At 41.1% G+C, this 486,554-nt stretch overlaps 2 protein-coding genes across 11 annotated transcripts; one reads left to right on the forward strand and one right to left on the reverse strand.

The window, feature by feature from the left end:
* Positions 1-14,298: 14,298 nt before the first annotated feature.
* On the reverse strand, positions 14,299-424,531 carry nlgn1 (neuroligin 1). Of its 10 annotated transcripts, none has more exons than XM_078410944.1 (8): positions 424,080-424,531; positions 367,017-367,781; positions 366,542-366,601; positions 319,073-319,132; positions 313,849-313,998; positions 32,004-32,216; positions 27,381-28,170; positions 14,299-19,753 (listed from the first exon to the last, which is right to left on the reverse strand). In XM_078410944.1, the coding sequence occupies exons 2-8, from the start codon at positions 367,510-367,512 to the stop codon at positions 18,928-18,930; spliced, it is 2,595 nt and encodes an 864-aa protein (XP_078267070.1). In that variant the 5' UTR covers positions 367,513-367,781; positions 424,080-424,531; the 3' UTR covers positions 14,299-18,927. The 10 variants fall into 10 exon arrangements, with proteins under 10 accessions (XP_078267070.1, XP_078267069.1, XP_078267073.1 ...); XM_078410943.1 differs by lacking the exon at positions 424,080-424,531 and adding an exon at positions 388,731-388,997; XM_078410947.1 differs by lacking the exon at positions 424,080-424,531 and adding an exon at positions 388,507-388,997 and having other exon boundaries at positions 32,031-32,216.
* A 6,133-nt stretch (positions 424,532-430,664) lies between these two features.
* On the forward strand, positions 430,665-483,628 carry LOC144599312 (spermatogenesis-associated protein 16-like). Its single transcript, XM_078410102.1, has 11 exons — positions 430,665-430,756; positions 445,535-446,165; positions 452,290-452,435; positions 454,237-454,326; positions 454,756-454,840; positions 457,967-458,114; positions 462,585-462,731; positions 468,868-468,980; positions 479,325-479,489; positions 481,426-481,509; positions 483,428-483,628. Exons 2-11 carry the CDS (start codon positions 445,551-445,553, stop codon positions 483,626-483,628), a joined length of 1,794 nt encoding a protein of 597 aa, XP_078266228.1. The 5' UTR covers positions 430,665-430,756; positions 445,535-445,550.
* Positions 483,629-486,554: the final 2,926 nt, after the last annotated feature.

The following is a 486,554-nucleotide window of genomic DNA, read 5'->3' on the forward strand; positions in this document are numbered from 1 at the left end:
AAGGTCCCACATAGGAGATTAGTGGGCAAAATTAGAGCACATGGTATTGGGGGTAGGGTACTGACATGGATAGAAAATTGGTTGGCAGACAGAAAGCAAAGAGTGGGGATAAATGGGTCCCTTTCAGAATGGCAGGCAGTGACTAGTGGGGTAGCGCAAGGCTCGGTGCTGGGACCGCAGCTATTTACAATATACATTAATGACTTGGATGAAGGGATTAAAAGTAACATTAGCAAATTTGCGGATGACACAAAGCTGGGTGACAGTGCGAACTGTGAGGAAGATGCTATGAGGTTGCAGGGTGACTTGGACAGGTTGTGTGAGTGGGCGGATACATGGCAGATGCAGTTTAATGTGGATAAGTGTGAGGTTATCCACTTTGGTGGTAAGAATAGGAAGGCAGATTATTATCTGAATGGTGTCAAGTTAGGAAAAGGGGACATACAACGAGATCTAGGTGTCCTAGTGCATCAGTCACTGAAAGGAATCATGCAGGTACAGCAGGCAGAAAAGAAAGCCAATGGAATGTTGGCCTTCATAACAAGAGGATTTGAGTATAGGAGCAAAGAGGTCCTTCTGCAGTTGGACAGGGCCCATGTGAGACCGCACCTGGAGTACTGGGTGCAGTTTTGGTCTCCAAATTTGAGGAAGGATATTCTTGCTATTGAGGACGTGCAGCGTAGGTTTACTAGGTTAATTCCTGGAATGGCGGGACTGTCGTATGTTGAAAGACTGGAGCAACTAGGCTTGTTTACACTGGAATTTAGAAGGTTGAGAGGGAATCTTATTGAAACATATAAGATTATTAAGGGGTTGGACATGTTAGAGGCAGGAAACATGTTCCCAATGTTGGAGGAGTCCAGAACCAGGGGCCACAGTTTAAGAATAAGGGGTAGGCCATTTAGAACGGAGATGAGGAAAAACTTTTTCAGTCAGAGAGTTGTAAATGTGTGGAATTCTCTGCCTCAAAAGGCAGTGGAGGCCAATTCTCTGAATGCTTTCAAGAGAGAGCTAGATAGAGCTCTTAAGGATAGCGGAGTCAGGGGGGTATGGGGAGAAGGGAGGAACAGGGTACTGATTGAGAATGATCAGCCATGATCACATTGAATGGTGGTGCTGGCTCGAAGGGCCGAATGGCCTACTCCTGCACCTATTATCTATTTTCTATTGTCTATAAAGTGCTGCAGTAACTCAGCGGGTCAGGCAACATCTCTGGAGAACATGGACAGGCAACGCCTTGGGTCAGGATCCATCTTCAGACTAATTCATATTTTATGTGCATATGTGGGAATGTGTGCATCTTGAGGCAAGGAAAGTGGTAAAAAGCGCAGGTGGAATCTTGATGAGTTTATCGGTAGAGATAGAGTACTCAAGCAAAAAGTCCTGGTGAACCTTTACAATGCAATGATTTGACCGCAAATGGAGGTGTGTGTTCATTTGAAAAGTTGTCATTTATAAAGGCTTTAGAGAGGGTACTAAGATTTACTAAAAATTATTTCAGTATATAAGGGAATTTAGTTATGGAGATAGAATGGCGAAGATTAATTTGTTCTCCTTGGAACAGCAAAGGTTACAAGTGGATCTTATAGAGATATTTAAAATCTGGAAGATGTAAACAGAGTGAAAGTGTTCCCTTTGACACAAATGGACATAGCATAAAGAAAAAAACCTACTTTATCTGGTTACTATGCAAGATCTGATGTGCACGCACAGGGGTAGGAATTTGTGCAGTTCAACTGTAGCACTCAAAAGGCAGCTGGATGTGCATCAGAAAGGAATGGATTTGCAGGGTTTTGGAGAGAGGGTGAGGGAATGGGACGAGCCAGAATCAGTGAGGACTAGATGGGCTGAATGGCTGTTCCAAATATTTTTCGTGAAATGTTTTCACTCGTCATATGTGACATAGAATTCAGAATCTTCTTCTCCACCCAACTTCGCCTTAAATTTTATCTTTGTTTATCGGCATCAGTTCAAATTGCTGATGTTTGCTTCATCAAAATAATAATCAAATGAGTATTTAAGTGGGGATGATAAGGCTTTGGTGTATCAGATACTGATGTATCCATTTTGCAAACTTTCCAGTTTCAATGAGTCAGAATCTGCTTTCATCGACAGAATATTAATGAATACCTAATAACTCGTGCAATGAAGTGTATTCGAGGGTCATTATGTTGGGTTAAGTAAGTCTCTGGCAGACTTGGGATTCTGAGAATAGCTGATGCATTAATGTCAATAAATAGAATAAGTCTGAGATTTAAATATGACCAAGTTACTAGAATACTGAAAACGAGCCTTTTCAAGCTTGACCAAAACCCAGTACTTTGAAAAAAGTCTCATTACTGTGAAAACAGGAGTTCTCAAACAAGAAAAAAAAAGCTTATAGCACTCAGCAGGTCATGAGGTATTCTATTGAAGGATGATTCTTGAAATGTTAATGTGTTATCCTTTATTGAAATTCACTGGAAATACAAAATATATTTAGGACTTTCAGTTTTTGTACATGTTGGTAGCACTAAGTGAATCACCACGCACATCATATTATTTTGGATGTTGAGGGCTACTTAATGTCTTGGCAGTGGACTACTAAGAGCAGATGTCTGAACTCCAGACTTAGAAATGCCTTCGTTATTCACTGGTTCTGATAATATTGTCCCACTACTTTTAACTTCCCATTGTGTAAAACCTAAATATTTTGTCTCTGACAAAATCTCCAAGAGATTTATTTAGGAAGATGCATGAAGATTCTAGATTTAGTTTTTTAGTTTCAGAGATAAAGTATAGAAACAGGCCCTTCGACCCACCGAGTCTGCACCGACCAGCGATCCCCGTAGACTAGCACGATCCTACACAATAGGGACAATTTACAATTTTTACCAAAGCCAATTAACCTACAAACCTATATGTCTTCGGAGTGTGAGAGAAAACTGGAGCACCTGGAGAAAACCCATGCGATCAAAGGGAGAACGTACAAACTCCGTACAGACAGCACCCGAATACCATATTCGGTTATAGCAGACAATCGGCAATATCGGACACCATCCCTTTCCCCTCCCCCCCCCCCCCCCCCCCATTAGTCCATTATAACAAGGGTTTATTGTTTTAAAAACAAACTCCCAATGGGTGGATCCTCTAATCAGCAGATAGTCGTGCTGATAAATGTATATAAAATTATGAGAGGATTAGATAGGGTAGACAGTCAGAACCTTTTTCCCGGAGTGAAAATGTCAAAGACTAAAGAACATATATTTGATATGAGGGGACAAAGTTTAAAGGTGATGTACAGGACAAGTTTTTTATATGGAGAGTGGTGAGTGTAGGCAATTCAAAGCACAACAATTATGTATATGTGGATAAACAACTCTATAATAGAGAGAAAGGAAATGAAACAGATTTTGTAAGAATAGGTGAATTAAAAGCATTGATCAAAGGGATATTACCATTTTATAATTCATCAGATTAAACATTGAAGACATCCTGAAGAATCTAATTCAGGATCATTCAAAGCTAATATATGTTGAGGGACTGAACTCACAACCCAGTCCTCTACCTGATTTGTTGAACCACATGTAGAGAATTCCAACTTACAAACTTCCTTCTGGCCATCATCATTATTCTGTACTGTCTACGGATATATTGGGATTTTCCACATAATGTTCGCCAAGATCGATTCTATATTTTTTAAAAATCAGATGAAAATGATTAGAATCTATTTAAATGCAGAGGTGACGCAATGGTGTAGGTAGCACACCCTGGTTCAATCATGACCTCCAGTGCTCTGTGTGTGGAGTTTTCACATCATTTAATGACTGTGTGGGCTCATCAGGATGCTCTGGTTTCCTTCCACACTCCAAAATTGCGTGAGTTGGTAGGTTACTTGGCTTCTGCAAATTGCCTCTACCTTGTTCGTGAATGTGGCAAGATTCAAATGGAATTTGCATAAATGGGTGTTTAATGGTTATCGAGAACCAGAGAGTCTGGTTCAGTTCTGTATGATCTAATTATTATTTTTTTGCTTTTCATCATCTTAATTGCACCATTTAGTTTATGCAGTTTATTCTGAGAACTTGCACATGCAGTTCTCCAAATCTACAATCTGAAAATCTGATTTTTATTGACATTTTGCTGGAAGCTTTTATTTCTTGATTGGTTCAATTATAACAAGGAAACAGTTTCATGTGGAAGGTAAAACAAGTTGGATCACCATCCCTCAAAAAATACAGCATTCTGACTAGCTGAATGCTGGCACTGACATTGAATTTATTGCCTTTGCTTTTGCAATATCTTGCAGTTAATGATGCTGTGTTGTTGCATCTGTACACTCCTGATGCTAAAATAGTGATGAAGTGTTGTCACACATATCGTTGATGGATGACCACTTTACATTAGTGGGAGAGACTAGGACCAGAGGCTATAGTCTCAGAGTAAAATAACATATCAAAAGATAGGAGATGAGGAGGAATTTCATTAGTCCGAGGGGGGTGAATCTGTGGAATTCATTGCCATAGATGGTTGTGGAGGCCAAGTCAATGGGTATTTTTAAGGCGCAGATTGACAAATTCTTGATTAGTAAGGGTGTCAGGGGTTATGGGGAGAAGGCAGGAGAATGGGGTTGTGAGGGAAAGATTGATCAGCCATGATTGAAAGGTGTGGTAGACTTGAAGGGCCGAATGGCCTAATTCTGCTCCTGTCTTCTGAACTTGTGAACATATCACAGACATGAGGGGAACACATAGGGTGAATGCATAGGCTTTTTCCCAGGGTAGGGGAATCAAGAACTATAGTGCATAGGATTTATCATCATATCATATCATATATATACAGCCGGAAACAGGCCTTTTCGGCCCTCCAAGTCCGTGCCGCCCAGCGATCCCCGTACATTAACACTATCCTACACCCACTAGGGACAATTTTTTTTTTTTTTTTTAGATTAACCCAGCCAATTAACCTACATACCTGTACGTCTTAGGTGAAAGAGGAAAGATTTAATAGGAACCTGAGGGGCAACGTTTTCACAAAGCGAGGGGTGGGTGTATGGAACGAGCTGGTAGAGGATATCGTTGAGGCAGGTACTACAACAACATGCTCCATGGAGCATAGGAGGATGAGGGGAGATCTTATAGAGGTGTACAAAATCATGAATGGAATAGATCGGGTAGATGCACAGAGTCTTTTACCCAGAGTAGGGGAATCGAGGACCAGAGGACATAGGTTCAAGGTGAAGGAGAAAAGATTTAATAGGAATCCGAGGGGTAACCTTTTTCGCGCAGAGGGTGGTGGGTGTATGGAAAAGCTGCCAGAGGAGGTAGTTGAGGCTGGAATTATCCCATCGTTTAAGATACAGTTGGACAGGGACATGAATCGGACAGGTTTGGAGGGATATGGACCAAGTGCAGGCAAGTGGGACTAGGGTAGCGGGGACATTGTTGGCCAGTGTGGACGAGTTGGGCCGAAGGGCCTGTTTCCACACTGTATCAATCTATGACTTTATGGCTAAGTAAAGGAGGTCCTCAGTCAAATGAATGGAGGTCTGGATCCCAGACAAGATCCATGCTGTTCTTTTTCAATATTACTTACTAGGGTTAATTTAGCATTGCACTGTTTAAAATGTAATTACCAATTTGAAATATTTAAATTATTATTTAACAGGTCCTAAGTGTTATTCACTGAAACTTTGAAAGGAAGAAGGTGGAAAGGGATGGGGATGTGAAAATGTGACTGGTGGCTGGATCACATAGAAGATGGCGGAGATGACGGAGAATGGTGTGTTGGATGGGGAGGCTGGTGGGTTGGGATCAGGATAACTCTATCCTTGTTCTGTCTGGGGGCGAGGGGAAGGGAGAGCAGAACTACAGGACATAGAGGAGACATGTGTGAGTGATCCAACTCCTTGATTCACTCATCCCATCCCACCCAAAACCTCCCTCCCCAGGTGAGTGCGGAGGCTGGGCCTAGTTTGCAGTAGAGGAAGTCCTGTGAATCGAGCAGGTGCCCAGTGCCTGGAGCCTGCATCTCAATAGACAATAGGTGCAGGAGTAGGCCATTCAGCCCTTCGAGCCAGCACCGCCATTCAATGCGATCATGGCTGATCACTCTCAATCAGTACCCCGTTCCTGCCTTCTCCCCATACCCCCTCACTCCGCTATCCTTAAGAGCTCTATCCAGCTCTCTCTTGAAAGCATCCAACGAACTGACCTGCACTGCCTTCTGAGGCAGAGAATTCCACACCTTCACCACTCTCTGACTGAAAAAGTTCTTCCTCATCTCCGTTCTAAATGGCCTACCCCTTATTCTTAAACTGTGGCCCCTTGTTCTGGACTCCCCCAATATTGGGAACATGTTTCCTGCCTCTAATGTGTCCAATCCCCTAATTATCTTATATGTTTCAATAAGATAATGTTGAAATTGTACAGGGCATTGGTGAGGCCGAATCTGGAGTATGGTGTGCAGTTCTGGTCGCCAAATTATAGGAAGGATGTCGACAAAATGGAGAGGGTACAGAGGAGATTTACTAGAATGTTGCCTGGGTTTCAGCACTTAGGCTACAGAGAGAGGTTGAACAGGTTGGGTCTTTATTCTTTGGAGCGTAGAAGGTTGAGGGGGGACTTGATAGAGGTTTTTTAAATTTTGAGAGGGACGGACAGAGTTGACGTGGGTAGGCTTTTCCCTTTGAGAGTGGGGAAGATTCCAACAAGGGGACATAGCTTCAGAATTGAGGGACAAAGGTTTAGGGGTAACATGAGGGGGAACTTCTTTACTCAGAGGGTTGTGGCTGTATGGAATGGGCTTCCGGTGGAAGTGGTGGAGGCTGGCTCGATTTTATTATTTAAGAGTAAATTGGATAGGTATATGGATAGGAGGGGATTGGAGGGTTATGGTCTGAGTGCAGGTAGATGAGACTAGGTCAGGGAGAATGGTCGGCGTGGACTGGCAGGGCCGGACAGGCCTGTTTCCATGCTGTAGTTGTTATATGTTATATGTTAAGATCCCCCCTCATCCTTCTATATTCCAGTGTATACAAGCCTAATTGCTCCAGCCTTTCAACATACGTCAATCCCGCCATTCCGGGAATTAACCTAGTGAACCTACGCTGCACGCCCTCCATAGCAATAGCTGGCCCATGCTGGAACAGACTTTGTAGGCCAGATATCCGTTAGTCCACCAATTAAGTTAGTCCACAAGCTTACTCCAGAGAAGATAGGCACAAAAAGCTGGAGTAACTCAAGTCAAACAGCAACACTGGAGAAAAGGAATAGCTGTCGTCCACCTATTGCAACATCTGCTGATCTTTGACAGAGAATTGGAAGTGTTGCAATCAGCATCAATGACATATATAGGGCAGCCGCAGCAGCCCAGCTGGGAGTGTTGCTACTGCATAGCCCCAGAGACCCAGGTTTGATCATGATTTTGGATGCTGTCTGTGTAGAGTTTGCATGTTCTGCCTGTGATCAAGTGGATTTCCTCCGGGTGCTCCGGTTTCCTCCCACATCCCAAAGACGTCCGGGTTTGTAGGCTGTTAGACCTCTGTAAATTGCCACTATTGTGTAGAGAGTGGATGTGAAAGTTTAAGAATAAGGGGTAGGCCATTTATAACTGAGATGAGGAAAAACTTTTTCAGTCAGAGAGTTGTGAATCTGTGGAATTCTCTGCCTCAGAAGGCAGTGGAGGCCAATTCTCTGAATGCATTCAAGAGAGAGCTAGATAGAGCTCTTAAGGATAGCAGAGTCAGGGGGTATGGGGAGAAGGCAGGAACGGGGTACTGATTGAGAATGATCAGCCATGATCACATTGAATGGCGGTGCTGGCTCGAAGGGCCGAATGGCCTCCTCCTGCACCTATTGTCTATTGTCTATTGTCTAAAGTGGAATAACATAGAACTAGTGTGAACAAGTGATCGATGCTCGACACAGACTCTATAGGCCGAAGGGCCTGTTTCCATGCTGTATCTCTAACATTAACAGAGAAAAAGTTACGCTTCAAGTGAATGAACTAACATCACAACTGAAAACCATTCAATGATTAATTTGTCTGAAGCTCGCTGAGCTGATGGATTGCTAACTGCACCAATTTGCAGGTTTAAAATGAAACTTTACAGCAGGAAAACATGATTAAGATTCAGTTTGAAAACTGAGACCATCTGTGCCATTTCCCCTCAGTTCGCAGGTAAATTCTTACCAACATATTCACCAATTTACTATCTTCACTCTGTACACCAAGACTGCTCATTTAGCAGTTTTGTCCAGCACTACTTGCACTTATTTCTCTGGCCATTTTCTAATTTCAATTTATTTAAAAAAGAAACTCTATTTGTGTTTGGAAATCTAGAGGATTTTAGATAGGCACAGGGAATGAAGGGATATGGATCACATGTAGGCAGGACAGATTCGCTTAACTTGGCATCCTGTTTGGCAGGGACATTGTGGGTCAAATGGCCTGTTCCTGTGTTGTACTGTTCCACATTCTATGTTCCATCTGCTGCCTCCACAGATAAAGTGAGTACATCGCATGTGTACTTCTCTTGATGTGAAATGATTTGGGATGTCCTGAGGTGCTACATTCACATCCGGTTCTCCTTCCATCTATTTCAGATCAAAAAACACACACCTCCAGATTCAGGGACAGTTTCTTCCCAGCTGTGATAAGGCAATTGAACCATCCTGTCACACTAGAGTGCAGTTAGCACGTAACAAAAGCTTTTCACTGTACCTCGATATATGTAACAATAAACTAAATTAAACTAAAATGGAAAAACCAAACTAGACATAAAAAATCTGCAGATGGCAATTTACAATAAAGACACAAAAATAGCCCACATCTCTCTTCCAGCTTACTCCCCCCCTACCACAATCATCCTGACCCACTGAGTTACTCCACCACTTTGCAACTTTAAAAAAACCCTATAGTTAAGCCGAATTAACAAATAATTGCGAAGACTGAAAATCTCGATCACTGCTCGACATGGTAAATTACCTTCAACACTTCATCATTGATGCATTACGGAAATAGTCCACCAGAAAATATCTACAGCATTTGCAACGTCTACAACAGCATTGACCTTTGACAGAGAATTGTAAGTGCTGCTATCAGGCATCAAAGACACACATCAGATGAGCAAATGTTGACAGAGGAGGTGGCCAGTAAAACTTGCACTGTGAACAGACAATAGTTGTGTAAGGGGGATGGAGATTGTAAACAGTCTGGAGATCAGCACTCTGCTGGCATCCAGTGGGAAGTTATTAGTTATCGACAACAAACAGAGACAGCAGAAGCAGAAGCAGCTTCATAACTTCTGCTGCCTCAAACACAAGAAGTTATTGTACAATGGCATTCTTCCAGGAAATGCTAAGTAGTTTGCCTTTTTGCTACCTTGTAAGATATATTGATCAGAGCATTAAATGTACCTGATTGCTGTCAACTGTTGTTAACTGATGTTATCTGATGCAAGTGAATTGGAAGTACACTTTAGACATTAGAGATACAGCACAAAAACAGGCCCTTCTGCCCACCGAATCTGTGCTGACCAGCAATCACCCAGTACACTAACGCAATCCGACTCGCTCGGGACAAATTTACAATTTACCAAAGTCATTTCACCTACAAACCTGCACATGTTTGGAGTGTGGGAGGAAACCAGAGCACCCGGAGAAAACCCACATGGTCATAGCGAGAATGTGCAAACTCTGTACAGACGGCACCCAAGGTCAAGATCGAACCCGTGTCTCTGGCGTTGTAAGGCAACAACTCTACTGGTGCGCCACGGTGCCACTCCGATTAAAAAAAATGAGTCTTCATTTTTTTTGGAAGGCTGAGATGGATTCTTAGAACAGCTTGTAATGGAGCCTACCAGAGAAAAGGCAATTCTGGATTTAGTGTTGTCCAATGAACCAGATTTGATAAGAGAACTCGAGGTAAAGGAACCGCTTGGAGGTAGTGATCATAATATGATTAGTTTTAATCTGCAATTTGAGAAGGAGAAGGTTAAACCGGAAGTGTCAGTGTTGCAGTTGAACAAAGGGGACTATGAAGGCATGAGAGAGGAGCTGGCCAAGGTCGACTGGAAAGGGATCCTAGCAGGATTGATGGTGGAACAGCAATGGCAGGAATTTCTGGCCATAATCCGGAAGACGCAGGATCATTTCATTCCAAAAAGGAAGAAAGATTCTAAAGGGAGTAGGAGGCAACCGTGGCTGACAAGAGAAGTTAGGGATGGAATAAAAATAAAAGAAAAGATGTATAACATAGCAAAGAATAGCGGGAAGCCAGAGGATTGGGAAACTTTCATAGGACAACAGAAGGTAACAAAACGGGCAATACGGGCTGAAAAGATGAAGTACGAGGGGAAGCTGGCCAAGAATATAAAGAAGGACAGTAAAAGCTTCTTTAGATATGTTAAGAGATAAAGAGTAGCAAAGTCAAATGTGGGTCCCTTGAAGGCAGACACGGGTGAAATTATTATGGGTAACAAGGAAATGGCAGAAGAGTTGAACAGGTACTTCGGATCTGTCTTCACTAAGGAAGACACAAACAATCTCCCAAATGTACTGGAGGACAGAGGATCTAGGGAGGTAGAGGAACTGAAAGAAATTTTCATTAGGCGAGAAATAGTATTGGGTAGACTAATGGGACTGAAGGATGATAAATCCCCTGGACCTGATGGTCTGCATCCCAGGGTACACAGGGAGGTGGCTCTAGAATTAGTGGACGCATTGGTGATCATTTTCCAATGTTCAATAGATTCGGGATCAGTTCCTGTGGATTGGAGGATAGCTAATGTTATCCCACTTTTCAAGAAAGGAGCAAGAGAGAAAACGGGGAATTACAGACTAATTAGCCTGACATCGGTGGGGAAGATGCTGGAATCAATTATTAAAGAGGTAATAGCAGTGCATTTGGATAGCAGTAAAAGGATAAGTCCAAGTCAGTATGGATTTATGAAAGGGAAATCATGCTTGACTAATCTTCTGGAATTTTTTGAGGACATGACAAGTAAAATTGATGAAGGGGAGCCAGTGGATGTAGTACATCTAGACTTTCAGAAAGCCTTTGATAAGGTCCCGCACGGGAGATTGGTGAGCAAAATTAGAGCACATGGTATTGGGGGTAGGGTGTTGACATGGATAGAAAATTGGTTGGCAGACAGGAAGCAAAGAGTAGGAGTAAATGGGTCCTTTTCAGAATGGCAGGCAGTGGCGAGTGGAGTGCCGCAAGGCTCGGTGTTGGGGCCGCAACTGTTTACCATAGATATTAATGATTTAGAAGAGGGTATTAGAAGCAACACTAGCAAGTTTGCGGCTGACACGAAGCTGGGTGGCAGTGTAAACTGTGAAGAGGATGTTAGGAGGTTGCAGGGTGACCTGGACAGGTTGAGTGAGTGGGCAGATGCGTGGCAGATGCAGTATAATATAGATAAATGTGAGATTATCCACTTTGGCGGCAGAAACAAGGAGGCAGATTATTATCTCAATCGAGTTAGGTTAGGTTAGGGGAAGGTGCAGCGAGACCTGGGTGTCCTTGTACACCAGTCACTGAAAGTTGGCGTGCAGGTACAGCAGGCAGTGAAGAAAGCTAATGGCATGTCGGCCTTCATAACAAGAGGATTTCAGTACAGGAGTAAAGAGGTTCTGCTGCTGTTGTATAGGTCTCTGGTAACTCCACATCTGGAGTATTGTGTACAGTTTTGGTCTCCTAATTTGAGGAAGGACATCTTTGTAATTGAGGCAGTGCAGCGTAGGTTCACGAGATTGATCCCTGGGATGGCGGGACTGTCGTATGAGGAAAGATTGAAAAGACTAGGCTTGTATTCACTGGAGTTTAGAAGGATGAGAGTGGATCTTATAGAAACATATAAAATTATAAAAGGACTGGACAAGCTAGATGCAGCAAAAATGTTCCCAATGTTGAGCGAGTCCAAAACCAGGGGCCACAGTCTTAGAATAAAGGGGAGGCCATTTAAAACTGAGGTGAGAAAAAACTTTTTTACCCAGAGAGTTGTGAATTTGTGGAATTCTCTGCCACAGAGGGCAGTGGAAGCCAAATCACTGGATGGATTTAAGAGAGAGTTAGATGGAGCTCTAGGGGCTAGTGGAATCAAGAGATATGGGGAGAAGGCAGGCACGGGGTATTGATTGGGGACAATCAGCCATGATCACAATGAATGGCGGTGCTGGCTCGAAGGGCCGAATAGCCTCCTCCTGCACCTATTTTCTATGTTTCTATGAATATTCTTTGGTCTGCACTTACCAAGCATGCAGGTGAGCTTCAGAAACTCATCCCTCACAAAATATTTCTATAGTATTTACACAAGCTTAGAATATTCAGTTCTGTGAAGTATTTATACATCTGTGCAGGGGCAGCACAGTGGCACAGTTGGTAGAGCTGCTACCTCACAGTGCCAGACACCCGGGTTTGATCCTGACCTTGGATGCTATCTGTGTGGAGTTTGCACATTCTCTGTGTGCCTATATGGGTTTCCTCTGGGTGTTCTGATTTCCTCCCACATCCCAAAGATGTGGAGGTTTGCACGTTAATTGGACCTCTGTAAATTGCCCTCGGTATATAGGGAGTTGAGAAAATGGGATAACATAGAATGAGTGTTGGTACACGATGGTAATCAATTATATCTTGGATTTGGGAAAAATACTGCCCGCAAATCAAAACAAATATCTTTGGGTTTATGAGGGGAAATGATTAATGGATAGACAGATAGACAGTAGTCTATCCATTAATCATTTCCCCTCATAAACCCAAACATATTTTTCTAAAATAGCAAGAAAATGTAAATTATGATTGTGTTACAGGCCAGAGTCTCTGATATTATATGTCCTGTTGTGATCTGTCTCTGACCAATTCCCAGAGAGACCTTGACTCTTTTTAAACGTTGGGCAGACAAAAACGTTTACCTTTAGAAAGGAGATAAGGAGGAATTTCTTTAGTCAGAGGGTGGTCAATTTGTGGAATTCTTTGCCACTGAACGTTGTGGAAGCCAAGTCAATTGATGTGTTTAAAGGGGAGATTGATAGATTCTTGATTAGTATGGGTGTCAGGGGTTATAGGGAGAAGGCAGGAGGATGGGGTTGAGAGAGAACGATAGATCAGCCATGATTGAATGGCGGTATAGAATTGATGGGCCGAAAGGCCTAATTCTGCTCCTACAACTCATGAAAACCAATTTGATTAGTTCCCCAGTATTTATACCTTTCACCTCCATTTCCTCCACCTCAGACAAAATCACAAATCGCCCTTTAAATTGCCCTTTTCAACTATAAATTAATTTTCTGATGCTAATTTCTCTACACAGCATCTTATTTATCTGATGAAGGGTCTTTGACCTAAAATATTAACACTTACAGAGTATTTCCAGCACTTTCTGCTTTTACTTCAGATTTTTGATTTGCATCCTCTCTATCACAGAGACTATCCATCTTTCTGTGTTTATTGTCAAACCCGAGCTGTTCTCACCTCCAGGGTCAATTACCTCAGTGTTCCATTGACTTCAAGCTCTGTAAACCTCAGTTAATACAGTCCTAACCTACCATTACTCCTGTCCTTATTAAATTAAATTAGTCTGAATGTTCTTTGTTACATTTAATCCATGACTATGCTCCTTAGTTTCTCCATGATTTGCTCCAAACGTTGTGATCTTCTCACTGAATTTTCTATTAACATCAAGCTTAAAATCCATGCCTCGGTTAGATTTTAGTCAGTTTTCTTAATTGTGTCTTTTTCTGCTCTGTAAACAATATATTAATTACAACTCTGTAAAATATTTAAATATGTTAAGCATCATAAATATAAAACTAAATGGCACAAAATGACTCAAAATATACTGGGCAATGAAGGCTAAGAAAAATGTGATTTGATGTTATATTGTTTCATTATTGTTTTACAAGTATAACGCAAGTAGACATCTAATTTTAATAAAGAAACCCATTATATAAAGTTTGATTTACACCGAAGATAGAGAAGATAGAGTCTGAAGAAGGGTCTTGACCTGAAACATCACCTATTCCTTTTCTCCAGAGATGCTGCCTGACCCGCTGAGTTTGTCCCCATTATGTAAAGACTTGGAGACACAATGAACTATAGAGGCTGGAATCTTGAGCAAAACAGAAAGTGCTGCAGGACCTTAGTGGGTCAGGCAGTATCTGTGGAGGGAACGGACAGAAGATGTTTTGGGTTGGGACTCTTCTTCAAATTCTATTACAGCTTGCCTTGAAGGATTGTGGTTAACACCCAATAAAATAACATACATTTATACATACTATATTAATCAAAAGATGAAGCTTCAAATTGTTTTTAGAAATTTTATTTATACAATAATAAAACTATATACAGATATAAACACTGTAAATTGACAGTATAATACGGTACAGAGTTTTAAACTGCACTGTTTATCAGGCTCGGCAGCATTAGCAAAGACATCAACGTGTAGGACAACTGAATACACAATAACATCTTTTCATTAAAAAAAATTAGATTTATAATGTGCTCTTATAGTTGAGAGTTGTTCAACCTGGAACGGGAATTTGTGCATTTTGTATCTGCTGTTTGAATTCAGTCAACATGCACTTCAGGTCAGAAGTACTATGCAAAGAACTTCCTTCTGCTTCCATGGAAAGGAAAATCAAGCAGGTCAGAGTACAGAGCTAATTGCCATCCTGGAAGTTAGAATCGAATGTTTGCTATATTGTTCCAATATTGCATTTTTATCCCACATCAGAAGACCATTCCCTTGCTCCCCAAAATTAATATTCTATATTTTACCCCGAGATCTATCGTCAGTGAACTCTCTGAATAACATTGCATGCCAATTTGCAGTTTTGGACTAGAAAGAATGAGAGAGACAGAGACAGAGAGAGCGTGAGAGAGAGAGAGAGAGAGAGAGAGAGAGAGAGAGAGACAGAGACAGAGAGAGGGAGAGAGAGAGAGAGACAGAGACAGAGAGAGGGAGAGAGAGAGAGAGAGAGAGAGAGAGAGGGAGAGGGAGAGAGGGAGAGAGAGAGAGAGAGAGAGAGAGAGAGAGAGAGAGAGATCCGTAGAAATAGAGATAGACAGACATATACATACAGAACCAGAGAGACTGGCAGAGAGATAGAGAGGGAGAGGGAGACAGACAGGCAGAGAAAGCGAAGTAGAGAGAGGTAGAGTGAGAACGAGACGGAGAGTTTGAGGGTGAGGGAGAGAGAGTGCGAGAGAGAGCCTCCTGCAAAATCACAATTCAATAATGGCAGCCGCCTGTTATGTTTTGAGGTCATGTAATGGTTTACTATTTATACTGCAGTGCTGCGCCAAACAGATCAGGAAAAGTAGAGTTTGGATTCATGGTTCCTATGGACAGTGGAAGTGCTGTAAACTTAACCAGGGTTCATGGTCTTGCTAACCAGTGGCTGCTGTTGGCAAATGTTGTTAGTGAGTGGTTTTATGTGTTTGTCTGTGTGCACGTGTGTGTAAAAAGGGATGTATGTGAATGGAATGAGAAATATATTTGGGTTAGTTATAATTGATATCCTTAATCAAACGGGCTGCTGCTAGCTAGACTTTCAGATGACTTCACACCATCTGGTATACAATGCCAGGAAGTTGTGATGATATACATTATACCATAGTTCATTACAAATTGCCATTTTTGGGAGAAACAGAGAATATTGGAAGGATTTATTGCATACTAAATGGAAAATAAATATACTCTAAAGCAAAAAAATTCCTTCCATAAAATTCTGGAAATAAATTTAGCTTAATAAAATATCTAACAGGGACTCCAGTCACAGAGTATCAAGAAACTAGATAACAATGAGGAACAGCCTGGACAAGTTAAAAAATATTATATTTATTAATGATATTAAGAAATGTTTAAGTCATGGTCGTTCAGACATAAATTTCACAGTCATTTGAGGGTATTATGCCTTTGCAAATAAAATTAAATGATTGTTTCTGCAAGTGATAAATGGCAGGGAGATATTTGATGACAAAAATCATTCGATTTGTTAAAACAAAAACTTAGAAACATACTGTATACAGGCTGTGAATTATACCATGAACTCTGTTTGGGAAAACACCCTGAACAAATGCTTTTTGTGCACTTCAATAATCAAATGGTTTTTGGCAAATGTTCACTCAAACTATCTAATGTCGCTTACATTAAGTAGCAATACTCAAATACAACTTATCATTGGAAAATGAAAAGGGCAAATTACCTCAAACAGCACAGGAGAAACAATTTACAAGCAACAAACTGTCAGGGCACTTTTGACAGTCATATTATTTTAATTTCCCCAGTTGTGTCACAATATTCATGTGAAAGACACGCAATAAATCTCATGTTCTGCCTTCTTACAACAATTAAAGCTGCAATATGTCATAAATTCAGTTTAAGTTCATGATATCTTGTAATTTAATTCAAAAAAATCCAAATTAACAAAATTGTGAAGTTATAAAATTGGAGTAAAACGTTTTTAAGTATTCATTCCCATTCTAATCCTTCTTTCTTGTCAGATTTCATAAATAGCATGTCCATACTGAATGTATAAGTAATCACAACCAATGCTATACTGCATGCCTTCAACTATGAACAATTTTAAAACCTTCTACATACATTTTACAGATAATGTCACCAGGAGCTCTTAGAGCAGAATACTCATTTGCAAATATTTACAAAATATGTAGATTTCTCACATTGAGGTTCCTCGAGAATAAACAGAACCGGACTTTTCTTTGTGAACAAAATATAAAAAAAATGTTTTTACAGGTGGTTACAGTTCTAATGTCTATTAGCGAATAGTAACTGCGCAGCATCTTTTTGATATTTAACACAACAGAAGCAATGTGCAAGTAAATTACAGCAATTCCAAGGTAAATAATTTACAGAAAGCACAGCACAATAAAGAACATTTCTGTTCCTTAATTTTGAATGTATTTCAAATCAAATTAGCATGTTGTTACTTATGCAAAAAAAGTCCAGAGACTTTCCAAAATAAATCACTTAATGAAATTAAGTAAACAACTGCTTTACAAACCACAATCATTTATATGAGAATTAATTAATTGCTAGGAGTCTAGGGAAACCATAAAACTCAAAAGTTTTATTCTAAGTTTTAACACTGTATCGTAATTAGTGAGCAATATCCATTCACATCATAAAATGCCTCACATGTTGCAAAACTACTTGGAAACATTTCGTCCTATTACTCATTTTTTTCCAGATTACTATTCAAAAGCTTTCTTGAGTAAAAGAATTCCAAATCAGTTCTGATACTTGTGTTCATTAGGAAATAGTTTAATAAGCAGCAAATATCTACGCTGCACTGTTATTTAATTTAATTGATTTCATTTAGGTTTGTATGATTTACGATAAACCATATGAAATCTGTTACACACTGCTTGTATATGTGGAGCAGATGATCAGGGGTAATTCAATGGCTATTATATAAAGATACCCGCAATTAATATATTTTTTAAAGGGGCAAAAGATAAATTTTTAACATGCTTTCAGTTAAACAAAAAGTGTTTTTAGGCATGCATAACAAAATCAAATGTTGTAAGTCATTTATACAACAGAAAATAAAAATAATTTGACGAAGGTTCGTCTGGCAATTTTGATGTTCTCCTAAAAGTGGCAGTGGTGTTATATCCAATCAATGCTATATGGTAACATGACATTAAGCAGGTTGTAAACTTCAATTCACATAACTAATTGAAAAAAGGATGGTTAACTACATTCTGCTATTTTGTTATATATTTTATGCCAATATTATTGCAAAATAATCTGAATTCCAAGTGAACACAATATCCTTCCCGTACATTGGCATTCTGAGAATATCTGATTAACCTGTTATTTAATAAAACTAACTTCGACACCGACTTTACTTAAATCTTTATTTATTTTGGCATTGGGTCTCATTTCTCAATAGCACATTGTTAGAATGAACATACTGCTCTCAACCACTGTCAAGGATACTTGCGAACGAGAGCAAATAAGATTCCTCTTACTTCAGATCTGTTTGATAAGCTGGCACTAAATAATTTGAAAAGGGATGGAATTTGATGAAGAAAAATTACAACACCGAAAATTCCCTTTTCTAGAATTTATGACTGTGTTTACGTCAACAATTATTCTAGCACATTTTTGTACAAAACTACTTTCTTTGATCTGTTTATTGAAACTACCAAGAAGTTATTGATTGGATTTGCATCAAACTCTTCCTCAGGTTGTCATCTGGTGAAGGAAGTGTTTTTAATACTAATTTGAATGGGGAAGCAAAGTATGTTCTTATTGAGCAGCTTATTGAGCAGCACAGTCACAAAGCAGATAAATAATCATGCGTATCGTGCTAAAAATGTCCTGTCGCATGTATGCCGAAATTGTGTTGAAAGCACTTTGCAAAAAGCTGTTCATGGCAGTAATTGGTCTATTCTTCTGTCTGATTGAAAGAAAGCAGTCATATCCTTGGGCATGAATACTCTACACAAAACTTAACAGCATGTACTTAATGTACATTTCATTAGCAAATTTGAACAATGGCATTGTTCCAAAAAGAAAATAGACAGAATTTGTTTCATTCTAGGAACTTGCTCCTTGTGCATTTGTGCAGTCTTCAAAGTTATTGTTTGAAATCCTTCTTCATTAGTGCAACACATGCCTGATGGGACAACATTGCTTTTGGCACCAAAGCAGAACGCGTAGTTCAAAGTCTTCAGAGAAAAATACTTCTCCTTTCCCAAGTGAACTGCAAAATATTGCCATCTACTAGAATTTTTAAAATTGATCAGACGGGTCCAAACTTACTTGCCTTTTAGGAATTTATCCAACTGTATTAGAGACAATTACCACAGATTGTTTCCTCTTATTATTTAGTAATGGTCATGCACCATGAACACCAATTCACTCGCAATCTCACACTTTTTGAGTTGTTGTTATCTTCAGATCTTGCCTGGCTATACCCTAGTTGTTGAATGTGAGTGGGGATGAGGATGAGGAAGGGTGTTGTTTTGTCCTCCTGTAAATGTGTTGAATGTGTGGAGAGGCTGCATACCAGGTATGGTATTTGGAATCATAGTAATGGTCTTCGGTGTCATTAAAGGTATATCATCTGGGGATCGCCTCATTGCTAATGTGTAATCCGGAGGACAGGCTGTTCGCAGAACGACCTCGTGGGGATGGATGGAATCACATTCGTGATCAAGATCAGTGTGCTTCATCTGCAGGGACATAATTTCTTCTTCTTGTGCATGAGTTAGGTCATTGGCGGTGTTGCGTTGCGGGCTGCATCTTCTGTGAACATCGTGCCTCCTTTTATCCTTCTTATAATACAACGCTGCAAAGGCAAGGATATTTAAGAACAAAAGGGAAGCTCCAACAGCAATGGTAACGCTTAACTCCGTTGAGTAGTCCCTTTGGTCAACCAAGAAAGGGCCCGCTGAATGCTTCTGGTCGTCTTGCTTGACAGTGGGAAAAACTGAGGTCACAGGGCGTTTCGTGGTAACAGACCACTTCTTTGATGGTCTGTTTGTAATTTCAGACGGGACTTTAGTAGTTGTAGATGTATACTGGGAAATGTCATTCAAACTATGTAAGTGAGGAACCAGCTCTAACCATAAGTTGACTTTATTCGCTCTGTAATGCTCTTTAACGCGGGGTTTCAGTCCAATGTGCAGGTAGAGTTGATCTTTCTGAGTATATCTTGACCAGGCAACCTCTTCGAAACGATTTGGTTTGGTGTGGATAAATTTGGTATCCTGAGGGACCGGTTGATTTGGGTCACTGTGGGGGGGGGGGGGGGGGGGGGGGAATACATTTGTATTTTACAGATCATGAATGAATCGCACAAAAAAGCAACAAAAAAATCATACTTTTTCCAGATATTCTGTTGTTTTACTAATTAATCTTCCCTGTGCGGACTTAGAAATAAATGTAATTGAAGCTTTTTTGGAGAAATGATTGGTAATGAAGTGAACAGCAATGCTGAAAGTACGTCGGCACTTTGTGCAAATTTATTTACAATCATATTTTCCCAGACATCATTTTCATTTTTGTTCACACACAAATGTAAAATTCACTCTGTAGTTTTAAACTGGGATCAGCCAATGGGCAAAAACAAACCAATTCAAGAGTTGCAGTGCTCGCATGTAAATATAAGCAATATGGCAAACAGGATCACTGAGCTGCAAGCACAATATGCCACGTGGTGCAATGAATGATATGATGGTATGAATGCAAATAAGGCACAAAGAAGGACTGGAAATCTAATAATTCTGAGCACAAGGAAAGAAACATAGGGAATAAAGTAAAGAAATTATGAAGTCAATAAAAGATTTGGCAGTTAAAGAGTTAAACTAATAGCATTTAAACTAGGGACAAGCAAGAAGCTACTACATTATGCAGAAACAAGGATCTGCTGATGCTGGTTTACCAAAAAAGGGACACTAAGTGCTTGAGTAACTCAGCGGGTCAAGCAGCATTTCAGGAAAACATGGATAAGAGACGTTTTGGGTCAGGACCCTTCCTCAGTTACCACCTTCTATGCCCGCACCTCCAGACTCAGGAACAGCTTCATCCCCAAGGCTATAGCTGCTATGAACCGGTCCTGCTGAGCCGGATGGCCACAACGCATAGATCAACTTGCACTTTACCCTGTCTAAAAACTGTTACAATTGTTTCGTTTCGTTGGGTTGCTGTTAATTACTTAAATTATTGCATCATATGGGAGGCGCATTCCCAATCTCGTTGTACCCCTGGGTACAATGACAATAAAGATATATTGTATTGTATTGTATTGTATTGTATCAATGGCCACCAAATAGTGAGCAGAATATTGATGAACAAACTTGTTGGAAAATTACAGAAAGATGCATAAATTTCACACTATAAGAAACTAGTTGAGGCAGATGCAATAACAACATTTAAAATACATTTACGCAGGTACATGGATAGGAAAGGGGCACGGGCCAAACATAGGCAAGTGGGACTAGCTTAGATGGGGCATCTTGGTCACCAAGGACAAGTTGAACCAAAGGGCCAGTTTTCATCTATAACATAAACTTGAAGAGAGAGAGAGAATGGGAGAATTCCTGAACATTGCAGGGAACGTTCTTGGTCAATTAACAAAAAAACAGTAGAGGAACAGATTCAAGGTAATTAAAGGTAATTAAAGAAAGGAATGCAAGAAAAGATCCTTGGAAGGTAAAATGTTAAAATAAAATAAATTTGAGGAAGTAGCAAACATTTTGCATCTATCTCCAGAATCTACTGGAGCAGTAAATAAGACAAAAATGATTTCTAATAGAATATGAATAAAGAGGAAGTAGTTTAAAGATTGTAGTCCATGAAGGCGAAAAGGCACCTGATGGGATTGCATGAAAATCAGATTTTTGTGGGAAGGATGGAATCTCCTGATCCAGGGACCATAATGTATTAACTGTCCCTGGGTATGGAGATGACATCAGAGGATCAAGTGGTATATTTTTGTTTAAAGAAAACACAGAAGTTTAACCATGCCAACTACGGGCCTATTAAGATATCATCAGTTTTGTGGAAAACTTTGGAGGCAATAATCCAGGACAATATTAAGTGTCGGTTACAAAGGTACAGGTTATAAATTAAAGTCTGCACAAATGTGTTCATGCAACAAAGAAGGATCAAAAGTTCAAAGGTTCAAAGATATTTCATTGACACATGTACCAATTAAGGTACAATGAAAAACGGAAATGTGGTTAACCTGGATCTTCAAATGAAATTTGAAAACTACCGCAAAAAGATTTTCACAAAATTATACCCCCAGGGTATAAAGGTATTTAAGGATTGCAAAGCAGAGGTGAATGATTCTATTTCTCAGTAGAGGGGAGTATAAAAAAAAAGCTAATGGCACGTTGGCCTTTATGACAAGAGGAGTTGAGTAGAGGTCAAAAAGAGGTCCTTCTGCAGTTGTACAGGGCCCTAGTGAGACCACACCTGGAGTACTGTGTGCAGTTTTGATCTCCAAATTTGAGGAAGGACATTCTTGCTATTGAGGGAGTGCAGCGTAGGTTCACTAGGTTAATTCCCGGAATGGCGGGACTGTTGTATGTTGAAAGACTGGAGCGACTGGGTTTATATACACTGGAATTTAGAAAGAAGAGAGGGGATCTTATTGAAACATATAAGATTATTAAGGGATTGGACACGTTAGAGGCAGGAAACATGTTCCCAATGTTGGGGGAGTCCAGAACCAGGGGCCAAAGTTTAACAAAATAAAGGGTAGGCCATTTAGAACGGAGATGAAGAAAGACTTTTTCAGTCAGAGAGTTGTAAATCTGTGGAATTCTCTGCCTCAGAAGGCAGTGGAGGCCAATTCTCTGGATGCTTTCAAGAGAGAGCTAGATAGAGCTCTTAAAGATAGCAGAGTCAGGGGGTATGGGGAGAAGGCAGGAATGGGGTACTGATTGTGAATGATCAGCCATGATCACATTGAATGGCGGTGCTGGCTCGAAGGGCCAAATGGACTCCTGCATCTATTGTCTAATGTCTATAAACAGTATTTCACTGAGCCGTGTTAGAATAAATACACTCCAGAGATTTTCTCCAGAGATGCTGCCTGACCCAACATGTCGAGGAACCAAGAGAGAGCAGGCCATTCTAGACTGGGTATTGAGTAATGAGGAAGGGTTAGTTAGCAGTCTTGTTGTGCGAGGCCCCTTGGGCAAGAGTGATCATAATATGGTGGAGTTCTTCATTAGGATGGAGAGTGACAAAGTCAATACAGAAACAAGTGTTCTGAACTTAAAGAAAGGTAACTTTGAGGGTATGAGGCGTGAATTGTCCAAGATAGACTTACAATTGATGCTGAAAGGGTTGACGGTGGACATGCAATGGAAGGCATTTAAAGGTCGCATGGATGAACTACAACAAGTGTTCATCCCAGTTTGGCAAAAGAACAAACCAGGAAAGGTAGTGCATCCGTGGCTAACAAGGGAAATCAAGGATAGTATTAAAACAAAAGATGAAGCATACAGATTAGCCAGAAAAAGTAGCATACCAGAGGACTGGGAGAAATTCAGAGTCCAGCAGAGGAGGACAAAGGGCTTAATTAGGAAAGGGAAAATAGATTATGAGGGAAAACTGGCAAGGAACATAAAAACTGACTGCAAAAGCTTTTATAGATATGTGAAGAGAAAAAGATTAGTTAAGACAAATGTAGGTCCCTTGCAGTCGGAAACAGGTGAATTGATCATAGGGAACAAGGAGATGGCAGACCAATTGAACAAATACTTTGGTTCTGTCTTCACTAAGGAAGACATAAACCGTCTGCCGGAAATAGCGGGGGACCGGGGGTCTAATGAGATGGAGGAACTGAGGGAAATCCAGGTTAGTCGGGAAGTGGTGTTAGGTAAATTAAATGGATTAAAGGCAAATAAATCCCCAGGGCCAGATAGGCTGCATCCCAGAGTGCTTAAGGAAGTAGCCTCAGAAATAGTGGATGCATTAGTGATAATTTTTCAAAACTCCTTAGATTCTGGAGTAGTTCCTGAGGACTGGAGGGTAGCTAATGTAACCCCACTTTTTAAAAAGGGAGGGAGAGAGAAAACGGGGAATTATAGACCAGTTAGCCTAACATCGGTAGTGGGGGAAATGCTAGAGTCAGTTATTAAAGATGTGATAGCATCACATTTGGAAAGTGGTGAAATCATCGGACAAAGTCAGCATGGATTTACAAAAGGCAAATCATGTCTGACGAATCTTATAGAATTTTTCGAGGATGTAACTAGTAGAGTGGATAAGGGAGAACCAGTCGATGTGTTGTATCTGGACTTTCAGAAGGCCTTCGACAAGGTCCCACATAGGAGATTGGTGTACAAACTTAAAGCACACGGTATTGAGGGTTCAGTGTTGAGGTGGATAGAAAATTGGTTGGCGGACAGGAAGCAAAGAGTAGGAATAAACGGGTCCTTTTCGGAATGGCAGGCAGTGACTAGTGGGGTACCGCAAGGCTCAGTGCTGGGACCCCAGTTATTTACAGTGTATATTAATGATTTGGACGAGGGAATTGAATGCAACATCTCTAAGTTTGCGGATGACACGAAGCTGGGTGGCAGTGTTAGCTGCGAGGAGGATGCTAGGAGGCTGCAGAGTAACTTGGATAGATTAGGCGAGTGGGCAAATGCATGGCAGATGCAATATAATGTGGATAAATGTGAGGTTATCCACTTTGGTGGCAAGAACAGGAAAGCAGAGTATTACCTGAATGGTGAACGATTAGGAGAAGGGGAGATGCAACGTGACCTGGGTGTCATGGTGCACCAGTCATTGAAAGCAAGCGTGCAGGTGCAGCAGGCAGTGAAGAAAGCGAATGGTATGTTGGCATTCATAGCAAGAGGATTTGAGTTTAGGAGCAGGGAGGTTCTACTGCAGTTGTACAGGGCCTTGATGAGACCGCACCTGGAGTATTGTGTGCAGTTTTGGTCTCCTAATCTGAGGAAAGACGTTCTTGCCTTAGAGGGAGTACAGAGAAGGTTCACTAGATTGATCCCTGGGATGGCGGGACTTTCATATGAAGAAAGACTGGATAGACTAGGCTTGTACTCGCTGGAATTTAGAAGACTGAGGGGGGATCTTATAGAAACATATAAAATTCTTAAGGGGTTGGAGAGGCTAGATGCGGGAAGATTGTTCCCGATGTTGGGGGAGTCCAGAACCAGGGGTCACAGCTTAAGGATAAGGTAGTTGAGGCCAGTTCATTGGCTATATTTAAGAGGGAGTTAGATGGGGCCCTTTTTGCTAATGGGATCAGGGGGTATGGAGAGAAGGCAGGTACAGGCTACTGAGCTGGATGATCAGCCATGATCATATTGAATGGCGGTGCAGGCTCGAAGGGCCGAATGGCCTACTCCTGCACCTATTTTCTATGTTTCTGTTTCTATGTTTCTATGTCTATGACCCATTGATTTACTTCAGCATTTTGTGTCTATCTTTAGAATAATTGCTATTCTTCATTAACATCTTGCACCTGTGCTTAAAGTGCAAATGATACAACATTTCAAAACTTCACAAACAGATAAACTGGGTAATACATGGACACGTGTAGGAAAGAACTGCAGATGCTGGTTTAAATCGAAGATAGGTACAAAATGCTGGAGTAACTCAGGGGGACAGGCAGCATCTCTGGAGGGAAGGAATGGTGACGATTCGGGTCGAGACCCTTCTTCAGACTGGACACATCGGATAGACATTTGAAATCTGATGCAGAACAAGGTTAAATTATACGTTTTGTGAGGAAACACAAGGTGAAGCAGCCAGCACAGTTCATGTAATTTTGAAGGGAGTCCAGGAACAGTGATGCCTGGTACTGTGTGACAGGCAATCCTTGCATTAAGCCAATTTAGGTCATGGAAATTTGCCCATATCAAATTTACAAATCAAAACCCCCAAATATGCTCTTACAAAATTTATGTGAAAAAGGTAAATACATAAACACAACATTTTTTTCCAACTCCTATTTCTTGACATACAGTGCCCTCCATAATGTTTGGGACAAAGAGCCATCATTTATTTATTTGCCTCTGTACTCCACAATTTGAGGTTTGTAATAGAAAAAAATCACATGTGGTTAAAGTGCACATTGTCAGATTTTAATAAAGGCCATTTTTATACATTTTGGTTTCACCATGTAGAAATTACAGCAGTGTTTATACATAGTCCCCCATTTCAGGGCACTATAATGTTTGGGACACAGCAATGTCACGTAAATGAACGTAGTCATGTTTAGTATTTTGTTGCATATCCTTTACATGCAATGACTGCTTGAAGTCTGCAATTCATGGACATCACCAGTTGCTGGGTGTCTTCTCTGGTGATGCTCTGCCGCCTGTATTGCAGCCATCTTTAGCTTATACTTGTTTTGGGGGCTAGTCCCCTTCAGTTTTCTCTTCAGCATATAAAAGACATGCTCAATTGGGTTCAGATCGGGCGATTGACTTGGCCACTCAAGAATTTACCATTTTTTAGCTTTGAAAAACTCCTTTGTTGCTTTAGCAGTATGTTTGGGATCATTGTCTTACTGTAGAATGAACTGCCGGCCAATGAGTTTTGAGGCATTTGTTTGAACTTGAGCAGATAGGATGTGTCTATACACTTCAGAATTCATTACGCTACCACCATCCGCAGTTGTATCATCAATGAAGATAAATGAGCCAGTACCTTCAGCAATCATACATGCCAGGCCATAACACCCCCACCACCGTGTTTCACAGATGAGGTGGTATGCTTTGGATCTTGGGCAGTTCATTCTCTCCTCCATATCTTCATCTCATTTGTCCACAAGACTTTTTTCCAGAACTGCGGTTGCTCTTCTAAGAACTTGGAAAACTGTAACCTGACCATCCTATTTTTGTGATTAGTAAGCTCACCAGTGCGATTGCGATTAGATCACTAGTCCCTTTGCGATTAGTAAGCTCACCAGTGCTCTCTTTCTTCTTAATGATGTTCCAAACAGTTGATTTTGGTAAGCTTAAGGTTTGGCTGATGTCTCTAATAGTTTTATTCTTGTTTCTCAGTCTCATAATGGCTTCTTTGACTTTCATTGGCACAACTTTGGTCCTCATGTTGATAAACAGCAATAAAAGTTTCCAAAGGTGATGGAAAGACTGGAGGAAAGACTATGTGCTGAGAGCTCTCTTATACCTGCATTAAGGAGGCATTTAAACACACCTGAGCAATTACAAACACCTGTGAAGCCATGTATCTCAAACATTATGGCTCAGAGAAATGGGGGGACTATGTAAAAACATAGCTGTAATTTCTAAAACTACCCTTTAATAAAATCTGACAATGTGCATTTTAACCACATGTGATTTTTTTTCTGTTACAAATCTCAAATTGTGGAGTACAGAGGCAAATAAATAAATGATGGGTCTTTGACCCAAACATTATGGAGGGCACTGTATGTGCAGATGATATTTATTCACACTGGGGAAAATTGCGATACGGACTGTTTTCTAGGAATGCAATACCACCTTGTTGTGGGAGTTGCCTGTACACTAAAGAGTTAGTAAAGACAAACAAATCCTTTGCTTGGTAGATGGGGGGGGGGGGGGGGGGGGGGGGTGCTAAAGAAAAGGAGGTATGAAGAATCTTTATAAACCTAATGGTAAGGCTTAAGGCTTGAGCCAAAGTACAGCACTGGGGAAAAAAGTGGTTATTTCAGTAATAGTAAATCATATCAACAATAAGTAACATATCTGAATGAAATGAAAACATCATTGCGAGCGTCTCTGGAAATGAAAAGCAGTATAACTAGACAAAGCATGGATACAGATAACAGTTAATATTAGAAATACTGTGTTCAATATCAAAATTTATGAATGAACAATTGTTGGTAGCATTTGTAATAGTACGATAGTTCTTACCCGTGACTTACCCTGTTTTTGCAAAGTTAGTCCAGTAGGTCATCACTACAGCACTTAGCATGACATCGTTTTTGGAGAAATTACACGGGAAAAGTTCAGTTGGACCAATCATTGGGACCCCAAACACATAAGGAATTTCATCTCCATGAGATGCATCAGCCCATGCTGGCATCATATCACTCTGGCAGTGATGGTAAAAGGCATAGAAGAAAGTGGGAGAACCAAAGCCCGAATGTAGGTCAGCTGTAGCCACTGCTGGTGCCACCCACTGATGGTCAGTAAACAAAGCCAACAATGTTTTCCTCCGTGTTTCGGGATTATGCCGGTCCGCCCAATCTGTGTACATGAATTTGATGGTCTCCCTTAGGACATCCTTGCCTTCAGGATAACCATACAAGTTATCCACAAAATTAGACACAGCAAAGTCGAAATCACTGGCTGAAACTCCGTCGTCGTTGTCCACTATGCTTTCAACAAATTTATATCCCTCACCTTGATTTACTCCCAGCATGATGTCATAGTTAAGGAATTCCCCCTGTTCCATGAGAATCTGAGGATCATCTGGTATAACATCTCCATCAATGACTGGTCCAAAGGCAATATGGTATCTTGCAGGTTGTATGTCTTGTTCAACAAGTTCCTTGTACTGTTTAGAACGTAAACATTCAATCAACTCAATGGTATCTATCATGTTGCAGCCAACTTTTGTGGCCAACTGCCTTGCGAACTTTGCTGGCTGATAGCTGACTGCCCAGCTGGACAAAGCAGTACCACTTTGTGCTATTGCTCTCTGAAAAAGGCCTGTGGATAGATATCACAAAAGGTACTAAGAAAGTCATCCAAGTTTATTATAACATTTAATTGTCACACTTTAATCAGAACTAGAAGTGGCACGATCATCAAAGAGGTTCAATAGTATTGTTGAAACACGGAACTGCAGATACTGGTTTACACACAGGGACACAGGTGCTGGAGTAACTCAGCAGGTAAGGCAGCATCTCTGGAGAACATGCATACGTGATGTTTCAGGTCAGACTGACTGAATCAGTCTGAAGAAGGCTTCCGTCCCGAAACGTCACCTATTCATGTTCTCCAGAGATGCTGCCTGACCAGCTGAGTTACTCCAGCACTTTGTGTTCTTTTTAGCTTCAATTGTATTATTCCCTTTAAAACTCAAAATTGCATAATGATTTAATTAACTGGTCACAGCACTTGACAACACTAAAATTGAGGTAAATCAAGAAAATTAAAGGATTTATAACTATTTATACTTTACAATATGTTACACTTAATTTTACATTCAGTTTTTGGATTATTTGGTGCATTCATTTAATGTTTGATGGTGACTATCAAATTTCCTGGCAATTTTGGAGTTGCTAATCCCACCATAGTTGTATTAGCATAGCTAGGAATTATTAAGCAAAAAGTTCCATATTCACTGCTACTGCTACAATATATTTATGATCACACGTTATTAAAGAATTCTGACATTATCACACACATAAGCATTCGATTTTACCAGAGGACATAACTTTGAATTATATTGTAACAAATTTAAAATACACAACATTTTTCTTCCATGGATTCTGCTGAAATTTTGACACCTGTCTTTTCTCTTTGCAGGTGCTGAAGCATTTATCTCTTCATTCTTTTCTCACTTTATATTTTGGACAGCATATTAAGAATATGTTGTCCAATATAAGAATATAAAGATTATATTATGTATCAACATATTAAGAACTAGCAAGATCTATAACCAACCACATTAACAAACTCATTATCATCTCATCCTTTGTCATAATCAATGACAGAAATGTTCTGTAAAATGTCATGATTATTTTCACTGTTTTAGTACCTGTTGTAAGAATATTTAAAACGTTACAAATTATAAACAGTAATAATAACTGAAAAGGGTACTTAACATACTCTTATTCACCAGCTCCAACTGCTGAAAAGTATATTGTAGAGAAAAGGAAAAATTGTCTATGAAATAGAATCATAGAGTCATAGAATAGAATCATACAGTGTGGAAACAGGCACTTCGGCCCAACTTGCCCACACTGGCCAACATGTCCCAGCTACACTAGTCCCACCTGCCTGTGTTTGGTCCATATCCCTCCAAACTTATCCTGTCCATGTACCTGTTTACCTGTTTCTTAAACGTTGGGATAGTTCCAACCTCAACTACCTCCTCTGGCAGCTTGTTCACACACACCACCCTTTGTGTGAAAAAGTTACCCCACAGATTCCTATTAAATCTTTTCCCCTTCACCTTGAACCTATGTCCTCTGGTCCTCGATTCCCCTTCTCTGGGCAAGAGATTCTGTGCATCTATTCGATCTATTCCTCTCATGATTTTGTACACCTCTATAAGATCACCCCTCATTCTCCTGCGCTCCAAGGAATAGAGACCCAGCCTACTCAACCTCTCCCTTTCGCTGACATACTCTAGTCCTGGCAACATCCTCGTAACTCTTTGAACTCTTTCAAGCTTGACAATATTTTTTCCATAACATGGTGCCCAGAACTCTAAATGCGGTCTCACCAACGTCTTATACAACTGCAACATGACCTCCCAACTTCTATACTAAAGAAAATGCATTAGGTATTATGCTTCAGAGTGAGCAATGGTAAAAATAAACAATATTTTATAGATTCATAGAGTGAGGAAACTGGCCCTTCGGCCCAATTTGCCCACACTGACCAACATGTCTCATTTACACTAGTCCCAAATAGGTTTTAAACTCTTTGTTGATACTCTTGAGTTTTAGCAAAACCTCAGGTTAAGGCAATTACCCAATGCCAGTGTTCTGCAGAAGAGAAGTATTGCACATTTTTCAGCAAATAAGTTCACAGTATGGTTTAAAAAATTATTCACAGGAGGATCCACTGAAACACAAATTAAAATGGATTTCTGAGAAACTAAATGAGGTTCTCTTTAACTCAAAATGTTTCCAGTGTAAATTATCATACTTGAGAACATAAAATATACAGAAAACCCATAGTACTTTAAAGAACAAATTTCCTTCATTGAGAATATGTTTAAACAAAGAGGAAACCAAGAGAATTAATTTGCAACCTTGCAAGCCACCATCAAGTTAAACACATGAAAGAAGAAAACATTTCAGAAACTTTCTGTATTTACGTTTGACTTTTTCATAATAAATTATTTATATTTGCTGAACTACATAGTATCTCTAATATATACACACGATAAAAATATTTCCATTTCTGAAAAAAAATTAAGTACTAAACTGCAATCTACACATTAGGATAAAATGAAAAGCAACTTCAGATCTTTTGACTCAACTTTTGCATTGTGTGACAATGGTTCTGTGCATCAGCATGACAGATGATAACTGAAGATGAAGTATTCAAAACTTAAAATACACAAATTGATTAGGACATTGATGGACTCCCTTTACAATGGTTTAAGGTGGAGTTCAATTCATAAAATAGCTTTCAATAAGTCAACAAAAATGTGATCATAAAACATTTTATCTGATCATTTTTGCAGCACTTTTCGCACTGTGCAGGATAAATAAAGTATATTTAAGATTGTTGAAATAGACAGCAAGGATTTTGAGGCAGGAGATTCCTTTCAAATGTTCCCATATATTTTTAAACATATAAGCCACAGCACAACAGGCTTATGCTTTGCCTCTTTTGATATTGTGTATTCCATAGATAGTAAAATATGAAAAAGCAAGGAGTAAATTTGCCAGATAATTATTGGTCAAAGCCACAAATTTGCATTTGCGTGACTCTTTCAGGAGATTGTCTCCTAATTAAGTTTGTTTTTCAAATTTAAAATGTAAAGAAATCGCACAACATTAATGACAGTGAACAAACAGAACATAGGCAGGCAATGGGCATGCAAAAGAGTGAGGAATGTATGTGGAGCAAGATGCAGAAAAGAAGTCTTATGAATTAATGGATGACCAGGTTGGCTTCTACCTCAGAACGAATCTACTCTTGTAGTGGTAGGCTAATGGGGTAAACAGATACTCACGCACATAAACATCTGCTTGTGACCTCGATGCTTTGACAATTTTGGATCATGCATGCAAAACATTCAAACATTTTTCAAATGACAGCAAGCGGCTCATGCATTCTCAAACAAAAGATTTCTGAACCAGGCACTGAAATTTTTTTTCCTTCATTTTATTTGAAATTCTACAATCCAATAACATCACTGATGGAAGAATGAAAGTAGAGAGTGGAGTGGCATGACAAAAGGACTTTAATATATCTGCCATCATTAGTAATATCATTGGCAGCATATATTTCAAGAGTGGGTTTATTTTGACAAACAACCACTTTTATAAGAAGGGGAAATAACCAAAAGCATCAGCTACTTTGATGTGCTGGTGTGCTGTTCAGAAGTCCACTGGAAAATTTATTTTGCTGTTGTTTATTAAGATCAATAGGCTAGAGAAAATGTGTCACTCAAAATGTGAGCATGCACATAAGAATTGACTCAGAATAAAAAAACATCTAATACAGCCAAAAAGATTGCTATTTTCTGAGTTTCGGTCAACAATTATATATCAATATATACAGAGTGTCACAGGATACTAATGGCAGTAGCATGCAGACACCAAAATTGTCAAAATTTTCAACCTGCTTAATACCTTTGGTTGAATTGCTCCAACGGTTACCTTCAGAATAATGGGACAAAGTCAACAAATTGACGCAAGAGCCACCAGCACCAGATCCAAAAACAGTTATTCTTAATGGATCGCCGCTGAAGAAAGCTATATTTTCACTAATCCATCGTAAAGCTTGTATTTGATCAAGAAGCCCATAGTTTCCTTTCGCGGCTTGGTCCCCAGTGCTCAGGAATCCTGTGGCAACAAAGCAGAAGCAGGGAAATTTAGGAGTAAACGCAAACAATTTAAAAGTCAACACAGTGAATATTTGTCAGAAAAAGGGCACAAAGTGCTAGAGTAACTCAGCAGGTCCGGCAGCATCTCTGGAGAACATAGGTGAAGTTTTGGGTCGAGTCCCTTCTTCAGATTGATAGGACCTCAACCCAAAAAGGTCCCAACCCAAAACATCAACTATCAATGTTCTCCGAAGATGCTGCCTAACCCTCTGACTTACCCCAGCACTTTGTGTCAACTAGCATCTGCAGCTCCTTGTTTCCCAAGCATTTGTCAGATATATTTTAAGGATTGTATTATGTTGCTTTCAATAGTTTCATCCAAAGTTTTAGATGTTTCAGCCATTCAGAAACGAATAAATGATAACAAAGTGCTCCACATCTCGTCGCTTTCTCATCAGGAAAACATTCCTCCTGTAATAAAGAACTTTATTTCCTAACATGAACTTATTTTCAAGTACCCAAAAAGCTCTGCTCAGATTCTGTGGAGGATAATGGTTTCTGCTGTTTATGCTCAGCTTTAATTGTTACAATTGTTCCCGCTGCCATCCCGCATTCCTGTTTTCAATTTCCATTACGACAAATAATTATCATTTGCCAAAAGTGGAATTATCGATTTGCTTTTCTTTTCTTTTCATACAAAACGGGGCATGTCCAATAGTACAAAGCAATGGTACAAAGCAAACAGCCACAATCATAAAGCATTGGCAAAACTGTATAGCACTGACACATTCACTTTCAACAGAAATAAAATGGGGGTACTTTAATTCTGATTGAGTATATCAATTTGCTGATTTCTATTATTTTGAATGTTTGAGAAGCAAACTATTCAGTGAACAAACATCATTGTTTTCTTGGATCAATAACATGCAGTTGAGATTGATTTACAAAATAGTATGGAACATGCTCATTGTCAATTGTTAGTCCATCTTACATTGCACCAAAATTATATTTCCATTAACTTCAATGCAAAAAGAAAATAGCGTACTGTGTAATGCAGACGGTCAATTTCTCTGAGCCTGTTTTAACAAGGGATACAAGTGAAATTGTTCATGTTAGAGATAACATTAAAAAAACATAGCTTCTAACTGATAAGAGAGCCCATTTGCCAAGTCATCAGATGCCAAGGTCATTTGGATAAGGACTTCATTGAGGCAACCTTTGGGTGAAGCTGTCAAGAATGTAGATTGGGATACTTGGGGAATATAGACTGAGATGTTCTGGCCCTGCCAAAAGTCTGAATGAAGCATAAAAGCATATGGGATGCTGAATTTCAACTTGGACAGAACCTGAAGCTCAATTCTTTCCACATTGAAGAGGTGCCCAACACTTGGACACTATAATATTCCAGGCTCTGAAGGAGGCAATGCAATCGTGTGATGGGGTGGAAATTTGCATGAGTCACAGCTAACTCCGTTTCATTGCAGGTGTGTTATCCATAATGGACCACAGTAATAATTCAGGGCGATTCCATGGGCTTGGCAAAGCTGCAGCTCTCTACATCCTGAGTGAGGTCAAACCACAAGGAATTGCAGCGAATTGTGGATGCAGCCCAGACCATCACACAAACCAACCTCCCTTCTATTGACTCCATTTAAACCTCACACTGCCTCGACAAGGCCAACCGCTTAATCAAGGACGAGTCACACCCTGGCCACCACCTCTTCTCCCCTCTCCCATCAGGCAAAAGGTATAGAAGTGTGAAAACGCACACCTCCAGATTCGGGGACAGTTTCTTCCCAGCTGTTATCAGGCAATTGAATTATCCTACCACAACCAGGGCGCAGTGCTGAACTACTATCTACCTTTTTGATGACCCTCGGACTATCCTTGATCGGACTTTGCTGGCTTTACCATGCACTAAACGTTATTCCCTTATCTTGTATCCGTACACAGTAAATGGCTCGGTGGTAATCATATATTGTCTTTCTGCTGACTGGTTAGCACGCAACAAAAGTTTTTCACTGTACCTTGGTACCACGTGACAATAAACTAAACGGAAACTATTCAGAGTGGATACAATTAGAGGCATATATGCAATCCTGGCAAATGCATATGCCTGTTGCTTTTTACTCAAGCAGAGGATGAATTTTCTGACTGATTAGAGAGCCTCTGTTGTGCCGTGAGTGTAGCGATGTGATGCAAACATTGAAATGTGGTGTATATCAGTAGTTTCCAAGGATGATTCAGAGTTTCTGTTGACTGAAACAATCTTAGTTTCCAGATTTCTTTGGCTGGCTGGAGGTAGGAACATGGTTTCTGATAACTTACAGCCAGAATTCATTTATTGCTCCTTCTTCAAACACTTTTGAAAATACCTTCATACATCTCCTCCTGTATTAGGTCATGCTGGAAACCTGAAGGACCGGTGTTAATTTTTAGCAACAAAATGAGGCAGCCTTGTGCTTATTGATCACCCAGACTATGACATGGTACATAAATTTGACTTTTCTGTCCATGGAATGAAGAGAGCTCAGCTCCAACCTAACTCCTAACAAATATGTAAGCGATCGAGGTTCTCTTTAAATAGTGCAGATGTTGGGCATACCCTGGTGTAAAGAACAATGTTTCCATATGTGATCTACACTGGGACTAAATATATAAATTTGATTCTAATTCACAGAAAATTAATCTGCATTAGAGCATTGTATGAGGATGGACAACTCACATGGGAATTCTTTGTTCTCTCCCAGCATGGAAGCTATTTTGCATTATATACTACATCTGTCATTAGTCCTCAATTGTGCATTGTGATCAGTTTCCCACTAAAAATCAATTAGAAAGCATTTAAAGAACATTAGCTAACGTAGACTGTATACTCTTAAAATTACAGGGTGAAGTGATCTTAAAATCATAATGATTTAGATTCAGGAAATTTGCACATAGACAACATTGGCTGGATTATGGCTAATGGTCTGCCACCTGTCTGTGATCTACCCATTGCTACACACCTCCCGTGCCAGATGGGGAAGGCCTATTTTGCTGGCTCTCAACATCCTGGAGCCCAGTAAAGAAGCCTGAAAGGTGTCAGGGCTCAGGCAGCACAGTGCATAGCTCCCAATACTGGGATACACCCGAGGCCAGTCATCCAACCTGGGAGTTGAACTTTATAGTGATTCTATAAGAAAAGACACAAAGTGCTGGAGTGTCTGAGTATGTCAGGCAGCCTCTCTGGAGAACATGGATAGGTGACGTCTTGGGTTGGGACCCTTCTTCAGACTGATTGTGGTGGGACGTGCGATGGGTGAGAGGACAATAGACAATAGGTGCAGGAGGAGGCCATTCGGCCCTTCGAGCCAGCACCGCAGAACAGGCAGAACAAAGCCTGACAAGTGACAGGTGGACACAGGTGAGAGGGCCTCTCGATAGGCAGATGGTTGGACAAAGGCCAGAGATGAAAAGACAAATGGTGTGAGCTAAGGATTGAAAAGGTGCGAGTTGTGAAGCTAAAGGAAGGAATGTAGGTGGAAGGGGATGGGGAAGGGAGAAATGTGTGCATGTCCAGGTGGGGCATTAAGGAGAAAGAGGGGTAAAAGAAAGGGAGGTGGGTGAAGGGAGGGATTTAGTTAGTTCTCTAAATTGTGAATTGTGTGTTTCAGTCTTCATACCACAGTCTGGCTTTCCTAGAATTAAATGGCTGAACAGTGGAAGCTCCATCATAATCACTGGCAGGAGTCAATATGATTATGCCCAATAATCTTTTCAACATTTTATGGAAACCAAGATGTTTTCTGAGCAGAAAGGAGAAACAATTGGTGCTGTTAAAGTCTGATGTAAATGAGTTGCATTTAATTTATCTCATAAAGTCAAATTGGAATTTGATAGCATTCTACAAGTATTTAAATTAAAATCAGTTGTCCAAGGCAACTCTCACAGTCTAATATGTTTGCCTTTATTTATGGAATAACGATATATAATGCGCATAATGGAGAAGTGACAAACTGGGATTGCATTGAAATAGAATATATAAACCCACTTGATCCACTTCATGCCAGAAACCATGCAATACCCAATATAAGGATGTTGCACTATTACAGTTACATCAGAATTTATTTTTCTTCTAATTATGTGGATTATTCATGAGATCACTCCTTCATTCAATACAATACAATACAATACAATATATCTTTATTGTCATTGTACCCAGGGGTACAACGAGATTGGGAATGCGCCTCCCATACGATGCAATAATTTAAGTAATTACCAGCAACCCAACGAAACGAAACAATTGTGACAGTTTTTAGACAGGGTAAAGTGCAAGTTGATCTATGCGTTGTGGCCAAGCTTGTGTATGAAGCAATAAAAGAAGAAATGGTACTAAAGTTAAATTTTACATAAAATGCCTGTAAATACAAGTTTGACATGAATCACTTTAAACAGTCCATGCTGTAGTTTGGAACAAAAATAACCCATTCTGCAAAATGTACATTGTGTATAAAACTGATCTCAGCACAAAACAGCCATTCTGGGTATTCTGATGGACACCCAAGCCTGCTGGTAATGTGGGTCTCAGGTCAGCCAGGCCAGATATTCTTAGTGATATATGTTAGGCAATCAGATTTCTTTGCAAAAAAATGATCTTGGTTAAAATCTCAAAACGCAATGGAAAGCGATGCGTAATTTGTATAAAATCATTTTTACCCTAAAATACTTCTACATAAAAAATAGTTGTCACTATGGCAAATCAATTTGATTGAAACATTTTAATCATTTGCATTCATAAAGATGCTGCCTGCTAACAAATCATTCTACCATTCCAATTCTAATTAGTATTGAGATATTATAGTTGACTGAACCATGAACATATGTGGAAATTAAAACTATCAGTGGGAACATCAGGATAGTTGAAATTCAACAACATAATCTAAATACTGGTTTCGGGAATTTGCCATCTGCCTTTCCAAAATGATTCCAATTAAAACAGGTATTCGAAAAGGCATTCAAAGTCCTGTGGAACATATTATCCTAGAATTGTAAAGAGACATCTGTTCAAAATCCATATTAAAAACCATGTAAACTCACTAACGTTTACTTATTAAAGAAAGCCAAGTGATATCATTTTCCTACCCAAATTAACTAGCAATAGTAGTGTTCTTCCAGACCTTTGACAATTCCATACTAGGTACCTTAATTAAAGAATAATTAGTGAAGTATTTGTATGTCTTACATTAGATGTCAACTGTTTCAGTTAAAGTTAATGCTGGCTTCCAGAACACAGGTCATTTTCTCAATTGAAAAGTTTCACGTGTCTTATTTTCACTTGCAACTAAAACTTTTCAGGGATATCAACACAATTATCAAGGCTTTAAAATTCAAGTTGCAGTTGTAAATTATCTTTAATAAAGTCAAATTTCCCATGGCACTTAACAGGTCCATCTGTTGAAAAACCATCAGAGCTAAAAGAGACATCAGGCTGGGTACCCAAAGTCTTGGTCAAAGAAGGATATTTTAATTCAGAAAAGTGGTGGGGTGGAGGGGATTAATGAAGGACTTCCTGGAGTTCTGGCCCAATGACTGAAAATATGGCTCCCCATAGTTAGCCAAGAAAGTGGAGAGGTGGAAAACATAATGGTTTGAGAAGCCTGCAGTCTTTGGAAGATGGAGTTTACAGAGATGAGAAAAGGCACACAATAAGAGATGATGTGCTCAATTATCTTAAATTATTATAGTTTCTAAACTGTTTTGCATTTCCATTTGTACGTCAGCAACAGCACTGGAGATATGAACAGACTTCCATGAGCTAAATGCAAAATGTTGCTCTGCATTTAAATAAACAAATAAATCACATTACCAAATTAAACAAATCCAACCAAGGCAAGTATAACAAAGCAGGTGTTGATGCAATGACATATAGTGACCACTGTGATCCATTATGACCATATGTCCTGTAAATGTCTGCAGCTTGAGAAAGTTTGGCCAAGAGTTCATGAACATTGTTTTTCATGTTCAGTTTGCTGGCAAAACAACACACAGAAGCAGCAGAACAACTTAGGCAACCATTCGCATAACTGTTGAGGCAACAGATGGAACAGTAGTTTATAGAAATCAGTATACATCTGTGAGGCTGAGTAAGCAGGTGGTCAGTCTCAGAGCTTCAGCAAAGTACAGTTAGAACAGGAACAAAAATCAGACTGCTGGTCGTACTTGACAGCTAATGCAGCATCTCTGGAGGCATGATAGAAGTATATAAAATGATGAGAGGCATAGTTAGGGTAGATAGTCAGAACCTATTTTACAGGCTGGAAAAATCAAATACTAGAGGGCACAACATTAAGGTGAGAGGGGTAAATTTAAAGGATATGTGTGGGGCAGTTTTTTACACTGAAGACTGGGAAGTGCCAGGAACGTGCTGCCGGGGGTTGGTTGAGGCAGATACGACACTGGCATTTAAAGGACTTTTGGATAGACATATGGAAATGCAGGTAAATGAGGGGTGTTGATTATATGCAGCAGATAAGGGTTAGTCTTGACATTATGTTCGACACAGGCATTATGGGCAGAACAGCCTGTTCTTCTGCTGGACTGTTCTATATTTTAAAGGGTGTAAGTTGACATTTTGATTTGAGATCCTGCATCAGAACTGTTCTGATTCCAGTATCTACTGTTTCTTTTGTCTTTGGCAGTCAGAAGGGCAATGGATGACAAGCAGATAGACAAAGCAGGCAGGTAGATCAGGAAACCTCTGTGGACATTTTCTTTCTGCCAGTATGTGTTTCTGAATGTGGGACAGGGATCCCCTGGAGAGTGCATTCAGTGCTGAGAACATCACACCATGATCACTCAGCTGTATAGGGAAGGGGAGAAAGGTCAAAAGAAATATAGTTACATAGGAATCTGGGAATCCACAGTTCGGGAGGCAGATGGGCATTACTGCAGTCACAGATATGCTTCCAGGATGGTTTTAACACAGCATGCAATGACCACTGACTGGCAAGAAATAAAATGAAATATCTTTATTGTCATTGTACAAGTCCAACGAGATTAAGATTGCAACCTCCGTATCGAAGCTATAAAAATAAATAAGGTAGAAATAAAAATGAAAATTAAGGTAAAAGTACAAATAGGTATTATGGGGGGCACTTAGCAGATTGATTCAGTGCAGTTATAGCTCTAGGGAAAAAGCTATTTCTCAGTCTGGAGGTGCGGGCGTAGAAGGCCTTACAATGTCTACCAGATGGAAGGAGTTCAGACAGACGGTGGCATGGGTGTGTGGGGTCCTTACAGATGCTGGTGGCTTTTCTGAGGCAGCGTGTGTTGTAGATGTCCTCCAGGGCTAGGAGCTGTATCCCAGTGATCTTCTGTGCTCTGGAGACGCCTCGCTGAAGAGCTCTCCTATCTGCTGCTGTGCATGAGATACCACACAGAGATGCAATATGTTAGGATGCTCTCTGTGGCGCAGCAGTAGAAAGTCACCAGCATCTGTTGGGGCAGACCAGCTTTTTTCAGCATCCTCAGGAAAAACAGCCGTTGCTGTGCTTTCTTGACCAGCGCAGCGGTGTTAGTGGACCATGTGAGGTCCTCTGAAATATGTGTGCCCAGAAACCTGAAGCTGAACACACTCTCCACTCAGTCCCCGTTGATGAAGACTGGAGTGCACTCATCATCCTGTGACCTTCTAAAGTTGTACAAAAAATGTATGTGGACTTGGTGAGTAAGGGATTTTAATGAGATAAGTGCAAAATGTAGCTCTGTATTTAAATAAACAAATAAATCACACTAATAATACAAATCAAATTAAGTTGATAGAGAGTTACTAAACTAAGTTAACTAAGTTAAGTATAGAGAAGCAGGTGATCACGCAATGTTGCACAATAACCACTGTGATGTATTATGACGCTATCTACTGTAAATGTCTGCAGCTTGAGAAAGGCTGGCCCAACGTTCATGAGCTGGAGTTTAAGATTTGGACACTGTGACACAGCAGGGAGGGGAACATTATCTGGACACCATTCCAAAAGGCAGAATCAGTCGGTCAAGATGAACATGAGGCTCTGACTGTAACTGAGAGGGGGCTTTGGCAATCTCAAAAATAGTATTGGAGAAGTTCAGTCCTTGCCCTTAAGCGACAGTTGTGTAATTCTTATAGACTTTGGACGAAAAGGAACTGTGGGATAGAAAAATTAACTGATCACAACATCGTGGAAAAAAGGGACTTTTTAAGTAGGGGAGTGAATAGAAATGTAATACTGATAGGATATAATATTGATGGCAGGTAATGTACCGAAGGTAGACACAAAGTCCTGGAGTAACTCAGTGGCTCAGGCAGCATCTCTGGAGAAAAAGGATGGGAAACATTTTGGGTCACAACCCTTCTTTAGACCCGAAACGTCAACCATCCTTTCTCTCTAGGGATGCTGCCAAACACACTGAGTCACTTCAGCACTTTGTGTCTATCTTTGGAATAAACCAGCATCTATTGTTCCTTCCTACACAGCAGGTAAGATACCGTTCTTTACAGAGAGGAGTATGTTTCCCGAGAGCTTTACTTCCTGCATGGTGATAGAGTAAGGACATGGCCTTAGAGCTGGAGAGGAACTTGGAGTGGGAAGTTGGAAAGAGCAGGAAAGATCCACTTGTTCTGGTTCATATGGGAAATAATAAGATTAACAGGGCAAAGACGAAGTTTCTGCAGGCAAGCATGAGCAGCGTATGTCCAAATGTAGAATTGGAACTGCAAAGATGGTAATCAACACTTTGGAACGGTTCAGCGCCCGGCGCGGCCGCGGGGCCTTCCATCGCCCGGCGCGGCTCGGCCGCTGGACTTAACATCGCCGGCGCGGCTCGGCCGCGGGACGTTTCAGTGCCCGGTGCGGCTCGGCTGCGGGGCCTTCCATCCCCTTGCGGGGGCTGTGCGTGTCGGTCGCCTCGGTAGGGGTCGAGCTGCCTGTCCGTGGGCGTGGGGGGAAGAGAGTGGAAGTTTTGTTCCCTTCCAGTGAGGGGGTGTTTGGAGTCACTGTGATGGATGTTTGTGTTGGGGTCGGGTGTCTTGTGTTCTTTTCTTTTTTGTTGTGTTCTGTGACTGCTGGAAATGTAATTTTGTTCGGTATCTCGGTACCGAATGACAATAAAGTTCTGTACTGTAACCGATAATTGGCATACGATCAATGAATTTAGGTCATTAGATTAGTAGCTCAGATTATTGTGGAAAAAATGAGATTCAATATCAGCACTGGGGAATGAGAGAATAGTTGGGACATGCTTCACTTGAAACAGACTGAGACTGGTTTCTTTGAACATTGACTAAAAATGTTGAGAAAAAGCTTTAAACTGAATAATGTAATGAAGAGCTATAGGGAAAGAACAAGGTGATTATACAGGGTTGTGAAATGGGTAATGAAAACTGGAATCTGCCAGCACACCAAGCAAAGTAATGCATTCGGCACTTAGAAAAATCTGAATGCATCAATGGCATTTATAGAAATAAACGTAAACAGCTAATAAGTTGAAAGTAAATCAGCCTTAAAAGAATTTAGGAAGCGATTCAGATTATATATATCCCCAAAAGGAACAGGGGTGGGGACTTCCAAATCTAATCTTCACATATCACAAAGTGCCACACAAGGCCAAACAGGATAGCTTGCAGCAGATACTAAGAGTGAAATATAATAGAAAACTTGGAACAATATAGAAAATGTAGGAATGAAACTAAAAGGAAACAGGAAAAACACAGATGACATGAAAACATATTTGCTAGTAAAATTACAGATAATTCCATGTTTATTTGTATGTGTATCAGGAGCAAGAGGATAATGACATAAAGAATATTGCTTGGAGACACAAGGAACTGCAGATGCTGGAAACTTGAATAAAACACAAAATGCTGGAGGAATTCACCAGGTCAGGCAGCATCTATTGAATGGACAGGTAATGCTCCCTGATCGGAAATGTCGCCTGTCCATTTGCCCCATAGATGCTGCCTGACCCACTGAGTTGCAGTATAGGTTATTGGGAACCAAACTATATAGCTTCTGTGCGAATGTAGAAGATGTCGGCAAATTCCTGTATCGCAGCTATCTTCACAAGAGGGAGGTGGGGGGAGGGGGGCGGATGCTGCTGATGGTTCAGTTTACGTAAACAAGTGTGGAATTTTGGAGATGATAAACATTATAAAATAGGAAGCATTATGGGGGAAAGCATCTCTGAAAATTGATAAATTGCTGGGTCTGCATGAAACATATTCCTGGCTGTTAAAAGAAGGAAAGAATCACATTGCAGCGGCTTTAATTCTCCACAGCCTCGCCTAACATTCAAGGCTCCAGGGGATTGGAGAAATGCTAATGCTGTACAGTTGTAAAAAACCATTAAATGATAAAACAAGTAATTACCGACCAATTACTTTAAATTCAGGGTGGACAACTTACTGTAAATCATTCTAAGGTTCAGTAAAATCCTTCACAGAAATGCAAAGATTATTTGGGGACGGTGACTTTGTCGAGAGTCAAGAGGCAAGAGTTTTTAAATACCATATGTACCAAAAACCGAACAATAAAATTGTGACTTGCAGCAGCGTAACAGGTCTGTAAACACAGTACTCATGGATAACATAGATGAATCTGCATCGCCAGACATGAATGCCCAAGATCTGATTCTCAGAAGATTGGATCTTATAGAAACATATAAAATTCTTAAAGGATTGGACAGGTTAGATGCAGGAAAAATGTTCCTGATGTTGGGGGAGTCCAGAACCAGGGGTCACAGTTTAAGAATAAGGGGTAGGCCATTTAGGACTGAGATGAGGAAAAACTTCTTCTCCCAGAGAGTTGTGAATCCGTGGAATTCTCTGCCACAAAAAAAGGCAGTGGAGGCCAATTCACTGGATGTTTTCAAGAGTTAGAATTAGCTCTTAGGGTTAAAGGAATCAAGGGATATGGGGAAAAGGCAGGAACGGGGAACTGATTTTAGATGATCAGCCATAATCGTATTGAATGGCTATGCTGGCTCGAAGGGCCGATTGGCCAACTCCTGCACCTATTTTTCTATGTTTCTATTTTTCTAATCTCCTAGTTCATCGAAGGCTTCTTGTTGGGGAACATTCGAATAAATAAAAGAAAGCTCAATAGATTAAAAAAAACAATATTAGTGCAAATGAAAGGCACAATGTCCCTAGCGTAACCAAGACAGTTCATAGTAGGGTCTCGACCCGAAACGTCACCCATTCCTTCTCTCCCGAGATGCTGCCTGACCTGCTGAGTTACTCCAGCATTTTGTGAATAAATCGATTTGTACCAGCATCTGCAGTTATTTTCTTATACTCATAGTTTGTACATTACTTGGTGTTTGTGAGTAGTAGACCAGGTGATGTTCAAGAACTCTGCAATGGACCTGAATGAATATGCCGCAGTTGTTTTCCAGCTTCATAAGGAAATGTTTGAAGGAGTGCGTTCCCACAAACACCATCCGAGTGTTCTCCAACAAGAAGCCTTCGATGAACAAGGAGGTTCGCAATCTTCTGAGAACCAAACCTTGGGCATTCAAGTCTGGCGATGCAGATTCACACAAGAAGTCCAGATACCACACCTCAAATATTGAGGTAATAATGGAGTCTGTGGATATTACAAAAATTGACCATGTGCCTGAATGGAGGAAAACTCTAGGCTGAAGAAAATATAGGCGGTCTTGTGTGTTGAGCAGAAAAGTTAATCCAGGGAATTGTGAGGCAATGCACTTATTATGTCCATAAGGCAAAGGAATGCAAAATTAAACAATAACACAGAGAGGGTTGGAGGAAGAAAGGGACCTAGAAATGTTCATCTAAAGATTCTTAACAATCGCAGAATATGCCTATAATATATTTTTTAAAAGACCACACACAATGCTTACCTCAGATAATCTCTTTATTATCAGAGGTATAGAATATAAGGGCAGTCACTTAAACTGGTCCCTTGAATCCCTGCCACCAGGCATTGTAACTATCATAGGGAAACAGAAAACAGAATGGCTCAGTTCACTGTCATGGACCTAATAATGAAGCTTTCCCGCAATTCACCAGCAACTCCAGTCTTCAAATCAAAATTCTTTGTTTTGGAGGCATTTGACCTCAATGGGAATTAACTAGGGACGATAGCACACTGCACAAGTTGTCATTACAAAATAAGGTGTAGAAGCCTTAGGGCATGGCAATGCACAGAACATTGCTATGTCAAGTCATTGTCAAGTCCCTCGCATGGAAAATCTAACTAATAACTAAGATTTTCACTGAGGTGACACTGAAGCAGCACAATGTCACAGTTCTAACAACTGAGGTTCAATCTTGGCCTCCGATGTTGTCTGCGTGGAGTTTGAATGTCCTGTCTGCCTGCCGAGGTTTCCTCTGGGCATTCTAGTTTTCTACAACATCCCAAAGATGTGCGGGTTGATAGATTAACTGGCACTGAAAATTGCTCCTGGCGTGTACGCGGGCGGTAGAATCTGGGGAGAGTTGATCGGAATATGGAGAGAATAGATTTCAAGAAAAATGACAAAGAATAGGTTACAAGGTATAAGATACAAGGAATTATAAATGATTCCTTGTAAACAAAGACACAAAGCGCTGGAGTCAGGTCAGGCAGCATCTCTGGAGGACATGTGTTAGAGACTCCATCTGACCTGTTGAGTTACTCCAGCACTTTGTGTCTGTTTTGCAAACTGGCATCTGCAGTTCCTTGTGTCTACAACTTATCTCTTGTAACCTATTCATTGTAAATAATTTACAAGAAAAAGATAGTTCAACCCACAAACGCAATGTGTGTGTGTACGGTACTCTGAAGCACCAATTGCCACTTTTGAGTGTTGTGGTTGGCATACGAAAGAAAGAAAGAATGTGCTGAAAAGGCATAAGAAATTCGGGAAACAATGATGTGATTTCCTTTAAAGGAGGAGGAACTAATTTGATTTTTAAAAAGCAGAAACAAAGGCACAGTATTATTTAGGAAACATCATTTACTGCTGAAATGGTGCTTTGAGACGTGCTGTGGAGAAGTAATTTATGGAAAAATATATTTTTTGATGGAAGTACACTTGCCTTGAACCTAGATTGCACTATTTGTTGATATGCATAAGCATGCTTCTGTTCAGTGCGATGCCAAAAAAAACCTCTGGAAAGAAATGCCAAAATCCACTGAAAAACAGCATTTGTGGAGTGTACACCCAGAAGCAAGGCTAAAATAGGACCTGTGTAATTCCTGCCAGGTTCTTAATCATTTAGCATTGCACCTGACATTGAGCTGTGCAGTAATGAGAAGGGCACAGACCTTGAAACATACACTTACTATAACAGCCACACAGCAGCAACATACACCCCCGACCGCAGATGAGGAAACAAGCTGCAGGGGCGGGAGAAAATTTGCATATTCATTAACGGATGTATAAATCACTAGACCAAGTGGACCCGTTGGGCCCAAACCTCTCCTGCATTGATGCAGCACCCTCTCCTCCCCTCTTCCTCCCCCAACCCTCTTCCTCCCCCAACCCTCTTCCTCCCCCTCCCCCTCCCCTCCCCCTCCCCTCCCCCTCCCCCTCCCCCCTCCCCCTCCCTCTTCCCCTCCCCTTTCCCCCCACTCCATCCCCCTCAACCCCCCCTTATCCTCGCTGCACCCCCCTCCCTCCCTCCCTCTTCCCCCCTCCCTCCCTCCCTCCCTCCCTAGGAGATAGATTTAAATTTTAAAATGTGAATAACTTTAAAAATATAACACCGATTTCAATGAAACTTCTTCCATTGGCACCAAAGGGACGACGGTGAGTAAGGTGGGCCTAAAATTGTCACGCTATGCTGTAACATTTTGGCTGTAGTTCAGGAACAAACAAAAAAACAAACAAGAGTTTTAGTATATAGATGGTCTACAAGATATATACAAGATAAGCCACAGACATCTGTGGAGGCCAAGACAATGGATATTTTTAAGGTGGGGATTGACAAATTTTTGATTAGTAAGGGTGTCAGGGGTTATGGGAAGAAGGCAGGAGTATAGAATTGAGAGGGAAAGATAGATCAGCCATAATTGAATGGCAGAGTAGACTTGATGGGCCGAAAGGCCTAATTCTGCTCCTTGAATTTATGAACTTATGAAGAAGAAAGTCCAGGGTACCAGGGCACCAGAGAAGAGCTTGGCATGTGTGGCTAAATTTGAAGCCTCTGTGATCTCACAATGGAGGAATGTGGAAATATCACAGCCTCGGAAAATATATCAAGATGTTCGACACACTCTTTACAGCTGCAGAGTGAACCTCCACACTAACAACGCATTCTCCATCGAGGTTTTGCAAAGGGGCAGCACAGTGGCACAACTTGTAGAGCTGCTGCTTCACAGCGCCAGAGACCCAGGTTCAATCCAGACCTGAAGTACTATCTGTTCTCTCTGTGACATCGTAGATTTCTTCCGGGTGCTCTGGTTTCCTCCCACGTGCCGTAGACGTGCAGGTTTGTCAGTTGATTGGCCTCTGTAAAATTGCCCCTTATGTGTAGGGACTGGATGAAAAAATAGGATAACATAGAAGTAGTGTGAACGGGTGATCAATGGTTTGCATGAGCTTGGTGGGCCAAAGGGCCTGTTTCCATTCTGTATCTCTAAACTAAATTATAGTCTGAGTTCCTTAATTATGGTTCCATCCATCAGGAAACGCAGAAATGTCAGAGCAAACCACTTATGTAATTAGAACAGGGATTCATTTATTCATTCCTCTGCTATACACAGTGCAAGTAACAAACAAAGTAGATGTGTCGGAATTTCATGCATCATCTGAGTTCCCTGCCTGTGCTAATGATTGGACTGTCGCAAGGGAAGCTCATGAGTGAAGTGTCTTCCTATCAGGGAGTCCCTCGTACTTTGTGTCAACATTGTTTTTCTTCTCTGCTCAATTATAACACGGGGCTGTGGATGCTGAGCAGGGACATCCCCTGGCATCTGCCTTCTTCCTCCTGCTTTTACTAGCTGTCACAGAGTTATACAGCATGGAAACAGGCCCTTCAGCCCAACTCCTCCATGCTGCCCAAGATGTCCCATTTAAGCTGGTCCCATTTGCCCGCATTTGGCCCATATCCCTCCAAACCTTTCCTATCCATGTACCTGTCCAAATGTTTTTTAAATGTTGTAATGTACGTGCTTCAACTACCTCCTCTGGCAGCTCATTCCATATATTCAATACCCTCTGAGTGAAAATGTTGCCCCTCATTTTCCTATTAAATCTTTTCCTGCTCACTTTCAATCTATGTCCTCTGGTTCTTGACTCCCTTACCCTGGTTAAAAGACTGACGATTCTCTGGAAGCAGATACTTCACTGATAGGTACACTTTTTTCTTGCCCAGTGGTCCTTAATCCACACTGATTGGCCAACCATGGTCATCATGATGCTTTGAGAGTAGAACATCATGAGTAACTCAGCGGGTCAGACTAAATCTTGGAGGACATAGTTATGCTATGTTCCGGATCTAGAACTTTCTTCAGAGTCTAAGGAAGTGTCGCCCATCCCTATCCTGAGATCCTGCTTGACCCACTAAATTATTCCAGCACTTTGTGTTCGATACAAGATTCCAGCATCTGCAGTTCCTTTTGCCTCCATGATGCTTCCAGTACTGGAGAGTTGCCAGTGGCATAATTATGGAGGCATTCATCTCAGCAGTTAAATGCCGGGGAGATCACTTCCTGCTAGGCTAATATTAGAAGATGTTTGAACAACCTGTTGTCAGTTCTGAAGCTGGCTAATCAAGTCTCACAATATCAGCACTATGCCCTGTGAAATAGAAAAGAGCAACAAACTAACCCAACGTGCCCCTAGTTCTATGGGGGGTGTTCCATAGCAGTCAGTGAGGATCTTTGATTTCCAATTTACGTTGGCATTGCTGGTAAAGGATATTATGCAAATAATCAAGTCAGTGGGTAGCAGGAGAATTAGCGGACAGCTCATGTGGATGTGAGAGAGAAATTAGTGGGGGTGAGGGGTTGCTGGGATTGCTCGGTGAGCTGGCATTGACCTGATGAACTGAATAACCTTCTTCTGTGTTGTGAAGGAAGATGGCATGCGACCTGAAATGTCATTGCTGTTGAGTATTTCCAGCTTTTTCTATTTTCTTTGAACATTTTGATGTAGAAATTGTTTCAATTTGTACTTATCTTCTTTGAAAATGGCAAATGGAAAGGTCAAATTTATATTGTCTTGAATACCCACTCAGAGATTTGATGATTTGAATATTTAAATCAGGTTCCTCACATTTGTATTTCCCCAAGATTGAAATTTACCATCGGCTGGGAGGCTGTAACCAAACAGGCTCCACTCAATCCACTCAATACTATTTTTAATGACACAACTGCCTAACTAATAGTCTTTTAGTTTGGAGAAACAGTGCGGAAACAGGCCCTTCGGCCCATCGAGTCCGTGCCGAACAGTGATCCCCACACATTAACACTATCCTACACATACTCGGGACAATTTACAATTTTTACCAAAGCCAATTAACCTACAAACCTGTACATCTTCGGAGTGTGGGAGGAAACCAGAGATCCCGGAGAAAACCCAAGCAGATCACGGGGAGAGCGTACAAACTCCGTACAGTACAGCACCTGTAGTCTGGATCGAATCTGGGTCTCAGGTGCTGTTGTCTTAAAAGTAATCAATTCTTTTTTATTTGGTTATAAAATATAACAGCCAGGAAAAGTGTGAGTTGGAGCAGACAAGTTTCCTGAGGCACAATAAGTGTGTTTAATTGCAAAATGCAACTGGCATCTGCGGCCTGTCGGTTTTCTACAGAAATGGCCTGAAGCCCAATTTCCAGTTAGGCTGTAGTTGATGCTGTCAACTGTGCATTTGTGACACATATTTCATGCTAATTTCTAGCAGAACACAAATTTCAATTCTCAAAAATCTCAGGATAAACAACATGGCCTGAAAACAAAGTAACTTCTGTCACCAAAGCCCTGGGAAAGCAGACAGTAAATTTCCATTCTTTTAATTGCACATTCAATAACAGATCATTCTAATGTATATCAACACTTTGATGTTGTATAATTTCCGGCAAAGTAATAAAAATAAATGGAAACACAATAGTACATCTATATACTAAAACTCTTGTTTGTTTGTTCCTGAACTGCAGCCAAAACCGTGCATGATAGCGCAACAATTTTAGGCCCACCTTACTCACCATCATCACTTAGGTGCTAATGGAAGAAGTTTCATTGAAATCGGTGTTATATTTTTAGTTATTCACATTTCAAAGTTTAAATCTATCTCCTAGGGAGGGAGGAGAGGTGGAAAGAGGGGGGGAGGAGGGAGGGAAGGGGAGGAGGGAGAATAAGGGGGGTTGAGGGGGATGGAGTGAGGGGAGGGGAAGGGGGGGTGGAGGAAGCGGGAGGAGGGGGGGAGGAAAGGGTGGGGGAGGAGGGGGAGGGGAGGGGGAGAGGGTGCTGCACCAATGCAGGAGAGGTTTTGGCTTAGCTTAATCCTAACTCTTCAAAACAACATACTTGCTCATTCTTGGGACCGGATATAGCTGCCAAGACTGGCATTTATTTCTCATTCCATTTACTCTCAGAGGCTCCTTCTTAAAATGCAGCGCTGAAGGTGGTGATGATCACAATTTTTAGGATTTTAACGACACCAATTAGCAAAGATCAAATTGTGAAGAAATTTAAGCAAACAAAATGACTTCACTGACATTGGTCACACAATCACGATGGACATGCTGTATTAAAGCTAGATTTCAAGCCGTTTGTGCAATCAGCTTTGGAACTGCAATCATGTAGCCACAAAACACTGGCTCACTCATGTGACATGTGGGGCCAAACAACAGTGGGAGGGCATATGCCAAGCAAGCTCCACTCTGGTAAGTATTCCCACTGAAATTAGCTGTGCTTCCACTTCAACAGGTGGTCCTATTTCCTCTACAAGTGGTTTTAGTTTTAGAGATACAACAAGGAAATAGGACCTTTGGCCCACCGATTCCACACTGACCATCAATCACCTGTTCACACTAGCTCTATGTTATCCCACTTTCCCATCCACTTCCTACACACCAGGAGCAATGTACAAAGGCCAGTTAACCTACAAACCTCGCGTCTTTGGGATGTGGGAGGAAACCGAAGCACCCGGAGGAAACCCATGTGGTTACAGGGAGAACAACTCCATACAGATGGCAGCCGAGGTCAGAGTCGAACCTGGATCTCTGGTGCTGTGAGACAAGTCAAGTCAAGTCAATTTTATTTGTATAGCACATTTAAAAACAACCCACGTTGACCAAAGTGCTGTACATCAGTTCAGTTCAGTAGCTTTCCTAGTTGCACCACTGTGCTACCCTAAGCTTGCATCATCCTAATATTCAAGCCATAGACAACACAAAACATGGACATTTCTGATTACTCTTTCTGACTTCCTGTTATTGGAATAATTCATATATGGCCTCTGGTGATATTTCACTCTTGGTGGGGCAACGAAATATGTAATGGAGTGTGTGACATATTATAACCATCTTATAAATTATGGAATTGAAAATTAAAATAAACCATGAAGGAAAACTTTATTGGATGTATTAGGATTTTTTTTTTAAAGGAAAAATATATTGAAGCTGATTGTTTTAACACAGGTTTTATAAATAACACGTGATGATGCATTTTTTAGCCGATTTACATATTTCTCACATTTGTTGGCAAGCATGGCCCTTTTATGATTGACAGGGAGTATTTTGAGAATGTTGATAAAACTTTCCAATCTTTAAAATTTCCAAGTCATATCTGCTTAACTGAGTCAAAATGTTGGGTTATTTGAACTTGCGAAGAAGTGTCAATAATATCATATTCATTTGTGCGATACCTAGGTCAACCGAAACATGTTCATAGTTTCCCAGGAAGAATTGACAATATTAGACGATAGTTATTGGTTTGGTTGATCAAAGCTGTCATTTTGTTTTCTCCTGGTTCAGTCAATAACTATCTCCTCCCATGGCTCATGTTTTAATTTGAACCAGACTCAAAGGCCATAAACAATGCTTGCATTTCAATATTCAGTTTATCACTGAGCTCAGTCTTCCAAACCACCTTTTCTCAGGCTTGAGAAAATCTTACTTCCAGTTTTTTCAGGTTCCTGGGCAGGGTGAGGGCATAGGTTTAATGCTTTATTTTCTGATCACCACTTTGAAACATTGTCTTTTTCCTACAGATGCAGCTTAGTCAGCTCTTTCCAGGGATTGTTTGCATTTGTGTCATATCTACAGTATTTTGCATTCAGATATCTATGCTGGCCCAGTATCTTTATTTTTGTCAAGTATTTATCTAATTTTTCCATAAAACCTGTAAGGGTCTCTGCCTTAACTATTACTTGTAATAAATCATACCGTGCTTCAAAAACTCAATGTGGAACAAAAGCTCTCCGAATCTTTGCACTTCAGTATTAGTTTTTAGATTTAATGACATTGCGGCACAGGAAAGGCGATGTTCCAATTCAGTGATTTATAATTTTAGTAATTAAATATTATAGTTTAATTAAATATATTAAGTGTTTTAGTTCTTCCTTCTGTAGTCAAAAAACTCTCAAGAATTTCCTAAGATCCATAATTTTCCAGAAGAAAATGTATGCCTTCCTGAGCTTTAAAACCTTTTAAAAATACTAAAATGGATAATCTAAAAATGCACACAACATGATTCAATACCAAACAAGTGTTTTGTATAAATTGACCATCATTTAATTCTCTAGAACTTTGTGCTTCTGTTTCGAAGAGCACAAAATCTATTGACCTTGTCATGGGTCTAAGGTCATACACTACTACACTTGTAGTCCATATGCAATGAATGCTCCTAATCCAAATATCATGCTGTATTTCATTTCCATATTTTGGCTGACTTGTCACTGGAGATCAACAAGAATCACTGCCAATCTGACGGACAGGTGCTGCAAACCCGCTGCAGGTGACTGCCTCCAGGGGCTATTGAGAAGACCTTGTCAGTTCAAGACTCTTCCTCTGGAATCACATTAGCTTGGTCTGAATCCTATAATCACATTCTAAGGGCCCGGATCATCAACTTATTTTTATTTGAAGTGACATGCACCTGAATTTAGAATAAGATTACTTTGTCTTCTAAAATGTATCCATAAGTTTTTACTCAATGTAGAAATAGCTGTGTGATTTGCTGCCAATTTAGTTCGTTTCTGATTATCCAATGCACGTCTAAATCATTGACAAAGACATGTTAAAAATCTGCTCTTTTGTGAGGTAAAAAATGAGTGCTAGAAAGTTATGTTTTTATTGAGTTTAAGGGATAAGAATAATTAACAAGTGCCTTGTAACCTAATGAAATAATTCTGTACAGCTTAATTTCAAGAGACAAAGAATATTATTTGAATAACGAATACTCCATATGATGGTTCCCAATGTACCGCTCAACAATGCAATTTTATGTCGTTTATTAATGAAGCACATTGTGGAATATGTGCAAATGGTATTCCTTCAGTTGTCACATACTGTTTGCTAATTACATCAGGGCCACTCAAGAGGAAGAAATAAAATGTATATCTCAAATACATTTGTAGGAGGGGCGATTGAGGAAAAGGCAGGATATAAAATGAAAAGCAAGCAGACAGTTCCAAAACAAGTAAAATGAAAGGTAATCTCTGAGTCAAAGTTCCTCAGTATTCATTCTCCATGGTAACTGTCGCAACAGTTGAAACTTCCTGCATGAGGTGGTCAAACTCAGATAATAAATTACCAAAGTTATACTAAATTTCTATGAAAAGATGCATTACAGTATAAACTAATTAGGAATTAATTAGTTAATTAATTAATTAAAAAACAATTGGATCAGTCATGAGCGTGAAGATGATGCCAATCATGGTAGATTTATAATATAAAGGAGGATTTAGCTTGCATTTTAATTTCTTTCCTTCTCATTGCATAAAATGTTTACCACAATTCATAATTCCCATCCTAACCAAGAAATTGAATAAATTTGTGAGACCTCCCCCTCAAATTGAGGGATCACTGCCACTAATAACTTTAAAACATACAGGACTTTAAAATAATAAATAGCTTGAAGCATTTTTCTTTTATCTGAATATTCTTCACAGTAAATCTGCTCATGAAAAGTTTGTATGTTGTGCCTGTAGGCAGGAAGCAAACTTGCCTCAAATTTGTGGCATGCTTCTTTGAAAATATTAGGTCCTAAAGGCAACTGCTGGTGCCATTTTCACAGAACTGGGGATAATGAGAGTTCAACTCTGACATCTCATACAAAGAGGTTATGGGCCCCTTTACTGGGTTCTCTCTCCCCTTTTCCTGATTACAATGCATTGCCGAATCCTCTCCTGACAACCATCTTGACGTCAAAAACCATTACTTTCATCCTTGGCAGAGGGCTCCTGATCCCTAACATTTGGCTTTAGCCCACTTGCTCACTTGTTACTTGTTGTCATGTGCAACGAACCGAGAAGGAAGGGAGGACATGCAGAAGGGAGACAATTCTGGGAGTCAAAACTGCCAGCTTCGTGCAGACAATTTAAATTGATAGTGATAATGAAAATCCACTGTTCTATCTTCTGGGATTTTTTTTAACTTATCTCACATTTTGCTGTGCGGAATATGTTAAAATTGCTAGAAACAATGCTAACACTTAAAGATATTTTACATCCGGATCTACTTAACAACTCTTTATATGTAGAAATACCAGTAATAATAGTGTTATGACAGGAATTTTCATAAGGTTTATTTTTGGTAATGAAACTTTTAAAAAATGTGACTATGGAGCTGCAAAGCCAATTAAATGATTAAACAATCATCCTGCTGATTTAATTGGATTTTCTAGGGCTGTGTTTGCCTCAGAGGATTCATGACTGATCATTCTCGTCATCTGTATACATTTATTTCACATGGACAACTTTAAATAATGTAATCATCTATAAAAATTCCAAAGCTTAACTAGTGCTTCAGGATCAAGATCGACCAACATATTTGGGACGAGAATTCTTTAAAACAAAAGAGCTTGTAATGAATACAGCAGAACTTATTTATCGCCTCTGGCTAAAGGAATTATTCATTTCCTGCAGCAAGGATGAAAAAGATACTTAATAGAAACCATTAGGCATTTCTGTATAACAAGTATATTCTTGACTTTGGCTTCCCAGTCTAATACTAAGCTTGATCTATTTCTGATTCCCTGGTGCTGTTTCTGCTTTCAGTCTCTACATAATGCATGGTCTTTTGAGATGAGTCTTTCTAATCTTCCTGCATAATAGGATGTGGTGTATATTAATTTTAAGAATGAACATTTGTTCCTTATCAGGATATACAATCTCATCCAAATACCTGTAGGATTCTGTAGGATTTTACAAGGAACAGCATTGGACTGAATGTATATCCTGCAGTGTTTTTCCCGCCTGAATGATCCTGTTTGATTAGTCTCATTTCCAACTCTCCCTTGAGCTATTTACTAGTGTACTGCAATCATAGTTAAATCTAGTGACTGGACCATATTTAATTTTCTTTCACATCTCCTAGTTTGTATTTCACAAACGTTAAAATAAAGTCACTGCAACTCATATATGAAGCAGATCTGACAACTATTTCACAATAAGGCATTGGTCATATACTTACATAAAATCATTTTTTAAATCATCATTCCTTCAACAATCATACTTATGGAACATTTTTCAAGTCAACCTCAATTATTTTATACTTGTTCCAAAATAATGGTCCTTCCATAAGCTAGGATACTGTCTGATTCACCTCTATTCGATTGCAGACATTGAATGTATTCTTTTGAACTGTGTAGGAAAAAACTGCAGATGCTGGTTTAAATCGAAGGTAGACACAAAAAGCTGGAGTAACTCAGCGGGACAGGCAGCATCTCTGGAGAGAAGGAATGGGTGACGTTTCGGTTCTTCAGACTGACTGAATTCAGACTAGTAAATAGCTAAAGGGAGAGTTGGAAATGAGACTAATCAAACAGGATCATCCAGGTGGGAAAAACACTGCAGGATATACATTCAGTCCAATGCAGTCTGAAGAAGGGTCTTGACCCGAAACGTCATCCATTCCTTCTATGGAACTGTGTTCTATAATGTTTGGGGTTGGGGTTGGAGTTGGAGTTGGGAATGGGGTTGATCGGGAAAGAGTGTTCAGCCATGATTGAATGAAGTAGATTTGGTGGGCCGAATTGTCTAAATCTGCTCCTAGAACCTATGAATGCTGTTAACTATATTCTGCACTCTGTATCTTCACCTTTGTTCTCTCTATTGTACTTGAGTTTAACTTGATTGTATTTATGTATAGATGTCCACCACTGATTTTCCAGCAAATGGTGGTCCGGCATCTCCTTTAAACTGGATAAAATGACAAGAGCACGCTTGAATTCTTCCCCGGAATTCCCCCCGAAAATGTGGTGCCTCGGCCTGGTGAGACAGCCAATCACGACTTCATTGGCACTACCACATCGATCCGTTCCCATTATGGCCTTCCATAGCCAACTTTGTTGCCGGTATCTCAGCACCCTGATGCCGTGACCTCTGATGGTCTGAGTAAATAAATAATCCAGCAAGGCTCCGCCAAGACAGGTGCCAGAAAATCGGTGGTGGTCCTGTAGTATTATTATCTGATCTAATTTGATAGCATGCAAAACAAAGCTAATAAACCTAAACTCAAGCCTAAAATCAATTCCATGTCTGTACAGATTAAACTATTATTTTTGGATTTGTACATATTCGCAAAATATCAATATATGAATACATGCTGCTTAATTTTTTCCCACAGTAGGAGCATTGGATAACCCATATCTGAGTCTTAACAACAATATTTCAATGACATCATAATCATTTTTCCAAGCTAATTATTTTATCTTAACAAAACAAATCCAAATGCATGAACAGGTGCTAAATTAAACAAATCACAAGTGGATTTGATTTGCATTTTTAAATGATCTAATCTGTATTAAAGGTCAAGGACAATTTGAATAGAGGAACAAGTGGCGTAATATATTCTGTGAGACCTTCCTTTAAAGTAATGCTAATCATGTACTCAGTAATATTTTGTACCTTCATTGTCCGTGGACTGGTTTGTGCAGGACATAGACAAATAACAACAGAAATCCAACCTCAATCTGTACAAAAATAGGACAGTATCACACAAAAATGTGCATCAGCAGCATCAGGCAGCCACTGATTAATGTGACTGCTCCCATTTTGAGCTCATATTAATCTAATCTGTTCAAAATCCTGGCCAGGTTCTATCACTGTCATCGACCTCTTTGCAGCATATCAGCAAAACGGCATTCCAGTCATGGAGATATGGTGATAAATTCTTGATAAGGAACATCTGAAATACCACTTTATTTCCACTGATGTGAAGTAAACAAATTACCAGCAGGACATGTTATGAAAACCAAGAGTAAACAAGTTAAGGCTCAGGCCAAATATTTCTTCTTAGATAAAGATCGTATCAATGGTACTCAATTACATGCAGTTTAAAGATACATCCAAGCCCCAAGTTGAGATGATATAATGATATAATTTTTCTAAATTACATTAAGACTCAGAACTTATTTCATGTTGGAGGATGAAAATGACAGTGGCCTGAATGGGTCTCTCAAGAGGGTCAGTTTGTCTGAGGGATCACAGTCTCTTAATTATATTTCAATTTTGTTCCCCCTCCCCCTACACTTAAAAACAAATATTTTTGGGGTCTAAAAGGTGATCTCAAATGCTCAGATGGCTCCAGAGTTGAAGGGCAAGGGCCCTGGGCAAAGTAATGTAAACGTGTTTGAGACAGAACAAGCCCCGCTGATAAAATACTCTGAAAATCTTAAGACTGATGAAACAGACCTGCTTTCAGCTTTGTCACCTGTCAAAATAATTTAGTGTTTCTGTATGTTTCCATTGGCAGCACAATGGTACAGCAAATGGCCAGGTTTATTACTTATTTATTATTTTTAGCTCTGAATTTTCCAGGGATAATGCAGTGGATCTTTGCAAATATATTTATTACATTTATAGATCATGCAGTACATTTCAGGAGCAGTTATACAGACACAAATAGGCATGGCATAGAAGGGTGTAAGTTCCTAATATGTTATGGAATGAGTCTAGAAGGGAAAAAATGGTCTTTATTGCAAGGTGCATTTAAAGCTAATTTCTTTGCTGCACATCTCCATGATCCAATGTCACTTTCCATGATATTTTAATCCTTCTGCTAATGGTGCTGCAATCGAATATTCCTTCTGCCAAAATACAGCAAGATGTCACATTGACTATAAATTATAACAATCACAAATTCAAAGTTATTAATACATATCTGCAACTCCTACTTATAATCAAACCCACAAGCAGAAACATGTGCACTTTTGGCTTGGCCATCTATTTTATAAACCGTTTTACTCTTCTCATAATTATATTTGAAGCTTAAATACAAAAATAATTGGAATTTCCATGTGGAAATTGTATCAGGATCCACTGTGATGTGACACACCTCTTTGCCCAGAGCCCACTGGATGCTTAGTCATTAAATCTGTCAGCACATTATGGACATTTGATGTCACTGTTGCAACATTTAAGCACATAAATGCGCTTACACCGACAAGGAGAAGAAGTCTGAATGAAGATAGAAGTTCTGCGCTTGTGAGCATATTAAATGGCTTTCCTTACTTGAACCACCGTAAAGATGCCTGCCGCCAAAGATAAATATTTTGCAACAGGCCGTATCTCGCCAATGTTTAATGAAGAACCTCAGCTTTATGCTTCCTTTCTGTGTGTATTAGGGGTGGAGTGGGTTCTTGGTTCTTGGTCCTCCAAAATATTCCAAATGGAATTTAAACTGGAGGTGGCGGAGTATGGACTTAAGCAAGAAGAGCTTCTTGGAGAAGAAGAGATACCTTAAATTTAGTTGTGTCTGGTTGAGTAACTACAGTAGGGTGAAGACTATTCTATGCTTTAATTGTGCGAGGGAAGAATGAATTGCAATACACAATGTGTGGGGGGAGAGTGGGGAATGGGCATTCTGCTGATTTCCCAGGTACTCACTGCAATCGCATTATTTCACAATGGCCATCCAAGATGCAAGGTGCCATCTCTCATCTCTGGCCTGGGAAAAGCTAAATCAAATGCGTCCCACCACATGAAACAAAAGTTCATCTTGAAGACAGCTGTCCGAGAGCTTTTGGCATCGTAAGAAAATGCATCTTAAGTTTGTTATTCGTAAGTGACATTTTGAAGACCCAGGATTCATGATGCGTGCATGCATACCTTACACGCATGCATATTGGAAATTTCTTTCCCCCAGCTGCAAAAGAAAGTGCACAACATTCTCCACGGTGCTATTATAAAACCCATTTCTATGCACTTCATCATCTCTTGGTCATGTTTTACAAAACTTGACAGGTTATATGAAATAATAAAATAGTATTGCTTTATTGCACACCATATGCCTTTTGGGGAGCTTTAAATTGATCACTACTGAGGATCCAAGAGGGTAATAATGAAGACTTTGTGATATTCTACTTCACAACCTCATTGCCTTGGCATCTGAAGCACCCATAGCATTTGTGCACTTGCTATAAACATAATGGGCCAGAATTTTCAGATCAAAATGGCAAGGCTTATGGCACTCATTGTTATTTAAGCATAAGTGTGGTATTATATATGAATGTACAAATGTTGTCTTTGGAGTTGTGAAATACTGTTTGTTATCTTCTACAATGACAGCCACTCAACCTCCTGCATTGCCAAATTTTTGATATAAAACATGTCACAGATGTTTAGGATGAGTAAACTACCAATCAACCAATCTCTCTCACCCTGAATAGAGTCATAGTCATAGAGTCCTACAGCACAGAAAGAGGCCCTTCGGTCCATCGTGTCCACGCCGCCCGTTACCAAACACAGTCTAATTTTAATCCCATTTTCCCGCATTTGGACCGTAGCCCTGAATGTTGTAGCATTTCAAGTGCCCATCCAAATGCCTCTTAAACGTTGTGAGTGTTCCCGCCTCCACCACCACCACAGGCAGTGAGTTCCAGACTCCAACCACCCTCTGGGTGAAAAAGTTCTTTCTCACATCCCCCCGAAACCTCCCTCCCCTTACCCTGTATCTATGTCCCCTCGTTGTTGAACCTTCTACCAGTGGAAGAAGTTCCCCGCCATCTACCTTATCTATGCCCCTCATGATCTTGTACACCTCGATCATGTCCCCTCTCAGCCTTCTCTGCTCCAGGGAAAACAACCCCAGTCTGCTCAGTCTCTCCTCATAGCCGAGGCCCTTCATCCCTGGCAGCATCCTGGTGAATCTCCTCTGCACCCTCTCCAATGCTATCACATCCTTTCTATAATGTGGTGACCAGAACTGTACGCAATACTCCAGCTGCGGCCTCACCAGTGTTCTGTACAATTCCATCATTACCCCTTACTTTTATATTCGATGCCCCGGCTAATGAAGGCCAGTAACCCATATGCCTTTTTGACCACCCTGTCCACCTGTCCTGCTGCCTTCAAGGACTTGTGTACCTGTACTCCAAGGTCCCTCTGTACCCCTGTCTTCCCTAGGGTCCTTCCATTCATGGTGTACTCCCTCTCCAAGTTATTTCTGCCAAAGTGCATCACCTTGCACTTTTCAGGATTAAATTCCATCTGCCACTGCTCCGCCCATCTGACCATCTCATCTATATCTTCCTGCAGCTTGCAGATCCCTTCCTCGCTATTCACCACCCCCCCTAACTTTGTGTCATCTGCAAACTTGCTGATCATGCCCTGTACGTTGACATCCAGATCATTAATGTAGATTACAAACAGTAAGGGACCCAACACCGATCCCTGCGGCACCCCACTGGACACCGGAATATTATAGGTTGTAAATGCAGATTATTATTACAACATTTTTTTAATATTTTAAGAAGATCTTAATGGCCTAAAATGTAATATAAATTATTATATTACATCCTTTATTTTTTTTTTCTCTTAATCCAATCTATTTTTTCTCTGTTCATTATTGTTTTTGTTCATTATTCTTTTTGTACCTGATTTCAAATTTGATTCCCCACTTGTAATTGACCCACAGTACAGGGGCAGACTTTATGATGGATTCATGTTTGCAGGGAAAAGTGTATTGAATATGTAATTGGGGCTAAGGGAGAGCAAGCCATGATGGTGGGAAGGGGGGGGGGGGGGAGATTGGAGGTAGGAATTGTTTATTCTTGAGCTTTCTTATCCACAAGTATGAAAAGAAGATAATTTCTCATTATTCTCCATCTCAAAGCATGAAATAACAGGGAATTGACGAATGCATGTGTAATTTCTTTTGAGAATTCACATTTCCTTACAAAAGTCAACATGGTGGACTTACTGATTCCTGAAATATAGACACTTTTGAAAAAGGTAGTAGGAATAGGCTATTTGGAAGTTTGAACCTGTTTGACAATTCAATATGATAATAACTGATCACCCCGATGTAGCACCCCATTCCAGCTTTCTTCCATCTCCATGGGCCCTTTAACACAGCATTGGATAAACGCCAAGATTAATGTAAACTAATCTTGGCCTCTATTTTAAAGGACATTCCTTTCGGAAAAAGATGAGGAGGAATTTCTTTAGGCAGAGGGTGGTGAATCTATGGAATTCGTTGCCACAGTAGGCTGTGGAGACCAAGTCAATGGATATTTTTAAGGCTAAGATAGGGAATGCAGGAGAATGGGTTTGAGGAGGAGAGATAGATCAGTCATGATTGAACGGCACAGAAGACTTGATGGGCCGAATGACCTAAAGGGAGATATGTGTAGGAAAGAACTGCAAATGCTGGTTTAAATTGAAGGTAGACACAAAATGCTGGTATAACTCAGCGGGACAGGCAGCTTCTCTGGAGAGAAGGAATGGGTGATGTTTCGTGTCGAGACCCTTCTTTAGACATATTCAGACATAAAGGTAGATATATTGTGTTCTATTTGTTTTCAAGGTTATTAACATTTAAGTGGAAATGTTTAAGTCTCATGCACATTGCAGATTAAGTGAGAAATGGAGGTCAACACAAGCAGTGATTTTACAATTGCACACTGAAACACATGAAAAAGAGGAAAGAGTAATGAAAAAGGTTGATTTGGGTAGTTTAACACGCTACCTTCTTTTTGCATTAAATGCAAATCCAAGGGATTTTGGAGTGATACTGGCTCTTTCAGCCACCTTCATCCTACGGCATCTCCTGTCTTCACTTTCCCCGTTGGCACTACTATTGAGGCATCTAAAAAGCGGGGAGCAGCTCTTTGGCAAAAGTTATTCCGGAGTTATGTTAGCAAAGATGAAAGCAGGACTTTCAGCTACATTTAAGGAGGAGAATCCTCATTCTAAGGTGCAGATGCTCCAGAAATTACACAATAAATCATGTGGCCAGTTTGTGATGCAGTCAAGACAATAGTCTGACAATCATATTAGAAGTGTGCGGGTCTCATGCCAGTTTTGATGTGTATTTGCTCTCTAATTCGCATACCCGTCTGTCACAAGCAAATTCATATCCAAGAATCGAGAGTGTTTAATTGTCATATTTATCAATAACTGAACAATGAAATTCTTACTTGTTGTAGCATAACAGGCCTATAGCACAGTGCACATGAATAATATAATAAACAAACAAGTCAATAAATTAATAACCCCAATATTAATGCAAAAAAAGCCCAATGTCCTGAATGCAACCAAATACAGTCCATAATCCATTCGTCTGTGCTGTTAAAAGCACGAGTCAAAATCAAGCCTAACATGCATTAAATGATAAAAAAATTCACTTCAGGTTATTGAATAGGTAAATCAAATTCTTACACATTCGTTATTTACTTGCTGCCAAATAAATGAGTACAGCTCACAACAACAGGAATTGGTCTGGATGATAAATGGCTCTTTCACCTCCAATCAATCATATACATTTCAGCAACCAAGAGTCATGGGTTTGTTATTTTCTAGTTACCACCATTCCTGTGTGCCAGTTTACTAACAGCCATCAACCTAATTTAATTTTAACTATTTAATTTGACTCCACACTCAAAATTTCATGGTACTTTTAAACCTAATCACGGCTAAGATCCATGGAATAACAAACCTAGCTGTATTACATAGTCTTGTTCTATTTGTTGCTACATATTTCAAGACAGAGGGTTGAGGATAATCATGTGGGAGTGTCAGCAGCAGTCATAATGATCCAGGGTCTTTACACCTTCCAAAAATATTAACAACTGAAAATTTGGCCATTTACGAGGTCCTTTGGTGAACTATAGTGTCAAGGGAGATTCTCGGTTTTAACATTTTTTTCCTTAAAATTCTTCAGTAGGGATTTACTTTCAATTGAGACTTCCTGGGGATTGATTAGAGAGCCAAATTGTAATTAATCTGACTTCAATGTTTTACTAATTACAAATGAAGTGAATTAATTTATTTAAAAATACAAAAGTATTCACTGGAAATCGGACTTAGGTTGTCAGGGCTAATGGAAATAAATTCAGTGCAGGCAACCCAAAAGATGTAATTATTTGCTAAAATGCAAGAGTGAATAGACAAAGCCATAAAAACTGGATTTCATTAATCTACAGTTAATCTGCAGAATGAGAACAAACCTGGAACAATCGATAAGCGAAGGATCCTTGGGTCAAGAAAAGCACAGGAGCACTTAAATTCATAAAAGAAAATGGAACAGATTGGTGGGGAGGAGATTTATGTGGAGTATAAACTCAAATGTAGACCTTAACGGTGACATTTCAGTGCTGTGGCTGCCCTATGATTTACTCTTGGGCCAGAGAAGGCTAAAATGATTTTGCAGAGGTTAATAAAACTATACGGAATTAAATAATGAATAGGGGAAAATAATTTCCCCTGCTTGGTGAGAAAGTGACAATGAACATTAGTTTTAAATTATTCTCAGAGGGAGAGGTATTTAATTATATCAGGTGTTTGTTGGAGCACGAAATGTATTGTCCCGGGCAACGGTTAAGGTAGTGACCTCATTGCTTTCTTTAAGGGTCGTTCGATGAATACCTGAACAGGAGAAAAATGCATGCAATGGGGAAAAAATATGACCATTCTAGGAATACGCTAGAAGAGCAATTTGCATTTGAAGCTAAGAATCCGTGAATTCCTTTGCAATTGATTGCGGCATAATTAATTAGACAGCCATAGATCCTGCAGATAAGGGCAGGTCTATTGGCTTTTAAGGGGAAGATCATGGCTATCGAATGACTTGGATCAATTATAAAACAAAGAAACAAAATGAATACAAATAACAAAGTCATAGTTTAAGTCATGAACAACAGAGGTAGTCTGAAGTGAACTTGTAACTCAGCAGGTTGATCAGAGCTCAATAATTTATGATGCAAAAGATGCTTACTTATCTGGCTGTTAATTACTTACTTAAAACTCTGTTAATCTCTGCTGACTTCTCATGTAAATTATAATCTTCTATTCCTTGACTAAAATTAGTTTTATTTGCATTGTGTTTAAATCTAATAAAACATTCTCCCAATGATTCAGCTGACAAATTAACAAAAGCTTGCTCAAAATGATATTTAAACTCTTGATGCATATGATTTTTCAAATATGAATTTTTGATGTGATGTTTCAATTGCTGGGAACATTTATTGCAGAAACTATATGTACACTCTTCATTTTTATGTCCATCAATTTTAATGATTGAAAAAACATAGTGAATATTCCTTTGAGATCTACAGCAATGTCATTTTTTACTTAGCCATGGTGAGAAGGCCTCAATGAAAACGTCAATGTTCTGCATTCTGCTTTCTTTTCAAATGTCCAGAAAATTGTGTGCAATTAATGTTTGAACTCGTAATGCATACTGTTAGCGGGAAAGACACCCTGCAGGGAGGGTGAAATTGCTGCAAAAATATGTTCACTGTGGATGAGGCTCTGCATTTAAAACATATATTAGAAAAAATGGGTTTTATATTTATTGCTGCCTGTATTGTCGTGCGATTCATTCTGCATGTTAGTATTTTTACCTGAATCTCCCAGTTATTTTCTTTAGATATTCTCAAAGATAACAATATGACATGATACAACTAGGATGCAATATTGAGCTGTAATGGCAGGTCACCATCCTGTTTTTCCTTCCCCAGCTTCTGACTGACCTGTTGAGTATCTCCAACATTTTAACTTTTAATTACAATTTTCAGGTACCAGCTGGTGAAGCACATTCACAGATGTTCCATCCACTGGTACTTGGCTATTTAGTGGCCTAACCAGCAAAGTTAAAAGAATGCCTGCAGGCTTTTCTGCAATTAATGTTCATTTAAAAAATATATCTCACACTTCAAATTCCCTGCACTGGAGGTGGGGAGTTGGACTCCATGCTGATGCTACTTTTACAAAACATTCCAATCAGTCCAAATAGCTTTTATGGATTATTAATAAAGTTCAACCACAAACCTGGTGCAGTCTTCACAATGTTTCAATGATGGCCACCTTTTGTACTTGTGTTTGGCCAGCTGGGAGCAATTACATAGAACATGCACAGAACAGTACAGCACATGAACAGGCCCTTCGACCCTCACTTCCAGCTTTTACCACCCTACTACTAGCAGTCTGAAGAAGGGTCCCGACCCGAAATGTCACCTATCCATATTCTTCATAGATGCTGCCTGACCCACCCGCTGAGTTACTCCAGCACTTTGTGTCTTTTTTTGTAAACTAGCATCTGCAATACCTTTGCAGGCTTTCGGACCACTATGTCCATGACAAACTAAAAGTCAAATTAAAATAATGATGCTTACTCCAATAATTAAAATAAAAGTAGCAACACGATGTAAATATTTTATGCACCGAATCAAACCATAATGTATATCTTGTATTGTGAAATATAGGTCGTTTTGGTGCAGTTTAGTGGAAAATATTATTAACCACAAAATCTTCATCCACAAAATTAGTAGCACTTTCACTCTCTAACATTGACTAGTGATAGAGATATTGTTGTATGATCAGCCAGCCAAATACCCTTATCTCTGCCTCCTATTTACTTATTCAAACTAAGACGGTATTTCATTCACTATGTTTTTGCTGTTCAGTGCAGATTGCAGAGAGGAGTATCAAGTCCCTGAATGGAATTTTAAATTAATTTGCTTTCCACTGATAATAACTGGTGAACAGATTTTATAGATCCTGTCATTCTATTGATGGATAGCAATTCCAACAGTTTATATGCATAGTTTGGGTTGAAGTTATGGTTAGACTGTTATTGCCTGCTGTTTGCAAGGAAATTTGAAAGCACAGAGCATGTAGACGCATCACCAAGAAGTATAACGCTATGTTGAAAGACAGACTGCGCATGATTCCACTCTCGCTGCAGTGCTATCTGCAGTAATAGGAAAACAGCAATCAAACTGATCTATTGCTTCAAATCTAAAACAGATTTTTACCTTGAATAAATCACGGAATTTATTAAGAGCATTTTCAAGATAACCATCAAAAAAACTAATGCACTAGAAAAAAAAAAAGAAATTTAGGACATAGATATAATGGTGAGTTCAAACTGGAACTAGATTTTTACTAGACATTAATTGGCATCTGCTTCTATTTGAACCTATAATTCATCAGAGCAAAATGTATGAATGAAATTATGCACACAGTCCCCATGTATATTTATTACATTAAAAATCACTTTTAACAGTTATTGCACACCGGGACAAACTACCAACATAATATAAGATATTATTTAACCCTCTATTCTCCAGATTTTATAAAAACACTTCACATAAATATGGGAACAAACCTTTAACCCTGTAAACTTAGGTCTTTCTTACCATCATCATCTTATTCTTCAACCTCTTCTCTCCAGAAATGTGCTTATCTTTTAAATCAATTTATACTGCCCCTATCAATAATGTTTCCCACGATTTATTACAACTCCTTTACCTGTTAGTAAATCTGTACTTGATTTTATCTCCTTCTTCTGAATTCCTCAAGTGTAACATGTAACTGAATATATTTGAGGTGAAATAAGTGTGCCCGGATTAAAACAACCAATTAACCAGAGCAGCACTGTCCAGTCCCTTCACGGGCTTGAAAACCTCCGATATTCCTCCTTTCTGGAAAAAAGTACTCCCAAATTCTTTAAATGCTTTATCTTTATGTACTTGATAGTGCAAATACAGTCTATAGAGGAATAAGTATTGTGAAATTAATTTCCTGGTCCAAAATTCTGCAAGCTAAAGCAGCACATTCTGAAATGAGATCAGACATGATCAGTTTATAAACATATTTATTCCACAATGCAATTTGTACATGACCAAATGATTTATTGATGTGATTGCATCAATCACTTTTACACATTTAAACATGTCGCTGGAAAAGCAAATATTCTTCACAAACATCTTTGCTGGAGCTAGTAAAAATATTAATACAAACTAAACGATCCATGGACCCGTTGGGTCCAAACCTCTCCTGCGGGCCCGGCAACCCACCCCCAACTGGCGACCCGTCCACCCGTTGCCAGCTGGGGCGTCTCACTCGGGGCCAGGGGCGGGCGAGGGGGGAGAGGAAAGGGGAGAGGGAGCCACTCACCCTGGCCCCAGGCTGCCACCGCGGCGGCCAGCAGCAGGAGAACGGCCGCAAAGCGCTGCCGCATGTTCGTCCTGCCGGCGGCCATCTTCTTTGACCCTCTGCCGCCACGCTGCACCACAGTAGGAAGGTCGGGTGCGGGGCACGCTGGGACGGGCACCGGTCCTCCCGGCACTGCTGCACGGGGGAGGGGGGGGGGGGGGAGCGCATTTATTAAAGTTTATTAAGTTAATGACTTTTAACATGTAACAAAATTTTATCAATGCTCACTGCAGGTGAATGTTGAGTAAGATGGGCCTAGAATTGTTGCGCTATCCTGTGCCGTTTTGGCTGTATTTCGGGAACATATCTATATACAATATATGCCCATACAAGATGAGACTTTTAGTAATATACTATACCAAGTGGGCCCAAACCTCTCCTGCATTGGTGCAGCACCCTCTCCTCCTCCCTCCTTCCCTCCCCCTCCCATGCTGGATTAGTAGAAATATCCTCTAACTAAATATTAGGAAAATGTGTTCATGTCCCTTCAAATGTTTTACCCTGACACTGTTCCTATGTCAGGCAAATGTCTAACACTCAATCAGGCTTTTCACAACCTGGGTCTCCTTTATGACCAGTAGATTAGCTGCATCATCACTAACAATAACTACTCCCACCTCTGCAATAGTTCCCAACTTAATTTTCACCTCTATTCATTTGATATTCATATCCAGACCCATGTGTTCATTACACATGATTCTCCCTGTGCTCTCCTGGTGGCCTCCCACATTTGACTCTCCATTTTCCTCATATCCTAACTCACAACTAGCCATGCCACCCCTGACCACAATGTGCACTGACATGGTTGATCCATATTTCAAGAGTACTTTGATTTTAAAATTCTCAAATTTGATTTCAAATCCCTTCAGAATCACACCCATTCCTCTCTGTATGGAAAAACACTTGTCATGGATGTCTCTTGTTGTGTAATAATACTCAAGCTTTAATGGTTAATGTATCGTGCAAAGGCTAAAATTGGAATTTGCGATCATTCATAATGACTGCGTCCACATGAACTTATTTCCAACAGACGTACTTGCTAATGCAGGTTCCATTGCAATCTGTTTGACTGTCTAAAGGAAGGGGCAGTCCATCTGATAGTGGGACTTCTCCTTTAACAGGGTTCTCAACCAGTGCTATTGAACTTGGCAAATTGTAAGTCTGAATAAGGATCTCAACCCCAAAAGTCACCCACTCCTCTCCAGAGATGCTGCCTGAGTTGCTCCAGCATTTTGTGTCTATCTTTGGCAAATTGTAGCTCCACATCTCGGCATCCTCTATTGGAGTTTAGATTTTTAGATACAGCGCGGAAACAGGCCCTTCGGCCCACCGAGTCTGCGCCGCCCAGCGATCCCCGCATACTAACACTATCCTATACCCACTAGGGACAATTTTTACATTTACCCAGTCAATTAACCTACATTACCTGTACGTCTTTGGAGTGTGGGAGGAAACCGAAGATCTCGGAGAAAACCCACGCAGGTCACGGGGAGAACATACAAACTCCGTACAGACGGCGCCCGTAGTCAGGATCGAACCTGAGTCTCCGGCGCTGCATTCGTTGTAAGGCAGCAACTCTACTGCTGAGCCACCGTGCCGCCCATCAGAGTTCTCTGATGGGAGGAGGAGTACCTTTATTGCTATGATTAGAAACAATTGCAGCTTCCCTTTACCATAAAATTGAAATTTGGTGTAAATTTCTAGTGTACTTATTTTTTCTTTCATCTATATCAATCAGTTTGGAACCATAACTAGAAATATCAATGCAATGTAACCCTCCCTTATAAATCTTTGCAATGTACAATCCCCTGCGATATCATTTTTTTCCCATATCTGGGTTCTTCATCATTAAAATAATTTCATCATCCTACCATTGATGCTCATGCTTTGTTCCCATGCTCTGAAATGTCCTCTGCCTCATAGCCTCTTTCCCTTTAAACTCACTTCCTTAATCAAGCTTTTGGACATCCACCTTAATGGTCTGGTCATCGACTGGCAGCTGGTAGTTACTGTAGTATTGTTTTGTCTTGGAAGATACGACACAATAAGCAAGAATCCCAAGGAGCTCTGTCTCCCAGCTCATACATGGGTGGAAGGTACCTGGTACCCATGATCCAGATTGCATCAGTATGAGTCATTGCAATATAAAAATAACACAACTTGTCAAAGTCTCCCAAACAGCATCAGGCAAGGAATCTCTGAACGTTAAACTTTTATTACATTTGGATTTAGAGCAAAAAAATTAATGGCATTTGATATGTATGAGGAAAGTATTTTAGTTGCCTAGTCTGTGAGCAAGGAATCAGACTGAAGCACTGTCTTTCACGGAGGTAGTCTTCTTTCACTCCCGAAGAAATTTAATGGGGATGTTAATGCATCCTCACTATTGTTACATGTACATAATATATTTTTCTCTCAAAAGGACACAAAGTGCTGGAATAACTCAGTGATTCAGGCAGTTTCTCTGGAAAATGTGGATAGGTGATGTTTCAGGTTGGGACCCTTCTTTAGATCCTTTTTCTCTCATTTTGCCTTGAGAGCCAAACTTAGCTATTCTTCCTTTCCAAGCTTACAGACATTAAGTATGAGTAAAGAACTGCTGCTATTCAAACTAAGATCTTCAATATCAACAAATCTTTTTCTTATTCCCAATAAAAGCATGCCTCCATTTTGGGGCAAGACACATGTTGGCGTGTGGCACTGTTCACATATGGCTCTCATGGGATGCAACCCCTCTTCACCTGAATCTGAATCTTTTAGTTTAGCTTTGAGATACAGCATGGAAACAGGCCCTTCGGCCCACCGAGTCTGCACCGACCAGCGATCCCTGCACATTAACACTATCCTACACACACTGGGGACAATTTTACACTTACACCAAGCCAATTAACCTACATACCTGTAAGTCTTTGGAGTGTGGGAGGAAACCAAACATCTCAGAGAAAACTCACGGGGTCATGGGGAGAACATACAATCTCCGTACAGACAGCACCCGTAGTTGGGATCGAACCCGAGTCTCCAACGCTGCAAGTGCTGTAAGGCTGTACTGCTGCGCCACCGTGCGGCCCGGAAACTGTGCCACTGTGCCGCCCTAAAACTGCGCCACTGTGTCGCTCTGTCGTTTAGTAGATTTCATTCTGTTTTTCGTGTGTGGGTACAGATCTAATTGTACACAGTTTTACCGGTATATAGTTCTTCGTCAGTATGGTTTGCTGGATATTGTTCCAGAAAATATGCCACAGCTGGCGTATAGCACTAAATGAAGTGTGGTTCGATTGCACTACGATTCTTCAGAGGTAAAGCATTGTGATATAGTATTAGATTTAGGACGAGTGGATATGGTTTTGCTGAGGTAAGTAAGGTGCACCTGGAGTATAACTGCATTGAAACTGTTGAAGCAAGGACTTGCACAGTTTATAGGGAAGAATGCTCCTTCATTCGCCATGAAAAAAACTTGTCTGGTGTTTTCTCCAATTTGGCGGAACTTTGAAGTCTAAAGTATGTTTCGTTCACTTATTAAGGCAACAGAATGAGAATTAGAATTCAACTGAATGTCAATGGCAGAGTGAGGGGTAGTGGCTTTATAGTGCGCTGAAGCTGTCAGCTTTGCGGTCGTGCTGTGCAGGATTCACCAGAGAGGTGGGCTGCTGAACTCCCATCTTGTGTGTGCCAGGTAGTCCATTTGAGGACGGGGTCTTAATTTTAACAGCTGTTGAAAAAATAACCAACATACAATGAGTTGCACAAGACGGCCCAATATTTCCTTTGAAGATAGCATGAGTCTGAAGAAGGGTCTCAACCCAAAATGTCACCTATTCCTTTTCTCCAGAGATGCTGCCAGATCCGGTGAGTTACTCCAGCATGTTGTGTCTATCTTCAGTGTAGGCTAGCATCTGCAGTTCCTTCCTATACTAATATTTCCTTCTTTGGTTCAACGTCATTTTTTTCTGAATAACGCCCCCATGGAGCATTGTGAGATGGCTTAGTACATTAAGGATGCTATAAAATCACAACATTTTCTGTATTTGGAAAATGAATGTTAAACTTGTTTTGCAGAATCTAAAACCGAGATACATTGAACAAAAATTCTAACTTTATTGTCACAGAAGCAGAATGTAAAGCCATCCTGGGACTGGAAATAGGAAATGGCCCATTTTTTGTTTGAATGCCATCCGTGACATTGGATCGATATTGGCCAATCCTTTTACTTAATACAATGTGAAATTAGTGGAACAGAAGGCAGTAGAAGCCAATTCGCTGGATGTTTTCAAGAGAATGTTAGATTTAGCTCTTAGGGCTAAAGGAATCAAGGGATATGGGGAAAAAGCAGGAACAGGGTACTGATTTTAGATGATCAGCCATGATCATATTGAATGGCGGTGCTGGCTCGAAGGGCTGAATGGCCTACTCCTGCACCTATTTTTCTGTGTTTCTATTACAACATAGAACATAGAACAGTACAGCCTAGGAACAGGCCCTTTGGCCCACAAAGTCTGCACCAAACATAATGCCAATTTAAACTAAACACCTTTGCCTGTACGTGATCCATGTCCCTCCATTCCCTGCACATCGATTGCCTTTCCAAACTCCTCCTGGATGCTGCTACCACATCTACCTCCTCCACCATCCATGGCATTGCGTTCCACACACTCTGTGTATTGTCTTATTGTATTCAATATTAGGGGGAAATAATGGTTTAAATGGTGTCAGAATTATTTAAGAGCTACTGACCTTGTCACAAAGATTATGTATAATAAACTAAAATTATACCCATTCCCACTAACCTGCTATTTTACAACAATTTTACTTAAATAGAACAAACATTACAAGATTCTGGAAGAAATTCAATGAATCATTTGATTTTAAGCATTATTGACCTTGGTATCAACTTATTCACTAGCCCAGTTTTAAATATATGATATGGAAGCAAGTGACAAAGAAAAGGAAAGGTTCCTAACAACCATTTCAATAGACTGTCTAAAGCTAATTGTGATTCATCACATCACCAACATGCCAAAACAGTGCAGTGTGCACATAAAGGGGACAGACGTGCATCCTTTAATGCTGTATTTTCATTCCCCAGGTGGAGAAAACTTTCTGGAAAAAAAATTACAGGGGGATCTGAGAAATCACTGCTTGCAACTCTGCATCCGCTGGGAAAACAAACTGTTTTAATTTAGTATGAAGATCATTAATCTGTTGCTTCTGTTCAATTGATTATAAAGGGTTTAAACTACCAAGGGGAAAGAAAGAAAATCAGAAATCCAAGGACCACTTGAAAATTTGAAATATCTAGGCCAACTGAAAATTTGAACAGCTGAGAAGGTCTTCTGAGACCAGCTGCCAAACTAATCTTAATAGAGCAAGACAAATAATTTCTATGCTTGCATATGCATACTTCAGCATTTAACTATCAAACACAAAATTAGGGAAGGACCAGTTGAATTGGCTACGAGGCTGCATCTGTTTCAAAAGAAAATTGAGTGTTTGAGGCTTTTTTTTGAAGATTGATGAAGTTCTGCATTTAAGTACATTTGCAAGAACTATTTTTACATCAAAATATGATTTTAAAATAGCCAAATTGTTTCATCAGCAAATCGCTAGGTCCCTAGCATCTGTGGAGGCAAAAGGATAATTGACTTTCCGGGTCTTGACCCCTGTATCAGTGTCTCTTCATTTTTGTTAACACTAATCCAGTGTTAAGCAAAATTTACCAATCGTTTTTAATTGATTCAAAATATTCCAGGCCGTTTTATCTTGTTTAAATCATGACTGTTTAATTTGCATGAAGCTTGAAGGGGAAAAAATAAAGCGGAGGCACAAGAAACTGCAGATGCTGGAACCTTGACCAAAACACAAAGTGCTGGAGGAACTCAGCGGGTTCGGCAGCATCTGGGGAAGGAATGGACAGGTGACGTTTCATCAGACTGAAGCAGGCTCCTGACCTTGTCCTTTCCCTCCACAGATGCTGCCTGACCCGCTGTATTCCTCCAACACTTTGAGTATTCAGGCTTTTTGATATATTTTGAATCTAACATCTGTACGTATATTACCTGTATACTGACAGATGTTCGACAAAGAATGTCAAAAATACTTTACGCTCAGATTATTTTAAGCCATGTTTGGCCTCTATCCTTTCCCCTTGCAGCCCTACATTTATGAAGTGTACTCTTTCAGCATGAAGGACAGTACGTCATTGTTCAGCTTGATTCCTTCAGTGTTGCTTCAGTCCTAGTTCTACAGGGCATTTTCTCAATTTAGAACCGTTTTACTTTGATGGAACTGAATTGTTCCTTTCAGCTACAATATTTGTGACTTATGGGTCAGACCATAATTTAAACGTTCACAGAAAAGGACACAGTGAAGGGTTATGAAGATAAAATGCATTAAAAAATAACTTTGACAGATGAAGGAAAGTATAAGTTGTCTCGTCACGAGACACACAAATTCCCCCTTTCATCTTTGAACAGAGCAATCCAAGAAGAAAAATGCATTATTCTCAGATGAAATGCTGCTTGACCCTGTGAACGTTTTAAAAGGAAACCTGTGCCTTTTTTGTTATTGCTCGTTTTGTCAGTACCCAGATAGCACTGGTTTGCCCATCCCTGGTTTAAGATGATTCAAAATGCATGGCAGCCGATCACGATGATCAGATATACTGTGATTGAGGAGAATGATTGAATCTCAATGTATTGAAGAGAATTTGATGGGGAAAGCAGTGCAAGGTATCTGGCATACAGCTCCCATTCTGTTTAGCTTTGTGATCTAGCTGTTGTGATGACATGTTCCACTTCTACAGTGCACATACAAAAGACGGTTAAAATATGCTCACCTCAAGTCAAGTCAAATTTATTTGTCACATACACATACTCGATGTGCAGTGAAATGAAAGTGGCAATGCCTGCGGGTTGTGCACAAAAATAATTACAGTTACAGCATATAAATAAAGTTAATAAGTTACTAAACATAGCACAAAAAGTGTCGACAAAAATTTAGTCTCTGGGGTTATCAAAGTTGACAGTCCTGATGGCCTGTGGGAAGAAGCTCCGTCTCATCCTCTCCGTTTTCACAGCGTGACAGCGGAGGCGTTTGCCTGACCGTAGCATCTGGAACAGTCCGTTACTGGGGTGGCAGGGGTCCCTCATGATCTTGCTTGCTCTGGATCTGCACCTCCTGATGTATAGGTCCTGCAGGGGGACGAGTGTAGTTCCCATGGTGCGTTCTGCCGAACGCACTATTCTCTGCAGGGCCATCCTGTCCTGGGCAGAGCTGTTCCCAAACCAGACTGTAATGTTGCCGGACAGGATGCTCTCTACAGCCCCAGAGTAGAAGCAATGGAGGATCCTCAGCGACACTCTGAATTTCCTCAGTTGTCTAAGGTGGTAAAGGCGCTGCTTAGCCTTACCCACCAGTGCGGCAATGTGCGTTGCCCACGTCAGATCCTCTGAGATGCGGACTCCCAAGTATTTGAAATTGCTCACCCTATCCACAATAGACCCATTTATCTCCAGTGGCGTGTACGTCCTTGGATGTTTAGCCCTTCTGAAGTCCACAATCAGCTCCTTTGTTTTAGTGACATTCAAGAGGAGGCTATTGTCCTGACACCAGAGTGCCAGATCAGCCACCTCCTCCCGGTAGGCCTTCTCATCGTTGTTGGAGATCCGGCCCACCACCACAGTGTCATCAGCAAACTTGATGATGGAGTTTGAACTGAACCTGGCCCTACAGTCATGTGTGTACAGGGAGTACAGTAGGGGGCTAAGGACGCAGCCCTGGGGGGATCCTATGTTCAGGGTGAGGGAGCTAGATGTGTGTTCCCCCATCCTGACCACTTGGGGCCTGGCAGTGAGAAAGTCCAGGACCCAGGCACACAGAGGGGTGCTAAGCCCCAGTTCCAGCAGCTTCTCAACCAGTCTGCTGGGGACTATTGTGTTGAATGCTGAACTAAAGTCAATGAACAGCATCCTCACATAGCCCCCCTGGCTGTCCAGATGAGAGAGAGCGGTGTGTAGAACCTGGGAGACCGCATCATCCGTGGACCTGTTCGGACGGTATGCGAACTGTAGTGGGTCCATGTTGCGAGGAAGGAGGGCGCAGATGTGCTTCTTGACTAGCCTCTCCAAGCATTTCATGACAACCGAGGTGAGGGCCACCGGTCGGTAGTCATTTAAACACGCTGGAGAGGCATTCTTTGGCACCGGTACAATGATGGATCTTTTGAAGCATGCAGGGACCACGGACTTTGCCAAGGAGAGGTTGAATATTGTGGTGAGCACTGGAGCAAGCTGAGTAGCACAAGACTTTAGTACTCGCCCAGATATACCATCTGGGCCTCCAGCTTTCCTCGTGTTCACACGCGTCAGAGCTGTCTTAAATGTCAGTTTTTCCAGTGCAGTGTACACCATTATTCCTTGAGAGTAAAATATTCAGTAAGTAGTCGAATGCTATATACAGATGGGGCTGAATTTGATAGCTCCCAAAAACAGGACAGGGAATCGTGAAGCACGATAAATCCATGCCCATTGATTGGAATGCAGACAGCGTAATGACTCTGTGCTGCATGCTCCTTACAATGATTTCAGCAACCAGCCAGCACCAACCGTGCTATTGATGGGCTTTGTTCCTCAGCAGAGGGCTAATATTGTCCGTGTCAGCCTTCCATTTACAGCCGGTTAAAGGTGCAGGTACTGATAGCGATGTGGAGCAGCAACCTGCTGTCCTCTGTTAGGAAGATGGCATTCATTCCCACCCTCCCACCCCTCTCCTCCTCCACCCCAGTTATCCAATGCTTTTGCAGAGGTCTGACAGAAATTGATACGACAGCCAAGAAGGCACACCATCGCCTCTACTTCCTGAGAAGACTGAGGGAATTTGGCATGTCTCCGGTGACTTGGAGACATGTCACAAACTTCTACAGATGCAACATAGCAACACACTGTCGGGTTGCATCACAACTTAGTTTGAGAACAGGTCCGCCCAAGACCGCAAGAAACTGCAGAGTTGTAGATCGAGCGCAGTCCATCACACAGGCCAGCCTTCTCACCATTAGGTGTTATCAGGCTTTCAAACGGACCTTCCATAAGCTCAGATACAGTGCAATTCACATCTACCCCAATGAGGACAATGGACTTTGTCAATGGAACTGATGCACCACAATGCTGAGAACGGTGGCGCAGCGGTAGAGTTGCTGCCTTACAGCGAATGCAGCGCCGGAGACTCAGGTTCGATCCTGACTACGGGTGCCGTCTGTACGGAGTTTGTACGTTCTCCCCGTGACCTGCATGGGTTTTCTCTGAGATCTTCGGTTTCCTCCCACACTTCAAAGAAGTACAGGTATGTAGGTTAATTGGCTGGGCAAATGTAAAAATTGTCCCTAGTGGGTGTAGGATAGTGTTAGTGTGCGGGGATCGCTGGGCGGCACAGACCCGGTGGGCCGAAGGGCCTGTTTCTGCGCTGTATTTCTAAATCTAAATGTAAACTATATTCAGCACTCTGTATCTTCCCCTTTATCTATTGTACGTGAGTTGGAACTGATTATATCTATGTATGGTATATCTGATCTGTCTGGATTGCATGCAAAATAAAGTTTTTTACTGTACTATACACATGGCAATAATAAACCTAAACCGCTCAGATTTCCACAGAACCAGTTGTTGCTTTCCTCTCCTGTACTAAAAGGAACAGTCTTCAATCTGGAAAAGGTGGGATAGCTGATGCTTGGAATGCACTGTTAGTTTTTGTGGTTAGTGAATTCACACACAGGATTTCAGCATCGTTATATTTTTCGCCCATGCAGATTCACCTTGAACTGATTGGGCTTGCCGGGCTATTTAAGAGGGCGGTTCAGAATTAATTACACTGCTGCAATCTGAAATTGCATATAAATCAGCCTGGTTAAGGATCGTAGGTTTCCTTCCCTCAAGGACAGGTAGGTTTTCATGGAAAGTTGGTCGTTTTCTGGTCATGGTTAATGATGCAACAGCTTTATTCCAAATTAAACACAGAAAATGCTGGAAATTGTTAGCAGGACAAGTAGCAATTGTGGGAAGAGAAATAGTTACATCTGTTTCAGTCCAAACAGTTATGGTGAAGGTTCTTTAATTTGAAATATTAACTATTTTTCTCTTTCCACAGACGACGTCTGATCTGCATAGTTCCCAGTGTTTTCTGTTTTTATTTCTAACTTTTTTGTGGTCAGCTACGTTTTTTTTCTCCAAACCATTCATCTTAGTTTAGTTTGGTTAAAATTTTAGTTTAGAGATACAGTGCGGAAACAGCCCCTTCGGCTCACCGAATCCGTGTCAACCAGCGATCTCTGCACACCAGCTCTATCCTACACACACTAGGGACAATTTATATTTATACAAAGCCAATTAACCTACAAACCTGTACGTCTTTGGAGTGTGGGAGGAGACCGAAGATCTTGGACAAAACGCACGCGGTCACAGGGAGAACGTACAAACTCCGTGCAGACGGCACCCGGTCAGGATCGACAAGTCTCTGGCGCTATAAGGCAGCAACTCTACCGCAGTGCTAGCGTGCTGCTCATACACAAGTGGACCACATCATTTGATCACTATGCTACCATTACCTATTGCAACCAAGAGTTCCTCCCATGTGAGCTAAAGAAGGTGTTCACAGTGAATCTGTGGAATTCTCTGCCTCAGAAGGCAGTGAAGGCCAATTCTCTGAATGCATTCAAGAGAGAGCTGGATAGAGCTCTTAAGGATAGCGGAGTCAGGGGGTATGGGGAGAAGGCAGGAACGGGGTACTGATTGAGAATGATCAGCCATGATCACATTGAATGGCGGTGCTGGCTCGAAGGGCCGAAGGGCCAAATGGCCTCCTCCTGCACCTATTGTCTATTGTCTATTGTCTATTGATGTGAAGAAACCGCATCCTCCCTTCTTCACCTTCACTCCCATTTACCTCATCTTTTTGCTTGAATGTCAACCATTTCCAAACTTTTAAAAATGTCTTTTATAGTCAGAGGACCTAAAAAAAAAAAAATTTGATTTAAATAATGAGAAATAATGAACATGACCTATTTTCTAAATTAAAAGATTGAAGAATGAAACCAATAATCAAGGTCTGGATGAAGAGACGAGGAATGAAATGGGGGTTGAAAAAGGGAGGAAGGGGCCTAGACAGCCCTTTTGTCGACTGAGTGAGGAACCCATTGTTGCACTGGGGAATGGAGGCATTGTAAATCAGTCATGAATAAGTAACGCAGTCCAGATGAATGGTTTTTAGACGAGATTTCAGATCTCAATTTAGCAAATGGATTATTTCAACATAACAAACAAAATTAAGATTAATGTAGGATTATTGTCAAAGGATGGCTTATTGTCAGTATGGGCCTAAGGGCCTGTTTCCATATTGTATATATGGCTCTAATTAAAGACATCACAGCAAAATTACTAAAATGCATACCTTTTCGCATAGTCAGCAATCCTATTTGTTTGTGCGCCAGCCATCCTTGCTGTGAAGTTGAGGAGCTGGACACAATATCATAGAGCCAAACAGCATGGAAACAAGCCCTTCATGCCAACAAAGATGCCCCATCCAAGCCAGTTTCATTTGCCTGCGCCTGGCTTATATCCCTCCAAACCATTCCTATCCATGTCCCTGTCGAAATATCTTTTAAATCCTGGTTATAGTATGCACCTCAACTGCCTCCTCTGGCAGCTCGTTCCACATACCCACCACCATCTGAGTGAAAAGGTTCCCTCTCAGGTTCTTATTTAATCCTTCCCCTCTCTCCTTAAACTAGGTCCTCTGGTTCTTCATTCCCCTACTCTGGATAAACGACTTCTCCTCTTGATTTTGTACACCTCTATAAGATCACCGCTCAGTCCCCTGCACTCCGAAAGAAAAAAGTCCCAGTTTGTCAAACGCTTTCTTATAGCTCAGGCTTTCAAAACCTGGCAACACCCTCGTAAAACTTCTCTGCATTCTTTCCAGCTTAAAAAGTCCAACCAGATTCTGTCCTTGGCACATTAGTGTTCCACTGCTTATTTCAGTGGTGAGTCCAGCAGTATTGTAGGAGGTTAGTTGCACCCGCATTCAATTGTTGCTTGTCTTGAACTTCCACATTTGGCTAAGAGTGGCCCTCTAGCTGGCAGCTAGCCGCAGTACAATATTTCAGTACTGGCTAAATTGACTAGCCAAACATGTGACAAAGATGTGGTGAATCTGTGGAATTCATTGCCACAGAAGGCTGTGGAGGCCAAGTCACGGGTATTGGGGCTATGGGGAGAAGGCAGGAGAATAGGGTTGAGATAGATCAGTCATGATAGAATCGCGGAGTAGACCTGATGGGCCGAATGGTCTAATTCTGCTCCTATAACTTATGAAGTTATGAATATGATCAACTAGCCTAAGTCAGCGAGATCCAAAGGAGAGGAACTTCCTAAAAGATGGAAATTGTGGAGCCCACAGCCCATCAGTTGTACAGCCTTTTTTTTGGGGGGGGGGGGGGAACGACATTGGGCAATGTATGCACAACATATTGCCTCTCGACTGTACTATCACCATGACTCCAGATCATAACCATGCAATCGATCATGGATACAGAATAATGAGAAAGTGTTCTATGAAAACTGGTTCACAATAGCAGATTCTACCACTTGTAGTGTTAGAATACGGAAGGAGCTAACACTATAAAATTCAGAGTCCGAAGAAGGATTCCAACCTGAAACATCACCTAGCCACCTTCTTCAGCGGGGCTGCCTGACCCACTTGAGTTACTCCAGCACTTTGAGGTTTTTTTTGCAAACCAGCATCAGCAGTTCCCCATTTCTCGTTCTTCACCATAAAATACTGGCTTTGTTAATATTACAGCTATTTTAAATAGCTAAATACTCTTCAAGATCAAACTGGACAAAAAAGGCATAAGCATTGTGACAACTCTGAAGGTAGTTCTCTCAGAAGTGTGACTGAATGTTCAAGGTTTGATGATAAAGTCTTAATTCTTTACTTCATCATTGTTTTAAGGGTTGTGTTGTGCTGTTTAGCTTTCACTGGCATCTCTGCTTCTCTGGGATACCTGTGTTATGGATAATTTAATAAGGTATAGCATGTTATGTGATGAACCATGTATGAGTATATGGCAGTCAATCTTTGATGACCTGGTTTAACCACTTAAGAGTTTTGGAAACAAATGTTTGATCGACAAGTAAAGGAATGATATCTGTCTTGGTTTCGAGAGCCTTGGGTTTGACTTATGATCACAAACTGCAACCCTCCTTATTTGTGTAGCTGAACAGTTATATGATTCACTGCTCCCTGGACATGTCACACAATGGCTCAGTAATGGTTGTAATCACAAAGTACTGGGGTTGGAGTGGAGTAGTGAAAGGGCCCTTTACCTGTGCCAAGTGTGTGAGATTAAGATAGGGCATAAGCAGCAGTACTGAACTTCAAAACAGCACTCCTGACATTAAATCAATGGCGTGTGCTGACTGATGCCATGATCTGCCAGCTCTGCCTGGTTACAATTCACTTTCACTGAGCAGTCACAATCAGACTCCAGAATAGTATCCATCAAGTCATCAGAGGAACCACTCTGGAACTCTCATGGTGCTCAGAAATAAGTCCCATCGAACCCAGCGTGTGAATAATCTTTGAAGGTGGCAGAGTTATTATTTCATTTCTCAATTATTTCATTTCTCTGCAGTTCCATTATCCCAGTGAGTTATCTTGGTTTATCAAATTCTTGGAATGGCAGTTCATGTTAGCCATAGCCAAGGTTATTTACTTACATACTTAAATATTTCTGAGGATCACATGAATGTAACAGGACAACTTTAAATAAAAACTATCACTTAAATTGGTAATGCTATAATATTGTTGTAGTTCTTGAGATTCAGTTCCTGAAGGTTAAATATCAACCTGAAATGTGTATTTCTATTATAAGGATGCAATAAGACAATGTTTATTTGCTCAAACCCATCAGTGTAGATCAAAAAGGGCGACATGCAAACAATCACACAGGCAGACTGACAGATCAGGGGTGAAAGACCATCTAAATGCATATTTTCACGAGAATCATTTTGCTGAGGCTTTAATTATAAATATAAGGATTTAATTGAGCTGTTTCTTTGCAAACATACAACTTCACATTGCTCTTTGTTTACTTATCCTATACCTATCAAATAAATTGGAAGATTTTAATCATAATTTGAATTGCTTTTTCAATCTCACAAATCTCAGCATGTAATGGCAAAATAATCTGATGGCATATGTGAACCAGGAGGCATATGCCTACATTCTCTCCCTTCTCTTCACTCTTATAATTGAACATCATCTAATAATTAGGCAAGCTACCAGTGCCTCTTTCTCCTGCACATACAAGTGCCCTCTATTGGACTGGATGTTAAACCTAGGCCAGGTATGCTCTCCTTGCAGTTCGGTGGAACCTCCCTTCCATTGACTCCATTTACACCTCACGCTGCCTCGGCAAAGCCAGCATAATCATGAACGAGTTGTACCCCGGCCACTCCCTCTTCTTCCCTCTCCCAAGTGTGAAGTGTGAAAACGCACACATCCAGATTCAGGGACAGTTTCTTCCCAGCTGTTATCAGGCAAATGAACCATCCTACCAACAACTAGATAGCAGTACTATCTAACTCATTGGAGACCCTCGGACTATCTTTGATCAGACTTTACTGCACTTTATCTTGCACTAAACATTATTCACATTATTCCCTTTATCATGTATCTGTACACTGTAGATTGCTTGATTGTAACTATGCATTGTCTTTCTATTGATGGTTAGCATGTAACAAAAGCTTTTCACTGTACCCCAGTACACATGACAATTAACTAAACTAAGCAACTGTTTCTGCCTTTAAAATATTCAACGACTCCATCCTTTGAGTATCAACATTTCAAAGACTCATGACTCTCTGAGGAGAGAAAAATTTCTCTTCCCACTGTCAAGTCTTGACATCCTGTCAAGAACCTATATATTTCAGCCGTCCCCTCTTATTGGAAGTCGAACCGATACAAAAATAGCTGCTCTACTTTTATGTTACTATAACATAACTTGCTTATTCCAGCTATTAACTAGTACACTTTCTCTGCATTGTTTTCAATACATTTATATTTTTCTTTATGCAAGGATATCAGTATGGTACTTGATTCTCCATCATCTTGGTTCACCATTGCTCAGTTTAACACAAGCTTTAGTTCTCCACTTTTGTATTCAATTCTTCTAGCACTAAACAAAACGTTCTGTTAGCTTTTCTAATTATCTTCTGCACCTGCCTCTTATGAATTGCCAAATACTAGAGGGCATAGCTTTAACGTCTGAGGGGGAATGTTTAAAGGAGATGTGAGGCAAACGTTTTTTACACAAAGAATGGTAGGTGTCTGGAACATGCTACCGAGGGCAGTGGTGGAAGCAGATATGATAGTGGCGTTTAAGCGGCTTTTAGATAGGCACATGGATATGCAACAAATGGAAGGATATGGATCATATGCAGGCCTATACTCTGCAGCAAGTAACAAATTCATTGTTCCATTTTTGGTACATGTGACAATTAAACACTCTTTGGACTCTGTAGATTCTTTGCCTTTTTACATCTCAGAACTCTCGAGTGGATCATTTTGTTTAAGTTTAAATATAACTCATAGTTTGATGAATACTTACAATCACCTGATAATTGGTTGAGTAAAGATAACATTAGTCTCATTTAGTCCCTGTCGAAGGATGCCAGTACCATGTTTCAATTTAAATGTTTAACCTGGTTTTCTTCAAACCTATTGAGTATTTCCAGCATTTTCTATGTTTACTTTCAAAGGAAACAATAGATTGGAATATAGTGTGTGCAAATAGATGTTGAGTTGTATGAATATGAATTTAGGCCTCAAAAACATTCTTAAAATGGAGGATGGTTGAATGATAGGTAAAAGTTAGTTGAGTTTGCTTTTTAAAATAAAGAAACATTAAGCTTCAGGCTTTTAAGCTGTAAGAGTTCCTTACATAACATTTTAGCTCTGAAAAAAAAATCTGTTAGTCACAAGGGACAGAAAGACTGAAAGGATGTAGAAGTCTTCTTCTATCATGAAGCGATTATGCATGCAAGGTAAAACTAAATCCATAGGAAACCAAATGGAAGAGAATTGAAAAGACTAAAAGCTGAGTCAATATGGAATACATTGCTTGAAAAGCAAGGTTCAGCAATCATCAAACAGAGACAGCAGAAGTCATTTGAAGGCTTCATTTAGACACTTACAAGGTGTTCTGTTTACAAGAAGTTCATGGAATTTTATAATACAATTTAGAATTTAAAGAAAGAGAGTGCTAAAAGCAGGAAGAATCAATAACAATATTATATTCTGCCACGCCAGAATTTCAAATCAATGGATGGTCTGATTCCATAAGTAAATGACAGGAAACAGATAGATCAAATGCTGTGTGGTGCAGTACAGTTGCTTTAAGGGGTATAAATATTTTATCCTCAGTCTTTGCCATGGCTTAATAGTGACTCTCCAAATGCATGATTATTTTTAGAAAATCAGGGCAGTAGAAGGAAAGGTCAATAAAATCACAGATACCACATTGTTTGGTCCAATCTGATCTGTCAAATTGTAGTTTCTAGAATTTGTCCGATTATTGCAAACATTTGTTTTGTTTCACCTGCGTGTTACTTGAATAAAACAATTTTAAACTCCCTTTACCAAGGAGATTTAGATTTAGAAATGTTTTAAATTCTAACTGGAGGCTCTTCCTGCTGTTTAGATCCTGTTTCCTGTCTGTGGCTGACACTGTGTGTTAGTTGCATATTAACCATACAAGAAACTGTTTTCTGTAGAATTACATTTCCCTCGATTCCATAAACTCAATGAGTCAGAGAGTAAACAGCATCATAACAGGCCCTTCAGCCCAATTCAAATGAACATTGAAAGGACATATTTTATTCTCCCTAAAGACAATTTCCTTTTGGCTGTTACCTCAGCCATCCTTCAACACTATGTTCCCACTCCAAGGATTTCCAAATAGTGGGGATTACTCTCAGTGGTCTAATAATTCAATGAACTACTGCGGCCAACCTCAATACGTGGCGGACCGCGGCCGACCCTAACACCCGGTCATGTTTGCCCGAGTTTATGTGCCTGTGGTGCTGCTGCAAGCAAGGTTTGCATTGTACCTGTACCTCACCATGCAAATGCCAATAAATTCAACTTGACATCATTGTACAATTCATAACTTCTTGGCAACAAATGGAAACATTCAGGCATGGGGCAATAAATGTAACATTTGCAAATATGAGTGCCTTGTAATGACATTCAGGAGTCAGAAAGAGCCAAACCATTTAGTCTTCACATTTAACAGCATTATTATCCCCTTCCATCAACATTGCCAAAAGATTACAACTATTTCTGCAAGAAAATAATCAAAGGTATTTATTCACAAAATGCTGGAGTAACTCAGCAGATCAGGCAGCATCTCAGGAGAGAAGGAATGGGCGACGTTTCGGGTCGAGACCCTTCTTCAGACTGATGAACAACTTCAGACAACTATTTCTGCAATCTCTCGCACAGTTATTTAGATATGACCGCAAGGTACAAATGTAAGATTCATCCATTTCAGATCATTTACAAATTTCAGGACCTAAAGATGAATATTGACGATTATATAAACTTCCAGAACAAATAATAATATAATTAAGATTCTGAATTAAAGGATTCGTGTGCAAGACAACTGAATGTGTCACAACGCCATTTTACACTGATTGTTGTGAGGACGTAGTACAAGTAATACAAACATTGAGGAAAGTGTAGGTAGCATCGGAGGTTGTTTAAGTCTGCAACACTATACAGATCAACTGGAAATTTGGGCTGAGCAATGGCAAATGGAGTTTAATCCTGACAAATGCAAGGTAATGCAATTGGGAATGCAAGCAAAGGTAGGATAATATACTCGATGTAGCAGAATTCCAGAGAATGTTAATGAACAGAGGGATCTCGAGGTACAATGTCACTGTTCCCTGAAAGTAGCAACACGGGTATGTAGGGTGATGAAGAGGATAGAAAGCATGCTTGCTTTCATGGGCCCTGGAAGAGCTGAAATGTCATATCGTAGCCCTTATAAAACATTGGTTAGATCACAGCTAGAGTACTAAGGGCAGTTCTGATGCCACACTATAAGAAATGTGATTGTGCTTGAGAGGGTACCGAGGAGATTTCCCAAGATGTTGGAGCACACAAGCTGTGGGTTGACGGAGCCTTGCGGCGGGGGCCTGTGTCGGCTCCACAGAGGCATCTGGAGAGGACCCGGCAGCGTTAGCGGAGAGGTCGTGCGACGGTCGATGGAGGCACCGATCGACGGACATGACGGACCACATGGAGAGAGGACGCCGCAGCTGAGGAAAGGAACAAAGGAGAACCCAGCATGGGGGGCTGCCATGTGGGAGAGAACAATGGACAACGGAGGAGGGAGACCCAGCGTGGGGGTCTGACATGAGGAATGGCGAGGACAATGGGGACACGACGTTGGGGGGGGCATGAGGGAGAGGGGAACAAAGGGTATGCAAGCAATGAATTTCACTGTGATTTGTCACATGACAATAAAGTATTCATCCATTCATTCATTCATTCGAAAGAAACAATGAAACATTAAAGGAAATCAAAATTGGGCTTTTGATTGCAATTGTTTAGAAAATTTACTTATCAAGAAAGCAAGAGGCCTGGAATATAAATGCGAACTAATTTCTACATTGTGCAAAAATGCCACCTTAAATTAGAAATATAACCTGACAAAGTATGACTCAGTCGCAGAAACTATGGTGTCCAAAGAACTGCAAAGCAACATCCAATGCATGGATAAGTCAAAGTGTATTCTGCGTTGTTGAGTCTTTAGTAGCTGGAGAAAGAATGTTCAATAGAGGTATATGAAGTGAGTATATCATGACACCAAAGCTGTTTCGGGCAATATAACGTTCTAGCTCACTGTATCCCTTAACCTTGCACGATTCAGCACACATCAACATTTGATTTCTTTCAGCTATTGTGACAAATTCAAAGGTTTTTAGTACGTTTTATGGTTCCATTTTGCAAGTAGTCCAGCCATGATGATGCCTCCAAGGCAATGGAGGCTGAAGGTGAATCATCAGACCCTGAATCAAGGTTGGGTCCACAGTGTGCAAATAAAGTGGACACTGCTTCTAAAATGGAAAGAATTCAGTGCAAATTTTACGTAAACACTAGACCAAGTGGACCCGTTGGGTCCAAACCTCTCCTGCATTGGTGCATCACCCCCTCCTCCCCATCCCCTTCACCCCTTCCCCATCCCCTTCACCCCTCCTCTCCTACCCCCTCCCCATCCCCCTTTCCACATCCCTCCCTCCCCCTCCCCTCTACCCACCCCCCCCTACCCCCTCGACCCAGTCCCCCATCCCCTTCACCCCTCTCCCCAATCCACCCCTCCCCCCTCCCTCCACTCCCCCCTCCCCTCCCTACCACCCCCCCTCATCCCCCTCCACCCTTCCCCCCTCGGCCCAACCGTGAACCCGTTGGCGGGCGGGGAGTGCCCCTGTGGCCGTGGGACAAGGCACTGACCTCGGCCCCGTTTCTCCTGCGGGCCTATCCTGCGGGCCAGTCGTGCGGGCCGTGTCGTGCGGGCCTGTCGTGCGGGCCTGTCCTGCGGGCCTGTCGAGCGGGCCTGTCCTGTGGGCCTGTCCTGCGGGCCTGTCCTGCGGGCCTGTCCTGGGGGCCTGTCCTGCGGGCCTGTCCTACGGGCCTGTCCTGCGGGCCGGGCGTGGAGCTGAAGCGTCTCCTGCAGCTCAGATGCAATCTGCGGCGAGCGGCGGCGACGGCACGGACCCGTTGGCGGGCGGGGAGCGTCTCCCGGGGCCGTGGGTGGGCGAGAGTGGACAGGGAGAAGGCACTGACCTCGGCCCCATTTCTCCTGCAGTCCAGGCGTGGAGCCAGAGCCTCTCCTGCAGTTCGGTTGCGATCGGCAGGGAGCGGCGGGGACGGCCATGTTGTGGATCCTCAGCCGCTGCCTATGCACCACGGGTAGGTCAGGTGTGGGGAACGCCGGGAGGGGGTGCCGGTCCTCCCACTGGTCCTCCGGGGGGGAGGGGGGGGGAGGGAGCGTATTTATTAGTTTATTCGGTAAATTGTTTTTAAGATGTAACAAAAGTGGGTTTATTCAAACCACGGAGGAATGGTGAGTAGGGGTGGGCCTAAAATTGTCTCGCTGTCATGTACCGTTTTGGCTGTGTAGAGGGCATGGTACACACATAAACACATACACACAAACAAACCGAGTTTTAGTAATATACTAGACCAAGTGGACCCGTTGGGTCCATTCCTCGTAGAGGGGGGACAGAGAAGGGGAGAGGGTGCCACTGATCTCGGCCCCATGGCGCCAGTGCTGCAGCCAGAGCGAGCCGTGGACCCAAAGCCTTTATTGGTCTAGGATCCTCACCCCCCCCACTCAATCCCCTTTATCCCCCCCCTCCTCCCCCCCCACTCACCCACTTCATCCCCCCCTACCCCACCCCCACTTCCACCTCCCGCCCACCCCTACTCCCCCCCATTCCCCACCCACAGACCCCCCACATCCCCCCTCCTCTGCAAGAGATTAATATATATTGAAAGATATAGAATATAACCTTTTTTTATTCTTACATTATTATATTTTAAGTATTATTATTACATGAGATGCTTATTATTGCCCTGTGCGTGTGTGTGCGGTGGGATTGTAGTCTTGTGATTGTTCGGTGCGCTGGGATTACACCACCTGGCAGGCAGTGCGGTGGCAGGAGGCGCCCACAAGATGGCGGAGCAGGAGGAGGAGAAGAAGGAGACCGGCCGCCATTTTTGTGGAATCGTCAACGATGCCGTTGGTTGAACCGTGCGCTGGAGGAGATGCGAGAGGAGGGGGAGAAGAAGCTGCCTGCTGGGGGTTGTAGTGCGGTGACGGTCGAGTGCAACGATGAGATGACGGGGACGACCTCCATCTTGCTCCTGCTCGGAATCTCCCCCGGGGGCCGGCTCCAGGCGAGGGGGGAGAGGAAAGGGAGCCACTCACCCTCTCTTGTTCTCTCTCTCGTTCTCTCTCGTGTTCTCTCTCTCTCTCTCTCTCTCTCTCTCTCTCTCTCTCTCTCTCTCTCTCTCTCTCTCTCTCTCTCTCTCTCTCTCTCTCTCTCTCTCTCTCACTCGTTCTCTCTCGTGTTCTCTCGTGTTCTCTCTCGTGTTCTCTCTCGTGTTCTCTCTCTCTCTCTCTCTCTCTCTCTCTCTCTCTCTCTCTCTCTCTCTCTCTCTCTCAGGGGGGAGAGAGATTATTTCAGTTATCTCTTTTTAATTACTTTGCAAAAATTTCTTAAACACCTGTTTTCACTTTTTTATTAAGGGGTATTGTGTGTAGATTGATGATTAAAAAAATGAATTTAATCCATTTAAAAATAAGGCTGTAACGTAACAAAATGTGGAAAAAGTGAAGGGTCTGAATACTTTCTGAATGAGATAGATTAGATAGATTAGAATAGATAGAATAGATAGAATAGATAGAATAGATAGAATAGAATAGAATAGATAGAATAGGATAGATAGATAGATAGATAGATAGATAGATAGATAGATAGATAGATAGATAGATAGATAGATAGACAGATAGATTTTTAGATTTAGAAATACAACGCAGAAACAGGCCCTTTGGCCACCGGGTCCGCGCCGCCCAGCGATCCCCGCACACCAACACTAGTCCTACACCCACTAGGGACAATTTTTACATTTACCCAGCCAATTAACCTACATACCTGTACGTCTTTGGAGTGTGGGAGGAAACCGAAGATCACGGGGAGAATGTACAAACTCCGTACAGACAGCGCCCGTAGTCAGGATCAAACCTGAGGCTCCGGCGCTATATTTGCTGTAAGGCAGGGGGGAGAGAGAGAGAGAGACAGAGAGACAGAGACAGAGACAGAGAGACAGAGACAGAGACAGAGACAGAGACAGACAGAGAGAGAGAGAGAGAGAGAGAGAGAGAGAGAGAGAGAGAGAGAGAGAGAGAGAGAGAGAGAGAGAGAGAGAGAGGGAGGGAGGGAGGGAGAGAGAGAGAGAGAGAGAGAGAGAGAGAGAGAGAGAGAGAGAGAGAGAGAGAGAGAGAGAGAGAGAGAGAGAGAGAGAGAGAGAGAGAGAGAGAGAGAGAGAGAGAGAGAGAGAGAGAGAGAGAGAGAGAGAGAGAGAGAGAGAGAGAGAGAGGTCGTGTTTTTTCTCTGCTCCGGCGACTGAGAAGTTTTGAAGCAACCTTTCAAGGTTCTTGTCGAAGGAGGAGGAACAGTTGCAGTGAGATTTCATAGTTTGACCGAACGTCGGACTGTGGAAACTTTCCTTTGTTTAAGGATTTCTCCATTTCGTGTGGAATTCCTGAGTTCCTCTGCACCGCGGTGGGAGCAGCCGTGGCTGGCGGATTGCCAAGAGTGCCTGGAGATCGTGGGTAGGAATGATTTCGGTGTCTTTGACATTTATAGCACCGACTCTCTGCCCCAATACCGTTTTGCACAGTGCTGTTGCCTGGGCTTAACGTGAAGAGGGTATCTTTTGCTTCTGTCAGGGCTTTGAAGAGCCATCCAAAAGCTGCTCTGGACTGTGGAGGTGAGCTTGGGGACTTTCCTTTCTCTGGCTGGAGGAAACTGCTTCTGCTGCTCATTCAGACTGTGACTGTCTCTGAGGATCGCTTTTGAGCTGAGGTGCTGCTGTCCCTGGAGCTGAGGTGTGCCACTGTCATGAAGGCGGGGGCTCGGCCTAAGGTTCAGAGCTACGCAGTGGCGGCTTCGACGGCGGCCTCGAGGCCACTCGTGGATGAGCCTCATGTTGACTTGGACTGGGATATTTACGGGATCTCGGTTCAAACCGGGTTCACGTGGAGCAGGGCTGCAATTGCAAAGGGCTTGCATGATCTGTTCAAGAGGGATGTCATTGCCTCTTCCGAGAGTGCAGGAGGGAAGGTTCAGTTGATACTGAAGTCCCGGAAGGATGTGGCCCAAGTGTTGGAGAAGGGGCTCACGGTGGAGGGGGTCCATCTACAGGTGGAACCGTGGGTGTCCAATGTAAAATCGGTTCTCCTACGGAATTGTCCCACGTTTCTCCGGGATGCAAAAATCCTTCCACACTTGATGAAGATTGGGGAGGTGCGGTCTAAACTTACTAGGCTCATGCACCCCGGGAATGACCCGTATGAGAAAGGGGTGCTGAGCTTTAAGAGGCGCGTGTTTATGAAGGTGGAAGTGGGGTTGGGTGCCGAGGGGAGTTTCGCTGTGGAGCATAAGGGTCTCTCCAATCGCGTGTATTGGAGCTGGGGAGAGGCACAGTGTCACGCGTGCAAGGAGTTTGGACATCTCCGTAGAGAGTGTCCCAGGAGCCGGGCCACTGCGAGAAATTCTAACGCAGGGGCCCAGGAATGCAGTGCTGGCCCATCCGGGGCGGCCCTCCAAGCCTCGGTGGCCCGGGGTGGAACTGCTGACTCGGCTGGGGCTGCTGGCTCCGTCTCGGTAACCCGGGACGGCACTGCCAACCCATCAGAGGCTGCAAGTACTACCTTGGTGACCCGGAGCAGTGAGGGCCCCCCCCCCCCCATACCCTGAACCTGTGGAGGTGGTAGATGGCGAGGCGCAGGGGAAGGGTGAAGGGGGGGAGGGAGGTTGGGTGACGCAGAAGGGGAAGACTAAGAATAAGGATAAGAAGAAGGATAAGCCCCTCCAAGGGAATCAATCAACAGCAGATGGGCTCCTGCCCAGTGGGCCCAGTGAAGTCCAGGGCGCACCTGGTTTGGCTCAGCAAGGAGCTGAGGTGAACCGGAAGGGGGCAGGGGGGAGCAAACATGGGAGTAGAAAGGGGGCAGCGGGTGGTGCGGAGGTGGAGGACCCTTCCTCTATGGAGGTCACCGCACCTCCCCCGGTCACCGGGACAAAAAGAAGGCTGTCGGAAAGCGAGGAAGAGCATGAGCGTGGACCCAAATTAAGGGGGACGGATATTTCGAGACCTTCCACCCCTGTCGAGAGCGGTGACCACGGACTGGTGACTTGTGGGCCGGAGGATGAGCCTCTGTTTCAGGGACCTTCTGCAGGTGTTACTGGGTTCGCCTCCCCTGAAACCGTGTCCTCTGGGTTGGTGGCGGCCCCCTCATCTCTGGGGCCTTCCGAGGGAGTCATCTCATCGGGTAGCGGGGTTGATGCCCCTGGGAGTGTGTCCGCTGGGTCGGAGGAGGTCCCCTCGTTTCAGGGGCCTTCTGAGGGTGATGGCACGCCGGTTGATGGGTTTGACTCCCCTGGAAATGTGCTCCCTGGGATGGGGGATGAGCAGAGTCAGCCTGAGGGGGGAGGAGCGGGAGATCAAACGTTCCACTCTGAGCTCTGTATTAGAACCAGTGGAAGTGATGAGGGGAGTGATGCCTCATCGGTTGAGGTAGTAGGGGAGACTCCAAGAACACCTGGGACCCCGGGGGTGCCTGCTGTTTTTTCTTCCCCAGACCCAGAGGTGGGGTGTGATGGGAGAGTGCAGGAGCCTAGCCTTTTACCGGACAGCTTGTTGCTGTCAGAGGCATCGGGACCCTCCCTCGGCATGGATCCAGGGGGTGGTGTCATGCCGGAGGAGGGGGAGAGCGATGGGCTCGGCCTGTGCAGTGGGGTGGGTGAGCTTTCAGCAAGCTGTAGTCCCACAGACTCTGACACTGGCCTTGAGCGATGTGCAGAGGAGGCTGCTGCTCCAGGTGTGAGTGGGTTGGCGGGGCGCCCAGACTTCAGGGCTGTGTTTAACGCAACCCTTATCCGTGAGATTCAGGACTTTCTCAAAACATCTAAAAGTCACAAGACTAAAGTTGAAACAGCGAAGAGGCGGTGGGGAGAGCTGCCAGGATTTATTGAGGATCTTGATAGCATCCTTGGCAGCAAGGATAGTGATATTCCTGCGTCTGTGAGGCATCAGCTTGGGGAATTCTCAAAGTTCCTCAAGGAGGATGGTTCTGCGACCAAGAGCAATGTGAGGAAATAATTCCAACGTGTTTGCAAATTCACAGTAGTTACATTAAATTTAAATGGCAGTAGAGCGAGCTTTCGCAGATTTCAGCATTTACAAGTCCTGAGAGAGGGGAAATACGCGGTGTGTTTTCTGCAAGAGACGCACACTGTTGTCGGTGACGAACCCACCTGGCGACTGGAGTGGGAAGGGGGGGTTTACATGAGCCACCTCAGCACAAACTCGAGCGGGGTGGCTTTTCTGTTGGCCCCGACTTTTCAGCCAGAGATCCTGAAGGTGCAGGAAGTGGTGCCAGGTCGTTTGCTCTATCTGGCTGTGAGTCTGGATGGCATGCCGTTGCATTTTATTAACGTGTATGCCCCCAGCAGCGGCACGATGCAGGCCTGCCTACTTCAGGAGGTGACTGCTCTGTTGAGCACTATTGAAAGAGGAGAGTGTGTCTTTCTGGGGGGAGATTTCAACTGCACACTTGAGGTGCGAGATCGTTCTGGTACTCAGTGTGCCCCCGCTGTAGCAAAGAAACTGAGAGGCTTGCTTGATTCTTTTGAGCTAGTGGATGCATGGCGGAACCTCCACCCAGACTCAAACGCATTCTCGCGGAGGTCTGAGGGGGGCGGTTCCCGCATTGATCGAATGTATATCTCCGGTGCGTTTGTCTCCCGTGTCTCAGCGGCCTCAATGCGGCTGGTGCCATGCTCGGACCACTGTCTGGTGCGCATGGACTTCAATCCGGGGCGCACGCGGGCTGGGTCTGCTTACTGGCATTTCAATAACAAGCTGCTGGAGGATCGGTGTTTCCGGGAGTCATTCAGACGGAGTTGGGTGAAGTGGAGAGAGAGGCAGGGGAGCTTTTCTTCACTTAGGCAGTGGTGGGATGTGGGGAAAGCTCACATCCGCCTCTTTTGTAAGGAATATACGTGGGGGTCGACCGGAAGGCGGGACTCAGCGGTTGAGAGGCTCGAGAGGGAGCTATCGGGGGCGGAGTCTCGCCTGGGTCGGATTGGTGAGGACTCCTGTGAATGGGGAGAGTTTCAGGGGAAGAAGGAAGCCTTGAGGGACCTGCTGCTTGAGCGGTCCCGAGGAGCTTACGTGAGGTCGCGGGTCCAAATGCTGCACGATTTGGACCGAGCGTCACCTTTCTTTTTCTCTCTGGAGAAGGGGCGGGGAGCCCGCAAACAGCTCGTGGAGCTGCTCGCGGATGATGGCTCCTCTGTCACAGATCCAGAGAGGATCAGTGCTTTAGTCCGGTCCTTTTATGGGACCCTGTTCTCCGCAGATGGTTGCAGCGGGGAGGCTCAGCGGGTCCTGTGGGAGGGTCTACCGACTGTAGATAGGGAAGTGTCCGATCTTCTGGATGACTCCTTATCACTGGAGGAGTTGACACGTGCCCTGTACCAGCTCAGGAGGGGCAAGTCCCCTGGGCTGGATGGGTTGACGGTAGAATTTGTTAGAGCCTTCTGGGATGTCCTGGGGGATGATTATATGAAGGTTCTGGGGGAGAGCCTGGCGACCGGGGAGATGCCCCTCTCGTGGCGCAGAGCAGTCGTTGTCCTGCTGCCCAAGAAGGGTGAACTCCGCCTGTTGAAGAACTGGCGCCCGGTCTCTCTCCTCTGTACAGAGTACAAAATCTTTGCACGGGCGATGGCAAATCGCCTAGGCTCTGTGCTGTCTCAACTGATTCACCCTGACCAGTCCTATACAGTCCCTGGTCGGTCCATTCAGGATAACATCCACCTGGTTAGGGACCTGATTTATCTATCTCAGGGCACTGGTCAGTCAGTAGCCTTCCTGTCTCTTGATCAGGAGAAGGCTTTTGACAGGGTAGACCACGACTACCTATTCGGGACGCTGCAAGCGTTCGGATTTGGACCGCATTTTGTAGCCAGGGTCCGGCTCTTGTACGCTGCAGCGGAGTGTCTTGTGAAGGTTAATGGGGTGTTGTTGGCTCCCATTCATTTTGGGAGGGGGGTTCGTCAGGGGTGCCCCATGTCCGGTCAGTTGTACTCGGTCTGTGTAGAGCCATTCCTGTGTCTTCTTCGGAGGAAGCTGACAGGCCTGGCTCTACCAGGTCCGGGGGTGGAAGTGGTTCTTTCAGCCTATGCCGATGATGTGCTCCTTACGTTCACTGACCCTGGTGACCTGCGGAGGATGCGTGACTGCCAGAGGACTTTCTCGGCTGCATCATCCGCCAGGATTAATTGGAGTAAATGCTCTGGACTATTAGTGGGTCAGTGGCAGGTAGACTCCCTGCCGGAGGAGATGGCGATGTATGCGTGGAGCACCACGCACCTCCTCTATCTGGGGGTGTACCTGAGTTCCACTGAGGATGCCTGGCCGGCGAACTGGCAGGAGCTGGAGATGAAAATCGTCGCCCGGCTGGGACGCTGGTCAGGCCTGCTTGGAGTCCTTTCCTTTCAGGGGAGGGTGCTGGTCATAAACCAGCTGGTGGCCTCCATGTTGTGGTACCGGCTGGCTACTCTTGTCCCGCCCTCCATCTTTGCAACTACTTTACAGAAGAAGCTGGTGGACTTCTTCTGGGGAAATAGGAAGCATTGGGTTACCGCAGCAGTCCTGAGTCTCCCGTTGGAGGAGGGCGGCCAGTCCTTGGTATGCGTGCGTACCCAGGTGGCGGCTCTCCGTCTCAGGACTCTGCGGAGGTATATGTATACGGAGAACCCCCCCAGGTGGCACGCTCTGGCCACGTATTTTTTTCGTCGGGGTTGTTGCCTACGGGGGGTTTCGCGGCTGCCGGTGGCGGGCATCAGTCGACCCGCCTTACGGGGTCTGCCTAGTTTCTATCGGGACGTGCTTAGAGTGAGGAATTTGGTTGTTTTCAGCCGACGTGTTGCTCCACAAAGGGAGGGGGACGTCGTGGCTGCGGGAGCAGCTGGTCCTCACCCTGTCATGGCGGGTGTCGAGGAGAGGCGTGTGCCTAGAGTAGTTCTGACTGAGCTTACCCCCGCTCCGTCAGATTTGCTCATCGGGCCTAGGCTCCGGGATCTCTCCCGGGCGCCGGCTCCACACAACTTGAGCCGCCTTTCCGAGATGCCCAGCGTGCTGTTTCGTGATGCGAAGAGACGCACACTGTACAGAATGCTCCTGCACATTCTACACCTCCTTGTTTTCGTACACCGCCCTGATACATCTTGGCGGTCTGTGTTACCACCTGAAGACGGGGACGGTCCTCAGTGGGGGGCTCTCTATAAGGGAGTTGTTCCCCTTTACATCGGGGACCTGGGGTGGAGAGTGCTGCACAGAGCGGTGGTGTGTAATAAACTGTTGAGCCGGTTCACGGGCTCGCCGACCGCCTGTATTTTCTGCGGTGACGAAGAGACCGTGTTCCATGTCTATATGGGATGTGAGAGGTTACTGCCCCTGTACCAATATCTGAAGGGGTTGTTCCTCAAGTTCTGGTTACACTTTAGTCCTACGATTCTAGTGTTTGGACACAAGGCAGGGGGTGGGGAGGGTCTTTCGGGGGGGTGGGACCTCCCTGTCGGTTTGCTCTTGGGCCTGGCCAAGTTGGCCATTCGCGGGTCCAGGCAGCGGGCGGTCGATGGTCTTGCCAGAGTCGGCTGCCTTCCCCTTTTCCGGGCCTACGTCCGTGCGCGCGTGACCCTAGAGAGGGAACACGCGGAGACCACGGGGACTATGGAGGCCTTCCGTGGGCGCTGGTCACCGCGGGGGGTTGAGAGCATTGTAAATAATGAAGGCAACATTGTATTATAATGATTATTTGATGACTTGTAACCCCTGAATGTGGTTTTGATGTGATGTATCATGTGAATGTGCTGAATAAAGTCTTTGAAAATGAAAAAAAAAAAAAAAAAAAAAAAAGAGAGAGAGAGAGAGAGAGAGAGAGAGAGAGAGAGAGAGAGAGAGAGAGAGAGAGAGAGAGAGAGAGAGAGAGAGATAGAGATAGAGATAGAGATAGATCGATCGATCGATCGATCAAGTTAGCACTGGTCTTTCCACTGATACTGACTGTGGACTTTTAGATAGGGTTCCCAAAGTATTAAGTACCATTATGTATACAAGTCACCCTTTTTTAAATGTGTCTTCATGCAGCAAAATATGTGTACAACCTTGTCATCTGGCTAGCTGACAGATGCACTAAACACTAGCCCCATTCCCAGCTGATGGCCCACAATGTGAAGAGTCCATCTTGAAACTATCTTCTAAATAACACGCAGTACCAGCCTACAAGCCAGTGTGCCTGAGAGTGGAAATGAGTGACATCTTATTGCCACCAGTTATTCTCCAATCCCTTACAAAAGAGCATAATAACTGTCAGTATGAGCGGTCAATGGGAAGTACACAGCACTGCTCAATTTATGAAGATGACGTTGAGGATAAGAATGAAATATGAGAGTTCTGATTAATAGAGATTTTTGACGGGAATATGATGTATTGAAAGGTGCTGAAGTGATGTATTTGGTAGAATATGGTATTTAAAGATATTCTCATGGACCTGATGACATGACATTAATAACATTTTTGCAGCACTGTATCCAGATCCACAGCAGTTGACACCTGTCAATGACGACCAAACAAACTCTACTTCTCACTCCCTTCTGCAATGTACCCAGGCAACCCTCTAGCCCTCAATTGATAGAGAACTTCACAACTACTTTAATCTCCCCCCATCAAGTCACTCTTTGCAACTGGCTCTTCCCTCTGCTGTGCTGGTTTCAGCCCTCTCAGGGCAGGTTCATTTATCGAATGACTGACAGCCTCAGCTCTAGCCACAATGTACTTTGCCATCAAGAGATCAAGCTGTGTGTCAGTGGCAGCGACTAACTTAAACCAGCACTAGTCACTTATGATACCACATCCTGCTGATAAGTCCAGCTGAACACCATTGTGGTTTGTGCTTGCTACATGCTAAAATCATTATAATGGACAACTTCACCACAAAAGTATTGAGCTGTGTGCGCTACTAGCAACATGTGTGGGTTAATCGGGAATTATGATTCCCACACACATTTTCCAAAATATCCATCGATCACTCTTGTTTTCCTTAAGCTGCTTCAGCACATGTAAAACATTCAAAACAAGATGGTACACAGTCATTCCTTAGCCAGAATTATTCAGAGAACAGCATATCTACTTCATAAGTACAAATGATTAAACTTTCAATGCAATGTTACTTTGTAATGAACAGCCAAACCAAAGTAAAATTAAGTGAATCAGACATTATAAATTACAAACATATAATATCTATATACTAAATGTTTGTTTGTTCCTGAACTACAGCCAAAGCGGTACACGATAGCAGACAATTTTAGGCCCACCTTACTCACCATCGTTCCTTTGGTGCTAATGGAAGAAGTTTCTTTGAAATTGGTGTTATATTTTTAAAGTTATTCACATTTTAAAGTTTAAATCTATCTCCTAGGGAGGGAGGATAGGGGAAGTTGAGGGGAATGGAGTGGGGGGCAAGGGGTAGGGGGGAGGTGAAGGGGGAGGGGAGTGAGAAGGGGGTGGAGGGAGGGGGGAGGGGGATGGGGGCGGCAGGAGGAGGGAGGAGGGAGGGGAGGAGGGAGGGGGAGGGGGAGGGGAGGGAGGGAGAGGGTGCTGCACCAATGCAGGAGAGGTTTGGGCCCAACAGGTCCACTTGGTCTAGTAATTAAATAAACTTTTCCAATATTGTTAAGCGTATTGGAATTTCAGTGGAAAAAAATCCACATAAAACATTTATTTCTCAAATATAGTTCTTAGAAACATAGAAACATAGAAAATAGGTGCAGGAGGAGGCCATTCGGCCCTTCGACCCAACACCGCCATTCATTGTGATCATAGCTGATCATCTGCAATCAGTAACCTGTGCCCAACTTCTCCCCATCTCCCATGATTCCACAAGCCCCTAGAGCTCTATCTAACTCTCTCTTAAATTCATCCAGTGATTTGGCCTCCAAGTTTTAAGATAGTACTTAATTGTGAAAACAAATAAACTAAAGGTGAATACTAAAAAAGGTCCAAAAACAAAAACAAAAGAAAATATAACCTAAAATATTAATTAAATAAATGATACTTAATTGACTAAGATAGTGAATTTCCAATCTGATATCATGTCAGGATGATTGATGATTTAACAATCTCATAAATAATTTCTCAGAAAATGAAAAATGTAAAAAGCTATGTTTTGAACAAAACTATTATTATTCTGGTGAATGATCACAAAATAATATAATTTAGGCATCCTGAACAATTGACTAATTATAACATAGAAGAACAGTATTCCGATCACTCTGCCATTCACTGTCTGGGGAGAAAAACTATCTACTCCAGCACAACACCTTACCAATTCCTAATATTTTCAACTTTCAAATATTTTGTAACTTCATTTATAAATCCATTTCAGATTCCATCAATGGGAAACTAAACCACCAGCTGCTGGAAGCACGCATTTCCTGGGTTTTTATTTCCATTCTTTTGCTTGTTTTATCTACACACTCTAGGTAATGTTCCAAAAGAAACGTTTTCCCAGATGTGATTTTCCCAAATCTCAAGTTCAACTTCCTTGTTTGAATACCAATATTTCCCCTTGCTTTTGTATCTCCTCCAAAAGATTATGTGATCTCAGTCGGTCAGTCTTACACCTCTCCATAGCCCTGATATTCTCCTAAAAATAATCACTGAAAGCTGAAATTGACAGCCTGGACGTTGTGGCCATAAGCAAGGAAATGACAATTACCATTGATCCTTTTGCAGATTGGCGGTGGGATGGGGTGGGTTATAAATGTACGCTTGCTCTATCTGATGTCTGATCCAATGCAATGCACTCCACAGAACATCTGTGGCATTTCACAGCAGGACAAGAAACAGCGAGGAATCAGATTGATGAATTCAGATACTCAAGGGTAGAAATTTGTTGTGTTCATTTGTGCTAAATTTACATATAATAGCAACTTAATGTACTTAGAAAATTCAATGTGACTGAAGTGAATAGAACCACATTTTATTAGCAGCTACTACACTACTACAGCTGCTACTACATTGCGCATTTGATACCAGTGATTGGGAGTGACTTTCTACCCCTTTGAAATATATAGCAGTAGACATATATAGCAGGCGGTATTTTAACCAAACAAAGAAAGAGGAAGTCAAATAGGTTTAAAAGACAAAAATAAAAGAGAAAAAATGAAGCGCCTGATAGATTTCTGGACATGACATGAACCATGAGTAGTGGGCACTAGGTGGAAGATCAGCCAAGATCGTGATGAATGGGGAGCAGGCTTGAAGGGTGAGATAGCCTTTACCTAGTTCCTAATTTATTATGTCCTTATAAGAGTAATAAATTAAGACCTTCAACATTAATTAAATTATTAAGAAATGTGATTTCACCCTTGTAAAATTGTCAGAGCCTGGGAGGTTGTTTGTAATTATCAATTGCCAAACTGCTAAAAATTCTAACTCGGTCCTTCCTCCTAAATACATCAGCTAAATATATCATATTTTGTGTCCTTATAAGGAACATGGGCAACAAATAGAAATGTATGTAGGAAAGAACTGCAGAAGAAGTGTCTCGACCCAAAATGTCACCCATTCCTTCTCTCCTGAGATGCTGCCTGGCCTGCTGAGTTACTCCAGCATTTTGTGTCTACCTTCGATTTAAACCAGCATCTGCAGTTATTTTCCTAAAGAACTGCAGATGCTGGTTTATACCAAAGATAGACACAAAGTGCTGGAGTAACTCAGCGGGTCAGGCAGCATCTCTGGAGAAAAGGATGGGTGATGTTTCTGAAGAAGGGTTACAACCCAAAATTTCACCCATCCTTTTTCTCCAGAGATGCTGAATGACCCGTTGAGTTACTCTAGCCATTTGTGTCTGTAAATGGGAAAGTACCTAGGTTCATGCCAATGCATGTCATACCAAGGTCAGTTCATTAGCATAAGGGGATGCCAAGAAAAGAGAGAGTTGTGTTTCTGACCAGGGAGAATAGTACTGCTTATGTGGAGGGGATATCCTGGAGGAATCATGCAAGAAATCCATATAAATAGAATTTACAAATAAGAGAGGGGCAATGGTTTTGTAGGGTTATACGATATACTTCTTAAATGTCAACGGGAATTAGAGGAACATATAAACTCACCACAGAGACGTGTAAAGGCAATAGGATATAGTATTGGGGGATTTTAACTTCCTGATATTCCAGAGATTCTCTAACTGCAAGGTACCTAGTTGGGGTGGAATTTGTTAAGTGCATCCAAAGTTTTTTGAGACAATATGTAGATAGTCCTACCAGTGCATGGACTGTAATTATCTTATTTTCAGAAATGAAATTGGGCTTGTAGTGGAAGTAATTGGTACGAAACAGTTTGGTATGTTTAATGTAGTTATGGAAAGGGATAAGTTTGGTTAAGGAAATTGATCAGGAGGACTTCAGTTATGGGGGAAGATTAGAAAGCCTGTGCTTTCCCTGCAGCAAAAGAGGCTGAGGGATGAAACATAAAAACAAAGAAAATAGGTGCAGGAGTAGGCCATTCAGCCCTTCGAGCCATTCAATAAGATCATGGCTGATCATCCAGAATCAGTACCCCGTTCCTGCTTTCTCACCATATCCCTTGATTCCGTTAGCTCTAAGAGCTATATCTAACTCTCTCGTGAATACATCAAGTGATTTTATATGTTTCTACAAGATCCCCTCTCATCTTATAGAAACATTTAAAATTATTAAGGGATTGGACACGCAAGATGCAGAAAACATGTTCTCGATGTTAGGGGAGTCCAGAACCAAGGGCCACAGTTTAAGAATAAGGGGTAGGCCATTTAGAACTGAGATGAGGAAACACTTTTTCACACTGAGAGTTGTGAATTTGTGGAATTCTCTGCCTCAGAAGGTAGTGGAGGCTAATTCACTGGATGCGTTCGAGAGAGAGTTAGATGGAGCTCTTAGGGCTAGCGCAATCAAGGGGTATGGGGAGAAGGCAGGAATGGGGTACTGATTGTGGCTGATCAGCCATGATCACATTGAATGGCGGTGCTGTCTTGAAGGGCCGAATGGCCTACTCCTGCACATTATTGTCTATGTATCTATGTATCCGTCTAAATTTCAGTGAATACAAGCCCAGTCAATCCATTCTTTCATCATGTCAGTCCCGTCATCCCGGGAATTAACCTGGTGAACCTACGTTGCACTCCCTCAATAGTAAGAATGTCTTTCCTCAAATTATGAGACCAAAATTGCACACAGTACTCCGAGTGCGCACTCACCAGGGCCCTGTACAACTGCAGTAGGACCTCCTTGCACCTATACTCAAATCCTCTTGCTATGAAGGCCAACATGCCATTAGCTTTTTTCACTGCCTGCTGTACCTGCATGCTTACTTTCAGTGACTGATGTACAAGGACACCTAGGTCTCGTTGCACCTCCCCTTTTCTTGTTCTTGTCACCAAAGTGGCTAACCTCACATTTATCCACATTATACTGCACCTGCCATGCATCTGCCCACTCACCCAACCTATCCAAGTCACCCTGCAGCCTCATAGATTCCTCCTCACACCTCACACTGCCACCCAGCTTTGTGTCATCCGCAAACTTGGAGATGTTACACTTAATTCCTTTGTCTAAATCGTTAATATATATTGTAAATAGCTGGGGTCCCAGCACTGAGCCTTGCGGCACACCACGAGTCAGGGCCTGCCATTCTGAAAAGGACCCGTTAATACCTACTCTTTGCTTCCTCTCTGCCAACCAGTTCTCTATCCATGTCAATACCCTACCCCAATACCATGTTCTCTAATTTTGCATACTAATCTCTTGTGTGGGACCTGATGGAAGTGCAAAAGATTGTGGGAGGAATAGATGGGTAAGTAGCCTAATTCTTTTTCTATAGTGTATGTATCAAAAACAAGGGGGTGTAGGTTATCATATCATATCATATACATAGAGCCGGAAACAGGCCTTTTCGGCCCTCCAAGTCTGTGCCGCCCAGCGATCCCCGTACATTAACACTATCCTACACCCACTAGGGACAATTTTTACATTTACCCAGCCAATTAACCTACATACCTGTACGTCTTTGGAGTGACGTCTATGGTGAGAGCAAGAAGTTTAAAGGGGATCTAAGAGCTAAGATTTTTTTTTCCCCAACAGATATCAGGAACATGCTGCCATGGGAGGCAGTGGTATCAAATACAATTGCCATGTTTGACAAGAAATTAAACATAAACTTAAATAGGCAAGACCTAATAGATATGGTCTTAATGCGGTTAGATGTGATTAGTGTAGATGGGCAAAAATGTCAGCATTAAGGAGGTGGGCTGATGGGCCCATTTCTGTGTAGAAGCAATCTAATAGTCGAAATGTTGGTCTGCTATTTGGGAAGTAGTTTCTGATTCCGGCTCTTAAATAAACATGTGTAGACCCCAAAATCAGCTGTCAAATTTATTTTATAATTCGTTGTTATTGTTAATGGTGAGGCTAACAGCAAAATCGTTGTTTGCTTCACCATCATTATTTATGCAAAACCCAGACAATTATTCTCATTGTGATAGAGCCACTTCTTTACATTATCTTCTTGACCCTCTTTATATATAACAAAGGGTTCCCACATACCTTTTCAAGGGTTTAAAGTCATATTTTTAAAATACATTTTTAGTATCCATTATTAAAATGAAATTAGAACCAGAGACAAATCATTGAATTAATTTAAGACATGTAAGCTATCTTGGATATGCTGAAGTCGTCATGATTGATGAATTTAAAGTAAAACACAAAATGCGGAAGTAATTCAGTGGGTCAGGCAGCATGGGCAGGCAATATTTTGGGTTGGAACCTTTCGTCAGACTGACCTTCAGATTGATAGTAATCAAAACCCTCTCATCTGTATGCACCTATCACTGGCTGGGCTTTATCCTGCCCTCAAATTTATTTTCCATCTTTCTCCCCCGACAACTCCATCAGTCTGAAGAAGGGTCTTGACCCAAAACGTCACCTGCCCATTTCCTCCACAGATGCTGGCTAACCTGCAGAATTCCTCCAGCATTTTGTGTTTTTGCTCAGGATTCCAGCAACTGCAGTTCCTTGTGGCTCCATTGATGAACTTAACACATGTTTGAAGAAGTGGACAATTGCAGCAAATTTGACATGGACATCTATTCAAAAGACATTTGATACAATATCTCAAAAAAACTTTTGGTAAAAGTCAGGCATATGCCAAAAGGGAACCAACAGATTGTAGATCAAAATGGTTGGCTAACACGAAACAGTAAAAATAAACGTGTTTTTATGTTTGCCATTAATACAGATATGAAAGGTACTGCAAACATTATGGTGACATGACATAATACTTGAAAATGATAGAAAGTCCTGCAGATTGGGTATTTAATGTTGCTAGGTGTCAATATATGTTGGAAGGAAAATCTTGGAATATGTATAGGCATTTAAAGGTTCATATGATTAGAGAGACTTCAGCATTCAAATAAATAATTAGTTTCATGAGAATTCTGCTAGAAAATCATAAAAATGGCATAAAATCATTAACAAGTGATAAAGTGGACATTAGAATACAAAGCAAGAAATATAAAGGCAAACTAATGAATACTAAATGTATTATAAATGTTGAGACAGGACGGGAATAAAAATGGCAGAAATGTTAAACAAATATTTTGTATCTGACTGGGAAATTGAGGAACTATAGGTCAGTCAGTGTAATATCAGTTGTCATGAGAAGGGTGAACTCATTTTTTAAGGATGAGGAGCTATGCATTTGGAAAAGGATAAGATGACAAGGCAGGGTCACCAATATTTAATGAAAGAGAAGTTTCATTTCTAAGCTGAAAAGAGTTCAGAGAAGATTTACTAGATTGTTGCGAGGATTTGAGGGCCTGAGCAATAGGGAAAGGTTGGGCAGAACAAGGCTTTATTGCTTGGATGCAGGGGGCTGAGGGGCGGTGTGCCTGTAAAGCTGCAGCAAGAAAGAATTTCACTGTTCCGGTTCATATCCAGCACATATGACAAATAAATACTCTTCTCTCCGCCCTATTCTCCTGAAATCACAAACAGTTCTACTCAGTTTACAATGCATTTAAATAAAAAAATAAAATTTATGATATAATATTACATTTTATAAAATAGTCACAACATTGAAACTATGATACATTTTCAGAGCCACCTACCATTAGGCTCATTTATTCACAAAATGCTGGAGTAACTCAGCAGGTCAGGCAGCATCTCAGGAGAGAAGGAATGGGTGACGTTTCGGGTCGAGACCCTTCTTCAGAGTGAAGAAGGGTCTCGACCCGAAACGTCACCCATTCCTTCTCCCCTTAGATGCTGCCTGACCTGCTGAGTTACTCCAGCATTTTGTGAATAAATACCTTCGATTTGTACCAGCATCTGCAGTTATTTTCTTACACTACCATTCCGCTCATATACATTAAACAATTTTATACATTACTCATGAATGTCAGTGGAATGTCTTAATCATTTCCATTTATTCAAACTGATACGTTGTGCTACAAACACAATCCTGCACAGATGCTTCAACTGGATCCAATCCACATTCCACGACACAGTGTGTGTTATTGGAATAATTCCCTTAAGAATAAAATTCAACATTATGGCCAAATGTTAATAGAAGGCAGTTTCAAATCTCTCCAAGGCTTACTTGTCAAACATTTTGGAACGTGACTGCAAATATGTATTTGATGAAAATTCATGCCATAAGTAGACTTTTTTTTAAGGATGAATGACAGGTTTCCTTATCTAAATAATATTAGTTAACCTGATTTATGTAAAGAAAATTTCAAGTTTTAAAGCCATTTAAAAAAAAACTGGAAGCAACTATTTATGCCTAGATTTTATTGTAAGTCATTTAAAATTTTCAACTGTTATAGTGGTATTGCCGTATGGGTTATTAGTCTTACAAAATAACCATGTACAATACCCCATAACTTGCGCATGCAATAAAATGTTCCATAAATCCACCATTCTTGCATTATCATAGGCTTGTCTTCCATAAAAGGTCAACACCTCACATTTGTACGCACTCTGCTCTGAGCATTCTTTAAAAAGATGTCAACTGTGGCTAACTGGTTGCATTGTTAACCCAGTCATTTTTGGTACAAGCCTTGCAGAGAAACATAGAAACATAGAAAATAGGTGCAGGAGTAGGCCATTCGGCTCTTCGAGCCTGCACCGCCATTCAATATGATCATGGCTGATCATCCAGCTCAGTAACCTGTACCTGCCTTCTCTCCATACCCCCTGATCCCTTTAGCCACAAGGGCCACATCTAACTAAATCTTAAATATAGCCAATGAACTGGCCTCAACTACCTTCTGTGGCAGAGAATTCCACTGACTCACCACTCTGTGTGAAGAAATGTTTTCTCTTCTCGGTCCTAAAAGACTTCCACCTTATCCTTAAGCTGTGACCCCTGGTTCTGGACTTCCCCAACATCGGGAACAATCATCCCGCATCTAGCCTCTCCAATCCCTTAAGAATTTTATATGTTTCTATAAGATCCAGAGACTTGAATCCACCATCCACTCCTGTGCAGTACTACACAATGCAGTTTCATTGGACGTGGTTGGGATCTTAAACCATAGCTGAATCTACTATCTGGGTGGGTATATAAAATAAACTAATTATATGAGGAGGAATATGGAAAGGGGAGGTTTGCTAAACATTCTGACCATTGATGATCACTCAAGCCAATATCTAAAGACATTTATCCTTGAATCAGTGATGTTAAATGGGCAACATACTCGCATCTATGTGAAGTAGTAATTTTCAAGATCTGTTTTCACTGACTTCAAAAAACCTGCATTGAGCTGCAAGAATGGTCATTGCCCTGATCTGAATGGAGTTACCGAATCTGTGCAGACTTGCGTGCTTTTTAAATTTTACTTTATTTTAATATTTCAATTACTTTTGCTTCACTGTTTCTAATTAAGGAATGGGAAATGTCCTTTCTACATCTGAAAAAGTGCCCTCACTGTTATACTGTCATAGTTATAGGCAGCACGGTGGCGCAGCAAAGACCCGGGTGCTGTATGGAATTTGTGCATTCTCCCCGTGACCTGTCTGGGTTTTCTCCAGCTAGTAGGACCTGCAGATGCTGGTTTAAACCGAAGATAGACACAAAATGCTGGAGTAACTCTGGATGGAAGGAATGGGTGACGTTTCAGGTCGAGACCCTTCTTCTGACTGAGTCAGGGTAGAAGGAGATAGAGATAAGGAAGTGTAAGGTGTGAACATATCCATAGATGCTGCCTGTCCCACTGAGTTACTCCAGCATTTTGTCTTGGGTTTTCTCCGGGATCTCCGGTTTACTCCCACATTCCAAAGACATACAATTTGTAAGTTAATTAGCTTGGTATAATTGTAAATTGTCCCTAGCGTGTATAGATAGCGTTAGTGTGCGGGGATCGCTGGTTGGCGTGGACTCGGTGGGCCGAAGGGCTTGTTTCTGCACTGTATCTCTGTATCTCTGAACTAAATTAAAGTGAAATGTTAGTTTTACCACATTATGCAACAAGTTTCTTCAGTCAGTTGTTTAGAGTTTCGGTTTTTAATGTAGTCTGATTTCATAAAATAATTTGACACTGGATCATGTTTCTAAGAATCCTATAAATTCTAGGCATCATTTCCTTATTAATGCTACAGAATGTTTTCACTGTAATGTGCTGATTTTTGACTGCACAATATCCTTGTCTGTAAGCCAAAAAATATATATAAACCTTCCAAATTAAATTAATTGAGTAAGCATCATCCAAATCCAAGAGGTCAACAAGTAATTGAATGGCTGGGAGCTGCACTCACTGTTATACTGTCATGGTTATGGTGACTCTTCAGCCTACCGAGTTCTTTGTTGACCATCAAGCACCCATTTTTACACTAATCCTACCTTAACCCATTTTATATTCCCCGCATTCTCCCCATAAACTCTCCCCAGATTCTACTACTCAGATGAGAAGAAACCCATGAATTGACAGGGAGAACATGCAAGCACCTTGCAAACAACACCGGGGACAGGATTGAACCCGAGTCGTTGGAGCTGTGAGGCAGCAACTCTACTGTGCTGTCTGAAAGTATATTTGCCAAGAAGGTAGCAGAAACCTGTTTTATAGACCTTGGGTCACTTTGGTATATCAATCATTTGTTAAATTCCTGTTAATGTTCTGTTGTCATGATACTCAGAGGCATTCATGCTAGGAGTGCAAGATTTACATTACAATTGTACTGTCACTAAGGCACTGGAGGAATAAGAGCAAGGCAAGGGATAATGAAAGGTATTTTGTGGAAATAGACAGTACATTCGATAAAGGCACAAACCGGCATTGATTTGTTAGCTGATAACATGAGTGACTGGGAGAAGGCTGCATGCTCTCTCTCCAGGGAGCTTCCCCATCATTAAAGAGATCAGTTATCTATAACTCCTCTTTCCCATCTGGAACACCTAATTCGTAATAATAACCAAATTATAGATGATTCACAAGCCATAATGATGCTGAAAGAGTACACCCGACTTCTTACACAACTGAAACTGGGCAGAAATCTAACCCGCTGACTAATGTTCTTGCAGCACTCATTTCTTCATTATTCTTGTTTTTGACCTTTGTTTTCAGAGTGCAGAAAGAAGTTATCAGCCTTGGTTAAAGTGGATGCCACTGGTCTTAAATCAGTATTCCTAACACAGGACTAGCCTGAGCAGTGCAAGTACCTTAAATTGCCTGAGAATAAGTAAATCATGGCTGTTCCCTGGGTAGCAGCCATTGACATGCAGAATGAGGTGGCTGATATTACTCACAATCTGCTGTCAGTGAATGAAATCCATTCCCGTTGATCAAATTGATAGCACTTTCACATAAGGCCTTTTATCTTACAAAAAGGATCAAGCCATTCTGATTGCAGTAAAAGCTTAGCTGGAGCCATGGGGAGATTCAATACAGGTGTATGCATGAATTGGTCATTGGTCACTCAATACAGGTGTATGCATGAATTGGTCATTGGTCACTCAATACAGGTGTATGCATGAATTGGTCATTGGTCACTCTTTCCCAATACGCTGGCACTAAACTGATTTTACAAATGGCTCCTACCTCTAGTTTATTGCCAGATTAGTCAAGTTCTCCATTATCGGTACTTAGTCACACCTCTGCTCATCTAATACTGGATTTCCCAAAAGAGGAGAGTAAGTGGAAAGCCTCCATCTTTGGTCTATGTCACAAATTACATTCTGTTGTCTTCATCCCATTGACAATTCTCCAAAACTAAACAACACTGCTTGTAACCTTGGCCAAAGTGTTCCTTTCCAATCTACTCTCTCCCTTTTCAGCCTTAGTTCAACAAGAAACAGGTCTAGAACATTCTGGAAGCCCAGCAACAAACTGTGGACAGTTAGATCTCATTGATAGCAATATGACAATAACGAAATATTCAAAGTTAGTGAGGATAAACTTTGGCCAGGATATCTGCCAGAAACCTATTCTCCAAACCTGTTTCTTTGATGTAATGGTATGAATATCACATTCTGTTTGAAGTCTAAAGCTATTATGAAGATGGCCAGACTGCTTCTGCATTACTGCAAAATTGGCAAGCTCAGCAAGGAAGATGAAGATCTCGGCATCAACCACACAGAGGAATTTCTCAAATATGATACAGGCTCTGCCAGCCAAGAGTACATAATGTCTACATTTAGTCTAGATTATTTTACAGTACAGTCCAGGTCTTGCAAGGATGAACTAATTGCACCAATCTTCCGAATTTACTGCATCCAATTTGTGTGTGGCTCATCTCCATGAGAACTAGTTGTTAAATGGCTTCTGATATTTAATGCTTGTACTGATTGGTGGTGGTAATTTGGTTATTGTTCATGTGTGAAATACGAGGTCATGACATCAGCAACAAGTGGCAATATGATGCATATAATAGCGAGATAAATATATTACAGGGCAAGTGTGGGCTGACATCAGGACTCACGGTCACACTATCACTGCAGCACTGTGTTTATGCAGCCAGTTAAAGAACTGGTAGAATGGAAATCACACTAAAAATACACCATCCTCGGTTCAAGACTTTTAAAAGCTGTTAGGTTTGTCTTGATCCTGCTGTCAGCCTTGTGAGATTCATGTGTTAAATCAATATATTACATCACAGGCAGGACACAGGGACTTAAGCAGCAACCTGTCCTTTGTGTAAGAAGTGTAGGAAAATAACTGCAGATGCTGGTATAAATCGAAGGTATCACAAAATGCTGGATTAACTCAGCGGGTCAGGCAGCATCTCAGGAGAGAAGGAATGGGTGACGTCTGAAGAAGGGTCTCGACCCGAAACGTCACCCATTCCTTCTCTCCTGAGATGCTGCCTGACCCGCTGAGTTAATCCAGCATTTTGTGATAGCTGTCCTTTGTGTAATGCCACTTGAAGCTTTACTGTGTTACAATATGATTTCAATGCATCATTTCAGATGTTTCACCATTTCAGCTTTGTCCCAAGTGAAGTACACTTTCATATTAGTGTGCATCCTCATTTTTCAGTTTTCAAATGCTTGTCATGTATTTTTACTTGAGCAGTTAAAGGAAACAATTTTTACCTCATTAAATCGGGTTTTTTTTTAATGGAGTCTACTTCCAATTAATTTGAATATATTTCAGTGACTGATTGAACAGTAAGGTTGATAATGATTTCATTTTATCAGCATACATGGCAGCTACTGTTCCGTGGAGTATACATTTTGGTGTTGATCCATTTCAATAAAGAAGTAAGTGATAATGAATTAACCACTAGTGCTGAACAGGGCAATTGTCACCTTGTTAAGTTATTCACTCAGGTGAATGTTATTAATCAATAGCATCAGATTCAGTAAATTAATCTGCTGGATTGTTCATTCTGTTTTTTAAATAAGATTTCCAATAAACAGTAGTGCCTGATTTTTTACGTCTATTTAGTCAAATTAATGTGAAAGTAGAAAAATCATTCCATCAGTTTTGTGGCCAATAAGAAAATCATGTTTCACCACGACTCAGTTACCAGGACAGAAGAGCTCAAATGCAGATGCAGCCATGATTGACAATGACTGAGGAGATCACAACATAGACAAACACGAACAGTGCTTTTTAAATATTCAAAACTATGCCAACACGTTTTAGGTAATAAAGATTCAAGGAGAGGGTAACCTTTGTTTTTTTTCCAAATCATTTGCAATTCTGCAGCACCTTTCATGATCTCAAGTAATTCCAAATCACTTTACAATCAATGAAGTACTTTAGAAGTGTGTAGTCCCTAAGGTCATGTGAGAAACACAGCAAACAATTTGCACACAAACAGCGATATGAAAATTACTAGTTAACCTTTGGTGATATTTGATTGAAGCATAAATACTGGTTTAGGCACCAGGGATAACTCCACTGCTCTTGATAAAGTCACCCTGATATGAATGTTTCTGTCAATAGCTTGTTAGAAATTGATCAGTTCAAGTACTTAATCCCAGCCAGAACTGTCTATAACATTGTTTGATATCTATATACTACACTCTCGTTTGTTTGTTTGTTTGTTCCTGAACTACAGCCAAAACGGTACACGATAACTCAACAATGTTAGGCCCACCTTACTCACCGTCGTCCCTTTGGTGCTAATCGAAGAAGTTTCATTGAAATCAGTGTTATATTTTAAAAGTTATTCACATTTAAAATTAAATCTATCACCTAGGGGGGGAGGGAGGAAGGGAGGGGAGAGGATGAGGGGGCTGAGGGGGATGAAGTGGGGGGGAAGGGGGGAGGGGAGGGTGGTGGGGACAGGGGAGGGGGAGGAGAGGGTGCTACACCAATGCAGGAGAGGTTTGGGCCCAACGAGGATAAGGAGGGTTGAGGGGGATGGAGTGGGGGGGGGGGGAGGCGAAGGGGGAGGGGAAGGAGGGTCGGGAGGAGGGGAAGGGGAGGAGGTGGGAGGGGAAGGTGGGAGGGAAGGAGGGGAGGGGGAGTGGAGAAGGAGAGGGTGCTGCACCAATGCAAGAGAGGTTTGGGCCCAACGAGGATAAGGAGGGTTGAGGGGGATGGAGTGGGGGGGGAGGCGAAGGGGGAGGGGAAGGAGGAGGGGAAGGAGGGTCGGGAGGAGGGGAAGGGGAGGAGGTGGGAGGGAAGGAGGGGAGGGGGAGTGGAGAAGGAGAGGGTGCTGCACCAATGCAAGAGAGGTTTGGGCCCAACGGGTCCACTTGGTCTAGTTGATAATAAAATGGTGCCTGCCTTTGCTCAGCCAGCAGCACTTTCACTTTGGAGTCAGAATATTGAACGGGCAACCCCACTCCAGAGATTGTACTGCTGAAAGACTGTTTTTTTCAGCGATTTTAAACATTTACACTACTTGAAGAACAGGGAGGACCTTCCAGTGTTCCAGTTAAGATTTATCCCTCAACCAATGTGAATGAAACAGATTATCTGGTAATTTATAATCACAGCTAACTGTAGGAACTTACTGCATGCAAATTGGCCACTGTGCTCCCTTCTCTGCAATGATGAATGCAATTCCAAAGCACCTTGTTGGCTGCACAGTGTCAAATGTTGTCATATGAGCTCCATGGTCCATAGTTCGCCATGCTCTCGACATGCCACAGGCACTGGAGGCCCTGCAGCAGCTTGGGGCTCAGACTAACGAGCCGTGGCTGTGTCCCACCCGCAGGCCCGGCTCACCCACCACGGAACCGGGAACCCGCCTGGAGAGGTAAGACGGCCATGTTACTCCAGCATCTTAGGTGAGCAGAGGGACATCGGCTCGCGGGACAACCGAAAAGGAGGCGATGGCTGCAACAGGTCTTTGTGGGCAGCTGCAGCTGGGAACTGTAAAATGGCAACTAAATGGTGTCTTTTGTATATGGGCTCAGCGGGCTTCTGTAGTAACTGGGGGATTGTGCTCATGTACGAGGATAGACTTGCTGAGTTGTATACAAAAAACATTTTTCACTGTACCTTGGTACACATGATCGTAAAGAAACCATTGAACCATTGAGATGTTATCAGAAACAAAAATTATTTTCTCGTGGCATGGGAGAGACTCATAACTATATAAAAAGCAGAAATAAGTCACCTTTAATTTTTGCTGCTTCTCACTTTGAGGGAGGACAGTCTGAAGAGTCACGTTACTCCCCCCTTGAAGAGCCAGTTATAAATTTAGTCAGAATTGCTCCTACATTGCAAGGGTGAGATAAATTGGGGATGCAGAGCAGGACAACATGTTTTGTGCAAGGGCATGCCACATAAAATTCAAGTGAATATGAGACTTTTGACACCTGAGCAGTCTTTGCAGAATGAGCACACACAACGGCCTTTCCTACTGCAATGTAACTGGGGGAAATGAGATTGACTCGAGGTCACGGATTGCACATTGTTGTTCAGAAAGAGGTAGCATTAGACATTGGCTGAATGTGCATTGGGATCTCAAGGTTTGGGTCAGGATTACACAGAAATTATGCTTGGCTTCAGAGTGGAGGTGTCAGTGTCTTGATCTTATAGAGCTGCGAGAAGGTCATAAGTGATAGGAACAGAATTAGGCCATTCGGCCCATCAAGTCTACCCCGCTATTCAATCATGGCTGATCTGTCTCTCCACCCTCACCCCATTCTCCTGCCTTCTCCCCATAACCCCTGATTTCCAAGGTCAAGATGTCAAGTCAAGTCAAGTCAATTTTATTTGTATAGCACATTTAAAAACAACCCACGTTGACCAAAGTGCTGCACATCTGATTAGGAAAAAAAAAAAGAAACATGTGGTGGTAATGAGGTGAGACAGAGGATTGCTGTCAGATCAAGGTATGTTTGTTGGTAGAGGATGAGTGTCTGATCAGAATCTAAGGTGATGGGTATAGTTTTAACTTAGAGAACATCTTCTTGCAGCTGGCTGAAAGCACCAGAACATGGTCAAGGAGATCACTTTTAATTCATGCAAAAGCAGACCACATTATTCTAAATTTTTCTAAAAGAAATGATTGACACTGGTTTTCCGATAAAATGTTACCATGTACTGCGCTTAAACATTGCATTGCGTGGTTGAATTTCCAGGTCTTTATCTTTTCACTAACAACGTCAGCTCAAAGGTTAATTTAACACTGACATGTTTGTGGATCACCTTGGAGATTAGAAATTGCAATAAGATCTATTTTAATTGTATCAAAGCAGCTTAATTAGTGTCCTCATGAGAGCTTTGTGTACACGATTCTCACATCTTAATCTATAATGAAAACCATTATTCTCTTACCCTATGCTGATCTGGTAATAGTAACTGCTGGATTCTTCAATTACAAATCATTATAAAACTACTGTGTTTGTCTTTTTAAAGCTTTTAATATGTATTATGCTCAGTTGGGGAAAAAATATTATGGATGACATAGAAGGTGGGAATTATCCAAAATATACACAAGCAGAAAATATCAAATTAATCAACCATTATTGTGCAAATGTCCATTTTTGCCTTCATTTGACATTGCACTAAAGGTGCCACAATTATGGTAGAATTAAATGATTATTTTAGGTTTAAGTAGAGCTTTGTCAATAAATTGATAAGATGCTACAAGGGATCCACAAAACATGAGTTATAGATACAAAAAAATAATATAAACCTCTGAAGATTCCCTTTATTCTAATGTGTGAGAAGGAACTGCAGATGTTGGCGAAAAGCCATCCATTCCTTCTGTCCAGAGATGCTGCCTGTCACACTGAGTTACTCCAGCTTTTTGTGTCTATCTTCCCTTTATTCTAAGGTTTACAGGCAGAGCAATATTACAATCATCAAAACATCAACATACTGAAAGAACCTGAATGGCGGTGCTGGCTCGAAGGGCTGAATGGCCTACTCCTGCACCTATTGTCTATTGTCTATTGTCTATTAAAATGTCTTAAATGTACTTTTTTGCCGTTTTAATCAAATGCCTAATTTGAAGCTTGCACACTATGGTCAAAAAATCTTCAGGCTAAAAAGTAGTGTAAACTGGTTACTGTTGGGAGGGCCAGACGAGCAGTGTGCTCCGACAATCAAAATCAACAAAGTCTTATGTGGTTGAATCAGTTACTTAAGTAACTATCTCCATCATTGACTAAGTCAGAATCAGGTAAGCCAGGAATGGGTTTGAGAGAAAAAAACAAAGTGTTGGAGGTACCCAATGAGTCAGGCAATGGAGCAGAGGAGGAAATGGACAGGTGACATTTCAGACCGGAACCATTCTTCAGACTGAATGGCATATGGTGAATTGTAGCAGGTTGAAGAAAGATCCTGACTCAAAATGTCATCTGCCCATTCCCTCAATAAACGCTGCCTTACACATTGAGTTCCACCAGCACTTTACACAAGATTCCAGCATCTGTAGCTATTCCTGTCTCCATGCATTTAAAATAGATGGAGAGTGAGGAGAGTTGGACCTGAAGCTGGAGAGAGGGGGACAGTTTCAAAGGCATCAAAGGAAGAGAAAGTAGTGAATGGAAGGAATATTGAGAGAAGGGACATTGTGAAAAACATATCAATGAAATGGAGTTAAAGGGTGAGGACATCACAAGTCAAACAGGTGATTAAATTATGAGGGTATCAGATTATCAATTATGACGTTGGCAGCAGGTATTGATTTGGTGTGAACAGCTGACAAAATAGGACCTATTGATATAAAGCTTCACTTGCCTTGGAAAACAAATACAACGGCATTTCTCCCTCCCATTACAGACATCTGCTTTTTCCTATTTAAATTCAATTAAAAACCTACCACTGTTAATATTTATAAAAAGAGCAGAAACAGAGTTCAGAGTATTTGTGAAGCTGACATTATTTTTTGATAACATGCAATTTTTCAGTCTTCCCAAAGTGCTAAAAAATGAATATTTTCTACTGTGCATGCAAATACATTTGCAGAACTCCCTGAAGGTTCATTTGGTTAAAAGTTGAATCGATGAGTGCTGTAGACAAGGAATATTTCTAGATCATTAGGAGCCTCCAACTGGTTCCACTGATTTTAGTGATGATGGCATGAATGCCCCTGAGCTATTGAACAGAAAACAACTGTCGTGCCCACTCATTACCATCCTGTTGCTTGCAGAGAACAGATAACAAGTAAGGACAGCCTTTCTCCTATCGTCAGGTAGCTGCACTTCACCGCAGGAGTCTGGTTCAAATATGGGTCTCAGAAGTGATTCATTATGGGGCAGTGACGCTGTGCTGCATGGGACTGGCATTTCTGGTCAATGTGCTAACTTGGCTTGCAGATTGATGGAAGTCAGTCCCATTCAGGCCAGTGTGCAGTGCAAAAAAGGGGAAGGATGAGGACCCACAAACCTGTCTGTGTCGACAGGACAATGATGGAGAGAGTCAAAAGCTTCAAATTCCTGGGTGTGCATATTTCTGAGCATCTTTCCTGGACCCAGCACACTGAGGCAATTATAAAGAAAGCCCATCAACCCTCTACTACCTGAGAAGATTACGGAGATTTGGGATGTCAGAGAGGATTCTCTTGAACTTCTACAGGTGTACATTAGAGAGCATATTGCCTGGTTGCATTACAGCCTAGTTCGGCAACTTGAACGCCCAGGAGCGAAGAAGACTGCAAAATGTTGTGAACACTGCACAGTCCATCATGGGTCACTGGCTCAAAAGGGCAGCCAGCATCATCAGAGACCCACACCACCCTGGCCACACACTCACTGACCCACACCACCCTGGCCACACTCTCACTGACCCACACCACCCTGGCCACACACTCACTGACCCACACCACCCTGGCCACACACTCACTGACCCACACCACCCTGGCCACACTCTCACTGACCCACACCACCCTGGCCACACACTCACTGACCCACACCACCCTGGCCACACACTCACTGACCCACACCACCCTGGCCACACACTCATTTCACCCCTGCCATTGGGAAGAAGGCACAGGAGCCTGAAAACTGTAACGTCCAGGTTCATGAACAGCTTCTTCCCTACAGTGATTAGGCTATTAAACACTACAACCTCCAAATAAGCTCTGAACTACATAGACTATTATTGTTATTGTTGCACTATTATTGTTTTTTTTTTTTTTATGTGTACGTATGTGTGCATGTTTACATATATATAGACAGATATAGACATATATATTTATATATTTATATATATATATGTATTTGTGGGTATGTGTACATATACACACTGATTTTTTTTCCTCGTTTATTATATTGTTTACAGTGTATTATTCTGTTGTGCTGCTGCAAATAAGAATTTCATTGTTCTATCTCAGACATATGACAATAAAACACTCTTGACTATGCTTTTCACTGTACAGTTGACAATAAATTAAACTTCGAGCCAGCACCGCCATTCAATGTGATCATGGCGGATCATTCACAATCAGTACCCCGTTCCTGCCTTCTCCCCATACCCCCTGACTCCGCTGTCCTTAAGAGCTCTATCTAGCCCTCCCTTGAAAGCATCCAGCGAATTGGCCTCCACTGCCTTCTGAGGCAGAGAATTCCACAGATTTACAACTTTCTGACTGAAAAGGTTTTTCCTCATCTCAGTTCTAAATGGCCTACCCCTTATTCTTAAACTGTGGCCCCTGGTTCCGGACTCCCCCAATATTGGGAACATGTTTCCTGCCTCTAACGTGTCCAATCCCTTAATAACCTTATATGTTTTAATAAGATCCCCTCTCATCCTTCTAAATTCCATTGTATACAAGCCTAGTTGCTCCAGTCTTTCAACATATGACAGTCCTGCCATTCCAGGAATTAACCTAGTAAACCTATGCTGCACGCCCTCAATAGCAAGAATATCCTTCCTCAAATTTGGAGACCAAAAATGCACACAGTACTCCAGGTGCGGTCTCACTAGTACAACTACAGAATGAATGAATGAATGAATGAATGAATAAGTTTATTGGCCAAGTATGCATATACAAGGAATGTGCCTTGGTGCTCCGCTCACAAATGACAACACAAACATACAGTTAAAATTAAGAATAAAGCCTAACCACATCAAAACAATAAGGATATTGTTACAACGGTCTAAACATGTGGATGACAATAAACCAGAGCAAAAAAGAGACTACAGGCTTTGGTTATTGAGTAGAACTATCACTCGTGGAAAAGCTGTTTTTATGTCTGGCTGTGGCTGCTTTGACAGTCCGGAGTCGCCTTCCAGAGGGAAGTGCTTCAAAGAGTTTGTGGCCAGGGTGAGAGGGGTCAGAATGATCTTGCCCGCTCGCTTCCTGGCCCTTGCAGTGTACAGTTCGTCAATGGGGGGAAGGTTGCAGCCAACAACCTTCTCAGCTGTGCGAACGATCCGTTGCAGCCTCCGGATGTCGTGCTTGGTGGCTGAGCCAAACCAGACCATGATGGAGAAGGTGAGGACGATAGCAATGATAGCAGTATAGAATTGGACCATCATTGCCTGTGGCAGATTGTGTTTCCTCAGTTGCCGCAGGAAGTACATCCTCTGTTGGGCCTTTTTAACTGTGGAGCCGATGGTGGCCCCCCATTTAAGGTCCCTGGAGATGATGGTTCCAAGGAACTTAAATGACTCCACAGATGTGACTGTGGTGTTGTTGATGGTGAGTGGGGGGAAGGGAGGGAGATCTCTTCGAAAGTCTACAATTAGTAGATACTGGGTAAATGTATGTAAATGTCTAAATGAATGCCTGTATCGAATGTAACCTCCGGAAATGTCGGATGGGCTTGTTAAAAAAATTATGTTTTGTGAATGATATTTATTATTTGAATAAAGATCCCCTCTCATCCTTCTAAATTCTAGCCCAGTCGCTCCAGTTTTTCAACATACGACAGTCCCGCCATTCCGGGAATTAACCTAGTGAACCTAAGCTGCACTCCCTCAATAGCAAGAATGTCCTTCCTCAAATTTGGAGCCCAAAACTGCACACAGTACTCCAGGTGTGGTCTCACTAGGGCCCTGTACAACCGCATTCAAGAGAGAGCTAGATAGAGCTCTTAAGGATAGCGGAGTCAGGGGCTATGGGGAGAAAGCAGGAACGGGGTACTGATTGAGAATGATCAGCCATGATCACATTGAATGGCGGTGCTGGCTCGAAGGGCCGAAAAGCACCTATTGTCTATTGTCTATTGTCTAGAAGGACCTATTTGCTCCTATACTCAACTCCTCTTGTCATAAAGGCCAACATGCCATTAGCTTTTTTCACTGCCTGCTGTACTGCATGCTAACTTTAAGTGACTGATAAACAAGGACACCCAGATCTCTTTGTACTTCCCCATTTCCTAACTTGACACCATTCAGATAATAATGTGTCTTCCTGTTCTTACCACCAAAATGGATAACCTCACATTTATCCACATTAAACTGCATCTGCCATGCATCTGCCCAGTCACACAACCTGTCCAAGTCACCCTGCATCCTCATAGCATCTTCCTCACAGTTCACACTACCACCCAGCTTTATATCATCTGCAAATTTGCTAATGGTACTTTTAATCTCTTCATCTAAGTCATTAATGTATATTGTAAATAGCTGCGTTCCCACCACCGAGCCTTGCGGTACCCCACTAGTCACTGCCTGCCATTCTGAAAGGGACCCGTTAATCCCTACTCTTTGTTTCCTGTCTGCCAACCATGTCAGCACCCTACCCCCAATACCATGTGCTCTAATCTTGCCCACTAATCTCCTATGTGGGACCTTATCAAAAGCTTTCTGAAAGTCCAGGTACACTACATCCACTGACTCTCCCTTGTCCATTTTCCGAGTTACATCCTCAAAAAATTCCAGAAGATTAGTCAAGCATGATTTCCCCTTCGTAAATCCATGCTGACTCGGAACGATCCTGTTACTGCTATCCAAATGTTCTGCAATTTCTTCTTGTATAATTGACTCCAGCATCTTCCCCACCACTGATATCAGGCTATCTGGTCTATAATTTCCCGTTTTCTCTCTCCCTCCTTTCTTAAAAAGTGGGATAACATTAGCTACCCTCCAATCCACAAGAACTGATCCTGAATCTATAGAACATTGGAAAATGATCACCAATGCGTCCACGATTTCTAGAGCCACTTCCTTAAGTACCCTGGGATGCAGACCATCAGCCCTGAGGATTTATCAGCCTTCAGTCCCATCAGTCTACCTAACACAATTTCCTGCCTAATATGAATTTCCTTCAGTTCCTCCGTCACCCTAGGACCTCTGTCCACTAGTACATTTGGGAGATTGTTGGTGTCTTCCTTAATGAAGGCAGATCCAAAGTACCTGTTCAACTCGTCTGCCATTTCCTTGTTCCCCATAATAAATTCATCTGCTTCTGTTTTCAAGGGACCCACATTTGGCTTAAGTATTTTTTTCCGCTTCACGTACCTAAAGAAGCTTTTACTATCCTCCTTTATATTCTTACCTTCGTACCTCATCTTTTCTCCCCGTATTGCCTTTTTAGTTATCTTCTGTTGCTCTTTAAAAGAGTCCCAATCCTCTGGCTTCCCGCTCATCTTTGCTATGTTATACTTCTCCTTTATTTTTATACTGTCCTTGACTTCCCTTGTCAGCCACAGTTGCCTCTTACTCCCCTTAGAATCTTTCTTCCTCTTTGGAATGAACTGATCCTGCACCTTCTGTATTATTCCCAGAAATACCTGCCATTGTTGTTCCACCGTCTTCCCTGCTAGGGTATCTTTCCAGTCAACTCTGGCCAGCTCCTCTCTCATGCCTCCATAGTCCCCCTTGCTCAACTGCAATACTGACACATCCGATTTTCCCTTCTCCCTCTCAAATTGTAGATTGAAACTTATCATATTATGATCACCACCTCCTAATGGCTCTTTTACCTTGAGTTCCCTTATCAAATCTGGTTCATTACACAACACTAAATCCAGAATTGCCTTCTCCCTGGTAGGCCCCAGTACAAGCTGCTCTAAGAATCCATCTCGGAGGCACTCCACAAACTCCCTTTCTTGGGGTCCATTACCAAGCAGATTTTCCCAGTCTATCTGCATGTTGAAATCTCCCATAACCATTGTAGCATTACCTTTGCGACATGCCAATTTTACATGTTGATTCAACTTGCACCCTATATCCAGGCTACTGTTTGGGAGCCTGTAGATAACTCCCATTAGGGTCTTTTTACCCTTACAATTCCTCAGTTCTGTCCATACTGATTCTACATCTCCTGATTCTATGTCACCCATTGCAAGGGACTGAATATCATTCCAGATTGAAGACCACTGGGAGGGTGAGTGAGGGGAAGAGAGTGAGAACACAGATAAAAGAATATAGGAGTTGTAAAATGAAGAGCGTGATGATGTGCCAGCCTGGGCATGCCCTCTAGTTAAAGCGAAAAATTGCAAGCTGAGCCAATATCACAGCTGTAACTGACAAAAGCAGAAATCCAATTACCTTAAGTTGTAGAATTCATTATTAGATCTAGAAAGCAGCACTGTGCCTAGAAGGAAGATGAGGTGCTGCTCCTTTAAGCCCCTGTACCAGCTCGGCGATTTTTTAGGCGACTACAGGCTGTTGCCACACAGTTGTCGGGGTGTCGCGGGCATGGCGTGAGTAGTCTCCAAAGAGTCGTAGCGTTTTTCTGGTCGCCGCTGATGTTTGGGAAGGCTTTAAATTTTTCGGCGACTGTTGACTGTTGGGGAAGTCCGTAACCAGGGGTCACAGCTTAAGGATAAGGGGGAAGTCTTTTAGGACCGAGATGAGAAAACATTTCTTCACACAGAGAGTGGTGAGTCTGTGGAATTCTCTGCCACAGAAGGTAGTTGAGGCCAGTTCATTGGCTATATTTAAGAGGGAGTTAGATGTGGCCCTTGTGGCTAAAGGGATCAGGGGGTATGGAGAGAAGGCAGGTACAGGTTACTGAGTTGGATGATCAGCCATGATCATATTGAATGGCGGTGCAGGCTCGAAGGGCCGAATGGCCTCCTCCTGCACCTATTTTCTATGTTTCTATGTTTCTATGTAGCTTGACGTCTCCTGCCGTGGGCGCTATCGTTGGTTGTTGCCAGGTTGTCTCCAGGTTGTCACCGGTGCTGACTTCAGTGAATTCCAAGTGTGGACTTGATCTGATCATCCATCAGTGTAATGTGTCCATAAATTATGTTAGGTTTTGTATGTTTATGCACTTGTATACTGTTTAAAGTTTGAATTTTAATGTTTGAAGTTTATTGAAATTTATTACAATATTTTTGTATGCGCTGATGTACGTTCTTATCAACCTCTTAAAAATATTTGTTTGAATATCAATAAAGGAAATTCTTGACATTTTGACGGAAAATTGATGTATGAAGTGATTGTATTTCAGAGTAGTTTCTCATGGCATCACTTTCAAATAGTCATGATGCAGAATGATTGGAAACCCTACCATACACCCCCTTTTATAGGGAAAGTGGGTGAAACGTGAATTGTCTTCAGTTGTCTTCAGTCTTCAGGGTCATAGCTTGTCGTAGCTTGTCACGGGTGGACGTAGGTTGACTTCGGGTATCGCCTCCTTTGGTGGTAGGTTGTCGTAGGTGTGGTCATAGGTTGTCGTAGGTGCGGTCGTAGGTGGACATTCTACTTGCACCGATTGGGTCTCTGGTTTTCGGTAGCTTGCCGTAGCTTGACATCGACTAGGTGATAGGTTGTTGTAGCATGTCGTAGACATTGTCGTAGGGGGGTCCACTCACTGGTTTTTCGGCGACCTGCTACGACTATGACAGTCGCCGGCAGTCGCTTTAAAAAACGCCTAACTGGGACAGGGCCTTAGATTGCAACAGCCACCATTGGAACAGTGCAGGAGGCTATTTGGTACTGGACCAGGTAACTATGTTTATAGCCTACTATTGTAGACATCCCAGTTTTGCCCTACCACAGATATCCTCCATCTCCCAACCTCAATGCAACTTAACATTCTTCTTTCTCTCCTTCCCAGTTCTGAAAAAGAGTTCTCCAACTGAAACGTTAACTCTGTTTCTCTTCCCACAAATGCAGCCTGATCTGCGGCATCTTTACAGCATTCTCTGTTTTTATTTCAGATTTCCAGAATCTGCAGTTCTGTTGATTTATTCTGACAGGGTTGCTGGCACAGTTCTGTTGATGGAACAAGCCAGAGGAATGTTCCCCTGCATGTAACAAATCATTAGTTTGAAATGTTTTCAACGTACCACAACCACTGTTGCTCTCCAGTTTCAACGTGATAATGCTCTCTATTTTCCTTTGACGTTTAAAAGTCTGCTTTCTAAAGTCAAAGTACCTTGTATATAGTGCTGTTTTTGCACAAACCTGAATGATGCAAGAATCCCATTAAAAAACACAAATGGCAGCCAAACTATCCATCACTGTCAGCTGGGATAACTTATTTTGGCAAGGCATTCTACATTGCACAATAAAATATGCACAGCTAAAATTCATGTTGATGGCCCCAACCAATAAAGCATTGTGGCACCTGTTTATTAATGCCATAAGTATATTTGAAATATCATATATTTGAAATAACTATATAGTCATATATAGTTCTCAATTTTGCACATTGTTGAAAATTAATCTCAACCTCTACATTAAAAAAATAGTCTGGCAACAAGCTTTAGAATTCTTGCTTAGTTTAGAAAATAATTCTTGTTTAGAAAATAATGAACATTGATTTAGTTTCAGTGCTGGAGTGCCAGATATTGAACAATATAATTATTTTTATTCCATAAAACAAATGATTCTATCTTGTTGAATTAAATCTCCCAAAGCTGTTTCCAATAAAAAAGTAACCTGCATTTACATTATACTTTTCTCAATCTCAAAGTAAAAATCTTCAAAAGTTGAAGTCATGTTGAGAGAATGGTTAGCAAACCATATGAAATTCCGGGATTTATTAATAGTGGCACGGAGTACAAAAGCAGTGAAGTTATAAAATATAAGCAAATTCACAGCCAAACTTTAGGATGTATGTGAAGGTCCCAGAGAGGCTACTGAAAGGTTTTACTTGAGAGACTCCGAGGATTAGTTTGAAGAAGCAAAGGTTGACAGAAGAACTGATAGAGGTATTTGATTCTCCAATCTAATGAAGCTGAAATCCTTCATCCTATGTAGTAAATAGGGGAAAACTGTTTCCATTAATATACAATGATTAGTTTAGATTAAGTAAATTGGGGTACTTGTTTCCATTAATATACTGCCGAGGATTAATAGATACAATTTTCAAACTTGGGGAAACTTGGGGAAAGGACGTGAGAATAAACTTTTTATGCAGCAAGTGGTTGTGATCTGGAACTCAGTGCCTGGGGAGGTGGAATGATGGAAATAGAGTTTATCAGGGTTTTCAAAAGAGAATTGGATCAGCACTTGAAAGAGAATAACTTGCAGCACGCTGGGGAAAGATTGGTGGACTACAACTGACCAGATTGTTTTGATATGAACCAGCATAGAGTTGATAGACAAAATAGCCTCCTTCTGCAAGAGTTCTATGATTCTGATTCTATAAACCAAAGAACTTTACAGCCAAAACAGAATATCTGAATTATGGTTGGTGTTGCAATGTAGGAAGTAACCAGAAAAATGGACACATTGTGATCTCATAAATACCGGTGAAATACCTTATGGAATTACCAGTGTGCTTAAAAAGATAAATATTGGACAGAATGGAGACAGATGCGTGTTCTTCTTCAATGGTGCCATAAAATCTTTTACGCCTGTTTGGGAGAAGATACAAGATTTCACCTGAAAGACAGTGACCTCGAAATATGATTGCACAACAGCTTATATCAACACGACAAAAATCAGTTTCCACACCATTGATCAATTTTGTCTACATTTCTTGCCAGTTGTTAATAAGATGTGAACATTTTGCTCCAATAATTTTGTGCACCTTAATACTATCTTCTGAAATCCAACTTGCTCAAATAAAGCCAAAACTAGTGTAATCCCCAAATCCATCCACAGAGCGATTTTCCACCATGTTATTTGAATCACAGTTGTTCATTCACAAATAAAAACACAGCTTTTAACAATGCCGTTGGTTCCAAACTGACTATTCTTTAATTTCAGAATCATCACGCTTGCAGTCATGGCAGACTGCAGCTCACTTTCTGAAAACAAAATTTGAGGAGACTGACTCAATTGGAATCCCAGTCACTGGGGTGGAGCACGTTCCCTCTCAATATTTAATGTCTGGAAAAGCCAGAAGACAGAGGTCGCAAGTTCATCAGATTGGAAATGTACAAAACAAAACTGGAGAAGGAAATCTAAAACCTGCTCACCCTATCATTAAATCTTAGATTTCAAGAAGCAGCTCTGAAAGGATCATACTGCAATACAACTAGCATCCTTACAGCTTGTAAAGTGTTAGCAAGGATTGAGTGCATGTCAGAATGATGAGATGGGGGTGGAAGAGTCCTGCTGGCGGGAGGCTGGAATGAAGGGGTGGGGGGTAGAATGTGAGGGGAGATAAACTGTACAGCCTTCTGATGAATAATGTGTGCACAAGGCAGTCTTCTTGTACAAAGGGCAGGTGGAAGACAGGCAGACAGGTATCTGCGTGATGACATGCACTTTTAGAAAGCTGCCTGCATAGCAAAATGCTCTTTTTATGTGAATACAAAGGCTGTATTCACCAAAATGAAACGTTTCCCACGTTACGTGAAGAGCAATTGACTTTTGCAATGCAGCAGTGAGTTGCACATATTCACATATCAACACAGACAGGCTACAAGAATCCTGAGAGTAAGGGTAAGTGTGCAAGCTTGTATTTGTGGTTTCCAGAAGTCACAAATAACTTCAAGTAGCCTTACTTGAACACAATAAACACAAGTGCTTGCATTATTCTCTTCCTTCATTTGCGGAATACCCCAGTATTTACATAAATGTATTGGCTTACACTGGAATGTAATCATGTTTTGGTACAGGATATAAATAATCTTCTGGCTGCCTGTACAGCTGAAAGAAACACATTTTTGACACATAGGTTTGCAGAGTTACATCAAGTCAAGTGGAAAGAATACCTCTTTAACATCACTGCAAGTGGCATTAATAAGTGAAAATGGCTGGTTAATGATCAAAAGTGCCTAGGAGTACTGAGATTTGAGTCCTGATGCTTATTCTATGTGGCAGAAGATTGTTAATTATGAACTTCAATTGTTGTATAAGTCATCTGTGAACCATGAGGGTAAATGTGACTTCTCAGTGTACTTAACAAATCAGTGATCTTTGAAAGAAATGAAGATGCAAAGGGAGCAGGCACTCATAATCTCGGGTCCTGTCTCACTTCAATTTCCGGGAGATTTCCCAAGACAAAGCATGAATGTTATGCCTGTAACAGGCATAAATGCAGCACAATTGCAGATGATACTTAAAGGAAAATATGTTGCTGAAATCACACCAATTTGTACCTTCTACTTTTAATGCATGAACAGCAGAAAACAATTTACCTAAACCTCTGCAAGCTCTTATACCATGACACCCGAGATTGTATGAAAATGAATGAAAGTCCAGTAGATTGTATTTCCACTAGCAATCTGAAAGTGATCGGGACTAAAACATTCAGGGCGGCACGGTGGCGCAGTGGTAGAGTTGCTGCCTTACAGCGAATGCAGCGCCGGAGACTCAGGTTCGATCCTGACTACGGGCGCCGTCTGTACGGAGTTTGTACGTTCTCCCCGTGACCTGCGTGGGTTTTCTCTGAGATCTTCGGTTTCCTCCCACACTCCAAAGACATACAGGTATGTAGGTTAATTGACTGGGTAAATGTAAAAAATGTCCCTAGTGTGTGTAGGATAGTGTTAATGTGCGAGGATCGCTGGGCGGCGTGGACTCGGTGGGCCGAAGGGCCTGTTTCCGCGCTGTATCTCTAAATCTAAATCTAAAAATTCCATTGTTAAATCCAATCAAGTGGGAGGGAGAATTTCCAAGACCACAGAAATAGCCAGCTGAGAAACATACAGATTTCCTACTGAAAATGTTTTAAATACTAACTGAGGAAAATATTCCCCTTGCGTTAATGCTTGTTAAACTGAAAAATTCTACTTAAATCATTAATAATTCTCCAGTGCCATATAAATGATGTTTCAGCTATTGTGACATGCAATCAAGATGTAGATTACTTGGGGAATCTTGTTTCCCCTCACCTTGCAATTCTTTGCACTAAAATGTAACTCAGTACAACAGTCTTGTAACACCATCAACAAGCACATTAATTGGAAATTCCTACTTGAAATCTCAGTAATAACCTCCTCATCAAAATTTCCAGCAATGATCAACTTCTTCTGGAGTTTACTTTATATAATGTGAAACTTACTCACTTAAGACAAAAAGCACAACCTAAACTGCAGGATGAACTTCAAAAATTGTGGACGAATTGCAAAGCAGTAACAATGAGTTATTTTTAGCAATAATTCACAAAAGTCAATCAACATCTTCAGTTCTCAGTGGCGAGGTGTACTATTGAAAATTATTTTATTCCTGATAGAAATGGTGCTTGTGACTCCTATTGAAACTAGCTGCCGGTCTTCTTAGTTGTCAACCATCATTCTTCAGCAAGGGCCATGGATATGGAGCAGAATTTGGCACTGATACTTCCTCCCCAACATGAGCTAAATGTCCCCTGATACCATCCAAACCCAACTGCCCTCACTGCATTTCAGAGCCTGAATAACCAAAGCCTCTGTTAACAGTCCCATGTGGCCACCATTTCACCTATTCTCTGACAGAAGCCCACACATGTCAATCTCTTTCATCTTTCCTTTTTTATCTTCGTGGAGTGTAAAAAGGGAGAGAGAGAGAGAGAAAAAACCGAGTCTGTCAGTGTGAGGGAATGAATGGGCTAACATTTGGCACTAACAACCTCGGTTATAGATTTGTGATGAACACCTAATGCTGCAGAATCACAATTTTTGTAATATCACAATTTAGGTAAGGCTTTACTGAGCACAATTCTGACTATAGCTTTATGCAATACAGGAGGATTTTAATACTATTCATATGCCATTCAAATTGCACTCTGTACAAATCAACAACAAAGAAAGAACTCTACCTTTGGGAGTTAGGTTGCAATGATTTTTCCCTGGACAACTATAGTTGAATGCTTTTAATTACTTTAAATCATTCATCCTTCAAAGATTACAACATATGTTTGGAATTACTTTCCTTCAATGCCTTGAGCAATGATTTATCAATATTTCTCAAGCATTATCACTTGTCTGGGCCTGGAGGCCATGGAACTTGTGATCATTACGAGAATGTTATATTAACATGTTAAACAATTCATTGACCTCCACATACCTACTTCAATCACTATAGTGAAAAATACCAAGGAAGTGCTTTCAACAGCTTTCAATTGATTATAGTAGGGTTTGCTGCTGTGAAATACCTTTCAAAAATTATTTGAGACAACAATAGAAAATCTATATCCTAATCGCTTAGCTTAATTCTGCTTTAAAATTCTAAATCCAAAATACAACTAAAAAGTTGTTTTATAAGTGTTCAATAAAACCTAATGCTGGAAATACAAAATAAATTATGAAGTATCAGAGAAGGATGTATCATCATTTTAGGGTGAAGCTTTTTAGCTAATTTTAACTACAAAGGTGAAATTAAAAATAAAGTTTCAATCTGTCTTCTTCCTATTCTAATGGGCCTGCTTTCAGGTGACAGATCTGTCAATTATCTTATTTAAGGAGCCTGCATGTCTCTATTTAACAATGTTATCCTTAACCAAAGGTTGGGACCCCAGCCAAAAAAAGGGAATGTGCATGAGTTCAGTCGGCATAAAGCACAACCTGTGGGCCAAGAGAAAGATTATTTCCCTGTAGGTCCAACAAGATTATTGACATTGCTCCTTCACAGAAGTCTCTGGTTCGCACATCACTGTAATCTTTGATCCCCACCCCAAACCTCCAACTAACGCCTAGTTCAGTATGCAGGTTCTGCACCACTGAAGCCCATGAATGGATCTGCAATTATAAATTCTGATTCAGACAACGGCCTAGAAATTATAGTGCAGTAACAGTGGCATTGCACAAAGGCGGGGTGGGGGAGTGTGGGTTGGCGGTGACAGCAATAGATTCATTTGAGGTCAATAGGGCCAATGCATCATGTGCAATAAAACAGACCTTGAATATCAAGCACCATTTACAGTAACCCTGCACCTCATAGATAAATGGGGCTTGGAACTCATCATTCAAAATGAGTGGAATGTATAGATAGGCATCAAAGGAAGATGGGCCAAAATGACCCATTACTGTGCTGTATAATTCGATATAGACAATAGGTACAGGAGGAGGCCATTCGGCCCATTGAGCCAGCACCGCCATTCAATGCGATCATGGCTGATCATTCTCAATCAGTACCCCGTTCCTGCCTTCTCCCCATACACCCTGACTCCGCTATCCTTTAGAGCTCTATCTAGCTCTCTCTTGAATGCATTCAGAGAATTGGCCTCCACTGCCTTCTGAGGCAGAGAATTCCACAGATTCACAACTCTCTGACTGAAAAGGTTTTTTCTCATCTCAGTTCTAAATGGCCTACCCCTTATTCTTAAACTGTGGCCCCTTGTTCTGGACTCCCCCAACATTGGGAACATGTTTTCTGCCTCTAACGTGTCCAACGTATATCTCTGAAAATGTTGAAGAAGAAACAGAGTTCTCGACTTCCTGGTAGCAGTCAAGGTGAGGTCTCAACACCATCCATGCAGGGCTCAGCCTTCCAGTTCAATTCTGCTTCAGTGTGCAAGGTCTATGAGATCCATGAATGTATTTTGTATAGCCCATATTGAAATATGGGTAGCTGAGGGAAGGGGTTATGAGGAGGTCTTGTGGAAGGTGGGGGCACATCTGCTCCTCCTGGCTCGACAAGAATTTTTTTAGCACCTGTTTAAAAGTGCCAAAGGAGTAGATTGGGAGCCAGGTCCATTCACACAGGTCCTTACGCTTCAAATCTGTGCTCCTGGATCTAAGTAAAATGTTCATTCCCATTTCTGTATGCAAAGGACCTTTTCACAGATGTCTGAAAAATGGCTCAAATAAATACTTTGGCCAAAAGATACATGTCCTCCTCACTGACACTCATTGCACTCATTTTGCGCTACAATATGAATGCAAACAGGTTTAAATTCTCCCCCTTGCAGTGTAGAATTCAAATGATCAATTACTTGAATGGTTCAACTTCAGAGACTGATTGCTGTTCTTTTCACAGCTATTCACAATACAACTACACCAGCACAGTTTATCCAGTAAGTAAGATGGCAGACAAAATGAAATAACACTACCTTCAGAGTGGATAGGATTTCAGATCACCATTGTGAATTTTCTACAATCTCCTATGATAAGGAAAAGTTACTGGGAAAAGCTCAAAATGTTTATGCTTTCATGGCATGCCAAACTCAGCTCTGTGAGTAACAGTCACAATTCAGGTCAGCAGTCTGGTTTTGAATCAGGCTCCACTCTGAAATGCACCAGCATGTAAAATATATCTCAATACAATTCTTCTCCTTAGGCAGTCCCTTGGGATTAAAGATGACTTATTCCATTTCTGTTTTTGAGCATTCTACAGTGGCTAATGAGGCCAATGTAGGAACCACAGACTCTTCTACAGATGGGTCAGGTGTCAACTGACGGTGAGGATGGGTGGGCAATTTATCAGGGGGTCAGCTGTTTCACCAGGTTCCCCACGCAAGGTGTCATAGTTCTCAATAATGTCTTAAAAGCTCCTCTTCCACTTTGAGTGATTCCCAAGTGTCAGTGGGGTTTAAACCTTTTTTGAACCTTTCATTCTTTCCACCAGGTAATCTCTTCCCAGGACAGCATCCAAAAGAGAATGGTGTTTCGTGAGTCTGCTGTCAAGCTTGCAAACAATGCGACTTAAACAGCATGGCCAACCAAATAAAACACAAAGTGCTGGAGTAACTCAGCAGGTTAGGCAGGATTTCTGGAGGACACGGCTAGGTGACGTTTCGGGTCGGGACCTTCTTCTGGCTGGGGCAGAATTATTCAGCAAGTGTGGACATAGGTGAGAGGGGTTTTGGATAAGCAGATAGTTGAACACATGCCAGAGAAGAGAAGTCTAAAGGTGTGAGTTAAGGATATTGGTTTGTTTAGCTATTGGCTTGGTTATCCTTCTAGTAAATTAGAAGCATTTTCAGACATCCCATTTCTCCAATGCCTTGCAGCATCTGGTGCAAGTAATTCAGAGCTCACACGTATATATGAGGGCAGAGAGCTGGGCTTCCTACAGCAGACATTTCAAGGCACTGAGGAATTATAATTATACAACTACAATCCGCTATGAAGTTGGAATGAACTACTGGTCAGTTGGTCAAGGCATTATCTAGCACTGCATTGAAAAGCATCAATAAATAATAAATTAACAGTAAATTATTCAGCAAATTGCTCTTCATCCACACAATCACAACAATCTGAGGAACAGGCATGAAGATCTCAAAGAAAATATTTTTTCAAAATAAAATTTACATACCAGAAGTCGACAATTGTAATGCAAAAATGTAATTTCATACAGGTGACATAATGCTTGTCAGAATCCATTGTTACCCAAGGGCAGAAAATATAAAAGGAAAACTGATATTTTTTTAATGTGAAAACGCATCACCATGTAAATGACATAATCCTCCCGCATTTACTACCCATATTTCCACAGTTGAAAGAGATATGAAACAAATGTCAATCAAAAATATGAGAACTCCTCTCTGATATTGTCTCCACTACAAAAATTCTGCTTAAAAAAATCCAATGATGTATTTTGGAAACATTGCTTCTAAGCTTCTTTAAAATATACACTATCTATCCAAGACCTACTTAAGGTCTATAATCTAGGAATCAAATGGATTGTACTGAATCTCATAGGTTGGATGGAAATGTGAAGTTGTTCCTATTTGTATCACGTTAAAAAATAACCCACATTCATATTAATCCAGACCATGTTGCAAGTGAAGTGAATGAGGGAACTGGTAGCATTTTACACCTGCGTCTGGCATCAACTGTGCTGTAGCCAACTTGATCAGGACCAAAATAATCCATTCTCAACCAAGAATATAATTTGGAGGGGACTCAAGAGACTAAAGATGCTCGAATCTGGACCAAAAATCCAAACTGGTGTTCAAACTCAGAGGATCAAGTAGAATCTGTTGGGGGAAATAAATTGTCCATATTTCAGGTCAAGTCCCTGCGAAGGGACTGAGAGTGGAGAGGGAATATATGGAGCCAGGTAAGGGAGGGGGACGATGAAGGCAGAGACAGCTACCATAGGGTGATAAACGGGGGCATAAATGTTACCAGTGCTGACAAGCAAAGAAGATGACAAAGCGGACCGCTTAGATAGAGGTGAAGAGATGATGGAAACAGATGGGAAGGGGGATAAGCTGGGTAAAATGGTATCTTAATCAAAATAGTTAACCAATTTGCATCATTTTATGTGTGTAAATAGTTGTGTCCTTTGCAATGTGAAAATAACGAAAGAAAGGAGAATACAAATCAGCACACTATCAATTGTTTTTGCCTGCAATCTAGAGTAGATGGAGTTTATTTCCTACTGACCCTCACTCAGTCCATAAATACTGACTACTTAATTCATATATTTTTAAATACAGCAACAGTACATTCTTGGTAAGATTAAGATGTCAAAACTATTTCAGCAATTTTAGAGTCTTATGTCTGGGCACCACGACCATCAAAAAGTCCAATCAGTGAGATGAATAATGATAGATAATAGTTTTGTGCACAACCCGCAGGCATTGCCACTTTCATTTCACTGCACATCGAGTATGTGTATGTGACAAATAAATTTGACTTGACTTGACTTGACTTGAAAGGTAGAATGATGTAAAGTTCTATCGTATCGTATCGTAAGTAAAATATGTTTTGTAATGGTAAATATAGTTCATAGAAATATTACTACAGAGCTTCCTAAAAAATAGCGAGACTAAATCTGTGGAGAAATATAACTGAGATTGATAATGTAATGAATTGTCGTACTTTGAGATTAGATACATTAAAGATATTGAGAACAAATATAAATAGGAATAAATCCAAGGAGAGAAAAAGATGAAAATTACACAAAGCCACAACCTAACCAAATACAGTATAATTTACTTTCAAAAACATTCAAATCAAATCACCTCAACTGAGATAATTTCTGCAAATTGTACACAACCAGCTTTCTCATGGGTTCACTCAACTGGCTTATCTCCTAAAGAGAGATTTTTCAATGTCCTAATTTTCCATCTCAGTCCTCAATATATATTTGTGTTTCTTTTGTGATGTTGGAAGGCTTTTCCTCTGGACACAAATGTTAGCTTTAGTTATGGTGAAATCCATTAGTGTGACCAGGGGAAGCATCCCAACTTCAAGTGACCTGCTCAAAATATAAGAAAATAACTGCAGATGCTGGTACAAATCAAAGGTATTTATTCACAAAATGCTGGAGTAACTCAGCAGGTCAGGCAGCATCTCAGGAGAGAAGGAATGGGTGACGTTTCGGGTCGAGACCCTTCTTCAGACTGACCCTTCTTCAGAGTGCTCAAAATATATATTCACTTATCGAGGACAACTCTTGGCCAATCTTATGGAGCAGAAAACTGAAGATTGATGAATTAACAAGAAGAAAGTAAATTTGTCTTTCGGATCCCATTAACATAACTTGGTTTGATAGATGGATTAGATTATCACCCCTCCAACCTAACTCAGAGAGAAGTCTTATGAATATATTTATAAATATTAACAATGCCTAAATAAAATGTTCAAGCTAATTTTATGAGTGGCCAGGATGGTCCCTCTTCTCACAGAAGTTATCCACAAGAGGAAAGGTGGGGATGATAATGATCTTTATTGGTACAACAAACAAACATAATCTTGGTCTCTGCCCCACCCGTTTCACATTTCTCACCCTTCCACCTGCTCCAAAATCACAAACTCTTTTGCCATGTAGGGGTTTAAATGAGCTGATATTGCTTTGAGTCATGATCCACAATCTATAAACAGTGCACACATCTGGTTGAAACAGCTTGCTTGATGTAGGCATGGACTTTTACATGGCCACACAAACAAAAAACAAGGTTTCCCAATATTTGCTGACTTGCTATATCTAAATATGGTCCATCCCTCAAAATGGTCTCTGTCGCAACCAATGAGTTTTAATAGCAGATGCAGAAATTAGTCCCTTTAGAGATTGAAACGTTCATTTATAATTTCACAAAAGTTTGCAAGCATGGGAAGTCTGTTTTGGGAATAATATCTCTTTCAGGTGTACATAATACTTCTGTATCCAAATACAACTCTAATCAGGTTAATTATATTCCCAAGATGCTCTTAATTAACCAAAATCATTTTTACATTTTTAAGTTGTAAATCATAATTTAGTTGCTCACAATTGATGTTGGAGTTTATTATTTTCTTTTTTTTTATAAAATTTAAAAAAGCATGAGACTGTGCAGAATCAGTTTGTGTCCTTTCATCTGTAATGTCAGCATTGAAATATTGTTGGCAAAGAAGAGAAGCAGTCTGCATTTCAATCACCCATCTTTAGCTTCTTTCAGCTTTTACTTTTATGTAGATGTAAGGCCATGAAAATACACTAAGGAGTTGGTTGTTTTATTTTAAAGATGGAGAATTGATACAAATGTAAGAAATGAAAAGAAATAAACCCTTTGAAAGACATTGGAACACGGCCAGAAACAGATGGAAAACTAGTGTTCTATGAAAAACAGTATTACTGGGAAGAAATTATGAAATGGCCTAATGGAAACAGAAAGGGATTCAATAAAGAATTAAGCCCTTTGTGTTATATTTAATGGTTTTGACTAGAATTTGAGTCACAGTTATCGATATACTAAAACTCTCGTTTGTTATCTTGTTTGTGACTGAACTTCAGCCAAAACAGTACACGATAGCGCGACAATTGTAGGCCCAACTTACTCACCGTCGTCGCTTTAATGGCAAAATAAGTAGTTTTATTGAAATCGGTGTTATATTTTTAAGGTTATTCACATTTTAAAATTTAAATCTATCTCCTAGGGAGGGAGGGAGGGGGAGGGATAAGGGAAGCTGAGGGGGATGGAGAGGGGGAAGGGGAAGTGGGGAGGGGGAGAGGGAGGGGAGGGGGAGGGGGAGGGGGAGGGGGAGGGGGAGGGGAGGGGGAGGGGGAGGGGGAGGGGGAGGGGGAGGGGGAGGGGAGGGGGAGGGGGAGGGGGCTGCACCAATGCAGGAGAGGTTTGGGCCCAACAGGTCCACTTGGTCTAGTGTCTATTAAAATGTTCATTATTGTTGCCTGCTAAATGTTCACCTTTATTTATAAATGTGACCAGGATTTTCTGTAGTAATCTTGACACAGTCTTTTATATAAAACCAGCTCAGGTAAAAGGTTCCTTACACAATTTAAAGAAAATTAATGGAGTTCTCTTGATGTCCTGGCCAACATTTAACCCTCAAATGGCATGATGATTAATTATTATGTTTTTTGTTTCTGCTGTTTAGGACAGAGCTATGGGCAAATTGATTGCCACATTTGCTTATATTAGAACAACCCGAGACTCAAAAAATCACTTATTACTGTAAAAAGTTTCAGAATGCCCCAAGGATATAAAATGTGTTGTATAAATGCTTTTTTTTCCATTTTATTCTATTTGCAGAGCAAATTTGTATGCATCGGTTAAATATAGAATATTCTCTTGGGTTGAGGTAAAATTGCTACCTCTTGCGAAACTTCTGTAATTGTCACCACTGTTCGCACTGTAATGAAGTATTCTAGTTTCTATGGCAACCAACAGTTCAGTTATCATTTTTTTTAGAACAATTGAACTTTAAGGAATACAGTGGCATTTCCATATTATAATGTAACTGGAACTAGGTTGGCAATAATCCCAAGATGCAACTAATTAAGCAGATTTAAACTCATACTTACATCCCTCAACTTCCCTTTAAAGCATCACTGGAAAATATGCAACATTGTTTTTTCAGATGCACAAACAAGATGCATTTTAAAGCTTTTTTAAATCTAAAAGAGATATTCTCGGGGAGAAATAAGCATCTCACTATGATTTAATATTTAAGTTGTGTTTTGTTATACAATGGTACTTTCTGTGCATCTATTGCAAATCTAAAGCTTCTGTATCAGAAAGTAGATATCAAGTTCTAACTGAGATTTCAATTTTATCGCTAATTTTTCTTTCTGCTGACACTTACCAGCTTTTCAGGTCTTAAGGCAGATGAAGTCATGCCACAATCATTAAAGCTCTGACCTTTCTTGAGTGCCAATCAAACCATACTCAGGCTGTGTCTCTGGGAGATAATAATAATAATAATAATAATGCATTACATTTATATAGCACTTTTCAAACACTCAAAGACTTACTAGAACATAGAGAAGAAAATAAATAGATAAATAAGTAAACGAACAGAAAAAGGAGACAGAAGGTGAGGTGACGGTCAGTGGTTGAAGGCAGTGCTGAACAGGTGAGACTTCAGTGATGTTTTGAATGTGGTGAGTGAGGAGGAGTCTCTGACGGTTTGGGGCAGTGAGTTCCAGAGGGTGGGAGCAGCGATGGAGAAAGCCCTGTCCCCCCAGGATCTGAGTTTGGTCCGGATGGGGGGGGGGGGGGGGGGGGACAGGAGGTTGGCAGCAGCAGAGCGGAGGGTGCAGGTGGGAGTGTGCCTGTGGAGGAGGTCAGTCAGGTAGGATGGGGCCATGTTATGGAGGGCTTTGTAGGTCATGAGGAGGATTTTGTACTGGATTCTCTGGGGGATGGGGAGCCAGTGGAGCTTGTAAAGGACGGGGGTGATATGGTCACGGATCGGGGAGTGGGTGAGTAGACGGGCAGCGGAGTTTTGAATGTATTGAAGTTTACTGATGATTTTTGAGGGTGAGCCATAGAGGAGGCTGTTGCAGTAGTCCAGACGGGAGGTGATGAAGGCATGGATGAGGGTTTCTGCAGCTGTGGAGGAGAGGGATGGACGGAGACGGGCGATGTTTTTGAGGTGGAAGAAGGCTGTCTTTGTGATGTGTTTGATGTGTTTGTTGAAGGAGAGGGTTTGATCAAAGATGATTCCAAGATTCCGGATGTGAGGGGAGGTGGATACTGGGAGACCATCAATATTGAGGATGAAGTTTTGGGTGGATTTGGTGAGCGTTTTTGGACCAATGATGATGATTTCAGATTTGTTGCAGTTGAGTTTGAGGAAATTTGATTGAAGATAGGTTTTGTGTAAGCAAGAGGTTTTCCGCCTGAATAGCAGGAGGGTCATGGCTGTGCAAGGCTCCAGAGAGCAACAGGATCTCTGCCTTAGTCTAGGACTTCAGATTAGACAATAGACAATAGACAATAGGTGCAGGAGGAGGCCATTCGGCCCTTCGAGCCAGCACCACTATTCAATGTGATCATGGCTGATCATTCTCAATCAGTACCCCGTTCCTGCCTTCTCCCCATACCCCCTGACTCCGCTATCCTTAAGAGCTCTATCTAGTTCTCCCTTGAATGCATTCAGAGAATTGGCCTCCACTGCCTTCTGAGGCAGAGAATTCCACAGATTCACAACTCTCTGACTGAAAACGTTTTTCCTCATCTCAGTTCTAAATGGACTACCCCTTATTCTTAAACGGTGGCCCCTTGTTCTAGACTCCCTCAACATTGGGAACATGTTTCCTGCCTCTAACGTGTCCAACCCCTTAATAATCTTATACGTTTCGATAAGATCTCCTCTCATCCTTCTAAATTCCAGTTTATACAAGCCAAGTCGCTCCAGTCTTTCAACATATGACAGTCCCGCCATTCCGGGAATTAACCTAGTAAACCTATGCTGGACGCCCTCAATAGCAAGAATATCCTTCCTCAAATTTGGAGACCAAAACTGCACACAGTACTCCAGGTACGGTCTCACTAGGGCCCTGTACAACTGTAGAAGGACCTCTTTGCTCCTATACTGTTTTTGCTGGGGGATGGTGGGGGCAGTTGTTTGGAGTATTTGCGTATAAGTGGTTCTCAATGACAACTACCAACATTACTGAATTTTAAAACATATTTTTCCTTCTTATGGCCTATTAAAAGTCTCCCCTCATAAAAAATATAATTAGTAAAATGATAGATCATTTTTGGCATGGAGTTTAACACTGTCAGTATCATATGATGAATGTTTTGCCCAAAGTGAACAATGATAGAGATCTTGTTCTGGTTGCACTAGAAAAATGTTTCATCAATCACAACAATGAATAAAAAGTTTAAGTGGTTAATCAGCTCATTTCTATCTATTGTACTTTGCTTATGCTGCTGTCAAAATATTAATTGTTAATGCTTCCATTTATGTTTCATGGTCCATTCTTTGCCAGTGTTCATTCAATGGTTTATAAACTCCAAGTTCAAGTGGTTAGTTTATGGAACAAAACTGTATCAAGCTAATTGGCAACAACATACAGGTTTTCAGTTTCATGCCCAAAGGGTCAATTATTCAATGAATAAATCAAAATCTGTCACATATTTAGAATGATTTTTTAGTTTTACAACAGTTTTCGCTTTACGTTCACATTTACTTGGAAAAAAATATATATTAAAGATAGTACACAGAAATCCATTTAAAATAAATGTGTTTAAATTAAGTTTTATATATTTGCACGGTGTTGATATAAGTTTAGTTTGTACAGGGACTGGTATAGTCTGAAGCCCTCAATGATTATATTTTTGTCCTGACCTGTGGTGAATTATAACACATAACTGAGTAAAAATGGCACCGACTCATTAAGTTTTTTGCCTTGCTTGATAAATGCCTAATTATTCCAGCCTGTCCACTTCCATTTCATGTAAAAATCCTCTTAGCCAACGGAAGGGAGAATTTCACAATTTTAATCATCAAAAGTACATCAGCAGACACATGAAGATCAGCCATGTGGTTTTCTGCACAGTTTGATGATGTCTGTGCCATGCAGGATACACCAATGTGATGGATTGCTGCACTCTGCAGGGTTACTGACGGTTTGCCAAGAAATGTGTGTTGTGGTTATAGCTGTCAGAAAATAAGCAGTGATCACTGGGTCAGATTGCGGGTCCAACACATTAATTTGTGTGCTTCCTAATGAATACTTCTTATTCGTATTTGGTTTTGAACAGAGAAGCAAAACATGCCAAATATAGTTCAATTTGATATTTACATTGTGACTCATGGCAAGAATGTAATAAGAATTGGAGAAAGACTGACGTACTTCATTGCATTAGATCCATACTTTTTGTTTTGTCTTTTCCTTTCATTCGCTTTTATCTTTGTTTCTTACTTCAGTTTCTTATCAGTCATGTTTATCTTTTCATTGACCATGCTATTCCTTACTTCAGTTTAACTTTTTTTCAGCATTGTCTCACGAAGATTAACTGAGTTTCTCCTCAAAAACAGCTACATCGACCCCTCAGTGCAGAAGAGTGGGATTCCTGGAGTTCCCGGCTGCTTGGAGCACACTGGAGTAGTCACGCAGCTCATCAGAGAAGCCCATGAAAACAGAGGCGACCTAGTTGTTCTGTGGTTGGACCTGGCCAATGCCTATGGGTCCATGCTGCACAGACTGGTTGAGCTTGCACTACACCGCCACCATGTTCCCAGCAAGATCAAGGTCCTGATCCTGGATTATTATCATAATTTCAGGCTGAGGATGACTTCTGGGTCAGAAACATCAGACAGGCATGGGCTTGGAAAAGGAATAATATCGGGCTGCACCATTTCTGTTATTCTTTTTGCTCTTGCCATGAACATGGTGGCCAAGTCAGCCGAGGTGGAATGCAGAGGCCCCCTAACCAAGTCTGGTGTACGACAGCCCCCAATAAGAGCTTTTATGGATGACCTTACCATCACCACAACATTGCTCCCAGGGTGTCGGTGGATCCTACAAGGTCTTGAGAAACATCACCAGGGCAAGGATGAGTTTCAAGCCAACCAAGTCAAGGTCCATGGTGCTGAAGAAGGGGAAGGTGACTGACAAATTCCACTTCTTACTATCCGGAACTGCCATTCCCTCCATCACTGAGCAACCTGTCAAGAGTTTGGGGAAGCTTTTTGACGCAACTCTGAGAGACTCTGCCGCCATTCAAAAGTCCATCGAAGACCTTGAAGCCTGGCTCACCAAAGTCGACAAGTCAGGCCTGCCAGGCAGATTCAAGGCCTGGATCTATCAGCATTCCATCCTGCCCCGAGTCCTGTGGCCTCTCCTGGTTTACGCTGTTCCTTTGACCACAGTTGAGTCCCTCGAAAGGAAGATCAGTGGCTTTCTCCACAAGTGGATTGGCCTTCCCCGCAGCCTCAACAGTGCAGCACTGTACGGGACCAGTAACATCTGGCAGCTCCCATTCAGTGGTCTCACTGAAGAGTTTATGGTGGCGCGAACAAGAGAAGCCTTACAGTACAGGGACTCTAGGGACCAGAAGGTGTCATCGGCTGGCATCGAGGTGAGAACAGGGAGGAAATAGAGGGCGGAGAAAGCAGTGGAGGTGGCAGAGTCACGCCTAAGACAAAAGGCATTGGTGGGAGACATGGCAACTGGCAGAGTGGGCCTGGGATACTTCCCTAAGACCCATGTTGGCAAGGCCCAGGGCAAGGAGAGACATCCAGGAAGAGGTCAGAGCAGGTGTGGAGAAAGAGCGTGTGAGCAGGACGGTGGGGCTCAGGCAGGAGGGAGCGTGGACAAGGTGGGAGAGCATACCGCAGCACAGGATTACCTGGTCAAACATCCAGCAGGCAGATTTCCAGCGCGTCCTGTTCCTTGTCCAAGCTGTCTATGATGCCCTACCAAGCCCAGCAAACCTCCACGTCTGGGGCAAGAGCGTGATACCTTCCTGCCCACTTTGCATTGGAAGGGGATCATTAGAACATCTCCTCAGCAGCTACCGAAAGTCCATTGGCGAAGGTCGCTATCGGTGGCGCCATGGCCAGGTGCTTAAGGTGGTTGCTGAGAGCATAGCCACTGCCATCAGTAGCAGCAAACACCACCATGCCCCGAAGAAATCAATCACTTTTGTCAATTCTGGAGAGAAGCCTCGCCCACAACCAAAAACAAGGGCGGGCCTCCTCTACACGGCCGCTGACCGGCAGCTGCACGTTGATCTGGGCAAACAGCTGAAATTTCTGCAGCACATCACAGCAACATCACTCCGGCCAGACATGATCATCACCTCCGAAGTGACAAAACAGCTGATCATTCTGGAGCTGACAGTGCCCTGGGAAGAGCGTATGGAAGAAGCTAATGAGAGGAAATGCGCAAAGTACCAGGAGCTGGTGGAGATGTGCCGGGACAGAGGCTGGAAAACACGCTATGAACCCATAGTTGTGGGTTGCAGAGGCTTTGTAGGTCGCTCAATCTGCAAAGTCCTCAACCAATTGGGCATTACGGGGCTGGCAAAGAAGAGGGCCATTCAATCCACAAGCGAAGCTGCAGAGAAAGCCACTAGGTGGCTTTGGATTGAGAGGGCTGATCCGTGGGCAGTTGCTGCTGGGACGCAAGTCGGGGCCTGATCAACCCCGGCTGGGTCGCCTGGTCGAGGGGGTCTGATGTTGTGAGACCCGAAGTTTTATGGCAGTTTGTTTTCTTATTCTCAATTTTTCACTTTGTGGCTTTACATGTGCAAATAGATTTATACCAATATATACATGAAGCCAGTTGCATCAACAATAAAAATTCATTTTCGACCACAAGACAATATATTTGTAAACTATCAATTCAATGTTCATGTTCCAAGCTCACTGAGTAGCATAAAGTCTAATTTCTTACTGGTTTCTTGAATAAGAGATTCCTCTGGACCTAATGACTCTTCCTGGCAGCTGGTTAAACAACATGGCTACAAATCTGCAGAACCCTTTGTAATTCAAGTCTAAATCACAGGATTACATCCTTTCAGTAGATTAGCAATTGTGTGGAATTGATCACTGGCTGAAATTCACAAGCCCTTCACAAGATAAATCACACCACCCCTCTGTACTGCCTCTCCTCCACTGTCTAACCTAATTACCATCCATTGCTTCCAATCTTATCCATTTGCTTGTGGCAAGGTATCTCCAGCAATGAATTCTCTTCCTGTTCCCACATTGCTACTTGTGGAGTTGCCCAAAGATATATACATGTCCATTTTCTCTTTATAATCTGCAGACTTCCTTTAGTGCTACCATCTGCAGACAAAAGGTTATTTTCTGCATGTACACCAAATGCCTTGCTGCCACTTTCATGTGCCTTTTAGGTTTCAGAGGGCTTGTGTAACGTCCACTATCAGAAGAACCACAATTTTCACCTTTTTAATCTTGTTGAGGATGAAGTCTCTCTCTCTGACTAAAAAAACTCTTTCTGGTTCGAGCACCCCTCAGAAGCTCATTTTCTCCAAATATGGCCTACATTGCATCCTCCCCTGATTCTACCAGTTTATAAATCCCTCCGCCTCTCTATTTACTCAGTTCTATTAAGGTATTCCTCAAAATCCAGTTGTTGAAGAGCCCATTGCAGATTTATTTCTGTATCTCCAACATTTATTGCTATATATTTCTTTGTCACATCTTGCAATGTGTTTCTGTATGGAGTTTTCAAGCTGTTGGTTCAACGTTGAGATACATTTGCAACCAATAATATTTGCATCATTAATCATGAATTTCTCAATACTAAATGTAACAATAAGAATAATTTACAATTCTAATAAGAATATCAAAAGGTGTTTTAACCCTTTAAGTAAATTTGATAATTGTGAATCTAATCATCTCCAATATACCCCATTGAATCGACAGCTGCAAGTAATTACCTAACATGAATCACAGTATATTTCATAGTTAATTCTCCCATGTAAACGCTTCATTTAATTGTGCCCATAATTCCAGTCTTCAACCACTTGAAAAAGTTTTAATTTGATTTCCAGCAATACAAAGTATCCTACCGACCAGAGTTCAATTCAAATATCATGGAAACCACTGGAGGCAATATTGATGTGTAGAAAAGAACTGCAGATGCTGGTTTAAATCGAAGGTAGACACAAAATGCTGGAGTAACTCAGCGGGACAGGCAGCATCTCTGGAGAGAAGGAACGGGTGACGTTTCGGGTCGAGACCCTTCTTCAAACCCGAAGAGTCGTGACCATAAACATCACCTATTCTTTCTCTCCAGAGATGCTGCCTGACCCGCTGAGTTACTCCAGCATTTTGTGTCTACAGGCAATATTGATGTCTAGAGGGTATTCTCATATTATAAGTTGAGCTCTCAAGCGAGCAATGTTTAAATGGAAGCCTATGACCTGTTTACCTTAGTTGGTTTCTTCACTTCAAATTAATATTAGTTGAACGGTTTGTGCATGAACAGGATTTTTATAGCTATTCATGTATGATAAACAGAAAACCTTGAGAAATGCTCTCTTGTGAGCTTTTTATTTCATATTTTATTTCATATTTCAGATACAGCGCGGAAACAGGCCTTTTCGGCCCACCAAGTCCGCGCCGCCCAGCGATCCCCGCACATTAACACTATCCTACACACACTAGGGACAATTTTTACATTTACCCAGTCAATTAACCTACATACCTGTACGTCTTTGGAGTGTGGGAGGAAACCGAAGATCTCGGAGAAAACCCACGCAGGTCACGGGGAGAACGTACAAACTCCTTACAGTACAGCACCCGTAGTCAGGATCGAACCTGAGTCTCCGGCGCTGCATTCGCTGTAAAGCAGCAACTCTACCGTTGCGCCACCGTGCCGCCCAACGTTTTTACCAAGCGTTTTACCTTGACAATATAAACCAATCAACTTCTAGTTGTGAAAGCAAAAATCTGCACAGTATTGAATTGAATTAAATTGAATCAATTTTATTAGCATACAAGGAATTTGCCTTGGTGCTTTGCTCGCAAGTAACAACACGACATACAGTAAACAATTAAGAATTAAACATAAAACATTAAAACATTAAGAATAAATGCTACAGACATTTGTTTGTTGAGTAGAGCTACTGCTCATGGACAAAAAGCCGTTTTTATGTCTGACTGTGGCTGCTTTGACAGTCCGGAGTCGCCTTCCTGAGGGAGGTGCTTCAAAGAGTTTGTGGCCAGAGTGAGAAGGGTCAGAGATGATCTTGCCCGCTCGCTTCCTGGCCCTTGCAGTGTACAGTTCGTCAATGGGGGGAAGTTGTAGCCAACAACTTTCTTGACTGATCGAAAGATGCGCTGTAGCCTCTGGATGTCGTGCTTGGTGGCTGAGCCAAATCAGACCACAATGGAGAAGGTGAGGACAGACTCTATGATGGCAGTACAAAACTGGACCATCATTGCCTGTGGCAGATTGTGTTTTCTCAGCAGCCACAGAAAGTGCATCCTCTGTTGGGCCTTTTTAACTGAGTCGATGGTGGCCTCCCATTTAAAGTCCCTGGAGATGATGGTTCCAAGGAACTTAAATGACTCCACAGATGTGACTGTGGTGTTGTTGATGGTGAGCTCTCCTAAAGTCTACTATCAATTCCACTGTCTTAAGAGCATTGAGCTCCAAGCTGTTGCGATGGCACTAGGACGCCAGCTGTGTCACTTCCCGTCTGTAGGCAGATTCCTTCCCATCCTGGATCAGTCTAATCAGGGTTGTGTCATCCGCAAACTTGAGAAGCTTGACAGAATGGTCTGTGGTGATGCAGTTGTTGGTGTAGAGAGAGTAAAGGAGAGGGGAGAGTACGCAGCCTTGCAGTGCTCCTATGCTGAGGGTCTACGGGTCTGACATATGCTTTCCCAGCCTCACATGCTGCTTTCTGTCTATCAGGAAGTTGGTGATCCACTGACAGAGGGGTTCAGGCACAGTCAACAGGGAGAGTTTGTAGTGTAGTAGCTCTGGCAAAATGGCATTGAATGCAGAGCTAAAATCCACAAACAAAATCCTTGCGTAGGTCCCCTGGTGGTCTAGGTGCTGGAGGATGAAGTGCAGGCCTAGGTTGACTGCGCCATCCACTGATCTATTGGCCCGGTATGGAAACCGGGCCAATAGATCAGCGTATATCAAAATTTTAACTGGATTTCATTTAACCCAGCACACAAAGTGATAGGCAAGTGACTGCAGAGAAAATGCCACCGTGACAAATTTAAAACCTGAAGAAATGTGCATTTGTGACTAAATCAGACATGACATTGCTTTACATATTAATGTTCACTGACTAATGTGTGCCTTTCAAGATGAAAGTACACATTCTACAGAATAGATTCCAATAATCTGCCCACACTTGAACTTAAACTAACAGGTTTGTAATTACTTGATTTATCTCTTCCTCCATTTTCAAACAACAATACAATATTAGCAGTCATTTCATCCTCTGTTACCACTCCTGTTGAAGTTAGAGCCTCTAAAATGTCCTCTCTTGCTATTTGAACAACCTGGAATCGATTTCATCCAGGCATGGATCTGTATTCATTTCCAGGGCCTAATATTTCAAAGCCTATCTGTTCTAAGGATCAAATTTCCCCAATAGGTTTGACATAAAACAAAAAGCTATGTCCTTAAACAGAAGAACATTTGATTAGCAAACCTAGTCAATAAACTTCTTACTTTGCTGATATATAGCAGTTCAATAAAGATTGCAAGATCTCAAGTTGAAGTTAAAATTAAGTGGCAACGTGCCATTGCACATCAGTATCAGATTTGTCATATTCCCTCATTGGGACTCTCCCACTCATTTTGATTTGTGGCATTATGAAGTGTGTTTCAGAAATAAACACCATTCCATGTGTTGAAGAGTGGTTTAATAAGGCACTGTTATAAGTCAGAATTAACACTCTTGACTTAATCTGAATGTTGGCGTCTTTGTTTGGCACATTTGTTCCTGTCTGCACTTTGAGCATGTTAAACTCTTGAACTTGGCTGGTTTCTCTGGACAATATCAAACGGAGCGTTTCTCCCCGGCAGTTCACCAAAGCGGATTGCAATATAAGCCATCCATAGAAACATAGAAAATAGGTGCAGGAGGAGGCCATTCGGCCCTTCGAGCCAGCACCGCTGGAGGGAGTATGGGTAGTTTCAGAATGGTGCCAATAAAAATTGAGAAGAATGTGGGTTTCCATTCACTTCTTTACAATATTTGCATAAATCTAAAAGAATATAAAAACTTGTATTACCAAATTACTGTAATTAATCAACAGTTTGAGGTCAGGTTTAATTGCTGTGGTGAGGGAAGTTTCTAAATTGTTGAGTACAAGCTAATTATTGCTTAATACAACATTCATGTGCAACACATAGTACAATTTATATGATAAAAATTCCGTTAAATAAAATATCTGATGGATTAAATTTGGAAGTACCCAGACAGCCATTTAATGATGTACAATCATGTTTGGGCTATCTTTCTGAAATTTTCAAATACACATGGCTAACCCAAAGAAGATGCATTTTTACCCCATGTTATAGCTCTTCTTCAGGACCCTACAGCACCCCTTGACATCAATAGTTGATCCTCTATCTAACCCTTATACTCCAAATTCCTTGTGAATTTGACCTTTCTAACCTGACCACAAATTCAAATCAACCCCTTCCCTGATCCCAAATTGACCATCATCTTCTCTAAACAAATCTCAAGGTCACAATTCATCTCTCCCCAACAAATGATATCCTAACCATTTCAATTTTGACCCTTCTCTTCACAATACCACCCCTTTCCTGCAACTAACTGCCACTGACCTGGATAGGGAACTGGTTGGCAGACAGGAAGCAAAGAGTAAGAATTAATAGGATCTTTTCAGAATAGCAGGCAGTGACTAGTGGGTGCCGCAAGGCTCAGTGCTGGCCCCCCAGTTATTTACAAAATATATGAATTATTTAGACGAAGGAATTAAATGTAACATCTCCACGTTTGCGGTTGACACAAAGCTGGGTGGCAGTGTGAGCTGCGAGGAGGATGCTATGAGGCTGCAGGGTGACTTGGATAGATTGGGTGAGGGGGCAGATGCATGGCAGATGCAGTATAATGTGGATAAATGTGAGGTTATCCACTTTGGAGGCCAGAATGAGAAGGCAGATTATTAACTGAACGGTGTCAGATTAGGAAAAGAGGAGGTGCAATGAGACCCAGGTGTCCTTGCACATCAGTCACTGAAAGTAAGCATACAGGTACAGCAGGCAGTGAAGAAAGCTAATGGCATGTTGGCCTTCATTGTGAGAGGATTTGAGTGTAGGAGCAAGGAGGTCCTTCTGCAGTTGTACAGGGCCCTGGTGAGACCACACCTGGAGTATTGTGCGCAATTTTGGTCTTCTAATTTGAGGAAGGACATTCTTGCTATTGAGGGAGTGCAGCGCAGGTTCACCAGGTTAATTCTTGGGATGGCGGGAGTGACATATGATGAAAGAATGGATCGACTGGGCTTATATTCACTGGAGAGGGGATCTTATAGAAACATATACATTTCTTAAGGGATTGGACAGGCTAGATGCAGGAAAAATGTTTCCCGTGTCGGGGGAGTCCAGAACCAGGGGTCACAGTTTAAGAATAATGGGTAGGCCATTTTGGATTGAGATGAGGGGAAACTTTTTCAGCCAGAGTTGTGAATCTGTGGAATTCTCTGCCATGGAAGGCAGTGGAGGCCAATTCAATGGATGTATTCAAGAGATAGTTAGATATAGCTCTTAGGGCTAACGGAATCAAGAGATATTGGGGAAAAAGCAGGAACAGGGTACTGGTTCTGGATGATCAGCCATGATCATATTGAATGGTGGTACAGGCTCGAAGGGTCGAATGGCCTATTCCTGCACCTACTTTCTACGTTTCTACTCCAAATAAGAAGCCCACTGCCTATCTAATATTTATTCTGGTGAATTGGATATTAAAAGCTTTTCAACACAGCATGTTAAAAGTTAGATTGAGAGTGCAGAGCACCGCACAATCGAAAGTTTGCATGTGTGGGCCTTGAAAAAAATTGACCTGCCAAATTAAATACTATTCCAAGGATCAAGGTATTTTTTGGCTATTGGTTTTTTCTTTTTTGAAATTGCTGAAGCTTTGAACGTCGGCTCAGAAAGAGCAAAGTTTAACAGACTGAATCTGTAGCTTTGTGACAATAGAAACAGAAAATATATCAAAGAGCTGTTTCGCAGTCTCTCATCACCACTTCCACTTGGCCACAAGAAATGACAGATGTTGAATGTTCCAATCCAGATTGATGTGGGTGCTTTCAAATGAATTGCTGATGATGAAATGTAAAGTTTTCATGTACAATGTTACTAAATTGAATTGGGATACAATTTGGGAAACTGAATTGTATGGCTTATTGTGCTTAACATGAAGATTCAGCAATAATGTCAATGACTATACAACAGATCCAATATCTCTGTGGCAATATGCAGCTAATGAATAGTGTTAGCCTCGACCTGGAAGGCATAGCTTAACAGAAGGAAATGGGACTCTTTGAACATTTCTTAAAGGGACGGTATCTATTCAAACTATTGCTGGGAATCCATTTGGGAAGACAATCATAGAGTCTTCTACAAAACACTGATGCAACAAATGTTTAGCACATCGCAAGTTGAGGGTTTCCCTTGTGATTGTAAGACAGGGATGGGATGGGGGGGGGGGAGAGAAAGATGGAGGTGGAATAAAGATGGTAATATTTGCCAGATGGTCATATTCTCACCCGAGACACCACCTCCATCATGAATCCACAGGAGACACATTCCTGCGTTCATTCCACCACTCTCATCATTCAGTGACCAGAAATCTGCTATTCTCTGAGATCTTGTGTTAGGGCTTCACACTGGTAAATTGTAACTTATTACACATCTTGTTAAATTAACAGAGTAAATGTCCACAACCAAGCACAAGAACAAACAATTTTACCACACAAACAAAAATGAGTTTCACTGTCAGAACTGATGTGGGTCACCTGCGCAGTTCCATGTTATAGTGCGTTTCCTTATGCATTACATTCTCTAGGCCTATAGGTTAACATCATAGCACTTTAGATTCTGTGCGTTTCAGAAATGCTGATATATTCTTAATATCCCAGACCGCTGGGGCAGCTGAGGACGATTTGAAACTAAAAGAGAATATTGCCAATTGCTAAGTGATTGTTAGGTAAGGGGATAAAATACCACTGTCCATAAAATTAACAGGAATTCAAAGTTTCTTTATTTTCAGTTACATGTCCGTTCACCCAACAATGCAGCATATTCAGAGGAGGCTTTCAACTATAACTACAAACAGACTGTGCAGGGACTAATCATGATTACTAGAACCTGCTACAACATTCTAGATAAACAGGTTCACCACATAAGGCCTGCTGGATGGAAGGAAACAGACAGATTCAAAACTAATTCTACTGATTCAATGGAATTCTAATCATATCATATCATATCATATCATATATATACAGCCGGAAACAGGCCTTTTCGGCCCTCCAAGTCCGTGCCGCCCAGTGATCCCCATACATTAACACTATCCTACACCCACTAGGGACAATTTTTTACATTTACCCAGCCAATTAACCTACATACCTGTACGTCTTTGGAGTGTGGGAGGAAACCGAAGATCTCGGAGAAAACCCACGCAGGTCACGGGGAGAACGTACAAACTCCTTACAGTGCAGCACCCGTAGTCAGGATCGAACCTGAGTCTCCGGCGCTGCATTCGCTGTAAAGCAGCAACTCTACCGCGGCTATCTGAAAATCTTGATATTTGACTTGGAATAGGCAACACTTCACAATATTCCTAAAATGACAGAAAACAACTGTCATTAAATATCAAAACCCTATTCATAACCAATTCATAAATTAAAATATTCCAAATTTAGCAAATATTTCCACTGTTTGCAGGCATGAGCATGATGGAATATTCTACTTGCCTGGATGAATGCAACTACGAACACTTCTCTAGAACTTCAACTAAGCAAGCAAAGCAGGCTAATTGAAAGGTCCCTATCTATTGTACATGAGTTTGACTTGATTGTATTTATGTATGGTACATCTGATCTGTTTGGATTGCATGCAAAACAACGCTTTTCACTGCACCTCGACACATGTGACAATAATAAACCTGAACCTGAACCTCAACCAACCCAACAACTTAAACATTCATTCCCTTTAACGTCCACAAGATGCACCACTGCAAATCTCAATCAAATGCCCTTTAACACCAAAAAGCACCAGAGAAGGAACATGCCACTTCTAAATACCCCTGCAAACCAAAACACGGTTGGAAAGGCTCAGCATGAGTGTTTACATCTATAGAAAGAGAAAATCTAATGTTTCAGGTCAAATATCCTTCATCAGAAGAATCTTTGTCAGAAGTGTCTTCGATCTGAAATATTATTTTTCTTCCCTTTGAACAGATGGTGCCTGCCTGTTGGCTCCTTCCAGCACTTTCTGTTTTTAATTTATTATCTTGACTTGTTCATCAACCATATTTTCTTCATTGTCACTGAAAAAAATCTGGAATTAGCAGGAAGCATCATCATATGGACTACGGCGATTCAAGAAGGTACCATCTTTTCAAGGGCAATTAGGAATTGGCAAAATATATTAGGAATGGCCACTTTCCAGAAATGATCAAAAAAACATAATGTAGCAGCTAGCTTCTCGCCTATATCAATTAGCTCCCAAGCTGCCACTTACATAGACCGGGTCAGCGATAAGCGTAATGACTCAAACAATAATAACAGAGATCTTCCTTGACGTTTAATAGTTAGTCTTCTTTATTTGAAGGTGCAATAAACATATTGGCATATCGCTTGTCATCGACTGGTTATTAATTGCTAGGTAAAATTTCATATCTTCACACAGTCTATGCGATCATTACGAATTGCCAGATATAACTTCGACACGGTTTGTATTAATCTTCTTGTTAATAAAACTTACAGGCGATTACATCATGGCTGATAAATCTTTTGGCAGAGCTTCTAGCTGACCCTCTGTCAGCACCTCCCAGCTCACACACTCTGCCAGCACGTACCCAACTGCCCGTACTCTGGCTCCGCCCAGCCCCTACGTAAGCATTGCATTAACTCTATAGTGTCCAAACTACAGAATACAAGGTAATGATATCAATAAGCAAAAATAACTAATAACTGCAAAATGGCTCCTACGCATAATATTTACAGAGAGTCAGTCATACAACACGGAAACAGACCCATCGGCCCAACCTGCCTATGCTTACCAAGATGCTCCAACTGCGCTAATCCCTCCTGCCTGCATTTGGCCCATAAACCTTTCATATCCACGTAGCTGTCCAAATATTTTCTAAATGTTGTTACTGTACCTGCCTCAACTTCCTCCTCTGGCAGCTCCCACCACCCTCTGCATGAAGATGACCTCTATTGGCATTTAACTGACAAACCAGCAAAGACAAGCATTTACCCTTGGCCAATTTATTCCTACTTTATACTGCACCACACTATACAGTATAATAAATATACTCCTTCAAATAAAAAATGAAACATTCCTATTACAAAATTATCTTTATGTTAAAAATAAGCATTTTTATCAAAATGATTAAAACTGGGATGAACCTAATTTTCACTCTTGTTCTGCTGTTGATGAATCCTTTTGTGATATCTTAATATTTGAGTTTAAAATATTTTCTGTTCAACTACCTGAGAGGAATAGATGTGCAGGCCCAGAGATGCACAGATATATTGCAACAAACCCTTGCATTTTATAGCTGTTCCATAAAAATGTAGTTTTAGGAATGAAGCATCGATAAAAAAACGTAATTGTCTGTCAGTATTCCTTTTGTGGCAAGGACTTTGTTTATCAGAGCTGAGTTCTCATTATCATTTCAATTCTCCAGGCCCTCTTCCATCTCTGAGGTGGCTGGTTAATTAGCATGGTCTGGCACTAGCAGGACAGCATTTTCCTTTTGATGAGTCTAATAGGCTATTGATTTTCCAACTTCAAAGAAATCAGGTTTATTTTTAACATTCAATCATGATATTAGTTGTCTATTATCCAATTCTCAGGACTGACAGAACGATGACACCTCCCTCACTGCCGGTGCCAGCAAATCAACAATCAAATTATCTAATTGATTGTAATTATCTAGTTTATGCCCCTAAAGCAGATTATGATTAATTCCACTTTACTGTAATACCTATAATTTCAATAAATTAGTTTCCTCAACCAGTACCAAATTTCTATTAAATTAAGCATGTAATTGAAAATCTATAATAGATTTTTATATTTTGCCTTTATTATTTGGTCATGAAAACATGACCAATAATTAAGACAAAATATATAGTCCTCAGAAGACTAAGGAAATTCAGCATGTCTCCAATAACATGAATTTCTACAGATGCACCAGAGAAACTTTCTATTGGATGCATCACAGCTTTGTATGGCAACTGCTCTGTCCAATACCGCAAGATACTGCGGAGTTTGGATACATCCAGTAAAGCATGCAAACCAGCCTTCCCCCCCATCAAATTCACCTATGCCACACTGCCTCAGGAAGACATTATCAATGACCACTCACACCCCAAGGGGCAGAACATACAAATGCCTGAAAGGATGGACCACCAGGGTGAAGAAAGGATTCTGCCCTGCTGTTATCAGACTTTTGAATGGACCACTCATAAACTAAAGATGTATTTCGGATCTGAAGAATGGTCTCGACCCAAAACGTCACCTATTCCTTTATTCCAGAGATGCTGCCTGACCCACTGAGTTACTTCAGCTTTTTGCGTCTTTGGTTGAAACCAGCATCTGCAGTTCCTTCCTACACATAAGGAGAATCAATGGCCAGTCTGGGGAAGTAAACAACTACTCAATAAGATTGTGCTGCATCTCAAATGTCTTGGACCAATATCCTTACGGAGAGTTCATTCTAACTTGGCGGCAAAAAGAATTTCAGCACATGGGAACCGGAAAGGGGAACAAGTTGCCTAAGTTTTAGCAGTGTTGGACAGTGCTGGAAATTGTAGATTAGAGAAGACCAAGAATGATTACAATACAAAAATAAGTTTAGCATTAATATATGTGATATAGTCAGTACTAAATCTGGTGATGAAAATGAGACAAATCAAGTGGCTCAAGTGTCAATGTGAGAACACTTGGATGAGAGTGATAATTGCACCATAACGATTTAAATTAGTAATGAAGAAGGGCATTTAAAATAGAACTTCTAAATTCAAAGAGGCAATGGGATGAGAGACGATCAAGTCAAGGGGAGAATGGAAACAAAAAGATTGACAGGAAAAGCTGCAGTGGAAGAGTGGATGATCTTTAGGGAGCAGATGTTTCAGGTACAAGAGGAACGACGCACAGCTTGTGAATAATCTTATCCAACCTGAGAAAATGCTTAAAAAAGAGGAGAGAATCTGTGGAAAAAGGGCAGTGTCCAAATCACTATTCAAAATCAAAAGCCATGCAAAGAACGTTAGTTTCAATGATGCCATTTGATATTATGTTGGCTTAATTGGAAAATAGGGATTTTTTGTGTTTTGTAACACATGCACACCTTGCAAACATCCTTTTACACTAATTTATCAAAAAATATACAAACAACACAATTTAGGAATATCGCTAGATGTTAAAATTCGGAGAGAAGCTGCAGCAGGAACACATGCATTTTCCAATAGGGATTTCCTAATGAGTTAGGTACAGTATCTTGGACCACTGCACCCTCTGACGTAGATTATTACAAGCTTCCGTATGAGAACTTACAGAAACTGGTCACTTGTCAAAATGTCAACATACCCTTCGTCTTGACGTTACTTCAGCATATTTTCAAGTAGATTATTGGCAGCGCTCAAATCCTTTAATACTAGTTAGCTGCTTCAGTGGAGTACAGCCTTGACCTCAATTGACAAGTAATTGTATCTATCTGTGGTGACTGGAGGTTACAAGCAATGTTTATAATGGACATCAATTTATATCTAATGGCACAGAATGTTTTTCTTAGGAAAATACCTGGTTAAAGGTTATCTGTCTGATACAACAAAATGAACATGATTCAGTGATAGTTTTTGTCATTAGCGTTTCCAGAATGTTCATGGTACCTGCCTTTAAAAGATTATTTCAATAATACTTTGAAGTAGGTCCATTAAATAACATTCAAAGTTAGTTGAAATCTACAATTTTCATGTTGAAAATGTAGAGGACTGCAAATGTTATTGAAATAGTTGAACATTTTCTGGTGAAAGAAATGCAAGTTAGTGTAACTTGCTCAGTCTAAAATAAATTAATGTTATCTATGAATTATATTTAAAACAAATTAGTATTGATTATCTAGCAGCCATGATATTACATTAAATTATATGTATACATGTGGTGGCTTTACATTGTGTGGAATCAGGTATTCAAACATAATGTTAGAATTTGGACTTTTCAGGTCTAAGTCTTAAATAATTTAGCATGTGGATTTTTCCCTTAAACCATGACATACATTCCACCACTCTTTGCCAAGTTCACATCGTGAGGTGAAGTACACTGTAAATTTAATCCACAGCTAATTCTAGGAATATACATTTGCCTTCATCGTTCAGGAAGTCATGTTGCAGCTTTATCGGGTTTTGGTTGGGCCACATTTGCAGCATTGTGTGCAGCTCTGGTTCCTCCATTAAATAAAGGATGTGGAGGCTTTGGAGAAGGTGCAGAAGAAGTTTATCAGAATGTGGTCTGAATTAGAGAGTATTAACTATAAGGAGAGATTGGACAAACTTGGATTATTTTCACTGGAGTGTTGGAGATTGAGTGGAGCCCTAATAAAAGTATACAACATTATGAGAGGCATAGACAGGATAGAACCATTCTCTCAAAATGGAACTGTCAAAGACGAGAGGACAGAGAGAGAGAAAGCTTATAGGAGATGTGCAAGTTTTTTTACACAGAGAATGATGGGTGCCTGAAACACCCTGCTTGGGGTGGTGTTGGAAGCAGGTATGATAGTGGCATTTAAGGCTTTTAGATAAGCATATGACTATGAATGGAGGGATAGTGATCACATGCATGCAGAGATTAGCTTAATTTGACATCATGTTTGGCACAGACATTGTGGGCTGAAGGATCTGTTCCTGCGCTGTATGGTTCTATGCTTTATGTTTTAATCTGCCTAAAAAATGTTGTATTTTTGTGTGCAATGTGATTCACTTAAAGAAAAAAACATAGGCTTATTATACAGTTCACAAGGATACTGATTTTCTTTTTGGGTTCTCCTCTTTGGTGATTTATTAAAAAACAGGAGCATCTACACATGCATGGAGACAGCGCTGAAGTAACTCAGCGGGTCAGACAGCATCTCTGGAGAACATGAAAGAAGGGTGATGACCTGAAACGTCACCTGTTCATGTAAAACAAAAATTGACAACCAACTTAATATTTAAAAGTTATATATGCATGAAAAGATTGATGAATATTCACAATATTTATAGGCTTCTTAATATGCCCTGTTTGATTTTTTTAGCAAATGAATGGTATTTGCTGTTTATTTTGATCAAAGTGACTCCAGCCACTTTGTGGGTTTTTTTTGTAAACCAGCATCTATCTATGTCTCCACCTACACATGCATAGTGGGCAACACACGTTTTTAGACACTTCTTCTGAATTTTTTGCTCTTACTCATAATCCCAGATACAAATAAACAGAATTGGTTTAATTTTCCCGAATCTCAAAATATTCTATAAAATGAACAAGCAGTCCAAAAACTGAAATTTATCAGCTTATTTATCATAGGTTAATTTTCAGTTTCCTGTAACGGATGTTGTCAATATGGATAAGATTCCAAAATGTTGGCATCTGTTATACAAAACTAAATGAAGGAAGATTTTAAAGATCATTACTTTTTAAAAATGAGATGAACGAATGATTAAAAATCCTGAAAAGAGAGAACAGTGGGTAGGAATAGACTCTATCCAGCAGTGGAGAGGCCAGGAATGAGAACAAATGTTATTCAGATTAAATGTAAGTAAGCCCAAAGGGCATTTGCAGCTATAAGTGTGGTTATAATGATAAAACAAAGACCAAAGCAAAGACCATAACTATGAATAGGTTATTTAGCTTGCTGAAGGAGAGGACAAATTAAGAGACACAACATCTTAAGAGTGTTCAGGATAAGATCAGGAAATGTCAGCAAAACACAGACAGTTATAATCATACTCTCTTGAAAAAATTGCTACTTGCTAGAATAAGAATAAAGTATAACAAATGATATTCACAAGCTATTTTCATATTCTTATTACTTTGCCAAAGGGAATTGTGGTCCCAATATCTTTTTGTTTTATGATGCAGTGAAAAATAATTCTGACAACCAACTTAATATTTAAAAGTTATATATGCATGGAAAGATTGATGAATACTCACAATATTTATAGGCTTCTTAATATGCCCTGGGTTTTTTTCAGCAAATGAATGACATTTGCTGTTTAATTTGGTCACAGATGCATACAGACTTGAAACAGCTTTCTGGGCAACAACATAAGGTGCTTCGAGATATCGTAGAGGATGGTATCCTCTATAGGAAATCTGAGACCTGTGTTGAACATAGGAAGCAAAACAGTGCCTCTTCAACCAACCAAAATTAAATATATTTACATGGGCATGCTGGCATAAATTTTCGCAGGAATGATTTGTCTGAAGGGAGGGAGGAGATGTGATCACTCTCGCACTGTTTTGTTGAAAGTAGGTGTCACATCAAGAATCCTGTCTGATTGATGCACATGGCTCTGTGTCAGATTTCTGATGGGGGATTGTGCATCTCAGATTGTTAGCTGGACCAGCAGTTGAAAGGAGATAATGAATGCTGCCTAGAAATAGTAAATGCTTCTCCAGTGCTTCTTGTGGACCAGGAAGAGCATTAAGAATTTAGCAATCATTGATTTTTTTTAAAACTGCAGATGGTGTAAATTTGAAATGAAAATAGAAAGTGTTGGAAGCATTCATCAAGACATGCAGCCTCTGTGGAAAGAGAAACTGAGTTAACATTTCAGGTTTATAAGTTCTGAAACATTAACTTGTTTTTTTTCTGCAGGTGTTAGCTGAACTGCTGAAGGATTCTAGCACTTTCTATTTTATTTAGAAAGAACATATCATCTGCTGCCTTCTATTTATTCATCTGGAGATTAAATCTGGCACCCTCGCTCAGAACACTCAGTTTTGCTTTGCTGATCTGAACACTAAACTGTGGTTTCCTTTTTCCATTAATCAAAGCTGCAAATTACATTTATTTAGAAAAATCTTAGGTACTTACTTCTATTCATCTGGTAATACATTCCTTATTTTATATACCAGAATTTGTTTCATAGAAACAACATATTCCCACTAATTCGTTTGCCTTATTAGTAAGAATTATCTGTTTACTTCTCTTAGAAGATTCTTTATTTTCAATTAGACAATAGACAATAGACAATAGGTGCAGGAGGAGATTATTCGGCCCTTCGAGCCAGCACCGCCATTCAATGTGATCATGGCTGATCATTCTCAATCAGTACCCCGTTCCTGCCTTCTCCCCATACCCCCTGACTCTGCTATCCTTAAGAGCTCTATCTAGCTCTCTCTTGAATGCATTCAGAGAATTGGCCTCCACTGCCTTCTGACGCAGAGAATTCCACAGATTCACAACTCTCTGACTGAAAAAGCTTTTCCTCATCTCAGTTCTAAATGGCCTACCCCTTATTCTTAAACTGTGGCCCCTTGTTCTGGACTCCCCCAACATTGGGAACATGTTTCCTGCCTCTAACGTGTCCAACCCCTTAATAATCTTATAAGTTTCGATATATGCGGGACTATCAAATGTTGAAAGACTGGAGCCTAGTCGCTCCAGTCTTTCAACATATGATAGTCCCGCCATTCCGGGAATTAACCTAGTAAACCTACGCTGCACGCCCTCAATAACAAGAATATCCTTCCTCAAATTTGGAGACCAAAACTGCACAAAGTACTCCAGGTGCGGTCTCACTAGGGCCCTATACAACTGCAGAAGGACCTCTATGCTCCTATACTCAACTCCTCTTGTTATGAAGGCCAACATTCCATTGGCTTTCTTCACTGCCTGCTGTACCTGCAAGCTTCCTTTCAGTGACTGATGCACTAGGACACCCAGATCTCGTTGTACATCCCCTGTTCCTAACTTGACACCATTCAGATAATACTCTGCCTTCCTATTCTTACCACCAAAGTGGATAACCTCACACTTATCCACATTAAACTGCATCTGCCATGCATCCGCCCACTCACACAACCTGTCCAAGTCACCCTGCAACCTCATAGCATCTTCCTCACAGTTCACACTACCATCCAGCTTTGTATCATCTGCAAATTTGCTAATGGTACTTTTAATCCCTTCATCCAAGTCATTAATGTATATTGTAAATAGCTGTGGTCCCAGCACCGAGCCTTGCGGTACCCCACTAGTTACTGCCTGCCATTCTGAAAGGGACCCACTTATCCCCACTCTTTGCTTTCTGTCTGTCAACCAATTTTCTATCCATGTCAGTACCCTACCTCCAATACCATGTGCTCTAATTTTGCCCACTAATCTCCTATGTGGAACCTTGTCAAAGGCTTTCTGAAAGTCAAGGTACACCACATCCACCGGCTCTCCCCTGTCCACATCCACCGGCTCTCCCCTGTTTATTTTAATTATTTTACTTCCTTTTACACTGACAAGTAGTTAGTAGCATTTTTAAAAGATGTCAAACATGTTCACAAGGGTTTCATATGGCTTTTTGACACATTGCATTATTATCTATAAGACTGTCAGTTCACAAAAAAGCCACATTCCCAAACATAAGATAAAGTGGTGTAAATATTGCTGATCCACGAATACTGCAATTATAAACAGAGTTACAAGATTTCAACGAGGCCATTTATTCTTGCAGTGAGGATGCTGATTACTGATCGCACTGCCATGTGTCTGGTTAAATCCATATTTCCATTCCCAGCTGAGTGGTAAACAAGAGCACATTACCAAAACAATATCCCCAAACCCCAATGTGTAGGAAGGGACTGCAGTTGCTGGTTTAAACCGAACATAAACACAAAAAGCTAGAGTAACTCAGCAGGTCAGACAGCATTTCTGGAGAAAAGGAATACGTGATGTTTCGGGTCGTGACCCAAATGTCAATAATCATTGAGACACAGATCTAGCCACTTTGTTTCCACACATGTACATGCGTGTGTGCTCTGGAATTTATTTTCACCAAAATGGCCACATATTCATTTCCTCGATGACACAAGAGAAACCTCGAGAAGAACCATCTGATCCTGCATTTGCCTATCTTAAATCAATTTACTTGCTCTATTACTTTTAGGTCCTGCAGTTACTTCGTTTTAAACACCTTTGTATCACTGAAGGAAGGAGATAAAATAGTGTTAGCAGTGTAATGGAAACTAACATGGATGCAAGTCCTTATTTGACTATTTTTCAATTTTCTTGTCATGTTGCCTATCCACGTCCACCAGAGATGCTACCTAACCCGCTGTTACACAAGCACTTCGTGATCAATACTTTTTTCTTACATATATTAATAATCCTTTTGTTTGATATTTTATATTATCCTTTTGCACCTTACGTTCTTTATTTTAGATTTTTATCTATGCCAGAGCACATTTCTTTGCTTGTCTGTAAGCCTCTTCTTTTACCACACTATCCTTTTTATTCACCATTGTTGCATAATGGCAATTCCTTTTACACAGCACCACCTTTGTTCTCATATCTACTTCATATCTACATTGGTCTCGTCTCAATATTTTCTTCTTATTTGCTTCATCGAATTGTTTCTGTGGCCTGATTACGTTCTAAACATTATTTCGATTTTTTAGATTTGGAGATACAGCGCGGAAACAGGCCCTTCGGCCCACCGAGCCCGCCGCCCAGCGATCCCCGCAAACTAACACTATCCTACACCCACTAGGGACAATTTCTTTACATTTTACCCAGTCAATTAACCTACAAACCTGCACGTCTTTGGAGTGTGGGAGGAAACCGAAGATCTCGGAGAAAACCCACGCAGGTCACGGGGAGAACGTACAAACTCCGTACAGACGACGCCCGTAGTCAGGATCGAACCTGAGTCTCCGGCGCTGTATTCGCTGTAAGGCAGCAACTCTACCGTTGCGCCACCGTGCCGCCCTTATCCCTTATTATTCCCTTATCATGTATCTGTACACTGCGAATGATTCAAATGTAATCATGTAATGTCTTTCAGCTGGCTAGTGAGCATGCAAAGAGCTTTTCACTGTACCTCAGTACACATGACAATAAACTAAACTGAACTGAGTTATACTTATATACTTAGAATTGTTTCTGTGGCCTGATTACGTTCTAAACATAATTTAGATTTTTTAGATTTAGAGATACAGCGCGGAAACAGGCCCTTCGGCCCACCGAGTCCGTGCCGCCCAGCGATCCCCGCACACTAACATTGAAGCAATTTTGCCCTATGTTTTGGGCCTTGATTGGATTCAAACTTTTTATACTAAAGAATGAAGAATCAATAAAAAAAAGTTAAAGTTCAAAATATTCTGTTGTCATTCTTGACTTGGGTACTGGTAGTCTGATGATTTAAGGTTAATGTCTATGATTAACTTTCAGCTGGGTAACACATCATACATAATTATTGTCTTTGGGCAAGTGCATGAAGTGGAATTAGTGCTCTAAGTGCACTTTGATATTTAGATATAATCAATCTTCATAATTTCTGTAATATGCTTTTAAACATAAAAACGTCATACCACTTAAAGTTCTTCCAAAAATGATCCCTAACCTCGGCCTGAACACATTAACCATTGGATTAAATGATCGATATGCCGAATGGAGTTGTAAGATCTGATGTACTTTTGTATAATGCTTCTCAAAAATGGAATTCCTCAAATCACTTAATAGGAAGAGGGATGAATAATGAGCAAACAATAAATGATAAGGTTAGACCAAAAGCATGAATAAGTAGGCTTTCAGGAGATTTCTGAAAATTGGAAGAGTGGCTACAAGCAAAGTGGTTTTGAAAATTATTTGAAAAGAGCAGTTAAACAGTGACTAAAAACAGCCTCCAATGCAAGATGTACATGCAAGAAAGAAGCTGGAGAACATTGGCCAAATGAGGTAGTTTGCGGTTGTGAATGGATTTGAAAACAAAGTCAAAGAACTCATTTGATTCACTTTGGGGGCTGGAAAAGTGCAAGGATGACTTATATGCGAAAGATTATTTACGATATGAAATTTACACATCAGTCACCTTCACCTTCAAGGAAAGTGCGTTTTCCAGCTTTGATATAATGAAAGATTATGTGCAGAAATGCTCCTTCAAATAGTATCTTCAAACAGTATCTCTCAGATATTATTTACCGTTGTAATGAAGTGTCTTTGATATGAAACATTAATTTTGTTTTCTTTCCACAGATGTTGGCTGACCTGCTGATTGTTTTCTGCTTTTATTTCAAGCAGTTGCAATTTTTTTCCATTACCTGCAAATGTTTTTGCTTCCTTCACACAAGGCAAGTGTGCAAAAGTGGAAAAAAAGGACTACTCATCAGTTTCCTGCTGAGTTTAGGGTGTGGGGACCCGGTAATGGTCACGTTTTACAAGGTTTTGGACTGAAACATAGAAGCATAGAAAATAGGTGCAGGTGAAGGCCATTTGGCCCTTCGAGCCAGCACTGCCATTCATTGTGATCATGGTTGGTCATCCACAATTAGTAACCTGTGCCTGCCTTCTCCATATATCCCTTGATTCCACTAGCCCCTAGAGCTCTATCTAACTCTCTTTTAAATTAATCCAGTGAATTAGCCTCCACTGCCTTCTGTGGCAGAGAATTCCACAAATTCACAACACTCTGGGTGAAAAAGTTTCTGCTCACCTCAGTTTTAAATGGTCTCCCCTTTATTCTTAGACTGTGTCCCCTGGTTCTGGACTCCCCCAACACTGGGAACATTTTTCCTGCATCTAACTTGTCTAGTCTTTTTATAATTTTATACATCTCTATAACATCCTCTCTCATCCTTCTAAACTCCAGGAAATACAAGCCCAGTCTTTCTAATCTTTCCTCATATGACAGTCCTTCCATCCCAGGGATTAACCTCGTGAACCTACACTGCACTGTCTCAATAGCAAGGACGTTCTTCCTCAAATTTGGAGACCAAAACTGCACACACTACTCCAGATTTATTTGCTCCTGTACTCAAATCCTCTCGTTATGAAGGCCAACATGCCATTAGCTTTCTTCACTGCCTGCTGTACCTGCACGCTTACTTTCAATGACTGGTGTACAAGGACACCAAGGTCTTGTTGCACTTCCCCTTTACCTAATCTGACACCATTGAGATAATAATCTGCCTCCTTATTTTTGCCGCCAAAGTGGATAACCTCACAATTATCTATATTATACTGCATCTGCCACGCATCTGCCCACTCACTCAACCTGTCCAAGTCACCCTGCTACCTCCTAACATCCTCTTCACAGTTCACACTGCCACCCAGCTTTGTGTCATCCGCAAACGTGCTAGTGTCACTTCTAATTCCATCATCCAAACCATTAATATATGTTGAAATATCGACATACTCCATTTGCCTCCACAGATGCTGCTTAACCTGCTGAGTTTTTTTTCCAGTGTTCTGTCTTTGATCCCTTTTGACATTGACAGGATATATATGTTGACTGAGATGTCCACAACCAGGGGTCATATCTTCAACATTTATAAATGGCCATCCAGCACTGAGAAGAGGATAAATGTCTTCACTCAGAGGGTGGTGAACCTTTGGAATTCTCAGAGCTGGAAGATTCAGTCGCTCAGCGTTTTCAAGAGAGAAATCAACTACAGTTAAACATTAAAGGAACCAAGACCTATGGGGTGGCGGCACGGTGGCGCAGCGGTAGTGTTGCTGCCTTACAGCGAATGCATCGCCGGAGACTCAGGTTCGACCCTGACTACGGGTGGTGTACTGTAAGGAGTTTGTACGTTCTCCCCGTGACCTACGTGGGTTGTCTCCGAGATCTTCGGTTTCCTCCCACACTCCAAAGACGTACAGGTTTGTAGGTTAATTGGTGTTGATTGGCTCGGCAAATGTAAAAATTGTCCCTAGTGGGTGTAGGATAGTGTTAATGTGCGGGGATCGCTGGTCGGCGCGGACCCGGTGGGCCAAAGGGCCTGTTTCTGCACTGTATCTCTAAATCTAAAACAGATACAAAGGGCTGAATAGCTTCTTCTTGCCTCTGTTTCTCCAACCCTTGATTTTGTGATAATCTTTTTAACTTTTCAGTTCTTATTATACTTGGCATCTATCTGAAATTTCACAATGGTGTCAGTGTTCCCCTGTAAGCTTTCTCTTTACCATAAGCGGGGGTGAGAAAATTCATTGCATTCTGTCCAATGTATTTTGCTACTCAGTTGACCATATTTTTCACAATTATCAGAAAATCAGGTTGACAGTTTTATAATATAGGTCTTCTTCTTCTTCTTAAGCCCTTGGCTCCTCTAGGGAGCATAGGCCATTGACAAATGTCCTCCACCTCACTCGGGAGTTCTTTCGAGATCTCCCCAGTTGAGCCCACTCCCAGACATTTCTGCCTGGCCACCTCTTTTCCTTTTATAATATAGGTAATGGCGCAAAATTACCAAAGTTGATTTATAAAATGGATGCATCACAGCTTGGTTTTACAACTGTTCTGTCCAGGACTGCAAGAAATTGCAGAGGGTTGTGAATGCAAAGTACATCATGCAAAGCAGCCTCCCCTCATCGACTCCGACTACATTTCATGCTGCCTCAGGAAAGCAGCCAACATAATCAAGGACCACTCACACCCCAGTTGTTCCCTCTTCTCCTGTCTCCAGTCAGGCAGAAGATACAAAAGCATGAGCTTGACAGCTTCTTCCATGATGCTATCAGACTCTTGAATGGACTTATCACAAGTTAAGGATGTAATCTGGATTTCCTAATCTGCCTCGTTGTGGCCCTTGCACTCTTATCACATGCACTTACTCGGTAACTGTAACACTGTATTCTGCAGTCTGTTTTCTTTCTCTTTGAACTACCTATTGTACTCATGTAGTGTTTTGATTGTAATCATGCATGGATATTTGTATCTAGAAAACATGCAAGCAACGTTTATCTTGTATCTTGGTACGTGACAATAATAAACCAATAGCCACCAACAATAGTCCAATTCTTGCTTCTGTAATTATGCAAGAATTTAAATGCTGACCATCCCAGTCACAAACACCGGCATTATTAACCAGTGTGATGTGGCTCACTGCTTCCTGGCACCAATGGATATTATGTTATTTCAGGGACTGTCAGGATATGTCAAACAATGCCGGTTGGTCTTGAGAAATCCATTATTATCCGAGTGTAGTGCTCAGCAACAGATTTAGGTCAGCAAATGTTCACGAGAAAAAATGCTGTTCCAGAGCCATATGAAACACAAGCCCTGTGAACTGACCTTGAATAGCTGCCACCCAAAACAAACAAGATGACAGGGAATAAACAGAGCTGCAATGGAAACATTCAGGGAAAGTGATATTCTCTCCAGGAGCAACTCCTTTGTCCTCCATCCTTGAAAACTTGAATGTCAGAAGTAATTTGGATTAAACCTCCGTGACAAATATGATGCTGTGGGAGGGATGGGGTAAAATGCATGAAACAGAAATAAAGCTTTCATCCCCTCTCCCAGTCCCCTGCTAATTGGAGTTCAGTTAGAGATTACATGTGCATATCCAAAACACTCTAATAGCAAAAGTGGAAGAGGGAAGTTACACACTGGTAAACAGAAGGTGATCATATAAATACAACTGTAATAAATTCCAGTGGAATTTAATCCAACTGTTTCTTGTTTGTTTTCTCAGTAACCATGCCTTCTTCACCTCGAGGCAGATGGAACTATATTAAAAACTATATAAAGATAAATCAATTGTAACACCACTCAGCTGCAAAGTGAGGGCAAAGTATTAATGTCAATTTACCTTGTACTTAGTATGTTATTTAGATGCCATATAAGTGATAAATGCAGGATTTTTTCCCTATTAGCATTAAAACATTTAACATTTTTGTATGATATTTTTCTGCCTACAACCCTAACTGAAGTATTGGTCTGTTTAATGTAAAGAATAATGTCAGATACACGCATTGTCCATTTTCATAGAAAAATTGCAATTTAACAGTGCCTATATTTTACTGTCTAAATAAAGATAGAGAAAAGTATTGCATTTATGTGGTGTCTTTAACAATTTCAGAATACTCCAATGTGCTTTTATCAATGGCATATTTTTGAAATGTATTGTTTGTAAAGTACGAAATGCAGTAGCCAATTTGCACATAGAAAACTCTCATAAATACAACATTGCGATGATCTGCAATGCTCCTTTTAGAGATATTGATAGAAGGTTAGATATTAAGCACATTTCTTTAACACAATCTTATTCTTAGGAATAGTGTTGAACTTTTATTTGAGAAAGCAGAGAGGGATACTTTTTAGTGTCTTCTCTGAAAGGTGGCATGTCAGCAGGTTTAGTTTATTATTATCATGGGTACTGAGGTACAGTGAAAAGAAAAGCTTTTTGTTTGCATGCTACCAGTCAAAGAAAAGACTATACATGAATACAATCAAGCTGCCACCGTGCACAGGTAAAAGATAAAAGGTACAACATTTAGTGCAAGATATAACATTGAAGTCAATAGACAATAGACAATAGACAATAGGTGCAGGAGTAGGCCATTCAGCCCTTCGAGCCAGCACCGCCATTCAATGCGATCATGGCTGATCACTCTCAATCAGTACCCCGTTCCTGCCTTCTCCCCATACCCCCTCACTCCGCTATCCTTAAGAGCTCTATCCAGCTCTCTCTTGAAAGCATCCAACGAACTGGCCTCCACTGCCTTCTGAGGCAGAGAATTCCACACCTTCACCACCCTCTGACTGAAAAAGTTCTTCCTCATCTCCGTTCTAAATGGCCTACCCCTTATTCTCAAACTGTGGCCCCTTGTTCTGGACTCCCCCAACATTGGGAACATGTTATCTGCCTCTAATGTGTCCAATCCCCTAATTATCTTATATGTTTCAATAAGATCCCCCCTCATCCTTCTAAATTCCAGTGTATACAAGCCCAATCGCTCCAGCCTTTCAACATACGACAGTCCCGCCATTCCGGGAATTAACCTAGTGAACCTACGCTGCACGCCCTCCATAGCAAGAATATCCTTCCTCAAATTTGGAGACCAAAACTGCACACAGTACTCCAGGTGCGGTCTCACCAGGGCCCGGTACAACTGTAGAAGGACCTCTTTGCTCCTATACTCAACTCCTCTTGTTACGAAGGCCAACATTCCATTGGCTTTCTTCACTGCCTGCTGAACCTGCATGCTTCCTTTCATTGACTGATGCACTAGGACACCCAGATCTCGTTGAACTCCCCCTCCTCCTAACTTGACACCATTCAGATAATAATCTGCCTTTCTATTCTTACTTCCAAAGTGAATAACCTCACACTTACCTACATTAAACTGCATCTGCCATGTATCCGCCCACTCACACAACCTGTCCAAGTCACCCTGCAGCGTTATTGCATCTTCCTCACAATTCACACTACCCCCCAACTTAGTATCATCTGCAAATTTGCTAATGGTACTTTTAATCCCTTCGTCTAAGTCATTAATGTATATCGTAAATAGCTGGGGTCCCAGCACCGAACCTTGCGGTACCCCACTGGTCACTGCCTGCCATTCCGAAAGGGACCCATTTATCCCCACTCTTTGCTTTCTGTCTGTCAACCAATTTTCTATCCATGTCAGTACCCTACCCCCAATACCATGTGCCCTAATTTTGCCCACTAATCTCCTATGTGGGACCTTGTCGAAGGCTTTCTGAAAGTCGAGGTACACCACATCCACTGACTCTCCCTTGTCAATTTTCCTAGTTACATCCTCAAAAAATTCCAGTAGATTTGTCAAGCATGATTTCCCCTTCGTAAATCCATGCTGACTCGGAATGATCCCGTTACTGCTATCCAAATGCTCAGCAATTTCGTCTTTTATAATTGACTCCAGCATCTTCCCCACCACTGATGTCAGACTAACTGGTCTATAATTACCCGTTTTCTCTCTCCCTCCTTTCTTAAAAAGTGGGATAACATTTGCTATCCTCCAATCCACAGGAACTGATCCTGAATCTATAGAACATTGAAAAATGATCTCCAATGCTTCCACTATTTCTAGAGCCACCTCCTTAAGTACTCTGGGATGCAGACCATCAGGCCCTGGGGATTTATCAGCCTTCAGTCCCATCAGTCTACCCAAAACCATTTCCTGCCTAATGTGGATTTCCTTCAGTTCCTCCATCACCCTAGGTTCTCCGGCCCCTAGAACATTTGGGAGATTGTGTGTATCTTCCTCAGTGAAGACAGATCCAAAGTAACGGTTTAACTCGTCTGCCATTTCTTTGTTCCCCATAATAAATTCCCCTGCTTCTGTCTTCAAGGGACCCACATTTGCCTTGACTATTTTTTTCCTCTTCACGTACCTAAAAAAACTTTTGCTATCCTCCTTTATATTATTGGCTAGTTTACCCTCGTACCTCATCTTTTCTCCCCGTATTGCCTTTTTAGTTAACTTTTGTTGCTCTTTAAAAGAGTCCCAATCCTCTGTCTTCCCACTCTTCTTTGCTATGTTATACTTCCTCTCCTTAATTTTTATGCTGTCCCTGACTTCCCTCGTCAGCCACAGGTGTCTCTTACTCCCCTTAGAGTCTTTCCACCTCTTTGGAATAAATTGATCCTGCAACCTCTGCATTATTCCCAGGAATACCTGCCATTGCTGTTCTACCGTCTTCCCTGCTAGGGCCTCCTTCCAATCAATTTTGGCCAGCTCCTGCCTCATGCCTCTGTAATCCCCTTTGCTATACTGTAATACCGACACTTCCGATTTTCCCTTCTGTCTTTCCATTTGCAGAGTAAAACTTATCATGTTGTGATCACTGCCTCCTAATGGCTCTTTTACCTCTAGTCCCCTTATCAGATCAGGATCATTACACAACACTAAATCCAGAATTGCCTTCTCCCTGGTAGGCTCCAGTACAAGCTGTTCTAAGAATCCATCTCGAAGGCACTCTACAAACTCTCTTTCCTGGGGTCCATTTCCAACCTGATTTTCCCAGTCTACCTGCATGTTGAAATCTCCCATAACCACCGTAGCATTACATTTTTGACACGCCAATTTTATCTCCTGATTCAACTTGCACCCTATGTCGAGGCTACTGTTTGGGGGCCTATAGATAACTCCCATTAGGGTCTTTTTACCCTTACAATTTCTCATTTCTATCCATACTGATTCAACATCTCCTGATTCTATGTCACCCCTTGCAAGGGAATGAATATCATTCCTTACCATCAGAGCAACCCCACCCCCTCTGCCCACCTGTCTGTCTTTTCTATACGTTGTGTACCCCTGAATATTCAGTTCCCAGCCCTGGTCCTCTTGTAACCATGTCTCAGTGATCCCTACAACATCATACTTGCCCATGACTAACTGAGCCTCAAGCTCATCCACTTTATTTTTTATACTACGCGCATTTAAGTACAACACTTTAACTTCTGTATTTACCTCCTCTCTCACATCGTTCACAATTGGCCCTGCCCTTAATTTCTTTTCCGCTCTAGAACTTCTGTTCCCATTCTTCCGAGAGTCTTTTGCAATATCTCCTGTATTCCCTTTGACCTCATCTTCATATTCACAATTTGTTAACCCCTCCCCCCCCACTACTTAGTTTAAAGCCACAGTCCAATTACAGATAGTTCAAAGGTCTCCAATGAGGCAGATGGTAGTTCAGGACTGCTCTCCAGTCGTGGTAGGATGATCCCTGATAACACCTGGGAAGAATTCTGATTCTGGAGGTATGGGTTTTCAAACTTCTATACCTCTTGCCTGATGGGAAAGGGGAGTAGAGGGAGTGACCGGGGTGATACTAGTCCTTGATTATGCTGGCGGCCTTGCTGATAAGTGTAAATGGAGTCAATGGAAGGAAGGTTGGTTTGCCTGATGGTCTGGACTGCGTCCACAACTTTCTGCAATTTCTTGCCGTCTTGATGGAGCTGTTCCCAAACCAGGCTGTGATACATCCTAATAAACTGCTTTCAGTGGCACACCTGTGGAAGTTTCTGAGGGTTGTTGAGGACATGCTGAACTTCCTAAGCCTTTGAAGTAGAGGCATTAGTGTGTTTTCTTGGCCATGGCTTTGATGTGGCTGGTCCAGGACAAACTGCTAGCGATATTTATTCCTAGGAACCTGAAGCTTTCGGGCATCTCGGCTTTGGCGCCATCAATATATACTGGGATGCGAGTATCTCATCAATGTATACTGGGATGCGAGTATCTCATCAATGTATACTGGGATGCGAGTATCTCATCAATGTATACTGGGATGCGAGTACTGTGTATGTGTACTGCTTCCTCTACTGAAGTTTATCACCATATCCTTTGTCTTGCTGACATTACATTTCCTCAAATCATACTTAAAGCCAGTTTAGATTTTGGTGCTCGAGTTAATGAATTTTAACCCACATGCTTATTCAATACTACGAAGCATCTTCAGCAAAGCTTAGGCAAAAGCAAACTCCATCAAGCTTCTTGGCTCTCTCGTGCACCATTCACACCAAATGCACAGATTCTACTGTCCGGAAAGCGAACACTTTGTGTGAAATCATGTTCTTTAAAAACCATTGTTTATTGATATGTATTTAGTATAATTTATTTTTCCTTTTTTTATAATACAGGAGACATTGCAGCTTGTCTCTGTAGCCATAATTATGTTCACATTGCTATTTTGGTGTTACGTTGTAACTGTCAAATATAATTTTACTGGGCAATATAATACTGAAATGGCACTTCAAGCTGATATGATAGCACTTGGACTGAGCTAAAACACACCTAAATTACATAGTCTGCAACAGTACTTGAACCAATGTTCATCGCCCAGTGAGAAATTAGTAAAAGATTGGCAAGGCAAAAAGAATAGTGACCAGTGTTTTTTTTCTCTGAAATCCATCCTAATTCCAGGTAGCCTTTCATTTACAGTAGATGCATCTGGCAAACAATCAGTAGGAAACATGTGTTGTCATTGGTAGTTTGTTCATCAGCAGGTAGCAAATCAGATGATGTCCTTAAGGGCTTGCACCAAATTTATATGGCCAAAGGAGGGGGGGGGGGAAAACTTTTTTTCAATCTCTTACCTCGACAGAGATGCTATTTTTTTTCCGTATCGTATCTCCGTCCCCACTGCGGCCTAACATCGTGGAGTTGGCGGCCTTTCCTGGAGAACGACGGGCGCTCCAAGCCGCAGGAGTCTGCGGGACTTTAACATCGCGGAGCTTGCAATCCCTTTGCAGGGGATCGAATCTCCAACCGCGGGGCCTGTGGACTTTAACATCGTGAAGCCCGCAGTTTCTGGTAAGAAGAGGCCGACTCGGGAGCTCCATGCCGCGGTTGGAGTTTCAACCGCCCCGACGCGGGAGTTTCGATCACCCCGACGTGGACTTTAATCGTCGGCTGCGGGGGCTTTGATCGCCCCGACTGCGGATGGTTTGACTGCCCCAACCGCGGGAGAACAAAGAGGATGATGATTGAACATTATTGCCTTCCATCACAGTGAGGAATGTGGAATCCACTGTGATGGATATTCATGTCAACATTTTAATGTGGTTGTGTGTCTTGGTGCTTTTCATTTAGTATGGCTGAATGGTAACTCAAATTTCACTGTACCTTAACTGGTACATGTGACAATAAACTGACCTTGAAACCTAATTGTGATATGAAAGGCCCACCTTCCAAACTCAAAATGTCCCACTTCTTCTAATGCAACCACATCTACTCATGGTATGGCGAGCAGGATTGTACACAATATTTGAATGCAGCCTGACCAATGTTTTGTACAGATGCAACAATGACATGACACCCCAACTCTTATACTCAATGCCTTAGCCTATGAAGGCAAGTATGCCTATTGGGGATTTGATTAATGTATACTTCATCAAATATACCACTTCCATTAATCCTCAATCTTTCTACTGTTTATTCTGCTCAATTCCACATGCTTTCTTTCCTATTCTTTTCTTTCCTTTTCTTTTTAATAAACATTTTCTTTGCTGTATCCCTGTCGAGAGATGAATAGGCAACTTGGGGTGGGCAATTACGTACGGCTCAGTCCTCAAAGCCCACATCCCTGAAATCAATATATAAAAATAGATACCACTGCACATCTTATGTGGTTCCATTCGTATTATCAAAACCTGCTCCTCCTTATATTTTATTTTTGCAATGATAAACTTCAGGCCTTCTGCATTTATCATGCATACCAGGACAATCTGTCTTTTGCAGGAATTGAGCACTAGTCATTTGTGCATATGTTAGCATTTACACTGTACTAAAGAGAAATTTCCCATTGAGGGAGAGGTAACCAACAGACAGCTAAGCCTGTTCATGGTAATTTATAGATGCCCACCAGTGTGGAATATGAGGTTAAAAACATTTTGGTATGAGACTCATCAAACAGCATCTGAGTTGGCGGAGTTGGAGACTTCCACCAAACGTTTTGTACAACTCTGCCCTCACCCCTTTTTTTCCGGCAATAATGTTGCCACTGAGAGTTGAACATGTTGCACCAGCAGTGATTTAAAGGAGAAATTCCATTCAGGGGCCCCAATTGCCCTTGCACATCTTCCAACCTTGGCCATTACATCCAATGATGCTTCCTCTACATTGGCAAGTCCAAGGGTAGACCAGGCAACTTTTTGTCGAACATTTGTGTTCTGTCTGTCAAGGCCTCTTGGAGCTCCCATTTGCGATCCATTTCAACTCCCCTTACCATTCCCATGCCAGCTTTTCTGTCCTTGACCTCCTTCTCGATTGTAGTAGTGGGTATTTTCAACTCTCACATTAATGACTTTGTGTAAACAGCCTGGATGGGGTGAAATTTGTTAAATACCTCCTGGAAGAGTTTTAAAAGCAGTATGTAGAGTATCCTATTGGAGAGAAGGAACTGTATTCAACCTTTTGTTTAAACAAATGTGGACGGGCAAGTGGCGAAGTGTCTGTGGATGAAACCAGCGACCAAATTCATAAACGTTTAGATAGTCATGGAAAAGGATAAAGTTAAACTAAGAGTTAAGGTCTTTAACTGAAAGACAGCCGGTTTCAATAGTATAGGACACGGGTTGGCAAAGTTAGATAGGGAGCAGCTGCTGGTGGGAAAAACAATATCCCTCCAAAAAGTGGGAGATGTTTAAAAACAAAATAGTATGATTTCAGATTCACCACGTTGCTGTAAGGGTAAGAAGCAAAGATGGTAAGATTAGGGAACCTTGATTGACAAAGAAAATTGGGAGTTTGAACAATAATAAGGAAGCATGTGGGAGTATGGAAAACTGTAATCAAGAGAGCCCTTTGAAGTTTATAAGGAATATGAATTGGAATACTTTATAGTCACACGTGACTAGGCACAGAGAGATTCTTTGCTTGCATACACAATGTATGCAAATAGCAGCCACCTACGGCGCTGACAGTTACGAAACACGCCGGCTCCCCCTTTTGTCCCCCACCCCCCAGCAGTTCCCTCACGCGCAGTCCCCATTGTCCTTTGTCCCCCCCCCCCCCCATATTGTACATTGTTCTCCCCCCACCTCCCTCACGACGGTCCCCACACGCCAGGTCCGAAAGGATATAGAAGAGAAAGCAAAGGTAGACACAAAATGCTGGAGTAACTCAGCAGGTCAGGCAGCATCTCTGGAGCGAAGGAATGGGTGACGTTTTGGGTCGAGACCCTTCTTCAGAGAAAGCAGTTAGGAGAGCAAAGAGGTGTTTATTCTCTTGTCCAAGGGCATTTTAAGAGAATTCCAAAATCTTTTATAAATATATTAGAAGCAAAAGAGTAGGTAAGGGAGGTGTTGGTCCCCTCCAAGACTAAAGGGGAAATCTTTGTGTGAAGTGTAGCGACCATAGAGATTAATCCTGGGAGTCGAACCCTCAGATTGGCCAGAAAGGTCACGTGTGGGTGCGACCGTAGAGATTGGTCCAGGGAGTTGAGCCCGCTGAGAGCGACGTCACGTGTGGTTTTGGCGCCCAAAACCAGTCAGTTAGGAGAGTTCTTCGAAGTGAACAGTTAGAATTAATGGTTGTCTGTAATCTCGTTCGTTATACTTTGTAATCGAATGTTGCTGTCGCAATAAACTTCATCAACAAAGAACGAGCCTCCAGACTCGCCATATTGGTGACCCCGACGTGATCCAGCCGATCACCTACCATGGGTCAACAAGACGCCTCGTCCTCGGTTCCTATGCCCAGCGCACCGCAGCTAAACGTGGTCAGCGTTCACCTTCCGCCGTTTTGGGCACATCAACCACAATCTTGGTTTGTCCATGCCGAAGCTCAGTTTCACCTAAGAAACATCTCGACGGACGAGACAAAGTACTATTACCTCGTCAGCGCTCTACCGCCGGAGACGTCCGTGCGGGTGATGCGGTTCATCATCGCCCCTACTGCAGACGGCAAGTACGAGGCACTGAAGGTACTCTTGTTACGAACCTTCGGATTCAGTAGGCATGACCGAGCTAAGAGGCTTATGCACCTACCGGATCTCGGAGATCGGCTGCCGTCCGTTCTCATGGCCGAAATGTTGGCGCTAGCAGGTGAACACACGGATTGCCTCATGTTCGAGCAGGCATTCCGAGAGCAGCTTCCCGAAGATGTCAAGCTCATGCTCACGGATTGTTCTTTTAAGGACCCCGTGGCATATGCGGAGAAAGCTGATGCGCTCATGGCATCCAAATCAAAAAGAAACAGTTCGATCAACAAGGTCTCGGCATTAGCGGGCAGCCCGCAGCGGCACCAAGATGGCGCCGCGTCTCCCGCCATTTTCCAAAAGCCCGCCAAAAGTATCCGCACAAGCGCGGCTGGTGTCGTTACCATCTACGATGGGGTGGAGATGCCCGCAACTGCCGCTCACCTTGCATCTTCTCGGGAAATGCCTCGGCCGATCGTACATAGAGGCGGTCGCGATTGGCCAGAACCGACGCCTCTACGTCCGAGATCGATTCACGGACACGGAATTTTTGGTTGACACGGGAGCCATAGTCAGCATCGTGCCGCCGACCGTCCTCGAAACCCGATCGGGTAAGAAAGGGCCTACCCTCATCGCGGTTAACGGCAGCCCCATCCGCACGTACGGTACACGGACAATGTCTCTGGCTTTCGGCACCCGCACGTACGAATGGCCATTCATCATCGCGGAAGTCGGTCAGGCGATCCTGGGTGCAGATTTCCTCTGGGCCTTTTCACTAGTCCCCGGTAACGGCCTTCGACCCTCCGCCAGCAACGATTAGCCCGCCACTCCACCGGCCGCCACCCCGCCCAGCCCGACTGTCCAGGCCGTCGTCGCAGCCTCCGACCTGTATGTTGCGGTCCTGGCGGAGTTTCCGGAGCTGCTCGTTCAGCGGTTCGACGCCCCTTTTGCCCGGCACGGCGTGGTCCACCACATCCGCACCGAGGGACCCCCCGTCTTCACTCGGGCCAGGAGGTTACCGCCCGACAAACTGGTGGTGGCGCGGGCAGAATTCCGGAAGATGGAACAAATGGGCATTGTCCGTCGGTCCAACAGCCCGTGGGCCTCTCCGTTGCATACGGTCTCCAAAGCATCTGGGGGGTGGAGACCATGCGGCGATTACCGGCGCCTCAATGCCGTCACCACGGCCGACCGCTACCCCATACCGCACCTCCAAGACTTCTCGTCTGGGCTGGAAGGTGCCGTGGTTTTCTCCAAAATCGATTTGGTGCGGGGCTACCACCAGATCCCTGTGCGCCCGGAGGACATACCAAAGACTGCCACGATCACTCCGTTCGGGTTGTTCGAATGGTTGCGTATGCCTTTCGGTTTAAAGAACGCGGCACAGGCTTTTCAGCGACTCATGGACCATGTTGGTCGAGATTTGCCTTTCGTTTTCATTTATTTAGATGATATCCTGGTCGCCAGCCCCTCGGAGCAGGAACACCTAGCCCATTTGCAGACCGTGTTCCGGCGGCTCCAAGACCACGGGCTCATCATCCAACCCTCCAAGTGTCAATTTGGCCTCCATTCTATTGATTTCTTAGGACACCGAATCACCCCCACCGGCGCCACCCCTTTGCCCGAGAAGGTGGAGGCTGTCCGTGCATTCCTGCGGCCCACCACAGTGAAGGGGTTGCAGGAGTTCGTGGGCATGGTGAACTTCTACCATAGGTTCGTCCCGGCAGCGGCACGGGTCATGCGTCCGCTCTTCCAGTGTCTCGCGGGCAAACCTGTGGAGTTAGAATGGTCCGCGGCCGCTGAGACGGCCTTTGCGGCAGCTAAAGAGGCTCTGGCAGACGCCACCATGCTTATCCACCCGAGCGCCTCTGCCCCCACGGCCCTGACGGTCGATGCGTCGAACGTGGAGGTGGGAGGGGTTTTGGAACATCAGGTGGATGGCCTTTGGCAGCCCTTGGAGTTTTTCAGCCGACAGCTGAGTTCGGCTGAGCTGAAGTATAGCGCCTTTGACCTAGAGCTTCTGGCTCTCTATTTAGCTGTCCGTCACTTTAGGTATTTCCTAGAAGGCCGCCCATTTGTGGCCTTTACGGACCACAAACCGTTGACTTTTGCTTTTTCCAAATTGTCCGACCCATGGTCGGCCAGCCAGCAGCGGCACCTGACTGCCATCTCAGAGTTTACCACCGATGTCCGTCATGTTGCGGGTAAGCTTAATGCCGTTGCTGACGCCCTGTCCCGGCCAGCCGTTTCCCCCATTTCAGCGGTGGGCTGCGAGGTGGATCTCCAGGAGCTTGCGGACGCACAGCTCCTGGCAGACACTGCCTCAGCATACCAGTCCGCCACTTCGGGGTTGAAGTTGGCCCAGTTGGCCTGCGGGTACAAAAGTCTGGTGTGATGTTTCCCTTCCCCGCCCCAGGCCGGTGGTGCCGGCCTCCCTCCAGCGCCGGGTGTTTGATGCCATTCACGGGCTGGCGCACCCGTCCATCCGCTCCACCTCTGCCTTAGTGGCCGCTCGGTTTGTGTGGCATGGCCTGTGAAAGCAGGTAGCCGCTTGGGCCCGTTCCTGCGTTCCCTGCCAGACCGCTAAAGTTCACCGCCATGTTCAACCCCCGGTGCAAGAGTTCGCGGTTCCTGCGGTCCGTTTTTTCCATATTCATGTTGATTTAGTTGCGCCTTTACCTTCCTCCCGGGGCTACACTCATCTGCTCACGGTGGTTGACCGATTCACCCAGTGTCCGGAGGCTTTCCCGTTGTCCGACACCTCCGCCGCCTCTTGTGCCTGGGCCCTGGCCCTCCATTGGGTGGCCCGTTTCGGTGTTCCGTCCGTCATTACCACAGACAGGGGATCCCAGTTCACCTCTGCCCTTTGGGCCACACTGGCGGAGCTGTACGGCTCCCGGTTGCAGCAGACCACGGCGTACCACCCACAGGCTAATGGGCTCATGGAGAGGTTTCACCGGCAACTTAAGGCGGCCCTCAGTGCGCGGCTGGAAGGCCCGGACTGGGTAGACCAACTTCCCTGGGTCCTTTTGGGAATCCGGACTGCTCCTAAGCAGGATCTCGGTGCTTCGTCCGCGGAACTGGTATATGGCTCGCCACTTCGAGTGCCCGGGGATTTCCTACCGGAGTCCTCTGGTCAGCAGCCCTCGGTTCCGTCGGTTTTGGCATCACTCCGGGCGCGAGTGGGTTCCCTGGCTCCGGTTCCTACTTCGCGCCATGGGTGTTTCATGGTGCATGAACCGCCTGCCTTGAAGGATTGTGAGTTTGTGTTTCTGCGTAGGGATGCCCATCGTTCCCCGTTGCAGAGGGTCTATGAAGGCCCGTTCCGCGTGTTGCTTAAAGGGACGGTCACCTTCACCTTGGATGTGGGCGGCAGGAGTGAGCTCGTCTCGGTGTCCAGGCTCAAACCTGCGCGCTTGGATCCGGACCGCCCTGTCCTGGTCGGTCAACCGCCTCGGCGGGGCCGTCCTCCTGCAATTCCACCCGATCCGGGACCCCCTGCTCCTGTGGTTCCGGCAGCCCCTCTCCTTACTCGTTCTGGTCGTGAAATCCGGCTCCCTGCTAGGTTCCGTACCTCGTGTTCTGGGGGGGTCATGTAGCGACCATAGAGATTAATCCTGGGAGTCGAACCCTCAGATTGGCCAGAAAGGTCACGTGTGGGTGCGACCGTAGAGATTGGTCCAGGGAGTTGAGCCCGCTGATTGGACAGCGACGTCACGTGTGGTTTTGGCACCCAAAACCAGTCAGTTAGGAGAGTTCTTCGAAGTGAACAGTTAGAATTAATGGTTGTCTGTAATCTCGTTCGTTATACTTTGTAATCGAATGTTGCTGTCGCAATAAACTTCTTCAACAAAGAACGAGCCTCCAGACTCGCCATAGAAGTCAGGGGGTATATAAGGTGTTTATTCACAAAATGCTGGAGTAACTCAGCAGGTCAGGCAGCATCTCGGGAGAGAAGGAATGGGTGACGTTACGGGTCGAGACCCTTAATATATAAGGTGTCCTCAATGAATATTTAATGTCAGAACTTTGACAAGTTGGCAGCTGGCTAAACCAGAGGGCATGGATTAGATAGTTGTCACATTTTTTTTAGCAGTTTTGAGTGCAAGGCTTCTTCTCCCTCACACTTGACCCATGTGATAGATTTACATTGACAAGGTGTGATCATGCTGCAGGCACACAGTAACACATAGTAAGATAGGATGGCTCAGATGAGTAAATGGTATTCTGACATGCAGAAAGTGAAAGTTAAATGTCATCATTATTTTCCAGGGTCTCATTGTGCAGAGTTGTGGGATGGGGGTTCGTGGTGGGGAAGATTTGTAGAGAATCAGAAGTAAAGGCTCATTCTCTCAAATATTTTGGTGAATGATTCAACAATGACAGAGCCCAACTCCTAAATGTGTCAATAATCAAGCTATTTATTTGTGTATTGCAGCCGAATAACTGGAAATGGGAAACCTTGATTTTGATCCCCTTGGGTAGACGGAACAGTTTCCTGTTTATCCTGTGGATAAGCTTCACTCCAGTGGGAAGGTTCAGCACTGCAGGAAGAAAGTTCAACAATCAATAGTGGATGATTGGCATTCTTTGAAACCAGTCCACACTGATATTGCATTCGTTGTGATGCAATTAAATTAAGATCATGGCTTATATGGCATCACTTAGCAGACATGAGATGCAGCTCAAAATTGTATACAGTACTGATATACTGCTCCCTGCATTTATCTTGGAATTGATAAATGGAGAGGTTCATAGGGTCATAAGTGATAGGAGTAGAATTAGGCCATTCAGCCCATCAAGTCTGCTCCACCATTCAATCATGGCTGATCTGTCTCTCCCTCCTAACCTCATTCTCCTGCCTTCTCCCCAGTTCATGTTCATGTCTGTTGTAGAGATGAACTTCAATCACAGATTCTTTGTAGGTAAGTGCAAGTCATGGCAAAGACCCTCAGAAACACTATCATCACGCCCACCTACACAAAAGGAAGCAAATGCATCACAATAACGAGGGATGTGTCGCACTGTCTGTGGCGGGTGATATCATCAACAAGATATTCCTCAACTGCCTCCTTCTAGTGGTCAAAATGTTACCCTGAATTGTAGAATGTATTCGATCCAACTTACAAGTACACATGCATGCTCTGCTAAACAATAAGATATAATTTACTGAGCCTCTCTTATTCTTTTCACTGTTTCCTCAGGATTCATGGATACATTCTGTTTGATCCTAGTAATTTCATGGGTGTTTGTAATTGCTCAGGTGTGTTTAATTGCCTCCTTAATGCAGGTATAAGAGATCTCTCAGCACATAGTCTTTCCTCCAGTCTTTCCATCACCTTTGGAAACTTTTATTGCTGTTTATCAACATATCATATCATATCATATCATATATATACAGCCGGAAACAGACCTTTTCGGCCCACCAAGTCCGTGCCGCCCAGCGATCCCCGTACATGAGGACCAAAGTTGTGCCAATGAAAGCCACCAGGAGATCAGATTGGTTAATGCGGACTGAGCGAAGGTGTTGGGCGAAGCGATCGCTGAGCCTGCATTTGGTTTAGCTGATGTAAATAAGTTGACATCTGGAGCAGCGGATGCAATAGATGAGGTTGGAGGAGGTGCAGGTGAACCTCTGCCTCACCTGGAAAGACTGTTTTGGTCCTTGGATGGAGTTGAGGGGGGAGGTAAAGGGACAGGTATTGCATCTCCTGGGGTTGCAGGGGAAAGTGCCCGGGGATGGGGTGGTTTGGGTAGGAAGGGACGAGTGGACCAGGGAGTTACGGAGGGAACGGTCTCTGCGGAACGCAGAAAGGGAAGGGGATGGGAACATATGGCCAGTGGTGGGGTCCCGTTGTATGTGACGGAAATGTTGGCGGATGATTTGTTGGATACGCTGGCTGGTGGGGTGGAAGGTGAGAACGAGAGGTATTCTGTCCTTGTTACGAGTGGGGGGAGGGGGAGCAAGAGCGGAGCTGCGGAATGTAGAAGAGACCCTAGTGAGAGCCTCATCTATAATGGAAGAGGGGAAGCCCCGTTTCCTGAAGAATGAGGACATCTCTGATGCCCTAGTGTGAAACACCTCATCCCGGGCGCAGATGCGGCGTAGACGGAGGAATTGGGAGTAGGGGATAGACTTTTTGCAGGAGACTAGGTGGGAAGAAGTGTGGTCCAGATAGCTGTGCAAGTCAATGGGTTTATAGTAGACTTGCTCCCTCTTTTTAACTTCAATGAAAATACTTTTCACTGTGTAAATTATGCAAAAATAATCTGGTATCACGCTGGTGATTTTATTCAAACAGTTGGTTCTTCTAAAACAGTTACTTTTTTTCCTTTCCATGTCATTTTTTTCAATATGTGGACCTTTTGCAATTCCCACAGCAGATGTTCTGCTGGAATCTGTGAAAAAATAATGTCAGTACATTTACAACACGAGACTAAAGTTGTGCCTGCCACATTGTTCATCCAGTTGAGACAGGAACCGTTTAAGAGCAGAGGTGGCAGAAAAGGAGGTCAAGTAGAACACTGTGCAAATTAAGAAAATGACTAACTCTGAATCATCCATCAGAAGAGATACATTGGGCTGGATTGCATTGATCTCAGCTGATGTCTTATGGGTGTAACGTCTGCTTGCCCTGAGATAATACCATTTTTTTACGTCAACATGGCTCCTCAACGGATTATCAGTAGGTTGACACCACGCACAAATGGCTCAGTGCGTAACTGATGAAAGAAAATGGGGGAAGGGCATCATAGTGAATTGCATTAAAATTACTGTAATTTCTTAACAGAAAGTAGAAATATTTCTGCATAGAATAAGAAGTTCTGCTTGTTCACTGTTTATTAAAATTGCCGTTGCATATCATATCATATCATATATATACAGTCGGAAACAGGCCTTTTCGGCCCTCCAAGTCCGTGCCGCCCAGCGATCCCCGTACATTAACACTATCCTACACCCACTAGGGACAATTTTTACATTTACCCAGCCAATTAACCTACATACCTGTACGTCTTTGGAGTGTGGGAGGAAACCGAAGATCTCGGAGAAAACACACGCAGGTCACGGGGAGAACGTACAAACTCCTTACAGTGCAGCACCCGTAGTCAGGATCGAACCTGAGTCTCCGGCGCTGCATTCGCTGTAAAGCAGCAACTCTACCGCTGCGCTACCGTGCCGCCCCATCTGGCGATAATTAGTCATAGAATCATAGAGTCATACAGTATGGAAACAGGCTCTGGCCCAATTTGCCCATTCTAATCAAAACTACGAACATTCACCTTACCTTTTCCTCTCAATATTTTGAAAACCTCTATAAGGTCACCTCCTCAGCCTCCAATGATCCAGTTGAGTCCCAACCACGCAGTGTTTCCTTATAACTTAAGCCCTCAAGTCCTGGTAATATCCTGGTGCATCTTTTCTGCATGCTTTCTAGTTTAATGATATCCTTCTTCCAGCAAGGCGACCAGAATGGAGCTCAATACTCCAAATGTGGTCTCTCATCATCATCTTGTACAGAAGATAGACACAAAATGCTGGAGTAACTCAGCGGGACAGGCAGCATCTCTGGAGAGAAGGAATGGGTAATGTTTTGGGTCGAAACCCCTCTTCATCTTGTACAGCATTAGCTTGATGACACAACTCTTGTAGCCAGTACTCCAACCCTTGGTGAACTATTCTGCCTACAACTACTGATATATTGGGTTAAATTTGTTATATTTCATTTTGGTGTTACTTTTTTAAAAATAGCTGAAATGAATAAGGCACTTTATAAATTTACCTTGTGAGAAAAGACGAAATAGTCAAAATAAGAACAATTGTCTCAAAAGCTTTGAATAGAGTTAAACAGAGAAGAAATATTACTTAGAATAGATTTGTATTAAGTTTTTGGAATGTGTTCAAAAGCCAATAAAACCTCTTGGCACATCAAAACATTCTATTAATCTGAAAATAATAGTGGAGCATGTTTGTTGTGAAACTCCACATAAGGAGCCAAAATCCCAACATGCCAATTAACCCACCATATAATTAAATGAGACAATATATAGGATCTTGCATCCCACACACCATTCCCCCCACTGTCGTTGGCAAACAGCTTGTTCCCAGATTCCTGCCAATGCCACCTACTCGCAAAGTTTCCACTCCAAGAATTTAAATGTCCTTTGTATGTTTAACACCACTGAATATGCTTGGCTTCAATGTGGATTGTGAGAAAAGGAAGCAGCATACAATTATTTTAAACTGTATATCTGTTATCCACTGATGTGCTGACTAGCGTCCACTCGAGGAAATAAATTATAATCTATCATTAGATGAGGACATCGACAATTACTATTTGATCAAAGAGGAACTTTATTGATTTGTGAGGTCTAGATCAATTTCACTAATTTATTTGAATTATTTAAGGGTGTCACTTGCATTGAGGATTAAAGGAAAGTTTATAATTGTTAAATATGAAAAAGAGAAAGGCCATCTGGCCCTTCAATACTGTTCTACCATTCAATAGATTACAACTGATTACATACATTAAATTTATTTATCCATAGTTTCATGTCCTTCATTACCCATGATGTAAGAAAATCCAAACACAATCTTAATTTTTTTAAATTTAGCTTGAATCTATAATGTTTTGAGGCCAAAGTTCCAGATTTCCATTAAACTTTTTTGAAAATAAAGTTTAGTGACTAGATAAAGTTTATTCTGAATATCCTAAATAACCAGATGTCATTTTAAAGTTTGTGCCTCGTGTTTGAATTGTCTACTTGCAGAAACATGTTCACATCTGCCCCTTTAAAACCTTAATGATTTTATTATCAAGCTTTTTCTCTGCTGTTTTCTCTGTGCTTTGGTAAAATCACTGGGTTTAGTGCCACAAGATAACACGAGACAGGAGAGTTGTTTTTAGCTTTGCTGGGAAGGTGCTCTTGTGTGGCAGGAACAAAGGTTCCAGTTCCTCCTTTTTTTGAACCATCGTCAGTCTTTCATACTGTTGATCACAGTCATGAATTAAGACTTATTGGTGTCCTGGGCATTCAGAAAATGGCCCCTTATGCTTCAGAGCTTGTTCTCGTTGGAGATTGAAGGTAGAGCTTTTGTGAGTGAGTCCATCACATGCCCTAATGTATAACGAAGATCACAGCACATGCTCAATAAATCCGTGATGAAGTGTTAACTATCCCTCTGCCTCCACAGATGCTGCCTAGCTTGCTGAGTTCCTCCAGTAGTTTGTTTTTTGTTCCCAATAAGCAATCAGTTACCCATATCTGAAATCACTGAGTTATATTTTTGAAAGCACGAGCGACTTTACCAGCATCTGCAGTTATTTTCTTAACCAGCATCTGCAGTTATTTTCTTAACCAGCATCTGCAGTTATTTTCTTATCATTCCTTCTCTCCCGAGATGCTGCCTGACCTGCTGAGTTACTCCAGCATTTTGTGAATAAATCGATTTGTACCAGCATCAGCAGTTATTTTCTTATAGCGACTTTATACAGTTTGCTGTTACACTGAGAAGTGTATTCTGTGGCAACACTCCAGGCCATTCACAGAACAAAATACAAGCTGTTTTTAAAATATTTGCCTAGCTAGTTACATCTTCCTCTTAGAAAATTAACATTTCCCACTCCCTTCAAAATAAGGAAATTGGTTTAATTTCCTGACTGTCCACCCTCAATATCCAATGTCCTTTACAGCATCAGCTTTTTCTGGCAAGTCATCAAGTGCATGTACACATACAACTCAGAGAGTCATAAAGTCGTACAACATGGAAACAAGCCCTTCAGCCCAACTCATCCATGTTGACCAAGATGTCCCATTCTAAATTAGTTCCATCTGCCTGAATTTGATCCATATCAATTTAAACCTTTCCTCTCTATATCTATCTAATAAAAGTAGAATTGTGGAGGCAACTGTGCACAAAAATGGTATATTACACGTCATTGTGCTGGTACCAGGTATTTAATAGAACTCTGATATTACAATTGCTGCCAGAGAGAAACCTGTACCCACCATCTTGTACCATGTATTACCGAGAGGCAAACCTGTCCCTCTACATTCTGAAACACATCGTCATACAGCCACTAACCTATACCCTCCTATATTGTTCTTGTGTAATGGACCTTCAGTTGGGTACAGTGACAGATCTGTGCCAACAGACACTGCACCCAAATGTTATACGATGGTAGAGCTATGTTTATTGGTACAACTGTCCAGTGTTATACAGTGACCTGCATTACCAATATGGTTCTTATATTGCACCGTGAGAATTGTAATATCAATTTAATACCTGGTATAGATACTTTGAGATACTCTGCAAAGCTAGACTTTGCATCAAATGGATCAGAACTAGCTTTGATGGATCCTATGGAGACTGGTAAAGCAAGGTTTTAATTGGGTTCTACCTCCGACTTCATCGACAGTCCCTCCAGCATAGACTTCAATTCCTGCCACAAACTCTGATCCTTGACACTGACTGGAATCCTCTTCCTGTCTGTTGTTTGAGATTGAACCACATGGTTTGTGAATTTGATATTGTATCTAACCTGAGAGGAGCATCAGACCCAACCTGTGCTTTTCTTAGGTTGGCTTCATCAACCTCCTTGCTGTTGGTGACTTTATCTCTGCCTAAACTCATCTGCTATGAATTTATCTGCTGTGAATACATTATCCATGCATTAGTTATCTCCATTCACAAGCACTCACTCATTTTAATTGATCTTAAACTCTGAAATTAAGTCCCTTAATATTCTGATAGCTCTATCTCTGCACATTTAAGATACTCTTTAACATATTTTTTATAAAATCAAGCTTTTGGTCAACTTCCTTCATTGTGTGACTAGGTGTGAATTTTGTGTAATGATGCTCTTGTGATGCCGTTTTGGATAATTTTCTATATTAAAGGAGCTTTATAAATACGGATTGCTGATATGTGGAATGATTACTGAACGGTGATGAAATCAGCCTAAGAATAGAGATGAGCACACAAGAAAATGATAGCCTTTTCTCATCCTGTACTTGTGAATGTTCTTGCAAAGGAAGTTCTTTGGCATGATATTGAGCCAGAAATATGCGTAAATCAGGAATGTGTCTTTCAAGGTGACTCAACATCAGTGTTCCAGTTATTCCTCTTAATTGACCAGAAGTAAGTGGGAAAGAGAAAAGGGCCAGATCACCACAGTACTATCACATTTAGTGTCAGTGACTTCAGGATATGAGGAAGGCTGAAGAAAGATGTAATTAGCTACCGAAGTCTCAGCATCTAGACGTTCCGTCCATCATCCATCTACCTTCATTTTCAATGTTAAAGTGCCATGTAGAGCAAGCATTATATTAAGTCAAAGGATACAGTCGCTGTGTACAATCACAAAATGATTCACAGAACACCAAGCATTTTAAGAGTAATACATTTTTGGAATTGGATTTCCACTTTGCACAGAGGAGTCATTTGTATTGGGATAGATTACTACAATAAGAGATCAAAGAGACAGGCTATTGTAGCAGTATTATAATACGTTTGATGGCCAAAGTCAAGCATAACATTTAGAGCACCACTTCACTGGTAACAAAATTCACCAGTGTTTATGTTGTGGTAACTTTTATTTTCAAGAGGAATGGTTGTCTGATAAATGTCACCAAATGTCTTTTCTACGTTACTGCCCCAGTGCACTGGCAACAATTCAGCTTTGAGTTCATTCTCATTATCCTTTCCAGATGGCTAACCTTTCTCTTTCACTTATCACATTGTGACATTTTTTTGGACAGCATATTTGTCTCACTATGATTGTCAACATCACTGTAGGTGCAATTGGTCATGCACCTGCTCTGACAATTGGATTACTGCTTCAGGAAGTAAACTCTATTTGCAAATGTGAAAAAAATCTTGCTGTTTTGAATGCCAGATTTCATATTTCTACCTTGAAACATGGCTTAAATGGCTAGGTGAGACTGAGCGCTCTCTTCTCCAATTTCTGTGAAATAATAGTGCCATTGGATAAACATATTTCATTTATATCGATGTTAATAACTTTGCTAATGTTATCTCTATTAGATTCAGGCGCATCATTCACATTCTCCCTGGTGACTCTTTAGAAACCAGTGCCATAGAGTCATCGAGAGATATAGTGTGGAATCAGGCCCCTTGGCCTACTGAGTCCATGAAAGCCATCCAGATTCTATTTACATACATTTACATATGTCAGATTTTTGTTCTCTATACATTTCCATCCACTCTCTCCAAATCCCACAACTCACTTTCACACTGGGGGCCATTTACAGTGTCCAATTTACCTACCGAGTCACGTGTTCAGTATGTGGAAGGAAAATTAAGCATCCGGTGCAAATCTATGGGGTCACGGGAAGAATATGGAAACTCCACACATACAACCCCCAAGGTCAGGATTGAACCTGGTTCTCTAATGCTATGAGGTAGCACGCCACTAGTTGCACCATTTTTGTGCCCAAAATATAAACATGCAGATTTACCATCTTGTATTCATCTCCAGTTTCAAACAAATCTTCATAATTTATAATCCAGGTTATGGGTGGAAAACCATCCTCTCTTTATTTGGAATAGTGATATAAATTTTTCTATTAAATCCACAAGATAAGTAATCTAAAAGATGGCATATTTGACAATGCAGCACTCTCTCACTATCGGTTGTCAGCCTCGATTTTTGTTCTTATCGACCAGAAAGGATAATCTCTAAATCAACTTTATCGATACAAAGAGTGTGTAACTATTTGTTTCAATCATTAATGAGCTGCTTTTTGTTGTCTGGACCACAAGGACTCTTTTTCACAGATCATCGCACAATAGTCACAGTAAACTGATGCTCCTGACATTGTGACAAAGAGGGAGTTAAAAAAAGTCAGGTTTTTTCCAAAATAAAAGGATAACGATGACTAAAAAAAAGAATGTAGTTTCAAATGAGTTTTTAGAATGTCACTTTGCATACATTCAGCGTTGTGATGATAAACGCTATCTAGAGTGAGTTTTGCTATCCTTGAATCTTCGTTTTCTTATGCTTGACTGAATACTTTTCTTTTGTTTCGGTTTAATATCTCGTGGAATAGGAGCAAAATAAGCTGAAAGAGAGTGGTGGTTTATCATGGATAGTGATTATGGAGATGTCACCGACACCATCTGTTGCGTCAGATTCTGCATTTAAAATGCACTCTGGGAGTGAATACATGAATCACCAATCTAGGGGGAAAATGGATATGGGTGGGTGGGAGCTGCCTTGTCAGATAGAACATAGAGAACAGAACTGTTTGAGTGCATTACATTTATAGCTGTTCCTGTTGATCTGACACAGGTTTTCAGTGAAGTAAATGTCACAGAATAACTGCAAGCTGTTAATGATTCAGCCAACCTTGAAATGAGCATACAGATTTACCCACTGCCATTAACGAGCTTTAAATTTCATCCTTTTTAAAAGGAAAATCGTTAGTTTTATTCACAACACGGTCAAAGCAGTCTCTCTGTAGTTAAAGGAAAAGCACTGCGATTGGAATATAAAACTGGAAAAACATATGACTTCTCAGTTTCAAGGAAAGTAAGACATTGGAATTTTTCAATATGCATGATTTTGAATGCTCCATTAGACACGGAAGTGGCAGGATACACTTCCGACAGAGACTTCTCAGTTGCATCATCACAAAAGCTATATTGCCTCATCAGCAAAATGCTGAGATCAGTGCATCAGGGCTGAATCTAACATAGTCTGCTGCGTCAGACCAGGTGCAAGTTGTCATTTTATTAGGCGGCAGTCGCTTCCTTTCCATTAAGACTTGCTTTCCAAGACAAGGCCAACCCCATCTGCAAGTTTCATATTTGCACTTTGTTAATGTCATAACAAAGGTGTCAAGCATGTGTTGATTGCCATTTGACACATCCGCTGCAGCCTAATGTCCACCATATATAGATATGTGGAAAAAATGAACTGCTGAGGGAACTTAGAGGGCCAAGTAGCATCTATGAAGGGAAATGGACAGATGACATTTCGGGATCGGACCCTTCTTGAGATGCTGCCTGACCAGCTGAGTTCTTGCAATAGTTTTGTTTTTGTTCAGGATTCCAGTGTCTACCCCCATCACATTTTCCATCACTATGTCAAGAAATGTGAGTTACCAAAAAAAAATGTTTCTTTCAGATTTTGTATTTATTTATTCAACTCCACATAAATTCCGTAAAACCAAATTTTATTCCGTATCTTAGATTTTTGGGTAGTGATTTTGTGAATTCTGTAAACCCAAATTTCCATCGCCTGAACGATGCCATCTGCAATAGGTTTTCCAAGGAAACCAGTAAATTTAAAGGGGGTGTGGGAACTGGTGTCTCAATGAGATTAAGGGAACGTGGGAACAAGGGTGCAGTGAATTTCAGGGGGCACAGAAACTTTGCATATGTTAAAAACCAAATGATTGGGATTCCAGGATTATGGGAGTTTTACAGCACACATGGTTATTTAAACACTGTGTGGCTGTTGTTCTGATCAATACCACAACTGTAATCTGAGAAAGATTATGCAGATTATCCATCATTTAGCACACATCACTGGTTGCAGCCCCAGTCTGGCATCCATGTCCTTGAGGAGTCAGCTGGTTTGTTTGTGGTAAAGCTACTAAATGATTTCTCGTGAAGAACTTTGAATTTTCTCCACTAAAATGCTTTTATTGCCCTAGTTATCCCCAGTACGTTTTGTAAATGATATTCTACATGCATATTCGGTCAGCATCCAGAAAGGGTAAATGGTAATCACTGGTTTCTTGGCCATGTTTGACATGTTGGCATGACATTTCATGAGGTCCAGAGTCACAATTGCTCTCGACCCACCTATTGTATTACTGCCACCAACTCTCATGGGGTGGTCCTGACATGTGAAAGAGTCATGATGGAAGGTAGTAAGACCTTGACCAGGGCAGGGTGTTGATGAAAAAATCACAAATACTCACTAAAGGAATTTTACAGAGTCTACTGAGCTGGCTGTATCTTTATCATTCTCAAACCAAGTGCCAAATTCAATTGTGGATTATTTGTATTGTTTGTAGAGTTTTTTAATTGTGTTTTGTTGTCATATTTTGGTGCATTAGTTTCAGAGGAAAGTAATGAGTTCACCATATTGCTTGGGTCTGCATTTAAGCATAGCAAATAACCCCCTCAAAGCTTAGTGAATAGACATAGACAATAGGTGCAGGAGTAGGCCATTCGGCCCTTCGAGCCAGCACCGCCATTCAATGGCCATATTAATGATTTGGACGAGGGAATTGAATGCAACATCTCTTAAGTTTGCGGATGACACGAAGCTGGGTGGCAGTGTTAGCTGCGAGGAGGATGCTAGGAGACTGCAGAGTGACTTGGATAGATTAGGCGAGTGGGCAAATGCATGGCAGATGCAATATAATGTGGATAAATGTGAGGTTATCCACTTTGGCGGCAAGAACAGGAAAGCAGAGTATTACCTGAATGGTGAACGATTAGGAGAAGGGGAGATGCAACGTGACCTGGGTGTCATGGTGCACCAGTCATTGAAAGCAAGCGTGCAGGTGCAGCAGGCAGTGAAGAAAGCGAATGGTATGTTGGCATTCATAGCAAGAGGATTTGAGTTTAGGAGCAGGGAGGTTCTACTGCAGTTGTACAAGGCCTTGGTGAGACCGCACCTGGAGTATTGTGTGCAGTTTTGGTCTCCTAATCTGAGGAAAGACGTTCTTGCCTTAGAGGGAGTACAGAGAAGGTTCACTAGATTGATCCCTGGGATGGCGGGACTTTCATATGAAGAAAGACTGGATAGACTAGGCTTGTACTCGCTGGAATTTAGAAGACTGAGGGGGGATCTTATAGAAACATATAAAATTCTTAAGGGGTTGAAGAGGCTAGATGCGGGAAGATTATTCCTGATGTTGGGGAGTCCAGAACCAGGGGTCACAGCTTAAGGATAAGGGGGAAGTCTTTTAGGACCGAGATGAGAAAACATTTCTTCACACAGAGAGTGGTGAGTCTGTGGAATTCTCTGCCACAGAAGGTAGTTGAGGCCAGTTCATTGGCTATATTTAAGAGGGAGTTAGATGTGGCCCTTTTTGCTAAAGGGATCAGGGGGTATGGAGAGAAGGCAGGTACAGGCTACTGAGCTGGATGATCAATCATGATCATATTGTATGGCGGAGCAGGCTCGAAGGCCCGAATGGCCTACTCCTGCACCTATTTTCTATGTTTCTATGTTTCTATGTTTCAATGTGATCATGGCTGATCATGAAGTTGATGATTTTATAAGTCCATCATTCTGTTTCACAATTACTATTGTTTTATATCACATTAATTCAATTTATATGTACTGTATGAATATAAACACATCTCTCGATCTTTAATCCTGATCTTTGGTTCAATAACAATGCCACAACACGGCTACAGATAGCATTCATTTAACCAGACATGGATATACAGTGTGGCATTCAGGCTTTGTGAAGAAGCAGTAATCATAAGATCCACTAACCAGTTGATGAATGTTGGCTTTAAAGAGTTAAACACAAGAACTCATTTGAACATATTTCAATCAATAGTTGAACAGGAATGAAATTTTCATTGTGATCCTATGTTTACTGACTAACACTCTTCAGTTGCAGTTCCCTGGCAAATCCTAATGTCATTGATGTATTTCAAAATTCTATATGATCAACTATTTTTAATTTGTTTTGATATTAAAAATAACCAGAGACACAAATTGCACTACGTCCATTCTATAATTACAATTTGATTCCAATTTCAAGCCAATTAAATTCAGAGATTTTCTTCACTGCTGTTAATAAGATCCAAATTGCAAATGTCCAGGAATGGTTTGGTGCATCAATGCGTAGTCACAGCACCTTCGACACAGCTGTCACCAAATTAGGGAAGGAAACTAAAATGAATGGGCATAATTAAGGGAGAGAAAAGGAGTCTTATCGAAAAATGTCAACGAGTGACTATTTCATCTATACGGATTTAAATCACGAAGTCATCCATTAACAACAGTTTTAAAAAAACAATGCAAATGGCTTTGACGAATAGAAATTTCACTTTATATTATAACGCAGTAGTAGTTATTCTAGATCTGCTTTTAGTTAGAATTTGGAGGCAAGTTAATCATTTTTATTGCCCAAAGCTAACTTCTGTAGGCTAAATGGAAAAAAAACTCTGTAATTACAGAGTGGACATTTACAGCAATCATCTTGCAGGATGCATGAGCTCATCTAAGAACATCGATATACTAAAACTCTCGTTTGTTCGCTTGTTCCTGAACTACAGCCAAAACGGTAGATGATAGCGCAACTGTTTTAGGGCCACCTTACTCACTGTCGTTCCATGGTCCTATGGAAGATGTTTCATTGAAATCAGTGCTATATTTTAAAAGTATTCACATTTTTAAGTTTAAAAAACGTGCATGTGCAATTGGGGCTCCGATGATCTGGTACTTACGTAAGATGGCTGCCGCATCCGCACGTAGGCAGAACAAACGTGTCCATGCCTGCGCAGTTGGGGCCCGTTGAGCAGGGCTCGGCCGCCTGTCTATTGGGGGCGGGAGAGCCAGGCATGGTGCCGGAGGAAACAGCCGGAGCCTGGGCCTGGACGTGACCGAGTAACTGCGAGCCTGAGGTGGGCCATGGGGAAAGGCAGCAGTAGCAGTGGAGGTGAGGCTGGGTGTTGGTGGAGGTGGAGGCCCCCCACCCTCACTCCACCAATGGTGGCTGCCCGGGCCGGGAAGCGGGTTGTTAAGGCAACTGCGGGTTGCACCCGGGAGGGAGGGGGAGGAAGTAGGAGGGTGGGGGAGAGAGGGGGTGGAGGAGGGGATGGGGAGGAGGAGGGAAGGGAGAGGGGAGGGAGGGGGGAGGAGGGGAGGGAGGGGGGAGGAGGGGAGTGGGGGGAGGGGAGGAGAGGGGGAGTGGAGGGGAAGGAGGGGGGGAGTGGGGGAGGAGAGGGTGCTGCACCAATGCAGGAGAGGCAACCCTTGGGGGGAAGGGGGATGGGGGGAGAGAGGGGGGAGGGAGGGGGAGGGGGGTGAGGGGGGATGGAGGGGAGGGAGGGAGGGGGAAGAGGGGATGGGGAGTGGGGGGTGAGAGGGGAGGGGGGAGTGGGGGAGGAGAGGGTGCTGCACCAATGCAGGAGTGGTTTGGGCCCAATGGGTCTACTTGGTTTAGATTGACAAAAAAATGACTTCTGTTTGTCGCACCATTTAAATGAACAGCCATGTACAACAATTACCCACCAAACAATGGTCTGCTGAAACAGTGCAATGTGGCAATTTCCTCTTATTTTTGTCAGGATGGAAGATTATGATAATGGTACCTGACCTCTTGTTACCATCCATCCATTGCCTGCAATACTGTCACAAGGTTATGGATGTGGCATTGACTGTGGCATTAATTCTGGCAATTCATTGCAATTAATTTTGGTAAGAAATAATCCTAAACATTTTTGTATCCATTCCAAAATGTAATTTTAGATTGAAACAGCAACATCATAATCGCTTTCCTTAGTAGTAGTTAGATTTATCCTTAGTGATGTACATTGGCTGAAAGAAAGCAATGTACAACAGTTGAAAGAAAGAAAGCCTGCCTCTTTGTCGGGTACGTCAAACAATCCCTGTTCCAGATGTACTTTGGCCCTATCCCCGAACTCTACCTCCGCTACATTGACGACTGCATTGGTGCTACCTCTTGTACCCATGCAGAACTCACTGACTTCATCAATTTAACCACTAATTTCCACCCTGTTCTTAAATTTATTTGGACCATCTCTGACATCTCCCTACCGTTTCTGGAACCCACCACCTCCATCACAGGAGACAGACTTGTGACCGAGATCAACATAGCACAAAAAGTAAGGAAATTTGTGTTTGGTAGATTATTTCTTTGTTGTAACAATGCTTCTTGGCAATAAATCTTATACTGTTGGAAAGCCTGTTTATTTCCCTTTTAAATGGTGCCACATTTGTAAGGAACATGCATTTGTGGGATGAGCAGCAGAGCTGAGTATGTGGGTTGCGCCCATGAAAAATCTGCCAAATCTCTGCCAATGCCAAACAGCTTATTCTGCCATTGACTCTTGTTCGGTGTTGTTTGGTGGATTGGATGATTGAAGTCTGAAGAAACAAGACATATTGGCAATTTAACAATCTATTCATTTAATAAACAGGAGCCTCAGTAGCGTGTGGAAGAACCATACACAGCCACAACAGCCTGGCAGCCAAGTCAGCCAACGTGGTTGTGTTGGTCACTCTGGCGTGGTTGAGTTGGTCACTCTGGCACGAACAGCACGCCCAAGCTGATCCCACAAGTGTTCAATGGGGTTGAGGTCAGGACTGCTGGCATGCCATTCCATCCTCTCCACTCCCAAATTCTGGAGGTAGTCTCTGAGAAACCCTGCTCTGTGGGGGCGAGCATTGTCATCTTGGAGGATAGAGTTCGGTCCCAGACTGTGGAGATATGGGATTGCCACTGGTTGCAGAATCTCATCTCGATATCTCTCTGCATTGAGATTGCCTCCAATGATGACAAGCCTCGTTTTTCCAGTGAGGGAGATGCCGCCCCACACCATCACACTGCCTCCACCAAAAGATGTTACTCTATCGGTGCAGCAATCAGCATAGCATTCTCCGCGTCTTCTCCACACTTTGACCCTATGATCCAACTGCCGTAGGCAGAATCTGGACTCATCGCTGAACATAACGTTCCTCCACATGTTCAGGTTCCAGTGCACGTGTTGCCGACACCAGCGCAAACGGGCCTGACGGTGAAGGGCAGTCATGGCAGGCCTCCTGGCAGCCCTATGAGACCAGGGATCGGCTGCGTGCAGTCTGTTCCGAATTGTCTGGGCAGAGAGCCGTCGGCCATATCGTCCTGCAAACCTTAACTGCAAATCTGTAGAAGACAGCCTATGGTTCCTAAGTGCTGACAGGGTGAGGAATCGGTCTTCTTCGGGTGTCGTCTTCTTGGGACGCCCACTTCGCGGCCTGTCTCTGACATCCTCCGTTATATGGAACTTGGCCTTCACTTTGGAGATGGTACTAGGGCTCACTCCAAATAATGCCGCAACTTGGTTTTGCAGAACACCAGCTTGAAGTTGCCCTATCGCACGGGCCCTATCCAGATCAGTCAAACGTGGCATGCCGATTCTTGGAGCAGACACCTACTGACCACTGTAGCAGGGCCCATGCTCACAGATGCTGCCAATCAGGTGCCAATCAGGCACCTGATTGTCAGCACCTGGGGGTACCAGTAGCTCAAAACAAGAGTCAATAGCAACAGCAGAATAAGCTGTTTGGCATTGGCAGAGAAGATTTGGCAAATTTTTCATGGACGCAACCCATATACTCAGCTCTGCTGCTCATCCCACAAATGCATGTTCCTTACAAATGTGGCACCATTTAAAAGGGAAATAAACAGGCTTTCCAACGGTATAAGATTTATTGCCAAGAAGCATTGTTACAACAAAGAAATAATCTACCAAACACAAATTTCCTTACTTTTTGTGCTATGTTTACTACAAACCTACAAACACCCCCCAGCTATCTTGACTATACTTCTTCCCACCCTGCTTCCTGTAAAAACTCTATTCCCTACTCCCAATTCCTCCGTCTACGCCGCATCTGTGCCCAGGTTGAGTTGTTCCATACAAGGGCATCGGAGATGTCCTCATTCTTTAGGAAACGGGGCTTCCCCTCTTCCATTATAAATGAGGCTCTCACTAGGGTCTCCTCAATATCCCACAGCTCCGCTCTTGCTCCCCCTCCCCCTATTCAGAACAAGGACAGAGTCCCCCCTTGTCCTCACCTTCCACACCATCAGCCGTCGCATTTAAACATATTATCCTCCAACATTTCTGTCACCTCCAACGGGATCCCACTACTGGCCACATCTTCCCATCTCCACCCCTTTCTGCTTTCCACAGAGACCGTTCCCTCCGAAACTCCCTGGTTCACTTGTCCCTTCCCACCCAAACCTCCCCCTCCCCAGGTACTTTCCCCTGCAACCACAGGAGATGCAACATCTGTCCCTTTTCCTCCCCTCCATCTGTCCCTTTATCCCCTCAACTCCATCCAAGGACCCAAACAGTCTTTCCAGGTGAGGCAGAGGTTCATCTGCACCTCCTCCAACCTCATCTACTATATCCGCTGTTCCAGGTGTCAAGTTCTCTACATCGGCAAGACCAAGCGCAGGCTCAGCGATTGTTTCGCTGAACACCTCTGCTCAATCCATCTTAACCAACCTGATTTTCCGGTAGCTCAGCACTTCAACTCCCCTCCCATTCCCAACCTGACCTTTCTGTCCTGGGCCTCCTCCATTGCCAGAGTGAGGCCCAGCGCAAATTGGAGGAACAGCACCACATATTTTGTTGGGTAGTTTACACCCCAGCGGCATGAACATTGACTTCTCTAACTTCGGATAGTCCCTGGTTTCCCTCTCTTTCCCCTCCCCCTTCCCAGTTCTCCCACCAGTCTTCCTGTCTCTGACTACATCCTATCTTTGTCCCACCCCCTCCCCTCACATCAGTCTGAAGAAGGGTTTCGACCCGAAACGCCACCCATTCCTTCTCTCCAGAGATGCTGCCTGACACGCTGAGTTACTCCAGCATTTTATGTCTACCTTCGATTTAAACCAGCATCTGCAGTTTTCTTTCCTAGAAGGTTTCAGTACATGTGTTTCCTCAAAATGAATTTCTAATGCAATTAAACTATGTGAAAAGCCAATCCTAATAATCCAGATGCTATTTAATATTGATTTTCATCTGGAGTACCCAAGTTTAAATATTACATTATATTATTTGGTCAAATTGCCATCCAATGAGGAAAAGCTGGCTTTTGAGCATGTACACTTAATATGAAATTATTTATTCATTTGCCCCCAACAGTGCAACAAGCACCCGTAGTCAGGATCAATGCCGGGTCTCTAGTGCTGTAAGGCAGCAACTCTATCGCTGTGCTACCCATGCCGCCCTTTATGTTTGTTTCTTGTGGTATGTTCTGAAAGCTCAGGATTAACACCCATGTGCATGTTGCAACTTAGTTTTCCCCATCTCCAGCATTCAGTCATAGAGTGATAATGTTGGAAACAGGCCTTTCAGCCCAACTTGCCCACACCGGCCAACATGTCCCAGTTACACTAGCTCCACCTGCCTGCATTTGGTCCATATCCCTCCAAACCTGTCTAACTGCTTCTTAAACGTTGGGATAGTCCCACAGCTTCAACTACCTCATCTGGCAGCTTGTTCCATACACCCACCACCCTTTGTGTGAAAAAGTTTCCCCTCGGATTCCTATTAAATCTTTTCCCCTTCACCTTGAACCTATGTCCTCTTGTCCTCAATTCCCCTACTTTGGGCAAGAGACTCTGTGCATCTACCCAATCTATTCCTCTCATGATTTTGTACACCTCTATAAGATCACCGCTCATCCTTCTGCGCTCCAAGGAATAGAGACCCAGCATACTCAACCTCTCCCTATAGCTCACACCCTCTAGTCCTGGCAACATCCTCGTAAATCTTCTCTGAATCCTTTCAAGCTTGACAATATCTTTCCTATAACATGGTGCCCAGAACTGAACACAATATTCTAAATGCAGTCTCACCAACGTCTTATACAACTGCAACATGACCTCCCAACTTCTATACACTATACTCTGACTGATGAAGGCCAATGTGCCAAAAGCCTTTTTGACCATCTTATCTACCTGCGACTAGACCTTCAAGGAACCATGCACCTGCGCTCCTAGATCCCTCTGGTCTACAACACTCCCCAGAGGCCTAACCACTGTGTAGGTCCTGCCCTTGTTAGACATCTCAAAATGCAACACCTCACACTTCTCTGTATTAAATTCCATCAAACATTCCTCAGCCCACCTGGTCAATCGATCCAGATCCTGCTGCAATCTTTCACAACCATCTTCACTCTTTCACAACCATCTTCACACTTTCACAACCATCTCCACTTTTTCACAACCACCTTCACTTCAGTTAAGAAGCCAGAGAGTATTTAGAAGAACAGGCTGCAAAGATCACGCCTGCTCCGGGTTTGAGCACGAAACAAAGGCCATCAATTAGAAATGGTGTTCCATTCACGGCCTGCTAATGGAGTTATTGCGTACAGTTTTGGTCTCCTAATCTGAGGAAAGACATCCTTGCCAGAGAGGGAGTACAGAGAAGGTTCACCAGATTGATTCCTGGGATGGCAGGACTTTCATATGAAGAAAGACTGGATAGACTCAGCTTGTACTCAGAAGGTAGTTGAGGCCAGTTCATTGGCTATATTTAAGAGGGAGTTAGATGTGGCCCTTGTGGCTAAAGGGATCAGGGGGTATGGAGAGAAGGGAGGTACAGGATATTGAGTTGGATGATCAGCCATGATCATATTGAATGGCGGTGCAGGCTCGAAGGGCCGAATGGCCTACTCCTGCACCTATTTTCTACGTTCTATGTTTCTATGTAGGCCTTTGTTTTACAGAGGTTGGAATTTAAGAAATAGTGACATTTTGTTACAGTTGTACAAGGTGTTGATGAAGCCGCACCTGGAGCACTGGACACAGTTTTGGTCCTCTTACTTATAAAATGATAGAGTAGAATTGGAGGCAATCCAAAGAAGATTCACCAAGCTAATTCCTGGGATGAAAGAGTTGTCTTATATTAATAATTTGTATGAGAATGTCGTTAAAATGGTCTAACTGTTTACTGAACATTGGAATAGTCCGAGTCTCAACTACCTCCTCTGGCAGCTTGTTCCATACACCCACCACCCTGTGTGTTAAGTTAAGTTGGTGAAGGGGTCGGAAGAAAGCTCCAGACCCGAACTGTTACCTATCCATGTTCTCCAAGGATGCTGCCTGACCCGCTGAGTTACTCCAGCATTTGTGTCTTTCTGATTCATTATCAGTTCCAGATTAAGTTTACCCTCAACCCGGACCAATAAGATGTGGCAGAACGCTTATATTTCTATATTTGTTTATATTTCTACACATGTTTAGATACTGGATTGAAATATGAGAGAACAAAGGGACTGAGGAGCACCATGTTCCACACAGAGGGTGGTGCACAGATGAAAAGAGCTGTCAGAATAAGTGGTGGAGGCGGGTACAACTATGACATTTAAAAGACACTTGGACAGGTACATTGATAAAAAAGGTTTTGTGGGATTTGGACTAGATACCTACAGGTAGGACTAGCTCAGGTGGGGAACTTTGTCGGCATGGACAAATTGGGCCAAAAGACCTATTTTCATGATTTGTTGCTCAATGACTAGAAATAACTTTCTTCTTAAACATTAATCAGATGTGAAATGAATCTTAAACCTCTCTTCGATACAAGAAACTCAAATGCAAAATTACTTGAGAGACCAGAAATGGATCAACATGGCACAATAAATTAAATCTCTAAATAAAATTATAATACATTTAATTCTGAACTACTACAAAATAGTCAAAGTTGAAATGACAAACGTTAATATTCAGTGTATTAATGCCGTTAACTGTATGTGCAATTACTCATATGAGCTACTCCAATTTTATTGCTGCAGTTTATGACCTCAGTGAAGATTGCAATTACACCTGAGTATCCATTAATCTGCAATAGAAGTGGCAGAAAGTATCAAATCTGTCCAATTTTGCAATTAATATACCTGTTGCAATACTAATTTCTCAGTCATAAACCACTGTAAAACTTCTAAAATCAAACATTCTTTCCCAAAATTACTGTATATCTCTGAACATAAATCCTTTAGCATAATAAAAAATCTTAATTTGCTTGGTCATCTTTATGTAATTGCGCAAGCATGGCATATTTTTATATCAATTTGTCTATAATTACTTTAATATATTACAGAACAAGGTTGTGGTGGAAAATTGTCATTTATCCATGACCAAGGATGCAAACTTGGTTTTAAAATTTTGATTTGGGGCACAAAGTCTCTTCTATCTCTAAAGTTCTGATTCCTTCATCATTCCCGCTCTCCTTCAAGATGGTTTCCAACTAACCATATCTAAAAGTTGATTCACCCACATTCACCTGCTGTAGCTACATGTGGTCCCAGCTGAGATTTTCTTTTTAATAACTAGAATTGGCAGGTCCTAGTGCAACCAAACACAGTTGTTTCTTGATTATTTTTTCAAGGTTATTGCTGGAAATATAGTGAGAGACTGTGCAATTTCCCAAATGCAATGTGATTCACCTACTCAATATTTCAAGGTATAGTAAGTTAACATTTGACAGTCCTGTGATCATAAGAAACAAATTTAAAAGTACTGTGATTATACTGTGATTATGCCCATCATAACTGGGTGATGAAAATATGATTGAATGCATCATATGGTGATAAAAGGATCAAGTTAAATACACTGATCAGAAGGTTCCTCGCATTCATTTTTGAATGAAATCCGACTGAAAGAGCTAAAACCTATTGCAAAATAAAATGACCTAAGAGATTTGATCTAATACAAAAATACCTGAAACTACCCTACCTTGCTTTTAAAAAATGTAGAATTAGAAAGAATATTTACTTTACAATAAACTGATAGTTGAATATCCTACATATTATAATTATCCTTAAAAATGCTGCAATGAATATTAATGAAACATTCTTGACAATTAACTACATCTAATTGAATTGAATAGAATTGAAACCTGCAGCAGCACGTTATCTGAGTCATTTGAAAATAGCCCAAACAATAAAATTATCATTGACTTTTAATAATCTAGTAATACAAAACAGCCACACTGTCTTTGCACAGCTAGTGTATTTCAATGGATTTTTAAACAAAATGGACCTATATATACAATATGTCCATAGAGCTCAGAAGACTATCGGAACACTGCTACCAGCCTTGGAGGGCATCTACAACACACGATGCCTCAGAAAAGCCACCAGCATCTACAAAGACTCTTCACACCCGTTGCAACAGTCTGTTCGAACTTCTACCATCGGGCAGACGCTACAAGGCCTTCTACGCCCGCACCTCCAGACTCAGGAACAGCTTCATCACCAGGGCCATAGCTGCCATGAACCGGTCCTGCTGTGAACCGGAACAGACCTACTTGCACTTTATTCTGTTTTAAAACTGTTTCTAATTTGTGTCATGGGTTGTTTAAATTAATACTGATTAGCTAATTAATTTATTGCATCGTATGGGAGGCGCATTCCCAATCTCGTTGTACCCCTGTACAATGACAATAAAGATATATTGTATTGTATTGTATGTTCCCTGCATAACAATGCTTAACTCAAAAACAAGTCACCCTATTAGCTGTTATAATCTGAAAGTGCCTCACGAAAAGTACTTGTTTTAATTTCATGTGCATGACAGGATAAACTGATAATTATAGTTGAGAATTCATGCATATATTCATTGCTGACAATGGTCAAAAATTCATACCAACAGAAAACATTGGAAAATTACCTCAAATCAGAATATTTTAAAGAATAGTAATTACAGCATGGCTGCAAAAATATAAAATATTTAGGCCTTGAAATTCTTCCACAACTGCAATGTGGTGTTAAATAAGCAGTATGCTGAAGGTAAAGCATAGTCCTGTGAGCACCTGTGATGACAATTTATTTTCAAAAGGATCAAAGACATCATTGTACAAAAAAAGTAATTAACTCAAATTTAATTCCATTGCAGCTATTTCTGTATTCTGCAGATGTTAATAATGTATATTACAGCAACAGACTCCTTAATTGTATTGAAAACTTGCAAATCTCCTTTGAGTCTAAACTAATGCAAGAAGTGGAATTCAAACAAAACTTCAAGTGCTGGAAGTTTGAAATTACACAAAATGCTGGAGTAACTCAGTGGGACAGGCACCATCTCTGGATAGAAGGAATGTGAAGGGTCTCGACCCGAAATGTCACCCATTCCTTCTATTCAGAGATGCTGCCCGTCCCTGGAGAGTTACTACGGCATTTTGTGTCTATCTTCGGTGTAATCAGCATTTGCAGTTCTTTCCTACATATTAAATCTATTTCTCTTTCTACAAATGTTGCATGACCAGCTAAGTGTCATTTTCTTTTCATCAAATTGTGCAACTTCTGTGGCTAGTTAATCCCCTTAGGTACTGAGGAAATGCACAAACTGAAGAATCTCGACCCGAAACGTCACCCATGCCTTCTATGAAGGGTCTCGACCTGAAATGTCACCCATTCCTTCTCTCCAGAGATGCTGCCTGTCCAGCTTTTTGTGTCTATCTTCTAGTATTCAAATGAGCAGTCCAACAGTGGTGAATGATTGACATTTCACACTGGCCACACGGCACAGCATGGAGAACAGAAAAAGTTGAAATTAATAAGCAAGCATTTGGCTGATTTCAGTCCAACTCCAGTTACCCACAATTTTCTAATTTGCCTTATTTTGTCTGCTGGAGTGTTTTTGCATAATTTTAGGTAGTAGCTTTATTAAGATCCCAGAATTAAGGTAAATTATAAATATTACAACAACAATAAAAACCACAACATCCTGATCTATTGGTTTGAATTTTGATTTAATGTACATTAAGGTTCCAGTGCATTCAGTATTGAACATAATGGCAGAAACACCTTATATGACATAAACATAGAACAGTGCAGCACACGAATAGGCCCTTCAGCCCACAATGAACACACTGAACATGTTGTCAAGTTAAACTAATCTCCTCTGCCTGCACATGATCCACATCCCTCCATTCCCTATTGCAGTACACATTACTTATCCATGTGAACATTTACAATGTACTTTCATTATAGATATTGAAAATATGACATTATTAACAGTAGTGTAAGAAAATAACTGCAGATGCTGGTACAAATCGAAGGTATTTATTCACAAAATGCTGGAGTAACTCAGCAGGCCTCGACTGGTTCTCGACCCGAAACGTCACCCATTCCTTCTCTCCTGAGATGCTGCCTGACCTGCTGAGTTACTCCAGCATTTTGTGAATAAATGACATTATTAACATGTATTTTAGAATATTTTGAGGGGTAATCCGTATTTCCCTACTGCAATGTATCTTGTAAGACATACTGATGAGACGTTCTACCAGGTTACAGGAAAATAAAGGAGGCCCTTAAAGAATTGAAAAGAAAAGGGGAAAAGGCATGTGAAAAAGTGTTGTTCCTATATGGATTTTGAGGGAAGGTAAAGATACCTATCTGGGAGGGCTGAAATGGCTTCTCTTCAAAGAAGACATTTTTGTACCAACAGAATACTTGCTCTTCTGGTAGAACATCTAACCTGTAACATCTTAACAAGAAACAATGGATCTCCCCTGTCTCAACATTCTCCTTGATTGCACAATTCTCCATCAAGATACAGACTTCTATTCATCATTCATTTAGGGACTCATACGTGATCTCCTGCCAATTAAAATCTGGGTTTCCATTCACCATCCTTCATGTCAACTCCACTGGCAGAGTTGATTTCAATGACAATGGGTCAAAATGGTGCATCGCGCATACTAGCGATGCTTTCGATACTTCCTTCCTATCCGTATTCCCACATGCCACTTTCATTCACAGGTTCAAGTCAGAACTGAAATGTTACGTATTACAGCAAATAAATTAAAAATAAATTGATTTTAAAGATCTATGATACAGTTACATATTGCAATTAACTTTGCACAATGGCCCTTTTAGAAACTTTGAAAAATTGCTGATCTGAAATGAATCACCATACATCTAAGATAACATACTGCTTCAGTGAACACCAATGGGATACCAATTTTAAATTTGTTTACAGAATGCTGGTTATTAGTGAATAGAGTTTCTCATGCTCTACCGTCAATAATTAGATGCTCTGGCGAATAGTAAGCTTGGTGATCATTCATCTTTAAATGTTGTATTATGCATTCCTAATACAAAGTACTATAGTTGCTAGACCTACTGGCCTTTGGAATTAAAATTTGCCAACTGCAAACTCAAAGAAAACCATGAACATATCATCCGTGAATATAGGCACAACCATTAATTTGTACAGCGTCTCATAGAATAAGCAGCAATTTTGAATTCCAACACCTACAACCACTATTAATTCTAATTCTAATGGGAAAAAAAATTGCCTCAAATAATAAATGCCTCAAAATGATCTGAATTGAATGTCAATGCTTTTTGTTAGAAATGTATAAAATAAATCTGTCCTTATGATTTATTCATTAAAAGGCTGTGGGCTTAATTGTCCAACTAAAAGTGTCTTGAGAAGGTGGGGGCGAGCTACCATTTTGGATCAATAGAGTTCCTCTAGAATTGATGGAAATTGAGTCCCAGAAATTGGCTCAATTGAATGAAAACCAATATATTTCCAAGTTAAGATGGTGTGTAAATTGGAGGAACACCTGCACATGTATTCAGATACTTACTGTACCTTTCATTGATGGTAGTGAGGCTGTGAGTTTGAGAGATACCTGGTCAGGTTCTTGTGGTGCATTTAATCAATAGTACAAAATGAAGCCATGATGAGTCAGTGCTGGATGTTTAAGATAATGGATGAGGTACAAGTCATGTGTGCTGTTTTACCCTGGATGGGGTGAACTCCTTGAGAAATCTGCCTGACAGCTACACTCATCTGGCCAAATGTTGTCTATCCAAAATACCTCAGTGTTTTGAGCTAGATAGAGCTCTTAAGGATAGCGGAGTCCGGGGGTATGGGGAGAAGGCAGGAACGGGGTACTGATTGAGAATGATCAGCCATGATCACATTCAATGGTGGTGCTGGCTCGAAGGGCCGAATGGCCTACTCCTGCACCTATTGTCTATTGACCCAGTCGTCTGGCCATAACAATTTGGCCCTTGTCAAAGTCGCTCGGGTCTTTACTACTGCCCATTTCTCCTGTATCCAACACGTCAATTTCAAGAACTGACTGTTCACTTGCTGCCTGATATATCCCACCCCTTGACAGGTGCCATTGCAACAAGATGACCAATGTTATCCACTTCACCTGTCAGTGGTCATAATGTTTTGGCTGATCGGTGTATAATACAAACAGTGAACTGTATCAATAGGTCAAATAAATCTGTCAAAATCAATATGTGCAAAAAACAATCCCTCTTAAATCTAAATTGAAAGTGAAGATGCTTGCAAACTCCAATGACTAAAATTTAAATATGAATTTAAATACGAAGGGCCAAATGGCCTACTCCTGCACCTATTGTCTATTGTCTATTATTGTCTATTGACCTGCAGCCGGTGGAAAGATTTTGTGGTGTCAGGTGCTCACTGGGGAATGCCCAGCCTCTGATCTTTCCTTTCAATGACAATATTGATAAGGTTGGTCGAGTTGAATTTCTGGTTAATAGTGTGCTACAGTATATTGGAGGTGGGGGACCCTGTAGCAGATTATGATTGCCTAGCATTGTGCCGCAAATGTTATTTGCCATATGACCATTCCTGAATATCCCAGAGATATAATTTCATGGAGGTGTGGATGGCTTCATTTTCTGATAAAACATGACCGGAATTCTATGTTAGAAAAACATCTGTGGACATCCACTTATCTGAAGATGAAGATGACTGGGGCAGGGCCACGTGCAGTGGAACTCTTGCAGTGATGTTCTGTGGCTGGGATAATCAATCATCAGTATCCACCACCTCCTTCCTTTGTGTGAGCTATGACTCCAATGAGGAAATTATTTTCCTCCCTGACTTAAGTCTTTTCAGGTCTCGTAGATGGCATAATGCACAAATACTGCTGTAATGTTAAAGGCAATGAACCATTCTAGAATTCAAGTGGACCAAGGCCTTCATAACAAGAGGATTTCAGTATAGGAGTAAAGAGGTTCTTCTGCAGTTGTATAGGGCCCTGGTAAGACCACATCTGGAGTATTGTGTACAGTTTTGGTCTCCTAATTTGAGGAAGGACATCCTTGTAATTGGGGCAGTGCAGCTTAGGTTCACGAGATTGATCCCTGGGATGGCGGGACTGACATATGAGGAAAGATTGAAAAGACTGGGCTTGTATTCACTAGAGTTTAGAAGGATGAGAGGGGATCTAATAGAAACATATAAAATTATAAAGGGACTGGACAAGCTAGATGCAGGAAAAATGTTCCCAATGTTGGGCGAGTCCAGAACCAGGAGCCACAGTCTTAGAATAAAGGGGAGGCCATTTAAAACTGAGGTGAGAAGAAACTTTTTCACCCAGAGAGTTGTGAATTTGTGGAATTCTCTGCCACAGAGGGCAGTGGAGGCCAAATCACTGGGTGGATTTAAGAGAGAGTTAGATAGAGCTCTAGGGGCTAGTTGAATCAAGGGAGATGGGGGGGAAGGCAGGCATGGGTTATTAATTGGGGATGATCGGCCATGATCACAATGAATGGCGGTGCTGGCTCAAAAGGCCAAATGGCCTCCTCCTGCACCTATTTTCTATGTTTCTATGTTTCTATTGATTGGAATTGATTCATCACGACATAAAAAATAATGCACCAGCGAGTTAGTTACGGTAAGTGTGCCATAAGAATAATCTGACAACTTCCCCTCATTTTGCTGATGATTGAAACTGATCGGGTTATCATTATGTGTGTAGGATTTGGCCTAGTTTAGTGGACAATATATACCTGAGGAAATTTCTATATTTTCGGGATGATATTTTGCAATCACACTAGGACAGTTTAGCTGCAGGTGTGCTTTGTTTTGAACTATAGCTGGAATCTTGTCTGTTCTGTAGCCGTTGTTGTGTGCTGAGCTCTCAGTTGTTTCTTGATATCTTTTGAAATGAAGCAAATTGTCTCAAATCTGGCTTCTCTGATAATGGGCACCCCAGAGGGAAGCCTTGATTCTTTTGGCACTGCTGGCTGCAAATGCTTTAGCCGTCCTGGCATGGGACATGAAGATAGAAAACCTTCTCTTATTAGATATTCACTTATCCAGCATCATTCATAATTCGCTATAACAGGACTGCGGAACTTTGATCTAATCTGTTTGTTTTGGGATTATTTAGCTCTGTCTGCAGCTTTCTTCTTTTGCTGAATAGGGCGCATGTAGTGCTGTATTTCAACTTCAAATTCCTGGCACTTCATTTTATAAGATGTGTCTGCTGTTAACTTGCCCTTCTGAGCTCCTCTATGAAAAGCTTTGTTTAAAGATTGGATGGGATATACAGTATTAAAAGCACCATTTACACATTCAAAGCCAGGTAATGATTATTATGTAGCCTATATTCAAACATACAGTGCTGCAGATAAGCTTATCTGTGAAATAATCAAGAGGCCATTAATCTTCAATAAACAATTTGGAGTCTTGACATTTTGTTTTGTTTCTCAGGATTGTGAATAATTCATTTATGTAATATCACTGTAAATTTCCCTTATTATTTCTCATATGTATTCAGTGCAGTTTTTGTTTATTATTCAGACCACTGCCCTTTGCCCCATGCTAAACAGCATCATTGAGATAAACCAGGACACTCCAATGACAGAATTGCTGTTATATTGCTTGATATTGTTGAGAGTATATTGTAGTGCTTTCAATCTTATGTGGCACTGCATTGCTCTGCTCAATTTTGTTTTAATGTTTCCATGATTTATTAGCTAATTTATCTTCTGGGTAGGCATCAATTACATTTATTTTTTTAAATCTACTGTTTAGCATCAAATAGAGAAAAACTTCAGAATCCTTAATTATACAAAATGTCAAGCTAAAGAACTGTGGTCACTTTGTCAGAATCTCTAAATCAATAAAATTGTTCAGGAACTTACAGGACCCTTTGACAATGTTGTTGCTTTGGAACTAAACCAAGCATATCATAAAAGGCAGGTCCAGTTAACTTTCAATTAAGCTGTGTGAAAGAAATAAATGTGCTCTATTCACAATAAGCAATTAAAGACTTTAAAAATGGTTTAACTATGACCTAGAATATGTGCAAAATTTAATTATTTAACAAAGTGACTTTTTCTTCTTTCATCACAGATGTGGTTCTTTTTTTTAACAGAATAGGTAGTCTGGATCATGAACAGCAAAACAACTGTTGGATGAACTCAGTGTGTCATGTAGAATCCATGCAGGCAGAGAAATGGTCAAATGTTCAGTACTGAAAGTGTAGATGGGAGGTAGCTAATGTAAAGAGGTTAGAGGGAGGGGTGAGGCAGGCGAAAGCAGATGAGGAGGGGAAGAGTGGAAAATGGTGGGAGTGGGGAAGGGGTGGAGATGGAAGATTGGCTGGTGGGTATGGAGGGACAGATAAGGAGAGTGAAAAAGAGGGGCAGGTGGATCAAGTTGGGTCAGAGGTGGTGATAAAGACAGAAAAGCCAGAAAAGTGTTAAAAGGAGACGCACAAATCAGTAGATGTTCAAATCTGATAAATGCAGTCTCTCCTTCACCACTGTTTCTCACCTCTTTTCCCTGGCTATTACCCCTCTACAATTGCAGTCTTGAAGCAGGCTGCCATTCCTCAATTACTGCTGCCTCAAAGTTTTGAAATTCCCTCCCCAACAGTACTCTGAAGAACTTGATCTGAAAGACAATTCAAGAAAGCAGTTTACCAATGCCTTCTCAAAAGTAAATAGGGACTGGCAAGAAATTGTGCCCTTGATAAAGATGCTCATATTATGAAAAATAAATTAATAAATTTGTGATGGAACTCGAAATGGGTATAAATGCATTGAAATATTTGCAAAACAAATAAGTTATTCATCATTTGCCCATAACAAGCACCATGGCCTCTTGGTATGGATACGTATAAATTTTGAGGGCAATGGCCTAAAATATTGATTTTTTTTTCCACTTTATGTATAAATACCGTTAACCAAAGTTTGCACACCCCACATTATCGTAGCATTATAGATTCCCTATAACCCAAAAACTTATTCAACAAAGCTTGAGTGAATTTGAGTTTCAAACTTATTAATCCATTCTGCTGAACTTTGATAGTTTCCCTTTATTTAGTAGAATTTCTAGAGCTATATTCAGCTCTATTGGCAGTTCTATGGTTCATGATTTCTTTATATCGTGAAGATGGATACTAATACATTATATACAAGGTGAAAGGCGAGGATTACTTGGCAAGAGCCACAGGCATGGAATTTAAGTGTAGTTCAAAAATAATATTTACATTAGCAGGTAGTCAATTACATTTCTTTTTAATAAGGTCAATCAATTTATCCGCACAGTAGTTAGAATGCTGTTTGTAAAAGGCTCTTTAATATTCAAATATTCTGTCCTTTTGAATAGAAGGTTAATGAATACAGTTGAATCAGTTTTCGAAAAATTAGGCTTTAAATACTTATGTGTCGTTAATAATGACAAACAATGTTCTAATAATGGTAGACACAAAATGCTGGAGTAACTCAGCGGGTCAGGCAGCATCTCTGGAGAGAAGGAATAGGTGACGTTTCAAGTCGAGACCCTTCTTCAGACTGATGTTAGGGGATGGGGTGGGACAAAGATAGGATGTAGTAGTAGTCAGGAAGACGGGAGGAAGAACTGGGAAGAGGGAGGGGATAGAGAGGGAAAGCAGGGACTATCTGAAGTTAGAGAAGTCAATTTTGATAACGCTGGGGTGTAAACTACCCAAGCTAAATATGAGGTGCTGTTCCTTCAATTTGTGCTGGGCCTTACTCTGGCAAAGGAGGAGGCCCAGGACAGAAAGGTCAGATTGGGAATGGGAGGAGGAGTTAAAGTGCTGAGCCACTGGAAAATCCGGTTGGTTAAGACAGACTGAGCGGAGGTGCTCAGCGAAACGATCACCGAGCCTGAGCTTGGTCTCGCCGATGTAGAGAAGTTGACACCCGGAACAGCGGATATAGTAGATGAGGTTGGGGGAGGTGCAGATGAACCTCTGCCTCACCTGGAGAGACTGTTTGGGTCCTTTTTTTTTAGAGATACAGCATGGAAACAGGCCCTTCGGCCCACCGAGCCCGCGCCGCACAGCGATCCCTGCACATTAACACTATCCTACACACACTAGGGACAATTTTTATATTTACCCAGTCAATTAACCTACATACCTGTACGTCTTTGGAGTGTGGGAGGAAACCGAAGATCTCGGAGAAAACCCACGCAGGTCACGGGGAGAACGTACAAACTCCGTACAGACGGCGCCCGTAGTCAGGATCGAACCTGAGTCTCCGGCGCTGCATTCGAAGTGCTGAGCTACCGGAAAATCAGGTTGGTTAAGATGGATTGAGCGGAGGTGTTCAGCGAAACGATCGCTGAGCCTGCGCTTGGTCTTGCCGATGTAGAGAACTTGACACCTGGAACAGCGAATATAGTAGATGAGGTTGGGGGAGGTGCAGATGAACCTCTGCCTCACCTGGAAAGACTGTTTGGGTCCTTGGATGGAGTCGAGGGGATAAAGGGACAGATGGAGGGGAGGAAAATGGACAGATGTTGCATCTCCTGCGGTTGCAGGGGAAAGTACCTGGGGAGGGGGAGATTTGGGTGGGAAGGGATGAGTGAACCAGGCAGTTTCGGAGGGAACGGTCTCTGCAGAAAGCAGAAAGGGGTGGAGACGGGAAGATGTGGCCAGTAGTGGGATCCCGTTAGCGGTGGCGGAAATGTTGGAAGATAATATGTTGTATGCGACGGCTGATGGTGTGGAACGTGAGGACAAGGGGGGCTCTATCCTTGTTATGAATGGGGGGAGGGGGAGCAAGAGCGGAGCTGCGGGATATAGAGGAGACCCTAGTGAGAGCCTCATCTATAACGGAAGAGGGGAACCCCCATTCCCTAAAGAATGAGGACATCTCCGATGCCCTTGTATGGAACACCTCATCCTGGGCGCAGATGCGGTGTATACGGAGGAATTGGGAGTAGGGGATAGAGGAAACAGGGTGGGAAGAAGTGTAGTCAAGATAGTTATGGGAGTCAGTAGGTTCGTAGTAGATGTCGGTCACAAGTTTGCCTCCTGTGATGGAGATGGTGAGATCCAGAAACGGTAGAGAAATGTCAGAGATGGTCCAAGTAAATTTAAGAGCAGGATGGAAATTAATGGTGAAATTGATGAAGTCAGTGAGTTCTGCATGGGTACAAGAGGTAACACCAATGCAGTCGTCAATGTAGCGGAGATAGAGTTCGGTGATAGGGCCAGTGTACGCCTGGAACAGAGATTATTCGACGTACCCTACAAAGAGGCAGGCATAGCCGGGGCCCATGCGAGTGCCCATAGCTACGCCTTGGATTTGGAGGAAATGAGAGGAGTCGAATGAGAGGTTGTTGAAGGTAAGGACCAGCTCTGCTAGGCGGAGGAGAGTATTGGTAGATGGAAATTGGCTGGTTCTGCGGTCGAGGAAGAAACGAGGGCTTTAAGACCCTCCTGGTGGGGGATGGAGGTGTAGAGTGACTGGACATCCATAGTAAAGATGAGAGAGTGGGGGCCTGGAAAATGGAAGTTATTGAGGAGACGGAGAGCATGTGAGGTGTCTTGAACATAGGTAGGAAGGGATTGGACCGGGGGGATAGGATGGAGTCGAGGTAGGTGGAAATTAATTCGGTGGGACATGAACAGGCAGAAACAACGGGTCTGCCAGGACAGTTCTAATAATGTAGTACATTTTGTGATTTAGGATTATTATGGAAATAAACTAACAACAGATTGTGATGGTGTCTGTAGGTTTGTTACCTAAAATTATTACCTAATGTTCATACTGCTGAGTTGTAAGCTACTCGAGCGAATATGAGACCCATCCAATGACCCCAGCAGCCCTTCCTTGGTTTGCTCATCTATTCCCACCTAAACCACCTCCTCCCCACATACTTTCCCCTGCAAACACAGGAGGGACACACCACCTGTCTCTATACGTCCTCCCTCACATCCTTCCAGGAACCCAAATAGCCGTTGAAGGTGCCTCATGGGTTCACATGCAGCTTGCCTAACTGCTACTGCTTTCCATGCTCCTGATGTAGCCTCATTTACATCAGCAAGACCAAACATAGACCAGTTTTTGGTGTTTCGCTTAACATTAGCATTCAACCAGCTGACTGGATCTCCCAGTTGCTAACCATTTTAACTCCCTTTCCCATTCCCATACTGATCCTTCTGTCCTGTCTCATCCATTGTCAGAGTGAGGCCACATTCAAACTGGAGGAACAGCACCTCATATTCTGCCTAGCTGGCTTATAATCCAAGAATATGAACATTTATTCTCCAATTTTAGGTAACTAATCTACAGACAATACCCTCCACACATTCCCCCCCCCCCCCCCCCCCCCTCTCTTCCCTGTTCCCCACATGGATGCGCATCCATTTCTCCCTTCCCCTTTCCCCTTCCCCAAATCTACCTTCAACCTATATTCCTTCCTCTGGAACCTTTCACCTTCCTCCACATTTCATGCTTTTTCTCTCTTTATCTCACTACCCCTTTTGCATTTTCATCTCTGGCCTTTATCCAACCATGTGACAATAAACCCCTCCTTCACCTGTGTCCACCTCACTTGCCAGGCTTTGTCCCATCCCACCTCTCGTCCAGCTCCCCCACCCCACCCCCCCCCCCCCCCCACTACAACAATCAGTCTGAAGAAGGGTCCTGACCTGACAGGTCACCTATCCATGTTCTCCAGAGATGCTGCTTGACCTGCTGGACAAATTATAAACCAGCATCTTTAGTTCCTTGTGTCCACTATGTAGTATTGAACTTGTGTTGTGTGTTATTCTAGAACATTTTTGTTTCTCCAGCTCACAACGAAAATAACAAATCCAAAAACTATTTTGCAATGTTTTTCTAATTTTTCAGTATGCAATATATTCACAAATACATTGTACACAATAGTGTCTTAACCCTGAGGGTTGAGGATAACTGGAGGAACAGCTTTTGCTGGTTGTGAGGTGACTGCACATAGGTCAAGAAATATCGCTCGAAAAAAAAAGTGTTATTTATTTACTTTTTTCGCACATAAATTCAGTGAGTGCAAATTTTATTCCATATCTCAAATTTTTGGGTAGGGATTTGTGAATTCTACAAGGGCGAATTACCTGAATGGCTCTAATGTAAGGATCATCTGTATGTCAAGTCTTTGAGCTATTAGTTATTGACTGTCTGAGACAATGTTATACTGTTGGAAAAAGGCACAAAACATTCCACTCTTGTCCAACAAGATCAATACAAGTTGCTGAACATAACAGCATGGTCCATGCATTAAGGTACACGATTCAAGGTTCTCGACCTGAAACGTCACCCATTCCTTCTATCCAGAGATGTTGCCTGTCCCGCTGAGTTACTCCAGCATTTTGTGTGTATCTTTATTAAAACCGCAGCTGCTATTGAGCTAAATGTCAAATTATGATAAGGCATGTTTCAATGTTATCAATTTATACCTTTCAATTTTATATTTGAAAACAGCAAACTTTTAAAATTAAACTATACTAGAAAAGGGTGGAGTCGTTAGACCCAAACCTCTCCTGCATTGGTCTAGCAGCCTCCCCTACCCCACTCCCCCCATCACCTACTCCATCCCCCCTCAACCCCCCTTATCCCCCCCTCCTCCCCCCCCACCCACTCCTTCCCCCCTCAACCCTCCTTAAAACTCCCCTAAACCTCTCCTGCATTGGTTTAGCACCCTCCCCTCCCCCACTTCCCCTTCCCCTCCTCTCCCCACTCCCCCACTCCATCCCCCCTCAACCCCACTTACCCCCCCCCCCCCATCCTCCCCTACCCCCCTCCCCCTGTTGTTTGCACCATCGCAAAGTCGAAATATCGTAAGTCGAAGCATCGTAAGTCAGGGAGCATCTGTATTAGATCAACAGCCCCAGCTGCGCAAGTGCGGACCCGTTGTGTTCCCATTGTGACGTCGAACACGGAGGTATTACTGCGCAGGCGCGGCTAACAGACAGGGCAAGTGGAAAAGGGATTTATTAAAGTTTTAAAAGTGATTTTTAAAGTTAAAAAAGTGAATAACTTTTAAAATATAACAACCATTTGAACCGCAGGTGAGTAAGGTGGGCCTAAAATTGTTGCGCTATCGTGTACCGTTTTGGCTATATTTCGGGTACGCACAATCAAACAAACAAACGGACAGACAAACAGACAAGATGAGAGTTTTAGTAATATACTAGCACAAGTGTGCCCGTTGGGCCCGTCCTCATAGGGTTTCCATTGTAACCGGGAGGGGAGTGGGGGGAGGGAAGGGGGATGGAGGGAGTAGGGGAGGGGGAGGGGAGGGGGGATGGAGAGGGGAGGGAGGGGGGTAGGGGGAGGGAGGGGGAGAGGGGAGGGGGAGGGGAGGGGGGAGGGAGAGGGGAGGGAGGGGGGAGGGAGGGGGAGGGGAAGGGGAGGGGAGGGGGGAGGGAGAGGGGAGGGAGGGGGGAGGGAGGGGGAGAGGGGAGGGGGAGGGGAGAGGGAGAGGGGAGGGAGGGGGGAGGGAGGGGGAGGGGAAGGGGAGGGGGAGGGGAGGGGAGGGGAGGGGAGGGGGGAGGGAGAGGGGAGGGAGGGGGGAGGGGAAGGGGAGGGGAAGGGGAGGGAGGGGGACCTCCCCTTTTCCCAGTACCTCTCTTTCCCCGTTGGGCCCATCCTCGTAGGGTTTCCATTGTAACCGGGAGGGGAGTGGGGGGAGGGAAGGGGGAGGGAGGGAGGAGGGGAGGGGGAGGGGAGGGGGGAAGGGGGAGGGGGGATGGAGAGGGAGGGAGGGGGGTAGGGGGGGAGGGAGGGGGGAGGGATGGGGAGAGGGGAGGGGGAGGGGAGGGGAGGGGGAGGGAGAGGGGAGGGAGGGGGGAGGGAGGGGGAGGGGAAGGGGAGGGAGGGGGACCTCCCCTTTTCCCAGTACCCCTCTTTCCCCGTTGGGCCCGTCCTCGTAGGGTTTCCATTGTAACTGGGAGGGGAGGGAGGGAAGGGGGAGGGAGGGAGGAGGGAAGTGTGGAGGGAGGAGGGGAGGGGAAGGGAGGTGGGAGGGGGGGAGGGGAGGGGGGGAAGGGGGGGAGGGGGGAAGGAGAGGGGAGGGAGGGGGGTGGGGGGACAGAAGGGGGGAGGGAGGTGTCCTCCCCTTTTCCCAGTACCCCTCTTTCCCCGTTTGGCCCGTCCTCGTAGGTTTTCCATTATAACCGGGAGGAGGGGAGGGAGGGAAGGGGGAGGGAGGGAGGGGGGGTGTGAAGGGGGAAGGGGGGATGGAGGGGGACCTCCCCTTTTCTCAGTACCCCTCTTTCCCCGTTGGACCCGTCCTCGTAGGGTTTCCATTGTAACCGGGAGGGGGGAGGGAGGGTGGAAGGAGGAGGGAGGGGGAGAGGGATGGAAGGGTGGAGGGAGGGGGGGAGGTAGTGGGGGATGGAGGGAAGGAGGGAGGGGGTGGAGTTAGGGGGGGAGGTGAGGGAGGATGGGGGGAGGGAGTTGGGGAGGAGGGGAGAGGGAGTTGGGGAGGAGGGGGGAGGGAGTGGGGATGGAGGTGGGAAGGAGTGGGGAGGAAGGGGTTGAGGGGGGAAGGGGGACCTCCCCTTTTCCCAGTACCCCTCTTTCCCCCACCACCAAGCCCCCTCTGCAACGACCCCTGTTGTCCCCCTCCCCAGTCCCCATTCTCAGACCCAAACAATAAGTTGCTTTTCGCAACAATGTAGCAACCATCTCACACAAGCATTGTGACGTCACACGCTGAAGACTAAATCCGCACCGCAGCGCTCCCTATAGAAACTTCAATAAGGGGGGGGGCAGCGCTTTAAAACCTCTGTAACTTAAAAAGTATGTGACCGAATTAAATAAAAATATCATTTTCCAGCAGCGAACCGCGTGGTGATTAAGGCGGTGCAAAAATCGTGGCGCTACGGTTCACCGTTTTGCCGAAATCAGCGGGAATCAGTGACATAGATCTGAATTTTAGTAATATATAGATAGATAGATATTTTTCATGTCTATTTTAAGCTTTTATTTTCTACTTATAGGGAAACGTTAACTTCTCCAGTAATTACAAAGACTAAAAGGATCTCAGCAAACATTAATGAGTCATGGAGTCGTAGAGGATGGGAACAGACCTTTCATCCCACGCTGTCTCGGTCAGCCATCAAATACCCATTTACACATATAATATTTTCCAGAACTTCACCCATAATCTTCTTAACCATTTAATCTATCTGTGCTTTCAATGATCCTTGCTCATGTACACAAAGGTCCCTTTGTTTCCCAATACATCTGAAATGCATCACCTCATTTATTTTTGAGTTAAATTTCATCTGCCATTGCTCTGCCCATTTTACAGACTCATTAGCATTTCTCTGTGGCTGAAGTTTACCCTCCTCGCTTTTAATTACTTTGTTAATTCTTGTAATAACTGCAGTTTTTTTGATCAAAGCTCCCATATTCACTTCCAGATTGTTATTTTTTTCAACAAACTGCAAAGATCCCAGAACTGATCTCAGTAGGACTCCACTACCCACTGGCTTCCATTTGCAAAAGCAACCCCTAATCATCGTCCTATGCCTCCTATCACAGAGTCAGGTTCTGATACAAAATGCCAAATGCCACTGGATCCCATGAGCTCTTGACATAAACTCCTTTCCATATGGGACCTGGTCAAAGGTCTCACTGAGATAAGTAGACTTTATCAACCACACGAGTCTCATTAACACATTTAGTTACCTCCAAAAAAATCAATCAAATTAGTATCGAGTGCAGGACATTAGTCATACTTGTGCTTCAATAATGTTAATATATTTAAGAATGCTTAGTATTTAAGAATATGAAAATATTCAATTCAAAATGTTAGGATTAATATAAGAGTTCCAGAGCAAATACCTCAACATCAAAACAACAGAAAATGGAACAGTACTATGGATTATTCAGGCTTTTCATGTCCGACTTTGCAAATGTTTGATTTAATAGCCACTGTTTATATCAGCTGGTTATAACATCCAAGCAGGTAACTTTACCATAGGGAGAATTAGAAATTTATCTGCACAAGTCCAGGCATTGATGCAGGCATTAATCTAGATTTAAAATACTTCCCAGAGCAGTGCTTTTCTTCTGATTACATTTGGAGTAATTCAGACAGTAGCAGAATAGATTTTAAATGATTTCAAACTAATCTTCATCAATGAAAAGTAAGTTAACTTTCAAGTACTAGTGAAGTCAAAATATCAAGCAAATAATTAACAGATCAATAGACTTTCATTTTATTTTCTAACAGTACACCCATGTTTTGTGTACCAACATTCACACACAACACAAGAACTGAAAAAAGGGCACAACCATCAGCTGATTCCTAAACCTGCCACACCACTTAATACCATCATGGGTGACCTACCCCAGGTCTCAATTCCTCTGTCACGTTCCCATAGCCCTCAATCCCCGAACCACCAAAAATATTTCTATCTCCATTTTAAATACTTCATATGTAGTGGCCTCCATAACTCTCTGATGGAGAATTCCAGAAATTCCATATTCTTGGCAAGAAAGAAATATCCATGTACCTTGGTTTTAACTGATTATCCTTTATGAAATCGGAGGTATCACAAAATGCTGGAGTAACTCAGCGGGTCAGGCAGCATCTCAGGAGAGAAGGAATAGGTGACGTTTCGGGTCGAGACCCTTCTTCAGACTGATGTCAGGGGGGCGGGACAAAGAAAGGATATAGGTGGAGGCAGGAAGACAGAGGGAGAACTGGGAAGGGGGAGGGGAAGAGAGGGACAGACGAACTATCTAAAGTTGGAGAAGTTAATGTTCATACCGCTGGGCTGCAAGCTGCCCAAGCAAAATATGAGGTGCTGTTCCTCCAATTTCTGGTGCCCTCTCTTTTGAGAGTCTCTCACTAATGAAAAGATCTCAACATCTACCCTGCCATGTCCCCTTAAGATCATATACATTTAAATAAGATCACCGCTCAGCTTATTAAGCTCCAAATAAAAACCCGACTCTGCTTAGCTTTTCTTGACAGGATCAACATACACTGTTCAACTAATTTTATAGTGCACACATAAAAACATACGTGCAAATTATATATGGGATCTGCAAAGGTAAGCATTTCATTCCAATTACATTTCAGAAACAGCCTGCATCTATCAACATTATGTATAATGTACGAACATCACTCTTTTCTAGAATAAAATGCATCAAAGAAACAAGATATTTAATATAAATCAACGGATGACTAATCTTCTTTCTAAAAGGTAGGAATTTGTCTCAGTAACTCATGGAGTGTTTTTCTCAAATATCTTCATGTGTTTTAAGGGGTTTCTTAGCAGATTCTCATGGCTATTTTACTAACATTCTCTATGTTATCGATATTAACATAAGATTATGTTAATATCGATAACATACAGAATGTTAGTAAAATAAGATTATGTTAATATCGATAACATACAGAATGCTGCTAGTACCACTGAGGCAACAATCCTCAAGCATTCAGTATTTCGCTCTTACAATAACAGACCTTTATTAAAATCGCTTGTAGGGTCTTATTTAACTTTGTGAATGGATGGTAATTATGATTTGAAATTTGGAAAGATATTGGCCCAAAATGTCTTCAGCATTAAAAGAAATGTATTAATTAAGAGTGTATGTGGACCAACTAATGTTTACCCGCATGCCCACGACATACAGCTATTGTTGTATGCCACTGTGCATGTATAAAATCCTTTGTGTGATCATACAATTCACATACAAAGGATTCAGAAAGAAAACTGTGACTTTTGCAGATCACGCAACACGTACAAAGTCCTATGTTTTGTCAGCTGTTTCGTTGAAATTTTATCACATTATCTAATGCAAAAGATTTTCTGGACTGAATAATTTGCTTTCTATATACTATTTAAATGATATCAATGGGGATAGCATTATTCATGAAAATTTGATCTCAGGTCCACTTAAATTGTTTGGTTCTATTATGCACTTTCGGGTTTATCCTTACTATAAGAAAAGTAAAATGGCATTGATGAATGAACAGAAGGAAGTCACCTCTCAGCTCTTTTCAAAGACATTGTTAAAGGATACAAGAAAACTCCAATGAACGGAAGATAAAATAAGGTTAACTAAAACAGCACTAATAAGTTAAGTAGCATGCTGTCAATTCTGTTAAATAAACTAACAAATCAAAATCTTCTCCTTATCTTTAGTAGTCAAATGGAAATGATTGTTTATATTCATGGTCTGTCAGTTAGAAAATATGTTAAATTATATTCATATTAAATCAGAAATTGTGTGCCATTGAATCATGAATCTTTTAGGTAATGGTATTTGGTTCAATAAGTCATTATAAGTAAAAATAACAGGAAATCAATTTAGATGAAGGGCAGCTTGAAACTCATAACATTTTGTGTAACTTTCCCTAAACGCAATTGAACGCAGGTTCCCTGACAAATTTTGTTTTTGACAGCTCTTTTTAACAATAAATCATGAATCTGTCTTTTTTTTTGTATTTTCCTCTTCAAGGTTTGTAATACCTTGTGATGATGTGGAAGTCAGATACAGAGCACCAAATCAATGGCACCTGCAGGATACTGATTGCAAGTTGAAACCATTGGGCAACATTTAGTTAGCAGACAATGCATGAGGCTTGTGATCCCCAGATGGATGGAGGCAAAACCAGGAAGTCTGACCCTTACATATTTCACTGCTAAAACTAAGAATAATTCTAATTGTTTAATTAAATTTTCCAGGTCATTTCTTATGTGTCATTTCCATCACTTTTTAAGAATCTTAAACAAAGGTCACCAAATACAGATGGCCCAGTTGGCTTACCTCGCATTCCATAAAGATATAAACCTACATTTCATCAATCATAATCTCAAACCATCTGCTGAATAATTGCAGTCATGTTTTACAGATAGCATTGACTAAAGTGATGCACCTTCTGTAGGCTTCACTCAAGCTCCTGTTGCAACTTTGCAACAGCCATGTTTTTTTGCATTCAGCATTTGGTAAATAACCATCATTCTATTGCATTTCTGCTTGCCTAAAAGATTGATTTGATAACTAGTTCTTGTACAAGGATTATTGGCACTTCCACTGTCAAAAATATCAGTCCACGCATCAAGAACAGTTAGATATGTGGACTTTTAAGAAGAGGGTGAGGAAGCATGTTAAACAACACTGGTCCAAATGTATCAACCTTTTGTTAATATTCCCAAAAGCAATAAAAACTAAACTTCTAAACTAAGCATTCCTAATTCCTTGACCAAAGGATTACAGACCACAAGAAATTGCAGAGTTCTGATGTAGACTAGTCCATCACACAGACTAGCTCTCCCACCATTGACTCCATCTAACCTTCGCGCTGGCTCAGAAAAGCAGTCAATACAATCCAAGACTTTTCCCACAATGGTTATTCCTTCTTCTCCTTGCTCCCTTCTGCCAGAATACCAAAAGCACGCTCCACCACTCATGAACAGCATTTTCCCCTTTGTTATCAGGCTTCTGAGCGGTTCTTCCATAAGCTAGGGTATTGTCTGATTCACCTCTACCCCACTGTGGACATTGGACTTTGACTCCGGAACTGATCTGCTACAATGCTGAGAACTATATTCTGCATCCTGTATCTTCGCTCTAGCTCTTTACTCCATCTATTGTACTTGAGTCTGACTTGATCATATGTATGTATAGTATTATCTGATCTGTTGGGATAGGGATAGCATGCAAAACAAAGCTTTTCGCTGTTCCTCATTACACGTGACAATAATAAACCTAAACCTAAACCTATGAACATGTGAAACAACCATGAATAAATCTAAATGGCAATCGATCATTATAAAACACTAAGAGATTTTGTTTACTTCTGAGCAGCTCTACTTCAAGGATGGTGATGTTTAGAAGCTGATAGAGATCAATTGAAAACAAATTGAGTTGGAACTGTGATCATCACTCAGAATTGGTAACAGTGGAGAACGATACATGAATGACATAAATGTTTTAAAACGGCACGGCTAAAAACTACATATACACTCAGTCCCAAAATGCAAGGTGTTAATTCAAAACTGTTGCATTATTGTTGTAGTTCTCACCATGTTCCAATTATGTCACATTTAAAAAAATAATGCCTGTATAAATTTCATGTTTAATATTTTAATTCTAATTATGTCACATTTTTGAGTAGAAGAAAAAGAAATTAGACCTTTAATAACTGATGGAATTATTAAATTATAATCCTTTCTATAGGAAATGCAGATAGGCACATATTCAAGATTAGTAAACATACATGTCCCTGAAAGATCTTTCATGACCTCTGAGAATTCAATATCTTGGAATTAATGTAGTGTATTTTAAAGTGTGATCCATATTGGAATATAGCAGATAAGGCAGCACATTTCTGTAAAAGGTGATGCATTAATAACTACCACCCTTCCCGGAGCTTTAAAAGCTTTTTTTGCCCTCCTCCCCTGCATTTTTACAAGTATTTTTTGTCTCCACTTCAGTTCAGACAAAAGGTCTTTGATCAGAAACGTTGAATCTTCCCACATATGTGGCCTATTTTGCTGAGTATTTCTAGCTTTTTCTATTTTGTTTTTGTTTTAAAATGCATGTTTTATTAATTTGCCATGGAATGTTTGCATAGGGACAGAAAAGTCGTGACATCATTGATGACCATTTAATGGATGTTGGTTACATTCAAAGAATGTCACCTGTGCATTCTATCCACAGATGCTGCCTGACTTGCTGAGTTGCTCCAACATCTTATATTTTGCTCAAGTTAACAGTCAGATTGATACAGAGAAATTGGAAATGTAAATCCATGAAGTACAATGAATTTGACTTTGAGGATGAACAAAGATAATAAATATATTGAAAATGTATTTCTTTAGGTTATGGACAGTTGCTGCTAATTAGAAAGCATCTTTGGATTCTATTTGGAGCAGCACTTGACAGATATGTAGTATTATGAATGAGGTAAAATTGCAGGAAAAATTGTAAAATGCCAAGTCAAGATGAGAAATGAATTGCTCGATCTTTTTTCAATAGAATGTGCATATAATTGGAACCCAGGAGAAATATCCTCCTAACTAGGTCACAAGATTCTTTAAAATATAACATGTATCTATCTTATTTAGCATTGTTTATTTCCTACTCAGTCCATTCTTCTGCAATGAACGTACAAATTTAGGTGGAAAAGATGTGGACTTGTCAAAAAAAACAGATCCTGACTAACCCGAACAAAAATAAAAAATGCCGGAAGCACTCAGCAGGTCAGGTACCAAAAGTGGGGAGAGAAAGATCATTGACATTCCAATCGTCATCAGAACTAAAAAATTTAGAAAACAAGAATATTGCACCGCATAGCGGGAGAGAGATGGCGAGATCGTAGGCAATGTATGGTACAGATTGCAGACCAAAATTGTCGAGGTAACAATTGCTTTAAAAACTCGCAGTTACAGACAAAGAAAAAGAAACAAATTGAAACAGAAAGCCACGATAACGTCTGAAGAGGGAGAGAGAAAAAAGATGCTTACCTGGAAATTGGTAAATTGAATATTGTGCTGAAAGCCTCAATGTACCAACACCGGAGACTCAGTGCCACCCTTTACATAGAAACAAACATAGAAAATAGGTGCAGGAGTAGGCCATTCGGCACTTCGAGCCTTCACCGCCATTCAATATGATCATGGCTGATCATCCAACTCAGTATCCCGTACCTGCCTTCTCTCCATACCCTCTGATCCCTTTAGCCACAAGGGCCACATCTAACTCCCTCTTAAATATAGCCAATGAACTGGCCTCAACTACCTTCTGTGGCAGAGAATTCCACAGATTCACCACTCTCTGTGTGAAAAAAAAACGTTCTCATCTCGGTCCTAAAAGACTTCCCCCTTATCCTTAAACTGCGACCCCTTGTTCTGGACTTCCCCAACATCGGGAACAATCTTCCTGCATCTAGCCTGTCCAACCCCTTAAGAATTTTGTAAGTTTCTATAAGATCCCCCCTCAATCTTCTAAATTCCAGCGAGTACAAACCGAGTCTATCCAGTCTTTCTTCATATGAAAGTCCTGCCATCCCAGGAATCAATCTGGTGAACCTTCTCTGTACCTTTAAGACAGAGCATAAGTGTTCTGCTGAGTCTTCCTACCCTGAGATTTCAATTGCCTATCACAATAATTCCACAGTCTACTTCCACTTTGACCTATCTACCTTTAGCCATATTGCTCTTTCAATGCCCAATGTAAGTTTGACTAAAAATACTTTATCTTCCTTCTGTGTACCTTGATGCCTTTGAGACTTTAAACATCTCCCACAAATGTAAGCATATCTTTATGTTTCAATTTTCTTTTCTATCTCCAACTACTAGTTCTATGTATTAGTTACCAAACAATTTTGGTCCTCTCCACCGCTTCCTGTCTCTGCAATTGTTTTTTTTTACACTTTTCCATTTCTGCTAAAGAGTACTCGAATCAAAAGGTTGAATCTGATTCTGTTCAGAATGATGCTGCTTCGCCTGTTGACAGTCATAGAGAGATATTGCAAGGAAACACTGATCACTGAGTCTGCACTGACCATTGAACACCTATTTTACACAGATTTTACATTAATCCCATTTTTTAATCATTTTTTATTCTCACCATATTCTTATCACCTCTCCCCACCTCCCATCAAAATTCAACCACTCACTCACCCACTAAGGACTGTGACAGATTAATCTAGAGTCTTTGGGAGATGGGAGGATATGGGAGCACCCTGGAAGAAATCTTGGACCTACAGGAAGAATGTGCAAAATCATCGTGGACAGCATTGGAGGTCAGGATCTCTGGTGCTGTGATTTAATAAGGGCTGCTTAAAGCTTTTTTCAGTAAGTCAACAATAAGAAAGATACATTTGAGAATTGTATTGAATACAGATGCTCCCCAACTAACGATGCCTCGACTTCCGATATTTCGACTTTACAATGGTGCGAACGCTGGGCAACAGCAGCGACCCATAGCTCGCTTCCGGCCACGTGATCAGGTCTACTAAATGCATTTCGACGTACAATATTTTTGTTTTACGATGGGTTTATCGGAACTTAACCCCGTTGTAAGTTGAGGAGCACCTGTATTTAAACCGCAATTCTGACTTCATCACAATCGAGGAACAATTAAAAAATATAGTTATCTAGTCACTCGATGGAAAGTCAGCACTTTGGGGTGAAGTTGCCCCTTCCAGTTTATTTCAGTACTGAAACTCTATGACATCTTCATTTTTGGCACATTACAGCCTTGGGGACTTAAAATTGAATCAATCGTTTCTGCTTTCCTTGCTTATATCAGCATTGGCTAGTCCTGCAGTAAGATTACTCATCTATAAAATTAATTCAATTTGTTGTTCTCTCCTTTGAAATTGCTTCATTTACCTGCATTTCACAACTTTGGCAGTTTCATTATCTCTCTCTCCTTATTAAACTATTACCTACTTTATAACCTTTGGATTTCACACTGACTGCAAATTCACACCCCTCTCCCCCCCAACACCCACATTTCATCACCCTAACTGGCCCAACCCTCAAACCCACAATTCCAGATCGAGAGACTGCACTCAGCCTTCGCAACACAATTTCTCGCGAGCTGAATTCCACACCTTTAGCAGTCATGAACATCAAAACCCATAATTCAACCCACTCTGAATCCTTAAGATACTGTAGTGTATGTAGGAAAATATGTGATTGACAAATACATCTCTTGATGCTCAACACATCAGCAGCGATGTAACCTGGGGTCACTGGGTGTTTCGGGTCTTTCAACATCAGACACCCTCGCCCGGGCGACACAGCCGTGGTTGATCGCTCCCCATGGACCTTCTCTCCTGATCCAGAGCCATCTCGAGGTTTTCTCCACTGCCTCTGTGGTGTTCTTGATGTCTCTTCTCCTCACCATTCCAGTGATGCCCAGTGCACCCAAGGCCTTGTAGAGCGATTGCCCTGCAAAACCTCTCCAGCCAACCTCGATGGGCATGCAGCTTGCCTTCCAGCCCTGCTTATGGCAGTCTTTGACCAGCTCTTCGTATTTGGTCTTCTTTCTCTCATGTGCCTCCTCCAGACGGTCCTCCCATGGCTTTCTATTCTACTTGAGCAACCACAGCCAGGGGTTTGTTGTGGGCATTGTAGAAATTATCATTGCCTTACCTGGCAGTGACCATAAGACTTGTCTTTAACAGTGTACACTAGTTTCCTGGAACATTTGCATTGTCTTACCAGTGCATCAAAGAAATCCTTGAACTAGACTTCAGGAATTCTCACAGCTATTTCCTATACCAACTATTTTCAGTTACTTCAATGACCTTCCTTCCATAATAACGTTAGAAATTGGGATGGTCACTAATGAGTGCACAATGTTTAATTCCATTCACAAGTCCACAGGAAATGCAGTGGTGCATACCTGTGTGCAGTAAGACCCAGACAACTTGGAGGTATTGGCCAATATATTGCAAATAATATTCATTTGGCAGAGGTGGCAGTCAATGACCATTATCAATAAGAAAAAGTCAAAATGTCTCTCTTTGGCAGCTCAATCAGAAACATTCTGGGGCTCACCTTGGACTGGAAGCTCAAGTGAACCAGGCATGCTGGGGAAGGGGCTTGTGGGGTGAGGATGAGATTCCAGCCACAGTATATCAATTCAAGTAATTGATTAGTTCTAAAAATAAAATCAGTAAACTCAGTTTTTATCTGAGATACGCAGACAAGTACACTGTGTATGTTTTTTTTTCATTGTACAGTTCCACAAAATCCTCCATGTCCACTAGAAGAAGCAAACCAATGTCAGCATTCTCCCCAAGGTCAACATTCCCCAACATTGAAGCCCAATTACACTCAGTTGGGAAACTTGACAACAGACTCCCAGAGCAGGCATTCTATTTCATAGGAATTTTTTCACTGTGACAGAAAAAGATTATCAAGTGGTCAGAGGAAAAGATTCAAGGACGTTCTCCAAGCTTCCTTGAAATATGCAACATTCTCACTGACCTCCGGACATCCCTGGCCCAAGGTCATTCAAAATTGAAAAGGAGAATTTGTGATGCATCAGAAGCACTGGGATGTCCAGCATAAACATCAGCAGGAATTCACCACCTCATAAACTACCCACCCACTCACCATGTCAGGCCACTCCTGTCCCAGTGGTAGAGTCCAGAAGACCTTGTCAGTTATCTCACAACCCACAGAATTGGAGTTGAAGCAGGTCCAAGAGGATGACTCTTTTAATTCATTCCTTTTTATCAATATAAAACTTGGAACAGTAAACACACTTCTAATACCTCATAGGTGCATTGAACATTTTTTTTATACTCTGTGCACAACTAAGTCATATAGCAGTTATGAAATATCCAGTAATAAAGATAGATGTGACTAAAGTGGAAGACTACACCCACATCATCCCACTAATGGTTTTGCAATGGATATGAAGCAAATTCCATGTAAGGAAATAACATTTTCTCTATGTAGGAAGAAACAGCAGATGCTGGTTTAAACCAAAGATAGAAAAAAAATATGGGGGAACTCAGTGGGCCAGGCAGCATATCTAGAGAGAAGGAATGGGTGACATTTCGGGTCGAGACCCTTCTTCGATTATTTGGGAAGAAGATAAAACTGTGCCATGCGGGATTGGGAAAATTATGAATTTGTGGGGAGAAGGTAAAACCAGGCTCTGCGGGGCTAGGAAGAAGGGTCTCAACTCGAAATGTCATCCATTCCTTCTCTCCAGAGATGCTGCCTGTCCCGCTGAGTTCCTCAAGAGATTTGTGTCTAATATTTTCTTTATGTTGTCCTGCCTCCTAATTCATCTGTGGAATTCTCTGCCTCAGAAGGCAGTGGAGGCCAATTCTCTGAATGCATTCAAGAGAGAGCTGGATAGAGCTCTTAAGGATAGCGGAGTCAGGGGGTATGGGGAGAAGGCAGGAACAGGGTACTGATTGAGAATGATCAGCCATGATCACATTGAATGGCGGTGCTGGCTCGAAGGGCCGAATGGCCTCCTCCTGCACCTATTGTCTATTGTCTATCTCCATCAGTTAGCACTGTCTCAGCCTGTGTGCCTCAACTTTGCATATTCCTATCTGATTTAAACAATCTTGCAAAATTATGACCAGATTTTGCAAATATAATGGGCAGAGTTCCCAGCTTCAACAGGGTGTGAAACAGACAGCAGCAAAGTTTTATTTTTACACAGCAAGTTTTTATTCGAATTGCACGATTTGACAAGGTGGGAGGAGCAGTTTTAGTAGAGTCAAAAGATAATTGGATAAAGCACTGGAGGTGAAAACAATTACAGAGCTCTGAGAAAAGAGTGGTTGAGTGGGATTGATTACATATGCCAACTAAAGTGCCAGCAAAAAATTATCAGCTCTGCTGCATCATTCTATAATTCAATCAAAAAATGAAAGAAATCTACATTCTAATAAATTCTCCAATTTAGCTATACATGCGTAGGTTTTTAGAGATTTGTATGACACAATTATTTTTTCATATGGTCTTTGTGTTTCAAAACAATACAGCCTGTTAAATTATCAGAATCCAATAACCAGTATCTTTCAATTATTTCTGTGTAAGTAAATAAACCACATAACCTCTAATTGGTGCATTGTACAGAATAATATCAAAATATTAAAAATGGTGATGCAGGTATTTTTAATTTAAATGTTAAGTAGTTTTGGTATTGTGAATTCATCCTAAAATCAAAAGATGTGATTGAAATCAAAGAGGAAGAATGTCATCTGCATTACAGGCACTGAATGCACAATATGGGTGCAGGCTTAAGTTTTGTTTCATTGCTTTGCAGGGTACAATGTTCTGCCATTAATATATGTTATATTTTGATTCAGTACAAATTTCATCCTCAAAGAGTTGGAATGGCATAGGTCATGTAGTAAATCATAAAATCTGGTGACTACAATGTTATATTTTTCAATTGCTGGATGAAATATATATCAAAAGACGATAGTCCAAAGGCTATACAAGCCATATTCCTGAGGGTAAAATCAGCTGACCTGCTATGTTATGATTTTGTTGAAAGAAATAGTGTTTGTGAGAGAGCATCACATTGCCAGTGGGTGCTGCACTACAAGTGAATCTGCGGAACCTGGGAGACCCATGCTGCCAGCAGCTCTGGTGTTTGTTGCTATCCCAGGTACGAGGACAGATGACTGTTTAAACCTAACAGAGAGAAAAAAAATGGTCGAAAGCTTTGAAAGAGAACTGTTAATAATATTGTTTTGGGATTATGGTGTGGTGAGCCAGAAAGCACAAAGACCACTCTGTCCCCTCAGTGGAATCCACTTGCTTCTTTCTGGAGAATGGAACACAGTAGGTCATATCTCTGGAGAGAAGGAATGGGTGACGTTTCAGGTCGAGACCCTACTTCAGACTGAAGAAGGGTCTCGACCCGAAATTTCACCCATTCCTTCTCTCCAGAGATGCTGCCTGACCCGCTGAGTTACTCCAGCATTTTGTGTCTACCTTTGATTTAAACCAGCATCTGCAGTTTCTTTTTTCCTACAGTAGGTCACATTATAGCCAGGATCAATATGGGGAATCCCATACCCTCTGCAACAGTGGTGTTACTTGGTATGGGCAGACATAAGTAATGCTCTCAAACATTTCTGTTTCTGTTTCTGTTTTCTACTGCACAACCGCCAACAGCTGGGCTATGTCGTGCATTGCCTCTTCTAGTGTGTGGGGGACTCAAGAGCATCTCCACAGGACACCTGCCAGACATTAATATAAATTTGGGGGTCTATTGGAATTATTTTCATATAACATAATAATATCTATTACACTTAAGTAATCAAAAGGGGTAATCATGATTTACTACACAATAGCTAATGGAATACTGTTGTTTTAACAATTTTATGGTTTTTTGACTTTTCATTTGTTTTCATATATGTGACTGAAAATTGTTCCAACTTCAAAAGAATTTTTGATATTCATGGCAGCACATTCAAACCAGTGGGAAAGGTACCTTTTATTTCCATCATAAACAAGAAATGAAGTCCTTTGGGAACACATCAGAAAAATAGTTGAAATGTTTCAATGAATTTTTCATGCAGAAAGGCCCTTGAAGACTAAAAATGGAAAATGCTTATTATATTCATGCACTGCTTTACACAACACCTTCGATCTTTATTGGAATAAATTTAACATGATATTACTGAGCAATGCCATATCCATCTAGCCATCTCTATATTTCCAGCCTAAAACAAATTATTTATAACGTAACTTATAATTTGAAATTGCAGATATTTAACAAGGATTATAAGTGAATAGCAAATATTCATCAATAATAGTTGCCTCAATTTATTGAAAGCTCCTTTCTAAAGCAATTTTAGGCAACAAATGGTGCAACATTCTGAGCCATTCTAAATGCCAACACTGGCTAATTTTAGAATTATTAACTAGTCTGAAGAAAAAACCCCACACATTTTTATTTTAATGTCAAAAGTATTGCATTGGATCAACAACAGCAAATAAGATATCATACTGCTGCAATTTACTGTCAGAATTCTATGGGATATTACAGAACAAAAGGTAATGAAGAATAATTGCTGAAATCTGACATTTATAGCTATGACTGTTGTAAATAACAAAAAAGATCATTTTAATTTTTATCATTTGACAGAAGTTAAACATAATCTCAATCAATTTTATGATGCTTGCTGGGAAATTCCATCTAAAGGATGTGCTGGAATGACATTGAAGGAGAGGAACAAAGACCATTGTTGCCATTATTCTTTTGCATTAAAGTTCATTTGCAAATGAGGTTTACAAGCCAATGGACAATGAACATTTTCATGCTTGAGAAGTTATTGGGCAACATTAAATGAAAAGCTTTCTCACCATTATCCATGATGTATCCTACTGAGCAGTTCTCTCAACAAGACTTGTAGGTTCATTGTCTCTTTTTTTCCATGTAACATGTAAATGGATTGATTGTAATCACGTATTGTCTTTCTGCTGACTGGTTAGCACGCAACAAAAAGCTTTTCACTGTACCTCAGTATATGTGACAATAAACTAAACTGAAACTGATCTTTTTGCTTCTAACCACAGGTTAGGTCAAATCATTGATTGATGGCTTTGTAGTTAAAAAGGTTCCTCTTCAGGAAATTCTTAACCAAGGAAAGATGAGTGCAGATGATAAGCTTCAGCTTGCATTCATCCTGTCAGCCAGCATGGATATACAGCCTTCTCAGAACCAAAACATAATAATACTTTGTGTTTGTATACCAGTGCCCAATACATGTCTTGAAGCAACCACACTCCAACGTGGCCATCAGGGTTGCTGTGACGTTGGGAGGCGCGCTTTCCCTTTTGTCTAGGGCCTTCTACATTATGTCTCTGAAGATGCTTTCTACCTTGAACATGCAGGCAAAGTGGAAAATAGCTTTGAAACCATTGCAGCAGAATTTAGGAAAATGGGCCAGAAGAGGAACATTGCAGGCATATTTACCTTATCAATAACAGTTGTGCTGAGAGACATCCTCCTACCCATCTAACCAGCTACTGTTTGACTGTTGCTACTTATTCCTTCCAGTTTTGACAATTTAATTAAATTGCACCTTCAGGTAGTCAATAGACAATAGGTGCAGGAGTAGGCCATTCAGCCCTTCGAGCCAGCACCGCCATTCAATGCGATCATGGCTGATCACTCTCAATCAGTACCCCGTTCCTGCCTTCTCCCCATACCCCCTCACTCCGCTATCCTTAAGAGCTCTATCCAGCTCTCTCTTGAAAGCATCCAACGAACTGGCCTCCACTGCCTTCTGAGGCAGAGAATTCCACACCTTCACCACTCTCTGACTGAAAAAGTTCTTCCCCATCTCTGTTCTAAATGGCCTACCCCTTATTCTTAAACTGTGGCCCCTTGTTCTGGACTCCCCCAACATTGGGAACATGTTTCCTGCCTCTAATGTGTCCAATCCCCTAATTATCTTATATGTTTCAATAAGATCCTCCCTCATCCTTCTAAATTCCAGTGTATACAAGCCTAATTGCTCCAGCCTTTCAACATACGACAGTCCCGCCATTCCGGGAATTAACCTAGTGAACCTACGCTGCACGCAGACCTGACAGAGAAGGATACAACAGATTGGATGACTCACCCACTGAAGATTCCAACTCAGTGTATGCACCTGTGGACCAAATGTTGGTCAGAACAAAATCTGGTGAATGATCCATATTTTTGGGAGACATTAACCCGAGTTCTTCTGCTGTATTGAAGGTGTTCAGAGAGATCTGGATATTTTGGTTCATGAGAAGGTCACAAGTTCAACAAGTAGTTAGAGTCATAGAGTGATACAGTGTGGAAACAGGCCCTTCGGCCCAACTTGCCTACATCGGCCAACATGTCCCAGCTACACTAGCTCCACCTGCCTGCATTTGGTCCATATCCCTCCAAACCGGTCCTATTCATGTAACTGTCCAACTGTTTCTAAAACATTGGGATAGTCCCAGCCTCACCTACCTCGTCTGGCAGCTTGTTCCATACACCCACCACCCATTGTGTGAAAAAGTTACCCCTCAGATTTCTATTAAATCTTTTCCCCTTCACCTTGAACCTATGTCCTCTTGTCTTCAATTCCCCAACTTTGGGCAACAGACTCTGTGCATCTACCCGATCTATTCCTCTCATGATTTTGTACACCTCTATAAGATCACCCCTCATCCTCCTGCGCTCCAAGGAATAGAGACCCAGCATACTCAACCTCTCCCTACAGCTCACACCCTCTAGTCCTGGCAACATCCTCGTAAATCTTCTCTGAACCCTTTCAAGCTTGACAATATCTTTCCAAAAACATGGTACCCAGAACTGAACACAATATTCTAAATGCAGTCTCACCAACTTCTTATACAACTGCCACATGACCTCCCAACTTCTATACTCTACCCTTTGACTGATGAAGGTCAATGTGCCAAAAGTCTTTTTGACCACCTTATTTACCTGCGACTCGAACTTCAAGGAACCATGCACCTGCACTCCTATATCCCTCTGCTCTACAACACTCCCCAGAGGCCTACCATTCACTGTGTAGTTCCTGTCCTTGTTAGACACCCCAAAATGCAACACCTCACAATTCTCTGTATTAAATTCCATCAACCATTCCTCAGCCCACCTGGTCAATCGATCCAGATCCTGCTGCAATCTTTCACAACCATCTTCACTCTTACACAACCACCTTCACTTCAGTTAAGAAGCCAGAGAGTATATAGGCTTTTGTTTTGCAGAGTTTGGAATTTAAGAAATAGTGACATTTTGTTACAGTTGTACAAGGTGTTGAGCACTGTACACAGTTTTGGTCCCCTTACTTATAAAATGATGGAGTAGCATTGGAAGCAATCCAAAGATGATTCACCAAGCTAATTCCTGAGATGAAAGAGTTGTCTTAAATTTATAATTTGAGTGAGAATGTAGTTGGAATGGTTTGAAAATTTGCAGATGACACCAAAATTAGTGGTTTTGTGGATGGTGGAGAAGGTTTATTTAAGATTACGGAAGGATCTATATAAACTGAGGAAGTGTGTAAAGGAATGGGAAATGGAATTTAATTCAGACAAGTGCAAGGAGTTGTATTTTGGAAAGTGAAAGCAGGGCAGGATATTCAGTAAATTGTGTTATAAAGGATGCCATTTAGATTAAAAGGGTTCAGAGAAGATCCACAAGAATGCTACAATGAAGAGTATAGATAAGGTGAATGGTGGGGAAATGTAAAAGGGCAACTTTTTCATACATAGGGTGGTGGGAATATGGAACAATGCACAACCGATTTGGCCTTGTGAAGGAAAGTGGTGGTGGAAGGGACTGCTTGGGGTTGTGTGCAAGGAGGTAGCAAAAGGCCTTCAGGTCACCTGTAGAGGGATGGAGGTGCAGACGATAGGACATCTATGGTGAGGGGTGAGGATAAGTCAATTAGGACTGGAAAATGTTAGGAGTGAAAGGCAGCAGAGATGAGGGGCGTCAGAGATATCTCAGATGTAAGTTACTGGGCAACAGAAAAGAATAGTCAAAGTGGGAAGAAATAAGTGCCCAGTGACAAAAGCAGACTGAAAGAATGGTTTGAGCAGGACAACCCAGCATGTAGATCTTGCAGAGCAGGTAGAGGTGGGCTATCAGGTTTGCAAGACTCTGATGCTGGAGTCTGAGGAGGTAAGATCAACAGGAAAAATTAGAACAGCGATTGCATGGATGCAAAGACCTCATGCTTATTGATGAGGGTCACAATCCAGAGGATAATACCAGGCAAGGTCAGTGAAATTAGCCAGCCACACCAGGCCCAGGTGAGTGGAGATACGAGGGAACCATGGGTGGTGTCTCTGGGTGACAGGATGAGAATAGCAAGGTGTGGACCAAATTGAGAGGAAGACAAGTGAAGAACCGGTGAGAACATTTTAAGCAGAGAACTAGAACAACACTATAAAACCAATTCTAGAAGTAACCAAGCCTGCTTACACTACAGAAACTTCTAGAAAGGGAAAATTGATAATTAAATTGCAGTAAAATAGCAATATTTGTTAATTAAGTTAAAATGTGACAATCAAATCCAAACTTATTCACATACTGGCAAAATTTAAAGTGAAATTTTATTGAATTGATTTTTGTTCTGGTGGTTGTGAAATAAAGACATCAGCAATCAATATCATTGGAGGTAGGACATTACAGGGTTAATAATTGCAGCAGCATCATCATCATAAATATTTATAAAATGTATTATACAGTTCATTATTAGGTTATGCTATGCTCCATGTCTGTTATTTATTATGTATTTCAAGGATAGAGTAATTAACACAAATCAAAATAAATGTTTAAGTTGTCAGGTGTGTAAATTTATAAACCAGACTGTTGTTTTTTAAAATGGATTTGTCAAAAGCACATGCTAATTTATAATAAAGTCAATGATATAGTATTTCTAACCCATTGCCTCCCATTCATGAAGTTGAACTCTTGTACATAAGGGCATGTCAGGTAATTTTACAGGTTGGTCTTCACAGCATGGAGCAATTTTCGATTGAAACCACATAAGTATGAGTGCTGATGTAAATGTATGTAATTCATGCTTTCCCATTTTCTTTTCAAGAGGAACGCATTCATTTAGACCCATCTCCAAATCTCATTGTCTTCCTATTGTGTGAGATTTTGCATTAGCACAGGTTTTCAAAAAATATGTCCCAGAATCCCAGAATTAACATTTCCAGATTGCAAAATAGTCACAAAGACCTTCAAGTTTCAGTTTGTGTTCATGGTTTTATATAGGCGTCATATTGGAGAACATGGGAAAAAAATTGAATTATTTTGAAATGATCACAGCTTAATTCAATTTTAAGATGAACTCTTTCAGATTCATCAACAACATAACACCTTTAATGTTGAGAAACTTTGCCAACCCATTGTACAGAGAGAAAGGGAATTTGTGAGGGGCACATAATCCATGGGAGCTTCAGGCTTGACACATCACAAGTCAACAATGAGTATGTTTGTATCTGACATAAAAGTACTGAATAATAAGATTAGCAAGAAGTGCCACTTTTTTTCAGGAATCAAGCAACCTGAATCTTGTCAAAAAGAACATTTAAATGAACTTTTTACTCAAGAAAGAAGTTGACAAATTCAAATTTCACATAGATTCCAAACAACCTTGTTATCAGGATGAATACTGACTCTTCAGAATTAGTAGGCTGGTGGGATTGATAATGCTAATGTGTTTGTGAGGCAGTTGGAGACACAAAGGCATGGAGTACTATTTTCCCCTAAACTCCAAGAGGCAAAAGGTGTAATTGAATGTGCAGCTTCAATAAATCTCAAGCTCAACATCATATTGGATACAGCAGCCCATTAGATAGGCACTTTATCCACAATTCACTCATTCCACCACTGATGCAGCAGTTTGTACCATCTACAGGATGTACTGCAGCAACTCACCAAGATTCATCAAATAGCTTCTTCCAAACCCATGACCTCTAGCAGCAGCAAAATAATGAGACCACCACCGCCTAGAAGTTACCCTCAAATAATGGGACCACCACTGCCTAGATAGAAGTTAACCTCAAATAATGGGACCACCACCGCCTAGATAGAAGTTACCCTCAAATAATGGGACCACCACCGCCTAGAAGCTACTCTCAAAGCAACGTCCCATTGTGACCTGCAAATATATTCAGATTTAAGAACAGCTTCCTTCCCACTGCTGTCAGATTCTTGTTTTACGTTCGTCATATTTATTATTAACATATATATTGTGAACACTATGAGCTTCATGCAAACAAGATATTTCATTGTACCCTAATATTTATGACAATAAAATAATTGAATTTGAATCTATTTGGATAACCCTACTTCTTCCAATGTTCCTCACATAGTCTCCCTTGGGAGGTCTGCTCCCAGCTGATCAAAGCTTACTCAACTGTACCCAGCTATGTGGGCCAATTGATTGGTACTCCATACCACACCATTTACCGTTACTCCCTTCATCACAGATGCAATGGGGTTACAGTTACTTTAATCTATAAGATGCAAAACATCATTATAAACTCATCAAGACTTCTGCTTTTTCCGAACCTGTGTCCTCTTGAAACCAACTCAAGAGAAGTGGACAAATAGGAAACAGACACTTGGAATGCTCCCACTAAGTCATACCACTTTCTGACTCGGAAATAAATTGTTGTTCCTTCATTTTTAGAGTCAAGAACTCATATACCACGGAAACAGGCCTTCTGTCCAAACTGTCCATGTTGACCAAGGTGCCCCTTCTAAACTAGTCCCATTAGACCACATTTAGCCCATATCCCTCTAAACTGTTCTGATCCATGTACCTGTCCAAATGCCTTATCAATGTTATTATTGTACTTGAATCAACTACTTCATTTGGCAGCTTGTTCCATAAACCCATAAACGGTGTGAAAAGGTTGTCCCTCAGTTCCTATTAAATCTTTCCCTTCTCATCTTATACCTATGCTCTCTAATTCTTACCTACCCTGAGGAAAACCACACCGTGCAATCTATTCCCTTCATGATTTTACACATCTCTCAATCACCCCTCAGCCTCTTCTGCTTCAAGGAATAAAGTCCTCGCGTGCCCAATTCCCCCCTGTAGCTCAAGCCCTTGTGTACTGATAACATCCTCATAACTCTTCTCTGCACTCTTTCCAGCTTAAATGGCAACTTTCCCATAGCAGGGTGACTAAAACTGAATATAATACACCGTGTGCAGCCTAACTAGCTTCTTGTACAACTGTAAAATAACATCCAAATTTTTTTTCCGATGAAGGTCTGAAACTGGGTCAGAATCCTGGATTGTGGAAGCACTCATACCACAAGAACGGCAGTAGTTTTAGAAGATGGTTTGTTACCACCTTCTCTGGGCCATCAAGGATGAGCATGGAACATGTGGCTTCCCAGCAAATCGTGTGAATCAAATTTTAAACAATCTCCAGAAATAAATCAGGTAATATTGTAGCTTAATTTTAATCTCCCAGTGCACTGGGACTTTGGGAAACAGTGGCAGGCAGTCACCAGCAGGCATTAGATTTGACATTTTCAATTTGAAATAAGTACTTTAACATAGAAATGGTTTTCAGAAATTGTTTCAAGGTTTTCTAACCAATTAACCAGAGCATGAGTGATGAATTCGTGAATGACTTAATCGCATCTCCATTATTTTAAAGGCATATTAGTAGCAAGATTTAAGAATTTTGGAGTTAATTATATAGCACAAATAAACTTCAAGAATATGGACTGCAGATACAAAAGGTTTGCTTCAAAATTCAGGGACTCCTTTTTGGGTACCACAAATGGAGTTTATAAGATCCAATGGGTTAACATAAATTCTGCTATGCAAAGAAATCATCCATCAGCAATACTAAGAGGCCAAGACTGGATGGTGCTGCAGAGATGAGCAATAGCTCGGTCCCATTCTCATTGATTCAGTGACATAAATGATCTATTTACTTTAGCTGATCAGAAAACATGAGCACAATGGCACAGTTGCATTCATCCTGATCAGTGCAATATTTCAATGCATCAGTTTTTTTTCTTCAGTCCAGTTTATCAGTTTACTACTTTTCACCGAGCAATCCTTTGCTAACTGTAAAATCCTTCTCATTTTCATCTATGCAGCAATCAGTCACATGCAACCATGTCTGCATGTAATATAATGACTCTTTCTTTCATAGACACCATTAACAAATGTTTTTCATATATTCATTCAACATGTGCCATTTGCCTAATCTGTGGATCCTTCATTTCATTCCTGGCAAGTGAAGAGAATACATAATGTCAAGGAGAGGCAGTCAACCAGATCTTCTGTAACTCACATCTAAACAGAGGCAACATTGTATGAAAATATAACCTTAATATGTTGCCATTAGAGATGAGAGACTTAAGGGCCTGTCCAACTTTGGCGATTTTTAAGGCGACTGCCGGCGACTGTCAAAGTCGTAGCAGATCGCCGAAAAACCTTCGATTTTTTTAACATGCCTGCGACAATGTCTATGATAATACCTACGACAAGCTACGACAACCTACTACGTAGGCGACGGCAAGCTGCCGACAACCGGCGACCCAGTCATCGTGACCTCGGACGTCCACCTACGACAGCGACTACGACAACCGAAGTCAACCTACCTCCACCCTCGACAAGCTACGACCCTGTCAAGGCTGCCAGGAAGCAATATATGATGGCATTGCTCTTACATCAAATGCAAGCCCTGCTGCTTGCAGCGGCTCTCATGCTTAAAATTCTGCAAGACAGAAGGACAAGAAGAATGGGGAAGCAGCCCAAGAAGAGGTCTGTGTGGTTGAAGCCCTTGTCCCTGAAGAGACCCAATGCAGTATAATGTCAAAATAAATTAAAAGAGTTCGCTTTTCAATGCAGTGCAATGCTTTGTGCTTGTGTTTGTTTTATTGGTCAAAATAAATGAAATTAAAATATTTGAAAGAGATGCCATGAGAAACTACTCTGAAATACAATAACTTCAAACATCAATCTTTGGTCAAAATGTCCAAAATTTACTTTATTCAAACAAACAAAATTCTTATGAAAGGTGGATCAGCACCGGCGACAACCAAAGTCACCTGGCGACAACCTACCACAGCGCCCACGACAGGAGACGACAAGCTACGATCATTGGCGTCAAGCCAGCTGTCGCTGAAAATTTTCGAGCAGGGAGAAAATTCCCTGGCGACCAGAAAAAAGCTATGACTTTTTGGTGACTACTCAAGACCATGCCCGCGACACCCCGCGACACACTGGCGACCATGCGGCGACAGTCTTGTCGCCTTAGAAATCGCCAAAGTGGGACAGGCCCTTTATTGCTTCCCGGTGACAACTTTTCCCCCCATTTAATCAGATTGCATACAATACTCATCCATGTGGAACTGTAATCAGCAGCAAGCGGAAAAAATGTTCTTGTGCAGTATGATAATCTTAAGCAATCCAACCTTGACAGTTATAATTCATGTTTTTAATCTCCAACAGAGCTTTGATCTATTCCTCTAGGCATGTAGCAGGATGATTGACTCCTCCTTCTTAGATGAAGAGATCATTCACTCTGATGTTGTTCCATCAAAGGACTCACACTTACCATGCATCACCTCAGATAGTGTACTGCTTTAGTGTATTCAGTAAGAAAGATAGCTAGTGGCTTGCATGTCACGAGTGAATAGGAGTAAATGATAGTGAAGCAAGCGGCACTATGCTTAAAACTCTACTCACTCAGATGCAAACACTGCACCTCAATGTCTGCTTATGTGCAGTCATTTGTGGTGCAACAATGGCAGACATCCCAGCAGCATGCAGAGTTTGATTTCACAGGCTTTGTCCATGGAGAGATACATGGAGCAGCAATACAATCAGGTCTTCACCGAGGGAACGCATTCCATGAATGCAACTTTCAGTTGAAAAAAATGACATCTTAGATATAGCCATCCACTGATGTAATTATCTGCAGTGAAATGCTCATACCTTCATTTCTATCAGTAAGATGAAGGAGAAGGATGGATGGTGACAAGATATATGGAAATGTGGACTCTGATCAAAGCACTCTAAGTTTTCACACGTGGCATTTCAACCAATGGTCCACATCAGTACCTGTTCAGATAAAGAAAGTGTATTCAGATGTGGGGTCTTCATCATCTCAAAACGAAGAGGATGTCAAGCATTTCAGTTCAGTTTCGTTTATTGTCACGTGCACCACGGTACAGTGAAAAGCTTTTATTGCGCGCTAACCAGTCAGCAGAAAGATAATACATGAATACAATTGATCCTTTTACAGTGTACAGATTCATGATAAGGGAATAACGTTTAGTGCAAGGTAAAGCCAGCAAAGACCAATCAAGGATAGTCCGAGGATCACCAAAGAGGTAGATAGTAGTTCAGCACTGCTCTCTGGTTGTGGTGGGATGATTCAGTTGCCTGATAACAGCTGGGAAGAAACTGTCCCTGAATCTGGAGGTGAGCGTTTTCACACTTCTATAACTTTTGCCTGATGGGAGAGGGGTGAAGAGGGAGTGGCTAGCCTAGGGTTCGACTCATCTTTGATTTCGCTGCTGGCCTTGCCAAGACAGCGTGAGTTATAAATGGAGTCAATAGAAGGGAGGTTGGTTTGTGTGATGGTCTGGGCTGCTGGCCTTGCCGAGACAGTGTGAGTTATAAATGGAGTCAATAGAAGGGAGGTTGGTTTGTGTGATGGTCTGGGGTGCGTCCACAATTCTGCAATTTCTCGTGGTCTTGGATGGAGCTGTTCCCATCGAAAGCACCCCAACCGAGGGACTATGCCAAGGGATTTGCATCGCTGAAGAATGGCAGGAATGGGAAGATCTGTAGATAACAATGGTTGATTTGCACAATACTAGACCCAAGCTCGTGCAGATCTTTCACACCAGCATGTTATAGCCAGAGTAATAATCTTACCAGAAATTCAGCGAGGAACCATATATGAAATGTCAGTATATTTCTAATCATGTACCCAGTGAAATCTGTCACTTGCTAAATCCACAGCTGCAATCACAGAGCTTGGCAGGGACAACGCTGCCAAAGGCTGAGAAGGTGACCATGTCTCCAACTTTGTCCAGGCTTGAATTATGCCTAAGTTTTCATTCCATTGTTGTGAACGATATTTTTCGACACCCATTAATGATATTTCATGCCACAGACCATAGGTTTACTTTAGTTTAGTTTAGTTTAGTTTAGTTTAATTTAGATATACAGCGTGGAAACAGGCCCTTCGGCCCACCATGTCCATGCCGACCAACAACCTCCGCACACTAACGCAACCCTACACACACTAGGGACAATTTATACTGAGACCAAGCCAATTAACCTACAAACCTGTACCTCTTTGGAGAGTGGGAGAGTGGGAGGAAACCGATGATCTCGGAGAAAACCCATGCAATCATGGAGAGAACATACAAACTCCGTACAGACAGCACCCGTAGTTGGGATCGAACCCGGTCTCTGGTGCCGCAAGCGCTGCAGGGCAGCAACTCTACCGCTGCGCCACCTTGCCGCAAGAGAACATGGCTCCTCTAGGATTACAGACGCTCATCTCTGCCCAATGTGATAAATAAAGGATTCCATTCCTTCAATGGCCAGCTGACATATGTCACAAGTAATATAACTATCCATTGCCCAGTATCCTGGCAGCCTTCTATAGCAGTCCATCATTTGAGTTACAACAATAAACTAAATTTTAGCTGCTGGGAAATAATATCCTCATGCTGATGACATGGTGGATGACTTTGATTTACAGCTATGCAAGTGCATTTAATGAAGACATATCAAATAAAATGTTAATAGAGCAAAGGTACTGGTGTGGATTACTTTGAAGTACTGCATGGATTACTTTGAAGGATTCCTAAAGAACCCAGAATAAAGAAAAGGATGGGAAAGATAAAAAAGGGAAGAGAAGATAGACAGCTCGTTTCACTGGCATTGGTATTGGTTGGCATTGGTATATTATTGTTACATGTGCCAAGATACAGTAAAAAACCTTGTGCGCTGTCCCAACACATCATGCTTTACACGAGTGCAATCAAGCAATACAACAAGTATAATTGGTACTGCAAAGAGAAAAATATCAGAATGCAGAATATAATATACATTATAGCTGCAGAGAAAGTGCAGATTAAAAAAATTCAACAACTGCAATGAGATAGGTTGAGAAATGAGGACGACATCCTTAACATGAGAGGACGATTCAGTTGTCTGATAACAGCAGGATAGAAGTTGTTCCTAAATCTGGCTGTATGTGCTATCATATGGTATTTTGTATTCTCTAACCCAAAGGGAGGAGAGGAAAAGACTGGTGTGCAAATGGTCCCTGTTTTGGATGAGATCTCAAGGCAGTGTGAAGAATAGATAGAGTCGATTGGGAAAGACTGGTTTGTTTGATGCACTAGGCTACTGTCCAGCACTCTGTGGTTTCTTACTGTCTTGGGCACAGCTGTTGCCAAACCAAGTTGTATTGCATCCCGATAGAATGTTTTCTACAGTGCATTTCTGTTGTGGTGTACCATTGGTGCTGACTTGGAGTGTATACCATCTTATTCCATGAAGTCAATAACTAGCTCCTTCATCTTGCTGAAATTGAGGGAGAGGTTGTGATCTTGAAACCATGTTATTAAGACCTCCATTTCCTTGTGTTCCACGTCTCATCATTGTTTGAGGACCAGCCTATTATAATGGTGTCATCTGCAAGCCTCATGGAGTAATGCAACTGAGCTGCATTACTTCTGCATTTTGGGGGGTTTAAGGTCCTATGTCAAAGCACACTGAGATACATTCTTACAACAACTGCAAAATTCGAGAAAGTGGCTCTTGCTTCCGCTTTCTTCATGTGAGTAAAAGATGGGCATTAAATAGTAGCTTGCTAGCATTATCTTCATTCACGTGTAAACAAAAGTAACTGTATTGACTGCGTTTGTTTTCCTTGGAGTGGAGAAGGACTGAGGAAATGTTTGATTAAGTATACAAAATTATGAGGGGCATAGAATGGGTATAGTGCCATTCCCCTTTAACGGAGGTGGGTGTAACCAGAGGGCATAGATTTAAAGTAAGGGGTAGATGATTTTTGGGAGATTTGCAGAAGATTTTTCTCACCCAATAACCTGAGGCCTGTGCAGGCAACTACTCTCACAGATATTTAGATGGGCACTTAAAATGCTTGGAATACAAGGCTACAAGCCAAGTGCTCGAAAATAGGATTAGTAGAGATAGGCATTTAATGGTCATGATGGATATGGTGGATTGTTTCATGCGCATGTTTCTGTGCTCCGTGACTATAATGTCATATATTTAAAGGGATGCTTACCCCCTTGTTTAAAAAAAATTGGAAAATAAATACAAAGAAATATAATAAATAACAGGACTGTAACATCCTGACAAATAAAATGATCGCCATGGAGAAATCACTTCTCCTTAAATTATTCACGATTTATTTAATAGCAAGATACTTCTCTGCCTTTCCTGGCCACTACGTCGTGATGGTTTTGATCGCAAAGGAAATTCCAATTATTCCCCTCCCCCAACTAAATATTAAATAACAATTAGAGGCTAATCACCCCTGCATAAAACTTACTCCTACATAAATTAATGCACTTTGACAAGGAAAGAGATTTCCACTGAGCTATAGGCTTCTAATTACACAAATAGTTCTGATGTCAATTCCAGTGCACGAGAAGCAAGAGTACTTAAACTTCATGAATAAGAAATAATAGAAGACATTGAAATAGACACGATTTACAAGTTGTAATCTTTTCAGTTTAGACATTTCTATAAATTTAATTTAGACTTTTGTAGTCTTTATATCATTTGGTCCCTGATGGTTCAGTGAATAAATCTAATTTAGAAGAGTTGACAAAGTCACAATTGTCATTCATCAATGAAAACTATCAATAATTAACAATCAATAACTGTCACTGAAAGTAAGCATGCTGGTACAGCAGGTAGTGAAGAAAGCAAATGGCATGTTGGCCTTCATGACAAGAAGAGTTGAGTATAGAAGCAAAGAGGTCCTTTGCAGTTGTACAGGGCCCAAGTGAGACCGCACCTGGAGTACTGTGTGCAGTTTTGGTCTCCAAATTTGAGGAAGGACATTCTTGCTATTGAGAGAGTGCAGCGTAGGTTCACGAGGTTAATTCCTGGAATGGCGGGACTGTCGTATGTTGAAAGACTGGAACGACTAGGCTTGTATACACTGGAATTTAGGATGAGAGGGGATCTTATTGAAACATATAAGATTATTAAGGGATTGGACATGCTAGAGGCAGGAAATATGTTCCCAATGTTGGGGGAGTCCAGAACCAGGGCCTAAGAATAACGGGTAGGCCATTTAGAACAGAGATGAGGAAAAACTTTTTCACTCAGAGAGTTGTAAATCTGTGGAATTCTCTGCCTCGGAAGGCAGTGGAGGCCAATTCTCTGGATACTTTCAAGAGAGTTAGATAGAGCTCTTAATGATAGCGGAGTCAGTGGGTATGGGGAGAGGGCAAGAACGGGGATTGTGGATGATCAGCCATGACCACATTGAATGGCGGTGCTGGCTTGAATGGCCGAATGGCCTACTCCTGCACCAATTTTCTATTGTCTATTATCTATAATTCCTATTCTTGATTGTTATTCAGTGACCTTTGGTGTGCAGGTCACTTAGAGGCCCACAACTGAGTTAGGATTCAGGTTTCGTTTGGTTATCTCTAAACATTAAATGTTCACAAAATTGCTAAAATTCACACATAAGAAATGCTGATTGGTGTTTTTAGACTGATGTCGGTAAAGAGTGAGGAAAATGCCAGGTGCTGCACCTCTTGTATTTGCATGAGAAAGTGCTGTGAGAAGGGAAAAGGTTTTTTTTGGATACAGAAGAGCGGAGGGGAGGTGCAACAGGCCTTAGAAATGTTGTCCTCACAGGAAACCGATTGCTAGGAAATGCAAATAAGGTATTGGTTGGAATCCACAAGTACTTTTACTTATACTGCTTCCAATTCAGGGATGTTTGCTAGTGTTACTCAGGAGTGTTTAAACTAGAGTTTGAGGAAGGAGCAAACCAGAGCAGTAGGTAAGCGAATGGAACAATTGATGGGAATGTAGAAGTTATGACAAGTCTGAAAGGAAAGACAGGCAGGGACAGGTTAACAAACAGTGAGACATGCTAAAATGTGTTTATTTCAATGCAAGCAAGATTATATTAAAGCAGATGAACTTAGAGAGAATTAGAGGATAGAATTTACTCACATTTGGAAGAGAAAGGGGCTAATTCAGTTAGTCAGACTTGATTGAGTTTTTAAGTGGTGATGAACGTAATGATGAGAGTAGGATGTTGTCGACATAAAGTTTAGTAAGGTCTCATCAAGGTCCCTTCTGGTATGCTGATCCAGAAGATTAAGATAAATGGGATTTACAGTGACTTGGTAAATTGGATTTATTAGTTGCTTACCCATAGAAGACAGCGTGTCATTCTGGCTGGAGGTCTGTGACTCAGTGGTGTTCTGCAGAGATCAGTGCTTGGACTTCTGTTGTTTGAGTTCTATATATATATGTATATATATATATATAAATAGTTCCTGAAAAGTGGCGTTGCACGTGGATATGGTGGCGAAGAGGACTTTTGGCACGTTGGACTTCATCAATAAGGGGATTGAGTATAGAAATTGGATTGTGAGAGTTGAACAAAATGTTGGTGAGGATGCATTAAGAATTGTATTTAGTTTTGATCATCCTGCTGTTGGAACAATGCTATTAAGCTGGAATGGGAAGGTTTATGAGGATGTGTCCAGGAAACAAGGGCCTGAGTTATTTGGAGAGATTGATCAGATTCTTTATTCTTTGAAGCGCTGAGGACTGATCTTACAGAAATGTAAAGATTCATGAGGTTTATAGATAGGGTAAATGCAGATTCTTTTTCCCAGTCTAGGCAAATCAAGAATTAGTGGGCATAGAAGGTAAGAGGGGACCTTTTTAACACAAAGTTTGGTGGATACATGGAATGAACTGCCAGAGGAAGTAGTTGGGGCAGGTCAAATAACAACATTTAAAAAACACTTGGGTAGGTTTATGGACAGGAAAGGTTTAGAGGAATTTGTGTCAAATACAGGCAAATGTAATGGGAGATCTTGGTCGACTTGGACAAATTGGGGCAATCGACCTGTTTCTGTGGTGTATGACTCTGACAGATAGCTTCCACTACACTGAGGAAATCCAATGCAGTTTGCAGAAAAACTCATTTCAAACTGTAAGGGTGTTCCTGAGTTTACAACTGCCTATCAATTTAATTCTCCCTTCGACCTATGTCTAAGAGGGTTGGGCTAGATAACTCTCTGGATTTTCCCATTTTTATATTTGTTTTCATCCAAAGGGACAGTGTTATGGTTTTTGTCTATTCGTCCTATAATCAAAACCTTTTACTCCTCTGTTGAGGCTTTTATATTGTATTTGACTTATAGTTAATTATCAATAGACAATAGATGCAGGAGTAGGCCATTCGGCTCTTTGAGCCAGCACCGCCATTCATTATTATCATGGCTGATCATCAAAAATCAGTACCCAGTTCCTGCTTTTTCCCCATATCCCTTGATTCCTTAAGCCCTAAGATTTTTTAGATTTTTTTAAAAGATTTTTTTTTAGATTTAGAGATTTAGAGATTTAGAGCTAAATCTAACTCTCTCTTGAAAACATCCAGTGAATTGGCCTCCACTGCCTTCTGTGGCAGAGAATTCCACAGATTCACAACTCTCTGGGTGAAAAAGTTTTTCCTCATCCCAGTCCTAAATGGCCTACCCCTTATTCTTAAACTGTGGCCCCTGGTTCTGGACTCCCCCAACATTGGGAACATGTTCCCTGCCTCCAATGTGTCCAATCCCTTAATAATCTTATATGTTTCAATAAGATCCCCTCTCATCCTTCTAAATTCCAGTATATATAAGCCTAGTCGCTCCAGTCTTTCAACATACGACAGTCCCGCCATTCCGGGAATTAACCTAGTGAACCTACGCTGCACGCCCTCAATAGCAAGAATATCCTTCCTCAAATTTGGTGACCAAAACTGCACACAGTGCTCCAGGTGTGGTCTCACTAGGGCCCTGTACAACTGCACACAGTGCTCCAGGTGTGGTCTCACTAGGGCCTTGTACAACTGCACACAGTACTCCAGGTGTGGTCTCACTAGGGCCTTGTGCAACTGCACACAGTACTCCAGGTGTGGTCTCACTAGGGCCCTGTACAACTGCACACAGTACTCCAGGTGTGGTCTCACTAGGGCCTTGTACAACTGCAGAAGGGCCTCTGCTCCTATACTCAACTCCTCTTGTCAGAAAGGCCAACGTGCCATTAGCTTTCTTCACTGCCTGCTGCACCTGCATGCTAACTTTAAGTGACTGATGAACAAGGACACCCAGATCTCTTTGTACTTCCCAATTTCCTAACTTGACACCATTCAGAAAATAATCTGCCTTCCTGTTCTTTCCACCAAAGTGGTTAACCTCACATTTATCCACATTAAACTACATCTGTCATGCATCTGCCCACTCACACAACCTGTCCAAGTTACCCTGCATCCTCATAGCATCCTCCTCACAGTTCACACTGCCACCCAGCCTTGTGTCATCTGCAAATTTGCTAATGTTACTTTTAATCCCTTCATCTAAGTCATTAATGTATATTGTAAATAGCTGCGGTCCCAGTACCGAGCCTTGCGGTACCCCACTAGTCACTGCCTGCCATTGTAAAAGGGACCTGTTAATCCCTACTCTTTGTTTCCTGTCTGCCAACCAATGTTCTATCCAGGTCAGCACCCTCCCCCCAATGCCATGTGCTCTAATCTTGCCCACTAAGCTCCTATGTGGGACCTTATCAAAGGCTTTCTGAAAGTCCAAGTACACTGCATCCACTGGCTCTCCCTTGTCCATGTATTAATGTATATATGCCCAAAATATACATGAACCTTGCTGGGAATTGATATTTAGTTCAATACGTTTAGTTCTTCACAATGACATTTGAGCATACAAATCAGTGGCAACCACTTGGCCTCATGAGCTTGCTCTGCTGTTGGGTAAACTCACAATGGTGAGTTGCTGTCAGTGCCAGAGACCCGGGTTCTATCCCGACTACTGGTGTTGCCTGCACGTAGTTTGTACATTTACCCTGTGACCACGTGGGTTTCCTCTGAGTGCTCCGGTTTCCTCCCACACTTCAAGGATGTATATGTTTGTAGGTTAAGTGGCTTTGATGACATTGTAAATTGTCCCTAGTGTGTAGGATAGAGTTGGTGTACGGTGTGATCACTGGTCGGCGCGGACTCAATTGACTACAATTTTCAAAACTTTACAGTCTAAACTCATGACTGATCTGACAATGATCTCAGCTACACTTGCCTGTCCACCTTTGGTTAAAAAATTTGATCTTTATATAGTTACAAACGTCATGTTGCCTACATTAAATTTATGCCTTATCACTGTAACAATCTTGTTTTTCTTTCGGATAGAAATGATCTCTTTAAAGAAGTATTTCATCTCTATGTATAACATACCATTTTTCTGCCAGGGAAATGAGAACATCACTACCTCGTTTGCTAAGGAGGTGCTCTAGGATATTTAATTTGCAACTGATACATGGACAAAATACTTGATCACAGATTTTCCATCTACAAAAAAAGAATTATTTATTTCCAGAATATATAAAGGACCCAATTCTCTGTTAGTAAATCAGACATCCATAGTTAATGCAAAATTAAGGGAAAGTCAGTACCCTGGAAGGAAAGAAAATAAAAAAATGGAGTAGTTTTGTGTAAGCTACCTGGTCATATTTGTTGGTCTAAATGGAGAATAAAGCTATAACTCCAGAGGAAATAGGCATTATGTATTGAAACAATAAAAAATACTCAGCCATCTGCATTCCTCCTTTCCTGCATTTTCCCGAAGGCTCAAGCTTCTTAGTTACACTTTGGAATTATTTAAATAGACACTTTCTCCACATGAGCTGAGTCAACAAAGGGCCAATGTAGCTTGTGATTTAAACCATAACCTGCAAATAATTTTAAATCATCTTTGAGATTGGAGAAGCCTTTTCCTGAATGTTATTGTTTCTGAAATTGATCCATGATTCTTTTTAATGTTTTTATTCATTTCAAGGAGGCATAGCATCATACAGCATGGAAACAGGCCCTTCGGCCCAACATCCATGCTGACCAAGATGCCCTTTCTAAACTAGTCCCATCTGCCTGCCTTTGGCCCATATCCCTCTAAACCTTTCCTATCCATGATCTGTCCATGTGTCTTTTAAACACTGTTTAAAACACACAACTGCCTCAACTCCATCCTCTAGCAGTTTGTTCCATATATTCACCATCCTCTGAGTGAAAATGTTGCCCTTCAGGTTCATATTAAATCTTGGCCCTCTCTCCTTAAGCATACACCTATCGGCCAAAACATTATGACCACTGACAGGTAAAGTGAATAACATTGATTATCTTGTTACAATGGCACTTGTCAAGGGGTGGGATATATTAGGCAGCAAGTGAACAGTCAGTTCTTGAAGTTGATGTGTTGGATGCAGGAGAAATGGACAGGAGTAAAGAGCTGAGTGACTTTGACAAGGGCCAAATTGTTATGGCCAAACGACTGGGTCAGAGGATCTCTGAAACGGCAAGGCTTGTGGGGTGCTCCCGGTCAGCAGTAGTGAGTACCTAGCGACAGTGGTCCGTGGAGGGACAAACCACAAACCGGTGATAGGGTGTTGGGTGCCCAAGGCTCATCGATGTGCAAGGGCAACGAAGGCTATCCCGTCTGGTCCGAACCGACAGAAGGTCGACTGTGGCACAAGTCACAGAAAATGTTAATGGTGGTCACGGGAGGAATGTGCCACAATACACAGTGCATCGCACCCTGCTGCGTATGGGGCTGCACACGGAGAACCAACAGCAGGTGGTCATAATGTTTTGGCTCATCAGGTCATAATGTTTTGGCTGATCAGTGTATGTCCTATTGTTATTGGTTCCCCTAAATGTGGTAAAACACTGTGCATTCACCTATTGACCTCATGATTTTATACACCTCTAAAATCAACCTTCAGCCTCCTATGTTCCAAGAAATAAAGTCCTAGCCTGCCCAACCTCCCCCTATAGCTCAGCCCCTCATGTCCTGGAAACATCTTTGTAAATCATCTCTGCCCTCTTTCCAAATTAATGTCATCCTTCCTATGGCAGGTTAGCCAAAACTGAACAAAGTGTGGTATCACCAAGGTCTTACACAACTATAACATAACGTCCCAATTTCTATACTCAGTATCATGTTTGATGAAGGCCAATGTACCAAAAGCCTTTGTATATTAATGATTTGGACGAGGGGATTGAAGGCTTTGTGGCAAAGTTTGCAGATGATACAAAAGTACATGGAGGGTCAGGTAGTGTAGAGAAAGCAGGGACTCTGCAGAAGGACTTGAACAGGTTAGGAGAGTGGACAGAGAAGTGGCAGATGGAATAACATTGAGTAAAATGTGGAGACATGTATTTTGGTAGTAGGAATAAAGGCAGAGACTATTTTCTAAATGGGGTGAGAATCCAGAAATCGGAGGCGTAAAGGGACTTGGGAGTGCTGGTGCAGGATTCCCAAAAAGTTAATCTGCAAATCCAATCGGTAGGAAAGAAAGCAAACTCAAGCTAGCATTTATTTCAAGAGGGTTTGTATACAAAAGCATGGATGTGATGTTAAGACTCTATAAGGAGTTGGTAAGGCCACATTCGGAATATTGTGAGCAATTTTGGGCTCCATATCTGAGGAAAGATGTGCTGGCTCTGGAGAGGGTCCAGAGGAGGTTTACAAGAATGATCCCAGGAATGAGTAGGTTAACCTATGATGAGAGTTTGTCGGCACTAGGCATGTACTCGCTGGAGTTAAGAAGAATGAGGGGGGACCTCATTGAAACATACAGAATAGTACAAGGCTTCGATAGAGTGGATGTGGAGAGGATTTTTCCACTAGTGGGAGAGTCTAGGATCTCTCTTTTAGGTTATAGCCTCAGAATTAAAGGACACTCTTTTCGCAAGGAGATGAGGAGAAATCTCTTTAGTCAGATGGAGGTGAATCTGCGGAAATCTTTGCCACAGAAGGCTGTGGTGGCCGTCAGTGGGTATTTTTAAGGCAGAGATAGATAGATTCTTGATTAGTACAGGTGTCAGAGGTTATGGGGAGAAGGCAGGAGAATGGGGTTAGGAGGGAGAGATAGATCGGCCATGATTGAATGGCAGAGTAGATTTGATGAGCTGATTTGGCCTAATTTAGCTCCTATTCCTAATGACCTTATGACCGCCCTATCTACCTGTGACGACACTTTCAGGGAACTATGTACCTGTGCTCCTAGATCCCTCTGCTTTACAACATTCCCAAAATGCAACATCTCGCACTTAAACTGCATTAAACTCCATTAGTGATTCCTCAGCCTACTTGCCCAGATGATCAAATGAATGCTGTAATTTTTTATAACCATCTTCACTGTCTCTGATACCACCTACTTTTGTGTCATCTGCAAACCTACTAACCCATGCCATGTACATTCTCATCCAAATTGTTGATATAAACCTAAACAGTAATGAGCCAATGCACCGATCTTGAGGGACACAACTTGTTACAGGCCTTCAGTCCAAAAAACACCCTTCCACTACCACCCTCTGCTTCCTTCCATGAAGCCAATTTTGTATCTCTTCCTGGATCCCATGTGATCTAACCTTCCGGAGCAGCCAACCACGTGGAATCTTATCACAGGCCTTACTGAGGTTCATAGACTGCATATAGATAACGATAATGATAAGGTTTGCCCTCATCAACCTTTTCAGTTACCTCTTCAAAAAACCTTTCAACCTCTTCAAATTCACAATCTCCAATATACAAATCCCCTGCTGACTATTCCTAACCAGCCCTGTCTATCCAAATGCATATATATATATCCTATCCCTCTGAATACTCTCCATTCGAGTACGTATCACAGATATTAGGCTCACTCGTCTATAGTTCCCAGGTTTTTCCTTACTCCTTGCAGCCCTTCTTAAATAGAGGCATAACATTAGCTACCCTCCAGTCATCTGGCACCTCACCCATTGTTAACGATGATTCATATATCTGATCCAGGCCCTGGATCAGGGCCCACAATTTCTTCTCTAGCTTCCCATAACTACCTTGAGTATATCTGATCAGACCCAGGAGATTTATCTACCTTCAATCACCCTAGGATTTATCCCAGGAAATTAAATTATTGCAGATGGGTAATAAATATTGAAGACTACATTGTCCAGCTGGGATATTATCAATGGAATAACTAGTCTTTCATGTCCATCTTTTCCATATGTTTATTGTTTAAATTTAAATTCAGAGTTACTCAACACAGCCAGATTTTGATCCTTAATCTGAACCACAAACTGGTCACCAGGTGAGCTATCAGCAGCTGCCACCCTGATTCAGGATGACCAAGGTCAATAGAAATAAACAAACCAAGCTCAGTTCTGTGTGTTTAACATAGCTGAAGAATTGATGTTGAAACTTATGGTTTATGTTATTCCTTAATTCAAATTATTAGGAAAGGTGCTCAAGCTTACACTCTTTTGAAACAATAAGCACAGTTCTTCCCTACTTTCACAAAACAATCGTACAATTAACACTTGGGGAATATATTCGCTTTACTAGAGCATTAAATTAAAATATGTTTTAAAAACTGTTGGTACAACCATAACTTATGCAAATAATTCACATTTTTCCAATAAATGTAGGAAACCAGAATGAATAAATGGGCAAATTGCATAATGATGAAAATTAAGGGATTTTCATTGATGAATGTAAACAAATGTCATTCAGTGAGAGGTGCTTTCACAACTGCGGAGGCACACCATTGTGCCTTTCAACAGGCACCAATACATACTCCTTCAATAGCAAAACACTAGGCCTTTGCTGAAGAGAAATCAGTCAGAACCATTCAACAGAAACAGACTTAGATCACATGACCTTCAAGAACTCATGTTGCCTTGGCAACAGAACTATGATGAATTATCCAGTTTCTACTAAGTATTCTGTTCACGTTTTATGTCGTGCAAGGTGCTTGCTTGAAGCGCTTTCATTTGTAGACAATTCCAAATGAAACTTTTTTTTTGCTGCTATGATATGGAGGCATTTTATTTTCCTGCATTTAAATGTTTAAATTCTTCAGGCGAATTAATTAAAAAAATGTCTCAAAACCTTGCGATTTCTTTTCAACAGAAATCTATTGTGATAAGACATTGGGTCTGCATTTAAGCTGGCATACCAGAAAAAAAGTGGTCTTTGATATTCTGTTTCCTAATAGTAAATGATCAGGAGACGCCATCAAGGCCATCACTGTTCACTCATTTTTCAAGGTAATATTTATGAAATACAGCGTCTGAAAAAGGAAAACTGAAGTTAACTATTATTATATTTAACATTTTTTAAAGATTTGTAGTCACCCTGAGACAATATCGCAGGACTCTCCATAAACAGGAATAGATACTCCGTATAAAACGTATTAAAAAATGTTGAGCTGAATATTGTTTTATTTTTATCACTTATCTGATGATTATCGTTCAGTCTCTAGAGTGACTGCATTTGGTGTCTTTGCCCATGGCATTGAAAGGGTAAAAAAAAAACAAGACTGCATAACTTGACTAACCTCCTCCCGCCCGGCCTCTTACAAGGTCGTTATCCCTGACTTGCAGTTTCACTGCCTCCGCCACATCGGCTCTCAAGATGAAGCTTTTCACCCTGGGACATCTGAGATGTTCTCTGTCTTCATGAAACATGATTTGCCCACCCCCTCCCACATTTGCGGATGGAGTCCTCACACTTGTCTCCTCTGTTTTCTGCTCTCACCCCCGCCCATATCTGCAGACAGAACAGAGATATAGTACCCCGATTCGCACCTTTAACCCCACCAGCCTACGCATCCAAAACATTATTCTCTCACATTTCCGCTACTTTCAATTTGATCCACAACCAGTCACATTTTTCCATCCCCATCTCTTATTTGCTTTCCACGGCGACCTCTTTCTCTGTGACTCCTTGATTCACTAATACGTTCCCACCCAAACCTCCCCCTCCCCAGGTACTTTCCCCTGTAACCCCATGAAATGCAATACGTGTCCCCACATCTTCTCTCCCATCTCCATTCAGGGATCCAAATAACCCTTCCAGTTGAGGTTTATCTGCACCACTATTTAAGAGGCCAGCATATTCAGAAAACAAATAAAATACAGTGAAATTGGAATTCTTGATGCACCTTGGATCCATGTCAGAACATTGAACATATAGTAATTAACATATAGTCCTTAAAGGGGCCACTAAGGATCTTAAACAACTTTCCTTTAAAAAAATGTTTGTGAAATGCACAAAATTGCATACGTCCAATGCAGATCAAACCTACATATGATTTCCCCAGCTCAGTCCCCAGAAGAGTCACCAGATTACCCTGCCTTCCCACTCCTGGTCTGCAAGGTGCTTCTCAGCACTGAAAAGACAGCAGTAGTGTTTTCGTAGGATCAGATAACAACATTGATCATACCTCCAACTGATGACATCAGGAAGGTGACGCAATCACCAACAACCAATCGCCTTCAGTAACTTCATATCATCTCGTTGGTTGTGGCAGATACATTGTCATGATTAGTGTGTAAAAATGAACCCATTTATCTGCCTGCAGGCCTCCCTGATTTGCATGTACCTGCACGTAACCCCAGTCACTCCCGTCAGCCCCACTTATCCCCTCTCCCATCAGGCAAGAGGTACAGAGGTGGGAAAATGCACATCTCCAGATTCAGAGACAGTTTCTTCCCAGCTGTTATCAGGCAACTGAACTGAGATGAGGAAAGACTTTTTCAGTCAGAGAGTTGTGAATCTGTGGAATTCTCAGCCTCAGAAGGCAGTGGAGGCCAATTCTCTGAATGCATTCAAGAGAGAGCTGGATAGAGCTCTTAAGGATAGCGGAGTCAGGGGGTATGGGGAGAAGGCAGGAACGGGGTACTGATTGAGAATGATCAGCCATGATCACATTGAATGGCGATGCTGGCTCGAAGGGCCGAATGGCCTCCTCCTGCACCTATTGTCTATTGTCTATCCTACAAACAACTAGAGAGTGGTCCAAAGCTTCTATCTATCTCATTGAAGACCCTCGGACTATCTTTAATTGGGCATCACTGGACTTTATTTTGTACTAAACGTTCTTGCCTTTATCATGCATCTGTACACTGTGGGCAGCTCGATTGTAATCATGTATAGATTTTCCACTGACTGGTTAACATGCAACAAAAAGATTTTCACTGTATCGCAGAACACATGACAATAAACTGAACTAAACTAAATTAAGTTTCCATATTCATTATTGAGAATCCTGCCCATTGGCATTGCATATCATGCCACATTTACTGCTACATCTTTCCAGTTGGCAAGACTCCTCATCATCAATGTTTACTCAATTAATTTACGTCTGCTTTCCCTTTGGAGTATACACAATTTCAACAGTAAGCTCAATTTCTGTGTGCAGTACCTTGTTTAAGTCAGGAGATTCTGCGAAATGTTACATATGACAGGTTAGAAAAGTGTAATTTCTTTCAACCTTAAGGAAAATGATTTAATTTTTAATTGTAATAAACAAACACCCAAATATCATCATCACAATGAAAAAAGTCTTCCTGAAAAACTGATCTGTCATATGGTGGTATTCATTCACATGCCCAATCAGGAATAATGATTATAATTATAATTATAATATGTAAATCTAATTCAATCATAGAGTCATACAGCACGAACCTTCGGCAAATTTGCCCATGCCAACCAAGGTGCCCCATCTACATTATTCTTATCTGTCCGCGTTTGTCCCATATCCCTCTAGACCTTTCATATCCATGTACCTGTCCAAATGTCTTTTAATCCTAAAATTGAAATGAACTTGAAATACAAGACTTTTGCTATTGAAAAAAGTGTGTTAGCATGTATTGAAATCTGGTTGTCACAGGAAACAGAGTGGGAATGCATGGATCATTATTAGGCTGGAGCGATGTTACTATTGGAGTACCCATAGATTGGTTATTTCCGTTTATTGTTTATTAGATGATCTTGAGGAGGGAATGGAATGTGAGGTTTCTAGGTGGAAGGGCATGTTGAGATGAGGAAATTGCAATTCTGCAGTGGCATACAGATAGATTAAGTGATTAGGCAAAATTTGGCAAGTGAATTCAATGTGGGGAAGTGTGAGGTCATATGCTTCGCTGAGGAGAGTCAAAAGGCAGATTATTATCTAAATGGAGACACTGCAAATGAGAGGTTTAGAGGGATTTAGGTGTTCTGTTGCGTGAATCACAAACTTTAGCAGGAGGAGTCAACAAATGGTTAAAGTAAATGGGATGTCGGTCTTTATTGCAAAATAGTTGGAGTTTAGAACTTAGAATTGTTACAGTTGTACAGGGTGTAGGTCAGGCTGTACTGGGTACAGATCTGGTTCCCTTATCTAAAAAGAAATATAGTTGGAGGCAGTTCAAAGGAAATTTTAACAGGCTAATTCCTGGGAAGAGAGGTCTGTCCTATCAAGGAAGACCAGACTGGGTCTTTATTCCATTGAGTTTAAAAGATGAGGGGTGACCTTATTCAAATAGATAAAATCCTAAGGGGAGATATTGAGATTTTTTTCACCAGTGGAAAACTCAAAAACTAAGGGCCGATCATTTAAAACTGAGGGGCATAGAAATTTCTTCCCTCAAAGGGCAGTCAATCTCAGGAATTCTGTCCTTACGGGTAGAAGTTGAGAACTCTAGCAATCTGTGGCACTGATTGTGTTCCTGAAGCTACAGTGAGCACCATTAGTATAATAACCCAGAGACCATTGTGTCAGTAGATTCCCACTCAAATGCCTTTTGTAAGTTGATTTTCTGACTCAAAAGTTAAAAATGGCATCTCTGTGTGGAAAGTTAGATGAGATTATTAAAGCCTTTCCCCTTATTTTGATCTTACATGGGTCATCAACAGGTATAAATATACAATGGTTCAACTGTGCAAATTTTGATGCTAGCTAATGCTATATAAATGAGTTTGTAAGACAATTCAGCTGCAGAAATATACCCAATGTGTTGAGAGAGAAAATGAAAAGATCTTAAGGGAAAAGGAAAAATAAGTGAAAGAACGCTTCCATCAAAATGGATTCATTCTATTTAATCTTAAACATTATAATTATAGTTTACTGATCCTGAATTCTTAAAGGCTATTACAAGAACATTAGCATAGTTTATATCTATCTCTGCACAATATTTCAAGTTAGAGCTTCCTGACAATGTCTCAGCTGAATATTGAACCCTTTCACTATGTAACACACAATTTTCAGAAGGACTTTGTGTCTTCCAATCTGATTTATTGGAAGTCGAAGAATATGTTTCTATCATCCTTTGTGCCTATCCTGTGCTGATAAAGTGTGAGTCACAGAGTAACCCATACTCACATATCATTTCTATAAAGGGAAATGCTTGAAAATCTTGCGCATCAAATTAGATTGGAGAACCTTGGCACTGTCATTCCCACAAAAATAACATATTTAGGAATGAATCACTAACTGCAACTGAATTAATTGTAAAGAGAAAGGAAGATTTGCTTTTGCACTTTCTAAACATTAATGCTCAAGATATGACAATGTGAAATTACACTTTTATGCTTAAGGTTCCAGAACTGTGATCACAACATTCAACAATGTCTCACCATTACATATCTTATCATTGCCCATTTCTTCTGATTGGTCACACTGCTTAACTGAAATTCAAGTATTTTTATCAACTAAATAATGGGATGTGTGGCGCTGTTGTCACTTTTCCCTTCAACAAACTCCATTCCTGAACACCATTTTCAACAGACACCTGTCTGAAAGTAGCCCAGACTGTTTACGACCAAGGTGATACATTTGACTTCAACATGAGATTCAATCCCTTCTCCAATCCTGTCTTGGCCCAGCTGCTATCAAAACCTTTCTTGCTACCTCTCGGCTCTACTATTTTGATGCTCCCTTGTGCAGCCTCCCACTTTATGCCTTGATCTTCCAAGGTACTTCATTCAGCCTTACTGTAACTCAGCGGGTTTCATCATTCATTATTTCTGGGTTTGCTAACCTACAGCGGCACCCAGATTAGCAATGTCCACTAGATTTATTCAAAGACAGATCACACTGATTACATTTCAGAAATGGCAATTTGTAGTTTAACACTTTGTTTAACCTTGCATAGCATAACAACTGTTGAGAAGTGGGGACAGCCATCCCACCAGCTCTATTAAAGTGATCATTTGGTGCATTTTATTATGTGCTATTATGATTCTGTAGGTTGGTGCATTTTATTTTCAAAATCCGCAGTGATTATTTGGCAGTGATTGAAGGATCTGTCGTGAATTCTAGCTGTTCAAGATATAGGTGCATGGTAATATAGTGTGATGGAGAAAGTGAACAAGAGCCATCAAGAATAGAAGATATTGGAAGGAGGAAGAAGAGGAGAGTCAGACCTCACATAACAAATTCACATCATCCAAGGATATTCAGGACAACGTTAACCTCAGTGACTTTGTGCATGAAATGTTATGCCCAGTTTACTATCTGATGTTGCATGAAGGGAATTTGTTGCCACTTCTCATTCAAAGAGATTTAACTATATTTTATTTCTCTTCTCAGAAAGCAAGCAGAATGAACAGTCAACTTCAAGCAGATTGTAGGCTTATCCATGGTTCTGAATGCCTCTGATTCATGCAGATTTCAAATTTAACAAGTAGATTAACCAGAAGGGATTGCATCCCCTCACTCAAACTGTACAATATAAGCTGCACAATCTGGTTTCATAGCTGCTCGGTCATTTTGAGATTGTTCATTGTGTCATCTCCATTACAACCATCATGACAAACAAATGAGTAGCTACTCAATGGCAAGAGTGATCATGATTCAAGTGTGCAATCATAGGTACAATGAAAGCTAGGCTGCTACACAAAATGCGGCAAATGATACCATTATTATGCTGAAATAATGCTTCCCATATTGCTCTGGAAAATATAATCTTCAAGAACTGACACTTCTTGGGTGAACTTTAGGGCATGCAAGAGGGAGCAGGAGGAGAAATGAAAGGAAGAAGAAGGGAGGAGACAACTCTTTCAAGACTCAAGACTCTTTCTGACTGTAATATTGATGAATATTTATCAGACTTAAATGCAAATCCAGTTCCTCATTCACATTTGACCTTCACTTTTTCAGATCATCATTTGACCAAAATACAAAAATATTAAAACATCGCAAAATAGGGGTTAATGAATCAAAGTTTATTGCACTGCTTACAAATTTCAACTATCATCCTAGTGAATGCCCCTTATACCCAATTCTACGTGTCTTCACCTGTCCAAGAGGACATACCAAATGATTCAATGGCTGCAGCAAGACGGATGCATGCTAAAACCCGAATGGAGAAGGCAACAGATGTTCTGAGCAGGACTTACTTTAGCCTGCAACATCAGGGTTGCAACCATATAACTAGAATACCCAAACAGATAAGTAGGCTGCAAAAGCTAGTTGACCCTGCAAGAGTTGAGTATACAAGTTGGGAAGCTATGTTACATTTGTACAAGTATCCATTTGGTGTCCATGCCAATCCAATACATTAGAATTTATGTACAAATCTCAGGGAGTAAGAACCAGTTCTAATTTTGCTCTTTGCCCTTGCTGCAGATAATTCATGCCTGGTATATTAGGAAGAGATCCTGTCTCTAAATTATTGTCTAAACTATATACAAAGTCAGTATTGAGCTGGCAGCTGCTAGTATGAAATTGAGCGATTGTGCTTCTTCTTCGTCTCTGCCCATTTGTTCATCCAGCTGCTGCCCTTGCACCACTCCAGGCTCAAGTTGCAGTTCTTACGGAAGAAAAACAGTAAATGCTAGAAATGCACAAGTCAGGCAACATCTGTGAGGAGAAAAATAGTTTTTTTTCAGACTTACTGCCTTTCATTAGTTCTGCATGACTTGCTGCATACTTCCAGCATTTTCTGTTTTAATTTCAAATTGCCAGTAGCTGCAATATGTTGCTGTGGCAGTTTTTGGGAATCAAAACAAGAAAAAGCAAATTGCTGATTAGTGAAATGATGATAGATGGTGGAGAAAGTTAGAGATTTACACCTGAACATTTTCAGCAACTTGTAAGTTAAAAGAGATTGTTCAAACAAGGATTTTTAGTGATGAGGGAACTTTCATCTTTCATCACTCTCACCACAAGCCAGCATTTGTTGCTTCACTCTGGACAAGCATTATTTTCTTCATGGGTTGAGGACAAGTGATATTGTGTGTTCTCCTGTGGATATCTATTGCTTCCTGTGTCATGCATCACTTTGTCGTGCAAGAGCAAAGGAAGTGCCCATGATCGTGATGAAATATGCATGAATGGAGTAGCTGTCACAGAATTGGCAGGGTGTGTAAAATGAGAGGTCAGGTGGGCAAATGAACGTCAGAATGAAATGCTTCAGACCATGTTTACACTAACTTTAAGTAGCGCTTAACTAACTTTAAGACTAACTTTAAGTAGCGCTAACTACTCATGCAATTGGTGCCTGGAGAGATGCGCAATGGTTGAAGTGTGGTAAGAGTGCGGTGAGAACTAGTTACAAGCTGAAAACATGGTAATTAATAGGAAGCAGCCACTATTGTGTTGGATTATTTTCAGCATTTTCAAGTGTATCAAATGAAGCCCCATACTCTTTCTTTAAATTCTTTATTTTAGAGGGGATTCCATTATTTTGCCTACTAATTGGTATCAGCGGACTGATTTATAGTTCCCTGGATACTTTCAATTTCCTCAAACACAGGAATCATCAGTGCCATCTATCTTCTATTTCTTCTTTAAACTATGCACAAGCAATACATCCAAAATACAGAGTTCGTCATATGTGGACTTCATTGGCTTTTCATTGTGTCTCCAATTATTAACTTTAAATATATCAGTTCTTATCTCATCTTCTAACATCTGAAATGTGTCTCTAATAAATATTTATTTCATTGTGCTATGCATCACTATACATTTTGCTCACCCATACATTATTGAGAAGTGTAACAGATTTTATCCTTTGTTTATAAATTAGGCCCTGGATTGTACTTACTTTTGTAATTTATGCTAACCCAGATAAAGGAAAACAAGACATAAATGCATTTAAAGCCATCAGCTGTAGGCAGGATTGGGCATGTATTGCCATGTAAATATCATGCAACCAGTGCATTGAACGTAATTTAAGCTCCAAAGCAATTGTTGACATGCCTTCATAACGAATCCTGACAGATGTTAGAGCAGGATACCTTTGAGCTTCTGAACATAATTGATTAAGTTACAGAGAAAAGAATGTACATAAGGAATAGATTTTGTGTGTTATGCTACTCTATCATTGTCTAACAGGACATAATGTACACTTCAACATTATATGTTAAAAAATTGTTTTAACCATAGGGAAACACATCATTCTTTCTGTGTCAGTTAGTGCCATTACCAAAGAGAAACACAGGAAATGTGAAATGTGATATCAAACTTGTCCAAAAACCATCTGAAAACAGTACATTCCAGTTCTCCATTCCACCGTGGTCTAATTTCTCAGCTTCAGCATTCTGATGTGAGATAATGGGGACTCTTTGTGTGGAAGAGCATAGTATAGTACAGATCCTAAGCTCATGAAGTATATAACTGCCGTATTCCCTTTCAGTGCATTCTAATAATTCCTCCAGGATTCAGTGCTTACTTTTGGCACATATTAAAAACAAACCTGCAATATTCATTATGTTGGCCACAATTATTAATTATACTAATGATTTAAATATTGGAATTAAAGGTCATATCTGCATTTTTTCAGATGACACAAAGCTGGGTGGGAATATGAACTGATAGGGATGATGTAATGAGGCCCCAGTGTGATTTGGATAGTTTGAGTGAATGGACAAATGCCTAGCAGATTCTTTATTAGGTGAATAAATGTGAGGTTATCCATCTTGGTGGCAAAAAACAAGAAGGCAAATTATTACAGAAATGGTAAGAATAGGAAAGAGAGAGGTGTAACAAGACGCATATTGGAGATACAAGGAACTGCAGATACTGGAAACTTGAGCAAAAACAAAGTACTGGAGCAAATCAATGGGTCAAGCAGCATTTGTTGAGAAAATGTACAGGCAACATTTTGGGAAAGGACCCTTCTTCAGATTTGGGTATTCTTGTACACCAGTCCATAAAGATAAACATTCAGATGCAGCGTGCATTTAAAAATGCCTTATTGGCCTTCATTTAGACAGGTACATAGATAGGAATGGTTTAGAGGGACATGGGCCAAAGGTATGAAAGTGTGACTAGTGTAGGTGGGACATCTTGGTCTGCATAGGCAAGTTGGGCCGAAGGGCTTGTTTCTGTGCTGTATGACTCTACGATTCTATTGTTAATTAGCCCAGTTTCTGTTTTTAGTTGACACAATGATACATTTACATTAAAACAAAAAATGAAATGCATACGAAACAGGAGTATTCTTCAGTCTGTTCCATCATTTAATTAGATCAAGAACATCTTTCCCCAACAGAAAATGTTAACTTTCATGAAAAGAAATATAAAGCAACATCAGTGAAATATACCACATTTTTCTTGGTAGGCCATTTGGGCATTGCTGTTAGTTCTTATTGGTTAAAACAAAAATATTCAAGTGCCGCATCTGCATTACAATTCTGCCTTACCAACTATGAGTATGTCCCATTACTTCACTATAAAATAAATTAAAGTCTTCGCCATGGGATCTAAATCATCAAAAAAAAAGTGCCCCTGTTACCACAAATACCTTTGCGATCATGTCAAGTTGAACTCTCTTTAAATGGTAATGTACAAAAAGTGAATTGGAGGAGTAATTGACAAGGATGAATGACTGGATTAATAAGAGAGTTGAATTGTCACTGAAGCTTAACACTGTGTTAGGGTATTAATGGGTTATTATCTGAATTTGGCATGCGCTATTTTTAAAAAAGACATTGATGTAGGTTCTAATTATGTATAGAATAACGCAACAGGGAGTCATCTAACCACTGCTCTAATTAGTGAAATTACTGTTATACAGAAAGATACTGTTGGGACAAGGAGATATGTCCCGTAAGTGATGTTTAAAAAACGAATCTTCATCAGTATTTAATTTTTGGAAGATCACATATTCATTACCTAATCTACAAAATTTGACGTCTGAGTAAAGGACTCAATTTTACATCATAGTTTACACACCCCTAAAAATACCTCAAGAATCTATTTAATATTAGAAACGTTGAGATAGCAAACATTTTGAGGAGATACTACATTTTATCGGCCAGCACTGCCATTCAATGTGATCATGGTTGGTCATTCACAATCAGTACCCCGTTCATGCCTTCTCCCCATACCCCCTGACTTCGCTATCTTTAAGAGCTCTATCTAGTTCTCTCTTGAAAGCGTCCAGAGAATTAGCCTCCACTGCCTTCTGAGGCAGAGAATTCCACAGATTTACAACACTCTGACTGAAAAGGTTTTTCCTCATCTCCGTTCTAAATGGCCTACCCCTTATTCTTAAACTGTGGCCCCTGGTTCTAGACTCCCCCAACATTGGGAACATGTTTCCTGCCTCTAACGTGTCCAATCCCTTAATAATCTTATATGTTTCAATAAGATCCCCTCTCATCCTTCTAAATTCCAGCGTATACAAGCCTAGTCGTTCCAGTCTTTCAACATACGACAGTCCCGCCATTCGGGATTTAACCTAGTGAACCTACGCTGCACACCCTTAATAGCAAGAATATCCTTCCTCAAATTTGGAGACCAAAACTGCACACAGTACTCCAGGTGCGGTCTCACTAGGGCCCTGTACAACTGCAGAAGGACCTCTTTGCTCCTATACTCAACTCCTCTTATTATGAAGGCCAACATTCCATTGGCCTTCCATTGGCCTTTTTATATTTATTTTCAATGTTTTCCATGAAAACAGATGCAAGCAACTTTTAAAGATAAATTATATCACTGTCAGCCTTAATTGTACGTTAAACAGAAATTCTCTGAGCCACTTGCAGTGCCTTACAATCTGACACTTCCCACCAGTTCCAAGATCAACATCCACTTCACCTTTAGAACACAATTGTCTTTGTACGTGGTTGGTATGAGTTGCACTCGTGCCTCTAATACTTTGGAATTATCATAAATAAATAAGGATTAACTGTTAGAACAGGACAGGGACTGTCATATGAGGAAAGATTGGAAAGACTGGGCTTGTATTCACTGGAGTTTAGAAGGATGAGAGGGGATCTTATAGTGACGTATAAAATAATAAAAGGACTAGACAAGCTAGATGCCAGAAAAATGTTCCCAATGATGGGCGAGTCCAGAACCAGGGGACACAGTCTAAGAATAAAGGGGAGGCCATTTAAAACTGAGGTGAGAAGAAACTTTTTCACCCAGAGAGTTGTGAATTTGTGGAATTCTCTGCCACAGAAGGCAGTGGAGGCAAATTCATTGGATTAATTTAAAAGAGAGTTAGATAGAGCTCTAGGGGCTAGTGGAATCAAGGGATATGGGGAGAAGGCAGGCACAGATTACTGATTGTAGATGATCAGCCATGATCACAAGGAATGGCGGTGCTGGCTCGAAGGGCCAAATGGCCTCCCCCTGCACCTATTTTCTATGTTTCTATGTTTCTATGTAAAAAGGAGAACAATCTATAAATGAATACAAATATTTTCTGATGATTTATTATGATTGATTATTCGATTGCAGCAGGTTGTGGAACATGGTTACATACTATTGTAATGTTTGCAATTTCATGAGGACAGAGTATTACTTAGCTTTTAAGGTGAAAGGGTGTAAGCAAACAAAAACCACACATGGTATGTATATAATGGTAACTGTAACTTTAAGAACTGAGTACTAGAATGATATGATTTGTGTCGTGATATATTCTATATCTTATCAGTCTTGGGAATATATGTGAATATGTGCAGTGTGCCTTTGCAAGGTACACTGGAAAGAGCGTGTACTGAAAACCTGTGTTTGTTTCTATCTATATGCTGCAGCCGTGGTATCACAAAGGCGACGAGGATCAGATAGAGTTTGTGAACTCAACCTTTAAATACAGTGCAGGACTGTTTTTGCAATATGCAGTATTGTTTAACATTTCAAACAGCAAATATGGAGCTGTGTCGCAATTGTTTGCGAACTGGACATGATAGGCCACAGATCCTACTATGCATGGGACTGTAGTTTAAAACAGCAGCTCTACAAATTATCCAGAGTTTGTCAGGCTATCTTTGTGTTATGTCTACGTGGCAAGATGGCGTCCTTGCAATACACAGGCCGACTAGGGACTTTTGACACGAACTGTGAAACCTTTAGTGCGGCATGTTGGCGCAGCGGTAGAGTTGCTGCCTTACAGCGAATGCAGCGCCGTCAGAGACTCAAGTTCGATCCTGACCACGGGCGCCGTCTGTACAGAGTTTGTACGTTCTCCCCGTGACCTGGGTGGGTTTTCTCCGAGATCTTCGGTTTCCTCCCACACTCCAAAGACGTACAGGTATGTAGGTTAATTGACTGGGTAGATGTTTTAAAAAAATGGTCCCTAGTGTGTGTAGGATAGTGTTAATGTGCGGGGATCGCTGGGCGGCGCGGACCCGGTGGGCCGAAGGGCCTGTTTCCGCGCTGTATCTCTAAATCTAAAAATTTTACCTTGTACTGTGAGCGAATGGAAATGTTTTTTATTGCAAATTACATTCTTCTTCTTGCGTATGGCGTGCACAGCCTAAAGTTGTAGGTCAAGGGTGGACATCCAAGCCAGGGCAGCAGCAGTTGCTGGGTGGATGGCCTTGATGCCACCAAGGAGAAGCCTCAGTGAGCAGTCATTCACGATGTGTGGGATGGGATGCTCTGGTCTGGATATCCGCAGTCGCACGCAGGGCTGTCTGTCATTCCCCACTTGTGCAGGTGATGGGCTGTTCTTGTGCAGGTGATGGAGGGTGCGGATCCTGTTCAGGGTTAGCCATTGCTTGCGATGGAGGTCAAATCCCGGTGGTTTCACTGTAGGGTCCGTGATGACCTCTCCGTTGTTGGTGTTGACATCTTTCCAGCCTTTGTGCCACTCAGACTTGGGGTCAAAGTCTGGGCTGAAGACCAGAAGGGTTTGCGGGACTTCAGGGGCATGTTGGGCAGATTGTTCAAGTCAGCGTGGTTGGGAAGGTCAGGGTTAGCCTCGATGGTGCATCACTCTTTCAACATCCTCTCCCTTCTGCGTATGCTGGGAGGGGCGATGTGAGAGAAGACAGGGAGCCACGGCAAAGGTCTTAAGCGTCCCTGTAATGACCCGCATTGCAGAGTTAAGGACAGTGTCAACTCGTTGCAAATTATATTATTGAAGCTGAAGAAATAGAGGATGATGATCAAGTGCAGGTAAGAGCACAAAACAAGGCCATCCAGGAACGAAAGAAAGCCATTCTATTAACTGAAATTGGTCCCAAAGTTTATTAAACTCTCACCAACGTCCTAGTCCCAGAGAAAGCAAGGAATGTTTCATTTGAGACTGTTCTTTCAAAACTTGATGCTCACTTAGGCAACAGCGTGTACTGAAAACCTGTGTTTGTTTCTATCTACATGCTGAAGCCATAATATCAAACACAAAAAAAACCAAATATTGGTACTGCAAGAGTGAACATAAGACTTTAAATTATATTAGTGAAATACTATTATGGAGATATGTATCATTCCTTAAACTGCCAACTAAACTACAGGACCAGATCTCGCTCTTCTGATTGCCCTACCTGGGATCTCCAAACGCAATGCCCCCACACTCATGTTTACCTTAAAACGTCTGCTTTCACAACACACTGGCAATCTTTGGCAATCAGCAAACCCTTTGACACCTGTGAAATCTACACTTGATTTTTTTAATAGTTTTTAAACATCGTGCACTCAGAAACATTTAATAGCCATAAAAACAAAAATAATTAATATTAAAACTTTAAACATGAAGTTAAGTAGAAACATCAGAAACACTTAAAACAATTAAAAATATGAAAGTGTGAAATAATGTAAAACAATTTTGCAATATGGAAACTCATGGAGGCTTTCCTTAGTAATAAAAGTGTACTAAGTACTAAGGTGTTAAGTACTATAGAATGAGTAATAGGCCTTCAAACAAACCTTCACAACACCACATCATGGTATTTTTCATCATCAACAATCAAGTTGATGGCGATGATCTTTTATGTAGAAGTTCATAGTCATTGACTATTATTGATTTCAACAATTTTAGATCATAATCACTGCACCAATTTAGCCTTAAGTTTATTATTGTCACGTACCGAGAATACAGTGAAGATCAGATATATTATGCATAGATACAATCAGTTCAACATCAAATACAATAGAGCAAAAGGGAAGACATGGAGTGCAAAATATAGTTCTCGGCACTGTAGTGCATCGCTTCCTTAGACAAAGTCCAATGTCCTCAAAGTGGTAGAGATGAATCAAACAGTACTCTGGCAAAGAATTTTAGATTAGAACCTTTACACCAATGATATTGGACAGAAACCTTTAGTAACATTTCTGCTGTTTAGATTTACTGCTTCTCTATTTGTGCATTTCTCTTCCCATCTCTTCTTTAATCTTATTATCCTATTTGTCATTTAATCACACCTGCCTACTACCATATCCTATTGGGACCTCTTATTTTGTCTTTCCCTATATGTGACCTCTATATTTATTGAATTAAAAAAAAAAAAGTTAAGCACTTTCTTTACTCAGTTTGGTTGAAAAACTGTTGCCCTGACACGTTAGTTTTGTTATTCATTCATGTATATCTTCTGACACATTCCCTGTTCTAACCACCATACAGGGTCTGAATTAGCTTAATGAATATTATCATGACCAATGTTGGGTTGCATATTTTTGACATTTTAACCCCAATTCTGGCTTTTTTTGGCCAGAGTTAGCATCTCATAATAAAAGGTTAAGAAAAATCGAACCTCAGTCACAAGTTTTTTCAACTACAAAGAGATCACTAAGTATCATATAAATACATAGAGAGTTTAAGATTGGCTATAATTAAGTTATTTCTTCCAGAGGGCTTTCAAAATTAAATGTCTTTTTAATAGCTACAAGTTTATTTTTGTTACTGCAAGCTAAAAATATTAAAAGCTATATTCAAGATTCAAGATTCAAGATTCAAGATAGCTTTATTTGTCATCCAATATTGGACGAAATTCAGTCACCCACAGTCCAACAATAAAAGCATTAAATAAGCATTAAAATTACACAACCCCCAAAAAACCCCAAAACACAGTCCAACAATAAAAGCATTAAATAGGCATTCAAATTACACAACCCCAAAACCCCCAAAAACACAGTCCAACAATAAAAGCATTAAATAGGCATTCAAATTACCCAACCCCAAAAACACACAAAAAAAGAAACATCCATCAAAGAAACATCCATCACAGTGAGTCTCCTCCTCCAGTCCTCTCTCTCCTCACTGTGATGGAAGGCCACAATGTCTTTCCCTTCTCCTGCTGTCCTCGCCCGCAGTCAGGTTGTTGTGGTTACGTGAATAGAGTAATATTGCACAAATGTCAATAGAAGCAATTCTTGTCAATAATAGTGGCCACCCAGAGTGAATTGTGTTTCTAAGAGACAATGGCGTCTAATTACTGTCAGGAGGGGGAATTTACATGGAAACAATTTATTTTCCTTGGACCGTTTATTTAGCTATTTTTCTGCTTTTCAATTTCCAAAGTAAGTTTTAGTGATTCTCTAATTTGACCCGCATAATACAAATAGTGCTCCCAAATTCATCCATTCCTGTTATGAATGTATGCATTACAGCAGAACTATCTGTACATATCTTTCCAAACCACTAGTTTTATAATCAACTGGAAAATAATTAACATAAGTTATGAAAATTTATTTATCAATTTTTTATGCAGCATTTATAATTTCAAATTAGTTCATTACAACGCAGACTACATATCTTATGTTATTGTATAATAAAATACATATTTTCTTGTCACATAAGGCTGCGTTTCACTTCCCTGTCACTAGCTTTGTACAACTTGTGTGGAACACTGCACTTGTGCGCGCAAATCAAGCATTTTTGAACCTGCCTTTAGTTGAGATTTTAAAATGATTTCCTTTTCTGAGCCTGTATATGAATTCCGGAAATTCCTTGAGATAGATAGATAATGTGATATAAAGGAAGGGAAATTTACTTCCCGTCCTGACATTTTGGGTTAAAAAATGTAAAATATCTCTAAATGGAGGATGTAATTGGTTGCTTGCAGCCTTTATTCCAATTTGAAAATGCTGGATTCAACTGCTGAGATTCACACTCAATACACAAAAGGTAGTAGTAGATTCGTAACTACGAGGTATTAGTTCTATAAAATTTACAACAAATTTGAACCCGCCTGCCTGTTTCAGGAAAGAGATCTTAGCCCATGCAAGAGGAAATCAATTGGTAACAGTGTGAAGGGAAAAAGAGATAGAAACCTAATAGAATGGCTTGGGACTGAGGAAAAATTGGAACATGTAAAACAAGGAAAAATTAACCCTCTGTTTTGCCATTTACCTCTGGAATTTTGATTTAGCATGTAAGCTGACTATCTCTCTACTTTCACCTTGTATTTGAATTGCAATTCATCTGGGCAATTCAAGGTAAGCCTTTGAATACATAGTAAGAAAATAGGTCATCTAACTCCTTGAGCCATTTAATGATATTATGGAAGATCTACAGTTCCATTTACCCACCCTTTCTCCATATACATCAATACCATTGATTAACTAAAACTGGAAAATGTTCATAGGACAAAATTGTTCACAATTCGCAGAACAAGGTACAATTAAATTCACAGAGGATGTAAGGAAATGGAAAATTGCAAAACAACACTTACTTGGTATTGATCTTGGTTTATCATTGTCATGTGAAAAACTTTGTTTTGTGTGCTGTCCAAGCAAATCATACCATAGAAGTATATATCAGGTAGTGCAAAAGAGAAAATAAACAGAGTACAGAACATGGTGTTACCATAGGAAGAAAATGTAGATTTAAAAGGTTTGAGCGCTGCAATGAGGAAGAGTGATACTTGAACATATTGGCTGTTGCAGTGTGAAGTATGGTTTATATTGACTGTGTCCTGAGGCAGTGAAGTATGGATGCAGAAAATGGGTGGGAGGCTGGTTTGCATGAATGGCAGGTGTCTGGTTTACATGATGCACTGGACAGCGTTCACAACTCAGCAATTTATTTCCATACCAAAATGTGATGCGTCCAAACAGGGTGCATCTTTAGAAACAGAGAGTCATTGAGACATATTGGATTTCCTTAGCCTTTTGAGGAGGTAGAGGTAATGGTGTGAATTGTTTATCGTAGCATTAATGTGATTGAACCAGGATGAATTGTTGCTGTTATTTACATTTAGGAAATTGAAGCTCTCGACTATCTCTACCTTCAGCACCATTGTCTGAGTTGTGTACTTCATCCTGCTTCTGCAAGTCGATGACCATATATAACATATATAACATATAACATATAACAACTACAGCATGGAAACAGGCCTGTCCGGCCCTACCAGTCCACGCCGACCATTCTCCCTGACCTAGTCTCATCTACCTGCACTCAGACCATAACCCTCCAATCCCCTCCTATCCATATACCTATCCAATTTACTCTTAAATAATAAAATCGAGCCTGCCTCCACCACTTCCACCGGAAGCCCATTCCATACAGCCACAACCCTCTGAGTAAAGAAGTTCCCCCTCATGTTACCCCTAAACCTTTGTCCCTCAATTCTGAAGCTATGTCCCCTTGTTGGAATCTTCCCCACTCTCAAAGGGAAAAGCCTACCCACGTCAACTCTGTCTGTCCCTCTCATAATTTTAAAAACCTCTATCAAGTCCCCCCTCAACCTTCTACGCTCCAAAGAATAAAGACCCAACCTGTTCAACCTCTCTCTGTAGCCTAAGTGCTGAAACCCAGGCAACATTCTAGTAAATCTCCTCTGTACCCTCTCCATTTTGTCGACATCCTTCCTATAATTTGGCGACCAGAACTGCACACCATACTCCAGATTCGGCCTCACCAATGCCCTGTACAATTTCAACATTACATCCCAACTTCTATACTCGATGCTCTGATTTATAAAGGCAAGCATACCAAACGCCTTCTTCACCACCCTATCCACATGAGATTCCACCTTCAGGGAACAATGCACAGTTATTCCCAGATCCCTCTGTTCCACTGCATTCCTCAATTCCCTACCATTTACCCTGTACGTCCTATTTTGATTTGTCCTACCAAAATGCAGCACCTCACACTTATCAGCATTAAACTCCATCTGCCATCTTTTAGCCCACCCTTCCAAAAGGCCCAAGTCTCTCTGTAGACTTTGAAAATCTACCTCACTATCAACTACTCCACCTATCTTAGTATCATCTGCATATTTACTAATCCAATTTGCCACACCATCATCCAGATCATTAATGTAAATGACAAACAACAGTGGACCCAACACAGATCCTTGGGGCACTCCACTAGACACTGGCCTCCAACCTGACATACAATTGTCAACCGTTACCCTCTGGTATCTCCCATTCAGCCATTGTTGAATCCATCTTGCAACCTCACTATTAATACCCAACGATTTAACCTTCTTAATCAACCTTCCATGTGGAACCATGTCAAATGCCTTACTGAAGTCCATATAGACCAGTTCCTTTATTTTTGAAGTTGGGGCTTTTAAGGTACATAACTTATTTGTGGGATCAGTGCGTTGTCAGATAATAATAGCAAATGATTTCCACGCTGATTGCAGCAGCCTTTTTTCTTCATTTTAGATCCATAATACTATTGAAGCTCATTCATTTCATTCGACAATTCATTTTTATCTTGCAGTCAGTTGTGCCCGCATGCCAGATGTTACTATGTTAAGCTAACAGAATGGGTTCCAACCTGAACAGCCGATTCCTTATGCCCAGGAGAAATGCTCTTTTGATAACTATGAGCTGGGGGGAGGGCCAGGAGTGTATATTAAAACTACTTGAACACTAACTTTCCCCTTGTCTGTGATAATTGTAATGTTTCAGTATATACAAATTAAACATTTTCTAATTTTACATGTAACCATTTCATATTGTGCCACAGTTGTTCCTGCTACCTGTAATCTCAAGTACAAGATCCACTAATTGCTGATGCCAGCATGAATAGTTTATCAAATTTCAGGAGAAAGTCTCAGCAGAAATTCAGCTTCAAACTCAGAATTTGTTTTCCAATCAAATTTAAGACATTCTTCGCAAGCACCAGTACTTTTGCTTATTCGTCCCATGCCTTTCAGCAATCCTCTATGAAATGAAAATTACTATAAGCAAAACCCTCAGGTAAGTTATTCTTAGAAGTAGTTAACAGTCAACTACATTTAATTTTTATTTGTATTTTTTGTGATGATTAGAACAAAAAAAAAATCATTCTTGGTCCAACAAACGGCACCTGGCTTCTTGAACATGGCTTCTGAAATTTGGATTCATTTACTTTGTTGATTTAACCATTTATATATTAAGCTGTTCAATATAAAAACACATGAATGGTAGAGGTGAGAATCATACTCCCATTTTACATATGGACCCATTGCAAAATTCTTAATGAGAATTTTTTGCATATCTGTATCACAGAACAATAATATTGCACGATGACACACCGAAAGCAATATTTTGACAATATTATACCAAGCCTCCCATGACCTTGCTCAAGATAAATCAGGTGACTTTGATTTATACCAACAAATCTTTTATGATATATAAATCATAATGGAGTGGTGAATTAATTGTCCAGTGCTTGGAACATGGTGCATTTGCTAACAGATCAATTAACATTTTTGAGGGGTCACCAATTGAAAGTCCAGTGTACAAAGTCCATTGGCATGTGCAATAGACAGGGTTTTAAATAAGTAACAGTCTCATTTTTATTTTTACTTGTTCTTCCATTATGAGCAAGTCGTGGACCAACCTGAAGCATGATACCAATAGTGGGCTTCCTGGGCTGGGATTTGCTTATACCAGTTCCCTGTAACTAATACCAAAGCACACTTCATATGGTTCTAAGTGTCCGGCCCTGTTCGCGAGTTATAAATGCGTGGATAAAATTCATAAATGTGGTGTCTAAAAGTCCACACCATTAACTGTTACGGCCCACTTCTTCATATAAGCATTTTTGATGCATAAATCATGGAGAGGAAAATCATGACGCACTTGGTAATTTCCCTCTCAATTAATTTTCCCAAGAAATTGATTCTCATGGCATATATAACAATTATATCAAAGATCGTGTAAAACTCAATTTATTGGCCAGTCTCTTCTGCAGAGGTGTATTTACTTAATGGGAAAAGCAAAATAGCAGGAGACATAATTTTAAATAGACAATAGACAATAGGTGCAGGAGTAGGCCATTTGGCCCTTTAAAATTATGTCTCCTGCTATTTTGCTTTTCCCATTAAGTAAATACATCTTTACTAATTTTTTTCATTTTAGGACTATTGCAAAATTCTATACATCACTTTGCATCAAAATATAAACAGCTACACTGTTCTCGAGTGCTTAAAGATACATCCAGTATAATAAAGTATTAGAGTCAGAAAGTCTGGAGTATTCAATTGCCATTTTAATGAACTCATGAGTTCATTTAAGTGGAATAAGATGTAGTAACCTTAAAAGGGCATCCATTCACCTCTGAAGGAACCTTAAAAGGACATTCATTCACCGAATTCCCAGCTGCTAGAAATATGAAGCAGCTCAACTGTACAATTTATTAACATAATATAATATATACATAAACAACTTTCAAATGATTGCATATTGCTGCTTTTGAGTTATATTTGAACTATTGTAAATATATTTAGGGTTACACACTGCAAATGTAGGGCACCATATTTAAAGGTTTTCCCTTTAACCTCTAAGAATTGACGAAAAAAACTCCTTTATCTGGGCAGAGTTGGTGGCTGACCACAAAGGGTCAGTTTCAACTATTTTCTTCAAGATGTTGAAGGACAAGTCAAATATCCTGATTTTGCAACAAAAAAAAATTAATGACACAATAATTTAAATAGAACTCTCCATAATATGGTTAAGATGTATTATAGTTCCCATTTTTATCTTACAACATAAAAGGAGCCTGTTGAGCCCATTGAGTCTGTGCCAGCTCCTGGAAGAATTGCATCATCCTAATAATTTTCCTGCATCTTATTTTTTCACACATGTGGAGTATCTCCCCATTGATTCTAACTGCAGCCACCTTCACTGGAGTGACTCATAGTTCCCAATGGACCTAACAACCAACACATCTTTTAGATGTGGGAGGAATCCTGAGGCCCAGGGACTCCTAAATGGTTACAGGGTGGATGTGCAAACTCACAGACATAGCATCAAGGATCAAACCTGTGTCACTGGGGCTGTGTGTCAGCTGCACTGCCTGCTGCTTCACTGTGCCATCCTAACCTTCCAAATCTACTTTTTAAAGCTGCAAATTAGAATTATGCTGAAAGAGAGAATGATTTATGAATATGATTCATGGCAATATATATTAAAAAAATCATTAAGGTTTCCCTAATGTCACTGGCACTAAAATGTCTAATCAACTTACAGTCTGTGCAAGAAATTTAAATAATAAGAATTGGCATTGTCTACTGATGTCAAAAACATCTACCTTTCCTTCCAAAGCACTCCTGTAAACATTGAGCCAGTGCTAACAGTTACAATTCAATGGCATTTTTATACACATGTATGTGGACACATACACATATGCACTTGATGAACAAAATGAGAAGCAATAAAAATAGCTGATGGAAAAGGATTATTTTTATCTGATGCAAGCTTTATTATGGTCTTTCATAACCAGTTTGATATTGAATGGTGGCTTGGCTAAAACGTTTCAAAATATCAAAATCTATATTTCTCCATGACCATGCGTGTACAAATGAGTAAAGAAATTCATGTAAAATTCCATTCTGACTATATGCTTACGACACTCTTAATAAAATCTAGTACTGTTAAGAAATAATTGAAAAAATAATCTTGGTATTAGGAAAATATATATTTTTCATTCACAAATAAAAACATACTGGATTGGCAATCCCAATGCGACAATGCGTAAAGCAAAAATATAAAAAGGGCTATAGTCAGAGAGCTACACAGTCTAATGACATGGAGACAGGCCTTTTATCCCACTATGTTCATGCTGATCATCAAGTACCTATCTATACTAATCCCATTTCCAGTACCAGCTTGATGCTTTAATGTCATGCATTTCAAATGCCAATTTGATTATGGACATCGTTGCAAAAAGGAAAAGAAATCCAGCCCATTCAGTGTCTCTCCATACCTGGAATGCTCCAGTTCAGACATCATCTTAATGAGAATCTCCTCTGCCCTCTCCCCAGTCCAATCACATCCTTATTGTGTGGCGACGCGAACATCACACAGTACTCATACAGTGATATAGCATGGAAACAGGACCTTCAACTTAGCCGTGCCGACCAAGGTGAACCATCTATACTAGTCCTACTTAGCCAATATCCCTCTAAACCTCTCCTATCCATGTACAGGTCTAAATGTCTGTTAAGTGTTACTATAGTATCTGTTTCAATTACCTCATCTGGCAGCTCATTGCTTATACCCACTACCCTCTGTGTGAAAAATTCCCCCCTCGGGTTCCTATTAAATCTTTCCCCTCTCACCTATGTCTCCTGGTTCTTCATTCCCTCGACTCCAGCTATTATCTGACTAATTTTTAGTTTAATTTAGAGATACAGCACGGAAACAGGTCCTTCGGCCCACCGAGTCCACACTGACCAACGATCCCCGCACACCAACACTATCCAACACTAGGGACAATTTATAATTTTACCAAGTCAATTTGCCTACAAACCTGTATGACTTCGGAGTGTGGGAGGAAAACGGAGATCCTGGAGAAAACCCACGCAAGTCACGGGGGAGAATGAACAAACTCCATATAGACAGCACCCATAGTCAGGGTTGAACCCTGGTCTCTGGTGCTGTAAGGCGCAAACACTACCGCTGCACCACCGTGCCACCATGTTTCACAGAGATGGACTTTATCCTCCCTACTCTTATATCCAATGTCCAAGCTAGTGAAGGCACCATTTCTAGCTGTACTGTGCTTCCAAGGATCATTGGACATGGACATGATGCCCATTATAATTCAGAATAAACAGTATTAGTAAATGTCAGTTAGGATTCATAACTGCCATTTTTTTTTTAAATCACATTTTCAATGTTTTTAAATTTATCTCCAGTGTTCCATTGCTGAATATTATCCTGCAATGTTAAGATGCCATATAAATGAAAGCTGTCTAACAGTCTTAAATATGTGATCTCAAATTATACTTTCTGGCCCCAAATCTAAGATGCAAACTTTCATTCCACTTTAACAATAGTTTATGGCACATCAGCAACATTTCATTAGTAAGCAGAATTTAAGTATAGATTTAACAAGATTCTCAACTCCTAATAAAAATGGAATCAATGAAAGGTTTACAACATGAAACCTTAACTTGGTTTCTCTCTCCAAAGATGAAAGCTGATGTTATTTCTATCTTTTGATTTTATTTCATTTTTCCAGTACCTGTAATATTTTAATTTTGTTCTCAATTAAGTTCATCTACCTGGAAATTCACCTCCAGTTGGTGGCACTAAACAAAATATTAATGATTTGGACGAGGGAATTGAATGCAACATCTCTAAGTTTGCGGATGACACGAAGCTGGGTGGCAGTGTTAGCTGCGAGGAGGATGCTAGGAGGCTGCAGAGTGACTTGGATAGATTAGGCGAGTGGGCAAATGCATGGCAGATGCAATATAATGTGGATAAATGTGAGGTTATCCACTTTGGCGGCAAGAACAGGAAAGCAGAGTATTACCTGAATGGTGACCGATTGGGAGAAGGGGAGATGCAACCTGACCTGGGTGTCATGGTGCACCAGTCATTGAAAGCAAGCATGCAGGTGCAGCAGGCAGTGAAGAAAGCGAATGGTATGTTGGCATTCATAGCAAGAGGATTTGAGTTTAGGAGCAGGGAGGTTCTGCTGCAGTTGTACAGGGCCTTGGTGAGACCGCACCTGGAGTATTGTGTGCAGTTTTGGTCTCCTAACCTGAGGAAAGACGTTCTTGCCTTAGAGGGAGTACAGAGAAGGTTCACCAGATTGATCCCTGGGATGGCGTGACTTTCATATGAGGAAAGACTGGATAGACTGGGCTTGTACTCGCTGGAATTTAGAAGACTGAGGGGGGATCTTATAGAAACATATAAAATTCTTAAGGGGTTGGAGAGGCTAGATGCGGGAAGATTGTTCCCGATGTTGGGGGAGTCCAGAACCAGGGGTCACAGCTTAAGGATAAGGGGGAAGTCTTTTAGGACCAAGATGAGAAAACATTTCTTCACACAGAGAGTGGGGAGTCTGTGGAATTCTCTGCCACAGAAGGTAGTTGAGGCCAGATAATTGGCTATATTTAAGAGGGAGTTAGATGTGGCCCTTTTTGCTAACGGGATCAGGGGGTATGGAGAGAAGGCAGGTACAGACTACTGAGCTGGATGATCAGCAATGATCATATTGAATGGCGGTGCAGGCTCGAAGGGCCGAATGGCCTACTCCTGCACCTATTTTCTATGTTTCTATACAGTAATGACAACGTGCTGTACTCTGTCTCCCAAACTGCCAGCATTGACTTAAATGGAAGAAAATTTTGGAGGCACAGTGTAAAGCATAAAAAGTAATTGGCATCGTTGAAGGGAGATGAATTTATGGACAGTAATCTCTTTTCAGGATAATTCAACAGTAAAGCCCAATTACTTTCTGTTATTATTTTGCTCTATTTTCAAGGCCAACATTTCTGGCTAGGATCCATCTTTGTACAAAAGCTTTGAGAATGAATATCAATAGGGCACTTTGGTTACAAAGGTGACTGCATAAAATCCTTATCTCAAATCCATCAAGAGGATTGATGGAAAGTAATCAAGCAATAAATTATTTTATGATAACATAATGGGTTATTTTAAACCAAAGATATCAAAGACTCTTGCAGTAATTTAACTCCAAGCCCTCCAAAGAACAGCGACAATATAAAAGACGAAGCAGCACTATAAGGTGTGGCACGGTGGCGCAGCAGTCGAGTTGCTGTCTTACAGCGCCAGAGACCCGGGTTCAATCCTGACTAAGGGTGCTGACTGCATGGAGTTTGTACATTCTCCCTGCAACCGCTTGGGTTTCCTCCAGGTGCTCCAGTTTCCTCAAACATTCAAAAGACGTGTAGGTTAGTAGCTTAATTGGCTTCTGTAAATTGTCCCTAGTGTGTAGGATAGAACTATTGCATAAGCGATTGCTAGTCGGTACAGACTCGATGGGCCAAAGGACCTGTTTCCACACTGTATCTCTAAAACTAAAACTAAAGCGGCCGCTGGACTTAACATCGCCCGGTGTGGCCGCGGGACGTTTCGGTGCCCGGGGCGGCTCGGCCGCGGGGCCTTCCATCCCCTTGCGGGGGCTGTGCGTGTCGTTTGCCTCGGTAGGGGTCGAGCTGCCTGTCCGTGGGTGTGGGGGGAAGAGAGGGGAAGTTTTGTTGCCTCCATCACAGTGAAGGGGTGTTTGGAGTCACGGTGATGGATGTTTGTGTTGGGGTCGGGTGTCCTGTGTTCTTTTCTTTTTTGCTGTGTTTTGTGTGACTGCTGAAATTTCGTTCGGTGTAAAAAGCCGAGTGACAATAAAGTGTTGTTATGTTATGTTATGTTATAAAGAACTGATGTTGAGGTAATGACTGCATAAAACGCACTGACTTCACCCACCAAAGCTTTGAAAATATTTATGTCCTCTTAATTTATATTGACTAGTTACTCTGCCATTCTTCTATGTGGGAAAAGAGTGCATTCGCTTCTATGTTGTTGCGTAACTCTGTTTACCACACTTCAGGAACCATGTTATGCTCCTTGAAAGGTTTCAACGGAGATTTATTAGAATCGTTTGTCAAGTCAAGTCAAGTCAAGTCAATTTATTTGTATAGCACATTTAAAAACAACCCACGTTGACCAAAGTGCTGCACATCTGACCAGGAAAAAAAAGAAACATACAGTGGCAGGCAGCCAAACACAACGGCGCGGCCATCTTGAACAAAATGTTAATTCAATCACCCACAGTCCAACAATAAAAGCACTAAACAGGCACCCAAAATTACCCAACCCCAAGTAGGAATTTTATTTACAAATTTGGGTCAGAGAAGCTCCTCTCAAAACAAAGAGATGCAGATGGCATTTGACTCGCCTCCCTGCGCCTCTCTGAATTGTAGTGTGCATTCCATCCACCTAAACACACTAAAGTCATTAACTGTATCACATGGCAACTCCAAAATTCAAGGAGCAACACAAAACACGGTACTTTTTTTTTTTTTGCTTACAAAAGCTTTGAACTTTGTCAATCAAGAACTGTGATCATCATTTGTAAACTGGGTTGCCTAGAGACATCTTTCTCCATCTTATGTCTGCTACAAAATGGCTAGCAAGCAATTGTCTTAACCAAAAAATCCACAACAGACCCAATTTCAATGCAGAGTAGTGTCAAGCAGAGAGCTGCGTCATCAATCCAACATTTTTCATAATCTTTCTTGCTGCAATGTTGCATTTCACCTCCAACTTACATCCCATTAGAGGAGGACCAATGGCAATTTGTATTGCTTCCACTCCAGCAAGCTTCAACCTGTCAGAGCTTTTGTACACAGATAATGCCTATATACGTGCACAATCAGAGGCCATGATTCAGGCATCATCAACTTGTTCCCTGACGAGTATAAGAGAAGAAGCTTTACTGTGGAAGAACTTTCTTACTTAATTTTGATTGGAATTGAACAAGGTAATGAAAGAGTGTTTGGATGTGACAATTGGCATCTCTCATTGACCAGGTATAAAAGAGGATTGTGGGAATCGGCAAAATAAGATCAGACATATTACGTCTTGTGTAGGAATGTGTTGAAGGGTGGATGGTAAATGTAGACATGAAATAGTAGATGGAAGTAAGGAAGCTTGTTTCTCTCAGCAGTGTGTTACAGTAGACCGCCCACATCCCCTACCGCTAGTAGCGTAGATACGTTGCAGTAAATGGGAGGCTTATGATTGGTTCGGAGAGGGGATGGTGGCGCGGGCCGCCTAAATGGTGAGATAAAATAATGTCAAGATGCCCTTGTATTGTGTTTGACTTGTATTAACCATCTGTTGTTGAATATCTCTGTAGTAGATAGTATATTTTTGTATAGTTCTATCTAACAAAAAACAAAAGTTGTTTTACTGCATAGTATAATTGTCGACTAATTTTGCTGTGAATTCAGAGAACTGGTGAGCAGTTAACTGCCGCCATCTCTCCATGGTATCATGCAATAAAGTCTCTTGAAGCAAACCTGAAGCAGTGACTAGTGGGGTACCGCAAGGCTCAGTGCTGGGACCCCAGCTATTTACAATATATATTAATGATTTGGACGAGGGAATTGAATGCAACATCTCCAAGTTTGCGGATGACACGAAGCTGAGGGGCAGTGTTAGCTGTGAGGAGGATGCTAGGAGGCTGCAACGTGACTTGGATAGGTAAGGTGAGTGGGCAAATGCATGGCAGATGCAGTATAATGTGGATAAATGTGAGGTTATCCACTTTGGTGGCAAGAACAGGAAAGCTGACTATTACCTGAATGGTGGCCGATTAGGAGAAGGGTAGATGCAACGAGACCTGGGTGTCGTGGTACACCAGTCATTGAAAGTAGGCATGCAGGTGCAGCAGGCAGTGAAGAAAGCGAATGGTATGTTGGCATTCATAGCGAGGGGATTTGAGTATAGGAGCAGGGAGGTTCTGCTGCAGTTGTACAGGGCATTGGTGAGACCACACCTGGAGTATTGTGTACAGTTTTGGTCTTCTAATCTGAGGAAAGACATTCTTGCCATAGAGGGAGTACAGAGAAGGTTCACCAGATTGATTCCTGGGATGGCAGGACTTTCATATGAAGAAAGACTGGATAGACTCGGCTTGTACTCGCTGGAATTTAGAAGATTGAGGGGGGATCTTATAGAAACTTACAAAATTCTTAAGGGGTTGGACAGGCTAGATGCAGGAAGATTGTTCCCGATGTTGGGGAAGTCCAGAACAAGGGGTCACAGTTTAAGGATAAGGGGGAAGTCTTTTAGGGAACCGAGATGAGAATGTTTTTTTTCACACAGAGAGTGGTGAATCTGTGGAATTCTCTGCCACAAAAGGTAGGTGCGGCCAGTTAATTGGCTATATTTAAGAGGGAGTTAGATGTGGCCCTTGTGGCTAAAGGGATCAGGGGGTATGGAGAGAAGGCAGGTACGGGATACTGAGTTGGATGATCAGCCATGATCATATTGAATGGCGGTGCAGGCTCGAAGGGCCGAATGGCCTACTCCTGCACCTATTTTCTATGTTTCTATGTTTCTATGAAAAGTCTCCACTTTTCATTTTCCTTTAATTTCCCTCTAAATTAATTTCTTCCACATTTACACATAACATCAGTTCTTCTAGCTATGCACTGCAGCACAACCTTGTCCCTGATATCAAAGGCCCATTAAGAGACACTGAAAAATATGGACCATCTCCCATATCTCAGTAGTGTAAGAAAATAACTGCAGATGCTGGTACAAATCGAAGGTACTTATTCACAAAATGCTGGAGTAACTCAGCAGGTCAGGCAGCATCTCGGGAGAGAAGGAATGGGTGACGTTTCGGGTCGAGACCCTTCTTCAGTCTGATGTCAGGGGAGGGGGCGGGACAAAGAAAGGATGCAGTTGGAGACAGGAAGACAGTGGGAGAACTGGGAAGGGGGAGGGAAAAGAGAGGGACAGAGGAGCTATCTAAAGTTAGAGAAATCAATGTTCATACTGCTGGGGTGTAGGCTGCCCAAGCGAAATATGAGATGCTGTTCCTCCAATTTGCGGTGGGCCTCAATATGACAATGGAGGAGGCCCAGGACAGAAAGGTCAGACTGGGAGTGGGAGTGGAGGTTGATGAGATGAGCCACCGCGAGATCAGTAGTGTAAGAAAATAACTGCAGATGCTGGTACAAATCGAAGGTATTTATTCACAAAATGCTGGAGTAACTCAGCAGGTCAGGCAGCATCTCGGGAGAGAAGGAATGGGTGACGTTTCGGGTCGAGACCCTTCTTCAGTCTGATGAAGAAGGTTGGTTCAGCGAGATCAGGTTGGTTAAGGCGGACTGAGCGAAGGTGTTGAACGAAACGATCGCCGAGCCTGTGTTTGGTTTCGCCGATGTAGAGAAGTTGACATCTGGAACAGCGGATACAATAGATTACGTTGGAGGAGGTGCAGGTGAACCTCTGCCTCACCTGGAAAAACTGTTTGGTTCCTTGGATGAATTATACTACATCAACACCACAAAGAGTCTCTTTTGAAAATGGTTGTTGTCTTACTAAAACCAAATCCATGACTTGGATGAAGGGATTAAAGGTACCATTAGCAAATTTACAGATGATACAAAGCTGGGTGGTAGTGTGAACTGTGAGGAAGATGCTATGAGGTTGCAGAGTGACTTGGACAGGTTGTGTGAGTGGGCGGATGCATGGCAGATGCAGTTTAATGTGGATAAGTGTGAGGTTATCCACTTTGGTGGTAGGAATAGGAAGGCAGAGTATTATCTGAATGGTGTCAAGTTAGGAACGAGATCTGGGTGTCCTAATGCATCAGTCACTGACAGGAAGCATGCAGGTACAGCAGGCAGTGAAGAAAGCCAATGGAATGTTGGCCTTCATAACAAGAGGAGTTGAGTATAGGAGCAAAGAGGTCCTTCTGCAGTTGTACAGGGGCCTAGTGAGACCGCACCTAGAGTACTGTGTGCAGTTTTGGTCTCCAAATTTGAGGAAGGATATTCTTGCTATTAAGGGCATGCAGCGTAGGTTTACTAGGTTAATTCCCGGAATGGTGGGACTGTCATATGTTAAAAGACTGGAGCGACTAGGCTTGTGTGCACTGGAATTTAGAAGGATGAGAGGAGATCTTATCGAAACGTATAAGATTATTAAGGGGTTGGACACGTTAGAGGCAGGAAACATGTTCCCAATGTTGGGGGAGTCCAGAACAAGGGGCCACAGTTTAAGAATAAGGGGTAGGCCATTTAGAACAGAGATGAGGAAAAACCTTTTCAGTCAGAGAGTTGTGAATCTGTGGAATTCTCTGCCTCAGAAGGCAGTGGAGGCCAATTCTCTGAATGCATTCTAGATACTCTTAAGGATAGCGGAGTCAGGGGGTATGGGGAGAAGGCAGGAACGGGGTACTGATTGAGAATGATCAGCCATGATCACATTGAATGGCGGTGCTGGCTCAAAGGGCTGAATGGCCTCCTGCACCTATTGTCCATTGTCTATAAAGCTAGATTCCCAAGGGAAAATAGTGTGATCCTCATAATAAAAGCTTTTTGGCTGTATCTAATTGAGATCAAAAGGATAGCAGATTTCCGGGGATTATTTTAGCATTGATATTCAGAACAAATTGATTACTACTAATTTAATTTTAGTTCAAGGATATGATTTCCAAACCAGTTCATATTACACAGTATTGTGGCAAAATTATGGTCTGCATTCTTCATGTCAGTTACACCAAATCGAAGCACTTGACTTTGGAACATCCATCCGCAAGTTGATCAGTCCTTTATTTGTATATGAATAGTTTGTCATTTCCTACTGATTGGATACTACTATCTCCACTAAGTTAGCACAGCAAGATGAAGAATTATATTACACTCTGCAGAGGCGAAACATATAACAAAAATGTAACCTAAAAGATAACCCAGCATCTGATACATTAAAATAATGGCTCTGGATAACAACAAGAAGCATAATTCATGTCATGGGGATAGTCGCAGCTTGAAACTGCACTTCAGAATGATGCAAAATCACCAAGTTTCCTCCTGATGTTTCTTCGATATCCATAAGAACACAAGGATACAATTTACTCATCGTCCTGTTATTTGGATAGAGAGCATCTGGACTTCAAAGTGCTTCATTGTTAACCAAAAATGCCTACAATACCCTTTCCATTTACAGTATGCAGCTGTGAAGATAGATGATGTGGATACAATAGCTAGTGAGAATCTTGCAAAAAAAATTGCTCAAGACATTTAATCCTGTTCCTTTTCATGGTTCAATGTCTTTTACTGAATTAATTGTGAAAGCATCATCCTTCAATGCAACAGAAAAGTTGTCGAGAATGCGACAGAAGTAGTATAAAATTATCTTTAGACATTTAAAAATTCTTAAAGATTACTGATGAAAGTTGGCCTTCATCAGTTGGCCTTCATCAATGGCATGTTGGCCTTCATAACGAGAGGATTTGAGTACAAGAGCAAAGAAGTCCTTCTGCAGTTGTATAGGGCCCTGGTGAGATCACATCTGGAGTGTTGTGTGCAGTTTTGGTCTCCTAATTTGAGGAAGAACGTCCTTGCCATTGAGGCAATGCAGCGTACGTTCACGAGGTTAATCCCTGGAATGGAGGGACTGTCATATGAGGAAAGATTGGAAGACTAGGCTTGTATTCACTGGAGTTTAGAAGGATGAGAGGGGATCTTATAGAGTCGTATAAAATTATAAAAGGACTAGACAAGCTAGATGCAGGAAAAATGTTCCCAATGTTGGGGGAGTCCAGACCAGGGCATACAGTCTAAGAGTAAAGGGGAGGCCATTTAAAACTGAGGTGAGAAAAAACTTTTTCACCCAGTGAGTTGTGAATTTGTGGAATTCTCTGCCACAGAAGGCAGTGGAGGCCAATTCACTGGATGAATTTAAAAGAGAGACAGAGCTCTATGGTGGAATCAAGGGATATGGGGAGAAGGCAGGCACAGGTTACTGATTGTGGATGATTAGCCGTGATCACAATGAATGGTGGTGCTGGCTCAAAGGGCCAAATGGCCTCCACCTGCACCTATTTTTCTGTTTCTATGTTTCTAGAAATAGGAGGATACGATTAATAAGATGGAATAAAAAATTAGAAAATACCCAGTAATTCAAAGAGTACTGTATACTGATAAAGGGCCATGGCTGCGTTCTGCAGCTGCGGCTCACCGGCAGTCTCTCTGTCTTTTTTGTTTTTTGTCTATTGTTATCGTTTAAATGTATCTTTTGATTTATTTTTAACTCTGTATATGTGGGGGGTGGTGGGGGAAACCTTTTTTTTCCAATCTCCTCCTCAACGGAGATGCGACCTTTATCGTGTCATATCTCCGTTCGTGCTACGGCCTAACACCGTTGAGTCGGCGGCCTCCAGCTGGGATCGACCTTGAAGACTCCAGTCGCAGGGCCTGGACTTACCATCTCGGAGGCTTTGGCCGTGGGCCCTGCAGACCGCAACATCGGGAGTTCGCAGGTCCCTGGCTGGCGACCGGCTTTCGGGAGCTCCAGCCGTAGCAGCTTCGACCGCCCCGAAGCGCGAGGTTTGATTGACCCGCTCGCAGGCCCCTCATCGCCCTGCGTGGCCTGGCCGCGGCACCTTCCATCGTCCGGTGGGGGCTCAGGACCTTCATCGGCCTGCTCGGCTCGGCCCTGGGACTTTCCATCGCCCGGTGGGGGCTTCAAGAGTTGGGAGCCTCGATCGCCTCGTGGCACCACGGGAGAAGAATGAGGAGGAGATAAGACGTTTCTTTGCCTTCCATCACAGTGAGGGTGTGCCTGGAGCAATCACTGTGATGGCTGTTTGTGTTAAAAATTGTAATTGTGTGTCTTGTGTTCTTTATTGTTTACTGCCGGACCCTGACGTGAGAGGACGCTGGCGCTGTTTGTTCGCCGCTTCTCCGTCAGGATAGTTTGTCTGTTTGTTTTTATGTCTTGACTGTTTTTGTAAAGCGTCTTTGAGCATTTGGAAAAGCGCTATAAAAAATAAATGTTTATTATTATTATTATTATTATTATATGTGGGGAAAGAAAAATAGTTCATGTTTTGCATCTGATAAAGTAGGTTTTACGGCATAGAGGTGGGAGAAGATATGTGATAGGATTGAATAAATGATAGAAGGGATGAAGGTGCATCACAGAATAGGGGGGTAGTTTTAACAGCAAATTAACAAAAAATGGATCAATGTGAGGTATGAATCGCAATAATAGGATCGCTATCTGAAATTTTGGATCTCAATATTGAGAGCTCTTGACTGAAATTATCTTAAATGAAATATAAGCTTCTGCCTCAAGCAAAACAAATGCAAAAGAGACACATCTTCATCTCCAAAATATCCTAAATTTTCAACGGAACCCATCTATTCTTTTAATCAACATAGTATTGTGTAATCTCATGGTTACTTTAGTTTAAAGATTTTTACAATCTTTGGTCAGAAATTAGTATGCTAGATGATAGCTACACAATTTTCAATTCCACTCATGTTCCGACAGCAAATGAACCAGTTCATGGCTGCATGCAGCAAAATCAAGACAGCTTTTAGAGAGGATCTGATAAGTGGCAAGTAACATTCACACTACAAACCAGCATCTGCAGTTATTTTCCTTCACACTGCAAAAAGTGCCATTCAATTGAAAATTCCAAAAAGAGCGAATTATTACCATTGCTGGGTCCCTTATCACCCACTACATGGGGATGGCCATTGACCATAAACTCAACTGTTTCAGTCACAAATACTGTAGCCGGGATGGTTAAATGTAGACATCAGAAGCTGTGGTGAGCGACTCACTTCCTGGCACACCAAAGACATTCCATCATTTACAATGCAGACATCTGCCTAACTTTTTTTTTTAAATCAAAAATATTTATTCAAATATGAAAATAATATATACAATACATTAAAACCAAAACAGAACCCACCACCAGAATACTATACAAACAAATATACCAATTGAAACTATTATACAATTATATTACAATCCCCATCCAGGATACATCCAACCCCTCGCGGGGCCCAGCGGTCCCGGAAATCCTCCAGGGTGCCCGTGGACAGCGTGTGGTCCCTCTCCAACACCACCCGGGCGTGGATGTAACCCCGGACAAGAGGCAGGCAGCTGGCTCGGGAAGAGCCCTCTTCCGCCTGGCGCCGTGAGTCACGGATGGCCAGCTTGGCCAGGCCCAGGAGCAACACAACAAGGACATCTTCGGCCCTACCCTCTCCCCTACGCACAGGGTGTCCAAAGATGAGGATGGTGGGTGAAAAGTGCAGCCAAAAGGCAAGGAGCAGCCCCTTTAGATAATGGAACAGGGGCTGCAACCTCACACACTCCATGTACACGTGATACACAGACTCACACACTCCATGTACACGTGGTACACAGACTCACACACTCCATGTACATGTGGTACACAGACTCACACACTCCATGTACACGTGGTACACAGACTCACACACTCCATGTACACGTGGTACACAGACTCACACACTCCATGTACACGTGGTACACAGACTCACACACTCCATGTACACGTGGTACACAGACTCTTTCAGCCCGCAAAAGTGGCAGGCGGCTGGCGAGTCTGTGAACCGCACAAGAAACAGGTTACAGGGGAAACATCTGTCTAACTTGGAAACATGTTGCTGTTCCTTCATGTTTACTGAATTTAAATACTGCAATTCACTCCCTAACAGCACAGTGCAAGCATTGGAATCAGGTTAGGAAGGTGGCTCATGACCACCCAGCTAAGAGTGATTATGGATGGGCAATAAATGCTAGCCTTGGCAACAATACAACGATTCCCAAAAATAAATATCAGGAAAAAAAATACTGTCTAAAAAATATTAAAAATGAATATTATAAAAGCAGGCATGCTATCTACATACTGTAGCATGCACTCTGCATTCCTCTCACTATTCCATCAGAGACAATTGTTCACGTCATTTTAAACCATCAGATTAGCAGTAGCAAGGATGAAACAGTAAAAAGAAAAACAGAATTGAATTTTTAAGATACTGTGTACCTAACTCTCAGAAGCTTTTCTACATAATGGAATGCTTTTTAACAGAGTTGCTGTCATGGCAGTCATTGACAGTCACTTTACACCTCACTGGAAGATTCCCCCATAGAAGTTAATTACTATAGATGTTAGAAAATTGAAATACCTTTTATGACCTTTTAAGAAAATAAGGCAAAACTATGGATTCTAGAATGTAAAAAAAACCAGTTAATACTAGAAACACCCACTAAATCAGGCAGCATCTTTGGAAGGAGAAAACCAAAACTTTCTTTAATTCTGATGAAAAGTCATTAACCTGACACTTTATTTCTCTGACCACCAATTTTGTTTTTTATTTACTTTGGAAGAATATTTGCTAGAACACCTAGTTTCTCTGTTCTCATTTGAAAAAAGTGAAAAGAAGTATCTGGACTGACCATTTATTTCTTGACCATCACTTTTAGTATTGTTTTTATCATTTAATCTCAACGGCCTTCAACTGTTTTCGGCATTTTCTCTTTTCTTCTTTTGTTCAATTCCTGTTTCTCTGCCTTAACACCTTAATACTTTATTCAGTCTGAACAATAGGCTATCAATCTGAAACAGCAATTCTGCGTTACTCTTCTCCAAATGCTCTCCAACTGGCAAACACTTGGGGTGTCACGGTGGAGCAGTGGTAGAGTTGCTGCCTTACAGCACCAGAGACCTGCATCAGGTTCAATCCTGACAATGGGTACTGTCAAAGACGTACAGGTTTGGAGGTTAATAGGCTTCAGTAAAATTGTAAATTATCCCTGGTGTGTAGGAAAGAGTGAGTGTTCGGGGACTGTTGGTCGGCACAGGCATGGTGGGCCAAGGGCCTGTTTCTGCACTGTACCTCGAAACTAAACTAAACTAAACTACTTCTATGTGTAAGAAGGAACTGCAGATGCTGGGTTAAACCGGAGATAGACACAAAAAGCTGGAGTAACTCAGCGGGACAGGCCCCATCTCTGGTGAGAAGGAATGGGTGACGTTTCGGGTCGAGACCCTTCTTCAGACTGGTTAGGGATAACGGAAACGAGATATATAGACGGTGATATGGAGAGATAAAGAACAATGAATGAAAGATATGCAAAAAAGTAACGATGATAAAGAAAACAGGCCATTGTAAGCTATTTGTAGGGTGAAAATGAGAAGCTAGTACAACTTCGGTGGGGGAGGGATAGAGAGAGAGAGGGAATGCCGGGGCTACCTGAAGTGAGAGAAATCAATATTCATACCACTGGGCTGCTAGTTGCCCAAGCGAAATATGAGATGCTGTTCTTCCAATTTGCGTTTAGCTTCACTCTGACAATGGAGGAGACTGAGGACAGAAAGGTCTGTGTAGGAATGGGAAGGAGAATTAAATTGTCCAGGAACCAGGAGATCAGGTTGGTTCAAGCGGGCTGAGCGAAGGTGGTCTGCAAAACGATTGCCCAGTCTGTGTTTGGTCTCGCCGATGTAAAGGAGTCCACATCTTGAACAAGGGATATAGTAGATAAGTTTGGAGGAGGTGCAAGTGAACTTCTGCCTAACATGAAAGGACTGTCGGGAACCCTGGGCAGAATTGAGGGAGGAGATATAGCGACAGGTGTTATATCTTCTGCGGTTGCAGCGGAAGGTACCTGGAGAGGGGGAGGTTTGAGTGGGAAGGGATGAGTTAACCAGGGAGTTGCGGAGGGAACGGTCTCTGCGGAAGGCGGAAAGGGGTGGAGATGGGAAAATGTGGCTGGTGGTGGGATTCCGTTGGAGGTGGCAGAAATTTCGGATGATTATGTGTTAGAAATATAGAAACATAGAAAATAGGTGCAGGAGGAGGCCATTTGGCCCTTCGAGCCAGCACCACCATTCAATGTGATCATGGCTGATCATTCACAATCACTTCCCCGTTCCTGCCTTCTCCCCATATCCCTTGATTCCACTAGCCCCTAGAGCTCTATCTAACTCTCTTTTAAATTCATCCAGTGAATTGGCCTCCACTGCCTTCTGTGGCATAGAATTCCACAAATTCACAACTCTCTGGGTGAAAAAGTTTCTTCTCACCTCAGTTTTAAGTGGCCTCCCCTTTATTCTTAGACTGTGTCCCCTGGTTCTGGACTCCCCCAACAATTTTCCTGCATCTAGCTTGTCCAGTCCTTTTATAATTTTATATGTCTCTATAAGATCCCCTTTCATCCTTCTAAACGCCAGTGAATACAAGCCCAGTCTTTCCAGTCGTTCCTCATATGACAGTCCCGCCAGCTCAGGGATTAACCTCGTAAACCTATGCTGCACTGCCTCAATAGCAAGGATGTCCTTCCTCAAATTAGGAGACCAAAACTGCACACAGTACTCCAGATGCGATCTCACCAGGGCCCTATACAACTGTAGAAAGACCTCTTTGCTCCTATACTCAAATCCTCTAATTTTGAAGGCCAGCATGCCATTAGCTTTCTTCACTGCCTGCTGTACCTGCACGCTTACTTTCAGTGACTGGTGTACAAGGATACCCAGGTCTCGTTGCACTTCCCCTTTACCTAATCTGACACCATTGAGATAATAATCTGCCTCCTTGTTTTTCCGTAAAAGTGCATAACCTCACATTTATCTACATTATACTGCATCTGCCCACTCACTCAACCGGTTCAAGTCACCCTGCAACCTCCTAACATCCTCTTCGCAGTTCACACTGCCACCCAGCTTTGTGTCATCTGCAAACTTGCGAGTGTTTCTTCTAATTCCATCATCCAAATCATTAATATATATTGTAAATAGTTGCGGCCCCACCACCGAGCCTTGCGGCACTCCACTCGCCACTGCCAGTCATTCTGAAAAGGACCCGTTTATTCCTACTCTTCCTGTCTGCCAACCAATTCTCTATCCATGTCAACACCCTACCCCCAATACCATGTGCTCTAATTTTGCCCACCAATCTCCCGTGCGGGACCTTATCAAAGGCTTTCTGAAAGTCTAGATACACTACATACACTGGCTCTCCTTCATCCATTTTACTTGTCACATCCTCAAAAAATTCCAGAAGATTAGTCAAGCAGGATTTCCCCTTCATAAATCCATGCTGACTTGGACCAATCCTTTTACTGCTGTCCAAATGCGCTGTAATTACCTCTTTAATAATAGACTCCAGCATCTTTCCCACCACCGATGTCAGGCTAATAATGGTCTATAATTCCCTGTTTTCTCTCTCGCTCCTTTCTTGAAAAGTGGGATAACATTAGCTACCCTCCAATCCACAGGAACTGATCTTGAATCTATTGAACATTGGAAAATGATCACCAATGCGTCCACGATTTCTAGAGCCACCTCCTTGAGTACACTGGGATGCAGACCACCAGACACTGTGGATTTATCAGCCTGCAGTCTCATCAGTCTACTCAATACTATTTCTCGCCTAATGCAAATTTCTTTCAGTTCCTCTGTCTCCCTAGATCCTCTGTCCTCTAGTACATCTGGAAGATTGTTTGTGTCTTCCTTAGTGAAGACAGATCCGAAGTACCTGTTCAACTCTTCTGCCATTTCCTTGTTATCCATAATAATTTCACCCGTTTCTGCCTTCAAGGGACCCACATTTGTCTTCACTAACCTTTTTCTCTTAACATACCTAAAGAAGCTTTTACTGTCCTTTATATTCTTGGCCAGCTTCCCCTCGTACTTCATCTTTTCAGCCCGTATTGCCCTTTTTGTTACCTTCTGTTGTCCTTTGAAAGTTCCCCAATCCTCTGGCTTCCCGCTATTCTTTGCTATGTTATACATCTTTTCTTTTAGTTTTATTCCATCCCTAACTTCCCTTGTAAGCCATGGTTGCCTCTTACTCCCCTTAGAATCTTTCTTCCTCTTTGGAATGAAATGATCCTGCATCTTCCAGATTATGCCCAGAAATTCTTGCCATTGCTGTTCCACCGTCATTCCTGCTAGGATCTTTTTCCAGTCGACCTTGGCCAGCTCCTCTCTCATGCCTTCATAGTCCCCTTTGTTCAATTGCAACACTGACATTCCTGGTTTAACCTTCTCCCTCTCAAATTGCAGATTAAAACTAATCATATTATGGTCACTACCTCCAAGCTGTTCCTTTACCTTGAGTTCCCTTATTAAATCTGGTTCATTGGACAACACTAAATCCAGAATTGCCTTCTCTCTGGTAGGGTCCAGTACAAGCTGCTCTAAGAATCCATCTCGGAGGCACTCTACAAACTCCCTTTCTTGGAGTCCAGAACCAACCTGATTTTCCCAGTCTACCTGCATATTGAAATCCCCCATAACCACAGTGGCATTACCTTTGTTACATGCCAGTTTTAACTCACATTAAGATCCCCTATCTCCCTGTTCCTGCCCTCACCAGCACGAGGAACTAGAAGCAAACCAGAGATAACCACCCTGGAGGTCCTGCTTTTCAGCCTTCTTCCGAGCACTCTAAAGTCACACTGCAGAATATCTTTCCTCTTCTTCCCGATGTCGTTTGTGCCGACATACACTACCAATTCCGGCTGCTCACCTTCACCCTTGAGGATGCTCTGCACTTGGTCCATGATGTCCTGGGTCCTGGCACCAGGGAGGCAACACATCATCCTTGAATCCCGCTTGTTGCCGCAGAAACCCCTGTCTGTATCTCTCACGATGGAGTCCCCTACTACCACAGCTCTGCCTGACGTCGGTCTCTTCGGCTTTGCCTGAGCGCCACGTTTTGCCTTGCAAAAGTGTCCGCCGCTCAGATTGTTAGTGTCTTCTGTCCCGACAGCTTCCAAGAGGGTGAACCTGTTTTCAAAAAGTACAACCCCCGGGGTCTCTTGTACTCCAAGCTTCCTTCCCTTCCTCACCATCACCCACCTTCTCTTTTCCGGTACCTTCCTTGTAACAATCTCGCTGTAGGTCTTGTCCAGGAAAATCTCTTTCCTGTTGTATGCGACGGCTGGTGGGGTGGAAGCAAAGGACTAGGGGGACTCTGTCTCTGTTGCGAATAGGGGGAGGGGGAGCAAGGGTGGAGCTGCGGGGCACTTACTTTCTATTAACTTCTATCATCTTGTTTAATCCATGGGATATGCACTACACTGGTAAAGTCTTCCTTAAGTACCCCTGAATTGAATGGCTTTTAAAAAACCTAAAACTTAAACAAATTATTGTTTTCAACATTCTAATCCCGATACTTGTGAGGCTATGAGTCTACCAATGGACAGCAGTCTTTCCAGGGAGACCCAAATGCAAAAATAGCCCCAGTACTGGGATGGTTAGGATGGCTGGACTCCTCAGAGACCCATTACCTGATCATCTGAATAGTCAGGCTCAGCAGCAACACCAAGAGAAGACTCCTCAACTGTCCCTCTATCTTTAAGCAGGTATCTAAAAATCAGGAGCATGGGATTGAAAGCTGTGATGTATACATGCAACAATATGGTAAAGCTGCTATGCAATGTATACATGCAATAATATGGTAAAGCTGTGCATGCGTAGCTGCTAAAATACACAGAGATTTAAAATGGCGATCTTGTGTCCAGACCTGGGTTGTTTTGGTCTCCCACTCAATGCGTGCTTTAGAGAATGATACTGAGTAAAACGTGTCAAAAGCTATGAGGAAGAGGTTTTACGGCAGTTGCTCACTTGAACTAAAACCTAATGAAAGCAGGATTTCACCTGTAGGAGCCTATAGCTGAATAGTTTGCAGAGCACAGCAGGGATCACCACAGAATTTCTTCCCTAAACAACAAGATCACGCAGATAGGTTTTTATGACTAAGACATAGTTTCATAGTTACTATCATGCTTACTCGCTTTTTAGTCTATGTTTATTTAATTATCAGAATTTTAATTTCCCAGTTGTTGTGATGGAATTTGAATTTATTCCATCAAATCATTATTCTTGGTACAAAACTCAATACTGTCATATGCTCAACAATCTCCTTTCGATTAGTTTATGATCTTTCCTGGAGGGTGGAATTTGTGATTATACTGTTCAATAAAGAACTGGTGTGTCCATCTATATTTTGTGCTCAAATTCCCTGAGGCTAGAAGGTTGAATGTAGATTCTTTTGATTTAAAGGCAATGTGAAATGCTGACACTTAATAGTTTTAATTAAATCTGCTAATGATCTGTACTGAGAAGTAGACTAATAATCAATGGTTTTCGTTAAGGAACTGATTAAGAATCTGTACTACATGCCCTACAAGATTAAAAGATCTGTGTGAGGCTTTTTTTTTCATTAACCACTACTTGAACTGAAAACATTGCTCCTAAGCAGACTGTTAGCCAATGATGATAAGTAAACATAGAAACATAGAAAATATGTGCAGGAGGAGGCCATTCGGCCCTTCGAGCCAGCACCGCCATTCATTGTGATCATGGCTGACCAGTAATAAAGCCATTGTTTTACCTGTATTATCATCCATTTCCACAGTTATTATTTACCTGTCTGCCTGAAATGAAACAATTATCTGTGAATTGTATAATAATCAAAGCTAACCTGCTAATAGTTAAATTACACCTTAACAGTGGAGATGCACTCCCTGCAGATTCTCACTGATATGTGTGAATGTAATTAACAAATGATCGAGGTTTTCCTCTCAATCTTTTGTTTATATATACATTGTGACAGATTTCAAATTAAAGCACTTCAAAATTATTCTCCCCTGCTTTTTTAAATTCAAACGATGCACTAATGTTAGTGCACATCTTATTCAGTGAGATACAGCTATGCCACAATGTCCATATTGGAAGCAAGAAATATAAAGTGCAGTTATTATGCAGCAGCATCATGACTGCATGCAAAGAAAAAAGTCAGGTTGAAATTTCTGGTGAAGCCTTTCACCATGGCACTGCAAGTCAAAAACACCTAATCTGACTTTCCAGATTTTGATCTATGAATGTTATGTGCATCAAGAATGCCTATGAGTTCCTAAGATGTAGGAGCAGAATTTGTCCATCGAGTCTTCTCTGCCATTCAATAATGGCTGATCTATCTTACCCTCTCAACCCTATTCTCCTTCCTTCTCCCTGTAACCTTGGACACCCTTATTAGTCAAGATCTTATCATTCTCCGCTTTAAAAATAGCCAAAGACGGCATCCACAACAGTCTGTGGCAATAAATTCCACAGATTCACCACCCTCTGGCAAAAGAATTTCCTTCTCATATCCATTCTAAAGGTAAATCCTTTTATTCTGATACTGTGTCATCTGATTTTAGACTGTCCCACCAGCAGAAACATCCTCTCCACATCCACTCTATCCGGTAAATTTCTGTGAGATCCCTCTCATCCTTCTAAACTCCAGCGGGTACAGGCCCAGAGCTGTCAAACACTCATCATGTTAACCAAATCATCCCAGGAACTATGTCCTTAAATAAAAAAAGAACAAGCTACAGAAGGAACTCAGCAGGTCAGGCAGCATTTGTGCAAGGAGATGGACAGATGATGTTTCGGGCAGGACCCTTCTTCAGACTGAGAAGAGAAGAGATAGAGGACAGAAAGAGGTGAGGGGAGGAGCCAGCATGTGAGAGATCCCGTCTGACCTGGTCTTGGTGCCACAGGTTGTGTGTGCCTGGTCCATTTGAGCTTCTCATCGATTGTGTCTCTCAGGATGTTGATGGGGTGGTTAGCAATGGTAATGTCCAAACTGAGTATGGGTGAACGAAACATTGAATAGTATATGCCATTTCACCGCACTGCACATGACATGCTATCACTTTGCTGATGATTGCGTGGTAATTAGCCAGACTACACATGTCTTTTCATGAAAAGGCCAGACCTGAGCAATTCTGCAGTGTCGGGTAGATGCGTGTTCTAACTGCACTAGAGGGGAACGCAGTACTTCAGTACTAAAGCCAAGATGCTGTCAAGTCTCATGGCCTTTGCTGCATCCTTAGGTCTCAGCAATTTCACAATAACATGTGTAGTGAATCAAATTGGTTGTAGCCTGAGTTCTATGATGGTGGAAGTCACAGGATATGGCTGAACATAGATGCAATACAACTAATTGCTGTAGTTTTTTATTTTTATTTTTTGCCACTAGCACCGTGACCTAACTACAAAAACACAAATTCTACCTGTTTTATGTAAAAACGTCACAAATTAAAACTGTCTTAAATTGCTGAGTGCAGCTTGCTGTCTACATTTGGCACTGGAATGCACATTAGTCAGACACTTGAAGGATTTGAATCCTGTCGGCTGAACTGGCTTGAAGACCAGATTCAAAATGATGAGGCACTGCACGGTGTCAAAGCCTTTCATACTTAACTGCCGTTATGTGGGTGTGTCAGAAAACCCTTCAGCTGCAAAATGGTTGCAAATTCATTAATAGCTAACAAATCTACATTGTCAAGCTTTGCCTGACTTTCTAAAGCAAAACAGATCTATTCAAAGAAAAAAAGATGTTTAAACAACTATTAAAATTAAATTATTTGAGACCATGCTTTCAAAAATAAATTGCCTCTTTCTTAATATTCATCCTTCTAGCCATTCCTATCTATTCAAATACAAGGGCTTACAGATCCTGCACTGGCGAATTCAGCAAATTCATGTACAGCAAATTTCAACCCAACAGACTACTAACAAACCTCACTGGCAAGTTAGGAAGATGCATATCTACAAATGAATCCTGAACCAGCTGGCAAAGGAAAACAAAAGCAAATCCATGTAGAATGCTGGGATTTCTCAGCAGGCTCTATCCCATGTATTCATAATGTAGCCACTTGATTGCCAACGAATGATCGGAGACTAATAATTCTATTGAATTATATTTAATTGTTTTAAAGTATGAAATTTACCCTTTTCATTGCACATTGGTGTTGAGTCAGTTGTGGCTGTGAATCATCATATAAATGTAACAGTATTGCAAATATTCTCTAATATGAATTGCAGTAGTCATCTATCAGATGTTCCCTTTTTAGCATATAAGTGGTTCGAGAACATAAAAGGAAGATGATGCCTTATCTTCCTTACTTCAGCCAAAATTCCATTTCCTAATCGCAAAGTCTGGTTGCTTTACCTTTAAATGGTTTCTAGGTAAATATCTGAAATATATATAACAAAACTCTATTACTCTGACTCTAAAGCTCCACTTGATCAATGAATGCAAGATTAAGTAACACCAAGCATTCCATTTGAATTTTTAAAGAATGGGAAATATTATGAACTTTGTAGTCAAAGTTCATAATATTTCCCATTCTTTAAAGGTTAATTGACTTTGGTAAAATTGTAAATTGTCCCTAATGTGTGTAGGATAGTGCTAGTGTACAGGGATCGCTGGTTGGCGTGGACTCGGTGGGCTGAAAGGTCTGTTTCCACGCTGTATCTCTAAACTCCATTTTTTTTTAAAGAACTGTAGATACTGGGAACCAAAAATAAAAAAAGAAAATTCTGAAAATACTCAGCAGGCAAGCATCATCTGTTGGAAGAGAAACTGGGTTGAAATTTCAGGTTGAAGACATTGGCAAAACAGGAAAGGATGTAAAAGAAGCTTGTTAAATTGCTTGAAAAATAAAGGAGAGGGATGTCTCTGATGGAGTAAAATTAGAGTGATCATGGGTTTAAACTGTCAACTGTAAAGGTTATCTGGTCAATGAGTGAATAGGAGCAGTTAGAGACTGAGAACATTTCCAAATGAATAAGGACAAGAGAATGTAGGAGGTACAAATTGCATGTCAGACATGGCATGTCCAGCACTCCCAGACAAAAAAAAGGGGGAAAAAGAAGTTGGTGCGCAGCTCCTGAAGCTCACTTTGCCTGTTTCTATTCTCTTGCGGTTTCTCTGCATACTCTTTGGAACCCAAGTTGCCATCTGACTTTTTGTAACATTATGAATTAGAGAATTAATTAAATTACCAAATCGTCTATGGTAACAAAGAGCTTAATGTTTCACCATGAATTCACTTCCACTTCCAGGGCAGAAACTGGGCGGCACGGTGGCGCAGCGGTAGAGTTAGACAATAGACAATAGGTGCAGGAGGAGGCCATTCGGCCCTTCGAGCCAGCATCGCCATTCAATGTGATCATGGCTGATCATTCTCAATCAGTACCACGTTCCTGCCTTCTCCCCATACCCCCTGACTCCGCTATCCTTAAGAGCTCTATCCAGCTCTCTATCCAGAGTTGCTGCCTTACAACGAATGCAGCGCCGGAGACTCAGGTTCAATCCTGACTACGGGCGCCGTCTGTACGGCGTTTGTACGTTCTCCCCGTGACCTGCGTGGGTTTTCTCCGAGATCTTCGGTTTCCTTCCACACTCCAAAGACGTAGAGGTATGTAGGTTAATTGACTGGGCAAATGTAAAAATTGTCCCTAGTGTGTGTAGGATAGTGTTAATGTGCGGGGATCGCTGGGCGGTGCGGACTCGGTGGGCCGAAGGGCCTGTTTCCGCGCTGTATCTCTATATCTAAAAAATCTAAAAACTGAATGCGAAAACCCAATGCGATTGAGTGGCATTCCAGATGACAGGCTGTTATCTTTGTTAAGCTAATGATGAAGAAACGCTGACTTTAATTCCACATTTACTATTATGTGAAGTTCAGTTTAATTTATTTATTTTAATTATATTCATATTATATTATATTAATTATATTTATATCATATTATATTAATTATAGTTAAATTAATTTCGTTTAGTTGGAAACAGGCCCTTCGGGCTATAGTAATACTATAGGAATACTAAGTTGCTATGGTAATGCTACCAAAACAACAGAAAATGGCCACACCGTGGTTGAATGACATGAGCTGCAACCTCATAGTTCGATCCCAATCTTCAGTGCTGTCTGTGCGTTTATATGTTCTCTCTGTGACCATATGGGTTCTGACTCGGTGCTCCAGTTTTATTCCATATCCTAGTGATGTGTGAGTTGGTAGGATAAATTGGCCTGCAAATTGCCTTGAATGCTTATGCTACCAGTAAAAACTGCTGAATATGGGAGGATACCATTGCATTAGTATAGGCCAAATCCAAATGGGTACTTAATGTCTGGCTTGGAGTTGGTGGCCGAAGGCCTGTTTCTGCACTGAATGCTATTAGTGTTGTTACTTTGACAGCATTTCTGCACTAATTTTTTTATCTAAAATTATCATTTGGGTCGACACTCACTGTAGAGCATATACCACACTTGATAAAAGAAGCAAGTGTTCTTTCTATTAGCTTATTTATTTATTTTAGGGGTACTTTAAAAAAATGTTATTCTTTCCCAAGCATTTTCATTTCATTTTGTTTAAGACTCTTGGTTCTTTATTAAGGTGCTTAGCACACATTTTGTATCAGTAGTGCATTCATGGGAACTGAAAACCCTCCTAGGGGATATTTAGCTCAGAACCATCACCATAGCATCTCATACACTAACAAGGAAAATGGATACAGCACTTTAATGTGATCAGCTGGTGATATAACTTGGATATCTTGTTTTTTCCCCAAGGTATTAGTCACCTAATCAACGAATAGCTGCAAGGTATATTTAATTAATTTTATATATTTTATTTCCTGACGGGATATTCACCATAATCCCAGCTAAATAGGCCATTTAGAACGGAGATGAGGAAGAACTTTTTCAGTCAGAGAGTGGTGAAGGTGTGGAATTCTCTGCCTCAGAAGGCAGTGGAGGCCAGTTCGTTGGATGCTTTCAAGAGAGAGCTGGATAGAGCTCTTAAGGATAGCGGAGTGAGGGGGTATGGGGAGAAGGCAGGAACGGGGTACTGATTGAGAGTGATCAGCCATGATCGCATTGAATGGCGGTGCTGGCTCGAAGGGCTGAATGGCCTACTCCTCGTATGTTGAAAGGCTGGAGCAATTAGGCTTGTATACACTGGAATTTAGAAGGATGAGGGGGGATCTTATTGAAACATATAAGATAATTAGGGGATTGGACACATTAGAGGCAGGAAACATGTTCCCAATGTTGGGGGAGTCCAGAACAAGGTGCCACAGTTTAAGAATAAGGGGTAGGCCATTTAGAACGGAGATGAGGAAGAACTTTTTCAGTCAGAGAGTGGTGAAGGTGTGGAATTCTCTGCCTCAGAAGGCAGTGGAGGCCAGTTCGTTGGATGCTTTCAAGAGAGAGCTGGATAGAGCTCTTAAGGATAGCGGAGTGAGGGGGTATGGGGAGAAGGCAGGAACGGGGTACTGATTGAGAGTGATCAGCCATGATCGCATTGAATGGCGGTGCTGGCTCGAAGGGCTGAATGGCCTACTCCTCGTATGTTGAAAGGCTGGAGCAATTAGGCTTGTATACACTGGAATTTAGAAGGATGAGGGGGGATCTTATTGAAACATATAAGATAATTAGGGGATTGGACACATTAGAGGCAGGAAACATGTTCCCAATGTTGGGGGAGTCCAGAACAAGGTGCCACAGTTTAAGAATAAGGGGTAGGCCATTTAGAACGGAGATGAGGAAGAACTTTTTCAGTCAGAGAGTGGTGAAGGTGTGGAATGGAATTCTCTGCCTCAGAAGGCAGTGGAGGCCAGTTCGTTGGATGCTTTCAAGAGAGAGCTGGATAGAGCTCTTAAGGATAGCGGAGTGAGGGGGTATGGGGAGAAGGCAGGAACGGGGTACTGATTGAGAGTGATCAGCCATGATCGCATTGAATGGCGGTGCTGGCTCGAAGGGCTGAATGGCCTACTCCTGCACCTATTGTCTATTGTCTATTGTCCTGCACCTATTGTCTATTGTCTATTGTCTATACATTTCTGCTGTATTTCTCAATATATTTTTAGTACAACAAATCCCATGGCCATTTGTTCGAACTCTACTATTTTGGTGGGAACGTTACATTCAATTTTATTTTCTTGTCATTGTGTTTGTGGAAATGTTATACTCCAATGTGGGAGGGATCCAGGCATGCACTTTTCATCCTTGGGGCCCACAAGATGCACGGCGTGGGCATATCCCAGAACATGACTTCCACATGACCTGACTGTGCAGAATGCTCCCTGGAGTGGGGTACAGTACTGGTGGGTGTGGATTTGTTGTTCTATGATATTGTGGTACAGTGCTGGTGTCCAACATGGGGGCACTGAGCTAAGAATCATCGGTGCTACGGGTGAGGCAACAAGCGTGTAGTGAGCAGAGCAGCAATGAGCCAGTGACAAAGCTTCAAGATCTGTAACATTTGTGACTCTAACGCATTACTAAAATTACCTATAGTTACTTTTCATTGGTTGAAATAAAACATGGTTCGGGTGAGTGGCTTTCAGAAATCGTGTGCATTATAAATCTGACTCCTCGCGTAAGAAAATGTTGCCCTGCTGGTCTAAATATAATGTAACATTGGATTTTATAATCAAAGATTTGATTTTATCCCCACACCAATCCCACCTGGTGAGAGAGTTAATCAGAATAAATCCCATTGGATATTTATGTTGCCTTATTTCAAACAGAATTTTAATCTGAGCGAGAGACAAAAAGCTGGAGTAACTCAGCAGGTCAGGCAGCATCTCTGTTGAGAAGGAATGGGTGACTTTTCGGGTCGAGACACTTCTTCAGACTGGTTAGAGATAAGGGACACGAGAGATATAGACGTGAAGTGGAGACAATAGACAATAGGTGCAGGAGGAGGCCATTCGGCCCTTCGAGCCAGCACCGCCATTCAATGTGATCATGGCTGATCATTCACAATCAGTACCCCGTCCCTGTCTTCTCCCCATACCTCCTGACTCTGCTATTCTTAAGAGCTCTATCTAGCTCTTTCTTGAATGCATTCAGAGAATTGGCCTCCACTGCCTTCTGTGGCAGAGAATTCCACAGATTCACAACTCTGACTGAAAAAGTTTTTCCTCATCTCAGTTCTAAATGGCCTATCCCTTATTCTTAAACTGTGGCCCCTTGTTCTGGACTCCCCCAACATTGGGAACATGTTTCCTGCCTCTAACGTGTCCAACCCCTTAATAATCTTATACGTTTCGATAAGATCTCCTCTCATCCTTCTAAATTCCAGTGTATACAAGCCTAGTCGCTCCAGTCTTTCAACATATGATAGTCCCGCCATTCCGGGAATTAACCTAGGAAACCTACGCTGCACGCCCTCAATAGCAAGAATATCCTTCCTCAAATTTGGAGACCAAAACTGCACACAGTACTCCAGGTGCGGTTTCACTAGGGCCCTGTACAACTGCAGAAGGACCTCTTTGCTCCTAAACTCAACTCCTCTTGTTATGAAGGCCAACATTCCATTGGCTTTCTTCACTGCCTGCTGTACCTGCATGCTTCCTTTCAGTGACTGATGCACTTGGACACCCAAATCTCGCTGTACGTCCCCTGTTCCTAACTTGGATAAAGAATAATGAACGAAAGATGTGAAAAAAAGTAACAATGATAAAGGAAACACGCCATTGTAAGCCGTTTCTAGGGTAAAAATTAGAAGCTAATGCGACTTGGGTGGGGGAGGGATAGAGAGAGAGGGAATGCCTGGACTACCTGAAGTGAGAAAAATTAATATTCATACTACTGGGCTGCAAGTTGCCCAAGCGAAATATGAGATGCTGTTCCTCCAATTTGCGTTTAGCCTCACTCTGACAATGGAGGAGACCTAGGACAGAACGGTCTGCGTAGGAATGGGAAGGAGAATTAAAGTGCCCAGCAACCGGGAGATCAGGTTGGTTCACGCAGGCTGAGCGAAGGTGGTCCTCAAAACGATTGACCAGTCTGCGTTTGGTTTTGCAGATGTAAAAGAGTCCACATCTTCAACCACGGATACAGTAGATGAGGTTGGAGGAGGTGCAAGTGAACCTCTGCCCAACCTGAAAGGACTGTCGAGGTCCCTGGACAGAGTCGAGGGAGGAGGTATAGCGACAGGTGTTGCATCTTCTGCTGCAGTTGCAGGGGAGGGGGTGGTTTGGGTGGGAAGGGATGAGCTAACCAGGGAGTTGCGGAGGGAACGGTCTCTGCGGAAGGCGGGAAGGGGTGGAGATGGGAAAATGTGGCTAGTGGTGGGAACCCATTGGAGGTGGTGGAAATTTCGGAGGAAAATCTGTGCTTTTGATCAATTGAGAAGAACATCTACTGATTGGTAGTGAGGTCTTCTTTATAATATGCACTTGGGTTCCCATGAAGTATTAGAGTCAAAGAGTCATTTAGTTATCAAGAACAGAAATAAGACCTTTTGCCCAATTATTCCATGGTGATGAAAATGCCTACCCTAGTTAGTCCACTCTCCAAAAAACTGGATAAAATTCTTGAGAGTTGATTTTCAGTAGGAAAGCCATGCTGACTATCACTGATCCCTACCTTTCCACCTCGTTAAAGGATGAATGCGGGTATTCTAACTCTCAATCTTGCTGTTGTCCATGGAAGTTCCATTGTCTTGAGAGATACTTTTCATGTTCACTCTTCCTGCTTTTACCCTAGTTTGGTAAATCCTTTAAATGTAGCAATGGGACTGGGAATTATTGACCTACTGGGTCTACAATACCAATATTATGGGAAGAGAGGAAACATTTCCCAAATTATTTATTTAAAAATAATAACAGCATAACTGTACACACATGACTGTAGGGCCAGGTTCAGCTCAAACTCCATCATCAAGTTTGCTGATGACACTGTGGTGGTGGGCCGGATCTCCAACAACGATGAGAAGGCCTACCGGGAGGAGGTGGCTGATCTGGCACTCTGGTGTCAGGACAATAGCCTCCTCTTGAATGTCACTAAAACAAAGGAGCTGATTGTGGACTTCAGAAGGGCTAAACATCCAAGGACGTACACGCCACTGGAGATAAATGGGTCTATTGTGGATAGGGTGAGCAGTTTCAAATACTTGGGAGTCCGCATCGCAGAGGATCTGACGTGGGCAACGCACATTGCCGCACTGGTGGGTAAGGCTAAGCAGCGCCTTTACCACCTTAGACAACTGAGGAAATTCAGAGTGTCGCTGAGGATCCTTCATTGCTTCTACTCTGGGGCTGTAGAGAGCATCCTGTCCGGCAACATTACAGTCTGGTTTGGGAACAGCTCTGCCCAGGACAGGATGGCCCTGCAGAGAGTAGTGCGTTCGGCAGAACGCACCATGGGAACTACACTCGTCCCCCTGCAGGACCTATACATCAGGAGGTGCAGATCCAGAGCAAGCAAGATCATGAGGGACCCCTGCCACCCCAGTAACGGACTGTTCCAGATGCTACGGTCAGGCAAACGCCTCCGCTGTCACGCTGTGAAAACGGAGAGGATGAGACGGAGCTTCTTCCCACAGGCCATCAGGACTGTCAACTTTGATAACCCCAGAGACTAAATTTTTGTCGACACTTTTGGTGCTATGTTTAGTAACTTATTAACTTTATTTATTGTAACTGTAATTATTTTTGTGCACAACCCGCAGGCATTGCCACTTTCATTTCACTGCACATCGAGTATGTGTATGTGACAAATAAATTTGACTTGACTTGACTTATACCTAATATTTAGAAATGGATTTTGGACCAGAAATGAAACATAAAGTAAAGCTGCAAAGATGATTCCACTTGCTTAAGAAATATTACGCTAGATCTAACATCACAAAGTAAAACCAGCACTATTCTGGTCCAACAGCAGTAACATTTAAATACATTATAATTTTCAAAAAAGCAATGGCTATTTTTCCAGGGAGATCCAGGATCTTAGAAATAATTTATGTTTGACATGTTATATTGTAATTTCAACATAATTTGGCTCGAGGCCAGGTCTCCCATCTCCAAGCATTTGTAGCTCATTTATCCTGAAATGAGGAAGATATAGCTACAAATATTCATTATTACAGTACTGTGCTCACAATTTTATTAAGCAGTTAACTATCAAATGCTAATGGAACATACAAAGAACTGAAGAAACTGAACTGCTGGGCACCTAATATTGAAACAGCAAAAATCTATCAGCATTTACTAAAGTACTTCAATGCTGATAATAATCAAAAATCATGTTCATTTTATGATACTTTTTATACATTTTATTTGGTGTAAAAAAGTAGGGCTAAATTTACCTGTGTGGAGCTCATTCCCTCCCTGCCCCCAACACTGTTCTTGTTACCACATTTTTAATTTCCTTAAAATTCTCTGGTTTTGATACTGAAGGCTGATCTTCCTTGCAATACTTGCTTGCAAAGCGTAACAGGGTTTCAAATATCACAAATAGTCCTTATGGACAGATCAAAGTAGGCCAGTGGTGCTGGCTCGAAGGGCCGCAGTGCTGGCTAGAACGGCCAAATGGCCTCCTCCTGCACCTATTTTCTAAATCGCCACACGAAGCCTTTGGCAGATGGCAAGCTCCACCCCAAGCCTTTGTTTTTTAGCATTTCTTTGTCTTTTGATATTCGGAAGTATTCAACAATGGTTAAGAATTAAATGAACAAATTAAATAAACAATAAAAATTAGCATTTTAGAACTAAACGAACATTTTAATAAATGTTAAAATATATATTTTTTAACAATTAAAGAGTTCAAAAAATTAAACCCAACATATAAGTAGTCCTGTATTCCTGCCTTTTCTTCCCAGAGCCCCACAACTGTGATAGTAACTCAGTGACCACAGATGACAAACTGCCAGTTCTTACAGTGAGGTAGCACTGTGGTCACAGGGATAGGTGATGGTTTGCCATGGACATTTGTAAATTGTCTGTGAAGCTACCTCAACTCCATGTTCCTATTTAAACCCAATTTCCTTGAATTACTCAGTTTCTAACAAATTGGTGGTCTCAGCCTAACATGCACAACAATTGTGCATCCAAAGCTCCCTGGGGAAAAGAATTCCAAAGATTTGGGTAAAATCTCTCCTCATTTTGGTCATAAATCACTAACAAATCATCCTGAGAATATGCCCATTAATTCTTGACTCTCCAGCTGCCACAGAGGCATTCTGATCAAGTTGAGGAAATTGAAGTTCAGTATTGTGCCCCAGTTAAGTACAGCTTCCCCAAGTATAAAATTCATTCTGAGGTAACACAGCACCTAACTGCAGTTTCCATAACCACCTCTGGAAACCTAACCCCCAAAGGGTTAATGGTCATTCAAATTTAGTTCATATCTTTATGTCCTGCAGAATAATAATAGCAACATCAGGCATAGGATTAGAAAGTAAATTAAAGTGATCATGGGAAAGAGTAGAAGAAAGAACAGAACAAAAGGGAACAAATATGATGAGATACAGCCTTGATGTACATAACCACTTTGAAATGAGGATAAGAACAGCTTTTTTCCAAGAGTTGTAGCTCTACTCAATAACCAAAAGTCTGTAGTCTCTTTTTGCTCTGGTTTATTTCACTCACATGTTTAAACCGTAATGTTGTATTCTTAATGTTTTAATGTTTTATGCTTTATTCTTAATTGTTTACTGTATGTTCGTGTTGTTACTTGCGAGCGGAGCACCAAGGCACATTCCTTGTATGTGTACTTACTTGGCCAATAAACTTATTCTTTCATTCATTTTCATCTTCATTCATTTATTCATTCAGAAGGATAAGAGAGGATAAGAAATCCAAGAGCTAGGACCCAACTAGCATTCAATTTTTCTAATGTGCTTCTTGATATAAATAATACAGTAATGTTACTTGTCCACAACCCAACCTTACAATAAAATTGAATCGCATCCATCAAACATGACATGGATTTTAAAGGTCCAAGCTGGCTCTCTCTCATCAGCTGAAATTCTTTCAGGATAATGTCCTTCATTATCAATATCGAAGTCAGTCCCATGAGTCCAGAGACCATTGGCTATGATGCCCTTTCCATTATGTGATTCTCCAACATATTGACCTCGTGGCAGCAACCCTTCTGTGTTATTTTCCAGAAGACCTCCCATCCAAACTCAAATCTGCTTACCTTATAGTATCAGATTAGACAAGGCATTTTCAGACGAGCATCAATAACGATCAATTTCCAGCCAATTGTCTGAAACACTTTGGGTATTTTCCTCACACTTTTCTTAAATAGTTCCTGATTTAGGAGAACTTTAGAATAATTAAGGCATCTGCCGGGATTTCTACCACACCCCTGAGTTTGAAACTATTATCAATCTTTAACATCATTATTTTCTGCACTTTGTATACTGTAATACTGATGCAAAATAAAAAAAATAGCCTATTGTATGTCAATTTTGTTTGTTTTTCATATATTTTCCAGTTGCTATTTTTGCACTTTAGTATGCTAGTTAGTCTTAAATTATGGTGCTCAGTAATTGGCAACCACTACAGGATCCCTGCGTGAGTCTTTTGTGCTTTGCTTGGCTAATAATTTATTCTTGAGGTTATTCATTTACTTATTGTTTTTAAGGCCAGGAATAATTGCTAATAGTACAATGCACTTAGTGGGAAATAATTATGACTATCGGGGTATGTCAGCGTGGAATTTATATCAGCAATTAAATCTTTGTTAAGTGAGAAGTGTGCCAATTTTAATGCGGTTTGGCAAAACCAGTCATTTCAATCTCAGAATATGCACTATAATTTTGGGATTTCCCACAGAAAACTATTTGTAGGACATTTGTGGTCTAAAAAAGAATTTAACAATAATCTTCAGCTCGCATTTCCAATGAAATATTTTGTAGTAAAAACAAAATAAAGTAGCAGTCCTCTTAACAGTCACTGTAAAAAAAGCGAAATGATGTGAGGCGTATAAGCTGCACTGCAACATAAATGGCAGATATCATATCATCATATCATATCATATCATATCATATATATACAGCCGGAAACAGGCCTTTTTCGGCCCTCCAAGTCCGTGCCGCCCAGCGATCCCCGTACATTAACACTATCCTACACCCACTAGGGACAATTTTTACATTTACCCAGCCAATTAACCTACATACCTTGTAAAATAAATAAGAAAGCAAACCATTAGAGCACAGATTATATGTTCCGTACACAAGCAGAGATCATGGCAACAACAAAAGAAAATACAGCCCTTTGGCAGTGCAGTTATCATTCACCCTTGGAAGTGAGCCTATGTTGCAGTGAGACGGACAGGAAGCAGCATGTGAGGCTGAGAAAGCAGATCTCAGACACCCAGACCCTCAGCATAGGAGCTCCGCAAGGCTGTGTACTCTCCCCTCTCCTTTACTCTCTCTACACCAACGACTGCACCTCCACAGACTCCTCCGTCAAGCTCCTCAAGTTTGCGGATGACACTACTCTGATTGGACTGATCCATGATGGGGAGGAATCTGCCTACAGAGGGCCCAGTAACGGACTGTTCCAGATGCTACGATCAGGCAAACGCCTCCGCTGTCACGCTGTGAAAACGGAGAGGATGAGACAGAGCTTCTTCCCACAGGCCATCAGGACTGTCAACTTTTATAACCCCAGAGACTAAATTTTTGTCGACACTAATAGTAACTTATTAACTTTATTTATATGCTGTAACTGTAATTCTTTTTGTGCACAACCCGCAGGCATTGCCACTTTCATTTCACTGCACATCGTGTATGTGTATGTGACAAATAAATTTGACTTGATTTGAGGTGACACAGTTGGCATCCTGGTGCCATCGCAACAACCTGGAGCTCAATGCTCTCAAGACAGTGGAAATAATTGTAGACTTTCGAAGAGATCCCCCTCCCCTCCCCCCACTCACCATCAACGACACCATAGCCACATCTGTGGAGTCTTTTAAGTTCCTTGGAACCATCATCTCCAGGGACCTTAAATGGGGGGCCACCATCGACTCCACAGTCACAAAGGCCCAACAGAGGATGTACTTCCTGCGGCAACTGAAGAAACACAATCTGCCACAGGCAATGATGGTCTAATTCTATACTGCTATCAGTGAGTCCGTCCTCACCTTCTCCATCATGGTCTGGTTTGGCTCAGCCACCAAGCATGACATCCGGAGGCTGCAACGGATCGTTCGCACAGCTGAGAAGGTTGTTGGCTGCAACCTTCCCCCCATTGATGAACTGTACACTGCAAGGGCCAGGAAGCGAGCGGGCAAGATAATTTCTGACCCCTCTCACCCTGGCTACAAACTCTTTAAAGCATTTCCCTCTGGAAGTCGACTCCGGACTGTCAAAGCAGCCACAGCCAGACATAAAAACAGCTTGTTTCTATGAGTGATAGTTCTACTCAATAACCAAAGTCTGTAGTCTCTTTTTTGCTCTGGTTTATTTTCACCCACATGTTTAGACCGTAATGTTGTATCCTTATTGTTTTGATGTGGTTACGCTTTATTCTTAATTCTTAACTGTATGTTTGTGTTGTCATTTGTGAGCGTAGCACCAAGCATACTTGGCCAATAAACTTATTCATTCATTTATTTAAAGATTCATGATGTTACACAGATGAATGGGATTATTAAAAAAATGTTGGGAAGAGATTTTAAGAAGATTGAAATGGAGCAGGGGAAAAATTAGGGAATAGATTTTTCGACACCTGATCAGAATCTGCAAAATGGATTGCCCAAATGTAATAGCAATCCTCGCATGTGATTATTATTACACTGAGGTTTAGGTAACATTTTCCCCATTAAAATCAAACACTTGAAACTAGTAAAGAATCAATAAAAGAAGGAGCATTTGGAACGAATGAGCCAAAACAAATTTGTATGAAATAAATTCATGCAGAGAAAAGTGGAGTGAAAAGGATAAAAATACTGATGTTAATTCTCAGCATCATCTGTGCAGAGTTCTATAAACAGAATGCTTTCAACAATCAGATGACTAAAACAGACTGACACCAGCAAAACAAGGCTAGGTTTATTTTACCTTGCAGATTAAAACAGACAAATTAACTGACTAATAAAAGGTTGCTGATCTGAATGTTAAGCAAAAAACAAGCAGCTAGAGGAACTCAGTGGGCCAGGCAGCATCTGTGGAAGGAAATGAGTGGTCAATGTTCAAAGTTAAGACAGAAAACAAGAGGGGAGATGGTCAGTATAAAGAGAATTTACGGGGATGGGTGGAAAGAGCTGGATAGTGATAGGCGCAGGCATGTGAGTGAGGTAAAAAAAAAGAGGAAAGGAGCCGAGCACAGCGGGGTTAAAAAAATTGGATAAAAAAAAAAAATTACACACAAAGCTACGTTTCAAGCTTCTTTTAGTGCATTTCAAAGTAAAAACAGACATTACAAAATAATATGAATATGTCACTATAAACTAATAACATTTTGAAGTAAATTCGCACATTAATTGATAATCAGCCCAAAAAGGTGGTAATTGGCTTTTCTGCTGTGTTTTATATTTTAACCCCGTCTTAATTAATTTAGTTATATAATCTTGCATTTAAATTTAATATTTACTCATTACAGTTCCATCACTCATTTTCTGGCACTCTTGGTTCCAGAGCTTTGCTGGTTTATCCAGCCAGCCAAGGAAGTCGGCTATGGGAATAGATTTGCTGGCTCCAGCTGGGCTGGAGTTCCAGAACCCCGGCCGCAGGTTGCAAATTCAACCCACTGATCGGCCATGGAAGTCCCGATGAGGTCGAGATTGACTGCCTTGTCCAGCCACATTTTCGGGGAGACTTCCAGGGCGTGGGGGATTTCTCGCGGAACCCCTAGCGACCTATTGCGGAACTCTGGTGTTCATTACAAATCTATACAACGTTTCATTTCTTTTTTTTTTCGATCCGATTTCTTCACTGGTAAACGCAATTTTGGCAAAGTGAAAAACGCAGAAATCATGCAAAAAGCGCGGAAAATGGATTTTAAAAACGCGGAAATTCACGGAAACGTGGAAAATTCACATGCCTGTAGACAGATCCAGGTGAGGAGGAAATCTGAATGTTAACTCAATTTGTCTCTCCACAGCCATTGTCTGAATAAATGTGCACGTTTTCAGTTTTCAATTAGGGTATTTCACTTCTGTTCGCATTTCCTTTCTCAATGGCATAGAATTTTCATCTTTTATCTTTCAATTAATGTCTGCATTTATGGATAATCTCTAACACTCTTGAGAATGAGCTGGTGGACTGTATTCTTGAATTGCTGCAATATATATGATGAGGATATTCACAAAAGCATTGTTAAATAAAGAATTTCAGGACATTGTTTCCAACAGTGATGAATACATGGCCAAATGTTTCCAAGTCAAGATTAATGTGTGTTTATGGGGAACCTATAAACTGCTGGAGGAACTCAGTGGGCCAGGATTTAAATAAATCTCCCCTTCTTGCACCGAGGGCACCTGTTGCCCTCTGTGCAAGACGTTATTGACTGTTGTTGAGAAATTGAGTTACTGCAATGTGGCTGAGGTGATGCACACTGCAGCAAAGTCCAAAAGGTGGAAGAGATTGTAACTTTATGATGGCAGATAGGATGTCAATCAAGTGCACTGTTTAGCCCTGAATGATGCCATTAGCTCATCCTTTCAATCATGTTCCCTGGGACTCAGATCAATTGGTAGTAGAGTCAGCATGACACTGTTGGAGATGTTCAATAAAACTTCAAAAGTGCTTCTTTAAAAAATTATCATCATTGAAAGAGGGGTTTGTTATCAACAGGGGATTTCCTTGCATCTGTTTGACCTGAATCAATGTACTGTTGCTTGACTTAACAAATGATTTTAGTATGTCCCCAGCTGTTATGGAGAGCATTTCATGAGGCAACTAGACTGGGTTATCTAGATTATCTTTGTTATCTAAACTGTTGCCCTAGTGGACGTTGGGTGGTAATTTGATTTTTTTCCCATAACTGATAAAACTGAGTTATTAACAACTCAGGACGAAATTGCAGAAACAGAATTTCTCTGAATATCAATTACATTGTCTTTTCTCTGAGCTCTAGAGGCCAAAAGCAGCATTTCAGTTAGAAAGATTAGCTATCAGTGTGAAGCTAAATAAAAATAAAATGGGATTCCAAAATTTGACACACACAGCAGACAAATTAGATTGCAAAAAATGATACAAAGTGCTGGAGGAATTCAGTGGATCAGGCAAATTGGGTTATAATATTCCCATAGTTTTATTCCGTCCCTAACAGCAGAAAATCCTCTAATATATTGAAAAGTAATCAAAACTCAAAAATAAAAACTCTTAAGTATTTAAATCAGTTCCATTGCAGATTCAAATCAAGAAGTCAAGACATAGTCTTAAATAGAAGACCAGTTATTGTTTGCAAAAGAATTTGCAGTAAGATGCCCAGATATTCCTCTGCAATTAAAGGCATGTGACGATACGATACGATAGAACTTGATTTATCCCAGGAGGGAAATTGATCTGTCACAAAACACAAATACATGAAACATGAAATTAAAGTGACGAGTGGAAAGGCTTGGGGAATGTGCAAAGATTGGGGAGGGGGGTGGGGGAGTCAGTCTCTACCTCACGACAGAAGTTTGATAGCCACCGGGAAGAAGGATATCCAGTGGTGTTCTGACCTGCATTTTGGTGGAACCTGTCTGTTGCTGAAGGTACTCCTCAGGTTGACCAGTGTGTCATGGAAGGGGTGAGTTGTATTGTCCAAGATGCTCCGCAGTTTGAGGAGCATCCTCCCCTCCAACACCACCTCCTATGAATCCAACTCCACCCCCAGGATGGAGCCAGCCTTCCTGATGAGTTTGTTGATCCTATTGGCATCCACAGCCTTCACCCTGCTGCCCCAGCACACGACAGTGAAAAAGATGGCACTGGCTACTACTGATTGGTAGAACATCTGCAGCATCTTACTGCAGACCTTGAAGGAGCGGAGCCTTCTCAAAAAGTATAGCCGGCTCTGTTGCTTCTTGTACAGGGCCTCAGCGTTCCTGGACCAGTCCAGTTTACTGTCCAGGCACACTTCAAGGTATTTGTACTCCCTGGTAAACTACACATCCACACCATTGATGGAGACAGGGGACAGGAGAGTTCCTCTCCTCCTAAAGTCCACCACCAACTCCCTAGTCTTGTCAGTGTTGAGCTGCAGGTGATTCAGCCCACACCACTCAACAAAGTCATTGACTACACCTCTGTATTCAGCTTCCCTCCCCGCACTCATGTAAATGAGCTAAATATTGCAATATGAACAGATTAATTGTTTTTCCACTACTTATTGTATTATTAATTTGAACATTTTGTTGTTCTAATAGGCTCATGTTTTCTATGCTGTTGCTGGTTAGAATATTTGAAACAATTGGTCTGTATAAAACTGAATTTTCATAAGATGATAGATGGTATCATTGATGTAGTCAGCTGGAATCTCACCAATGCACAATGTTCAAATCAACCATTAAAAAGCATTATATTGAAAGCACTTTTTATAACATATAATAGAGAAATATAGGTGTAGAAATGTTTTATGCTTTACCTTTAGTGCAGTTACTTGGTATCACTAGAAAACATAACTCTTTAAACCAGTAACTCTCAATAAGAGGAGGTCTTGCAATGCCACTTCACTAAACTTCTTCCCACTACACATCAAACAAATGTATTTGATAAAGTGGCAGCCTTTCAGAGGATAATGGCCTTTTAAAAGTTCCCTATAAAATGCAGACATGTGGATTTTTTGCTAAAAACAGCAACCTGTTCTACTGAAGTTCTTAAGAGATCGCCAGCAATCAATAGTTTCCACAGATATCAATTTAATCCATGCACCTAAGTTTCTTTAAGTTTTATTGCATCTCCTTTTTTGTAATCAGAATACTGTAATTTTGTTTTTTTCTGATGTTGTAATCAGTATTTCAGGTGGCCCTATACTCATATATAAAATGCCCACACAGAAATGCGAATAATTCTTTCCATGGGTTCTGAAATAGGGTCAAAAGAAACGAGCATGGCCAAAGACTGATAATCAAAGACAATAGCATGCTGCCTGAGATCTCAGGCACATTCAGACTCTGAAACAGTTCCATCTGAAAAATGCTTACGCAAGCATCACTTTAACTCAGAGGATGCTAAATTGGAGCCAAAACTGTTTCTAAATAATAACTAACTATTAAAAAAATACTTGAGAAATGTATTATTTAAGCACAATGAAAATATAATCACTATAATAATTATTATTATCTTTGAAGAAGCAGTAATGGGTGGAGAAAATATTTTCGGTCTCAGACATCTGGAAGTTCTGTACCTCCTACTTATAATTACATAACTGTTCATTTAAATCAAATCACATCAAGCTGTAAGACTGGAAGTGAAAATACCAGCCTGAGGTCCTTAAATTTAAATCCCAGCCTTAGTGATTGATTTGGACTTGTAGAAAAAGGGTAATTTGCTTAGTTATTGACTAAGCTAACAATTGGATTAAAGAGAGGAGTGCGGTAATAGAGATTAAATAAAAACAAACAAACAGGGAACTATATTTGCCTTTTTACCTTCCTCGCGAATTTACAGGGGTTATAGTAACAGCAGTCTACATCCCACCGAATGCTAACGCTAGCACAGCTTTAGGCTACCTGCTCGGTGCAATAAACTCACAACAGAGCACATATCCAGAAGCAGCCCACATCATAGCCGGGGACTTCAACCATGCAGACCTAAAGTCAGTTCTCCCGAAACTTGAACAACACATAAGATGTGCTACCAGGGGGAAAAACACACTAGACAAGGTTTACTCAAATATTAAGAAGGGTTTCAGGTCAGCACCACTACCACACCTGGGGCAGTCAGATCACCTGTCCATATTCCTAACTCCAGCATACACCCCACTCAGGAGGAAAGCTCCAGTCACCATAAAGACTGTTAAGACATGGCCTGAAGGAGCTTCCTCGCAGCTGCAGGATTGCTTCGAAAGGACCAACTGGGATATTTTTGAGGATCAGGACTTGGAGGAGTACACATCAACTGTACTTTGCTACATCCAAAACTGTGTTGACAATGTCACCGTCGACAAACGCATCCGGTTGTATCCCAATCAAAAACCCTGGATGACAAAGGATGTCAGGTCTCTCCTCAAGGACCGTAACACCGCCTTCAGGTCTAGTGATAGAGCTCTATACAGTGCTGCTAGAACCAACCTGAAGAGAGGCATCAAGGATGCCAAAGCGTCCTACAAGAGGAAGATTGAGGACCACTTTTCCAACAATGACCCACGGCGGGTATGGCAAGGCATCCAGCACATCACCAACTACAAGACCAGCAACCGCACGACTGCCGACGGCGACGCCTCGCTGGCTGAGGAACTTAACTGTTTCTTTGCTCGTTTCGAGGTGAAAGCTACAGTGGCAGATATTACACCCTCTCCAGCACCTGACAGCAACACCTTCACTGTGCAGGAGTATGATGTTAAGCGCGTGCTCAGAGCAGTGAATCCCAGGAAAGCTGCAGGCCCCGATGGTGTGACGGGCAGAGTGCTGAGGGAATGTGCAGACCAATTATCTGAGGTCTTCACAAAAATCTTCAACCTGTCCCTTTTAAAATCCACCATCCCTCCCTGCCTGAAGTCCGCCATAATCATCCCACTGCCGAAAAAGTCTGTCATCAGCGGTCTTAACGACTACCGTCCGGTAGCACTCACACCGGTCATCACAAAGTGCTTCGAGAGACTGGTCCTGCAGCACATCAAAGCCAGCCTCCCACCCACCTTCGACCCACACCAGTTTGCCTACAGAGCAAATAGGTCTACAGGGGATGCCATCGACACTGCTCTTCACACTGCACTGACCCACCTTGAACACCAGGGGAGCTATGTGAGGATGCTCTTCCTCGACTTCAGCTCTGCCTTTAACACGGTCATCCCGAGCAGACTGGTCACCAAACTTTCCGACCTTGGATTTTCCCAAACCATCTGCCAATGGATCAAGGACTTCCTGACCAACCGCCCCCAGACCGTCAAAATAGGCCCTCACCTCTCCTCCACCATTACACTGAGCACCGGCTCACCACAGGGCTGTGTGTTGAGCCCCATCCTTTACTCCCTCTACACTCACGACTGCGCCCCCACCCATCCCACCAACACCATCATCAAGTTCGCGGATGACACGACTGTGGTTGGACTCATCTCAGAAGGAGATGAGACAGCCTATAGGGATGAAATCCAAAGGCTGGCAGCATGGTGTTCACTGAACAATCTGGTCCTGAACTCCTCCAAAACAAAGGAACTTATAATTGACTTTAGAAAAACCAGTGGAGATTACGACCCACTCTACATCAATGGGGTCTGTGTGGAAAGGGTACCAGCTTTCAGGTTCCTGGGTACGCACATCGCAGAGGATCTTACCTGGTCTACCAACACCATCACCACAGTAAAGAAGGCACAGCAGAGACTCCACTTCCTGAGGATCCTCAGGAAAACCAACCTGCAGGAGAAGCTCATGTTGTCCTTCTATCGCTGCTCCATCGAGAGTGTGCTGGCATACTGTATAACCACATGGTATGCCAGCTGCTCAGAAAAGGACAGGAAGGCCCTTCAGAGGGTCATCACGACGGCCCAGAAGATCATCGGCTGCTCACTGCCCTCCCTGGAGCACCTGTTCAGCCTACGCTGCCTCAGTAGAGCAGGCAAAATAATAAAAGATCCATCCCACCCCGGCCACCGTCTGTTTGTTCATCTGCCCTCTGGTCGACGTTTCAGGTCGATCAAATCCCGAACAAACAGACTTAAGAACAGTTTTTACCCCAGGGCCATACGAGAACTGAACACTACCTTTGCACTAGGCAACACCGTTAAAAAATCTTGTACATAATATAATTGTATTTAATTGTATTTATGTATTTATTTGGTTTTGCATTTATTGCATATATGTTTGTACGCACCGTCAGGATTGGCTATTTTTTTAATTTCGTTGTACTCGTTGCAATGACAATAAATGAATATTATTATTATTATTATTATTGTTCTGGAACAACAGTCCCAACTGAATATGGAATAGTTTAGAACTCGGGGACGATAATAACAAAAGCAAATTGGTAAATTGAGATTCTATTCAACATATTGGAAATTTAATTTCCTATAGACAACTGGTGTGATAAATCTAGATAACAGTATTAGGATGGAAAAATACCATCAATCTTTCTCAGAATCTTTCTCAGAATCAGTTACGACTTGATTTTTCATATTCTATTATAATAATCTGCTTTGTTTCAGGGATAATAAAATGTAAAATAGTAGATAAATTATTTTTCAAAAAGGCAAATACAGATGAAAACCAAAACGATTCTAAAAAATTCTTCACGTTGAAACTGCTACCATAGATATCGCTCTTTAAAACTAAAATTATGGCCGTTGTTTCTTTAACATGGAGATAACAAAGTCAAATATTTATAACTGTTCACTTTCCGGAGATTAAAACCAAATATTCATGCAGAACCTCACCTCACCTTCCTTTAGCTAATTCAATCATTTAATGTCACTTTTTTTAAATTCCAAAATATTGCAATCACATTCCAATTGTTAAATATCAGTGCAGCAAATATAATCTACATTACAAAATGAAGCACTTAACTAAACCCTGCACAATTAACATTATGTTACATAATATACAGGCGGTTGATTTCAAAGGTCAATGTACAAGAGTTGAAAAATTATTTACAATCAGGATTCCTCTTTAAGTGAGAGAACATGCAGATATAATTCATATAATTTATATTCAAATTAATACCAGGTTTAAACAAATAATAAATGCTTGTTACTCAAGTACAGAAATGGATCACATATAACCATTTTTATAACTGCAGGCCCATGGATTAAATATTGAAGTATATTTTAAAGTTGTACTTATGCTACCAATAAACATTTTGGTCTCGAAGGTTAAATAAGGGCACATATAATGCAAGTTCTACATACATCACTATGACAACATGCCTGAACATTTTGGAATGGACTATAGTCCCTTGGAAATACCAAGTTGCCTATTTATTGCCATTCAGAACTTCAATGATAAGTCAGCAAGAATTGTGTCAACTTCTAAGCCAAATTCTTTCAACATTTACATTTCAAGAACCAACTATTTCACTTGAGAGGAACAGTTACAATCGTTAGTAAGACAACATCAACCCACCTTAGAAACTTAGATTTCAGAGGAAAGGGGAAAGTGCTTGAATGCATTGTTCGACTAATTACATTTGATTATCTCTTATTTTTGTAAATTATTCTTAACTTCAATACTATAATATTGCTGTTGATCTTGTTAAAATTCCATGCATTTTATCCAGTCCCATATTTCATCAATTTAGTAGGACATTTGAGAAATTGTTTAATCACAGAAACTATCCATACCTCGCAAAGAAAACCTGCTTTTCAATCAAAGCTTTCAACAAATGCAATACAAAAGAAGGATGCACTTACCCAAAACACCAAGCCGATAGTTGAGTGTGATGACAATGACATTGCCATAACTCGCCAGAACACTTCCATCAAATATATTCCCTGTGCCTTCCATGTATGATGCGCCATGGATGAAGACCATAACAGGTTTGGGTCCACTATCACGAATATCTGTAAAATGAGATACATTTTAAATATCTGGAAAGCTACTAATGTTGTAATTATTAAGCTGTGTATCATTTAATAATTAAAAGTTTAAATGACAAATTGAGATTGCAGCAGATTTGGGTCGAATAATTATCAATCAGGCATTGCAATCAAGCTACTCTTTCTTTAAAAAACTTTGACATAAGAATGTACACTATTTGAAATTTGACTGGATTTGGCCACAGAGAGCTTGTTGAGTGAGTTTGAACAACACTATGTTACTGTGATATTGATGTCTATTTATTGCTATTGGATACAATGGCATTTCTTCAAAAAGTGAAGAAAATGTGAGAGTTAATTTGTCATTGAAAATCAAAAAGAGAATGTTACTTGATCCAGAATGTTAGAATTCAAAGTGACTAATGACAGTGAAGTTAATGGAAACCTTCATCTTCCTGGCAGTCAAACACATCGAAATGGGGGAATATGTTGAAGAAATCAGAAGGAGATGAATGCAATGATTAACCATGTCACTTTATCCATTTAATGAAAGATCGTGATGTTATTTTGACATCTAAAATAACAGTAAGAACTTTTATCCCAGTATACAGATTTTCCAAAAGTGTGACAGGAAGAGGTGGATTCATTTGAAAAATGTCATTTGACACAACACAAATTGAAGAGAGATCAAGAACCAACTAATTGGGTCTGGAGTCTCCTATTTTTCCCCCTTCATGACGTTGAAGAAGAAACTGATTTATTCTACATATGTAATGCAGGATAACATGGCAATTCAAAGCACTTTGTTAGTTGACGTTGAAAGACATAAAAGACTAGAACAAGGTGCATGAATGGGATCCAAGGGGTGGTAAGTACTTCTCTACAACACCTGTGGCATGTGGTTGTTCATAGTTTGTCTTGAAGAGAGCTAGTTTCTCCAGTTGATAATGGGTTTGTGGCACTCTTCCTCCAGACTGATACGCAGAATATATGGTAACTGTGTGAAAGAGTTAAGTTTGTTGATCGCAGAACAATCATTTCTAACCTACTCATCTATTACTGATGGTTTAATTAACATTATTTTGCCTATAAGTATTTAAATTAAGATCTTCAACCTGTAACATTAATGGTACTTTTTCCAAAGATACTGCCTAATGTACAGTGTTTCCAGTATTTTCTGTTTTATTTCATATAAATGACATTTTGTCCACAAACCAGTATGGATGATTCCAAATGATTTATCCATAAGAGGCCTTCTACAACAGGCCACCACATATCCATAAGAGGCTTTCTAACTTTATGTTAAAATATAATCCAGATTAACAATCAATTTTATTTTATTTTTCACCAGTGTTATTCTAACAAAATCAAAATAAGATGTTTTAAGGGCCTGTCCCACTTAGGCGATTTTTTAGGCGACTGCCAAAGTCGTAGCAGATCGCTAAAATTTTCTTTTACCCTTCTTTGAAGATTCCTCACGATCATGCCCGCGACACCCAGGCGAACGTTCAGTGACAGCCTAGTCGTCGGCAGTCGCCTTAACATCGCCTAAGTGGGACAGGCCCTTTATTGAACCAATATTGATTATAATTTCTAATATCCATACCTAGGAATACACTTATGCTTTCCTTATAAAAAGAACATCAATCATGTAACATGTTAATTGGTTAGTGAAAAGGTTTTACGATTGAAGTTAGGTATTAAATATAATGTAGATACTCCCCCATATTGTATCTAACAAAATTACACTGGCATACTGTAAATGTCTCTGCATTTGCAATAGATCATCTATGTTGAAGTGCTATCAAAGTAGGCGAAAATCTATGAAATGGGCTGAATGGCTCCCTTCTGTGCTTATTCCTTTCTGTGATGCTATAACAATTATCCAAACAGATAAAAACTGAAAATACGAGAAACACTAGCAGCATTTGTGGAAAGCGAACAGATTTAAGGTTGCAGGTTGAAGAACAGAGGAATGGCAGTCTTGAGTTGGATAAACAAAGGGTGCATACTAGATAGAAGATGGGGTCATAAATTGCACATTCGACAGAGAAAACATTAACAGCATTAGTAAGTGAACTCGCAGATCAACGGGTTATCACCAGGTAAAGAAAAATGGAGTTAATGGCAGCATGAAATTCTGTTTTGGTGGATATGGAAGTCAAAATATTCTGAGTACATTGAAGCTTGTATTAGATTGAGCCATGCCGGCAAATGAGAAAGCAACTGAGAATCAATCCGGCCATAGTGAGGCAACCACTACCGATTTTACAGTGTGGCAAAAGGGCAATAGAGGGTGGTTTGATGATTATCTTGGAAAAGAGACAGAGATGGAAGAAAGCACCTATATGATTCCGTGAGTGCAGCATTTGCAAGAGATTAACACCTCTAAGTTGTCAACATGTCTTTATTCCACCTGCGATGGCAAGAACAAGCTTATGGCTACGAGCAGAAGCATCAAAAAACATATTTTTGACTTTGCATGATATTGAAGAGCAGAGATATTTGTTCAGATTCAGATTGCTTTTTTTGTTGTATACACCAGGGTGGAATTATATTCCTTCTTCATGTACAGCTCAGAGTATAGCAGTTAATATAATAGAGTAATGACAAATACAATAAATACCATGAGTGCATTGTGAAGGGACCATATTATGTTGCTGATGATATGGATGCTAAGGAACCTGAAGCTCTCAACCATCTCTGTGTTCACTGCTTGCTGCTTTATGTTAACTACTAACTGGTGTTAAGGGCTATGTTATTGTCCTGACACCATAACAATGGGTTCTCCATCTCCATATCTTTCTTGTACTTTGTCTCAACATTGTTGTAGATCTGGCTGATAACAATGTTATCATTAGTGAATTTAAAGAGTTGGTGTTGTACTTAGCTACACAGTCATGGGTGTATAGAGAGTACAGCAAGGGACTAATAGGCACATTTGTTGAGGGTCAGGGTTGAGTAAATATTATGACCAATTCTAACCAACTGAGGTCTTCCGTTCAAGAAGTCCAGAAACCCGTTGCAGACGGAGGCCCAAGGCTAACGTCCAAACATTTAGCGATGAGATTATTCAGTATCATAGTGTTGAAGACTGAATTGCAGTCATGTGCATAACACCATGACATAGGTGTTCTTATTGTCAAGGTGATCCAGTGCTGAATGTAGTGCAAGAAGCATAGTGTATTCTGAAGACCCATTTTTCCTGTATCTGAATTGCAAGGAGTCTAGAATGTCTGGAAAACTAGTGCAAAGGTGAACCTTTTACAATCTTTCAAAGCACTGCTTTATGGTCAATGTTAGAGTTGGTAGGCAGTAATCATTACAAAGATCACTTTATTATTCTTGGGAACTTGAATGATGACAGTTTCTTGAAGCAGATGGGGAGAGAACCCTATTGAGATGAGAGGTTGAAGATGTTGGTGAAGACTGTGGCCAGCTGATTGGCCTACAGTTTCAGAACCCATTCCCAGATGCCAACCCTTCTGTCCACTTCCCAACAGTTAGCCCTCGATGGAACTTTGTGTGCCTGTTCAAAACGGGCATAAAAAGCATTAAGCTCATCCGGTAGAGATGTATATTTGCCAGAAATCACCCCGATTTCGGCTTGTAGCCCTTTATGGTACAGTTCTACAGTTGCCTGGCATCCACTTGATCAAATTGAGCCTCCATCTTGTTTTGGAAGTCACTCTTGGCAAGCTTAAGAGCCTTGGGGAATTCATACTTGGCCTTTCTTGTACATTGCAGGATCATTCTCCTTGAAAGCCTTGGATCTGGACTTTAGCAAAATGTGAATTTCCATGTTTATCCAAGATTTCTGATTGGAATAGATTCTAATTACATAGGTCGGAATGCACTGTGTTTTGATATTAAACAAGTATCTGATAACTTACTTCCAAGTTTTGACCAGAGGATGTGTGTAGTAAAGACAGAAGGAAGATCACAAACGGAATTCAGTGATGATTATATAAACATATAAGCAAAGAGAAAAGCCTTGGAGGCAGTGTAGTGACTGCACTGCAACAATTAGGCGTGAATCGGGAAGTAGCAAGAACTTGAGAAGCTGTATAGTAAAAAATTATAGGCGGATATCGTTGGCAAGGAAGTCAAAGATAAGTGAAAGTTCGAGAAGTGGCACAAATAAGCAAGGACAGACCCATAATCCTTTATCCTATATTGGTTCGTGTTTAACCTGGTTCATGTTTAAGACTTGCCAATATTATTCTTTGCTTTTGAAAGCCAGATTATATTTAAACAGGTGTGATAACTTCATGACTGATCAAGTGACTAGCCATTTAAGCACAAGCACTGACATTGACTTGGTGGTGATCAACCCACCAGCATCATAAAAAATATCATCAGATGTATCTATAAAACCTATGTGATTTATACCTGTTGAATCTGACAATTCAAATTTGCTCTGTAAGGCTGTGATACAGCACTATTATGAGTCAGAGTTACAACAAAACTTAAATTTATGTAGATAGGAGCTGTAGCAAAAAAAATGATGTAACAGGTGTTATACGGCTTCATAGTGTTGATTAGAAATTTGTCCCTGTCCAAATCCATGCCCTCACCAACTACCTGTTATATGTGGAGATTTTTGCTTGAGAAGCAGTTAAATTTGAATCTATTAGGATTTTATGAGCAATGTTTTATATATATTCCAGTCAACAAATATGTTTATATTGCTGTGTCAGAAAAAATAAATACAACCAGCTTTGTTTTAGTATCTGGGGAAAGCAAATAATTATATGGCATGCATTAATGTAAATAGTAGAATAAGAATTCTTTTACTTTTAAAAAAATTGATATCACGCTTTAAACTCCCACATATAAGTCAACAAAATTTTGACCTTAAAATGCATTATTTCAATAATGTTTGGTGGCATCACTGAACCGGTTTCATCGAATATTTTGGAAAAATCATGTTTAAGCATTCAAGTGATAAAATGTCGATAATAATTAAGTCAAAAAGGCTGAATATTAAGTGCTAAAAATCTGCACTTAAAATGGTATAAAAAATATATTTTGGAAGAGAGTAAAAAAAATTAGACAATCATCGTCATGCATATTGGTTTGGCGACAAAAAAAATACCTTCATCTTCTGCGCCATCATTATCACCTAAATCATCAGCCTGTTTCTTTGCAAGGGGACCTAGGATTAAAAATGAAGAAAATGGAGGGAAAAAAAGAGAATTCAAGAACATACACGATTTCAGAAAATCTAGAAAATATCATTTAAAAATATTTCTTGAAAAATTGAAATGTAAGATGTCATATCTTTAAAAAAGTAACTGCACAAAATATTTAAAAATGTATAAAAGATAAAAATTCTTAAAATACATTTCATTTTTAAAATTTATTAAGCTATTGCAAAAGCTTTGTGCAAATTTGTCTAGAAAGAATTCTGAATCAATTACAAAAAAAACCAAAACAATATCTGTATACCCACCATTTCAAGAAAAGATACAAAAAATATTCAGCTCTGTTTAGTAAGAGATCAACCCTTTAGATTGGCAACAATCTCATTCACAATGATTGAATATTTAGAATAGGTTTCATTCAGATGTTGGAGTGCTTTTAAATACCGTTTCAATTCAAATTACAAAATACAAAAACATGGCAAAAGTTGGTAAGAAAAGAATCCAAGGGATTATGGAAAAAAGGGTTTCAAAATAATTGAATTCTGCATTCAGTGAAAGGATAGTATCAAGGGGCATCAATTTTTTTTGAGATAATAATTTACATTTGTTAATCCTAAAATATTGCTTCAATATGGAGACATCACAATATTATAGAGGCATCACAATATTATAGACTTGATATTAATAAAATGCTGGCGATTTTTTTAAATGGACACCTTCTAGGATAGTGATTGGACAGTGAACTGGTTAAAATTGGCAGTGGTATTCTAGATTGGTAAACCTGGCTTAGATCAGTCAACATGTAATATTTACTCAGTAGTAAACTACTGAAATTATTAATTTCCTCCCTTTGTTTCAGTAAGTCATTTTAGATGTTATCTATATGAAAAATATAAGTTGCAGAAAGTTAAACATATGCTTGAAGTTCATTCCTTCCTGTAGAAGAATAGACATTTGTTTTGTTTAGAGGTGAAAGTAAAACATTTATAGACTTTTTTTTATGCTGCAAGAACAGGATAAAGTACGGTACATCACCAGCAAGCATTACACTGTCATGCGAGCTCCAATAGAAACAGTCACTCCGCCGAGAAATACTGTACAATAACACCAAACTTACACAAAATCCTTTCAACAACAGAGAACTGCTCATGCTGGGAAAATGCTAATGATTTCTCCATGCATTGCAAAAAAACAATTAGGAACAATGAACATGATAAGAAAAATTTACACAATACAAATATTAATACTCAGACCATGAATTTAATATTTTCTTTCTGAAGATGTTTTCCGGTGATTTTATAAGTTCCCGAGACTCTCATATATGAACTTTGACTCTAGCATGGTATTTGTAAAAACACACATTACCATTTATTGTACTATGATTTTGAAAATATAACAATTCAAGTGAATAGATAGAGTGAAGAGATAGACACATCAAACTCAAGACTTATCAAATCAAATCAAGCTTTAAAGAGAGGGGCAAAGTTTAGTAGATATGTGGAGCGAGTTGTTTATACAAAGGGTGGTGAGTGCCTGGAACACGCTGCCGAGGTTGAAGCAGAAATGGTAGTGGCATTTAAAATACTTTTGGATAGGTATGTGGATATGCAGGGAATGAAGGGATATGAGTTAAATGCAGGCAGATGAGCGATGGTCTTGGCATTATGTTCGGCAAGGACACTGTGGGCCGAAGGGTTTGTTCTTGTGCTATGTTCTATGTTCAAAGACACATCAAATTTAGGAGATTTAAAAATGCGTGTATAGTTTCTCAAAATGAGATGCCAAAAGCATTATTTTCTGCCAAATCAAAAATACAGGTATTTTGAAGAACACTAAAACTAATAAATTGAAAGATATTTAATATAGAAACTTGGCTGAAAGTGCTTTAAAATAATCACTATATTTGTACGACAAACTCTACCGCTGCGGAACGGTGGCGCAGTGGCGCCGGAGACCCGGGATCGATCCCGACTATGGGTGCAGTCTGTACAGAGTTTGTACGTTCTCCCCGTGACCGCATGGACTTTCTCCGAGATCTTTGGCTTCCTCCCACACTCCAAAGACATACAGGTATGTAGGTTAATAAGCAAGTTCGGTATCTCGACCACGCATGCGCAGGTCATAGGTCACAAGAGCTAAACATTCTCACCGGCTGATAACAGCGGAGAAGAAACGGTTCTTGAATCTGGTGCTAAGTGAGTGCAAGCTTTTATATCCTGTGTCCAAATAGGAAAAAAAAATGATGAGGAAGGAGTGTGATTGTTGCCCTTGTTTTCCAGGCGTCGCGGCGGGGAAGAGGGAGTCCGCTTGCACACCGGCGAGCAAGAATTCCGCTGCAGGCTCTGCGGCAGGTTCATCCCTGTGCGGCCGCTGGTGGATGCGACGGTGTTGCGCCTACTGCGGGGAAGACCTCGCCGCAGAGCCTGCAGCGGAATTCTTGCTCGCCGGTTGGAAGCGCCAGTGTTGTAGCAGTGCCGAGGCTGCATGCCTTGCATTGGAAGGGCCGGTCGCAGGTGTGCCTGTGACAGTCCCTCGCCAAATTTGAGGAGTGCCCGAAGCCCTTTCCGCACACCTCGCATCTGAACAGCAGCACAGGTGGCCCGGCAGCTGGGCGAATGTCCAACCGTACGGCCCGCAACCGTGTGGCTTTTCCCCCATTGCTCTGGACGGCGGACAGGCCAGGCTAAAACTCCAGCGGACTCCCTCTTCCCCGCCGCCACGCCTGGAAAACAAGGGCAACAATCACACTCCTTCCTCAACATCTTTTTTCCTATTTGGACACAAGACATAAATGCTTGCACTCACTTATCACCAGATTCGAGCCGTTTCTTCCCTGCTGTTATCAGCTGGCGAGAATGTTTAGCTCTTGTGACCTATGACCTGCACATGCGCGGTCGAGATACCGAACTCGCTTATTGGCTTTGTGTAAGTTTAAATTGTTCCTAGTTTGTGTAGTATAGTGTTAATGTGCAGGGATCGCTGGTCGGTGCTGACTCGTTCGGCTGAAGGGCCTGTTTCCGCGCTGTATCTCTAAACTAAACTAAGTTACATTTTTATGAAACAAAACGCTGTTCTTTTGTAAATTTCTGTTAATTCATATCTGGCTAAAAAAGCCCATTTTTCTTTCAAGGGCACAATCAGAGTGTTCCCCAGGACATTCCTAAAGTTGTTCAACAACATTTAGACGTTTCCCTGCACTGGAGTAAAAGCGAAAATTCCATCACCATAGTCTTAGAATGCTAAATGTATAAGATGTCACTTCAAATATGCATATGTTCTATTCATTCATAAACGTGTCATATTAAAACTACAGACACATATTTTCAGGGGCATCCTGCATTCATATCTTGAAGAATGTATTTTCAGGTTTCAAAACTCAAAACAACCAATGAACTGAAAAAATAAAACAAATAAAACTAAGCATCACATATGTAAACCAAATTAAGTGCTCAAAAACAAAATATATATTTTATTATTTGTGAACAGGCCACTCTCTTCAATAACCAAAATACTTTCTCTGAATCATTGTGTGAACAAATTCAGGAGAATGTGTGTCCAAGACAGCAAAAACATCAGCAAGAACATTTAATTGTTTTTTCTGTAAGCCATTCACACCAATATGTATGTCAATATATTCCCACATTTGGTAAATAAAGCCTCTTTACTTCATCCAAAAGTACCTGTTGTTAGTTCAACAATTACCGTAATTTTCAAGTAGCTATTTGTGCAAGTGTACATCACAATATTTATAATGAATAAAGTACAAGATACAAAATAAGTTGTCACTGAAATAAGCTAAATTTGTGCTTCTTAATATCAAGGATTCAAACAAAAATCCCAAATTGCTGAAAACAAATAATGGGGTATTTCTTGTATGTTTGGCACAGCTGCTGCTGTTCGAATCACAAACATTCAGCTGTGTATCGTTCAGTAAATTTCGACTTCCAAACTGCCTGACAATAGGACCCCATTTTGGATTGGTGATGCCACTATTTTCAATGGAGGTTCTAGACCTGCAAATTAAAAACCAATGTGGAAGGCTAGTATTATTTTAAAATTTGTTTTATTTTGGTATAACTTTTTAAACAGTTTTTATGTTTTTGTGTGTTTTCAATCAATTGCTTTTTGTAAATATTAATATTTTATAATCATTTCAATTGTAATAGCTAAAAGCTTTGAAATGTCCGTAAAGGTTAGACTTTTAAAATGTTAAAATCCTCAATAGCATTGGTAGAAGACAAAGCTTCATACCCTGCTTTGTCTTAAAAACCTGTAGGATTTTTGGCATGGGGCCTTTGCGCCATACCATCAAAGGAATGGTCAGCATTTGGATATCTCCACCAAATGACCAACTTGCAGATTAACTACACATCTAGACTAGGTAAGAATGGGGATACCAGGATGGCGGGTAGCAACAGTGCAGTGAATCAAATCCAGCACAATCCAATCCAATGAAGCATTATGGATATCGTATTAATGGGAAAGTTATGATTGAAGCCAAGAAAGGTAACAATTAAAATGATTGAATCTCGCTCGTATGGATATTTTTTTCCTGCAGATATTTTGAATGTAATTTCTTCTCTGTAAATGTCTTACTTTTCTTTGGTCTCTTTTTTTCTCTTACTCTCCTACTTAATCTAGTAGGGTTTTTTTGTTTACATCTTCTGAAGGACAATTTGATCCTATTTTTTTTATTGCTCTTCAATTTTTTCCTCAATCCTTAAATTTCATGAGTTTAGGTCAAAAATATTCATGACGTATTAATTACTGCGCTGTTCAGGCAACTGATGAAAAAATAAAAAATCAATAAGGTGAGGAAAACAAGGCAATTTACAATGCTCGATGCAACAGAACAACACTTTGTAGGCTAACTTCATAAACATTATGGGTAACATTATGGGTGTCATTTTTTTTCCGCGTAAAATGGCGGCACGTCCAGGCGCAGCGGCTTTGCGCTCTCCATATTGATACAATTCATGCAGGGCGGATCGCTCATGGAGCCGCACGGAACTTCTCAACATCTGTCGCGGCTGTGAACAACGGGTTTTTTAAAACCTCGGCGGCTTCGACAACATCCTGACAGAGCTGGTCAGAGCACCAGCAGCTCCTGGGATCACCACACTGGCAGGAAGGAGACGGAGGCAGCGCCGGGTGAGGAAGCAAAAACGTGGACGGCGCGCGGGGGCCAGGCAAGGCTACGAAGAGCTCGACAAAGACCATCCTTACCAAGCGTTTTCCTCGCAAATGTCAGGTCACTCACCAACAAGTTGGACGAGGTAAGGCTATGGCTCAACACGCAGAGATCCCTGAAAGACTGCTGCGCGCTGATCTTCACGGAGACATGGCTCAACGCGCTAGTTCCCAACGGGGCTGTGGAGCTAACGAACCGGTCACTACATCGTGCAGACAGAACAAAGGACTCCGGTAAGAGCAGGGGCGGGGGGGCTCTGTATCTTCATCAATAATGACTGGTGCACCAACCACACGGCAATAGAGAGCTACTGTTCCCCAGATCTGGAATACCTACTGCTTAAATGTAGGCCGTTTTACCTGCCTCGGGAATTCTCAGTCGTTATCATAATGGCTGTATACATTCCACCACAAGGTAATGCTAATCTAGCGTTAGCACAGCTGCACTCGGCCATCAGCAAGCAGCAGGATGCTCACTCCAACAGCGCCTTCATTGTTGCAGAGGACGACCTACGAGCTGTGCTCCACAAATTCCACCAGCATGTGCAGTGCCCTACCAGGGGCTCAAACACGCTGGACAAAGTATACACAAGCATCAAGGACTCATACAAAGCTCTCCCCTGCCCAACCCAGGGACAATCTGACCACCTTTCACTGTTCCTGATGCCACCATACACACCTCTCATCCACAAGACCAAACCTGTAATAAAGACAGTAAAAATATGGTAAGAGGAAGCCATCTTACAACTCCAGGACTGCTTTGATTGCACCCACTGGGACCTGTTTGCACAACAGGCGACCCATGGCACAGAGATAGACTTGGAGGAGTATACATCCACTGTGCTCTCCTACATCAACAGCTGTGTGGAGAATGTCACAGAGGACAACAAAATAAAGATGTTTCCTAACCGGAAACAGTGGATGAACAAAGAGGTACAAAATCTTTTAAGAGCACGCAATAAGGCCTCTAAATCCGGGGAAACTTCAGCATACAGTGTTGCCAGGTCAAACCTGAAAAAAGGTATTAAATGGGCCAAAGACCTCCACAGGTAACGTGTGGAAGACCACTTCAACAGCACTGACACCAGAAGCATGTGGCAAGGCATCAGGAATATGACTGATTACAAGAGCAACCTTGCCTGCCCCCACAGTGATGTCACACTGGCCAATGAGCTCAACACCTTCTTTGCTCGCTTTGCTCGCAACAACAACATGAGTGGAAACATTCCGGCCTCGGAGGATGAACAGGTTCTCACGCTGAACACACATGATGTACAGCGCGCGCTGCAGAGGATCAACTTATGCAAGGCTGCAGGCCCGGACGGAGTCCCAGGACGGGTACATAAGGACTGTGCTGACCAGCTTGCTGAGGTATTTACAAGGACCTTCAATCTGTCTCTAACTCTGGCAACAGTCCCAAAGTGCCTGAAGTCAGCCACCATAGTGCCGGTGCCGAAAAAAGCAAACATCAGCAACCTGAACGACTACCGTCCGGTTGCCCTCACACCGATAGTAATGAAGTGCTTTGAAAGGTTGGTCCTCTCCCACATCAAAGCCACCATCCCTGCCTCACTGGACCCACATCAGTTTGCCTACAGAGCAAATAGATCTACAGAGGACGCCATCTCTCTGGCTCTTCATACCGTCCTGACTCACCTGGAGAGACAGGGCACGTACGTGAGGATGCTATTTATAGACTATAGCTCTGCCTTCAATACTGTCATCCCCACCAAGCTCACCTCCAAACTCCACCAGCTAGGCCTCAGCTCGTCAATATGCAACTGGATCCTGAATTTCCTGACGGAGCGCCCTCAGGCAGTGAGACTGGGCCTCCACCTGTCCTCCACCACCACCCTGAGTACCGGCACACCACAGGGTTGTGTACTGAGCCCCATCCTCTACTCCCTCTTCACACATGACTGTGTTCCTGCATTCGCCACCAACACCATCGTCAAATTTACGGATAACGCAACGGTGATCGGGCTGATCTCCAACGGCGATGAATCAGCCTACAGAGCGGAGGTGCAGAACCTGGCGAGCTGGTGCTCAGAGAACAACCTGTCCCTAAACACATCACAAACCAAGGAGCTAATTATCAACTTTAGAAGGTCACAGAATGCGGAATACGCTCCAGTCCTCATCAACGAGAACAGTGTGGTGAGATTGTCCAGCTTCAGGTTTCTGGGCACACATATTTCAGAGGACCTCACATGGTCCACTAACACCGCTGCGCTAGTCAAGAAAGCACAGCAATGGCTGTTTTCCTGAGAACGCTGGAAAAAGGCCGGTCTGCCCCAACAGTTACTGATGACCTTCTACCGCTGCACCACAGACAGCATACTGACATACGGCATCGATGTGTGGTATCTCAGCTGCACAGCAGGGGACATGAGAGCTCTTCAGCGGGTCGTCTGCAGAGCGCAGAGGATCATTGAGATACAGCTGCCAGCCCTGGAGGACATGTACAACGCACGCTGCCTCAGGAAAGCCACCAGCATCTACAAGGACTCCACACACCCATGCCACCGAATGTTTGAACTACTTCCATCTGACAGACGTTACAAGGCCTCCAGACTAAGAAACAGCTTTATTCCAAGAGCTGTAGCTGCTCTGAATCGGTCCTGCTGAGAGCCCCCCATGATCTGTCTCTGCCCCCAGGGTCATCTGGCACAACTGACCCTGCAAGAACCTTTTTTGCACTTTGCCTTGTTTCCTTTTCTTCCCCCTCCCCTTGTTGTTTTTGTTTTCGCCGTGATTATTTATTTTATAGCATCGATATGGAAGTGGCATTCTTAATCTCATTGTACTTGTACAATGAATAAAGATATTGTATTGTATTGTATTGTACTGTATTGTACTTTGCAAATTCTGTCACCAGGAAGAGTAATATGTTAGAATTATACGGTATATCTGATACACAAAAATATCTGGTCCAAAAAACATAAACAATTATGCAGAATCTTGACTCAAAATATTGATTATTCACTGCCTCCACAGATGCTGTCTGACCAACCAGGTTCCTCCAGCAGTTTGGGTTTCATTTTTGCGCTGAACGATTACACCTTTAAATCAACCTATTATATGCAATCTTGGCTTTATTTCCATACTGACCCAATTAAAGAAAATTGTGAATGTCAGGATCAATTTCATAGTCCACTTAATGAAGTTTTGAGTCTAAATAAATGTGAAAGCAAATTACAATTAAGCGTCTGTAGTAGCAGGCCATGCAGGATCTGTGGAACTGAAAACCTAATTTGGTTTCTCTTCCATATACTATGCTGCCTGACCTGCTGAACATTTTTCTTTCATATTTCCAGCATCTGCTTTTTATTTCCAGACCAGGGTTCTGCAGTAAAGAATAGCTCTCAGTTGCCTTGTACATTTTGAATTATGTGACATAATGTTTTAGCATACCAATAACATGTGCAGAATGTGAAATGTTTACTATGGGGAAATTGAGATTGTTCCAGATATACTAAGTTAATTATTTGTAAATAAAATCTGTGAATAAATTTCAGATTAAGCTATATTAATATTGAGATGATTCAACATACAAGTACCTCAATTGGTTACATTGTGAAACAGCCCAAAATGTTAAATCTCTGGAGCTCTGAGTTTAAATCTCAAGAATACCGAACAATCATTGGGTGATAAAAACCACCAAATCAAGATTTTTCTTCTGAGGTTTCACAATAGAAAGGGACTACTAACAGAATATAGAAATTTCACAGCAATGCTTGGTATGAGTAGGTAATAAAAATGGAGCTGGGTATGTTTTATAATACAATTGCATTAGCTGAGTATGCTTTATGATACAATTGGATTTGTTGATAACAACTCGTTATATCCATCAATGGAAACAAATGTGATTGAATAAACGTTGAATAAAGGGTTGATGTCCACTGTTGTTTGTTATCTATATTAATGATTTGGATGTAAATGTAGTTAACATTTCCAGATAACACCAAAACTGGTGGTATAGTGGACAGGGAGGAATGATATGCAAGTAACAACAGGATGCAGATCAATTGGAAAGGTGGACCAAGGAATAGCAAATGGAATTTAATTCTGACAAGTGTGAGGCATTGCACGTTGATATGTCAAACCAAGGCAGGACTTGCAAAGTAAATAGAAGTAAACAGGAGAATGGAAGATTGATTTCACTGTAGATAAATATGGACTCGTGTCCATGAAGCACATATTATGAAGAGGAAACCATTAACAAAATTGAATTTGAATATAATATTCATCATTCACTAAAATTACTGATATGCTAACTGTACCTTTTAGCACTTCAAAGGTATATTTCATTTCACTTCTCAAATTTCTTTCTCTTCAAACAAAAAACAAATTGAGTTGTGGATTCCTATTTCCATAATTTGTTTTTTTTAATTCAAAAATGTTTTCAACAAAGTCCTTTTAATGGTGGGAGGCCTAAAACTGCCCATTGATTTATAAAAGATTCCAAACAATTTAGAAACTAGTAGAATATTTCCTTATCACTTCATTCTTTTAAATATTAATTTGTCAACTTTATCAATGCAGAGAAACCGTCTCAGTCTTTAAAAAAACCTGTAGATGCTGGAAATCTAAAATAAAATCAAGAATGGAAAATGCTGGAAATACTCAGCAGGTCAGGCTGCATCTGCAGGAAGAGAAACCAAGTCAATGTTTCAGGTTACAGACCCTACATCAAAACTGAAAAGTAGACAAAAGAAGCTTGTAAAGTTGCAGGGTGTATGGGGAAGGAGGGGTGTCAGATGGGGTAATAGACAATAGACAATAGGTGCAGGAGGAGGCCATTCGGCCCTTCGAGCCAGCACCGCCATTCAATGTGATCATGGCTGATCATTCTCAATCAGTACCCCGTTCCTGCCTTCTCCCCATACCCCTTGACTCCACTATCCTTAAGAGCTCTATCTAGCTCTCTCTTGAATGCATTCAGAGAATTGGCCTCCACTGCCTTCTGAAGTAGAGAATTCCACAGATTCACAACTCTCTGACTGAAAATGTTTTTCCTCATCTCAGTTCTAAATGGCCTACTCCTTATTCTTAAACTGTGGCCCTTGTTCTGGACTCCCCCAACATTGGGAACATGTTTCCTGCCTCTAACGTGTCCAACCGCTTAATAATCTTATATGTTTCGATAAGATCTCCACTTATCCTTCTAAATTCCAGCGTATACAAGCCTAGTCGCTCCAGTCTTTCAACATATGACAGTCCCGCCATTCCGGGAATTAACCTAGTAAACCTACGCTGCACGCCCTCAATAGCAAGAATGTCCTTCCTCAAATTTGGAGACCAAAACTGCACACAGTACTCCAGGTGAGGTCTCACTAGGGCCCTGTACAACTGCAGGACCTCTTAGCTCCTATACTCAACTCCTCTTGTTATGAAGGCCAACATTCCATTGGCTTTCTTCACTGCCTGCTGTACCTGCATGCTTCCTTTCAGTAACTGATGTACTAGGACACCCAGATCTCGTTGCACGTCCCCTTTTCCTAACTTGACACCATTCAGATAATACTCTGCCTTCCTATTCTTACCACCAAAGTGGATAACCTCACACTTATCCACATTAAACTGCATCTGCCATGCATCCGCCCACTCACACAACCTGTCCAAGTCACCCTGCAACCTCATAGCATCTTCCTCACAGTTCACACTACCACCCATCTTTGTATCATCTGCAAATTTGCTAATGGTACTTTTAATCCCTTCATCCAAGTAAAACCAAGGTGACTGTGGAGATAATCTATACACAAAGGTAGACACAACCTTTGTGTATAGATTATCTACTGATGAGGCCTGACCTGTTAAATGTTTCTAGCATTTTCAGTTTTTGTTCTAGTTTTAGACATGTGATTATATAGAAACATAGAAACATAGAAAATAGGTGCAGGATTAGGCCATTCGGCCCTTCGAGCCTGCACCGCCATTCAATATGATCATGGCTGATCATCCAACTCAGTATCCTGTACCTGCCTTCTCTCCATACCCCCTGATCCCTTTAGCCACAAGGGCCACATCTAACTCCCTCTTAAATATAGCCAATGAACTGGCCTCAACTACCTTCTGTGGCAGAGAATTCCACAGATTCACCACTCTCTGTGTGAAAAAAAACTTTCTCATCTCGGTCCTAAAAGACTTCCCCCTTATCCTTAAACTGTGACCCCTTGTTCTGGACTTCCCCAACATCGGGAACAATCTTCCTGCATCTAGCCTGTCCAACCCCTTAAGAATTTTGTACGTTTCTATAAGATCCCCCCTCAATCTTCTAAATTCCAGCGAGTACAAGCTGAGTCTATCCAGTCTTTCTTCATATGAAAGTCCTGCCATCCCAGGACAATCCATGATCATACAGTGATCCAGAATTTCATTATAAATGCTTACAGTTCACAAAGGACTGTTAGAATTCTCCTCTGTAACTGTCTGGAGACAGTTTAGGGCAGCATGGTGTCACAGAAGTAGTGTTGCTGCCTTCCATCGCCAGAGACCTCCATTCAATCCTGTCTACGGGTGCTGTCTGTATGGAGTTTGTGCGTTCTCCAAGTGACCTGTGTGGGTTTCCTCCGGGAGCTCCAGTTTCCTCTCACACTCCAAAGACATATCTAATTGGCTTGGTAAAATTGTAAATTGTCCCTAGTGTGTGTAGGATAGTGTTAGTGTGTGGGGATAGCTGGTCTGCCTGGATTCGGTGGGCCAAACAGCTTGTTTCCACGCTGTATCTCTAAACTAAACTCAGAAGGGGTGGGGGGTTACACATCTCCTGACAGGTTAATGGCAGCAATATTAGGAACCCAATAACAATGCAGCTTCTTCCTTCAATTTTACAGGCTAAAGATGGCACAGTGATTCTATTCATTTCAATGCAGAACAATAGATCTAAGGAGAGAAGCAAGTTCAAGCAATTAAATATTTTTTAATTAATCTAGGTAATTGAGTTAGCTTAACTATATAAATAGACAATAGGTGCAGGAGTAGGCTATTCGGCCCTTTGAGCCAGCACCACCATTCAATGTGATCATGGCTGATCATTCTCAATCAGTACCCCATTCCTGCCTTCTCCCCATACCCCCTGACATGTATGCCAACAATGTGTGTAGCTGCCAATTTGGTCACAATCACTGCTTCTGTTATCAAGGCAGAAATTAACAATGTTTGTAAGAGTAGAAACAATCCATCATCCTTTAAGAAAATTAATGATCTGCAGCAACTCATAACAAATCACTAGTTGGCTTGCTGTTTCCTTTTGTTTTATTTTGACCTTTTCCACTCGAGGCAATTTATAATTGTAACTTTTTCCTCAATTGTTTACTTTCTGCACACATTATGGAATCGAAGAATGGCTAGAAAAACTATCATGATGCTAATACAGATAGATCACATAATATAGAAAGATTCTGCAAGATCAAAAAGAAATAACAAATTCTGTGATATTTATATATCCTAACAAAAATTACCACCTCTGGTCTTGGAACAAATACTTTAAAAACAACTTCATTATTTGTGTGAACAATTGGACAATAAAACATAGATTATCTCTCAATCCAGGAACTTCAATGTGGCACTTAGAATGATGAAATTGGATCTTGATTACAAACTTCAATGAACCTTACATTCAGCATCTACAAGGGTGGCAGAAGAGGTTTAGAGACTTCCAATAGTCAAGAGAGTGGAAGGAAGAGAAAAGAAATCTGTTATAGTCTTAAATGAAGACTGAATTATCGCCGCAAATCCTGATCCAATTATTTGTACCCCAATATTCCTGTTTCACATTAAAACCGTAAATGCTCTATGCTATTATAAGGCATGGAATGACACTGTACTGAAGAAAACATCTCATTGAAACATCCATCTTAAATTCCAATGTCTAAGTATGAAATGACTATTTCCTTTGAGGCCCAAGCTACAATGTTCTTATTTTAAATATTCCTGCATTCTCACTTCTGGTTAAGAGGCACACATATACATTATTGCCTTAGCTCTTTGCTGGTCAAGAGCTCTTGAAAGAATTACACAAAGATATAAAATGAGGCACAGGGGCTCCAGTTTCTCAACCTTTATTCACTGAAAATACTCCCTGTCCTGAATACTAATTGACTTATTTTAAACAAACATATACTTCCACCATGCAAGAACGAAATAATTTGATACTCAATGTTATTAAAGTGCAGCTCTGACAACAACTGCTGTGCAGCTAAACACAGGAGTCAGGAAACACACTTTCAGAAGCCACAAAGGAAGGGTCTCGACCCGAAACGTTACCCATTCCTTCTCCCCTGAGATGCTGCCTGACCTGCTGAGTTACTCCAGCATTTTGTGAAATAAATACCTTCGATTTGTACCAGCATCTGCAGTTATTTTCTTACACTTCAGAAGCCACAATGTGTTAGAGTCTTGTCAATCCACTTGGCAGTGAAATACATAGCATAATATTGCTTGGTTTGTTTGTGGGTGTGGTTGGTATACTTTATGTAATTATATCTTTAAAGGTGTAATCAGTCTTAATTTGGAGGCAATCAATGTGTTTGATACTGAAAATCTCCTAGTATATGTACTGAGTTTCAATCCTTCAGCTTTTAATTATTATTGGAAATTTAAAGTTTGGTTTAGCTCTGCCCTGTCTTATTTCAATTATTCAATGCTCCTTTATTGTCATGTGTACTGAGGTACAGTGAAATTTCATTTACCATACAGTCATACCCAAAAAGCAACAAGATACAAAACTACATAAAGATTAAACACAAACAGCCACCACAACGGCGTGTGAGCATCCCTAAGGCACACTTCATAAGCAGAGACACACAGCCTTCAGTTCAATGTCCGGGCCACACAAACGCTCCTTCACTGTAATTTGACCAGAGTTGTACCGACCGCTGCCACTCTCTCTGCAGTCCCTGTCCGCCCCAAATGGTCAGAAAGCCGTCCACATGTGATGGCGCAATGTCTCCGCAAACACCGAGCATGTCCATTTTGTTTTTCGGCGAGCTCACATTCCCCACTGTGATGAAAGGCAAATAACTTTTACCTTCTTCCTCCTTTTACCTTCTTCCTCCTTTTCATCTTTCTTTAACTCTTTCATTTGAAAGACTGGAGCGGCTAGGCTTGTATACACTGGAATGTAGAAGGATGAGAGGGGATCTTATTGAAACATATAAGATTATTAAGGGGTTGAACACGTTAGAGGCAGGAAACATGTTCCCAATGTTGGGGGAGTCCAGAACCAGGGGCCACCGTTTAAGAATAAGGGGTAGGCCATTTAGAACGGAGACGAGGAAAAACTTTTTCAGTCAGAGAGTTGTAAATCTGTGGAATTCACTGCCTCAGAAGGCAGTGGAGGCCAATTCTCTTTTTAAAATTTATTATTTATTTATTTTGATTTTTACAGAACTTTTTAGAAAACAAGCCCTCCCACCCTTCCCCCCACCCCCCCTTATACTAACCTCAAATAAGAAAAAAGAAGAAAAGAAAGAAAGATTAAAGATTGCCTGGGTGTTGGGGGTCCTGCACACGCCCCATGGAATTCCAAACAGAATAAACTGTATATAACCATATAACAATTACAGCACGGAAACAGGCCAGTTTGGCCTTTCTAGTCCATGCCGAACACTTTCTCCGGCCTAGTCCCATCTACCTGCTCTCAGACCATAACCCTCCAATCTCTTCCCATCCATATACCTATCTAATTTACTCTTAAATAATAAAATCGAGCCTGCCTCCACCACTTCCATCGGAAGCTCATTCCATACAGCCACCACCTTCTGAGTACAAAAGTTACCCCTCATGTTACCCCTAAACTTTTGTCCCTTAATTCTGAAGTTATGTCCTCTTGTTTGAATCTTCCCCACTCTCAAAGGGAAAAGCTTACCCACGTCAACTCTGTCCGTCCCTCTTAAAATTTAAAAAACCTCTATCAAGTCCCCCCTTAACCTTCTGCGCTCCAAAGAATAAAGACCCAACCTGTTCAATCTCTCTCTGTAGCTTAAGTGCTGAAACCCAGGCAACATTCTAGTAAATCTCCTCTGTACTCTCTCTATTTTGTTGACATCCTTCCTATAATTTGGCGACCAGAAATGCACACCATATTCCAGATTCGGCCTCACCAATGTCTTGTACAATTTTAACATTACGTCCCAACTTCTATATTCGATGCTCTGATTTATAAAGGTAAGCATACCAAACACCTTCTTCACCACCCTATCCACATGAGATTCCACCTTCAGGGAACAATGCACAGTTATTCCCAGATCCCTCTGTTCCACTGCATTCCTCAATTCCCTACCATTTACCCTGTACGTCCTATTTTGATTTGTCCTACCAAAATGCAGCACCTCACACTTATCAGCATTAAACTCCATCTGCCATCTTTCAGCCCACCCTTCCAAAAGGCCCAAGTCTCTCTGTAGACTTTGAAAATCTACTTCATTATTAACTACACCACCTATCTTAGTATCATCTGCATACTTACTAATCCAATTTGCCACACCATCATCCAGATCATTGATGTAAATGACAAACAACAGCGGACCCAACACAGATCCTTGGGGTACTCCACTAGACACTGGCCTCCAACCTGACATACAGTTGTCAACCATTACCCTCTGGTATCTCCCATTCAGCCATTGTTGAATCCATCTTGCAACTTCACTATTAATACCCAACGATTTAACCTTCTTAATCAACCTTCCATGTGGAACTTTGTCAAATGCCTTACTGAAATCCATATAGACAACATCCACAGCCTTGCCCTCATCAATTTCCCTGGTAACCTCTTCAAAAAATTCAAGAAGATTAGTCAAACATGACCTTCCAGGCACAAATCCATGTTGACGGTTCCTAATCAGGCCTTGTTTATCCATATGTTTATATATATTGTCCCTAAGTATCTTTTCCATTAATTTTCCCGCCACAGACGTCAAACCAACAGGTCTATAATTGCTAGGTTTACTTTTAGAACCTTTTTTAAACAAGGGCACAACATGCGCAATGCGCCAATCTTCCGGCACCATCCCCGTTTCTAATGACGTTTGAAATATTTCCGTCATAGCCCCTGCTATTTCTGCACTAACTTCCCTCAATGTCCTAGGGAATATCCTGTCAGGACCTGGAGACTTATCCACTTTTATGTTTTTTAAAAGTGTCCGTACCTCCTCTTCTTTGATCCTCATGGTTTCCATCACTACTCTACGTGTTTCGCTTACCTCGCATAATTCAATATCCTTCTCCTTGGTGAATACCGAAGAAAAGAAATTGTTTAATATCTCCCCCATTTCTTCCGGCTCAGCACATAGCTGTCCACTCTGACTCTCCAATGGACCAATTTTGTCCCTCGCTATCCTTTTGCTATTGACATATCTGTAGAAACCCTTGGGGTTTACTTTTACATTACTTGCCAAAGCAACCTCATATCTTTTTTTTGCTTTTCTAATTTCCTTCTTAAGATTCCTTTTACATTCTTTATATTCCTCAAGAACCTTATTTACTCCCTGCCGCTTATATTTATTGTATATCTCCCTCTTTTTCCGAACCGTGTCCAATTTCCCTAGAAAACCACGGGTCTTTCAACTTATTATTCTTTCCTTTCCACCGAACAGGGACATAAAGACTCTGTACTCTCAAAATGTCACCTTTAAATGTCCTCCATTTCTCTATTATATCCTTCTCATAAAACAAAATGTCCCATTTCACTCCTTTTAAATCCTTTCTCATCTCCTCAAAGTTAGCCTTTCTCCAATCCAAAATCTCAACCCTTGGTCCAGTTCTGACCTTCTCCATAATTATATTGACATATATGTACATCTCTCCCAAAAGGACCATTGAGAATATGAACAATTCTTCTATATATATAGGCCCATCTTTTGTAAATAAGGACGCCAGATATTTTAAAAAGTATCATATTTGTTCCTTAAATTATAAGTAATTTTTTCAAGTGGGATACAGTTAGAAATGTCATTATTCCAAAGGTCCATACTTAAATAGGAATCTGATTTCCAAGTAACTGCGATCGTTTTTTTGGCTACTGCTAATGCAATTTTTATAAATTCGTTCTGATATTTATTCATTTTAAGTTGTGGTCTTATTCCTTCAACATCACCCAATAACAAAAATCTTGGGTTGTATGGAAGTTGTATTCCGATAATCTGTTCTAGAAAACTTCTTAAGTTTGTCCAAAAAGGTTGTATTTTTGAACAGGACCAAGTAGAATGAAAAAAAGTACCAATTTCTTGATTGCACCGAAAACATTGGTCAGATAAACTTGAATTTATTCTCTTTAATTTTTGTGGTGTGATATATAATTGATGCAGAAAGTTATATTGTACTAGTCTAAACCGAACATTTATTGTATTTTTCATACTGTCAAGGCATAGTTTTGACCAATTTGTTCCATCAATATTAATATTCAAATCCGTTTCCCATTTTCGCCTTGATATATGAATTCCTTGTTTAGGGGCCTTTTTTTGAATTAGATTATATATAATAGAAGTAAATTTTTTAATTTGTCCTTTTTGAATTAGGTTTTCAATTTCCTTAGATTTCGGCAATAACATTGTTTGACCCAGTTTATCTTTTAAATAAGCTCTTAATTGAAAGTAACAAAAAAGAGAATTATTTGATATATGATATTTATTTTTCAATTGTTCAAATGACATCAATATACCTTTTTCAAAGCAATCACCTATATATCTAATCCCTTTTTGATGCCACCTATATAGAAGCTGGTTATCCATTGTAAAAGGTATCAATCTATTTTGAATCAAAGTAGTCTTTGCTAATAAAGATTTTTTTGTTTCATCCTCAAAATTTACCTTATTCCATAATCCGATCAGGTGTTTTAATAATGGAGATTCTTTCAGTCCCCGTATCAATTTAGGTTCCCATTTATATATAAAGTCTTCTGGTATATTTTCTCCTATTTTGTCTAGTTCTATTCTTGTCCATGCCAGGTTTTTTTCTTCAAAAAGAGATGCAATAAATCTAAGTTGGTTTGCTTTATAATAATTCTTAAAATTCGGAAGTTGTAATCCTCCTGAATCAAACTTCCATGTCAATTTTTCCAACGATATTCTTGACATCTTACCTTTCCAGAGAAATTTCCGCACATATTTGTTTAACTCTTGAAAAAACTTCTGTGGTACTTGTATTGGTAATGTTTGGAATAAATATTGTAACTTCGGAAATATATTCATTTTAATGGCATTAACTCTTCCTATTAATGTTATTGGTAATGTCATCCATTTATTAAGGTCTTCTTTTATTTTTCTTAGTAATAATAAATAATTTAATTTATATAAGTTCTTCATATCATTATCAACTCTTATACCTAAATACTTTATACCAATTAATGGCCATCTAAATTGGGTTAGTAATCGACATTGAGTATAATCTCCTTTAGTAAGGGGTAAAATTTCACTTTTATCCCAATTTATTTTATAACCTGATATTTTTCCATATTCTTCTAATCTAAAAGATAGTTTGCGCAACGAATCTAATGGTTTTGTTAAGTATATCAAGACATCATCTGCAAATAAGTTAATCTTAAATTCTTCCTGATTGACTTTAAAACCCTTAATATCTGGGTCAGTTCTAATTAGTTCAGCTAACGGTTCTATCGCCAGGACAAATAAAGCAGGTGATAATGGGCATCCTTGTCTAGTTGACCTTTTTAATTGAAACGGTGTTGAAATTTGGCCATTTGTCACTACTTTAGCTTTGGGATTCACATTTAGAGTTTTAATCCAGTTTATAAAAGTTGTTCCTAACCCATATTTTTCCAATACTTTATATTAAAAATCCCACTCTAACCTATCAAATGCTTTTTCTGCATCCAGAGCTACTGCTACACTTATTTCATTCCTCTTTTGTGCCAAATGCATTATACTAAGTAACCTAGTTACGTTATCTGCAGAATGTCTATTTTTAATAAATCCAGTTTGATCCATATGTACTAATTTTGGTAAATACTTAGACAATCTATTAGATAAAATTTTTGCTACTATTTTATAATCTGTATTCAGCAAAGATATAGGTCTATATGATGTTGGTTTTAAAGGGTCCCTATCTTTTTTTGGTATTACTGTTAAAATCGCTGTTGTAAAAGACTCTGGGAGGTTATGTGTTCTTTCCGCCTGCTGTATTACCTCCATAAAAGGAGGAATTAATAATTCTTTAAATTTTTTATAAAATTCTGGTGGGAACCCATCTTCTCCTGGGGATTTATTACTCTGTAGTGATATTAAAACTTCTTTGACCTCTTTTAATGAAAAAGGTGTATCTAATCCCATCTGTTCTTCTAAATTTAATTTAGGAAGGTTTATTTGTGCTAAAAATCTTTCTATCTCATTAGTATCTTTTTGTGATTCTGACTGGTATAGTTCAGAATAATTTTTTTTAAAGGTTTCATTAATTTCTAAAGGTTTATAAGTAATTTTATTTGTATTTATTCTAATGGCATTAATCGTTCTCGAAGACTGTTCGGATTTCAACTGCCAGGCAAGGACCTTATGTGATCTCTCTCCTAACTCATAGTACCTCTGTTTGCATTCAAGAGAGAGCTAGATAGAGCTCTTAAGGATAGCGGAGTCAGGGGGTTTGGGGAGAAGGCAGGAATGGGGTACTGATTGAGAATAATCAGCCATGATCACATTGAATGGTGGTGCTGGCTTGAAAGGGCTGAATGGCCTACTCCTGCACCTATTGTCTATTGTCTAACCCTTTGCACAGCAACATAATGCAGTCTCATTTCTTTTAAATAATGATCTTTTTCATTCTGCTTCCAAGTTGGATAATCTCACATTCTCCCACATGTTACACCATCTGCTAACTCCTCGCCCACTTACTTAACCTATCAACAACCCTTTGCAAGCTCATCTGTCGAGACCCAGCATCTAAGATGTACTTATTGTGATAAATTAGAATGTTGGAGTCATAGAACGATTCAGCATGCCAACCAGCAAGAGCCCATTTACACTCATCTCAAAGTCATCCCTGTCAAATGCAGTTAACACAGGTTGTATTTCTGAATAATATTTATGTTCTTTCCTAAAAATATCTAATTCTTTGTTAATGTTTGGAAACTTACACGTTATTTTAGAATTTGAGTACTAAAGATATGTCATGTTTATTACCCTATTTACACTTTTTTAGTAAAAATATTTTTTTGTTGGCATAATGTAAATATGAGCTCTGAGTTTTCTAATGTTTATCCATTAAAGTACAGAATTTACCTAAAAATTAGAAAGACATGTAGCTGCATTGAATAAGAATTTATATTCGGAACATATGCCATATGTTTAGCTGGTAATATCAGCTATGAATATGTTGATTTGTTAATATGTTAACTTCTTTGCAATTATTTCACGCAGTCAAAGTGTTCCCTTCATTTCCCATCTCTTTTATGGTCAATCTTTTGGCTAGCCTTTGATCTATTTTAGATGCATTTCCAAATATAGTTTCTCCAAATATAAACGGGATATAAATAAACATTCAATTTATTCACATTATCATTGAAGTTCTCTCATGATATTTCATTACCAATATTCTTTGGATTTTATATCTGACTAACTTCTATTAAGGAACAATACATAATTTCTGTAAATTCAGTATACTTTGAAATGGATAATAAACATGAAGCATTTTATAATTTTATTTATTTTATTTATGGTGGTCTGTGCTCAATGTCAGAATGCTAATCTCTGAGAAATAAAACCAAATAACATATTGGACTCAGACATATCATGGGTTAGAGACAAAGTAATTTCCCCTTTATTTTGTCCTAATGATCTAAATATCTCTACAGCATCCACAACTAAATCAGCATGACGCTTTGAAATGCAGATCATCCATACAGTCTGCCGGAATAAACCTGTCAATTAGGTTTGAACCAAGACCATTTATCAAATTTCAGAGAAGAGAAATTTCACTCCATCAAACAGGATTAGATTCATCCTCAGCCCTGAGGATAGTAAGAATCATTTAACAATCCCAGTGGTGTTGTGGTCATGAAAATCAGAGTTAAGAGCAGTAATCTTATCATCTTAATTTAGTCACACACTATCCAAATGTCCAGCTTCCTTGCTCAGAGTGTTGGGTTGCAAAATCAATCTCAAATAAACTAGCACCCTCCCCATATAACACCCATTAAAATAATTTAAAGATTCGCACAAATATGGAAATTAATAATATATACTTAAAATGAATCTTGAAAGCCTGAGCCAACCACCAGAATTGCCAGTCTCGCCAGATACGCAGATTGCCCATGTTGCGAATCTGCAGTATCCTCAGTTGCAGTGCCCTCCATAATGTTTGGGACAAAGACCCATCATTTATTTATTTGGCTCTGTACTCCACAATTTGAGATTTGTAATACAAATAATCACATGTGGATAAAGTGCACATTGTCAGATTTTATGAAAGGCCATTTTTATACATTTTGGTTTCACCATGTAGAAATTACAGCTGTGTTTATACATAGTCCCCCCATTTCAGGGCACCATAATGTTTGGGGCCAACAATGTCATGTAAATGAAAGTAGTCATTCTTTAGTATTTTGTTGCATATCCTTTGCATGCAATGACTGCTTGAAGTCTGTGATTCATGGACTTCACCAGTTGCTGGGTGTCTTCTCTGGTGATGCTCTGCCAGTGGAGGGAGTGCAGCGTAGGTACACTAGGTTAATTCCCAGAATGGCGGGACTGTCGTATGTTGAAAGACTGGAGCGACTAGGCTTGTATACACTGGAATTTAGAAGGATGAGAGGGGATCTTATTGAAACATATAAGATTATTAAGGGATTGGACACGCTAGAGGCAGGAAACATGTTCCCAATGTTGGGGGAGTCCAGAAGCAGGGGCCACAATTTAAGAATAAGAGGAGGGCCATTTAGAAAGGAGATGAGGAAAAACTTTTTCAGTCAGAGAGTTGTAAATCTGTGGAATTCTCTCGCTCAGAAGGCAGTGGAGGCCAATTCTCTGGATGCTTTCAAGGGAGAGCTAGATAGAGCTCTTAATGATAGCAGAGTCAGGGGGTATGGGGAGAAGGCAGGAAGGGGTACTGATTGTGAATGATCAGCCATGATCACATTGAATGGTGGTGCTGGCTCGAAGGGCCAAATGGCCTACTCCTGCACCTATTGCCTATTGTCTATATTGCAGCCATCTTTAACTTATGCTTGTTTTGGGGGCTAGTCCCCTTCAGTTTTCTCTTCAGCATAAAAAAGGTATGCTCAATTGGGTTCAGATCGGGTGATTGACTTGGCCACTCAAGAATTAACCATTTTTCAGATTTGAAAAACTCCTTTGTTGTTTTAGCAGTATGTTTGGGATCATTGTCTTGCTGCAGAATGAACCGCTGGCCAATGAGTTTTGAGGCATTTGTTTGAACTTGAGCAGATAGGATGTGTCTATACACTTCAGAATTCATTATGCTACTACCATCAGCAGTTGTATCATCATTGAAGATAAGTGAGCCAATACCTTCAGCAACCATACATGCCCAGGCCATAACACCCCCACCACCGTGTTTCACAGATCAAGTGGTATGCTTTGGATCTTGGGCAGTTCCTGCTCTCCTCTATACTTTGCTCTTACCATCATTCTGATATAAGTTAATCTCCGTCTCATCTGTCCACAGACCTTTTTCCAGAACTGTGGTTGCTCTTTTAAGTACTTCTTGGCAAACTGTAACCTGGCCATCCTATTTTTGCAGCTAACCAGTGGTTTGCATCTTGCAGTGTAGCCTCTGTATTTCTGTTCATGAAGTCTTCTGCGGACAATGGTCATTAACAAATCCACACCTGACTCCTGAAGAGTGTTTCTGATCTGTCGGACAGGTGTTTGGGGATTTTTCTTTATTATAGAGAGAATTCTTCTGTCATCAGCTGTGGAGGTCTTCCTTGGCCTTTTGTGATTAGTAAGCTCACCAGTACTCTCTTTCTTCTTAATGATGTTCCAAACAGTTGATTTTGGTAAGCGTAAGGTTTGGCTGAGGCCTCTACAGTTTTATTCTTGTTTTTCAGTCTCTTCTTTGACTTTCATTCGCACAACTTTGGTCCCCATGTTGATAAACAGCAATAAAGGTTTAAAAAGGTGATGGAAAGACTGGAGGAAAGACCAGATACTGACAGCTCTCTTATACCTGCATTAAGGAGGCAATTAAACACACCTGAGCAATCACAAACACCTGTGAAGCCATGTCCCAAACATTATGGTGCCCTGAAATGGGGGAACGATGTATAAAAACAGCTGTAATTTCTACATGGTGAAAACAAAATGTATAAAAATGGCCTTTCAAAAAATCTGACAATGTACACTTTAACCACATATGATTTTTTTCTATTACAAATCTCAAATTGTGGAGTACAAAGGCAAATAAATAAATGATGGGTCTTTGACCCTAACATTATGGAGGGCACTGTAGAAGCTGCTGTGTTCCCACTCTCCTTATTATCTCCTTATTATCTCCTTATTCCACCACAACTCTCCCAGCCAGATATCTCTGATATAATAACCTGCATGGTCAGTAAATGCTGTGGTGTTTGTCACAATGCATAAATCTCCATTTGCATTTGGGTTTCTGGCACATCATTGCACAGCAATTGGGTTGGCAGCATTTTATGTAAGATTCCTAAAACAGCAACATGCATTCCCATCAGATGCCACAGTTAAATTGTGAGGGATCATAATAATGAGTGTTTGGATTGAAGGACCGAGTGCTATAATAAGTTCAGTGCTCTCTAAGGTGCCGCTGACTGATTATTGATTGACTGAGAGATATAGCATGGAAACAGGCCCTTCGGCTCACCAAGTCCACACTGACCACTGTTCATCCATTCACACCAGTTCTGTGTTACCCCACCTTTGCATCCACTCCCTGCGAGGGGTAAATTACAAAGGCCATTTAACCTATAAACCTGCACATCTTTTAGACGAAGGAGGAAATTGGAACACCCAGAGGAAACCAACATGTTCACAGGGAGAACGTGCAAACTCCACAGAGTTCAGGATCAAATCCGGGTTACTGGTGTAAATCAATTTGTTAAGTTCCACGTATCGTAGGGTGTCATGAGGCTAGCTCCCTTTTCTCCATCTTTTTGCAGCAATTAGGGCACTCAATTTAAACAGCACAAGGAATACTAAAAGCAAGATAGTATAAGAAAATAACTGCAGATGCTGGTACAAATCAATTTATTCACAAAATGCTGGAGTAACTCAGCAGGTCAGGCAGCATCTCGGGAGAGAAGGAATGGGTGACGTTTCGGGTCGAGACCCTTCTTCAGACTGATGTCGGGGGTGGGACAAAGGAAGGATATAGGTGGAGACAGGAAGATAGAGGGAGATCTGGGAAGGAGGAGGGGAAGGGAGGGACAGAGGAGCTATCTGAAGTTGGAGAAGTCGACGTTCATACCACCGGGCCGCAAACTGCCCAGGCGAAATATGAGGTGCTGCTCCTCCAACTTCCGGCGGGCCTCACCATGGCACTGGAGGAGGCCCATGACAGAGAGGTCAGACTGGGAATGGGAGGGGGAGTTAAAGTGCTGGGCCACCGGGAGATCAGTTGCGTTAATGCGGACCGAGCGCAGGTGTTCAGCGAAGCGATCGCCGAGCCTGCGCTTGGTTTCGCCGATATAGATAAGTTGACATCTATGTCAAGTAGATAAGTAGATGTCAACTTATCTATATCGGCGAAACCAAGCGCAGGCTCGGCGATCGCTTCGCTGAACACCTGCGCTCGGTCCGCATTAACGCAACTGATCTCCCGGTGGCCCAGCACTTTAACTCCCCCTCCCATTCCCAGTCTGACCTCTCTGTCATGGGCCTCCTCCAGTGCCATGGTGAGGCCCGCCGGAAGTTGGAGGAGCAGCACCTCATATTTCGCCTGGGCAGTTTGCGGCCCGGTGGTATGAACGTCGACTTCTCCAACTTCAGATAGCTCCTCTGTCCCTCCCTTCCCCTCCTCCTTCCCAGATCTCCCTCTATCTTCCTGTCTCCACCTATATCCTTCCTTTGTCCCACCCCCGACATCAGTCTGAAGAAGGGTCTCGACCCGAAACGTCACCCATTCCTTCTCTCCCGAGATGCTGCCTGACCTGCTGAGTTACTCCAGCATTTTGTGACTAAAAGCAAGATGATGAGTAGCGGGCTTTTGATGCTTCCAGACATGCGTAATCAACACATCAAATTGGTTGCGAAACTCATAAAATGACATTGATTTTTGCCCTTTTTGGCTGCATGAGTCTATTCAAGATTATTTCTGAATATTAATACTCTGAATCTTTGTAAATAATGACATAATTAATTATTTCATACATATTCCCACATTATCTTATTAACATGCTACCGATTTATTTCTAAATCCATGACAAAATGTGAAGCTGCAGAAGCGAATGTAAAGTTATATGCCTAATGTCTTGCAACCTTTATTCTTTTCAAATCCAGTCAGTACCGTTTCCAAGTACATTTTGTTCAGACAACCAGCAATGTACAATGTTACTATGGTATCATTCACTGATACCCACACATTTATTCAATTGCAGTTTGCAACAAAGAATCTAGGCCTCTGCATCTACTGTGGTAGTTCTACCAAATAATATTTAAATAAATCTACAGGCAACCCCTGCATTACAGCAGTCCGCGCAAGGAAAATTCACCCGTACAGAAGTCACAAATCACTACCAAAATTCTGGGATATGGAATAAAAATTCACCCTTACAAAATTTATGTGAAATAAGTAAATATACTAAATTTTTTAAACTCTCATTTTTTGACACATGCATATATGGCATGGCTTCACGTTAAAGAAAACCATTATTTGGACCGTTATCTGAGTTCACAGCCTCCCTGCCCCATCGCGTCTATTAAAACCGAACAAAACTGGCCAATTAGACTTGATTAGTTTGTCATATGCAGCACAAGATGCAATAAAATTCCTTGTTCAAATAGAGTTGAAGCAACCTTTACTAGTATTTGATGTAGAGGTCTAAAGATTAACAACCGATTGGAAAAATAATTTGCCTCGACTTTTTAAATGGACAAGCACTTATCTTGTTAAAGTTACTCTTATTTCTAAATAGTCCCACAACAGGATTCATCCACACTTTCAATATCCTACACAGAGTTGCATATTTTATTAGTGAGCAATATGAATTAATATATCTATATTTTCTTTTGTTAATTTCAAGTTCATATTCTCATATTAATGTATTTTTATGTATTTCATTTTTTTTGACAAAGGTTCTTAAGTTCTCCAATGCAGCAGAACGTTTAGATTGAAACTCTCAAGAAACACAATTTTTCAAATTGCAAGTTTGAGTTCAATCATTGCTTTCCCTGAACATAACCACTTTGTAGATCAGGGGGAACCTGTATTTAACTAAATACAATGGTAATGAAGCATATGCACCACATATTCGGAAAAATACTTCCCGTCGTGTATCAAATTATTATTCTCTTTTGAAAAGCACATAATTAAAATAATTCTATGCATCCTAAAATGTTCACTTTAAAATGTTGAAATTTGTCCTGTGGAAATAACCTTAATAAAAAATGCAAATTTTTAGTAACATCAAGATTCATCATTTTTGGTATCACATCCCACCAGGAAGCTAATGAAAAAAAGTCATATAGTTTTATAAATCTGTTTAAGCATACGTAGTTGTATTATTATATCAGTTATGCAGCATAAATGGTGAAAATTAATATGAGCTAGATCACCTGATCAAAATGTCTATATTCAAATAGACTTTATTATTAATACTTCTACTAAAATACTGAAGAGAACAAATGGAAGCACATTATGCATTTGTATGAAAACATTTCTGCTGGAATTCCAAAAATAATTTCTGCTTTGTTCATAAAATTTGTTAGTTATGCATTCATTTTTACCACAATTCACTTACTTAAATTTTGCAAAGTTTTACTTTTTCCCTTAAATGCTAAACTAAGTTGTAGTTGATATTAAGACACTGTCAAGCGAAGGTAGAACAAAAATTCTAGTATTCTTAGTCATTGTCATTTCTCTGAACAGCATTTAATAATGTAAGTCACAAAGCTAAAATTGGTTGAAAAGTAGCATAATCAATCAAATGCTATTAAAAGAGGACATATACATTAAAAATGCACTGGTATAACTAATAGGATTCAAAATTCAATAAAATGGTAAGTGTTAAATGTATTCCATGTTACTTGAGGTCCTATTAAAAGATAAACCTAATTAAGCCTTACTAGGATAAAAAGGAAAGGCGACCTAAAAATAAAGGAAGTTGAAAGTCGTGGAATTGGAGATAAATTACTTGCTAGGAAATTACCTGAGCAAGAGTCATAGGAAGACAATTAAATTAGTGACAAAAAAAACCTGACAGGATGCATCTGTCAAGGTTCTATGAAGGGTCTGTAACTATTCAACGCATTTGTAAATTACTCAGATGCTTGAATATATTTCATATATTTCAGTTTATCAATGGCAAAAAATTAGGCAGCATAAACAGCACAGATGGAAGTATTAATTAGCAAAGTGACATTGGTAGATGAGAGATAAGCAAAATGACGGCCAATACTTTTGAAACAAGAAGCTACGATGATGTGAATGTTCAAATTAAGATTTGCTTGCATGAATTAAATGGCACCTTGTTCCAAACGGAGAAATGTGAGTAAATATACACCTTTCATATCTTTGACCTTACTTTGGTATTCCAAAAGCCATGGCTAATCCACTTCACCTCCACCTTGACACATTGTTTTCTATCCCTGGCTTTAGACTTCAGAGATACAAGACGGAAACAGGCCCTTCGGCCCACCAGATGCGTGCCCTGACCAGCGATCACCTTGTACAGTAGCTCTATCCTACATGCTAGGGACAATTAGGAGCCATAATTCTAGCATAGTGGTGCCGAAGTCTTCAAAAGATTTAGTAGTCAATTGAACAATTTTATTAACGGCTAGACCAAGTGGACCCGTTGGGCCCAAACCTCTCCTGCATTGGTGCTGCACCGTCTCCTCCCCCACTCCCCTCTCTCCCCCCTCCCTCCACTCCACCCCTCCCCTCCCCCTTCCCCTCCCCTCCCCCCCCCACTCCACCCCCCTTATCCCCCTCCCTCCCTCACTTCACCCCCTCCCTCCCCCTTCCCCTCCTCCCCCTTCCCCTACCCTCCCTCCCCTACCCTCCCCTCACTCCATCCCCCTTATCCCCCCCTCCCTCCCTCCTCCCCCTCCTTCCCTCCCCCTCCCCCCCTCCCTCCCCCCCTCCCCCCCTCCCTCCATCCCTCCCCCTCCCTCCATCCCTCCCTCCCTCCCTCCCCTCCCTAGGAGATCGATTTAAACTTTAAAATGTGAATAACTTAAAAAATTCTAACACCAATTTCAATAAAACTTCTTCCATTAGCACCAAAGGAACAATGGTGTGTAAGGTGGGCCTAAAATTGTTGCGCTATCGTGTACCGTTTTAGCTGTAGTTCAGGAACACACAAACAAACAAATGAGAGTTTTAGTACATAGAAGATGTGAAAGGTTTCTTGCTTTGCTTAATATCATCGTTATATCTATATCTATGCTGTTGTTTAAAACCAGTGACCCAACAAATAAGTACTATTCACTAATTATAAAATGCTCAAATTCATTTAATCCTATAGAAAACACAGAAAAATAGAGAGGTTATATTTCCATTTTGAAAAGTAACAAATATAATAGTTAATACTCCAAATAAATTCTATACTAATAATCCACAAAAAATCTCTAGTGTAAACACTAGCCCACATTACATCTAACTGCGTGTTGGAAGGAACTGCAGATGCTGATTTACACCGAAGATAAACACAAAATGCTGGAGTCACGCTGAGTTACTCCAGCATTTTGTTGCATCTAATTTCAGCAGGTTAACTGAATGTATTGAGTTTGAATTTTTGGTCGCAGCTATCACTTCTATCAAAGTGGAAGTAACCAACTTTGATTCTCCAAAGTTTCCAATGAAAATTAATATTAAGCCCATGAATTATTATAACTGGCATACAATACCATAAAATTGGAGAGTGCAAAAATGAAGAAACAACAAGGATCTCACTTAGAAAAACTGGGCATAATGAGACAATAAATGTTTGCTTAAGCAACGGGCAAAAATGCAATTCTACTTAAGCCATTTATGAAGAGACCACTGACACTTAAGATGACCGCAGATCTCTTCCCAATAGGCTAGATGCTTCTGATGTTCCAAACGAACTCTTCCACTTTCATTGGATTAGGTAGCTGGCTCAAACATTTTTATATTCCCAGAGTTTCCATGTTGCACATTCAACCTTGCCTCCGTTTCTGTGTAAGTTTATTAGATTCAGTCCTGATGCAGGATCTCAATACAAAGCCCGACAACACCTTTCCCCCCAAAAAGACACAAGGCACTGGAGTAACTCAACGTGTCAGGCAGGATCTCTGGAGAACATGGATAGGTGACTTTTCAAGTTGGGACCCTTCTTCAGTCTGATTGTAGGAGGGGAGATTAGAAAGCGAGAAGAGAGGTGGGGGTGGGACAAAGTCTAGTTGGTGGTGGGTGGCTACAGGTGAATACGGTTTTTGATTGGCAAAAGCCCAGACATGAAAAGACAAATGTGCACAAAGAAGGAAGTCATGTGATACCTGTGGCACCAAGAAGAACTGCTTCAATCAACTGCAGAATGCTATTGTAGCACACTTAACATTTCTATGCATGTTAAAATGTTAAGCCCATGGCCTAGAATTTCATCAATGGATTGCAGTAGTTTCCATAGTATGTTCATTTACATGCTCAAATATGTAAATCCTGTATAATGATCTATGTAGCTGAAACATCAGTGTTGTTCCGTCCAGCATTCTAAACCTACTATTCAGTTTGTACATCTCAGCTGCACAGTGGAGGGCGATCAAAAGAGAAAATAAGAAAACAAGAAATTGAAGGAATAGTAGGTCAGATGGTCCCTCCAGCCTGCTCCACAATTTAATGGCTGATCTGGTGTTTCAAATTCATGTGATTCTCTGATTCCATGTGCCCAAAAATCCATCAGTCTCAGCCTTGAATATGATCACTGATTAAGTATCCATAGCGCTCTGAGGTAAAGAATTCTGAGCTTCTTCCCACAGGCCATCAGGACTGTCAACTTTGATAACCCCAGAGACTAAATTTTTGTCGACACTTTTTGTGCTATGTTTAGTAACTTATTAACTTTATTTATATGCTGTAACTGTAATTATTTTTGTGCACAACCCGCAGGCATTGCCACTTTCATTTCACTGCACATCGAGTATGTGTATGTGACAAATAAATTTGACTTGACTTGACTTGATTTATGACTATCTGCAAAAAAATTCCTTCTTACCATCATAAATAAAAGACAGGAATAACCTTTCACTCTATGTTTTCTCTCTCAATTAACTGCACCATGACTTATGAAGACTTCGATAATGTTCAGACAGATTTATGACCATTCAACTGTTATCTGTGTTGAGAAATAGGGAAGAATCCACAAATGTATTGATTTAAACTCCCAAGCTTTAGTTAACCCGAGGCACAAACCCCATGGTAGGCATTCCAATAAACCTGCCAGGACTATTCTGTACTGTACGAAAGAAAGTACTAGCTCTTACCCATGTTTCTGGCAATCAGTTATCAGAAAAAAATAATTAGAATGCAGCTCAGGGAAAGCAGTAGCTTAAGAAACTGTTGATTGGGTGCACATGCGCATTGAAATTAATTGAGCATTGTGTTATGTTGTGCTATTTATGAAGGTTATATTATGGAGCACCCACCTGTTCAAATAATAATTATTAGTGCCCTGTTGTGCCAAAGAACATTAATGTATTGATAAGGATCAAGATATTGTATAAAATCAGTATCGATCCAATTCTTGATTGGGAGGGAAAGATATCAGGCTTGATGGATTACGCCTCAAAGAGACTTTCGAAAAGTTTCTGTTCTCTTTTAAATATTGCGGCATCAAAAGGAACATGCTGATATTCTGCCATCTGGAATTTAGAGCATACGATAATAATTCTGAAGGACATTATTGATAATCTATTCAAAACCACAGTGATCAATAGACAATATCCTTCCAATCAACCTACTGTACTCTGCTTCTGTTTCATATATAGTTGGATTAGGGTTGTCAGTCATGGTAGCAAATGTCACCCAATGGTTTTTCTTCCATAAAGAAAGATGATTGGAACACATTATGGCAATTTCCTGCATATCTTTTGTTGGCATCAAGGATCTTCTGAGTGGTATCACAAATCACCATTGTATTCATGAAATAAAATGTATTTCTGTTGCAGACAATTGTGTACCAAGTGTCCCTTCAATAAGACATAGCTATGCAATGGACTCTGCTGAAGAAACCAATGATATCGTAGCATATTGTTAGGTTTAGGTTTATTTTAGTCACACTGAGTTACAGTGAAATGCTTTATTTTGCATGCTTTCTAAACAGATCAGATATAGCTTATATAGATTCAATCAGCTCAAACTAAAGAATAGCAAAATAATAATAATAATAATAATAATAATATTCATTTATTGTCGTTGCAACAAGTGCAACGAAATAAAAAAAATAGCAATCCTGACGGTGCGTAAAAAACATATATGCAATAAATGCAAAACAAATAAATACCAATATATTAAATACAAAAGTTTTAACAGTGTGACCTATTGCAGAAAGTAGTGTTCAGTTCTCGTATGGCCCTGGGGTAAAAACTGTTCTTGAGTCTGTTTGTTCGGGATTTGATCGACCTGAAACGTCGACCAGAGGGCAGAAGAACAAACAGACGGTGGCCGGGGTGGGATGGGTCTTTTATTATTTTTCCTGCTCTACTGAGGCAGCGCAGGATGAACAGGTGCTCCAGGGAGGGCAGATATAGAGTGCCGAATATGGTTCTCAACATCATAATGCATCAGCACCTTAGACAAAGTCCAATGTCCTCAATCGGGTAAAGGTGAATCGAACAGTACCGTAGTTTATGGAAGGACTGTCAGAAGCCTGATAACAGAGAGGAAGAAGCTGTTCCTGAGTTTGGTGCAGCATGCTTTCAGGTTCTGTACCTTCTGCCAGATGGGAGATGGAATGACCAGGGTGGACAAGTTTTTGACTATTTTGGCTGCTTTTCTGAGACAGAGTGAAGTGTAGATGGAGTCAATGGTGAGAAGTTTGGTCTATGTGATGTATTTGGCTACATCTACAACTCTGCAATGTCCTGTGGTCATTCTTCTTATCGAGTCTATATTGCAAGATTAGATATTGTTCAGCCAGAGCTGAACACACTTCTCGGCATCTCCATTGTAGGCAGCGAGATCGGCAGTTGTGCATTGGTTTTCCAGTTGAGGGTATTTCAGCAGGTGTTCCATTGTTTGTGGTCCAATACCACATTCGCAGGTGACATCGTTGGAGTTATATTGTGGTCATGGGCAGAGCTGTTCCCAAACCAAGCTGTGATGCAACCCAATAGTATATTTCTATGGTGCATCTGTAGAAGTTTGTAAGAGTCATTGGAGCCATGCCAAATTTCCTCAGTCTCCCCAGGAAGTATAGGCGTTGGCGTTGGTGTATCTTCTTGGCTGTGGCATCAATGTGACTGGTCCCCGACAGATCATTGGTAATATGAACGGTAAGACCATGTGACCTGTCACGATTTATCCCGAGCAGCTCCGTCACAGAGGACTCTGTGATCTACGGACTGTTCCCAGGGACGCATTCGGAGACTGACATCAAGTGCTGCTGGAAGGTCATCAACTCGGTGAAAGACGCTCTTTGGTCTGCCCGAGCTTGTTTGACCTCCCAGCGGAGCGAGCTGTCCGTCAGGGAATGTTGCCGACTGGCCCGCTGCAGACTGCAGGAGTACGTGCTGAGGGACACACTGAAGCTTGGTGCAGCCAACGCCAAGCCCCTGTGGGGGAGGACCACAGTCTAGGGTCCTTCCGCTGCTGGACATGGGGGGCAGGGTGTGGTGGAGACGCCCCTCCAAATAAGGGATACTGTGTAAATGTCTGTAAATTTGGAAGTGAATGCCTGTATCAAATGTGTAACCTCCGGAAATGTCGGATGGGTTTGTTAAAAAAGCAGATGTTTTGTAAATATTTATTACTTGAATAAAGTATTTTTTGATATAAAAAAAAAATGTGACCCTTTCATTCCACTGTCAGCCAGTAAGGCCAAAGTTTGCATCGTGCTTTGTTCAGTTGATAAAGGTATCACGGGGCTTTTAAATGAATATCTAACCTAGTAGTTCAAGTGTTGTGCAGTCCCTCCAAATGGTTTAAAGGAAAGCTGAGCTGTGAAAGGTAGGGGTAGTGGTTATTTTCATTATCATGCTGTGGTACTTAACGTCCATTCCAAAATGCTTTACGAAAGGAGTAAAAATCAATTTTACTGATCTGCTGTAGTTCTTGTGATGAATAGTTTGATACAACTGAAAGTCTTGCTGGGTAATTTCAAGGAGAGTTAAAAGTCAATCATATTGCTGTGGGATTAGACTGACATACAGACCAGTCTGGGTAAGGACAGCAGGCTTTCTTTCCCACAAAGGACATTGATGGATCAGAAGCAATTTTTAATGACAGTCTGGTAGCTCCATGCTTATTTATTACTGTTAATTTTGTGATCATTTCAGGAACTGAATTTAAATACCCTAAACTACTGATACGTGCTTCTGGTTACTAGTTCATGCATTATCATTTTATTTCGAGGGTCCTGAGATATTTTCAAACTGACCAAACTTTCCAGACATTTAAGGCTCATAAATCTTAATTTACATTTTTACTAATTAATGGAAGTAGCTGCTGCAACTCTTATACATTAATATAAATAATCTTGACTGAAATGGTGAGTGAAATTGAAAAATACGTGCCAGGAACACCACTTGCAGCTGTATGCAAATGAGATAATCAGAGTTCACAGGCTAATTGTAGAAAGCTCTGAAGGCAAAAGGAAACTTTGGAAAGCAAATTTAAAACGCACACTGGCAGTATTAACACCCAAATATCCTCATTAAAAGTAGTTACTCAATCATTGCAACCCTGGGTAAATATCAAGAAAATCTCCGCTGCAGACTATTCAGTTTATGTGTTAATTAACTTGTGCATGGGGAGCTTTTGTTATGATTCTGTTATTGCATATCTGATCCAGGAGACATTCCACACACCCAAATCAATCATTTGCTTTATCAAGATCTTGCAGTTGCATGCAATGGCCTCTCCATTCTTCACCGTACGGGAAGCAAGTCATCTTTGGCCTCAAGTAAGTTCTTACAACAAGAAACTATAAGCAATTGAACTTAGCGTGCTTTGTCTGTGCCACCAAAAGGTGAGAATCCATTCCAAAATTTAGAGAAAATTAAATGAAGCCAACAGTGAAAAAGGAAAATTTTAGATATCTATTGTAGCACAGGATTCCTTCTGCGACAAGATGGTGAGGAAATATAAGAAAATAACTGCAGATGCTGGTGTAAGGTGAGGAAAGGTCATTTTTATCGAAGGAAATAGGATGACCTCCAGATCTATAATGAAGTTGAAATAAATGCAGAATATGGTGGAAACACAACTTAGGTAGCATCTGTGGAAAGGGAAAAAGAGTTGAATGTTTGTAAGTCAGTCACTATATTTCTGATCCATGTCGGGTTTTCCCTTTGACTGTTTCTGGTAAACCTTATCTGGTATATGCGTACTAGCGAGGCTCGGACAGTCTTCAGGGAGTGATCGAATGGAATGCACAGGCTGGCTCTTTGTTCTACTGCCTCATGGTCAATAAAGCACAGAATGAAGTTTAACTACTTGTCGTTATTCACACAACTTCATACATGGTGTCAGAAGTATTGATCTGGAACTTCATCGGCTTCAGATTCGTGAGTTTTTCACTTTATTCTTCTCTGCAAGAGAGATCGATAAGTTTATTTGCCTAACAATCATTCCAGAGGCCGGACCCACCTGTCTTCGACGGCAACATTGGCGAGAGATGGCGCATCTTCGAGGAAGCTTATGACATTTTCATTGAAGCCGCGCAGTCCGAAAAGACACTACGCACTCAAGCTTATATTCTTCCCAACCTGGCAGGACAGGAGGCCGTTGAGCGCGCAGTCGTTTGTGTATGCGGAGAAGGTGAGACAGCCTGCCGTGGGTGGCGGAGAAGAGGTTGTTAACCCTGCTGAATCGAAAGAGGATCCTCAGTGTCTCATGAGGAAATTTCGTGAGTTATGCAGTCATCAAGTTAATCTTACCTTGGAGCGGCACAAATTCCACACCCGGAATCAGAAGGCGGGTGAGACTATTGAGTCGTATGTTAATGCTTTAAAATCACTAGCATAGAGCTGCAAGTTCACAGGGCTCTGTGACGGGCTTATCATGGATAGACTGGTATGTGGCATTCGTAATGATAAACTTAGGAAGGTACTTCTGCGTGACTGTGACTTGACATTAGTTAAGGCTATTTCTACCTGTCAAGTTCACAAGATGACCAAATCGCACTGAAAAGCTATCTATTGTGCAGCGATCTGCCACAAGTGTTGATGCTGTTCAGGCTGGGCTCCGGAGAGAGCATAAGCCTGAGATAATGCAGAGAATCCAGTCGGAAAAGGCTGGGACACGATTTATTACTGTCTGCAACAATTGTGGAAGCAGCCATGCGGCTCAAAGGGAAAAGTGTCCAGCTTTTGGTCAGCAGTGTATAGCTTGTAAGAAACGCAATCATTTCAGGACATGCTGCAAATCCATACAACCGACTTATCGCAGGGAGAAACCCAAACAGCTTGCAAGCCATTTCACCACTTGCAAGCAAACCAGTTACAATCAGATCAAACCAATAGCAGTGCCAATGAGAAGTCGGTGTTGATGGGATCACACTGCAAATGGATTTGTGTGATGCACAGAGGGTAGAAAACGATGAAGCTATGGTTACCATGCAAGTTAATGGTGTCTCAGTAGAAATGAAGGTGGACACTGGTGCTAAATGCAACGTGATCTCGAGTAAGTCCTTTATGCGTCTGCGGAATGATGAACAGTTAAAATCATGCAGTAAAGCCACCACTCTGATTGCGTTTGGCGGCACCAAAATCAAACCGGTTGGGATGGTGCAGTTGCAATGTCACCTAGAGGGACAGTTATACACACTTCCATTTTATGTTGTTCAGGAAGGTGCTGTGCCGCTGTTAGGACTTTGTGCGTGCCAGGAAATGGGGCTGGTCTTGTTCAGCAAGGATGTACACCAGTTGACCCCTGTTCAAGATGAGACTCCATACCAGATCCTTACAGAGTTTAGCAATCTCTTTACCGAGGAACTTGGAAAGCAGCCAGTGACCTATTCATTGACACTGGACCCAGATGTGAGACCGGTTGTTCGTCCTGCACATCGCATTCTTGTGGCAATGCGGGACCGGGTCAAAGCCAAACTGGGCAGAATGCAGGCATTAGGTGTCATCACGCTGGTGACGGGGCCGACCGATTGGGTGTCCTCTATGGTTGCGGCCAACAAAAAGAATAACCAAGAAATACGTATATGCATCAATCCGAGGGACCTGAATGCTGCGCTGAAAAGGCCCCACCACCCTATGCGCACGGTGGAAGAGGTAGCTGACGAACGCAACGGTATTTTCTGTGTTGGATGCCAAGAGCTCTTTCTGGCAGATTCCGCTCAACTATGTCTTCATTGCTCACCACTTTCAGCACTCTTTTTGGCCGCTACAGATTTTTGCGGATGCCGTTCAAACTCAACTCTGCCAGTGAGGTGTTCCAACGTACCATGGAACAGATTTTCGATGGGTGCCCCCTGTGTGGTCATTGTTAACGATATCATTATTGCAGGCAGAAACACTGCGGAACACGAAGCAAATTTGAGGTGGGTACTCGACCATGCCAGAGAGGTGCATTTGAAGCTTAATTCTCTCAAATGCAAGTTTCGAGTGAATCAGGTTAGTTATGTCGGGCACATCTTTACGAGGGAGGTCCTTAAGGCGGACCTTTCCAAAACATCGGCTATTGGTGAAATGGCGGCGCCAGCAGATGTCCCTGCTTTGCAAAGGCTTCTGGGAATGGTCAACTACCTCGGTAAATTTATTCCCAATTTCAGCCAGTTATCGGCCCCACTGTGACAGCTCACCGATAGAGATATTGCCTGGACGTGGCATGAGCAGCAGCAACGTGCCTTTCACGCACTGAAACGCCATATGTCTTGTCCACCTGTCCAGTCTTACGATGATGTCAATAAGGCAGGTCACACTCACCTGTAATGCCTCACAGTACAGCCTTGGTGCGGCATGTCTGCAGGACGGAAGACTGGTCGCGTATGCTTCACGAACTGTGACGGACACCAAGACTCGGTACGCTCAAATTGAGAAAGAGTTGTTGGCGGTTGGTTTTGCGTGTGCCAAGTTCAACGACTACATCTGTGGCAAGCCAGTGACCATAGAAACGGACCACCAGCCATTTGTCACTATTCTGAACAAGCCCATCCATGTGGCTCCAGCAAGACTTCAGCGGATGAAGCTGCGACTTCAGGCGTACAGCATCACGCTGGTTTACAAATGTGGAAAATTCATGTATATGGCAGACACTCTGCCTCGGGCTCTCAGGAAATCCACAGCCCAGCTTGCAGAAGAGGACAACTTTGATGTTATGGTGGTCAATCACATTGAGAATGCACACGGCAGAGGATGCGCCTTTACGGACACATCACCATCATCAAACACGGATGGCCCAACAAACAACGCATACTCCCGCATGCTATTCAGCCGTATTTCCCGTTCAGGGATGAATTGACCATCGAAGATGGCGTCGTAATGAAGGGCCACAAGGCGGTTATCCCGGTTTCATTACGGAAAGAGTATGTCGGCATCATGCACAGGCGGCATCCTGGGGCAGAGGCCACTGTAAGACGAACAAGGGACGTGATCTTCTGGCCTGCAATGACGGAATTTGTCATTCAGGAGGTACAGTCATGTGCGGTGTGCAATACTACAAAACCACACCAACAGAGGGAACCGCTCCTGCCGCATCCAGTTCCGGGGTTGCCCTGGTCCATGGTTGCAACTGATATCTTTCAGTGGCACAGTCAACAGTACCTGGTGCTGGTGGACGTATTCCGGCTGGTTTGAGATTGACCTGCTTCACACCACTACTTCAACTGCGGTTATCACCAAACTAAAGAGACACATTTCAGTCCATGGAGCACCACATATTCTCCTGTCAGAAAAAATGCTAGGCAGTTCACTAGCCGGCGATTTAAAGATTTCGCTCAACTGTGGGACTTTACTCACGTCACCAGCAGCCCAGAGTATCCCCAGTCGAATGGGTTGGCTGAGCGGGCAGTGTGAAGTGCCAAGCAGGTCATGGAGAAATCTTACAGGGACCGGTCGGATGGCTTTCTGGATCTTCTTAATCTCCAAAATGTGCCACGTGACACCACGCTTGGGTCTCCAGCGCAGAGAATGATGTCGAGACAAACGCGCACTACCCTTCCAGTATCAAAGAAACTGCTAGAACCACACACGTATGAGCCTCAAGTGGTGCAGGCTCAACTTCTTAATAAACAGATGGCACAGAGGTTGTGCTATGATCAATCCAGTTGGCCACTCCAGCCGTTGGTAGAAGGACAGGTTGCAGATCCACACGGCTACAACTGTATGGGTGTAATAATGGAGGCATGCCAAGAACCCAGATATTACATTGTGCAATCAGAAGGTGGGTTCTACAGGAGGAATCGAAGACACCTGTTGCCTGTAAACGAACCTGCACCTACACAAGAAAGTCCATTTGATGTTTCTACGGATTTCCCAGATACCAGAATGCGATCAGAGGACGAGGATGTTCTCATAGGTGATGAACAGGTAACCATGGACTCCGAGCAGCCTCAGGTTAAGGTGCCTGTATCTCTGTGCCTGTGGTCAAATCACCTATGAAGGATACCGTGGAGAGGCTTGCCACGAAATCGCCTGTGAAGAATGCCGCGGAGGGGTTTTACAGTACACGCGCAGAACATGTCTGCAAACCCAATCCTAAATACAAAGACTGATTGTTTTCTTCATGTCAGTTATTGATTGGTGTTGTTTTGCTTTGCTTTGCTGGAGTTACTGTATAGTTTGCCATTTTATTCATTTTGCCATTTTATTCATTTTGTATAAGCTTTGCCATAGTTTAGTATATGCATGCTTGTTTTTATTTTATGGGGCACTAACTAAAGAAAAGGGATGTAGATCAGTCACTATATTTCTGATCCATGCCGGGTTTTCCCTTTGACTGTTTCTGGGTATGCCTTATCTGGTACATGCGTACTAGCGAGGCTCAGACAGTCTTCAGGGGGTGATCGAATGGAATGCACAGGCTGGCTCTTTGTTCTACAGCCTCATGGTTAATAAAGCACAGAATGAAGTTTAACTACTTGTCGTTATTCACACAACTTCATACAATGCTTTAGGTCGAAAACACTTTGCCAGAGGGGTTTTTAACCTAAAGCAATAGCCCTTCTTTTCTCTTTGCAAATGCAGCTTGAATGTTTCCAGCAATTTTTGTTTTTATCTCAGATTTTCAGCATCTGCAAATATTTTTGATTTTTAAATAATGAAGTTCTGTTTGGAGGCAGACACTGACAAGGTCACTTCACGGAGTGAAACAGCTATTCATGGATGTAATGCTGAAAATGTAATGACTTCATGGTGCCATCAAGTCCATGTGGGCCTCAGTAAATTCCACCTTCCAACAACTGCACCACTGGTCATAAACTATTTGTGCAATGTACTCCAATCATTAAACAAATCTATCATTCACTTCCTGTACCTAATATTCACACCAGTAATACACAGTTACTTCAAACTATTCAACCATAGCAGGAACAACTCTCAGTAACAATCACTAACACATTACTCTTTTGTACACAGACAAAAGTTGACAATGAATTGCCATAGTAGCAGAAGCAGTGGGATCTGGATGTAATGAGTTAAAAGTCTACTTCCAGAGCAGATGGAAAGGATAGGCCAGATGCAAAAGGGCAAGGTCTCACACATATCCTGCTCTTAAGGATAGGATGAGAATTACATTGAACAGACCTCAGATGGATGGTTATCAAAAGACAAATTGGGTTGTTATTGGGTCTGCCGGAAAGATGCATGAAATATCAGGCTGCTTAGAGGACAGTAGTACATTGCTTTGGATGTTGTATGGAGCCTGGAGTGCATCACAACAATGGCAAAACACATACAACAATACAGACCTAACCATCCGATAGGGTATTACTGTACAAATCAAGGTTTCTATTGCAGCACTGGGAGACGCCATTCCATTTATGTGGGTTAATCTTTTTGCACAGAATCTCAGCATGCTGCCACGCCAATTCAGCTCTAGAAACCAGTGTTCAACTGAGCTTTGAACTTCAGCAATCTGTCCTTCAGAAGACACACTGCTGAAATGCTATGCTGGGAGAGCAGTACTTCTCAGTGGAAAAATAAACTAAATATTCCCTCTCGGAAAAACAGCTTTTATGATCGATCTACTGCAACTCCACCACTATTCCCACCGCCACCTGTTTCTATTCACTCGTGCCCTTGCTGGGTACTGTTGTTTCTCGAATTTTCAGCTCCAGCCATAGCAGCTTCGACCACCCCGAATCGTGAGGCTCGATCGACCCGTTCGCAGGATCTTCATCGGCATGCTCGGCTCGGCTCGGCCCTGGGACCTTCCATCGCCCGGCGGGGGCTTCAAAAGTCGGGAGCGTCGATCGCCTCGAAGCAGCAGTTTGACTGCCAGACCACGGGAGAAGAACAGAGGAGGAGATAGGACTTTTCTTTGCCTTCCATCACAGTGAGGGTGTGCCTGGAGGAATCACTGTGATGGTTGTCTGTGTTAAACTTATGTAATTGTGTGTCTTGTGCTCTTTATTGTTTATGACTGCATGGTAACGACAATTTCATTCAAATCTATTTTTGAATGACAATAAAAAGCAATTTGATTTGATTTGATTTAAGTTAAAATTATCAGTCTGCAATTACTCAATTTATCCCTGCACCCTTTAATGAGTAAGGGAACATTTGCAACCTTCAGTCCATAAATACCACTCCTGGATTTATAGAAGATTAGGAGATCATAGTCAAAACCTCTGATGTTTCCTCCCTTACATCTCTCAGCAACCTGGTTACATCCATTCTTCTTTGCCAATCTTTACCCATCCAGAATCACAGATCAAATTCGAGAAACATCAGTGCCCAGTTTCTTCCATGAAAACTAACACAAAGTACTCATTTAATATTCAGCCCTGTTCTTTCCATGATCTCTGATCGGCCCCAACTCTCTTCTAACATTTATTTTCAAATATTTTTAACTGTAGAGTGCCTTTGGTTTACCAGTATTGTTGCTTTCTTTCACTGTGTGTGCCATTGAACCTATCGTTGTTGATTTATATCCCTTTTCCTCTCAGAATCTCTTTGGAATATATAATGATCTGTGAAAGACAAGTAAAGTAATGTGACAAGACCGTGTGTATTGTTTCATGAGTTATCCAGTTATCCTCACTGGAAAATTCATGCCTCAATGAAGCAAATGCTCCATGAACACTGCATTGCAAATAAAGATTTTTATCAAAATATTGCTTTAATTTTGAGAGTTCTATCAATTTCCAGTTTAGAATCCAATGTTTTAGCTTCATATGAACTGACCTTGCAAATTAGACCTCATAGCATCCTCTTTCTTTAGTAAAATATATTGAACAAAATACTACACTGGACAATTGTTTAATCAATAGCTTGTTTATCAAGTAAGTTGAAATTTAGAAATTAAATATTAAATCAGGCAAAAGTTCTTGTAGTATCTTTTTTTAAATGCTATCCCCATGAATACTTTCTGCTTTTTGAGCTGATGAAAAACATTCCAAAATGAATACGTGCCTGTAACATGTGACCTCTCTTCAACCAATAACTATAACATGAAAAAGACTAGAGTTTCATAAACTGCATCTACGTCTTTCTTCAAAACTGTTTGAAATGATATCAAAGTATTTGAATTCACTTCACAGAGCTTTCTGGTCTATAACTTACTGGGCTCAGATCACAGGATCACAGGCATCTCCTTTATTGCCAAATTATAAAAATCAGTGAGTATCCAAGGATGTGAGAATCTAAGTAGCTTTGTGTACATCGTAAATCCCTTGTACTTCCCAAACTCCTAGTTCACCCCAATACTCCAACAAAATAACTGCAAAAAACTTATCTTGTTCATAAATGCCTCCACATCCACCTAGCTGTTATGTAATCAACTTCAGCTATATATTGTTTTTGTATCTTTTGGAATTTATGACTTAACATGGGAAACATCTGTTACCATTTCCAGATGGTAGAATTATTTCAGTTGTCAGCTTCTGACATATATATACTGTACTGTATATATGAACAACCTATTTAATAGAAAGGTGGTGTTTTTACTTTATTAGAAAGACAAACAATCTTTCAAAAAAATTAGATTTAAGAAATAATTCGGTAACTACAAAGAAACATGGTTTCAACGGTGTGCAATAAACTTGGTTATAAATGAGTGTAGGAAAATACCTGCAGATGCTGATACAAATCGAAGGTATCCCAAAATGCTGGAGTAACTCAGCAGGTCAGGAAGCATCTAGGAGAGAGGGAATGGGTGACGTTTCAGGTCGAGACCCTTCTTCAGACAGATGTCAGGGGGGCGGGACAAAGAAAGGATATAGGTGGAGACAGGAAGACAGTGGCAGAACTGGGAAGGGGGAGGGGGGAAAAGAGAGAGACAGAGGAACTATCTAAAGTTGGAGAAGTCAATGTTCATACCGTTGGGCTGCAAGCTGCCCAAGCGAAATATGAGGTGCTGTTCCTCCAATTTCCGGTGGGCTTCACTATGGCACTGAAGGAGGCCCATGACAGAAAGGTCAGACTGGGAGCGGGAGGGGGAGTTGAAGTGCTCAGCCACCGGGAGATCAGGTTGGTTAAGGCGGACTGAGCGAAGGTGTTGAGCAAAACGATCGCCGAGCCTGCGTTTGGTTTCGCCGATGTAAAGAAGTTGACATCTGGAGCAGCGGATACAATAGATGAGGTTGGAGGAGGTGAAGCTGAACCTCTATCTCACCTGGAAAGACTGTTTGGATCCTTAGATGGAGTTGAGGGAGGAAGTAAAGGGACAGGTGTTGCATCTCCTGCGGCTGCAGGGGAAAGTGCCCGGGGAGGGGGTGGTTTAGGTAGGAAGAGACAAGTGGACCAGGGAGTTACAGAGGGAACGGTCTCTGCGGAACGCAGAAAGGGGAGGAGATGGGAAGATGTGGCCAGTGGTGGGGTCCCGTTGGAAGTGACGGAAATGTTGGAGGATGATTTGTTGGATATGAGCAATGTAAATTACTCATGGCCAATGTAATTTACTGGTTGTAAATGAGCTACAATTCCATTTGGGAATAACTAGAATCAAAGACAAGTATATCAAAAAGCAATTTAGCAAGAAGGTCCTAATTGTATTAGAGTTCTCTATGACAGTTCACTCTACACAGTCACAAGACAAGACAAAACAAAACACGTCCTTGAGAAGCAAAGTGAAACTTGAAATCATTAGCCAGTAAAGAAACAAATGAGGTAGACGTTTCAAGAAAATTGAAAGATCAGAAGCATAATCGCTGAAATGCAGACCCAGAATAAGTATTGGTTTAAATGTAAATGTCACATGATAACAACAAAAGTCAAAGGTGCCACAATCATTTAAAATCTATTTTATGCAATTTTTGTGTCATCTTCATAGCATAAAAGAAAGTAAAAAATGAAAAACAACTATTGAAATGTCTATTATGTCCCAGTGCATTTAACTGCCAATAAATCTGTCTGTAATTATAGTATATGGTCAAGATAATTAATAGACATGAATTACGATTCTGGAAGCACAAGCAGGCATATCTTTCTTAAAAGCATATTGAAAACAATTCAAATCCCCAACTCATTAATGATTCCATTTCATTTTTGAAAGTTCAAGAATTTCATTAATTATGGCAACAACATGAAGCAATAAATAAATTTGTTAGCATAAATTGATCACATGGAGGACAAACTTAATTTGTATTCCATTGGTCTTGTTTGAAAGCTGGAAAATAATCCATCTCTGGCATAATCTAATAACCCATTGGAAACTATACAGTATGTGTATATAGGAGTCCATAAATGCTTAATAATCGAACAAGTCAACACATAGGCCTATGCAGAAAGAATTGCTATTTTGGCAGAGTATTAAAGTTTTCTAGAATCTATATATTTATTTCTGAGCAGACTCATTAATTTCAGTGCAACAGTGAGAGTTAACCAGTAGGTAGTCAAAATAGCAGACGTCATACTGTAATAACTGGCACAGTTATAAAAGGAAAAGGCAAGCAGATAGGCCTCATATTTCACGATTAAGTAAAATCAAAATCCTTTAGTTGATGGGGGAGTTCATGCAAAGAGTAGTCTAAAGCAAACATCACAAAGAAATTTGAAAAGTGTTACATAGCTTCAAAGAAATCCAATTCAGCAAAATAGAACAAGACAAGTAGGAAGGAATCTGCTGACCCTGTAAGTGGCATTTAACTTGGGAAATGATTTTGCAGGCTTGCACTGTTTAACTAATAAAGAGATACATCAAAACACACAAAGTGTTGGAGTAACTCAGTGGGTCAAACAGCACCTCTGAAGAAAATGGATAGGTGACGTTTCATGTCGGGACCCTTCTTCAGACTGAAGAGGAGTCCCAACCCGAAAGGGTGCCTGTCCAATCCCTCCGCAGATGCTGCCTGACCTGATAAGTTCCTCCAACACTTTGTGTTTTGGTCGATATTAAAGCAAATGCAGTTCTTTGTGTCTCCCTATGAATTTGAAGGGTTTATCTTCCTCTGTAATTTTACACTTTAAAATCCACACTAACCTCATTACTATCCATTATTCAGCATAGTAAATCAGCTTAGTTTTTGCAGTTTTGATAATATTCTCAGAAAGACCATAGCCTTCCTCTAGATCACTCAATGAAAATAGGTGACATCTTAAAGTATTCCATTCCATGTAATATCAATATTACATCGGATTGGAATACTTTAATATTTTAATATCCATATGGATAATATGGATTGGAATACTTTAATATTTTAATATCCATATGGATAATATGGATTGGAATACTTTAATATTTCTTAATATTAAGCTATTCCAGTTGGTGTGACAGCACATGGTATTTCAAAACTATTCACTAAAATTCTTGAACATGTCAGGAAGTATCTTAAAAATTGATTTTGAATTTATATGCATTTTCCAAAAAAAAATTAACCAACATACTCCAGAGTACTAAAGTAATTTATATTTATTAAAATAGGTTTTTGATTTTGTTTTTGTTTTTATTGTTCCTGAATATCGATAGATGGGTCTTAAGAATGTTAACAAAAACACAGATAAAAGTTGTAAGATTTAAATATCCCTCCTCAGTCAACCATGCAATAACAAAGTAAAAAGAATCTTGGTTACTTGCCCCCTCATGGGTCCTTGCAAGAAAAGAAAATCCATTCTGCTGGATAGACTTGTTGCTTCCCTGTCCATTTGTGCTAATCCCTTGATGGTCACTATTCCATGTATTCCAGTAAATTAAAAAATCACCTGAATAATTTTAGTTCTAATTACATGCTAAACAATAAGCTTCCACTTCTATTTTTATTCAATATTGATTTTCCTTTTTAAATAATTTTTGGTCATTGTTCAAATATTATCAAAGTATTAGAGATTTTAATTGCAAGCACATTACATGTTTATACTTTAGCTCTATGTTGAAATAATTGAATATAAATGAGAAACAATGCATATAATTTTCTGTTTATTAAATGTTAAATCAATTGAAAGATGCATTTATGACTTTAAATATAAGTATTTGAATTCATTCATCTCTCTGGTGAGTTTGAATCCTCACTAAGTTTGTTTAATGATGATCATTTTCAGTGATAAAGCTCTTACAAATAATGATAGGACAGCATATTGCTATCATGAAAACAAAACATGCTGGAAATACTCAGCAAGTCATTCATCAACCATAGAGAGAGAAATGGTAAAGGATTAGTATTTTCAAGTATCTCTAGTTTTTTTGTTTTCTGATCATTTGGACATAAAGCATCATTTTGAGAAAGTCATGCAGTGTAAAATTATACAAAACAAATTCAACTTTTAAAAAGTTTTAAATTCATGGATAAAAAAGACAGTAGCATTTGATAGCAGTAGCATCTATCCAAGTAATCCTTTCTTCCATATACCAAATGGAAAATCTAGTATCTTATTAATATAATTTTACTGAAAAACAAAAAAAAACTGCAAATGCTAGAACATTGAAAGAAAAAGATAAAATATCCTTAATAGTCAGCAGGTCACGCAGCATCTGGGGGAAAAAAAAAAGAAAATGAATATTTCAGGTTGATGTCCTTTCATCAGATGTACTGATCAAAACCGTTCTGATGAAGATATTCACCTGAAACATTGTTTCCCTCTCCTCAGATGTTGCCTGACCTGCTGAGTGTTTCCAGAATTATCCATTTTTATTTTGGATTTGCAGCATTTGCTCTTTTACCACACGCAAAAATTTCTGTTAATTTCCTGACAGGATAATGCTACAATACAATTATAAAGGTGGCATGATTGCAAAATCCCCTTTAAAACAACTAAATAGGGCTCATGTTATTGCAACATATCAACAGGAAGTCCAAGGACAATAGGTTTCACAATATCTGGACTCATCCAAAATATTGCCAATAATCTTGGCACAAAGATATTCTCCACGAAAAATGTATTTTTGAAGAAGTAAAATTACGCAGTTGATGTGCACACAAACTATTGCATATGGAAGATTTGAAAAAAAGTGTAATTGCTTCAATTCCACCAACTCCATCTTAATTCATTTATGTTTATAGATTATAAATATGGATATGTATTAACAGAATAGAATATTCGACAGCAACCATAAGCACCTGAAATAGTGCACTCTTGAAATAACAGCATCTACTGCAAGTAAAATGCATGAAAGTTCCAATGTAAATATAACTTTTCATATTGTCAAACTAGTCAAATGTAGGACAAAACGATTATGTAAAAGTCTTGCTTTTTTCCTGCTGTCTGCAAAGTGATTGTTTAAGTCCATGCTTTCTGATGTGCGCACTAATGTCATACATCACATGACATTTGCTGACCTTTGCCTCAAAGTGTCAGTGGTGGTCTCTGGATGAGAGGTATAACCTCCTCTGCTCCAGGCTTTATACATACCTCCTTTTCTACATATTTTCTTGCCCGGTTTTCTGGCACATTCCTTCGATATTCTTTTTACTGAAAAATGAATAAAAGACTAAAAAATAACATGAGCTCCATCAGAAACAGTAGGAGCATGCAACACCACCAACTGACGTAAAATTGTCGTTTCTACAAAGACAGGCTTTCAACTCATTGTGTCTCCACGCACAATGGAAAAATTATGCACCTTTTCTTAAGTCAGTGAGAGGGGGATTGAAAATCAACTTCCACCTCGATGGTCGTGCCATATTGTGTAAAAAAATGAGTGGGGCAGGATACAGACCTGATGCATTGGGAAAGCTTCATGCATGTATATACACACACAAACACATAAATACACAAACAAATCACAGCATGCAAACCTTATATCATGCTTCCCAAAACAAAGAAAGAATCAACATTTAGCAAAGATTAATATTAGATTTTCCTGTTCCTTATGGCTTTTACTCACCATCCTCAGTAGGCACATATATGTTTAGAAAGAGGCAATCTTCATTCTGTTCTTGAACATAAGATGCAATTACTTCCAAGTTGGCAGTAAACCACACGGGGAGCATAACATCTGGCAACATACCATGTATATTCTGGGGACAGACTGGTGCAAAGTGGGTGGCATTTCGTATTTCTGACCAAGAAGAAGGCGGTTCAGGAGGTTGGAAACGACGTTCTCCTGTTGGTGAAGCAGCATATGGCACACCAAGGTACTGGATTACTGGACCCAAGATTTCATTGCTTAGTTCTTTTTTGATCCCCCTCAGTCTGCCATAATTGGTGTTCACCACTGGGTAGGACTCATCTAGTTTCTGGCAAAGCACCAGGTTGCCCTTTAATGTAAATCCGAGTATCCAAAGAAGGATGGTAATATCAAATCCCTTTCGCACTGGATGCATCATCACCACTCTCAATATGCAATTAAACCATGGTGGCCTCTCCTTGTGAAGCGGCATTGTGTACAATTGTGCGCCACAAATATAGAAGCAAACGTTTTCTTTGATATTGGATGAAATCTCAGTAAATCGACGATTGTTTAAAAGGAGTTCCAAAGTAAATTACAATTTTCTACATCAGAAATATTTCCCTCTAGATTTCAGACTTGAATATTCATCTTCACTTGCTTTTATTTTCAGTCAACATACTTTTCTTCAGTCCACATGAAGAAATTGACCATCCCCAGTGAATTTCCTTTGACAATCAACTGTATCAGGGTAATTGTGACCTGTAAAATAAATTGCAAATTCCAAAGTCAATAATATTTCATTTATAAGGTTTCAAATGTATTTCTTTATGGAAAAAGGGATTCTTTAAAAAAAGATTCTTCCCTCTTAATTCTAACTATTGGTCAAATTATTGTAAGAAATATCAGTATATTGCCAATGCACAGTTTGTTACAATTATCAACAAAGGAACATCATCTTTCAACCATTCATCCTTAAGATCAACAAGAATAATTCCCATATTTTGCTACTCAGCCTTCAACCTCATTGCCTTGTTTATGTGTGTAGTTTATACGTCATATTCGAACCTGTTCTGCGTAGATTAAATAGAAACAGTGCAAGCAACAGAATAAAATTGTTAGAGATAATTTCTCATCCAAATCTGCAATCTGCCCTCCAAAATATTGGCTAAAAAAATATCTCACATTTAATCCCATTTTCACCAAATGGATCAACCACTGATGTTTGAATCCATAGCTACACAGATAAAGAGGCAGTTAAGATCCATTTTTTTGTTTGAATCTTCAGCAAAAGAGCAATTCAAATTTTATTTAGAAACAACCCACGACATATTCTTACATTAGAAAAATATTTTCCATATCAATACTTTTTTTTAATACCCACAAAATACTTGCATTCACTAGAACATTGTACTTCTTATGATTTCTGATGTTCAGGGATATTTCAAGTTTGTTATCTAAGGTACGATTTATTGAGGTTTTCTGTGAATCTCCAAATATTATGAGTTAATTAAAGAAAATCTATACCCAGAGTCCCTTTCAATCATTTTAACACAATCTAATAACTTCAAAACCAGCCATTTGATTCAAAAGAAAATTTTGAATGGAATCTGTACACACATCAAATTATACTATTAACCTGTTGTAATAACAGACAATGGAACTTTTCCATATCTTCAAAAAATGAGACATCTGTAAGCTGGCAATGACCTCCAAACTGTTTTCTCCAACACACTTTCAAATTCAGTTACCAAGAAATTCTAATGCATGGACCAACATTTTTATGTGCAATTCAATGGAATTTAGACAACTCAATTGAGTCTACACATAGAATGCATCTGGTAGGTCTTAAACATTCTATGACATTGACATTCTATGACATGCCTATGACATTGTCACACAGGTATTGTTGTGCCATCAATCAATACGCGTGCGTGACTCTTGCCATTCTCACAGTATTCCAATGGTTTGTAAAAATGGATCTTACCTGAAGTTTGGAAACATAGAAACACAGAACTCCCCTTTTCCTAACCTGACACATAGAAACATAGGTGCATGAGTAGGCCATTCAGCCCTTCGAGCCAGCACCGCCATTCAATATGATCATGGCTGATCATTCAAAATCAGTAACTCATTCCTGCTTTTTCCCCATATCCCTTGACTCCGTTAGCCCTTAAGAGCTAAATCTATCTGGCTCGCGAAAACATCCTGTGAATTGGCATCCACTGCCTTATGTGGCAGACAATTCCACAGATTCACAACTCTCTGGGTGAAATAATTTTTCCTCATCTCAGTCCTAAATGGCCTACCCGTTATTCTTAAACTGTGACCCCTGGTTCTGGACTCCCCCAACATCGGGAACATTTTTCCTGTATCTAGCCTGTCCAATCCCTTAAGAATAAGATCCCCTCTCATCCTTCTAAATTCCAGTGAATACAAGCCCAGTCGACAGATTCTTTCATCATATGTCAGTCCCGCCATCCCAGGAATTAACCTGGTGAACCTACGCTGCACTCCCTTAATAGCAAGAATATCCTTCCTCAAATTAGGAGTCCAAAACTGCACACAATATTCCAGGTGTGGTTTCACCAGGGCCCAGTACAACAGCAATAGGACCTCCTTGCTCCTATACTCAAATCCTCTCGCTATTAAGGCCAACATGCCATTTGCTTTCTTCACTGCCTGCTGTACCTGCATGCTTACTTTCAGTGACTGGTGTACAAGACCACCCAGGTCTCGTTACACCCACCCCTCTTCCTAATCTGAAGCCATTGAGATAATAATCTGCCTTCTTGTTCTTGCCACCAAAATGGATAACCTCACATTTATCCACGCTATACTGCATCTGCCACGCATCTGCCCACTCACCCAACCTATCCAAGTCATCCTGCAGTCTCATAGCATCCTCCTCGCAGCTCACACTGCCACCCAGCTTTGTGTCATCCGCATACATGGAGATGTTACATTTAATTCCCTCGTCTAAATCGTTAATATATATTGTAAATAACTGGGGTCCCAGCACTGAGCCCAGCACTAGTCACTGCCTGCCATTCTGAAAAGGACCGGTTAATTCCTACTCTTTGCTTCCTGTCTGCCAACCAGTTCTCTATCCATGTCAATACCCTACCTCCAATACCATGTGCTCTAATTTTGTACACTAATCTTTTGTGTGGGATCTTGTCAAAGGCTTTTTGAAAGTCCAGATACACCACATCCACTGGCTCTCCCTTATCCATTCTACTTGTTACATCCTCAAAAAATTCCAGAAGATTAGTCAAGCATGATTTCCCCTTCATAAATTCATGCTGTCACTGTTTTCCAAATGCGCTACTATTACATCTTTAATAATCGACTCAAGCATCTTCATCGCTACCAATGTAAGGCTAACTGCTCTTTAATTCCCTGTTTTCTCTCTCTCTCCTTTCTTAAAACGTGGGGTTACATTAGCTACCCTCCAGTCCACAGGAACTGATCCAGAGTCTGTAGAACATTCCTGTTCCTGCATCGTCTAATCGGGCAGTCTCTACCTTAGCATCTAAATGGGGAGAATGACAGAGAAAATTCCATCTAATTTCTCCAGAATTATTTTGAGGCCATCATTCTTGAAGGCAATTTCCCCTTTTTTGCTTGATAGTTATAACCATCATTATCCATCATTGCTCATAACTCAAAGTTCCACCAGTAACCTCCAAACATGTGGTACCCACAGCTCTTTACATCACCCTACGTCTCAAAGTCAATCTGTGTCTGTGGTCCAATAGGTCAAACTGTGACAATGAAAGAGAGCAGAGGCAGAATTGTACTTTGCACACAACTCTGAGTCAATCGCTCAGTTTGTGCACAAAAACATGTAAGATTTTAAAACTAATGGAATTTAGAATCCTGCTTCCCTGAGGTTGTAAACTAAATTGTCTCTGGCTTGAGTGGCTTCATTTTTGATACATTGAACAATTTCTAGCAAGTTATTTTGGCAGCAGTGATGTAACTCTTATCAGTTTCATTAGTCAGTTTTTCTTAAATAATGAACACACCTTCAAATAATATCTTTCACTTCCCCGTGTAATGTTTTAGAACCGATTCATTTCTTTAAAAGTGTGGCAAACATACTAGCACATTTTTACATGTCAAGGCCCCACAAAACCAATGTGATATATTGAAATATTTTATAATTCTTTCTTTATCAAGTCACAACAGTTGTGTGGGTTATTTCATTCGAATAAATAGATGATGACACAGTTCAATGTTTTTTTCCAAAACACCACCTTCAACAATATATGACTTCTTCACTTAAGTTCTGAGCCATTGTGTCAGAATGGAATCAATGAATATCTTAAAACCTCTTAAACTCCATTAACTGCCTCCACTATCACCCCTGGCAGCATACTCCAGGTACTCACTACACTCTGTGCATAAAGCTTACAGTGCATATCCCCTTTAAACCTGCCCCTCTCGTCTTCAAGCAATGCCCTCTAGTCTTGGACATTTCCACCCTGGGAAAAAGAATCTGACTGTATATCTTCCCTATTTATACCTCTCATAATTTTATATTCTTCTATCAGAGTTCCCCCTCAACCTCCTGCGTTCTGGAGAAAAGAAACCAATTTTGTCCAACCTCTCCTTGGAGCTAATACCCCCAAATCTATGCAGCATTCTGCTAAACCTCTTCTGCGATGTCTCCAAAGCCTCCACATTCGAATTGCAATATTTAACTAAAATATTTAGAAAATTCATGAATAGGGAAGGTTTAGAGCGATATGTGCCCAATGCAGGCAAAAAGGAACATTGGCTGGGGCATGGATGAGATGAACGAAAAGGCCTTTTACCTGTACTGTAATGCTCTATGACTCTATAACTTATGTAGCTCCATTCATTTTCTCAGAACATCTGAAAGTTTTCTTGTAGTCTATGAAATACTTTGTAACTAAATAGTGTAGCATCTAATTTGAAGTCAGCAAACACAAACAGTAATGTGGTAGTAACCAGTTTTTGGACCGAATTAAATATTTAGGACAGGTAAGTTAGTTTATTCTATTTTAAAGTTTTTAATTATTTCTTAATATTCGAGGTAGTTTCTATATAGACAATAGACAATAGGTGCAGGAGGAGGCCATTCGGCCCTTCGAGCCAGCACCGCCATTCAATGTGATCATGGCTGATCATTCTCAATCAGTACCCCGTTCCTGCCTTCTCCCCATACCCCCTGACTCCGCTATCCTTAAGAGCTCTATCTAGCTCTCTCTTGAATGCATTTCAATAGCTTTAGTCTTTATGAGTCCGATTCTAAAAATGGTTTAAAGGCCTACAACTACAGATAATGTGCCATTAAGGCATTCCGTTTTCTGCCTGGGTTAAAACACCTAGTTGCAACTTGGATGCACTCTGACTGATGGGACATCTCTTGGGTATGAAAGGTCGGGTCATTCAACCCTCTTCATTTGGAAAAAAATAAGTCAGGACATTTGGGTGCTGTGGATGACTGATCCTGACAGTGAACAAGTGAAGCCCCAATATTTTTTAATGCAGTTGATTGACATTACATAGTGTACAGGGGATCATGCTAGTTAGAAACAGAATTAGGATTGCAATAATCAATTTATCAACATCCATTGGCTGCATGCCTATTTCATGCTGTGAGCAGCCACGCCAATTGATAATTGGTTGGGTGCCTTAGCAGGTGGCTAATATCATAAATAGGTATCACGCTTAAAGTTAGCCTGCTGTACACAAAGTCGATCATCCACAGCAGGTACCATCAGGTATTCTGGAATGAAGTCTGATCTAGGGCAAACTGAAGAACAGTTTCAAGATTGACGAACTTTTAAGTAATAATTTGAAGAGGCAAAGGAGAGATATGCTATATCTAAAATGGACCTCCAAAAAATAATCTGCAGAGACAAGGAGAGCAGTTTGTTCATCTAGACGAAACAACTTTCAAGCACCTGGATACAGTGCCACAAGAAATTCAATGAACTCATATACATGGCCAAAGCCAAATACATCTTCCAAAAGCATATCTCTACAAATAGCAGCAATGTATCACCAACCAGTCCCCTCATTTATTCATCCACAATGATCTCCATCAATCAAGACATATGGATATTTATATGCTGCACCACATGTAATTACCAATTTATGTTACTCAGCCATGACTGGCCCATCACCCCAAAATAATACTCACATTAACTAACACATTATTGCCCTGATTGTAAAGTACGCAGCCAGAGGCAAGTATAATGAACCAAGGGCAATTAAGCACAGATACATGATCCAACCCTTTATAGAGGAGATATTTCAGGCCATTGTTGCAGCAGTTAAAGATGATCGTGGCTTGTAACAGGACTGAAATAACAGAAGGCAACAACATTTTCCTATCTACTTTTTTGTTCACATCATGCGTCCCTCACACAAATAGGTCACATAATTTACAAGTTGCAAAGTGTGTAATGATCTGCCTCTTAATTCAGCCTTTCCCCCTCAGCACAACTGTCCTCTTTCTCCTTACAGACAGCCAAAAAAGCAAGCTGGCAAGGTAGGAAACTCTGGAAAAAAAGGCATCAGCTGAGTTCCAATATTCTGCATAATTTAGAAATTGCCTTAGTAGTCTGGAGCCAGAATGAAGGAAATAATAACATGGGTGCCAGCTTGCCAAAAGATGGGTTAGCACAAGTTCAGTTCCAGAGAATACAGAGGCAGACTGTGACTTTACACACTGCAGAAGATGGCTGATGGGAAAATACAATTAAGTACTTTATACAACAACATGGAGCAGTCTATTATCAATCTCACACAGCACTTTGATGCAAACCTTGGAGCCGACACTTTCTAGCATGGAGGTGATCAACACACTTGCATATGTACCATAAAGCTGATATAGTTATTTCCATTTACATCAGCAGAAGTCAACTAATATTCAGATGCAATACTTTGTAGTATTGTGAACCGGGTGCGCCACCTAGAAGAAATGCAGTCAATGAATGCACAAGATTATTTGTTAATGTTTCTATGCTATGTTACACAATTTGATTTAAAGCTATAGGGAGAGGTTGAGTAGGCTGGGTCTCTATTTCTTGGAGCACAGGAGGTTGAGGGGTGGTCTTATAGAGGTGGAAAAAATCATGAGAGGAATAGATCGGGTAGATGCACTTGCCCAGAGTAGGGGATTCGAGGACCAGAGGACATAGGTTCAAGGTGAAGGGGAAAAGATTTAATAGGAATCTGAGGGATAACGTTTTCACACAAAGGTTGGTGGGTGTATGGAACAAGCTGCCAGATGAGGTAGTTGAGACTGGGACTATCCCAACGTTTAAGAAACAGTTAGACAAGTACATGTTTAGGACGGGTTTGGAGGGATATGGACCAAGTGCAGGCAGGTGGGACTAATGTAGCTGGGATATCTTGGCCGGTGTGGGCAAGTTACATAGATACATAGACAATTGATGCAGGAGTAGGCCATTTGGCCCCTCGAGCCAGCACTGCCATTAAATGTGATCGTGGCTGATCATCCACAATCAGTACCCCATTCCCGCCTTCTCCGCTAGCCCTAAGAGCTCTATCTAGCTCTCTCTTGAATGTATCCAGTGAATTGGCCTCCACTGCCTTCTGACGCAGAGAATTCCACAAATATTTAACATTTTCCTGAAATAGTATCAGGTAGATGCCATTTGCTCTAAAAACCTTGATTCACTTACTAAACATAAAGCTTTGGACCATGCTGCAAATCTTTCTTGTGACCTAGCAAGTTCCAGTGAAACTGTATGTGAAAATGTGCTTGGGACCACTCCAAAATAGCTTGACCTCTAGATTTAAGATTACATCCTCTTGTTCTGGATTTCTACTTCAGAGAAAATAGTTCTTTTATCTAAATTGTAATTTAAAAGTGTAAAATTGTTGGTTCATCATCACGGTGAGATCACATATGGGTCAGAACCTCAGAAAGGATCTTTGGCCTCAGCATAGATTCAGATGTATTAGAGCTTAAAGGGTTAATTTGTGAGGGTAGGTTGCATCTCCTTCCCATTTGGAAAGTTGAATGATGACCTAACTTTTGATACATAGCCTTAGCCAAGGACATAGAAGACTGCAGGCCAACAGAATTGGCCAACAGAATTGTGGTAGTCATAATTCATCAACATAAGAGGCTCAAGGGAATGAATAACCTGTAATGTTATGCGCCCAACTAACAGAGCTCTGACCATTTATTAAATCCACTTGTTATAACATTCCAGTTCCACCTACACAACTTATTTTGCCATGCAATGTAAATGGCCTAGTAAAGTTCAAATAAAAAATACAGAATCCTCATAAATAAAATTTCTAAATCTTTGATGTTACTTGCAATTAATCAATTAGAGTAAACTATTTCTTACGCAGCATTTGAATATTCCAGACGACTAGTTGTAGAGGTAGTCAATTTTTCTTAATCTTTTTGAATGTTTTAACTGAATGCACAGTGATCAACTGCCTGGTCACCTAAATGTCAATAGGTCAGTTCAAGTTAGATTTGGCTCATTGTCTGGACTTGCCACCCAGAACTGCCCGCCAATCGCATTTATATGGGCTGATGCAGAGAACCGAATAGGCAAAACTCCATCCTCATGAGTCACATAACAAAGCCTCAATGGTGTACAATTGAGAATTCACCCTCAGAACGTCTCTGATTGATTTAATTGGATGCAAAGCTGGTTACAGATCCTCGACTTTGTTAAAACTGAGAAATTTATAACAGTTTAAAATGTCTCTACGATTTAAAATCTGTTATAATTGCTGGCAATTAAAACAATTAAAATATCTTAGCATCTCAAAAATAACATGATAGAATTGATTAAAAACACATTACAATATAAAGAACTTACTCAAAACAGTCAAATAAAGTAAACAAAAAGTAGATAATTCACCTAGTTTCCTCAGTTCCAGGTTGGTAATTTCTATTCAAACGGATGGGTATACCATATCTATACCAAGTCTGATTGGTATAGGATGATACGGTTGGATTCCCACATGAATTTCATTGATATTCTGGTTGATAAATGCTCAGGTCTGGGCAAATCTGGAATGGACTAATCTGTTAGCAGCTAAATGCCTTTAGAACTGACAACCACAGCCAGAATGCCTAATGAAAGACATCTGAAATCAGTGGGACCTTATGAGATGTGTTAAATTAAGTTTGCCAGAGTTTATTTCAACGGGTCAAACTGTGGCCATTGAGGCAATCCAGTTAACTGAGGACCAAACTGATAGACACACTTGAATTAAGGGATGAATGAATAAAAATCCAGCCATTTTTCATTCTCTTGATCATTGGACTCCACAGTGTTCTATCTGTGTGCACTGGAACAGTTTGATTGGTTTAATGTATTTGGTCTTTGTACGGGCAAGGACAAGGGGAGAAAAGCACCAAGCCAAAACCACTCCAATTAAACTACATATGAATATAAATTGTAAATATTTGTCTTAATTTAAATGGATTGGGATTTCACAAATGCATGCACTGTAATGAAGATTAACCAAAGTCTGGATGGCCAATTTATGGCATAATCAATGGTAACAACAATTATGATTACCATCATTTCTCAGGGGACAAAGCAACAATATTGGAGGTATAGCATCCACTTAAATAGGGAACACCTAATTTTGGTATTATTTTTAAAAATCTATGCTGAATGTGCAACAATGCCCAAGAGCTGCACAAAGAAAATGTGTATCAACAGCATCTTTAATGGGAGTCATTCTACAATTCCACTCGCAGTTAATCAACCTAAAATGTTATGTTAATTGTTATCAATATTTCTTCTACACTTCAGTCTCACAATCAAATAGTGTATCTTCAATTCAACTGCAGAAACTTGAGAATGTTAAATAGACTTAGACTATAGTGCAGGAGCAAGGAGATGTGGTATTGTTGCAAGGTGCCGAGGTTTGGATGTAATTTGGGGTCCATCTGTTGTCTCAAGATGCATGCAATAGATTCTAGAACACTGTTTATAACCGTTCTTCTGACGGCTTTCAACAAACATGATTAAACAAGTGCATCCAAAACTGGTGACTAATGTGCAACAACCACAAGCGACACTTTGTGCAAGCTATAACTCAACCAGTAATTTTCCCTCATTGATCCCTACTGACTTCATTTTTACCACCTTGATCTAATACTTAATCAGATTCTTGATCCCTGTATTTCAGCTCTTTCGTCCATATCCATGGCTATAATAAGAATGGAGCTGGTGGATCTTGGTGGATAGACAATAGACAATAGACAATAGGTGCAGGAGTAGGCCATTCGGCCCTTCGAGCCAGCACCGCCATTCAATGTGATCATCATATCATATCATATCATATCATATATATACAGCCGGAAACAGGCCTTTTCGGCCCACCAAGTCCGTGCCGCCCAGCGATCCCCGTACATTAACACTATTCTACACCCACTAGGGACAATATAGCTGATCATTCTCAATCAGTACCCCGTTCCTGCTTTCTCCCCATACCCCCTGACTCCGCTATCCTTAAGAGCTCTATCTAGCTCTCTCTTGAATGTATTCAGAGAATTGGCCTCCACTGCCCTCTGAGGCAGAGAATTCCACAGGTAAGTGCCATCATGAAGTCATGTTTGTAGCTGCAGAAATTTCCATAACAATTTAACCCCTATTATTGTCCATTTTTTATCCATGGCTCTTGTTCAGCTGAGCCATTCAGATAGATTTAGCTGAGAAACCATCTCCTCCAACTCTGTTGACAACAGTACATGTTGATAGTGAATGGATGATGGATCATGTTTCTATATTTGCCTATACCTCAGATAGCTTAATTATTAGGAGTTTTGGTCTCCTAATCTGAGGAAAGACATTCTAGCCTTAGAGGGAGTACAGAGAAGGTTCACCAGATTGATCCCTGGGATGGCAGGACTTTCATATGAAGAAAGACTGGATAGACTAGGCTTATACTCGCTGGAATTTAGAAGACTGAGGGGGGATCTTATTGAAACATATAAAATTCTTAAGGGGTTGGAGAGGCTAGATGCGGGAAGATTGTTCTACCTTCTACCGCTGCACCATAGAGAGCATCCTAACGCATGGCATCCCTGTGTGGTACCTCAGCTGCACGGAGGCAGAAAGGAAAGCTCTACAGCGGGTAGTCCATAGAGCTCAGAGGGCCATCGGAACACAGCTACCAGACTTGGAGGGCATCTACAACACACGATGCCTCAGAAAAGCCACCAGCATCCACAAAGACTCTTCACACCCCTGCAACAGTCTGTTCGAACTCCTTCCATCGGGCAGACGATACAAGGCCTTCTACGCCCGCACCTCCAGACTCAGGAACAGCTTCATCCCCAGGGCCATAGCTGCTATGAACCGGTCCTGCTGAGCCGGATGGCCACAACGCATAGATCAACTTGCACTTTACCCTGTCTAAAACTGTTACAATTGTTTCGTTTCGTTGGGTTGCTGTTGTCTAAATTACTTAAATTATTGCATCGTATGGGAGGCGCATTCCCAATCTCGTTGTACCCCTGGGTACAATGACAATAAAGATATATTGTATTGTATTGTATTGTATTGTATTGTATTGTATGTTGGGGAAGTCCAGAACCAGGGGTCACAGCTTAAGGATAAGGGGGAAGTCTTTTAGGACCGAGATGAGAAAACATTTCTTCACACAGAGAGTGGTGAGTCTGTGGAATTCTCTGCCACAGAAGGTAGTTGAGGCCAGTTAATTGGCTATATTTAAGAGGGAGTTAGATGTGGCCCTTGTGGCTAAAGGGATCAGGGGGTATGGAGAGAAGGTAGGTACAGGTTACTGAGCTGGATGATCAGCCATGATCATATTGAATGGCGGTGCAGGCTCGAAGGGCCGAATGGCCTACTCCTGCACCTATTTTCTATGTTTCTATGTTTCTATTACTGCCATGGTATAAAATTGGTTACTTAATACATCAGGTTCATGTCTGTGATTTGCTGCATATGGATCTTCTCTCACTGCACTTCATCAAATTCCATCAAAATATTTATCTGTTTGTTTTTTCCCCCCAAAGACCATATCTAGCTTACCCATGAATGTATTCATGTTATACGCATTAACTGCTCACTGGAGTATTCTAACCTTTCATTATCTGAGTAAAAGTAATTTTGCTTGAATTCCCTACTGAAATTAATTTTGACTATTTAAATTTATGATTCTGATCCTTTTCACAAGTAGAAACATAAGGGTAGAAATCTGTCTGTGGTTATTAGCATCGATTAGTGCTAGAGCATTGGTCTTCCTAGCAACAGGAACTATTGCAACAAACTTCAAAAGCAAGTATAGCAAACATAATAAGTATACCAAACATAATAAGAAGTAAATTTCTGGCTATCAAGTCATATGGAGATGGTGCTGACAATTGGCACTGAGCTAGATCTTAACAAAAGACAGAATAGGCTGTAAGGGATGAATATATAGTATAAGAAAATAACTGCAGATGCTGGTACAAATCGAAGGTATTTATTCACAAAATGCTGGAGTAACTCAGCAGGTCAGGCAGCATCTCAGGAGAGAAGGAATGGGTGACGTTTCGGGTCGAGACCCTTCTTCAGACTGATGTCAGGGGGGCGGGACAAAGGAAGGATATAGGTGGAGACAGGAAGATAGAGGGAGATCTGGGAAGGAGGAAGGGAAGAGAGGGACAGAGGAACTATCTAAAGTTGGAGAAGTCGATGTTCATACCACTGGGCTGCAAGCTGCCCAGGCGAAATATGAGGTGCTGTTCCTCCAATTTCCGGTGGGCCTCACTATGGCACTGGAGGAGGCCCATGACAGAAAGGTCAGACTGGGAATGGGAGGGGGAGTTGAAGTGCTCGGCCACCGGGAGATCAGTTTGGTCAATGCGGACCGAGCGCAGGTGTTGAGCGAAGCGGTCGCCGAGCCTGTGCTTGGTTTCGCCGATGTAAATAAGTTGACATCTAGTAAGGGATGAATAGGTCACTGCTGCTCTATTTCACATGTTTCTATCTTCTTATGTTCTAGAGGATAAAAATAGATAATGTACTAAAAAAACTGACCAAGATTCGAAACAGGGAACGTCAGATGGTCTGAATGAAATTCATTCTCTGTTGCTGAAGAATGTAATAATGCAAAATGCAATGGCACATACCACAATCTTCCAATCTTTTTTGGACATGAGAATGATGTCACACAAATAAAATATTGCAATAATTAATATTCTTGAGGAAAAGCGAGATGGATAAATGTGGTAATTTCAGTCTAATTAACCCAATGTCAGTGGTAATGGGATATTGTTGATATTTTCTTACAAATTCAAGGGTGGGAAAAGTCTTCGGATAACTAATCCAGAGAAAGACAAATTGCCACATGGAAAAAGCAGTTAATTAAAGAAACACATGCTAGCTTTAAGGCAATGTATGAGCCATACTGGCATGTATGAGCTTGCATTAAATATAAATTAATCTATTGCAGTTAATGTTCTAAATTCATATTTCCAAAAGGCATATTTGGAAAAGGGGAGGTGCAACGAGGCCTGGGTGTCCTTGTACATCAGTCATTGAAAGAAAGCTAATGGCATGTTGACTCTCATTGCAAGAGGATTTGAGTTTAGGAGCAAGAACATTGACATAGACAATAGGTGCAGGAGTAGGCCATTCGGCCCTTCAAGCCAGCATCGCCATTCAATGTAATCATGGCTGATCATTCACGATCAGCACCCCATTCCTGGCTTCTCCCCATATCCCTTGATTCCGCTAGCCCTAAGAGCCATATCTAACTCTCATTTGAATGCATTGAGTGAATCAGCCTCCACTGCCTTCTGTGGCAGAGAATCCCACAAATACACAACTCTCTGTGTGAAAAAGTGTGAAAAGGAGGTCCTACTGTAGTTGTACAGGGCCTTGGCAAGACCACATCTCGAGTATTATGTGCAGCTTTGGTCTAATTTGAGGGAGGATATCATTGCTATTGAGGGAGTGCAGCATAGGTTCACCAGGTTAATTCCCGGGATGGCAGGACTGACATATGATGAAAGAATGATTCGACTGGGCTTGTATTCACAAATTTAGACGGGTGAGAGGGGATCTTATAGAAACATATGAAATTCTTAAAGGATTGGACAGGCTAGATGCAGGAAAAATGGTCCCGATGTTGGGGAATCCAGAACCAGAGGTCACAGTTTAAGAATAAGGGGTAGACCATTTAGGTCTGAGATGAGGACAAACGTTTTCACCCAGAGGGTTGTGAATCTGTGGAATTCTCTGCCACAGAAGGCAGTGGAGGCCAATTCACTGGATGTTTTCAAGAGAGTTAGATTTAGCTCTTAGGGCTAAAGGATACATGGGATCTGGGGAAAAAGCAGGAAAGGGGTACTGATTTCGGATGATCAGCCATAATCATATTGAATGGCGGTGCTGACTCGAAGGGCCGAATGGCCTGCTCCTGCACCAATTTTCTATGTTTCTTACAGATGTCACAAAGCTCAAGAATTTAATTAACAGTGGACATTGATGGCAACATTCTTTGGAAGGACGTATGGTGAAGCAGGTAAACATGTGGTGCTGAAAATTTAATGCAGTAAAGTGTAAAATGATTACTTGATGTAAGGAGAATGAGGAATGGCAATAATTTTAGAAATAGGTACTGAAAGAGAGAATCCTGGGGACGGAGAATTCTTTTAAAATAGCGATAGATTTAAAGGTGTTATGTTTAGAATGGCCCGAGTATTCTTATATATGAATCACTGACAGAAAACAAGCAAGTTTAATTCACTATTAGGAAGGCAAATTGTCTGGTAGCCTTTATTGCAAGAGGATTTGGGTGCATGAATGGAGGTCTTGTTCTCATCAAAAGGGGCCAACTTAACACAGCAATTGGGATATTGTGTAAAAATCTGGCCTCATCACTCAGGGTACAACATATCTGTGATAACGGGAGTGCGGTATGAGTACCCCAGATTGATTGCAACGGCAGACTTATAATAAGAGGTGAAATTAAGCAGAGTAGGCCTTTACTTTTGTGTTGTAGAATGAGTTGTTATTTCATTGAAATACAAAATCCTGAGCTGGCTTAACAGTCTAGATAGTAGGGGGTAATATTTTCCTGATTGGGATATGTAGACCCTGGGATCATAGTCACCCAATGAGATGAGAAGAAATTTCTTCACCATCTGGATTTTGATTTTGATATTAAAAATAGAAAGTTCTGGAAATACTTAGCAGGTCAGGCAACCTCTGAGCAAAACGAAACAGTTAATGTTTCAGCTCAGAGCCTTTCATCAGAATTGAAAAAGAGAGAAAATAAGCGTTATGGGTAGCATTGAAGGCAGAGGAGAGATAATGCGTAGAACAAAGGGAATATCTCTAATAGGATGAGACCATATGAGCTAATGAGGTAGTTAAGGATCAGTTAAAAGCAGATAATATAATGTATAAGGCTGTGAGACATGCACAGCAAGCTTTACTAAAAAAATGAAATTGAGCCAAACTGATGAGAGGCTCAACTGATGGTGAGAAACCAAGTCCTGGAGGCAGCACCATGCCCAGATGAAAGATGAGTTTGCATTAGACCTCACTGCAACATGCCACAGAGAGAAAGGTCAGAATGCAAGTGGAATGGTGAATTAAAAGCAGCTGGCAAGTGGAAGCTCAAGGTCACTCATGTGGTTGAGCAAAGCTTCCTCTTTCTTTGTCTACGATCAAAAGTGGATATTTCTGCCTGTCATTATTGTGGCTTGGTTTTTCTGCTCATCTTTTTCTTCCATAGTCTGATCTGCTGTAAATGCCCGACAGACTTATCATTACGCAAATGAAGATTAAACTGATTTTAAATCATTCTTAACTGCCACATTAAGTTAGCTGGTTGCATCCTATCAGTGATATTCCCTTTGTTCCACCTATCCATCTCATCCACTTTTTTTATGCTACAGATAACTAATTTATTTTTTGAAGATAGACATAAAATGCTTGAGTAACTCAGCGGAACAGGCAGCATCTCTGGAGAGAAGAAATGGGTGATCTTTCGGGTCGAGACCCTTCTTCATTTTCTCTTTCCTAGTCTTGATGATGGGTTCCAAACCAAAAACATTAACTACTTTCCTTTCCACAGATGTTGCCTAACCTGCTGAGAATTTCCAACATTTTCTATTTTTATTTCAGATTTACAGCATCTCTGACATGTTTTTATTTGTAGTTACCAGTGAATCTTTGGTATTTTCTACCCAAGAAAGATGTGGAGGTTCTGTCATTTCATATATTCAATTGATAAATTTTTAGATATTAAGATTTTAGAATCAAGGGATACAAGGATCATGAATGAACATGGTCCAGACACAAAAATGTCATGACCTATTTAATGGCAAAACAGGCCAAAAGATTCTGAAAGTGATAATCCTATTTCTACTCTTAATCATTTTACGTTCTTAAAGCCCGGATGCGATCCATGAATTTATAGACAATGCATAAAGTAGATAAATAGGCATACTCCAACTGAGTATTATGACCTCTTCTGAGCATCACACATATGGATTTCATCCTCAGAGGGTAACGATATGATCTATAAGAATGGTAACAGGTATTAAAGACATTAACTACACAGCAAGACTAGAAAAATTGTGATTACTCTTCTTTGAGCAAGCTTAGGGGAAATCTGATAGACATGTTCAAGATCCTTCAGTGCTTACAGATATGATCAGGAAAACCTTATTCCAGTGACAGAGGATCAGAATCAAAGGGACACTGCTTTAAGGCAATTGGCAAAGTAAGAAATAGCCAGAGGGAACACAAACAAGAACAATTTAACATATAACATATAACAACTACAGCATGGAAACAGGCCTGTCCGGCCCTACCAGTCCACGCCGACCATTCTCCCTGACCTAGTCTCATCTACCTGCACTCAGACCATAACCCTCCAATCCCCTCCTATCCATATACCTATCCAATTTACTCTTAAATAATAAAATCGAGCCAGCCTCCACCACTTCCACCGGAAGCCCATTCCATACAGCCACAACCCTCTGAGTAAAGAAGTTCCCCCTCATGTTACCCCTAAACCTTTGTCCCTCAATTCTGAAGCTATGTCCCCTTGTTGGAATCTTCCCCACTCTCAAAGGGAAAAGCCTACCCACGTCAACTCTGTCCGTCCCTCTCATAATTTTAAAAACCTCTATCAAGTCCCCCCTCAACCTTCTACGCTCCAAAGAATAAAGACCCAACCTGTTCAACCTCTCTCTGTAGCCTAAGTGCTGAAACCCAGGCAACATTCTAGTAAATCTCCTCTGTACCCTCTCCATTTTGTCGACATCCTTCCTATAATTTGGCGACCAGAACTGTTGTGATTAGTAATGCATCTGAAATGCATTCTTAGTAAGAAATTCAATCTTAATTTTCAAAAGGAATTGGTTAAGTACTTGGAAAGCGAAAAATTGTTGGACCATGAGGTAACAAAGAGGTGTGGGACTAATTAAATAGCTCTTTCAAGGAGCCATGTAGGAAAATACCTGCAGATGCTGGTACAAATTGATGGTATCACAAAATGCTGGAGTAACTCAGCGGGTCAGGCAGCATCTGTGGAGAGAAGGAATGGGTGACGTTTCGGGTCGAGACCCTTCTACAGACTGATGTGATGTTTCGGGTCGAGACCCTTCTTCAGACTGATGTTGATGTTTCGGGTCGAGACCCTTCTTCAGACTGATGTTCTGAAGAAGGAGCCTTCATGGATACAGGAGACCAAATAACTATTTTCTGTACTATATCATGCAACAGTTCTGTGGAAAGCACATATGCATGAGAAGAATCCATTTTCCTTCACCATATTTCTTCGTTTCTTGTGATTTGACTAGTAGTCAATCCAATACCGAGGATATTCAATGACTATGCACATCAAACTCGCCTAACCATTTTCTTTTGCAACAAATAATGCTATGAAATTATTCACATCAGTTTGCAGCACAAAATCAGGATAAAAAAACACATGAAGAGTTTACAAGGTCTAGGGACACCAGTAGTGGTAAATCAAGATCTCTTTTCCATACATTAAACATGATAATACATTGCATAGGATCCAAAATAATTATTTTGATGCAGAAAATCTGTTTTTACTGCTAAAATATTGGACAATATTTGTCCATTTTGTGGACATGAGCATTGGAAAGATGTACATTTTTTTCATTGATTCTTCCCTTTGAGGCTTAGCAACACATTCAGATTTGTGATAAATTTGTTCTTCAGTGAACCACATGTTTATAATACCCAATAAAATATCCACGTACCAATTAACTAAACCAGTTTAATATTAATTAGATGCCTAGTGTTTGTGATGGCATAGATCCTTTTGTATATTTATTCATGGGGTGTGGGTGTCACTAGCAAGATTGGGAATTATTATCAATTCCAAATTCTTTCAGTATTTCCATGGTAACACACTATGAATATTCCACAGAATTGAAAAAAAACCTTTTAATTAACAACTTTGACTTTTCTCCTTGACTGTGAATGCCTCTCCTCTTCAGTGGACAATGTTTTTGACTACACTCACTCCTTATACACACAAATAGGAAATTCCCCATATCCTCAATTTCCTCGTGTAAGCACTTCCCTTTCAAGGTGCTCTGGTTCAGTCTTCCACTGTCACCAATGCCCACATCCTATTCATAGCACCTTACCAAGCAATTAGAAGACTTGCAACATCTGCTCTTTTACTAACTCCCTTCCCAGTATCCAGACATTCCCTTTGGTCTCTCTGTCCTTCACTTCATTCTCTGCAGCTTAACATTTATTTTGCTCTCACTTTTCCAAGTTCTAATGAAATCATCAACTTCAAATATTATCTATGCTTTTCTCACCACAAAGGCTTCTTGATCTGCTGAATGTTCCTGGTGTTCCTTTTTTCAAAATTCCAGCAATTGCTGTACTTGAATTTTGTGAAAAAAAACTCTGTTCTTCATGATTAATGGAGGTGCTTATCATGAATACAATTTAATGTTTTTATGCAAATCTGTTTAACTTCTTCAGGGTGTATGTTTCTTATTCACACAGAATCTGAATTTTTACACCATGAGGGCCTTGAAGCTTAGTTACTGAGATCAATAGATTTCTGTATATTAAGGAAATCAAGTGATATGAGGATGATGTGGGAAAATTGAATTGATGTAGAAGATCATCCATGACAGTGAGGAAAGTGCAGCAGATTCCAAACCGTGTATTCCTTTTCCTATTATATTCTTTATTGTTTTGTCACATCTGAATTTTTCTACATTCTGGTTCTTTATTTTCTACTTATTTTATTTGACAATCAGAATCAAAAAAACATTTTTCCCTACTGGAAAAAAATCTGAACTGCCATATGTTTTCAGCATTTTCTGTTTTATTCCTCAAAAATTGATGATAAACTATTTTTAAAATAATTTAAAGTAAAACCACTTCTTACAACCAAATGCTCTCATCCAAACTACCCTATGAAAAATCAACAGGTTCAGTCACAAGTATAATCTCTTATTTTAGAGAACTCTATTATATATGCCCCAATTCTTTGCACTAGGATCTGGCCGCATATCCTACTGCACAATACAATCCACACACATCCAAGCGCAGCACACTAAAATCGAGCACACGTTAAATATGTGCCATTTCTCATTTCACCTAGCAACTTTCTGCTTCATGTTGCTCATTCCCTCTGTAAGACATCACTGGGGGGAATCAAAGCACTTGTTGATCACATGACTAGACCAATCCAATTATTTGAGATAGCTAGGGTAAAGAATTAGAAAAGAAAATAATTGGGCAAGGAAAAGAGACATAAAAGAGGCATGAGAACCACACTAAGGGCAGGAGAGCAGAAGAGTAATAAACAAAAAAGACTGCCAGGCACAAACAGAAAGACCCAAAGTGAAAGACAAAAGTAAGAGAAAAACAGGTTATTTCAGGAAGTCATAAATTCCCAGTTAAGAGTACCACGATCCACAAACAGTACCAGAAGAATAGTCTGACCTCAGTTTCACAGGTCAAAAGGCCATCTCTTGATATTCTGCCACCACTTTGTCCACCCAACATAAATGAAGCTCTGGTAGACATACAACAGCTCAATGTAAGACCACACCTGATCACTATAGGCAGCCTTTGCTGCGCACGGAACTCTATGCTCCTAAATAAAGATATCTCAGCCAATATGAAAATTTGTTTTGTATTTGTTAAACACGTTTTCCAAATCTCCTGATTTTTAAAAATATACTTCAATTTAAGCAGGCCAGACAGTTAAAAAATATATATTTCCTGGAAATAGGTCTGTTGAGGAGATTGTTGTACTTAAATCATAATTTTTGATACCTGCAATTATATAATGTTGTTCTAAAAGGTAGCTAGCTGCTACGGAACTGGACAGAGCTCCAAGGCACAAAGGTACTGTAATAAATACTGATGAATTCAATAAATCCCTTAAAAATTCATTTAGTCTTTACCTAACTAAAAGGGTGTCTCTACTTCTCAAATTGAGCAAAACAACAATTTCTATCATTCTTAAATGAGATTCTTAATCATATCGGAGGGAAATGTCTAACACTTTCGCTTTTCCGTAAAGAACGGTAAAGCACTATAATTAATTCATGAATAATCAACTTATTTTCTTTGAAAAGGTTGGCGAAGGGACTAAAACGCCACAAATGTAATTATCCAGTGGTAGTAGAGATAAAAGAAATGCATTTAACATTTCGTTGTGTCAATTGGTTACAGATTTTAAAATAACAAGTCCTGTGTATGTCGTATTATTTTTTCATTTTAAATGTAGACACAGGTTCAGCTTGATAACGATGGCAATTTCCATCCAGAAATGTTGTAATCCACAGCAATTAGCACTTCGAGTGCATTTATTAAAATGTTTGCAAAGGTACCTAAACATTGTTCGTAAGCAAACCAAGAAAATGAAAAAAATAACGGAATAGAATATTTGCATATAGTTTAAAACAGAATAGACGAAATACTGCACTGCCTCAACAATATGATCTAGTACAATTATTCTGAGGCCATATGTATTTTTTGCATATTTGTGACATCATGCCCTACTTCGATATGTAATGAATCCTCAACTCCTCTTAATTATAAGTCAATTAATATCATGTAATTTGTACGGTTCATTTTAATTAAAGCTGCTGGAAATTGATTTCGTTCCACCAATGATACAGTCGACAAAAGGTATTGTGCAATTCATACGGAAAAATAATAATAATTTGGTCCGCCAAATATCTAGACAGACGCAACGTAGAAGATGCAAGCACACACACACACAAAAAAACCCCTTCTTTATATTTTTTCAGTTTGTAAATGCAACGTTACGGCTACAATCTTATCAATTTTCGCAAACTGAATCACTGTTGATGACATATCTCCTAGATAAGGCAACTGACTGACTCACATACTAACAAGTCTGATATTTTTTTCATGGAACTATACCCACTGGACATTAGACGTATATGTCACGTATACTTAAAATGAAAAAGAAACACGAAATTATTTACCAGCGCCAGAGCTCTTACAATCTGTGAGCTTGCCAATCGGTTGGTATTTATTAGCTATTCGTGTACATGATGTGGGGGAAAAAACACACGCGACTTGCAGAATCTTCCTTGATTTTCCCCTTTCCACTCTATCCGACGACAAGACGCACTCGGCACTTTCAGCTGGAACGCAATTCAGCTCGCTACATCAAATTTGTCGAATTGTAATAGTTTTTTTCATTCACCTCCATTACAACCCAGCAGCGACCGTACTTCTATCCAGCGGGGTAATCCTGGCCACAAGGATTCCAGCAGTGCTGCTTCAACTTGGGTACCAGTAAAGCCTAATTATTGCCGCCTTCTTCCGTGGCTTCCATCCTCAGCTCAGGCGATCCGAAGGAATTTAAGGTCTTTTACGCTATAAACCTTTCACAGATCGGATGCATTTCTCGAACAGCCTCCGAAATCTGTTTTCGGTGATGAGCTTTTTGACACAGGTTCCACCGTTCGGCTCTTTTCATAGCGGCGCACGGTTACACCTAGTGGCGACCCGATACCCAACATCTCGCTCTGCCATTTTCAAGATAATTGCCTTCGCCCTTTCTTTCAATACTACACTACAGCAATACAGTCCGCAAGTTTTATTACCATACCTTGGACTTCACACATTAAAAAATAGTTCTTCAAAATCAGGTCCTAAACTAAATTTACAAAATATATATTCTCTGAAAGCCATTGTGGACTTCTTTAAATAACTCGCGTTTTTAGTGAAAGGGGAAATAAAATGGAAGTTTAGTTTAAAAAAAAAATCTTTGGATTATACCATTGACCAGTTAAAAACAAGTCAGATTAGATAGATCAATTGGGAAAATTCATCGCATGCCCTTATATATATATATATATATATATATAAGTGTAAGAAAATAACTGCAGATGCTGATACAAATCAAAGGTATTTATTCACAAAGTGCTGGAGTAACTCAGCAGGTCAGTCAGCATGTCAGGAGAGAAGGAATGGGTGATGTTTCGGGTCGAGACCCTTCTTCAGACTGAAGACCCGAAACGTCATCCATTCCTTCTCTCCTGAGATGCTGCCTGACCAGCTGAGTTACTCCAGCACTTTGTGAATAAATACCTTCGATTTGTACCAGCATCTGCAGGTATTTTCTTATATATATATAAGGGCATGCGATGAATTTTGAGGCAATTAAACAAATTACACATGCGGTAAGAATTTTTATAACTAATTGATAATTTTCTCCGTAAGGCAAATAGATTTTTATGTGAGGATTATAAATTTGAAAGTAAAGGATGACAAAGGGATTAATAATCTCACCAACACCTACCAGCTATTGATCAGAGTCAATTAACCTGATATTTTACACTTCAATCAGTTTTCCCAATGAAATCAGTGGAAAGCAAAATCAAATGGTTTGCGACATTCATAGCTGATCCAAACACATCCGTTTGCAATTGGGATGGCTAGGTTAAAAACATACCTATTTTCCCCACAAATCTTAGAGCATATGGGAGAAGGATTAAGACAAATAACAATCAAGGAAGTCTGAAGCAATTTTGGGACAAAATGGTGAATAGTGTACTCTGTGTTGAAAAATGGTAGAGATACTTGAAGTGAATCATTGGCAAATATTTTGAGTAATGCTGCATGTGTACCCAAGAAAGATGTGGAAATGTCCCTATTGCAGTTAAATGATTAAAAAAAAGGAGTTTAGAGGAAATACTAATCACTAATATCACTAATCTTTCTTTTATTACTTCATCCATGTGTTTATGAGCCTGAGCTTCCAAGGAAGCAAGTAGTACAAACCAGACACATAGACATGTGCTGAATATAATAATGCAACTCGTAGTTATAGTTTTGTAAAGTTATTCCCACTATAGTACATAACAGTGGATGTAATTAATGCACAGCCAGAAAGGCTAAGCTATTCAAGGACCATCAGCACTCATTTTAATTTTAAAGGGGCTACGATTTTGTTTTTAATTTGATGCAATTACAGAGAACATAAAATGAATTTGGTAGATGTTATACAGGTATGAAGTTTCCGAAGATACTTGATAAGTTATCACAGGAAATAAATGGTCTTTGAATTGACAGGATATAAATTGGTGTTGTGCCAAATTAGGTAGTTTGGCAAGCTGCAAGAAAGAAAACTGCAGTAGGATCTTCTTGCTCCTAAACTCAAATCCTCTCGCAATGAAGGCCAACATGCCATTAGCTTTCTTCACTGGCTGCTGTAGCTGCATGCTTACTTTCAGTGACTGATGAACAAGCACACCCAGGCCTTGTTGAACCTCCCCTTTTTGTAATCTGAGACCATTCAGATAATAATCTGCCTTCATGTTCTTGCCACTAAAGTGGATAACCCCACATTTATCCACATAAAACTGCATCTGGCATGCATCTGCCCGCTCACCCAACCTATCCAAGCCACCCTGCAGCCTCATAGCATCCTCCTTGCACCTCACACTGCCACCCAGCTTTGTGTCATTCGCAAACGTAGAGATGTTACATTTAATTCCTTTGTCAAAATCGTTTAAATTGTAAATAACTGGGGTCCCAGCACTGAGCCCAGCACTAGTTAACAGACAATAGACAAAAGACAATAGGTGCAGGAGTAGGCCATTCGGCCCTTCGAGCCAGCACCGCCATTCACTGTGATCATGGCTGATCATTCTCAATCAGTACCCCGTTCCTGCCTTCTCCCCATACCCCCTGACTCTGCTATCATCAAGAGCTCTATCTAACTCTCTCTTGAAAGCATCCAGAGAATTGGCCTCCACTGCCTTCTGTGGCAGAGAATTCCACAGATTCACAACTCTCTGGGTGAAAAAGTTTTTCCTCATCTCAGTCCTAAATGGCCCACCCCTTATTCTTAAACTGTGACCCCGGGTTCTGGACTCCCCCAACATCGGGAACATGTTTCCTACCTCTAGCGTGTCCAATCCCTTAATAATCTTACAAGTTTCAATAAGATCCCCTCTCATCCTTCTAAATTCCAGAGTATACAAGCCCAGTATACGTACTACAGTCCCGCCATATCGGGAATTAACCTCGTGAACCTACGCTGCACTCCTTCAATAGCAAGAATGTCCTTCTTCAAATTTGGAGATCAAAACTGCACACAATACCTCCAGGTGTGGTCTCACTAGGGCCCTGTACAACTGCAGAAGGACCTCGTTGCTCCTATACTCAACTCCTCTTGTTATGAAGGCCAACATTCCATTGGCTTTCTTCACTGCCTGCTGTACCTGCATGCTTCCTTTCAGTGACTGATGCATTAGGACACCCAGATCTTGTTGTACGTCCCTTTTTCCTAACTTGACACCGTTCAGATAATAATCTGCCTTCCTATTCTTACCACCAAAGTGGATAACCTCACATTTATCCACATTAAACTGCATCTGCCCACTCACACAACCTGTCCAAGTCACCCTGCAACCTCATAGCATTTTCCTCACAGTTCACACTGCCACCCAGCTTTGTGTCATCTGCAAATTTGCTAATGGTACTTTTAATCCCTTTATCCAAGTCATTGATCTATATTGTAAATAGCTGCGGTCCCAGCATCGAGCCTTGCGGTACCCCACTAGTCACTGCCTGTCATTCTGAAAGTGGCCCATTTATCCCCACTTTTTGCTTTCTGTCTGCCAACCAATATTTTTTCCATGTCAGTACCCTACCCCCAATCCCATGTGCTCTAATTTTGCCCACTAATCTCCTATGTGGGACCTTGTTGAAGGCTTTCTGAAAGTCAAGGTACACTACATCCACCGGCTCTCCCCTGTCCATTTTCCTAGTTACATCCTCAAAAAATTCCAGAAGATTAGTCAAGCATGATTTCCCCTTCATAAATCCATGCTGACTCGGAACAATCCTGTTACTTATATCCAAATGCTCCACAATTTCGTCTTTTATAATTGATTCCAGCATCTTCCCCACCACTAATATCAGACTAACTGGTCTATAATTTCCTGTTTTCTCTCTCCCTCCTTTCTTAAAAAGTGGGATAGGATTAGCTACCCTCCAATCCACAGGAACTGATCCTGAATCTATAGAACATTGGAAAATGTTCACCAATGCGTCCACGATTTCTCGAGCCACCTCATTAAGTACCCTGAGATGCAGACCATCAGGCCCTGGGGATTTATCAGCCTTCAGTCCCATCAGTCTACCAACACCATTTCCTGCATAATGTGAATTTCCTTCAGTTCCTCCGTCACCCTAGGATCTCTGGCCACTAGAACATCTGGGAGATTGTTTGTATCTTCCTTAGTGAAGACAGATCCAGCTGGTTCAACTCGTCTGCCATTTCCTTGTTCCCCATAATAAATTCACCTGCTTCTGCCTCCAAGGGGCCCACATTTGCCTTAACTATTTTTTTCCTCTTCCAAGGACCCAGGTGAGGCAGAGGTTCACCTGCACCTCCTCCAACCTCATTTATTGTATCCGCTGTTCCAGATGTCAACTTCTCTACATCGGCGAGACCAAGCGCGGGCTCGACGATCGTTTCGCTCAAAACCTCCGCTGAGACCGTCTCAACCAACCTGATCTCCCGGTGGTTCAACATTTCAACTCCCCCTCCCATTCCCAATCTGACCTTTCTGTTCAGGGCCTCCTCCATTGCCAGAGGGAGGCCCAACGCAAATTGGAGGAACAGTACCTCATATTTCGCTTGGGCAGTTTACACCCCAGTGTTATGAACATTGACTTCTCTAACTTCAGGTAGTCCCTGCTTTCCCTCTCTATCCCCTCCCCTTTCCCAGTTCTCCCACTCGTCTTCCTGTCTCCGACTAGATCCTATCTTTGTCTTGCCCCTCCCCTGACACATCAGTCTGAAGAAGGGTCTTGACCCGAAACGTCACCCATTTCTTCTCTCTCGAGATGTTGCCTGACCCGCTGAGTTATTCCAGCATTTTGTGTCTACCTTCGATTTAAACCAGCATCTGCAGTTTTTTTTCCTCATTCTCTATCCATGTCAATGCCCTACCCCCAATACCATGTGCTCTAATTTTGCACACTAATCTCTTATGTGGGACCTTGTCAAAGGCTTTTTGCAAATCCAGATACACCACATCCATTGGCTCTCCCTTATCCATTCTACTAGTTACATCCTCAAAAAAAATCCAGAAGATTAGTCAAGCATGGATTTCCCCTTCATAAATCCATGCTGACTTTGACCGATCCTGTCACTGCTTACCAAATGCACTGCGATTACATCTTTAATAATTGACTCAAGCATCTTCCCCACTATTAATGTCAGGCAAACTGGTTTATAATTCCCTAATTTTCTCTCTCCCTCCTTCCTTAAAAAGTGGGGTTACATTAGCTACCCTCCAGTCCACAGGAACTGATCCAGAGTCTATAGGACATTGGAAAATGATCACCAATGCATACACCATTTCTAGGGTCACCTCCTTGAGTAGTCTGGGATGCAGACCATCAGGCCCTGGGGATTTATTTGCCTTCAGTCCCAACAGTTTACCTAACACCATTTCCTGACTAATGTGGATTTCCTTCAGTTCCTCCCTCCCACCAGATCCTCGGTCCCCTAGTATTTCTGGGAGATTGTTTGTGTTTTCCTTAATGAAGACAGAACCAAAGTACTTGGTTAACTGGTCTGCCATTTCCTTGTTTCCCATTATAAATCCACCGGTTTCTGACTGTAAGGGACTTACATTTGTCTTCACTAATCTTTTCCTCTTCACATATCTATAGAAGCTTTTACAGTCCGTTTTTATATTCCACGCAAGCTTTCTTTCATGCTCTATTTTCCCCCTCTTAATTAACCCCTTTGTCCTCTGTTGAATTCTAAATTTCTCCCATTCCTCCGATTTGCTGCTTCCTCGGGCCAATTTATAATCCTCTTCCTTGGATTTAACTCTTTCTTGTGTTAGTGGTTGTGGAGCGAAGGCTGGAGAATGGGGTTTTAGAGGGAAAGATAGATCAGCCATGTTTGAATGGCAGAGTAGACCTGATGGGCCGAATGGCCAAATTCTACTCGTAGAACATATGAAACTAGAACACTACTATGAAAACTTGCATGGACTGAAACTAGATTGATTTGCCTTCTTTGATGCTGCAAATTATATTCTATGATATCCTATTCCTTGTGTACCTTCATTTATTTTATCAAAAAAAAGGTGATGTGCCATTACCATAGAGTTGCTAAATCAAATGTATTTGACACTGTGATCCAGATGGACAAGTAAAAGCGGCACGGTAGCGCAGCGGTAGAGTTGCTGCTTTACAGCGAATGCAGCGCCGGAGACACAGGTTCGATCCTGACTACGGGTGCTGCACTGTAAGGAGTTTGTACGTTCTCCCCGTGACCTGCGTGGGTTTTCTCCGAGATCTTCGGTTTCCTCCCACACTCCAAAGACGTACAGGTATGTAGGTTAATTGGCTGGGTAAATGTAAAAATTGTCCCTAGTGGGTGTAGGATAGTGTTAATGTACGGGGATCACTGGGCGGCACGGACTTGGAGGGCCGAAAAGGCCTGTTTCCGGCTGTAGATATATGATGATATGATATGAAACAGGATCATAATTATTCAATAAAACATGTCGTTAAAAGAGACAGCTTTCATAGAGTCATAGAGTGATACAGTGTGGAAACAGGCCCTTCGGCCCAACTTGCCCACACCAACCAACATGTCTCAGCTACACTGGTGCCACCTGCCCGCGTTTGGCCCATACCCCCACCACCCTTTGAGTGAAAAGGTTACCCCTCAAATTCCTATTAAATCTTTTCCCCTTCACCTTAAACATATGTCCTCTGAGCTTCGATTCACCAACTCTGGGTGAGAGTTTTGTGCATCTACCTAATCTATTCCTTTCATGATTTTGTACACCTCTGTAAGATCATCCCTCATCCTGCTACGCTCCAAGGAATAGAGTCCCAGCCTACTCAACCTCTCCCTATAGCTCAGACCCTCTAGTCCTGGCAACACCTTTCCTATAACATGGTGCCGAGAACTGAACACTATGCTCTAAATGTGGCCTCACCAATGTCTTATGTAACTGCAACATGACCTCCCAACTTCTATACTCAATACTCTGACTGATGAAGGCCAATGTGCCAAAAGCCTTTTTGACCACCCTATCTACCTGCGACTCCACCTTCAAGGAATCATGTACCTGCACTCCTAGATCCCTCTGCTCTGCTACACCCCACAGAGCCCTACTATTCACTGTGTACGTCCTGCCCATGTTAGACTTCCCAAAATGCAACACTTCACATTTCTCTGTACTGTATTAAATTCAATGAAGAGGCATCAAAAAGTACACAATTGAAACAATATGTGGACACTTGCCAGACACCATCCATGGCCCACATTAGCTGCAAGAAATCTCCACAAACCTATCTGAAAAAAAGAATGGATTAAATCTACTAAAGTAAAATAACCAATAAATATTGCTATTTTTCCTTTGCCAAAAAAAATCTGCAGGCTTGGAATTCCCACTTAAATCAGTGTAGTCTCCAATCCTGCACCAAGACTTGTGTAATGTTGTTATGTTTTTGTGCTGATATGTTGTTCCATTTCTCTTTTAAGAACACTATTATCTCTGAGACTGGGTAAAGTGTGGGTCTGCTGCATTTGAGGTGTGGTAATATATCAAGCAGCCATTATTTCCAATGTGCCCATTAGTGACTGTATATAATTAAACACAAATATATGGACTAAAACAAATAACTAGCTTTCACCATTGGAACAATGGAGTGGGGCAGCGGATGCGGTAGTATCTGTCACTCTTTTTTTATGTTGGAACTCTGCATTTGATAACTCATATAAATAAATAGCCTAATGGCTGAATGCAACAGTATTATCCCCCACAAAATATGTGAAAATTACTCCAATATAGAATGATAGAGATGACTAGATGTGTAAGCAATGTTATAATTTTAGCTAGTTTATGAAAAGAAGTGTACGAGAGAATAATTTAACTGAAGCATATTATAAATTAGAATTAAAGGTCACTTGGAAATAAATGTCTGTTGCCTAGCTGTTTCAATCCTGCTCAAAATAATTTGCAGCTATTATCATAAAAACTGAAAGTGCTTTAAATGCTCAGTAGGTCAGGATGCATCTGTGTAAGAGAAACAGAGTTAACATTTCAAATTTAAGATCCTGAACCAGAACTCTGATGTAAGGTTGACAAAGGGTCTTCAGCTTAACATGTTAATTCTGCTTTTCTTCTCACAGATGCAGCCTGAGCTGCTGGGTATTTCCAACATTCCCTGTAACATCTACAATATTTTGATTTGTAGTCACTGTCAGACTGATAATAAACAATTTTTCTTTGCAGTAAATTTTTAAGCCAAATAATAAAGAAGTTGTTAAATTATGGACACAATATATCAGTGGAATAAATTCTCAGTTCTCCTTGTGTTCAAACATCTATTTTTATTTTTACCTAATACTTCCCATATAATGGGAACATTTAGTTCCATTTCTGCTAGTAATATGGGAATATAATCCATGATGTCAATGTCAAAAGAAGAGGATAGGATGCAAATTCAATATTAAATCCCAAATTTTGTGCAATTGCCTTTTTGGGGGCATGGAAATGTTTTGTAAAATTTAATGATTCATTTGTGGTTATTCATCTCCCTCTAGAGGTTAAACAAAGTTGGAAGGAGTCTCCAACAATCTGTACATGATCCTTTCATTAGAAAACATTCTCATTTCTTATTTCTAACTTTATAGTGATTGTTTATGGAACATATGGGTAATGTTGAGTACTAAAGAGAAAACAAACTTCCTTTCATATTAACTTAAGACATCCAGTAGAATTACAAGCCAAAATATTCCAGAGTTTACTGAACCTACAAATATTGCATTGACAATAATGAAATCTTAAAAAGAAATATTGTCCCAAATGATTTGAAAAAAACTTATGAAAGGAATTATCATGAGAATATAAATCCCAAAATTAGTTTAAAATAAACGTTATTATGATACATTATCTCTACACACATGTTAAGTTTACCTTAAAATAAAAATGAACAAGAAGAGACTGCAGATACTGGAATCTGGAACAACAAACAATCTGCCGGAAGATTTCAGTGAGTCGAGTAGAACAGCATACATTCCTCTAGCAGATTGTTTGTTATCTTAAAATAAGCTTCCCCTTCATCCAAAAAGTTGGTGCCTCAAAACAAAAGAACTCAATTATCAGATGATTGAATTAAAAATAAAACATGTGAATATTTCCAATAATGTGCAACAGATGGATAAGATTTTCGAGCTTAAGACAACGTAGTGAGTTAAGGTGTTGATTATGCCACCTATCACCACAGAATAATTGCATATTTGCTTCTTATAAAGTGGAAAGGTGATAGGATGTTCAATTTACTTGCTGTAGCTTTACAGCCTTAACACAGTAACACAACAAATAAATAATCAATAATCAATTATACAATAAATTAATAATCAGTTATACTAAGTAATGAGGCAATAATAAGATGAAGATTTGCTAGATTCTATTAATAGAATTCAATTGCTTTCTTTCATTGATTTGTATTCCCCATTTATACTACATATCCAATACTGCTGACAATCCATTGCAAATCCAGAACATGCACAAGTCTCAATTCCAACTTCACAGGGGTGTGGCAAACTTGAAATTTGATTATGGATTATTTTGTCTATCAATACGAGTATAAGAAATGGAATCTGATGAAACATTCATTCCAATTCTGAAAAATTGCTGCTTGAATTATTATGTATTTCTTGAATTTTGTGTTGTCATGTTAGAGTTCCAAAAATTGCAGTAGTTTGCTTTTCAGTCCTTGGATGGAGTGACTCCTTGCCCAAGGCTGTGATCAGTTCAGCAAGGATCTGCAGGGGCACAATATTCCTTGCTGACAGGAGGACCACACCTGCTAACGAGACCAAGTGAAAATAACTGGACTTAACTAAGGCAGAGCGTTTCCCTCACTCCTGGATTCTGTACTGCAAGTGTTTTAATTACCTCAGCAGACCAGGGAAGGTGACACAGTGAGACATTTACCAGCAACTGGTGCATGTTTTTTTCCCTTTTTTCAGATTAATTTTGGCACATCATTTGAAAGCCAATTGGCCTTGCAGTATACTATCCCATTCAGTCTAAGCATTCACTCACATCCTCGTCATATCTTCATGTTTAACTTCATGTTATGGCATTGCTGTAACAATCTTCTCAACATCATTGTATAAAAATGTTTGCCATCTATCAATGCAACATCTGCCATTACTAACTTAATTGATATCTTCCTTCCATGCTTGGACATGGGAATACATAAAACCAGTAAAATACTGAGCAAAGAAGATAGACTATAGAAAGAAAGATGCTGAGTAACTCAGTGGGTCAGGCAGTATGTATGGAGCAAATGGATAGGTGACATTTCAGGTTGTGATTCTTCCTCGATTATAGAAAGAACACCTCTCGTACATTTTTGGAATGTACGTTTTAAAATCTTAACAACAGAGAGGAGTTAGTTGTGGTTTATTGGGAAATATAATTAAAGGCTTAATGGTGGACTGTGAACAGCAAGCATTAAAATAAATAATGCATCATTTTTTTTTAAATCCTTTAATGTACAAAAACGAAAAACCATTTATCTGTGGTTGACAAGAGAAATTAAGTATAGTATTAAATCGAAAGAAAATGATTATGAAATGACTATAAATAGCAGTAGTCCTGAGAATTGGGAACAGTTTGGAACTCAATAAAGGTGGATAGAGATATTGTTTTAAAAAAAGACAAATGAAAATATGAGAAAGATTTGCAAGAAACATTGAAAACAGACTATGAGCTTCTTTGGCTATGTAAAAAGGAAAATAATAGCAAAGGCAAATATGAGTTCCTTAAAGAGAGATAGGAGAATTTATTATGGAGAATAAGGAAACAACGGAAGGATTAAACAAGTACTTTATGCCAACCTTCATGGAAGATAAATGCCACATATCGAGACCTAAGGGTTAAATGAGAATAGAACAGAAGGAAGTAAGTATTAATATAGTAGTCAACTATACCTGAACTATACCTGAAGAAGGGTTCCTACCTGAAACATCACCTATTCCTTTTCTCCAGAAATGCTGGCTGACCCGCTGAGTTACTCCAGCATTTTGTCTATCTTTAGTATACCTGAACTAACTTTTTTCTGTTTTTCAGTTCTGATGATGCGTCTCAGACCTAAAACATTAACCATTTCTCTTTCCATAGGCAGTGGAGGCCAGTTCGTTGGATGCTTTCAAGAGAGAGCTGGATAGAGCTCTTAAGGATAGCGGAGTGAGGGGGTATGGGGAGAAGGCAGGAACGGGGTACTGATTGATAGTGATCAGCCATGATCGCATTGAATGGCGGTGCTGGCTCGAAGGGCTGAATGGCCTACTCCTGCACCTATTGTCTATTGTCTATTGTCTATTGTCTACTGCCTAACCTGCTGAGTTTTTTCCAGCACTTTCTATTTTCATTTCAGACTTTCTTTTTTTTAATTTTCAAAGTCAATATTTTCAGAACAAAGTAGCCCACTTGATTGGCACATTATCTGCCAGACTCAACATTTATTTTCTCCATTGGTACACCATGGGTGTAATATGCATCATCCACAAAATGCATCACTGTCATTCATCTTGGCCAGGCTAATAGACCTCTAACTCAAAGAAAGACAATGGTTGCAGTTGCATGGGTACATTAGCATCTGAAGTTTCCCTCCAACCTGCACATTTTCCTGATTAGAAATGAATGTTAATGGTTCCTTCATGGTTCGAAATACTGGAACTCCCATCCTTGTGGAGTACCGTAACCTGAAAAATTGCAGCAGTTTAAGAAAGTGACACACCGCCAGATCCAAGGGTGATAAAGTTAGTCAGTAAATATAAATTTAAGTACTTTTTGTTACATTTTACAGTAAATATTACATTTTCCAGGAAACCCCATTTGTATTCTGTATATGAAAATAAGATAAACAAAAGTGTCCTTTCCCAGCTGTACAGCTAGAAGTATGCAAAGCACTGCCAGCAACTATTCCTAGGATTCTTATATCATGGCCATCTACAGAACCCTGATTCAAAGCACCAAGGCAAATTCCTTGTATGTATACAGACTTGCCTAATAAAATTGCTAGTATTTTAATTTTTCCCCTTCTCAGCAACCAGGAAATCAAATAATTCGCTTCCAAGTTAAAATTTATTAGTATTCCTTTCAATTTATTACAGTGTATTCATTGTCCATAACACTGTCTCTTCTACATCGAGAAGTTCATTGCAGATTGGTATTGTTTTGTGGAATTCTTTAGTTAATTTTCCAAATATAAAAATGAGTTCCCATCAGTTACATTCATCGTCATACTTTAACACCAATGCCCCGTTCCTCTACTTCCCACACAGTTTTAACAATGCCCAATATTAATTTGTACACGTGAGAGGGGAGGAAACTCAGCCGATCATATGCAGGCCAAAGATGGGTTAGTTTACTTAATGGGACTACCAGGTCTTACAGCATTTCAAAGTGCCTATCCAATTACTTTCAAAATTTAACGAGAAATCCTATGTCGTCCACTATTTCAGGCAGGGCCTTCCAAACCCCATCTCTCTCAGTAATAATGTTCCTCCTCATTTACCACCTAACCCTTCCATCATTGATTAAAGTCTGTGCTTCATGTTCATTGTCATTCACTATAACTGGGCACACGAAGAATCATTTTGTGGAGAGTCCAATGGAATGCATCCTCTCACTCTCCTGCACTAAAAATTATACTCACAGCCATCCAATATATCACTCACTCATTTGAAGTGCATCACAAACAGCCTTTGTACATCAACCTTAAGTGTAATGTTATGGTGAGAATTTCATAGAGTACTTTAGTTTTAGTCTAACGAGTGTTGTATAGAGTTCTGGAGAAAAAAAAACACCCATCTACACTTACATTATATGCATCAGCCACTTCTTCTTCATGTTAAATTCTAATCCTGATGAAGTGGCTTTGCCTTGAAAATATTACTCTGTTTCTCTTTCTGGAGAGCCCCCTGACCTTCTGACTGTTTCCTTCATTTCCTGTACTTAAATCCTTATCACATTGTTTTTAAGGTTTGTGGACATTTAGTCCTTCAGTTTCTCCATAGATTTACAGCAATTGCCAACTTTTTGAGTTCCATTGTTTTGTTTGGCACTCATAACTCTTCCTCCCTGCCCACCAACAGAAATGCTTACATCCCTCCGGACCAAACTCCATTCAGTACTTTTATGACCAGTCCAATGAGATTTACAAAAACAAAAATTGAGTTAATTTTCCACATCTGAAACCCTCAGTTAGTATGGGCCTCACCAGTTGAATGGTTCCAGCATTTTCTATTTTATTTCAGATTTACACCTATAGTTTTATTTATTTTCAACATCTTCCTTTAGTCTGTAGCTCACTTCCTTGCCATTCATTACCTGTACACTTCTTAATCATGCCCTAACTATTTAAGTTTAAAATATCTGAAAGGAAGCATGCAGGTACAGCAGGCAGTGAAGAAAGCCAATGGAATGTTGGCCTTCATAACAAGAGGAGTTGAGTATAGGAGCAAAGAGGTCCTTTTGCAGTTGTACAGGGCCCTAGTGAGACCGCACCTGGAGTACTGTGTGCAGTTTTGGTCTCCAAATTTGAGGAAGGATATTATTGCTATTGAGGGCGTGCAGCGTAGGTTTACTAGGTTAATTCCTGGAATGGTGGGACTGTCATATGTTGAAAGACAGAAGCGACTAGGCTTGTATACACTGGAATTTAGAAGGATGAGAGGAGATCTTATCGAAACGTATAAGATTATTAAGGGGTTGGACACGTTGGAGGCAGGAAACATGTTCCCAATGTTGGGGAGTCCAGAACAAGGGGTGTGGCTTAAGGATAGCGGAGTCAGGGGGTATGGGGAGAAGGCAGGAAGGCAGGAACGGGGTACTGATTGAGAATGATCAGCCATGACCACATTGAATGGCGGTGCTGGCTCGAAGGGCCGAATGGCCTCCTCCTGCACCTATTGTCTATTATCTATCAATTCATTATGTAATCTCAAAAAAGCAAGAAACCTGGGTAGGAGCTCTGCAAACATCTCTCTGCAAACTGCTCTCCAGATTTGAAAAGACGATTATCGTTTGTTTATTCCCTTTGCACTAGTTTTGTATAAAACATGCTATCTCTATCCTTATGTTATCTCCTCAAAGTTCAACCAATAAATCGTTCACCGGCTAAAATCGGTTATTGTTGATTAATACTGTCATTCAGAATGCTTTGTAATAATTTGCCCACCACCAAAGGTAGGTTATTTTAGCATAGAAACAGACCCTTCAGCCCATGACAACCATCGATCTCCCATTCACACTAGTTCTATGTGATCCCACTTTCTCATCCACTTCCTATAAACTAAGAGCAATTTACAAAAGGCAGTTAACATACATACCCGCCGTCTCTGGGATATGGGATGAAACTGGAGCACGTGGAGGAAACCCATGCAGTCACAGGGAAAACGTGCAAACTCCACATTGACAGTATCCAAGGTCAGGATTGAACCTGAGTCTCTGGTGTTGCAAGGCAGCAGCTGTGCCAATCTCCGAGAAGGAATGTCTTTAGACAATGATGCAATTTTAGCAGTCCTCTATTTTTTTTTGTCTAATGGCGCTGATGATGGCTGCCATGGTGTGCTGCTCCTTGCTGTTTTGTATGTACTTGTTCGTTTGTGTTGTCTGTGGAAATCCCACAAAGATCACTTTCATGAGAGAGGTGCTCCTTAACACCAGACATACCGTACCTTCAAACATTGTTCCGCATTTCTCTCACTTGCTGGATTATTTGGACATACTCGTCGGCGGGGCTGTGGCTGCATTCAAGGTCTCAAAACGGAGGAGGACCCGTGGGAAGCGCTCTGGAGCACTCACCCGACTCCGGCAACGAGGATTACGCACACCGCTCAAGAGTATATTCCTTGCAAATCTACGTTCTCTCAACAACAAAGTGGACAAACAGCAACTCCTGTGCCATACTAACAAGGACTTCTGTCGAGCTGCTGCCCTGTGCTTCACCGAGACCTGGCTGTGTGAGTCGACCCCGGACAGCGCGCTGCAACTGGCTGGCTTTCAACTACACAGAGCGAACCGCGACACAGAGGCAGCGGGAAAATCAAGAGGAGGTGGAATATGCTTACACACTAACCAGGACTGGAGCAGCGACATCACGGTACTGTGTGACTTCTGTTGCCCAACCTAGAATCTTTCTTTATCAACTGCAAACCCTTTTATTCTCCGGGAGGATTTAGATAGTCACCCTAGGCCTGCACTTCATCCTCCAGCACCTAGACCGCAAAGGGACCTTTGCCAGGATTCTGTTTGTGGACTTTAGCTCTGCATTTAACACCATTGTGCCAGAGCTACTACACTCCAAATTCTCCCAGTTGACTGTGCCTGAACCCCTCTGTCAGTGGATCATCAACTTCCTGACAGACAGGAAGCAGCATGTGAGGCTGGGAAAGCACATCTGGGACCCACAGACTCTCAGCATAGGAGCACTGCAAGGCTGCGTACTCTCCCTTCTCCTTTACTCTCTCTTCACCTCCACAGACTCCTCTGTCAAGCTCCTCAAGTTTGCGGATGATACAACCTTGATTGGACTGATCCAGGATGGGAAGGAATCTGCCTACAGACGGGAAGTGACACAGCTGGCGTCCTGGTGCCATCGCAACAACCTGGAGCTCAATGCTCTTAAGACAGTGGAACTAATTGTAGACTTTTGAAGAGCTCCCCCTCCCCTCCCCCCACTCACCATCAACAACACCACAGTCACATCTGTGGAGTCATTTAAGTTCCTTGGAACCATCATCTCCAGGGACCTTAAATGGGGGCCACCATCGACTCCACAGTTAAAAAGGGATTAAATGTACCTACTTTCAAAAATGCTAAACGGTTTAATATTACTGTCCAGTATTTCATAGAAACAAAGAAAAATAGGTGCGGGCATTCGGCCCTTCAAGCCAGCATCGCCATTCATTATTATCATGGCTGATCATCTAAAATCAGTACCCAGTTCCTGCTTTTTCCCCATATCTCTTGATTCCTTTATCCCTAAGAGCAAATCTAACTCTCTCTTGAAAACATCCAGTGAATTGGTCTCCACTGCCTTCTGTGGCAGAGAATTCCACAGATTCACAACTCTCTGGGTGAAAAAGTTTTTCCTCAACCCAGTCCTAAATGGCCTACCCCTTATTCTTAAACTGTGACCCCTGGTTCTGGACTCCCCTAACATCGGGAACATTTTTCCTGCATCTAGCTGGTCCAATCCGTTAAGAATTGTATATGTTTCTATAAGATCTCCCCTCATCCTTCGAAATACCAGTGAATACAAGCTTAATCGACCCATTCTTTCATCATATGTCAGTCCCGCCATCCCGGGAATTAACCTGGTGAACCCATGCTGCACTCCCTCAATAGCAAGAATGTTCCTCCTCAAATTAGGAGACCAAAATTGCACACAATACACCAGGTGCGGTCACACCAGGGCCCTGTACAACTGCAGTAGGACCTCCTTGCTCCTAAACTCATATCCTCTTGCATTGAAGGTCAACATGCCATTAGCTTTCTTTACTGCCTGCTGTACCTGCATGCTTACTTTCAGTGACTGATGTACAAGCACACCCAGGTCTCATTGCACCTCCCCTTTTCCTAATCTGACACCATTCAGATAATAATCTGCCTTCCTGTTCTTGCCACCAAAGTGGATAACCTCACATTTATCCACATTATACTGCATCTGCCATGCATCTGCCCAACCTATTCAAGTCACCCTGCAGTCTCTTAGCATCCTCCTCGCAGCTCACACTGCCTCCCAGCTTTGTGTCATCTGTAAACTTGCGAATGTCACATTTAATTCTCTCATCTAAATCGTGAAAATATATTGTAAATAACTGGGGTCCCAGCACCGAGCCTTGCGGCACCCCACTAGTCACTGCCTGCCATTCTGAAAAGGACCCGTTAATTCCTACTCTTTGCTTCCTGACTGCGAACCAGTTCTCTATCCATGTCAATACCCTACCCCCAATACCATGTGCTCTAATTTTGTACACTAATCTCTTGTGTGGGACCTTGTCAAAGGCGTTTTGAAAGTCCAGATACACCACATCCACTGGCTCTCCCTTATCCATTCTACTTGTTACGTTGCACCTGGTACATTGAACTTTCACATTGTTCCTAATTGCAATGTCCAAATTTGCCCTATTTCTTGCCAATAGCTATTAAGAACATACTTAGAACAATACTTACTGTCAGTTTCTAATACTCCAAACTGCTTCCTTAGTTATCCTCAGACTTCTTAAACTATTTTAATAAAATATCAACGATTTGACTTGGCAATTTCTTATGCATTCCCTTTGAAACCTCAATTCCCCTTCTGATATTACCTTTGCATGTTCTATACTTCTCTGAGGTTTATATTGAGTCTGACAGCAAATTACCTTTTTTTTTTTTTAAAACCTAACCCTAAGAAGTCTCCTGGATGGCGGCGCCTAACGGCAGCGGCTGACTAGCAGTCTGTCCGTCTTTTTTTTTCTTTTTTTGTTGTGTGTCGGTGTTGGGATGGTTTTTATATATATTTTTTTGGTTGTGTATGTGTGGTAGGGGGTGGTGGTGTGGGTGGGTGGGTGTGGGGACTTTTCTCTTCCTCACGGCGCGGGGTGCGGCTCGGCTGCGGGGCCTAACATCCCCCGGTGCGGCTCGGCCGCTGGACTTTACATCCCCCGGTGCGGCTTGGCCGCTGGACTTAACAGTGTCCGGTGCAGCTCGGCTGCGGGGCTTAACACCGCCCGGTGCAGCTCGGCTGCGGGGCTTACACCGCCCGGTGCAGCTCGGCTGCGGGGCTTAACATCGCCCGGTGCAGCTCGGCTGCGGGGCTTAACACCGCCCGGTGCAGCTCGGCTGCGGGGCTTAACACCGCCCGGTGCAGCTCGGCTGCGGGGCTTAACACCGCCCGGTGCAACTCGGCTGCGGGACTTAACATCGCCCGGTGCAGCTCGGCTGCGGGGCTTTACATCGCTGGTGCGGCTCGGCTGCGGGACTTGACATCGCCCGGTGCGGCTCGACCACGGGGCTTAACATCGCCCGGTGCGGCTCGGCTGCGGGACTTTTCACCGCTGGTGCGGCTCGGCTGCGGGACTTGACATCGCCCGGTGCGGCTCGACCACGGGACTTAGCTGCGCAAGGCTTGGTCGCGGGCCTTTCATCGCCCGGTTCGGCCGCGAGACATTTCAGCGCCCGGTGCGGGGACTGTGCAGGTCGGTCGGGGACGAGCTGTCTGTCCGTGGGCGTGGGGAAGAGAGTGGAAGTTTTGTTGCCTCCATCACAGTGAGGGGGTGTTTGGAGTCACTGTGATGGACGTTTGTGTTGGGGTTATGTGTCTTTGTGTTCTTTTTTTTCTTTTCTATGACTGCTATGTAGTTTCGTTCGGTACTTCGGTACCGAACGACAAATAAAGCTCTGATATACTGTTATACTGTTATCCTTGATGTTTCTTGAAATCCTGGTCCACCATCCATTTTCTTTGTGGTATTTTATTGATTCTACGCCGTTGTAATTGAATGCCTCCCAATGCTCAAACAAATTTACCTTCAAGCTGCTGTTTCAAGTCCACTTTTGCCACATCATAACTCTGCTTTATAAAATTGACATTTTCCAATGGGGATTTTTTACCTCTGGTCTCTCTTGGTTCATTTCCAGAACGAAATGAGTAATGATCTTTACCTTAAAAGACATTTTCACTGATACCTCTTTTCCCTAAAGTACCTCATATCTTAAAGCTAGGTCGTCCTTAAATACAGGAGAGGTGCCAGAAGACTGGAGGGTGGCAAATCATAATCATACTTTATTAGCCAAGTATGTTTTGCAACATACGAGTAATTTGATTTACCATACAGTCATACCAATAAAAAGCAAGAAGACACAAAAAATACATTTTAACATAAACATCTACCACAGTGACTCCTCCACATTCCTCACTGTGATGGAAGACGAAAAAAAAGTTCAATCTCTTCCCTTCTTTGTTCTCCCGTGGTCGGGGGCCTCGACCCTTCCGTTGTCGGGCGATCTTGGCTCCCCTAGCTGGCGGTCAGGCCCTTTGCATCGGGGCAATCAAGCTCCCGCGTTGGGGAGAATTTTAGCTCCCCGCGCCGGATGATCGGACCCCGAGTTGGGGCTGGTCGAATCTTCTGCAACTTTGGAGCTTCCCGACATCAGTATCTATCCGAGACTGCGAGCTCCTCGATGTTGAAATTCTCTTATCAAGAAAGGCTGCAGGGAAAATGCTGGGAACTCTAGGCCGGTGAGCTTAACATCTGTAGTTGGTAAGTTACTGGAGAGTATTCTGAGGGATCAGATATACAGGCATTTGGATGGGCAAGGGCTGATTAGGGATAGTCAGCATGGTTTTGTACATGGGAGGTCGTGTCTCACAAATTTTTGAAGACGTGACCAAAAAGGTTGATGAAGGCAGAGCTGTAGATGTTGTGTACATGGACTTCAGTAAGGCGTTCGATAAGATTCCACATGGTAGGCTGCTCTGGAAGGTTAGATCGCATGGTATCCAAGGAGAGATAGCTGAATGGATAACAAATTGGCTCCATGGAAGCAGAGGGTAATGGTGTAAGGTTGCTTCTCAGACTGGATGCCTGTGACTAGTGGTGTGCCTCAGGGTTCGTTGCTGGGCCTGTTACTGTTTGTCATCTACATCAATGATTTGGATAAGAACATACAGGGCAAGATTAGCAAGTTTGCTGATGATACAAAAATTAGTGGTTTTGCAGATAGAGAAGATGGTTTTGAACGATTGCAGCAGGATCTGGATCGATTGGCCAGGTGGGCGGAGGAATGGTTGATGGGATTTAATACAAAGAATTGTGAGGTGTTGCATTCTGGGATGTCAAACAAGGGCAGAACCTACACAGTAAATGGTAGGCCTCTGGGTAGTGTTGTAGAGCAGGGGGATGTAGGAGTGCAGGTGCATGGTTCCTTGAAGGTTGAATCGCTGGTAGATAAGGTGGTCAGAAAGGTTTTTGGCACTTTGGTCATCAGTCAGAGTATTGAGTATAGAAGTTGGGACGTCATGTTGCAGTTGTATAAGACGTTGGTGAGACCGCATTCAGAATATTGTGTTCAGTTCTGGGCACCATGTTATAAGAAAGTATTGTCAAGCTTGAAAGGGTTCAGAAAAGATTTACGAGGATGTTGCCAGGACTAGAGGGTGTGAGCTAGAGGGAGAGGTTGAGTAGGCTGGGTCTCTATTCCATGGAGCGCAGGAGGATGAAGGGGTGTATAAGATCATGAGAGAAATAGATCGGGTAGATGCACAGTCATGCTCAGGGGAATCGAGGACCAGAGGACATAGGTTCAAGGTGAAGGGGAAAAGATTTAATAAGAATCCGAGGGATCATTTTTGACACAAGGGTGGTGGGTTTATGGAATAAGCTGCCAGAGGATGTAGTTGAGGCTGGGACTATCCCATCGTTTAAGAAACAGTTAGACAGGTACATGGATAGGACAGGTTTGGAGTTATATGGACCAAGCGAAGGGAAATGGGACTAGTGTGGCTGGGACATTGTTGGCCGGTGTGGGTGAGTTGGGCCGAAGGGCCTGTTTCCACATTGTATCACTCTTTGACTCTAGAACTTCCCCTTCACAGGGCTTGCTAGAAAAGGCAAACAGGAATTTATTTGTCCTCTATATTTTGCACACGGACTCTATTGTTGATAATGCTGATTTAATTGAAATCCTCTGCTATTTATGGAGCATTGTTTTGCACATCTCAGCAACTTCCTTACATATTTCAAATGTAGGCAGGCATTATAACAACATTTAAAAGACATTTGGACAGGTACATGGATAGGAAATGTTTGGAGAGAAATGGGCAAAACATGGGCAGGTAGAAATTACACAAATTGGGCATCTACATCTATTGATTGACATAGACAAGTTGGGTCTATGGGTCTGTTTCCATGCTGTATGACTCTATCTGCTCCTTGCCTGCTCATGTATAAAGTAACTCCAGCAGTGTGGTTGCACCTTTTTTTGTACTACTGCCAACTCAAGACTTTGCTCAATTACCGCTGCAACATAGAGAGCATCCTAACAAATGGCATCCCTGTGTGGTACCTCAGCTGCACGGAGGCAGAAAGGAAAGTTCTTCAGCAGGTAGTCCATAGAGCTTAGAGGACCCTCGGAACACAGCTACCAGCCTTGGAGGGCATCTACAACACACGATGCCTCAGAAAAGCCACCGGCATCCACAAAGACTCCTCACACCCCTGCAACAGTCTGTTCGAACTCCTTCCTTCGGGCAGACGATACAAGGCCTTCTACGCCCACACCTCCAGACTCAGGAACAGCTTCATCCCCAGGGCCATAGCTGCTATGAACCGGTCCTGCTGAGCCAGATGGTCAAAACGCAGTGATCCGGCACAGATCTACTTGCACTTTATTCTGTCTTAAAACTGTTACAATTTGTTTTGTTGGGTTGTTGTTGTTTAAATTAATTAAATTATTGCATCGTATGGGAGGCGCATTCCCAATCTCGTTGTACACAATGACAATAAAGATATATTGTATTGTATATTGTATTGTATTACCATTCAAGCACATCTTCCCTCATACCTATAAACATATATTTTGCAAGCCCTAACCAACTCCTAATCTTTAACCTTCCTCCATATCTATTGAAATTCCTGAAATTCCTATGTTATCCCTGATCTCTTTAAGCTGTATTTCAATAACAATATGTCCACCAAAACATTCACTTTCTCTATCACCAGCAGAATGTGTCTGCAGTCCATACAATCTACAACATGCACTCCTGTATTTTGTCAAAGCTGCTGTGACAGCACCTCCCTTGCAGCATAACTCCTTTTGACATTTTATCTCTCCTGCCTTCTAACCCATCACAGAGCTTGCCTTTAGTTATTTGTTCCTCCTTTCACTCTGCCACTGGTTAAATCTGTTACATCTCCAATGTTTTCCAATTCCACTCAAAGGTGTTCAATTTGAAATGTTCTTTAATTGCTTTCTGATTTGCTAGGTATTTCCAGCACTTTAGGTTTTATTTAGCGCCATGACAGTTTTCCTCTTCCCTCAATAAAAAGCAAAGATTTGCTGCTTTAGTGAGATTTGAATAAATACAATTTTCTGTTCTTTTGTTAAACATTCTTTGCACTGAATTATACTTAGCACTAGGATCATAATAGATCACGTCAGCTTTCCTAACCTGATGATCAACATTTAAAAACTGATGACCAGACCAAGCTTTCACTCCACAGTACCAATCAAAAGGCATAAGTTAGAAAGGACCTTGCTCAGCATAACTTGTTGCATCATGTTGCCACTCACACTGGTCCTCACATTGGCCTGATGCAGTGACTGATCTTGCTTGCATGCTGCATCCTTGAATTGGTCAGCAACATTCAGATAGCAAATGGGGGACAGGCAACATCGCAAATAAGTTGCATGTACACCCAGAAATATAATTCACAGAAGACAAAGCTACAGGTGAAGATGAAACGGTTTAATTTATTATTGTATTTATTGTTATTGGTAAATGTACCGAGATATGTGAAAAACTTATTTTTGCGTGCAATCTAAGCAAATCGTAACACATACAAGTACATCATGTATTATGCAGAATACAGTGTTAGAGCAAGGGAGAAAGTGTAGATTAAAAAGGTGCAACGGCCCAACGACATATTGGAAGATAGACACAAGATCTGTTCCCCTTTCCCGTGACTTTCAGTCTGAAGAAGGGTCTCGACCTGAAACATCACCCATTCCTCTCCCGAGATGCTACCTATCCTGCTGAGTTACTCCAGCCCTTTGTGTCTATCTTCGGTTTAAACCAGCATCTGCAGTTCCTTCCTATCCAAGACACACTGGAAGATGGGAATCCACCCTTTACATACGAGAAATCCAGAGTCTGAATACAGCAGGAGAAAAGGTGCTCCTGAATCTGGTGGTACGTGCTTTCAAGCTTTTGTATCTTCTGCCGATGAGAGAGCGGAATGTGAGAATGACATTCGAGAATCAACTATGTTTGCTGCTTTCCAGAGTTTGCTTGAAGTATAGATGGAATCATTGGTGGGGTGGGAATTATGATACAGACCAGTTTGTGTGATGGACTCAGCTGCGAATGTAACTGCAATTGCTTGTGTTCTTAGGCAAAGCAGTTGCATACTACACTGTGATACATGCAATAGGATGCTTTCTACCATGGTGCATCTGTAGAATTGGTAACAATCTTTAGAGACATGCGGAATTCCACAGTAGAATTTCTCGAGGCTGTCATCACATCGTTCCACTGTTCAAAACCGTGCAGAATGCATTCTTAGTGGGGGGGGGGATGTGTTGTTGTCAATGATTCTGTCGACTTCACTTAGTTCCCCATTAAAGCATGCAAGCACTGCCACGATCAACGGGGGACCAAGTGGTTAGTCTGGGATTCTAATTTGGTCTGGAATTGTCTTTTGGCGTCCCTGATGGCTTTATGAAGATCGTACCTAAATATCTGTACAGGTTGGGATCCCCCAACTTGAACACCTCAGACTGTGTCTGCAGTCAAGAATGGATCTCATGGTTCATCCGTGGTTTCAAGTAGCAGAACAATCGGATTGACTTCTTTAGCATACAGTACTTGACGCACTTACTGATAAGTATGTCATGGCACTGAGTCCTTGAAAATGGACCAATCCACTGACTCAAAGCAGTTACATGGGAATGTATGTTTCCTCAGCCCAACACTTTATGACTTTCTTTACCAGATTCTCATGCTTCAGTTTCTGCTTATAAGCAGGGAGTGGAACACAGCCTGATGGTCAAATTTGCAAGCAGGGGATGGAGCGGTAGACATCTTTGATAGTTGCACAGTAGTGGTCCCTGACTATGATGTACAAGGTGTTAGGGTACTTTGTTTCAAGGCTATAGGTAGAATTGTACAGCACATCCAGTGCAAACCACAAACTTGCATGGAGGTTAGATCTAAACTGGATAGCCAGGATAGCCAAAATAAATTCTCGCAACACTTTGGGAAGGAGACGGATTTGTCTCCCGTCAATGCAGATAGTGACATTTTTTTACTGTTAACATTTAAAACTGTTAAAGTTAAAGTGAATGATTATTTAAATAACAATAATTAAGACTGCTACGAATAATTTGAAAAACCTCAAAAATAATATATTCAAAAATAATATATTTTAAAAACCTTCCCTTTTGCCTCCTCATCACTTAGTCCACAATTGTCACTTATATCAATCGGGTCAACAACCCTATGCTCGGCATTATTAGAAATGTGATTCCCAAGAGTCATGTATGTAGAGACCAACAGTGGTCTGTCGTGACAGATGCAGTACCATCTGCTACTCAGATTTCCACATTCAGTAGCTTATGAATAATCAGAAATGCTGACTCCAGCCAGCAAGAATCACCATTAACATCTTGTGCTCATATCCCAGTATTTCACAACCAATTAAGTACACAAGGAGTAGTCATTGTCATAGTGTAGGGAGACATGGCAGCTATTTACATAGAGCAACACATTACAAAACACCAATTAATGATCAAGAGTCTTATTTGAAGATTCGGGTTAAAGAAATATCAGGTAAAATTTCACTGAAGCCCGCTAATCTGATTCAAATAACATGATGGGAGCTCTAAACCTGTCAGTTCACTGCACCAATGGAGTCCAGCGGCAGGATGGAAACCATCATTTATACTCTGTGCCAGACACCATTGATTTCCATATAACCATATAACCATATAACAATTACAGCACGGAAACAGGCCCGTTCGGCCCTACCAGTCCATGCCGACCACTTTCTCTGACCTAGTCTCATCTACCTGCTCTCAGACCATAACCCTCTAATCCCCTCCCATCCATATACCTATCCAATTTACTCTTAAATAATAAAATCGAGCCTGCCTCCACCACTTCCACCGGAAGCTCATTCCACACAGCCACCACCCTCTGAGTAAAGAAGTTACCCCTCATGTTACCCCTAAACTTTTGTCCCTTAATTCTGAAGTTATGTCCCCTTGTTGGAATATTACTAAAACTCTGTGTCCATGTGTATGTGTGTATGTGTGCAGCATAACTTTTGTCGCTCGCACAGTCAAAACTCCCCTCCCCGTGGAAGCTGGTGTACTTGTTGTACACGGCCGTGCATCCATAGGCCGCGCAACTGGTCGGCATTATCTTTCAAAATAACAAATCCCCCACCCCCCCAAAACCTCGTACACAAAATAAAGCCAAGTTTCCATCACGCATTTGTAACGCCTCTGGTGCCTTTTCCCTCCTCCCATTCGTTTCTCAATCTCTCTCTCTCTTGCTTTGCTTCCCCCTACCGGACCTCCTTTACTGATGGCGGGTTGGTGAGTAGAGACCTTGCTGTGGGTGGGTGGGGAAAGTGGGACATTCACGTTTAAGTGCATGGTGTGAGCAGGGACGTCTTTCCCCTCTCCCCTCCATGGGCATACGCCATATTCCAGCTCAAGGTAGGGTGACGTTTGTTTTACCTTGAATACAACACAAAAGTGCTGGGGCAACTCTGGGAAGTTGGGAAGGAATTCCCTCCAAAGATGCTGCTTAAACCACATAGTTTGTCCAGCACTTTTAAGCTCAATTCAAAATTTCCAACATCTGCAGTTCCCTGTGTTTGTCTCTCTCTTTGTTTTTCTTTTAACCTTGGCTGTACTTAGGCAGGAGAGTGCGGAGGATGTAAGATAAATTGCATCTTGTTCTCATTGGAGGCCCGAACACTTGTATGTACAGAACAATTAAAAAGTAATAATTTGGCATCTCCTGCCTACTCTACAATTGAATGATAGATCAGCCATGATATTATCTCTTTACAACTCGCCCTCACTAACCCTATATCGTTTCATTTGCTCCAAGTTAAATTTTGCAAGTGCGGAATTCTGTTCACGAACTTAAAATGTAGTGGCCAGTTGGAGTCACAAGAGACTGTGGGTGATGTAATTTAGAGAGAAAAAAACAGACTATTGTAGGAATTCAGCATCCGTGGCACCTCATCAGGACTGATTGGCTAGTTTTTTTGGTGCTACATGTGTTCTTTGCAGAAATTATGTATTTGCATTCTTGGGCACCTGTTCATTTATACATTTGTAACATGTATGAGATTTAGTTTGTTTTGAGATTTAGTTTGTTTAAAAAAGTACTGAAGCAAACTGATGAAAATGCTCCCTTGGGACACCACCTGATAATTGCCACACTTTGGGAGGGTTTGGTGGTATTGGATTAAACCTTTATAACAATACTAAAAGTATAAACAATAATGAGTATTCTTATAAGAGTGGTATTCTTTAAAAAACCTTTTCAGTTATTCAAAGTTCAATAGTTAGCAAAAAATATAATTTAAATATATTTTAAAAAATCAAAATTAAACGCAAACCAAATTTTAACTTTTAGTATAAATGTCTGTTCAAATGTTTCTGGTTTTATGTATTTCCTTTTTTTCATTCTACCCCTTCCCTTGTTATCACCTATCTTTGTGCTTTAATTCTTTTCTATATTTCTTAAATTCATTACTTTTAACAAAAATCTTAATTTCACTGACTAAACAACTGACAAAACCTCCGTTGTTCTCAAGGCAGACAACTGCACATTTCCACTGTCATAAAGAGAAATAAGTGCTTACTGACATCATCCAGACAGATAAAACACTATCAAAAGATACGTCCAATATTCTTTGCTCTTCCATGACAGAGCAGATAGCTTCTCTTTGTTATTTCTTCAATCAGTTTTAATGCTGAATATAGATAATATCTAAAGTTTCAGGAATACAGGCTTAGCCAACACAACTACCCACTATAGTCCCAAATCATCGTTGCTAATTAGCATTTTATGCCACTCCAAGGTCATATTTCCTTCCTGGTTTATTTACCGGCACTGAACAGAATAATCTAGAAGAGAGTGCACGCATTAACTTTAGAGTTGTATCCTTGATGTTATGGCAAAAATTCATTTGACCTTTTTATATATTTTGCCTTTCCACAAAGGGTTCTTCAGTTAGATTCTTGCTCGTTCATAGTTCTTGTCTTCTTGGAAAAAAAATTTGTGGTGTTTAATTAGAATCCAAAATGGATGACTCCACATTCAATGCTGAATTCCATTGTCATCGTTTTCATCACTCCCAATTTGTTAATGCCGTTTCTCAATTTTCTGTTTCTATCTACACTATTTACTACATGAGGGTATTGATCTGAAAAGTCACCCATCCATATTCTCTTGAGATGCTTGACTCACTGGGTTACTTCAGCATTTAAAAAAAATCTTTCTTTGGTAAATCAGCATCTGCAGTTACTTGGTATTACACTATTTACTGTTCGCAATGTCATTAAAAGGTTTTACTGGTTTGGGAACTATCCAAGTCTGCAAGAAATTGCAGTGAGGTGGGGATATAGCCCAGTCCATCACGCAAACCAGGCTTTCCGCCTCTGACTCCATGTGCACTTCACGCAACCTCGGAAAAGCAGCCAACGTAATCAGAGACTTGTCTCACCCTGGTCATTCCTTCTTCTCCCTGCTCTTTTTGGGAAGATCCCCATCTGTTATCAGGATTCTGAATAGTCCTTCCATAAGCTAGGGCACTGTCCGATTCACCTCCACTACTTGAGATGTGATCTCTACTACTTGAGACTGCTTCTCCATCACGTAAAAGGGCCAGTATCCTTCGATTCATCGAGAACACATGACGGACATATTCTTCCTTCCTTCAAAGACGTCTGCATAGAAAGAGGTTTGTTGCAAACTGACGACCATTGGCAACAGACGATGGAAGATGCTGAACGGACAAGACTCCCAGAAGCAATGAGAGATTTGTTTGTTTTGCTGACGATTGCTGAGATTAACACTTCTCGACAATTATGGGATCGCTTCAAGAATTCAATGTCTGAAGATTACCTTCAAAGAGAACGGAGAACAATCGATGATCCAAATATCATGATTGATGAGAGGCATCATGATCAGGCTCTGTTGTATATTCAAGACAAGCTTGTGAATTACAAGACACTGGGATACTTTCATGTGCCACTACCAAGACATGGAATGATGAACCTTGATGGTGACAATCCAGAATTGCTGAGTGAACTGCAGTACAATAGACCTGAACAACAGTGATTTGTTGAAGAGAAGGAGCCTCTGCTGAATGCTGAGCAAAGAGCAGTGTATGACCATGTGTGCAGCTGTTTGGAAAGGAATGTTCCTTCAATGTTTTTCATTCATACACCAACAGGAATGGGCAAAACAATTCTCACCAATTTGATCCTCTCCAAAGTTCGAGGTCAAGTTGATGTTGCTTTTGCTGTAGCATCCTCTGGTATAGCAGCTACATTGATGCCTGGTGGAAGAACTGCACATTCTCGATTCAAGATACCCATCGAAGTGACCGATAATACCCTGTGCAACATTGAGAAGAACTCCAACATGGTTCATTTGATCAGGAGTGTGAGACTGATTGTTCGGGATGAGTGCCCGATGATTAGGAGAGAGAGCTTTGGTGGACAGAACTCTTTGACATCTATGCAAAAAGAACGATGAGCCTTTTGGCGGCATTCTTACCTTTTGTTGTGGCGATTTTCGCCAACTCCTTCCTGTTGTGAAAAGGGGAAATGATGCTGATGTTGAAAATTCCTGCATCAAGAAATCCTATTAACGTTGAAATTGTTATATTTTGTTATTCACATTTTAAACTTTAATAAATCCCTTTTCCACTTGCTGTGCCCGTCAGCCGCCCATGCGCAGTAATACCTCCATGTTCAACGTCACAATGGAAACCCGACGGGCGGGAATGGCGACGGGAATGGAGGGAGGAGATAAGGGGGGGATGGAATGGGTGACTGAGGTGTGGGAGGGGAAGGGGGGGAGCGGGTGGGGAAGAAGAGGGGTTGAGGGATGGAGTGAGGGAGGGGAGGGTGCTAGACCAATGCAGAAAAAAAAAACATTTTAAAGAAAAATCGCGATTTTCATTGAGATTTATTTTTATTTTTAAAGGCATTTATTTTAAAGAAAAAAGTGCGATTTTTCCCAACATCACAATGGCAACCCAATGGGTTATGGGCCCAACGGGTCCACTTGGCCTAGTACAACTTAAAACTTGGACGTCCACCTGATCCCAAATTAATTTATGCTTCTGAATGCCAATCCAATCCAGTGTTAAAACAGGACTAAACTGCCCTTGATAATTCGATATCAAGATGATGCCAGAGCATTGGACACTGTTTGCTGTCACATGCAGATCTACTTGCATCCGATACAATCGCTTTACACTTTTTAACTGTAACACAGCATTATGCACTTTGTTTATTTTCTCATTTGCACAACCTGAGCTACGATTTGGATGATATGCAAAACAAAGCTTTTCACTATATTTTGGTCCACGTGATAATAATAAACCAATACTAAAACCTCTGACCTCATTTTTTTAAGCTGATCTAAATTAATTTACAATGTGAACAATGTAAATCTGACTGCCAGAAAATATATTTTCTGAGACATAAACAATTAGCCAAAGTCCTCTGAGACACATGAGACTGCAGGTAATAGAATCTTAAGTAAAAGACAAACTGCTGTGGAACTCAGCAATTCAGGCAGCATCTGTAGAGGGAAATGGACAGATTACATTTTGGGTAGGACACTGAGGGACTTTAGTCCCCAAGAATCCTTGTAGGCAGCAACACAGGTTGATAAGCTATATAAGACACTCGCACTCATTAGAGCACAGAATAGAAGAACAAACAACATATGGTATAACTTTCAAAACATTAGTTCGGCTATTGGTAGAGTACTGATTGAAGTTGTGGTAGCCACACAATAGGAAGGATGTGAATGTAATTGGAGAGAGTGCAGTAGAATGACAATGTTACTTGGGAAGAAGCATTTTACCTATGGGGAGAGAATGAATGTTGAGAGTGTTTTCCTCACAGTGGAGAAAGGATGAGAGGCTCCTATTTGACACAACCAAATTATGAGCAGCATTAATAGGATATACACGGATCAGCCAAATCATTATGACCACTGACAGGCGAAGTGAATAACATTGATTATCTTGTTACAATGGCACCTGTCAAGGGGTGGGATATATTGGGCAGCAAGTGAGCAGTCAGTTCTTGACGTTGATGTGTTGGATAGATAGAAACATAGAAAATAGGTGCAGGAGGAGGCCATTCGGCCCTTCGAGCCAGCACCGCCATTCATTGTGATCATGGCTGATCGTCCACAATCAATAACCCGTGCCTGCCTTCTCTCCATATCCCTTGATTCCACTAGCCCCTAGAGCTCTATCTAACTCTCTTTTAAATCCATCCAGTGATTTGGCCTCCACTGCCCTATGTGGCAGAGAATTCCACAAATTCACAACTCTCTGGGTGAAAAAGTTCCTTCTCACCTCAGTTTTAAATGGCCTCCCCTTTATTCTAAGACTGTGGCCCCTGGTTCTGGACTCGCCCAACATTGGGAAAAATTTTCCTGCATCTAGCTTGTCCAGTCCTTTTATAATTTTATCTGTTTCTATAAAATTCCCTCTGATCCTTCTAAGCTCCAGTGAATACAAGCCTAGTCTTTTCAATCTTTCCTCATATGACGGTCCCGCTATCCCAGGGATCAATCTCGTGAACCTACACTGCACTACCTCAATTACAAGGATGTCCTTCCTGAAATTAAGAGACCAAAACTGTACACAATACTCCAGATGTGGTCTTACCAGGGCCCTATACAACTGCAGAAGAACCTCTTTACTCCTATGCTGAAATCCTCTCGTTATGAAGGCCAACATGCCATCAGCTTTCTTCACTGCCTGCTGTACCTGCACGCCAACTTTCAGTGACTGGTGTACAAGGACACCCAGGTCTCGCTGCACTTTCCCCTTACCTAACCTGACACCATTGAGATAATAATCTGCCTCCTTGTTTTTGCCACCAAAGTGGAAAACCTCACATTTATCTATATTATACTGCATCTGCCACGCATCTGCCCACTCACTCAACCTGTCCAGGTCACGCTGCTACCTCCCAACATCCTCTTCACAGTTCACACTGCCACCCAGCTTTGTGTCATCCGCAAACTTGCTAGTGTTGCATCTAATTCCCTCTTCCAAATCATTAATATATATGGTAAACAGTTGCGGCCCCAACACTGAGCCTTGCGGCACTCCACTCGCCACTGCCTGCCATTCTGAAAAGGACCCGTTTACTCCTACTCTTTGCATCCTGTCTGCCAACCAATTTTCTATCCATCTTCAGACTGATCTGTCTGACATCAGTCTGAAGAAGGGTCTTCGAAACGTTACCCATTCCTTCTCTCCTGAGATGCTGCGTGACCTGCTGAGTTACTCCAGCATTTTATGATACCTTCGATTTGTACCAATATCTGCAGTTATTTTCCTACAATTTTCTATCCATGTCAACACCCTACCTTCAATACCATGTGCTCTAATTTTGCTCACCAATCTCCGGTGTGGGACCTAATCAAAGGTTTTCTGAAAGTCTAGATACACTACATCCACGGGCTCCCCCTCATCCATTTTACTTGTCACATCCTCAAAACATTCCAGAAGATTAGTCAAGCATGATTTCCCTTTCATAAATCCATGCTGACTTGGACTTATCCTATTCAAATGCACCGTTATTACCTCTTTAATAATTGATTCCAGCATCTTCCCCCCACCGATGTCAGGCTAACTGGTCTGTAATTCCCTGTTTTCTCTCTTGGTCCTTTCTTGAAAAGTGGGATAACATTAGCTATCCTCCAATCCACAGGAACTGATCCTGAATCTATTGAACATTGGAAAATGATCACCAATGCGTCCACTATTTCAAGAGCCACCTCCCTGAGTACCCTGGGATGCAGACCATCAGGTCCAGGGGATTTATCAACCTTCAGTCCCATTAGTCTACCCAATACTATTTCTTGCCTAATGCAAATTTGTTTCAGTTCCTCTACCCCCCTAGATCTTCTGTCCTCTAGTACCTCTGGGAGATTGTTGGTGCCTTCCTTAGTGAAGACGGATCTGAAGTACCTGTTCAACTCTTCTGCCATTTCCTTGTTACCCATAATAATTTCACCCGTGCCTTCAAGGGACCCACATTTGACTTTGCTACTTTTTTTCTCTTAACATATATAAAGAAGCTTTTACTGTCCTTCTTTATATTCTTGGCCAGCTTCCCCTCGTACTTCATCTTTTCAGCCCGTATTGCCCGTTTTGTTACCTTCTGTTGTCCTATGAAAATTTCCCAATCCTCTGGCTTCCCATTACTCTTTGCTATGTTATACATCTTTTCTTTAGTTTTATTCCTTCCCTAACTTCTCTTGTCAGCCACAGTTGCCTCCTACTCCCCTTAGAATCTTTCTTCCTTTTTGGAATGAAATGATCCTGCATCTTCCGGATTATGCCCAGAAATTCCTGCCTTTGCTGTTCCACCGTCATTCCTGCTAAGATCCCTTTCCAGTCGATCTTGGCCAGCTCCTCTCTCATGCCTTCATAGTCCCCTTTATTCAACTGCAACACTGACGCTTCCGATTTAACCTTCTCCTTCTCAAATTGCAGATTAAAACTAATCATATTATGATCACTACCTCCAAGCGGTTCCTTTACCTCGAGTTCTCTTATCAAATCTGGAGATGCAGGAGAAATGGGCAGGAGTAAAGACCTGAGCGACTTTGACAAGGGCCAAATTGTTATGGGTCAGAGTATCTCTGAAACGGCAAGGTTTGTGGGGTGCTCCCAGTCAGCAGTTGCGAGTACCTACCGACAGTGGTCGGAGGAGGCACAAACCACAACTGGCGACAGGGTGTTGGGCGCCCAAGGCTCATCGATGCGCGAGGGCAATGAAGGCTATCCCGTCTGGTCTGAACCAACAGAAGGTCTACTGTGGCACAAATCACAGAAATTTTAATGGTGGTCACGGAAGGAATGTGTAAATAGAGCTCTTAAGGATAGCGGAGTCAGAGGGTATGGGGAGAAGGCAGGAACGAGGTACTGATTGAGAATGATCAGCCATGATCACATTGAATGGCGGTGCTGGCTCGAAGGGCCGAATGGCCTCCTCCTGCACCTATTGTCTATTGTGTCACAATACACAGTGCATCGCACCCTGCTGCGTAAGGGGCTGCACACGGAGGACCAACAACATATTAGGCAGGTGGTCATAATGTTTTGGCTCATCAGGTCATAATGCTTTGGCTGATCAGTGTATATTGAGAAATATTTCCACTTAGCATAGATATCTATAACCATTGAGCATATGTTTCAGGGGTGGGAGATTTTGAAAGGATTTGAGGAAGATTGGGTTCATCCACAGAGAGGCTGGAAACTGCTTTGGGGTGGTGGAGGCAAATATTCTCAGGCCACTTAAGAACTATTTTGATGGGCACATGAAAATATAAAGGCATAGAAGGCTATGGTCCACATGCCATACCACTTGGTGGTACTTTGTAACTGACATGGACAAGGTAGACCAAAAGGCCTTTTTCCGGGCTATATGTCTCTAGGACTGTGAATGTGATCAGTGACCACGCAGTAATTTTTGTTTAAAACCTTCAAATGATCACATCAGCATATGTAAAACAGATCTCAAATGACAAGACATTAAGTCCAATGGCCAATATTTTTTGTCCTGACCTGTCAGAAGGTTTATGGCGTGTCTAACCCACAACAAATTATGTCCAAAGCGAGTCTTTGCAACTTATACTGCCACCTACTGACTGTCTAAATGGTTTGTAAGGCAAGATTAATTTGATTTTTGTATTTACATTGCCCTTTCAAAAGCTCGGTTCAAACAGTTTGTGATGTTAATTTAGATTATCACGCACGATATTCAAACAATCAAATAATGAACTAAAAATATTAGGTCCTTATACTTTCTCCATTACACGTCTTCACGCTTTAGAACAATAATACGAATTTCTGCGGTTATGCTTTCTTCTGCAATATTGCATTTCGGAACAGGAAAATAATTCAGGTTCATGAGTATTATTACAATTCATACATTAACGTTGTTCCCAACCCAAACCTAAATCCGTCATGCAACGATTCGCAACTTTCGCCTGAATTTAAACAAAGTTTATCATTTTTAAATGGGGATGGCGGGACTGTCATATGTTGAAAGACTGGAGCGACTAGGTTTGTATACACTGGAATTTAGAAGGATGAGAGGGGATCTTATCGAAACGTATAAAATTATTAAGGGGTCGTTGGACACGTTAGAGGCAGGAAACATGTTCCCAATGTTGTGGGAGTCCAGAACTAGGGGCCAAGAATAAGGGGTAGGCCATTTAGAACAGAGATGAGGAAAAACCTTTTTAATCAGAGAGTTGTGAATCTGTGGAATTCTCTGCCTCAGAGGGCAGTGGAGGCCAATTCTCTGAATACATTCAAGAGAGAGCTAGATAGAGCTCTTAAGGATAGCGGAGTCAGGGGGTATGGGGAGAAGGCAGGAACTGGGTACTGATTGAGAATGATCAGCCATGATCACATTGAATGGTGGTGCTGGCTCGAAGGGCCGAATGGCCTTCTCCTGCACCTATTTTCTATTGTCTATTGTCTATTGATGTCCATTGCGTTTTAACAGACCTCTCGATTATGGAAATGTTTAAAAAAACGATTAGATTTGTATTTACAAATGTCTTTACATTAAATTTTAAAAGAAAATTACGGACAGATTTTAGGAACAGACTGTTAACCCACGCGAAAAACCTGTTCGTAATTGTTGTCTACATGCCATAAATTTAATATTTAAAATGTCAGTAAGTTCAGGACACAGGTTATCCGAAACCAATTACCCGCACGATGGCTATATAATGATGATCTATGCTCTCACTTTCAGGACAAGGCGATGCAATCAACGCTTTATTGAAATCTGCACCACGAAGACTTGCTTTTTTTTGCAAAGCTCGCAATTTTTAAACTATAAATGTCCACATTGCACGTTTTATTCCGCCGTACGCGATCTTTCCGTGGTATTAAAACATGAATAGCATTATCCCCAAGAGATCTAGCGTTGAGTCACGATCAGCAAAATAGGTTATGAAAGAAATGCAAAAGATGTAAACACAAAAATAAACTAAGAAATTTGAAATATTACCACGCTACACATTATAACACACACAAGACAGTAGTTTGCGTGAAATTCGTGAATCTTCTATTGTGACTTTTCGGAATTTATTTTTGATGTGAAACCTTGAGAATATTGTAAATCTTCGCATTGCACACTGACAATTACCACTGCAACACTATGCCATTTGTCAATGGCAAGTTCTCGAGTGACTATGTATATCGGCGATTAAGAATAATCATTCGGACTTTGGGTTGCCAATCTCCGTCTTTGGAAATGAACATTGCAATTTCCCTCTCACCCGCCTGGTCCCGTTAAATCTGAAAATCATTCAACTATCGTGCCAATCGAAAGGGAAAGTTAAAACCAGCATTCATAGATTTTAATTAGTGGCAGGTAGCATAAACAAATTCTCACGATTTCCTCAAAGACTGTTTGAACATGGTTTCACGTTCACGAACCCAAACACTCACCTTTCATTTTTCCCCCCACGGCGCTTCGCACTCGTGTGGCCAAGCGTTAATCATCTTCCCCCACTCTCAAAATATTCAAATATATTTCGGTAAAATCGCCACTGCTACCTTAGAATCCAGAAACAATATTCTATTGTTAAAACAAGGGGTTTTAATGTTCCTGTTTTCCCTTGACTTTTTATATGCATTCCACATCAATCGATATCGGAAAGCCTTATGAAATCCAATGGCGGTCTAGAGCTCTTCGATTCTGAATTACGTCTTGCATTTTCAATGATACCCAGACACTATTTCCTTCTCTGATATTGCCTCCATTTTCAAATCCAATCATTGCAGATGTTAAATCGTATGCAGCTGCAGAAAAGGAAATCTTAAAAGGCCATGCACGGTATTTCATAAAGAATACCGTCTAGGACCATCTTCCTCAGAAGTATCCTTTCCGTCTGAGTCGCAAATAATTCACCCAACCGAATGACTCCAAGTCAAATTCGCCTTGAGTAGCAGAATGGGCATTGAGAACTTTAAGATACTTCCTAAACGTCAGTGGTGACGTCTTCATCAGCGACGTCACAAAAAAAGTTTATGGATCTTTGCAGCATATTTCACGGTTTTAAACAAATAACATTTTTGGTTAGGCACAAAATGCTGGAGTAACTCAGCGGGTCAGGCAGTATCTCAGGAGAGAAGGAATGGATTACGTTTTCGGGGGTCGAGACCATTCTTCAGTCCGAGGAAGGGTCTCGACCCGAAACGTCACTCATTCCTTCTCTCCTGAGATGCTGCCTGACCCGCTGAGTTACTCCAGCATTTTGTGCCTGCCTTCGATTTAAACCAGCATCTGCAGCTTTTTTTCCTAAACATTTTTGGTTAATCAGGAGGAACAAGGAATTGCAGATGCTGGAATGTTGAGCTAAACACAAAGTGCTGGAGTACTCAAGCAGCAGCTTTGGCGGCTGGACAGCCACGTTTTTTGAAATGTCTCTCTTAACATGTGTTAATTTTCCTTTATTGCCACATCAACAACTGGCAGTAGTCTTACATAGCTGTAATAATGTTGCATTTGCAAATGGTACTTTTTTCAGGACAAGATAGCATAGTTCAGGTGTCTAAGCCAATTTTGCATGATTAGCGTTGAAAATAATTTAATACATTTGGGAGTTGATTAAGATGGGAGTCGAGGACCGTAACGGGATTCCATAATAATCAAAAAGGAAACCGAGTTAGACAACAGGTAAGTGTTAAAAAAGAGAGAATCCAGCTTTAAATTGGAAGTTTAAGAGAAAGGAAGGATTTGAGATTGACTCGAGCCATTTTGGTGATGTCAGTAAGTGCAAGCCATTTCCCACACAATTTCTGTGAGAATCATTTCACAAAAAACATTGATTCCTCACATATTATTACAGATAAAATGCTGCATATTGGGGGAGAAATGGATTGAGTGTCTTGCATACATTTTAGATGAAGCGCGGGAGGATGAGAGGTGACCTTATTGAGATGTACAAAATCATGAGAGAAATAGATTGGGTAAACCAGGTTAGTTAGACACAAAATGCTGGAGTAACTCAGCGGGACAGGCAGCATCTCTGGAGAGAAGGAATGGGTGACGTTTTGGGTCGAGACCCTTCTTCAGACTGATCGTCGGATTGTGTAAACCAAGTTGATCAGAGGAGGGGAATCGAGAACCAGAGAACATCGGTTTCAGGCGAGGGGGAAAGTGTGGGGAACCTAAGGGTAACACAACGGGTGGTGGGTGTATAGAAAAAGCTGCCGCAGGAGATAGTTGAGGCATGTACTATCGCAATGTATAAGAAGCATTTAGACAAGTACAAGGTTAAGATATGTTTAGAGGGATATGGGCCAAACACAGCCAGGTGGGACTAGTGTAGATGGGGCATGTTGCTTGGTGTGGTCAAGTTGGGCCGAAGGGCCTTTTCCACGCCATATGACTCTATGACTATATTAAAAAGATGAAATTCGAAGGGACCAGGATGAAAGCGACAGGACTGGAAATATTTTGCATTATGTGATCCTAAATTAAGAACCACCTCCCTAATTATCATCACATTTGCTTTATCCAATTTACTAATGTCCAATTAATTTCAATAATCTTCTGCATTAATGCAATATTTTAACAATGAGTGCCCTTTATTGCATGTAAAGACAGATATGTACAGATTCTAACTCATCAGAATAGTCTGAAGGGTCTCGGCCTGAAATGTCGCTTATCCATGTTCTCCAGAGATGCTGCCTGACCCGCCAAGCTACTCCAGCACTTTGTGTCTGTTTTTGTAAACAAGCATGTTCAGTTCCTTGTGTCTACAATATAAGGACTTTTGTGGACATCTGAGAAAAACTGTCAGAGGACTGCAATATTGATAGATATATTGGATACATAAATGAAACTGTACATTTGTCATTTGATGTCACTATCAGTAGTCATCAACAGATATTTGCATGGAGGAGATGTTAAATCTTTAGCTTTCCAAAATATGTTATTTTTGGGGGGTGGGTTTGCACAAGGTAAAATAAAACCCATCTCATTTTGCTTGTATATAGCAAATGGAATATTTTCCATTTTACTACTCTCAGAGAGTTGGATATTTTCCTTAATTTTCTTCCTTCTGCTTCTAGAGTATGGTTTCATGCTTTGGTGCAGCAGTCTTCTTGATACTTTAAACTGGGTTGAAAAGCTAATTGACCACAGAGAGTATGGAAGGTGTAGGAAAATAACTGCAGATGCTGATTATTAAATTATTATTCATTTGTTTTGATATGTTATCTCCTATGTTTTGAAATTTTCAGTGTAGTATCATGTCAACTGCATGAAATATCTTGGCCGTCAATATCTTCAACAGTAACCAGTTCATTGTAAGAATTGGGACAGAATGCCTTGTTCCATTTGAATCAACAGCATTTAATTAAAATTAAGGACGATTTTAAGACAGTAGCTGTCCATCTTCAGCGTGTAGACAACAATATGTAATCTATTGGCTGACAACTGAAAATACAAACGTAATTCTTAACTATAAACAAAACTTTCATTTAATATATTTATCAAATTTTACTTACTTGCTTTGCACTAATGTTGTTTCAGACTTTTACTCTTGTCTTAATTTTCTTCCTTCTGCTTCTAGAGTATGGTTTCATGCTTTGGTGCAGCAGTCTTCTTGATACTTTAAACTGGGTTGAAAAGCTAATTGACCACAGAGAGTATGGAAGGTGTAGGAAAATAACTGCAGATGCTGGTACAAATCAAAGGTATCACAAAATATGTCAAGGGGGCGGGACTGAGCGAAGGTGTTGAGCGAAACGATCGCCGAGCCTGCGTTTGGTTTCGCCGATGTAAAGAAGTTGACATCTAGAGCAGAGTATGGAAGTGAAACTTACTATATTCATAAGAATTGTCTTGTCTGAACGCTCCCAACCCGAAACATCACGTTTCCATGTTCTCAAGAGATGCTGCTCGACCCGCTGAGTTACTCCCAGTACTTGTGCCATTTTTCTTCTACTATTTTCATTATTGATGTCTGGTTGTGCAAACATTTGAGCCTAAAGGACAACTCTAATTAATTTCCCCATTGTTAAACCAAGTGCATTCAGGCAAAATCACTTCCACACAGATGTTGTACTTGAAATGTGATCATGAAAACCTCCATGCATTTGCATTGTTTTAACCTCCATGGTTGAATTTCTGCAGAATGTTTTGGCTTCTATTAGTTCAAGATTGTTCTGTAGATATCTTACATTTTTATTTACTCTGAGGCCCTTTTATTGTGTTTTTGTTTATTTTGAGTTATTTTTTCATGTATCATTTTGGGATTATAATACCCCTTTTAGGTAATGCAATACGCACACTTCTGGCAATTTGTCACCCACAAATGGGTTTATGGAGGAAGATTGCAGGAAAGATAACAAAATGCTCCATCTACTTCAAATAATAATAATAATAAAAAACATTTATTTTTTATAGCGCTTTTCCAAATGCTCAAAGACGCTTTACAAAAACAGTCAAGACATAAAAACAAACAGACAAACTATCCTGACGGAGAAGCGGCGAACAAATAACGCCAGCGTCCTCTCACGTCAGGGTCCGGCAGTAAACAATAAAGAACACAAGACACACAATTACAATTTTTAACACAAACAGCCATCACAGTGATTGCTCCAGGCACACCCTCACTGTGATGGAAGGCAAAGAAAAGTCTTATCTCCTCCTCATTCTTCTCCCGTGGTGCCACGAGGTGATCGAGGCTCCCGACTTTTGAAGCCCCCACCGGGCGATGGAAAGTCCCAGGGCCGAGCCGAGCAGGCCGATGAAGGTCCTGAGCCCCCACCGGGCGATGGAAAGTGCCGCGGCCAGGCCACGCAGGGCGATGAAGGGCCTGCGAGCGGGTCAATCAAACCTCGCGCTTTGGGGTGGTCGAAGCTGCTACGGCTGGAGCTCCCGAAAGCCGGTCGCCAGCCAGGGACCTGCGAGCTCCAGATGTTGCGGTCTGCAGGGCCCACGGCCGAAGCCTCCGAGATGGTAAGTCCAGGCCCTACGACCGGAGTCTTCAAGGTCGATCCCAGCTGGAGGCCGCCGACTCCACGGTGTTAGGCCGTAGCACGAACGGAGACACAACACGGTAAAGGTCGCATCTCCGTTGAGGAGGAGATTGGAAAAAAAGGTTTCCCCCACCCCCCACCACCCCCCACATATACAGAGTTAAAAATAAATCAAAAGAAACATTTAAACGATAACAAAGACAACAAAAAAAAAAGACAGAGAGACTGCCGGTGAGCCGCAGCTGCAGAACGCAGCCACGCCCCCTCAACCTGTGAACGCCCACATAAGACCTGTGAACTTTTATCAGAGGTACTTTCTTGGTTGAGTGTGTTCAGCACTATCTTGCCAGAGAAGTTCAGATCTGAATTACAGAGACACTGTTGTTTTTGTCGTGCAGGCAAGAAGTTTGTTTTGATATCTGACGAAGATGCAAGTTTGACAGTTGCAATCATTCATTCCATCTTGAATGTGTATCCTGCTGAGGTTGTGTTATGCATGAAATCCAATGTGAAAGGCTCCACAGTGCGTAGTACCAATTACAATTTGTAGTTTGCACAACAAGTAACAGTTGACATCAGGTATTAGTCCAATAGGATCATAGTGCTGGCATTCTTCTGTTGTGGTTCAGTCATAGGCTCATACATCTTGGAAAAAGGCTTTGTTGTGTATCTGTGCGCTGTGGATGGCTCGATAGTGATCATGTATTGTCTTTCCATTGATTGCTTAGCACGCAGCAAAAGCTTTTCACTGTACCTCGGTTAGGGTTGCCAACTATCTCACTCCCAAATAAGGGACAAGGTGACATCATCGCCCCGCGCCCCATGTGACCTCACCCAGCCAGCGGTCACGTGCTCTCGCTCCACCAATGGCGGCCACCCGGGCTGGGAGGCGGGTTGCTACACAACCTCCGTTAGGCGGCGCCCGGGCCTCCGGACCTACAGTGTCCGGACATACACTGTCCAGACCTATAGTGTCTCGATCTACAGTGTCCGGACCTACAGTGTCCGGGCCCACACTGTCCGGGCCTACAGCGTCCGGGCCTACAGTGCCCCCTGGTCCTAATACAGGACAAGGGCGGTCCCGTACGGAACAAACCAATTTAGCCCAATATACGGGATGTCCCGGCTAATAAGGGACAGTTGACAACCCTAACCTTGGTACACAATAAACAAAACTCAGCCCAACTTGCCCATGTCGACCAAGATGTCCCATCTACATAGATACATAGACAATAGGTGCAGAAGGCCATTCAGCCCTTCGAACCAGCACCGCCATTCAATGTCATCATGGCTGATCATCCACAATCAGTACCCTGTTCCCGCCTTCTCCCCATATCCCTTGATTCTGCTAGCCCTAAGAGCTATATCTAACTCTCTTTTGAATGCATCCAGTGAATCAGCTTTCTGATTCAGAAGTGCCTTCTGAGGCACAGAATTCCACAAATCTCTGCGTGAAAAAGTTTTTCCTCATCTCAGTCCAAAATGGCCTACCCCTTATTCTTAAACCGTGGCCCCCGGTTCCTGGCTCCCCCAACATCGGGAACATGTTTCCTGCATCTAGGTGTCCAATCCCTTAGTAATTTTATATGTTTCTATAAGATCCCCTTTCATCCTTCTAAATCCCAATGAAAACAAGCACAGTCGCTCCATTCCGGGAATTAGCCTCGTGAATCTACTACAGGATGTCCCATCTACACCCTGCTTGCATTTTGGCCCCATATATCCCTCGAAATTTCCTATCCGTGTACCTCTGTCCAAATGCCTTTTGAAATGTTAAATTCATGGAGGGGCGGAGAATCAGAGGGATCTGGTACGGTATGATATTTTGCGGAAGTAGACCCAGTCAATCCATCAACGCTGGATGAGTTCGTTTTTTTTTTTTTTTTAAAAGGCCTAATGTTAGCGTCGATCCATAACCTCCAACCAGCGGCGAACGAGCCAAACATGGCGGCGGCGGCGGCGAAGTCGAAGGTTTTGGCGGGCGCCAGTTGGAAGGCGCGTGGTCTCGCGCTGCCAACTGTTTGCATTCAAACGCGGCCGGCAGCGGGGCACGCGCTCGAGCCCGTCCTCCAGTACTTCTGGCTGCAGTAACTCCTCTGCCTCAGGGAGACTCGTGGTTGTCCGTGTTACAAGTGAGTACGCCCAACAAATTACAAAAGGCAATGATAAGGAAACCATTCGCCATCCCAAGTACCAACCAGCCGTTGACCGCATAAGCTCTCCGGGCAAAGATCGTGTTTAACACAGACACAAAAATAGTGCTGCCATTTTATTGATATTTTTAAAAATGCTTAAAACGCTACAGGCGTGATTTATAATCCATGTTAGATTTACCGGAAGATTTGTTTAACAAAATTAGTTAAAGACTGATTGGAACATTGGTCTGACGAAGCGTCCCGACCCGAAACGTCACCTAGCCATGTTCTCCGGAAATGTTGCCTGAGTTACTTGAATACTTTCTGTCCTTATTTGTAAACCACCATCTGTAGTTCCTTGTTACTACTGGAAGGTTTGTTTATTGTGGTGCATGGTTCTTTTATGGTCTCCATTATGTGTTTGGTCAGTAAAAGAAATGTACAGGACTTAAATATGTTTAGTGTTCATTTGAGTTCTCACCGTTTACTTTGAAATTTGTAAAGATTCAGAGCAACAGAATCTCAGAACAGTCCATGATGCAACCAGTCTGTAAGCTCTCTACTTGAAGTTTAGACATTATAACCAACAACAAAAAAACGAGGAAATGTCACATACCTATCTATACCCACTATTACCTGAGGTTTTTGTTGTACTTGTTCCATATTGGATATATTGTCATATTTACAGAATATCAAATTACAACCAAACTAGAAAGAAATGTTCAGCAAATGAAGAGCAGAATTTCAGGAAAGCCAGACCCCTTTTTGAAAAAGAAGACACAAAGTGCTGAAGTAACTTAGCGGGTCAGGCAGCATATCTGGAGGACATGTATAGGTGATTTTTGGGTTGTGCACTAGGAGGAGGTCAAACGAGGATAACAAGGAATTAGATTACAAGGTTGCAAATCAATACAGAACACGCATACAGTTGAAGTTGGTGTTAACCTCAAAGTTCCAGGTTCCACTAAACGCACCATTGATTTTGTACCTCAAACACACATGCCTTGCCAATGATCTCAATCAATTAGGATACCTGTCAAACATTCATATGCTCTACCTCTAATCCAAGTCTCCACTTGCACATTATAACATCTAATTCAAGTATGGCAATCAAATAACCCAGACAGATTGCAAAACATTAAGATAGAAAGAAGGAACTGCAGATGCTGACTTAAAAAAAAAAGACATAAAGTGTTGGAGTAACTCAGCAGGTCAGGCAGCTTTGGTGACGTTTCGGGTCGGGACCCTTCAGATTCTCCAAGGAAGGTAGAAGGCTGGCAGGAGGATTCCAAAAAGGGTAAAAAAGCCAGTGGGCCAGTACCCTTCAGTCTGAAGAAAAGTCCTGACCTGAAATGTCACTTTATCATGTTCTCCAGAGATGCTGCCTGACCTGCTGATTTGTTGCAAAACATTAATATGTAATCCTGCAACTGTGGGAGAACATAATTATTCTCAATGGCAGGAGGTTGGTCAGAACCATTTCACAGTAAAATAAAAGTTTGCCACTGTGACCACAATACTTGTGATTATTCACAAAGTGCTGGAGTAACTCAGCAGGTCAGGCAGCATCTCAGGAGAGAAGGAATGGGTGGCGTTTCGGGTCGAAACCCTTCTTCAGACTGATGTCAAGGGGGCGGGACAAAGGAAGGATATAGGTGGAGACAGGAAGACAGTGGGAGATCTGGGAAGGGGAGGGGAAGAGAGGGACAGAGGAACTATCTAAAGTTGGAGAAGTCAATGTTCATACCACTGGGCTGCAAGCTGCCCAGACGAAATATGAGGTGCTGTTCCTCCAATTTCCGGTGGGCCTCACAATGGCACTGGAGGAGGCCCATGACAGAAAGGTCAGACTGGGAGTGGGAGGGGGAGTTGAAGTGCTCAGCCACCGGGAGATCAGGTTGGTTAAGGCCGACTGAGCGAAGGTGTTGGGCGAAGCGATCGCCGATGTAAAGAAGTTGACATCTAGAGCAGCGGATGCAATAGATGAGGTTGGAGGAGGTGCAGGTGAACCTCTGTCTCACCTGGAAAGTCTGTTTGGGTCCTTGGATGAAGTTGAGGGGGGAGGTAAAGGGACAGGTGTTGCATCTCCTGCGGTTGCAGGGGAAAGTGCCCGGGCATGGCTTGGGTAGGAAGGGACGAGTGGACCAGGGAGTTACGGAGGGAATGGTCTATGCGGAACGCACAAAGGGGAGGGGATGGGAAGATATGGCCAGTGGTGGGGTCCCGTTGTAGGTGAAGGAAATGTTGGCGGATGATTTGTTGGAACAGCACTCATATTTCGCCTGGGCAGCTTGCAGCCCAGCGGTATGAACATTGACTTCTCCAACTTTAGATAGTTCCTCTGTCCCTCTCTTCCCCTCCCCCTTCCCAGATCTCCCACTGTCTTCCTGTCTCCATCTATATCCTTCCTTTGTCCTGCCCCCCTGACATCAGTCTGAAGAAGGGTCTCGACCCGAAACGTCACCCATTCCTTCTCTCCTGAGATGCTGCCTGACCTGCTGAGTTACTCCAGCACTTTGTGATTAAATACCTTCGATTTGTACCAGCATCTGCAATTATTTGCTTACAATACTTGTGATAATTGGATAGCTTAAGCAGGGACTGGTAAAATTGAAAAGATGTTTTCCACTTTTTCGCATCTTACAAGTCCTTGCCATTTCAGAGCTGCATTTGATGTAATCATGCAAGTTTCCCTAACCTTTCAGGAGGGTACGTTTCTTTCGGGTAGCTGAATATTCCTCCTGGCTAAGTAGTGGTTTAACAAAAAATAGAATGGAGATGAAAAATTCCCTTTTGAGACATCAGTCACTGCAGGTGCTGGAATCTTAAGCAAAATATAAAGTGCTGAAGGAACTCAGCAAAACAGGCAGTGTCTGTGGAGGGAATAGACAGGCCATGTTGCAGGTGGGGATCCTTATTAATGTCATTAGGAATAGGAGTAGAATTAGGCCATTCGGCCCATCAAATCTACTCCATCATTTAATCATAGCTGATCTATCTCTCCCTCCTAACCCCATTCTCCTACCTTCTCCCCATAACCTCTGACACCTGTACTAATCAAGATATGATCAGTTCTGATATTTGCAGTCAACAGCTCAGATAGTGTCACATTGCACATGCTAGGAGGAGTCTTCGAGGTGGAATCCTCCATTAGGATGGGGGTATGGATAGCCCAGCTGCCAGCTAGGCAGCTGATAAGGTCATACATTAATTCAGTTTCAGATGATTGAGATGAGGGTTTTGAAGGGGCAATCTAAATGCAAAAAAGCTTTTGCAATGTAATTCTTTGTGCTTGCATTGGTTTGACTGCATGAATGTAGGAGTAAGTTCTTTTCTTATCCTTTCCCTCTGCTGTGCATATTAATTTCTTTTTACAGGGGATGAAATTTATTTATTGGGTTTCTTTGATCTTGTTAGCAGCACCTTCGCAAGGGTTTGTTTACTCCTTGAAGACCTTTATCATGTTGTTATCGGCTTAAAAGCTTGAAGCTATCATCTATATTTTATAAACAAACTTGAACAGTTTTCTATACATCATTCCTTCATATTTCATTTTATCACTATGTTGTGGCATAAATTCATGTCCCTGCATTATAACTGAATGCTCTGTTTCATCCGCTATTTCCTGAGAAATGAATTGCTGTTTTTAAATACTTCATCATTTTGCAAAATGGTTTCACATATCGATCGTATCTTAATTTCAAATAAAATAATTCTAATCTAGCTGTAGACTATACTTAAATCTCTATTATCATCAAAACAACCCTGAGGTACTTTCTATTAAATGTTTCGGCAATGCAGCAATAGTCATAGAAGCAAGCATATTCAGCCTACCAGGTACAGGATTTTGGAGACCCATTTGTTACTAATCCCATCTTCAATCACTTGGCCCAGAATCGTCTGGACCTAGGTGATATAAGTGCTCATCTAGACACTTATTAAATGATGTCAGTGAATATGCTTTCATCACTCTCCTAAGCATTGTGTTCCAGTCATTTGCTACTATTTGATTGGAAAAATAGGTACACTTTCGATCTACTCAAAATCTCTTCTACCTTACCACAAATCTATGTCATCCAGTTTTATCTACTGCTGATATGGGGGATACTTTGCTGCAGTCTATTCTATTTACACCAATCTATCTTACTGTCATCTTACTGCAGATCAAGAATTCTTTCATATGTCCTGGATATGTACCAGAACAATGGAATTCCAACTTTCTGCAGCTTTAAAGGCACCTTAAGCACAATGACAACAATAATTATATGATAAATTGTCAGTTAATGTAAGTAAACTAGACCACTAAAGTGCAAAAACCAAAGTAAATAGAGCAAGTGCTGAGGTAAGGTTGTGGCTCGGGTTGTGGATGGTAGTTCAAGATTCTGATGGTTGATGAGAAGAAGCTGTTCTAGAACCTGAGGTGTTGATAGTGGGAAGGTCAGTACCCATGATGGACTGGAGAAAGTCCATGCTTTCATGAAGCCGCCTTTGTTCTTGAGTTACAACTTAGAGTTGTAAGAACACTCTACTTGTTCATGTAGAGTGAATCATGAATTTCAGAACCAGGCCATGATGCAACCAGTCTGCATGCTCTCTATATGTAAAAGTTCAATGGACTATTCGATGATATGCCGAATCTCCTCAAACCTCTGAAGAAGTAAAGGCGCTGTTAAGCTTCCTTCATGACTGTATCATTGTGCAGGGCTCAAAATAGATCATCAAATATGTGTGCAGCCTGGAACTTGACTCTATTGACTCTCTCCACCATTGTCCTACCAAAGAAAACAGTGCATGGTTTCTTGGCTTTCCTTTCCTTCAGTTCCTTTGTCTTGCTGACTTTAAGAACAAGATTATTGTTCTTGTGATATCTTGAGCTCAGACAATAGACAATAGGTGCAGGAGTAGGCCATTCAGCCCTTCGAGCCAGCACCGCCATTCAATTCGATCATGGCTGATCACTCTCAATCAGTACCCCGTTCCTGCCTTCTCCCCATACCCCCTCACTCCGCTATCCTTAAGAGCACTATCTAGCTCTCTCTTGAAAGCATCCAACGAACTGGCCTCCACTGCCTTCTGAGGCAGAGAATTCCACACCTTCACCACTCTCTGACTGAAAAAGTTCTTCCTCATCTCCGTTCTAAATGGCCTACCCCTTATTCTTAAACTGTGGCCCCTTGTTCTGGACTCCCCCAACATTGGGAACATGTTTCCTGCCCCTAATTATCTTATATGTTTCAATAAGATCCCCCCTCGTCCTAAATTCCAGTGTATACAAGCCTAATTGCTCCAGCCTTTCAACATACGACAGTCCCGCCATTCCGGGAATTAACCTAATGAACCTACGCTGCACGCCCTCAATAGCAAGAATATCCTTCCTCAAATTTGGAGACCAAAACTGCACACAGTACTCCAGGTGCGGTCTCACCAGGGCCCGGTACAACTGTAGAAGGACCTCTTTGCTCCTATACTCAACTCCTCTTGTTATGAAGGCCAACATTCCATTGGCTTTCTTCACTGCCTGCTGTACCTGCATGCTTCCTTTCAGTGACTGATGCACTAGGACACCCAGATCTCGTTGAACATCCCCTCTTCCTAACTTGACACCATTCAGATAATAATCTGCCTTTCTATTCTTACTTCCAAAGTGAATAACCTCACACTTATCTACATTAAACTGCATCTGCCATGTATCCGCCCACTCATACAACCTGTCCAAGACACAGAATAACAAGTTAACTCACTGCTGACCGGAACATAACTGCACAGCTGTACTGTGGTATATTCAATCATTTACAATCCTCCAACCAAAGGTGCCACTATTACAACTCCTTCCACCCTAATAAAAAAAAAAAATCCTTGTGGACATTTTGTTTTGAATATAACCAACGGTATGAAATTATTACAATCTTGTCTGATAGTTTACTTTTATATAACCTGAATAAAATGAGGGCATCATTCATATATTTTGCATACACAAATGATATGTGCATTTCAGGCAATAACTTCACAAATTTAACCTAACCACTGGGTTTCTCCTTCTTTCTGGATATCTTCCCTGACCAACAGTTTCTGACTGTTTAGAGCCACTTGGACTAATTTTTAATCGAGTCAAGCCTTCCTTTTGACCTACATTCAGAGATTCCAGTCCATCAGTCAATTTTGTTTGATTGTCAACCCCACTTGAACCTCCATTTTCAGGCTGATTCAAACTCTCACTAACTTGTGTACCTTCTTGTACCATTTCTGGTTCACCTGGTACCTGTACTTAAGTGGTAACCCAATTATCTGACTCGTCTAATTGGTCTGATTTCAACCCTGTCTGCTTTCATAGGCATGACATGGTCAATGTGTACTTTTCTCACCTTTCCACTTCCAAATATCTTGACCAAGTATGTCCGTGGTCCACACTTTCTCACTACTCTTCCAGGTAACTACTTCACCCACTTGTGATGATGGTTTTTCACCTTTACCTTCTGATTCATCTCAACATTCCTTTCCTTTACTCTACTTCCGTCATGATATGCTTTTTATTTCTCCTGTTTCTCTTCTACTGTTTGAGCCAAGTTTGGTTTCAACAGTGAAAACCTTTTTCTGGGTTTTCTTTTCAAGAACAGTTCAGCTCATGTTTGACCAGTATTGGTGTGAGGTGTGTTTTGATATGAAATCGGAAAGTTAGCCAGTTTGTGAAACAAAGACAACTGTCTTTTCTTTGGATTTGGATCCAGCAGTTGTTTGACTAAAGTACGCTTCACAATTTGCACTGTGCGTTCTGCTGCTCCATTGGAAGCAGGATGGTATGGAGCTACTCTAGTGTGTTTTACAGCATTCCCTTTCATGAATTGTGCAAACTCTTGTGAACAGAATTGTGGTCCGTTATCAGACACAATTTCCTCTGGAAATCTATAGGACGCAAACAACCCACGCAAAATGTCTATCGTTTTGCTGGATGTCGTTTTTTTCATCGAAAACACCTCAACCCACTTGGAGTGACTATCAATCACAATGAACAATTGTTGTCCATCTAACTCTGCAAAGTCAATGTGTAATCTTTGCCACACTCTAACCGGCCATTTCCATGGCTGTAGCAGTACTGTGGGTGGATTATTTCCAACTGCTTGACATGTGCTACACTATTTCAACGTTTGTTCTATGTCCTTATCTAGACCAGGCCACCATAGATAGCTTCTCCAGGCCACCATAGATAGCTTCTAGCTAGATTCTTTATTAGACACATTCCCAAATGCTGATCATGAAGATTTTCAAGCAATTTTACTCCATATTTTTCAGGTATTACAACTCTCGATCCCCACATGACACAACCTTGGTCTACTGAGAGTTCGTTCCTACGTACAAAGAATGGTTTCAGTTCTGCCTCTGAATCAAAGTGGATAACCTCACACTTATCCACATTAAATGGCAGATGCAGTTTAATGTGGATAAGTGTGAGGTTATCCACTTTGGTGGTAAGAATAGGAAGGCAGATTATTATTTGAATGGTGTCAAGTTAGGAAAAGGGGACGTACAACGTGATCTGGGTGTCTTAGTGCATCAGTCACTGAAAGGAAGCATGCAGGTACAGCAGGCAGTGAAGAAAGCCGATGGAATGTTGGCATTCATAACAAGAGGAGTTGAGTATAGGAGCAAAGAGGTCCTTCTGCAGTTGTACAGGGCGCTAGTGAGACCGCACCTGGAGTACTGTGTGCAGTTTTGGTCTCCAAATTTGAGGAAGGATATTCTTGCTATTGAGGGCGTGCAGCGTAGGTTTACTAGGTTAATTCCCGGAATGGCGGGACTGTCATATGTTGAAAGACTGGAGCGACTAGGTTTGTATACACTGGAATTTAGAAGGATGAGAGGGGATCTTATCGAAACGTATAAGATTATTAAGGGGTTATCATATCATATATCTACAGCCGGAAACAGGCCTTTTCGGCCCTCCAAGTCCGTGCCGCCCAGTGATCCCCGTACATTAACACTATCCTACACCCACTAGGGACAATTTTTACATTTACCCAGCCAATTAACCTACATACCTGTACGTCTTTGGAGTGTGGGAGGAAACCGAAGATCTCGGAGAAAACCCACGCAGGTCACGGGGAGAACGTACAAACTCCTTACAGTGCAGCGCCCGTAGTCAGGATCGAACCTGTGTTTCCGGCGCTGCATTCGCTGTAAAGCAGCAACTCTACCGCTGCGCTACCGTGCCTGGAATTCTCTGCCTCAGAGGGCAGTGGAGGCCAATTCTCTGAATACATTCAAGAGAGAGCTAGATAGAGCTCTTGGGGATAGCGGAGTCAGGGGGTATGGGGAGAAAGCAGGAACGTGGTACTGATTGAGAATGATCAGCCATGATCACATTGAATGGCGGTGCTGGCTCGAAGGGCTGAATGGCCTACTCCTGCACCTATTGTCTATTGAATTCGGCAATTTGTTTGGCCATCCATTTGTAATATATTCCTGCACTCTTGACAAAAATCTGTCAGTGCGAGTAGCCTTCCGAATGTCCCCTGATGTGATAGGTAACTCATCTACACGAGAGAAACAAAACAAGTCCTCTCTGTTTGGGGTAACCTCCGATTCCAAAGGTAATCTAGACATGGCATCAGCATTGCTGTGCTCAACTGCCTTACGATACTGAATATCATACTGATATGCAGACAATATCAATGCCCATCTTTGCATTCTGGCTGCTGCCAGAGTTGGAATGTGTGCTTTTGGATTTAGGATCACTGTCAACGGCTGGTGATCTGTCTCGATTACAAACCTTCTACCTTACAAGTATTTGTGAAACCTCCTAACGGCAAAAATCAATGCAAGAGCCTCTCGCTCTATTTGCGCATAATTTCTCTCACTGGCATTGAGTGTTCTAGACGCAAATGCTATTGGCCTTTCCTCTCCATTTTCTAACACACGAGAGATCACAGCACCAACACTGTATGGTGAAGCATCACATGCTAATAACTTCATTGGCTTATTGACAGCGTAATGAACAAGCATTGAACTCTCTGCCAACTGAGCTTTACATGACTTGAAAGCTTGATCACATTTACATGTCCACTTCCATGGTACATCTTTTCTCATAAGCTCATTCGAGTGATGTAAACAGGTGAACAGATTTGGCACGCTTCCCATAATAATGCACTAATCCCAAAAAGGATGGGATCTCAGATATGTTTCTGGGAGTGGGTGAATTTTTGATCGCATCAACATTACCCTTGGTGGGGTGTAGACCATCCTTGTCTATCTTATGACCCAAGTAGTCTACCAAGTTCTGAAAGAACTCACATTTCTGTGCCTTCACTCTTACACTGTGTGTTTCAAGTCGTTTGAGTACCACTTCCAACCTTTCATCATGTGTCAGGGGCTGAGATGAGGATGTCATCCAAGTAACACACCACACCTTCAATTCCCTCTGCAATTTGTGTTATTACCCCTTGAAAAATCACTGGGGCTGATGATATACCAAATGGAAGCCTATTGAACTGAAACATTCCCAAATGCGTGTTAATAGTTAGCTTGGAATTAGATTCGTCATCTACACTTAACTGCAAGTAGGCATTTGTCAAGTCGATTTTTGTGAAGACTTGGCCGCCTGTGAGGGTGCTAAACAAATCCTCTGCCGTTGGTAGGGTATCTGATATGTTATCTTCAAGTACCTGGTTTACGGTCACCTTATAATCCCCACACAGTCTAACACTACCATCAGGTTTAGTTAGGTTTAGTTAGGTACAACTACAATGGGTGTTGCCCATTCACTACTTTCTACCTTACTGATAATGGCTCTCCCTGGTCGCTAAACACCTTCGAATCTTACTTGATTACGTCCTCCGGACACTTGAATTCTTCACGAACGAGGAATATCTCGTTCCAGTTGTGCTTCAAGATCTGCAGCCAATTCTGACCTAGCAACACAGGTTTATCTCCCTTTACAACTACGAGGGGCAACTCCGCCTGTTGCTCCTTATACTTAACTGGTACATGTACGCATCCTAACACTGGAATCTACTCTCCAGAGTAACCACGTAGCTCGATTCACTTCGCTTCCAAAGGAATTTGACAGCTTCTCCCGATACACAAATTCTGGAATCACGCTCACAGATGCTCCTGTGTCGACTTCCATGCTAACATGAGCTTCATTCAACTGGACTTGCACGGACACATTCTTTGTCTTCCGGTTTACTAGCTCATTGGTGCAGATGGTGTATATCTCGAGAAGCTCTTCCTCTACCTGCAGTTGATCCACAGAATGCAGCTTACTTGTTGTTAAACCTTTTTTCTGCTTAGCCTTTCGACAAGCCTTCGCTAGGTGTCCCATCTTGTGACACGAGCAACACTGCCTTGAAGAACGGACAAGACTGTGCTAGATGTGAGCCCAAACAGCGATAACATGACTTTGCAGTCGTCTTGCTACCCTTCCATGGATAACGATTCTCTGACGTCTTTGTCGACTTATCCATTTTTAGTTTGCTGGACTGCAGCTTGTTCAACTCTTCCGCTGGTTGTCTAGAAGTTGTCCTGACTTCTCTAGAACCCCTTTCTGCCATATCCATTGACAAAGCAGTTTTACAAGCTGTTTCAAAGATCAGGTCATACACCGTCATCAGCTTACTTCGGATCCGCTCACTTCTCAGTCCACACACAAAATGGTCTCTTAATGCCTGGTCTTGGAAATTTCCAAAATTACAATGAATTGATAACCTCTTGAGTGTCACGATAAAATTACTAATATCCTCCTCTGGAAGTTGGCATCTCGTTCCAAAACTATAGCTTTCAGCTATTTCTAAGGGCTGAGAGTCATAATGTTCTGTTAACTTCTTCAGAATATCCTTCAAAGGCGTGTCCTTTGGTTTGGCTGGAGCTAATAAATTCTTTACAGTATCATAAACATCGGGACCCATTTCAGTGAGAAAAATTGCTCTTTTGAGTTGCTTCATTCAACCGTCTTGATTCTGCATCAGAAACTTCTACTTCAGTGATGTTATTTGCAGCAAAAAACATCTCTAAACGTTCGATGTACGCACTGAACGTTTCCCGGCTTTGCTGGAACTCACCTAATCATAGAGTCCTACAGCACAGAAAGAGGCCCTTCGGCCCATCCAAACACAGTCTAATTTTAATCCCATTTTCCCGCATTTGGACCGTAGCCCTGAATGTTGTAGCATTTCAAGTGCCCATCCAAATGCCTCTTAAACGTTGTGAGTGTTCCCGCCTCCACCACCACCCCAGGCAGTGAGTTCCAGACTCCAACCACCCTCTGGGTGAAAAAGTTCTTTCTCACATCCCCCCGAAACCTCCCTCCCTTTACCCTGTATCTATGTCCCCTCGTTGTTGAACCTTCCACCAGTGGAAGAAGTTCCCCGCCATCTACCTTATCCATGCCCTCATGATCTTGTACACCTCGATCATGTCCCCTCTCAGCCTTCTCTGCTCCTGGGAAAACAACCCCAGTCTGCCCAGTCTCTCCTCATAGCCGAGGCCCTTCATCCCTGGCAGCATCCTGGTGAATCTCCTCTGCACCCTCTCCAAAGCTATCACATCCTTTCTATAATGTGGTGACCAGAACTGTACACAATACTCCAGCTGTAGCCTCACCAGTGTTCTGTACAATTCCATCATTACCCCCCTACTTTTATATTCGATGCCCCGGCTAATGAAGGCCAGTAACCCATATGCCTTTTTAACCACCCTATCCACCTGTCCTGCTGCCTTCAAGGACTTGTGTACCTGTACTCCAAGGTCCCTCTGTACCCCTGTCTTCCCTAGGGTCCTTTCATTCATGGTGTACTCCCTCTCCAAGTTATTTCTGCCAAAGTGCATCACCTCGCACTTTTCAGGATTAAATTCCATCTGCCACTGCTCCGCCCATCTGACCATCTCATCTATATCTTCCTGCAGCTTGCAGATCCCTTCTTCGCTATTCACCACCCCCCCTACCTTTGTGTCATCTGCAAACTTGCTGATCATGCCCTGTACGTTGACATCCAGATCATTTATGTAGATTACAAACAGTAAGGGACCCAACTGGACACCGGCCTCCAGTCACAGAAGCACCCTTCTACCATCACCCTCTGCCTTCTGTCACTAAGCCAGTTTTTTATCCATTTTGCCAAGGTGCCCTGGATCCCATGGGCTCTTACCTTCTTGACTAGTCTCCTGTGTGGGACCTTGTCAAAAGCCTTACTGAAATCCATGTATACCACATCCACTGCACTACCCCCGTCTACCTCCTTGGTCACCCCTTCAAAAAATTCAATCAAGTTAGTCAGACACGACCTTCCCTTAACAAAGCCATGTTGACTATCCTTAATTAACCCTTGATCCTCCAAGTGAAGACTGATTCTGTCCCTCAGAATCTTTTCTAGCAGCTTCCCCACCACCGATGTCAGACTCACCGGCCTGTAGTTCCCAGGTTTATCCCTACTGCCCTTTTTAAATAATGGCACCACATTAGCTATCCTCCAGTCCTCCGGTACATCCCCTGTTGCAAGAGAGGCTCTGAAAATTTGTGCCAGACCCCCCGCAATCTCCTCCCTTGCCTCTCTCCGCATCCTGGGATAGATCTCGTCAGGGTCCGGAGACTTATCCACTTTTAAGCCTGCCAGAGCCTCCAGCACCGCCTCCCTGTCAATAGCAATATGCTCAAGAACATCACAACCCTCCTGCTCCATTTCTAAGTCCGCATCGCCCTCCTCCCTCGTAAAAACAGATGCAAAAAATTCATTTAAAACATCTCCTACATCCTCTGGCTCCACACACAGCTTTCCACTATGGCCCCTTCCCATATATCCACTGGGCACCACCATTTTATTTTTTTTAAACAGTCTCACAGAATTCAACTTTGTGACCCGATTTCCAGCTTTCCTTGACACCAAAAGTATACAACCTTCTCCGTAGAATTCCTTATCTACACAAACAAGAATTCTCTGCCTCAGAAGGCAGTGGAGGCCAATTCTCTGAATGCATTCAAGAGAGAGCTAGATAGAGCTCTTAAGGATAGCGGAGTCAGCGGATATGGGGAGAAGGCAGGAACGGGGTACTGATTGAGAATGATCAGCCATGATCACATTGAATGGCGGTGCTGGCTCGAAGGGCCAAATGGCCTACTCCTGCACCTATTGTCTAAGTAAAGCTGGGGAATCAACGATCCCACTCTCGTCACCAATTTGTGATATCTTGAACTCAGACACAGAATAACAAGTTAACTCACTGCCGACCGGAACATGACTGCACTGCTGTACTGTGGTTTATTCAATCATTTACAATCCTCCAACCAAAGGTGGCACTATTACAGTTCTGACACCACTCAACCAGATTATCGATCTCCTCCTGTACTCATTATCAGGTTCACTATGCTGATGGTCTATCCATGTCAGTTGAGATTGGCCAATGAGGAAGTCAAGGATCCAGTTGCATGGGGGGGAGGGGAGAACAGAGACCTAGTTCTCTTCTTCAGGCGTCTCAACCTAAAACGTCACCTATTCTTTTTCTTCAGAGATGCTGCCTGACCCGCTGAGTTATTCCAGCATTTTGCGTCTGTCTTCGGTATAAACCAGCATCTGCAGTTTCGTCCCACACATACATGCCATTTTTTAATCTAGCCTGTGTACCAACAGCAGTGTTTGGTGTTGATTGTGCCTTTTGCATGAAACATTACAACATCCACAGCTCAGGTGCACGCTAAGAAGTCTACAGGTGGATAGGCAGTCATGCGCTATATAAAATAGCACAAATTAGCATGCTGAAACAACTTTTCCACTAAATAGGTCACACTAGAGGAGCTCTGCAACTGATTTGCTGCATATCCCACACATCACTATCATGAAGCTATATGGCAAGCTGCCTATTCTGGTAAGCAACTGAGAATTACAAATATGTGGCAGAATAGGAAGAAAGGAATCAACTTAGACACTCCCTCTCTACTGTGATTTCTTGGCAAAGTTATTACAGCATGATTCCTGAAACGGCATTCCAGATTCTCCGTTCACCAAACCATACTTTTCTCTCTGTCACTTTTTATGGCAGCATCTGTCTTGCCATATTGTGAAAATAAATGTCACCCAAGTTCAACATATCAAACAAAATTTGTCAATGGAATCAAGCTATGTTACATATAAAATCTAACAAATCATGCTTGCAGGTCCCGTTAGTTCCTGTCCTTTTTTTTGTGTGTAATGCCAATCCCGTGGCTGCAACGTGACCTGTGGAAAGATTTGTGCTTTTTTAGGAGGACATCACAGATGGTTGATTGTTGGACTCAAGTAGCTCTATCACTGAGTGACATGAGTGTCCTCTACTTGCACAGTAATCAAATGTAGCCTTTCAGCAGTCCATTCTGCAGCTGCTTGACACAGGTGCTTATGTTGTAATGGAATTTACAGCATTGTTAATACTCACTGCGTCTTGGTTAGTTTGTGTGAACAGATTTGGCCTTGGCTTCCATGCACATAAGGACAAGGTCCATTCTGTGCACCATCATGTGCTAACTTGGTGCTGGATTCTTTCATGCTTGGACTCCATGCCAAAATACCTGCAAAGAAGCAGGACCCATGTCCTTGTTTTAAGATTCTGCTTGAGAGGGCACCTTTGGGCCATCATTTACCATTCATTTGATTAATTATCCATTCTTCTTTTGTCAAACTAAATTTGTGGTTTTTATTCATCATTGATATATTTTAGTTCAAGTCTGTGTAACATCAAAAGAGTCAATAATGTGATGTGATTGAAAATTATATGCACTTCCAAGTAAATACTATTCATAATTTACAATCTGTTTAGGTATCAATGTTTGGATATGGCTTCTACAAATCTGAAAAGTTCAGATGGAAAACAGAACATGGTTCTCAACACTAAAATCGCAAAAGAATCAGACGCTATTACCTTATCTCAAAATAGCACATTGGAAAATGCAGAGGATCCAAGACCGTCTAATGGGAATGACAAAGTTTGTAACAGAAAACCTGAATCCTATTTGAATCAGAGAATAACACATACAAGGAAAGTCAAGCTAAAGAGAAAGAATACATTAGACAGTTTAGGAATCAAAAGAAAATTAGAAAACGAAGAAAAATGCACCAGCAAAAAAGAACTGAAAATAATTGAACATCAGGATCCACCAGTTATTCAGTCCCTCAGTCGTGTGCCCTTAAAAAGTGTAATGGATGTCGAAATGAAATTGGTTTATGTTGATGAACAACAAATAATGTATGAATTTGTGGAATCCCAAGAATACCGAAGTGCTGAATCAACATGTGAAGTTACCAAATCAGGAGAATCTACAAATTCCTGTGCTTTAAATTTGGCACCTCAGATGGATAAATGGCTTGCTAAAGCTTTGAAGGATGCAAGCTTTTACTACCACCAGAAGAAGTACTCAGTTGCAGCAGGACGATTCAGAACAGCTTTGGAGGTAGTTGCTACTTATTATTTTTAGCCTTTCATTAATTGTTAATCATTCGTTTTCAGTGTTCACGGCAGATTGTAGAATAACATGCCAGGTTGTTTGGGGAAAATGCTAATACTTCTTTACAATACCACTGACACTTCCCTGCATTTCACACAGCTGGTTCAGCTTTGTTCCTTTACGCATGGACAAGCAAGCCCCATTGTTTCTATAATAAGGGAGCACAAAGTTACAGAGATACTCCTTAATGTGAGAATCCCCTTAAACCTCCGACCTTTGGAGTTCATTTCCATAATGAAGAGAATGGTTGTGAGAGAATAATCTTTTAGTACTTTTAGATTATTTTAATAATTTCAGTTTATATCAATATTAAAGTATTTTAAATTTCTTGATTTAAAAGATCATAGTTTTGCAATGTTTCTGGAAGTTGGATACATTCAAAATTGTTGACAACTTATCTTAGTTTAATTGTGCTGTCTTTTTGCCATGGGTGTTCTGGACTCTCATTCATGTATTTCCACTAACATCCTGCTCTGGACCTCATCAGATTTTTTGGTGTTTTTCCTTATTTTTGCTTGCCTTCTCTGTCTTTCTACTCTTTTAAAAATGTTTTAATCGTGGAAAGTTCTTGGGTTTTTTCAATTGTCATTATCATAATTGTGAGGTGGTGAAATCGAAAAAAATCAAATTCAAGAAGAAATAAAATTGTAGAAAAAAGGAACTGCAGATGCTGGTTTACAAAAAAAAGGACAAAGTTTTGGAGTAACTCAGCAGGTCAGGCAGCATCCCTGGAAAACATAGGTGATGTTTGGGGTTGGGACCCTTCTACAGATTGAATATTGGGGGGCAGTAAAGAAAATGGTGAGAGATGGGACAGTACGAAGCTTTGCTGCTAATACGTGAACACAGGATAGGGGATTTTTGGTTGGACAAAGGCCAGGGGTGAAAAGATCAAAAAAGATGTGAGACAACAGGATTGTGAAAGCAGAGGAAGGAATGCTGGAGGGAGAGAAGAGAAATGGGTACGAGTCCTTGTGGGGCACAGGGAGGGAGGGAGGGTTTGGCAAAAGGATCGGCAAATCTATGCTTGGTCTTGCTGATGTGCAGGAAGCCACGTCGGAAACACCGGATGCAGAAGATGAGGTTAGAGATGCATGTGAACCTCTATCTCACCTGGAAGGACTATTGGAGGCCATGGATGGAGGTGAAGGAGGAGGTATAGGGACAGGTATAATAAAATTGGAAGTTTAGTGTACGGTTTTGAGGGAAAATCAAAGAACTTCACGTTATTATTTCTGTATTAGATAGTCAATAATCAGTGGGCCTTTTGGGAGATTAATTTTATATTTATTTGGAGAGAGAGTGAAGACGAAACTGATCCTCCCCAGGTTACGATTGCCAAACTTGTGTACAATCTGTAAATACAAATGACTTTTTGGAAGACCAACAAGATGGGTTTGCTGCCTGCTAAGGGGCTGCAGGCATCTTTTGCCATATGGGAACTTGGTTTGTGGCAATATCTAATCAGAGTTGATTTAAGCACCCTGTTTATGAACAGTTCTCAGGAACTGTTGTGATCACGGGAGGCCCAGAAATGGAAAAAAATGACATGAATATCTAACATGTTATATTGCCTGTCATGATCATGTCATTGAACACTTCCTAAATGGTCGTCTTTGATATTTTTTGATTATATTCAATCTTGAAACCATCCAGATGGGATAAAGCCTGTAAAGTCCTTCAGGGCAGCACAATTCTGAATCTATATCTCTATCTATATACTAAAACTCTTGTTATCTTGTTTGTGACTAAACTTCAGCCAAAACGGTACACGATAGCGCGACAATTTTAGGCCCACCTTACTTACCATTGTCACTTTAGTGATAATGCAAGTAATTTTATTGAAATCAGTGTTATATTTTTTAAGTTATTCACTGTGGAAGTGGCGGCGCCTAACGGCTGCGGCTCGCTAGCAGTCTGTTCGTCTTTTTTCCTTTTTTTTTTTGTTGTGTGTCGGTGTTGGGATGGTTTTTGTATTTTTTTTGGTTGTGTATGTGTGGGGGGTGGTGGTGTGGGTGGGGGGGGTGGGGGAAACTTTTCTCTTCCTCACGGCGTGGGGTGCGGCTCGGCCGCGGGGCTTTCCATCGCCCGGTGCGGCTCGGCCGTTGGACTTTACATCGCCCGGTGCGGCTTGGCCGCTGTACTTAACAGTGCCCGGAGCGGCTCGGCCGCGGGACTTTTCATCGCCCGGTGCGGCTCGGCCGCGGGACTTTTCATCGCCCGGTGCGGCTTGGCCGCGGGACTTTACATCGCTGGTGCGGCTCGGCCGCTGGACTTAACAGTGCCCGGTGCAGCTCGGCTGCGGGGCCTAACATCGCCCGGTGCGGCTTGGCCGCGGGACTTTACATCGCCCGGTGCAGCTCGGCCGTGGGACTTTTCATCGCTGGTGCGGCTCGGCCGCGGGTCTTAACATCGCCCGGTGCGGCTCGGCCACGGGACTTAACATCGCCCGGTGCGGCTCGGCCACGGGACTTAACATCGCCCGGTGCGGCTCGGCCACGGGACTTAGCTGCGCAAGGCTTGGTCGCGGGGCCTTCCATCGCCCGGCTCGGCCGCGAGACGTTTCAGCACCCGGTGCGACTCGGCCGCGGGGACTTCCATCCCCTTGCGGGGACTGTGCGGGTCGGTCGGGGACGAGCTGTCTGTCCGTGGGCGTGGGGAAGAGAGTGGAAGTTTTGTTGCCTCCATCACAGTGAGGGGGTGTTTGGAGTCACTGTGATGGACGTTTGTGTTGGGGTTATGTGTCTTGTGTTCTTTTTTTGTATGACTGCTATGTAGTTTCGTTCGGTACCTCGGTACCGAATGACAAATAAAGCTCTTATGTTATGCTGTTATTTTTAAGTTTAAAAGGAGGGGAAGGGAGGAGGGAGGGTAGGGGGGAGTGGGGGGGGGAGAAGGGTGCATGGTGTAGACCCACTTTTGTTACTTTTTAAAAACAATTTACATTATAAACTTTAATAAATGCGCTTCCCCCCCCCGGGAGGACCAGCGGGAGGACCGGCACCCGTCCCGGCATGCCTTGCGCCTGATCTTCCTCCCACGATGCAGCACGCCGTAGAGGCGGCGGCACAAGGTCCAACAAGATGGCCGTCGCCTGCCGCTCGCAGTCGAGCTGCAGGAGACGCCTCGGCTTCGGCTTCACGCCCCGGTCCCGCAGAAGAAATGGAGCCGAGGTCAGTGCCTTCTCCCTGTCCACTCTCGCCCACCCACGAGAGGGGTGGATAAGGGGGATTGACTAGGGTGGGGGTTGAGGGTGCTAGACCAATATAGGAGAGGCTTTGTGTCCGCGGCTTGCTCTGGCTGCAGCGCTGGCGCCATGGGACTAAGTTGAGTGGAACCCTCTCCTCTTTCCTGTCCCCCTCTACGAGGAATGGTCCACTTGGTCCAGTATATTACTAAAGGCCCTGTCCCAATTAGGCGTTTTTTAAGGCGACTGCCGGCGACTGTCATAGTTGCAGCAGGTCGCCAAAAAAACGGCGACTGGACCCCCCCCCACGACAATGTCTTCTCTATGCCAGTGAGACCTGGACTGTCTACAGCAGACATGCCAAACAGCTCAACCACTTTCACTTGAGCTGCCTACACAGACTTCTTCACATCAGGTGGCAGGACAAAATTCCCGACACAGATTTTCAGTAGCTAGCTAACCTTACAACTGGCGCGTCTTCCGTACGTTAGAGAAAACCAAAACATCCAGAAGAACACATCTAGAAAGAACGTGTAATATCCACCCAAGGTCAGGATGGAGCTGCGAGGCAGCGCTACAATCACACTACTCTTCTGCTCAGTCTGTTTTATAGGTTTAATCCCCACTTAAATAAAATTTGGGTGAATCAGGAATTATATACAAATCTACTTGAAGATACTATCCACTGTCTTTCAAAACCAGTGTTGTATTCTGGTGAATGACATGAGTGACAAAATGAATTATCCCTCTGGATGGCATGAGTTATATTTCTTATGGTTTGCTTGCATGTATTCCTTTCAGAGTCACTTGGCAAAGTTTAGAGGTTTCATACAACATTCCGTGTTATTCTCATATTTCAAGGAGCCTTCACTGGCATAGTGGCAGTTTCTTCTGCTGTGAGAATGTATAATTCTAACCTTGGTGACATGGCCTATTGTTTTATCTTGGTACATACTTCTTGATATCAGTCTTGAAAAGTATGTTGAAAATTAATCAGATCTAGCACGTTATCTCAGAAGCAAGTGAATAAGACAAGTATTTACTGCATGATCCCCAAGTTGCATTTTGGTTTGCGGGCCAAAATTGCACTTTTTTTTCAAAATTGCCCTCCAGTTTCTATGCACCACAGCAAATTACATCCTTTGAAAATATGATTTCTCCTAATATTTATTTAAATCGGTGTTTATGCGAGCTTATTTAGGATTCTCTTGTGTCTTGCTATTGAGGGTGCAGCATAGGTTCATCAGGTTAATTCGCGGGATGGTGGGACTGACATATGATGAAAGAATGGGTTGACTGGGCTTGTATTCACTGGAATTTAGAAGGATGAGAGGGGATCTTATAGAAACATATAAAAATTTTAAAGGATTGGACAGGCTAGATGTTGGGGGAGTCCAGAACCAGGGGTCACAGTTTAAGAATAAGGGGAAGGCCATTTAGGACTGAGATGAGGAAAACCTTCTTCACCCAGAGATTTGTGAATCTGTGGACTTCTCTGCCACAGAAGCCAGCGGGGTCAATTCATTCTCCAACGAGAGTTCAGCACGAAACGTCACCCATTCCTTCTCTACAGAGATGCTGTCTGTCCCGCTGAGTTACTCCAGCATTTTGTGTCTCCTTTCGAGGCCAATTCACTGGATGTTTTCAAGAGATAGATTTAGCTCTTGGGGCTAAAGGAATCAAAAGATATGGGGAAAAAGCAGGAACGGGGTACTGTTTTAGATGATCAGCCATGATCATATTGAATGGTGGTACTGGCTCGAAGGGCCGAATGGCCTACTCCTGCACCTATTTTTCGATGCTTCTATGTCGCTCTCCAGCAACTGGCATAAGGAAATGCATCTGGTTGTTTTAAGTTTTACTTTAAATAAGTAATATGAACACTTCTAAAATAATAACATTCAATCAATATTCATGGAATTATTATTATTTTCTTTCTTTGGTGAACAATATGTCGTTCAGGATATCCACGATTTAGAGTAATTACTGTTTTTCTCATTTTCTAATTGGAAGTAAAATCTCTGAGCATTATTCAAGAGACAAGAGTATTTAATTGACATATGTGTTGATAACAGAACAATGAAATTCCTATTTGCAGCAGCATAACAGGTTTGTAAAAATAGATAACATAATAAATTTTTAAAATCAATAAACTGAAAACCCACAATATTAGTACAAAGAACCCAAAGTCCTTAGTGCAGCCAAGATAGTTCATAGTTTAATATTTTGTACGGTTCAAGAGACTGGTTGTTGGGAAGAACCTGTTCTTGAACCTGGAGGTCATGGTTTTCGGATTTTTATACTTTCTTACCAATGGTTGGAGTGCAATGAGAGTATGGCCAGGTTGATGAGGGTCTTTGAAGCTGGCTGCCTTTTTGAGGCAGCGCCTCCTATAGATCCATTTGATGGTGGGGAAGTTATTACACGACATGGGCCGGGCGGGATCCACCACTTTTTGTAATCTCTTTTGTTCCTGGGTGTTTGAGTTGCCGAACCAGGCCATGACACACCCCAGTCAATATGCTCTCTACCGTTCACCTGTAGAAATTCATGCTAGTTTAACCGGCATAATTTAGGCCATTTAGGACTAAGATGAGAAAAAACGTTTTTACCCAGAGAGTTGTGAATCTGGAATTCTCTGCCATAGAAGGCAGTGGAGGTCAATTCACTGGATGTTTTTAAGGGAAAGATAGCTCTTGGGGCTAATGGAATCAAAGGATATGGGGAGAAAGCAGGAACAGGGTACTGATTTTGGATGATGAGCCATGATCATATCGAATGGTGGTGCTGGCTCAAAGGGCCGAATGGCCTACTCCTGCATTTATTTTCTATGTTTCTATAACTGATGCCCTTTTTATGATGTCCATTGTTTGTTTTGTGTAGCTGTGTAGCAAAGGAGCCGTTCTAGGAAACCCGTTTTATGCATCTTATGAAAAGATTTCGAGCATTGCTAGTTTTATCGAAACTAAGCTTGTAACTTGTTATCTGCGTATGAGGAGACCAGACCTAGCTCTTAATCATGCTCACAGGTAATTGTTATTGATTGATATAATTATTGCCATCTTGCCTAAAGTCAAAGAGCTCAGTGGTATTGACTAATAAATTTGTTAGTAACTCGAGCATTATCTAATTGATTTTAATATTAAGTGGTGTTATAGCAAACCTATGATGTAATACCCTAAATAAACCCTAAATGAGTCAATTTAGCAATCGCACAAAGTGGAGCAAAATTGGATGTAACGATAGAACAGACCAGAAATGCACAACAGGATTTTATATTTCAAATGTCAAGTTGCAACTGCTGCTGTTGGCAGAAAGCGTTGCTCATTTGAAGTGCAATTCAGTGTTTGGAGTACAACGCTCATAAACCTTGATCATAAAAACTGAATGGTTGGACACCCTGGGTAGGTATTATCAAATATCTGATTTGATAGCTGGAGAAAAGATTTTAAATCATTTTTTGTTTGTATTTTATTATATCTGATAAAATTTGTTTTTTTAATAACATTTTGCAGATTATTTCAAATATTATCAAAATGATTGACTATAACTAAGAAGTGGAGTGTTGAGTTTTCTGTTCATTAATTTTTGAATCAGTTGAGAAATGCTTCTATAGCTTTTTAAATAAAGCATTTGAATTTGTTTAATCCATGGCGAGTTTGAATCCTGATTGCAATTGTTCAATGAGGATTTTTCTCAGTGAAAAGGATGCTTCATTTGATGGTAGAACAGGATTTAATTGAGCTTTTGATTCCCCTTGTCTAATGTTTCATTTATATGCTCCATCTTTTTCGTTCAATACTGTATGGAAAATGCAGCCTCTTTCTCTTCAAGTAATTAATAGTGATAATTAATGAAAAAACTCATGGTAAAAATTTGAAAAAAATTAGTAATATTCAACCAGTTGGACTCCTCCATCAGATTGCTGGGAGAGAAACCTGACAGATGCATTTCAGGCCGGTTACTTTTCATCTGATCCTATGGTTATAAAACTGTTGAATGATCAACCTGTAATGTAAAATCTTTCAGCCTTCACAGATGCTACTTAACCTGCTAAGTATTTCCTGCACTACCTGCTTTTACCATAATAGTGGACATGGTTTTTCCTGATTAATTGAATGAGAACTGATTTGAACAAATTTCCTTGTATTAACCAAATTTAGTTTAAAAGAGGAATATTCCTGCTGTGTTTTCTGTTCAGGAATATATATCATATATATATCTTCATATATATATCTTCATATATCATGATATATATATATATATCATATGATATGACATATCATATCATATCATATCATATCATATCATATCATATCATATCATATCATATCATACTTAATATGAAGTATTAAGTACTTCATAATTCGTCCCTGTGAGAAAGGAATTGCCTGCCAATGTTGGAATGAGCTCTCACAAGCAGTTTAAAGAATTCGTTCCCATTTTAGAGTGGCTAAAACTACATATCTGCCAAATTTCAGCAATAATGGTATGTTATATGTAAATTAGCACTCCATTGTTATGAAGCTGTACCATTTGAAGTTTCTTTGAATTTTCCCCGTAATTAGATTGTGGTTGTAAGCAGCAACTAGAGTAGACTAAATCTAATTTGAACAAATAAAAGATATCCAGAAAGATATCTTTTAGTAGCATTATGCTGATCATCTCTGACCAGACAGACTGGAATTGTTCTAATTTTAAGCTTAATTTTCTTGGGGAAAGTAATCATATTCAAACTCACTTTACTTTTTCTGTAAAATTAATTAACTTCCTAAAATTCACAAATAGTTTATTGGTCAAACTAATTTACAATTCTCTGGCATTTCTAAGGAGCATTTTACTGAATCCAATTAACTTTCGAAATCATCTTCGTCAAGCCACAGTCTTCCGTTGTTTGGAGCGATATACTGAAGCTGCAAGGTAAATGAGATTAAGGAAATATAAAATAATGGTGGGTTCTTGAAAGTGGAATTTATTATAAGCCTTTTGTTTCACTGCTGGTTAGAAATAACATTAACAAGGTTAATTTGTCACTGTTGCATTTAGTATTGAATTCTTTTAATGCTATTTATATTTTCAGCTGGCTTGCATTTGAGGTGTGTACATGTTTAACATTTTAAGAATTGATATGATGTCAACAAGGAATTTAAGGGCACATTTCTATTAATGAAGGCGTCTTAATTACATGTTACATCCAATCAATTTTAATCCACATCTGCATTCTAAATTTGCATAGTGTTTGTGATTCTACTCGGGCGGGGGGGGGGGGGGGGGGGCATCAAGTGGCTGCTATGTATTCCAGGTTTGAGTACAATGTATGATATTTTATGTATTCTGTTTGGCCATTAGAAGTGCTATGATTGCTGATTACATTTATTGGCTGCATGGAGCAAAGGAACAGAACATCAGCAAACATGTCAAGCTATATTGGCAGGTGAGGAGAAGTAAGTGAAAGAGGAATGGCCCAAATCATTGTTGGAATACAGGCTTGATGTTGCAGAACTCGGACACAATGTCAAAAATGTTACCTCATACATTTGCAATTTTTGTAAGCTCCCTAAAACATCCCTTTAATATTCGAAGAATAAGATATTGCACCATCACTTCAAAATATATCTTTTATAATAAATTGGTGGGTTTGGAAGGAAATGAAACTGACTGGGCTTGAACAAAGCATTTGGCAGGAAGTGAAGCAGACAAAGGTACAGAACCGTCTACTTGAAAATTAACAATCTAAAGAGCAAAGAAGTGATTGAGAGGGCAAAGCAGTGTGTTGCTCAAAGTGTAGAGGATAGAAAGATGTGGATAAATTCAAAGACTGAATGTATAGATATAATAATAAACTGTGCCCAATCTTATGCTAAAGAAAATGCCTCATTTGCCTTGACTATGCATAGATGTCCACATAATATAGGGTAAAAGCGCATTTTCCTTGTATTACACAAGTTCCAGGATTGTTTCTTGGTATCATAAACTGAACTGGAGTAACCATATCCACAATGTGGCTACAAGAGCAGGTCAGAGGCTAGGAATTCCATGTCGACTAACTCGTCTCCCAAATCCCCAAAGCCTGTAAACCATCTATGAGGCTCAAGTTAGGAATGTGATGAAATACTCTGCAGCCGCAGCCCATTTGATGGCACCCCATCCACAACCACTCACCCACCATCATACACACACACTAGTAGCAGTTTGTACCATATGCAGGATGCACTGCAGCAACTCATTAAAAATCCTGAGACAGCACTTTCCAAATCTTTGACTTGTACAAGCAGGAAATAGGAAACAGCAGGCTATTGATCAGTTACGCTTTGGACAGAAGAATGTCCAGATCCATATGCTAAGAACATGATCATATCTCGTTATGACATAAAACAAAAGCATGGTTTCATTATTGGATTTTTATTGGAACTGATTATATTTATGTTAGGACTAAGTTGTTTAGACTGTCTCCAAGGCATTGGAGTTTAGATTGAGAATTGAGCAAGAAATGGATTATCACTGAAAAAGCTTTTCATCTACAATGAAATAAAAGCTACCAAAGAAGCAGCACTTCAGCAAATGGGCAGTTGTAACTTTTTTAACTCCATTCCTTCAGAACAAAAGTGGTCTGAATATAATTTTCATTTTGTGTAATATACCACTGGGTGGCGCCGTCAGCGATGGCAATGGTCTGTCTGTCTATTGTCTTTTTTGTTATTTTAGTGTGTTTTAAAAAGTATGTGTAATGTTCTCTGGTTTGTTTTATGTGAGGGGTGGGGGAGGGGGTCGTCAGGAAACTTTTTTCATTCTCTTACCTTGCCGGAGATGCGATTGTTTTCCGGATCGTATCTCCGTTAGCCCTGCGGCCTAACATGGAGCAGGAGGCCCTGCTCGAGACTGACTTTGAGCCCCATCGCGGGGCCATGGACTTATCATTGGAGCCTGCGAACCCTTGCCTAGGATCGACTCTCCAACCGTGGCCTGCGGACTTCACCATCGAGGAGCTCGCAGTCTCGGGTAGAGACTGATGTCAGGAAGTTCCAAAGTCGCAAGAGGTTTGACCAGCCCCGACCTGGGGTCCGATCGCCCGGCGCGTGGAGCTGAGATCCCCCCCGGTGGGGGAGCTTGACTACCCCGATGCGGAGGGCCCCAATCGCTGGCTACGGGAGTCAAGATCGTTCCGTCAACGGAAGGCTCGAGGCTCCCGACCGCGGGAGAACAAAGAAAGGAAAGAATCTACTTTTTTTTCGCTTTCCATCACCGTGAGGAATGTGGGGGAGTCACTGTGGTAGATGTTTATGTTAAAATGTATTTTGTGTGTCTTGTTGCTTTTTATTGGTATGACTATATGGCAAATCAAATTCCTCGTATGTTGCAAACATACGGCTAATAAAGTATGATTATGATATTTAGGCATAAAGAAATAGAGAATCTTTCCAAAAGCAAAAAAAGTTTTGTGAACAATATTTTACGGGACTTTGTTCACGTTAAATTCTTATAACTTTTATTCTTACCAATTTTAACGCAATGAACTAATAAATAAAGGAAAAAAAACATTTCAGTGTTGTTAGAAAGTCTGATATTTTCACTTGGGGCAGAAGGGGATAAATATGAGACATGTTGATGATTTGGACATTGCAGAAGGAGTCAATTAGACAGGTCAGGATTAAGAGCTTGCACCTTAATGACAGTGCATGTCTATTATAGAAATTAAATCAAAAGTCTGTCTCAATACATTTATACAATGTCTGTAACGAAGAAAGTATCACAATATACTTTATAGATAAGGAGAATTACTGTAAAAATAAATATAGGCCGCAGATGTGATGGTGTGCGTCAGAGACATTTTAAATGTCATATGGCTAGAAATTGGAATTCAGGTGTTGCATTTGCCCCAATTGGGTGAACCATAAATAACATAGTGTTGAAAATTTAAAAGATCATCAGTGACTTTCGCCCAGAAAAAGTAATTTTGGTAATTTGGTGGTAATTTTGTGCCTGTGGTAATTTTTTACCTGGCTGATTTCCAATAGCTGTTAGCTGCAGAGATTGTAGTTGCCTCTATTTGCCATGTTGACCATTGGGAATAGAGATCCCTGTGTTCCTGGGCATCCCTGTATGAGATTTTATGGTGCAATCCATACCTGTAAGCAAGTTTCTTCATGTGAAATCCAAGCTGCAGGTTATCAAGTACCATGACCTCACAGCACCTTGCATTAAAGTGCATAATATTGAAATGGTGTGATTTTTGATAGTAACCTTCTAGTATAAAAGTATAAATTAATGTTAGGGCAATAAAATCAATCTGGACGAGGTTATATGCATAACATTGACATCCCAATGTCTACTTAATTTTTCATCTTGCAGCTGATTTGCAGTGAGGAAATGCTATTGTTTAACTAATGTAAACTGCAGATGATAGGTTTCTGTCTCCAAACACAAAAAGGCATATTGTCCACTGGGCAATGTCTCATGGTGGTGATAGTGTTGCTAAGATATTGTACAGATGCAAGTTGTTGATGTGCATGATGAATTTTCTTTTAGAGTTTTACATGTTCATACTTCTTTATGAAACTAGGCCATGTTGGAAGAGGGTATCACACAAGCTGAAACATTTTCAGTTATGTACACACCATTTGCAGTGAATCCAACTACAGCACAAATTGAAAAAATAAAAGAAGTTTTCAGGAATAAACATCCTTCTTATGCCAACTACCTTTATGCAGGTAATGATATGATACTGCTTAATGTATAATTCTATGGCCTTTAAATGACATGTTGTAGAAATTTGACCTATGTTTTGCAAAGTGAGAAGATATTATATCAGTTACTTGTATGAAGGCGCTGTGTATAACAAGAAGATGATCAAAGGTCATCTGTGTCGTGCCAACCTCTGACATATTTCTATCTCTTGCATTTATTTATAAACATTTGGTGATATTTCCCATTCATATCATCGTCATAAAATGGGATTGGACAAATAAAGAATATTGTACAAAATTGTAATGTGCTAAACATAGTGGCATGGCGATAGAGTTTCTGCCTTATAGAGTCAGAGACCCGGGTTCGATCCTGACTATGGGTGCTGTCTGTACGGAGTTTGTACGTTCTCTCTGTGAGTGCGCGGGTTTTCTCTGGATGTTCCGGTGTCTTCCCACACTCCAAAGACATATAGCTTTGAAGGTTAATAGGCTTTGATAAAATTGTAAATTGTCCCCAGTGTGTAGGATAGTGTTAGTGTATGGGGTGATTGCTGGTCTGCACGGACTCGGTGGGCCGGAGGGCTTTTTTCCACATGATATGGTTACATATTTGATGAACGATATTTATTTTAGTGTGGTAACTTGTATAGGTTTGTAGGTTAATAGACAATAGACAATAGACAATAGGTGCAGGAGTAGGCCATTCAGCCCTTCGAGCCAGCACCGCCATTCAATGCGATCATGGCTGATCACTCTCAATCAGTACCCCGTTCCTGCCTTCTCCCCATACCCCCTCACTCCGCTATCCTTAAGCTTGGTTCCTTAATTGGCTTGGTATAATTGTAAATTGGCCCTAGTGTGTGTAGGATAATGTTAATGTGCAGGAATCACTGGTCGGCGCAGACTTGGTGGGCCGAAGGGCCTGTTTCCGCGCTGTATCTCTAAATTAAACTAAATATAATGCTGTTAGTTAGTCCTGAAAGTCTCGCACTAAGAAAGGAGGGGTTCATGATTGTGGGAGAAATAGATGTTCATCCAGATGGGAGACGGGAGAGAAAGGGGGGTAAAAGGGGGGAGGGGAAGGTTTGTTGGTTAGTTACCTAAAATTGGAGAATTCAATGTTAATTTCATTGGATTGTAAGCTACCCAAGCAGAACGAGGTGCTGCCCCTCCAGTTTGAGATCCGCCTTACTCTTTGGCAATGGAAGAGACCCAGGACAGAAAGATCGGTATGAGAGTGGGAAGGGGAGTTAAATGGGAAGCAACTGAGAGATCCAGCAGGCCTTGGGAGACCGAATGCAAGTATACATTTCCTGACCTGAAAATATATTGAAGGGAAATACAGAATGTGCAAAAAATGCTGGTCTAGTCTGTAAATGGACTTAGACCTTGGGCAACTAAGCCTAAAACTTTCTGAGTTACTAAAAATACATTAGTTTGCAGTTATTTCAAGTTGATGTTCATTCAACTGATTTATGTTAATTCCATTGGAGAAGGGTGCAATTTAACACAACCTGTGGAGGACCTGCAAGACACTGGTAGCAAGTTTCTCATTAAACAACAGATAGTGGAAAGTCTCATGACCACCATTGTTATGAAATATTACAACGGCAAAATTCAAGGAAATTATTTGCCAAGAAATGTGCCAAGGAGAATTTGTGTATTCAGTGATTTTGTGCTTTGAACTGGCAGAGATACAGGATTTTATTTGCCTTCTGTCCAATAGAAAAAAACCCCATAAGACTTCAGGCTAAGCCGTGCACATATGTCACCTTTCATCTAAGAAAACATCTAAACAGTGCAGAGCTGTGAGATACAGTGGGATCTTAAGTGCCCCCAGTACATAATGTGCAAAATGCTGGTACACTGGTACAGTCAGTAAGCGGGAAAGTTAACAAATTTGGCATTTATCATCATGGAAAATAAATTTAAAAGGGAACATGGGATAATGGTGAACTACATCTCAAGTACTCCATACAATATTAATCTCCTTATTTAAGGAATGAGGTTGATGTGTTAGAAGCAGTTCAGTATGGTAAAGCTTCTCTAATACCTGGAACAATATTATGAGGAAATATTAGACCAGGCTGGAATTTAGAAGTGAGAAACATACAAGACATTGAAGAGTCTTGACAGGGTGGACGTGGAAAGTATGTTTTCTCCTGTGGAAGAATTTAGAACACTGGGTGACAGCTTAAAAATAAGAGATTGTTCATTTAGGATGAGAATTCGTTTTTTTTCTTCTCTCAGTGTGTCATGAATCATTGGCTTGAGAGGTTAAGTGGCCTGCTTGTGCCACCAATTCATATGTTGGTATACTTCACTATCAAGATTAGTGTGCATAGCTTGGACACATCTGCATTATTTGTAAATTATCTTCATTTAATTACAAAATAATATTTTCATAACACAGAGATACCAAAGAGAAAATTGTGATATAGAACATAGAATAGTAAAGCACAGGAACAGATCCATCAGCCTGCTATCAGTCTGATATACTAATCGTATCTGCCTGCACAAGATCCATATCCCACCATTCCCTGCATATCCATGTGAATATCTAAAAGCCTCATAAATTCCACCATCATATCTGCCTTTGCCACCACCCTTGGCAGCGGGTTCCAGGCACCCATCATTCTATGTGTACTAAGACTCGCCCCACACATCTATATACTAAAACTCTCGTTTGTTTGTTTGTTCCTGAACTACAGCCAAAACGGTACACGATGGCACGACAATTTTAGGCCCACCTTACCGTCGTCCCTTTGGTGCTAATGAAAGAAGTTTCATTGAAATCAGTGTTATATTTTAAAAGTTATTCACATTTTAAAGTTTAAATCTATCTCGGAGGAAGGGGGAAGGGATGGGGGGAGGGGAAGGTGGGGGGGGGGAGGGAGAGGGGAAGAGAGGGTGCTGCACCAATGCAGGGGAGGTTTGGGCCCAACGCGTCCACTTGGTCTAGTTTCCTTTAAAATCTGCCCTCTCACCGTAAAGCCATGGCCTCCAGTCTTTGATATTTCATCCCTGGTGAGAAAAAGTTCTGATTGTCCACCCTATCAATGCCTCTCTTCATTTTATATACTTCTATGGTTTTCCCTCAGCCTCTGGCATTCCAGAGTAAACAATCTGGGTTTGTCTAACCTCTCCTTATAGATAATACCCTCCCATCAGAAATCATTCTGGTAAACCTCTTCTGCACATGATACTCCAAATGCAGCCTAAGAAATTGCTTGCCTCCATTGTTCGGGATACTGAATATATGAGTCAGAAAGTAACGTTGCACCTTTATAGGATTTTGCTTGGGCCGCATCTGCCTTCTTTACCACTCTATCTTGTGTTGATATGATCTATTCATTTGTACATTTCACATCAAATGAATTATGAATTTATCTTTTCTAACAAGAATGCTTTATGTCAATTTTCTGAAAGGTTAAGAGAGTGCCCTTGTTGGTTGTATTAAGTAACTGAGTTCTTATTGTTGCAATCCTATTGATAGATTGTAAAGGTCACTTATCAAAATTTTAAAAATGAATGTCTGGTCGTGAGAATAATGAATAGCTCTGAATTGAAAAGAATTGCTAGTACACACCTAAATTATGTAGTATTTAACTCAACGTTATGAATGTCAAATGCTTCCAAGCGTTCCAGAATTCTTGCAGTCCATAAGCATATATAGAACTCAAAGGTAGACACAAAATGCTGGAGTAACTCAGCGGGTCAGGCAGCATCTTGGGAGAGAAAGAATGGGTGACGTTTCGGGTCTCGACCCGAAATGTCACCCATTCTTTCTCTCCCGAGATGCTGCCTGATCCGCTGAGTTACTCTAGCATTTTGTGTCTACCTTCGATTTAAACCAGCATCTGCAGTTATCAATTCAATGTTGATAGGGAGCTTTTTTTAAAAGAAATACATCCTATCTATCTAATGGTAGGAAGGGTTAAAGGCCAAACAACTTGAAATAACCAGGTTCTGAACCTGCCTATTCAAATAGCTATTTTTCATTTTAAAGAGGGGACACAGTTTTGGTCAAGCTATACTGGTAAAAAAATTAAAAGAATAAATGATGGAAACTGCTTTTCATATCTTGAAAAGTAGTCCTGGTTCAAATCTGGATTGCACAATATTATTTTAAAAAGCAATATAAATATATTTGATAGACATTGTGCAATTGAATTGCATCTTATAATTATGGTACAAAAATATAATATGTTACATCCATGTTAACTGACAAACATGTAGAAAGGTTTTTGAACTATGGTTGTTACCAAAAACGTTATTTAAAATAGTCCCACAGCATAAAGTACAAAGGAAAATAATGTGTTTGTAACAGGTACAGTTGCTTTTGAAAATATTGTTTAGATTGCTGATAATGGTATTATTTATCCCAAGTTATTGCCCCCTTCAGAAATGCAGGGCATCATTAATTTCAGTGAAGAACAATTTACATATCTTGCACCGAGTAATACAATATTGAGATGTATGATAATATTGCAGATCCTGGCACAAACCATATCCTGCCACAGACAGTCGATTGGTCTGAAGCCTTTACGCAGCGCTATATGCTGTTACTTGGTTTCAAGAATCCAGAGGATGGAAACTTTTTGGAAAAGATCATAAATAGAAGGTCACCAACATTCACAGGTACAAGAAGTTATCTTTATAAATACTACATAAATGTTGAGCAAGGATTTTTCTGATCATTGCAACTTAAACTGGTGATTGGTTAAAGCATCAAAAAAACATGGTTAGAGTGGGTGTTTTTATTCATCTTTCGTGGAGTTATGGCTATTGACTGGGAAATCCTAACCAAAGGTCTATCACAGTAGTTCCCGGCTTAATATTAATTATATTCAAATTAAAGCCAAAGTACAATATATAGAGGTGTGAATAATAACACATTTCATTGGGGTGGACGATAACATTGTTTAATTATTTTTTTAATTAAGTTATAGCCACCACCGTGAAAAGGTTTATTTAAAAAAATGTTGTCTTAAAACGATCTTATCAAATTTTCCAAAGTAAACTTTGTATTCCTTCTGTATTTGGAAACTCCAAGTTTTTAGCTCCTGCAAATACTCAATGTCTTTTATCACTGATACTAAATCACTCATTAACAGCTATTACACTTTTCTTTTCTAACCTACTCGGTAAAAATAATGTGCATCTTATCTGGGCTTGGGTTCAGAATTAATCTGATGAATTTACTTGCAGAAATGAAACAATAGCCATTCAATTGGAACTATGGAAAGTTATATACAATGACAGCAGTTAATTGCTGACAATCCTTCTAACAACAATGTACAACATATTCAAACCACAATTTCTGGTAGAATGGGGTAGTGGATTGGTTGTAGAGTACTTGGGACGGGCATGACACAGAAACCATATTAATTATCAGGAATCAAACCAATTTCAGAATAAACTCTCGCCCAATCCCGCTGAGAATGACAAAGTCGCCAGTGGGCAGAAAAAATAACGGTTTTCAATACTATGTGGTGAAAAATGAAAAGTTATTATGGTTGAACTGATAGTGTTGAATGTAGAAATAATTCCTGCACACTTTTGTGGATATAACTTCTTGCATAGTGCCTATTCTTTGGCATATCATGGATTTGTACTTTTAGCATGAAACATACACTGTAACAGTGGTGGTGCAGTGGTAGAGTTGCTTCCTTACAGCGCCAGAGACCCGGGTTCAATTGTAGCTGAGGGTGCTATCTGTACAGAATTTGTACATTCTCCCCGTGATCGCGTAGGTTTCTCCCGAGTGCTCCAGTTTCCTCCCACACTCCAAATATGCAGATCTGTAGGTTAATTAGCTTCGGTAAAATTGTAAATTGTCCCTACTGTATTTGAAAACCGGGTTTGCACATTTGGCTGTGATCGACCATGGCATTCAATAAGCTTCCAAAACCTGTAGAATTACATTCACCATTAGTTGTGACCATAAAGAAGCTCACAGGCATGACTTCTATAATATAACCAGTTCTGGTCTTTGAAGAAATTGGACCTTGTGGATGTGCATTAAGGGAATAAACAGCACTCAAACAGCACTCAAAACACTCACTCAAAATTAATATTGTGTCAGGAGGAAACAGTTATTTGCAGATGTTTTCAATCACTGCAGTTTAGTTCACTTTTGTTTTGAACCTCGTGATGATTGAATTCAAAATGGCTAAAGAAAAAATCAGAACATGGACGTAGATAATGTAATAGCTATTGTCTACGGATTATTGCCAGACAATGACATGATAACTTGAGGAGGAAATGTTGAAACAGAAAAAAAGTTGGAAGACAGAATAAATGGGTAAAGATTTCCACCTTACTTTGGTGCTGTGGTATGTCATGAACGTAAAAGGTGCCATTGGGGAGAGAGGAATATATACGATCAAACAGATTACAAAGAGAGCCATCTCCCTCGAGTGAATCCTAGTAAAGTATGTACTGATTAAGTACAAAAATAAAGTTATTATCCCCTGGAGTTTCCACATATTTTTCAGTATTCTTGGAACGGCTCATTTCCCCACTCATTATGTTACCCATCAACTTGAACACTCTGTTCCAAAATATTTTTATGGAACAAAGTGCAGAGTGGCATTGTGTTTTCTCATCGGTACGATCCGTAAGCTGATGACTCGTATTGCTGTGTCACCAATACCTTTCTTGATCTTCATTTTCCTCCATGTTGTCAGCACCTGATGAACCACAGTTACCACTATTTAAACATTATTCATTCCATCATTAATGATGTTTTGCTTTCAACCACATCGGTTATACAATCTAGAATCCCCCCCCCCTCTCTCTCTGTCTCTCTCTGCCTTCTTATTTATCTCCATTCAAAATCTTATTCAAAATCAACCGTTCTATTTCAGACTTCTTTCATCATCCCTTTGGCTGGGTCTCTATTTTTAGCAGAATGCGCTGCTATGAGGCATGTTGGTACATTTTTTGACGTTAAAGATACCATACAAAGACCACATCTTGTCACTGTGTAAGCATTGCCTGGTGGTTACATTTCCTTTTGTTAGAAAAAAAGAGTATATATCCAATAATCAACAATGTGAGGGTATAAAATATCATGCATCTTTTGACACTATGGTTCAACTTTAATGAAATTGGGCAGTTATATTGCTGTTAGTGTCCATGAATAATTTCCCACTGAATCATGGAACTGGTTACAAATTATTAAAATGAATGGCTTGTGGATCTGATTTTGTCCATTTGCAAAAACCCATGATGAAGAGAGAATGAAAATGTTTAGAGCTAATTCTATCACAGCCATGCATGTTAACTGCTGCTGAGTACACGGGTCATTGCCAAAATAAAGATTTGTATTTAACTGTATTGCTGATTAAGAACCATGGTAAATCTGATGCTCTGTCAACATGATCCTTGAGTAGATCCAAAGGTCTGTACGGTGCAGAAGAATCTTATTTAAGGCATCTATAATTGGTCCCACTGTCTGATGAATTGGAGGTTGTGGGAAAAATCAACTAATTTTCCCACTCTGTGATACAATCAAATGATCTAAACTGTAAAGTACACTTATGGATATTTGGTCATGGGATTTATTATGATATATTCCCCACTGTAATGAAACATTTTAATATTTGGTCTCGACTATGAATAGATATTTGATCCAAAGGATCAATTTTCCTACCACAAATTGTGGAAAAGTACAACACAAAGATACATAAGTTGCCCACAACAATCCATTTAATACCACACCAATTTTTCCTGTGCTATTTTCTGTATTTTATTTTGCCTTCAGGCATTTATCAACTCCTCTTTGAAAACTACATTTGAATCTGTTCCACTATTCCTCCCTATTGAACCATCAGTTACTATTACATTCATAAATTGTGCTTTACTTCACCATCCTTTGTCCAGATACTTAACCTAATTTTTACTTCATAATTCTTCACTATAAGGACTCACGAATTCCCGATAAGAAAATCACCTTCCTCCTCTGCACTGAGTTCATTCCACTGCATTACTGATTTCTCAGCTTCCACTCTGCAATCTAGTCTGGAAGCAAACAACTCATTCAATCCTTTACTCAAATTAATTGTTTAAAATACAATTTATTACAATAGCAAAAGGTTGGAGAAAATTGTAACAGTAACATGGACAGGTCAATTTCAGAATTGTTTCAGTAGTAATTAGAAGCATATTGAAATGTGCTAGTATTTTATTCTTGACTAAGTAATTTATGCTTCAGTTAAATTGATTACCTTACAGATTTTACTTATGGTAAGTTACTTGGTGAACCCGGTATTGTGTTTTGATGAGTGATTGGAAGAATAGTTGTTTCCTGTTATACAGACTGGTGGTCTGAATAATTACAATTCACAACATATGTTTTCTTTGCATTTTTCTAATTTTCTTATGTCATTTGGCCCATTTGAATCTTTGCCGGCTGTCAGATCAATCCCACTTCCCCACTTATTTCCCATTAGCCTATTCTCGCTCCTAAACATCCTGTCCATCCTGATTTTCCCACCAGCCACCCATATTTAGAGTAATTAACGATAGCCGATTAACTAACAACCAGCAAATATTTAGAATGTAGGAGAAAACCAGGTCACGCAGGAAAACCAATATGGTCATAAAGAGAGCATATAATCTTCACAAAGACAGCATCAGAGCTTGGTTTTAAACCCAGATCATCCTGTAAAACCATTGTATCTTCAGGTGCGTATCTGTGCTGTCTGGTATCTGATTATACCATTTTTTTTAAATGACCAATTTGGATAATTTCTGGGTCCCATTGTGATACAAGGTGATTATTATATCTTTCCCACAGGCACCTTGCCAATCTTTTAGTAGGTTTGCAAAACTGTAATTTAAGAAACAAGACCAAATAAGAATCATATATCTATTTTATTTTTCAAATATCATAGGTAACAACTGTATAAACCTTGCATCTCAATTTTTAGTTCTCTCCTTAAAATAAACTCCTTGGGAAAACTTCCTTACATTTGGAAGAAAATTTTACCTAACCAAATCAAGGAAGCAACTGAAAAGATCCTGCCTTGCAATCCATCTGATTTTAGTTCCTTTTAACCATGAAAATTTATTCTGTTAAAAAACAAAATAGATGATTAGTCTATTCCCACAACATTTTGTCATACAGTATAGAAACAGACACTTCGGCCTACCGGATCCATTTCAGCCGCCGAGTACTCCTTTACACTAATTCCATCTCTCAGCTTCTATGCAATTTAAGTGCATGCCCATATACTTAAAAAAAAAATAATTGAGTACTTGCCTCCACCACATTCTCAGGAAATGCATTCAAGAATGAAACTACCAGGGCCTCTCTCTCCTGCTCCCTTTTCCCCATTTCTCATGCTTTCTTTAAATGCCTGGTTCATTGGAAAATGATGAGACTACTGTGTAACATCTTAAACAAAAATATGAATTTAAAGTGTGTTAGGTTATTCACGGGAATAACATCTAATACTCTGGAAAATCTATCAGTGTGGCACAACCACAATTGTAATTAATTTATTAGCCAAGTATGTAAATATGCAAGGAATTTGATTTGCCAAGTCATACAAAAAAGCAACATGATGCATAACCACATAAAAATCCAACATAGATGTAAACAGCCACCACAACGGCGTGTGAGAATCCCCAGGGCACACAGCATATGCGGAGCTCCACAGCCATCAGTTAAATGTCCGGGCCACCCACACGCTCCTTCACCGTGATGTGACCAGAGTTGTACCGACCGCTGTCACGCTCTCTGCAGTCCCTGTCCGCCCAAACAGTCGGAAAGCCGTCCACACTTGCACTAGACTCTGGGATGTCCTTATGGAGCCATGTCCCCGCAAAACACCAAGATCACTGCACTCACGGCACTCCCTCCGTCCTCACCAGTGCAGGCAGCACGCCCATCTTGTTTTTTTGGCAACCTCACATTCCCCATTTTGATGGAAGGCAAATAACATACCTTCTTTCCTCTTCTCCCGCGGGGCGATTGAAGCTCCCGCGATCGGGGCAGTCGAAGCTCCTGCGGTTGGAGCGGCCACAGTCGATCCCTAACAAAGGGACCACCAGCTCCACGATGTTAAAGTCGCAGTGCAGACGGATATACGATGAAAAAGTTGCATCTCCGTCGAGGAACGAGATAAAGGTTTACCCTAACCCAACCCCCACATAATACAAAACTAAAGGTACACTAAAAACATACAAGTAAACACAGAACAAAACAGCGAAAGAAAGAAAAAGACGAGACAGGCTGTTGGCGCTGCTGCCGTGTACAGTGCCACCAATAGTGGAACCTGCGGGTGGTGGACTATTGTAGTTTTACTGTAATTGAAAAAAAATGTTCTCTGCTTCTTTGATTTTTGCAATGATTTTAATCAATAAATTGGTTGCCTCTCTCCACCCTCCTCTTTTGGAAATTAATCTGAAAAAGCCATCTTTGCCTATGACAAAATGAAAGCAGGTTATCCTGGTTTACTAAACCAGGAATGAGTTAGTTAATATTTTTAAGATGTAATTGGAACAGGAACCCAATTCAGAACTTGGCTTATCCAACTTTAATTTATATATTGAGTTCTTGACACATTAACAAATCAATCCTCTTGGTGGCTGTGGCTTTTTAAAAATCTATCAGTTTTGCCATAAAGAGAATGATGAAACATTCCAAAATTAGAGTAATTTTCTTTTTTTTAAATCTGCTTTATTTATGGTTGTATCTAAAGTATATTAAACAGCTTATTAAAAGCAGATGGAAAAACCATAAATGTTTCTTAATATTTTCTAGAATCTAGAACTCCATTTTGGTCACTTACTGTAAAAGAAGTTGAGAAGAACATGGATATCCTTGGGAGGAGGATCCTGCCAGTTTTAGATTTTACACTGTGCACTAAACTAGCTGTGGGTATATTAATTTATTAAATTGACACATGGACCCGTGGAACAACTGAAATCTTTTGTTAGTATTGAAGACTTGCAACAAAGGATGGATTTGCAATAACTATTGATTATGACAGTTTTCCCTTTTATTATTCTGCCTATATTTCTTGATTATTTTACAATTATCAAATGCATCTGACACATCCTCCAATATGTACTATTTCAACAAACTCACCAAAAATTAAATGTAGTTTTCAATGTGAAGCCTTCCTAATTATTTAGAGAAAAATAGGCTAATACCATTAAACATCAGAATTTGTCTTATCCCTGGATTGTAGTAGTGGTAAAACTGAGCAAACAACCAAATACAATAAACACACAAAGTGTTGGAGTAACTCAGCGGGTTAGGCAGCATTTCTGGAGGTCATAACCTTTCCTCAGGATCTGACCTGAATCGTCTCCTATCCATGCCCTTCAAAGATTCTGCCCGACCTGCTGAATTACTCCAGTACTTTGAGTGTTTTCTTTTGGTAAACCAACAACTGTAGTCCCTTGTGTCTCCACTTAAATAAATTGGATGGCAGATAAAGCAGCCATGAGCAAGAACAAAGGGTGTAGGAAGATTAATTTCATACTGTCAGTTTTCTCGCATTAACTGGAACACCTTCGAATAGCTCAGTTTCTGTCTAAATTGGAATTCAGTCAAATGAATGGGATGAAAAATAATTTAAAACATCAAACACATATAGGATCATATTCCTGCAAACATTTCTGTAATGAAACAAGCACTCACTAAATATTTCTTATTTAATGTAAAAACATACATTTGAATTGATGTTAATCCTTTCTATAGTGCATTGTTTCTCGGAATGCTTGATGATCAGCAACATAAATGTTCATCAAGGTGCAAATTTATTTGTCAATCTGCAGTGCCTAGTGTCTGTAGTGTTAGTACAATTTACCAGATCTATTGTAAGGACAGTAAAACCAAAGCATAATCGATCCGCTGTTTTTTTGGAAAAAAAATATCAACCTCACCATCAGCTACATTTCCTAACGATTATCAATTGCCCCCAGAATCTTTTTACTGCGGCAATTAGACTTTAAAAAGCTGCAAATAGCTGATTAAAACTACTTGAAGATTTGATTTTGCCTGAAATCAACACAGCCTTTTAGACAAGTAAATCTAAAGCAGGAGATTACTAAGATGTGAACAGCTAATTGAATCTGTTTGGCATTCAGTGAAATCAGAGTCTTTTAAACTGGTAAGTATAGGACATGTAAGCACTGAAATGCTTGAAGTAATGAGTGAGCTTTAATATATTCTAAACGGCACCATTTAATTGATTTGCTTTAATCTTATTTGTCCAATTTAGGCAGGATCCCTTGTTAAATGAAGATAGTGTAATTTATGAGAACTGTACCATGAGTTAGACCTGGTAAAATTTGTTTTTTTTCGATTCTCAACAGTGCACAATCTTTATATTGGCATTGATCATGGTCTTCTTACGCTATTGTGATTTAATATCATAAGAATCGGACTGCTCCTTTGAATCTCGTACATCCTTTATCCCTTTTGCTGTACCAAATTTGTCTCAGCTTTGATGAAATTATGTTCCCTTTAGAAGACATTTACACTGAGACTGGTGTCAATGATCCAAGGTAGCATCAACAAAATTGTGTTGCATCTTATAAGAAGATATGCAGCCAAATGCTGCTGCTCTGCCAAGATGACTATAGCCTTATATTTCTCAGGTTCCAAATCCCCCAGACTATCACAAGGAGAATATCAATCAGTCTGTACTCTTTACTTCTACTAAACAACTGACTCATTTCATTTTTGTAATAATGTGAAAATTCATTATTTTCCCATGGTCATCCAGAGGAAGCAGGAATGGGACACTGTTATTGATCATGTTTTACCTAAGTCACCCAACAGGCTTTTTCACTCTCACAATTGCCATCTTGAATCATTGAACTGATATTTAACTGGAATAGAATTAGCTTGTTTCATGTTACACATGTTAGTGCAGTCATTTCTGGTAACCAAGATGTTTTGAAATGCATTAGTAGTCTATTCTCCAATCACTTGTACAATTGAGTACTAATAATAGTCAAGTCAAGTGTATCATCACATGCACAAGTATGGTGAGATAAGGACCAATGAAAATCGTGCTTGCAGGAGATTCAGAGACACAGACTCAGACAACCCACAAACATATATTATACATAAATTGCAGACTGCAATACCCTCTCTCTACCTCTCCACCTCTCTCTTTACCACCCTCTCTCTACCTTTACCTCTCTCTACCTCTGCCCCTCTGCATCTCTGCCCCTCTACGTCTCTCCCCCTCTCTCTCTCTACCTCTCACTCTCCCTCTCTCTCACTCTCTGACGTACAAACACATTCTCAATGCCTCGGCCGATGAAGCAAGCATACCAAATATATATATTTTTAACATCTCCATCTGCCACACCACTTTCTGGGAGCTGCATAGTATGCTTGCATGCATTCATTGCAACCTTTTTGATGCAGGGCATCAGGGCAAAATTGCAATGTGTGCCTCAAGCTCACTGGTCACATTTATAGGTCTCCCTTGTGTATATCAGTGAAATTTCTCCAGAGCAAGGGTATCAGCAAGTTACTTAATGTGTGTAATGCATCACCCTGTCAGTCAGAGCTCTGTGTGTATGATCTTTCTGCAAGATCATTACTTCAAGATTCTTTCCTGATACTTCTGTCTGTAGTTTTAGCCTCTTCTCCTTGGAAAATGTCATTTGATTTGGTCCTAACTGAATAAGACCTGTAAGGGCAGCAATCAGTCTTTGCCAGAGTTCCACTGGTGCTGTTTATTTCAAATGGTATTCTTCCAGATGAATGGTGTGTTGAAACAATTGAATGTCAGCTTTCTTCGTTCTGTGTGCCAGAACCCTTTCTTTGAACCCAACACACTGAAATATTTTCCATAATATTCATTGGACTTTGCCATTTCTTCAGGTCTCCACTATAATCTAATTCATCCTAGTAAATTCTTGCTATTTGACTTCCCAACACAGTTGAAAGAAAGTTTGGAACACCTTCAAGAATTACTATCTTTGTTATTGTCAGTCTCTTCAATTAGGCTTTACCTCGAAAGTCATGTATAGATGCCTTGGAGGGTGCTTCATCTCATCTCGCCTTCTGGAGATGCAAGGGTACAGCACACAAATGGGCCCATCTGCCGCACCTTTTTGCCCATCTAATCAAACCCCATTTACCTGCATTATGTCTGCATCATTCCATGCCTTTCTTATTTAAGTATCTCTCAATATCACTTAAATGTATTTGAATATTCAACTTCTTTTCAAGCGCCAGATCTCATCCATTCTATATTTAGAAATAATAAATCCCTTAAACTCCTTCCTCTCACCTTAAACATATGTCCTTGTTTTTGATGCATGTAACTTCCTTCTTCCATGAAAAGCATCTGCACCTTTGTCCGAGTTGCACAAGTTATTGCTAGTTTGGAAGTAATCTTCATGATTCTGTCATGTGAACCGTCATCTTTCCCAACTATTGTACCATTGTATTTTTTGGTCAATAGTGATGGAAATCCATAATATCTCTCGTGATTCTTTGGGTTTACTTTCTTCAGAAAGTACTTCCTAACAAGCTTCAGTGTAGTCTTGTACAGCACGTGGCTCATTAGATTCACCTGCACCATCTCAAGATTGATGGTTTATTGCAGAAGGGCCTGACATGTTGGTTCAGTCCATATCAAATATTACTAGTTATTGTTGCACTAACATCTTGAGAGATACTTTACCATACGTTTCTTCCACAGCATTGACTCTGCGCAGCATAAGTGCATTATTTTTCAGTGAACAGTAAAATCCTGATAATTCGGCATCCTCAGGACTTTTGGGTTGCCAGGCTGGCCGATTTTCTGGATTATTGAATGTTACTCATATTAATACCCAGACCTACTTTTAATCCAACTCTTTTTTGGTGTTACACAGTGGTATCATATTTTTTTTCAGTGAACCAAGTAGTTTAAAGAGAGCATCGGAATTAAAATGTGATGAGTTTCTAAACACAAGAATGAGGCCCAATGAGTTTATAAAGACGTGCGAGAACCGAGTCCTGTGAGTTTAGGAATGTAGGACAGTTTTCATGAATGTATAAGGAGTGTGGAAATTGACTTCTGTGAGTTTAATGGGAGTGTAGAAAACATCACCCAGTAAAGCAGATACGAATCATCTGGATTTCCAGATCACAGGATGACAGATTATCGGAGTTTTACTGTCCTCAAGAGCTTATACAATTCATCTCAACCATTCAATGGATTTTTGTTGTTGCCTTCATCATGCACTATTTGTAGAAATTATGGTTGGAATCAAATTTATTCATATTTTAAGATTTTTTAAATGTATGTATGCAATACATAATTAAGTTTGAATATAATAGAAGCACAAAGGTAGATTAATATGAGTTTTCATTAGTTTCAAATGTGAAATATAATTTTTACTTAATTTTGACATTGTAGAAACTTCATTCTGAAGGTTGCTTTTCTTTTTGAGCATGTTTTCATTTCATTATGATTTTAATCTGTTGCTGACATCATATCTTTCACAACATGATTTGCAAAACACTACACCTAAAGCATCCAACCTTTATTCTTTGCATTAATTCCTCATGATACAATTGTTCAGTGATACTGGAGTCTAAAATATGTAGCACTTTTCCTTTTAAAACAATCATGTTCACAGCCAAAATATGTCGTACTTGAAAGGATGTCTTTTTGGAAAAAAAGTTGTAGATGCGATCACTTTCACCTTCACCTCCAATGATAAGTGCAATGAACTCATTAAATTTGTTGTCGGACAGTTTGAGAATATTTATCTTTTACCTCTCCTTTCTTTCTTCCTTAGACCATTCTCCGTCACACTGGGTTCCCAGAACCCTGTCTCATCTACTGTGCAATTCCTATTTGGTCAAATTGCCATGTCCACACAATTTTCCTTCTTGACAACTTTGTAAGACTTAATTTTTGCTCCCCTCCGACAATGTTCTATACTCTTTGAAACCTGCTGTTATCACTCTTGTCATTAAAAAAAATAAATCAACTGTCTTGGCACCCTATAGGAAGGAGGATATGACACTAATTGAGAGTGCGGAAGAAATTCAGCAGGATGCAGTCTCAAAAGAAATTGGATAGGCTGAGCTTATTCTTACTGGAACATGGGAGGTTAAAGATTAACTTTACTACTTTGTTTGTTTGCTGTCATCTCACACAGCATTTCATATCTACCTTAGTGGGGGTAAGCACCTTCAGAGAAATTGTAAATTAGATCTTACAGAAGTCTTTGACATGTCATTGTGGAACCTTACACTATTGACAGCCACTCTGAAAAGTAGAACACGGCTAATTCAAATTGTCACTGTCTCTCAAGGTCTGTTCTTCCACACAACAATGACACCAATAAAACTCATCCGCTTTATTCAGTAGAACAGTGGGGTGTGATGCATGGCTAGCCACAGCTAAAGTACTGTTTTACAGTCAAATGTGCAGTACCTGGAAGTTTCCAATGTAAAGAATAGAAACCAATCAGTTTTTTTGTGGCTTCTCAGGGCAGTGCTTAGTAAGAGATGGAAATTAAATAACATATTGAATCTTGAGTGAGAAATACATGTGAGGTGATTACTATATTGGCTGTTGGATTCACATGTTTATGACGCTTGACACTTTGGACTGAACCATCTTTAGTTCACCTGAGACTACAATATTAGTGTAATTCATGTAAAAGTTTGATGAATTGTCAAGCGATTCTCTAGATATTAGGAAATAGACATTGATGAACTATCCAGGCCAAGCGAATGTGGTTAACTGAGTAGCTATGTACATCCCTGACAAGACATTGAGATAGCCTTTCCTGTTAATTATCCTGATCTTTTTACCCTTCCTTTCCCAGTTCATTATCCTAACTTTCCTGCTATTGATAATGTGCAAAGAGTACAGAATGTAACACGCATGGCATATAGTTTAGTATTTTGTACATTTGGCAAAAAGTTACAAGGTAAAAATGCTTCCTCAAGAAAAAGCAGGATTGGACCATTTGACCCCTCGCACCACCTCCATCATTCAAGATCATGACCAATCCTTTCTCCAAGCACCGTGTTTCTGGAGTAACCACGTATACCTGGATGTGCAAACTATTGTCAGTCTCTGCATGGAATATACTCAGCAATCGACCTCTACAGCTCTCTTGGGTAGAGAAATGTCTTCCTATGTCTGTTGTAAATGATCAGCCCCTTATATTATGGACAACTCCAGCCATGAAAAACTTAACATTTTTATATATACCGTAAACCTCTGTCAGAATTGTGTGCATAGGTGCCTCCTCCAGGGAGCACAAGCTCAGTCAGCTTAATTTCTTCTGAAGTTAATGTGGTTAGCACACACAACAAAATTAATGTAGTGAATCTTCATTATACCCTATTACATGTATATCCTTCCTCCGGTAGGGAGACTAGACCTGGTGCACGGTCAACCAAATGTGGTCTTTGTAATTTCAATTTAGTTTCTTTATTCTTGTACTCAAACCTTCTTGGAATAAAGCAGAGCCTATTGTCATATTATTTACTGTATCTGCATATTAATTTTCAGATTTTCATACAAGGACCTTGGGTTCCTCTGAATGCTAAAACCTTGTAATTACTCAAATCACTCTGCTTTGTTTTCTACCTAAGTGGATGACCTCATTTGTCCTCATCACGTTCCATGTACCAGGCCTATACTATCATGCCAATTTATTTTTCTCTTGTATGCAGTCCATTGTCCCCTGCAGCCCCTCTCATAACACACATTGCCACTCAACTTTATATCAGCAAACCTTAATGTACGACACTGATCCCCTCATCCCAATAATTTTATATAGCGAATAACCAGGGTATCATGACCGATCTCTGCAGTAGTCCACTATTCACAATACAAAAGATGGCTTGCCAATTCTCAGTCCATGGCAGTATATTGCACACAATCTAATGTGCTTTAATGTTGAACAATAATCTTTTGTGTGCACTTTTTAAGTCCAAATATTGCATTTACATACTGATTTTTTTTTTGTCCTGGGCCCCGCCTCCATTGCCAGAGCACCTCCTAGTCTGCTTGGGTAGCTTACAAGCCTATGGTATGAATATTGAATAATTCCCTCACCTATTTACTTGTCAGGTTTTAGTCTATCCCTCCTTTGTTCCAGTTTTCTTTCTTTCTTTCTGACTCCCTTCCTCCACCACAATCAGTCTGAAGAAGGGTCCCGACCCAAAACTATTCATGTTCTCCATGTCTGACCCTGCCGAGTTACTCCAACTCTTCTTTTCCAAATACTATATATTATTGACTCATCTTTTAACTTTCCTGCTAATTACAATCTCAAACTGATATCCTCTTAAATTTACATTGGTGTACAATCCTATTATTATTTTCTAAGTGCCCTGTTGTCATTTTCTTTATTACCAATTTGTATTACCAATTACCAATAAACAACTTGTTCCAGGGTGACAATCATCTCAATCACAAATATTTTTTAATAGAATGTGCCATTTTCACTATTGAAATGTTCTCAATGAGTCTTAGAGCCAGTTAGAGGGTCTTTTCTCCTCCTAAATTGCTTGCTTCCTTGCTTGAGGTAAAAATTACGAGTTTGGTTTTCGATTTTTGTAATATTTTTTTTAATTAAATAAAAACACAAAATGAATATGTCAGGAGAAGTGAAAATCTGTTGCAGTGTTCAGATGAATCAAATTGAGGTAGAGGAAAAGTCCTCACTTTGCACTTTCTGTCCACAAGTTTTTAGCCTGGCATTATATGTATGTTTCTGAGTGTTCTGTCAAAGTAAACTCGCCATCCCCTAATTGGAATAATGTGAAAATCACAAATGCTTTAATTGTTTTTATTTTAGGATATATTTAATCAGAATACAAAATCACCATAACATGATTTAAATTTGATTCCTTGTCTTCTGATGCCGTAATTTAAGTTTTTTTCTAGGAGGCCTTTATCTGGAGGCCTGATCCTCTCTTTGAGCACTTCCTGCAAACCTTTGATGTCATGAGCTAAATTTGAATTGTTCAGCTTTGACATGCTCACTACAAAATGTTAAGAGCTTCAAATATTGTTCAGTGACTTCTAAAGTGTAATCTTTTTATTACTGCTTGCAATTTCTATTCAATTACTTTACCAAATAATCTGTTATTGCAGGACAAATTTAAATTTCACAGTAAAAAAAAATGCATTGATTGCTTTTCTTAAAAGAAAAATGGGTATTGGGCTGCACTGATGCTGTTGTAATTTCTCGTGCATAAAGTGAGGTGTTCAGGACTGGCCGATTCCAGGGGCAAGCTAGGTCGAATGTGGATAGAGGAATGTGGCCAAGCAGAGATTGGAACCTGATGAGGGCTAGAGTAGGGAATCTAAATGGTTCTGGTTGCAGTTGTGTCATAGACTGAAGAGACTGGTCAGAGTTTGGCATCTTCTGTTGGCGTCAGGGTATTGATCAAATAGCCAGGATCTGGACAATGAGAAATGAATTCAGTGGATGGTGTGATTGGCAGAGTGAAATATTGGCATTAGTTGGGAGAGTTTGGGGTAACGAGCAGATAAATTTTGGAGATATAAAAATAGATTGAATAATGACCGAAGAGAGGATAAATATGAAGCAGGGGCAGTGATGGGAATGAGTTCATTATATGTAGGGGAGGGATAGAGGAAGATGAAATAGTGGGGACATCATTGCAATAATGCAAAGTGAAGAAGAATGAGTAAATGAGGGGAAGTTTGCAAAGAGAATGGAAAGTGGACAAGCCCAAGTTCCTCTCAACCAGCAGTACTATAGTTTGAGGGGGAGAACCTGCTTCGGGCAGCAACTTTCCAAAACGGCTCATGTGATTATCGATGTTCATTTGTCTTTCTTCTGGTTCCATAAAGATAATTATAAGCAGAGCTTAATATAATGGCCCTCTCCTGCTGTACCTTGTATAACTGTCTCGGAGATTTAAATTTCAGTTAAAATTTGCATTACTTATGTACATCATATCACTGATTGCATAATTAAATGATTATTTTCCAGTTACCAAAGTTCTTGCCTACCTCCAGTGCAGATAAACTTCTGCGCTGTCAGCTAATAATTTGATTAGAGCACCGTTTTGTTAGGATGGCCACACACCCATCATTTACTGGATGTGGAAAGAACCTTGACTCCCTACGATTTTGGTACATTGTTACTGCATGAACCAAGAAATACTAGGCAAGGATGGGATAGTAAGGTTGAAAATCCCCAGGTCAGCCCAAATTCTTGTGAATTTAGATGCCCCACATCAAAGTAACCAAGATTACTTATCTGGAGAGAAGTTGTGGCAGCATACCAGAGGTAGGTGTCTTGGGCTCTTTAATTATTATTATTATTGTTATAGCCGTATCAATCTTGAGGTCTTTTCTTGATTGCAAACCTACCTTTAATTCCCTTTGCTCGTGATCCTTTTGCAAAATTGGCTTGCTTGTGGGGAGAAGGCAGAATGGGGTTTATGAGGGAAAGATTGATCAGCCCTCAATGAATGGCCGAGTGGACTTGATGGGCCGAATGGCCCAATTCTACTCCTATTCCTTATGACCTTACTTTACTTGTTCCCTGACTGAGGAGAAAACTAGCTGGGGAGACACGAGATTAGAAAGACTGAGGAAGCACCAGGATGTGTAGGGAAAAAAACTGCAGATGCCGGTTTAAATTGAATGTAGACCCAAAATGCTGGAGTAACTCAGCGGGTCAGGCAGCATCTCGGGAGGGAAGGAATGGGTGACTTTTCGGGTCGAGACCCTTCTTCAGTCTGAAGGGTCTCGACCCAAAACGTCACCCATTCCTTCTCTCCTGAGATTCTGCCTGACCCGCTGAGTTACTCCATCATTTTGTGTCTACATCTGAGGAAACACCAACTGCTCCTCAACGCAAGCATTAGTTTCTAGCCACCGAGCAAACCAGATTCATTGTTTGTATTGCTTAAATCACTAATGGTGGGGATTATCTTCCAATGCAAAGAATTAGAGATGCTATTGGCTCTTGAGCACCGGGTGCAGCCCAATGGAACAACAAGAATCGAAAAGAATGGCACTGGTAGGCACTCATGGCCAGCTAAACAACCACTGGTTAGAAAGGATCATATTAACCAGTTATAAAGGTAAAAGAAATGCCAAACATAACTCTTTACTTTTGTTGACATTCTAATCTTAAATATAACATGCTTATATTTGACAGTATTTGGACACTTAAGTATTCTACATTAATCAGAATTATTTTGATAAAGTCTCTAACATTTTTTTTGCTGAGATTTAGGGGGGGATTTGCCCAGGCACAGGTGTGTTTGAGAAACTACAGTACGCCAGTTATCTGAGTCAGCTAAAACGAATGAAGGAGCAAGCGCAAGTGATTAACCAAACAATTGCAGAATTGGCCACTATGCCCTACCTGCATGAAATGAGTCAACATGAAATTGAACTGGTAAAATATTTTTACATCTTTCTCTGCAATTATTTACTTGTGAAAGTACTCTAACATGCTTAATGTTAACATTGTATAATGAAATAATGTTAAACATTCAATTCTGCTGGGAATGTGAAACGGGTGCAATTTATTAAATTACGTTTTATTCATTCAAGGGATCTTGGCCTCAGACTGAGGCAACATTTAATTGTCCATCCTTAATTACCCATGAGAAGATGGTGGTGAGCCACTTGAACCACTGTAGTCTTTGAGGCATGGGGTTATCCCCTATGTTGGTAGGAAAGGAGTTCCATGATTTTGACTCTGAAAGAATGGTGATGTATTTGCAAGTCAGAATGATGTGTGGCCTAGAGGGCAACTTCTAGGTGGTAGTGTCCCTATGCTTTTGCTCCCTTTGTTTTCTAGCTAGTAGAGATTATGGATTTCGAAGACGAGTCGTGGATTTAAGAGCCTTTAAGATGATTTAAGAACCATCCTGCCTATGGTACAAACTGCAGATACATTACATTGGTGGTAGAGTGAGAGAATGGTTGCGAGTGGGACACTAACAAAGTGGGCTGCTATGTTCTATATAGTGTTAAACTGCTTGAGTGCTGAAGTTACACTCATCTGGGCAAGTTGAGCATATTCCATCGCACTCCTGACATGTGCCTTAAGGGTGGTAGACAGGCTTTGGAGATTTAAGCAAGTTGCGTGTCTCTAATTTGTTCTTGTCACTACATTGTTTTAAATGGCTATTTCAGTTTCAAGTGATAGTGGAGCTGTCAGTGATCCCCGTTTATTGTCATGGTGCGAGAATGGTATTTTCTCCTGTTGGGTATCCTCATTGCCTGGTCCTTATGTGAAGCTTGCCACCTATCAGTCCAGGCTGGATATGATCCAGGCCTTTCAGCTTAATTATCTGAGTTACAAATTGTTGCAGAACATCCCGACCTCTGAGCTTACGATTGAAGGTCATTGATGAAGATGACCACTCCCCTGAGGAACCAGTATCACCCCATGACAGAAGAGGGAAGAGTTGTATAGTTTGATAGCCACAGGGAAGAAGGATCTCCTGTGGCATTCTGTCCTGCATCTTGGTGGAACCAGTCTGTTGCTGAAGATGCTCCTCAGGTTGACCAGTGTGTCATGGAGGGGGTGAGCTGTATTGTCCAACATGCTCCACAGTTTGAGGAGCATCCTCACCTCCAAGACCACCTCCCATTATGCAACTCCGCCCCCAGGTCAGAGCCAGCCTTCCTGATGAGTTTGTTAATCCTATTGGCGTCTTCGCCCTGCTGCCCCATCACATGGCAGCGAAGATGGCACTGGCTACCACAGATAGATAGAACATCTGCAGCATCTTACTGCAGACGTTGAAGGAGCAACAAAGTACAGCCGGTTCTGTCCCTTCTTGGGGAATTTAAGTCTCACAAGAGCTGAATTTATTCTTTGAAAATGTCTGTTTCCTGTAGATCGCTAGCATGGATTTGACTAATGCTTAAACCAGGTGCCAGCATATTAGGATTTTTAAACGATACGATAGAACTTTATTTATCCCAAGTGGGAAATTGATTAAACTTTACTCTAGAGACTGAATGAAAATAATTCACTTCCAGTTTAACAGTATCTGAAAACCCACAAAATATTCCTTAAGTTACAGCCAGTCAATCATTCCTTATATTTAACAATATTAATAGATTGTTTTCTATTAAGAAACTATATGGTAGTAATATCTAATCTTAAATCTAACAAATATCAACCTGAAACTTGGCAGCATTAAGTTTGTTTCCACTCACTGTTTGGTTTCCATTGAAGTCAGAGAAGCTGCAATATAATTTCATTTCCAGCATACATAAGTAGTTATTCTATAATAGTTCACATATGAAAAACATTTGAAATTTAATCGTCATTTCCCTGTAAATAATTTACCAAACATTTGTTTGCAACTTAGCTACATTCATTAATGACTGATGCTGTTGACACTCTTGAAGGAAACAAGACCAGTGGAGAATGTGTTTGGAGCAAAACCGAAAAGGTAGACATTTCACAATACATTAAGTTGTATGTAAGTTTGATGCAGAATATTTCAGACGTATTTTGGGATTCATTAAGTAACAAAGTTTAGCCACATACTCTCAAAGTGGGGTGTTTAGATTCCCAACCTGAACATATAAAATCATGAAAGGAATAGATAGGACGATTGCAGTATTTTTTCCCCCACTCATATCGGGGCATCAAGAACTAGAGGGTATAAGATAAGAGGAGAAATATTGAATTCCTTGTCAGCATGGACAAGTTGGGCCAAAGGGTCTGTTCTGTGCTGTGACTTTTAGAGCCAGGTGGGGGGGAAAATCAATTACTTCCTGTTGTACAGTCAGCTAGAAAAGGAACATCGGTTTACGCAGATTAATATGACTGAAGCCGTGATCCAGGGCAGGTGGCTTTAGATTCTCTGAGCATTGGAACCAATTCTGGGCAAGTCTAGATTAATATCTTGCACTTCGATTTCCACGATTTAATTTTTCACGAGGAGGTTCATTGGAACAATTGACAACACGAGGCAGTAGAAATGATGCAAAAAGCATTAGTAATGTTGGACACCTTATTTAGGAAATGGAACAATTTGATGGGGGCACACCATAACTGTAGCACAGATAATTGTTTACAGTGCCCGTGTAAACATATAGCAAGAAAGAGTGAAAGGTTGCAGCCACAAATGTGCCATTTGGAATTGTGATACAGTGGCAAAATCTGAAACGTGTTTCAAAGTACAGGAAAAAGATATTCAGAATATTAAAAAATGTGAGCCAATACTGTTTGTGTTTTTATTGCTGGGCAGAGATGACCAAGAATACAATCCATTTGGAGCTAATTAGCAAGAATGTTACTGAGGGTATGTTCTTTGCCACCAAATAACATGGGCGTGTAAGAGTAAAAATGCAGATAAATTAAATGTGTAAGAATGTAGGAGTGAAATAAGATTGAATGAGGACAAAATGAGCACTTAGGGTAAAGTAACACTATGTCATAACATTTTAACCAGACATAACCATTAAAAATAGGTGCAGGAGTATGTGGGCCCTTCGAGCCAGCACCACCATTCAATATGATCATGGCTGATCATCCAAAATCAGTAGCCCGTTCCTGCTTTCTCCCCATATCCCTTGCTTCTGTTAACCCTAAGAGTTATATCTAACTCTTGAAAACATTCAGTGAATTCCACAGATTCACAACTCACTGGGTGAATAGTTTTTTCCCTTAAACAGTTTACCACTTTATTCTTAAACTGTGACCCCTGGTTCTGGACTCTCCCAACATCGGGAACATTTTTCCTGCATCTGGCCTGTCCATCCCTTAAGAATTTTATGTTTCTATAAGACCCCCTCATCCTCTAAATTCCAGTGAATATAAGCCCAGTCGATCCATTCTCACAATAATGTTATACTCGCTGCTATTTTGCGAAGGTTACAGCTTTAGACCAGAAAGTTCATTTGATCACAGCATGTGGACTTTCCAATGAAGCACGTTTCCTCCAGTGACATTTATCCAGACATTTTCACCAAAGATAACGCCAACCCTATTGAAGTCAGACATTACAGTATTTCTCACATGAAAACAGCCTTGAGGGTTCTCTCACATCCCTGGACACTACTTTTCCCTCTGCTTCGATTGCTCTTGCTAGAGTAAAAGGAAAAACTATTCATTTTTAAGATCATGTAACAACTTTAGTTGTATTTCCTCTAACAGATTTTTACTGCCATTTGTAATATTGTTCCAATAAAGAGGTAAAGATCCCCTAAAAGTAAAACAATAGGTTAACAAATAATATTAATAGAATAAGCTAGAATAATATTAAACTAAATTATAAAATCTAAATATTTGAAATTATTTAGGATGAACTTTACACCTGATTATAGAGGAAACCCTTTAACGGAATCATTGATTGATTGCAGGTTGGACTGATTGAAGACCTTATCTATCAATTAGAAGATAATTTTCTGAAATCAAAAGCTCTGAAAACAGCTCGAAAACAAAGAAGAGAAGTGAAGAAGTTGAAAAGCCAAAAACTAGTTCCATTGCCTGGTGATTTGAAGCAAACCAGAGAGACGAAGTCTGTGGGAAAGACAGCAATACACTCACAGACCGAAAAATGAGACGACATCGTCACACTTTTCCTTCCTTTGTCTGTCATCATTGTGCCAAAGGAGCTTAAACAGTAATATTGGAATGCTACATAAATTGAACATAAAAATGAAATTGAAACAGTAACTGGCATCCATGATTGCTTTTAGTTATTATCTTAAATCATAATCCTCAAATACTTAGGCCACCATGTTACACAGCACATGCAGTTAACACTGTCAGATTGAAATGCCTCCTTTAAAAACAATCTGCTACGCATTAATGCCATTGACAAACAAGGTTTGGACAACATTAGAAAAAAATTTCAATGACAAAACATCATTAACTTAATTTGTTGAAATAACCAAGTTATACCATCACATCTGAATTGGTATTTCATCTTAACATGATTAAAATTCTAATTATATTTACCCACCATATTCCTGCATCCTTTCGTCCCCCTTTTTTAAAGTGTTGAATTTGTCCCTTATCAATAATTGTGGAATCCATATTTTCAAAATTCTAGAGGTTTTCCTTATACTATTATGATTAACATTGTCATTACACAACAGCTTCAATAAAATGCCACTATTCATTTTCATGGCTCTATAATTCAACAAATTCTGCTATCTATATATTGCAGTTAAACATAGAAATCTAGATAGTGCTGGAAAATCCATGTTCTTTCAAGGAGAGTATTGTTTCACTAGTTATTGAGGTAATCAATAATTATCTAATTGATAATTACTTGAGGTAAAATTCATCTTACTGCAAAAAAAGTTAAAGTTTTAGTGCTTCAAAAACAAAGGATTTGCATTTTCTAACAAATGTTTCATATAGATTCATGTTTGATTTGCAGTCAGCCCATTACACAAGGTTACAGTAGAGATGTGTAGGAAGGAACTGCTGATGTTGGTTTAAACCAAAAATAGACAAAATGCTGGAGTAACTCAGCGGGACAGGCAGCGTCTCTGGAGAGAAGGAATTGGTCTGAAGAAGGGTCTCGACCCAAAACGTCACCCATTCTCTTCAGAGATGCTGCCTGTCCCGCGAAGTTACTCCAGCATTTTGTGTCTGTCTTCTTTATAGTAGAGTTGTTTGAGTAGTATATTCTGCTATTCCATCCCTCACTATTACCTAAAAGATACATTTTAATTCAAAAGTAGGGCATAAGTGATAGTAGAATTAGGCCCATCAAGTCTACTCCTCCATTCAATCATGGCCGATCTATCTCTCCAATCTAATCCCATCATCCCGCCTTCTCCTCATAACCTCTGACATACCTGTACTAATCAAGAATCTATCTATCTCTGCCGTAAAAATATCCACTGACTTGGCCTCCACAGCCTGAATTCCAGATTCACCACCCTCTGACTAAATAAATTCTTCATTTCATTCTTAAAAGAACGTCCTTTAATTCTGAAGCTATGACCTCTAGTCCTAGACTCTCCCACTACTGGAAATATCCACTCCATCCAAGCCTTTCACTGTTCTGTACGTTTAAATGAGATGCGTGTCCCCCCCCCCCCCCCCCCCCTCATTCTTCTAAACTACAGCAAGTACAGGCTCAGTGCCGACAAATGCTCATCATAGGTTAACCTACTCATTTCTGGAATCATTCTTGTAAACCTTCTCTGGACCCTCTCCAGAACCAGCACATCCTTCCTCAGATATGGTGCCCAAGATTGCTCCCAATATTCCAAATGCGGCCTCACCAGCACCTTATAAAGCCTCAGCATTACATCCCTGTTTAGTATACAAGCTCTCAAGAAATAAATGTTAGCATTGAGTTTGCTTTCTTTACTACCTATTCGACTTGCCCCTGATTATCTTTATGCAAATTCTGTACCAGCACTCCCAATTCTCTTTGCACCTCCGATTTTTGGATTCTCTCCCCATTTAGAAAATAGTCTACACCTTTATTCCTACCAAAATGCATGAGTCCACACTTTACTACACTATATTCCATCTGGCACTTCTCTGCTCGCTCTCCCAACTGTCCAAGTCCTTCTGCAGAGTCCCCGATTTCTCTACACTGCCTGCCCTCCCGCCTATTTTTGTATCATCGGCAAAATTGGCCACAAAGCCTTCAATCCCCTCGTCCAAATCATTAATGTACAACGTGAAGAGTAGTGGACCTAGCACTGATCCCTGCGGAACTCCGCTAGTCACTGGCAGACAACCAGAAAAAGCCCCCTTTATTGCCACTCTGTCATCTACCATCCAGCCAACCTGCTGTCCATGATAGTATCTGCCCTTTGATACCGTGGGCTCTCATCTTCCTTAGCAGCCTAATGTGTGGCACCTTATCAAAGACTTTCTGAAAATCTAAGTGAACAACATCTACTGACTCTTCTTTGTTTGTCCTGCTATTTACTTCAAAGAATTCCAGCAAATTTGTCAAGCAAGATCTTCCATTCACAAAGCCATGCTGATTTTGGCCTATTTTATCGTGATCTATTAACTACTCCGTAACCTCATCCTTTATAATGGACTCTAAAATCTTATCAACCACCGAACTTAGACTAACTGGTATATTGTTCCCACTATTTTGCTTTGCTCCCTTGTGCAGTGGGGTAATATTGGTAATTTTCCAATCATCTGGGACCTCTCTTACCTCTAATGATTCCCACTGACAATGCCTCCACAATCTCTAAAGCCACCTCTTTCAGAACCCTAGGGTGCAGTCCATCTGGTCCAAGTGACATATCCACCTTCAGCCCTTTCAGCTTCCCAAGCACCTTTTCCCTAGTAATAGCCACACCACTAACTTCCACCTCCTGACTCTTGAATTTCAGGCACGTTGCTGGTGTCTTCCACTGTGAAGACTGATGCAAAAAAGTTATTGAACTCCCCTGCCATTTCTTTATTCCCCATTATCACTTCTCCTGCATCATTCTCCAGAGGTCCAACTTCCACGCCTGCCTCTTTCTTACTCTTTATTTCACTGAAGAAACT

This window comes from Rhinoraja longicauda, chromosome 13 (assembly GCF_053455715.1).
Source record: "Rhinoraja longicauda isolate Sanriku21f chromosome 13, sRhiLon1.1, whole genome shotgun sequence".
NCBI classification, from domain to species: Eukaryota; Metazoa; Chordata; class Chondrichthyes; order Rajiformes; family Arhynchobatidae; genus Rhinoraja; species Rhinoraja longicauda.

Coding starts and splice junctions, on each gene's coding strand:
- nlgn1 (XM_078410944.1), bottom strand. CDS start 367,512: ATGCCGCTTCACAAGGAGAGGCCACCATGGTTTAATTGCATATTGAGA. Junction 366,602..367,016: donor ATATGTGCCTACTGAGGATG/GTGAGTAAAAGC, acceptor TTCATTTTTCAG/TAAAAAGAATATCGAAGGAA. Junction 19,754..27,380: donor ACTAACTTTGCAAAAACAGG/GTAAGTCACGGG, acceptor CCCCCCCCACAG/TGACCCAAATCAACCGGTCC.
- LOC144599312 (XM_078410102.1), top strand. CDS start 445,551: ATGGCTTCTACAAATCTGAAAAGTTCAGATGGAAAACAGAACATGGTT. Junction 454,841..457,966: donor ATGTCAAGCTATATTGGCAG/GTGAGGAGAAGT, acceptor TTATGAAACTAG/GCCATGTTGGAAGAGGGTAT. Junction 481,510..483,427: donor TTTGGAGCAAAACCGAAAAG/GTAGACATTTCA, acceptor GATTGATTGCAG/GTTGGACTGATTGAAGACCT.